General features: G+C 38.7%; 24 protein-coding genes, 3 long non-coding RNA genes and 1 pseudogene across 34 annotated transcripts; 14 read left to right on the forward strand and 14 right to left on the reverse strand.

Moving 5' to 3' along the window:
- The first annotated feature begins 39,341 nt into the window (after positions 1-39,341).
- Positions 39,342-44,101, forward strand: LOC149500890 (uncharacterized). Its single transcript, XM_089735401.1, has one exon. It carries the CDS (start codon positions 39,457-39,459, stop codon positions 40,342-40,344), a length of 888 nt encoding a protein of 295 aa, XP_089591527.1. The 5' UTR covers positions 39,342-39,456; the 3' UTR covers positions 40,345-44,101.
- Positions 44,102-57,864: 13,763 nt separating this feature from the next.
- Positions 57,865-59,533, reverse strand: LOC149500891 (uncharacterized; annotated as a pseudogene).
- A 16,612-nt stretch (positions 59,534-76,145) lies between these two features.
- Jra (Jun-related antigen) lies at positions 76,146-78,969 on the reverse strand. Its single transcript, XM_028183732.2, has one exon. The coding sequence runs from the start codon at positions 78,486-78,488 to the stop codon at positions 77,769-77,771; it is 720 nt and encodes a 239-aa protein (XP_028039533.1). The 5' UTR covers positions 78,489-78,969; the 3' UTR covers positions 76,146-77,768.
- Positions 78,970-84,620: 5,651 nt separating this feature from the next.
- Positions 84,621-97,431, reverse strand: LOC114250258 (peptidylprolyl isomerase domain and WD repeat-containing protein 1). 2 transcript variants are annotated; one of them, XM_028184099.2, is made up of 12 exons: positions 97,197-97,431; positions 96,681-96,841; positions 95,891-96,029; positions 94,039-94,126; positions 92,165-92,312; positions 90,775-90,954; positions 89,238-89,356; positions 88,554-88,746; positions 87,324-87,558; positions 86,099-86,287; positions 85,645-85,796; positions 84,621-84,792 (listed from the first exon to the last, which is right to left on the reverse strand). In XM_028184099.2, the coding sequence occupies exons 1-12, from the start codon at positions 97,321-97,323 to the stop codon at positions 84,649-84,651; spliced, it is 1,875 nt and encodes a 624-aa protein (XP_028039900.1). In that variant the 5' UTR covers positions 97,324-97,431; the 3' UTR covers positions 84,621-84,648. The 2 variants fall into 2 exon arrangements, with proteins under 2 accessions (XP_028039900.1, XP_089591529.1); XM_089735403.1 differs by having other exon boundaries at positions 95,913-96,029; positions 97,197-97,413.
- Positions 97,432-97,731: 300 nt separating this feature from the next.
- LOC149500892 (uncharacterized) lies at positions 97,732-100,271 on the reverse strand. Its single transcript, XR_016324692.1, has 4 exons — positions 100,155-100,271; positions 99,907-99,978; positions 99,330-99,450; positions 97,732-99,238 (listed from the first exon to the last, which is right to left on the reverse strand). It is a non-coding gene; the product is annotated as an uncharacterized LOC149500892 (long non-coding RNA).
- Positions 100,272-105,526: 5,255 nt separating this feature from the next.
- On the forward strand, positions 105,527-116,454 carry CNBP (CCHC-type zinc finger nucleic acid binding protein). Of its 3 annotated transcripts, none has more exons than XM_028183901.2 (3): positions 105,527-105,781; positions 113,180-113,360; positions 114,880-116,454. In XM_028183901.2, the coding sequence occupies exons 2-3, from the start codon at positions 113,182-113,184 to the stop codon at positions 115,130-115,132; spliced, it is 432 nt and encodes a 143-aa protein (XP_028039702.1). In that variant the 5' UTR covers positions 105,527-105,781; positions 113,180-113,181; the 3' UTR covers positions 115,133-116,454. The 3 variants fall into 3 exon arrangements, with proteins under 3 accessions (XP_028039702.1, XP_028039776.1, XP_028039631.1); XM_028183975.2 differs by having other exon boundaries at positions 105,711-106,039; XM_028183830.2 differs by lacking the exon at positions 105,527-105,781 and adding an exon at positions 108,588-108,798.
- A 3,430-nt stretch (positions 116,455-119,884) lies between these two features.
- Mcr (macroglobulin complement-related) lies at positions 119,885-154,191 on the forward strand. Its single transcript, XM_089735404.1, has 34 exons — positions 119,885-120,169; positions 120,259-120,369; positions 121,052-121,476; positions 122,053-122,233; positions 122,408-122,579; positions 123,366-123,478; positions 124,612-124,752; positions 125,589-125,811; positions 126,339-126,502; positions 127,174-127,326; positions 131,370-131,594; positions 131,958-132,135; positions 133,109-133,284; positions 133,758-133,868; positions 134,345-134,485; positions 134,560-134,709; positions 135,700-135,839; positions 136,830-136,993; positions 137,732-137,880; positions 138,610-138,687; positions 139,485-139,661; positions 140,579-140,761; positions 141,724-141,960; positions 142,330-142,514; positions 143,498-143,600; positions 144,083-144,256; positions 145,145-145,246; positions 146,399-146,585; positions 147,181-147,407; positions 148,042-148,203; positions 148,274-148,467; positions 148,655-148,829; positions 149,502-149,607; positions 150,188-154,191. The coding sequence occupies exons 3-34, from the start codon at positions 121,076-121,078 to the stop codon at positions 150,382-150,384; spliced, it is 5,469 nt and encodes a 1,822-aa protein (XP_089591530.1). The 5' UTR covers positions 119,885-120,169; positions 120,259-120,369; positions 121,052-121,075; the 3' UTR covers positions 150,385-154,191.
- Positions 154,192-155,381: 1,190 nt separating this feature from the next.
- Positions 155,382-156,209, reverse strand: EMC7 (ER membrane protein complex subunit 7). Its single transcript, XM_028184270.2, has one exon. The coding sequence runs from the start codon at positions 156,116-156,118 to the stop codon at positions 155,450-155,452; it is 669 nt and encodes a 222-aa protein (XP_028040071.1). The 5' UTR covers positions 156,119-156,209; the 3' UTR covers positions 155,382-155,449.
- A 5,705-nt stretch (positions 156,210-161,914) lies between these two features.
- On the forward strand, positions 161,915-182,035 carry LOC114250412 (beta-hexosaminidase subunit beta). Its single transcript, XM_028184272.2, has 10 exons — positions 161,915-162,316; positions 164,554-164,767; positions 168,078-168,187; positions 168,462-168,670; positions 169,192-169,304; positions 170,833-171,034; positions 173,768-173,894; positions 179,977-180,060; positions 180,280-180,479; positions 181,752-182,035. The coding sequence occupies exons 1-10, from the start codon at positions 162,080-162,082 to the stop codon at positions 181,933-181,935; spliced, it is 1,680 nt and encodes a 559-aa protein (XP_028040073.2). The 5' UTR covers positions 161,915-162,079; the 3' UTR covers positions 181,936-182,035.
- Positions 182,036-185,036: 3,001 nt separating this feature from the next.
- On the forward strand, positions 185,037-201,190 carry LOC114250411 (uncharacterized). Its single transcript, XM_028184271.2, has 10 exons — positions 185,037-185,257; positions 185,339-185,621; positions 186,754-186,982; positions 193,910-194,073; positions 195,510-195,586; positions 196,938-197,020; positions 197,917-198,034; positions 198,533-198,636; positions 199,022-199,177; positions 199,750-201,190. The coding sequence occupies exons 1-10, from the start codon at positions 185,195-185,197 to the stop codon at positions 200,249-200,251; spliced, it is 1,779 nt and encodes a 592-aa protein (XP_028040072.2). The 5' UTR covers positions 185,037-185,194; the 3' UTR covers positions 200,252-201,190.
- Positions 201,191-210,846: 9,656 nt separating this feature from the next.
- Positions 210,847-228,769, reverse strand: LOC114250413 (WD repeat-containing protein CG11141). The gene is made up of 9 exons (XM_028184273.2): positions 228,330-228,769; positions 226,153-226,316; positions 225,836-225,959; positions 224,561-224,730; positions 224,166-224,298; positions 221,712-221,911; positions 220,906-221,009; positions 211,957-212,461; positions 210,847-211,411 (listed from the first exon to the last, which is right to left on the reverse strand). Exons 1-9 carry the CDS (start codon positions 228,552-228,554, stop codon positions 211,024-211,026), a joined length of 2,013 nt encoding a protein of 670 aa, XP_028040074.2. The 5' UTR covers positions 228,555-228,769; the 3' UTR covers positions 210,847-211,023.
- Positions 228,770-229,741: 972 nt separating this feature from the next.
- LOC114250414 (signal peptide peptidase) lies at positions 229,742-237,151 on the forward strand. Its single transcript, XM_028184275.2, has 7 exons — positions 229,742-230,308; positions 231,969-232,150; positions 232,221-232,395; positions 232,860-233,043; positions 233,764-233,914; positions 234,326-234,484; positions 235,603-237,151. Exons 1-7 carry the CDS (start codon positions 230,117-230,119, stop codon positions 235,655-235,657), a joined length of 1,098 nt encoding a protein of 365 aa, XP_028040076.2. The 5' UTR covers positions 229,742-230,116; the 3' UTR covers positions 235,658-237,151.
- Positions 237,152-237,799: 648 nt separating this feature from the next.
- Positions 237,800-247,168, reverse strand: Rtca (RNA 3'-terminal phosphate cyclase). Of its 2 annotated transcripts, none has more exons than XM_028184276.2 (9): positions 246,929-247,168; positions 246,215-246,332; positions 245,727-245,853; positions 244,538-244,723; positions 241,934-242,072; positions 241,055-241,173; positions 240,024-240,171; positions 239,816-239,926; positions 237,800-239,208 (listed from the first exon to the last, which is right to left on the reverse strand). In XM_028184276.2, the coding sequence occupies exons 1-9, from the start codon at positions 246,968-246,970 to the stop codon at positions 239,122-239,124; spliced, it is 1,077 nt and encodes a 358-aa protein (XP_028040077.2). In that variant the 5' UTR covers positions 246,971-247,168; the 3' UTR covers positions 237,800-239,121. The 2 variants fall into 2 exon arrangements, with proteins under 2 accessions (XP_028040077.2, XP_089591532.1); XM_089735406.1 differs by having other exon boundaries at positions 246,680-246,952.
- A 2,996-nt stretch (positions 247,169-250,164) lies between these two features.
- LOC114250417 (piggyBac transposable element-derived protein 4) lies at positions 250,165-260,782 on the forward strand. 4 transcript variants are annotated; one of them, XM_089735411.1, is made up of 4 exons: positions 250,165-250,429; positions 256,792-256,926; positions 257,485-257,597; positions 258,463-260,782. In XM_089735411.1, exon 4 carries the CDS (start codon positions 259,563-259,565, stop codon positions 260,391-260,393), a length of 831 nt encoding a protein of 276 aa, XP_089591537.1. In that variant the 5' UTR covers positions 250,165-250,429; positions 256,792-256,926; positions 257,485-257,597; positions 258,463-259,562; the 3' UTR covers positions 260,394-260,782. The 4 variants fall into 4 exon arrangements, with proteins under 4 accessions (XP_089591537.1, XP_089591540.1, XP_089591536.1 ...); XM_089735414.1 differs by having other exon boundaries at positions 250,165-250,425; XM_089735410.1 differs by lacking the exon at positions 256,792-256,926.
- Positions 260,783-263,321: 2,539 nt separating this feature from the next.
- Positions 263,322-269,657, forward strand: LOC114250416 (uncharacterized). Its single transcript, XM_089735486.1, is given in 9 exon segments — positions 263,322-263,366; positions 264,318-264,348; positions 264,351-264,401; positions 264,932-265,083; positions 265,165-265,256; positions 265,258-265,420; positions 265,423-265,663; positions 265,666-265,728; positions 265,731-269,657. Coding segments are annotated over 9 exon segments (939 nt in total). The 3' UTR covers positions 265,832-269,657.
- A 7,875-nt stretch (positions 269,658-277,532) lies between these two features.
- Achi (achintya) lies at positions 277,533-294,163 on the reverse strand. The gene is made up of 7 exons (XM_028184268.2): positions 293,774-294,163; positions 284,090-284,364; positions 282,961-283,140; positions 282,271-282,473; positions 281,751-281,910; positions 280,562-280,701; positions 277,533-279,914 (listed from the first exon to the last, which is right to left on the reverse strand). Exons 1-6 carry the CDS (start codon positions 293,919-293,921, stop codon positions 280,585-280,587), a joined length of 1,083 nt encoding a protein of 360 aa, XP_028040069.1. The 5' UTR covers positions 293,922-294,163; the 3' UTR covers positions 277,533-279,914; positions 280,562-280,584.
- A 1,370-nt stretch (positions 294,164-295,533) lies between these two features.
- LOC114250422 (lipase 3) lies at positions 295,534-297,348 on the reverse strand. Its single transcript, XM_028184287.2, has one exon. It carries the CDS (start codon positions 297,328-297,330, stop codon positions 295,648-295,650), a length of 1,683 nt encoding a protein of 560 aa, XP_028040088.2. The 5' UTR covers positions 297,331-297,348; the 3' UTR covers positions 295,534-295,647.
- A 7,332-nt stretch (positions 297,349-304,680) lies between these two features.
- Positions 304,681-305,719, forward strand: LOC149500893 (uncharacterized). The gene is made up of 2 exons (XM_089735487.1): positions 304,681-305,023; positions 305,496-305,719. Exons 1-2 carry the CDS (start codon positions 304,681-304,683, stop codon positions 305,717-305,719), a joined length of 567 nt encoding a protein of 188 aa, XP_089591613.1.
- A 3,885-nt stretch (positions 305,720-309,604) lies between these two features.
- On the forward strand, positions 309,605-310,966 carry LOC114250423 (lipase 3). The gene has a single exon (XM_089735164.1). It carries the CDS (start codon positions 309,677-309,679, stop codon positions 310,631-310,633), a length of 957 nt encoding a protein of 318 aa, XP_089591290.1. The 5' UTR covers positions 309,605-309,676; the 3' UTR covers positions 310,634-310,966.
- A 134-nt stretch (positions 310,967-311,100) lies between these two features.
- Positions 311,101-314,066, reverse strand: LOC114250421 (dolichyl-diphosphooligosaccharide--protein glycosyltransferase subunit 4). The gene is made up of 3 exons (XM_089735165.1): positions 313,968-314,066; positions 312,780-312,890; positions 311,101-311,185 (listed from the first exon to the last, which is right to left on the reverse strand). Exon 2 carries the CDS (start codon positions 312,887-312,889, stop codon positions 312,785-312,787), a length of 105 nt encoding a protein of 34 aa, XP_089591291.1. The 5' UTR covers position 312,890; positions 313,968-314,066; the 3' UTR covers positions 311,101-311,185; positions 312,780-312,784.
- Positions 314,067-315,776: 1,710 nt separating this feature from the next.
- On the forward strand, positions 315,777-320,918 carry Grip71 (WD repeat-containing protein Grip71). Its single transcript, XM_028184282.2, has 2 exons — positions 315,777-316,107; positions 318,019-320,918. Exons 1-2 carry the CDS (start codon positions 315,973-315,975, stop codon positions 319,489-319,491), a joined length of 1,608 nt encoding a protein of 535 aa, XP_028040083.2. The 5' UTR covers positions 315,777-315,972; the 3' UTR covers positions 319,492-320,918.
- Positions 320,919-321,636: 718 nt separating this feature from the next.
- Nup44A (nuclear pore complex protein Nup44A) lies at positions 321,637-336,040 on the forward strand. Its single transcript, XM_089735409.1, has 9 exons — positions 321,637-322,224; positions 322,395-322,551; positions 323,370-323,523; positions 323,943-324,050; positions 325,598-325,714; positions 326,491-326,649; positions 327,533-327,693; positions 328,742-328,895; positions 335,635-336,040. Exons 1-8 carry the CDS (start codon positions 322,090-322,092, stop codon positions 328,882-328,884), a joined length of 1,134 nt encoding a protein of 377 aa, XP_089591535.1. The 5' UTR covers positions 321,637-322,089; the 3' UTR covers positions 328,885-328,895; positions 335,635-336,040.
- On the reverse strand, positions 330,426-344,887 carry LOC114250420 (serine/threonine-protein kinase NIM1). Its single transcript, XM_089735407.1, has 11 exons — positions 344,352-344,887; positions 342,986-343,114; positions 342,468-342,640; positions 341,876-341,934; positions 341,207-341,336; positions 337,477-337,631; positions 334,680-334,831; positions 333,324-333,859; positions 332,228-332,311; positions 331,012-331,072; positions 330,426-330,554 (listed from the first exon to the last, which is right to left on the reverse strand). Exons 1-11 carry the CDS (start codon positions 344,478-344,480, stop codon positions 330,477-330,479), a joined length of 1,686 nt encoding a protein of 561 aa, XP_089591533.1. The 5' UTR covers positions 344,481-344,887; the 3' UTR covers positions 330,426-330,476.
- A 2,403-nt stretch (positions 344,888-347,290) lies between these two features.
- LOC114250408 (uncharacterized) lies at positions 347,291-353,675 on the reverse strand. Its single transcript, XM_089735408.1, has 6 exons — positions 353,307-353,675; positions 352,123-352,477; positions 351,221-351,362; positions 350,522-350,610; positions 348,934-349,007; positions 347,291-348,784 (listed from the first exon to the last, which is right to left on the reverse strand). Exons 1-6 carry the CDS (start codon positions 353,367-353,369, stop codon positions 347,933-347,935), a joined length of 1,575 nt encoding a protein of 524 aa, XP_089591534.1. The 5' UTR covers positions 353,370-353,675; the 3' UTR covers positions 347,291-347,932.
- A 45-nt stretch (positions 353,676-353,720) lies between these two features.
- LOC149500894 (uncharacterized) lies at positions 353,721-354,486 on the forward strand. The gene is made up of 2 exons (XR_016324693.1): positions 353,721-354,007; positions 354,337-354,486. It is a non-coding gene; the product is annotated as an uncharacterized LOC149500894 (long non-coding RNA).
- On the reverse strand, positions 354,485-355,432 carry LOC149500895 (uncharacterized). The gene is made up of 2 exons (XR_016324694.1): positions 355,174-355,432; positions 354,485-354,992 (listed from the first exon to the last, which is right to left on the reverse strand). It is a non-coding gene; the product is annotated as an uncharacterized LOC149500895 (long non-coding RNA).
- A 45,496-nt stretch (positions 355,433-400,928) lies between these two features.
- Positions 400,929-402,082, reverse strand: LOC149500896 (putative transposon-derived protein F52C9.6). The gene is made up of 2 exons (XM_089735502.1): positions 401,596-402,082; positions 400,929-401,122 (listed from the first exon to the last, which is right to left on the reverse strand). The coding sequence occupies exons 1-2, from the start codon at positions 402,080-402,082 to the stop codon at positions 400,929-400,931; spliced, it is 681 nt and encodes a 226-aa protein (XP_089591628.1).
- A 43,530-nt stretch (positions 402,083-445,612) lies between these two features.
- Positions 445,613-446,561, forward strand: LOC149500897 (uncharacterized). The gene has a single exon (XM_089735503.1). It carries the CDS (start codon positions 445,803-445,805, stop codon positions 446,559-446,561), a length of 759 nt encoding a protein of 252 aa, XP_089591629.1. The 5' UTR covers positions 445,613-445,802.
- Positions 446,562-543,702: the final 97,141 nt, after the last annotated feature.

Genomic DNA, 543,702 nt, shown 5'->3' on the forward strand with positions numbered 1-543,702 from the left:
TGAATACATGAAAAATGAACACAAAATTTTCCACGTAACGCTTGTCAGTCTGTAGCCCTGTAATGTTAGCATAACACATGAGCGGTAATCCCTTTTATCCTCGCAAGACGTTTTCCGAGGAAAGATTACTTATTTGACAGTTTAATACGCATATCACCTCCCCGTTCTCGGAAGGCGTAATTGATGCTCGTCGTTAAGAAAATTATGAAATACGACTTGTTGACTTTGAAGTATTCGTTCCGTTAAAGATGTTGAAGCAACTGAGTTTTATTAGCGTGGTAATTAAATTCGTTTTTGAATAAAAATGTGTTTCATTTCCCTCCTTTACTAATTGGAGGAGAAGACCAGGCTGTGTTTTAGCTTAGCCCATACCATCGACCTGCTGAGTTTTTTTATTGCTTAGATGGGTTGACGATCTCACAGCTCACCTGTTGTTAAGTGGTTACTGGAGCCCATAGACATAGATCTACAACGTAAATGCGCCATCCACCTTGAGATATAAGTTCTAAGGTCTCAGTATAGCTACAACGGCTGCCCTACCTTTCAAACGGAAACGCATTACTGCTTCACGTCAGAAATAGACAGGGCGGTGGTACCTACCCGTGCGGACTCATAAGAGGTCCTACCACCAGTAATTACGCAGATTATAATTTTGCGGGTTTGATTTTTATTACACTACGTTATTCCTTCACCGTGGAAGTCAATCGTGAACATTTGTTGAGCATGTACTTCATTAGAAAAAATTGGTACCCGCCTGCGGAATTTGAACACCGGTGCATCGCTTGATACGAATGCACCGGACGTCTTATCCTTTAGGCCACGATGACTTCTGGGATCGAAGAATCTCTAGACGAATCTCTCTGGAGGCGTTCGGATTTAATTGCCTAAATGGGCGGCCGAGCTCATGGCCCACCTGGATTTTTTACCTAATCGTTGGTAGTCTAATGGAGTATTCCAACTACTCGTGGACTGGATCTGACGTTAAGTGGTTACTAAAGACTATAGATATCAACAATGTAAATGCCGCCATCCAGCTTGAGGCATGTGTTCTAATTTTCGATTTTATAGTCCAACGGTTGCCCAGACCTCAAAACCAAAGCGCATTACTGTTTTATGGCAGGCATAGGCAGAGTAGTGGTACGTTGGCTCACAAGACGCCCTACCATCAGTTCGAAGCAAGAGGTTCTTAGAAACCTCGCCCCTCCTGGCTGAGCCCTCGAGTTTGCTCATTGTTAAGCGGCAAGACTCTGAACTAACCGCGAACACCAAAAAAGCTGTTTCGTAAAATATTTCATTATCATCATCATCATCATTATCCTGCCCTTCTCCCAGTCACCTGGGGTCGGCGCAACATGTTTTTTCCTTCCATACTCTTCTACCATATACCATTTCTTCGCTCACTCTCCTCTTACCCATATCGTCTTCCACGCAATCCATCCATTTTTTCTTAGGTTTACCTCTTCCTCTATATCCTTCCACATTCATAGTTAACACTCTCTTACCAACCACATTTTCATTTCATCTCATCACATGTCCACACCCCCCCAAACGCGCACTTCTCAGCTTCTCTGTCACAGGTGCCACTTTAAGACTTCCTCTAACATATTCATTCCATATTCTATCCATTCTCGTTACTCCACACATCCACACACATCATAAAATATTTTATAATTTGTATATTGAACGCTTAGAATAAATATGGATTATATTAATTAACTAGTGACACGCCCTCGCTTCGCTTCGGAAACTGTAATTTATTATTGATTTCTCCACTATTTAATGGATGTTATTATACATATAAACCTTCCTCTTCAATCAGTCTATCTTTTAAAAAAAACCGCATCAAAATCCGTTGCGTAGTTTTAGAGATTTAAGCATACATAGGGATATAGGGACAGAGAAAGCGACTTTGTTTTATACTATGTGGTGATTTTGAGCTCCATTTGAATTCGAATTGTACAAATACGCCTAGCACTACGAGTATAACTAAGTAAAACGAATGAGCACTGTAATTGATTCTGTAATTTCAACACAGCATCCAAACTTGACATTGAGATGTAGGTGCGTTAATTTATCACAGCGCTGACCTTGTTTTCAATGGCGCACGAACTAATGGATATTCGCTGTACTTAAGCGAACGTTGGTTTAAAGATTAAATAATATATTAAAATACACGAAAGGAATTGGAGGTAGCTTTTGTGGTATGTATGTATGTGAAGTATGTATGGTCCTGCACATTGCCTATTTCTGCCGTGAAGCAGTAATGCGTTTCGGTTTGAAGGGTAGGGCAGCCGTTGTAACTATACTGAGACCTTAGAACTTATATCTCAAGGTGGGTGGCGCATTTACGTCGTAGATGTCTATGGGCTCCAGTAACCACTTAACATTAGGTGCGCTGTGAGCTCGTCCACCCATCTAAGCAATAATTTGAGGCTGCATATGTACATCTTTGTTAAAATCTCACGTAGAAAATACTGAACAGATTTTGATGAAACTTTACCAAGACTAATACATCAGAATAACACACAGACTATTTATACAAAATAAGTGGAATTCAATGCAAATTCATACTTAAGGCATTCTCTATCGGTCAACTAAGGGCGGTGTAGATAGTGCTGTACGATAGTAGGGGCATTTATTGAAAATGTCATTTACAAATAAAATATAAATGCAAATAAAAAACACAGACAGGAAATATTTATCGCCGTACGTATTATAATATTATATAGTAACATACACTTTACACGCATATATACGTATATATATTGAGTATATATTCATGCATATCCATATAAACGTGCATAAAATATCACACATTTATCAGCCATTAAATACACATAATATATTGCACAGAAATTTATCAACGTCAATATGTGGATATTTGCCTGATACCAGGGAAGTATCCCCGTGTCCCCAGCCTATTATGATGTGCTCGTATACCTAAGAGTCACAAGTTTTCTTGATTATCGTCTATCCTCTTCTAACGATTTTGTTAAGAAGAAGATGCAAAGGCAGTCTAGATCCGATCTAATCATCATCGAGATCACCATCGCTAACAGACTAAAATTACTTTAAAATCTAGTTACCACGATCCCTAAAAAAATAAAAAATATATATTATCTACCCACATACTTTTCCGAAAGCGCTCAAATTAGATTTCTAGTATTGTTAGCTTGTTGTAGAATTAATGCATTATCGTCGTAGGAAACGCGTACGAACGTGTAAATACTGGCTGTGTGCATGTGTGGAAGAACCTTGGTTGTGCAAACAGCTACTCCCACACGAATACTTCCTATTGTTTGTTATAATACGTACATTTTTGATGATAAAAAACTGTAGACAACCTTCAAAGAGAGCCTATTGTTTTAGAGTCCTAGAAATTGTTATACGATCGCTTTCCCGACGATCAAATCAATCAAAGTCAAATTTGTATGGAGTTGCAACGTTTGCCTACGTTTGCCGCTAGGGGCGCTGTTCCATTTGCAAACAAATTCGAGTTAACTTTTACGCTATCGAGAACGTTAAATAACTCACACTAAGCACACAGGTGCTATCTGTATGAGCACCGAAGTTTTGGAATATGAACTTATCGTCTGTGTAGTATTTTGTTCGATTTTCGCGAGATGTAAACATAATTAAAAGTACTGTAACGATTTAATATCGCGTTTCCATACATAAATAATTAAAACATAAAGGATTACGTTTAAAACAAAGCACGACAATATTTCTATTAGATAAATTCTTATCGCCCATTGAATCGTAAACAAAGTTATCGTTCCGTGATAAAAATAGACAGGTCTAGCTAAAAATGGTACGTTGTAAACACGTTTTTGTTAGAGGACAAAAAGTGAAAAAATACTACGCACGAAATATTTAATTTGGTCGCCTTAAACATAAACTTAAATTGCAGATTTTGAGGAATTGCAGTCCAGATATTTACATAAATACGTGATAGATTGATTTCTATATTTTATACTGTGGTAGACGAGCTCACAGCCGTGGTCACTTAATACTAGCCGTGGTATTAAGTGGTTACCAGAGCTCATAGGCATCACGACGTGAATGCCGTCACCCACTTCGAAACCTCGGGTGAAACTAGAGCTTTTTCTTGTCCCGAACTTTTGTGTACATTTGTGAAATTGCTTGCCTGAAATTGGGACTGCTGTTTTGAAGTCGCGATTGGTTGCTTATATACCGTCAACAAACAAACTATCGGAAAGGACAGAGATCAGCGGAAAGGACTGGAGGAGGCCTTGACCCGAGGAGGGGTTCATATCCAATAGCAAAACTTAACTCTTATTAACATTTAGACAATAAGCAAAACATTAATAATTAACTAAATATTAACAAACAAATACCACATTTGAAATACTTGGCGACTTATTTTTAAGGATATTGCCTAAAATATACGTAAAAATCGGCTTTCAGAAAATACGTGAAGTAGGTCATGATTTTATGTACCTTGAGTACCTGATACCTGATAATTGGCCGTCTAAGAAGGTAGCAGGTAGGCATGCGGTCTAAGTACATACTAACACTACGCAATCGGCCACATTTTGTTCGTCAAAAAATACGTGACGTCTGGGGGCCCTGGGATCTTGGACTATGAGGATAAGGAAATACAGGATTTTTTTATTTTTTATTGTTACTTTATTTTATACCATCAACGCACACCGCGGTATCGAGAAGAGCAAATCAGAATGCTTGTTTTGATTTCATGTTATTGATCAATTAAATTTCCGCAGTAAAACTTTTATGGACTAATAATTTAATTCCACATTTTACATTGAATTGCAACATTATGTGCAACAAACAATTGCCGGTTTGTGTTGCACGTGCACTAAGCTGTGCTGCAGGCATTGTGTTAAAATCAACAGTTTCATTAATAACAATATTTATACATCTGGTATGTAGTGTCTGGTGTGTGTGCTCAGTGCGAGCTTTTTAACGTTCTCGATAGCGTAAAAGTTAACTCAAATTTGTATGCAGTTGGAACAGCGCCCCTATCGGAATTAGTAGTTATTTCACTATACCAAATAGTAAAACTTATCACAGTTCTAACAAAAAATACTGTCGCCTTCTGACATATTGTATCTGTCTTCACATCAGTTTGATAACTAGCACAAAGTTCAAAGCAGATGAAAAAAATCTTTAAAAGCAACTGTCAAAGTAAGATTTCGTCAATGCCAATCGAATGATAGCAGCTGTGAGTTGTTTAGTCTAGTACTGCGTCCTTTCAATTCAAAATCCAATCTAAGCAAAAGAAAAATACACTATCCACAACGGTTATTAAAACTATAGACACCGGCTTTGTTGACTTAAATTAAGAAAACAAAACGACTAAAATAAAACACTTAAATGATAACTATTTAACCATTATATTTGACGTAGATAAGAATCGTTAAGTTTTATTACACCTTAAGCTGTCGTACTGATAATGCTTAATAACTTTGGATTACTTGCTCTTTACAACCGAAAATTTCTTGCCCTGAATAGTAAGTTAGTAAGTAGGGCTGGTGGTACATTGTAAGTTCTAATAAATAAATAATAATAATAAATAAATATTTACTAACAGTCACGCCACGTTAACTGGTCCCGTGATAAGTTCGTAAAGAACTTGTGTTACAGGTACCAGATAACGGAAATAAATATAAGAATTTTATTATACACATACACATATTTAATATATATCCATAACCCTGGAAAATACATTTATCATATATTTATCATACAAATATCTTCCCTTGGCGGGATTCGAACCCGCGACCCCCTTGTGTAGTGACCATGTCACTTACCACTACACCAGACGGCTGTTATACTTTTTGGAGGCTCAGCAAACTCTCTATCGCCCACCGAATTTTATACCTCCTGTTCTTCATCATCATGCATGACTCGCATGAGTTTTTATAAGTTTAGTTTCTATAGTTAAGTGGTTACTGGAGCCCATAGACATCTACAACGTGAATGCGCCACCCACCTTGAGATATAAGTTCTAAGGTCTCAGTATAGTTACAACGGCTGCCCCGCCCTGCAAACCGAAACGCATTACTGCTTCACGGCAGAAATAGGCGGGGTGGTGGTACCTACCAACGCGGACTCAAGAGGTCCTACCACCAGTAACCAAGAGGTCCTACCACTAGTAAAGCTCGTGGATATGTTGTCCTACTTAGCTCTGTCCACTTCAAAGTTCGACAATATGTCGCATAAAAAAACAAAATCAGTTAGACCATTTAAAATTAAATATTAGAAGTTTTCTTATTTTCTGAAAATTTATATCGAACTACAACATTTAAAAATGTATTATGCTTACATTTGCAAGCGTTTATAGATATATCCTATTCAAGATTATAAAGTAATGAAGTATAACAGCCACATAAGGAAGGTCACTTATTAGGAGTATCCAGGTGTCCACTGCACTCTTAGAACTTGGTCGACGATTTCTGAAATGATCTTTAGAATCAAAAAGGTGTATCTAAAATATTGTTAGCAGGAAAATAGCCTTTCCTGACAAGGAAATACAGAACTATATTTATGTATACGATTCGCATTCGATTATATGCCGAATAAAAATAATTATTTGCTAAATAAAAATATAGAGTAGTTATGGTAATGGAGTATCCATAAATAGAGTAATGGGGACGACGTCATAAGTTTCGATTAGAATTGTTAATTTATTCCTTAATTATTCCAGAAGGTTCGACAAGCTTGAACTCAAAATTTTACACAATAAAAATCATTAGTTAGAGAAAAAGATATTCTTACCTAATTGTGCCATCACAGATAATGTTATTCTAATGATTGCAGTGCGCTATATTTTTTTTTATCTAATCCAAGGTCTGTTCAAATGGATTTAATGCAGAGTAGCATAACGTACCGTTAAATCAATAATATAGGTTGTATGTGTATTATTTGAATATGGACATTTTCCAAAAAAAATAATAAGCAAACGACGTAATTAAAACTAAAGTGATTTGAGGGCATGATCATCTCACGTAGATTACGGAGATTATGTGAACTGACCATCGAGATCGTGCGATTTCACCACGTTGGACTTTTCTCAAGGTTTTTTTATTTATTTATTGCTTAGATGGATGGACGAGCTCACAGCTCCCCTGATGTTAAGTGGTTACTGGAGCCCATAGACATCTACAACGTAAACGCGCCACCCACCTTGAGATATAAGTTCTGAGGTCTCAGTATAGTTACAACGGCTACCCCACCCTTCGAACCGAAACGCATTACTGCTTCACGGCGGAAATAGGCGGAGCGGTGGTACCTACCCGTGCAGACTCCCAGGAGGTCCTACCACCAGTGATTCCCAAGAGGTCCTACCACCAGTGATTTTCTTAAGTCGTAGGCGTATTTTTTTTCCTACCTATGCTGATAGCCTTGAGAGCCTATTTCAGCTTCGCCCTAACATGTAGATAACCTCACGGGGCTCAAACCGGAGTGTTGCTAACACTGGCCCTAGCAAGAGCAGTGCTTCGCAGAATCTACCAGCGGATCGGAAACGCGACCCACTGAGAAGATCCGGCGAGAAACTCAGTGGGCTGTGTCTATGGGTTAATTCGCTTGTCGAACCCTTCGTCACAAGCGACGGGTTCGACGAGGACGCAGGCGTATGCGAATGAGCCACAAACCACAGCGCCAAACCAAAAACCATTGATGAAATTCACACTTTGTTTTATTTCAATTTAAAGATAGGAAGCGGTTTACTAAATACTTTTTTCTTTTACGGTTTAATCTCGCGACTACGTCATCTGGTGACCACGAAATATGTTAATCATTGTAAACGTCAAAAATAATATTATGAAGACAGACTAAGCCGTTAAAATTAGTTTTGTGTCTACGACCGGCGAAACCTGATACCATTGTAGAAACAGAACAGAATTAATTGATTTTCGGTATTATAATATAGGAGTACCCATTTAAAGAAATCAAATTAAGCTTAATCTGCATATAATCTGAATATTACGTCCACTCGCAGGCCTTAAATGACGAATGTTTTTTTTCATTTTTTACAACAAGTATTTTCTGCAATAGTAAGCAGGGGCCTTTAGAATAAGTTATTGTCTCGTCCATTACCGATAACGTACGCCCTTTTAGGGTTACACCGATAGCGGTTATCATGCTTTCACGTAAATGCTGGGTTAGGAGTGTTTCAATGACAAAAAAAGTGTTTTTTTTTTGTGAACATTCTGTACCCAATACTAAAACACTAGCAGGCATCGGAATGCGCACTCAAGTATATGCCGTAATATTAACGAGGCATATTTGGAGGCCAATTTTGAGCACCCTAGACCATAATACCTTATTTTATTTTATTTATTGGGTACCAACATGTTATACCTAGTCAGGTCATAAGTATTGTCACACAGTAAAAACTTTTCTTTTAGAACGCTGGCCACAAAAAAGTTTATTGAATTCGAATTTCGAATTGTTCATGAAAATAAAAATGTATACTTTTAGAACTTTACTCATTTTTAAATATGGAGTGGACGCTTAAAGAAGACCGTGTTGCAGTTATTGCGTTGCATCGTTGCGGTTACGCGCCAATTCAAATTTTTAACATACTGAAAAATTTGAATATAACCAAAAGATTCGTTTATCATACCATCAAACGATACAATGAAGACTCTAGTGTAGATGACAGGTCAAGAAGTGGTCGCCCTCGGTCTGTTAGGACTCCAGCAGTGATAAAAGCTGGAAGGCGCGAATTCAAAGAAATCCCAAACGTAAGCAGAAACTGTTGACCCTTCAGATGGGGTTAAGCAGAACCACGGTGAAAAGGGTGTTAAATGAAGACTTAGAGCTTCGGGCATATCGAAAAAAAACAGAACATCGTTTGAATGCTCGTCTAATGGACCTGAGACTGAAGAGATGCCGCGCTTTGTTGAAGCGGTACGCGGGAAAAAAATATCGGGAAATTATTTTTTCGGATGAAAAAATTTTTACCATAGAAGAGAGCTACAACAAACAAAATGATAAGGTGTACGCACACAGTAGTGAAGAAGCGAGCAACCGTATTCCGCGTGTCCAACGAGGTCATTTTCCATCCTCGCTCATGGTATGGTTGGGAGTTTCTTATTGGGGCTTAACAGAGGTACATTTTTGTGAGAAAGGTGTAAAAACGAATGCAGTTGTGTATCAAAATACAGTCCTGACGAACCTTGTGGGACCTGTTTCTCATACCATGTTCAATAACAGGCACTGGGTATTCCAACAAGATTCGGCGCCAGCTCATAGAGCGAAGAGCACACAAGACTGGCTGGCGGCGCGTGAAATCGACTTCATCCGGCACGAAGACTGGCCCTCCTCCAGTCCAGATTTGAATCCGTTAGATTACAAGATATGGCAACACTTGGAGGAAAAGGCGTGCTCAAAGCCTCATCCCAATTTGGAGTCACTCAAGACATCCTTGATTAAGGCAGCCGCCGATCGATATTGACATTGACCTCGTTCGTGCTTTGATAGACGACTGGCCGCGCAGATTGAAGGCCTGTATTCAAAATCACGGAGGTCATTTTGAATAAACTTTAGTGTCATAAGAATCTATGTTTTGTTAAGTTCATTTTGGTATATGAATGGTTACATAATGAATAAACTTGTTTCAATTATTTTACATTAAACATGTGACAGAATTTATGACCTGACTAGGTATACATTACTACATTTACTATACCAAACACATCATTACATATCTGAAATAACTTCAGGTGTAATTAAAAATATATATTGTATCTCAGTACCTACACACAGCACAATAGTAATGTAGTATTTTTTTCGGTTTTCGCATACGTAGACATAATTAAAACATATTTTTTAGTTTTTATAGAATAAAATAGGCGATAGTTAGCTAAATATTCAAATGTTGACGAATAGGTAACATCTCTGTCGTTTCTTAACCACAAAAACTGTAATATATTCGAAACATAAAAAAAAAATTTTTTTACGATTATATGGCCTGGTTTTCGGAAATAATACACTAAATAATAAGTGTATTTTCCATGATAATACATAGAATGACAATGAAAAAGCAGTTTAGTAGTAGTTTTTCTATTTTTCCAACAGCAAAGACGAATGTATTAAAACATAAAGCCTAATCTTTTATATATTCTGTTATATGAAAAATAGGAGCGAAAATAATATGGATATACATACCTGTGAAATGATGTGAAGCTAATTTATTGGAGACTGTGATCAACTGGGTTTGGAATATTAAATTAAAGGAGTCTCAATAGAATGGTGGTAATCACAGAATAGATAAAAAATAATAACCTTATTTATCTATTCCGTGGTGGTAATGTTCTAAGCCTTCAGTTGAATTTTTATAAGAACTCCAGAAGCCACGTCTACACCCTATTTAAATTTCCCACAGTAATAATAAAGCGGACGAAACAATGTAATTGTGGTTTTCTCTTACTAGATACGCTACCAAATAGACATCATTAGAGAGAAATAGTGTCATGGCTGCGTAAAGTTATAAATTTTAAAATAGTTTATTATAACGAATGTAGTGAAACATATACAGTTCCGTTGATAGCACAAAAGAAGAAAAAACAGACAGAATACTCTTAAATTCACAGTCTAAGTTGCAGAAAATTTGAGAATACGATAAAAAAAAGGGTGCGTGTACTTATGTACGCGCGTAAGAAGTTAGACTTTATTTTTATTAATAATATATATTTTTTTTTAATCAATTTGAAAAAAAATCGATTAATCATCATCCTCGAACACGCATATTGCAATTTAATGCAAGCTACTTTGGTAATGCACCAAATTAAAATAACAATATTTTTCCGTTATGTAACTAATAATTTGCAAATGTTCGAAATCCTCATGGTTTTCGTTGTTTAGTTGCGGAACTCTCAAAACGGATGCGGCCCGATGACTCTTCCAAGAAACTGAGTCACTGTTTCGCGTAGAGGAAATAGAATTGAGAACATTTAAATAACAAAAATAGAGAGAGGGACGTATAATCGTTTGAATATGTTTTTGCGTTTCGTATTTTGCTTAAATATTAAAATAGTAAAAGAAGCTATGTACTGTTTTTTAATTATTTAAACAATACACAATTTATCGAAAGGTAATCAACACGAATGTCCTACTTGCGATTTATTAGGAGCCGTTGGTCATTAAATGAAAAGAAAAAGACTATGTACTTAAAAGAAATTTTATTTTTCTGGATCCAATATAAAATATAAAGCTATGTGGAATTTTATTTATTTATAATGTTATCCAAGGCGCAAGGAAAACGTTTATAAAGCAAAAGGATATATAAAACATTGTTGCATTTAATCATTTGGTTTAATTATAAAAGCTGTGATGCAACAGAAAAAAGTGTAAAAAAATTATATTAATTAATGTATACGGCTAATTTTATTGTCATATGTAATGAAAGGCCTATTTGAAAAAAGGAGGGGAGAAACTGACCCTGTCACAAAGAATGAACTAGATCTTTATATAAGACTAGCCGTACTCGCCCGCTTTGCTGGGCATTTAAGATTAACATTATTATTCATTGTCATTATTATTAGGGAGTCCAACACTCATATAAATATTATCCTATCCATTAAGTACATGTATTTTCTACATGGATACCAAGTTTCAAGTCAATCGGATGCATGGTTCAGAAGCGTTAAAAAAAAAAAAATAGGTATAACGGAACTTCCGTAAAAACCACTGTAGATTTATTATTAGTATAGATAAATATATTGTTCGTTTGAGAAACGATGTTTAAGCGTTTCTGTATATAAATATTATTTGTTTTATATTGTTTGTGGGACAATGGCCATCGCCATCCATAGACATTGTCAATATTAATGAACAAAGCCGTGTTTGAACTATCTCACGATTTGTAATTACAAACTTTTTAGGCAGCGGCTTGGCTCTGCCCCTGGCATTGCTGAAGTCCATGGGTGACGGTAACCACTCACCATCAGGTGAGCCGTATGCTCGTCTGCGTACAAGGGCAATAAAAAAAACTGCACGAGCACACAAGGCGTGAGAGAGCGTCAGCCAATTTTGTTTGCGCTACATTGCGTGGTGGATTTAAAAGATCAGGAAACCTTTACTAGCCACTTATTACCACTTCTTATCGCAATTCCAAAAAGCGTACGACTAATAGCTTTCCCTTCTATCAGAGGCCGTATTGGTGGTTAAACTTGAAACGGTCTCCAGATAAATTTAACGAAACTCTTATGCCAGCAGTACCACCTACTTAGTTTCTCATAGGGCCCCGATTCCGATCCCATGATACATTCATTGCCAGCTTTTGCTAGGACAGATATTAATTAGCAAGTTCTCTCGGGCTAGGTCCCGAAAGCTCGTCCACCAGTCAAAGTGAAGCTAAAATAGCTTCTCCCGAGACTACTGGTTGATAGGTAAAAAAAAGTGTACATTGAAAAGACATGGGTGGATGAAGGGGATATGATACAATTTGTTAATTTTGAGAAAACAGGCAACAAACTTTTGTTACTGGTACTTTTTTCGTACGTAGCTGCTTTATCACATGCAATTTCTAAAAATAGCCTTTAAAGTCCATGGGCGACGATAACCACTCACCATCAGGTGGGCCGTATGCTCGTCTGCCTACAAGGACAATAAAAAAAAATACCTTAAAAATTGTGTTAACCCCTTCATCCACTCAAGTCTTCATTTGTCTTTGAAGTATGCTTATTGTTTATAATATAGGTATGTAGCTATATCGACAACTATAAAACACCCAATATCAATAACATTTGAGTAAACAGTAATGTATATACAAAATAAACTTAAATATTACACTCCCCTTTGCAATCTTAATGAAATATGTACCAAAGAAGCGTTCAAGCCAACAAGTGTTATCATTGCAAACATACCTTCGAATCCCGGCCGCGCTCGCTCTGGCGTTATCATTGCTTTACGATGCCGCGTCAATATTTGTAGTACAAAAACGGGGCTGGACAAATTAGCAGATTCAAAAGTATTAAGCAGTTTTGCGGTTTTTAGGCCGCGAACGCATTTTTGTTTTAATCTATGTTAACAGGGAGCAAGTCATGACGTATGTAAGCGTAGTGTTCGCTCACGTGGCCCGCACTAACTTGAAACCCCTTCAGGTTATTCAATCCCGATTTTGCAGGATAGCCGTCGGAGCACCGTGGTTCCAGTGGAACGTGGACCTTCATGATGACCTGGAACTTGATTCAGTCAGTAAGTGTCTACTACAGTCGGCATCATTGCGCCACTTTGAGAAGGCGGCATGACATGAGAACCCTCCTGTCGTGGCCGCTGGAAACTACATACCCGATCCTGTAGAGTGAATGGTAAACAGTCGACGTCGCCCAAAACACGTCATTACGGATCCTTCCGATCCATTAACGGTGCTTTTAGGTACCACAATTACCGGACACCGGCCTCGTCGAAACCGCCGCTTGCGACGAAGGGCTCGACGAGCGAATCAACCCACAGACACAGCGCACTGAGTTTCTCGCCGGATCATCTCAGTGGGTCGCGTTTCCGATCCGGTGGTAGATTCTGCGAAGAACTGCTCTTGCTAGAGTCAGTGTTAGCATCACTCCCATTTGAGCCCCGTGAGCTCACCTACTAGTTAATGTTACGCTGAAATAGCCTCTCAAGGCTATTAGCTTAGGTAGGAAAAAAACTGATAGGCCGAGGGTCGTTCAGACGTCGCTAGCGACGGATTCGACGGAACGGTGACCGGAGCCTAGCAGTTAACAACTACGTCAACTACTACGCCATCGAGTTGTACAAGTTGTATTTCTGTCATTTACGGCGCGTTGAATATATAAGACTCATTATAAGCACAATTAATTAGCGGATTTTTAAAAAAATTTATGAGTTCTCGATATTTCGGCACTGTTTGCACACGCCGTGGTTGAAAATAGTCGAACAATAAACTTGTTATTGTGTCGCTATGTTATTTCGTATTAAGTAAATATAAACTTGAATATGGTAAATTAAGTAAACAATCAAGTCCAAATGATGACCACTTGTACGGCGGAAGTTAAAATCTTAATTCCTAAACAAGGTTATGTTATAATACAATAAGAATGATGTAACATAAATGTACTTGGTATACAACCTTGAAGACCAAGGATTTTCTCTCATTCATCTAACAAAACTCTGTGAGAAGTAAAATTTATAAGGTCACACTTGTAAACTTAACTTGACCTAACTGGTATTTAAACGGTTTAAGTGGCTGGTTTGGCCTTCAGCCAATTGCAGTATCCAAAATATGTCCAAAACAGATCTGATCACGACAGTTCAGAACATAAACAATGGCGGGGTTTTATTACTTGTATTGGTCAGGTCACACACCAAACAGAAATAAACACAACAGTGGTATCTATCCGTAGGGGCTGAAAGTAAGTTATAGTGCCGAAATTTCAATTGTATCTCAGAATTTAAAGCCTTGCAATCCTCGCTGACTCCAGCTAATATCACAGTTTCCGCGTCTGTCGGAAATTTGAGTACTCCCACCTATTTTCTGTAGTGGAGCTCTGTTTTAGAGAATGGCACAGGACCGTACCCATCACCTTAACTCGTTCTAAAGAGAATTATCTCACGTACTGATTGGTCAGAAACCGGCCATTGCACCAATACGATTGCGATTCTAATATCGAAATGAACGAGGCTGGTTCAAAGGTTACGTCTCATACCAGATGAGAATGTGTTCTAACATCGTTTCTATTTATTATGAGAACAGCGTCGCAACGGAATAAAGTTTAGCCTTGTATTAAATCTGTACACTCATAATGTACGCTACTATTTTTATCCTCACATATGATTAAAGGCTCGTTCGAAAACAAACAAAGCCGCAGTTGTTTCATACGAATAAAGTTTTAAATATATTAATTATTATATATATTTAATAAAGTTTTACTGGTGGTAGGACCTCTTGTGAGTCTGCGCGGGTAGGTATCACCACCCCGCCTATTTCTGCCGTGAAGCAGTAATGCGTTTCGGTTTGAAAGGTGGGGCAGCCGTTGTAACTATACTTGAGTCCTTAGAACGTATATCTCAAGGTGGGCGGTGCATTTACGTTGTAGATGTCTATGGGCTCCAGTAACCACTTAACACCAGGTGGGCTGTGAGCTCGTCCATCCACATAAGCAATAAAAAAAATATATATTATTGCGAAGATTATTAAATCATTAATAAAACCGTCTGTCTTTGTCTTCTAAATCAGTTCGGTTGTACTCGGAACAAAGTTGTTATACAATAATTATGTTATGGTTTTATGAAACAAGACATCATCGATTTAATCGGGTTTGAAGGCGATCACGTGGCATTGAGAAGATCTAGCTAAGTGTGTAAGACTTCTAAGAAGTTATCATTAAATGCGTAGTCGATTTACGTTTCCCACGAGACGGCTTATTTATAAAATACATTTATTCAATGAACATTATTAATTGGATTCTACAAGAATAACTGTTGACTATATATGTTTCTAATTATATCTTTTACTAGCTGACCCGGCAGCCTTCGTAGTGCCTCAATCGATAAATAAGAGACCTAAGCTTTTGTATAAAATAAACTTAAAACAAACAAAAGGAATCCGTCCGACGGAGGGGGGGGGGGGGACATGAAAGGAAACACAAAATTGTTATTTTTATTGAATTCCGAGCGTTTTCATATTTATTCCATAAATAGTTCAAGACCAAAATTAGCCAAATCGGTCCAGCCGTTCTCAAGTTTTAGCGAGACTAACGAACAGCAATTCAATATATATAGGAGATAGAGTACAGCTGTACGATTACCAGGTGTGAGACATTGCGATGTCACGCAGCTTGAGACATGAAGTTGAGGCATTGGGCCACACTTAAAACCGGAACGTATGACTGCTTAGTTTCGAAAATTGGCCGGATAAGTTGCGACTTACCCGTGCGCGTTTAAAATGCTACTAGGAATACATAAAGTTCAAATATTATAATTATAATTACTAGTTAACAAGCGCTTTAAAGAAAAAAAAGAAAAATGTTTGGAATTCCTCATGATAGAAACATAATTATGTGCAAACTATTTTGTTAATAACACGCGATAACAACGTGAACACTTCGAAATTGTATTTCTTTATTTAAAAACACTTCGAAATTGTATTTCTTTATTTAAAAACACTTCGAAATTGTATTTATTTATTTAAAAACACTTCGAAATTGTATTTCTTTATTTAAAAACACTTCGAAATTGTATTTCTTTATTTAAAAACACTTCGAAATTGTATTTCTTTATTTAAAAACACTTCGAAATTGTATTTCTTTATTTAAAAACACTTCGAAATTGTATTTCTTTATTTAAAAACACTTCGAAATTGTATTTCTTTATTTAAGGAACGTGATAGTACTTTTTTTTAAATCATATAACTAATCATCTGTAGTTTTTATTTAATTTAAATAACGCGAATAAGATTTAAGCTTTACGGAGCTGTGTGCTTAGTGCGAGTTTTTAACGTTCTCGATAGCGTTAAAGTTAACTCAAATTTGTACGGAATTGGAACGTTTGCCTGCATTTACCGCTAGGGGCGCTGTTTCAACTGTTTACAAATTTGAGTTAACTTTTACGCTATCGAGAACCTTAAAAAACTCGCACTAAGCACACTGATTCGACCTCACGTTTCAATCTGGGTAGCGACATTCACTTTGTGATGGAATCCGGTAACTAAACAACAGCTAGTGTACCGTTGAATTGTTCACCCTTTTACTAATAAATTTAAAGTTAAAAACCGAAAAACGGATAATGCATTAAGCCCATGAGCTCCACATCCATGTGGGTTTGCTCGTGTCGCCCACGTTCAGGCATGATCTCCAACTCTCGATTGTAATGCAATAACAAGCATTCTACCTTTCAAAATAAAGCGCATGACAATTTGACCTTTGATCCGTGCGGACTCACAATACAGTGTCATACAAAGGACAGACGAAACAGTCTTTTCTTGGATTCACACGAGACGTACGCATAAATTTTTTTTTTATTGCCCCTGTAGGCAGACGAGCATACTGCCCACCTGATGGTGAGTGGTTACCGTCGCCCATGGACTTCAGCAATGCCAGGGGCAGAGCCAAGCCGTTGCCTACCGCTTAATACTCTCCACAAGCCTCGTTTGAAGAAGGACATGTCATAGCGCTCGGGAAACACCGTGGAGGGGAGCTCATTCCATAGCCGAATGGTACGTAGCAAAAAAGACCTCTGGAAACGCACTGTGGATGACCGCAGTGGCTCCAGGTAGTATGGATGAACTCTACTCCGGTGGCGGGCGGTGCGATGGTAAAAACGAGATGATCGTATCATCTCAAACAATTCCTCAGAGCACTCCCCATGGAACATACGGTACAAAATACAGAGGTACAAAATACAAAATAAAACTAATTTTACTGTTTAATCTATAGCGTTTTCTTTTAAATTATCTAGCAAGCGACTCCAGCGAGCCATCTACTCTTTTCTATGTTTATTGAGTTCTATGAGTATCTATGTTCTACTAGAGGTCCCGCAGTAGTCGAAATTCGACGATAATTAATTGGAATTGTATAGTTTGTACACTATTATGATTGTATTTTATACTACATTATAAAAAATATTAACAAAGACGAACAATATTTAATCTATTCTCAATTTGACAACAGGCGTCAAGAACAAAAGTTGGACAATAAATAGTATGCATGCGTGTGTGCGTCAAATATATGGTATGTAGTGTGTGTAATGTTTTCTTTATTGATTTAATGTATCTTTTATGCATTATTTAAAAAAAATATTAGCATTGTGCACTTCTTCTCTATATTCTCTATAAGTGTGGAAAATTTCATACTCCTCCGCCCGCGCAATTTTCGTAAAAAGGGATACAAAGTTTTTGCTTCACGTATTAATATATAGATGAAACGATAGCTTCCTGATCAAATCACCGTATATAATATAATTTAATGAACGAGTCGTGTGCCGTTGATAAGTTATAATTGTATCTCAATTCGCGATATATGAACGATCTATTGAAACGAATTGAGTTCATAGCTCCCCGGGGGCAAAACGTTGAATTAGGTCAAAAGATACAAATTTCAATTCATAAAGCCACAACCTTATGTTTGCCAGTCGATTGCCAATGATCACGCAAATTAGAATCTTATTTGTTGTTAATAAGAAAGAGAGCAGAATCATATTTATATCGGTTCATTCATCGCGTGACTCACGGTAGTTCGGTCGTGTCCGTGGAGTCCGTGACAGGGCTCTGTATTTTGTGTAATTTCCATTAGTCGCAAATTATATTGTTTACAGCAGAGCCCATGGGTCTAGGTTAGGAAGACCTTCCGAGAATAACAAACGCGATTAGAGCATTTAGTACAAAAATGCTTATGCGACCGTGACGGGGCAACGCAAAGCCGCCGTCGCACGTAACATGTCTTGTCGGATCCCCCGGATTCACTCTCGGTGCTTTTAGGTCTCTCAAGCACCGGTCACCGTCCTCGTCGAACTTGTTGATTACGACAAAGAGTTCGTCCAGTGAACTAACCCATAGACACAGCCCACTGAGTTTCTCGCCGGATCTTCTCAGTGGGTCGCGTTTCCGATCCGGTGGTAGACTCTGCGAATCGCTGCTCTTGCTAGGGCTAGTGTTAGCAAACTCTCTCAGGTTGAGCCCGTGAGCTCATCTACCCGTCCAGGCGTATCTGGAATAGTCCCTTAGGCTACCAGCGAACAGGTAGGGGGAAAAAACAGGTTTAGTAGCGACAAGTCGCTGACAAGCTGATCACAGAATGAGTGGTAAGCGGTTACTTTTGTTTCACAACTACACTTGAATAATTATAGGTGTTGGGGCCTTACAGCCCCCTAGAGGTGGGTGAATGAGAATCGAGAGCACTGAATACCCGGTAGCTTTTCTTGCTAACTGTCCTATACCCGTGGTGATAAAACACTGAAAAGGCTGAGGAAGGGACTGGAGCGCAAGCTCGCACAATATACACATACGGAAGCGCTATAAATACAACAAGATATTGAATTTATAGTTTTCAAAATGTGTCTATTTCTCTGTATAGCAAATCTTAGAGACCTGCTCATCTGTCAGATTTATTCAGAGAAACATAAACCTTGTAGAAATATCATTAACCGTTAACGATTACGAGCTTAAACAATATTTTCCAATTTATAAAGAGATTTGCAATATATACCGAAAAGATCATGATACCCTGTTATTTATACATAAAGAGGAACATAATTAAAACTACATTTTGTTATCATCATACTGTTTCCGACATTTGAAACATTTGACTGTTTTTGTGGTCACCGCCGACCGTTTTATTTTATTTACGACCGAACAAAAACTATAAACTCAACTATCGTGTTGCCACTCTCGCCAAAGAAGTGACCGGTCATAAACCGATTTAAGACATTAGAGCTATATTGGGCCGTATCAGATTATTTTCTATACAAATCTCATTCAGCGTTAACAAACTGAAAAAAAAAGTTAAAATTATCAACATTAAGTTCAATGTCAAACGACGCCATTAATACCGAAACAATGTCACCAATTCTGACCAATTCTAAAAATAAATATTAAATTTCATATGGCGAAGGCCTGCTAAATTCCATAATGTTATATACCTTGGTGTAGCTTAGAACATCTATTTTTAGACACTTTTCAAGATGGATCCGTATATCACCTAATGTTAACTTGTGTAAGTAATTAGAAGAAAGTGGGCCAAAACAATTACTCGAATTCGTCGAAAGAGTGGAAATTTCAGGGCTGTCAGATATAAATATGTTTTTTTGGGAATAGGCAGACGAGTTCATAGCCTTGGTCCAATTAATTTTAGTTAAACAGGAATAGATACTGGTGGTAGGACCTCTTATGAGTCCGCGCGGGCAGGTACCACCACCCCGCCTATTTCTGCCGTGAAGCAGTAATGCGTTTCGGTTTGAAGGGCGGGGCAGCCGTTGTAACTATACTGAGACCTTAGAACTTATATCTCAAGGTGGGTGGCGCATTTACGTTGTAGATGTCTATGGGATCCAGTAACCACTTAACACCAGGTGGGCTGTGAGCTCGTCCACCCATCTAAGCAATAAAAATAAAAATAAAATATAATAATTAGGTAACCTCCGTATGGAGCATGAATTTCACTTTACCAAGGATTTATTGGCAGAAATGTGGGGTGAGTAACCATGTAAATTGATTTGATTATTTAAAATTTCTTCGGGTTCAAACATATAATAATTGTGGCTTATTAAACGTTTATCTTCTGTGAAAATGAACAAATGTGGGAAATTGAAACAAAGTCGCTTGTAATAACCTCTCGGGTTCTTTCAAAAGATCCTCCGAAGTCTTACAAAATTTCCACCATTTTAGTAAGATATTGTTGCATTTCAACTCTTCTCGATCAACTTGAATTGAATCCTATTCATTCCAATCCAATTCATTTTTCATGCAGCAAGGTATGTACATAGAAATACAGAAGATTTTATAATCACCATGCTGAAAACAGTGCCGTGAACAAGAAAGTGATTACCGTAATGAATGAAACGCTTTTATACCATCATCTCGTTTTTACCATCGCACCGCCCGCCACCGGAGTAGAGTTCATCCATACTATTTGCGTTCATCCACAGTGCGCTTCCAGAGATCTTTTTTTGCCACGTACCATCCGGCTTTGGAATGAGCTCCCCTCCACGGTGTTTCCCGAGCGCTATGAGCGATATCATTCTTCAAACGAGGCTTGTGGAGAGTACTTAATGGTAGGCCGCGGCTTGGCTCTGCCCCTGTCATTGCTGAAGTCCATGGGCGACGGTAACCACTCACCATGAGGTGGGCGGTATCCACGCCTGCCTACACGGGCAATAAAAAAAAAGAATAAAAGAAGAAGACAGTCACCAAGTTAAATACTCAAAAATCCATTGAGTACAATTTTCTAAAGATTAAAAATAGGTATGTGCGATTATTTCAAACGTTAAATCAGGTCTTAAATAGAATAGAACACAGAATTTTAAATGATAGATTAAAAACTCCTTAACCACAAATCAAAATCAAATCAAATCAAATCAAAAAAGTTTTATTCAACATAAATGAAAGTACATACTTGTTGAACGTCAAAAGAATTACCGCCAATTCACAAGAATTAGCCTCCGTCCTGAGAAGAATTGGCAAGAAACTCAGCGGGCATGTTTTTTTTTTTTTTTTTTTAAATATTAGATTTTTATTTTTATTTTAAATATTATTATTTTTTTAAATATTCATATTACAATAAGTAATTATAACATAACAATTTTACAATATTGAAATTCCCGGAGCGAGCAACTCATTCCCACTTTGTGCAATCTTCTAGATAATCATTGACTTTATAGTAAGCTTTATTGCACAGATGTTCTTTAATAGTTTTCTTAAACCTATGTATATGTAGGTTCTGAACATCTTGTGGGATTTTGTTGTACAGGCGCACATACAATAAATCACAATAACACTTAACAGAAACACAAATAACACAACGGACCTACTACAACGCGAGACCTCATACAACGTGGGACTTCATACAATGTGGGACCTCATATAACGCGGTACCTCATACAACGTGGACCTCATACAACGTGGTACCTCATACAACGTGGACCTCATACAACGCGAATTCTCACACAAAGCGGACATCATACAACGCGGGACCTCATACAACGCGAGACCTCATACAACGCGGACCTCATACAACGCGGACCTCATACAACGCGAGACCGCATACAACGCGGGACCTCATCACAGGGCAGAATTAAACAAGTAAACAGATTCTTAATCTGTTAGCTCTGATAATCAGGAAAAGGCATCGTTTAGTCGCCAAATTGACTTTGTTCGAATTTGATTTAAGGGTAGTCAAAAATGCAAGCATACCCTTGAATGGGTGGCTGTGAGTGATTATTTCAAACTAGATGGTTTGGAATAGGTAAGCTTTTTAATAGTTTGGCACGTATTTTTGTTTGTAGTACGTAAAGAAATCTTTAAACCTCATTTTCACCAACTCCAAGAGTCCCGACTAACTTGAAAATTTGAACACGCATCAAGGATGACAACACAATAATTTTATAACTTTGCTACAATTTCATGACCAGTATCAATTGGAAGTTGATAAAAAGAAGAACTTATTTGTTAGTTGAGTTTATTATTTAAGCATGTTTTTTTTTTTTGTGTTAAACAAATACCTAAACTAACCAATGGTTTTCAAACTTTTATTCTATTGTAACTTGTATTTTGTATTGTAAATATGAGTGCCTATTTCAAATGACTATTTATTTAACCAACTTATAATACTTTTTAGTAAACTGACAGCCCTGAGCCCCGTCATCTGAGAACAAGGGAGATTGTGAAATGGAATGGGGTCACTTCCGAGCAGACCAGACGGCTTACACTACACAATATTTAAGCGAAAATCAATCTTGGTTTATTTAATATAGAGCCGATTTTAATACTATATTAACTGAGTTATTAAGTTAGCGATAAGATAATTCGTGTACAAGGAGCAATACTGGCCGCGATAATTGCACAAAAGGAGAATTTATGTACAAAAATACTTTTTATAGCATTGTTCTGTCGGAATTATGTATTTTTTTTTAAGTTGCACCAACAAAGTGATCATCAATACAAAACATTGACCAATTGACAAAAGTTCATGGCAGATGTCACCTCAATTATAGGTGCAATCGACAGTGCATTAACAACAAAAATAAAAAAATTATATAACTAAGATTTGATTACATTTGATTGATTGCTTAGATTTGATTGATAGACTGTTGAGAATTAATATAATTTTAGTTATTTATTGCTTAGGCGGTTGGACGAACTCCCAGCTCACCTGATGTTAACTGGTCACTGGAGCCCATAATAGATATCTATGACGTAAATGCCGGCACCTACCTTGAGATATGAGTTCTAAGATCTCAATTTTTATAGTACAACGGCTGCCCCACCCTTCAAACCGAAACGCGTTAGGTACTGCTTCACGGCAGAAAAATGCAGGGTGCTGATACCTACCCGTGCGGACTCACAAGACGTCCTACCACCAGTAATTACGCAAATTATAATTTGACGTGTATGATTTTTATTACACGATGATATTCCTTCACTGTGGAAGTCAATCGTGAACATTTGTTAAGTACGTATATTTTATTTAAAAAAAATTGGCACCTGCCAGCAGGATTCCAACACCGGTGCATCATAAGACACGAATGCACCGGACGTCTTATCCTTTAGGCCACGATGACTTCAAAATTAAATGTTCGATGATTAAAGATAGTTTTAACATTATCTTGCGTAATATTTCTCCTGTCCTTAACATGTATCTTTGGTCGTAAATTTTTACATATTAACTTACTCTTTAGCGTAGTAGAAAATGCTGCCCCAATCTACCACTGGCAATTTGATGACAACATACCCGGCATATTTATCCTGAGTATATTATTGAACCGACAAAGAGTCTAGAAGAATTCGAATCGTAATTTTCAAAAATAGATTTAATCGATACCATCCTTAAAACATAATATTACTAGCTGACCCGGCAGACTTCGTAGTGCCTCAATCGATAAATAAACGACCTAAACTTTTGTATAAAATAAACTTAAAACAAACAAAAGGAATCGGTCCGAGGGGGGACACATCAAAAGAAAAACAAAATTGTTATTTTTATTTAATTCTGAGCATTTTCATATTTATTTATCTACCTTTTAAACCTTCTCTGGACTTCCACAAATAATTCAAGGCCAAAATTAGCCAAATCGGTTCAGCCGTTCTCGAGTTTTAGCGAGACTAACGAACAGCAATTCATTTTTATATATAGAGATTATATTAAAAGCGTTACTTGTAATCGTCACTTCCCTGGAAGCGGTAATTGGTATCAGATAACGTAATTTCCACTAGTTAAATACGCGATTACTTCTCAGAAGCGAACGATCGCCCAATTTCATTTCTACGTACTCGATATCTTGGGGAAAATGGGAATGTTTTATAAATCTGAGAATTAATAAAAAATAAAAATAATACTGGGAACACAAAGAGTTCAACTTGTTTGAGTAAAAATTTGAGTTTTAATATAAGTTCATCTTTCAAAGTCACCTTCTGCGTTTACCAAAGGTGATCTCTGCTTGGTCTGAATGATACAGCGATTTTTTTTTTGTCTCGAATAATTTGTAAATCAGAATAAAGATGTATCTCAATTGAATCTATTTCTTATTCTTGTATCGTTACTAGTATTGTTTAAATGTTTAAGACGGGTGGAGGAGTTCAAGGTCATCTGGTGAGTGGTCAGTGGTCACCGGAGCCCATGGCCCACTGAGTTTCTCGCCGTATCTTTTCAGTGGGTCGCGTTTCCGATCCGGTGGTAGATTCTGCGAAGCACGGCTCTTGCTAGGGTTCGTGTTAGCAACGTCGTCAGGTTTGAGCCCCGTGAGCTCACCTACTAGTTAAGGTTACGCTGGAATAGCCTCTCAAGGCTACCAGCTTAGGTAGGAAAAAATAAAATAAATATAAATAGGAGCTCATGGATATCAATCATGTTAATGCCACCGACCATCTTGAGACGAGTTCTTTGTCTCAGCTTACAGTACTACAACAGCTGCCCCGTCCTTCAAACCAAAACGGCACGGCAGAAATAGGCATGACGGTGGTGTCTACCCTTGCGGGCTCCAATTATAATCATGATAGCGGGGTGTGTTTCTGATTATCGTGAAATAGTAGTAAACCATCAAACCGGTCTGTTAATGAAACTCTTGAACAATCCTGGTCCCAGGCCTGGTGGGTGGACAAGTTTATCGCAGCCTTTTCTCGTAGTACAAATACTAATTGGATGTATTGTGTACCTGTTTCTCACCGAATAAAAGTTCGTTTGTAAATTCATTTTTACTTGTTTCTTACTAAATAAAAGTTAGTTTGTTAATTAACAAATACCATGTAATTATCCACCTAATAATGAAACTAACGATCGTTAAATATATGTATCAAATTGAATAGCATTTGTTGCTCCAATGTTAGAATGAATTGATCTGACAATGTCTACGCGATTTCGGTCAATTTCTGTACTAGAATAAATTAGAGGTTCGTCAAGTTTTTGTCAAACAAAAGCTCATCTATTAGAGTCACGACGTGACTCAAATAGCATATATAGCCTTTGTAAATTCGCGGCCTGGTGACTCTTAGTATGTCCAGTGAGTTCGTACTTGACATTTTCCTTGAACTTCTTGCCCTATATTGTGTTTGAAAAAAAAATGTTGTCTATGATCAATTTACATCCTGTCAGGAGGCAGTCTCGTCTCGGTGATGACTCCATAACTATTTCATTATTGCATTATTCCTCGTCTCCTAATTAAGATACAAATGCAGCTTAATATTTGCTACACAAGTCGACGATTTTTTATGCTGAACTGTAAACGTTTTTGTGATATTCGTTTTGGAATAAATAAAGCGAAAACCTAAGAACTAAGCTCCGTTATGTCTTTAACTTAGGTAACTCCCCCGCGTTATCACTTTCATCATCATCATCATCATCATCAACAGCCCACAGTCGTCCACTGCTGGACATAGGCCTCTTCCAATCTACACCACTGAGCCCGGTCTGCCGCTCTCCTCATCCACTTCTTGCCGACCACCGTGCGGAGGTCATCGCACCATCTAGCCAGGTTATCACTTTAATATAATTTAATTATTATCAGGCCAATTATTACGCGAAACTTTTCGCAAACACTAAAATAGTTTCACACATTCCTCTACGAAGGTATAGAAACGATTTTAGATAACTGCTCACATTTTCTTAATTTATTATTACCAAAATAAGAAAATGTTGCAGGCAACACTAAAATAGCGGTTTCTACTGTTTTCTATATTGTTGAAGAAAGATATTATGTATATAATGAGTCTTCAAGAACATTTAACTAAATTAAGAAATACTGTAAAAGGCAAGAGAAAGCCGTCCTGGCATATACTAGTTTCCTTAAGCGACTCCTACGCGAAAAACACGTCACAGATTAAACGTAAATAGATATTTATTTAAGTTACACAGTGTAGTCAACCCAGGTAATCTGTAATGTTTGTAATTTCAAAAAATACCTCGACTTTTTTGGCGGGATCGCAAGGAGTGAAGTTGTGTGATTTGTTTAATTTTGTCTATTTAGTGTTTCTTCGGGTTTAAATGTGTAAAAATTTAGGTAGTTTATTAACTGTTTAATATAACTTAAACTAATAACATTAACACTTATAATAGTGTGAAAGTGCACAAATGTGGGAAAATGAAACAAAGCCGCTGGACGTAACTTCTCGGGATCCTCTAAAAAGTCCACTGAAAAAATCTTAGTAAATGACCACCATTTTACTGATATTATATTTCATCCCATATCTTCTCAATTCATTTCATTTAATTTCATCCCAGTTGATTAGTGTCTCAAATTAATCATCTCACTGCATAATATCATTTTTCATAAAAATATGAATAATATAATAAATATGAATTAAAATAAGACATGACTTAAAGGTATCAGTTACCAGGTCATAAAATCTATTAAAAAAAAAAACCTCTTACGTTATATTTCTACTTTAGATTTATAACAGTACCATCAAAAAAAAAAACACCATGTTGTAAGTTGAAAATTGACTAAGCTAATAGATTTATTTCTCTCATTTAATTACGAATTTACTTGTTTGACTATCAGATAGAATCTAAGAACCAGGACCGCTGAATAAATTAAATGCAAAGCATTTCAATCCGAGATCTTTTTCCGAGTAATTTATCGGAGGTTTATAAACCCGCTATAATTAAACTATCAAACAATTTATAATAGATTTCAACAGAGTAAGAATACAAGAATATATAAATTGTTTTTGTATATCCAATGAACTAAGACAGAGCACTTATTACTATCGGAAGTGCTTTACATTTTTAAGTTGTCGTGGCCTAAAGGATAAGACGTCCGGTGCATTCATATTGAGCGGTGCACCGGTGTTAGAATCCCGCAGGCGGGTACCAATTTTTTTAATGAAATACGTACTCAACAAATGTTCACTATTGACTTTCACGGTGAAGGAATAACATCGTCTAATAAAAATCAAACCCGCAAAATTATAATTTGCGTAATTACTGGTGGCAGGACCTCTTGTGAGTCCGCACGGGTAGGTACCATTACTCTGCCTATTTCTGCCGTGAAGCAGTAATACGTTTCGGCTTGAAAGGTGGGGCAGCCTTTGTAACTATACTGAGACCTTAGAACTTCATCTCAAGGTGGGTGGCGCATTTACGTTATAAATGTTTATGGGCTTTAGTAACCACTCAACACCAGGTGGGCTGTGAGCTCGTCCACTCATCTAAGCAATAAAAAATAAAAATTGTCTCGTCTGCAGACTTTAAGGTAAGGAATTTAAATTACTATAAGGGAGGTTGCTCATGCGATGGACCGACTAAGTCTAGTCGGCAGTTGGCGGCTGCTTGCATGAGTATACCAGGCTCACCACAAACTGGGAGGAGTGGCGATTGCTCGTGCGATTGCTCGAGTCGTATAACATCTACCCACAGCAGTTATACTGAATGACGACCACGACCGCTCTGACAAGAGTGATACGACCAAGGAAAATGTTGACTTTCAATACTACATACATTATTATAAATACTATATCCACAACTTGGAACATGGAACAGTTGTTAAACAATATAATCGAGATTTGGACCTCACGGGTGATGGCATTCACCATATTATTCCAATTAACCCTAGCAAGTGGACCGAGAGCTCGTCTGATCATCTACAGAAAATTAAAAATAACCTAAATTGACCACAAAACAATTAGTTACATTGAATATAAATAAGGAAACTTCGAAAATCTCCGAGTAAACGGGAAATCCCGAATCACATATTTTAATAGGCATGTAATTAAGGAAAGTTGGCTCTACATATCTCTAAATAATTAATATTTGGACGATCCGTTCGTCAATTTTAAAGTAGGCCCACAACACAGTCAGACTTTCATAATCATCATAATCAATACTTTATGATTGAGGGATTACTGGGGGCCCGGAGGCCTTTCTAGTTTCACCAGGACAGGTGGGCGAGCAAAGACTCAGCCAGGAGGGGTGGGATTTGCTAACAGCTACACGAGCGCCTCCAAAGGAGACCTACAAATTCATAGTAACAGACGGCCAAAAATAAGGCAAATTCAGATTCCAACATTCTAAAATCAAAGCAATACTTCTCTCAGCCCAACATGCTTGAAAAGCCAGTCACGGACCTACGCTGGGCCGGCTACAATGACGGCCGGCGTTTAGGAAAACCACCAGCTCTTATTGTTTGATGTACACCACATATTCATATATGGACTCGCATTTTTTACGAATTACATTTTGAGTGATGGTAGGGATGGTAAGATGGATGGTAGGTATGGTGGTAGGGATGGAAGGAATGGTAGAAGGGATGGTAGAATGAGAGGGTAGCTCCAGAACGGCTGAATCAATTTGAATGTGGTAACAGGACTTTATTAAGATAAGCTCCAAATTACACTTTAATATCAGCCTGATTGCGACTTAGTTCTAGTTTACAGCATGATTTATCTGTGCCGATAAAGCTCGCTATCAACGCAAACTATAAATCGCAGTAACTACATATAATTATTCCTCTCTTGTCGTGAGTCGAATGAATCGTCTAAAACCCATTCAAAGGTAATATTCGATTAGATTCTATCAGTTTTCTTTATTAGAGAAAAAATATGTATTAACAATTAACTAGAGGTCCCGCAGTAGTCGAAATTCGACTATAATTAATTGGAATTGTAAGTTTGTACACTATTATGATTGTATTGTATACTTCTATAATCACAAATTTCGCCAAGGCTACACTATAAAAAAATATTAATAAAGACAAACAATATTTAGTCTATTCTCAATTTGACCACAGACGTCAAGAACAAAAGTTTGACAATAAATAGTATGCATGCGTGTGTGCGTCAAATCCACGGTATGTAGTGTGTGTAATGTTTTCTTTATTGATTTAATGTATCTTTTATGCATTATTTAAAAAAATCTTAGCATTGTGTATTTCTTCTCTATATTCTCTATAAGTGTGGAGAATTTCATACTCCTCCGTCCGCGCAATTTGCGTAAAAAGGGATACAAAGTTTTTGCTTCGCTTATAGATTACATTTCAATTACGCAATCTTTTAAAATTTTCTCTCAATTCTGATTCACTTGTTATAACTCGATGCACATGGTCATTTCACGTGGGCTGTAACATATACCGGGGAACTATAGACACAGGCAGCCGGGGACTTATTAGCAAAGGTTATTCGATAATAGCGCTTAATTCAAATTTAAATGAGAATTGTACTTCTTATTCTCTTAAATGCTTAGAGCAAAACTATAGGAGCTGATCTGTTTTTATGTCCTCGTTTTCTCTGAGCAAGTTTACGGTACGATGTTGTAATGAAATAAAATGGAGCCATTGTGAACCACTATCAAGCAGTTGACTTTAGTAATTTTATAAAATATATATTACATAGTTGACTTTTATTATTTACTAGCTGACCCGGCAAACATTGTTTTGCCATATATAAGATTTCTAGGGAATTTCTAGTGTAGAAAAAAAAACGAACTTATTGCAAGTGTGTAAGGATGTGGTAAATGAGTGAAAGAGGTATGTAGTGCTGTGAACGATGAGGGAATATATAATAAAAATAACAAAACCTCATTCAACCACATAATACCTCATTATAACAAAAAAAAAAGTCCAAATAAAAAAAAGATGTTAGGGGTGGACAACCCTAATCACTTAGGGGTATGAAAAATAGATAGTAGCCGATTCTCAGGCTTACTGAATATGCATAAAAAATTTCATGAGAATCGATCAAGCGGTTTCGGAGGAGTATGGGAACGAACATTGTGACACGAGAATTTTATATATTAGATAAGGCGTATCCATAGGGCGCACGTGCGCGTGTGTGCAACTGAAATGCGGGTTTTTTTCACTGTCGCTGTCGTTGCCATCGTATTATTGATGGTATGAACGTCGGTTATGTGTTTTCTATGAGAGTAATCAATACTTAATTAGGTAGGTACCCCTAGTCTGCTTACTTGAGCCACAAAGCAGACGTGCATTTAGGATTAAAAGGTGGAACATGTGGTAGTCAGCAATGAAGTCGAACCATAGAGTTTTCTATTTCCAAATACTTGTGGAATAGCCCCGCAGCCGCGCAGGTTCTAAGAAGGCAGGCCATGTGCGCCAAATAAAATTAATTTGTTAAGTTCTGTTTGTTTATGAAACGCAAACTTCACATAAAATATGTTCGAAACGCGCGTATTTCTGTTGCCTTCAATTAAAAAATAAACCAGCAATCTATTAAAAGTATAGCTGTCCTGGCTTTGAAACTGTTAGAATGTCTCTACTCTTTTTCTACCTAAGCTAATGGTCTTGAGTTCTTGAGAGCGTATTTCAGCGTAACCCTAACTAGCAGGTTAGCTCACGGGGCTCAAACCTGACGTCGTTACTAACCCTAGCAAGAGCAGTGCTTCGCAGAATCTACCTCCGGATCGGAAACGCGAGCCACTGAGAAAATCCGGCGAGAAACTCAGTGGGCTAATGTCTAGCGGTAGCGATTGTAACAGCTTTCCAATAAGCAATATTGAAAGGTGAAGTTGTACTATGGAACTGACACTTACAACTCAAGATGGGTTTCGGCATTTACCTTGGTAAAGTCTACGGACTCCGGTAACCACACTGAACAAAATGGGCCGTTTTTATTTTATTTTTTTGCCCTTGTTGGCAGACGAGTATACGGCCCACCTGATGGTGAGTGGTTACCGTCGCCCATGGGCTTCAGTAATGCCAGGGGCAGAGCCAAGGCGCTGCCTACCTTCGTAACCGTATTAAGTATTTTCTTCGGTTTTCGTGAGTGGTCGACATTATTACTTCTTTGATAATGATGTCGTCTAATCAAATGTCGATGAATAACACCTCAGTCATCTGTGACCGCAAAACTGTACAGTATTCGAAGCGTCCGAGATAAAACAATAACATTAATAAACGCGAGATTAAACCGTAAAATGTGTTTTTAATTATTCATCATTTTATTTGTAATTAACATAGATTTGTTAAGTTGCAATAATGCTTTGTTTAAAGGGTGTCTTGTACATTGAAATTTAAACGTCTACCATAGACATAGCTCACTAAGTTTCTCGCCGGATCCTCTCAGTGGGTCTCAGTGGTGAGTCCGATCTAATGGTAGATTCAGCGGAGCACTGCTCTTGCCAGGGCTAGTGTTAGCAAATTCTCTCAGGTTGAGCCCGTAAGCTCACCTACCCGTCCGCTAGAAGCTGGAATAGTCCCATAAGCTGCCAGCGAATCATCATCATCATCATTCTTTCCTATTACCCTCTGCTGGGGTGTAGGGCTCGAATCAAATTTTTTCAATTAGGTACATCGGTCTTGGGCAGTCTGTTCTAGTTACTCCCACGTCATATATATCATATTCATACCAGCAAATAGGTAGGGAAAAAAATAGACTTCTCTATAGTTTAGGTTCCATTCTCCGACAGATTTATTTTACCTTTGGTCAATTTGCAAGAATAAAACTATTCTTTTACTGTGCGTAAATCAATTGCAAGTGAGCCAAACCTTTTTTTCGCCTACCTAATCGTTGGGTAGTCTAAAGGATATTTCGATCACGCGTGGATCGGTAGATGAGCCCACGGGCTTTAGCAAGTTCATGTGACACTAATCTACCCGAGCTTGTGTCATAAGAAGTAATATGGGGAAATGAAGTCAATATGGTGAAGCTATATTTAATATAGTTACTTTCAATAAAACTCTTTGCTGCAAACTTTTTTCAATGTTCCGCATAATTAGTACGAGTATACTGCGAAAATAATTCCACTGTGTTCGTCCTTTGAATGTCAATTGTTTTTTTCCTTATTGTGTACTTATTATGACGTAAACTTGTAATTTATAATTAATTATATTCTTCGTTTTTAGTCCTTTTTGGGATAAATATTTCTTTGATTTGTAATTAGCTTTGTAATTAGGAACCAGAACTAGGGATTTGCGGATTTTATGCGTATGCTGTTAATGCACACGACGTATTAGAAATGTCCTGTGAACTATGTACATTATACGTTTAAATAGAATATTATTATATACAAGATGAAAAGAACATTATGCACTATGTACTTGCTAAACTCAGCTTCGAATTACGTCGTTTTAAAATGTAATAAAAACTTTTTAACCGACTTCAAAAAATTCTCAATTCGACTGTGTTTTTTTTTATATATTTGTTACCTCATAACTTTTAACTGGGTGAATCGATTTTGATGGTTCATTTTTTTATTAGTAAGCTGACGCTTCCCGTGTGGACCCATTTCAATTTAGTCCAGTTCTGATAATGGTATCCATGAGAAAACCATATAAGTCTTAAATTTGCATTAAGTATGTGCGCGACATATAGATGAATAACTCAATAATTCAATATCTCGCCAACCGATTTCGCTGATTATTGTTTTTAGTGTATATTAATTTGTTTTGGAATATCTTCTTTTTTTTTTCTTTTTTTTCTTTTCGAAGTCGGTTTTTGTTAAAGCATATCTTTTACAATTATTTTTAATTCAATTGTTTTTTATTGATAGCGAATTATAAATTCACATTTCATTTTGTGACGGGTCCAGAAGCTTCGGTTATCGGGGAAATAATCTTGTCTGATATTTGGTACGTTTCACGTTCAAGACAATGACTGTTAAATCTAAGAAAACGCTAACAAGACTCTCCTGATAACACACTTATCTTATCGTTATCATTCGAACAACAAATATTTTATTGTTTATCATACAACATCGTGGACGGCTGATTATCGTTCGCGTTTAATGTCCCTGTTAGAGACCGGTGTGCTTAATGCGAGTTTTTTAACGTTCTCGATAGCGTAAACGTTAGCTCATTTTTTTTTTATTGCTTAGATGGGTGGACGAGCTCACAGACCACCTGGTGTTAAGTGGTTATTGGAGCCCATAGACATCCACAACGCAAACGCGCCACCTACCTCGAGATATAAGTTCTAAGATCTCAGTATAGTTACAGTATAGTCAGTATAGTTATATATATTTGTATAAACGGGGATCGTTTTTCCCCGGTCACCGTCCTCGTCGAACCCGTCGCTTGCGACGAACGGCTCGACGAGCGAATTAACCCACAGACAGAGCCCACTGAGTTTCTCGCCGGATCTTCTCAGTGGGTCGCGTCCGATCCGGTGGTAGATTCTGCGAAGCACTGCTCTTGCTAGGGTCAGTGTTAGCATCACTCCGGTTTGAGCCCCGTGAGCTCACTCACTAGTTAAGGTTACGCTGAAATAGCCTCTCAAGGCTATCAGCAAAGGTAGGAAAAAATTAAAAACAAAATTGCCTTCCTTTGCCGTTAGAGGCGCTGTTCCAACTGCATACAAATTTTGAGTTAACTTTTACGCTATCGAGAACGTTAAAAAACTCGCACTAAGCACACTGAACGTCTTCTGTGAGTATGCACTCGGATGTTTTTCCCCTACTTTACAATAGGAAGCGCTTTAGCGAATTCCGCTAGGCTGAGAAATTAACAATAAAATTATTATAAATCTTTAAATGTAGTAACATTATTTTTGTTAATACATTCTTAAGACTGCGAATTGCTTTGAAAAAGCTCGAAAAGCTTAGGTTACAAGCTAATAGGTAGAATAAAAAAAAAAGTAGCCATACCCTAAAAAGTACCCTTTTAAATATTACATTTTAATACATCGCTGACGTTCGCCATACACAACATATCGATGGGCTATTTGGTTTAACTCTTTGACTGCCGTGTAGGTCACCGATTCCCCTACGTGGCGCATTGAAGTAATTATAGCAATACCTGTTACTAAGAGCCTGAATTGCCTAACTTTGTCTTCTTCGTTTTTAATGTATGTTGTAGTTTTTTAGGTCTCTTAGAAATAGTTTCTTTCTGAATATCTTCGGATTCGTCTTTCCCAGAGTTTACTAGATAGTCTAAGTAACAGTAGCTAGCGCCTTATTAACAGAAATACGACAGTCAAAGGTTTAAATAACATTTCGACTAACACGCGTCATTTATCTTTGCAATTAAAGGTGCATTATTTGTTATTAGCGTCAAACAGAATCATGTTTTTAATTGAACTACAATTAAGTTTACTCCATTCAAATGGCCAAATATGTTTTTTTGTTATGATATTTTTTTCCAAATTTTTATATTTTAAATGGCTCTTCTGTTAAAAAAATGTCGCTTAAACCAAATAGCCTTTCACCTCTCGATATGTAACACTTGCTTTCCGATTTATTTCTTTATTGAATTCAACAATTCGTAATTGAAGATGTGATTGATGACAATCATCTGATCCCGCATGTCCCGCACGAAGGGCCCCGCCCGGACCGTACACGAATTACTACATTCATTGTCATTATTAAGAGACGTTAGACAGCAATCTTTGTTGTGGGGATGACACGTTCAGATATAAATCGGGAATGCAAGAATTCACAATTCGTCTTTTCGGATTAAAAGTGTACAATTTCCAAAAATATTCGAAATTGAGTTAATATGCGGAATCATTTGGTATCACCAGTATTTTTCTCATAATTACTCTCAAAAGAGCGTAGTTTAGTTTTAATTTTTGTTTTGTTTACCTATATTTTGACTACTATTAACAAAATGAATACATAATTTTATCTTACTTTAAAAGACAGATAATGTGATTGGTAAAGAATAAAAAAATATGTTGCAAAGATGATTAATATTAAAAATATCACATGTTAAGCCTTTAAAACACTCTCCTGTAAGATTAGTAAGTTTTGAGATTATAGTTTTAATGCGAGAAGACGAATTACGATGGGTAAATCGAATTTTAACCAACAATAAAATAATTTAAAACTACTTTTACGATTCGAAACTCGCGGTTTTTTATTTGTCATTATAATATTTCCGATGTTTCGAATCTACGGTTTTTGTAAGCACGGACGAATCGTCAAAGGGATGGGAAAAACCCGAGATTAAACCGTAAAACCGGTAAAACCGTAAATAATAGTTTTATTTATGTTTATACGATTTGTAGAAACCAATGAATTGAGTAAACTATATCACTTGCGATTTCTCGATTATACCTGATTGTTTACTTATTTGATTACTTACTCAAGATTATTATTTTATACTTATTGTACACAAAAAGAAAATACAATAAAAACAGATTTAAAGAATGTCTAAATACTATGTACAAAGGCGAGCTTAACTCATTCATGAGTTTTCTTCCAGCAAACCCTTTTCAGAGAGAAATACGATGTATAAGAGGGGAATAGTGCACAATATAAAAGGTATTAAAGAATGACTGTTAAACAAAGCTTTAAAAAAAAAAACTAATATAAAATGAAAAATACATATAAATAAACATACATAAAACAATAACTTAAATACAATTAAAGTGACAGGAAATGTTTCTTCATTTGCCTCTTAAAAACTTCTAGAGAGGTACTAGAACGAATAGGTCGAGGGAGATAATTCCATAATCGCAGTGCTTGTATTATGAAAGAGCTACTATAGCGACTAGAGCTGTGTATGGGAGGTTATTGTTTAGAGATTATTGTTTCTAGATCATTCGTTAAATAGGGATTCGAATTTTTTTTTATTGCTTAGATGAGTGGACGAGCTCACAGCCCACCTGGTGTTAATTGGTTACTGGAGCCCATAGAAATCTACAACGTAAATGCGCCACGCACCTTGAGATATAAGTTCTAAGGTCTCAGTATAGTTACAACGGCTGCCCCACCCTTAAGCCGAAACGCATTACTGCTTCACGGCTGAAATAGGCAGGGCAATTTTTTACTGGTGGTAAGACCTCTTGTGAGTCCGCACGGGTAGGTACCACCACCCTGCCTATTTCTGAAGTAATGCGTTTCGGTTTGAAGGGCGGGGCAGCCGTTGTAACTATACTGAGACCTTAGAAATTTCTCAAGTTAAGTGGCGGAATTTACGTTGTAGATGTCTATGGGCTCCAGTAACCACTTAACACCGGGTGGGCTATGAGCTCGTACACACAACTAAGCAATACATAAAAAAAATACCCCGCCCTTCATCCCCAAGGCCAAGACTCAACAGTTCAAACACAAAAGCAATTTTTAAAGAATTATTTTGACGTTGACGTTGACGTGACGTAACTTAGATTTTTGTCTTTATCTAAAAAAAAATCTCAGACTAGAGTAATCTATATATTAATACGTGAAGCAAAAACTTTGTATCCCTTTTTACGAAAATTGCGTGGACGGAGGAGTATAAAATTTTCCACACTTATAGAGAATATAGAGAAGAAGTGCACAATGCTAATATTTTTTTAAAATAATGCATAAAATATACATTAAATCAATAAAGAAAACATTACACACACTACATACCATGTATTTGACGCACACACGCATGCATATTATTTATTGTCAAACTTTTGTTCTTGACGTCTGTGGTCAAATTGAGAATAAATTAAATATTGTTAGTCTTTATTAATATTTTTATATAGTGTAGTATTGGCGTTGAAAATACAATCATAATAGTGTACAAACTTACAATTCCAATTAATTATAGTCGAATTTCGACTACTGCGGGACCTCTAGTTTAGTAAGGAATCAAAACAAAATATGTTCACATCGAGCGTCATAGATACGTTATTTTATGACGAGAGTCGGCAACACCGCTCGCTTTGCTTCCACGGGGTATCGAACTGCAGGTCAACACACTGTCGATCAAGACCGTACGTGGAAACAATCATAACTACACGCTTACTCGGAACACTAAAAAACACAATACTGCGTTTATCTATATATTAATACGTGAAGCAAAAACTTTGTATCCCTTTTTACGAAAATTGCGCGCACGGAGGAGTATGAAATTTTCCACACTTATAGAGAATATTGAGAAGAAGAGCACAATGCTAATATTTTTTTAAAATAATGCATAAAAGATAATCAATAAAGAAAACATTACACTCACTACATACCATGTATTTGACGCACACACGCATGCATACTATTTATTGTCCAACTTTTGTTCTTGACGTCTGTTGTCAAATTGAGAAGAGATTAAATATTGTTTGTCTTTGTTAATATTTTTTATAGTGTAGTCTTGGCGAAATTTGTGATTATAGAAGTATAAAATACAATCATAATAGTGTACAAACTTACAATTCCAATTAATTATAGTCGAATTCCGACTACTTCGGGACCTCTAGTTTTATTAATTTTACCATAAAAGGCTTGTAACAAAAACAAAAAAAATCCCAACATAAAAAGGTCAGATTATTAAAATGTCATATTATTTTTATAAGCCGTACACATATCAAGTGCTAATCATAACGCAATAATATTATTATTCTAGCCTAATATCCTGACCAGGGTCAATTCAGATTAATCCAATTTTGTATAAAAGTGTTCAATATAGTTTTTAACTAAACATATTATTAATGTCAAATGTCATAGTCCTCCGTGCGCCCAATACTCAAGGGGCACAAAGGTTTTGGACGTACATATTTATAATTTTTATTTTTTTATTTATTAATAAATAATAATAAATAATTATTTAAATTTGAAACAGTAATTTTTATTTAAAAAAATACTAATAAAAATTTTAAAAAATCACCTAACTCATCCATACCACACAGCCTGAGCATACGCTCGCTGTCTGCCCCGCTTGGGAGGTGCAGCGCCGTGTCCTGGTCGCAAAGATAGGACCGGACTTGTCGCTGCCTGGCGTCGTGGCGTCGATGCTTGGCGGTGACGAGTCCTGGAAGGCTATGCTCGACTTCTGCGAGTGCACCATCTCGCAGAAGGAGGCGGCGGGGCGAGTGAGGCAAAGCTCTCCTCACTACGCAGAAATCCGCCGCCGCCGAGCAGGGGGTCGGGACCGGGGTCTCGTCCGTAACCCGGCCCCCTAAGAGCTTCGGGCTCCACCCGTTTTGTGCGGGAAGGAGCCTAGGCGTGGGGCGGCGTGGTAAGCCGCGTTCCCCCGACCGCTCCGGGAGAAGGTGTAGCGCGGCGCCATCAATGCGGGCACTTGGCCCGTCGACCGAGGGAACCGGCGGTCGTGTCGCTGGCGGCCACCGGTCCGGCGTCTGGGGGACGGCGGGATGGATGTAATATGCTCTGCGTAAACCCTGTCCCGCCGTCTCAATAGCTCCGACTGGGTTCCCACCCGGTCCGGGGTAGAGCGCCGGCTGTGAGCGGCAGGAGTTTTTAGTGAGGTTCAACTCCCACATACCCTACCCGCACGGCGGGTGGGGATCCGGCGATTTTCTCCAGTGGAAAAAAAAAAAATACCACACAGCCTCATTTCTGCAATGAATTCACAAACGCCTTAAGCAGCAACAATTAAATGAACAATTTTGACTTTAAATAGCTATTTATTTTGTAGAAACTGTCATTGGGCAATTGACTCTGAATTCTAGTCCATTGAATCAACTTGTAGACAATGAATTGATTGCAGATTCATCAAAGAAAACATTTTTTATTTCTACTCTTAAATCCTGTTGAAGCATTGTGAAGCGTACCGGTAATCAACTCCTTACTAAATAAAGCACGTCATTACGGATCCTCCTGATCCATTAACGGTGCTTTTAGGCACCACAAGCACCGGTCACCGTCCTCGTCGAACCCGTCGCTTGCGACGAAGGGCTCGACGAGCGAACTAACCCATAGACACAGCCCACTGAGTTTCTCGCCGGATCTTCTCAGTGGGTCGCGTTTCCGATCCGGTGGTAGATTCTGCGAAGCACTGCTCTTGCTAGGGTCAGTGTTAGCAACTCTCCGGTTGAGCCCCGCGAGCTCACCTACTAACGTTAGGGTGAAGCTGAAATAGCCTCTCAAGGCTATCAGCATAGGTAGGAAAAAAAAAAAAAAAACTAAATAAATATTTGGTGTGTGCATTAAATTCAAAGCGGATTTTAATATTTGCTCATATCAAAGACTCGGTTGGACTATTAGTACCATAGATTAGACCACTTAATATTAGTACTTTGATGACAATAGGATTTTGAATAAAGGCGGCCATCCGTTCCGTGTTGCCAGCTGTAATCCCGTTATGAAATAATTTACAATTATTTTAAACAGCCCCGCAAAAAGTTTCGATACTTATCTACATTATAAATATATATTAATTATAATTCGTACATTTTCAACACCCTGCCACACTAGTTTTATGAATTTTGATAAAGTTAAAACTTTACATGTAAAAATCAATACGTGCAATTGTGACAATGGTTTATCAGAATCCTCGCATGAATCCAGAATCAGCAAGAAATGTCACCCAATTGTGAAAAATAAATCGAGAGACGAATGAGATACGAAATGAATAATTTACTGATGGATTCATTCGCCTCGTGGCCACCTAAGAATACGCACGCTTGTCTCGCTTCGTCTCTTAATCAGTTTCTCAAACTTTTATAAATATTTTAACTTTTTGTTATTATCACTATCATTTCTTAAAATGCATACCTGTGCGAATTGTGGTACTCAACACACCGACGGAACAATATGCAGCGTTTGCAAGAATCATTATGATTTTCCATGTTCTGGAGTGACGGAATCGGGCTATCGCAGATTAGGTGAACGGAAAAATACCTGGCGGTGCCTGAAGTGTAAAGGGCCCCAGGACGCAATACAGGAACAACTTAGTCAAATCCTATCTCGACTGGCTCCGTTAGCAACAGTGGTGGAGGACATCAAGAGCATCAAGGCTGAAATAGGCGATCTCAAGAATTCCCTCGAGCTGGCATATCAACTCACTGGTGATCTCTCGAACACGGTGAAGGACTTGGGCACTAGGATATGTACAGTTGAAAAGATCGGCAGTGAGGTTCCTGCTCTTCGTGACGAAATTACCAGGTTGAACAATGAGCTACAGGACCGGGACCAGTGGGCCCGTGCGAATAACGTGGAGATCCGTGGTATACCGGAAAAGAAGGGTGAAAATCTATATGATGTCGTCAGCTGTATCGGCCAACTTTATAATATTTCCATTACAAAAGAGGAGATTAATTACATTGCACGTATCCCAACTCGTGTGCTGAAGGCTGAAAAATCTATTATTGTTGCGTTCAACAATAGGTATCGCAAGGAGGAACTTATCGCTTTAGCTCGTAAAATTAAGAAGAACAGTCTCTCGGACTTGGGTATACGAGGAGAGGGAAAATTTTATCTGAACGACCATTTGACGCAGCGTAATAAAACATTATTAAACAAAGCAAAGTCGCTCGCGAAGGATAATAATTTCCAATATATTTGGGTAAAACATTGTAAAATAATGGCCCGCAAATCAGATACATCCCCGATATTTTTTATAAAAGAGGAAAGGGATTTGAAGAAGATAACCTGAATAATAATCAATATTTCTTTTTATTAAGTATTTTTTATCACACAAAATTTATTTTCTTTTCATTATTCTTTAAAGTTTGCTCTAATAAGAAGTCAACTGTTAAAAGTTTGAGAGCCGCATGCAACCTCGCGCATTATTATTACCTATATTTTTATTATTACGAAGTGTGCATCCAGTTCAGGTACGTAAGTTCAGCTATATTCATACGTTTATCGTTATGCATTACGTCGCATAGCCATGTCATAGTGCACATTATCGCTTGCGTTTTGCTACTTCGGTTCCGCTCATTATCGCTTGATAAGTGTGAACCGATCGTGCTCGAGCGATCGTGTGCGATGCCATGTAAGTTTTTTTTACTACCCTATTCTTACAATATTAAAATTAAATTTTATTTGTTAAATGTATTACTTTTAGGATTTGAGTATTTACTATTTCTACAATATCGTTTTGTTTTGCTGAATTACTTTGTTCGTGAAAATGATTGTCTTGGTACGTTTATTAAAATCAATTTATATTATTCTTTATTATTGTTTATAATATTACATTTAAAATTGCTTATTTCGATTTATTTCAGCTATTGTATCAAAATTCTTATCTAATGGCTAATGTAAAGCTTAGTATTTATTATCAAAACACTAGAGGGTTACGTACCAAAACAATTGATTTTAAAAGAAATGTCCTACTTAATAACTATGATGTTATCTTAATCACAGAAACTTGGTTAATGGATAGTATTGGTGACTGTGAGCTGTTCGGTGATAGGTACATTGTGTTTAGACGGGATAGAAATTATATAGCTACAAATGAATTGTATGGTGGAGGCGTACTGATAGCGATACGACGCGATCTTACGGCGTCGCGTCGCCCGGAATGGTCGTCTTCTGCCGAGGATATATGGGTTACGGTGACATTCAATACTAAAAGTCGTGGTGTTGTAAATATACACTTTTGTTCCCTCTATTTATGTGATGAAAACCTTGGCTACAACTTCAATTCTCAGCTAACCAACTTTACAGACAAACTCTCTCTAGCAATGGACTCATGCCCTAATGATACATTTATAGTTACCGGTGATTTTAATATGAGAGATATCAAATGGTCGTTTGACACTGACGAAGATCTTACACAGCCACAGGGCATTAGTGGGAATGCGCAAATTTACTTTTTTGATGTCTTGGCAGAATGTAATTTCTATCAATTTAATTACTTTTATAATATTAATAATAGGGTACTTGATTGGGTTTTATCGAACTCAAAGCTTGAAATCAGTGCTTGTGACGACCCTTTAGTGAAGGAGGATGTTCATCATAAATCGTTGAATATATTTCTGTCTTTAACTGATATAAAACAGTTAATAGTTCAACCTAGGTTAAAGTATTGCTTCCACTCTGGAAATTTTGAGTCTATTAACTCGTCACTTGCGGATATAGACTGGGACAGTTTTTTACTAAATTTTTCCATTGACGAGGCCCTCGATAATTTTTATAAGATCTTATATGACGTAATCGATAAGCACGTTCCTCGAAAGTATCATGCTCCTAGTTTGTTCCCACCCTGGTACACATCCCCGTTAAAAAAAGTTTTGAAGGAAAAATACAAGTTTTTGAAAAAATACCAGAAATACAGCAATACTGACGATTATGAAACCTTTTCTCTCCTCCGTAAGAGAGCTAAAATATTGGAAGATGATTGTTATAGAGCTTATATCACGTCGGTCGAAAGTTCTATCTTAAAGGATCCTAAGTTTTTCTGGAGATTTGTTAAAACTAACAAAGGTAGCGCAAATAACCTTCCTTCTACTCTCACATACGAAGGACAAACAACTGACTCTGGGGACGTTATCTGTAATCTTTTTTGTGAATACTTCCAATCAAATTTCCTTAATACTGCTACGGCTGATCACAGTACTGCTGACCAGCTCCTGGGTGTTAATACAAACATTGCACACTCTGACTGCATATCCAGTATTGAAATTAATCCGGCTGAGATTTTGAAACTGCTAAAGGCTTTAGATCTGTCAAAAGCAGCAGGTCCTGATAGGATTCCATCCCTATTCATAGTTAGGTGTTCTGAGAACTTGCTTGCTCCTTTGGTCATACTTTACCGTAGGTCAATTCATGAAGGAATCGTACCTGTGATCTGGAAATCTGCGTTCATAACACCTGTTCACAAAAAAGGCAATAAAGAAAATATAAAAAATTATAGGCCTATATCAAAATTGTGCTTATTTGCTAAACTGTTTGAACGAGTTGTGTATTCACAGTTGTACGCTTTTTTAAAACCTACCTTCATAGCGCAACAACATGGTTTCTTGAAGAATAGATCGACTACCACTAACTTAGTTACCTTCACGGAATATCTCACACGTAATATGGATTCTGGTGGTCAAGTTGATGCTGTCTTTACTGATTTCAGTAAGGCATTCGACCGCATCGATCACACGATTCTGCTACAAAAGCTCTTTAATGCTGGTATTCATGGTAGTCTCTTCAGGTGGTTTTCTTCTTATGTTGAAAATAGATCACAAAAGGTTGTGGTCAACGGACATGCTTCTTCCTGGGGAAGGATCCCTTCTGGTGTTCCTCAAGGGTCTCTGCTCGGCCCGTTGATGTTTAATATCTTTATAAATGATATAGGTACATGTTTTCGGACTTCGGACTTCCTCTTGTATGCGGATGACATGAAAGTTTATAGAAAAGTTAACTCCTCCAATGATTGTCAGATGATACAGGAGGATCTTTTAAGGCTCGAGGAATATTGTCATCTCAATAAATTAGACCTCAACGTTTCGAAGTGTTTTGCCATGACCTTCACACATAAGACTACACCTGTTAAGTTCACATATCAGCTTATAGGAACCAATCTGGCAAATGTAGATGAATTTTGCGATTTGGGGGTAACACATGATAGGAAACTGTCTTATGAGAAGCATATAGACAATATAGTGAAAAGAGCCTATATATCATTAGGTTTTATCAAGCGGCTTGGTGCGCAATTTGCTAGTGCTAAAATTTTTAAGGTGCTGTACTGTGCATATGTGCGCAGTATCCTAGAGTATTGTTCGCAGGTATGGAATCCGCGATATAAAATTTATATAAATAGATTGGAGACCATACAGAACAAATTCATGAGGTATCTTCAATTTAAAACTAAAGTGTATGATCCCGACTACGAGACGAGATGTAGAAGGCATCACATGCTTCCACTGGAGGAAAGACGTAGGATAGCTGATATTGTTCTGTATAGCAAAATAGCTCAGTCTGAGGTGGACTCGTCTTATCTTCTATCGTTGTTATGTTTAAGGGTGCCCCCGAGATCCATAATGCGCGAGAGCCGTCAATCATCTCGTCTCGGAGTACCTCGTGGTGGTACAAATTACAGACGTAATGCATTCTTTATAAGAGCTGCTAACAGTTTCAATGCTCTAGCTGACTTCCCTGAACTGGACATTTTCAACACTTCTACTATGAGTATTAGGAGAACATTAGTCAGTCGATGGTTGAATGCAAATATTTAATTAATTATTTTCTATTTACTACGTTTTTCTGTTTTTTTTATTTTCTCAAACTGTTTTATTTTTGTTTTTGTTTTACGTTTTACTTTAATTATTTAATTCTAGGCGATGCGACGCCCCAATCGTTTGTAGTTATTTAAATGCGGAGACATTTAAATGGTGTTTAGTTGTAAGGTTAGAGTTTATATAGTTTAAGTTCACTGTTTGTCTTCCTAATAAAATAAAATAAAATAAAATAAAGTAGGATCTCTTGTGAGTCCGCGCGGGTGGGTACCACCACCCTGCCTATTTCTGCCGTGAAGCAGTAATGCGTTTCGGTTTGAAGGGTGGGGCAGCCGTTGTAACTATACTTGAGACCTTAGAACTTATATCTCAAGGTGGGTGGCGCATTTACGTTGTGGATGTCTATGGGCTCCAGTAACCACTTAACACCAGGCGGGCTGTGAGCTCGTCCACTCATCCATAAGCAATAAAAAAAAAAGGTACACTAAACCGGTACAAAACGGTCGGACCTCAACATTCATACGCCGTATTGAATTTTCATAAAGTTGGCCACCTTATTGTGAATCCGAAAACGGATAGGAGTCATTCACTTCTAGGCGAGTGTGGGTGTGAGCTGAACGACTCGAGAAACCTGATTTACATTTCCTATTTCTATGCTATGAAATCTCTAAATCTAAATTATCAATTGAAAACAATTTTACCGGCATAAATCGGAATACGGAACCTCCGGTAACTGGTCCGACCCCCGAAAACAAAAGTATTCGAAACATCATGAGCCATCTGGTGTTAATTGGTTACCTTTTTTGTCCTCCCTTATAGTTGATAGCCTAAGGAGCTATTCCAACTACGCATTGCTTGATAAGTGAGCTCATGGGCTCAACCTGAGAGAATTTGCTAACACTAGTCGTAGTAAGAGCAGTGCTTCGTTGAATCTACCACCGGATCCGAATCGCGACCCACTGATAAGATCCAGCGAGAGACTCAGTGGGTTGTGTTTATGGGCTAGGTTGCATATCGAATTTTGTCGTATTCGAAGAGAACGGTGCTTCGAAGAGAATGTACCAGTGCTTGGACCAGTATCTAAAAGAACGGAGAGTGGATCGGGAGGATCCTATAAGATGTGTTTCAGGACGGCAGTTTCTTGCGTGTAGCTCTATCGTCTGAGTCGGGTATTTAATTAGAGGCAATTGGTTTACAATAAAAGATTCTGTGGGTTTTTTTTACTAAATTCTCGTAGGTGGGGCTCTTGTTATTACTTATAAAGATAGGCCATGATCTCGTGTCTGTCCACTCCAGAATAAGAAACCCCTTTACCGTTACCAGTAATTCAGAAAGGTTTCAATATCTCAAAATAAAACTTTTAAAGATTTTTAAAAATTCAGGTCAGAAAAATAAAACACATGTTTAGTATCAAACGACCGTAAACCTGTTCTAACGAGCTGTTAGGAATTTATTTATTGAGAAATACAGATTATTATATTAAATTATAATTTGAGAATTGAATACAAAAATGCGCATGCGTGCGCTTCAGGTGATGCGAATGAGAATTATAATACATTTTTTAAACTCATTATATACTAGTCATACGGCTTTAATGTTGTCTGCACAAACACGAACCATCCACAATCGACGACATTCACTTGTAGTGTCAGTGACCTTTACTGAACGCTTAACATTAGGAGGGCCATGCACTAATTTGCCCACCCACGTCAATAAAAAACTAAAAGTCTTACTAAAACTCACTAAATACAACAAAAATATATTCCTTTGTTAGAACGAGTGTATTTCTTTAACAAAGAAACTTTGAACAAAGACGGCGCCTATGTCAACGACTTCACCGAAAATATAGCTAAAGGAATTGTGACAATCATTCATTGTCATGGGGGATTAGTTAGGGGCCATGAAGATTTATACCTATATTTAAAAGGCAAACTGCTCCTTTCCATGACAAAGTTCTATGAAGAAAGCTTTGATTGGTTTACAAGCCGATGTTATATAATTTACTTCCAATTTTTTTTAGATTTTTATGCGGTTGGAAATCGTAATGTTAGTTATAAAAGGTTCCTTATAAAAGTGATAAAAGATAATTAAACCGTATACAAAAACTTACGATAGATATGAGAAATGAAGAACTGGAAAACGATTTGTCGTCTTCGATATGTCGATTTCATAATTAGGACGAAACTATATCAGCGTTCGAATTTTGAGGAAACAATGGCTACCTCTCAACAAGAACTATAAGAATTTCAACTCATTCGAGTAAAAGATAAAAGACGCGCGAAATCATAATTAAAAAAAATTGCCATAGATTATCTCAAATAATGTTTTATTTTTAAAAAAATCTAGAAATGTCCTTAGAATTCTGATTGGGTTTACTTTTTTTGCACAACAACAAGTATATCTACTGTAGTATTTGAACGTAATATTTAGAGCACAAAAGTACAATGAACTGTCTGTTTGGTAAGATAAATCGTACGTAGACAGCCAGTAGGTGGTAACAAGCTTTGTGGAATAATATTTTATTTGCCATTAGACAACGATATGCTTGTAATTAGAACTAATTGCATAATTAGTTAATTGTAAATAAGCACTATTAATGACAGTGATAATGAAAATAACCTAACGCTGTGCGCTCTGCCCGTGGCAGCCATTGTCCTTCTCTCAAAGTCAAACAGACGCAATTAACCCGCCATATCGGCAACGACCTAATTCATATTGCGTTAACATAGTTTTATATTTTTTGAGCACTTTTTGAGCAGTTTTGTTGCTACTACTTAACTTAACAACAATATAGCTGTGTTTCCCAGATTCATTCCATAAAAGCTCAAAGCTAGTCGTTCAATATCAAAAGAAGGTTATAACGTTTTTATTCACACATTACTTAATGGCCGAATCGAAGCGATGTTAAATGGAAATGTAGGTATGTCAGTAGGCTTAGTGCGAGTTTCAAAAATCGAATCGAATGACTCGCATCGAGTGGACGCTCTTCACGGTGAAACGTGCGGAGCTCTGAGTGCGAGTTACTCGATTTGCAGGACGTTTATTCATCTTGAGAAGCAATAATTTTTTCTTTTATATTGGTAGCACGCAAGGTTTTTTTTAAGGCGTTTAATTGAAATGCCAAGCTTTCTAACGATAGTTATAATTAGTCGGGTAATGGGTAATGTACCGGTGCTTAGTGCGAGTTTTTTTTAATTACTCAGTCGATGTTAATTTTATGTTTATTTTGTGTGAGTTTGTATCAGTGCCACCTAGTGGTAAGCTTATGAATCTCATTTTGTGGGAGAGAGAAGGTTTGTTTATGTTGCTGTCTCATGTATCGAATAGCTTTACCGAAGTGAGGCTCTCGATTATTGTATGTGCGAGTGCGAGTTGCAAATTAATGGATTTTGAGAGTATTTCTTCACTTTCAAGCAAGTTAAGTAGTCACTAAAAATTTTGCCGTGAAACCAATACAATATCAAGATTTTTTCTTTCGTTTTTAATAATAATGTTGTTTTTTAAGGTTTTATCTATTCTAATGGTTTATACACATATATTTTTTCGGTTAGAAAATTTTATAGACGTCTAGCTAGTTGTAAATACATATTAATTCTTTGCTTTTTCATTTAATTCTTATTAAATCATTGCTTTTTTTTTAAAGAGTTGTTTGATGAGAGAGAGAGAGCTAGATAGAGTTGCTTTTTTTTTTATTGCTTAGATGGATGGACGAGCTCACAGCCCACCTGATGTTAAGTGGTTACTGGAGCCCATAGACATCTACAACGTAAATGCGCCACCCACCTCGAGATATAAGTTCTAAGGTCTCAGTATAGTTACAACGGCTACCCCACCCTTCGAACCGAAACGCATTATTGCTTCACGGCGGAAATAGGCGGGGTGGTGGTACCTACCCGTGTGGACTCCCAAGAGTTCCTACCACCAGTGAAAGAGTATTCTTTATTGTACACAAAATGAATAAATATTGTGAAACATTTTTTCTTGGTCTTATCGCTAAGAGTGATCTCTTCCAGACAACCATTAGATGGGCAAGAATAATTTCGAAATGAATTGCACACTGTGTATCTATCTATTATAGAAATATATACACACACGCACATACACACGCGCACACACACACACACACACACACACGCGCGCAATATACATATTTACAGGTACATACGTACAGATTTATATTTATAAATTATATAGAAATTTGAACAATGTAATAATAATTTTGCTTCTTTACACATTTATAAATAAGGATGGATGCTCGTAATAATTTTAGTATATTTGGGCCACCTAATGAAGATCATCAACACTATTACCGTAAATACAATCATTTTATAAACGTTCAACGGGTAAAACATTAAACCTATGTAAAACATAATTTCTTTAATTAAAAAAAGCTGAAATAATTACCTATTCCAAGATTAATTATGTTAAGTATGTCTAAATATGTAATTACAATTAAATAAATTCTATAATAAACTTCTAATTCTAATACTTCTATTAAAGTTACTAAAAAAATATGTTTATGCTGGGCAGTTTTCGTGTATTTTAAAGGTTACGCCATTACGGCAAAGTTTGTTTACGAAATTGCACCCTTAGAATGGAAGTGGTATAACTAAAAAATTTAAGATTAGTTTTATATTTCAAAACACTTATGTATTATTATTAAGAACCTACATTTTAAGTAGGTAATACGTGCAGCAAAAATGTTGGACTCCTTTTTACGAAAATTGCGCGGACGGAGAAGTATGAAATTTCCCACACTTATAGAGAATATAGAGAAGTAGTGCAGATTGCTAATTTTTTTTTTTAATTGTGCATAAACAATAAAAAAATAAACTAAATGAATAAAAAAACCTTACACACATTACCATGTATTTGACACACACACACACACATGCATTTATACTTTTTTTTGTTTATTGATTTATCAATCTGTGGTCAAATTGAGAATAGATTAATATTTTTTGTCTTTAATATTATTTTTCTATAATGTAGCCTTGGCGACATAGAGCAATGATTATTATAGAAATGATGATAATAGAAAGGTGACAATAGAACTATAATAATGTTCAAACTTAAAATTTAAATAAATTATTCTCAAATTTCGACCACTGGACTACCGTTAGTAGATAATAATAAAATCATTTATTGCCTTTCACACAGATTTAGATTATTACAGGCAGCCTACAAGGAAACAACAAAAAAACAAAGCACTATTATATCATTTCTGGCAAGCAGCTCAACATTTGCACTTGTATATTATTGATAGGAATTTTATTAAGAATATTGAAAATTTATGAGGAATTTGACAAGTACGGATTAGTTATAGATATATGTAGTTACATATTGTAAATTAAATTAGTTTTATAAGTGCAATAAAAAATAATTTAAATGATAAAATGATAAAGCCATACCTTTTTCCAATGTGACGATTAGAGGGTATCCTATTATTCTTTTCTATATTATTCTATCAGCTTATAAAATTAAACAGTCTCTTTTAGTCTAGAAAAGGACTAAGTACTCTTTCTGTCTTTTTCAAATAAAATGGCATGCCTTAAAGTGTTTAAACCGAAAAACTAAAAAAATACAATTATTGTATTACAATATTGAAGTTTACCAGAAACTAAGAATTTTGGGTTGAGCCACTTTAATTCTAAAGGTACAAAATAGTATTGAACACGTGACATTACCCGAATAATTTTGAAAGTAGTTGGTTCCCATTAAAATGCTGTTAAAATACGTTGTATTTCATTTAGACGGTCTAATGCCAAAACATCACGTGCTACCAATATACGAGAAATAATATTATTGCTGCTCTCGGTGAATAAACGCCCTGCGAAGCGAGTAGCATATCTCAACTCACACTCACAATTCTTCATTTTTCACCGTATAGAACGTAAACTCGATTTGATTTTGATTTATTCATTTACAATTGAACAACTAGGAAAAAAAGATGAAAAGACATTTTGGAGGGACCGCGAGGAGCTAAATTGTGTGAATTGTTTTATTTTGTCTATTTAATGTTTCTTAGTTAATGCGTATTTAATATTTCTTCGTGTATAAGTGTAATTTTGAGACCGTCTTGGCCTAAAGGTTAAGGCGTCCGGTGTATTCGTATCTTGCAATGCACCGGTGTTCTAATCCCGCCGGCGGGTATCAATTTTTCTAATGAAATACGTACTTATCAAATGTTTACGATTGACTTTCACTGTAAAGGAATAGCATCATGTAATAAAAATCAAACCCGCAAAATTAATTTTTGTAATTACTGGTGGTAGGACGTCTTGTGAGTCCGCACGGGTAGGTATCACCACCCTGCCTATTTTTGCCGTGAAGCAGTAATGCGTTTCGGTTTGAAGGGTGGAACAACCGTTGTAACTATACTGAGACCTTAGAACTAATATCTCAAGGTGGGAGGCGGCATTTGCGTTGTAGATGTCTATGGGCTCCGGTAACCACTTAAGATTAGGTGGGCCGGGAGCTCGTCCACCCATCTGTGCAATAACAAAGTAACGTGGGTTTATTAACTGTTTAGTATCTGTGAAAGTGCGAAAATTTTAAAAAATTAAACAAAACCGCTGGACGTAGCTTCTCGAAGTCTTCGAAAAGGTCCACTGAAAAAAATCTCAGTATATAATCAGCATTTTGCAGAGATTATATTTTATCCCATATTATCTGATCTCATTTCATTTCATTCCATGCCAATTGATTAATGCTTCAAATTAATCAAATCCATTTCACTCCATATTATCATTTTTCATAAAAAAAGATTAGGCTCTATGGCATGATATTTTTGCCTCTCTAGTTGGAAAAATAAAACTACTAAAGAAATACTCGATCGAAACGTTAAAATCCACTAATTTGTAACACGCACTCGCACAAATGTCATTCGTAGTACTCATTTCGGTAAAATTACTCGGTTACGAGATCACAACGTTAATATGAACTCGCACTCACAAAATAACACCGAGTACGTTTGCCGCTAGGGGCGCTGTTCCAATTGCATACAAATTTGACCAAACTGGCTCGCTAGTGAGAACGTTACAAAACTCGCACTAAGCACACAGATTTGGCTTCTGGAGTAATCGCTTAGAGTACCTAGCTGTAACTATGAACGATACTAGGTCCAAATAACCTTGTAATGGATGGCACACTTTTAAATTTTTTTTTCGGTACATTTCATGAGGAGTTTTTATTACCAATCCATCCAAAACGGTTCATTGACTTCGAAATCTAAATTTGGAGTAACGATCGTTGTTTATAACAATCTCATACAAGATCTTCGTCAAAAAGGAGGGTGGTTGTTTTGACTTTGTAATTAATGACTTCCAATTCAAACGAAAAACATTCAATACAAGTTTGTTGCAAAAAAATCGTCTCCTATAATGAAATTCGAAAATTTTGAGAAATGTTCGAACTACCGTCACTTTCGTAGTTCAAAAATCACATGTCCCTAATAGAAGTTCAGGACTGGCATTTACTTCAATGCAATGGAGATTTTAACCTCATATCTTTTTTTTTTTTTTTTTAATGTAGTATTACTGTAGGCATTTTCAGTTTCACCAGGACAGGTGGACGAGCACAGGCTCAGCCTCGAGAGACCTCTTCTCTCCACCTAGACGACGGTATTTATGTTTGTCTATGCATGCATCGCCACTCTATTCTAAGCCATCAAAAAAGTTTAGTATCGGGACCTTCTATTTTAAAAAAAAAGGTTTCTTATTCTACAAGAACTATTTTTTGTTGTTGATGCGATATGTGCGCCGGTGCAAATAATCAGTATTATTTTGTAATGAAGGCAAACGGAACGCACGTAAAATGATTGTTTACCTGCTGACCATAATTAAAATGTTTGAGGAAACATTACGCTGTCAGTCAACAACAGGAATACGGTAATTTAACAAACATTTTAAAAGGATTATTGAATACATTTTTGTATTTATACCAAATTAAATTATTGTAGGTACTTATAAAAAAGACAAATCAGCTCATAGGCATCACGTGAGAGCTGCCTTTTTTCCCCTACCTATGCTGATAGCCTTGAGAGGCTATTTCAGCTTCTCCTTTACGTGTAGGTGGGATCACTTGGCTCAAACCGAAGTGTTGCTAACACTGGCCCTAGCAAGAGCGAAGAGCAGTGCTTCGCAGAATCTTCCGCCGGATCGGAGACGCGACCCACTGAGAAGATCTTCGAGAAACTCAGTGGGCTGTGTCTATGAGTTCGTGACAGTGGCAACAGTCTTTTGAGAATCGTATCGAGCAAGATGGAGGGACTGCTGATCAATAGCCTTTGCAGTAGGCACATGGAAGGAGAAAAAAAAAAAAAAAAAAATTGTGTAAAATGTATATAATGATAGTTACGTGTTAGATTTTTTTTTTTTTTTTAAGTTCCTAACATAGATTATAAGTAATTATTACTAACAAAATGTTATGGTTTTAAAAAAAAAAAAAACTGAAATAAAGTGTTAATAAATAAATAAATAAATAAATACTCGTCGATCCCTTCGTCGCAAGCGACGGGTTCGGCGAGGACGGTGCGAAAGCTGCCACCCACCTTACGACGTATTACCGAATTTCCACTTATCATTACCATTCCAAGCTATCCTATCTTTTAAACATTTTTGCTTCTTCGCGGCAGAAATAAGCAGGATAGTGGCTGCTACTCATGCCAGCTCCGAATAGTTTTTTTTTTCTTGTATAGTCTCAGTTATACAGTGATTTAAAACAGTTGATTTTTTATGTCTGCGATTTTTAGTAATTCCTTCTAAAAATTCCTTCACCGTGGATGTAATTTTTTAACATAATGAATTAATATTAGAAAAAATTATTTCATTAGAAAAATTAGTAGGTACCTACCTGTTACCTACGAGATTTAAACAAAAACAAAGTGACATCGATCGAAATGAGCACACTATAATATAGGCGTTTTATCCGTTAGGCAACGGCGACTTCCTTCATCGGTAAATATTAAAACGATATTATTCTTTAATATTAGAAGTAATCTTAATGAAAACTTGCTTAATCTGAATAGTATTCAGTTAATGTCTGTCTGTAGGATTTGAAGCGTGACCCAGTCGCATCTGTCAATACAAATTGATACAAATTCATCGACCGTGTTACCCGGTAAAAAAATTGTCCCCAACGATTTATTGTGAATTAATCAGAACAACCATTGGTATTGACGTCATGTTTTCCTCACATCACAGTCACGTAGCTTAAGGTACGTAGGTAAAGGATGATTAGCTTGGAATTACCAATGTTTCAGTTTTTAAAGCTTACCTATGTTATTGTAAAGTCTGCGGAGGGACTTCGGTTCCCTCTGTATTTTGTACCGTATGTTCCATGGGGAGTGCTCTGAGGAATTGTTCGAGATGATACCGGCATCTCGTTTTTACCATCGCACCTCCCGCCACCGGAGTAGAGTTCATCCATACTACCTGGAGCCACTGCGGTCATCTACAGTGCGTTTCCAGAGGTCTTTTTTGCCACGTACCATCCGGCTATGGAATGAGCTCCCCTCCACGGTGTTTCCCGAGCGCTATGACATGTCCTTCTTCAAACGAGGCTTGTGGAGAGTATTAAGCGGTAGGCAGCGGCTTGGCTCTGCCCCTGGCATTGCTGAAGTCCATGGGCGACGGTAACCACTCACCATCAGGTGGGCCGTATGCTCGTCTGCCTACAAGGGCAATAAAAAAAAAAAAAAAAAAGTTTTAACACAAGTTCATCTATACATTGAAATGCTTTTTAACTTGTTTTTTTTTATTGCTTAGATGGGTGGACGACCTCACAGCCCCCCTGGTGTTAAGTGGTTACTGGAGCCCATGGACATCCACAACATAAATGCGCCACCCACCTCGAGATATAAGTTCTAAGGTCTCAAGATTTAGTTACAACGGCTGCCCCACCCTTCAAACCGAAATGCATTACTGCTTCACGGCAGAAATAGGCAGGGTGGTGGTACCCATCCACGCGGACTCACAAGAGGTCCTACCACCAATAATTACGCAAATTATAATTTTGCGGGTTTGATTTTTAATACACGATGTTATTCCTTCACCATGGATGTCAATCGTGAACATTTGTTTAGTACGTATTTCATTAGAAAAATTGGTACCCGCCCGAGATTCGAACACCCGTGCATCGCTCAACACGAATGCACTGGACGTCTTATTCGTTAGGCCACGACGACTTCAAATTGTGTGTTTTGTCAATAAACAGGTTTATATTAAGAAAACAAAGATAATGATACTTTCGCATTTAGATATTGCCACCTCTCTTTCTGCGCTTCATCACTGAGATGAGATTCAGGGAAGCACTGCTCTTGCTAGGGCTAGTGTTCTCTCTCAGGTTGAACCCGTAAGCTCACCCACCGGTCCGCGCGTAGTCAGAATAGCCCATTAGGCTACCAACGATTAGGTAGGAGGGAAAAAACTTGTTCAGATCTGTCTGTTTGTCTGCATGTTTGATGCTAGACCATATTTCAAGGAGATAAAGGTATCTTTCCTTTCTTTTTGCATTTAAAAACATAAGCCCGACTAAAAAATCTATTCCACTAAGCATTCTTAGATTCTGTTACATTCTATTTGTATAGTAGTGGGTGACCGTTATAACGTAAATCAACGACCTACTCTCTAAACTAGCTAATTCCTTCTTTTTTTGTATTGAAGGTTTACTGGTGGCCCGGAGGCCTTTCCAGTTTCACCAGGACAAGTGGGCGAGCAAAGACTCAGCCAGGAGGTGTGGGATTTGCTAACAGCCGTCCGAGCGCCTCCGAAAGAGACCTTACAACTCAAGAGCAGCTGCTTCGCGAATGACTTAGAGCTCAAGTGTACTCAAAGTTACGCCTATTCGGTACGCATAGCGTCAATAAAGTGAGCTCATCTTTCAAGTATTATTATTTATTTGTTTCAAATTTAAAGCGAGCGGAGCCACGGACACACAGCAATTACAGGTTAGGGATACATTAATGTTGCGGTTGAATACGTAATTGTGACATAGGCAGACATTACTTTTGCTATAATAAATATTATTTGCTTCACCCGAATTTATTGAAAAATAACTTATCTTATTCTGCTCTAACTAAATCTATCTACCCTTAGAAACTATAATACGTATGTACAGTAGTCCAGGAGAAGTAGGCGAACAGACAAACACACAGACGGACCGAAGATTAGCCCTTAATAATCACTGTTTTATGTTCTTCATTAGTTATTTAATTTCTTTAACACAGACACAGAATTCTACTTTTTTATTAATTATACTTAGTGAAGAGTCTTAAACGTCTCTTGCTTTTACATTTGTAGTTTTTTTCTACGTATACTGATAGCCTTGAGAGGCTATTTCAGCAGCTTCACCCTAACGTGTAGGTGAGCTCACGGGGCTCAAACCGGTGTTGCTAACGCTGGCCCTAGCAAGAGCAGTACTTCGCAGAATCTACCACCGGATCGGAAAAGTGACCCACTGAGAAGATCCGGCGAGAAACTCAGTGGACTGTGTCTATGGGTTAATTTACTAGTCGAGCCCTTCGTCGCAAGCGACGAGTTCGACAAGGACGGTGACCGATGCTTGAGGTACCTAAAAGCACGGTTAATGGATCGGGAGGATCCGTAATGACGTACTTAGGGCAACATCGACTGTTCACCAACCCGTCCACAGGATCGATTATGTAATTTCCCGCGGCCACGACCAGAGGGTTTCCGTGTCGTGCCACCTTCTCAAAGTGACGCAATGATGCCGACTGTATATACTTACTGACTGAGTCAAGCTGCAGGTCATCATGGACATTGGTGGTACTATGCCAAAATACTTCTCTGTAGTTCCAACAACAACGACACAGTGTGAATAAGTTAGCGAAATCGCTCGAATCATGTGGAACACGAAAAAATAACCAGACAAATAAAATATATTTTACGTGTTTAATCTCACGTTTTTATTGTCATTATATTGTTTCCGAAGTTTCGAATACTTTATGTTGTGGCGCGAGAAATAAGAATAACTCGCGAATACCAAAACTCTGTAGGTGGTAGGACCTCCTGTGAGTCCACACGGGTCCACCACCCTGCCTATTTCTGCCGTGAAGCAGTAATGCGTTTCGGTTCGAAGGGTGGGGTAGCCGTTGTAACTATACTGAGACCTTAGAACTTATATCTCGAAGTGGGTGACGCATTTACGTTGTAGATGTCTATGGGCTCCAGTAACCACTTAACACCAGGTGGGCTGTGAGCTAGTCAACCCAACTAAGCAAAAAAAAAAAGTGTCGTTAGTGTCGCTATAAGTTTGTCTTGTATGGGTCATACACAAAACACGGTAGGCAGCGGCTTGACTCTGCCCCTGGCATTGCTGAAGTCCATGGGCGACGGTAACCACTCACCATCAGGTGGGCCGTATGCTCGTCTGCCTACAAGGGCAATAAAAAAAAAAAAAAAACAAGGTAAAATTTTTGGAAAAAAAAAACGTTCGTATTTTTACAAAATCAGTCTCATTTATTAGTTATTAATCATAGTATCTAAATTATAATATAAAACAAGATCATTTTTCAGGTTTTGCTTCAGCAATACAGGGTTTTTAATTTTTTTCTTGACCACAGAAGAGACAGACATACAGAAAAGAATCCAAATTGAAAAAATATACTTATGTCTAAACAGTAGTTTACTTATATTAAAATATAAATATATTAAAAAAAAATTTTTCATCGCTATAATCAAAAAGCGACTGACACTTAACTTTTTTTGGGGTTGGAATTGGGTCCTCCGTGTCGCTGGTATCAAAGAATATATGGGAACTGGAGTTTTTAAGGGTTACTGAGTCATCTGAGTCAGTATATACTATATTTTGCTTCCGTGGGGTTAGTGATTAACGGACTATTCTTTTTGTCAATTCAGGAGAGAGAGAGAGAGAGAGAGAGAGTATTCTTTATTGTAAACCAAAACACAAATAAACAGTGAAATACATTAAACACAAAAAAGTACAATTAATTTAAACACAAAGACGGTGTGTTTAAAAACGATTCGAGCGGAGATGGTGTTCTTGGTCAAGTGACGGGTGATGCTGATGCAGTAGCAATAGAAGATACTGGTCTGGGGGTACCCGTCCTTGATAAAGTAGATGATGGTGTCGTAGGCGAAGATTCTTTTGTATATCGTGTTATAGATTCAACGTGAATTTGCCCAATTTCAAAATGTGTACACCTAATGTGAGGTGCACACAATAAGCAACTTAGTCGTCTGCAGTGAATAATGTTAGGAGATTTTGAACTCCATGTAATCTGGTGAATTTTCAAGGTCCCTTTGAAGGGGCGTACTTTGTTAGCATCGGCAATTTTTTGTATATCAGATACATCATGCATTGCCGGTCTTTCTTACTCAAAAAAGTTCAAAATGAACACACCAAATTACTTGAACATAAACAATGCGATTTAAATCAATTTCCCACAGACTACATTTTATATTCCATCTACAAATAACACGGAACATGCTCAGCTCAAAACAGGAAAAAGACGAAACTCGTCAAAACCAGGAGGTCATATTAGATGCAAGGAGCACCAACCTTAACATAAGCGAATAAAGGCGAAAATCGATATCACCAAGAAAAAAGATTGATTTCGAGAAACATTAATAGATGTACAAACAAAAATCAATAAACACCGAATATATACGTAACGTTAATTATACTGTGTTCTGTGTAAATAATTTATTTGCGAGGTCGCGATGCCAGTCTAACTGAAAACACGAGCTTTATTTGTGATTAACCGGATTACACCGGATATTAGAACCGCCGAGTCAAGTCAAAAAAACTACTGTATTTTTTTTTAACTAGCGGTCGCCCGGTAGTCGAAACTAGACTATAAAATTATTAATTTAAATTATAAGTGTGAACATTATTATGGTTCTATTGTCAAAGACTTTACTTCTAAAGTATAATCACAGATTTCGCTAAGGCTATACACTATACACCATTAAAGAAAAACAATATTAATCTATTCTCAACTTACTATTATAAAATTAAATTTACTTTATATATAAAATCTGCGTTAGCTCACCGCCGGTTGGCAGAGTTCCCAGAAGGCTGGCAGCATTTCCACGCTGGATAGCAATGCTAATTCTTTGTGCAAAATACGTACCGGCCTTCTGGTCTCCCGAGGCCTCAAAAAGTTTTTTTTAAGGTCCTTAAAAAAGCTTTTAGCAGATGGGCCTAAAGTTTCCACCCCAAACGGAACAAAAATGACTAATTCTACCGCTGCCAGCGGTAGAATTAGTCCCAGGAAGATGTGTCGGTGCCATGGTATCTACACAAGTCGCATCCCAAACGAGCGACCGACCCATCTTCCAGGGAATTATCGACATACCGTCTGGTCTCTTACCATCGCTTCGCACCAAACCATTCGGTTCTAGAATGGCTGACACACCGGCGCTGACAAGGGCCCGACGGATGATGTCATTTATGCTGGCGTGGCGGGATATTCTGCCAGCGCTTTTCACGCATGAGAGCCCGTGGTAACCAAAGCGGTCGACAATGTTGCCACACTGGCAGTGATGCTGAACACAGCAAGGTGCCCCCAGGCGAAGACAGGTTGCTAAACGAAAGCTATTGTCGGACATTAGAGTGCCAGTGTGAAGTGATGGATGGGCCTGCAACCATAGCCCCGATTCCCATTCTGCAACTGCGAGGAGGCGAGCACGCTCTGTTGAATCTCTACATGAGTCAAGTAAATTTTTACGTATTAATTCACAGAGCGGCTCATCCCACAATCGCTGAGAGGTCGGGACCGTGGGCAGATCAGTATTAGGGCAGGTTAGTAACCACTCATTTCTTGCTTCAGTCATATAAGTGATTTTTGGATCCAATAAAGGCGAAGACAAAATTTTAGAAACGAGTTCGTAAGTACTGTGGACTGAACCAAGAAATGCTGGTAATGCTACACATGAAATTTTGCGGATGCCTAGGCCCCCAAGCTTTATCGGGAGAGAAGCTAGGGACCATGTTCGGTCGTCCATGTCTACGTTCAAAACCGTGACGAGTGTATCTCTCACTATGTTGTCCAAATCCTGTAAAAGAGTTTTCTGTGTCCAGATTGGACAACACCGGAGGTAGTAGGTAAATTTGGGAACGAAAAGGCAGTATCTAATGATGTTGTAAGCCATATGGGTGTTAATTTTGAGTAGACGGCCTGAACACGCACTAAAATTTTGGATTTTCTCTTTAACGAAGTCCTGCATGGACTCCTCCAAGACTGGGGCACCCAAGAGACGAAGTGATGACTTATCTACAATTTGAATGCCAGGAATAAGCTTCTTAATTTTCTCTAAAGTTGGTAACGAAATTTTATCATTTGAAACAAAAATTTCACATTTATTTAAATTAATTTGGAGACCAATTTCATGAAATTTTTCTTTTAAAAATAAAAAATCATCTAAAACAGTCTCCACATCACCTCCAAAGGTGCCATCATCGAGATACCACATGTTTAATTTTGATTTCAAATTGGTTATAATTGGGTGGATTGCTAAACTAAAAATGGCCGGCCCTAAAGGATCACCTTGCTGACAACCTACTTGAGAAAATATTAGGTTATTCTTGTATACTAATTTTGAATTTTGACTGTAGCACTGCCAAAGGTATGGGTAACAATCAGGAATTTTGTTTTTTATTTGTGTTAGCGGCTACCTTGCTACTATCTACTGAATTGAAGGCATTTTTGATGTCGACTTTGAGAAACACATCCCCTCCCTGCTCATGGAGAAAAGTCCTTAAGGCGTGGACAGCAGCCTCACAGCAGCCTCGCGAGCCAAAACCTAATTGGATAACACTGGTTGGAAGTATTGTTTTAATTTTTCCATGTTTTTCTTGCAACAGATTTTGGCTGCCAGATGGCGATATACAGTGCCCACGGCAATTGGTCTTACTCCCCCATCTTTCTTATTTAGAGCACATAAATTTGCACCATAGAGAATGTCAATGATTTTATCATTGACTTTACCCGAAAACATAAAATTAATTAAATCTTTTAAGCCTTTTAAAAGCGACTGGCCGACGGCGCCACAGCTGCCACTAGTTAGATCTTTAAGGTGCTGTGGAGTTAGGCTATCAAGCCCGCCAGCAGAACCACTCTGAAAAGATGCAAGAGCATTAGCAACATCCTCTATGGTCGCCTCTATGGCTCGTTCAGAGCTGGGAGGTTCAGGAAAAAATATGTTTGATGACGGATCTGGGTGTTTACTTTCGAGAGCTTGCAAAGTATCGGAGGTATCAGGTGCTATTACATCAGTTGAAAACAAAAGTTTTGCAGCACCCCTCATATCACCATCACCGAGTCTGGTTTCAACTTTTCTAAAAAATGTGGTCTCAGAGTGGGATTTTTTGGTAGACAAAATGAATGAATCGCTATTGAAATCATTGTTAGAGATATATGTGTTATTACTACAATTATCTTTGATTGTTTGTGTTATAGTCGTTTTAATATTTTTGTTAGGCCTAATGTGTAAAATTCTGAATGGAAAAAGAAGGACATGCTCCCAGGCCGAAACAGAATTCTGTATTATAACGTTGTTGATCAAATTTGATAACGATTGTGATGCTGCAATCCTTGCACCACGGGGAATTCTTTTAAGAACTGGAACGTTCTTTTTTAATTCTGAAATTTTTTCCCAAAAAGGTTTATCTGATTGTGACAGAGAAGTTATAGGGTGTGAAGGAGGAATTATGGTATGATTTGAGGAAGGGTTACAGGAATGAGATATTAAGTGATCATTTTTTGGGTGTTTTCGACTGATATGTATTTTGAGACCACGATTTCCTTTAAAAAGCCTCACTTGGGGACATTTTGGACATTGCAAAAAATTATCCTGAGATGCAGAAGCACCCGCAAACCCTGACGAAGAAGAGCTGCCGTCTAACTGAGGCACCTATCCATACAGACCTTTTTACAATAAACATACTACACATTTAAAATAGATAAAAAAGTAAACTTATATAAATAATATATATAGTATGCTATATTTATAGTATAGTAGCTATATCTAGAATGTATATAAATAGTTAGCTCAACAGACGTTAGTCCGCCCTCGTAAAAAAATAATATTAATAATAGAAATGTGGGGCTTTGGGGGATACAAAGTTTTTGCTTCACATATTAATATATAGATATGCAGCTTTGTTATATGCTAGTAAGTAACCTGGGGAGGTTTATACATTATAGTTTCACTGAACGTGTAGGCCTCCGGTCATCTTTCTCATCGAACCCGTCATTTGTGACGAAGGGCTCGATGAGTAAATTAGCCCACAGACACAGCCCACTGAGTTTCTCGCCGGATCTTCTCAGTGGGTCGCGTTTCCGATCCGGTGGTAGATTCTGCGAAGCACGGCTCTTGCTAGGGTTTGTGTTAGCAACAACGTCAGGTTTGGGTCCCGTGAGCTCACCTACTCGCCCGGTGACGCTGATACGGTCTCTCAAGACCATCAGCTTAGGTAGAAAAAAAGTGTAGGCAAGCTCACGGAGCGTCGTCCTGGCGAATCTGCTAACACTAGGCCGGATGACCGTGCGTGATTTGTATCGAATTATTTATTTATGTTGAAACGTCATATGAATTGTACTATGAAAATGTTGTAGACTTTTTTTGGATACGTAACATATATTGCAGTTTTAAAATAAAAAAGAAATATTAAAAAAATAAAAATTCCTAACCTAACCCAACATTAGAAATTAAGTTATTTTTTAATATTTCGTTCTTATTACAAGACTGCAACATAGGTTACATATCTAATTTAAAAAAAAAAACATAGTACAATTCACATGACGTTCAATATAATACATTACGTGCGTAATATCACGTCTCGTCCTTTGTCGTGTAACAAAACGCGCCACTTTTCCCTAACGTAGTTGGAAAATTTACAATGTATTGTGTTATGTTTAAATGTGTCATACGATTATTGCGTATTAATTATTGACGTTTTACTAGCACGACATGTTGGGAAAATATTGTGGTCAGTATATACAAACGGCTACAAGCAGCAATATAAACTAAAAGTTTGTATATCTATAGTTATATATTAATACGTGAAGCAAAAACTTTGTATCCCTTTTTACGAAAATTGCGCGGACGGAGGTGTATGAAATTTTCCACACTTATAGAGAATATAGAGAAGAAGTGCACAATGCTAATATTTTTTTAAAATAATACATAATAGATACATTAAATCAATAAAGAAAACATTACACACACTACATACCCTGTATTTGACGCACACACGCATGCATACTATTTATTGTCAAACTTTTGTTTTTGACGTCTGTTGTCAAATTGAGAATAGATTAAATATTGTTTGTCTTTGTTAATATTTTTTATAGTGTAGTTATGGCGAAATTTATGATTATAGAAGTATAAAATACAATCATAATAGTGTACAAATTTACAATTCCAATTGATTATAGTCGAATTTCGGCTACTGCGGGATCTCTAGTAGTACTTATTATGCCTACTGATTATATTCGCTTCGATTTTAGCGAGACGTATAAAAGTAGTTTAAATTATGTCAAAGTAAGTTAAATTACGTCAATTTAACTACTTTGACGATTGATCTCATGTTTTTTTTTTTACGACATATAACTTCGGATATAATTTATTTATTTGGGAAACCAAGAGTACAAAACAAACATATTACAAAATTAAAAAAAATAGCTAATACAATAACCAAACAAGTCTCCATCAATAAAAGCACATATAAAAGTAAAAAGTGAACAAAGCAATAAAAGAGAAATAAAAAAAATTAAGTTTACACTAAAAAAAAAGCCCAAAAGCAACACAATACGCACACATGTATATCAACTTACTCTTTAAAACTTATCTTTATATATACATATATTTCTTCTGTGCGTGTGTTTGTCACTGAACTCCTACTAAAGGGCTGGATCGACTTGAATGAATTTTTGCAGGACAACATCTGCCGGGTCCGTTAGTTTAATATAATAATATAATGGACTTATAATATAACGAAAATAAGAAATGGGAGAAATAAAGCCTTAAAACTGGTTTTATTAATAATCTAAAGGTGGTTATGGACTATGATTTGGTTAAAATGGCCATTTTTATCTAAATCTATTGGGACTGGGTAAACAATCAGCTGAAGCTTTGCCTTCGGATATTTGGTGCCATCCGCCTTCAATACTGGTGCCATCTACTGCTGGTAGGACCTCTAATGAGTTCGCGCAGGTAGGTACCACCACCCTGCCTATTTCTGCCGTGAAGCAGTAATCCGTTTCGGTTTGAAGGGTGGGGCAGCCGTTGTAACTACGTTATATCTCAAGGTGGGTGGCGCATTTATGTCGTAGATGTCTATGGACTCCAGTAACCACTTAACACCAGGTGGGCTGTGAGCTCGTCCACCCATCTAAACAATAAATTAAAAAAAAACATTTCCGAGCCGAGATCAGTTTTCTAATTTTCATATCTTTTTTTTTTATTCATTAAGTGCAGACAACTGAATAAAATCTACACACGCTAACATTTAACTTAAATAGAAAAAATAATAATACATAGAATTCACCTTTTTCGGTGTGAACACAACTTGCAAAAGGTCAGTTGTGTTAAAAGTCGAGGTGCCTTTTATTTATTACATAATAAATTAACAGTGTATAATCGGGAAATGAGAAAAAACTATTTTAATAGATGAGATGAAGAGACATCGGGCAAGTGCGGATCCAGCTTTGGCGCCAGGAGGGGGTCACATAGTCAAATTTAGATGCGTTCGTTCCCAAACGTTTGCCATTATACAAAGTTATTATATCATATAGAATTAATTAAATATTGAAGGTATGTAGTTACATAAAATCTGTATGGTGACAAAATATATAAATAAAGTCATTATATTCAATTAGTGGTCCATCTAAGTCCTGGAACCAGCTCAGGGGGTGGTCATGACCCCCATGACCCCCCCGCTGGATCCGCCATTGACATCGGGTCCAGTTAATCATTGTTAAAGATTTTACAAAGTGTGTGGTTCTCAGCTACGACTTTTGAGATTCTGCGATAACCTTTAACGGTAAAATTATTAACATATTTTGGTAAAAGTTTTACCAAAAGTTTGGTAAAAGTTTTACCAAAATATCCAATCGTTCCGTCGGGTCAGTCGATCATTAATGGAATAAGTTCTTTGTTATACTCAAATGTTATTATAAAAACTATGACGTCGTTTGTTCAGGTATTATTGTTTTTATTTTATTCCATTCATTAGATGCATGGCACAGATGTAATGTACATATTTTGCCAACTGAAGTAAGAGAGGTGACAATGTCTCAAGCGATGGACCGTTGAGATATCTGATTTGGAGGATACCGAACTTATTTAAGATGCCTTTCAACATACTTTTTTCAACGTGGTAGGACGTCTTGTGATTCCGTACGGGTAAGTACCACCTCCCTGCCTATTTCTGCCGTGAAACAGTAATTTTTTTGGGTTTGAAGGGTGGGGCAGACGTAGTACTGTTAAAACTATGTACCTTAGAACTTTTGTCGGTGGGTGGCAGGCAATGGTTTCGTCCACCCATCTAAGCAATAAAACATAGGTTTTCATCAGGCCAGTAATATATAAGTATCTGTATCAGTTAACCAACTGTGTGATATCTCCACTATCCTCAGCAGTGCAGCACTGATTGAGCTGGAGTGAAGCCCTCGTAATTCAGATAGTCTCTTCTTCTTCTTCTTTTCTGCTGGGGTGTAGGGATCGAATCAAGTTCTTGGGTAGTCCGTTCTAGCTTCTACCACGTTATGCCCAAGACATCCAGTTCCTGCTCTACTGAGCGACGCCAAGTTGTTCTGAGGCAGCCTCTCTTCCTTTTTGCCAGACACTTTTTTCAGATAGTGTACCGTGGTTGGACCTCTTGTGAATCCGCGCGGGTGGGTACCACCACCCTGCCTATTTCTGCCGTGAAGCAGTAATGCGTTTCGGTTTGAAGGGCGAGGCAGCTGTTGTAACTATACTTGAGACCTTAGAACTTATATCTCAAGGTGGGTGGCGCATTTACGTTGTGGATGTCTATGGGCTCCAGTAACCACTTAACACCAGGTGGGCTGTGAGCTCGTCCACCCATCAACACTTTTTTCAGATAGTGTGCCGTGGAAAAATAAATGTTCATACTTGGATCCAATCGTATACAAGTTAACAATGCCGAAGTTACAAGCTTGCAACTGTTCAATATTTATTTAGAATCAAATTACCATTGGCCATTGTATTGTAAACAGTACATATTGTGTGCCAATACTTTTTTGATTGATTACTTTTAGTGAAATTCCGTAGTTGATCATACATCGCAGATGGCTTTAAAACTTAAAAACTTTCGCAATTATACTTTTTTAACAGTATATTCAACGGGTTCTTACCACAATATAAAATTATTATTTATTGAGTCCCAATATTTTGGTCTTGTTGTAAGCGCCAGGATAACGGGTAAACTGAAGACTGCTGCAATAATCATTTCACGAGCAGATGAGTATGTCATTTTTATTATTATCTACGGTAATTTCAAATGTAACACGTATGTTCGACTGACGAGTTCAATAATAGACTTATTAACAGACATTAAACTTTAGTAAAATTTTCGAACAAAGTTGACTTATTAATTATTCATTGACCTTAATGATGGTTTCATTTGAAAAGTAAGCCCCGAATTTTCTTTTATTATTAAAGTGGTTAAAAGCACAACGCCTTTTTATTTCGCGACAGTTGGATATTTATGTACATATGTATTAGTTTTTTTTTTTTTTTTCTTTTTCCTACCTATGCTGATAGCCTTGAGAGGCTATTTCAGCTTCACCCTAACGTGTGTAGGTGAGCTCACGGGGCTCAAACCGGAGAGTTGCTAACACTGACCCTAGCAAGAGCAGTGCTTCGCAGAATCTACCACCGGATCGGAAACGCGACCCACTGAGAAGATCCGGCGAGAAACTCAGTGGGCTGATCATATTAGTAATTATCTGTATATCAATATATTTGTTTTATTTGTTTTTTTTTATAATCGAGAAAATTAGGAGGAGATAATACAACTACATATTTTGGTAAAACTTTTACCAAAATATCTATTATCTAATAAAATATACATTACATCTGTGCCATGCATCTAATGATTCTAATGGTATAAAATAAAAACAATAATACCTGAACAAACAGCTATCATTGTTATTCTAAATAAGTCGCGTTTAATACTACGTCATTGTTTTTATAATAACATTTGAGTATAACAAAGAACTTATTCCATGAATGATCGACTGACCCGACGGAACGATTTGAAGTGGGTCTTGGCCTCCGACAAGAAAGAACGTCATCGGTCATCATATATAGACTTCGTGATACTAACTCATTAGGTACTTACCTTTGTTACCCTTTTGTTATATACTCGTATTGTTTAAATTCAAATCAAATCAAATCAAAAAAAATTTTATTAACATAAATGAAAGTACATACTTGTTGAACGTCAAAAGAACTACTGATTTATATTATTGTTGTCGGCAGTTGGCGGCTGTTTGCATGAGTGTATCAGGCTCACCACAAACCGGGAGGAGTGGCGATTGCTTGTGAGGCGCATAACATCTACCCACAGTAATGATGCTAAATGAAAGCTAAATGACGACCACGACCGCTCTGACAAGAGTGATATGATAAAGGAAAAGAAAAAAAAGTTATATTATTGTAGATGGCAACACAGTGACAGCCCAGAGACAATTATTGTTTTTGGGTTTAATAGCTCTATTCAATTTGTATCCTGGTATGTAAATAAGGCGCGTGCTATACCTACATGAAATTGTGTATTAATCAATTACATATTTGATCTTGGTAATTAACTAAGATATAACAATTTTTATAATTTTATGTATTACCGGTGAATCACATGCAGAATGCAGCCACCGATCTTGATACTTAAAGTGTTGTTTAAATTGTAGATTAATTACACAAATTAAAATTTTGAGAGGATAGAGGATACCGGATCTATTTCATTTGATAGCTTTATCAGTAAATAAAATAATATAATTCGAAATTACGAGCGTTTCTCGCGATTCTTGACTTGTTTATCAATAATCTAGAAGTCCGGGGATTGGAAATTAAAGCCGGGTTCGATAGATCCGGCCGTCACATTCCAGGACGAACAGAAACTTGACAAATGCTGATCGAATGATTTTTAAAATTTCGTAATTATAATTACAATTATCTATCGGCTTATCAACCGAATTACGTAATTATATAATATGTGTGTGGTATATTAATAGTAACGCAACGGTTCTGATTTATCTGCCGAGTGAGGGCACGTGCGGACATTGGATTCTGTCCAACTCCCCGAAAAATATCGACTTGTGTTGCCACCTTAGAAAATAATTGAAATTCTGTGTCAATTTATTCCTGCTAGTGCTGTACATGAATTTTTTTATAATCTGTACCAGTGAAATACGTCTGTTGAGCAGTTCTTCTAATTCAAACGTAACTATTCCACAAAAGACTGCCGGCTATGATACGCTTTACCCAAAATCTATAAAAATCAGTAAAAAAATAAGATGATTATGATGAACTAAATATCTCAGTTGCTTTAGACTACCAAACTCAATGTGATGATATTTCAAGGCAGGTATAGGTATACAGGACGCCCATCTATGAAACAAATTATAAAATTGTATAATTGGTCACCCAATCATACGATTTTATAAATTTATTTAAACACAAATCAAAATTAAGTAGATATGTGAAGTGGTTTTTTTTTTTGCTAATCTAGCAACCCTAGCACTTATTAGTCCACAACTCAGGGCACACCTGTGTACTGTGTTAAATTCGGGACCGACACGAAGAGGTGAAGGTGGCCGTTTGAGCCAAAAGGGATTCTCCGAAACAGCCACGGACAAACCAAAATTAGGTTTTCTACGTATTTCATACGTAAATAATTTTTCGGGCTGTTTGTTTGAGGATGCCGTTCATAATCCAATTTTAATGCTTTTACAAACAATTATATTGCAAATTAGCTGACTCGGCCTACTTCGTAGAAAGACCTATGCTTTTGTATAAAATAAACTTAAAACAAACAAAAGGAATCCTTCCGACGGGGGACACATCAAAGGGAAAACAAAATCGTTATTTTTATTCAATTCCGAGCATTCTCATATTTATCTACCTTTTAAAGCTTCTCTGGACTTCCACAAATAATTCAAGACCAAAATTAGCCAAATCTGTCCAGCCGTTCTCGAGTTTTAGCGAGACTAACGAACAGCAATTCATTTTTATATATGTAGAATAAAGTTTGTAGGTGATGAAAAACAAAAGTAATAAAAGATAGCAATTCCTATTCAATTAGGCCTTCCGTTTATTTCCACTAGGCCATACAGCCTACGTCATTAAAACTCATAAAACCAGATAATTCATGGATTTATGAGTGCAAACCACAGCGCTGACTGTATTCAGGTCAGCGGAATAATTACGTAAAAATTAATACGATCAAGATGGTTGTACAAACATGAAGGGGTGCGAAGTGATACATGTCGCTATCTCTTTCGCACGGAAGTACTTTTTTTTATGATTGAAGGATTACTGGTGGCCCGGAGGCCTTTCCAGTTTCACCAGGACAGGTGGGCGAGCCAAGGATCAGCCAGGAGGGGTGGGATTTGCTAACAGCTACCCGAGCGCCTCCGAAGGAGACCTAACAACTCAAGAGCAGCTGCTTCGCGAATGAATCTACTACCGGATCGGAATCGCGACCCGCTGAGAAGATCCGGCGAGAAACTCAGCGAGCATATTCATGGGTTAGGTTGCACGTCGACCTCTTTGTCGAGTTCGACGAGTACGGTTACCGGGAAGATGGGTGTACAAAAATGAAGGGGTGCGAAGTGATACATCTCGCTATCTCTTACGTACGGAAGTACTATAATCGCGGTAACGTTACGAAATATCAACTTTTTTTTTATTGCTTAGGTGGGTGGGACCAGCTCACAGCTCACTTGGTGTTAACTGGTTACTGGAGCCCATAGACATCTGCAACGTAAATACGCCACCCACCTTGAGATATAAGTTCTAAGGTCTCAGTATAGTTACAACGACAGAAATAGGCAGGGTGGTGGTACCTACCCGTGCGGACTCACAAGAGGTCCTACCACCAGTAATTACGCAAATTATAATTTTGCGAGTTTGATTTTTATTACACGATGTTGTTCCTTCACCGTGGAAGTCAATCGTGAACATTTGTTGAGTACGTATTTCACTAGAAAAATTGGCGACGACTTTCTTACTTGTCAATTACCTTAATTATTACATTTAATAATAAAACAATACAAATCGAAACTTGCACATATTCAAGATACGAAGCGAGTCCGTTAATTAGTTACTGTAACTAATAGACGACGATCGTGGATTCCGGCACAAACCTTGAGACATGAGGTCAATTACAATTGTATTTTATTGTTTCTCAAATCAAAATAAACCGATAACCAACGTTAACTGATCCCTAAAGCATAATACAGTATACATAGTATTTACAATGAACCTTTTTCAGGTAGAATTCGAGAACTACGCAGTGAAAGAATAGTTTTTCTACGAACTATTATTATGTTTTGTTTAACTCTCTTTATTCAAAGTGAGTCATGACGTTAGGGCAAACGACCCCCCACACCGATTTCATTGGAATCAATCCAAAAAGAATTTGAAGCCTGCTTTTGTAATCTTGATTTAATATAGATTGTCGTTCTAGAAAATTCTCTTCTTCTTCGAGCCGTTGGATCTCTCTACTTCGAGCCGTTGGACTATAACCATATTGAAAAAGTTAGCGAATTCGCAGTTTAGGAAAGAAAAAAACTACTTTCACCTCTAAAATAGACACAAAACAGGCAACTCTTTTTTATTTATTTAAATTTGCCTCGAATGTAGTTCTTATAACAAATTATCATATTGTATTTCTTCTTTTTGAACGGAATTAAATTACATTTGTTTGGTATGAGTCCAACCATAACAATACACGAAAAACCTTTTAAACGCTTAAATAAATCCAAGAAATAAGAAAGTTCATTGAAGGGGTTCTGATTTGAAGTTAATTGAAAACGAACCAAGCAGTTGGACTACAATTCTCACAACACACATATAGCAGAAAAGCAAACACCGGCATCAAAATAAGTCCTATTGTTTTTTTTTTGGGGTCACAGGCTTAAAAATAGATGCCTACATAAAACCGCAAAGAAAAACTCATGTCCATTCGACACGTTGTTGAAAGATTCGCGTTCAACGAAAACATTCAATTATAAATACTTATGATGTTTACATTATTATAACAGTGGCATATTTAAAGAACACGTTTCGTTGTACTGTGACCGTGTTAGTAAACACACGGCTAGTGCAGACGAACTACTTATTGTACAAACGTGATTTAAGCAGAGTCCGTGTGAAGCACATTAAGTACCCGCGTAATAACTCGGCCGGTCTGAAAATGGGCATTTCAACTTCTACGTAAGTCTGGTAGTAAATTATGAAAAAAAAACAACGACCTATAAACGAAAAATAACAATAGCAGTTAAAAAATTACTTGGCGTACTTCTCTCCGAACAGGCCTACCGTCGAGTTCGGGCATTTCCTGGACGGGATCGGGGCGATTGCTCGCCGCCTCGCTCCTCGTCCAGTGATTCTCGCGGGGGACCTCAATGCGAAGTCTGTCGCATGGGGCTCCCCCCGCTTGGACGCTCGTGGTAGGCTACTGGAGAGGTGGGCGTACGCGGCCGGCCTCTGTTTGTTAAATAGAGGTTCGGTTGCGACGTGCGTGCGGTGGCAGGGCGAGTCTATTGTGGACGTTACGTTCGCAAGCCCGGCCATAGCACGCCGTATCCGCGACTGGAGAGTTTTGGAGGGGGCGGAGACGCTGTCAGATCACCGATATATTCGGTTTGATCTCTCCGCCCGTTCCGCAGTCGCGGACGTCCACGGGGACTACCCCCGTGGTGCGTCCCGGTCATTCCCCAAGTGGGCACTGAAGCGCCTGAATAAGGAGCTCCTGATGGAAGCCTCTACGGTGGCGGCGTGGGCGCCCATGCGTCCACACCCGGTCGAGGTCGAGGGAGAGGCAGGATGGTTCCGGGACACGATGCGTCGCATCTGTGATGCGTCGATGCCCCGGATCGGCCCTCGACTTCCTAATCGCCAGGCGTACTGGTGGTCGCCCGAAATTGCGCAACTCCGCGTGGAGTGCGTTCGGGCGAGGCGCGAGTGCGCCAGGCATCGCCGCCGCCGCCTGCCGCGGCGCAACGATCTGGTTGCATTTGCGGCGGCAGAGGCCCGGCTGCACGGCGCATTTCGCGTCGCGCAGAGGGCATTGCAGCTGGCCATCAGAAGAGCCAAGAACCAACACATGGAGGGTCTCTTGGAGACGCTGGATGAGGATCCGTGGGGGCGGCCCTATCATATAGTGCGCAATAAAATGCGCTCATGGGCCCCCCCGATCACGGAGCGTCTCCAGCCTCAGCAGCTGCGGGACATCGTCTCGGCGCTGTTCCCGCAGGAGCGGGAGGGATTTGTCGCTCCCGCTATGGACGCGCCGCCGGAATACGACGGCGAAGTCCCTGCTGAGGTGCCCCGTATAACGGGGGCGGAGCTCCGTGTGGCCGTGCGCAAAATGTGTGCGAAGGACACTGCACCCGGCCCGGACGGCGTCCATGGCCGGGTTTGAGCCTTGGCTCTTGGTGCCCTAGGGGACCGACTCTTGAGGCTTTACAACTCCTGCCTCGAGTCGGGACGGTTTCCTTCATCGTGGAGGACGGGCAGACTCGTGCTGTTGAGAAAGGAAGGGCGCCCGGCGGATACTGCCGCCGGGTACCGTCCCATCGTGTTGCTGGATGAGGTGGGCAAGCTGCTGGAACGCATTCTGGCGGCCCGCATCATCCAGCATCTGGTCGGGGTGGGACCCGATCTGTCGGCGGAGCAGTATGGCTTCCGAGAGGGCCGCTCAACGGTAGACGCGATCCTTCGCGTGCGGGCCCTCTCGGAGGAGGCCGTCTCCAGGGGTGGGGTGGCTTTGGCGGTGTTGCTCGACATCGCCAATGCGTTTAACACCCTGCCCTGGTCCGTGATAAGGGGGGCGCTGGAACGACATGGAGTGCCTCCCTACCTTCGCCGGCTGGTGGGTTCCTACTTGGAGGACAGATCGGTTACGTGCACCGGACACGGTGGGATCCTGCACCGGTTCCCGGTCGTGCGCGGTGTTCCACAGGGGTCGGTGCTCGGCCCCCTTTTGTGGAATATCGGGTATGACTGGGTGCTGAGAGGTGCCCTCCTCCCGGGCCTGAGCGTAATCTGTTACGCAGACGACACGTTGGTCGTGGCCCGGGGGGGTAGTTTTGCCGAGTCTGCCCGTCTTGCTACCGCTGGGGTGGCGCATGTCGTCGGCAAAATCAGGAGATTGGGCCTCGACGTGGCGCTCAGTAAATCCGAGGCCATGTGGTTCCACAGGCCCCGGAGAGTGCCACCTGTCGATGCCCATATCGTGGTTGGAGGCGTCCGTATCGGGGTCGGGGTGCAGTTGAAGTACCTCGGCCTCATTCTGGACAGTCGTTGGACCTTTCGTGCTCACTTTCAGAGCCTGGTCCCTCGTTTGTTGGGGGTGGCCGGCGCGTTAAGCCGGCTTCTGCCCAACGTCGGGGGGCCTGACCAGGTGACGCGCCGTCTGTATACGGGGTTGGTGCGATCAATGGCCCTATACGGGGCACCTGTGTGGGGCCAGTCCCTGACCGCGGGGGTGGCGAAGCTGCTGCAACGGCCGCAACGCACCATCGCGGTCAGAGTCATCCGTGGTTATCGCACCATCTCCTTTGAGGCGGCGTGTGTACTGGCTGGGACGCCGCCTTGGGTTCTGGAAGCGGAGGCGCTCGCCGCTGACTATCAGTGGCGGGCTGACATTCGTGCCCGGGACGTGGCGCGTCCCAGCCCCAGTGTGGTCATAATTTCAACTACAAACATATAAATAATTTCAGAACGATGCAATGCTCTGAACAATATTGAGCTTAGTAACAATGATTTTGATAAATTCGTTCAGCTAAAGAGTTTTTAGTGACTTTCACCCCCCGGGGCTTAAGGTCGCAATCTCAATTATATTGTCTAAACGCATATATATATACATTCCATCTTACCATGAACATTATGATTAGGTACGACATTAAAGTCGCGCGTCTGTACACGATTCATAACAGTCTAATATTATTTCTCAAAGAACAAAGACAAGTATAATAATCATGCATAATTATTCTCTAACACACTTGAATAAATCAAACCTACCTACTTCTTTTAAGTTTTTTGTCACATCCGTCCGGACGTTCGTGCATAATTGAGCGCTGCGGGTACATTTGCCAACGAAACCGATGACGTTCGTCGTGGACTCGATTTTGATTTGATTTTCCAGTAAAACGATAGCATATCGACGCCTGAAAGGCAAACGTGACTAAGCGACAATGCGTGAACTTTACAGTAGACTAATTTAAAGTTGAAATACCTGAAAAAAATTATATTTTAACGAATCTAGCTGTAGGATTGAATAGGAAATATATTTTTTTTGCGCATCGAATATGGTTATCGCCTATCATTTAAGTACAAAGCAGTTATTGTCGCTTAGTCACGTTTGCCTTTCAAGCGTCGATATATACTTGACGTTCCATAATTTAAAAGTAATACTACTTTTAAGAACATTGTTTTGAATCAAAACAATGTTCAGGTAGTAATATCGCTTGTATACAAAAAAGAAAATGTATTACAAGCTGATTCGATTTTTGCCGAGTGCCGTGTACCGTAGATACAAAATGCATTTAAAAATCAGCTTTCGTACAGTAGATTGGGGGAATCGGGACGCTTTCCAATCCCAACACATATTTTCAGTGGTTGTTCAATACCAATAACATTGAGATTAAAATGGTTCTGAAGGTTTAAATTTTCATATACGATGCATTATTATACATAGTTCATTGAAAAAAATACCCGAAAACTAAAAAAACTAGCTTGACCTGACCAACCTTGGCTTTTGGGGTGAATCGGGTCACGTATGGGGACAATCGTTTTCCGATAGGGCTGGCACTGTTTAGTTGTTAGGTAGGTATAGTAACCGGCAAACTTCGTGAGCAAATGACCTTGACTGCGCAGAACCGAATTTTAGATCACTTTGGTGGTGAGGGTGAGGCGCGACGGCAGGGGAAATCGTATCGAGCGCGTTATTGGTAGATCAGTCGAACCTTGCGCCCCGCACCGCGCCTTCGTTCCGCTTGCTCACAAAAGTACGCTTGCGTACAGTAAAAAGTCTATCGTTATTAATCGTTAAGTTATTTGTTATAATTGCTTGTTGACTTTGTTGCCATTGCTATATGTTGAGTGTTTGTTGATTTTTTATAAAAAATACACTATGGCGTAGTATTCAAAAGAAAGGGTAGAAAAATTGTGTACGACGTATATTGCTTCATTATAAAACAGGAGAAGAATGATATGGAAAAAGTAAAACAGACTTCGGAAGCAAGAAAAACATCAGTGAGTACTGCTAGGTGCATTATTAACGAAGCTAAAGACTCTGGCTTGCTCGCCGTGTTTCGGACTCCGAGTAAGAAAAGATCAGGGAAGAAGAAAGTTACCGGAATGGAGAGTTTAGTTCAATCTGTAATAAAAAGATGTAATCATAATAACAAGCAGCGAAACTCCGTATCGTAGAGAAAGGCTTCGAAAAATTTAAAGAAGATATAAATTTTAATGGCTCGGAATGAAGAATGATGGAAAAAAAAACAGAAAGTAATCGGAAGCTGGTAATTGAAAAAAGTAACATTCGATTACTACGAATCGAATATCTTCAAAAAATAATTAATTATAGACAAAAAAGAAGACCGAACCGACCGAGTTGTAAACTACACCGATGAGCCCTATGTCGACTCATCACGATGATAGCGACTCGGGTGATGAAAACAGTGATGACGATGATGGTCATGATTATGATAACGAAAAAAAAATTACAAATACCAGCTTCGCTTCAATTGAACCAAGACCTGGCAACAGCTCTAGTTTTGACTAAATAGAAGGAATATCTATTTTACCCCAAGATTAAATTATTACAATTATTAACCTATATTAAATACATAATATGTTGATTTTAATAATTTAATAGCATTATGACGCAGAGTAAATTTTAATATTGTTTTTGCACGTGAGTGTACCATGCGCGAACTTACTCCCACTACGTCGACAAATGCTCAAGAAGTTTGCCGGCCATTATACTTAACTTTAGGTAATTAACTTTTCAAAAAATTTAACCAGATACAAACTCTGATGACTAAATTAAACTATTTAATATTCTTAAACACTAAATAAGTCCTTTTCAATTCAACAAATTTAAATCTCACAAAAGCATTGTGACAACCCAGATTTGTCCCTATTCCCCCCAATCTACGGTACTCTTTATTTCCATGCCGTCAGAAATGTTCTGCGTATGCAGGCGAGATCACAGCCTATAGTATTATGGTATTTTGTGGTAATAAAAGACAACAGAACGTGGATATCGTCACCGCTTAAGAGACATGAGTGGTGTCGTTTGGATAAAGGCTTTTCCTACTTTAAAAAACTGGAATGTATAGGTAATTGATTCGTAGAAGAGATAAACAGAGCAGTGCTTTCGACATCCTCCTCTGCTATCAATCCAACTGTATTGTCATAAAGCCCTTTTTCAACTGTAATGTTTAAATCGTAGGAACTGTTCATTCAGTTTTATAAAACACGAGCGACCCACGGAAACTGCAATTTATTATTGATTTCTCCACTATCTAATGGATGTTATTATACATATAAACCTTCCTCTTCAATCACTCTATCTATTAAAAAACCGCATCAAAATCCGTCGCGTAGTTTTCAAGATTTAAGCACACGTAGGGACAGACTGGTTTAGGGTCAGAGAAAGCGACTTTGTTTTATACTATGTAGTGATTTTTGGAAGATGTTATTTTACTTGCCACATGAGGGAAATGTCACCTTAGACTCCAGGACATTGTTTATTTACAATGCCCCACACGTGATACAAATGTCATACTACTGTGTCCCGATTATGAATATAAGCATCATGTAGATCTTACGTAATATCGTATTTTATGCTGATGAATCAGCAAAACAGCTGTTATGCCGTAATATTGCCTCCTCGTTTACGATTGATTACATTGCGTGCTAACTTTGGTTTTTTCTTCACAATAACATTGTTTTTGTGCTTTTTATCTTTCGATATATATTTTTGTGGCATATGGAAAACTAGGGAAAGTGTGAGATTCTTAAAATGAAATAAATTTTAAATGGTATAATAATCCTCATAATTTATTTTTCTTTCATTGTTTTTTTTTATACAATACACGTATTGCGTTTTATAAACAATATTGTTACGTTAAATTCATAGAAATATAATATATTTTAGTATAACTGTTTCTTTATTTTTTATAAACTTACAAATTATTGTTAACATTCTGAAGAATTTGTTTGTATAAAAATAATACAAATAGGAAGAGGAGATGCAACTCTGAACAAATTCAGAGACGCACCTCATCCTGCACTATAAACTATAACAATCCAACGTTTTTAATTGCTTTTATAATTACTTAAATTACTTACACAAGACAATGGTACAGAACAATTTCTTGTAGCACACAATGGTAACAAAAACAATAAACATATTTAGGTATAGCTTTAGTTTACAAAGCGTAGGCACTCGAGATTGCTACTTCATCCTAATTCATTAAAACATTCTCATTCTTACCAATAAATACTTACATCACACATTCGCTCTGTCTAATCTCTGTCGCACACATACATCACACAATAAGAAAACTCTCACAAAATAAGTTTTTATACGGACGGCTTTAGATTACAAGTCACGTCCTCTACAATACAGCACCGGTTCAGTTCCGTGAAATCATCTTTCCTATCAGAAAAAAATACATTGCGCTCTCTCGTACGTACTACAAGCAAGGCACACATTCAATCAGTCTCGCACACAAGCGCGCAATTTGTCTTCAAACAATTCAAGCGTGACGATCGACAAAGTTCCATTTCGCGCCAGTGCCTAAGATACTGCACTACTGCAGCGGTAAAAAGCTAACCTTGTGCAACAAAACGTGATTCGGAACGTCCGATTGTTGAACACATGGCCGCCATTCCGCGAGGGCGGCACAGGCGGAATTTTAATTAGCAGAACATCCGCTCGTGACTTTGCTGGATGCGCCGGTGCCAGTTCTACGCCATGCTATCTCCTTTACTCGTATTAAATTTTGGTCCTGTCGATGCCTGTCACCGTGTTCTTTGTCTAATGTACAAATTACAGCCAAAATGAGATTTTATTATTAAAATTAAGAGTCTATTTATAAAAATAGCTACACAATAGACAATGGTAAAACAAATGCAACAAAGGAGAACAGCAACATCGTTGAAACGGGGAAATAAACGTAAAACTGGCAACGTCGCATCAACCTCGTTTAGTCTGTAAATGACGTCGCAAGATTATCCTTTCTAGTTTCTACACTATTCTAAGTAAAATGAGACAACTCAATACTGATACGATGAAAACTAATCTTGCAACTTACGACAGAAGCTAAGTCTTTCCAAGTTGTGACTTGCGCTAAGTACATCCTTCCTTTTAAATATTTGCAATATCACCGACATAACTATCCTCATACAACAATAATTACAATAATGTCCGCAATCGACGGTTCTCTGCATAACACCACTGGCAAACCTAATCTCTCAAACTTAACCAGAAATCCACAGCATTCTTTAACGTAGCGACTTTAACACCTTACACACTAGGGTTCATTAACTATATATTACACAGTAAAATTAAGATCACAAATCGCTTTGTATGCTGCGTCCTAGCGGGCGCGACTAGCATGGAATGTGGAGGAGCGGCGATGGCGACGCGATCAGAAGTGCGACTCGATGTGGCAGCCACCATTCGCATGCTCTAGGACCTGCTCCTTTAGCCTGTGCACGTGGTCCCTTAGTTTCACCACCATCTGTGCTAGTTCAGCATTTTCACCTTTAAGAATTTTCACTTTCTCTTCCAGCTTTGAAATACGTTCCAGCTTACGTCGTCTACATTTGGAAGCGGCTACCCGATTCCTCTGTCTCTTTCTCTCCAGTTTGATCTTTTCCTGAGTGTCCATGTCGATGGGTGATAGCGGCGGCGTGCTGGCCGCGCTCGGCACCGTCTGGGGCTCGTCCTTCACGATGGGAGTGGGGTATCGCTCTAGCGGCCTGTCCAAATCGGCATATACTCGACGTCCGAGCGGCGTCACTGCCTCGCCGTGGTGCAGCTTGTCTAGCGCTTCGACGAAAGGTCGCGCGTACATTTCTTGTTCCTCCGTAGGTGCTACTGCGGGAAATAAGACAGGCGCTCCCGGAGTAGGGGTAGCGGTTGTCACCATACCGTTCTGAATGATCAATTTTTCCAACTCAGGAGATCCGAGCTTCAACATTTGTAAATCTGGCGAGGAGAGAACGGGTGCAGCGATTCGTGAACGTTTCCCACCCCGCCCAACATCCAAGGTTAGGGGCCTTTTAAGGTTTTCCACAGGGCCGCTGAGAGGATATTGCTCGTCATAGAAGGTGGTCTCCATGCTGTGGCCGGAATTCCGAACCATGTGTTTGCACCGAACGCTTCGGTATCACTGAACTCACTACGCGAACTTTATAACTTTTTCCTACGATTAACACACGTCCTCCTTCCGTGGCGTTCCACTTGTTTCTAAACATTGTTAAGAAACAACCATTGCTTTTATGCTGTGACTCAGATAAGCTATTTTTAGAAATAGCGTGATGGCGGCTGTCGCTCATTGGTTTAATATGACGTGATATGAAACAACGCTGGTATGGGATTGGCTGTGAGGCTCGTAGCATAGTGCGAGGCCGCATCGGGCTGTTTACGACTTTGTGCGATTACCGAGAATCGACAAGTCTATTTCCATTACACCGATAAAGCGGTATCGCTTTGTATTTTTTAGAATTAATATCATTTATGAATGTATCTTTTGAACGCGCAATCTTTGCGAATTCCAGTTGTAGATCGATATTTTTATACCATAGACGACTCAAAATAGGACCGATCCCAGCGCTACAATTACTACTTGTGTAAAATGGTTTACGTTAGCGGCAGCGGCTTGGCTCTGTCCCTGGCATTGCTGAAGTCCACGGGCGACGGTAACCACTCACCATCAGGTGGGCCGTATGCCCGTCTGCCTACAAAGGTAATAAAAAATAAAAATAAAAACTTGTTTAATAAACCTCGTTCCGCAAAGTGTACTCGTTACTCAAAATGATACAATACGTGTTATGTGCTGCGATTTATTCCTATGAATCTATATTCAGTACTATCGTACAGTTAATTATTGTATTAAGTTACAACTCGGGAGTCGGAACCTTTTCATTGAGAGCAGAATTAGATGCTTTCATTAAATTAACGATTTAGGACTTATAATGATAATCATTAAATTAGCTAATTGTTTTGAACATTTATAGAACATAAAATTAAAATTATTCATTGACAATTATTTGTTCTTTTATTTACATTTACAGATTTCTTCTTAGCACTTTTTTTACTTTAGACTACTAACACATGTTACAGTGTTCTATGCAAACAAGCGTACGGTTCATCTGTGGTTGAATGGTTACTGGAGCCAATAAAATTCACTACTTCAATGCCACCCCCGAATACTAATATTTTGGTAAACTATCTAAACAAAAATTCGCGGATTTATCTTGATTATTGACACGCCAAATCAAAATGTAACAAAAAGCGATGCTTAACTCGTAGTGTATATGAGTGTGATGTCGAATTTACTGTAATTTAGTTTGTTACATATGAGTTGTGAATCTGTCTAAGACAGCACTACACTGCAGGTGTAAGGTAAATTAAAGGAAGATGGTTGGTTTTATTTCCAATTTAAATATTAATTTTCATTCTAAGCACTGAATTATATAAAGTTTTTAAAACGTTGTCAGTTAAAATTAAGAAATGTTAAACTGTAATTAAAAAGTCTAATTAACATAATGAAAAAATGAGTAAAAAAAAATTAAGTAAAAAAATGTACACAGACAATGGAAACGAGCATATTTGGGCGAGGCGCGAAGGCGGGGTAGTCGTTGCCTGATGCAAGAAAATAAATGCGAGGGAAGAGCACAGCTATACGAACAACAGCGCTAGAGCGAATGGAACAGAGCATAGTCTCATCTCGCTCGCACAAGATAAAAGGGAAGCAAGGAAAATAATAAATTATATTAAGCTTCTAAATTCTTCAACTTTATGAAGATTTTGTTTTCTTTTTAGGTTATTAAATTGACCTTCATTGTGCATCCCAAATGCTTTATTTAGTTGAATATAGGCAGATATTAATGGCAATTTCAGGTACCAAGAAGATTTTGTTTTTTATTTTTATTTTTAGCCATCAGCTGATACTCTCAATCATAAATTCGAAATTATTTATCCAAAGGAGAACTGATTAGGCACTCGACGACTAATCCACATAAGATAACACTAGATATAATTGGACTGTTTTAGTTTTATCTATTACCTACTCCAAAGAAAAAACGAAAAACAATAACCAAATTATAAAAGTCTTATCAGTAACGGCTTATCGAATTTTACACAAATTTTATTATATGTGTACCTGCCTAATATGATAATTTCTTATCGCAATCGAATGATAATAGTATTGTTTTAGCATCTGGTTAGAACAGAGAGAGTCCGAGGATAATCTAACATTAACACAGGAGTCAGAATTCTAAATGATTTTATTTAATTTTCCTAACATAGATGTGCAGATGGCCTCACAGTTTATCTGGAGTTAAGCTTAACCAAGCGTATCTTCTTAGTGCCCGTTACGTTTAGATGAGTAATTAAATACACATAAAATGTATACACATATATTATGTATGTACATATGGGCGCAAACGCCACTATTGGCATTAATTAGTTTATTCTATGTTATTGTTTATTTATTATTAGCAAGATGAAACTGTTATTCTACCATATTTAATAATTACCAGACACTGTTTTGATGTGAAAATGTTCAGATTATGTTTAATATTTATATTATTGTTTAAAAACAGAAATGACTATATAAATAATTAAATAATAATAAAGCATAAATATTAATAATATTTTATATTATAATTAACTGTAATAATTTAATTAAGTATTGTAATTGTTATGCAATGATGTTGTTGGCGCCATCTATTATAAGGCTGGATAATAACAATGTTAGTTTACAATAGTTAAAAGTAATTTTGTGTAAAATAAATCAATGTCAAAGTCATGTAAAAATCACTAAAATATGTATTGTGAATATTAAGCCATATTTTGTGAATTGTTTCGCAGTAATTACATTTGTTTGTATAAAAGAAGTTGTAGTTGCTATAACCTTCACAAAATGGCTAATTGTGTAAAGACTAAGACGTGGTTTTTTCTAATAAACAAGTAGTGTTAATGTTTTATAGAATTGTATTGTATTTTCATTGTAAAAGAACTTGTGTGAAAACCCTGGCTTAACGCCGATATACACCTTTTTATAGATGCACGCCTTCTTAACGTGTTCGTTACAATGGACGTGAGGTCGAAGTTTAATTGCATAGGAATCACTTATAGTCGGATTTTTAATTAGACGAAGCCAGCTGACAGTAGCTAATGTCACTTTGTGAAATAATGTTGCTATATTTAAAGTAATAGTGATGCGTTCAGTTCTCGTTCAATCACATGAATGAACAATGAGTGTGAAGAGTTAATCATTAATTTCAAACTATAAAAGAATATTATTTATATTTTACAATAAAATTGTATTAAAGTGCTCCAATATATGTTACTAGTAGTATGTAACTACAATCAGTTTTTTTATTTTCATTACCTACCCATAATTGTTATATTTTATACGTCTATAATCTATAATTTCAACTATTGTGTTATTTTTGTATAATTTCAACTGTATTGCAAATAGGACAGTCTTACAAACTTCCTCGCAATGTTTTTCTTAATGTTTAAAACACTCGGTATTCAGTACAGGTAGATACTATAGGAACATAATATTTCGTCGAAAACTCGTTGGTATGTACAAAGCACGCCTAAAATTCGAACCCCGTACCCGATATCGGCAATTCGGCACACCAACTATTCACTAGACAATCGAGGCAATTTCATTAATTCAGGAGTTTTTTCAATCGTTCACTTTGTCACAACACTATTTTTATTTCATCAAAAACTGACAACACAGTAAACGTCAGTTAACTTCGTCTAATAAAAAATCCGACTATAGTTTCCAACCGTTATCAATGACTCCGTGGTGGCTATTTATATTAATAATACCAAGTAAAATGGGTGCATTATGTTTGAGATTCGTGGCAGAAATAACATTATTGCGGTACCAACGTGCAGTGCGAGCGGTATAATTACGAATAATACATAATAAAAGTACTATAACAGGTCAACGTCAGAACGTAATAGATTATTATTATTTATTCAAAATCGTTTACGATTTTTCTAGAAACTACCTACTATTTCTAGTATCTTATGATAGGAAATTGAGACAATCGCATTACCATTCATTCTGTCTTATTAATCTTATTTATATTGTTAATCATTATAGCGTTCTAGCACGAACAGTCGTAATGTAATAAGACTTAATAGTTCTTTGAGAAGTAGTTTTTTTATCCACACATCTTATATTTTCACTAAAACTTTTTGGATAAGGTTTGCAACCTCATTGAAAGTTTGATGATGTTAAAGTTTGCATTTCAAATTTTCATGTAGTTGTTCCGGATTCCTTTATGTGTTTTTTAATCAACTTTAAAAGAAAGGGAACTTTATGTAAATTTTTTAAACGTCAGTCGCTCGTAATAATTTGTAATTTGTGTCTTTTTTAAACACAATCTTCGGAAACACTTCTTTGAAGACAGGCATTATACCGTACATTTTAAGCACTTACCTGCTGCTCCTACTTATTACCAAACTATCTTTTATATACTACTAGAAGTAAACATACAGTATATACATAAGATCTAGATGATAATAATTAATTTATGACTGAATTATGAATGTGCACAGGTTGCTCTTTTAAATTCGATTGTACTTAAAGTACTGCCACCGCCACCTAGTATTCAAAAGTCAACCTAGTTCCGCTACTTAACAATAGATGTCGTAATTATGAATTTTAGACGGGCTTGAATATTTAATTATTGGTAATATAAAGAGAGTTAAAAAACGGTTATTTCATTAATTACGACATTTGCTTGTCTTCCTTTTACATGCGTTTATCGTACTAATTGTCACAGATTGCCGCTGGAGTCAAATAGTTGCCGAGTGGAGACCGCGTACCGGAAGACGGATGTGGTTAGGCCGCCCATACGTTAAGGAATATATCGAAGCGAATCGAAGTTAAGCCACAGGTACCATAATTTATAATTAGGTTTTACTGGTGGTAGGACCTGTTGTGAGTCCGCGCGGGTAGGTACCACCGCCCTGCCTATTTCTGCCGTGAAGCAGTAATGCGTTTCGGTACGAAGGGTGGGGCAGCCGTTGTAACTATACTGAGACCTTACAAACTTATATCTCAAGGTGGGTGGCGCATTTACGTTGTAGATGTCTATGGGCTCCAGTAACCACTTAACACCAAGTGGGCTGTGAGCTCGTCCACCCATCTAAGCAATAAATATAAAAAAAATACAGTGAGTTTATTTATAATTAAAATTTTACTTTTCTATTTTTACTTATTGTTATAAAAACTCGACTATAGGTACTATGTAACATTAAGTACATTAATTAATTCACTACATTTAAAAATAAAAATAAAAACCACTAATAAATTCAAGAATTTGCAATAATCATAAAATATGTACACTATCTTTTATAAATTAGATCTACTGGAAAAATTGAAAAATAAATTAAAGAACTGAGCGACCCCAATGGCGACCCACTACGCCCCAGATTGATTTTATTATATGTTAGTTTAAATATAGAAATAATTTCATTTTTTTCTTTTGGGATGAGACAGCTTCTCGCAGTAGAAGTATTCGAGATGTTAATCTGTATCGAGCAATGCGACCGCACCGGGGTTCGAATCCCGCAGGAAAGTACCAAGTTTTTCTAAATTTTCACTCGTGAAAGGGCGACTTCTGAGTCTGAATGGGTAGGTACCACCACCCTGCCTATTTCTGCCGTGAAGCAGTAATGCGTCTCGATTTGAAGGCTAGGACGGCCGTTGTAACTAATACTGAGACCTTATCATATCTCAAGGTGGGTGTGGCGGCATTTACGTTGCAGATATCTATAGGCTCTGGTAACCATTGAACACCAGGTGGCCTGTGAGCTCGTCTACACATATATGCAATAAAAATAATAATAAAGAAATATGGGCGGCGGTAATAACCTAGTTGATGTCTATGGCTGCGACGACCATTTAACATCAGATGGGCCGTATCCGGTGGTACATTCTGCGAAGCACTGCTCTTGCTAGGGTCAGTGTTAGCAACACTCCCAGTTAGAGCCCCGTGATCCTACCTACACGTCAAGGAGAAGCTGTTATAGCCTCTCAAGGCTATTAGCATAGGTAAGGAAGAAAAAAAAGAGCCGTGAGCTCGTCCATTTGACTAGAGCACACAAAAGGTGATCCCCTCCTGGCTGAGCCCTTGCTCGCCCACCTGTCCTGGTGAAACTGGAAAGGCCATAGGGCCACCAGTAATCTTTCAATAATAAATAAAAAACAAAAGGTCATAAATAAAGTGACGTTTGATTTGTTTTTAAACAGTTTATTCTCCTCATCACTTGACGGAGAGCGACAGGATCCTGATGTCGTCGTAGGGCTTGTCGGTCTTGGGGTTGGTCTTGGCGGCGCCGATGTTCTGCACGACCTCCATGCCGCGCGTCACGCGACCGAACACCGTGTGCTTGTTGTCCAGCCACGGCTGCGAACCGACGCACGTCTCTACTTCAATTCGAACTGTTATTACTGGTGGTGGGACCTCTTGTGAGTCCGCACGGGTAGGTGCCACCACCCCGCCTATTTCTGCCGTGAAGCAGTAATGCGTTTCGGTTCGAAGGGCGGGACAGCCGTTGTAACTATACTGAGAACTTTGAACTTATATCTCAAGGTGTGCATGTATGTTGTAGATGTCTATGGGCTCCAGTAACCACTTAATACCAGATGGGCTGTGCGCTCGTCCACCCATCAAAGCAATAAAAAGTAAAAATAAAAATAAACTCTATGTTGTAACTACTAAAACAATCTTTACTGGACTATATTTGAGACCTTAGAGCTTACTAGCGACCCGCCCTCGCTTATGTATAGATTTTATAACCTGGTAACTGAGACCTTTAGGTCAAGTCTTATTTTAATCTATACATATAAATAAAATTGGAGTGTCTGTTTGTAATATTGAAATAACCCCTTTTTAGTATATGAATATATATACGGTACATACACCAAAATAACATTTTTTACAATTTATGTCTGTCTGTCTGTCTGTTTGTTCCGACTAATCTCTGGAACGGCTGGACCGATTTTGACGAGACTTTCACTGATAGGTAGCGGATGATATAAGGAATAACTTAGACTACTTTTATTAAACTATCTTCGCCCCGCGGTGTCACCCGCGGTATGACAATAACCGCAGGTAGCATCGCGGGACTTAACTATCAATAATAAAATTTAAGGTTTCCGAAGCGAAGCGAGGCCAGGTCGCTAGTTCGTAAATAAAAAGGAAAAAGTAACACTAGTAGTCTGAACAGGGGCGGTAATAAGGTACTGGGGCACGCACCGTGGGCGCCAGCGTGATGAAGAACTGGCTGCCGTTGGTGTCGGGCCCGGCGTTGGCCATGCTGAGCGTGTAGGGCCGGTCGTGCTTGAGGTGCGCGCGGAACTCGTCCGCGAACTCGCCGCCCCAGATGCTCTCCCCGCCCGTGCCCGTGCCTGCGGACCAACCCCTCGTCTATACGTAGGACCTCTTGTGAGTCCGCGCGGGTAGGTACCACCGCCCTGCCTGTTTCTGCCGTTAACTATACTTGAGACCTTAGAACTTATATCTCAAGGTGGATGGCGCATTTACGTTGTAGATGTCTATGGGCTCTAGTAATCACTTAACACCATGTGGGCTGTGAGCTCGTCCATCCATTTAAGCAATAAAAAAACTAAAAAAAAAACGTCTCAACGTGGGTGCCGACAGTGATAGTTTCACTCCGTCTGGACGTGGTTTTGAGGGCGGGCGCCTTCACCTGTGGGGTCCCCGGTCTGCACCATGAAGCCCTTGATGACCCGGTGGAAGATGTGTCCGTTGTAGTAGCCGTTCCTGGCGTGGACGCAGAAGTTCTCGGCCGTCTTCGGGACGTCCTTCCCGAAGATCCGCACGTGGATGTCGCCCAGCGTCGTGTGTATGACCGCCTGCTCGTAGATCCGCTGGACTCCTGCAATAGACACGTGCATAAGGCGCTTCTATCAGCTGGACCTGATTACTGGTGGTAGGACCTCTTGTGAGTAGTCCGCGCGGGTGGGTACCACCACCCTGCCTGTTTCTGCCGTTAACTATACTTCCACTTAACACCAGGTGGGCTGTGAGCCCTTCCACCCATCTAAGCAATAAAAAATAAAAATAAACCTAATGTATACGCGGCGAAATCTATTAACTAGATTTTCACCAACTTCAAGGTGTCGGATTAAGTTGAAAATTTGTACACGTAACGACGTACGAAGATGTCACAGTAATGTCATTACTGCGGCTTATAATTCTGTCCGTCACTAACTTTTTTTTATTGCCATTGTAGGCAGACGAGCATACGGCCCACCTGATGGTAAGTGGTCACCGTCGCTCATGGACGTCAGCAATGCCAGGGGCAGAGCCAAGCCGCTGCCTACCATAAAGTACTCTCCGCAAGCCTCGTTTGAAGAAGGACAAGTCATAGCGCTCGCAAAACACCGTGGAGGGGAGCTCATTCCAAAGCCGGATGGTACGTGGCAAAAAAGGTCTTTGGAAACGCGCTGTGGATAAACGTAGTGGCCCCAGCTGACTGATATATATCGACGCTTGAAAGGCAAACGTGACTAAGCGACAATAACTGCTTTATAAGATTATTTCAATCCTACAGCTAGATTCGTTAAAATAGAATTATTTTTCAGGTATTTCCAAGTATATTTTAAATTAATTTCAACTTTAAATTAGTCTACTGTAAAGTTCACGCATTGTCGCTTAGTCACGTTTGCCTTTCAAACGTCGATATATAAATTTTTTATAATAACCGACCTCTTTTGAGAATAAAGAATATCTTTAACCCGAAAATCTAGGACTATCTTTTGTGTATTTTCATTAAGTTCTCAGTCATTTATGTACAAATTATAAATAATTATGATATTCATGTATATAAGTAAATAGTTTCGGACGTGGTAGAAACCGATTTTGCTCGAGTCCACAGAAGTATCAACTGCTGTAAGACGTTCAGTTCTCACCTTGCCCCTCGGTGGCGGAGATGATGTCCTCCTTGGACGGTTTCTCGTTGAAGATGTCTCTGTCGTTGTCCGGGCCCTTGACGTCGTCGGGGCTGCGCTTGGAGAACAGATAGAACCTGTTCTTCTTGTAGGCCGTGCAGAACAGCGTGGGGTCCGTCTTCACGGTCAGCAGCGCGGGGTTCTCGGAGCCCTCCATCTCGAGGGTCGACGCCACCTTGGGCTGGTTGAGGCGGCCCTGCGGAGAAACGTTCACCGGTCATCGTTCGACGGTCGACGGTCATCGGTTTGACGAGTAAATTAACCCACAAACTCAGCCCACTGAGTTTTTCGCCGGATCTTCTCAGTGGGTCGCGTTTCCGATCCGGTGGTAGATTCTGCGAAGCACTGCTCTTGCTAGGGTTCGTGTTAGTAACGTCATTAGGTTTGAGCCCCGCGAGCTCACCTACTAATTAAGGTTACGCTGATATAGCCTCTCAAGGCTATCAGTTTAGATAGGAAAAAAAAAGAAACGTTCGCTTTCCTTCATTGTATTGTCTAACCGCCTGAGTGCTCCGATATCACACTGCAACATATTGACCAAGACATTTTCGTCTGACTTATACAAAATCATCAATCTTACCCCAATCTTGACCTATTTAAATGATAACACCTAATGATCTCTCAACACTAGTCCGCAGCATCATTTCACGAGTTAACCTAACTTAATCTATCTTAAGAAGGAGGGAGCCTGGAGATCAGTAATACAAGTCTTTGAATCTAGTACAGACTTCAGCTCTTTCAAAGGCTTACAAAAGTAAATTGTAAAGTTAATTTTTATTTGTATTTGTACTATACCTTTAAGAGAGAAATAAATAAAGTTATTATTATTATTATTATAGTTTTTTTTATTGCCCTTGTAGGCAGGCGAGCATACGACCCACCTGATGGTGAATGGTTACCGTCGCCCGTGGACTTAAGCAATGGCAGAACCAAGCCGCTGCCCACCGCTTAATACTCTCCACAAGCCTCGTTTGAAGAAGGACATGTCATAGCGCTCGGGAAACAGCGTGGAGGGGAGCTCATTCCATAGCCGGATGGTACGTGGCATGGTCTTGGTTTTGATTGAAGCACAATTACGAGGAACTTTATTTATTTATTTTTTATTGCTTAGATAGGTGTACGAGCTCACAGCCCACCTGATGCCAAGTGGTTACTGGGGCCCATAGACATCTACAACTACGGCGCTGTCACCTGGAAGAGTGCGAGGTGCAGCGGCCTGAGGTTCTCCGTCCTGGCGAAGGTGGCGGCGCAGCGGTTGGTGGCCAGGTTGACGAGCTTGGCGCCCAGCAGCGTGCCGTACAGCACGAAGTGTCCGCTGCAGTCGAACGCCACGTTGCCCAGCGACACGCACTCAGACTTCTCCAGGTCGCGCTCCGTCGCCATCCTGGGAACACGCGACTGGTTACCGGAGCCCATAGGCATCTAGTAGGCAGCGGCTTGGCTCTGCCCCTGGCATTGCTGAAGTCCATGGGCGACGGTAACCACTCACCATCAGGTGGGCCGTATGCTCGTCTGCCTACAGGGGCAATAAAAAAAAAGAAATCTACGAAGTAAAAGCACCACCCACCTTGAGATATAAGTTCTAAAATCTCAGTATAGTTACAACGGCTGTCCTACCCTTCAAGCCGAAACGCATTACTGGTTCACGACAGAACTAGGCAGGGCGGTGATACCTACCCGCGCGAACTCACAAGAGGTCCTACCGCCAGTAAATGTAAATGTATACACTATACGTTTGATCTTTATCGCGCCGTGGCTGCGACTTATTTTTTATTTATTTTGACATTTTCGAGTGAGGCTGCCATGATGTAATAATAATAAAAAACAAATCATATTGTAACTTAAGATCCACAAGCAAAATAGTAAGTGCGATACCTCCTCCCGAACTCCATGTTGGGCAGCTGCTGCGTCTGATGCTGCAACTCCTGGAACCGCTGCAGGCTCTCGTCGATCACCTTGTGCAGTTTGCCGGTCAGGAAGTGGAACACTCGCACCTGAGAAATATAATGTGGAACTCTTCAAGCGAGGGATCAATTAACTACCTGTCAGATGGCAAAAGTGCATAGATAACAACGGTGCATACTTTGATTAATTTTTTTTTCTCTTTTGTTTTAATGTCTCATAGCGATCTGTTTTAGTTAACAATGAGCTATTCCTTTGGCTGTTTATAATCTTAATAGTGATATTAACAGAATGAGATGTCCAGTGACATCATTATCTTTTATTGTAAGATTTAATTTCTATTCTGTAAGGTAGGTAGGTATACTGTGCCTCCTTAATCTAGTAAACTGCACTGCTCCTGTGCCTCCTAGGTCCGACGCCAATTTATTGACGTGTGTCGATAATCTGGCTTGGTATTTTTCGCTGTAAGCTACTATTTCCTCTTTCACTGTGGGAATATTTAGGTCCATTTGTATGATCTTGTTGCTTAATTTATGTAATGCGGTATTCTTAGCATTGTTTGATAAATTAAATATATTTAACAAAAAAAGGGTGCGTGTACTTACTTGTACGCGTGTACGCGCGTAAGAAGTTATACTTTATTTTTATTAAATTTATTTCATTATTTTTTTTATATTAAATAATTAATAATAAATATTTAACGTTAAAAAATGAATGCTAATAACACTTTTTTTTACGAGTGTACACCTGTTGTTCCCAATGTTCACCTGCGGCTATATTCAGACTCGCCAAGTTACGTCGGTCGTATTGTAATGAGCGATTTAGTGGGCAACTTCATTCTGTTAATTTTGTGTCACGGTGCGCGCGCATCGTAAAATTTCACTCTCATAAATTTTTCATAACGCGCCTAAAGAAGTATAACTTCAATAATCGCAAGTCAACTACTCCGCAGTGCAATGGAGCAGCCTCACCCTGGGGGAACCGCCTGCATAATCACGGTAACCGTACGCCAGATAAGTATAATTTAGTAAGAGAAATACGAGAACGTCTATCAGCTGTGTAAATCTCTTCACTGCGATTCAGGAATTGTTGAATTTACGTGCAGCGGCATCTTGATAACAAACAAAAAAAAAGCCACGACAGCGTGCACGAACGTCAAAAACACACTGAACTAGTCGGGGACGCGAGACCGCGTGGAGCGCTTCGTGATTTGTCGGCGCCGCTCGGAGCCGCTTCGGCAGGCCAATCGCGGCACACTTATTTTTTCGTTTCGTTTCATTTCGTTTCATCGAGTTTGAAATCACAAAAATTCTAAAGAAGTTTCACTTCAAAAATTGACTTCATATTCCTCCCGTACAGAACGCCAATTTCATTAAAATTAAGAACTCTTCAAGCGTTTAAGTGACAGAATTACAAAAATTATCATCTCCATATCCTCGTGTCGATTTTTATGAATCTGACATCTATCACCCAAATTACGGTCGTTTACCAGTTTACGAATTAAACTTACCTTCCTGTCGAGGCTTATCGAGGCCATCTTTCTGCCGTCCGGCGAGAAGTCCAGCGCCGTCGGACAAGTCTTGTTCTTCACGAAGTCGTACAGGTCCGTGTCGAGCTTCGACTGAAACCTCACCGTCTTGGGGAAATTGTATTCGTGCTTCGGACCCGTCCAGTACTCGACTATGCCGGCCTGCGGAGAAACAGCTCGTTTTCATCACTTTCTTTCAGTGCATGACTTATTAAAGTTTAACACTGATATTTTTTTTCCTACCTAAGCTTATAACCTTGAGAGGCTATATCAGCGTAACCTTAACTAGTAGGTGAGCTCACGGGGCTCAAACCTGATAACGTTGCTAACACGAACCCTAGCAAGAGCCGTGCTTCGCAGAATCTACCACCGGATCGGAAACGCGACCCACTGAGAAGAGCCGGCGAGAAACTCAGCGGGCTGTGTTTGAAGGTTAATTTACTTGTCGAGCCCTTCGTCAGAACGATGAGCGGTGCTTGTGGTACCTAAAAGCACCGTTAGTGGATCGGGAGGATCCGAAATGACGTGTAAACTGACCATACCTACACTTACTGGGACCTGTATCTACCATAGCGGGTAGACAACGGTAATTATATGACAAGTATTACTCAAAATAAACAAAACATAACAACAAAAAAGTATGATAACTGTAGAGTAATTGGTAAGAAAAAGTCATGAAGTCAAATGTGCAGAAGCAATAAGATGATATGTGAATTTTCAATGCAAAAGTTCAAAATGGGTCATTTGACCCATTATGGTATGTTTAGTGTTAAAGAACTTTATTCTCATTAAAAAACAAACAAACTCACATAAAATAATATGTAATGAAATAGTAATAATAGGTGAAACCTATGAAGTTGCTGTTACAAAACTGGCCATTTGAATTTCATTCGTGCATATAATATAATATGTACGTTTATTTCTACATGCTACCGCATAGTTCAATACAATTACTTATCCTAATCTTATCTTATACATCTAGTCATGATGACTTTAAAAATGTTGATAAGTTTGAGGTCTGAATTACCATGGACTCCCATGCAAACCATAACACATGATGACGGAGCCAAATGACAAGGACTGTAGCGGTTTTAGACGCCATAAATACAGTAAATTATTTGTAAATATTGAAGGTAATTGCGTAATTACTGGTGGTAGGTCTTCTTGTGAGTCCGCACGGATAGGTACCACCACTCTGCCGAGTTCTGCCGTGAAGCAGTAATGCGTTTCGGTTTGAAGGGTGGGGCAGCCGTTGTAACTATACTTGAGACCTTAGAACTTATATCTATGGGCTCCGGTAGCCACTTAACACCAGGTAGGCTGTGAGCTCGTCCACCCATCTAATCAATAAATAAAAAAGAACCTAAGGTACCTTATCGACGGAGACAGCAGTTTCGAAGACCGGGTTATACTTGATGACCGCCACCGCGGTCTGATGCAGAGTCTCGAAGGTGTGCAGCGGAGTGCCCGAAGCTTGCGTGCCGTCGTACACGTGAATCTTATTTGTGTTTCTGTCTGAGCTGGTGAGTAAGCGAGATGGGAGATGAAACAAAAACACAATTATATCATAGAAAGGAATTACGTGAATCACTATGTTGTTTTATTAAAATTCTAAGGTTTCAATCCAACATACTTTTCAACATGTTGCAATCCTACGCAACATGTTGAAAAACAACGTCACCTGTTATAAGGCTACGCTACATTTTGTAAAGGTTTATCACCTGTTGCAAGGCTACGCAATTTTGTAAAGCAATATCACCTGTTGCAAGGCTACGCAATATGTTGAAAAGCAACGTCATGTGTACCAAGTTACGCAACATGTTGAAAAGCAACGTCACGTGTAGCAGGGCTACGCAAGATTTTGAAAAGCAACGTCACGTGTAGCAAGGCTACGCAACATTCTGAAAAGCAACGTCACGTGTTGCAAAGCTACGCAACATGTTGAAAAACAACGTCACCTGTTATAAGGCTACGCTACATTTTGTAAAGGTTTATCACCTGTTGCAAGGCTACGCAATTTTGTAAAGCAATATCACCTGTTGCAAGGCTACGCAATATGTTGAAAAGCAACGTCATGTGTACCAAGTTACGCAACATGTTGAAAAGCAACGTCACGTGTACCAAGTTACGCAACATGTTGAAAAGCAACGTCACGTGTAGCAGGGCTACGCAACATTTTGAAAAGCAACGTCACGTGTAGCAAGGCTACGCAACATTCTGAAAAGCAACGTCACGTGTTGCAAAGCTACGCAACATGTTGAAAAACAACGTCACCTGTTATAAGGCTACGCTACATTTTGTAAAGGTTTATCACCTGTTGCAAGGCTACGCAATTTTGTAAAGCAATATCACCTGTTGCAAGGCTACGCAATATGTTGAAAAGCAACGTCATGTGTACCAAGTTACGCAACATGTTGAAAAGCAACGTCACGTGTACCAAGTTACGCAACATGTTGAAAAGCAACGTCACGTGTAGCAGGGCTACGCAACATTTTGAAAAGCAACGTCACGTGTAGCAAGGCTACGCAACATTCTGAAAAGCAACGTCACGTGTTGCAAAGCTACGCAACATGTTGAAAAACAACGTCACCTGTTATAAGGCTACGCTACATTTTGTAAAGGTTTATCACCTGTTGCAAGGCTACGCAATTTTGTAAAGCAATATCACCTGTTGCAAGGCTACGCAATATGTTGAAAAGCAACGTCATGTGTACCAAGTTACGCAACATGTTGAAAAGCAACGTCACGTGTACCAAGTTACGCAACATGTTGAAAAGCAACGTCACGTGTAGCAGGGCTACGCAACATTTTGAAAAGCAACGTCACTTGTTACAAGTCTATGCCACAAAGTGCATACCTACACAACATGTTGAAAAGCAACGTCACGTGTACAAAGTTCCGCAACAATTTGAAATGCAACACACGTGGCGTTGCTTCTCAACATGTTGCGTAACTTGGTACACGTGACGTTGCAAGGCTACACCATATTTTGTAAACCTACGCAATATGTTGAAAAACAACGTCACCTGTTGCAGGGCTAGGCCACGTGTGGAAAACTTGCACAACATGTTGAAAAGCAACGCCACTTGTTGTAAATCTACGCGACTTGTTAAAAAGCCAAGACATGTGCTGCAATGTGTGTTGTTTTATTTTATTTATTAATAATTAGTTTTCCAATAAAACCGAAACCTGCCTCATGCCACATTGCTAGTGTTATAATAATTGCCTATCATAATAAACACTCACACAGCTAAAGCCGAGATGGGGTCACCAGCGGAATGCACCCACTCCACTCGATATGGCTCAAAATCTATTGAGATCATGTTAATCATATCTGAAATGTAAAAGAACAACATTAGAAATTTGTCAAAAAATATACACCATAATACACACAAACACACATACAGAAAATATATAAAATATGCTGCCTATTTCTGCCGTGAAGCAGTAATGCTTTTCGGTGTGAAGGGCAGGGCAGCCGTTACATATAACTAAGACCATACAAGTCATGTCTCAAGGTGGGTGGCGACATTTACGTTGGCATTTATATTTACATTTATGTCTACGGGTACTGGTAACGACTTAACAGCAGGTGAGCCGTGAGCTCGCCTACCCATCTAAGCAATAAAAATAAAAAAATTGTATTAGGGGTTAAAGTATGAAATTGCGATTTTTACTGGAAAATTAAAACTCGTTTTTTTTTTCATTTCACATATTTATTTAATCAAAATATCTACCATTATTATCTATACATTGCTGCCATCTAATAGGAAGGTCATTTATGCCTTTGCGATAGAACTCTGGTGATCTAGATTCTGTAAATTGTGTGAAAGCATTTTGTACTGCGTCCTGGGAAGAAAACTTTTTATCAAGTAAAAAATTGTCTGAATCAAGAAAAAATTGCAGTCCGTTGGGTCACGAATGGTTTCTAATTGCATTTCCTGTAGAGTTAAAACGGTTTTTCGTGCTGTATGAGGTCTTGCGTTATCATGGAGCAATAATGTCAAAGATCGATGCATGAGTCGGGGCTGTTTCACTGCAAGTTTTGCTTTCATTGTTCGGAGTTCGGCACAGTAGACATCTGCCGTTATTGCTTGACCAGATCGGAGAAAGCTATAGTGAATAACACCATGCTGAGACCACCAAACATTTACCGTTACCTTTTTATTGGTAAGCTTTTCTTTAGGACACTGTTGCGGTGTTTCTCCTGGGGCCAGCCATTGCATTTTTCGCTTACGGTTATCGTAAAGAATCCATTCTATTATATAATATTCCTTCATTTCTGTATCGATTCAACAAGGCAATACAAGTTTCAACACGCGTTTCTTTCTGCAGATCAGTCAAATTATGAAGTACCCATTTTTCATTTTTTTATTTTTTATTGATTTGACGCAAATGAGTTAATATTGTTGGTAAGGCAACGTTAAACCATGCCGCTAATTCCTGGGTAGTTTGGCTCGGATTGGCTTCCACCATATCTTTCAATTCATTGTTATTCACAGGTGTGGGCAGTCTTCCATGTGGTTCGTTCTTCAAACTAAAATTTAAATGACGAAAGCGTTTAAGCCAAAATCGCACGGTGCGTTCATTAGCAGTCCCCTCTCCAAACGCAACATTGATATTGAGAGCTTTCTGGAGCGTTAGTTCCACGTCAGAGCTCGTATTCAAAAATCTCGAATTTTCGAAGTATCTATCTTTCTTGTCTAAGCTGAATAAAAAAAACAACTGAAAGTCTATAATCGAATGTTGCACATTTTTTAAAAGAAGAACCTCACAGGTTTCAAAAATGTTTCACTGAAAAATCTCAAACTATGAAGTTTCTATGTCAATTCGAAGTACTTATTACAATAAAACGGCAATTTCATACTTTAGTCCTTATTATTTAGAAATTATTTTAAATGTAAACTTTAAATTTCTCTTTACATTTACTCTGGATTCTAGTGTGATGAACACTACAATAGTTTTAATGAAAATACAAATGACTAATCCTTGAAAACAGGGACACAAATACTGTGGCAGTAATAGTTCAGAATTTACAGAATATTAACCGAACTGAATTTTTCGACAATCCGTGGCCACTGGACATCTCAATACTAACCAAAGTTAACAACATCAAACACCTTTATTGTCTTCTCTGGTGATGCAGTGCAGAGTAAAGTACCGGTGCTGTTTGCTGCTACATGGGAGATTGGTGCTAAGTGACATCTGAAGTGCTTTACAAATTCTATACCTTCTTCCTGGAAACATTTAAGGAAAAGATATTAATGAAACCATTGGATTTATTGTTTAATATCAAAAGTATACAGTACATAATAAAATATATCAGAAACTACAATTGTTGTAGGGCACATCTAACCAATTAAAATATATTAATTAATATTTTCAGGATGTAAAGTGTACCTATAAATAATGTGTATACATGCATATTGTGCACAACATAATTAAGTTCCCAGTGAAATTCAATCAATGCAAGTACACATTCAAATATATTAATTATGTAATATTTTCAGGATGTAAAGTGTACCTATAAATAATGTGTATACAACGTGGTGTGCACAACATAATTGAGTTCCCAGTGTAATTCAATCATTGCAAGTACACATATCCCAGACCAGATGCTAAATTTTATAAATAAATATCTGTAAATAAAAATAATGTATTTATAACAAATAGCTTCTAAGATTAAGGTACAGCACTGAGGTAGAAGTAGGGAAAGAGAATTGTTATAAAACATTGGTATAATTTATCCAGTGCTGGAATTATCCTCTTGACACAGAACAACCATTTTGCCCAACTTCTTTCTGGTCGTTCCCTCAATGCTGAGGATCATGACTGTATGTCAATCTTCTCCACTCGGTCTCCAACTAACTTAAAGGAAATATACTTACTTGTTTCTTCCAAAATTTCAAATGACCATCCTGACTTGCTGTTACCACAAAATCAGTTTTTGTGACAAGTACGTGTGTAACAATATCCCTGTGCATGAAACTTCTTTCATATGTTTCTGATGAAGGCAAATTCTCCAGGTATAGTGTTTCAAATTCTAATACTGAAAATATAAGGTCATGTTAGAGAATATTTAAATACTAGATGTATATTAAAAAGACTGGAGATACTACGAGTCTTTGCCAACAAAGGAAAGAAAGTTTAAAAACAAAAACTTCAAAATTTCTACACTAGTTCGGTCTATAGTTTCACTCATTAAATTTGGAACATGAGTAACCGCTTAATAGCAGGTGAACCGTGAACCACAACTAACGCTTTAAATGTAAGATTAAAATTAAAGTATCGTAAACCATAATTTTATCAAAATTGTTTTTTCTTTTAGGTTCTATAGAATTATTTTCGTCAATTAAAGATACTTAGCACTTAATTTTAAAGTTTGTTTAGTAAAAAAAGAACACCTTTTCGTTTTTTTGGTTTGGGTTTTACCGCCTCTGAAGGCATTGGTCCAATCCAGTTTTCTGGATCATCACCGTCACATTCTCCAGCAGCTTTTTCGTCATCGGCTGTTCTTTTCTCGGCGGACATGTTTTATATTTATTTAATTAATTTAAAAGAGTTGTGAGACGTTTTGTTACTATTTACATAAAAATTCATAAAATCAAGTCCATAGATTATACCATAGATTATACACTTAATATATTTGAGATAGATGCGCAACTCTCATTTTTATTTTTGCTTTAGTTAGAGCCCAGGACAGCAGGCGTCGCTGCTGTCGATTATTAGTCTCCCTACCCCCCACCAGGTGGCTTTTTTAGTAATTTTAATATTTTTTATAATTAACTCTCTTTATGAAAAAATCTTATCGTTTAGAATCGCTGAAATTCCCGGTAGTACTTATGAAATATTAAAGAACGTTTGATTGTGTTCAGCATTCTAATCGATAAGACCTTTTCATACAGAGAGAAAACAGTTTTTTTAAATAAAAAGCTGTAATTCTCTGTAAGCTATTTAATTTCCCTATATTACAAACAATTTACTGTTAAAAGATAGTATGAACGTACAATTGTATAAAATTTCGAATAACAATAACTCCTCTAGATTAATCCTACTAGAGTACTTAATAACATTAAATCGAAAGTTATCTAAAAGTTAATTAAGTCTAGATAATCAAATCATTCAATGTCACTTAAGTCATTTGTGCGAAATATAAACATGTCAGCTTTCCATTACAAACATAGTAGACAATTTGAATTAAATTTAATAAATTTGTTTCTTAACTATAGCAGTTCTTGCTTAAAGTTGATCGTGACAGATCATGACCTTGTATGAAAATATTACATCTATAAACACTACCTATGCTTCGTCATACAATAATTGTCATTTATACTAGCATTGTAGAGATAATACACACACTAAAGTGAATACTAAATTATTCTTAGCATTCTTATAAACATTTAGAAATTTAAGAAACGATTAACCCACAATCATGTTCATAACATGTGACATTTTGTTCTGCACAAACGTTTTATTACATGATTTGAAAAACAAAAAATGTTTAAAAAATGTAATGATGATTTAAAGTACTCTTAAATATTGATAGTTTGTACTTAATGACGCTTATAGTAATCTTAGACATGATTACATTAGTTATACTTTTATTCCCTATCTAAATTATTTCTATTCTGACGTTTCTGATGCTTTAGCTTTGGTAATACTAGATGAAACAAACAGCAGATTGAAAGAAAATCATCTTAAAGTTAATTACATTCATTACAAACCATTAGTTTACATTTTGTTAAAAAAGAAACTGGTGTTCGTTACATGCAAATGAATTATAAACATACACATGCAAACATAAAATGTAAATTTATCTTTTAATCCAAATTAAATGTACACTAATATTACATCTAAATAATAGAAAGGGTTTCGAAAATTTTTATTGCACTCAACAGCAGACGAGCACGCAACCCGGCCCGTGATAAGTGGTCACCAGTGCTTATAAACTTCAGCAGTGCCATAGGGGTTGCTGTCTATCACTTAAGTTTTAATAAATTATTAATATACTCAGTCACAAGCATATTGATTTCACATAATGAAAATGTAAGAAACATAATCATGTTTGGGCATTTTCATTTATATCTGCTCATACAGAAAACACAACTTAGCAAATATATTCCACAGTAAATCTAAATAATTGCAAATAATGCTTTTAAAGACCGTTGACTTTTGATCATTAATTAAAATCATCTTCTCGTAGAATTTACAAAAGGTTATTTACAAAAATTTATATCAGTATTTTCATATATTACTAACTTACTAATTACAACTATTCAAACGTAATACTATAACTATAAGAACTAAACAACCTATTTTAAAACAAAATTGGCATCAATTTAGTTCTTATGAACTATTTCAATTATTAATTTATCAATTATAAACATATTTAAAAAAAATTAAGATCCCTTGAGAGTTCACGTTCCTTGCTGAATCAGTTTCTCTTCTGAAACGGAGAAACAAAGTATCTTAAGTATGTAACAAATATTGAAAAAATACGACCATGAAAAATTTAGTGTTAATGTAATCTTACTTACAAATTAATATATTACATAACACGTTCTGGTTCAAATATAGTGCATCAATATTTTCATGTTTCAGACATTTTAGTGCTCCTTATAATTTTTCCATAAAATTTTGTCATTATCAAACCTTTGTCTACAAAAATAAAAACATTATTTTATATTGGGTAGAAGGATGAACGTGGTCACAGGCCACTTGGTGTAACTTAGTTATCAAACACCAGGAAACAAAACGTGAATGCCATCATCTAACTTTGGATGTGAGATCAATTGTGCTGTATTTTATTTAAACAGGAAAGCATGACTGATTGATCATTCCAAAAAACTAGTTCGGGCCCACTTGACAATAAGCATATAATACGCTGAGTTGCAAAACATAAATACTTCCACCCACTCGAGACAATTTTATTATCTGAGGTGTGTGTGTGATAGTACGAGACTTAATACCGACTGTTTTGATCAAAACTTAACATATATGATAGCTAGGCAGCAGAAATAGGAAGGACCATTAGTTGGTGCTAATTCATTTAATTATATTATGAATAATAATTATGTTAGCAAATAATATACCGGGAAAATAGTGTCAACTCACCGTTATCAAGGCATCCGAAATAGCATTTCATTTTCGATCTTCGAGGCATGCTGATTTTTAATAATAAACATTCTGTAAGAAATGAAAATAGTTACACAGGCTTACGAAACGCTAACGAAGAAAAAAGTATTGGAGCCAAGTTATGTCTAAAGAGAATTCAAAACAGAGTTTCTCAATGTCTAATCGTCTAATATTCTCATAAAGCTAAAAGTTGCTCTAAATTAATACTACAACGTAAAATAACTCACACCAAGACCAAAAAAAAACGATTTAAAAAATTAAATCGTTACGACATTTTGAAAACTTTTTTTTTTTTTTGAGATTGTTTTACGGCCCTGGAATTTTGAAAACTTCAAAGCAGTGTTTCCACTTACGTTTTTTTTAACACATTTTACCCTAGTTTCTTTTGAATTTACCCTAAAATTTCCTAGACAACTTTCATAAATCCTTTATATGAGTCGACTATTATCAAAGCCGGCAATCTGACTTTTGGACAATGATTGGTAAATCAGAAAAACGAATTATTGACTTTATATTCCATTGGCAGTCATAAAACTCTTCGGAACGACATCTTAGATAAATAACAGGTTAACTATTAACCTTTATTTAATGCAGGTTTTGAACCGTATTCTTTGAAGGAGACGATTATATTCAAATAAATCTGTATTGACATATCAATAAAATTTTTTTGTCCAAATGCACAGATTGCCACCTTTGATAATAGACGACTCATATAGAAAGCGTAAATAAAATACAGAAAATAAACCACAGCATATTATTTAATGTAGGTATATATAATATAAACGCCCCCAGAAGATCATAGATCTATAGGATTAGAATTTTCAAGGAAGTCGACGCATTGCTTTTATATTCTTTTGCTGCACAACCTAACACTGTTCGGTTCTAAAATTGAGCAATTGTTTGCTGGCAAAGTTGGGAACTTTCTATGAAGCAAGCCGTTCAGGGTTTCATTAGAAAGCCTGTTTCTTTTGTCAGTTTTTAAATTTGAGAACACTGAATAATCTTTCCACCTCAGTCTTTGAAGAAGGAACTGCTAGCAAAAGTGAAATGACAATTACAAGGTTTTCGTAAATGAAATTACCATGATAATCTTTCATGGTACATGAAGTACCTGTATATTACAATACAAGTAAGTTCTGGTGACATCAACGAAAATAGGTAAATAAAAATTTGGCGGATTATACTTATTGGGATTCTGGGGAATCCCTAAGAAAAAGCAGTGGCTTAATCTATGATTTACTTTACTAGAGGGTTACTGTTGAATCAAACCTTTATAGTTTTTATACACAACTCTGTTTTATTCTTTTACTTGTCAACTCGACTTAATGTCATTCTCTCTCCATAAAATAAAATGTTCATTGTTTTACTTTAATTATCGTTTATTTTAAAATTCACAACAGTTACTAGTATAGGCTTTGCTTTTTACCCCGAAATATCCTAAATCCTGGTATTTTTTAAATTGTCTTTATCATCCAAAATATCAGCTATTTTTCCCTAAAAAAGGGAGAATTCCCTAAAAGTGGAAGCACTGCTTCAAAGTACGCTACATTTTTTATTGAGTCAGAACTCATATCTGCCATCTAGTGAGTTTATTAGATCATTAATGCCTAAAAGTTACAAAAATGACGTCGCCACAGGAGTAAGATGACGCTAGTTGTATGTTATTTTCCTTTGTATGGGAGTTGCACCCCCCTGGATTATACACTATAGATACAATGTATTCGTCGTCACAGTATCTATTGAACGCACCGAGTAATGTTAAGAGTGATGTGTAATGTTTTCGAGTAATATCACCTGTCTGTAAAAGTGATGTCATATCACATTACATTGGCAAGTGATGTTTTGCGCAAGTCTATTATACACTTAACATAAAGTCAGTTCTAGGTCCTAGGTCTCAAATATATTAAGTGTATAATCTATGGTCCTAGGCATAGACCTTTTCCTACTTTAGTGGTCCTAGGTCCCATAGATTATACACTTAATATATGCTAGGTCCTAGAATGTTGATGTTTTTTTTTTGTAAGAAATTTTATGACCTGGTAACGAAGACCTTTAGGTATTATTTTAATTTTAATGAAAACTTTTTTTATATAAAATGATATTATGAAATGAAATGAAGTTGATTAATATGAAACAAAGCATGAAATGAAAGCGAAATAAAATAAGATGAGATGATATGGGATAAAATATACTCTCAGTAAAATGGCGGTTATTTACAGAAACTTTCTCAATTGACTTTTTGAAAGATCCCGAGAAGCTACGTTGATCGGCTTTATTTCATTTTCTCACATTTGGACACTTACATAGACACCAAACAGTTAATAACCACCTCAAATACGCATTTAATCCCTAGCCCCTGATCCACCGAGCGACGCCAAGTTGTTCTGGGACGGCCTTTCTTCCTTTTGCCAGACACTTTCCAGGTCAGTGCTCTCTTGGATAGGTGGGTATCGGGCCTTCTCAATAAGTGACCAATCCAATGCCACTTCCGCGTAAGGATCTCCTTCTCTATTGGTGTCTGCTTGGTGATCTTCTACAGCTCTTTGTTAAAGGCTTATTACATTTGGCTGAATTTAGTCGACTGAATTCAGAAGCAAATTTAGAAGCTTCTGATTACACTGTTCTAAATTCAGTTACTGAATCAATTGTCAGTTTAAACACGACGAAGTAAGACGTGTCGTGTGCGTAAAAGGATGGCCCCAGTATTGTCTAGACAACAACAAATTTTTTGTTTTATTTTGTTTTTTGTTTCAATTTCTTGCTGTGCGGAATGTTAGCAAATATGAACATTATGAGTGATTTAGTACCAGCAGACTTAAAAAAATATCTGTAAATGGATTCGATCTCGTTTGACCTAATATTAAACCTTGTGATACCGTTTATTCAAAAGCAGGACAATATCCTACGATAGTCTATTATATATCTATTATATAACTATTACATATCTAATCCTACGATAGTATAAGTCTAAAAGAAAGATTGGTTGTAACATTAAGATTTCTTGCAGCAGGAAATTCGTATCAAGATTTAAAATTTAGTTCTTCAATGTCCCAACCCCTGAAGACAAAAACTATCCCTGAAACATGTCGGGCTATTTATAAATGTCTGGCACATTAAATAAAGGCGACCGAAATTAATACTTTTTATTCGGAAGCAAAAAACAAACTAAAACGTCCTTACGCACGGAAAACTATGGGACGACTGAATGGAACCATTCAGTAACTAAATGCGATTACACCTTCCTAAATGCGTTTCTAATTAGGCTTCTAAATGATTCAGTCAGTCAGAAACCATCCTTGCTACTGAATTCAGTAGACTAACTTACTTAATGCACTAATTACACTTGACTGAATTCAGTCGTCTGAATTCAGCCAAGTGTAATAAGCCTATAAGTGATCGTCTCAGGACAAAAGATTTCAAAATCTGATGCATGCTATATACATGTTCATCATTAATATGCGTATTTTTTTATTGCTTAGATGGGTGGTCGAGCTCACAGCCTACCTAGTTTTAAGTGGTTACTGTAGCCCATAGACATCTACAACGTAAATGCTCTACTCACACAACTTAAATACACCACTCACACAACGTATGTATGTAAGTATATTGGTATATAAATCATATAGTGATTTCTATATGTAAACGGTATGTATCAATTTATTGTATGTATGTATTTTCTTAATGTATTAATTTTTGTACACCGCAACATAGCTGCTGTATCTTTATCTTTTCAGAATTGCTGTAAATAAAAATAAATTGGTTGTCTGAAATAAATCGCTTTTAGCGATAAGACCGCCTATTGTACAAATATATCTGCTTGTTGACTGTTTTTTAATGTTAATTGATTTTTGATGTGCAATATAGTACATTCTCTCTCTCTCTCTCTCTAAAATTGTGGCTATTTACTCAGAGCGTAGTAGTGCACTTTTTGCAAGAACTCGAAAAGCCACGTCCAGTATCTTTTCCTCACAATTTTGCGCTTTCGCAAAAGCTGAACAGCTACTAATCTACCACTACTACGCATTTTAATCTGAACTAAAACACTATATTATCAAAAAATAAGTCATAAAACTTCGCTCTTCGCGTTACGTTAAAAAAAACCCCTTTTAATGTTGTTCTATAGTTAAAATTATATATACAAATAACAGACACGATAATCACAATATTGTTGATTTGCATTATTGCAATTTACAATTTTAAACATTTTCTGCCGTACTTGGTTTTACAAATGTACCTTATTTTAAGAAGATCATAGTAATGAATTTGTTAAATAAAGTTTTGAAAAATTCAGATATCTGTAGTACAGTGGCGCCACTCTGCTAAGTGGATTTGAGTTGGCACTACCCACACTACTTACCTACTTCCTTGGAGGTGAATGAAGTTAGACCCTCAAAAAAATTTTATTTCCTATTTTATACTTATTTTCTATTAATTCGTTTGTTCATCATTTGTTCATGATTGTTCACTGTTAATAATTGTTTGTTCTGCATTTATTTATTTTAAAAAAATATTTAAAAATATATCTACAAGTTAGCCCCTCTAATGCAATTTTTAATATTTTTTCATCCTTAATGACTTAAATATTCATTTTCGATTGTTCTTATATAAAACACGTTTGTTCTCTTTCATAACGATAAGTAGGAGGATGGAAAAAATGTATTTGCTCTAACTTAACGCCAATGCACATTATTTCATTTATTTTGTCGTCGTCGTGGTCTAACGGATAAGACGTCCGGTGCATTCGCGTTGAGCGCGATGCACCAGTGTTTGAATCCCGCAGGCGGGTACCAATTTTTCTAATGAAATACGTACTCAACAAATGTTCACGATTGACTTCCACGGTGAAGGAATAACATCGTGTAATAAAAGTGAAACCCGCAAAATTATAATTTGCGTAATTACTGGTGGTAGGACCTGTTGTGAGTCCGCGCGGGTAGGTACCACCGCCCTGTCTGTTTCTGCCGTGAAGCAGTAATGCGTTTCGGTTTGAAGGGTGGGGCAGCCGTTGTAACTATACTGAGACCTTACAACTTATATCTCAAGGTGGGTGGCGCATTTACGTTGTAGATGTCTATGGGCTCCAGTAACCACTTAACACCAGGTAGGCTGTGAGCTCGTCCACACATCTAAGCAATAAAAAATAAAAAAAAATTTTTTAATTTTTTTTAATTAAACTGTATATCAATTAATTGCTCCTTCAGGATATTAAAACCGCGTAGAAAGTTGAGGCATTATAGTTGACGCATGCGCAGTACACATATTTTGCATACATTTATTCAACTAATACAAATAGTTAATTAAACAAAAAATGAGTAATTTCGAAAAAGAACAAACGTATTTTATATAAGAACAATCGAAAATGAATATTTACGAGTCATTAAGGACGAAAAAATATTAAAAATTGCAATCGGGGGGCTAACTTGTACATATATTTTTATTAATTTTTTTTAAAATAAATAAATGCAGAACAAACAATTATTAACAGTGAACAATCAAGAACAAATGATGAACAAACGAATTAATAGAAAATAAGTAGAAAACAGGAAAGAAAAATTTTTTTTAGGGGCTAACTTCAGTCACCTCTTCCTTGGACAGTTTTTATTCTTGTTCTCCACAGACCATGCGAAAGAAAACCGTTCTAACGTAATTATCTATGCTTTCAAGTTATCAAAACTTTTTGAATAATGTTGTCTATGCTCAATATGTCTTTTACGATTTTGTAGTGATGGTGGCTGGCTTCCTTGCTATAGAAGCTTCATAAATTACAACTTATTTGTAAATTCATAGAATAATTGATCGTTGAACGATCGTTACATTAGTGTCTTAAGTGCTCAAGAATTTTCAAAACCGATCGGTAAGTTTAAAGTGCAACTTTTATTGTGAAATCGCGCGCTACCGGTACCTTCACACGTGGTTTCGTTGCTATACCGCGTACGTACATTGCAGTCCTGTTTTCTTGTAATTAACAACGATTACTGCCACGACGCACTTTCTACTGATGTATCCGAGCGTATTCCTGATTGTTTTAAGTTAAAGCTTCTCGTATAGGTTGTTTAATGAACGTGGTCGTTTTGACAAGCGGTGGCTGTCTGACACACATTCCGAACTTAAGGTAAAATTATTTCGTATGTAAGAATAGATTTAATTTCTTCACTGCTTTTCAAACACGTCGATATAAATGCTAGAGGTGAATGCTTTTACTTATTTGTTAAAGTGCTTTTTTGGTCTGTTTGCACAGAAGTAGCGAGTGACCAGAGTGACGCATCGCTTTAGAGTTAGCGGTTTTAGTTCGTGATGAAACGTAATAAGTTTAAACTTTAAACCATTCTATACTTCCATGTGTCATTAGCTGGTTAACATATTATTTGAAAATAATAATAATTATGGGTTCATAACATATGTTGCCTACTATATAATTGCTTGTATCAATGACTTTGCAGGACTTTAACCTTAGGAAATGTCATGGTAAGAAATAGGTAGGTACTTTCTTGTCATTGCTTTCACTAAAACATATATAAACAGTTTTAATGAAAGCATAATCAACATTAGCACTAAATATGCAGAGTTCATAAAATATAAAAAATAATTTAAAAGTACATTGTTTTTTTATGGTTGTTATCATAATGATAGAAAATTATTAGGTACTCTTCAACATAAGAGAAAACAGATAATTATCTGCAAATATATAAAGTTATACAAATATTAATTCAATGAAACAAAGTGCAGCTATTGTTGTGCTTGTGCTGCATGTGTGGATACGTGTGTTTTGTGTGTGTGTGTGTACTTGCTGCAATTTATCTGTTTACACAATTGTATCACTTACAAAACTTTCTTCCATAATATTTTTTTAATATATAACGTAATGGTGAACTAACAAATTTCAATTTACATGAGATATTGTAACATAAATCTACATTTTATTTACACAAGAAGTACAGAATTACCAAAGTAGTTACAGTTATGTAAGATTAAAAGATTTTTTTTTATTGCCATTGTAGGCTGACAAACACCCACCTGACAGCCCACCTTATGTGAGTGGTTACCGTCGCCTGTGGGCTTCAGCAGTTGCAGGGGCAGGGCCAAGTCTGCCTGCTGATTATTCCAAATTTAAGTTTTTTGGGAACACATTAAGCATCTTGCAGCTTCCCACCTGTGTGTGAATCTTCTTTAAATAGCTTCATTTACTTTGCATCTCATTTGCTTTTGCAAGAGAACTGCATGAAGAGCTGGATTTTAAACTGTAACTTTGTTAGTCTCGCACTAAGCACACTGCTGTATTGTAGGGTCCACCTTGAATTTCTAAATAACATCGGGATCTGGCATCCTTTTCTTTTAAGTCTATTTATGTTTGAAAATGTTAGTCGGTCCCAATAAAATATAGAACATGTTTATTTTGCACTATTACAAACATAAATGAAGAGAGCCTTGCATTTATTGTGTGAATATCAATACAGTTTCACTTCTAATCACTTATAATATATTTTTCATGTAAATATGTGTTCGCTTACTAATAATATTTGTAATGAAATAATATGAGAACACCTAAACAATGACACCTGCAGATGTTTTTTTTATCATCTGTGAAGTACTGGCCACCAATAGGTGTATATTAGTATCCAACCTATTTCTGCCATATACCTCAGGTCCAGTTTGTAGAGTAGGTCAGCTGCTAATATGCAATTGACAAATCAACTTCTGGATGGTTGGAGTGATGTTACAGTTCTTATGCACTCCAGTAACCACTGAATGCACATATTGCAATTGGGCCTTAGTCTTAAGCTGGTAATTGCTGATTATTATCAGCAAGACTCAATATAAAGTGGGAATAGTAATCAAATTCAGATAATCTCTTAAATATACATGTGTGTTTTTCATAGCATGTAAAACAGCATGACAACACAATGAATAATTAACATTTATTTCACCTTGTAAAGTTTCATATTCATTTCATAAAGGGACAAAGAACAGTGAACATGACGAAATCAATTATTCAAAAGATGATATTTGTTAAACATGTTCATTAGTGATTTGTCTGTTGTTCAATTATGCATATATAACAGTGATATGGATACATTGACAAAAATAATACAATAGAATTAAGTGTATTGTTACCTTCAGAAATTTTTAGAGGAATAATAAATTATTCTGATTAATGAATATAACAGTACCAACAACCTCGGCCTTTGTCAAACATTATGAATGATGTTTTGTTTTGTTTTATATCAAAGTATTGAAGAAATAAAAAAGGATGAAATGAGATCATTTTAACTCCATAGACATTGCTAGGGACCCCTACCAAACCGGTGAAACTGGAATAGCCCTTGGAGGCCACCAGTGATTAAGTAAGGAAAAACATGCCAATATTACACATAGATGCCCCATACTGATCTCTTAAAACAGTGGATTAATGCAGCTTTTTCAAGTAATAGGGATGATCAGATAGTGATGTGACACAAAATAGGAGGTGTGGAATGAAACAGAATTAAAGCTTTCTGATCTGAATCCTTTTAAACACTAAAACTTTGTACAGTGATATAAAAATTTTAAAAATACCTATAGCATAAATCTCTTCATCGATGAGTGGCATCAAATGGAGTGTTTTCTATGTACTTAACGAGAATTAAAACAAAGGCTAGTCGATATTCACTAATAAAACAAATTACAGATAACGTACCTATATACAGTATATTGCTTACACATTTTGAACAATGGGTGTCAATTTGTTTGTATTTTTCATTAATGCCCCTCCACATGTGTTCCACATCTACACTTGTTTTGAGGTGTTCATTGTTACATAATTATTAAGTATTACACCGTCGTTGTAATAGTGTTATTTTGTTGTGATGACTGCGGAGGGAACTTTGACTAGTGGTAAATATTTTACTATTTACAAGAAAATAATCATACTTTATTAGGTATAAACATATTATTCATTACATGCAGTGAGACAAGTTAATCAACGGCAGTGAGTCCCGAGATCGAAAGAAATAATATTAAATGCATTTTTTCAAAAAATAGTAGGCAAAGGAAAGACATTCAGTGGAGAGTTTGACAGTTGTATTGGTGAACAGTAATTTTTGTCTGTTTGTCATTTGTAAAGTTTTTTAACCCTATAAGGTCCAGAGTTCACGCGTATTGGACAACAGTTTATTATTCACAAATCCACAACGTGTATAAATTCACTAAAATAGCTAGGACCTGGTACAACATTTTTATAAAAATTCTTAGGACCGCGAGGGGCCAAATATTGGTGCACATTAAAGCATACCCTAATTCATTCTATTCTAGTTGTTAATATCAATGAAAAAAAAAACGTGATAGGCAAAGACTTCAGTTAATACTGCCCAGTTGATTACGTATTATATAATAAGTCTGTGGAGGTTAGTTCCTATAAACGACCAACTTTTGCCGCGAAACGGTCATGCTTTCAAATTTGAAAGGGCGGGACGACCGTTATACAATTCAATTGAGTGTCTAGACAATTGAGAGACGTCATCTCTCACGGTGAGTTAGGGTAGCTACGTTGCGATGTTTTTGTGTACCGGTAATCACTTAACACCGGATGGCTTGTCACCTCGTTCACTCATATAAGCAAAAGAAATTTGTTTGGCCTTAATATTTATTTATTTATTTATTCTTTCGTTTCAAGAATCCCTGATATTTATAAAATAATCCTGGAAAAGCATTTTCGGTAATTTTAATGAAATTGGTTTTAAAGTATCGTTGGAATTAATTGAAATATACTATATAATAGTATGAAGAAGGAAGTTATAGCGCTTTGATAACTACGAGAATTAGTCACGAAAGACAAATGGCACTGGATGTTTTACCTGCCACCGAAAGAAGTTGATTGTCGTCACACTAGCCTACATTTGTTTTAGAAAGTAAGTTTGTAATGCACCGTGACCAACTAGATTTCGTGTAATTGTAATTACAGTAGTTTTGTACTTTCGCTATTTTTAATCTTTTGTGACCGTTTTTTTCTATATTTTATTATTTCTAATTTAAATGTTATTGATTTTTAAATAGTTCATGTAAGTACCTTCGTGTCCTATTTCCTTTAATATTATATAATAAGTGATATGAAAACAAAGTTTATCAGATTTCAGTGCAATCAACATTTTTATAAATTTTGATTGTTATCAGATATAGGACACGACATTTATTGAAATCAGTTATTTGTTTGAACATAATCAAGTATTTAATATTTTAATATGTAAGGATTTTATAAATACGCACCGACGCATCTTAAAAGTGGTATGGAAACTGCTATTAAATTACTGTCTTCGAAAACTCAAAGTACATACATAGATGTATAATATATGAAATGTCAAGTTGATCGTTGAGATGAGATTTCCCTAGTCATTTTTTTTTTAATATATCAATACATATTATTAGTTCCACCTTTAGTAAATCTTGTAATTACTATCAATAAATAATGAGCGAAACACCATAGAACATAGCGTAACGTAGGTACCATCCCACAGCTTTTATATGTGGGGTGATCTGGCAAATTAATAAAATTGAATAAAACTATGCTAAAAAACCTTTGAAATGCATACAAAGTCTCTAAAATCGATCGGAAAACGTCGCGCCAATAAATATAAATAAAGAACAAAGTTTCATTTCTACAGAAATAGGTTAACTCTCCAGACATTGGTCACACTTCCAATTTTGAAACAGTTCTTCAAATGATATGCTTGATTGAGTCAATTGTTTCGCATCGCGCTCCCCCTTTCAATTTTCTCCGTGGCGTCGATTCAGTGCGCGTGCACTAATCTATCGCAACACTCTTCTCGGCTTTTTCCAACAGAACGTGCTCTTGACGTTCCAAGACCTTTCTTATCGACAAAGGTCGACATAACTGGTGATAGTTTTGATACGAACCAGTTAAAAGTAGCACGTAATTACGATAAAGTATCGAATGAAGCAATCGGAATATCGGTAAAATGAAAGTCGTGATTATTTGCACGAAACGCTTGTAAGCCTTGTGGAAGTTTACGAGTAAACTGTCGCTTTATAATTTACACCTTGTTAAATTCTGTTTTTAGTCCTCTATTTCAATTAAGGAATCCAGTTTAAAAGTAAAATCTTAATAGTGTGTTAATAAAGTCCTTTTAATATTGTATAAACTATTATATGTATGTATGTATATATCTGTGTATATATGTATGTATGTATATGTGATTGTGATTGTGTATATATGTATATACATATATACTATTTTGTGTATATAATCGTAACTTAATATAAATTTCATTGCACCTACCACTATTTACTCTGCACTACCTTTGGTTGACTGATAGAGAATGCATTAAGTCCGCCAATGTAAATTTTACATGAAGTGTAATAAAAAAATAAATAATGCGAGAGTTATTTTGAAATTTTGTGACTAACCCGCGCACCGCATCGTAGCAATAAGAGCACGAGTTAGAGGCCTCAAAGAAATAGTAAAAAAGTTGTACGGCTAACAGTTACGTGCAAATGCTCGGAATGAGTTTTGTAATGAAATCTCTTTCGTTTCAATCTGTTGAATCGTGAGCTGGAAAGAGATAGCGAAGGTTAATGACCGTTGGTCACGTTTCTAAAAGTCAATGTAACAAGGTCGCTTAGTTGATTAAATGCAAAAGAATAATTCATTAGGACACGTTATATGGCTAGTTACGAATTCCGAATGCTAAATTTAGCTTACATAATGCAAAGCAGCCACCACCTGAGATACCAAAAGGTAGGCCTCGTTTTGAATTATTTTAAATCTGAACCCAGGACACTTTCGCTTTAAGTAATCAACCTGCGCATTTGCATGATCGGTCCAACTTTCCAACTTACAAAAAATATGCAACAAGTAAAATCTTATTATTAATTTAATTTACTTTAATTTACACTCTTTATCTAACTGTTGCCACGTTGCCTTATCTATATTAATAAAATTAAAAACTGGTCACTGGTAACGGAGTTTTATTTTCATTAAAGGCCAAACCAGTAAATTGGAAAAACCGTTAAACAATCACAACAATATAATTGTAATTTGGACAGTCTTAGGAAAAACCAATGTTACAGATAATTTGACATTCTCAGTCTCAGGGTCCTCAGAGTACTTGATCTTAACTTGAAAATGAATATTTCCGCCATCTTAGCGAGAAACCGGTGACTGTTAAAACACATTGCTTAGGATTAGAACTAGCTTTTAGCCTGACTTCACTCTCTTAATTTGGCCACCGTCAGTCACGTAAACATACGAAAATATTTTGCTTACCTACCATCATTGTTCAGACGTCATTGTCAAAAAAAAACAATTTAGTTACATCTACCGTCCCTGTTTATCATTATTTTTATTAGTAGACAATGTATCACAATTGATGATTGTGATTGATGATTTGATTGCGATAGCAAGCAAGGCCTTTGTAATTCAATTAAGTTCGATAATTTCTCATTTGTTTCTATAGTTTCCTTAAATGTCTAATCTTTGTGAAAATGCCGAATGTCAACCCGTTACATAAAAAATAAAAAATAAAAATTTGGTTGTTTTTCTTAAGGTAGATGTCACGTAATTGCAATTCGTGCCGGCCCGATGTGGTTTGCTATTTTATGTTCTTTCTTCATTGTGGAAGTCATTATTGAGCATTTGTTTAGGTAAATAAAATTTATAATTTACACACTCTTATAAAGGATAATAAAAGAAATGTCAAAGATAATACAATAATTTCATTACTTTGGCCATTAGGTGATCTTGATTAAAATATCCAATTAAAGAGCGTAACAAATATGACAAGATTACATTTTTAAATTAAAAAATTAAAGCAGTTAAATTGTGACCTGTAAGAATGAATAAAATTTCATGTTTGTTTCATGGAAATTTAAATTCGTAAAACAGTCACATATTAGACTAGCGCCCCGCCCTCGCTTCGCTTCGGAAACTGTAATTTATTATTGATTTCTCCACTATTTAATGGATGTTATTATACATATAAACCTTCCTCTTCAATCACTCTATCTATTAAAAAAACCGCATCAAAATCCGTTGCGTAGTTTTAAAGATTTAACCATACATAGGGATATAGGGACAGAGAAAACTACTTTGTTATAATAGTAGTGATAAGGTCTTCAAGCAATCATGGATCAGATTTAAACAAATACAAATTGAACAAATTTCGTTACGAAATTACAATTTTAACCAATTATTATGGAAAGCTGGTGCAAATGCACTAAAACTTTTAATTATAATTAAGTTTTTCTTTTACTTCTATTTCAGCAATGAGTTCAAGCGTTTGCTACAAGTGCAACCGGACCGGGCATTTCGCGCGCGAATGCACGCAGGGGGGCGTGGTGTCGCGGGATTCCGGTTTCAATCGGCAACGTGAGAAGTGCTTCAAGTGCAACCGCACAGGACACTTTGCGAGGGATTGCAAGGAAGAGGCTGACCGTTGCTACAGGTAATTAAGAATTATAATGCAAGGTCAAGTGTACCAGTCCTGATCTGTCTTTTGTCACATTGAAGAGTGGAACGGCCATGTAATAACCATTGAGACTAACCTCAAGCTGGCTGTCAGTATTATTTTTATGTTGTCTGTATGTAAACGGTAAGTAGCAACTTGGCTCTGCCCCTGGCATTGCTGACGTCCACGAGCGACGGTAACCACTCACCATCAGGTGGGCCGTATGCTCGTCTGTCCACACGGGCAATAAAAAATAATAATAATAATAACAGCTACTTAACACTAAGTGGGCTAAGCAAGCTTTCTATTCATATTGCAATATTTTTTTTTGTTTTTTGTGATGATGATTGTAATCGTTGTTCACGGTACTCCAGGGCTAATTACTTTCAAACTTTGTTTGAAAAATGCCATGTCATAGCATTCACTATACACATTAGTGGCAAGTTCATTCCAGAGCTCTGCAAATGAACGCAATAGTTCCAAGTATTCAAAATAAGCTCCACTCTAGTTGCATGGTATCAAAATAGTTTGGTAAAATTGATTAAAAAAAATAGTATAGATGGTGGGACTAACACCTTAAACAATTCTTCCCTTGTAACATTTGGAAAACAGAGAGACCCTAAAGTTCTTATATAGACCAAGAAGTTTTTTTGTCAGTTAGAAGTGACTCACACAATATACGCCTTTTATGTTCATGATCTTGGTGTTAGGCAGCTGCTTCACTGTGCCCCTAATATTGCTGATATCCATAAAATACTGTGATTACTTATTATTAGGTAGGTACCATACACCTTGTCTGCCTTTAAAGTAAAAAATTACAACAGATCTTGAATATTCCTTGTGATCATTAATATATTATCGATCTAACCGAAATTGAAGAGTTTCATGGTAACGTAAAATATGACCCACTTTCCTGTGTATTTCAATAGTTTTCAAGTAAAAAAAGATAAAAAATATGACGGATTATCGCGGTCAGTCGCCTTACACTAACGTCATTCGGGACACGTGCCTTGACCTTGCGTACATTGACATTAGCTTACAGACGGATCGTTTGACTTGTTAATCTACTGCTGCTGAATGTATGGATATGTCATAAAAACATTAATGATTTGTTGATCATTTGTCTTCAGTAATAGTTTAAGACTTCCATGTAATTAACATTTTAAATTTTATAATTGGCATATAATTTTTTTTTTGCATCAATGGTTGGACGAGCTTACAGACCTGGTGTTAAGTGGTTTCTGGAACCCATAGACATCTACAACATAAATGCGCCACCCACCTTGAGATATGGGTTCTAAGGTCTCAGTATAGTTACAATGGCTGCCCCACCCTTCAAACCGAAACTGCTTCACGGCAGAAATAGGCAGGTCGGTGGTACCTACCCGTGCGGACTCACAAGACGTCCTACCACCAGTATAAAAATACAGTTACAGACAATGAATTTCATGTTTCATTGTCACTACTAAAACATGCTTATGTTAAAAATATATATGAATCGGTGATGTGCTTTCAGATGTAACGGCACGGGGCACATAGCGCGCGAGTGCGCACAGAGCCCGGACGAGCCGTCGTGTTACAACTGCAACAAGACGGGCCACATCGCACGGAACTGTCCCGAGGGGGGGCGGGAGTCTGCGACGCAGACCTGCTATAACTGCAACAAGTCCGGCCACATCTCCCGCAACTGTCCCGACGGCACCAAGACGTGCTACGTGTGCGGCAAGCCCGGCCACATCTCGCGCGAGTGCGACGAGGCGCGGAACTAGCCGCAGCCACCTTGTCTCCCTTACAATCAACTATGTATATTATGATGCCACGCACGGACGATAAGCAAAGGACGCCACGCGCGACACACGATAACCGATTACAGTACAGATGCAGAGCGGCGTCCGCGCCACAGACTGAAGAGTGAGGTTCGACTGTTGACTTGTATATAGACGGGCGCGTTGAGGCGCGTTCGTGTTTGTTCTTGCACGACGTGAGCGAGTTATTGTGTTTTAAATCATTTAAATAATCGTGATTGAACTATTGATGGAGTAGCGTTACAGTTTTTAGCATTACAGAGTATATATTTAATATATTTTGTACAGATTTTTTTGTCAAAAGATAAATTGGATGCTGGCGTACCATGAGTTTGAATGAGGAGAGAAGACCTGGAGCGACCCCGTCCCTGAGGCTTCCCTTCGTCCCGAACTAGTGACGTTTGCGACGCGTCGACGACTCACTCATCTTCCTCTCATCTCTCAACTGATTTATTTTTATTAAACAGTTCCTTTGTTTACGATCCTGCTGACTTGTGGAGTATTCAGTGGTTAATTAGAGTTTCATTAAACTTAATATTTTTTATTTTGCTATCCCTGTCGATTTGCCTCTTGAAAATTGAGTCATTCGACTCTCCAATGGGACAATAGTAACAGAGTTATGGTTTGGTTATTAAAAGAAAATTTAAACTGAGAACCATGGAACATTTTGATAACTTGCAAACATAACTTAATTGTAATAATGTTTTGAATAGTAATTCAATATGAACTCGAAAGCCATCAATCATTTTCAAGAGAAAAAGAGTAACATCCTTTAACATCCCAGTCTCACCACCCTCCTTTTCCAGTATTAAAAGAAAATGCATTTATGTAGCAAAAAGGCAAGCTACATTTTGTTGTTTTAACTTTAACATTTGTAGAGATGTTTCTGGTACAAGTGAATAAGTTAAATTCCAAAAATTCACTTATTTGGAATATTCGTTCCTGTAGAGATACCGACTTATAGTTGCCTCCTTTTATCGTAGTTTTTCCATGGTCATATTTTCGGTTTGATATGCTTAAATTGCCTTTCTTGGTATTTAAGACTTGCAGCCTATGTTTCAGGAAGGGTGTTGTTAGTTATTCTACCCCTAACACATTCATGTAATCAGATTATTTGTAATTTACTTTTTCTTTCGAATGCTAAGTTTGCAGTTAAGTTTGCTATGGATAAAAGTTACGAAAAGTTGTAGCTCAAATTGAACATTATTCGAAAGGTACGCATACCGCATGAAGTGGGCCGTTAATTTTTATTTTGATTTCTTTTTTAAATAAATATTTTAATTACCTACGACTATTTTATTTGTAAACGGTGACATTTTTCGGGGAAAAAGGTATCCTATAAAGGCAAAGCAATAGGTACAAGCCCAATTCTTAGCTGACTAAAAAAAGTTTAATGTATAATGCGGACGGACTGACAATTTGGAGAAATGGCGACGAAGAACGATAACATCACGATCCAACAGTACTTGTGGCGTAAGAGCATTCTCTTCACGAGTATCATCCAAACAGCTGGGACATCGATTCGCACACAACATATTTTCCATTTACATCTTGTGTAGTGCGTTGTAGGTTCACTTAACGGACATTATAAACAAAAGTTTAAATTTATTGAATTTATTGAATACTAGGTACATGAACATTCAAAATGGCACTAACTGCAAACCTAGTCAGAACTGAACTATTTGGAGTGCAATGAAATAGATGGGGCACACTTTTTTTTTTTTTCCTACCTAAGCTGGTAGCCTAGAGGCTATTCCAGCGTAACCGTAACTAGTAGGCGAGCTCACGGGGCTCAAACCTGACGACGATGCTAACACGAACCCTAGCAAGAGCCGTGCTTCACAGAATCTACCACCGGATCGGAAACGCGACCCACTGACAAGATCCGGCGAGAAACTCAGTGGGCTGTGTCTGAGAGTTAATTTACTCGTCGAGCCCTTCGTCGCACGCGACGGGTTCGACGGGAACGGTGACCGGAGGGTCACACGCGGACCCGTACTGCACTACGTTTTATTTTATGTAAAAATTTTACTGAAATTATATTTAAATTATCCGAAAAATGATCTTTTTCCTTAAAATCTAGATGTATAAAAGTGGATGTGTGCGTGTTCCCTGCAGACTGTGAGAGCTGGACCGATTTCAATGGTAGTTACTTTCAGAACATCGTCAGATCGCTTTAGCGGCTAATCCTGGATCAGTCGAATCATATACTTTTCTCCAATAAAATAGAATGGGGAACATTTCAATCAAGTTTGGATATTCATTTACAAATAAAAAATATTTAGAATAGAACTTAGGTGACCTAAATTTAATAAATTATTTATGCCTCAAATCAATTTAATGTCAATTAGGACTTTTTGGCGGGAACGCGAGGAGTGAAGTTGTGTGATTTGTTTTATTTTGTCTATTTAGTGTTTCTTCGGGTTTAAATGTGTAATAATGGTGGTTTATTAACTGTTTAATATCTGTGAAAGTGCACAAATGTTGGAAAATGAAACAAAGCAGCTGGACGTAACTTCTCGGGATCCTCTAAAAAGTCAACTGAAAAAATCTTAGTAAATGACCACCATTTTACTGAGATATTTCATCCCTTTTAATTTCATCCCAGTTGATTAATGTCTCAAATTAATCATCTTCATAACGTTTCACTCCATAATATCATTTTTCATAAAAATATGAATATAAATTAAAATAAGACATGACCTAAAGGTCTCAGTTATCAGGTCATAAATTTTTTTTTTTTTTTTCCTACCCATGCTGATAATTAGCCTTGAGAGGCTACTTCAGCTTCGCCCTAACGTTTGTAGGTGAGCTCGCGGGGCTCAACCGGTGAGTTGCTAACACTGACCCTAGCAAGAGCAGTGCTTCGCAGAATCTACCACCGGATCGGAAACGCGACCCACTGAGAAGATCCGGCGAGAAACTCAGTGGGCTGTGTCTATGGGTTAGTTCGCTCGTCGAGCCCTTCGTCGCAAGCGACGGGTTCGACGAGGACGGTGACCGGAGAAAAATCACTTATAAAAAAAAAGTCAATGTATAGAACGTCTTCAGTAGCAGGTACCTACCTATGTACCATGGAGTTAATAAGTTGCTAATGCTCACAGATTAATTTAATATTTAGGTGGTGACAACTGACAATTGATAAAGCGATAAGGGCGGTGCATGGAGTTAATAAGTAGTTAAAATAGTAACTCTATGGGGTGGTGATACCTTTACTCTACCGTAGACATTATAATAAAGTCTATATAATATTATAATAAGTCTGCCCCTTCCAACACTACTTATCGATCACGACCACTCTCTCAAGAGTGACACGACTGAGAAGAAGAAGAAGAAGACATTATCTAAACGACAGTAAAGCTGGCGATATTGGCTTCTCCCAATTTACAACTCAGCTGAGGCTTCGGCTCTTCGTATCCATTTCCTGCCGACCATCTTTCGCAAGTCATCACTACATCTAGCCGGGGCGCATTCCACATTACGTAGGCCGGCGTGCGGCCTCTACTGAAGAACCAGTTTGTTCCACCTATTGTTGGCATTGTCTCTTCAGCGACAACCGAACTCTCTGAGCTATGTCAGTAATTTTAGTTCTCTGTTGAATAACCTCATTAGACTAGATCATTATCCCTCTCTATATATATAGATATTATAATTCGTAAATTATAAATTGCGTAATTACTGGTGGTAGGACCTCTTGTGAGTCCGCACGGGTGGTAGGTACCACCACCCTGCCTAGTTCTGCCGTGAAGCAGTAATGCGCTTCGGTTTGAAGGGTGGGGCAGCTGTTATAACTATACTTGAGGCCTTGGAACTTATATTTGAAGGTGGGTGGCGCATTTAAGTTATAGATGTCTATGGGCTCCAGTAACCACTTAACACCTTGTGGGCTGTGAGCTGGTCCACCCATTTAAGCAGTAAAAAAAATATATGTATAAAAATAATTTAAAAACTACAGTTCAACAGTATATATTGCTGTTTAACAGCGTTAAGCTGTTTTCTTTTTTTGCTTCGATAGGTGGACTAGTTCACGGCCTATCTGGTGTTAAGTGTTAGATGTCTTTTTTTTTATTGCCGTATAGGCAGACGAGCCTACCGCCCACCTGACGGTGAGTGGTTACCGTCGCTCATGGACGTCAGCAATGCCAGGGGCAGATCCAAGCCACTGCCTACCGTTTAATACTCTCCACAAGCCTCGTTTGAAGAAGGACATGTCATGTCATCTACAACGTATCATCTTGAGACATGACTTCTTGGGTCTCAGATTTATAGTAAAATGGATACCCTGCTCTTCAAACCTAGCTGCTTCACGGTAGAAATAGGCAGAGCCGTGGTACCTACCCATGCGGACTCACAAGACCAACCACCATTACGTATACTATAGCTTACTGCAACAACGCTGTGTAGACATCGTTACCATGGCTTTAACTATTTCTATAATCACATATACTTAGCTGTGTATGTTTAAGATTACTTCTCTTTGCTCTAGGCTCTTTGCTAGCTCTATTTTTTTCGATGAGAATGGAAAAGGCATGGACACACAGAATTTTAAAAAGCTGAATAGGTAATACTATTCTCACGTAACATACTCCAACCGCCAACCTGAACTAATCATTTTCAATACCCTCTGATTACAGCTATATGTAATGCATTTGTCAAAGATAATAAACATTCTTTTAATTGTGTATGTAATTTTTTGATTAGTGTAATATGCTCATATTAAAGAAGCATCAGTCCCTGTTAGCGATAGCCAAATACACTAAGAAACAATCATATTAAAATGTGAGACACGTTATTGGATCAAACTCTGAATTTACGTCGTTGAAAATTTTCCATTAACAAACTTTTCAAAATTTATGCACAGATTTTAAATTAATCTGCCGACAATTTTCTAGCGGAACTTACCGGTTTTTCTACTTGGTTTTGAGTTGACAGGCGGGCGTGGTACGGTCGCAATAGTGCTGTGCCGTGTTGCGCTACAAACGCATTTTTTCAATTAAGTTTGTAAGTGACTGAGTTACAGGCCGTTTGTAACGGTCTTGTTTATTTATGAGAAAATCGTAAAATTTTAATGAGTTTGAAACAAACCGTAGTTGGCGTCGACTCACAAAGGCTTTAAAAAGGCTCCTGATACAAATGTCAGTCGAAATTATACAATAACAAAAGGGGCTTGCCTAGATGGGCGTTAACCTCCGGTTAAGCAAGTAAGTTTTAAGTTATTATTAAATTAAAGATAGGGCTAATCAGGATTTATACTTTTTAATCAAGAATCCCTAAATCAGGCTGGTTTTAACTTTATTATTAGTCCATAATTTAAGAAACTACGCTAAAAAAATCTTGTATTTACCGGGCTCAGTAATTTGAAACTTGCATTAGATAACTTTTCGGCATTTTTTTTAAAATTACGTTTTCGTTTGTTTTTTATGTTGTTGTATAATGTAGTATATTGTTAATTTTATAATGAATACTTTACGTTATTAATAAAACTCTTTGTACTTCTTCATGGAACATGGTGAAAAACGTAATGCAGACTGCAACACATGTTCATAAAATAAACAAATATACTAAATTTGTTTTGCCTATGCACTAATAATATAATACGGGTCAAGATTTTGTTACATTGCTATTCAAGTTCTGTTAGGTGTTAAAGAATAAGAAAAACTTACATCCACCACGCTACTTGTGATGTTACTAAAGTTATAGTACTCGTTTTTATATTTTTCTTAAATTATTAAGAATAGAATGTGCAAAATAAGAAACTCAAAGCCCATCAATATCATTGTACAGGACATTGTATTTTAGTACTCTACAGGGATACTCTTGTTAGGATTTTAGAACAACACTATTGAATTGGTGTGTAAAGAATTATATAAATTATTTTTCCAGGTAAAGGAAGACGAAGACTGAATCATGAATCTCAAATTATTACTCATAATTACCATATTAAAAACATGTACAAGTCAAGACTATGCACAGCCAACCTATAATCCAGATATTACTCAAAACACAAATAATTACAATGATCCAAGATATGATAATCCATATGACCCAAACCGTAAATACCAAAATAAGAATCAATATGAATTGAACAGGAATCAATATGAATTAAACAGGAATCAATATGAATTAAATAGGAATCAATATGATAACACGGATCAGAGATTCCAGTATGATAATAGAAATGAACCATTCAACCAGAATTCCTACAGTCCAGATGTGACACCAAAGAGCTCATGGGATTCTAACAGGAATTATGGTAGTTCTTATAGAAATGCTGCTTTGGAGCAAGAGAGTGTAATAATTCATCAAGCGTGAGTATTATATTAAAACAGATACAAATTAATTTTGCAACTTTTTTGTTTGTTCATCAATGCAGTGAGAAGACACTTGCTGATAAAAGTACACAAGTTATATAGAAAATAATGCCATAACAAACACATATAAAAAGCAAGCCAGTTTTGTGTTTTTGTACAAAATTTATTGAAACTTTCTTTTATTGAGCAATGTTTTGGTTTGTGTATGAAATATGATGTGATGTGATTGATGATCCTTACAAAATTTGTTTTTTGATGTCCCTACGCTCTGGTAACAAATTAATAGCAGGTAGATTGTGAATAATCAATACTTATTTATGTAGTAATTATAAAAGATCAATAATAATTATAGGAGATAAAGCAATTTTTTCACTACATAATGTTTTGATGAAATTTAACAAGGAATAGAAATTTAACACAAATTTAAAATTTTTAAAGGTATTAATTTTTGAAATGTTGAATTCGACAAATGTTATTTTATAAAACTAATATTTATGTTATTTTATAAAAATATATTTAGCACACTATTCTTATTTCTATATGAATTTATATATTAAAATAACTTTTTTGCAGGACATACTTCATAGTAGCATCCCGTATGGTAAGACCTGGCCAGATATACAAGATATCCGCAAACATTCTGCAGACTCAGCTAGAAATGACAATCAGAGCTTCAATTGCATGCAATGGAGTTGAAGTAGCTGAAGTCACACAAAAAGTCAAAGAGGGTGTGCCCGAAATACTAAATATGAGGGTAAATGTTAATAAAATTACTATAATTATTGAATTATTTCTGTGCACAGTAAATAAATGGATAATTTAGACATGTTTATGTCTATGACATCATACCAGATTTATGGTTTAATTTTGCATTTCATATTTTCATGATCTCTACAGGAATACTCTCCAATGCATGAATAATTTCCAGGTACCGCCAACAACAGTTAATGGAGACTACAGGCTTCGTGTTGAGGGCTTGTACTTAGACACACCATATGGAGGCAGGGCGTTTATTAATGAAACACAACTGACATTCTCTAATAGGTTCATGACCATATTCATACAGATGGACAAGCCAGTATATATGCAGGGGCAAACAGGTGAGGCGAATTGTCATAATTACTATAATCAGGCATTTTATTTCATTACCCTACATAACAATCAGTTTTCAACAATGGGGATGACAATATGAGACAAAGAGGAGTGATGTTGAGATGACGACTGATAGAGGAGAATGGAATAGAAAAATTCGCTGTGCCGACTCTATCTAGTGGGGTAAGGTGGAGACTAAGAAGAAAAATCAGTTTTTAAATACATTTTTTTTTTTTTTTTATTGCTTAGCTGTGTGGACGAGCTCAATATACAACAACTACAAATGGCCTTACAGCTGAAATTGTAACTGTTGATTGAACATAGTACAACATGTACAACACATATATGTCAATCCCATGTACTAATTTTGTTTTTTTTTACATTAAGAACAGCCTAAAAAGCATTAATTATTCTTGACTGACTCCTAGAATCAAGATTAGTAGCTATATTCACACTCTTGTGTCTACATTCTGGTAGCTGCTTAACATTAGAAGGGCTATGACACTGTCTGCCAATTTAATTTTTTTTAAGTCTTCTAAACATACGTACCATAATCATGAAAGCCTTAAAAATGATTTTAATTATGACAACTAATAAAAACCTTACATCTTACAATACATTAATAAATATCGTATAATATGGTGATGATGAATATGTTATTCATAAATATAATATTTAAGAAATATTCATATTCATTCATAAATTAACAATATAATAAAGATTAGAATTTATATAAATTCCTGGGATTAGAACATTTGCTTTAAAGAGTCTCAATAAGTTCAAATTACTTTCAGTACGCTTCAGAGTGATTCCGATCAATACAGAGCTAAAAGCGTTTGGACATGCCATAGACGTGTACATTTTGGATCCGAATCGCCGCATCATGAAGAGGTGGCTTTCCAGACAGGTAAGAGAGAATAAGTTGTAAATAATATATTGACACTTGAAAGGCAAAAGTGACTAAGCAACAGTGCGTGAACTTTACAGTAGAGTAATTTAATGTTGAAATATCTGAAAACAAAATTTATTTTAACGAATCTAGCTGTACTATTGAAATTATTTTAATAGACCTAGAAATATAAATTTTTTGCGTTTGCGCATCGAATATGGTTATTGCCTATCATTTATGTACAAAGCAGTTATTGTCGCTTAGTCATGTTTGCCTTTCAAGCGTCGATATCATAATGTCAACTCCAACTTTCAAATTTAAAGTAAAATGACACCCAACCTCGAGAGCTCACGACACACCCTGCTATCAGTGAATGTCAGTTGGCGATCACACTATCACACTTCGAGAACATTACTGCCCATATCCTCGCGAATTTCCTAGACACCTTAGCCACATCTAGGGCTATTTTAGGCCAATACTAGATAGCCAAAATAAGACAGATAAGCAGTCAAGTATATGTTATCAAGTAGGACAATGCCACATGGATATTATAATATTAAACTATAAATTGAAAATCACTTTTAAAAATGGGTTAACTATATTATTGTATGTAAAGTGTTTCATTGAATATTAGTTATTTGAGCTGTCTATGTCTGTCTTCCCCTTCTCATGTTTAGGGAAGTTATTGGAAATTTTATAGTAATATGTGATTGTGTTCATCTTGTAACAAGAGATGGAACTCATGTCATTGGCTAATGTGGTATTGTTTAATATGAGTATAACGCTACCAGGTGTCATTCGTTTTTTTATCAGAAATGTGTAAGTACCATTGTTTCTTTTTTAAGTCATAGACTTTATTGTTTTTCTAAAGCTGATGATATTTAATAATAGCCTAAAACTAATTTTATAAATTTGATGTAGAAGAGAGATATAATTCTTTCTTTTTATATCACTTCATAACCACAGAAAAAATTCATCATGAGGTATGAGGCAAGCTGATGATAATGCTTTAAACAAAGTGCAGAATGATTACTTCATGATAGAAATAAGCAACACCCATACAGAAATTCACATTTTCTGCCACATTAGTATTTAAAATAGAAACACCATCCCTTCTAGCTTGGATCCTGATATAAAACTTTTTTTCTCAGAGCAACTTTGGAACAGTTAGCCTTCAGTATCAGTTGTCTGACCAGCCCTTGTTCGGAGAGTGGTACGTCAAGGTTGAAGCCCTGGGACAGGTAGAAGAGTCACAGTTTTTGGTTGAAGAGTACTACCAGACAAGATATGAGGTGGGTTCGAACTTACATCTAAACTTTAACAGTATTGTTTTTACCTCAAGCCGTACATACTGTCGTTTATGTAGGGCTGATCTGAATTGGTGAATCGAAGGATGGGCTAGTGAGAGTCATGAGACAGGAAATATGTTGTATATCCAATATGTGAATTGACTTATAATGTTTAATAAGAAATTATCTATTGTAGTTTGATAAAATACGTCGATAATTTGTTTTGTATGATTGTAATGAACCTTCGTTGATTTATGAAATGCGCACCTTGAAACATTAAGTGACGCTGTAGTGTGTACTCACCAAATATAATACGAAAATTATCGATTTCGTAATGTGAATATATCGAGTTCTCGATAGAAAACGGATCATTACATTAGACGGTAGTACTCGATAGCCATCCTTCGAGATTTACGTTTCCGCATGTCAAAACAATTTTCGTGCTTTCGATGATGAGTATAAATTTCGAGTTTCGCGAATGTGACTATTCGATTGCGAAACGTAAGTAAGTAAATTCATTCGTGCCGGTGAAGTTAATTCTTTTTGCGGCCGGTAGGGGCGCTGTTTAAATCCTACACATTTTTTCTCGATAGCGATACGATTACTTTTTCGATAGTCATTCCTGCTCAATAGTACAAAGTTCTTCGTCCGGTGACGCTGATATGGTCTCTCTAGACGATCAGCTTAGGTAGAAAAAAAAAGGTTCAATATTCCAATGTGATTTTCGATATTACCTATTTCAATATTACCTATTCCGATATTACCTATTCCGATATTACCAATATTACCTATTCCAATGTGATTTTCGATAGACCTAATTTCGATATGAACGTAACCAGGTGAACGTGACGATGCCGGCGTTCTTCTTCAACACGGAGCAGTACATCCACGGCCGCGTCGTGGCCAACTACACGTCGGGGGCGCCCGTGCGCGGCAACCTCACGCTCAAGGCGACCGTGCGCCCCATCCCGCAGTACCGGCCCCCGCACTACGGCCGCGGACAGTTCAACAACCGGGGGCACTACGGGGACGCGGGGGCCGCCGGCTCTCAGTACACAAGAGGTCGGTTCCTGTTGTCTATGCGCATTTTACTAACCTTCCCATGCCCGATCCTGCGGACAAAGTGGAAGGCAGTCGACATCGCCCCAAACACGTCATTTCGGATCCTGCCGATCCACTAACGGTGCTTTTAGGTACCTCAAGCACCAGTCACGAGTAAATTAATCTACAGACACAGCCCACTGAGTTTCTCGCCGGATCTTCTCAGTGGGTCGCGTTTCCGATCCGGTGGTAGATTCTGCGAAGCACTGCTCTTGCTAGGATTCGTGTTAGCAACGTCATCAGGTTTGAGCCCCGCGAGCTCACCTACTAGTTAAGGCGACGCTGATATAGCCTCTCAAGGCTATCAGCTTAGGTAGGAAAAAAAAGTATGTAACACATATTGAGGGGTGAAAGGTTATTTGGCTTAAGCGATATTTCGTTTAATACGCGACATTTATCTTTGTAATTAAAGGTCCGTTTTATTTGTTATTCTGATATTTCGATAAAGCGGTCAGAAATACTAACCGTGACGTCATTTTCGATTGCAGCATGGCCGAATAGTCTGTACAACGAGACGTACGGGTCGGAGCTGGGCCCGGGCCCGGCGGAGGGCGGCGCGGACCGGCGCTACGTCGCGGGGCAGCACAACCAGCTGGACCAGCCCGACTGGTGGTACGACCACACCAAGGTCGTCACCAGGATGTTCAACTTTGTAAGTCCACCATACTCTGCCTCTCTTCAAAAAACTCGCATTGGCATACGTTTATACCTTAGGAAGTTTTATACTTTGTGTTATTTGCATTATTTGTATTATTTCAAATAAGGAAGTAAACAAAATATAATTATATTTTTAATTAAAAACATAATTATAATGTTTGACGTTTCTAATTACCCATAGTAACCCTTAGCTCGTGAGGCCTTTCGAGCACATCATTGTCACGGGCCCGGAGTAACTCTTACTTCTTTCTTAAATTTTATTTATTAAAATTCTTATAATTATAAAACAAAGTACATATCAAAAAGGCTTTACATTACAGTAAACAAACTTTGTAATTGTAACAATGAACAATGCGAACTCATGAAAACTCAGTTTACTTCAGATTTTTGTAAATTAAAACCAAACTCACGGGTCTATATTTTGCATTCAACTATTATGAAATATTAAAAATTACTATTAAACGTCTGTGTGCTTAGTCCGAGTTTTTTAATGGATGCCATTGGAACAGCGCCCCTAGCGGCAAACGTGGGCAAACGTTCCAACTGCATACCATACAAATTCGAGTTAACTTTTACGCTATCGAGAACGTTAAAAATCTCGCACTAAGCACAGCGTTTAAGGACATACTGAACAACAATAATAATAATAAATATTTTTATACACAGGATGAAAAATATCCTTTCTGGATGCCGAAGCCCGACCCTACGGAGTACGCCGTGCAGCAGCAGCAGGGCGCCTACGCCTACAACCCGTACCCCGCGACCGGCTACTCCTACTACTCCGCGCAGTACAACGACCAACTACCCTATCTGAGATTTGTAAGTATCTCTCGGTTTTAGTCCCACTGCTGGGTAGCTATAGTCCAGTCGCGGAGAACGAAGAATTTCGTACGTTATTACCTGTCTTTGTCACTCCTGCGGAAATATAATGAGTCTCGCTCGCACAGATGCAATGACCACCGTCCTCAGGGATTTTAAACTTTTTTTTACCTGAGAATGTAAGGTTTGTTCTGGTTTGCGTGTTGGCCTTGAGGCAACATTTCAGCAGAAAAATGGCAAAATTCCATCAGTCACGTATAAAAAGAGAAATCGAAATGAGACTAGATGATAATGTAGACAAAACTGTTGATTCTTTTATAATAAACGTGACAGGCGAGACGTCGCCGAAAAGCAGTAACTCCGACACAGAGGAATCGGATTCTGATATTTTTATTTAATTTTTTTATATCTGCTAAGTTAGTAATTATAACTCGATTTTTAACTAGTCAGGTCATAAGTATTGTCACACAGTAAAAACTTTTCTTTTAGAATGCTGGCCACAAAAAAGTTTATTGAATTCGAATTTCGAATTGTTCATAAAAATTAAAATGTATACTTTTAGAATTTTACTCATTTTTAAATATGGAGTGGACGCTTGAAGAAGACCGTGTTGCAGTTATTGCGTTGCATCGTTGCGGTTACGCGCCAATTCAAATTTTTAACATACTGAAAAATTTGAATATAACCAAAAGATTCGTTTATCGTACCATCAAACGATACAATGAAGACTCTAGTGTAGATGACAGGTCAAGAAGTGGTCGCCCTCGGTCTGTTTGGACTCCAGCAGTGATAAAAGCTGTGAAGGCGCGAATTCAAAGAAATCCCAAACGTAAGCAGAAACTGTTGGTCCTTCAGATGGGGTTAAGCAGAACCACGGTGAAAAGGGTGTTAAATGAAGACTTAGGGCTTCGGGCATATCGAAGAAAAACAGGACATCGTTTGAATGTTCGTCTAATGGACCTGAGACTGAAGAGATGCCGCGCTTTGTTGAAGCGGTACGCGGGAAAAAAATATCGGGAAATTCTTTTTTCGGATGAAAAAATTTTTACCGTAGAAGAGAGCTACAACAAACAAAATGATAAGGTGTACGCACACAGTAGTGAAGAAGCGAGCAACCGTATTCCGCGTGTCCAACGAGGTCATTTTCCATCCTCGCTCATGGTATGGTTGGGAGTTTCTTATTGGGGCTTAACAGAGGTACATTTTTGTGAGAAAGGTGTAAAAACGAATGCAGTTGTGTATCAAAATACAGTCCTGACGAACCTTGTGGAACCTGTTTCTCATACCATGTTCAATAACAGGCACTGGGTATTCCAACAAGATTCGGCGCCAGCTCATAGAGCGAAGAGCACACAAGACTGGCTGGCGGCGCGTGAAATCGACTTCATCCGGCACGAAGACTGGCGTCCTCCAGTCCAGATTTGAATCCGTTAGATTACAAGATATGGCAACACTTGGAGGAAAAGGCGTGCTCAAAGCCTCATCCCAATTTGGAGTCACTCAAGACATCCTTGATTAACACAGTCGCCGATATTGACATGGACCTCGTTCGTGCTGCGATAGACGACTGACCGCGCAGATTGAAGGCCTGTATTCAAATCACGGAGGTCATTTTGAATAAACTTTAGTGTCATAAGAATCTATGTTTTGTTAAGTTCATTTTGGTATATGAATGGTTACATAATGAATAAACTTGTTTCAATTATTTTACATTAAACATGTGACAGAATTTATGACCTGACTAGGTATAATTGTCATACATAGGCGGTACTGAAAATTTCGGGAATTAACGAAGTGACACAACTTTACTATTTAAAAATGTATTTATTGCTTTTCGAAGTATTCTCCGCGAAATTTGACACATTTTTCCATACGATGGAACCAATCATTGAAGCAACCATTCCATTCGGAAGTTGGGGTCTCCAAAATGGCCGTTTTGTAGGCGTCCACAGCTTCTTCAGGTGATGAAAATCTCTGTCCACGCAATTTATTCTTTATTTTAGGGAAAGTATAGAAATCATTAGGGCTTAGGTCGGAGCTGTACGGCGGATGGTCTAATAATTCTATGTTTTCTTGCTCTAAAAACTCTTTTGTTCTGTGCGCGGTGTGAGAACTCGCATTGTCGTGATGGAGGATGATGCGGCGGTTGCAGTTCTCTTTACGGAGTTCAGAAACGACCTGTGGCAAACAAATGCTAGCATACCATTCTGCATTAACCGTTCTTTGTCCCTCAAGAGGAATAGTCGTAACATGGCCGGTTTTGGAGACAAACGTGGCCACCATTTTTTTTTGCAACACTCCGTGAACGAACAATTTTTGTTGGCTTTAACTCATTTTCGAACACCCAAACTCGTGACTGGTTTTTTGTTTCGGGTTCGTACGCGTATATCCAGGATTCGTCACCTGATACAATGTTGTATACAGCATTTGAGGATCCTGCGTGGAATCTTTCGAGAGTTCTGACGCACCAAGTAACGCGAGCCGCTTTTGGCTCTTCACAGAGCGAATGCGGTATCCATCGGGAAAACAACTTTTTTACACCTAATTGTTCATGCAAGATTATTTGTATTTGACTCATGCCAATGTCTAAAGTTGCCTGAATTTCGCGGTATGTCACATGTCGATCTTCCTCAATCAGCTTACGCACAGCATCAACGTTTTCTTGGGTGACTGCAGTTTTTGGACGACCTTGACGGGGATCATCACTGAGCTTGACACGTCCACGTTGAAACCCAGCAAACCAGCGATAAATTGTGGTTTTGGATGGGGCTTCATCACCAAATGCAGAAATCATCCGGTCAACACTCTGTTTTTGTGTTAAACCACTTCGAAAGTCATAATAAATCATCGCTCTTGAATTTTCTTGAGTCAATTCCATTTTCTCAACGACTAAACAAGTTTGACAAAACCTCGTGACAAGACCGAGAATCTTTTTTTAAATAAATAAATGGTATTCGATTTTTAAAACCAAGGAGCTTTCAATTAAAAAGATTTTAATATGACAGGAACAGTGGAAATATTCCATTCCCGATACTTTTAGTGCAGCCCTCGTAATATCAAAATAAATAATTAGTTTTTTAACAATAATTTATTTTATAAGTTAGTACATTTTTTTCTCCTTCAAACATTTTATGTAAACCGCATTTAATACAAAAATGTTTGTGACCACTGTCAGTAGGTAGAGAAGTCATTGTAGGAAATTCTTCCTGCTCTGAGACTGGACTAGAGCTATCTAGCTAAGTCTGGACTGGACTAGAGCTATCTAGCTAAGTGTCATTTCACATTTATTTTGTATTATTGAAATTTAAGAATATTAATATTAAACAAAAAATAAAAATAAATTATGTGTTGTTTTGTAAATACTTATTAATATAAAGAATATACAAATAGCATGCTAGTATAGGTATTAACGCATACGTTTTTCCAAAATCTGTATATCGATTTTAGCCAACATTGAAATGATTTTGAGCCCACTATGATATCAAAACGAAAAGTACTGATTAGCGATAGTATGTGGTACTATAAAAATCTTTAATGTCAGTACTTACATACTTATTGTATCGTAATTAATTTTAAGTTAAAATCTCTATATTAAAATAGTTTAATATTATTGCTTATTATTTTGATTACTATGATTTTGATACTATTGATTTTAAAAACATTCTGAATGCAGTCTTCGTCCAATTTATGGATTTTATTTAGGAGACCTCTCTTTAACCATCAATCATCTGTTATTCATATGATAATAAAGTGTATTCAACTAATATATTTCCTGTAGATTGAACAAGAGGCTGTCTTTTGCACAAATATATATGTGTAATTATATTGCAATAACAATATATTATTGTTTTTGTAATGATATATAATTTATTATTGTTAGTAAACATCACATTTTTTTATTATTAAGAAATAGTTTCACCACTGCCAAAACTAGTGTTCAAATTCTCTGTCAATAAACATGAGATGAAACTAGACATGATATTTATCAAATATGACTTCAACTAATGAAAAACTAATGTGTTATTTACCTTTCTTCCCAACAGTTCAATGGCACATACGATTTCAAATACCCAATGTCGGAGCTGGCGCAGCTGGTCCCCAGCCTGGACGGGGTGGAAGTCATAGTGACGGCCGCCGTCGGAGATCCCTTCCTGGACGATGTCATTGAAGGGTACAGTGTTGCCAGGATATTCAACTCTTCCTTGGCTGTCACTTTCTTAGGAGGGAGCCCTCAGGTCTTCAAGCCGGCCATGCCTTTTGATGTTTATGTGAGTTTTTTTTCCTATTAATTTATGTATTACATATTTATACATGTGTGTGATTCTAAAGAATGATTTCTTTAGAATTGGTTCAATAGTTACAAATTATCTTTTATTAGTGTTAATATTTTAAATTCCTACTATCTGTAAGTAATTCGAAGTTTCCAAACTTCGGTGTCACTTAGTTCAATTGTTAGCTTGTGTTCCTCGCTCTGTTGCTGATGATTGCTGACTCCCCCCCTACCGCGCCCATCGAACAGCCTACTCGCGCCATAACCTACTGAGGGACCTATGACTTTATTGTGTAGTCTAGAGATTTGTAGTCTATTACCACTATATACACGGCTCGTATTGTGCTGCGCGCGCGTGCAGATGGCGGTGTCGTACCACGACGGGTCGCGCGTGGAGGCGGCGCGGGCGGCGCGCCTGGCGCTGCGGGTCACGGCGCAGCTGGAGGGCCGCTCCGCCACGCTGGACGCGCTGCAGCCCGCGCCCGTGCCCGGACACGCGCACGTGTGGCACCTCAAGCTGGACCTCTACAACCTGCTGCGTGAGTTTTTAAGCTATTGCATAGCTTTTATCGTGGGCCTTGAGCGCGGCGGAATCATGAAATTCCGTAACGAAAAAAACCTTACCCCCCACTCCGCCTACCATGTGGCTCGCGTTCAACACATTCACACGTTGCGCTTGTGTAGTGTTTGTGAATAAGCGCGTGGCGTGACGTCACACTGCATGCGCATCATGAAAAGTCTTCCCATCTCTCTCTCGCGTGGTCTAGCTTATGAGTGTGAAGGGGACAGTTAAGGTTTTGTTATTATTAATGTTTAATAAAGCGTGGTCTTATTTTATTATTGTTTTAATATTAAATTATTATTGTCTAATTATAATTGCATAAGTTGATAAAAAATGCTATGCAATAAATAGCTTTACTGTGGCATTTCCCGAGTGCCACCCGTTTTTTTTTTTGTACTACTTCTCGAAGAGCTGAAGGTCACCAAGCGCCTGCTGACTGCGTGCCAGGAAAGGATCCGGAGTTTCTTTGGGCACATAATGCGATCCCCATTGCACACCCTAGAGAAACTCATCATTCTCGGAGAAATGGAGGGGAAGCGCGCTAGAGGAAGAGCGCCAGCTAGATGGGTGGACCAACTCAAGGAGGTGACTGGAGGCCAGACACAGGGAGCGGTACATATGGTACTGAACCGGACCCAGTGGAGAAAATTGACATACAGTCACGATCCTCAGCATTGAGGGAAAGACCAGAAAGAAAGATGTGTGGACGAGCTGACAGCCCACCATCTGGTGTTAAGTGGATACTGGAGCCCATAGACACCTACAACGTAAATGCGCCACCCACCTTGAGACATGAGTTCTAAGGTCTGCAGCCCTTCAAACCGAAACGCATTACTGCTTCACGGCAGAAATATTCGGGGTGGTGGTACCTACCCGTGCGGACTCACAAGAGGTCCTCCCGTCTGTAAAAAGTGAGTACCCGCCCTCTCACCGCGCTCGATCTCTTACAGACTTGCAGTCGGATCCGAATTACCGCGAAGTGTTGAACAGCATAACCGGGATCCGGCTGACCGCCCAGCTGCTCGACGTGGGCGGCTACCACGCCTCCGCCGACGTGCACTTCATCGCGCACTACAGCCCCAACAACCAGCAGATCAAGATATCTACCACTACCACCAGTGCGAAGGTTAGAATTAAATGTTTCAAACGCTTCAACTAAGATTTGATCTCGTGTTACGGGGATCGGAAACACACGCTGTGAGACCAAGTACAAAACAAATATCGGTGGTGGAACACACCCCACTGAGTTTCTCGCCGGATCTTCTCAGTGGGTCGCGTTTCCGATCCGGTGGTAGATTCTGCGAAGCACGGCTCTTGCTAGGGTTCGTGCTAGCAACGTCATCAGGTTTGAGTCCCATGAGCTCACCTACTAGTTAAGGCGACGCTGATATAGCCTCTCAAGGCTATCAGCTTAGGTAGGAAAAAGAAAAGAAAAAAGGTGGAACACAAGCCTCCTCGGATGGGTCCCTCAGTTCTGCAGCATTAGTGTGTTCCGCTCGGAATGGAAGAGTATCCCACATACTATTGAAATGTCCGGTGCTCCCCCCGAGGGGTCCGTGAGGCGCCGCACGACGCACTACACTGCACTTTTGTTATCAGGTCGGCGAATACATAATCTTCCACGTGCAAAGCAACTTCTACATAGAGTCGTTCAACTACGTGGTGATGTCCAAGGGCATTATATTGACCAGCGCACAAGAGATAATGCAGGTGAGACCTACTTATGTTAACATTCGTTTGTTTGTTAATGACGCTGACTACCATCTATATACAGTCGGTGGACCGCGCGGGCTCGAACACGAGCGTTTCAACAAGCCGTGTTTATTTGTAGAAATTCTATAATCTATATATTGTGCATCTACATATCCTAAGATACGGTTTGTACACAAATAATATATAAACAACGCAGAGCGCATCTAGTGGACCTGTCGATGACCATTAAATCTTAGCACATTGGACAATAATTGGGATTTTGAGATAAAAAAAATATCGATTTTTTAATTGTATTTTAAAACTTTATTATTATGGATATTTAATGCAAAAAACTTATTTTTTTTTCAAAAACAATTGTGCATGAACATGTATTTCAATCAAACTATTGATAATAAAAAAATAATTTTACATTGATTAAAAGACAGAGAACAATTAATCGATATTTTAACAGTTGAAATGAACTGCGCCCGCAGGAAGGCGTCCGCACGTTCGCGGTGACGCTGTCGGCGGAGATGGCGCCCGTGGCCAGCGTCGTGGTGTGGAGCGCCGACCGCCGCGGACACGTCGTGGCCGACTCGCTCACCTTCCCCGTCAACGGAGTCTCCAGGAACAACGTGGGTCCGCAGTCAACCCCCCCGCACAAGCCTCCGACCGCACGCGATGAAGTAACGTCACGTCTCCTCCACAGTTCACAGTGTACATCAACAACCGCAAGCACCGCACCGGGGAGAAAGTGGAAGTGGCTATATACGGCGAGCCCGGGGCCTACGTGGGACTGTCCGGGCTGGACCACGCCTTCTACACGATGCAGGCCGGGAACGAACTCACATACGCTAAGGTGCGTGCTCGCAGTGTGAACTCAATCGCAAGACTCGCGGCACTGAATATAGATTTATTTATTTTTGTTTATAGTTAGAAACACAATCATAATTTTCATCTGTGCTTGAACTAGGCAATAAAACCTGTATCTCAAACAGCAGTGCTCCACGTACAAAGAATACAACAAGCTTTACTTCGGAAACACATAATTACTAGACAGAAATAAAACTGAAATTCATGGATCGCTTGAAAGTGACAATATGTGAGCTTAAAATATTACAATTAACAAAAGTGTAACTGAATATAGATATTGTTACGCGCTGGGGTTCGGGATAAATAAAAAATTATACCGACGTACAAATTAACACTGTATTAGCACTTAAAACACTTCAGAAACACTTTAAAATTCTCAATTCACTTCTTCCGCTTCGCTTCATGTGATCCTTTCGCTGTTTCGCTTCTAGTAGTTCCGATTACTAATTTACTGCGTGTCAACTCTGCACCGCTTTTATAGTCGATACGACATCCCTAGAATCGTCGAGTACTTTCGACGTATGTTTCCGCTATCTGAGAATAGATGTCGTTGTACTTCTCGAGCGTTCTAGTTGCTACTAGATCCTTTGATATTCGTTCGACTATTCGGCGATAGATGGCGTTACTCTTACCGGCGTAACAATAAAATGTCAATAGGAGTCAACGCAGAACTGAGAGCGTGGAGACCCGGAGTGCGGGCTTCATTCCACATATAACCTTCTCGTATATGATTATCTCAATATCTACAAGTACATAGATCTCTAATTGTAGATGTCTCAACATCTACAATACGTAAGACATAATGTATTTAATCTACACCCTGATATATTAATTGGAAAGCAGTAGGTAGGTAGTACTAGTAAGTAGACGAGACAAGAGTCGCATCCTTGTATCTTTTTAACAATAGATTATTACCCGGATAGAACATTTAAAACGTAATAATACCATGTTAGTGCATAATAAAGTTTACGTGCAGGTGATATCGAAGATGTCGTATTTCGATGAATCCACGAACGGCACGTTCGCGTACACGTGGCGCTCGCACTTCGGGGACGCGGACGAGCTGGTCTACTTCCCCTCCTCCAGCTTCGGGATCGACGCCAACAGGACCTTCGAGTGAGTGCAGCACTTGAATCTCAAAAATACAAAAACCTTTATTTTCTTCAAAAGCGATTCAAAACAATACATTGATTGGAGTCTCCTTTTAAGCGTGCAAGCCTGTACTAGGTAGGAGACTCCGCTCTTATATAAAACCACTTTATATACTACAATACTACCAATTATACATAACAAGTGTGTGTGTGTGTGTGCGTGCGTGCGTGCGTGCGTGCGTGAGTTAGTATAGCCTCTAGTATAGAATCTTGCTTCTGTAAATCTGTGTACATTAGGGACGCGTGTCCTGGAACGTCATGTCCATACTTGTGGCTACGCGTACTCTTGGGGAACGCGAGTCACCGTCACTGGGTAATTTGGTCGCGCGTCAAAGATCAAAGAGGAAGCGCACGACCGAGTTAAAAGTTGTCGTGGCCTAAAGGATAAGACGTCCGCTGCATTCGTGTGTAGCGATGCAACGGTGTTCGAATCCCGCAGGCGGGTACCAATTTTTCTAATGAAATACGTACTCAACAAATGTTCACGATTGACTTCCACGGTAAAGGAATAACACCGTATAATAAAGGTCAAACCCGCAAAATTTTATTATGCGTAATTACTGGTGGTACGACCTCTTATGAGTTAAGTACCACCTCAAGGGTACCATCACTTAATATCAGGTGGGCTGTGAGCTCGTTCACCCATCTAAGCAATATAAAAAAAAAGGATACGCCATATTAGGACCGCAAAATAGATAAACACGCGTGTTCATCGAGTTTTAATAATGAAATGAATGAATGAATGTTTTCTTTTTTTAATTTAAAATGTTTTAAATAATGGGTGACGCTACAGCAGTGGTGGTGCACGCCACCGCTATGGTTCTCGGGGTCATGGCGAATGACGGGCCCGCGTTGAGGTTCGCGGCGATCCGTACAGGAGCCGCACGCGCGGACCGTGTAACCCAGGAGTGCGCTAGTGTCCGCGTGTCGGGTAGTGAGTGAGGGTCGCGCGCAGGTTTGCGGGGCTGGCAGTGCTGAGCGACGTGGCGGTGACGCGGCGGCGCGGCGCCTGCAACGCGTCGCTGGGGCTGGCCGAGTGCCTGGACGGCGCCTGCTACCCGCTCGCCAAGCACTGCGATGCCGCCTACGACTGCGCCGACAGGACCGACGAGGCTAACTGTGAGTCACCACCGCTACCCACTGACCCCACGGTACGCAGCTGCGCCCACTGGGTCCCTCGCCGGGCCTTCTCAGTGGGTCGCGTTTCTGATCTGGTGGTAGATTTTGCGAAGCACTGCCCTTGCTCAAGCCAGTGTTAGAAACACTCCCTGTTTGAGCCCCGAGAGCTCACCTACTAATTCGTTGAATCTAGAATAACCCCTCGACGTTACTAGAATAAGTAGGAAAAGAAACGCGGCTTGTCTCTGCTGGCGTCCATGAACGACGCTAACAGCGTTCTAGTCTGCCTACGAAGGCAATAAACAAATAATCTGGCACTTTTGAATTGTGAATAGGAAAATAATATAAAAAAAGAATTAATATAAATAATGTATTGTAATACCGAGAACCTTAAATATATTTTTTTTTTTGAAAAGATTGAACTAATTTAAAAAAAATGTCGTCAGTGTACGTATTATATAATAAATAATTGAAATAGCCTGTATTAAAAATTAACAAAAAATCAAGCTTTAATTAACTATTATTTATAAACGTAAAAGAAGATTATATTCATTGTCTTATCTAAACGTGCTATGTTAGTGAAGTGTGAAGTTGTTCATGTGAATTTGTCTTGAATATTCAATTGATCATTCATTCAATTGCGTCCTATTTTTAAATTTTATCTCGTTCATTATCATCTATTGTATGACGACTCTTCGCATAACGCATGCCGATGTTGAAGTACTGATTCTCGTGCAGGTGCGGAGGAGAGAAGCGAGCTGGAGCTGAGTCACTTCCGCAAATTCCGGTTCAACCGCGTGCAGCGCCAGTACGATAACGTGTGGGCCTGGAGGGACGTCAACATCGGCCCGCACGGACGCTACGTGTTCACCCTCGACGTGCCGCAGGTTTGCACCCCCCCCCCACACCACACCATAATTCGATGACCACGTAGGAACTGAAGGCAATAAGAGATGATGACGGAGGGCTGGCCCACTAAGTTTCTCACCGGATCTTCTCAGTGGGTCGCGTTTCCGATCCGGTGGTAGATTGTGCGAAGCACTGCTCTTGCTAGGGTTCGTGTTAGCAACGTCGTCAGGTTTAAGCCCCGCGAGCTCACCTACTAGTTAAGGTTACGCTGAAATAGCCTCTCAAAGCTCTCAGCTTAGTTATGAAAAAAAAAGAAATTAAAAAGATGGAGGGTTAAAATGTTGACCGGAGATCAAATACTTAACTTGTTAATATATTGGCTTAATTATGATTTGGACTATGTCTGTGAAAGGTATTTGGCATTCAGTGTCCCGCATGCTTGTGTCAGAAACTAATGAAATACAAACAAAATCCCTACCTCTGAGGCATTTGTTGTAGTGGGTATAGGGAATTTATAGTCTGTTCTTAAAGTACTTTATGTACCCAAAACTTAGTTGTAATATAACCTGAACGAAACGACAATCTGTTAAATCTAATCAATTCAATAACTCATAAACAACATATGATTTTTATTGTCAATTAAATACACAACAATATGCCCCTTGATACTCATAGTCCGGACAAATACTTTACCAATGTATTTTGATTTTAACTTGAACAAACATGATCATAAGCTACTTAAAAGTCTATCTTTCCTCGACTTAAAGGTGCCAGCGCACTGGACCGTGTCAGCCTTCAGCATGTCTCCTTCACTTGGACTAGGAATGCTGACGGAACCCATTACGGTAAGTTTTATTATAGAACACTAAAATTTATTGGTAAATATCTCTATTTGGAGGGAGGGGAAAGATTATTATTATAAGGATAGGATTATATTATGGATAATGTTATACTAAATTAGAGATGTTGTCTTAAACTTCATCTGATAACAAATATAGCTTAAAAACAAAACAAATTGCGTAGTAGCAAGTTTAACAAAACAAAAAAATTAAAATGTATTTTTTTTAAATTGCTTATCTTGGTCAGGATCTTAGGCCTTGATATATTTACAAATTTTCAATTTAATCGGACGCCTTGAAATTGTTTGAAATTAAGTTAAGAAATTCCATTACATAGAGAATACAGCCAATAGTTATATTGGCTCATACTAGGGTATAGTCTATGGTTAGTTAAGCTGGTAGTAGCTTGGAAGCTAGTAGTAGAGGCGGTAGATTCTGCGAAGCACGGCTCTTGCTAGGGTTCGTGTTAGCAACGTTATCATTAGGTTTGAGCCCCGTGAGCTCACCTACTAGTGAAGGCGACGCTGATATAGCCTCTCAAGGCTATCAGCATAGGCAGGATAAAAAAAAATCTAAATATTCGTGAATCTCACTATTGCTTCTCACATTTTTAATATAAAAAAGTTTTCATTAAAATTAAAATAAGACTTGATCTAAAAGTCTTAGTTACCAGGTCATAAAATCACTTAAAAAAAACTTTGGCAGCCAAATGACGTCACACACAGTGAAGCTACACTACACACTTCTAAGGCCCAATTTAATAGAACAGATGTCTTAATAAAAACCTGTTGTGTCTCGTCCAGTACGTGGGAGTGCAGCCGTTCTTCATAACAGTGGAAGGACCGGACTCGTGTCGGCAGGGCGAGCAGGTCGGCCTGCGCGTGGTCGTGTTCAACTACCAGCTGCAGAACATCGAGGCCGTCGTCGTGCTGGAGGCCTCGCCCGACTATAAGTTTGTTCACGTCGAGGAGAACGGCATTGTGAGTGGCTGGCTGCTTGTGTGCGCACTGTTACGAGGATTTATTAGAAAAGCTTTTTAAAAAAACTGACAATTGAAATTAATTGGGGCCAAGTGTCACCGGGGCGCGGTTAGAATTGAACTACGTGATCTATCGGCAACCTAACTAATTACTGGTGGTAGGATCTCTTGTGAGTCGGCACGGGTAGGTACCACCACCCTGCTTAGTTCTGCCGTGAAGCAGTAATGCGTTTCGGTTTGAAGGGTGGGGCAGCCGTTGTAACTATACTGAGACCTTAGAACTTATATCTCAAGGTGGGTGGCGCATTTACGTCGTAGATGTCTATGGGCTCCAGTAACCGCTTAACACCAGGTGGGCTGTGAGCTCGTCCACCAAACTAAGCCATAATCGAAAACGTGACCCGCTGAGAAGATCCGGCGAGAAACCGTTCGTGCTGTTATATATTCTTAATGTACCGAAAATGCAACGTAAAGTGCATAACGTAATGCCGCTTTGTTTTTTTTTTTAGGCTTAGTTTGGTGGAAGAGCTCACAGCCCACCTGGTGTTAAGTGGTTACTGGAGCCCATAGACATGTACAACGTAAATGCGCCACCCACCTTGAGATATAAGCTCTAAGGTCTCAGTATAGTTACAACGGCTGCCCCACCCTTCAAACCGAAACGCATTACTGCTTCACGGCAGAAATAGGCAGGGCGGTGGTGCCTACCCGGCGGGCTCACAATACGCCCTACCACCAGTAATTACGCAAATTATAATTTTGCGGGTTTGATTTTTATTGCACGATGTTATTCCTTCACCGTGGAAGTCAATCGTGAACATTTGTTGAGTACGTATTTCATTAGAAAAATTGATGCACGCCTGAGATTCGTGTTGTTGTTGTTAAGTGAAGTTAGTAACATTAGGGTCTGCGTCCCAGGTCCGCTCGTACAACCCGCGCACGTCGTTCGGCGAGCACCAGTTCTTCGTGTACGTGCTGGCGGGCGCGGCCAGCACCGTGCACGTGCCCGTGGTGGCGGCGCGCCTCGGCACCGTGCACGTGCGTCTGCACGCCGCCGCGCTGCTCGGCACGCACACCTACACCAAGACCATACACGTGCTGGTAAGTACTGTTCACATTCGCACATTATTATATTTCTGATCCGAAATATCCTGAAAACATCACACCTTTATAATTGAAGTAGCTTAACTAAAGTTTTTAAGGAAATCAATTCTATACTAAGAACGAATTATAGAAATATGCATTCTATCAGTCTATAAATTTAAATTATTAAAATAAAAAAAATTAAACTAAAATCATAGTGTAGAAAAGGACAATGTAAGTACCGTTTTCGCCACTTTTAAATCAAGTGCCTAGCTTAAACTTGCTTAAGGTGTGCGCTTTAAGGGGCTTAAAGTATTAAAATCGAAACTATTATAAAAAAATTGCAATTGTTCAATTACATTTTTGGCGTTGCGCAAAAAACTAGTATTTTAAGTATTAAGCCACTTCAATTCTACAGGTCCGACATATAATTTCACTGTAAGACATAAGTTATGTATGTTCATTTATGTTAAACCTCATCAGTCTTTAAAATCATCATCATTATCCTGCCCTTCTCCCAGTCACCTGGGGTCGGCGCATCATGCTTTCTCCTTCCATACTCTTCTATCACATACCATTTCTTCGCTGACTCCCTTCTTACCGTATCGTCTTTTAAATATTCGTGTTTTAATCCAAGAAGCCCGCTGAGTTTGTTGTTTTTTTCGCCGGTTCTTCTCAGGATTGTGGCTTTTTTTGGAACCGGTGGTAGAGTTAGCATTGTTATTTGTTGGAGAATTGTAAACATAATTTATATTATCTGTAATGTCAAAAAATGGTTCACATTTTGCTCACGTGTGAGTCCACCGTCTTTACTTTTCTTAGCGTGTTTCTTCTTTTTACTATTTGCATTAAACTGTTACATATTTTATTCCGGAGTATTATTTCAACATTATTTATATTTTGACATTCAACAAGTGTGTTATACTGACATCTAAGTTGAAATAAATGATTTTGAATTTGAATCCGTTGTTTGTCCTCAGGCGGACGGCGTGCCCCAGCACCGGCACCAGGCCGTGCTGCTGGACCTGTCCAACCGCGCGTACGTGTTCCAGTACATGCACGTGAACGTGACGGAGACGCCCGTCATCCCGTACGAGGTGGACCGCTACTACGTGTTCGGCTCCAACCAGGCGCGCGTCAGCGTCGTGGGTGACGTGGTGGGGCCGCTGTTCCCCACCATGCCCGTCAACGCCACCAGCCTCTTGGACCTGCCGATGGTGACCTATCACTTTTTTTTTTCCTACCTAAACTGATGGTCTTGAGAGAGCACTTCAACGTAACCTTAACTAGTAGGTGAGCTCACGGGGCTCAAACCTGACGACGTTGCTAACACTGACCCTAGCAAGAGCAGTGCTTCGCAGAATCTACCAACGGATCGGAAACGCAACCCACTGAGAAGATCCGGCGAAAAACTCAGTGGGCCGCGTGTTACGTTACGCTGACATAGCCTCTCAAAACTACCAGCTTAGGTAGGAACAAAATAAATAGAGCGCGCTTTTTACGCCAAACTCTTCACACTTGAGAACGTCCCAGACTGTTTGAGATGTGTCCGCAGCAGCCCTTAACGTATGTGCGACTGTCCCCAGGACTCTGCCGAACAGAACATGTTCAGTTTCGCCGCGAACATGTACTTCACCCTGTACATGCGGCTGATCAACCAGAGGAACAGGACCTTGGAGCGCGAGGCGTTCTACCACATGAACATCCTGTACCAGCGGCAGCTGTCCTTCATGAAGCCCGACGGATCCTTCAGCTTGTTCCGGAGCGACTGGTGAGCGGGACCCTCCTCCCCTCAGTCACGTGACAGTAAAACTTTGAGGACCTCTGATTTAACCTTTTGACTGCCATGTAGGTCACCGGTGCCCTACGTGGCGCACTGAAGTAACCATGTCGATTTACTTTTACTAAGGCGACGGACTATATAATAGACTCTGGGTGAGAAAGACGAAAATGAAAATGAATCTATTTCTAAGAGACCTGAAAGACTGTTAACAAACAAAAGAAGGTAGAGTTAGGCAATCCAGACGCTTAGTAACACAAATGACATGACATGACTTCAGTGCGTCGCGTAGGGCACTGGTGACCTACGCGACAGTCAAAGTGTTAAATCAGCAAAAAGTTGCGTGCGTGAGCTCATATTATTTTTGTTTTTTTTTTTGGTGCTTGAGTGGATGGACGAGCTCACAGCCCACCTGGTTAAGTGGTTACTAGAGCCGGTAGACATCTACAACGTAAATGCGCCACCCACCTAGAGATATAAGTTCTAAGGTCTCAGTCTTACAACGGCTGCCCCACCCTTCAAACTGAAACGCATTACTGCTTCACGGCAGAAATACGCATAGTGGTGGTACATACCCGTGCGGACTCACGAGAGTTCATACGACCAGTAAATGTAGTTATTAAATATAGTTTAGTCTGATATAATTGGAGTGGAGCAATTTTGTTTTATTGCTGTAGTCCAGCGGTCGGGGAACCGGGGTAAATAACCCCAAATGGGGTAAAAATGAAACTTTTGTGAGTAAAAAATATATATTGAAGTGAAACTTCTTTAGAATCGTTAAATTTTTAGTTATTGTTTTCTTTTCTAAATTATCATGGGGGCTATAATATGAAAGTTACTAAAAAGAAGCGATTTCGTTTTTTCTTTGTTCTTCGCCATGGGGTAATATCAACTTACACAAAAATATTTTGGGGTAATAATTAAAAAAGTTCCCCGACCGCTGCTATAGTCGTAACAACAACCGCTATCTGTAGGAACCAGTCGTCGTCCAGTGTGTGGCTCACCTCGTTCTGCGCCAAGATATTCCAAGACGCCTCCTTCAACGAGTGGGAGAACTTCATCTACATCGACCCGGACGTGAGTAGGGACCGTGCACCCTATCTATGCACTACACTTAATTACTAATTACATTACCAGTAGAGGGTGGAGGAAAAATCGACCAACCAATCGGAAATGGTCACAGAGTACAATTCTTGAATTTAGGGGTCGACCTCGACGGATCCCGGCAACCCCTCACCACCAGGTGAACCGATAGCTCGATCACCCAAATAATAATCGGTCACAGCTCCTTCTAGAATTTCTAACAATATATATGCTTGACTTAGCATCCGTTAGTATTACGCTAAAACACTGTTGAAATGAAAAAAAGAACGAATATCAACATTGAAAAGGACAATTTGTGAAAGACTAAATCACCTTATAAATATTCCTATATGCTACAAGTGACAAACAAAACATGTCAGCATTAGAGAACTTAGTATCATACAACCTACAAGATCTACAGACAAGAGAGAAGCATATTTCGTTCGAGATAAACTGTTACCTCTGTCTGGTTGCAGGTGATATCGATGGCGGTGTCGTGGGTCCTTGACCACCAGACGCCGGAGGGCGCCTTCTACGAGGTGACGTGGCTGCCCAACAGGAACGACAACTCCAGCCTCGTCGTGCCCAAGAACAGCAGTCTGTACAGGGAGTACCTCAGCCACGCGAACTACGACCCCACCATAGTCGAGGTGAGCCGCCCCCTCCGTAGTTCGTCTTCAGATTGTTGGACGCAAGAGTTCTCGTCCGACAGACCAGCCGATATGTGGTTTCCAGGACCAAGGAAACCAAAGTCACGATATGTCTATATGTTTATATGTGTGTATGTCTATCTAAATGCCTATACCGGTAATGGGTGTGTCGTGACCAGACAGGCGCCACAGCCCTCGCTCCTTGGCCACAAAGCAGTCATACAGAGAGACTGACTTCGTATCTCCTAGTCATGCGAAGGTAGTCCTGGACACCGCTCGTGATGCCTCTGGATGTTGTGCGTCAGTTTGTAGAATATTCAGGCAATAGAAGAAATTACCAATATATTGTTACGCGCTGGGGTTCGGGATAAATAAAAATTCTATCGAAGTATAAATTAAAACTGTATTCAACACTTAGGACACTCACAGAACACTTTACAACTCGTAGTTCACTTCTTCCGCTTCGTTTCAAGTGATCCGTTCGCTGTTTAGCTTCGAGTAGATCCGATTACTGACTGACTTCGTGTCATCTCTGCAACGATTTTATTAGTCAATACGACATTATCGAGAATTATCGAGAACATTCCTCGCAAGTCGAATATTTTCGATTTCCTTTTCGCCGTTTGACAACAGATGGCGTTGTACTTCTTGAGCGTTCTCGGTTTCATTAGATCTTTTGATATTTGTTTCTGCTATTCGACGATAGATGGCGTTGCTCTTACCGGCGTAACAAGATGTATTTTCAAAACTTTTGTTTTCACGGATACCCTATTGCTTATTTAGATGACGTAAATAGTTTTTATTAAATATAAAATATTGAACTTTATTGATATATGTATAGTGGTAATGTTTTATAATAAATAAAGGGTTCGTATGATATTGTTTCAGACTAAAGATTCGTTGATAATCCAGCGGAACATAACGCTGACGGCGCAGGTCGTCATCACGCTCGAGACCGTCAAGAACTTGAAGGACATCGGAGTCCGGGAGGTGCGTCGCGCGGCACGACCGGCCTTGTTCTACTTATCTAAAGAGTTTATTCACAAGAACTACTTATCTAAATAGTTTATTCACAAGAACTACTTATTTAAAGAGTTTATTCACAAGAACTACTTATCTAAAGAGTTTATTCACAAGAACTACTTATCTAAAGAGTTTATTCACAAGAACTACTTATCTAAAGAGTTTATTCACAAGAACTAATGGGCAATTACAGACAACCCGCCTTATGTAGTATTAATCGCAGGTATATTGCATTCAGATTATATGGAACACATCCTTTATCGTATCGTTACAAACAGTTCATAGTATGTTATAAAACAAAAACACCTCAAATTGATATCAGAGCCAAGAGCCATTTGATTACAAATAAAGTATTATTAACATAGCACTGCCCACAAAGGCAAAAAAAGTATGCTTTGAATAAAATTATTACGATGCTCTTCTAGCACAATAATTTAGATTATACTTGCAATCATGTGAGCTTCGTAACACAACAAAATTGTGTGCGTGCTACTTGGTGCACTTGAAAGAAGTGAAACTTCTTTTGCCGTTTGGGCTTTTAGCTTTTAGGGAATGCTGTGTATAAGAGAAACGACTAGGCTCGCTCTGTCCTATCCCTCTTTCCACGATCGAGTTGTTCGCGAGACGCTCTGTCTATTTTCTCACTCTTGCTCGTCCTAAATTGTATCTTTTCTCTCTAACTGTAACTTATCTGTCGCGAGTTAAATTTTACTCTCAACGCGCCTAAAGAAGTTTCACTTCAAAAAGAATGCGCAGGTGTCCGACGATAAATGTCACATATTTGGAGATGTAATGTTGTACTTTGGGAGGTGTTAAAGGAAAACGTCTTCTTGCGTGTATTCCATGTTTAATTATCATCTTAATCCCAGTTTACAATTGAATATGCAATTTCGAAAAGGGCACATGTCGCATATTTTGTCAATATTTTAAATTTTACATTGTTTTAGAAAATATCAGTTTTTTTCATTTCCTGAATATTTAACATTTTCAGAGATGTGCCCTTTTCGAAATTGCATATTTAATTATGAAGAAGCCTTATTAGGGGCACATACGAGATTACACTATTAATTATGTTATATAGTAAATGCTATGCTGTGCTATAATATTTACACACTTCAGGGCCTGGCGGCGCGCGTGGCGTCGAGCCAGCAGCGCGGCGCGGCGTGGCTGGAGCGGCACCTGCGCGCGCTGCAGGACGCGGGCGAGCCCTACGCGCTGGCGCTGGTCGCGCATGCGCTGTCCGTGGCGCGCGCGCCCGCCGCCGACCACGCCTACCGCCTACTCAAGCAGAGGGAGCGGTCCGAGGGTACTCCACACATAACACCGTCATAGCTTACTTACACCTAAAATATTTACAAATACAAGTCGTGAAAATCGAATTAAAATGGGTCTAAGCCACACAGGCTTAGAATATAGATATAACCTGAGAAACTCAGCAATATAGTGACTTTATACTATTGAGGCTATCACTCATGCCTTTAAATATTGACATTTAAAAAGCAATATAATAAAAAAACTATTTTATAAAAACTAAATGGAATTGTTAAGCACATTGTTTCTGCTGTGGAGGATCAGATTGCTCGGGACCGTATTATGCAGCTGTTTGCAGACAGTTGATTCTGGTCAATGGCATGGCCAGCGGTAATGGACATCATTATATAAAAGTCACATATATTATATCAGTTCCGTATATATATAGAATACTCATTTGAAAACTTTAAATATATAAACTAACAGTTCGAAATATGATGTAATAGATAAATAACCTAATCTAGAAAACCGGAGACTAAATTTATTAAAACTGCCAAATAAAACTCATGGTTCACTGTCTATGACGTCATTTGAGGCCAAAACAACATATCTAGAAACACATTTTTAACTTTTATGGAAATTTTCTCAAGGTGGCCTAGTATACTGGGGAAAAGAACCAGTACCCCAGCCTCCGTACAAGATGGAAAACCAGAAGCCTTTCCTCTTGCCCCGGCTGCCGTACAAGTACGACTCCAACAACATAGCCACCACGGCCTTCGCGCTGCTGGCCTGCATGGACCACCAGGACATCAACGAACCCATCGTCATGTGGCTGAACGCTCAGAGGCTGAAGGACGGAGGATGGGGCTCGACGCAGGTACGGTCGCTTCTAGAAGCTCTTGAGCACGTGAACTCACGTCTACGGTGCTGGATGCACAACGTATGATGCCTTTACGGTGAAATAGGAATTAGTGTACCGTCTTGTGTACTAAGGCTTAGGCTGATTAAGATTGAGTATAACGAAGTTTTGTATTAATCATACTTCTGAATTTTAAATTTAAAGCACTCGATTAAGAGAGATAGAAAGATAGATAGAGAGAGAGAAAGAGATATATAGAGAGATTGAGAGGGAGAGAGATAGATAGATAGATTAGATAGATAGAGAGTCTTAATTGTACACAAAAAAAACAATGCAAAACAATAAATACAAAAAAAGTACAATTGACGGTCGTGTCGAGGACCGATCTCTTCCAGACAACCATCAGGTGAAGAAGAATCATTTGGAAACGAATTACATTAAATTAAACTACATACATTACTTTAAGTAAATATTATTTCATATATTTTTACTATTTACTGATGCGGATTTATGATACTTACATCTCGCTAACACGCGCACCTCGCACCCGTCCATAGACTGGCTGAATGCTAGAGATGGCAGCAGCAAAATTATCAAAATATTAAATATATGTAACAGTTTATCGAATAATAACGGGTGGTGTTTGTTTCAGGACACGTACATAGCGTTGCGAGCCCTCATCGAGTACACGAACCGCAAGCGTCTCCGCGACGTCAGCTCGCTCACCGTGGAGGTGGACGCCGTCGCTCTGGGGGGCACCACGCGCACGCTGCACGTGGACAACGCCAACCTGGCCGTCATGCAGAGCGTGCAGGTAGGGGCTCGCGCGCCGCTCCCCGCCCCCAACCCCCCGCCCCCTCGCTAACGCGCCCGTCCCGCCGCAGATCCCGGAGGCGTGGGGCACGGTGAAGGTGACGGCGCGCGGCGCGGGGTTCGCCATCCTGCAGATGTCGGTGACGTACAACGTGGACATCCCGCGCTTCCTCACGCCGCCCCCGCTGCGCGCCTTCGAGCTGCTCTCGCACCAGCACTACTACGGACGGAACCAGTCGCACATCATGTTCCAGGCCTGCGCCAGGTCAGTCCGCCTCCGCCCTCTCCTCATTTCAATGACAAGTGTATCGCAATTGTGACGCGCAGTCGCACGACTCATAGTACACCCCATCATCGACGGCTATGCTAATTTATGTTACACACACGACTTGGTATTTTATGACGCACGGCAGCGAAGAGCTGGTTCGTCCTATAATATTGTTCCTTGACAGCTGGACCCTAGAGGAGGAGAGTCCTCGCTCGGGCATGGCGGTGCTGGAGGCGGGGGTCCCGACGGGGTACCGCATCCAGCAGCAGGCGCTGGACGCCTACGTGCTGTCCCGCTCCGTGCCCACGCTGCAGAGGGCCCGATACACGCCCGTCAAACTATTCTTCTATTTTGAATATGTGAGTGTGTCTTGACATGACATTTTTTAACAGGTTGATCGCGAACTCCACACATGCACAATTATTACTGAAAAAAATATTCCAGTTATGAATTTATATTAAAAAATTATAAATTTAATTAAAAAAATATAGACAGTTGATAAAACTGAATGGAAAAACGTATTCGAAGTTCTCCTTACATTTATGTCAGCCTGGTACTTTATAAATATACCAGTGATCGCCCAACGGTGCAAATTCGACCATAATCAATTTAAATTATAAGTTTGAACATTATTAAGGGTCTATTATCTAAAGACTATCATAGATTTTTATAATCACAGATTTCGCCAAAGCTACACAGACTATAGATAAATAATATTGAAGACAAACAAAATTAATCTATTCTCAAATTAACCACAGACTTTAACTTTAATAAACAAAAGAGTATATATGCGTGTGTATGTCAAATACACCATGTATTGGTGGTGGTATACACCAGTGCGTGTCATATTTTTTTTAAATTGATACAATGGATCTTTTATGCATAATTAAAAAAAAACAGCATTCTGCACTCCTACTCTATATAAACTATTAAGTGTGGAAAGTTTCATACTCCTCCGTTTGCGTAATTTTCGTAAAAAGGGGTACAAAGCTTTTGCTTCGTAACAGTGACGTAATGTTCCAATGTTACAGTTGTCCCGGGAGCCGACGTGCGTGAACTTCACGCTGGAGCGCTGGTACCCGGTCGCGAACATGTCTCGGTACTTGTCCCTCAAGGTCTACGACTACTACGCGCCAGGTAATAAGCTTTTATTTTTATTATGCAGGGCTATTTCTCGATTAAACGATGCTAATGTGATTCGTTCGTCACGATCTAGAACCGGATACAGTTTCGAGATGCATGCGTTGTCTTCTTTGTTTTTTACTGCTTAGATGTGCGGACGAGCTCACGGCCCACCTGGTGTAAAGTGGTTACTGGAGCCCATAGACATCTACGACGTAAATGCGCCACACACCTTAAGATATAAGTTCTAAAGTCTCAGTATAGTTACAACGGCTGCCCCACCCTTCAAACCGAAACGTATTACTGCTTCATGGCAGAAATAGGCGGGGCGGTGGTAACTACCCGTGCGGACTCACAAGAGGTCCTACCACCACCTACATTTAAATTTCTTTGTTGGTTACAATTGTAACTATACTTGAGACCTTAGAACTTATATCTCAAGGTGGGTGGCGCATTTACATTGTGGATGTCTATGGGCTCCAGTAACCGCTTAAGACCAGGTGGGCTGTGAGCTCGTCCACCCATCTAAGCAATAATATATATATATTGACAATTATGTAAAAAGTCATACACAACTACTCCTTAAATGTTTCAGAGCGGTACAACGAGACGATAGTGGACGCGCTACCGACCTATCTACTGAACATCTGCGAAGTGTGCGGCTCTTCCCAATGCCCGTACTGCGCGATCTACAACGCCGCCGCCCGACTCCGCCACGCGGCGTCGCTCGCGCTGGCCACTGTCATGACAATAGCCGCGCGCCATCTGTACGGGACGCTCGGAGCGCTATAGCGTAGTCAGCAGCCACTTCTACACTAGCTAACCTGTCGCGACTTTAGAGAATCAAACGGGTAATGATCGTGACAAAAAACGTTGTGTCAATTGAACGTGGATACGCGTGAGAAGTTAAACTTCTTGAATATTTTTTTATGGAAATTCAATAGACAATTGATGTTACAAAAAAATAAAGATCTTACAAGTCTAAAATATGTTACAGCATATGTTGTAGTCTACTTAGGCGCTACATTTTTTTTTATCTGGGACAACAGAATATTAATTGAAAATTAACAACAAATTTAACAATCAACTGAAAATTAACAATTGATATTAATTGAGAAATGTGAAAATTTGTGACTAAGATAACTTAAACTTAATAAATTTTGTTACTTATAAGTTTTCTATTCGGAAGTTTCATGCTTAGTGTATTTTTTACTCAAATCGAGTTCGTGTATTTTGTTTTAAATTTCGTGGAACGTTGTGTTCATCCGTGAGTTATCGTTAGGACTCGACCGACGAGCTTACAATCCACCTTACGATACGAAAAGCTTCAGCAATACTTGCTCTCTGAAGTTCGACAAGAATCACGTTCATTAAAAGTATTATTTACGTCATCGGAAACGTACAAATAGATGTATGTACTGTGTTTGTGAAGGGTACTTGAAAAAAGTCCCTAATGTGAGTCATACGTGGCTTAAGTTAGTAACGTGGAATGTGCTAACCAGTGCTCACAATTATCAAGCTCTTTAATTATTCCCAATGGAAATATGTACGCTATTAACGCAAGCCCAAAAATATATGTCCCATTTGTGTTTTCATCTAATAAACAAGTAAAGTTGTAAAAGTAAAATTATTTTAGAAAAGAGATTCAAAAATATAATCGTAAATATTAGTTTTTAATTACTAATCTATAAAAAAGAGGTGTGTTCTCAATTAGGGCGTATAATTTCATGGAAATATAGTAAGTCAAGTTTACTCCCGTTTAAATTTACTTACACAAATTTAAATGTATATCTTTAAATATATTGAAAACAAAAAATATGTAAGTTTTTACATAGACAAAAAAATCATATTCTAAACTATATTTCTTCAAGGCAACGACAATACGATCCAGTGAACTTTAAGAATGATTTTTTCTTTATCTCATTTGTACTTATATTTAGATATATATTTGTAAATAAATCCACATTATTTTATACTTTTATAGTTGATATCATGACAATCATATCTTTATACAAAAATTGATAACACACAAGTTTTTAAACAGAAAAACTCAAAACTTTTGTATTAAATTAATAAATAAAATATTTTATTGTAAAATATACATTAGATTTTAACATCACAAATTAAGACATTTACAAGTACTTTTTATTGCAGTTATAATAAAAATTGATGCAATTTATGTGATTATGATTAAGCTTGTGTGAAATACGGAAAAATTACAATAATTCAGAAAAGTATTTGTGTCTAAAACACCCTAATATATTGTTTGATCCTGTCAGGTCCTGAAGTAACATTGGCAAACTATAAACATTTTATATTAAAGGGAGTTAGTTGATTGCGCCTAAATAAAGTAATAATTAATTTCTAAAAAAAAGATAAATACTATTTTGAGTTAAATTAACAATAAAGACAAGGTATATATCTTTATATCCTATGAGTTCTTCCTAGGCTGCAATATTGCCAGGAATATTGACTCGTACACGTCCCAAACAATGTGTAGCATATAGGAAACTCAAGTGTTCTCACAATGTTACCAGTAATTCTTGAGCATTTATCAGCTTCTGTCCCAATTCTCTTCCATTCCAGTAGTTTTAAGTTTTAAGTGTAGTAGTCTCCTCTGTATGAAAACATGTGTTTGTAAGACTTTATACCCATACAGAAATCTGTTCTGAAAAAAACCTACTAAGAAAGTGGTTTCATCGCTGAGAATAAACCTTCGATTAACAATCCATATTCAGTAATATCTAAGAGATATGTGAAGCATTTTAGAGTAATACATATAAGAACACTTTTTAACTATAAATAATAATTATTTGTACCAACTCCTGCTAACGTGATATTCAATATAAAATGAATAATTAAAAAAAGAAATTTGTTAAAGTTGATTAATTTTTCAACGGTTAAGCGTCTATACGCACCCTATCGCACCACAAGTGGTTTGTACAAGTCTTGTATGAAGCGGAGATAGCAATTTAATTAAGACTGGACCGCATTATAAAAGAAGCATATTTGGTATATCGTAATCGCGTAAGTCATACGACTTGGAACATAGTCCATAATCCATAATCTTGGTCTAGAGTTTCTAATAACTGCTATCGTAAGGAGACCATCGCGAGTTCATTTAAATTCATCAGTCGTTGGATGTTTCAACATTATTTTTACCACCGGCTCCTAAATAATAGTCTTGAGAAACAAACAGCGGGTTAGTCAATTATTTCTGACACGAAGCAATCCTGCGTTCTAGTTTGAAAGGTGATGAGGAATTATAAATAATATGCAAATAATGAGTCGATGGAGATATTCGGGTTGTGATGTCAAATAATTCCGTTAACAGCAGATGGTAAACTCGTGCTACCGTCTGGAGCAATAAAATATATGAGTCGACTATTATCAAAGCCGGCAATGTGACTTTTGGACAATTATTGGTAAATCAGAAAAACGAATTATTGACTTTGTATTCCATTGGCAGTCACAAAACTCTTCTGAACGACATCTTAGATAAATAACAGGTTAAGTTAATACTTTATTTAATGCAGGTTTTGAACCGAATTCTTTGAAGGATACGATTGATATTCAAATCAATCTGTATTGCCATATCAATAACATTTTTTTGTCCAAATGCACAGATTGCCACCTTTGATAATAGACGACTCGTATTTCACTAAACATACTTTCGTCATCCTTCACTTTGCTTATGGACTGTTTTAAAAAATATAGATTTTCTTTAAAAAAACCTGGTTAACTACTTTTCTGTGTTTAATTTTGAACGTATCTTGAACGTGATTTATACTCACTCCTGAGGTCACAGCTATCAAAGATAATGCTGTAATCACAAGTTTTAACTGATACTATTAAAACTCATATTCTTGTGTACATTTGTTAGCACCTTACTTAATTTCAGTCAATTTAAAAAAATATTACTTTTCACATATCAAATTTTAGAAAATCCAATAAATGCATAGAATGCGGTCGTGCTTGCCTTAAAAGAGTAGAAATCGAATCATGTTATGAAAATGTAAATATATATTTTTTAGTGTAAACAATATGAGACATGCCCAGAAATACATAGTTACATATACTTATTTACTTGTGAACAAAAAAAAATAGAAATTCATTTCCAGATTCAAATTTTAGACAAACATGTGTTGTTTCACATAATACACATTCACAGTCCCTAGCAGATTCTTAAATAATGTTTTTAGCGATAAAAAATCAAATTCTCATCCAAAGAATCAAAGCAATATAAACAATGGATAATGTTTCTTATGTATTTTGTAACAAAACCACCAATTTGATGTGTACAAAAAGTAATTTACCGTCCAGAAATATAAATTATAGAAATGCTTTAGCTATATTGATCAAAAAATGTTATTTATAAAAACATAATTATTATAATGATTCTCATAAATTATGTAAAAGTTTTACTTAGTAGTTTCCGTCCAAAATGTGTATGTACCAATGACTGATTTTTTTTGTAATCTTTTGATAAATTCTTGTGTGGATTCTAATGAATTGCTTTGTAGCGTGTCGATAGAATTAGTGAATTATTATTGATTCTTTATAGATTTATTTCAAAATAAAAAAATCTTACAATTTAAATGATTTTGTTTTACTGGCCAGTTGGTTATGTAAGTAAAATTGGCATCAAATTCACTAAGTAGAAATACAACAATGGTCCATTCCACTAAAATATTAGTCATTTAAATAAATAGTTGGTACAATAACACAACTAACCTATCTCGACGTATACAAATAAAAACTTTTTTGTTTGTTAGATATGTGTCTGAGCTCGCAGCCCATGTCGTCTTATGTGCAGACATATATAATAAACTTAATATTTGAGACTTAAGTCGTACTTAAGTGATTAGCGAGGCTCATAGCGCTTTAAGTTTAAGTTGTAACTATACTGAGACCTTAGAACTTATATCTCAAGGTAGGTGGCGCATTTACGTTGTAGATGTCAATGGGCCAGTAACCACTTAACACCAGGTGAGCTGTGTGCTTGTGCACCCAGTAAGCAATATAAAAAAAAACGTTGCTAGACGTCCTATCACCAGTAAATGCGCAATTTTTTTTTTGCCGCGTTTGGTTTTTATTAGACAATCTTATTCCTTCACTGTGGAAGTTAATCGAAAACATTTGTTATGTATGTATGTCACTAGTAAAATTGGCACTCGCCTTCGAGAATGGAATACTGGCACAGTTGCATCGGTTATGAATAGTGGTTGATTGTTTACCTTGTCAACTCCCATAACCAGTATTTGGTCCACCCCTGGGATACAGAGACCACATGTTTAGGCACCCCTGCATTACTCTTTGTAGTTTTTCTGGTATTCTGTCTTACTGAAAACTCATATCCCCTTCTATTTGCCACTTTTATGTCTGTAAGCTTACAAACCCAAACATTTGCAAGATGGTTTTCTTCCTTCAAGTCCTGTCAGATATTATTGAACCGTTTTGGAGAATAATAAGTATGAACAAAAATTTAAAATCACAGACACTTCAGTTTCATTTATTTGCATGTTTGCCATCAATTAATGTTTGAAATAAAACTATGAAATAAGGCAAATACATACTTATATTTTGTTATATATCCCATGGAAGTTATTGTTAATATAGACGAGAGGTCACCAAAGAGCGGACCGCAGTCTGCATCCGCAGTGCTGACTCAGTTTGTCGAAAATAGATAACACATGTGAACAAAGATCTGATATTTTAGATATCTGGCCATGTTTAAAACATTAGTAGTAATTGTAGTGTAAGTGTTTGGAATTAAATAATAGACAAGATTCATTTTAAATAATTTTAATAACCTACATATTGATTTAGTGGTGAATATTAACTAATAAATATTGTTCTATTGTCTTTTCTTAATTTGTTTAGCTTTAGAACTCGTTGGTTTTGGCACTGAACCCCTATTGAAGATTTTAGTAAACATTTCAGACATTTCCGGTACATCAGATATTTTTGCCAGATTGCTTATCTGCTTCAAATCCTCTTTAGTCTCAGGATCATTCATCATTTTAGGTAGAATCATGATTAGGAATAATGGTAGCACCATCATTACCACCATTGGGTTGAACAAGAAGTCAGTGAGCCTCCATTGTTCCCGAACTTGAAAATATCTGAATTTGGTGACTGGTTTCATCCTCAGTGGGTAAGGTACTTGAATGACTTGTGAAGTTTGAACGTAATTGACTTTTCTAGCTCTGTATTTGCCTTTAGAATTGATTTCGACACGCACGGGTTCGTACATGTAGTCTGGGTGTACGATTTCGACGACGTATGAACCGGACGGTAAATTATGCACCACAAATGTCCCATCTTCTCGGACAAAACCGATGTATTCGCCTCCGTTAACGTGAACGCGGGTGTCCAATTGCCAATTGCTGTTGTTGGGATCTTCAGGAGGAAACACACGGCCTTCGATAACATGTCCGATTTCTTCTTCAGTCAGATCACTAGCGCAATAAACATTGCCGAGCACGAATGTCGAAATGTATATTAGGATGATTTTTGTATTCATGTTTATATGATACGTAAGTATTAATTATGTATTAAACTTTAGGGTTTTTTTACTCAGGTCATTCGATGAATGACAGACGACAGTAGTAGTTTAGTTACTTTAGTTTCATTACTCCAATGGAAGAAAGTCAAAGCTATACGATCATACAGCCAATTCTTTTATTCTCTTATTGAACAGTAAAAATAGCTTTGTCTGATAAGTTGAATGTGAGAAATAGCAGAATGAAACGAAATTGATTTATTTAAAATTGGGATGAAAGGACTATAAGTAAAATTGTGAACATTTTCAACTGAACTTCGATTGATATTTTGAAAAATATAAAAAAGCTAAAAAATATATTTTAGTCAACACTATAATAGGTTTGGATAAGCAAAGGTAACATAGCCCACACATTCCAGAACAGTTTCCATTAATAGACCGAATAATAAGAATTATATCTTTTGAAAGAAATCGAAAAATGAATCGTTGAGACGAAATGAAATAAAATGAAACTCCAACTAACGCCGTCGTCGTGGCTTAAGAGATAACACGTCCGGTGCATTCGTGTTGAGCGATGCACCGGTGGTCGAATCCCAGGCGGGTACCAATTTTTCTAATGAAATACGTACTCAACAAATGTTCCACGATGAAGGAATAACATCGTGTAATAAAAATCAAACTCGCTAAATTATATTTGCGTAATTATTGCATATGTTTGTCTTTAATTTAAATTTAATTCGGTTCACTTTAATTTCCACTATAATAATAATTATATAATATTTATTCAAGACTCTTAAAATGCAAACACTTACAAGAATTCTTAACACTAGTATAATAATATACATGGCTTTTTTATGAGGTATACAATAACAAAATTCCCTGACTTTTGTGTTCATAATTGTCTTCATAAGTATGTACCTACAACGTGTAGAAAGGGTACTGAAGATAGAGTAATTTCCTCGGCTGCAATATGACACAGATGGCATCGTATATGAGGGGTGTCATTTTGCCCTCGTCATCCTCAACGCACATGTAGAGTTTGATCTATCGTTGCCCAACATTGTGGCTACGATTCTCAACTTCTTTTAATCAAGAATCTCGCACGATGCGACGAAGCGTGACAGCTCTTCTCTTTCACTACAAAGGCCGCGCCGACCACCGGCAGCGCCCGTGTGCGAAACCCATAAAGCGTCTCCTATTTTTACGAATCTTCATGTTTAAATTTTTATTATTTTTATTATTTGTTAATTTTGACTTATTGTTCTGACGTAAATCTGGGGAGACTTGTACTATAAATGCATTATATGTTTTGTTATTTAGAGGGCAAACGTTGCGCCTATTGTAGGTACCTACTTATTTATCGATACATAAATAACATAAATAATTTCGGTGAGGGCGCCCCTATTGTCCTGGCGCGAGGCGTCGCGGCCCTGTTCACTACCACTCATAATTCAAGCACGCGTCGAATGATGATCCATCGATTCAACATCCCGAGATAAACTTTGGGTTTTCGAATTTATGTTAAGGCATATAAACGCTTTTAATCGTATTCATGTTTGTTTTCATAATTATATTTTGTTTAATAATTTTCATGATCAACAGAAGAGAATTTTTTTAGCGATTGCCTAAGTTAATTTTTAGTTTCAGTCGACGATTTTTATAAAATTATTAAATAATCTTTTCAGTAACAAACACGAGATATCTATATTTATAACAGTATTATTATTTTAGTGATAATTTGTTACTAAATAATATATCATTGAAAATTTCAGCGTAAAATCATGTGACACGGTTACATAGTAAAACACGAATCTCATTATCCGAGTGTCGTAATAAGCGTTACTGTTTTAAAAAGAAACACACATTGTTAACTACTCACATTGTTGTGTACCAAGAAGTACTTTTACTAACAATAGGCTGTCTACAGAGTAGGAACTAAATGACACACATGTCCATAAACATGTGGACTTATTTATCTTTTTTTAATTTGCATTATACGCAAAAACGATTTTTTTTTATACAGTTGCGTTTATATTATAACTATAACCAATCTATAACGAAATAAAATAATATAATAATGAAATTCTAATTAGTTTAAATTTCATTTCTTTATTACGTGGTAATAAAAGGCTTTCTTTAAAGCATTATAATAATCAGATTCTCCTGAAAGTAGGTGGTTACCGTTTTTTGGGAAATTAGTAGAGCCTTAGTTCAACAGTTGTATAACGCGGACGACTCTCTTATCTCGTTTGAGGAAGACGTTAAAGCAGTCAAGAAATGCTGAAGAGTCTTCATTTCGGAGTTTGATCGCACGATGCAACAATAATCTTTCATTTTAATTTTTTTTTTATTGTTTAGATGGTTGGACGAGCTCACAGTCCACCTGGTATTAAGCGGTTACTGGAGCCTGTGGCGGGTAGCCATCATACAACGCAAGATAATTGACAGATGCCTGAATCTCGCTCACGACATTTTCAAGATAAAGCGCATATATACAAGTTCCGAACAACAACATTGGGGCCACTTCGATAAAGCGGCACCACACGAGAACCCTCTCATCGTGGCCGCCGGTAACTACATTCCCGATCCTGCGGAAAGAATGGAAAGCAGTCGACGTCGCCCAAAACACGTCATCTCGGATCCTCCCGATCCACTGAACATGACAGACGGTGCTTCTAGGTACTTCAAGCACCGGTCACCGTTCTCGTCGAATCCGTCGCTTGCGACGAAGGGCTCGACGAGTAAATTAACTCTCAGACACAGCCCGCTGAGTTTCTCGCCGGATCTTCTCAGTGGGTCGCGTTTCCGATCCGGTGTTAGATTCTGCGAAGCACGGCTCTTGCTAGGGTTCGAGTTAGCAAGTCGAGTCGTCAGGTTTGAGTCCCGTGAGCTCACCTACTAGTTACGGTTACGCTGGAATAGCCTCTCAAGGCTACCAGCTTAGGTAGGAAAAAAAAAACAACATTGGGACCGTCGGTCTAGCGAGCAATATCACCCGCTCGGTGGAAGACCTTCCTTTCGTCGTTTAAGCCTCCCAAAGAGCCCATAGACATAACGTAAATGCGCCACCCACCTTGAGATATGAGTTCTAAGGTCTCAGTGTAGTTAGTTACAACGGCTGCCCCGCCCTTCAAACCGAAACGCATTACTGTTACACGGCTGAAATAGACAGGGCGGTGGTACCTACCCGTGCGGACTCACAAGAGGTCCTACCGAATAACGTACTGCAAATGAGCTCAGCGGTTTTAGGTGGTACGGATTAAATCTGCTCCGGTGTCGTCCAGTACGATCGTAAAAGGCGAGGTCGTCTCACACTAAACATTTCCTCAGAGCATGTTCACCGTCATGATAATCGCTTTATCGTTGCCGCCGCTGACTACTCCCCGAATCCTGATCACGCAGGAGCCAGTCACCGTCGACGCCCTAGACACGTCCTTACGGATCCATCAGATCCAATAACCTTTGCATTAGACGCCTTCAGCTCTAACACTAGGAGCAGGCTTAGGGACCCCGGTAACCGTACTCGTCGAACTCGACAAAGAGTTCGCCGTGCAACCTAACCCATGAACCAGCTCGCTGAGTTTCTCGCCGGATCTTCTCAGCGGGTCGCGACTCCGATCCGGTAGTAGATTCATTCGCGAAGCAGGCATTCGCGAGGCACTTGGGTAGCTGTTAGCAAATCCCACCCCTCCTGGCTGAGCCTTTGCTCGCCCACCTGTCCTGGTGAAACTGGAAAGGCCTCCGGGCCACCAGTAATTCTTCAATCATAAAAAAAAGCATGTTTACATTTTCATAGATCAATTTATTAATATGCGTGTATTTTTTTTTAATACGCTTATTAGCTTCAGACGTATGTATGTTAGTATGTTAATATGTAACAGAATCTTTGAACGTGATTTTAACGCCCTTCAAAACGTCGGATTAACTCCATAGACCTATTAACTCGAAATTTGGTATACTTATTAAGGACCGATGACAATTCAATATTCAAAAAAAAATGAAAAAAAATAATTGAAAAAATTGAAATTCAACAAAAAAAATAAAATAATAATAGTTAGAAAAATATTTATATAAGCATTCAATTTTTTTGTTGGATTTTCTATAAAAGCGTATTTTGTTAGTTTTTTAAACTTTTATTTATTTTTTCTGTAAGCCGATTCGTGGATTTCGAAAAAAACTAAGTTTCTGTATGTTGAATTGCAGGTGTACTTATTAACGGCTACTGTCTGACTTTAAGGGTCTATGTATTAAATACACTTAAGGTACTGTCACGAAATATCAAATATGACATTATTAAAATGTAGTGCGTAGTTCTTTGGTTTTGAGTTATGAAATGCAAATACACTGCATAGATAGTGCACTTAATATATAGAAGGTATGGTGTAAACAGCGGAAACTGGGTGAGCACGCTAGAGACTAAGTATAAGGGTATAAAACGTGCGAAGAAATGTTGAATCATTGACAGAACGCTACACGTCATTACGGATCCTCCCGATCCATTAACGGTGCTTTTAGGTACCACAAGCACTGGTCACCGTCCTTGTCGAACCCGTCGCTTGCAACGTAGGGCTCGACGAGCGAATTAACCCATAGACACAGCCCACTGAGTTTCTCGCCGGATCTTCTCAGTGGGTCGCGTTTCCGATCCGATTCTGCAAAGCACTGGTCTTGCTAGGGTCAGTGGTTAGCATCACTCCGGTTTGAGCCCCGTGAGCTCACCTACTAGTTAAGGTTACCCTGAAATAGCCTCCAAAGGCTATCGGCTTAGGTAAAAAAAAAGACAGAACGCCCGATTTACCTACCCCGCACAGCAGCAGCTCAACCAGTGTGAACTTATTACTATTTATTAATAGTACATTAGAATTGCAATGTTTGTATAATGTGAAATATATTTCTTTTTTAAATTCATTCATAAAACGGCATTGTTAGACACGACTTATTTTAACCGAAGTCAAACCAGGCCCGCTTTGATTACCGCTAAGTCAACCTGAAAAACTCCTGAAAATTTTATCGAAATCAGTCCAGCCGTTTCTGATCTTTTGGGAGCGTACGTACAAACATAAATAATAAATAAATTATAAAAATAAATAAATAAGTAGTTTTATAACTACGGAGTTAGTATTGATTGTTTTTAACAGCCACCTTTCTTTTTAATAATTCAGCCATATTTTTCAGTTTTTATTCTGATTTCATAAAGTTATTTTGTAAGCATTACAGAAATTTCTAGCAGCGGGTACATAGCAGATAAGGATGCTTCCGTCTTGAAAACATAGTCTGAGAACGATCAAAAGTTTATGCTTTCAATCCTGCAATGATATTCTGTTAGATTCATAGCCAACTTGATTATCCACGCTAATTCGAATTGGGTGTTATTTAAATGGTTAGCATAGTATTCGTATTTTTGTGAGCAGAAAAATATAATCTGTGAGCAGAAATAGCTAATTGATCAGCAGCTCGAATTCGACTTTTGCATTACAGATAGGTTATACTATCTGTTGATGATGATATAAAACTGTAAAATAGCTTAATGTCCTTTGTCGTATCACTCTTGTCAGAGCGGTAATCATTCAGTATCCTTGCTGTGGGCAGATGTTATGCGTCTCACGAGCAATCGCCACGTCTGCTGGTTTGCGATGAGCCTGGTACACTTATGCAACCAACCGCCAACTTGACTTGGTCGATCCATCGCATGGGCAACCTTCCACGCGGTCTGATGCTCTTCCTACTTCGCCCTGAACGACAAGGCGCTCTATGGAGTCATTTCCTCGCCGGGAGATATGATATACATATATAACTTAATACAGCGGCTAAAAATTCAAACGCACGCGAGTGTGTAAGCGGCGCACAGCTAGTTAATTTATCAATAAGGACGGCAATGCTCCTGTTAGATCTACACACGGCACACGAAGGCGACAGGCGAGCCCAATCATTTTGTTAGACTAGTAATTACAAATCCGATTCAGTATTGAAACTGTACTCCCCATGAACGTTCGCTTGTGTAAATGCAGATTTAAAATAAAAATGGTGATGGTCGGCGCGATGGCGGCGATGCTGCTCGTATCGGTTCTGAGTTTCTTTGCTGCACCGTCCGATTCGATTTATATTGTCGAGCCCGGACCGAAGTTCCCGCCGACACGAGGCGAGGTCTGGCCGAAGCCGCAACAGGAAACGAAAAGCGATTATTTTTATTTATTTCGCCCGGACGTCATTCAAATAGAGGTATGCCAGTGCAACGATTTATAAATATTTTTCCTTAAATTATAATTATAATATACTAGCTGATCCGGCAGACTTCGTAGTGCCTCAATCGATAAATAAAAACCTAAACACACTTAAAACAAACAAAAGGAATCCGTCCGACGGAGGACACATCAAAGATTTAATTCCGAGCATTATCATATTTATCTACCTTTTAAACCTTCTCTGGACTTCCACTAATAATTCAAGACCAAAATTAGCCAAATCGGTCCAGCAGTTCTCGAGTTTTAGCGAGACTAACGAACAGCAATTCATTTTTATATATAAAGATATATTATTTTTACACGTTTTATATTAGCTTCACTTGTATGTATGTTTGTAACTGACTGCTTTAGACGCGATTTTGATCCACTTTAAGCGGCCAGATTTCATTCAAACTTTGTAGATTTATCGAGGACCGATGACAATACCTACACTAATATGATAATTTTTAAGTAGTATCTATGTAGCAGGTTTTTAATAAAAACGATTTTACGCAAAATTATTAATAATATTAATTGTTATGACTTGTCATCCCTTTTGCCTTGTTTACTACTGGAATTGAGGGTAGTGTGAGCCCGTACGAGCGAATACTACCCTCCGGCCAGTGCGAAGTAGGATTGGGTTCCCGTCCGAAGGGTGGGGCGGCAGATGTACAATAGAAACTACAATCTCATGTCCTAAGGCCGCATTCAGTCTGAATGTTGTTTTACTGGTGGTAGGACCTCTTCTGAGTCCGCACGGGTAGGTACCTTTTTTTTTTTTTTTTTTTTTTTTTTTTTTTTTTTTTTTTTTTTTTTTTTTTTTTTTTTTTTCCTACCTAAGCTGAGAGCCTTGAGAGGCTATGTCAGCGTAACCCTAACTTTTGTAGGTGAGCTCACGGGGCTCAAACCTGATGACTTTGCTAACACGAACCCTAGCAAGAGTCGTGCTTCGCAGAATCTACCACCGGATCGGAAACGCGACCCACTGAGAAGATCCGGCGAGAAACTCAGTGGGCTGTGTCTGAGAGTTAATTTACTCGTCGAGCCCTTCGTCGCAAGCGACGGGTTCGACGAGAACGGTGACCGGTGCTTGAATTACCTAAAAGCACCGTTAGTGGATCGGGCGGATCCGAGATGACGTGTTTTGGGCGACGTCGACTGCTTTCCATTCTGTCCGCAGGATCGGGAATGTAGTTACCGGCGGCCACGATGAGAGGGTTCTCGTGTCGTGCCGCTTTATCGAAGTGGCGCATGGACGCCGACTGCAGATACTTACTGATGGACTCTAAGTCCAGGTCGTCATGGAGGTCGACGTTCCTGACGAACCACGGGGCTCCGACGGCTATCCTGCAAAAACGGGATTGAATAATTTGGAATGATTTCAAGTGTATGCGGGCCGCGTGAGCGAACACTACACTTGCATAGGTCATGACGGGGCGTATGCAAGTTTTGTAGAGTGTCACCTTATTTCTAAGGGACATTTTACTTCGCCTACATATCATCGGGTAGAGACGTCCTAGAATGAAGGCGGCACGATCGCGTACCGTCTTGATGTGGGGGCGGAATGTCATCCTACTGTCGAGGGTGACGCCTAAATATTTGACCTTCGGGGCCCACGGTATGGGCTGGTCGAACATCGTGATCGGGCGAACGGCGGGGGCGGGGGTATTGACGCGCCTAGTCGGGAGGGGGAGGTAGGTACCACCGCCCCGCCTATTTCTGCCGTGAAGCAGTAATGCGTTTCGGTTTGAAGGGTGGGGCAGCCGTTGTGACTATACTGAGACCTTAGAACTATATCTCAAGGTGTGTGGCGCATTTACGTTGTAGATGTCTATGGGCTCCAGTAACCACTTAACACCAGGTGGGCTGTGAGCTCGTCCACACACCTAAGCAATAAAAAAAAATAAAAAAAAAGTCTATGAACTCTGGTAGCCACTTTGTATATACTAGGTTAGTCGACACATCTACCAATAATCGGGCTTTAGAATTAACTCCATAGAATTTAATTAGGGCTGTGGCCTTCTGTGGCCTCTGCTGTGACCTTTGAACGAGGTTTGAAAAGATTCCTCAGTGATAGGCAGCGACTTGGCCATAGACTCGTATCTCATCTTCATTGCTTCATTATCTTCATTGCCTTGACCGCAATGAAGACTTCAAACATTTGGCTAGCTCAATAAGTAATATCAAAGTACTTTCCGGCTTAGAGTCGGGCTTAAAATAATTTATTACTTGCAGATTGTAAACAAAAAGTGCAATCTACTGAATGAAACGATAGAACGATACACGGAAATCTGGCAGCGCCAATATATGATCGTAAAACGCTACAACAACATTTCGACTCATGTAGAACCGCACGACATTGAGAAGTATTTAGGTGTACTGAAAAGGCTTACAATTAACATGTCTGCTCCTTGTGAATATTATCCACATTTTGACATGGACGAGAGCTGTGAGTTAAACATTACAACATAAATTATAAATAAATATAAATATTTACTAACAATCACGCCACGTTAACTGGTCCCGTGATAAATTCGTAAAGAACTTGTGTTACAGGTACCAGACAACGGATATAAATGTAAGATTTTTATTATACACATACATATATTTAATATACATCCATAACCCTGGAAAAGACATTTATATTTATCATACAAATATCTTTCCTTGGCGGGATTCGAACCCGCGACCCCCTTGTGTAGTGACCATGTCACTTACCACTACACCAGACGGCCGTTAAATTATGTATCTTATTCTGTAGCGGCGCAAAGCCACCGTCACCCGTAACATGTCTTGTCGGATCCCCCGGATTTACTCTGTGCTTTTAGGTTCCTCGACTAGCGAACTAACCCATAGGCACAGCCCATTGAGTTTCTCGCTGGATCTTCTCAGTGGGTCGCAATTCTGATTCGGTGGTAGATTCTGCGAAGCACTGCTCTTGCTAGGGCTAGTGTTAGCAAATTCTCTCAGGTCCAACCCGTGAGCTCACCTACCCGACCGGGTATAGCTGGATTAACCTCTTAGGCTACTAGTGAAAAGGTAGGAAAACATAAATGCTAAGGTTTTACAATTTTCATCGAATTTAACTGACAGACGACTTTAGCAGCCAATTCACTGCTTTGTTTTACTGGTGGTAGGACCTCTTGTGAGTCCGCGCGGGTAGGTACCACCGCCCTGCCTATTTCTGCCGTGAAGCAGTAATGCGTTTCGGTTTGAAGGGTAGGCCAGCCGTTGTAACTATAGGTACTGAGATCTTAGAACTTATATCTCAAGGTGGGTGGCGCATTTACGTTGTAGATGTCCATGGGCTCCAGTAACTACTTAACACCAGGTGGACTGTGAGCTCGTCTACCCATCTAAGCAATAAAAAAAAAAAAAAAAAATTGTAATATCATCATTGAACCTTGTTTCTAGAGGTCGTCGTCTAGATTCAAAGAGTATTCGCGTGTATTCACCATAAAGTGCTTTCTATACTTATGCATTCGCTATATACATTACTTAGCAATCACATCCACGATACAGGAAAATTTTCTCGTTAGAAATTTAAAGTACCCATTGTCTTCCTTTACAATCTGAATACAGGGTTATTCTGTCGGATTCAAATGGAAGAATAGCTGGTACTCGGAGTCGTCCCGCTTCAGAAATTGTACACGCCATTGGTATGAAAGTCTTTTCTGGTAGATTTTCCTAAGAAGAATCTTGGGCAGATGTCTTAATTCCCGGGAAGTAGCTCGTTTGCCTTAGCTAAAATGCTAAAATGCATTATAGCTAAAATATGGTGTGTCGACCTTCGGAGTTGAAATATTCATCATCTATTTATTTATTTATTTCCCTACGTATTCGTTGGTAGCCTAAGGGGTTATTCCAGCTACGCTCGGATGGGTAGGTGAACTCACGGGCTCAACCTGAGAGAATTTGTTAACACTGGTGTCTTACTGGTGGTAGGATCTCTTGTGAGTCCGCACTGGTAGGTACCACCACCCCGCCTATTTCTGCTGTGAAGCAGTAATGCGTTTCGTTTTGAAGGGTGGGGCAGCCTTTTTAACTATACTGAGACCTTAGAACTTATATCTCAAGGTGGGTGGCGCATTTACTTTGTAGATGTTTATGGGCTCCAGTAACCACATAGCACCAGGTGGCCTGTGAGCTCGTCCAACCATCTAAGCAATAAAAAAAACAAAAAAAAACGCTAGCTCTAGAAAGAGCAGGGCTTCGCAGAATCTACCACCGGATCGGAGGCGCGACCCACTGAGAAGATTCGGCGAGAAGCTCAGTGGACTCTATTTATCTATGTATGAGGGTGAACAGTGGCGTAGCTATACCACCTGAGGCCCGTGACAAATTCATTGGATGAAAACCGTCACATTGTATTTTAATTTTTATTAAATCACTGAATTAGTTTTTTTATTTTTTTATTGCCCTTGTGGGCAGACGAGCATACGGCCCACCTGATGGTGAGTGGTTACCGTCGCCCATGGACTTCAGCAATGCCAGAGGCTGAGCCAAGCCGCTGCCTACCGTTAAATTAGTTACCCTATTTAACAGTAGGTATTATTGATATCGTGTGCATTTACTTAAATTTAAGCGTCCTATCATAAAATTGTTTTTTTCTTCTTATAAATTTATTTCAATTTGTATGCAATCCCAGTGGACCCAATTGTCAGAGGACCGGGGCCCGTCGGACCTGCGTGATTTATGTGTGAAAACCTGATAGTTTGTGTATAAGATAATTTATAAGTACCATCTAACGTGTACAAACAAAACACATTGTGATCCACATTACATTTATCGGTATCACATATTCTGTCTCCATATCCGGTCTAATTTTATGGACTAATTATCTGCATGGGGCATGATATTTTATGAACATAGATAATAAATTGTCACACGACACATGCAATCTGGGATATTAAAAGAATCTGTACGGGACCTTAAAATACGCGACGGAGAAAATATTTACGGATTTATTACTTTTTTATTCCTGGAATGGGTGAACGAACTGACGGCCTGCCTAGTGGTTACCGAAGCCCATGGTCATCATGAAATCACAAAAAATTCTAACTCCCAGCTTGAGGTTAGAAGTCAAAATCTCTAAGCTTTCCGATCCTTCCGACTGAAACGTCGCGATAGGAATTGATAGTACGATAGTACCCGGTCGTGCGGGATCATAATGCGCTCTCCCAATAAATGCCGATGGGTGATCGGAGTACACCGGTATTTTACCTAAAAAAACGTTGCTGCCCATTCCCCGGCGAATTTAGTAGTTGTTTTTTTGACGAGACCGATGGCGATGAGATGAATTGGTGCTCTTCTAGGCTACCACACAACCTCTATGCACATGCATTTATTTCGCTATCGTTGTAATGGTAGCTTAGCCTTATAGCTTTATAGTTTTTTTTATTGCTTATGTGGGGGGACGAGCTCACGGCCCACCTGGTGTTAGACATCTACAACGTAAATGTCACCCACTACCCACCTTGAGATATAAGTTCTAACGTCTTAGTATAGTTACAACGGCTGCCCCACCCTTCAAACCGAAATGCATTACTGCTTCACGGCAGAAATAGGCGGGGTGGCGGTACCTACCCGTGCGGACTCACAAGAGGCCCTACCACCAGTAGTAGCTTGGACGAATGGTGTGACCGCGGCAATAAAGGCTAGGACTTTGCAGTGGTAAAAACTGAATATAAATAGATACTTAGATGATAGATAGTGATGATGATGATAGTTCCATTGAACATTGGTACATTGTGTTTTAGATAATCTGACAGTTGGTGCAAACTCACAGATGACAAGTTTATCTGTTTGGGGCATGATGCGAGCATTTGAGTCCTGGACGCATCTTTTGTATTTCACGGATGATTTAAAGGTATCTAAAGGGTTATCGGTTAAGTTTTTCTTTTACCAAAAAGGTACCTACTAACGAACATTCAAACGAAATACCTCGAAATGGTTAAGTTAACGAGCAAATTCATTACTTACGATCTAATAACTTCTAATCACATTTCTAATAGCCCTATTATTAAGTAATTTAGGAGTCTTAAAATATCTGTGGTAGTGAGATCATTTGTCGAATAATAAACACTGTTACCAAAACTTTAATTATTATTAATGTAACTAAAATTTCTAAATTAAACTTTCAGGAAATCAGGATCAACAAATCGGAGATCCATGATTTCCCGCAGTATAAGCATCGAGGACTCCTGCTGGACACCGGAAGGCATTACCTGTCGTTGAATACAATTCAGAAAACCTTGGACGCGATGAGCATCAACAAAATGAACGTGCTACATTGGCACATAGTTGACGATCAAAGCTTTCCTTATAAGAGTGAAATTTTACCAAGTTTGAGGTATTACCGGCTTTTTATTTTGATCACGCGTTCATTTCATTCCGCGATCAGTATTGCCTCTTAATCAGATATTTTTTTATAGCTTAGATGGTTGGACGAGCTCACGGCCCACCTGATGTTAAGTGGTAACCGGACCATTGAGATATGAGTTCTAAGGTCTCAGTTTTTATAGTAAGTACATTGTGATTTGTGGAGGTTGCGGCATAGAATGAGCACCATTCAGTATGTTTTATGGCCCTTGTAGACAGACGGCCTATCTGATGGTAGGTGGTTACCGTCGCCCGTGGACATCAGCAATACCAGAGGCAGAGCTAAGCCGCTATTAATCGTTAAATAGTCTCCACAAGCCTTTTCTTCACAGTATTATGCTCTGATTCCACCGGTCATAGATATAATTCCACGACCGTGATCACTAGATCTGTAAAATATTGGAAAGGTCGGAAATAACACAACCACTCGAAATTAAACCCGTAAAAGTAGCTTCGACTAATAATCGTATTTTCATTATTTTTTTTGCGCAGCGAAAAGGGCGCTTTCCATCCATCAATGGTGTACACGAAGAAGGATATTAAAATGATCATAAACTACGCGAGAGATCGTGCTATCCGTGTAATACCAGAAATTGATGTACCCGGTGAGTGTTTTCGATATTTTCTATTGACTATCTTGGACTGACTTTCTTCACAAGTAGATTCTAGTTTTACCTCCGTCTTGTCACGTGCTGCGTGTGTGAAAGACATTGCATGATTTTTCGATCTTAATTTATGAATACCGCCACACATGCCTTCCTAAGCTTCAAATACAGCCCACTGAGTTTCTCGCCGGATCTTCTCAATGGGTTGTGTTTTCGATCCGGTGGTAGATTCTGCGAAGCATTGCTCCTGCCAGGATTAGTATTAGCAACGTCACCAAGTTAGAGCCCCTATTCGCCCGGTTACTCTGGCATGGCCCTTGGAGATTACCAGCATAGTTAGAGGAAAAAACCATACCTTCGTAGGCACTACCTCTTTTTTCATACCACTCACTATTTACTCACTATTTTATAATATCTCAACGCTTACACCAGAATGTATTACACAAAAATCCCCTAGAGCCATTTTCGTTAAGCCAGAAATATTAATTAATAGATAGGCTGGATAGTAATATTAATTAATAGAGAGATAGCCTGGGTTCCTGATGAGGTCATGATCCTGGGAATGCTGAGTAGGATTATCAGGGGAAATGCGTACTCATCGTTTGACATCAGTTTCATTTTTCAGCCCAAAATACCTAATCGTTAAAGTTTGGAAATACCAAATACATTTTTATTTAATTCATCTTAAATAAATTGTCTATTTTAAATGAATTATACCAGTTGTCGGCAACCTTGTCAATCAAAAGAGCCAAATATAAATAACACACAATTGTATTATTAACACACAAGTGTGTACAATTGTATTATATTATTATTCAGAGAGCCAATTTTTTTTACATGTATATTTATAGCCTTGTGTTTCAAAAACGTTTACTCGTCTTTTACAAGGCAATATAATAAGTAATAAATATTCCCTGCCTGATCTAAGCGTTTCGCGGAAGAGCCGTAGCCGAGACGAGTCAAAGAACCGCGGGCTGCCGACCACTAAATTTGACAAATATAGAAACGATTTTACAAATATCCTCCCTCCCTTGGCCCTCCCTTGCACCTTGTAGAACATTGAAACTCTCCTCAAATACCCTGTTCATAAAACATATGCTTACGCAAAATCATTTTCTGTACAAGCAGTTATACTTTGGAATTCCCTCCCTCCAAGCACACGAGCGCGCAAAACCATAGCAGCGTTCAAGAAATCTGTTAAAGAACACTATTTATCCTTACCATATTAAATAAAAGTATATATATTTGTATTATGTATTATAATATAAAGTAAGTATATGTATATATATTGTTTTGTATCTTGTAATATGTATATATTATTATATGTAATGTTTACTGTATGCACTGGGTTTGTGTTCCTAATTCTTCTTTCCTTTTGCGGGCCTACTGGAAGAGATTTTAACATGAAATAAGTAGTGCCCTTGTACTCTGTATCTTTATTGTCGTGTTTCTTCTAAGAGCTGTGTGTACAAAATATATTCAAAAATATATTCAAAAAATATATTAAATAAATAAATATAATTTCTAGGTCACACTAGATCCTGGGGTGCTGCATATCCCATGCTGCTGACGAAATGCTACGAGAAAAATAAAGTCATAGCCTACGGTCCTTTGAATCCGATAAGGAGCACCACATACAAAATCCTCGGAGAATTAATCCAGGAGGTCCAGGATCTGTTTCCTGATCGATATTACCACGTTGGAGGCGATGAAGTGGATTTAAGCTGCTGGTAAGTTTAAGAACTTTACTAACGAAGAGGTGAGGTTCTAAAAATACTTAGATGGAGTGTGTGATAGAGGATATGTGCAGAGATGTCATATGATATTATAAGTCTAAATGGAAAAGATGAGACGTCACGCCGACCACACATAGTGTTGCTATAAGGGCAAAAAGAAGAAGGCTATCAACTAGTCCAAACCGATATTTCCATTTGCAAACAATAAATAAATAAATAAATATTTCCATTTGCAAACAATATATCTAGAAACCACCTGGAACGTTGATACAGTTTTTTATTTTTTTTATTGTTGGTTTTAAGTGGTCGCTGAAGCCCATAGACATCTACAACGTAAATGCGCCACCCACTTTGGGATATAAGTTCTAAGGTTTCGGTATAGTTACAACGGCTGTCCTACCCTTCAAACTGAAACGCATTACTGCTTCACGGCAGAAATACGCAGGGTGGTAGTACCTACCAATGCAGAATTAAAAAGGTCCTACCACCAGTTTGTGGGCGCGCTGGACTCACACGGTGTTGTTTAGATATTCCTCCAATCAGAACACGTCACTGTCTTGCGGTAGTAATAGGCCGGATGGTGATGTCTACCCGTGCAGGAGATTCGAACTACACGATGTTACTGCCTTATTGTTTGTCTCAGGTGAGCAGACGAGCTCACGTTCCTATTTGTTGTTCAGCACACATCGCAATGTCAAAGCTAACACTCACTTTTCAGAAATTAAATCGTAGTATCCATCGAGAGATCAGTGTGCTTAGTGCGAGTTTTTTAACGTTCTCGATAGCGTAAAAGTTAACCCAATTTTGTATGCAGTTGAAACAGCGCCCCTAACAGCAAAGGAAAGCAAACGATCCAATTCCATATAAATATGAGCTAACTTTTACGCTATCGAGGACGTTAAAAAACTCGCACTAAGCACACAGATAGCCGCTAATTTTAAACACAGGATGCTACCTAGCTGTGTATACCGTTATACCTATAGCAATTAAATACAATGTTAAAAAATTCTGGTTTCCGCTTGTTTACACTCATTTGAAGCTTATCCAACACGCGGGATCTTCTTCTTGAATATTAAATCCCAAGCCGCGCATATCCTTGTCATGATAGTGTTCTTACTTTTTGCGTGCAAAAAAATATGAAAATGTCAAGAATTTTTTTAATAGAAAATTAAACTGTAGCTGTCGTAATACTTAAACGTCGGCAGTTAATCTTCTTCTTCTATACATATAAAAATGAATTGCGGTTCGTTAGTCTCGCTAAAATTCGAGAACAGCTGGACCGATTTGGCTAATTTCGGTCTTAAATTATTTGTGGAACTCCATAGTAAGTTTAAAAGATAGATAAATATGAAAATGATCGGAATTAAATAAAAATAACAAACAAATTTTGTTTTTCCTTTGATGTGTCCCCGTCGGACGGATACCTTTTGTTTGTTATAAGTTTATTTTATACAAAAGTTTAGGTCTTTTATTTATCGATTGAGGCACTACGAAATCTGCCGGGTCAGCTAGCATAAAATAAAATTTGCTTAAAGAAGCACTAGTATACAATCGCTAAGGAATTTCATGATTCGCGAAAACGGAATCATTCATACGAGACATTGGGGCGTTGACCCCGCTCGTCGCCTAATATTTAATTGAGGCTACATTGCTTGCAATACAAAACGTGTTAAACAATTATTTTCTCAGCTAATTAATAAATTTATTTGCACAGCAGCAGACTTAAATTCATCAAACATCTGTATCAGTTCTTGAGTGACGTCTGGTACATGAAAATATATATATTAATACGTGAAGCAAAAACTTTGTATCCCTTTTTACGAAAATTGCGCGGACGGAGGAGTATGAAATTTCCCACACTTATAGGGAATATAGAGAAGAAGTGCACAATGCTAATATTTTTTTTAAATAATGCTAAAAAGATACATTAAATCAATAAAGAAAACATTACACAAACTACCATGAAGTACCATGTATTTGACGCACACACCGCATGCATACTATTTATTTATTGTCAAATTTTGTTCTTGACTTCTGTGTTCCACTGAAGTATACTTTAAAGGGCTATGCTGTGGTCAAATTGAGAATAGATTAAATATTGTTTGTCTTTATTAATATTTTTCTATAGTATAATCTTGGCAAAATTCATGATTATAGAAGTATAATAAATAGTCTTTAACAGTAGTATCATAATAGTGTACAAATCATATTTCAATTAATTATAGTCGAATTTCAACTATCAGGGCATCACTAGTAATTCTTAATTACGTGTCACTCATTATTTTTGTCACTCAACTCCTAGTATGATGTTATGGCTGTGTGTCGGCGTAGAATTACAGCACCGTCTCTGCCTGTGGGTGTCGTGGAAGGCGCCTTGGAGATGGGCCATATTGTTCTTTGAGCGTTATACTAGTGTACTACTGGGGATTCTTCTTCTTCTTCTCAGTCGTGTCACTCTTGACAGAGTGGTCGTGATCGTCATGTAGTGTTGGAAGGGGCAGACTTGATGCGTCTCACGATGTCGCGCCATCTCTCCCTGCTCGAGGCCATTCTACTGCACTCATTTAGGGGACCTCCCACTGCAGTTTTAATTTGGTCGGTCCACCGCATTACTACTGGGGATAGGGCCCAACAATCACTGATAGGTTTCTTTTGTTTTCGACAATAATTAAATTTAATGACGATATTGAACGATGAATGCGTAGTTAAACTTTTCCTATTTAATAGGCAATCGAACCCCGAACTGAAGGAGTATATGAAACAACACAATTTGACCGCTAACGGTGTCCACGCTATGTTCATGAAAGAGGTTATTGGCCGAGTGAAGAAAACTACAGTTCCAATAGTTTGGCAAGTCAGTTAAGTATTTTTTAAATGTACCTTCATTTTATTGCTGTGATGTGTAGACAAGCTCACTACCCTCCTACTTTCAAGTGGTTACCGGAGACCATAGACATCCACAAGGAAAATTCTGACACCCACCTTGAGATATGAGTTCTAAGTCTCAGTTTAACAGTACCACGGCTGTCCCAACGCTCAAACCGAAAGGGATTACTGCTTCGCGGCAGAAATGGGTAGGGTGGTGGTACCTGCCCATGCGAGTTCACATGACGCCCTGCCCACACTAGTTATGCAATAAATAGCTATAGATTCGTCGACTTATTCACAAGGAGTTGTCGAGTCTTTACAAGCTTTAGCTACCGATTGTGATTTACGTATTTTTGACGGTGTTCTCAGAACTGGCTCATATATTTAGCTTTGAGAATGTTCGATTTTGGGGTTTACATTTTGAAATCTCCCGCCAACTTGCCCGGTACTCGCGCAATCAAAACTGAGCGCGACACTAGCGCTACGTGTTGCCGCAGTTTGTGCAACATTTGAAAAAGGAGTCGTAAAATCTTTGTGCAGTTGGCGGTAAGTCCGTAATTCTTTAAATCTTTAAAATATAATAAAACTGAGCTATCGTACATTTATGATCATTCGACCGGATTTTACCTGTTACGAAATCAAATACCAGTGATTCAGTATAACAAAGACATAATTATTGTAAAAACAATTCCTACAAAAACTTTTATTCGTAAGTAGGTAGTTGTGTGTTTTTGTGAAAAACATAACTTCTGTGTTTTGTGTTTTACAATAAAGAAATTTATACAGTGATTCATAATATACATCGGCGTTCAGGTATTTAGTATTATTTTCGTTACAATATTAAACTTTATTTCAAATTTGTTGCGAACTTTATACTACTTAAACATATCTGACGCCTTGCCGCCATTACTTGCACGAAATTAAATTTCAATAAAATAACCATAAAATATTTTTATTGATAATTCTTATTGTTTGTTAAATCTTAGAATCTTTAATTTTGTCGTATTAAATAGATGTAACTGTAGTTTTTTCTTCGAATATTAATTAATTAATTATTAATATTGTTTTGTGTTACAATTTTACTTGGTAGAACTTTCTTTTAATATTTGTTGTTTGATTATTCGTATTTTATAATATTCTACTAATTCTTAAATTGTGTTTTAAACAAATTAATTTGTAAATTCATAAGTACCTACCTAAATAAAATTGTAAGATGGCGAAAGCAACATCTGGAAAAAAAGTAATAATTTCCGATGACGATGTCGATCAGTTGTTGCAACCACATCAGACAACCAAGGAGATGGCATTTATGCGTTTACAATCGTTGTACGAGATGTCACGAGTAGTTATAAGTAATACTGATATGCAGCCACAATTTCGCGCCCGTTTTAGAGATATTGTCGCTTTGAGAACTGCATATGAAAGTGCTATGAGTGAAATGATTTGTGTCCAAAAACGTTATAATGCGTCGTATGTACCGTCATACGACCAAATCAAAGCATTTGATGAGATGTATTACTCTGTTTGTAATATCGCGGATAGTCTAAATTTATCAGGTAGTGATAATACTAGATGTGATTTCGGTTCCGGTAAAACTGTAAAACCTCGATTACCGAAATTAGAAATTTTCCACTTTGACGGAAAGTTAGAAAATTGGCCCACATTTAGAGACACTTTTACTAGTTTAGTACATTCTAATACTGATATAGTTGATATTGAAAAATTTTATTACTTATTGTCGGCTGTGAGTGGCCCAGCACTCACTATCGTAAAATCAATGCCGATAACAGCAACAAATTATTCCATTATATGGAATTCTCTAGTTACACGTTTTGAAAACAAGAGGGCGCTAGCGACTTCATATTTAGATAAAGTCTTTAGTTTCAAACCATTACAATATGAGTCAGTAGACGGCCTAAATGCCTTTTTACAAGCGTGTCAAGATAGCGTCAAAGCATTAAAATCATTAGACATACCAGATTTATCAAGTTTTGTTTTGTTTTATGTATCTTTGCGTAATCTGGATTCAACTACTAGGCGCGCATTTGAAAACAAAAATGTACCGGGTGATCTTCCGACATTTGATGGTCTTATCGCTTTCGTGGAGAACCAGGTCCGTGTCCTGGAAATGTCGGAAAGTAAATCGGTCTCTAACCAAAGCACAGACAATGCAAAACCTATATACGCAAAGGGTTACCAGAATACCAGTCGTTTTGATAAAAAGCTTAATAATTCAAATACCAGGGTAGGTGCGCCTAGAGCATCTTTGGCTTCAGCCGCAACTGCGGTTACTAAAAGTCTTCAGAACGAACAAAACTCAAATGAAACTTTAAATAAAATAAAAAAATGTTATTATTGCGGGAAGCCTCATTCAATATATCGGTGCTTCGAATATAGTGATCTCACTCCTGAACAACGGCTCCAAAAAATAAAACAGTTGAAGCTATGTGAAAATTGTTTGCGTGATGATCATATATTAAAGAGTTGTCCATCTAGGGTACGTTGTACAGTTTGCAAAAATATGCACCATCACACACTTCACATCGATGCTGGCGTTGGTGCCAATTCAGGAAATAATGCCAGCTCGGTGGCTCTTACCGTTTCTACAACTTCGACAGTCTTGCTCGGAACCGCAATTATACACGTCGCAGATTGTTGGGGCATTTATCAACCCGTACGTGCTATAATTGATAGTGGTGCCATGACGGGCTACATAACTCAAGACTGTGCATTAAGGTTAGGACTAGGGCGGAGAAAGTGTGATTTCAATTCCATTGGTCTAGGTGCCAAGCCTATTGCAGATCTGGGGCTAACTACCTGTACTGTAAAACCGCGTCAGTGCAACAGCCCCATATTAACTACTGATGCAGTCATAGTTACGAAAATAGCCGGAAATCTACCAACTATGTCTATCTCAGATGATGTGATCCGTAAATTTCAAAATCTTTCACTTGCTGATCCAACTTTTGGTACATCGGGTCCCATCGACATGATATTGGCCGGTGATCTATTTCCTCAAATTTATGATGGAGAAAAGATCATGCCACAAGATAAGAACATGCCAGTGGCATTGCATTCCATTTTCGGCTACGTCATCGCAGGTCAAGTATCGATTTCGGGTCATAGAACTGTAGACACGGAAAATCATCATATCAAAAACGATAATACAAAATCATTTGTGGCTCTTTCTGTGAACTTGGAGCAAGAAACGCAGTCTGTCTCTGAGAAGGAAAGCATTCTTATCAACGAACCACTACATCTAGATAATATATTAGCAGGGACATTGTTTGATCGCGATTGTAACCGTGATAAGAGAAATAGGTATTTCGTAAACTACTCTTTACAACCTTTTATAAAACTTGGCGTTTCATCTGGAGCAGAAAAACGTAAATACATTGATATAGAAAAGAAGTTGGAACGCGATCCGAATTTAAAATTTATTCGTGAGTACCAAAATCTTGGTGGACACAAGAGCCACGTAGGTGCGGTACAAAACGTGGATTCGATATTTATCATCCCGCATCTTTGTATTTTGTGGCTTTCTAGTACAACAAACAAATTGGGAGACGTATTTAACGCATCATGCAAAACAATACATGAATGGTTTAACGGCCTCCATTGGCTTAATTACTTCCAGTCAGAGGGTCCAGTTAAACCTATAACTCTAAGCCTAGAACGAAAAACTTTAAGTACTGTACTTGTCTCAACAGAAGTCTTAGAAGCATATTCACTGTTGGACCTCACTAACAGATACTCTAGTTTTAGTAAGCTTGTGAGTATAATCGCGCGGTCTTACTTGTTCATCCACAACTATAGAGTCTTTCAATTAGAACGTAGATCGCTGTTTGTGGATGACAGCAGAAAGGCTCACGATATTATTATTAAAATCGTACAAAGTCATTTATTTGTGGACGACATTATGGCCTTACAAAAAGGTCAGAGATGTTCTCAGAGTTTGCGGAAACTAATTACTTTCATGAATTCAAACTGTTTTCTCAGGGTGGGGGCTAAATTGTCTAATTCTAGTCTTTCACCTGATAGGAAACATTCTTTACATTTACTCAAAAATTCAATTTTTACAAACATTTTAATAGATTATTGTCATAAATTTTATTTATATGTTGGTCCTCGCACTTTGCAAGGAATTACAACAAGTCAATGTCTCATGATTATTTCAGATAATGCCAATTTTGTGTCGGCTACGAAACATTCAGCAGATGTTACGCGTTTTTTCGAGTCTTACTTAGAAAGCTTATCAAGAGAACTTGTAGCGCGTAATATTCGTTGGAGCCATAACCCTCCTAGTGGTGATCGTTTCGGTGGTTTCTATGAGTCTGCAATAAAATTTGCTAAATTATATTTGAAACGGATTGTAGGAGACAAATCATTTCCATTCAAAGAGCTCCGAACGCCTTTTGCTTGGGTTAAAGCAGTTCTCAATTGTAGACCGCTATGTCCACTGTTTGATGATCCAGAGGAGTTCCAAGTGCTGACGCCGACACATGTTGTGATCGGGCGGGAATTGTTCGCTGTACCGGTATTCGATATCAGTGAGCATCGTTTTTTGCCTCGCGAGCGGTGGAAAATTTTACAACTCTTTTCACAACTTTTTTGGAAATGGTGGGGCCAAGATTACCTCCACACATTTCAGCAGCGACAAAAGTGGTTCAACAGCTGTCGAATTTTAGTTCTCATTAAATCACACGCACCACCACCACCTTTACAGTGGGATCTAGCCCGAGTCACTGTATTTAAGCCAGGCGTGGATGGTGTCGTGCGAGTGGTTAAAATTCGTATAAAAAATAACGAAACGACGCGTCCTGTCGTTAAGCTTTGTCCGCCCCTAATAGCGACGAACATAGAGTTAGCATTATAACATAAACATTAGCTCATAATAAGATTACATAAAGTTAGGCCTTTGTGTGATCTCTCTTTTAGTTATAAGTCAAGTTTATTGTTTAAATACTTAGATTTAAATACTTAAAATAATTTTAATATAAATACAGTCCACTGTGAAACTGAATCAACAAAACATTGTTATTGGTATCGTAATGGGAAATCCGGGCGGATTTCGGTGGGGGGAATGTTCGATTTTGGGGTTTACATTTTGAAATCTCCCGCCAACTTGCCCGGTACTCGCGCAATCAAAACTGAGCGCGACACTAGCGCTACGTGTTGCCGCAGTTTGTGCAACATTTGAAAAAGGAGTCGTAAAATCTTTGTGCAGTTGGCGGTAAGTCCGTAATTCTTTAAATCTTTAAAATATAATAAAACTGAGCTATCGTACAGAGAACATTAATGTGAGAAACTTTCACAATAAAATCGATTTTTATATTTTTTTATTGCATAGACGGGCGGACGTGCTCACAGCCCACCTGGTGTTAAGTGGTTACTGGAGCCCAGAGACATCTACAACGTAATTGCCGCCACCCACCTTGACATATGAGTTTTAAGGTCTCAGTATAGTTACAACGGCTGGCCCACCCTTCAAATCGAAACGCATTACTGCTTCCCGGCAGAAATAGGCTGGGTGGTGGTACCTACCCGTGCGGACTCACAAGAGGTCCTATCGCCAGTAATATATAATTTGTTTTTTTCATTTTGGAATTATAATTTATGACGATAAACTAAAAGTATTAAGGAACTTGCAGGGCTAATAGTATTATGGTGAATTTTTAGCCCAATGAGTTTCTCGCAGGATCTTCTCAGTAGGTAGAATCTTCCGACCCGGTAGATTCTACGAAGCACTGCTCTTGCTAGGGCTAGTGTTAGCAAATTCTCTCAGGTTGAGCCCGTGAGCTCACCTACACGTAAGGGTGTAGCTAGAATGGCCCATTATGCTACCAGAAAATAAGTAGGGAAAAATAAAGGTGAATTTTTATGGTTTGACTTGGTGTGATTATCATTGTACATATCATTTTGTCAACAATATTGAACTGTCTTAATATTGAGAATCAGTTCCTTCACAGCTGCTACGTAAACACACACACACACACGCGCGCACGCACACGCACACGCACACACACACATAAAGCAAACACGTTATCATTTTTCTTCTTTTTTTCTAGGAAGTGTACGATGAAAAAGTGCCAATTTCTAAGGACACTCTCATACAAGTTTGGAAGTACAAATGGATTGATGAAATGATAAAGGTAAAATGAGGATTTTGACATTTAAATTAAAATTTGAATAATTTTTTCATGTAATTTCATTACTAACAGACCAATCTATTTACTTGCGCAAGTCTAAGTGGTATTTATTAACCATATCATTGAATTTCTAATAGATTGCACTCATGGATATACTTTATGGCGTCAAGAAAGCATGAAACTATTGACCTTCATGTAAATTTTTATATTTTACAATTTTAGATTCTAAACTCGGGTCACAAAGTCGTTTTTTCATCGTCATGGTATTTGGACTATTTGAACTTCAATTGGAACTCGTTTTATGGTGACGACCCTCGGCTTATGGTCTACCAGAAGAAGAAGAACGCTCTTCTGGAGAACATCGTTGGCGGTGAAGCTTGTATGTGGGGCGAGATGGCTGACGATACGAACGTCATTAGCAGGTCAGGGAGATTATTACTGTTATCTTATCGAAGGCGTTTTTATTGTTTTGTGTTAAGTGGTAGACGGAAGACGTAGTGTGGGTAGGCCTCCCACACGATAGACTGACGATCTATTGAGGTTCGCGGGGATCCGCTGGATGCAAGCAGCGCAGGACCGATCTTTGTGGCCAGGCTTGGGGGAGGCCTATGTCCCGCAGTGGACGTCTGTGGGCTGATAAGAAGAAGAAGAAGAAGAAGTGGTAGCCGAAGTCATCCACCGTCAGACACGAGGTCGGTCTCAATTGTTTAGTATGATGACTACCCTATCCTTCAAAGAGGGCCGCATTACTGCTTCGCTGCAGAAATAGGCCGGGTGGTGGTATCTACCCGTGCCGGTTCAAACGACGTCTTGCCATCAGTAATTATAGAAGCTAGGCTACAGGATGTTCATGATAATAAAATCTATCAAATCAAGTCTTCAGTTAATTAGAAGATGCAGAAATGCGAAGCGAATTAGCTAACGTCTTTTTGTTTATCTCTGCTATGGAGCAGCCATGTGTCCGAGTTTAAGCCGCTATTCATCATCCCAATGCAACTAAGGTTTCGATCACTTAGGGCCTGTCCGCACAGCGATATTTCACCGCGAGGTTTTTATTCGCGCGTATTAAATTCCGCAATCGGAATTACACCCAGTACGCACTGCGAATAAAATTTCGTACTATTTTCGTCAGTTTAATTTAGTTCTCGGTTGAGACGCACGTGTAAAATGGACAACCCAACAAAAATTTTAATTTAACTAATGCTAAGGCGGCGTAACAGACGTATCAAAAGATGTCTGAGCATTGGATTCACCCACTTAGGGCATTGGAGGCACCCATGAAAGGATTTTTCTACATAAAATATCAAGAGTTGCGAAAATACAGCAAAAAGTTTTTGGCTATTACAGAATGACAAAAAAATCATTCGATAATTTACTACAACTAGTTGGTCCAGCGATTACCTATCAAGCGAAACGCGCGAATTTTATTCCACAGTGCGAACATAGCCATACTTACTTTATACGGTACAAAATATTCGCGCGGAAACAAATCGCACCGCTTCGCGTTAAATTTGCATCAAGTTACAGATTTTTTTCCCGGACCGAATTTTTACCGCCAGTGCGGATACTCCTTTAATATTAAATATGTTACAGAATTACGAGAAAAAAATCGTGCGGTGAAATATTGCTGTGCGGACAAGGCCTTATAAAAGATCGTTTCCCTATTCCAAATATTAAAAAAAAACTAATTACAGGACGTGGCCGCGAACTAGTGCTGTAGCTGAACGATTGTGGTCAGGACTCGATTACAAACACCCGCCAAAAGATCCTGTCACTACTCACGTACGACAACGTATCGAGGAACACACTTGCCGGATGCTACGACGTGGTATAGCCGCTGAACCTCCCAACGGACCGGGATTCTGTGTCAACATTTAAAGAAGAAACTATATTTTAAGTTTAATACGTAATTTTTTTATAGTATTTGTTATTTTGTATAAAGAGTTTAATTTATAATTCAATGAAGTCTAAGCTAATACTATATTTGTTTCAATATATCTATGGCTCATACACTGCTTGAAATTACTAGGCTTATGAAGGTATTTCGGTTTTATGTGTTTTGTAGCATACATTCTGTAGGGAGTGCTCTATGAAAATGTTCGAAATGATACCGTCACCTTCTTCATTTGATCAAATTTGATCACTTTTTAATCGTCTTCTTATAGCCATCGTATAAAGCTCTAATAATTTATTATGAATAAGATTGTGGTGAGTTAAATGGTATTACTTTTTAAACGGTAAGTTATACTGAGCTACACGAAATTAACTCGATCACCGCGCTAATCTGTAGTAGTGGGTGGTGATTCAGACTACGGATTTTTCCAGAATCGATTCCCGGTCTGAGTCCGGAAGCATACTATACGGTATGCTTCCGGACTCAGACCGATTATGTCGCCTATGTACACATATAGTTTACGCATAAGCTTGCACGGGAATACAACCAATATTCCTTGAACATGAAACAATAGAAATCGGTGTGCTTCGTGCGAGTTTTTTAACGTTCTCGATAGCGTAAAAGTTAGCTCATATTTGTATGGAATGGGATCGTTTGCGTACGTTTGCCGCTAGGGGCGCTGTTCCAACTGCATACAAAATTGGCTTAACTTTTACGCTATTTAGAACGTTAAGAAACTCGCACTTAGCACACTGGTCTATATACCACCTTCAAAGTTACGTCTTCAAGTAATTGTAAAGGTTCATCTCTGCACTCCCTTAAGGTACACTGTCAGAGAATACCTATGGCATCAAGCCCGTCTTTATACTGTCAAGTATATAAAGTTATAAATAAAAAAATAATAGCGATGAACCACATTAAATTCGCTCAATCTGAAGACGCAGCCCCAAGGAGACAAATCATACATTAGACACAAATCTCTCGGCTCCTGGTTCAAATTCGAAGTCGTCGTGATGTAAAGGATAAGACGCCGATGCTGCTGTGCTGGAGATCGAGTCCTGCAGACAGGTACCAATTTGTTTAATAAAATATGTTTTTAAAAAACGTTCACATACGACTTCCACGGAGAAATAGCATTGTGTAATAAAAATCAAACGCACAAAAAAAGACTATTAACGTAATTACCGGTGGCAGGGCGTCTTGTGAACACGCACGGGTAGGTAGGTACCACCATCCTGCCTTTTTTTGCCATGCAGCAGTAACACATTTCGGTTTAAAGGGCGGGACCGCCGTTGTACTGTAAACCACTGAGACTACGAACTCATGTCTCAAGTTGGGTGGTGACATTTACGTTGTTGATGTCTATGGGCTCCGATAAGCGATAACTTTTTTTTCCTATGCTTATAGCCTAGAGAGGCTAAATCAGCGTTACCTTAGCGTGCAGGAGAGTTCTCGGGGCTCAAACCAGGAGATGTTGCTAGCACTGGCCCTAGCAAGAGCAGTGCTTCGCAGAATCTACCACCGCATCGGAAACGCGATCCACTGGGAAGATCTAGCGAGAAACTCAGTGGGCTGTGTCTATAGGAACAATAATCAACAACACCCATCTAAGGAAAATAAAACAAGGCCAACCATGAGCCCATCAGTCAATTAAATACAGAATACGATTGACTTGTGATTTGAGAGGGTTTCCACCATAGACTTTGGATAGTCTTCCGCGGAGACGAAACCCTATTTATGCTATAAATGGGTATTATAAGAACGTGGGTATTACTCAGAGATCATAATCAGTACCTACTCCAGAGATACTGTTCACACCAATAGATGTGAATGTAAAATCTGAGGGACCTCATCCCACCTGATAACGGTGTAACGAAAAACTCAAGTTTTTTCATAAAGTTGTGAGCTAGACTTCCAGATCTACATAGTAACGGGAAAAAAGACTGGAAAAAGAACAGTTAGTAATTTGTGGATTACCTACCATAAAGCCCGACTCCTAAAAAGTTTTCTTTTATTTCTGGTTTGTTAGCTCGCCATTCCCAGGGACGTGCTCAATTTTTTCTTTATCTACTGTCGTTTTGGTTTGTGCTACCGATAGGCTATAGGGCTGTCTCTGGCCTAACTAGTTTTAGTGGTAAGCGTTACGCTGAATAAAGTATTCAGTCCCTTAGTGAATATGCGTATACAGAATGAAGTTTGTGTCGCTGTTAAGGGGCGTTGAAAGTTGTTTCATTTATAATATTAATTATGAATAATAATTTTAGGTGTCGCCAATGTTGCTATATAGTGTACAAGACCACCAGTACTTTTAGATTTTTTATAAGTTCTATTATTTTTTGTGCATTTCATTATTAGTTATTTAGCTCTTAGCTATGTTACTCCTAGTTAAGTAAATTCACTAGTCGTATTGTCTCTAACAGACTTTATTTTGCATTAGTAGGATTTTTCTTTAAATACTATTCAGTCTTTGAAAACGTTTTTTTTTTGTTTTAGTCGATGGTCCAAAACATTTTAAAAATAGCGATTGTTTTTTGATCCACCTTAGCAGTGGTTGTATTGCATTTTATTTTTACTCTTATTAGCTTTGAGTGAAATTCAAATTCTGGTTATTCTTTTTTATTCTTAATTATCCTTTTTTTATAGAAGTAACAACTGGTTTTTGCCGATTTTCTATGTTTTGGCATGGTAATCGCAGGATACTTGAAATTCTACTATCTAAGCTTCATGCTGGTGGTAGTTCAAATCGAAACGCAATGTAAAACAAGAATACGATGTCTGTGAAACTCTATGTAAAATCTATTTTAATTACTTTAGAAAATGCCCGAACACGTCAAAAATGCGCGAAAATCTGGATTATCTATATTCAGTTATCGAAACCTGATATTTTATAGGTACACGACATAAACGTGGAAACAAATTAATAAATCTTACTATTTCAATACTACAAATTGGTAATAAGTATTTTGTAATGTTTATGTAAGAAGAAGCATTTGTGTTAAGTTGACGTTAAATTAGAAGGGCGTCTTTCTTCGAATTGCCGTCCATAGACAAAAGAAACTGGTTTGGAAAAACCAGTTGTTTAAATGAATCGATTTTTGAACACCAACGACTAAGCTCTATTTACTGTTTGTCTATGAGTTTTCGTAAACATTCCGCCCGGACATGTGAATTTTGTTTGTTTTTATTTTTTATTTATTTCGAAAAATATATTCTTTTGTCTGCATTTAACATAAGTATTGCAAAATGTCCGGTTATTTGGACGTTAAGTATCCTTTTAGATCAAATCTGGGCTTGAATCCTTTTAAGGTATGTTAAATTACTACAAAATTAGTCATAAAATTGTATTGTTTTGAAAATTGTCTTTTTAAGCATGGATTTTTTCGTCAGTCTTGGAAGAGGCAGTGGTGTATCCTGAGGCCTAGTGCAACTAGTTCGGGGGGCTCGTTGGCGGTGTACTGTAACGAGGCTGGAGCGGCCGTGGGCTGTGTGGAATTACCATCTGGCTGCGTGGTCCGAAGGGCGAAGTCCCGCTCACGCCCTCACGCTTTCGCCGTGTTCTCTGCCAGGGAGCCTAATAAACCTATCGTTTTACTTGCCGCCTCCAATATTGAAGATGCTCAAACATGGATGGATAAGATTAAAAATTTATTAAACGATACGAGATTATTATGTGAGTCGAAACTACCTACATTTATTTAAAAAAAAAACCCTTCTAAATTTAAATTTCTTATTAAAAAAATCGTAAAGATTGTAATTTATCGATCAAAACTAATTAAAAACAACACACCTCATTGAAATTCATAGTTTTTTTTTTCAAAGAAATACTAAAGATTAGAAAGAACAAAGTAAAAAAAATTATAATTATCACTTTCAACTTAATAATAGTTTCCTTGACATCTATGTACAAATAAATTAAGGACACACATATTACCAGTTCATGACACATTAAATTAAGATTCAATTCTAATATACATATTATATTGTTCTCAAAGTGCAACATGCCATATATGTTATACAATAGTGCATGTATTTTGTTAGCTATAATTATAGATTGACTTCTGACGCATTTACAATTTAACATTAGGTATTTGACATTCTTAAAAGTAGCAAACAAAATCACTTTGATATATTTATTGTCACCAATATGAAGTCTGTCTCTCAATCAAATGTTTGAGGTTTGAGTTTGAGTATCACATTGTGTCTTTCAAGAAAGTCTCAAACTTAATTTTGGGTAAGACAGGCAAATGATCAAAAGACAGATTAAGACTAGTAATAATAATATTTGTTGTAAATATACTGTTTAATGGTTGTCTTCAAACTGGAATATATTATTGCCTCTTGACTGAAATGAGCAGTACAGGGTTACCAATCAGTGTGGCCTCCTTGTGCTCCTAACACTCCTACAGCTAATCTATACTAATATATAAATCTACAGTGGTTTTTAAGGATGTTCCGTTATAACAACTGAACCATGCAGCAGCGGTATCGGTAGGCAGCGGGTTGGCTCTGCCCCTGGTATTGCTGAAGTCCATGGGCGACGGTAACCACTCACCATCAGGTGGGCCGTATGCTCACCTACAAAGGCAATAAATAAAAAAATGCATTCGATTGACTTGAAACTTGGTATCCATGTAGAAAATACATGTACTTAATGGATAGGCTAATATTTATATGAGTGTTGGACTCCCTAATAATAATGACAATAAATAATAATGTTAATTTTAAATGCCCAGTGAAGCGGGCGAGTACGGCTAGTTTACTCATAAAGTAAGAAAATAGTGCAACTTTCATTCTGCTTTCAGCATCAAACACACCACTAAAAGATTCATACTCAGTAACGGTGGTCGCAACTGACTTATCACGGAAATGCGGTCTCCAAGATTCTGACAGCACAGTCACATTGTCGGCTCATGGCATTCTGGTAACGAGGACCAATAGTATTGGTACATTTGTTGAATGGAAACACATGCAAGAAGTCCTGTTGTGCAGTGAAAATGGACAGAAGAGCGAATGTCTGGTATCTGTGAATAGGTTAGTAGATTAAACACAGATTTTAGTTCATTTTCTTATATGATCCAAAACGAAGATATTAGGTAGAACTTTGGTTTGCTGTCTGGCAGTGGTTAGCTCAAAATACTACAAGAGTTTTATCCAGTCTGTGTTGTGGGGTAGGTAGCAATATTCTTAAATAACCAATACTTTAGCTGAACCCTGTCAGTTGGCATATCTACAGACCTTATGCATTAAATATGAGCATTGCATTTCTTCATAACCATAATACAGACACATATGTTAACCCTTTGCATTCCTAAGACTTTGTGTGTGTATGTGTGTGTGTTTGTTGTACCAGGTCCTAGCTATACACACATACCTATACATGTGGTAGACAGTGGACCTGCTAGTAAAAAAACAGATGTCCAATACATGTGAACTCTGGACCTCAAAGAGTTAATTCATGGTAGTTTATGTAAATAGTAATTACCAAATACAGGGTTGTTTAATTACATTATAAATAATCTGGGCCTAAGCTTTATCACTAACAAAAGGTAATTAAAATTTAATGGTCTCTAGAGACTTAACGTTTTTTATTGTATTTAAAATCTAAATTTTAATGTAAATAATTTACATTAAATAATATAGAATAGCAAAATATAGAACCAAAAGCATTAAGTAAAAGAACCACCAAAAGAAGTAACAGAAATTTTCCTACCTATGGCATGTTGCCATGCCAATAATGAATAATACTATTGGAGATATAATATACCCAAGGAGGTTTGACGTCAGGCGACAGGTCGTAACATTCATGACAAATCCCTATACAGCATGATAAGGACATGCTGAACTGACCCCACATTAAATATCGACCCATTAACGATGCTTTTAGGTACTTCAAGCACCGGTCAGCGTCCTCGCTGAACTCGTCGCTTGCGACAAAGGGCTCGACGAGTAAATTAACCCATAGATACAACCCACTGAGTTTCTTGTCGGATCTTCTCAGTGGGTCGCGTTTCCGATCCGGTGGTAGATTCTGCGAAGCACGGCTCTTGCTAGGGCCAGTGTCAGTAAATTCTCAGGTTGAACTCTTTAGCTCACTTACCGGTCCGTGTGTAGCTAGAATAGCCTTTTAATCTATCACCGATTAGGTCGGTAAAAAAAGACAAAAGAGTGGTAAATGGCGAGCGGAGTCATTGAACTTATTGACGTAAACCGTAGCATGTCCGTGTCTGTGTGAATTAAGGGTAAAGAGATCCCGGGATCTTTCTCAAAGCATCGAATTACAATAAAGAAGCGAGCGGGCCTGTCCGGAGAATTCAGCAATAGGGAATTATCATTACATAGTATAAAACAAAGTCGCTTTCTCTGTCCCTATATCCCTATGTATGCTTAAATCTTTAAATCTACGCAACATATTTTGATGCGGTTTTTTTTAATAGATAGAGTGATTGAAGAGGAAGGTTTATATGTATAATAACATCCATTAAATAGTGGAGAAATCAATAATAAATTACAGTTTCCGAAGCGAAGCAAAAGCGGGTCGCTAGTTCATTAATATTCTAGATGTTGCTGGGAGTCTCGTCAGGCCTAACTCAGCTTCCAGTTGATCTCTGAAGATATTGATGACAGCTCATAGACGCTAGGGTTAAGAACATTCGTGATTATAAATTAATCAAATATTTGGTGGCTATTTACCAGTTTAAATTGTGTACCCGAAGACGTGTGTTATCTTAGTCAATAGGGATGTGGCGCCGGTGTAGTGCGCTCCGCGGAAAATGCCATTGGGGTAGGCGATAAGCCGTAGAAGGCGAAATGCGATGCGACTTTGCCGGTTTTAAAGTAGTTAGTAGTCCGCTATTACCAATTTTTCAACGGGAATATGTAATTAACCAACCTAACAAGCCAATCAATTTGAAAATCGTCGTGGCATAAAGGATGAGACACCTAATGTATTTGCATCGAGCGATGTCCATCTTCAGATCCTGCAGACAGCTACAGATTATCCCAATGAACAATATTTTTTTATTGCTTAGATGAGTGGACGAGCTCACAGCCCACCTGGCGTTAAGTGGTTACTGGAGCCCATAGAATCTACGACGTAAATGCGCCACCCACTTTGAGATATCAGTTCTAAGGTCTCAAGTATAGTTACAACGGATGTGCCGCCCTTCAAACCGAACGCATTACTGCTTCACCGCAGAAATAGGCAGGGTGGTGGTACCTACCTGCGCGGACTCACAAGAGGTCCTACCACCAGTAAAACAGATTTAACACATATCACGAATGACTTCCGCGATGAAAAGCAGTAATTATTATCTTTGTCGTATCACTTTTGCCAGAGTGGTCGTCATTCAGTAGAATTGCTGTGGACAGATGTTATGATCCTCACGTGCAATCGCCACTCCTCCCGGTTTATGGTGAGTGTGGTACACTCATGTAAACCATTGCCAATGAGTAATAAAGATAAAATTCGCATTTTTTGATTTGCGCAATGACTCGTAGTTGTGGGAGCATTGTGAAGCGATTTTTTACTGGTGGTAGGACCTCTTGTGAGTCCGCGCGGGTAGGTACCACCGCCCTGCCTATTTCTGCCGTGAAGCAGTAATGCGTTTCGGTTTGAAGGGTGGGGCAGCCGTTGTAACTATACTGAGACCTTAGAACTTATATCTCAAGGTTGGTGGCGCATTTACGTTGTCGATGTCTACGGGCTCCAGTACACCTCCGTACTCCTTAACACCAGGTGGGCTGTGAGCTCGTCCACTCATCTAAGCAATAAAAAAAAAACCCGGGAACGTACTGAGTATTTCAATAATCACCATTAATCATCGGCAATGGCTGTCCTAATTTTACAAAAAAAATGTTGTTTAGAAACTAGCATGTTACAATTACAATTTTTTTTTGCCGTATAGTCGTGTCTCAATAGTCGACGAAAATTGCATTCGTTCGATGATGAATCCGACAGAACGTGACTCAAAACAAATAAAGATAATATAATATATCGGAAAATTTGTGAACACGTGTAACTAATGTACATATCATGTTAATCATGTTAACATTTTTTGGAAACATAATGTGTTTCTTTAATTGGCTCATGTTTGGGAAAAAATCCTCTGTACCCTGTGTCTAGTTAAATGCTGTTGAAACATTGTTGATTAAATAAATAAATAAATCACGTAAATTATGTTCCTATCGTTAATATACTAAATGTGTGAAAAGAAAACACGTACATGAAGAATTCTACAATTTAAGGTACACATAATGATAATGATATAATAATATCTAAGTTAAATTACCAATTAGTTTAATTTTGTGTTTATTATGATCGTACTTAAAGCCGCGGTTCGAAAACTACAGTTTTGGTTTTCTAATTTCTGTTTTTTTTTTTATTGCTTAGATGGGTGGACCAGCTCACAGCCCACCTGATGTTAAGTGGTTACTGGAGCCCATAGACATCTACGATGTAAATGCGCCACCCACCTTGAGATATCAGTTCTAAGGTCTCAGTATAGTTACAACGGCTGCCCCACTCTTTAAACCGAAACGCATTACTGCTTCACGGCAGAAATAGTTCAGTACTTCAGTTGTTATGTATCGTAATTTTAATATTATACTAACGGTTAAAGTGGTATTGACGTGTGATGCGTAGAGAGAAGATGCATGTGAATAGAAGATGTATGGAAATGCTAGTGCAAGGTAGAGGGGAAAGAGGTCCATCGAAGAAGACATGGATGGAGTGTGAATGACGATATGACAAAGAGAGGAGTGAGTGTTGAGATGACGGTTGATAGAAAAGAATGGAAGAGAAAAATTAGCTGTGCCGACCCCACCTAGTAGGATAAGGTGGAGAAAATAGAAGACTATCGCCTTTTTTATTGTTCGAGCCGGCAGACGAACGTACAGCCCATTTAATGGTAAGAGGTTACCGTCACTCATGGACGTCAGTAATGCCAGCGACAGAGGTAAATCGCTGCATATCGCCAAATTCTATAAAAAAAAAAAGTTGTTCTTGTTGTTATATTCTTGATGTTTATGTACGTTTTACCTCTTTATTATCCATTCGTTGCACACATCCTAGTTTGTATGTTTTGCAACAGTGTTGTTTTACTGCTAAATAAAAAGCCACTTACTGATGCGTGCTAGAAAATTACTTCACCCCTACTGTTCGTAAACACTATCCATAAATAATATATTGTACGCAAAAAAAAATTACTGTAATAAAAAAAACAAAAATACAATAATTAAAATATGAAAACGTTAGTATTTAGAAAGTACATAAAGAAATGCTATGTAATGTTTTTGAGTAAATTAACTCAAAAAATAATAAGAAATGAAAATAAAATAAAGAATACTCCTTAGGTGGTGGACGAGCTCACAGCCCACAGCCAACCTGGTGTTAAGTGGTTACCGGAGCCCATAGACATCTACAACGTAAAGCCGTCACCCACCTTGAGATATGAGTTCTAAACAACGGCTGCCACACCCTTCAAACCGAAACGCATTACTGCTTCACGGCAGAAATAGGCAGGGTGGTGGTTCCTACCCGTGCGGACTCACCAGAAACCCTAACTACGTGTATTGGATTTGATAATTATTTAATACAAACCTGTGGACTCCTCCGACTACGCAAGTGAACAGGAATATGATTTCATCTCATTTTTACCGACGCCCCGCCCGTCATAGGAGCAGAGAGAGAGGCTCGGCGAGCGAATTAACCCATAGACACAGCCCACTGAGTTTCACGGCCGGATCTTCTCAGTGGGTCGCGTTTCGGTCGCGACCCGGTGGTAGATTCTGCGAAGCACGACTCTTGCTAGGGTTAGTGTTAGCAACAACGTCAGGTTTGAGCCCAGTGAGCTCACCTACTCGCCCGGTGACGCTGATATGGTCTCAGAAGACCATCAACTTAAGTAGGGAAAAAAAGGAGCAGAGTTCATTCACACTAAAATCAAACCCGCAAAATTATAATTTGCGTAATTACTGGTGGTAGGACCTCTTGCGAGTCCGCACGAGCAGGTACCACCACCCTGGCTATTTCTGCCGTGAAGCAGTAATGCGTTTCGATTTGAAGGGTGAAGCAGCCGTTGTAACTATACTTGAGACCTTAGACTTATATCTCAGGGTGGGTGGCGCATTTGCGTGGTAGATGTCTATGGGCTCCAGTAACCAGTTAACACCAGGAGTGCTGTGAGCTCGTCCAACCATCTAAGCAATAAAAAATAAAATAAAAACGACCTATTAGTCTTTTTCCATAATGATAAGTAAGTATTTTGTATTATAATGCAATATAATAGCAATTTTATAATTGGCTGTCGGAATTCGAATTTACAGCGTGACTGACTAATAACGCAACTATCATTATATACGTAATCTGTTTTCAAAGTACATTAGTAATGTTTGCTGTGATATTGATAATTGCTTTGATCATTCGAACAAGAAATGAAAATTTAGCTGTTGTAGGTATGTGCAAGCAGGCTCAGACGCAATCACCTTTACTGTTTACATTAATGTAACGGTTTGACTGCGTGACGTCGGTCTGGAATAGTAAAATTTTCCGATCCGGTAGTAGATTCATCCGCAAAGCAGCTGCTCTCGAGTTGATAGGTCTCCTTCGGAGGCGCTCGGGTAACTGTTAGCAAGTCCCACCTCTCCTGACTAAGCCTTGCTCGTCCACCTACCCCGGTGAAAAGGAAAAGGCCTCACGGCCACCAGTAATCCTTCAATCATAAAAAACAAAATTGTAACACTATCTCTTCCCTATGGTTTCATAAAAGGAGATTAGTAGTCACCGAGGGATGTACAGAGAATCAGAGAACTCGCAAAGTCATTAATGTAGTATCAACTTTATTATGATATTAAATTATTTTGTTAAAGACAGCTCTATACGCGTTACAGTGCGCACGATGGAAATTTGTAGAAGAAACTTCTAGAGCTTTTCCAAAATCCTTTTGTAGTTGTTGTTTTTTTTTTTAAAACCTAACCCTAGCATTGTCATTCTGCCATCCGTCCGCACGTAACATGATATTTTTATCAAACTATGTATTGTACAATATATTTATTAAAAAAACGTAAATTTCTATGTAGTTTCCTTAAGTTAACGGAATCAACAATAAGATCTGCCTAAGTTTCATGGAAACATTCCAATGCAAATTGTGAAAATAGAGTCAATATACAAATACATACAGTAAATAAAATCACTTATTAGGGGAATTGGATGCAGCTATTGAAATAATGTATAATAGTAAATATGAAATTGATTAATGTGATAGTTTACAACCCTAATAATGTCACATAATAATAATGTAAACAAGTGTAGTAGATTTGCTTCGAAGGATCCTTTTTTAGTACCTATTCAAATACATACCATGTATTTGACGCACACACGCATGCATACTATTTATTGTCAAACTTTTGTTCTTGACGTCTGTGGTCAAATTGAGAATAGATTAAATATTGTTTGTCATGATTAATATTTTTTTTATAGTGTAGCCTTGGCGAAATTTGTGATTATAGAAGTATAAATTACAATCATAATAGTGTACAAACTTACAATTCCAATTAATTATAGTCGAATTTCGACTACTGCGGGACCTCTAGTTCTAATAAAAGGACGTGTCCACAGAACACTATCACTTGTTTAATAAACAATACTCGCTCATCTTATTTGGACGGCTATACAAACATAACCATATATATGAGCATTTCTCAAAATTTTTGACCGTATTTAAAAAATCATATATAATATGTATATTTAGGACATATTATGTTAAATGCAGCAAGGTAAATCTAGACATTCTGAATTTCCGATTGGTTTTTTTGTTTTAATAGAGTTTTTATACAAAAAACCTGTAAAATTAGTTAGGGACGAAATAAAAATTCTTATTTTGTTACTTGGAAATGTGTGAAAACCATAAAGAAACACGCAGACTGTATTATAAATATACAGCACAAAAATCCATATTTCAGTAAGTCTCCCCACGGCAGCGGCGACTTGAAGTTCGCGTCACCCCTAGCATGCGAGCTGGTGTCCGCGTTACGCGCAGCCCTACACCGCAAGGCGCGGCTCGGCGCCAAGCTCAGCAAGAGCGAGGGCGATCTGAGGTCGGCCAAGTGCAGCGACAGCGACCTGGGTAAGTACAATAGTATATTACGCACCGAGGGAGAAAAGTAGGACATTCACGGCGAGGGTGACAATCGCGAGTGGGGATGTTCTACTTTTCTACCTAGGTGCTTATACAATTTTTAAGCTATTGCATAGATTTTATCGCGGGCCTTGAGCGCGGCTTGAGAGCGGAATCATGAAATTTTATAACGAAAAAAACCTTACACCCCTCACTCCGCCTACCATGTAGATCGCGTTCAACACATTCACACGTTGCGCGTGTGTAGTGTTTGTGAATAAGCGCGTGGCGTGACGTCACACTGCATGCGCATCATGAAAAGTCTGCCCATCTCTCTCTCGCGCGGTCTAGCTTATGAGTATGAAGGGGACAGTTAAGATTTTGCTTTTATTAATGTTTAATATTATATTAAATTATCATTGTCTAATTATAATTGCATAAGTTGATAAAAAATGCTATGCAATAGCGGCAGTTCCCGAGTGCCACACCTTTTTTTCGACCGGGATTCAACTCTCCGAGAGAATAGGGTACTTTTGTCCCGCGTGCCAGGGACTAAAAGCGATTCTCTCCGAGAGAATAGGGTACTTTTGTCCCGCGTGCCAGGGACTAAAAGCGATTCTCTCCGAGAGAATAGGGTACATTTGTCCCGCGTGCCAGGGACTAAAAGCGATTCTCTCCGAGCGAATAGGGTACTTTTGTCCCGCGTGCCAGGGACTAAAAGCGATTCTCTCCGAGAGAATAGGGCACTTTTGTCCCGCATGCCAGGGACTAAAAGCGAACTTTTCAAAAAAAGAAAATAAAAAGAAAAAAATATTCCAGTGTGCTTAGTGCGAGCGTCTTAACGTTCTCGATAGCGTAAAAGTTAACTCAAATTCGTATGAAGCTGGAACGTTTGCCTAGGTTTGCCGATAAGGACCTTGCTCCGATTGCATACAAATTTGGTTATTCACAGCCATAAAAGAAAGGGTTCCATCCAGTCTCAAATCTTCGCGTTTTCCTGATCGGGTTGCCTTATACTTTCAGGCACAAATATTGACGATACCCGATTCTGTAGACCGAATGGTAAGCAGTCGACGTCGCTCAAAGCACGTCATTACAGATCCTCCCGATCCATTAACGGTGCTTTTAGGCACCACAAGCACCGTTCACCGTCCTCGTCGAACCCGTCGCTTGCGACAAAGGGCTCGACGAGCGAATTAACCCATAGACACAGCCCACTGAGTTTCTCGTCGGATCTTCTCAGTGGATCGCGTTTGCGATCCGGTGGTAGATTCTGCGAAGCACTACTATTGCTAGGGTCAGTGTTAGCAACACTCCGGTTTGAGCCCCGTGAGTTTCTCACCTACTAGTTAAGGTTACGCTGAAATAGCCTCTCAAGGCTATCAGCTTAGGTAGGGAAAACGACGTACATACATATATGTGTAAATATAAAATGCATATTTCAGGGGAGATCCGTCGCAGCAGCTGGTACAGCGGTCCCTCGGAGGTCTCCTTAGATGACATGGATCTGATCATGTCCAAGGTGAGTATTGTTCTGCGGCGCACCGAGGTGTAGCCCGAGGGCCTCACGGGAACAGGACGGTCATTGAAATGTATGAGGAGGATTGTGTCCAACTCTCGTCTTTGGAGTGGATTTTGTCAACATCTTGTGCATCTATATTGGATTGTTTTGAATATGAAGGTAGTTTTGTATACCTTATGAAATTAAAACATAAATTCATACGATTAGTTAAACAAATGAATAGAATTATGTGATAGCGGTAGAGGACGCATTGTAAGCTTGCACGGGTAGGTACCGTACCACCTCTTGCTGCCTCAAAGCAGTAATGCACTTCGGCTTGAAGGATGGGTCAGTCGTTGCACAGTACAGTTGAGGTTCCGATCTCACGTCTCGGGGCCACGACATTCGCGTTTTGACGTCGGTGGGCTCCGATAGTCACTCAGTACCCGGTGGGTCATGAGATAGTTACTAAAAAAATACATTTACATATATCTATACTAAATATATAAATATACAGTGGTTTTTAAGGATGTTCTGTTATAATTACTGAACCATGCATCCGATTGACTTGAAACTTGGTATCCATGTAGAAAATACATGTGCTTAATGGATAGGCTAATATTTATATGAGTGTTGGACTCCCTAATAATAATAATGACAATAAATAATAATAATGTTAATTTAAAACGCCCAGCGAAGCGGACGAGTACGGCTAGTCTTAACATAAATTCGTATTTCCGCATACTTGTATTAAATCTGTTTTATATTTTCGTCTTGGATGCAGTTCAGTAAAACTTTATTTAATGTGATTTTTAATCTGAACTAGGAAATCAGTATTTCTTTTTAATATCTGTACCAAAGTATTTTCTTTAGTTTTTGCGAGTCCCGAAATCCAAATCTGACCTCAAAGTATTGTTCGTTCGTTCTGTGTGTAGTTACATACTCAAATATCGACGAGTCAATGCCTCAGTCCTCCGCGACCACTGAAGCTTGAAAGTATTTAAAACATTTGAAATAATATATGATGATAATAATATGATATATGAATTTTACTGGTGGTAGGACCTCTTGTGAATCCGCACGGGTAGGTACCACCACCCTGCCTATTTCTGCCGTGAAGCAGTAATGCGTTTCGATTTGAACCCTTCAAGCCGTTGTAACTATACTTGAGCCTTAGAACTTATATCTCGATGTTGGTGGCGCATTTACGTTGTACATGTCTATAGGCTCCAGTAACCACTTAACACCAGGTGGGCTGTTAGGTCGTCCACCCATCTAAGCAATATATATATAACGACAATAAAAAAAATCGTATGATTAAGCTGCGAGCGTAGTTTCGATTGTACCTGTAGCGCGGTTGTGATGTGTCCAGGACTACAAGTGTATCCCGTCCGGTCAGCTGTCCCGCTGCAGCGCCGCCGGACACCTGGCGCAGCACGCGCCCCTGGACCACAGGTCGGGAGACTCTCTTATCTCTATTGGAGGGGGGTTGGGGGGGTCTTTAACTCTCTGCTGGGGGGGCTTGAGTTACTGCTTCGTTAAGTTTACTACGCCGGTTGAGGTAACTACGTTTGAAAGCATTGATTATGTTAGTCAATTGGGTCGCCAATCAAGCCACCACCCTGCGTATTTCTGCGGCAAAGCATACGTGTTGGTCAATGGTCACAGTGGTTCACAGCCAATGAATAGTATGATTGGGAGTTTATAGCTTCAGATTTGGCGACATTTAAGTGATTGTGCCCTTGGTCTCTGACAACTATTGTTAAGTGGGCCGTTCGCTCAGCTAGCCATGCATCAGGTTATCATTAAATCTGTTTATCAATAGACGTCCCGTAATCTCTATGGGGTGTATGGGAACCGCTAAGAATTGTAAATCGTACAATAATGCAGAAAACTAGTGTTAATGTAAATTATTTTAATAATTTGTATTCTGATGAAGGTGTCGTGATTAGTATTTGTAATCTGCACATAAAAAAGTAGAGTTAACAAAAAAAAAAAAATACATGTGAGCAATTCACACGTGGTAGAAGTGAAACCTTCAAAAATTAAAATACGATTATCCTAAATGTAGTGTAAAATTTTGTTATTAGTAAATAATTGTAAATCATCCTTTATAATATGAGGTAGCGCCCTCTGTGAATTGATATTTTAACTTCACGTATAATCCTAAATTAAAATTCACTACAAGAGCTTTCATACACACGTTAGTATTAAAAATTCTTATAGATGGCGCTGTATTAAAAAAACACAATGGACTTATTTTTTCGTTTCACCGAATTTGGAATCACGATTCTAAAGAAGTCAGGCGAGGTGCGTTCGGTGTGCTCATGCAGATGTATGTGGTTCCGCAGCGCGTGCGACCGGCGCTCCGTCGCGTCGGTGTCGTCCGGCGTGTACGAGGAGATACCGGAGCCGCCCGCGCTCTACTGCGCCATGGGCAGGGGACCGCGGGCCACACCGCTGCACGAGGTAAGTCCGCGCCGTCCCTACTAGTGGGGGGTGAGAGGACCCTCATGCCTAACGTGACCAATTTTTTTTCGTGTCAAAGCGTTACGCCTACGGAATTTCGTATATAAATAAATACATATATCGTCTTCTCGCATTAAAACTGTATAATCTCAAAACTTACTAATTTTACAGGAAAGTGTTTTAAAGGTTTAACCTGTGATATATTAATATTAATCATCTTTGCAAGATTTATTTTTTATTTTTAACCAGTTACATTACCTATATTTTGACTACTATTAACAAAATTAATACATAATTTTATCTTACTTTAAAAGACAGATAATGTAACTGGTAAAAAATAAAAAATTTATGCTGCAAAGATGATTACTATTAAATATATCACATGTTAAACCTTTAAAACACTCTCCTGTAAAATTAGTAAGTTTTGAGATTATACAGTTTTAATGCGAGAAGACGATATCTCATAAAAAAGTGTGTATCGTTTCTGTCCGTTTCCAGATGAAGAAGCTGAGCGTGGATGAGCCCACGTACGAGAGCATAGCCGAGTGCGGGTACGCGACCCTGCGCCGCGCCCGCGGACACCCGCCCCCCCTGCCCCCCAGGTACACACGGTCGGGAGTATACCACCCCAACCACCCCTCCCTCCTCACAATGTGCACCCGGTCTTGGTGCTGAGGGGGACCGACCCACACGATCTAGTACAGATGTCGCGGTCACGATCGTAGTAACGAGTTGTGGAACGAGGTTGTCTCTCAGTACTACTATCAAAACTAAACAATATGTATTGATTGATCGACTTGTGGCGACTGCAGTTTGTAAATGAATCGAATTAAAACTACAGCTGAACAACTGTCGAGTGAGATTAATCAATCATCAATCAATCAATAGAGACCTTAGAACTTATATCTCAAGGTGGGTGGCGGCATTTACGCTGTAGATATCTATGGGCTCCAGTAACCATTTAACACCAGCTCCGCATTGGTCCAGGTGCCTGAAGACTGGCGAGCCTTGGAGCGCGCGCCCCCAGCTGGTGTCGCGGCACTCCTCGCTGAGCGCGCTGCCGGGCGCCCCGCCGCACACCCTCACGCACACCCTCACCCTGCCGCGCCGGGACAAGCACAAGCAACCCTTCAGCGTCTTCAGGTACGCACCCCGCCCGGAAATGATCATGGTCATTGTCATTGACACTTTTTCAGTGGACTTTTTGGAAGATCCCGAGAAGTTACGTCCAGCGGCTTTGTCTCATTTTCCAACATTTGTGCACTTTCACAGATAATAAACAGTTAATAAACCACCGTTATTATACATTTAAACCTGAAGAAACACTAAATAGATAAAATAAAACAAATCACACAACTTCACTCCTCGCGTTCCCGCCAAAAAGTCCGTTGGGAACCCGGACGCCTTTGTTTTGTAATCATAGGTAATGACATATTTTGACATTTTCGCCACAGAGTATAAAAAATCCGCAATGTCGGAAAGGCAAAGGAATGTTTTCATATTCTTCGGCGTCACCACAACATTTTTAGTTTTTAATTATTTACTTCCAAATTAAGTAATATAATATTATAAGAATTACATATTTTAACTCAGAATTGAAAAATAAAGAAACGGTATTTTTATTTCATGCATGTTAATTTTTTGAAATGTCATCAACTATAACCACGTGACGTCATGTTTATGACATCAAACTATACATTTTTTTTATTCTTCAGAAAACGACTAAAAAGCGACTCGCGCGTCGTGGGCTCGCCCAAATCCGAAACCCCCAAAGACAACAAGGACATTCAGCCCAAAAAGAAACGATTCGACTTCGCCCCCACCCGGGACATACTCAAGAGCTTCAAGGTGAGCCGCAAGGTCAAGAGCCAGAAGGCGGCGCCCGGCCTCGGCCACGTCGAGACCAAAAGCTGCGAGTTCTTGGACGAGACCGAGCACGTGGCCACCAGCCGCTGCTCCAAGTCGGTCGAGTGTCTGGAGGGCAACGACGAATACCTGGACGACTTCGAAGCGGACCTCTCGATACAGTTCAATGAGAAAGCAATAGAGGCGCTGTCGCTGCCGCAGGAGATCGTGGACTTGCTGCTCAGCATCAAGGAGTGCGAGGTGAGACTCAGGGACGATGAGAGTGAGTACGTCCCCATGACCCCCGCAGCGCCGCCCCCCGCCATGGAACATCACTACATAGTGATGTCGCCGAAGTCCAACCTCGCTTGAGGCCAGCCGCCGCGAATCCACGACCGTTGTATCGATAAAGGGCGTTCTAGCCATTAAGACCACAACACTCTCGTAATTCGACGTTCATTGTTGTATTTAACTAACAAAATACTCTCGTTCGAATCTTTATCGATTAAGTTTCCTTGTATTATTAATTTAAGGCGTCTAGATATCGATAGTTTTTTGCGGAACGCTCTCTTCGGACTCGATAAGTTTTTTATCGATAGTATTATTGTTTCAAACTGAAATATCAGTATTTAAATTGGCTTATAGATCTCAAAACATAATAATAAGACTCGTTATGTATTATATAAGTAAAATAGCATAACGCAAACATTGATCCAAAATATCGATTGGATTTTATATCATCGTAATGTGTGATGACTTTGAAAATGTGAAAATGAAACGTATCGTCTTCGTCATAAAGATGTTTTTCGTTTAATACTCGGTGAATGATACAATTAATTTACTACGGCCTAACATATCTTAAAAAATTTATCTAATAATTTTTATTGAACAATTATTTTTGATAATTAGCGAACATGTGTAAACTTAGTTACATTATATTAGAATAATATTTACCAAAAAGGAAAAATTACAACCGACGTATTAACAATATTTTTTACAGTAAATTTTTTTTTAAGTATGTTATCCGAGGTTTTTAGTGTTTGACCATTGTTTTACTGGTGGTAGGACCTCTTATGAGTCCGCGCGGGTAGGTACCACCATCCTGCCTGTTTCTGCCGTGAAGCAATAATGCGTTTCGGTTTGAAGGATGGGGCAGCCGTTGTACTGTTACAAGTGAGACCTTAGTACTCATGTCTCAAGGTGGGTGGCGGCATTTACATTGTAGATGTCTGGGCTCCGGTAACCACTCAACACCAAGTGGGCCGTCAGCTCGTCCGCACATCTAAGGAATAAAATAAAAAATAAATAAATTGTCTGTCTCTTCAACATAATGTAATATTGAATGAATATGAAGGATAAATATATCACGAATAGCTGATCACTGCCAAAAATAGGTTTAAGAGCTCATAGTCCGGGAGCTAGTTGACGCCGAGCCGAATGTAAAGGGCGATTGTCTTCTACCCTCACAGTTCGTTTTGTTTTGGAATATGTTTGTAGCGCGTGTCTAGTCAAGTAGCGGGGGGCGCCGCCGGCTCTCGGCCTACAGCGGGGGAACAATGTCGTAAGACTGAAAGAAAAGACTAATGGCGTGTAAAGTGATGTTGTTATTTAGAAATAACTTTGTACGGAACCCTGAAAGTTTTGTGTGAGCTTGTCTGCGCGCGTGTCTGAAAGCTTTTTATTACGAAACGTGAATTTAATGAGGCGGCCCGTAACAATTGTAGCGTAATATAGTGAAGAAACAATTAATTTGGAAATTAATTATAAAAAGTATAACTTCATTTTGCACTAGCTGCATTATAAAATATTAGTTCGTTGATATGAAATGGAATTGTTGTGGAAGTATTTTCTAAATGTCTCTCTCGATGGATGGATGGTTCGACTCGCGATTGAACCGTCTCTGAATAAATATTTAATTGAACGTTAACCAAAATAATGATTGCATTTTAATTTTTCTATTTTATAATCAGAAACGCGTCGACGAAATAATAATCGTTATATAAACATAGACTGTATTGTATCAACAGTATAATATTTACGCGGCCCAAAAATGTTGTAAAATACATTTAATGAGTTTATGACGATTAGCAAATGTCATTAATTAAGTTGTGAATATCATCGTTCGATTTCGTTTTGTTGCCATATGTTGATATCGCGGTGTTGCAAGCTTTGAAATAAATAAGTTGTTTAATTTTTTTTTTAACGATATTAAATTGGCATCTCTACCAAAATAACGTATTCGTGTGACTTATTAAAATGTTTGTACTTGTTACAGTTACAATTATTATAAATATTAGAATATAATATCTAAGATGTTCGTGTAGATATCGAGCTATTATAGATTCGTCGCGACTAAGACTGACCCATTTTCGCTGTTTTCCTGTGTTCACGGTTAGGGGTCTGTATGCTTAGTGCGAGTTTCTTAACGTTCTCGATAGCGTAAAAGTTAACCCGATGCAACTGGTGGTAGGACCTCTTGTGTGTCCGCGCGGGTAGGTACCACCACCCTGCCTATTTCTGCCGTGAAGCAGTAATGCGTTTCGGTTTGAAGGGTGGGGCAGCCGTTGTAACTATACTGAGATCTTAGAACTTATATCTCAAGATGGGTGGCGCATTTACGTTGTAGATGTCTATGGGCTCCAGTAACCACTTAACACCAGGTGGGCTGTGAGCTCGTCCAACCATCTAAGCAAAAAAAAAAAAAAAATTGTATGCAGTTGGAACAGCGCCCCTAGCGGCAAACGTACGCAAACGATCCCATTACATACACAAATATGAGTTAACTTTTACGCTATCGAGAACGTTAAAAAACTCGCACTAATCACAGTTGATAATTTATAAGCTTTATGAACTGCACACTGCAACGCTCGCTCAAGCGGTTTACTTGTTCGTAAATGTAGGCCAATAAAAAATGAGGTCGTTCTCAACTGTGGGACGTGACCTTGAGTTTGAGGCAGCAATACGGCGACCGAATGAATCTCTTTTAGTATCTTTAAATTAGGGCATTATCTTTATATATATTTACTATATTTTTAATTGTTAAGTATCGCGCTCATATTGCCGCATTTGTGACGTAACGCGGGCGGGGATAAGGAGGGTTGGTGGGCGTGCTGACCAATCAGGAATTAGCTTATAAAATACATATTATATTAATGTCGCGCTCATAGCTTCGCGGCAGCGGGAACCAATGACAAGGGTTAAATTTTGCGGCATGTTGTGACGTAACGCGGGCGGGGATGAGGGGGGTTGGGGGTTCGCGCAGACCAATCAGCAATTAGCTTATAAAACACATATGTTAATATAGCTTTAAATTTTATTTGTGGTTTATGAAACGTCGTTCGACCTTTTTGGGGATAATTAGAATAATTTATTACTAATAAATAAATTATATACGACGTTTATATTATGTATTACGATTTTTTGGTAAAGGTAACAAACACTAAAAGACTAGGCAATTCACGTGTGTCTCAAAAAGACTAAAGATAAAAGCATTCTCCTGTGTTACGGGTGTAACAGAGGAGTTGCCTTTCACAAACACATTGTAGAATCATCTGGCTTATTGACTACATCATCAACACGGAAAGCTGTTGTTGGAATTTCTCAAAAGAATAGACAATTGATACCACTGACTGAATTCAGTTAGTATCTCTGACGTCACAATTCATTATATTGTGATTTGGTGATTGTAAGTATGACACATATCCTTTACATAGGAGTAATGTCTAATAATAAAATCTATGTGATTCGCTGGTACTTTAAGATACGTTACTTAAGGTTCTTGGTGGGGACTGAAGTGCTCTCTTCGTACAAGGGAGTGTTAGGGTAAGTTTGAACATTGACGTCATAGCATGCTAGTGCGCTCTCTCTCTCTCTTTCCTCTCTCTCTAGCATGAAAGAAAAATACCTCCAATTTCCTCAGCTGTGCAAATATTTCTATATAATTAATGAAAAGGTCCTTTAATAGTTACCGGAAACCGAACAATGTTACAAATAAATTGTTTTCTATAAAAAAAACTTTTCAATGCCTTTGTATTTCAAGGTATGTTGCGAAGTGGATTTAACATTTGCAAATAAGGTAACCGGCCTAAGGTAAAATGGAAAGATAGATAAAAACCGTTATGGGAAATTGGTGCTTGTTTGGTTTTTTTTTTCGTCACAGGTTCCATGATTTGTTCATTGTGGTTCGCATAAGGCTGATTTAGGTAAATTCGTTGTAATTATAAAATTGATGTTAAAAGATTACCGTTACCGACTAAGTACATGTTTTGTGCAACTGGTGTAAGAGAGCATAAATTAACTTCGGCTTTCCAATGTGACCCTTGACGATTTAAACTAAATAAAATAAATGCATAACCTATAGTAAAGATTTGACAGTCGTATGACAGTGACGGTGCTGTTAGCCGAGTTATTAGCCAAATATGGGTGATCGCCTCATATTTAAAGCTTGTAGTGATATAAACGTGGCGGCTATTTGTGGTCGCTTCGATAAATCGATCTTATGATAATTGATTTAGAGCTCTAAGCTGTTAGATGTGTTTGTTTGCTTGGGGGTGACGTCAGTGTGCTTAGTGCGAGTTTTTTAACGCTCTCGATAGCGTAAAAGTTAACACAAGTGTTGTATGGAGTTGGAAAAGCGTTTGCCGCCAGAATTTAAAAAAAAAACTCGCAATAAGCACTGAGTTCGTGTAGCACTGAAGATAACGTCGCTTTGTTGACATAATCAATTTTGAATCTCATTAATCAATAAAAAAGTATGACGCTACCTTCAGACTGAGCTCAAAGCGAAATTATATATTAACGATTAAAAGGGCTAATGCGCAGTAGTTTCGCTTTAAAATTTCTCACATTTTTTTGTTTTGTACTTAAAAAAAAATCTTATCAAATTATATGTAACGTTCCTAATTTTCTTTTCTTCATCACAATATGTTACCATATAATATTAGAAAGTAGCTTTGTTTAGTTTAAATTTAATAAAGTGTTAGTAGTTAGCGTAATTATGTAATGTAAAAGCGAGTGTGTTCCGCGTCGGTCGGGCGCGATCTGGACACTTCGGCGCCGCTCTGGAGTGTCCGGGAGTGTTCGGGAGGGTCCGGGATTGTCCGGTCGTCTCCGGTCGACCTCCTTGTTGCGTTACGTACTTACGACGAGGAGAGAATATTTTAAGTTTATAATTTTCGGCAGCTCATTGGAATTGGAAAAGACTTTTATTTATTGTAGTCAACGATAGTGACATTGTGTTTATGCAAATAAAGTTTCGTATGAATATATTGGTTTTTGTTTTTCTTAAAATATGGAGTTGGTTGGTTTGTTGTTAATGAACAGTTGAGTCTGCGGTGCTTGCAAGCTTGTCGTGTGACGATATAATTGTAGTCCATAGACAACAAAATGAATGTTGCCACTGTTTTACCTACGTTTGCCGCTTGGAGCGCTGTTCCAACTGCATACACATTCGAGTTAACTTTTACGCTATCGTGAACGTTAAAAAACTCTCACTAAGCACACTGAAACGTAAGGTTGAGGTCGCTATTGTATTGTTTAGTAGCGTACCTCCGGGAGTAGACGCCGCTTTGAGGCAGGATGTCTCACGTCACAAACCACTGCACTCCGTCTCCAGTAGGTCTTCGGCGATTTTTTTTTTATTGCTTAGATGGTTGGACGAGCTCACAGCCCACCTGGTGTTAAGTGGTTACTGGAGCCCATAGACATCCACAACGCAAATGCGCCACCCATCTTGAGATATAAGTTCTAAGGTCTCAGTATAGTTACAACGGCTGCCCCGCCCTTCAAGCCGAAATGCATTACTGCTTAACGGCAGAAATAGGAGGGGTGGTGGTACCTACCCGTGCGGACGCACATGAGGTCCTACCACCAGATTAAGTCAAGGATCGCATTATAATACAAGTTTGATAACATGACACCTTAGATCTGGAGAGTATTAAGCGGTAGGCAGCGGCTTGGCTCTGACCCTGGCATTGCTGATGTCCATGAGCGACGGTAACCATTCACCATCAGGTAGACCGTGCACTAGTCTGCCTGCACGGGCAATAAAAATTATATTGTTAATGGCGAAAATACTGAGAAGTTCAAAACAGTTAACCTGTGTGAGCATTTTTTAAATGCATTATGTTTTACATTTAGTTTGAAATGAACCATAAAAGAAATAACTTACTTTGTTACTATGAGTATTGAGTTGGTTGATATAGCCGTTATAAGGGTACTGGTATGGAAAGTTGTATTAAGCTTGCATATATTTATACAAGATTCAAACAAAACGATTCGGACCATAGATGCATTGCATAAAGTAATCGGTTACATAAAAAAATCGGACCATCGGTTTACCGAGTAACTTCAGTCGCTCGGTGGGAGATCTTCTCTTTGTCGTTACCTCCACAAGGACCACTGCAATGAGGCTGTTTTTTCCCGGTAGTCTTAGGGTCTAGTCCAGTTAGACTGTATGGTGTGCGTAACACAAGAACGACAGCAATATTGTAGTATGTGGCACGTCTGGGTACAAAGGTCAAAGTTAGAGGGGTCCTTTCACACGTTGTACGCTTTACGACTCATCGGTGGGCCCAGCGTACTGTTTTCCCAGACCCAGTCGGGCCAAGCCAAAATCAGGCTATCAGTAATCTTTATTAACTTGAGATTTACATTCTAAAATTTATAAAATGCGATAATTTGCACGGAAGATAATTAGTAACTTTTGCAGTCTAGTTTGAATATTTTAAAAGGCTCATAGGTTAACCTCATGGCTCGAGTTGTGTAAGATAAGGCTCATCGGTGAGCACCGTGGCCTGAATGAAAATGCTCAGTTTTTCATATGGCGTTGAACGTGTTAATAAAACAAGAGATTAGCGTCAAATGCTTTATTCTTAATGCTTTTATTTATTCGCTTCGCTTCGAAACCCTAAACAAATTATCACAAAAATTCTATCAGTGCTTTTCATTGTACATAATTATTTTGATCGCTTTAATCATAATAATATTCAAAACATTTGTCTCTTAATTAAATAAAATATATCATAATAAAAGATGAATACAATTTGGTAAATTTTTTTTTGATAAGATTTCCACTTCCTTACTGTTATATGAGACATGTTGCATTAAGATTTAGTCTGAGATAAATTGAATACTAAAAAAGCCGCATTAAAACTAAAAATAATATTATCTTTATTTTACTGACTGATCATTGATATTGGGCCAAATTTATAAAATTCTTGTAATATCACCCGATGATCACACCTTGATATGACTACAAATTTTCAAGTTCATTGGCCGTCTTAAAAATTAAATTGAAGGATTCCCTTATATAGATAAATAAATATGGGAGGAATAGGAGATCGTGCCTCAAGACATCATGATGATTTTGTTTAAATCAATATCAACATCTAATGCTCTCGTGTACTTAGTGACAATACGAGTTACCTGTACAATTATTCAAGATACGATAAAGATTACAGCGAATAAAATTTGACTTCACATTTCTATTCGATATTGTCATGACAAAATGAAAAATTTAGAAATTGGCTTCTCAAAAAAATTTATAGTAGCAAATAAAAATAACTTAAAAAAATATTTTGTGTTTAAAAAAAATGTAAAAATATTTTTCTACGTCTTATGTTTTAAGCAATAAAACCTAGATACATCGATTCAGTTGGCTGCTGTCTCATATAACTCATTACTTTTAAATAAATAAAAAGATAAAAAAATAATACAATAATAAAATTTAAAAAAAACAATGTAATTACAGTATGTTCGAACTTTAATAATGTTGTTCATGATAATTTGATCACAATAATAGCTTATAACTAGCGGTTCATAAAAGTGGTCGCTTCAAATATCAGTGATCTTAGTGCGAGTTTTTTAACGTTCTCGATGGCGTAAAAGTTAACGCAAATTTGTATGCAGTTCCAACAGCGCCCCTAGCGGCAAACGTAGTCAAACGTTCCAACTCCATACAAATTTGAGTTAACTTTTACGCTATCGCGGACGTCAAAACTCGCACTAAGCACATAGGGCTGTCCAAACTACATACAAAAGCTGGAGGGCCTCAGATATTTTTTTTTCAACAACTAAATACTTTCCGGACTTCCCCAATAATAGTAAGAGATAGCTTCACTTTTAAATGATGTCCTGGGAAAGGAATGTTACAATAATAAAGATAAATTGTGCCAAATATTGATTATATTAACAAAGAATTCTATTATCCTAACTATTTTCTGACTTAAACATTCATCGCAACTTGAAAAGAAGCTGTTTTCTGGACAGCCCTGCCTTAGACGATTGCGTGCTAACCGTTTCAACCGCGTGGACTGAACAAGTTAAAAAAATCCAATGAAAGCGAATACAAGCATTCAAGTTGTAAGCTCGTGTTAAAAAATTTAATCTATATAATAAATGCATCAATACTTATACAATAATACTAAGTTCTTATTCATATGTATACAATTTTGACCGGGATATGACGGTGATAACTTTCTACTGTAATGCGTGCACATTGTTCAAAAATGCATTATTTGAAATTTACTTACGCGTGAACATTTCACGAGCACTTCGTCAACTTGGAATAGTTAAGTTGTACCCAAAAACAGCGTAAGATTAATGAATATCGGCGATTAAAATCTGCATTTGCGGTCGCGGGGGACGAGAAGCGGGTAAGTGCGCTAACTACCTTCGAGTTCCAATGCGGGCTACACGAAACTCGAACTAAACAAGCCACGCTTATTGTGTCTAGTTTATTAAAATATTATTTTCGACGACTTCTTTATAGTCTGTATTTAAACACTCGTTCGAATTGACATTAGGCGATTATGATAAACCTAGTAGGTACATACGTACTGAACCAAAGTACGTACTTTGTCACGCCACGCGAACAATTTTGTACGTATTGTCTCAGTTTTACTGGATATTAATAAAAAAATATGAATTTTCCGTGGCTTATAAACGTTTACAATTGAAATTTAAATGATTTTGCATGGTATTATGATTAATTACATATATAACGGCGTTAACGATATTTCTATTATACAGCACGTGCAATACGAGTGACTCATAGATAAACCAGGTGCCCCGGCCATTATAAAAAGGCGGTATGTGCCTCGCAATGGACCCGATCCATTAACGGTGCTTTCAGGTACCACAAGCACCGGCAACCGTCCGAATTAACCCATAGACACACACACAGTTTCTCGCCGGATCTTCTCAGTGGGTCGCGTTTCCGATACGGTGGTAGATTCTGCGAAGCACTGCTATTGGTAGGGTCAGTGTTAGCAACACTCCGGTTTGTCCCGTGAGCTCACCTACTAGTTAAGGTTACGCTGAAATAGACTCATAAGGCTATCAGCTCAGGTAGGAAAAAAAAACGCAATGGACATTCGTTTGACTGGATTTGCCCGGTGCACTTACTATATTCTTGTTACGTTGTGTGATTAAGTGATTGTTGTACGTACTGGTTAAGGTTCGATAAGTGTCAAAGTGAATTATCATATTGTTGATTAAATCAGGAATCAAAAAGTGCCTTCGTTTTATTTGGTGTTCAACAAGATAATGTCCACCCCTGATCCTACATATATATCAATTATAAACAAATAATTCGCAAAAAAAACCCTGCCTGTTTGTTTAATTTATTCCTCCTCGAAAACCAGTTTCGTGTCGATTAGTATCCAGCCTGACGATGTCTGTTTTGATTTGTTTTAGAACATTACTTTGTCAGTTAGCTTGAACCAAATTTTATAAAATTCAAATTCATCAATATCATTCATTCAAATTCAAAGAATATAACGAAAAAAAACACTTGTCAATTAAATGCCTTCTAGTAATATATTTATTGCACTTTTTTTTTTAGTTTTATTAATTTTATAAGAATAATAAAAAATCTAACCTTGGAATAGAAATTGAATTTTAATTTAAAAAATTGAATTTGAAGTTATAGTCCTATATTATGGATTCAATAACACTATCCGAGACGAGAGTATAACATAAGTTTCAATTGACATAGTCATTAACTCCAATTATTAATGTAGTTGAATTGAAAATTTCTATTGGCAGTTTTACTAGCAACAAAATACAATAAAAGCGAATCAACGCGATGTTTGCATCCTCTCGCACGACACTATGCTATGGAAATTTAAGTTTATGTCTTAACTGATTTCATTTAATAAAATGATGCTAAGTATACAAGGTCTGTCGTAATTAGTGGATAATCCGTTGACCGGGGGTAGCCCGGATGTCTAACTCTAAGAAAATCTACTTTGTATGTCAGGGTTGCCAACACTGCGAAAGTTGTCAATATTTTTTTGTTTTTTCTAAAATCTTCCATAGAAGACGCCATAGCGACTAGTAATTTGGCCACAATTTTTACTAATAAGTTTTTTTTATTTTAATATTTTTTTATTTTCCTCGCAAATAATTGTACTATTTCATAAAATTACTGTTTTAGGCATCATACATTCTAAAGTTATGAATATTAGAGTTATAAGTTATTTTTATTTTTTACTTTTAGCCATGTTATAAGCATTGATTGTGGAAAAATAAGGCATTGAACTGTGGGTGCTTACTGTTTTATAAAAATGCTCAGTATGTGTAGATTCTAAATAGGTATAACAATCAGTACTAGACAAGCAATATTACTTTGTAGGAGCGAAAGAGCTTATCACAATGAAATATCTTAGCGTGTAAAAATTATGGCCTAATTACTAGTCACGGTAGAAGATTTTAGAAAAAAACACAAAAGTTATTGACACCTTCGTATTGTTGGCAGCCCGGTCATATAAAGTAGATTTTCTTAGAATTAGACATCCGGGCTACCCCCGGTTAACGGATTATCCATTAATTACGACAGACCCTGTACAATGTGTGTACAGCGTAAATGAATACTAGCAAGGGCAGTGTGTGCGGACTGCTGTAGTGAGTTTCCCACTCAGAGCATTCCTACTGAGTTTTTCGCCGGATCTTCTCAGTGGGTCGCATTTCCGATCCGGTGGTAGATTCTGCGAAGCACGGCTCTTGCTAGGGTCAGTGTTAGCATCACTCCGGTTTGAGCCCCGTGAGCTCACCTACTAGTTAAGGTTACGCTGAAATAGCCTCTCAGGGCTATCAGCTTAGGTAGGAAAAAAAAGTGTCATTCAAAGGCTCCGTAAGTGTTATCATATGATCTCCCACTCGCTGTCGAGGTGGTCGTCGGGCGAGCGTAGTCCATCGCCGAAGCTGTTACTGCTGTTCAAATCTAACTTCAACTCGATATTCTCTAAATTCCACGTGTTTGGCAATTCGACGATTTTAGGCACCAGATCCGTATTATTTGAGATTATTACCGATTTCTGCGGTTCCGGTTTCCTGTTCGCCGGTCGCTCTCGATCCGTGTCCGGTTTTATTTCGACACGTGTGAAGGGCGGCGGTGGCGGGGAGTCGGCGCGCTGCGGCAGAGGTTTCGCCTTTATGCTCAGCGATTCCAAGTTGAGCATTTTCGCTAAGATCTTCTCTTTCTCCTCGATCTGTTTCGCGAGCGCTTCGTCGTTCTCTTCTTGGTAATGCCTGTAGAGGAAAAACAAACGTAATAACTGACACGATATGAATAAAATAGCCCCTTAGGCTACCCTAAGGGGCTATTTTAGCTAGGCCAGGACAGGTAACTGAGCTCACGGGCTCAACTTAAGAGAATTTGCTTTAACAAAAGCAGTGCTTCGCTGAATCTACCGCCGAATCAGAAACGCGACTCACTGAGAAGATCAGGTGAGAAACTCAGTGGACTTTGTCTATGGGTTAATGAACACGCTTCACACAGTGGCCCACGGCACAATTAAAACTACTTTTACTAATACCAAAATTAAGCAAACCCTTAATTACAAAGACAAATGTTGCGTATTAAGTGAGATATCGCTCAAACCATCTATCCTTTCACACCTCGATTATTATTTTTTATTGCCCTTGTAGGCAGACGAGCATACGGCCCGCCTGATGGTGAGTGGTTACCGTCGCCCATGGACTTTAGCAATGCCAGCAATGGGCAGAGCCAAACCGCTGCCTACCAAACTTAATACTTGAAATGGTTTTGTTTTCTGTATATATTTTCGACCTACCCGTAAATGCTAACGTTCATGATGCACGGATTGGTGTAGCTGACGTCATCGGGCGGCTTCCTCGGCGGGGTCGACAACCTCGGCGTGCTGCCCCCCGACCCCGCCTCCCTCCGCCTGCTCCTCCTGCTATGTATCAGCTGCTCGTCGCACTTCTTAACGATAATGCTACTAAACAAATCCAATTTCTTCTGCAGCTCATCCGTTTTCGTGCCCCTCGATTCGTATCCATCGTTCACGTCTCGATACTCGCCGACAATCGATTCTAAGACGTTCTCGGATATGTCGTTCGGTAAGATTCTGATCGGAGGCAGTTCGAAGCACTCTTCGGCGCTCGCTATCGGGCTGTTGTCCAGCACTTCGTTCTTCGTGAAAATCGATATTGGCTGTTCGAGAACGCTCGTGATGTAGGGGACCGTTTGGTCGATGTGCGTTAGGTCCCGGACCGTGTTCACGGCCTGCTGTATTGACGTTGTCAGAGACTTTGTCATGCCGTTCGTTGATTCGTCTGTGGCAAAACAATAAGTCTGGTGAATGAGGAGTTAGATTCGAATAGATTATGATTATGTAGACTAAGGAGATCGATTATCGATTTTTCTAGAGTTCAGACCCAAAAACTACCAGTATTAGCTCTACTGTTACTGACTCTTTTTTAAGTTTCAAGTGACACGAGTTTGTGCAGGACATCTTCTATGATTTTTCGGTGAAGTAACCTTTTTATTGCTTAGATGGGTGGACGAGCTCACTGGTGTTAAGTGGTTACCGGAGCCCATAAACATCTACAACGTAAGTGCCGCCATATACCTTGAGATATAAGTTCTAAAGTCTCAGTGCTCTCGCTGCCCCACCCTTAAAACCGAAAGGCATTACTGCTTCACGGCAGAAATAGACAGGGTGGTGGTACCTACCCGTGCGGACTCACAAGAGGTCCTACCACCAGTAAAGATAAATATTTTACTAAGCCGGAACTTATGAAAAATTAGAATATGATGACGTCATTAAGGTATATATTTGTATGTATGTCCTTATGCCATGAACTCTTCTGCTCAATTAAACAAAAACAAAAAGAAGTTTGTCGCCTTTCCTCTTCTTAAAGAAAAGAGAGGTTAGTCATTTTCATATTCGAAGAATATTTTATTTAAAATAAAATGAATTAATTCGACATTTTGTCATTAGCTGTCTCTCCGAAATAACTTTAGAAGGATAAGTTATTAAACATTAAAAAGTAATTCTAATTAAAATGTTTGACCACAGACACTAAAGCGATTAGAGGAAAATTTTAATCTTTAATCTTAAATTGAGTTCCAAGTTAAGTATTAGATTCCCTTGCTACTGAATTAATATTGGCTGCTGGTTTTGTTCCCTACCTAATCGTTGGTTATGTAAGGGGCTGTTCCAACCACGTGCGGACGGACGGGTAGGAGAACTCACGGAATGAACCTGAGCGAATTGCTAACACTAACATATCATTATACTGATAAAAATGGTGTTGTGAAAAATGACGCAAAAGAGCCAAAGATCTACCTAAATTTAGCGACAATTTTCCGCCTCGATAGGAAATTGATTTTGAAATATCACATTACATTCGTTAACCCTTTTAGTGCTAAGCTAATTATCTCATATTTCGAAGAAATTATTAAAGTATTTTTGAAAAAAAAAAGATCCTTGTAAAAAACATTGATTAAATTCACAAAAATACAAAAATCAATTCACAGCAAAATAATTTTAAATGGTTATTTATAAATGTTATTAACTTATAAAAAACGTTATTCATGTGGGCGCTAAGACACGTCCGGACAGTCGATGCTTATATTCAAACTGCGCAGTTATCGGTACTCAGACGCTCCGCGCTTTATACGCATTTATAGAGCGTCGATCTATCGACGGTTCGCGCTCAAAGGTTTAATTTAAAAGCATTTCATTATTCTTGTTGGTTAGCGCGTAGCACTACACTAAACAGTACGGGTCGTGCTTACAAACAGAGAAACCTATAGCCATTCCTCAGATACACGAATATACAGGAATACAAAATGCCTCGTTAAGGTAATATAAAAAGCGTAAAATAAAAATGCAAAATAATAATTTAAAACATTTGTATATTCATATATAAGTACAATGGCCGTGCTTAAATACATTAAACTAGTGCTTTAAGGCTACACAATAACACGACTGACTCGATCGCTTGTAGTGGAACAAAAGAGAAATGTAAATATCGACTAACAGCGTTGTGAAGGTGCCAACGGTATCTAAGCGCGTCTACACTAGCCCTTACAATCTAATGTTAAACGTATATATCCTTGCTTTATAACTTTTTTTTATGAATAAATAAAAGTCAAGCATTTTGCTACCATGAAGCCAGTTTGTGCGTGTTTTGTTATAAATTAATTCGGAAATTCACGTCTCGATAATACGCAGTGTTAAACTTTAACTTCAGCGTTGCATGGTCTTTTTTTTAACAGCGCTTTCCATATTTTAATATTTTTTTTGTTAATTACACTCCATTGGTTCTGGAGATATATTTATTGAGAATAGTCCTACTATTTGATTGAGCCAGCGATATCATCACGGACAAAGTAAAAACTTAATTCATAGAAATTTAATTTTAATTTAATTATGCACAAACAAAACCCATAAAGATGAATTTTATTATAACAGCGATATGACATTTTAACCGTCAAACTAAAAAGTAATAATTAAAAAGACTCTTACGGTTTAATGTCGCGTTAAACATTGTCACCATATTATTTCCGACGTTTCCAATAATTTAGACTTTTCACTGCTGGATCGAAAAGTAATTTTAATTAAGTATACGATTCGTCACAACCATAGATAATACTAAAGTCAGAGTTAAGAAAATTATTTTGTATAGTCTGTGTCATTATCGATGTTACGCAAAACAATATGGCTACCAGTTGAATCAACTGTGCACTAAGGTAACATTAGATTTATAAAAACAATTTAAGTTCAATAATTCCTAAAATCTATAAGCTAATAATTACGAACCTTGCAAAGTTAAAACTATTGTTTTTTGGTATTATATAAGTACATGTGTAGTACATATGTAAGTATATAAGTACATATAAGTACAAGTGACGAAGAGCACAATTAAATGAACCAAATTACTAAATAAAATAAACGGCACCATTACGTGCTTAAAAAAATAATATAAAATTATTATTAGGTATTATTATTGTCCAATTGTATTTAATAATACAATTTTACTCTAAAAAGGCACTATTATCTAATACTAGAATTATTGTTACCTAATTCATTCATAATGTATAATATAATCTTATTACATTTACTAAGTAATTTACCATTTTGGAAGCAGTCCGAGTAAATCTTCACGGTCACATTTTAAATACAGCGGAGAAGGTGAATCTTAATGTTAGCAGGATAAGGTAGAATTTTCATCTTCTCAATAAATTGAATTTTTCGAATTCTTGCATGTTACTTCTAACGAATTATATAATAATATATTTTGTATCTATTAATTTTCGTGACTTTGTTTTCCTTGTTTGTGTGGAATTTTTAATTTCGGTTTTGAGAGGTTATTTTATGAATATCTGTTTCATTAATATTTCAATATTAATTTGTTTGATAAATAAAAATTTGGTAAATTGCCTACTTAATCTACCTTGATATTTCTGCATATTTTAAACGATAGGTTTGGTTCGAAAAAATCGTTTATCGAACTACGATTCGAAGCGAATAATGAACTTTCCGCGTCTTAAGCCATATTTAAAAATATACTCATGTGGACGAAATATAACAAGAGGGATCTGAACTCATGCGTAGGCCGTTTTCAAATCGTACATTAGGCGCAATACATTCATAAATTCGCATTACTTAACAACGGCGAATATTTTACTGCTATTATACCAGATTTAAAATTACTTAAAATAAAAAACGTAAAAATAAATTACAAATATAAAAAATAATTAAGTATGATAATATTTTTGGAATAAATTGCTCACCTTTAGTCTTTGTAATACCGTCAGCAATCAAGTTACATTATAATTTAAATTAGCATATAAAATTAAACTATTCACAATAAGCAAGCAAGCAACGATCATTACATTATTTTCAACATTAAATCAATATGTACATACTAGACGCTATATAATATATTGTTGTATTAAATATATAAATTAAAATTATTACACACTACATACAAATTGGTTCTTATTTTGGTATCGACAAAAAAAACAACAATAAAATATAATCTTCAATATTAAAATATAAATTACACGATTACACAGAAATGATTCAACATTATTGATTTATTTATCGTTGATTTATTTATTTTTCTTAAAAAAATATATATTCACTTTCTCTTTCAACCCAGATTGAAAAACTGATTTTTACTAAATGCATATTTACGGTAAATATAATACGGTAAAAATAAAAACGAATAAAACCTGATATTTTTTATCTATTGGATAATAAAAATCTACAATTTAGTGTAAATGTATATAACAATAAAATTCAAATCATGAAACATAAAATGAATTATGTAAAAGGAACCCCAAACAAAACGGAGAGCAGAAGGTCGTCTCTATGACAAGTTGCAATGGATATAGCACTGAAGATATAACCCAAGGAAGTTTGACGCCAGGCGACGGGTCGTGAAACTCATAACAAATCACTATGCAGCATGACAACTCTTTTTTTCTTTTTTTCCTACCTATGCTGATAACCTTGAGAGGCTATTTCAGCTTCTCCTTGACGTGTAGGTGAGCTCACGGGGTTCAAACCGGGAGTGTTGCTAGCACTGGCCCTAGCAAGAGCAGTGCTTCGCAGAATCTACGACCGGATCGGAAACGCGACGCACTGAGAAGATCCGACGAGATACTCAGTGAGCTAAGCATGATAGCAGCGACCGCACATGAAGTGAGAAAAAGCAAGAAAAAGAAAATTTAAACGGTACTCATTACAAACACGCAAATTGTTTGTTTTTTGTGACGAAACAGCTTGACTGCTTTTTGCGGAATGGCAGATAGCTGATGCTATTAGAGTGACTTATCTACTTTTATTTATGAAAAAGTATTAGGTTTCCGAGCAAAATATTAAAATCTAATAAGTCATGAACAAAATTCAATTCTAACAGATAATTTTTGATATCAGACAAGGCCACTGGCCACTGTAATTTCCTTACTGATGTAAAAATTATTAATAATTACAAAAATAATGATTCAATGCTCGTTTTTATTTTAATTAGGATCTTTTAGGACTACTTTTGTTATCGTCGTCCGGTTGCCTGTTGATAGCTCCCGGTTTTCAGTAAAGGATCGTACACATTAGGGCGGACCGCATCGCATCGCATCGCACCGCATAACATCACTCTAATACATTTTATATAAACTAGATTATCGTATATGTACTAAGGGCGATAAACCGCGATGCGCTGCGGCTTGTTGCCACTTTAGTGTGTGCGAGCCTAGACATGACGTGGTAAGAATTTACAAAACAAAGTTAATGAATTGTGTAAAGCAAAACTATAATAATTGATGTAAAACAAAAACAAATTCATCAGTAAATGGCACTAGGTATGTTATTTTACAATTAAAACTTTATTGTGCGTTACGAATAGTTTTAAAGTTCCGCGACTATTCTGTTATTTTTTGTTTTAAAAGAATTCTCAGTATTTTGGCGCTTTTGTTAGCGCCACGATAACAAATGGACTGAAGACTTCTGGGAGTATGGTAGGAGCAGACAAACCAGTCTACCCACTTACTATGCGGGAAGGATGTTTTTTTTCTTAAGGGATTTCATGACCTGGTAACTAAGACCTTTAGGTCAAATGTTATTTTAATTTGAATGAAAACTTTTGTATATGAAAAATGATATTATGAAATGAAGTTGATGAATGAAAACAAAATGAAATGAAATGGGATGAAATAATATAATCTCAGTAAAATGGTGGTCGTTTACTGAGACTTTTTCAGTGGACTTTTTGGAGGCTACCGAGAAGTTACGTTCAGCGGCTTTGTTTCATTTTCCTACATTTGTGCACTTTGACAGATACTAAGCAGTTAATAAACCACCGTTATTACACATTTAAACCTGAAGAAACAAATTAATAAACCACCTTTATTACACCTTTAAACCTGAAGAAACACTAAATAGACAAAATAAAACAAATCTCACAACTTCATCCTCGTGTTCGCGACAAAAAGTCCGGAAGGATGTTAGAAGTAGACAAAGAAGCAGACAAACCGGTGTACCCACATACTAATTTGTTCTTATTTGTGTTGATACCAGTGGAACTCAACAATCCTCCCCTACAACATACACTTTTACAGTATAGACAGTTTTTTTTAACAATTTGGATTCCGCTCATATTCTATCTTGAAGCCGGGGTGATGCTTAAAGTTTTTATATTCGGCTATTTCAATTGTTCATATGACTAGTTTCGCTATATGCAGCAGAGTTCAGTGGTTAAAAGTGCGGTTTGTGAAACTCAATCCAGTAATTAGGTTCGCACTCTAGTCTGCGTTCGGTCAGAGCTGATTAAAGCGTTTATAATGACACTGATATGTTCAATGTGCTCACTGAGTTTCTCGCCGGATCTTCTCAGTGGGTCGCGTTTCCGATCCGGTGGTAGATTCTGCCAAGCACTGCTCTTGCTAGGGCCAGTGTTAGCAACACTCCGGTTTGAGCCCCGTGAGCTCACCTACACACGTTAGGGCGAAGCTGAAATAGCCTCTCAAGGCTATCAGCATAGTTAGGAAAAAAAAAGATATTTTCGTTTATCCAAGAAGAGATGATAAGTTTTTTTGTTAGGATAAGTCTCGCTGGATATTGTCGGATCGAGTCATTATCGCGTTCCAGTGGTAACATCGAAAAGCGGCGTAGAAAGTAGAGGGTACATAAAATTGTCTGCTCGTAGCGTCCTTCCCGCAGTCTTCACTGTACCCGGTAATAATAACCGGTTAAATAATTCTGTCGCAATGGCAATCATTCAAAAATCGTTTCATAACTAACAAGGCCTTATTTGAGTTTATTTAGATAAGAACAACAATACATGTATAATAATTAGCCGCTTATTTCTCAAACCTTTCTATTTATTGTCTAATATGGCCATCATAAAATTAATAAAACACACACACAAATACAATTCGTATAAAATGTAAAAGAAACGGAATGATAAATTTCGAACTAAAATCTCGAATTAATACTGTCGAATTAAAACCATCAAAACATTATAATTTTCATAGTTCACGTTGGCATAAACCTGTCCAGTTTTAAACTCAATCGTTTATATCTGAGCCATAATGTTTTCAATTAACACATTTAATGCCAACTACACGGCGCCGTAAAGGATCGTGGGCTGGAAAGGTCTCTGGGCCACTCGTGATCTCTCAAACATAAAAAAGAGAATCGTGGGCGGAACACACGGCGCCGTGGCTAGCAATCATGTTTAATGTACCCATCGGTACCATTTCCACCGTTGCGATAACTTTACGTGACGCAAATGGTCATATGCGTAAAGTAGCGATCTTATAATCAACTGTTGGATTAGGGTTCGGACTATTAATTTGAACAATTTGATCATGCTACACGCCACGGCGCCGTGTGTTCGACCCCCCAAAACTTCACCACGCTGTTTACTCGACATATATGTCCACGATGCCGTGTAGTTGCCATTAAATTTGTTAAAAAAAGGGGGCTTAATGTTTAGATTCACAACCATAACGAAGTATTTCGTTTTTAAGAATTATTTCAAATATTGTATAAATGATTGGGGCAGAAATAGACAGAATGTTACCTACCCGTGCGAGCTCATAGTATGTATACCGCATGTATACCAGGACATTCGAGTCCACTGTCACATCACAACCTAACTGTCGCCAATCGTGCACAAGTCAAAGTTTTTCTAAGCGAATTAATGTTTTAATGCACCATGTTATTCTTTCAACCTTCGTTGGACAGTTGTTAGTTATATTGAAATAGTAGGTAATACAGCAATCAACCAATCCATCTTACACTTTAAGCGGATGCTTCTAATTCGCCAGCTTCATAAAATATTAAGTCATACTTAATTTACACTTAGTTTTACCAGTACGCTTAATCACATTAGTATTGAGAAACTATCCAGTCGATCACTTATAGGTAGTTTCCAGCGAGGCTCCAACTGATTCCCGGACTAAGGCACTCTTCTTGTGAACACATTCGATCACAACCATTAATCATATTAATGAGACATGCAGGCACTTGTTTATGTTGAAAACTATTTTAATTTTCTAAGTGAAAAACTTCAAATCTAACATTTGACATCTGTCACATTTGACATACGTCACATGAATGTGATTTTGTTTTATTATTCATCAACTATTCGAACGTTAAGTATTTTTGAAATCGCCATGCGAGCGATTTGCGTGTTAAACACCTTTTTATATTTATTAATTTGTCTCGGTCATGTTGGTCCTAAATATTATGATAAATGAGTCGTCTATTATCAAAGGTGGCAATCTGTGCATTTGGACAAAATTTTTTTGTTGATATGTCAATACAGATTGATTTGAATATAATCGTCTCCTTCAAAGAATACGGTTCAAAACCTGCATTAAATAAAGTATTAACTTAACCTGTTATTTATCTAAGATGTCGTTCAGAAGAGTTTTGTGACTGCCAATGGAATACAAAGTCAATAATTCGTTTTTCTGATTTACCAATAATTGTCCAAAAGTCACATTGCCGGCCTTGATAATAGTCGACTCAAATCTTCTAAATCAGTTTTATAACTATTAAGTACATAATGTAATTATGGAATTCCTAATATGTTTAGAGTTAGTAGTACTCGAGTCACCACGTATTGTCATACGAATCATATTTCATCAATATAATTTACGATATAAGTCAAATAATGTGTAGTTTTGAACTAGACAATGAGAATTGGAGGATCAAATCGCGAATCCCTTTATGTGACGTTTTGGTTATTGAACAGACCTGTGGCCAGAGCGGCGGGTTCCGGAGCGTGGGCCAGTCTGACCAGCGACCTTGGACCCTCGAGAACGAAGATCTCGTCTTTATTCACGGAAACTGACAGAATCCTGTAACAGAAGAGGTCAACATTTAAATAAGGGTTCTAGAAGAGAAGTAAACACGAGTTGGGCGGTGACACCCGCTGCCAACTGCCTTTTTGAGACAAAATATTCGCGATATACCTACATCTACGGACTGCGATGATCACTTATGACCGTTTATGCTCCTTAGCTAACTGATTCTGTGCTTCACCGGAACATAATTTAGACGCAAGTTGAATGACTCATATCCTCCTAAACGTCACGTCCTCCTACACGATAACACGTTGATTTGGATTTTTAGGGTGTTCTTTCGACACACACAAAACCGTTTAATATTAATTTTCATTTTCATTGTGTGCATAAAGCCATTCGTCAGATTTGTTTTGTGCGTATTGTGTTGGCTATAATTGAAGACGAAAGTTGAAATACCTAGTGAAACAAAATTATTACCCTGATTTTATTGTATACTGGCAACCCTATCTATATATTAAAAAAATGAATTGCTGTTCGTTAGTCTCGCTAAAGCTCGAGAACGGCTGGACCGATTTGGCTAATTTTGGTCCTGAATTATTTGTCCAGAGAAGTCCAGAGAAGGTTTAAAAGGTAGATATATATGAAAATGCTCGGAATAAAAATAACAATTTTTATTTATCGATTGAGGCACTACGAAGTCTGCCGGGTCAGCTAGTATTTATTAAAAAAATAAATAAATAAATAATAGTTACATACTTTCTCATATCGTCGACAACAGCGACAGCGGTCAACGACCTCGGGTCCAGGATGTACAGGATGTGCTCGTTGTGCGAAACGAGGAAGTGCTCGCGGAATACAAACAGCGGTCCCAGGTTGTAGTCCTGGTCGCTGTGCGAGTGCTTCTTCTGCGAGGGATTCAGTAGTTCGGCTATCGTTAGCGGATTCGATATGGCTTCCTGGAAAACGAAACTAAATATTACCAAAAAAAAAATTAAAAAAGAATTGTGTGGTTTTATGAAACTACGGTAAAAGTGAATTTTTTTTTCACATTATAGACATTAGACGATGACCGGTTTTTTTTTGATAACGCCATCTTGTTGTGTCTTTAAAGCGGTTAGTTGCCCTCAATTATGAAAAATAGTATTATTATTCGCCAATAGATGTCGGGAAGAGCTAATTATTGAAAACACGAATAAAACAACATTTTCTGAAAATAAATCGTAGCTAGATCGATTTATCGATCCCCGAAATCCCCTGTATACTAAATTTTATGAAAATCGTTGGAGCCGTTTCCGAGATTCAGATTATATATATATATACAAGAATTGCTCGTTTAAAGGTATAAGATTTAACTCTGACAAACAGCATTTACATTAAACACTGACAAAAACAAACAAAATAGCGTGGAGCACTGGCACATAATGAGTAATAGTCTATACACTACACGCTACATTCAGCTGCTGCGAACTATAGGCGCCGCCATATTGGCCTTGGCTGCTCTGACGAGCGCCTTTCACTTTATCCCTACTCCGCGGCCGACCGTCACGCGACATGCAACACACAAACGAAAAAGTTTGAGACGATGTATAAAAAAGGTGCTGAATGGAGATCTGTTATGCTTCTAACTTCCAACACGGAACAGTCATTTGTACCGATTTCAAGGCTAGTACTACCGTTTAATACCGGCGATAACCTGGAAAAACTTATGATCACAGGAAAAGTTGAAGGCAACAGATCTAGAGGCCGCAGCCATACTCGTTGGTCCGATCAGATCCGCACCGCTTTGGACAGTACAGTGTACAGCGCGCTGCATGACGCCGTGGACAGGGGAAAGTGGAAAAAGATCCTAAGATTGAAGCTGGGTGATGGTGGTCACGACCCTCAGACATGAGGAGCACGACTCGAGGAGGAGGACTACCGTTTTACAATACTATTGAAATCTCATATGCCGAGGTATATTCAGTATGCTTGGTGCAGTTTTTTAACGTTCTCGATAGCGTAAAAGTTAACTCAAATGTGTATGCAGTTGGAACGTTTGCCGCTAAGGGCGCTGTTTTTTTTTCTACCTAAGCTGATAGCCTTGAGGTGCTATATCAGCGTAATCCTAATAAGTAGGTGAGCTACCTGACGAGCTCAAACCTGACGAGATTGCTAACGCTAGCCCTGGCAAAAGCAGTGCTCCGCAGAATCTACCACCGGATCGGAAACGCGACCTACTGAGAAGATCTGTTACGGGGTGGATCCAGGAGCTTTTTAAAAAAAAGGAAATTGTGACTGACACTGAGTTTATTTGATAAAACAAATAGTACACACGATGTGTGTTTCCGCTGCTCAAGCCAAATCTGTTCTGCCGCGCTTTAGCAATAAATGGTCTTTATATAGAGACAATGTATTCAAGAATGCTATAGTCTGCATTATTATTTATATTGCGTTATTATTGAGGAGAGCATATGTCGCTTTTTCGCACTAAAAGTGTCAATTTCCAAAAATATTCGAAATTGAGTTAATATGCGTAAACATTTGGTATCACCAGTACTTTTCTCATAAATACTGTCAAAAGAGCGTAGTTTAGTTTTAGTTTTTTTTTTTAGTTTCCCATGTTTTGACTACTATTAACAAAATTAATACATAATTTTATCTCACTTTAAAAGACAGATAATGTAACTGGAAAAAAAATAAAAAAAATATATTGCAAATATGATTATTAATATTAAAGATATTACATGTCAAATCCATAAAACACTCTCCTGTAAAATTGGTATGTTTTGGGGTTATACAGTTTTAATGCGAGAAGACGATGTAACAGCGAGACACATAGTGGGCTGCACCACTAGAAGCCGCTTCAGAAACCAATAATTGGACCATAATGTCCATTATTTGGAATTATTTTGTATATAAATCTTATAAATTGGAAGAAGGGAATAAATCCAACACATTTACATGTATATATATAAATGAGTTATATATATTTCAGCCAGATCTATTAGTAAATAATTAAGAATTTATATTTTCTTCAATATCAGTGTTGTTACGTGAGCCTATAAGTTGAAAGTAAAAAGTTATAAAGTTTTTTTTAATTATCTCCATTATTGTTTTTATTATTTATTCCCTTTTTCCAATTTGTGGTTCAATTAACACCGGATGACGCGTCGTTGCTCTAACAGTCAAGACCGGAACTGTCGCGACTGTCAGACGACGTAGCTCTCGTACCTTGAACAGCAGCGTGTGGAGGACGTTCCCGTTTCTGTCCGCTCTCCAGAGGCGCAGGCCGGGCCTCGCGCAGTAGGCGGCGGCGGCGCCCGTGCGGTACGAGTACTGGAACACGGCCCCCAGCGCGCACAGGCTGCCCAACCCGGACCAAACAATTGTTACAGATAATAACGGGAGGTGAAAGGGTATTCGGTTTAAGTGCCATTCTGCAACTTTACAGGAAAGCCATTTTTTTTATTGCATAAACGGATGGACGAGCGCACAGCCCACCTGGTGTTAAGTTCTCAGTATAGTTACGACGGCAACATTACTGCTTCACGGCTGAAATAGGCGGGGTGGTGGCACCTACCCGTGCGGACTCACAAGAGGTCCTACCACCAGTAAAAGCACCTCACCTTTTCCTCTCCTTCTTCCCGAGCTGCGTGACGTGCCACGTCCTACCGTCGGCGCTCCTCTCGCATACTATCCCGCGGTACACGCTCGACACCAGCAACGTGTTTTGGTAATAGCTCATCTGGACTATCTCGTGACCTTCGTTAACTATCTCCATCGACTTGCAGAGGTGCTGCAACGAATAGGGAACTTTGATTACGAGCGGAAAAATCGAAATTTATTTTTCTAAGCTGATGGTCTAGAGCAGCGGTCGGGGAACCGGGGTAAATTACTCCAAATGGGGTAAAATGTAATTTTGGGGGGTAAAAATGAAGCTTTTGTGAGTAAAAAGTATATATTGAAGTGAAGCTTCTTTAGGATCATTGTGATTTCAAACACGATGAAACGAAATGAAACGAAACGCAAAAATAAGTCCATAGAGACACAAACACATAAATGTATAGGATTCAGCCGGCGAGAGAATGAGATAGAACACATTATTTGCATTATAGTTCACGTGATTGACCCAGGTATTTTATTGTAGGCATCGTGTGTATTACATTGATAAATTGAATAAATAATGTTTAAATTAGATTTTTAGTTATTGTTTTCTTTTCAAAATTATCATGGGGCCTATAATTTGAAAGATGCTAAAAAGAAGCGATTTCGTTTTTTTTGTTCTTCGCTATGGGGTAATATCAAGTTACACAAAAATATTTTGGGGTAATAATTTAAAAAGTTCCCCGACCGCTGGTCTAGAGATATAGCGTAACCGGGGTAGAAGGTGAGCTCACGGGGCTCAAGCCTGAAGATGTTGCTAACACGAACCCTAACAAGAGCAGTGCTTCGCAGAATCTACCACCGGATCGGAAACGCGACCCACTGAGAAGATCCGGCGAGAAACTCAGTGGGCGCGAAGAGTCGATGCCTGGATGATGCTTCAGTAAATAGCTTTTGAATTATTAAGTCAATCTGAGCCCGCTAGGTTAGGTAACACCGTCCTAGTTCCAACACCCTAGTTCCGTACAACTCCGTCATACAGTTGACCCATTTGAGCGAGAGCCGTCGATAGATCGACTCTCTATTAATGCTTATGTATAAAATGCAGAGCGTCCGAACACCGACTATTGTGCAATTTGATTATAGGTATTAGGCATCGACCTGTACGGACGTGTCTTAGCTCGCGCACGTATAACCTATTTAATAACTTTATTTGACTTCTATAATCTTTACTGTAAATACGATGTGTTAATAATAGTTACGATTATTATTTATTTTAAATCGATAACGGTACTCACCATATAAAAATCGATTTCCGTCATTATAATAACACCGTTTTTGTCGCCCGAGAACAATCGCATCCCGTTCTTCGACCATTCTATCGAAGTTATTTCGCTTTTATGTAGATCGCCTATAGTATACCTGTGGGTAATTTACAATATTTCATAAGACACCTGTCTTGGACGGCAAGTAAAGGAATAAGGGCAAGGAATTTTCCAACTGACACTCAATTTTGTACCTGCACTGATATTTTTGGTCTTTACGAAAGTAATATTCATGCAAAGTTAAACTGGTAGATGTATAACAGCTTTGAAATAAATAAAAATCATCAAACCTTTCCACTTTGGGTTCAACTTTAGGTTTGAATGTGTCAGGAACGTTTTCTGGGTGCTCCTTGGGTATCTGGAAGACGGTAACTTGACCGTGTGCATTACCAGCACCGACCATATAATCAACAGTGTTCACTATTTTCACATAAGTTATTGGAGAGTTTGATATCTGAAACAAAATGATTGGGCACACGTTTAAGGCTGGCTAATCATACTGTGTTACACTCTATCAACCTAATCTTAATTACATAATCTATTTTTATCCCTATCCCCCTTTGATTAAATTATTTCTGTGCACTCATTCCTAGTTTACCTATCCATTCAGTCAGTTAAGTTCCAATAATACCTGACTGTTCTGGTACAAAGCTATAATGAGCTTCAATTTGTAACAATGTCCATTATATGATTGAAACTTTGACTCTATTTCTCTAGGTGGGTGATACTCACATAGTGACGTCTATGTGCTCCTATAACCTTAATATCAGATGGGTCATGTGCTTATGCTAAACATCTACAGCAATAAGAACCTTTATTCACAACTTGATGTAATTATCAAGGTTTTATCAAGTCAATGAACCTTTCAACACAGTATTGAGCAATTTAAAGAGGGGGCCTTATCTTAAAATCTATTTACAATAAATTATGAAATAAATACAAATACAAGGAAGTATTTAATACTTCTCTTTATTTGATGTAAACAACATAATCATTCTGTTTACAGTTATAACGATTTAACATTCTTATCTATACCATGAATATTATAATGTGACACTCATGGAATGTATTTATTTCTTTCAATTTTATTCATTACAATCTGTAGCCAATGTGTGTGTATGTCTTGTTAATATAAAAATTCAGTACTTTTTGGATAAGACAATTTTGATGTGCAAAATGTTGTAGTAAATATCTATGTATAATTGGTAAAAAAAAGTTTAGTAAAAAAAGTTAGTTGAAACTCATGTTTATTATTGACATTATATTACTTCTGATCTATTGATGTATTGCTCATTTCTGTCATGGATTATTCATGGTTCTGATTTAAAGGTTGTCACATCCATTTTACTATACAATTAAGACTATGACCTTGTGCCTCATGGTGGGTGAAAATATACTGTAATATCTATGGGTTTCATTAACCTTTTTAATACTAAATAGGCCATAAACTATTCACCAATCTATATATATAAAAAGGAATTGCTGTTCGTTAGTCTCACTAAAACTCCAGAACGGCTGGACCGATTTGGCTAATTTTGGTCTTGAATTATTCGTGGAAGTCTAGAGAAGGTTTAAAAGGTGAAAAAAAGGTGAATATGCTCGGAATTATATAAAAACAAACAATTTTGTTTTTCCTTTGATGTGTCCCCCGTCGGACGGATTCCTTTTGTTTGTTTTAAGTTTAAGTCTTTTATTTCTCGATTGAGGCACTACGAAGTCTGCCGGGTCAGCTAGTCTATACAATAAAAGAAACAACTAAATTATTAAGTACCACAAACTTAGCTAAATTAGTTACACACACTACTAGTTCAACCACATTTTTCATTATAATATTTGTAAAGATAGTGGACTTCCTTTATAATTAACTTTTTCTGCTCTTGCACTGTTTAAAAAGCAGTTTTTAATGTAGAATATCAATAAAACAGTGGTAACAGAGATAAAGGATTATGATGTCATAAAAATAATTACTAAGTAGAATTGTGAACGAAATTACTATAAAATAGACTTCAAATGTCATTTCTTTGTTTTCACAAAGCAACATCTTGAAATCTTATTTTAAATTATATCAATAAGTACAATTAGAAGTTCATACCTTATATATTTATAATATGTTGGTATACATTAATATATACTGTGCTGTGTGTATCTTGCACTAAATTTGTAGTATAACATGAATTTGTTGCATTATATGTACATAATTTTACTAAAATTCCTGTAACTTAATATAACTATATGTCTACAAACCTACAACCTTGACATACTTAAACTTTCTCTGAGAAACAGAAGGGGAAACAGTTTAATTATGTGGCAAAGCACTTGTACAAACATTGAAAATAATAGTAAAGAAAATTCTGGAACCAGCTTTTTAAAATTATTTACAGAATAAAGCTAACGACTTGAACATTAAATTTTAAATTGAATATGCATGATAAAATTATGGATTTAGGGGAAATCCCTGTGAACTTACCTCGCAGCGTAGTCTTTGAATATTCCCCTTCTTCCTGTCGTACCAGTAAACCAGACCGACGTTAGTCCCCAAAGCAATATATTCACTAACAGAATCAACACAAGTTAAGCACAGCTCACTAGAAAATATACCAGTTTGTATCCTAGGAGGTATTAAGTTTAAAATATGCGAACACGGTGCCCATTCCCGGACAAAACCGTCCTCAGCGCCGCCAGGAACTTCCATGGTTTTTTCAAATTGTTATGAACTATTGATTTTTTACTGTTTCAAGATTATATCATAACATCTTGACTAGTTTAACACGAACATAATTACATGGGAGGAATGAAAAATGAAAGTGTCAACTGTGCCTGTATATTTGTTAAAGTACATACATAGTATATTAATATTTAATATATATACCTACCTACCTACATATTTTGATTCTGATGTTGACATTTGATGTCCATCGCTTTTTTTTTTAAATATAAAATTGTCAACCTGGTTACCAAATCTTTAAGCCAAGTCATATATTTTCTTCTTATAATAATATCATGTTTTAATATAAATAATATAATAAAATAATTTGATCTAAATTGATAGAAAATGAAATGAGAAGTTGATTAATTTAAGACTACTTAATTTGGATAAAATTCAATTCGTTAAATTTACTGGATAAAATTCAATTCGGTAAATAAAAGTAATTTCGTTAAAAAATTAGTGTCGCGAAATCCACAGTATCGCAGTAACCATGGCGCCAACAGCATCAAAGCTATAATTTGCTATATTCAGTGTAGCTAAAGAAATGCTTATATACCTATAAACTTAAAAAAAGACGTTGGTAGATTCGAGGATGGTCAACAAGAAGGCATTTAGGAGAAATGAAGTTAGTGTCTGAATTAGCAGATGAAGATCCTGAGAGTTATAAAAACTATTTTCGAATGAGTGAAGATAATTTTGCTTTTTTACTGTAGGTGTTTCGGGTCCCAGAGACGTCCTTGTCGCTGATATTCATTAATAAGATCTAATTTTTTTTCTGTACTCCATCGTTGGTTTGCCATTTTCAACGCTTGAAGCGCGTCCGAACTAACAATACACACGTCCGCACAGCGCAGGCCCTTTCGCGACATTAGTTTCACGTCGCGTCTACACTATGAAATTAGTTGCATGACACTAATTTCACCAAAAAATCGCGCAGGGCACGAAACTAATTTGCATGCATGAATTTTTTTTATTTTATTGCCTTTGTAGGCAGACGGGCATACGGCCCACCTGATGGTGAGTGGTTACCGTCGCCCATGGACTTCAGCAATGCCAGGGGCAGAGCTAAGCCGCTGCCTACTTTAATGCATGCATCACGAAAGTATTAAATTACACGTGAAACTGTTGGTAAAACTAATGTCACGAAATTAATTTCATGCCACTAATTTCGTAATGTAAATTCGCCTTTACAGAGCATAATGCGACTCAGTGACGCACAATGCCGAAACTAATCAGGATTAGTTTTCCAATTACAGAGCATAATGCAACTCAGTGACGCACAATGCCGAATTATGCTGAAGCTTAGTTGAGCATTATGCCGCATAATGCGCTCTTGTGCTGTAATTGGAAAACTACCTTGAATTGTTTTAGTTTGATCGTAATTTGGAGTCGTTTTAATCGATTTCATTTAGTCTTTGCACAACACTGGTATGAAAATGCCATTTGCCAACTTAGTAAAATTGTACACTTGTCATATTCTTGTCAAAAACTATCCGTAGGGGAAAGTTGTCTTATAAATTGTATTTCTGCATTATTTTCTATAAGAAATGGCAGATATGGCCTCAGAAATACCTATAAACATCGAAGATAGTGTTAAGGAAACTATACAAAATGTAACTGAGAAGCCTCCTTCAAGTATTGAAGGGATTGCGATTGCATATTTAAGTTTAGTGATAATGGCTATTTTACCTATATTTTTCGGTTCATTTCGATCGGTGAAATATCTAAACGAGCAAAAGGTGAGTCCTGGCGGGTATTTAGCAAGTTATATGATAAAATTGTCTTGTTTTAAAAAGGTAAACAACAATGTAAAATAGGAAAGACCGCGACACGTTTTATCGTCGTGGCAGTTTGTTTTCGATATAGAAAACCTTCAATTATATTTCAATGCATCGAATCGTTTCGCGTCTTTTTGTCTCGACAAATCAATTTTCAATTCTAATTTCATATAACCCATTCATCTATGATCATTGCAATTTTGAGAAAACCTGATTGAGTATAATTGTCATTATAATTTGCTTCCGTAATATGTTTATTCCTTGTAAATTAACAAGACGACACAGTAAAAAAAAAACTATTATGAATTACATATTGAATAACATAATTGTGAATTAATATGCATGTATGCACTGTACTATTGAATCAAAACTCTTCAGGAGAAACTTGAGTTTAGTTTTTGGTGCCTCTAAGTTAATCCTTAGTAGATCTTTTGTGAAAACTATCCAAGTCTAGTCATGTTTGCTGTCACTTTTTGGTTCAAGGATTCAGATTTATGCCTGACCTGACATGTCCTAAAACATCTACAATGTGCCATTATTTTGAAGATGGCTCTAATGTAGATATTGGGTACTTTATGCAGCATGTGGATGTGTGGAACCTGAACATATTTGTACAGTACATTTTGTTTATTCCAAGATTTTAAAACAGCCAGCAAGCTATCTGCTCCTGAAACTCATTAAAGACTAAAAATCCTCTTATGTATATCTTGCTCTTAATGGACATTGGTTTTATTTTCTTGTTTTTCACTTCACTGAAAAATCACTTTCCTATTAGAAAAAAAAACCATGATATTTGCCTTTAATATAAAGTTATCGAAAATGTTTGAGAATGCTTACAGTAGTACTTGATAAATAACATTAATTCTTTTTTTTCTTTTTTTTTTCTTATAATGGCAATACGGGCGTCTGGGAACAGTGAGAGGAGGTGGCGAACACTTACCGGCTGTTGAATTTTCAGTTCGCTAATAACTTGGTCCCATATGAAGGAGTTGTTCAAGTGACAATTGAGGAAAATGTGATCTATACTGCCGTCATCCAAACCACAACATTAATTCTTTTAACTTTTAACTTGGAACTCAAACCAAAAGTTTTTATGTAACACACAAACTTCCATTTTTGAATAAAAAAATAAAAACAAGCACCTACTGAAATCCTTGCAGATAAAGTCAGATTTTGTGTAACAGTAGTACAACTTTTTAATGATTTTTTATTTATTTTTGTAGTCTGTATAGTAATTTTTGTCAATTTTAAATCAACTGTCAGTAAGATCTATGCATTTGAGGAAAACTAGGGCATTAGGTAACTGACTTAGTACACTTACAAAGTATGAAATCAATGAAACACCATGTATTTATGAATAGTTATGAGAATTATTTAATGTCTTCAGGAACAATCTATGGCTCAAGGCTTATGTTATAGATAATATTCATACAGGATTGTGCTTTACCAAGATATGGAATAAAAAAATCAAAATGTTCTATGAATAATGAAATGTAAACAAAATGAAAGTTAACACACTGGTTGGACTACCTACACAGGAAGACTACCTCTACTTCTAGGCACTATCTGCTTGCTTGTCCATACAGATAGAAAATATATCATGTTTTGTTTCTGTTTGCAGAAAGCAGGAGAGCGTCATGAAACAATGTCCAACAAAGATGCTCTGATGTTCCCGTTGGTTGCATCATGTGCTCTTTTCGGACTATATATTTTCTTCCAATTCTTCTCAAAGGAGTATATCAATCTGCTACTAACTGGCTACTTCTTCTTCCTTGGAGTTCTGGCATTGAGTCATCTGCTTAGGTATATATGTCAGATACTATCTTGTAGCTTTTCTATAGCATTAGCTAATGTTACATATTTTTGTCAACAGTCCGATCATCTCGTTCCTGGTACCAGCTTCGATACCAAACATTCCGTTCCATATTCATTTCACCCGTGGTGAGAGAGACAACAAACAGGATATCATCAATTACAAGTTCACATCCTATGATGTGATCTGTTTGCTCATCTCGCTCTGTCTTGGAGCTTGGTACTTGCTTAAAAAGGTATTATTATTATTATTTATGTGTTTCTCAGTTATGAAATATAAATTTTTATTGTATATTGTATATCTACCAGACTTTTTGATTTGGTTTGGTTATATTAAAAATGAAAAAAACGTGCAAAGTTTCCTCACTTTTTATACATAAATGATTAATGATAACATGAAGTAATCAGTGTAAATACAAAAAGGTGTGTAATGTATAGAAAATGATCAAATCATGCATTTATCGTGATTGCAAAACATAAACTTGATTCAACACGTATTCATTATTATACAATGTGACACCAGAATTGTTTCTCACAATTCTCACAACAGATGTCCGAAGCACCTTTATTACGCGTGACGTCATTTGGGGCCAAACTAACGACGAGCACACAATAGAATTATGATTAATAATAAATCACCTGTAAAAATGTTAACGACTAATATAGTTAAGGATTTAACTCTAAAATTTGTCTTTGACAGCACTGGATCGCCAATAATCTGTTTGGAATAGCGTTCGCCATTAACGGTGTGGAGCTTCTGCATCTGAACAACGTGGTGACCGGCTGCATCCTGCTCTGCGGACTCTTCCTGTACGACATCTTCTGGGTGTTCGGTACCAACGTCATGGTGACCGTCGCCAAGAGCTTCGAGGCTCCTATCAAACGTGAGTTTTTTTTTATAGCTTAGATGCGTGGACGAGCCCACCTGGTGTTAAGTGGTTACTGGAGCCCATAGCCATCTACGACGTAAATGCGCCACCCACTTTGAAATATAATTTCTCAGAGAGATCATATTTTTTCATATCGCATACTTCTCAGTATAGTTACAACGGCTGCCCCATCCTTCAAACCGAAACGGTGGTACCTACCCGCGCGGACTCACAAGAGATCCTACCACCAGTAAAAGTTTACGGATCCTGACATGATTGTGTACCGAATATTGCATCACATACAATAAAATATCGGTTAACTCATGTCCAAGCTACCTGATTATTTACGTGACGCCAAGGACAGGCGCAAGAGCATCATCAACTGGAAAATTAATTAATGTCTTATCAGGGAATCAAAATACAACCAAGTAATGAAGAAGACCACGTGAGGAGAATTACATATAGAATTAAACTTGTATAGGATATAAGGAAAATTGTCAACCTTTTTTTTCATTGCTTAGATAGGTGTTCGAGCTCACGGCCCACCTGGTGTTAAGTGGTTACCGGAGCCCATAGATATCTAGAACGTAAATGCCGCCACCCACCTTGAGACATGAGTTCTAAGATCTCACTTTTAAGAGTACTAATGCAGATGCAGCAGCAATACTGAAATATCTATGTAACTTGTGGGTGTATGTAATGAAGCATAGTAAAATAATAATGATTCCCTTGCAGTGGTGTTCCCTCAAGATTTGCTGGTAAACGGTTTGAACGCGAGCAACTTTGCCATGCTGGGGCTGGGTGATATCGTGGTGCCCGGCATCTTCATAGCTCTCCTGTTGCGCTTCGATAAGAGCCTCAAACGGAACTCTGAGTTTTACTTCAGGTGTGTACTGGGACCAGAAAATCTATCTATATAAAAATGAATTGCTGTTCGTTAGTCTCGCTAAAACTCGAGAACGGCTCGACCGATTTGACTAATTTTGGTCTTGAATTACTTGTGGAAGTCCAGAGAAGGTTTAAAAGGTAGATAGATACATATGAAAATGCTCAGAATTAAATAAAAATAACAATTTTGTTTTTCCTTTGATGTGTCCCCGCCGGACGGATTCCTTTTGTTTGTTTTATACAAAAGTTTAGGTCTTTTATTTATCGATTAAGGCCTTTCGAAGTTTGCCGGGTCGCTAGTTTACAATAAATTTATTTTTCTAATGTGTGTACGTTCCGCTGCTAGATTTTCTTTTCAGCCCCGCGTGTGTTTAAAACGTGCCTAACAATACGTGCACGTGTGTCACAGGGCTACGTTCAGCGCGTACATCCTGGGCCTGTTGGCGACCATCCTGGTGATGCACGTGTTCAAGCACGCGCAGCCCGCGCTGCTGTACCTCGTACCCGCCTGCCTCGCCACCCCGCTCGCCCTGGCGCTCCTCCGCGGGGACCTGCCCGCGCTCTTCAAGTACGTACTCCGCAACACAACCCCACTTGTTCACTGGTTCTCGAATACCAACTCGCTCATTCTGGAATCATATCGACGCTTGATAGACTTATGGGAGAGTATTAAACGGTAGGCAGCAGCTTGGCTCTGCCAAGACATTTTTGGGAGACATTGGGAGACAAAATTATTAATAGTATAGATCAGAGGTCGGAGAAGTTTTTTAATTATTACCCCAAAATATTTTTGTGCAAGTTGCTACCCCGTGGGGAAGAACAAAAAAAAACGCAATCGCTTTTTAGCATCTTTCATATTATATAGCTCCCATGATAATTTTGAAAAGAAAACAATAACTAAAAATTTAACGGTTCTAAAGAAGTTTCACTTCAATATGTACTTTTTACTCCCAAAACTTCATTTTACCCCTTTTGGGGTAATTTACCCCGGTTCCCCGACCGCTGGTATAAATTATAATCGCTAATTATGCCACTTCGACAAAGCGGCACGACACGAGGACCCTCTCATCGTGACCGCCGGTAACTACATTCCCGATCCTGCGGAAAGAATGGAAAGCAGTCGACGTCTTTTTTTTTTATTGCCCTTGTAGGCAGACGAGCATACGGCCCACCTGATGGTGAGTGGTTACCGTCGCCCATGGACTTAAGCAATGCCAGGGACAGAGCCAAGCCGCTGCCTACCACAAACACAAACACGTCAATTGCTTTTAGGCACCATAAGCACCGGTCACCGTTCTCGTCGAACCTGTCGCTTGCGACGAAGGGCTCGACGAGCGAATTAACCCATAAACACAACCCACTGAGTTTCTCGCCGGATCTTCTCAGTGGGTCGCGTTTCCGATCCGGTGGTAGATTTTGCGAAGCACGGCTCTTGCTAGGGTTCGTGTTAGCAACGTCGTCAGGTTTGAGCCCCGCGAGCTCACCTACTAGTTAAGGTTACGCTGAAATAGCCTCTCCAGGCTCTCAGCTTAGGTAGGAATAAAAAAAAGAAGCTTATAAATGAACGATCAGAATCAGTAAATATCTCTCTTGATAAAAATTAACTGGTTTCTCGTAAAAAGAAATAGGTTTATGACGTCACAATTCATTAAACTGGCCACATTAGTATCGGATGTTTCTCGGCAGGTACGAGGACCAGCCGGCGGAGCCCGAAGCCGAAAAATCTAAGAAGTCCGAATAAACTTCGCCCGTTAGCGAGAAGCACAACAAAAGCGCACGATGCAGACACAACTTTATCCATATTTTTGTATAGTCGCTCCGACCTTGTCGCACGCTAACATTCAGCGATACGTACGAGAGGGACGGGTCATTTCAAATTATGTTATGTACGTATTGTACGAAATCTAACTTAACCTCGTGGGGATGCATTTTACTCAAAGCGGCGTCTGACATTCGCCGAATCGGCTGTTTCAATAATATGACAACTAGGTGACATATTGACAGCTGTCACTTTATAATGTCCCGCTGACCGAAATTTAATTGCGTATAACTTGACTAATTTATAACAACACTATTACTTTATGTAATTTTTTTTTTCAATTTCTTATGTTTTTCTAATACACGAAAGAGTTTAGGAATATTATTGAAAAAGCCGATTTCCTTTTCGAAAATTGTATATGTAAATATTGGTGTTGTGAATTTTTCTATATGAAATAATAAATAGCGTTTTTGACAATTAGTTTTATTGTTTATATTTCTCTTGAATTCTTGACAGCAACTAACATTATTTTCATAATAAATGTCTTGTAGTTTTTTTTAACTCGCGCTCAATGAAGTGTTGTCATTTTAATACAAATCTAAAATCAAATATTTACACGACCATACCAAAACGTTGAAACGAATTACTTATCGCGGAGCTGCAAATAAAACTCAATGTCAAAAGCGCCATAGAATAGTCACGGTAAGATAATTACCTACTTATTTTAGAAGGGTATTTTCTTCCTAAAATTCTTCCTTTGGAACGTATGAAATTTTTTTTTTTAAATAAAATATATTAGTTTAGTATAAAATTTTATTATAAAATCGAAGATTCTAGATATTTTTTAAATTTTATTTTCACTGGCAATTGCAATATTAGTTGTTTTAGAATGCATAGTTGAAACCGATCTAACTAGGTTAGTGATACTAAAAGCCGTAGGTACTCCATGATCCATACTCGATTTCCAATCATAGTGATTAATATATTTGACATACAGGGTCTGAATGTACTAGTCCAAGCTCCCCCAGTTTCAAAGTGAGCTGCAGAATTTACTTGGAACTAACCAGTAAATGCCAAGTAGACTATCAATCCGGGCTTAACACAAAAAAAGCTACCTAATTTTGAAGTAAAAACTTCTTTACCATCGTTGTGATTTGAAATTCGATGAAACAAGACAATATTAAACTAGAAGTATATCCTTCTATAGTGTCGTTTCATATTCGCATAGAATTTTATTCCTACCCTCTTAGACAAATACAATATTTTGTAATTTAAAGTTTATTAATTAATTTTTTTATTCTATGTGGTTTTGTCTTTCCATGCTGATGTTAATTTTTTTTAATTAACATCTTTTTATTTATAAATGTTACCGCACACAAGTACACACATTTTGGTGTTCAAATATATAAATTATTTTCGTTTCAATCAAAATTATAATCTTAAGTACAATGGTTTTTTTAAATATATTATTGAACAGATGTGATCTTTTTTTTTTTTCGAATACCCAAATTTTTCTCCAAGGAGAAGCAAGCAGCCACCGCTAATCTAAGCTCAGTACCGGATTGTAATATACACTAGTTCTTGTAATTTGTAATCGCAATTTTCATTCATTTAGAATTGGAATAAAATTGAATTTGGAAGTTAATTTTTTTTCACTAATAACGAAAAGTTTTTATTTTAGTTTGTCCATGCACACACCTTCAGTTCGGGACTAAACTCTCCGTTGCTTTTCCTGAGAACGGACACGACTCTGTTGTTATGTTTCTCTTATATTCCAACGCAATGGTTGTGACCAAAAAAAATTTAATATTTATTTATTTATTTTCCCTATTTTAATAAGTGAAGTAAGTTTTTTTTAAACAAGACTCCATCCCAGAGACCCGTAACAAATGGGGTTGGAAAAGTCCTCAGTGATTAGTAGCGGTCTGGCTGTGCCCTGACATTACCATGGGCGACGGTGATTAACCATCAATAATTGCATCATATCTGCATACAGAAGCAATAAAAACAAAATGAGAATCAAGTTCAACCGGTCTTAGGTTAGTAACATTGTCGGTGGGATAAAGTCAACACTTTTGCCGATTTTATTTATCTGTAAATAAAGGTAAAAGAGAAACTAAATTATTTTCTCAACGATATTTTATTTCAAACATTAGTAACGTTACAAGTTACTCAAAGAATTGTTATCATGTTACAATTCGTTTCCGATATAATATCATTATAATGTTGCAAAGCACACAATTAAACTCGTTAGCACACTTTTAGCAGATCCAGCTGATCTATTGACGTAGTGAAATCTATCAATGTGATTTTCCCCAACTTCAATACATTTGATAAACTTGAAAATTTTACACACACCACGAGAACCGATGACAATATAATAATGTATGTGTTCACGCAAATTCACGTGTAATTATTACTCTGTAAAAACGAAATTGTTTATCTGTATTAGGTCAGTACAAGCCGTAATAATCTATGTTAATGTTCAGTTTTGTCATTCACTACTCTGTACGCTCTCTGTTCAAGCGCCTCTCACGCGAACGGACGCGTCTTCAGTACACTTCAATATAATTAAATGTTCTAATTCAGACTAAATACAACTGTTCATAAGAAGTCAGTGCTTTTATTACTCAGACTATCAGTACGCTGCATGCGATCCAGCCGAGCCCGTCTGGTGGCCCATGAAATTCAGTAACTACGCTCACTCGACCGCCATATTCAACAGTATACTAGTTAGGCTTAATAAAATGACCAGAATAACCAGGAAAGGTAAAAAAAACGTTTACCTAGTTTTGCCGCTAGGGGCGCTGTTTCAACTCCATACAAATTTGAGTTAACTTTTACGCTATCGAGAACGTTAAAAAACTCGCACTAAGCACACAGCACTTTAAATGAAAGAAGAGTTAACAAAATTAAAAGAAAAAATATATGAGCTCTCGGGAAAAACGGGTTTGGTCGATTTATTTGTATAGCATCATATTAATACTCTTTGTATGTAAAGCGTTACGGCCAGTCACTGTCATGTTTCTATTGTTTTAAATAGTTTTGATTGATGATAGATATATAACGATAGATGATAGATATTAAATTGAAACATCGCACTAAAGATTCTGACTACGACTAGAATATTTTAAGTATAATAAATTTTCTGAAATAACGGCGCACGATTTTACGAGTAATAATAAAAAACCGAGGACAAGTCGCTCGCTCATCGGGCCCTGGACGCACTCGTGTACATATGTTTAAATTCACAAATAATCCCGACAGATGGCGCTGCAGTCGGTATTTAGATTTATTTATCTATACTGCAACTAAACTTGAATGATTTTTTGTGTATGCATTCATTCATTCATTCATTCAATTTGGTGTATGCAGGACAACGTCTATCGGGTCCGCTGGTCTCATATAAAGATCTCGTACTGTATAAGGCTCCCTCCACACTGCGGCTAGACGGGCAGGTTCCTATTGTGGTATCCTGCGCCGTCGCACTCGATCACGTTCTGATCCCCGTCCGGCTGTATGCTAAACTTCGCCTGGATATACAAAAATAAACAGTTCATTGGCTGTCAGGCTGTAGGGTGGGGTAGCCGTTGTAACTATGCTTGAGACCTTAGAACTTATATCTCAAGGTGGGTGGCGCATTTACGTTGTACATGTCTATGGGCCCTAGTAACCACTTAACACTGGGCTGTGAGCTCGTCCAACCATTTAAGCAATAAAAAAATAAATAAAAAATGTTCGTCTGTCATCGCTGACGTTCATAAGCCACGATGACTAATAGGCGTGCTGAGGTACTTACAGATGAGCCGTGCGCTCGTGTTCTTTTTAAATTTTTTAATTGTTTAGATAAGTGGACGACAGCCCACCCGGTGTTAAGTGGTTACTGGAGCCCATAGACATCTACAACATAAATGCGCCACCCACCTTGAGATATAAGTTCTAAGGTCTCGTATGGTTCCAACGGCTGCCCCACCCTTCAAACCGAAACGCATTACTGCTTCACGGCAGAAATAGACGGGGTGGTGGTACCCACCCGCGCGGGCTCACAAGAGGTTATATGGTGATAGAACCTCTTGTGAGCCTTATTTACTGGTGAGTAAATAATTTTAATTACGAAAATAATTTTCAAACATTGTTCACCTTAGCGATGAGTTCAGCGAAGTGTATTGCGGTTCTCGTGTGCAGCGTGATCTCCCCGACTCGAACCCTGGACCGACCGTCCGCCAGCGCCATGTATACAATCAATTGATCCTGTTACACGTTATAACGTTATATAACCTGTTACGTCGTAACAAAATTCTAAAATATAAATTAATACAAAATATAATTGGAGGAAGTCATCGCCCACCTGAGTATAACTATCGACGCAGGCACCAGATCTGATAGCGTTCCTGAGCATCTCTCCCGCCGTCCTCCCGACCTCGACAGCATCCACCCCTCTCTTGCCGAGAGCATCTCCCCCCAGAATGTAGCCGGAGGACAACTTGCTCGTCAATCTGCATACACGCAACAATAAATGACTACACATATAGTGAGAAAAGATTTTCCTTCGTAATTTTTCGGAAAAGTTCGTATTTATCGTGATCTCTCAAATAGCTTCAGTACCCATCTTAGAGCCGTAGGAGTAAGTCGCATAAGCAGACCAATATATTTATAGAGCGGATAATACGCAATTCAAATATATAAATGACGCCAATGATATAAAATTTAGGCAGGTATTGAGTTATATTACTGTAAATATTTCCCAATATGCTTTATTATGTTGTATTTTTAATTATGTTTTAAAGTAGAGATAATGTTTTGTTTACTAATTACAATAAAACGGAGTATTTTCAAAGTTACAGAAGGTGGTTGTAACATAATTATGATTTTTAAACTACGTCACAAATATAACAATTATTACTTAAAAATATCGGGAACTCATTTCGTATAATACACTGGTAAATATCCATCTACAAATTAAATGCGCCTCCACCTTGAGATATAAGTTCTAAGATCTCTTAATAGTGATATTAATGGATATGAAAATGTCACTCATTTAATACGATCATTCATTGACAGTTCGGGTGTCATCGTATTCCGATAAAGATTCGAGTTTTCCCGAAGGAAAATAATTTCTCACTACTACATCTTGTTGGAATATGAGAACGCACCCATATTTATTATGTTGCCAGTACTGATTTTGTACCAATTATATTGGCTATACTTTTTTCTTGCCTTGTCACTTCGTCTGTTCATGTATGTAAAGTGTTTTTTCTATAATATACGCGAGGCATTTTTTATTCAAGTTCAAGTTATTTATTTATCAACCCAGTTATTCCCAACACATCTGTAACCTGTAATTTTAAGTACACAATCCGTGAATGTTATTTTACTTACACGATACCGCTACCGTTTTCGGGAGCGAAGTGCGTTTCCTCTTTGTAACACTCTATGTGAATGTTCTTGCAGATCCCGCGGAGTTTCTCCTTAGCACCATCCGCCATCGAGTAAGCCATCTGCGAAACAAACATTCCTTTTATTGGTCCAGATGGATTTTTTTTCCCTACCTAAGCTGATAGCCTTGAGAAACTATATCAGCGGAACCTTAACTAGTAGGTGAGCTCACGGGGCTCAAACCTGACGACGTTGCTAAAACTAGCCCTAGCAAGAGTAATTCTTCACAGAATCTACCACCGAATCGAAAACGCGACCCACTGAGAAGATTCGGCGAGAAACTCAGTGGGCTGTGTCTGAGGGACACGGAGAACCATCACATGTCCCGTCTGGTGGTAAATGGCTGAGATAATCTACAGATAGATATAGATAGTTTAGTCGTTGTGGCCTAAAAGATAAGACGTCCGGTGCATTCGTGTTGAGCGATGTACCGGTGTTCGAATCCCGCAAGCGGGTACCAATTTTTCTAATGAAATATGTACTTAATAAATGTTCACGATTGACTTCCACGGTGAAAGAGTAACATCGTGTAATAAAAATCAAACCCGCAAAATTATAATTTGCGTATTTACTGGTGGTAGCTCTTGTGAGTCCGTACGGGCAGGTACCACCACCCTGCCTATTTCTGCTGTTCGGGTTCGAAGGGTGGGGCAGCCGTTGTAAATATACTGAGACCTTAGAACCTGTATCACAAGGTGGATGGCGGCATTTACGTTATAGATGTCTATGGGCCCCGGTAACCACTTATCACCAGATGGGCTGTGAGCTCGTCCACCCATCTATGCAATAAAAAAACGCTCTGGCCACCAATAACAACCTTACTTTAATGGGCAGACAGCCAGCTACATAGCTCCAGCCGTATACAGCGGCGACTTCGCCCCCGCGCGTCACGTCGGCGGCCTGCACGCGCCGCAGGGGCGACACCTCCACCGTCACGTGACCACCACCCTTCGGGAAGTACCTTCACGAGGAAGTTCATATACAGATATTAATAATTTTTTTTATTGCCGTATTGGCAGACGAGCATATGGCCCACCTGATGGTGAGTGGTTACCGTCGCTCATGGACGTCAGCAATGCCAGGGGCAGAGCCAAGCTGCTGCCTACCTACTAGTGGTCCTGCAGTAGAAATTCGACTTTAATCAATTGAAATTTAATATTTAAACATTGTTATGGTTCTATTGTCAAATACTATTATAATTATATAATATAATCACAGATTTCGCCAAAACTACACTATACATAAATAATAATAAAGACAAACTATATTCATCTATTCTCATGTTGACCACAGACTTAAAACACTAACAAAAGTTTGACAATTGACAATAAACAAAGAGTATCTAATATATAAAATTCTCGTGTCACAATGTTCGTTCCCATACTCCTCCGAAACCGCTTGACCGATTCTCATGAAATTTTTTATGCATATTCAGTAAGCCTGAGAATCGGCTACTATCTATTTTTCATACCCCTAAGTGATTAGGGTTGTCCACCCCTAAAATTTTTTTTTATTTGGACTTTTTTTTTGTTATAATGAGGTATTATGTAGTTGAATGAGGTTTTGTTTTTTTTTATTATATATTCCCTCAACGTTCACAGCGCTACATGCCTCTTTCACTCATTTACCACATCCTTACACACTTACAATAAGTTAGTTTTTTTTTCTACACTAGAAATTCCCTAGGAATCTTATATATGGCAAACAGTGTTTGCCGAGTCAGCTAGTATTTATATATGTGTTGTGTCAAATATATGGTAGTGTGCGTAATGTTTCTTTATTGATTTAAAGTATCTTTCATGCATTATTTAAAAAAATATTAGCATTGGTGCACTTCCTCTCTATATTCTCTATAAGTGTGGAAAATTTCATACTCCTCCGTCCGCGCAATTTTCGTAAAAAGGAATACAAAGTTTTTGCTTCACGTATTAATATATAGATTTATTTATATATTTACTAGGCACACAATACACATTAAAATCTAAAAAAGAAAAGATACACAATAAACTGGTGGTTTTACTGGTGGTAGGACGTGCTGTGAGTCCGCACGGGTGGGTACCACCACCCCGCCTATTTCTGCCGTGAAGCAGTAATGCGTTTCGGTTTGAAGGGTGGGGGCAGTCGTTGTAACTATACTGAGACCTTAGCACGTATATCTCAAGGTGGGTGGCGCATTTACCACGAGACAATCAATTTACAAGTTTTCTCAAATAGATCCATTACAAGATTAATAATTGTCACAGCACACCGTAGCCTTGTTTCCTTGGTAGCTTACATAAAAAATAAAAGTTTGCCTGATATGTTTGAAACCTTTTTCTTCCTATTTGCTGAAAATGTGCTGATGTTCACAGTTTAAAGAAGATTTTGAGATAATATAGTCAATTTCAATCAAAGTGATAGTGCGAAGTGGGGTCAAAAAATGAGGGTATTTCACTCATTCACATGAGTCAAAAGCGTTACGGGGATAATATAGTAAGAATACCGCGTGCGAGGTTTCCGGAAACAAACCAGCTAGTATCATTGATTCCTAATATTGTATTTAAAAAAGCTATTGTGCATTACAACGCACGCAATGTAACCTCAACTTAGGTATGAGGTCAACGTCCTTGTGGGACACATTCGGCTTGGGTTCGTTCGATATTTATTTGTGAATACATTTTTTCATTTACATAATATAATATAATAAAATATTATCCTTTAACATGTCGGGTCCGATTACTTATGCTTCCACCACCAACACCATCCTTAACAATGAAATAACTTGCAGTCACATCATTAAGGTCTCAATCTGTTCTTTTCGTACAAACCAAAAACTGACATTAAGTTTGAGTGGAGGTCATATTAGTTAAACTAATATGCCACATATTTTAATTAGGTATATTAGATATTTTTATAATTAGTTATTTATTTTAGTTTTAGTAGTATAGTTTATTATTTTAAGATTAGATTAGTTTATAGATTAAAATTAATGGCAGCGGCAGAATAGCAGCGATAGTTTCAGCTATCACAAAGCTGAGCAGCGGCCTTTTTACCTCCACTGTCAGTATAATTAATATATTGTAATATTGTTTAGATAGAATTAGAAATTTATGTCATATTAATTGAAAAGTTATTTGTATTGTGGAGTTAATAAATGTAATTATTATTATTATTATTTTCATATGTTTCCTCTTTCTCAGTTCAGTCTGTCGACAGAGCCGGTGGAACTGTATATACGGGCTTTTGGCCAAGTAATATACATTAGTTATGAGTTAATAATTATGCTAGTTTTTATTGCGTATAGTAAGTTCGGTTTTCTTCAAACTGCAGGAACTTTCTTACTATTCTGCATGTATTTACTATAGCTGCCTTTTGTAGTGAAACAAATATGTTATCTTTTAAATCTAGAAGCTTTAATAATAATAATATTATTATTATAATACTTACCCTCTTCTATGTATCGTTAGATTAAAATCCACACCAAAATGTTTGACTGCAGGTTTAAAGACCTCGGTCATGTAGTCGATCTGCGGGGCCATCTCTGCATTGGTGCCACCCTTCAGTTCCAGAGTGACGGGGCCGTCCGCCATTACTGCACAGGGTAGCGCCACTTGGAGTAAAAGGCTGATTGAACTGTGAACGTTATATACATTTGTTGGAGTATGCAGATAGATAGCGGAATTAGTATTTTTTGTAATAAGCTTATTCTGATAAACCACCTGATTCAAATTGATTGTAATTACTACAAAATTGGCATTTTAAGAAAATGGAAACACAGTAATAGACCGCAGTGTCAAATCAGTAATTTATTTTAAACACTTTTTTGTGTTTAATGTTTCGCATTGTTTATTATTTTTTGGTGTACAATTAAGAATACTCTCTCTCTCGCTCACCCATAATACAATTTATTAATCATAATAGACAAAGAATTGCTTGTGAACATTCCACATAAGAATCTTTATATGGACTATGTATATGTTTGTATACACCGGGTGACAAGCATCATCACCCCTCAGAAGTAAAAAAAAAGTCATATACGATTGCTTCAATAATGAGAGACAAAGAGCAGTATTTATTGTATGGTTGTTTATTTACTAGACTACAATTAATGTGCTTACATATACTTTAAAAAGGAACTGAAGTGGGTTAACATTGTTGAGAGAACAATTCGCAGCATAGAATGTAAAAAAGACTGTGCTGTCTGTCGAGCGATTTCGGTTGGCCACTGTCAAATGCTATCGCGCTACTGCGACTCTCTTTTGCCTAATCTTCAAATGGATTCAACTAGACCTTATTCGTTTTTTATATAGTACAATGTATATAATGATATTCGGTACTTCAGAATCAAATAACAATAAATTGCGTTTTCTGATAAATGTATAAAAAAAACATTTAAAGCTCTTAATTATAATAAAATTAATATTTTAAACTTTCTTTTTACTGCATGATGCCTAAATATAATTCCTAAATGTCTATTGACTAAGCCCGGTGATGGTTTTTCTTAGGTTGCTAACCCATATTGTCATTAAAATTGCAAAGTTCAGAGAATTCAATGACAAAATAACCTTTTAGTTACTATATGGCGGCAATGAGTTACACTAAAAATTGTAAATTGCATTTTTTTTAATCTGCTCACCCTGCTGTGCGTGTGTCAGCAACATAATGTCCTCCACGAATCTTTCCAGGTTTGAACTCCAATTGCGTTGACCGAATATGAGCACCATTGAGTTTGGCTTGACACATTTCTGCTACTAGCTCTACACCTACAAACATAAACAACATAAAACTAAAACATTTATTCTTTTAACTTTATGCCAAAGAATACTGAGCGAAATTAAGGTGAACCTAAGGAATTCTCATATATATCCACATACTCTTATATAAAATATAGCAGTTTAGTTTTAGTGAATGCTTATGGGTGCTCATTAATCTTTTCAAACAATAATGGGCTAATTCAACTGTAGGACTAGTTTAAAAAAGGCGATTCCATATACCAAAGTTTAAATTCTATAATGCCATGCAGTTATAAGACTTCCTTTTAAACTAAGAAGCAAAATTGCTTAATTAAAAATTAAAAGGTATAAACTTCTTTTCAACTGCAACAACTGTGATCATTATTAATACCTTTTAAATGTTGGGGTGCCAATCCTGGCTTGCTCCTGTTAGCTCGTATATTTAAAATACGTACAGGTATTCCCAGAATTGCACTTAATGATATTGAATTCCTGAGTACTTGACCACCCTGTGAAAGAAAACAACTTACAAATTTCCTTTATATAATATAAAATAATAAATATGCTTCTTTACAAAACATTTTATAGATTCTTTCAAGCTATAAATTAATTTATATTGTTGGATTTTTGGTCTGTCCTGTCCTTAAAACCAGATGGGCTGTGAGCTCATCCACACATATAAGCAATTTTTTTTTACTGATATTCCACATATTAACTCCAAGAATATTAGTACATATCCTTCTGAATAAGCCACCAAGACTCACTTCTCTCATCAAAATACGAATATAGGGCTCACTTCTATTTTGAACCTAGTATTTCACAAGCATTAATTTAGTAATTACTATTTTTTTGTTACCGTAATAATCTTATTACTGTTGACATAGTAGCAATAATACAGCTTTTATTCAATAAATAAAGAACAGTAAATAATTGTTGTGAAGTAATAGTATTAAGTTCCCTTTTCGTGTGGGTGTGTATTACCCACTGGATGCTTTACTTGATCAGTTTGTTTAGAAAATTAAACTCATTAGAAGAACAGCAATTGAAGGCTGATTGCATTGTATTAATGTATTTTGAATTGACTTTAAAAAAGTACTAATTTTACCCCTTCCAAAATGCTTCCATCTATTTCCAAGAATTCATTCATTATTTCGAAGTTCTCGATATAATCTCAGATATTTATTAAATAAGTACATATATGTAACTTCTTGATTTTATATCTTCAGAATTTGGTTACATAAATATACTTATAAATATTAAGAATCAATTTAATCAATTAATAAAATTTGTAATTTCATAACGTATTAATCTCTAATATATTAAGTGTATAATCTATGGTATTTATGATGTATTCATTCATAGGTTGTAATCTATGGATTTCATTTTGAGTAATTTTGACATTAAAGCAAAGGATACGACTACGGTAGGTACGACGCCAAGGTTTTCATGAAATGGAACAAAGTAACAAGTGTATAATCTATGAAAGTGACATTAAGGGTCAATTCCCACTGAAAGAGCAGCGGCCGGCAGCGTCTTTTTGAGGCAAAATATTACAAACTATTTTGAATCTGATCTACGTGATTAAAAAGTTCATAGTCATTTGAAGGCAAAGAAGGGTAGCGTGGCGTCGCGAGGCTGCACGAGCTTTCTACCGACTAGTCAAAAAAGGCGCCGCGCGGCTGATCGCGGCGCAGCTAGCTGACGTGCAGCCGACCGCGGTGCAGCTGACAGACTCGGCTGTGCGCGAGCGACCATTTCATACCCGCCCGCCCTGCCGCTTGCACATTTCGCGTCATTTTACTAGAGGGTATCTTGTCTACAGTCAGTGCTATGATACATAAATCCAAATCCACCATATTTATTGCCACACAACTCCTTGAATGAAGTAGATCGCACTCTAGTTTTCAAAGCTACCACGCGGAGGCTCATTGCGGCGCCTCGGGATGCCGCGCTGCCTCTCGCGGCGCCGCACTGCCCGCGTGGCGCCACACTGCCCTTGCGGCGCCGCGCTCAGTCACTTGCTCTTACGGCCGCTGCGCGCCGCTGCTCTTTCAGTGGGAATTGACCCTTAAACATTACGAATTTTTGACTTTTTACGCGAAGTTGTGTGATTTGTTTTATTTTGTCTATTTAGGCTTTCCTCAGGTTTAAATGTGTAATAACGGTTGTTTATTAACTGTTTAGTATCTGTGAAAGTGCACAAATGTGGGAAAATGAACAAAGCCGCTGAACGTAACTTCTCGAGATCCTCCAAAAAGCCCACTGAAAAACTCTCAGTAAACGACCGCCATTTTACTGAGATTATATTTCATCCCATATCATCTCATTTCATTTGATGTCATGTCATTAATCAACTTCATTTCATTTAACTTCATATTATCATTTGCAGAGTTAATTACTACATTAATCAAATTACTTTCTCAACATAATTTATCTATACTGTCCCACGCTGCTAATTTGATTCATACTTACACTGATATTAATAACGGTCAACACAGACAGCTTCCTTCGTTTTTAATTATTCATTGTAATTAAAACGGCGAATTATAAATATTCTTATTACTTGACACTGGCTAAAGCACAAACCGTGCCGGACACAAAAAAAAACCCGACAATGTTCGTTTCAATAAATAAAACTACAAGCAAAATGTATAATATGCAAAATTGTTTAAATTTGAGTTATGAACGTGAAAAATTATTATCAATGTTGTGCTGTGCCTTCTTGTGGGAATACTACTATCAAAACACCCAAAAAGCTGTTCATTCATGTCCCAGCTAAAACAGATCTGCGAAATAAGTGGTTGGAATGTGCTCGAATGAATGTAAAAATGTATCGGCGAAATCAAGTATATTTTTTTGCGAAGACCATTGTAATTCGTATAATCAAATTCTTTGAATTGACCTATTCTTTTTGAGGTTATGCTTTCATTGGATTAAAACTGATATGAAGCTATGCTATGTTTCATATTTTCAATTCCCCAACGCTTAATATTTATTTAGCCATTGTTATATTATTTAAGTTCACACGTACTGTTTGAAGAGCAGGAAGCTGCCATTTCCTGAGACTATTCTCATTTTTCAATGAGTTTTATGTGCAACCAATAGCCCAATTATGTGGTTAGCTACTACAAAAATGCAGCAAGGAAGTAACAATTATGAATTTAAAGTGAAGGTAGCAATTCAAACCCTACTACCTATTGCCTTTTTTATGCATTTTTTTTTATTGCTAATGTAGCAGATGAGCATACGGCCCACCTGATGGTAAGTGGTCACCGTCGCTCATGGACGTCAGCAATGCCAGGGGCAAAGCCAAGCCGCTGCCTACCTTAAGTACTCTTCGCAAGCCCATTTGAGCATTTCTGGTTGAATGTTGCCAGTGCCAGTGTACAATTAAGAACAATTAATAATTTTGTCTATAGCTGTCTATAGGCTTTTATAATATGTTTTTATTTCTTTGTTATTGATTATGGTTCCCATAGAACAGATAATCTTAATTTATGGCCAGGTGTTCAGTCACTGATCGGTCTCGGAATATTGATTTATACTTAAATAATGGTATAAAAACAATATAAAAGTAGATTTTCAGCTAAACTAATTATTTCCTAAAGCTGAAAAATTTTACCAATTAAAATGGTGTCATTAAAGAAATGCTCTAAATAATAAGTTAGGCTATTCCCTCAGAACAGTTATTATACTAATATACAATAAGTACATTCACTTAATTGCAATTATTGTGTAGGCAGTGAATTGGTAGTACCTTTTGTGTCGATGAGCGATAGCAACGACTTAACCAAAATCGTCTAGCCCATATAGCACCTATGTGCAATCAGTCTAGTGCCCTCTAGTAAATGCGTGATCAAAAAGGAATAGGTAACAGGTTCATTGATAAAGGCTGGCATCCCCCTAAAACTGTTACACCGATGTCCAATACACACCTTGCGCCATAAGGAAAGACACCTCTGCACTTAAAATTAGGTGGGCCTTGCATAAAATGCTTGTAATGGCAAAAGTGTTGTAGTGTGCAGCTCGCCTAACCTTATATTTGTAACTGCACACACTAAATAATAACAGTATCATACGAATTGTCGACTTGAACAGTTCTCTTTAATTTCACCTACAACACTCCAATACCGTACTCAAACCAACTCAAGGAAACTGTTAGACAATGCTTTCAACAGCTATTTTAATCATAAATTGCATGCTACTACAAAGTTACATCATCTAGACTGGACATTAAAAGTTTTTCATGAAATTATAGACATAAAATCAGTTTTTTTCTTTGCAAAATGCTCTTCATGATCATCAGAAACTGGAGATGGCAGTTAACATTCCTTAATAACAATTTCCCTTTTATTACAGATGGAGAAAGACATTGAAAACTATTATCGATATAAAACAGGATTCAGCCGGAGACTAATATTAGTGCCAGGTGTATTACCATCAAGATTTCACTGCCAAGAAGGCAGTAGACAACCAAGTAGCAACAATGCAGTTCGAGCAGACTTTAGAAAAAGGCAAAAAATCCATAGTAACCAGGCAAATTGTAAAAGTAGTAAAAAAGATGATGTCAAGGAGATTGTGAAAATTACTGAATCAAATTCGGTGGGTAGGTACAGCTGTGTAACTAAATATTTCTAATTCACTCATAACTTTACTTATATTATAGCATCCAAAGCATATGTCTCCATACTCGTTAAATAGTTCGACGCGACATTTAGCCCATCAGCCTGCTGAGCTTGTCACCACATCTTCTTAGTGGTTCGCCGAAATCATAATTTCATATTTTTAAATGATAACATGAAGTGAAACGAAATGAAACGAGATGAGATGATATAGGATAAATATAATCTCAGTAAAATACTGAGACTTTTTCCCGCGAATCCACGTCCAGCGGCGTTCTTTTATTTTCCCACATATGTGCACTTTCACAGATACTAAATAGTTAAATAAACCACCGTTATTACACATTTAAACCTGAAGAAACACTAAATAGACAAAATAAATCACACAACTTCACTCCTCGCGTTCCCGCCAAAATGTCTCAAAATGTTCAAAAAAACAAGCTAAAGTTACTTACAAGATAGTTTGAAAAAATGTAAAATGAATGTGAAATATTACAAATGCTGTGCGGTGCCTTTGTGTAGAAGCTCAACCTGACCAACCACACCTGAAAAGCTGTTTATTAACGTGCCAAAGAGGTATATGGTTGGACATCTGTCAGATCACACGCATTTCGATTATTTTTAGTGTTTTTCCCGATTTTTCTGTGTTTTTAAGAATTGTGTTGCCCTATTTTTGTTGGTGGTGGATTAGTTTAAGTTTCATTTAACTGGTAAGTGTATTTTTTATGTCAATGTCGTCCTCGGTGGGCGAAAACGTCCCGCCGGACAGAGGGAGGTCTTCTTTAGATTCAGAGATGGACGATCTTTCTCTAATGCTTAATTCTCCTGTAAAAGCTTCACAAAAACGCCCTGCGGAAGACGTATTAAGCGTCCCAGAAAAAAGATCAGCTCCACATTTACCGGCAGCTGCCTCTATTCAACATACCTACACCCGGCCAGGTTTTGATAACAATTCAGTTCTTAATTACTCTGAAACTGACTCTGGCCCTTTTGTTGTCCATGTATCTCGTTCAGATGGTGACTTTGCCCCAGTTTTGAACCACACCCGTACCCTTAAAATTGCTCAAATTATCTACAATGGTAAGATCTCAGGGATAGATGAAATTAAAAACATGGGTAGAAATAGGGCTGCTATTACTTTTATATAACGAAGCGAATTCATTTTTAACAAACCCATTACTTTCATCTAACAAATTGTCAGCAATTATTCCACGCTTTCAAGTTACCAGGATGGGTGTCGTGATACAAATTCCTGTAGAGTGGTCTCTTGAGGACCTAGTCTCATGGATTGAGTGTCGGTCTGCTTCAACCACCGTCATTAAAGCCAGAAGAATGAATAAGAAAAAGAAAATAGATGGAAAAACAGTATGGGAAACGGGTACAGTTGTCCTCTCTTTTCTTGGGCAAGTTCTTCCTAAACATGTATATTGTTGCAGCGTTTCCCTCCCTGTAAACATATATACTCTTCCCACTATTCAGTGTTTAAAGTGTTGTCGTTTTGGGCACATTCGTGATCAATGTCGATCGCAAGCCCGCTGCTCTCGATGCGCAGGCCCCCATGAAGGTAATTCTTGTAGTGTTCCAGAAAATAACATAACCTGCTTGTTCTGCTCTGGTTGTTTTTTTTTTTTTTTTTTTTTTTTATTGCTTAGATGGGTGGACGAGCTCACAGCCCACCTGATGTTAAGTGGTTACTGGAGCCCATAGACATCCACAACGTAAATGCCACCCACCTTGAGATACAAGTTCTAAGGTCTCAAGTATAGTAACGACGGCTGCCCCACCCTTCAAACCGAAACGCATTACTGCTTCACGGCAGAAATAGGCAGGGTGGTGGTACCCACCCGCGCGGACTCACTCACAAGAGGTCCTACCACCAGTAATTACGCAAATTATAATTTTGCGGGTTTCATTTTTATTACACGATGTTATTCCTTCACCGTGGAAGTCAATCGTGAACATTTGTTGAGTACGTATTTCATTTGAAAAATTGGTACCCGCCTGCGGGATTCGAACACCGGTGCATCGCTCAACACGAATGCACCGGACGTCTTATCCGTTAGGCCACGACGACTACACGTTAGGCCACGACGACTACATCCGTCTCCCGCCTCTGACCCGAAATGCCCCGAACATGCCCGTCAAAGATCAATTAAGATGGTTATGTCTGAAGAAAATATTAGTTATATTGAGGCAGCTCGCAGATTTCCTTCAGTCCGCACCTCCTATGCCGATGTTGCCAATTCTTCTCTTCCCAAAAACCTATCTTCCTGAGCCGATCAGCTCCATCTTCGAATACCCTCCCGTCTTCCTCCCCTCATCTTCTCGTCATACTCCGTCAACTTCATCATACAAAAAAACTGTTTTTATTGAAAAATCGTCTAAACCAATACTTTCCAAGTCTCATGATCGTCATGCTCACAACGATATTATTAGCCCTCCTAACTCTTGTTTACCCAATGGTTGTGCTCTTAGCACTCCGACCCCCTGTGCTCCTGCTACAAATGATAATCTCGCGGAATTAATGTCAATGCTGCTTCTAAATATTTTATCAAAATTCAATGATGTACTACAGAACAACGTCTTGATTCAGATTCACGCTTTAATCTCATACAATGGAACTGTCGTAGTATCAGAAACAAAAAACAAGAAATAATTTATTTATCTAATCAATATAACCCTGTCCTCTTTGCTGTTGCGGAGTCATGGTTGAGACCGGATACTCTGCTTAGGGTGCGCGGGTTCTCGTGTCTCCGCGATGACAGAGACGACGGCTGGGCAGGAACTGCTATCTTGGTCAGAAGAAATATATCTTTTTCTCGCATTACCCTTCCTCCTCATTCCTCAGCAATTAACATTGTGGCAGTTCACTGATTTAACATCACAGTGGTCTCAGTGTACATCCCTCACCCTAATAGTAACCTTATTCAAGAATTTTCGACACTCTTAACCTCTCTTCCATGTCCTCTCTTAGTCTTAGGAGATTTTAATATACGCCATACAATGTGGGGTTCTGAGTTATGTGACTCAAATTCCTCATTATTTCATGATAAACTTGATGAATTAAATTTGTGTCTACTTAATGATGGAACTGCCACCCGTAGAGTATCCCCATCCCAAAGTCCAAGTGTCCCAGACCTGTCCTTGTCCTCTCCCTCTTTAGTTAACTCGATTTCTTGGTCTGTTCTGTCTAACTCCCATGGCAGTGATCATCTTCCAATATTACTAACTCTAGCCGATTCTTCCATCCCATCTTCAATTCCATATGAACCCCTTTTGAAATTCAGACTTAACAAGGCCGACTGGCAAAAGTATTCATCTTTAGTTCAAAATAATCTTGAATCTCTTCCTGATGCAAATGATGAAAATCCTCTATTTTTGTACCTAGAATTTTGTTCCATTTTATCCTCCACTGCCGAACTAACCATTCCCTTAAAGAATTCAGCTTCAAATAAAATTCCCTCACCAGCATGGTGGGATGCTGAATGCTCCCAAATAGTCCAAAAACGCAAGGAGGCTGAGTCTGAATTTTCTAAAATTCTCTCTTTAGAGAATTTCCTAGAATTTCAGAAAATTTCGGCCATCACTAAAAGATTTTTGCGACAAAAGAAATCTCTTGCTTGGGGTAATTTTTGCGAGTCTCTCTCCCCAAGAACTCCTGCCTGCTTGATTTGGAAAAAAATAAAAGCATTTCGTAAATCCCAATCTGATAACAATATTAATTCTAATTCCTTGTCTTGGCTTCCTGAATTTATCTCCAAACTCTGCCTACCCTTTGTGCCTTTTAAACCTTGTCCCTTAATTCCCTCCTCCGCCTCTAATGACCCATGAATTCCAGCTTCTCATTTGCAGAACTATGCTGTGTTCTTGACAACCTCCGAGATTCAGCCCCAGGTATAGATGGCTTCCCGTACTCTTTTATAAAAAAAATATCTGACTCTTCTAAAAAAATCTTTCTAAATCTTTTAAATCATATATTTCTCTCCAGTTCTATTCCAGCCTCATGAAAAAACTCAATTGATAATCCCAATTCTAAAACCAGGCAAGGATCCAGCTCAATCTTGTTCGTATAGACCTATTGCTCTCTCGAGTGTGCTAGCTAAAATTATGGAACATTTGATAAAAAATCGTCTAGAATGGATAGTTGAAAACAGGTCTATTCTCCCTAATAGTCAATTTGGCTTTAGACGAGGTTACGGAACATTGGACAGCCTGAGCCTCCTCACTTCAGATATTCGTGTTGCATTCTCTCAAAATCGTCATGTTATAGCAGTTTTTCCAGATATTTCCTCTGCATACGACAATGTCGACCTTCATTTACTTAGACAAAAACTTATTAACCTGAACATGCCTCCTAGAATTGTGAATTTTATCTTCAATTTGTTTTATGACAGATCTATTATAGTTCGCATCTTAAGTGAAAATTCTTCTCATCGGACCTGGTCGGGACGCGATACACCGTCGACCGGTCGCTCTATTCACTCCACGGCAGCGCGCTAAAGTGCTGGTAGCGCGCCGCGCGGCCTCACCCCCTCAGGTCGCCCCTTGACCTTCACCGGGGGAGGCCGCTACCTACAGGGGCCGGGACGTACGGGCGTATTCCCGCCTCCGGCCCCCGGCTCGACGGCGACGGATCGGTGCGGAAAGGGAAGAGCTCTCCCTCTTTCGCTCCGCCGCCTCCTTCTGCGAGATGGTGGACTCGCAGAAGTCGAGCATCGCCTTCCCCCTATAAATGCCTTACAAGTTGAATGTTTTGAACCTCCTTTAGCCTTGCGTAGACAGTTTCTAGCTGATAGATTTTTCTACAAAGTAATTTCTCTCTCAAACCCCCTTTTAGCTCTACTTTCCCAACTAGCTCAACTGACCGAAACCTCTAGATACTGGCATCATAAATCTGTACCTCCTCTTGTCAACTCGTATAAGAAACTGCAAAATTTAGCTTCTCCAATTTCTCAATATGATAAATTCCCCCTCTTTCTTTTCTCTTTTGACTATCTTTTATTTCGTCCCACTACCTTCTTGAATATTGGGATCCATAAAGACTCCCCAGGAGCAAATTTACAATTTCAGAACATAGTACAACTACAATGGCCTAATCATTATCACCTATTCACTGATGCATCTAAACTATCCCAAAATGGTCCTGTAGGTGCTGCGGTATGGATCCCCAAGTTTAAAATCTCCTTAAAATACAAACTCCCTCAGACTTCCTCTGTGTACTCTGGTGAAGCTGTTGCTCTTTTAGAAGCAGCTCTTTTTATTAAAACCTGCGGTCTAAGTAAATCGATAATTTTTTCGGACTCCTTTAGCTGTCTTCAAGACATAACTAAATTTCCATCGCATTCAAAAGTCAATTTTGAAATTATATTAAAAATTAAAGAAACTCTGTTTCAATGTCACTGCTCCGGACTTGATGTCACTCTCGTCTGGATCCCAAGTCATAGCGGAATTTGTGGGAATGAGCTTGCTGACTCCTGTGCCAAGGAGGCTGTTGTTATGGGCTGTAACAAGTATAACAAAATATTTCCTCGAGATTTACATTCTCTGGCAAAATCTGATATGCTTCAATCTTGGAATGAAAGCTGGCAGATTTCTCGTCAGTCAGTAGGTAAGCATTATGGTAACTTGCAACCGACCCTGCCTTCTAAGCCTTGGTTTTCCTCCCACTGCCATCTTCCTAAAAAAATTGTCTCAGCTATAATCCGTCTTAGACTTGGCCATGTTTGCTCCCCTGTTTTTCTTGCCAAAATTAGAGTCCGTGACCATTCTCTTTGTGAGTGTGGATTAGATGAGGGTACCCTGGATCACATTTTCTTCGACTGCCCCAATATCGTATCCCCTCTTTATGATATCCTTCGCAATGACATTCCCCGGCCTATTAATATTAATTGTTTATTAACTTTAGTCTATTCTAAACATGTAAATATTCTGTTTAAATTTTTATCTGCTAATAATATTTATCTCTTAAAGTAGTTAGTCTAACATATATTTGTTTGTGCTGTTCTTAAAACCACAGATTCACGTATGGAAAAACCGACCAAATTTATTTGTATTTAGATTTAGTAATTTTTTCCCTCTCTAGGCACCTGTCATTTTTGTAAATACTTTGACATTGGCAAAATCAATGCCAAAGGCGTTGGAGCCAAATTATCTAAAAGAAGATGAACGTACCAAAAATAATGAAACTAGAAATAAATGGTTAACGCTCGCAAGGAGAGATCGATCAGCATTGAAACTATAAGCACCTGTTATTTTTGTGAAGATCACTTCGAAGTAAATAGGTACTAACAGTACAATTCAAGGATCACTTTTGATTGAAGTGGCTGTATTGTTTCTGCCGTTTTAGACATGTCCACACAGCCCATCTGATGGGTGGTGGAGAGCTGTCACTATCACTAATGGACATCAGCGACGACAAAGCCATAACAAGCCCACTGCATATCACGAGCAGCATTAACATTCTCCCTCGTAGAAATTTGATGTTAGTAAAGTGCCTATTTCAATAAAAATGTTTTTGATTTTTGTAACTTACAAGTGCTGATTTAAATATTAAGTTTATTTCCGGACGTCATAATAAATTTTATTGTTAAGTCTAATAATTTATCAAAGCAAAAACCGATAAATTTATTATTCACATAATATAATTTATAAAACCTCATCAAAATTGGTTTTAACTGCCATAGCACATCAAAGACAGTTAAAGCCCTTTTAAATCGCAACTTTGTGCAAAAATGAGTTAATATGCACGGAACGTCTTATCCTTTAGTCCACGACGATTTTTTGTCCTTATGTTGCATTGTATAATATGTACGTTGTGATGAACATGAGCCTCAGTTCTATTCCAGAAACTTCAGAGTACAGTTTTTATTCGCATTAATTTTATATCATTAAAGTTTATTGGATCATTAGTAGCGTCTCAACCCATATTTTTGACCAGATCAATTTTAATTGCATTAAATTTATCTAAGGGTAGTGCTTAGAATGTATCATATTGAAGCCATGCTAGACCAAAACCTTGCTTAATGTACTTTTTTTTCAGAAAGAAAATTATCACCGGTTTCCACACAGGAAGTATGGAGTGATTCACCGTATAGTGTAGGTGATCTTCTAGCACCACGGTCTGGTCAATGTATCGTCACCTCGGGGCACAAGGTAAATCACACACGCAAATGCGAGCTATCAGCTCTACATGCTAGTCCACTCAGTGTTTTGAAGGGTGGGGTAGCCGTTGTAACTATACTGAGACCTTAGAATTATATCTCAAGGTGGGTGGCGCATTTACGCTGTAGATGTCTATGGGCTCCAGTAACCACTTAACACCGTGGGCTGTGAGCGTCTACCTATCTAAGCAATAAAAATAATAATCGCATATTCTTGGCAATGGTATGAAGAATTGTTTCAAGATGATCACTTTATATCCATTTAACTGCTGCACCACTCTCCACCGAAGCAGAGTTCATCTGTTCTCTTGGGATTGCTGCAATGGTCGATAGAGCGTATGTAAGTAGTTGTTTATACCCTATACCGTCTGCCTATAGAATGAACGATTGAATTTGGAACTTGTGGTCCCCAAGCGCGAATGAGGCTTGAAAAGTCATCAGAGGTAAGTAGGGGAGGAGCTGTGATCTTGGAATTGCCAATGTCAATGACTGCGGATAATGGGAAATCCTACTGGTGTTCATTTTCATGTCAAATTTTTATTTTGCACCAGAAGGCTATGTATGCTATTTTATAATATACACTAGCGAATTCCTTGAAAGATAAGTTTAAGGAAATTAAAATTCTAATTTTAGTATCCCAACACATTTTGGAATCTAACACAAAATTAGTATAGTAACTAAAATTTTTCCTAAAATAAATTGTCCCATATATTACCAATGAATCATTTCAACAAATTTTGATGCTTGTACATACATAATATAAAGAAACCAGTATTAAATTATGTATATACAATCAAACAATGGATAAAAACTGAAAAACTTAAAAATAAAGATTAAATTATTATTTTTCTATACAGACTGACAGACGACGGAAACGAAGCAGAAAACAATTGATCGCATCTTCTTCGGCAAGCTCGATAATAAAAAAACAAAACCATACTGTTATCCAAACAATATCCCATCCTAAGTGTGACTTAGAAGAGTGCAATAACCTTTCGCATTCAGAAAAGATGACGATGATAGCGACGATGAGACTGCAGGCTTTGCAACATTGAAGTTGGAAGCAGTTAAACTTCGACATTTCTTGACCAATGAAGAAGAAACGGAAGACGACCTGCCGGTGTTCTGTAACAGAGTTCAAAAAGAACTTGATGGTACACGTAAGTTGGGAGACAAGCAATAAAGAAGCTAAAGACAGAAGAACTAGAATTCGAAGTTCCTCCTGATACAGAAATTGAATTTGCTGCTTTGAGTAACACCGAGGAGATGTGTTCAGATATTGACAATATCACACAAAAACGCAAAGAAACTCCAGCGTCAGAGGATTCAAATATAAGCACGTTCATTTCGTGTGGTGTGATGGAAGAGTACCTTAAGAACCTAAGTATTAAGGTGAAGATAGAAAATAATGACGAAACTCAATCTTTAGACAGTAAGACGGGGCTTGACGAGGAGTATTCGCTTCGGAGAGAGTTAAAATTGAATATGAAGATACATCTATACCGATATCCAATCTCTGCTCCTGGTCTGAAGATTTTTCGTCATTTCAAAGTGTTCAAGAAACGTACACACGGACCCCGGGTACGAACACATCTGAAGAACCCGTCGACAGTTTTCTTAATATATGGGATCAAACGATTTTGGAGCAGATAGTGCAAGAAACTAACCGATATGCGTCGCAAGCTTTCACTGACGTTTCTAATGGGATCGACCCCAAACCAAAGCCCTTGGAGTGGGAGGAAACCACAGTCGACGAGCTATATCGGTTCTTTGCAGTTCTCATCTACATGTCGATGTGCGTGAGGGCGTCCCTCCGAGAGTACTGGATGTCGGGAGTACTAAGCATGCCGACCTTCCGAAACATCATGTCTGAGACCAGATTCCTTGTCTTATTAAAGTTTCTTTATTCTCTAAAGACAATAACGAAACTTCACTCGTTGGTTTTCACGAAAAAGAAATGTCCAAAATAAATCCTATAGTCGAGCATTGTAACGATAAATTTTCAAGTTTGTATGTCCCTTTAAAACATCTTAGTGTAGGCGAATCGTTTCTTCATATGAGCGACAGAGGTGCTTTGCCGCGCTGCGAACAAACTAATGAAAATCAACGCATCAAGTGCTTAGAACTATGCGGCAGAACTGGCTATTTGCTCAAGTGCGTCATGTTTACAGAGAAAGACTCCACAGTGTTCGAAAGGTCCAAAGACAGATCGCAAGATAAATTCTCTGGGAATGTTCTCAAGCTGCTGGACGGATACTTCGACGTGGGTCACGTTGTGGTCGTGGACAAATGGCACAGCCAGCTGCAACTGGCGCGCTACCTCAAGTCGCGACGTACTGACGTCATCGGCTCGATGTGTCGGCAAAATGCTCAACTACCTCGAGAGATCAAATCTATCAACGAAACTAACCTACAGAGCGAAGGCTGCGTCGCTGCACTGCGGGGACGTCGCGTTAATCACTTGGAAAGACGTAACATTGTTATCGACTTATCACAAAGACTTAAACGTCTTAAAGCATCTAACAACATACCGACACCGTCAATTGTTTTGGACTATAACAAATACATGAGAGGAGTGGACATCAAAGATCAGAAGCTATCCGCGTATGTTTTCGAGGGACGGCGAGGCGTTAAATGGTACATACAAATATTCAAACGATTACTAAACACGAGCCTTTATAACTCTTATCTCGTATACAGAAAAACAACTGATTGTTGTTTAACTCAACGGAATTTCGCTACAGAATTGCTGAAGATTTGCTCCGTCGTTTCCCGCGGAGCTCTGTGACGCGACCTCCCAGCCTCCCAACAACGGCTCTAGATTTAGAGGGGAACCATTTTCCTGTGCTGATTAAGACCGGTTCTGGATCGAGCAAGAGACGACGCTGCGTCTGCTGCCAAGTCGCTGGAAGAAAGAAGTTTGTGGCGCAGATGTGCAGTGGATGTGACGCGCCGCTCTGCGTGGGGAAGTGTTGGGCTGATCATCACTCGTCCTCAAATTCGAAGGAACTGAAGTGAACGAAACTTGGAGCTTAATCGGTTCGAATTATGATAAGCTCTCAGTGGATGGCGCCGAGTGGAGAGAGCAGTGATCTGAATAAATTTACAAGTCCCGGGCGCATTGAGCATTGCTAATGTTTTTAATAATTTGTAAATAAATAAAATTTACATCTTGCCTGCATTTGTTTGTGTGGCCAATCATGAAGTGGTCTTGAAATTAGACCTATGACACTTCATAATAAATTTTTTTTTTTTTTTTATTGCTTAGATGGGTGGACGAGCTCACAGCCCACCTGGTGTTAAGTGGTTACTGGAGCCCATAGACATCCACAACGTAAATGCGCCACCCACCTTGAGATATAAGTTCTAAGGTCTCAAGTATAGTTACAACGGCTGCCCCACCCTTTAAACCGAAACGCATTACTGCTTCACGGCAGAATAGGCAAGGTGGTGGTACCTACCCGCGCGAACTCACAAAGGTCTTACCACCAGCAATTACACAAATTTAATTTTGTGGGTTTCTTGTGCTTTGCTGTGGGCACATGCTTCGAGCCTCAAGATGACACTACAAAACTTGCATACGTTCTGTCATGACGTATGTACACACATTAATTCTGTCTAGGTCATCCAATCCCGTTTCTGCAGGATAGCTGCCGGAGCACTGTGGTATGTATAGTACCGAATTGTAAGTATCTTAAGAAGCACCAGAATGCTACCTCGACAAAGCGGAGCGACACGAAAACCCTCTTATCGTGGCCGCCGCTAATTACTTATCCGACCGCGACTAGGTGAATCCAAGCCGCCGCGCCATCACCCGAACATGTCTTGTGGGATCCCCAGATTCGATCTCGGTGCTTTTAGGCTTCTTAAGCCCCGGTCACCGTCGAACTTTTTGAATTTCGACGTTCGACGAGCGAACTAACTCATAGACACAGCCCACTGAGTTTGTCGCCGGATCTTCTCAGTGGGTCGCAATTCCGATCCGGTAGTAGATTCTGCGAAGCACTGTTCTTGCTAGGGCAAGTTTTTTTTTTCTATTGCTTAGATGGGTGGACGAGCTCACAGCCCACCTGGTGTTAAGTAGTTACTGGAGCCCATAGACATCTACAACGTAAATGCGTCACCCACCTTGAGATATAAGTTCTAAGGTCTCAGTATAGTTACAACGGCTGCCCACCCTTCAAACCGAAACACATTACTGCTTTACGGCAGGAACAGCAGGGCGGTGGTACCCACCCGCGCGGACTCACAAGAGGTCCTACCACCAGTAATTACGCAAATTATAATTTTGCGGGTTTCATTTTATTACACGATGTTATTCCTTCACCGTGGAAGTCAATCGTGAACATTTGTTGAGTACGTATTTCATTAGAAAAATTGGTATCCGCCTGAGATTCGAACATCGGTGCATCGCTCAACACGAATGCAGTGGACGTCTTATCCGTTAGGCCACGACGACTGTGTGTTAGTAAATTCCTTCAGGTTGACCCCGTGAGCTCACTACCCGTCCGGGCGTAGCTGGAATAGCCTCTTATGCTAGCAGCGAATAGGTAGAAAAAAAGTTTAATGGAATTGAGTCAAACTCTGCTCAATTAGAACTTTTTTTTTTAATTCCCTTGTAGGCAGACGAGCATACGGCCCACCTGATGGTGAGTGGTTACCGTCGCCCATGGACTTCAGCAATGCCAGGGGCAGAGCCAGCCGCTGCCTACAAGTCTTTGATATTAAGTGTATATATTGTTTAGGATTAAAAGGTTATGTACATATAGTCCGCCACAGCGCTTTATGCCACTTACCCACTATCAGTACAGACCTGCAACAGCTCAATCTGCAGCTCATCCCTTTGCCTCGATTGGAAGGGAGATTAAACCCGGGCAAAGGGTATCCCGAAGCCCGTTCCGCGCTCCCATAAGGGGACGCGACGCCCGACTGATTGATGCCATTTGACACATCATGACCATTTAAAAAAAACCATGCGAGAGATTGCCATGGATGAATGATTGGCGAAGGCAGTCGACAAAACTAAAATCTTAGTTACTAAAACTGACTTCAATAATAGAAAAGAATTATCATTGACAAAATATAGATTAGGCGAAAAAATAACAGAGACTTTCATGTGGATCGGAGATTGATCAATTTGTATTTTTGCCAGTTAAAACTTTTTTCAAGGTATTTATAATTTATTTTATATTTTTTATATGATTATCCATCTTTTTGTTTAATATTTTAGTTACATCTAGAACTTATAATCGAGTCAAACACGTTTTCATATTGTATAGTACTGAATGAACTCATGGTACACCTGGTTGTAAAGTGCTTACTGGAGTTCATAGACATCACAATTCAAATACCACTTACTAGGTATAGAAAAGTAAATATCAGCGCCTTTCCATCATTGATCATGATAACTGACAGATGTCAGGTCAGGATTCCGTTTCCCAACGGCATACTACAGTCATAATATTTTATTTTCATAGATTTCGAACCATATGACATAGATAATACACAAAAACATTAAGAAAATATTAGTTACGGAAAGTAGGTGATTGAATCGAAAATGTTTTTCTTTTATAGTATTTGCAAACTAATAATATTTACGTTGATATCTAAAGACTTCGAAAACAGTCTTCGACGAAAGACTGTTTTGTTGAATTTTCGTGAAGACTAAAAAATTGATTGATTTTTATTGCGTTGGCACCGCTTCCACACTTCCAAGATGAACGGAAACCAGGCTTCCCAGTCAAAATTGCAATTAAAAATGGTAAATTCTATCTAATATTACGTACTTTAATAACCGCAAATAAGTGAACATATTTACCTAGAAAGCTGCTGAAAAGTTTCTGAAGCGTAATTTCTGAGGAAAATTCGAAATGTCTGCTCTAATTACTATTTTATCACAAAATGATAATCGGAAAGATCAAGAATGTGACTAGATTGATTGCATGCAACACAGTATTGGACGAAAATGCATTTGTTTTGATCATCTGAAAAAGTATACATTGTAAGAAATAGAATAGAATATCATATTGTGAATTGTGTTGATTTAAGCTTTTGAAAAAAAATTACTTTAGGTACGCGTTAAAATTTTATAGCAGTTGAACATTGTAAATAAAGTGTTGTATAAGTAATTAATTAACTTGAAAATAATTGAAAAGTAATTAACTTGTAGCTGTGTGAAATTAAATTCCTATTGTTTTACTATTAGATTTTTATTGCCATAAGGGGGCAATGAATGTACAAGCTAAAGCATACCTACTGTTAATCAATTGCTTAAACATAAAGATACCCTTTCTGAATGGCAGTTAGGTCATAATTCTAATTGTATCAAAACAAATGCTATCCAATCCTTGAACCTGAATGCATTCATGATGCTCATGATGTGTATGTAGACAGTCAACATGGGCATTTTAGTAATTATACAAGAGTATAAATAATTAGTATTTTCTTCTGGTTTAGTTTTGATAAATCTTGTGATGATCGACAATTGAAGGAATATGAGATTCACAAATTGATTACCTGTTATTTAGATATGAAAAGTTCTAGAATATTTTTTATTTCATTAGAAGTTACGCTAGTAATTTAATTTTCTTTCATAATTTCCATTTTAAGTTAATAATCAAAATTTGAATGTGCAAGAATCCTATACCTATTTACAGCTGACTGCTCACCAAATTTGCCAATCCTGACATATGCTTGAAGATGACCATGACAGCATCAGCGTAGACAACGCTCATAATATGGTCATCACAGTGGGGTTTCAACAATTGGAGCTGGAGTGTCACCAAACAAGAATTGGGTTTGTTTGAATTTTAACAAACCTTTTGAATGAATTATTTAAAACTACCTTCTATACAAAAGAATAGATTCTTTTAGTTACGGTACTGTAAACAAGCATAAAGGCTATGTGGCACGGTGTACTCATAAAGACAGAGGTGGAGCTAAAATTATGCAGCTAGATATAATTTTTTCTTAGTATTTATTTAACTCATTCATTTTCATGAACGCGTTTTGCTATTTCAATTGGTTTTCATGTTCCTACAGTACTTTGGCTGTGGGTTCTAATGTATTTGACTTAATATTTCAATAAAACCTAAAGTGCTATTTGAGAAAAACTATTAAACTAGTAAACACATTATTCTATTATAACTTTTATTGGATAACAAGTAAACTGTACTTAGATGGTGAGTTAGATAATTTTGAATAGAGATGATGGAATCGTCTAGAATAATTTCTCAACTCATAATTTGAATAATAAAGATGTTTAAAAATAAGGCGACAAAACTGATAAAACATTGAAATATTGTCCAAGGACAAACTGTATTGCAGATTTCATCGACTTCAACAACGGGAAGTATTGCGCCGGCGTCGTCGCGTTTGTATCGATCAAAGTAAAGAGTTTCGATATATACAGGGAAAATATTGGCTACGCTACTTCATTCGCCGCCACTAAAGGATTTGCTATTTACAAGTCACGGAAGGTATTTATTTATTCATTATTTAAAATTTTCAAATTTTCATACAAAGGAGCCATTTTATAAATTGTCTAATGTATTTTCCAGTGTGCGGTAACAAATGCTCTTCGAGAGACACTTCTCAGCTTCGGAGGCAGTGTTGCTGCTGATTTGATTGACCTATTAGAAAACAAATCTGAGTCTGTCCTTATCGGAACAGAATCCACTCTGAAATAACTTGAACATTGCCAACCGGGCTGAGCTGAAGCCGTCTCCCGTGAAACCGAGGAAAGAAGGTGCTCCAGTGGCTCGTGCGCAGCCCATGCTGGCGGCACTACCGCCCCGCGCTCCGCCACCCGCACCGCAGCCCGTCCCCGCGCCCCTGTGAGGCCTAACTCCAACGTAAGTTTCGTACTACAACCGCTACAAATGTACGCTCCAAGGCTAGCACCTCCACCAGTGGGTGCTCCGGTATTCCCCAACTACTACGAGTGCTCTGGTCCGTGGCACTTCGCCTACGAGTCTTACGACCGCTCCCCTCCCAATGTGAACCTTAACTTCGGCATGCCAGCCAAGAACCTTGTGGTCGGCGGTCGGCCCCCGAGCCTAATCCCCCGCAGGGTTGCTGGATCAAACCGACCATTTTTTACGACGGCTTCTGGACGGAACAGAAGTGAAGAAATGGGTCGCGGAGCAGGTCGAGAAGAGGTTTCCGGACGACGCGGGCCACAAGTCTACGTCTCCGGGTGACGTCCAACCGGAGTCGAAATCGTAGTTTTAGTTGTGCCACAAAATCATTCTCTAGACCTCTTCTTGACGTGTATCAATTAAATGATTGTTGTTCGTTGACTACATCAGAATATTTTACAGTTATAAAGATTTAATATGAATTCAGTAATGTTTACTATGTGTAAATAATTTAGCATCAGTAACAATAATATTAAGCGGAGTAAGCCGGTTATGTCCGGAAATCGTACAGTTAGTACACAGACTATTTTTATTGAGTGCATCGCCGTTTTTGCGGGTTTGATTTATAATACGATATGATTCTTTTGTAGTTATCCGTGAACATTGTAGTACCTATTTCATCAGATATTTTTTATCTGCCTATCATCTAAGTTTGACTGTATGGTCTATATTCCCTTTGCCAGCCAGAGAAGTCCGATCACGATAACAAAAAAATGCATAGCTCAGAACGACAAAATACATTAATACAAATATTAGGCTGCCCCAGAACAACTTGGCATCGCTCGGTGGAGCAGGAGCTAGGGGTCTTGGGCATGACGTGGGAGGAGCTAGAACACTGCCCAAGACCGATGTAAATGTAAAAATTGATTCGAGCCCTACACCCCAGCAGAGGGTAATAGGAAGGAATGATGATGATGACAAATATTAAAAAAAATGTTAAACCTTTGATGTAGGTATTATTTGAACTAGCAGGCTATCAGTACTTGAATCTCGAACAGAAATTAAAAATATTGTTTTTCGAATTAATAGAATAGGTTGCGTTAGGCTTTTCTAGCGATGAGAAAGTGTTTTTAACTGACCTGTTGTTCGTTGCGTGTGTGTGTATGCTCGTGTGTTTGTGATTTATTGAAATGGCACGATGAAGAGGTATTAAAAACATTACTTTACTCAATCGTACCATTGTTTTGGTGATGTAAATAAAGAATAACAAAATAATAGGTATTTTAGTAAATAATGTTATTAGATTTGATTATAAAAATGTCCACATTCCCATTTTGCAATTACATTGGTTTTTTTTTAAATACTACTGTCTCCAGTAACTGCTAAATAAATAGGACGGGGCTTCCGCCTTGAGCTGTTGTGCTCATTTTTATTTCTTTTTTTTTTAATTACGTAGATGGGTGGACGAGCTCACAGCCCATCTGCTGTTAAGTGGTTACCGGAGCCCATAGACATCTACAACGTAAATGCCCCCACCCACCTTGAGATATGAGTTCTAAGATCTCAGTATAGTTTCAACGGTTCAAACCGGAATTCATTACTGCTTCACGGCAGAAATAGGCAGGGTGGTGGTACTTACCCGTGCGGACTCACAAGAGGTCCTACCAATATTGGCATTGAAAGAAAGTTAATGGATCCATTGCGTGTGTCGGGAGTTCTGCTGTCCATATACACCAGTAGAACCTCAATAAACTCAGCCGCCATTTTGACTTGCCAAATTTTTTTTACTGTCATTAATCACTCTTCATCTTGCCTTAAGTAGGTATTAGGTATTAGGCAAACCAAATAATGTTTTACATCTATTGTTTATATTTTTTTATAAACTCATTATATTTTTACTGTTTTATAAATCTATTTTAAAAGAGAAACCGTACATACCGTATTGTCCATAGATAATAAATACACTTGGTATTTTGGGAAAAAATAAAAATTATGTGTGCTTGACCCGCAATCTTCTATCTCTCTCTCGCGCGACTGAACAGCACGTATACGTCATATCAATTCACGTAGCGCATGAAAGAGACAGATTTACAAAGTCTCCATCTCTTTCTGAAATTAGTCGGGAATGAAATTTATTTTCGATTTTGTATTCGTGTGTCATCGGTAAGCCCCCAATAATTCTATTTACAATTTGTTAGAATAAAAAAATAAAAAAAATAACATGTATTTAACGCGTGTTGCTGTTACATTTAATTTGTTAAAAATACGAAAACTATATCATTTAACAAAAATTGGTATTTTAAAACGTTACTTCAACACTTCCTCTTCCTCGACTCGAGCGAGGTTATATAGAGTGCACGTCGAGGAACCTCCAAGTCAATATTTTTACTTGATGAATGTGGCCAAAAATTAGAAAATTCAAAATCATTTATTTCAACTTAGATGTCAGTAGAACACACTTGTTGAATGTCAAAATATAAATAACAATGTTAACTCTACCACCGGTTCCAAAAAAAGCCATAGTCCTGAGAAGAACCGGCGAAACAAACTCAGCGGGCTTTTTTTTTTGTTTTTTCTCAAATAATAATAAGGAAAAATGAAATATGAAAAATACAATTAACAATGACGTGGATCTTCCTCGATTCCCGTAAGGTATATCCTGACCTACTTTGAGTTTGATGACTGCTTTGAAAGCAGGTATTCACAATTAAATAAAATACCGTTGAGTTTGGTAGTGTCGAGGAAATTTCGAGGTAGATCCTTGGAATTTGTTCACTTTTTTTTAATTGAGTTCATGTGAAACTTTCTTGTGATGTACGTTTTAATGTAATGTCTTATGAATATTATAGTAGTTGTGTGTTCGTTTGGATGGATAAAAATTATTACTTTTAAAAATTTTATGTGTTGAAACCATTTAAATTGTTAACAAGACGCGAGAAACGTAATTTTAAAATTATTCACATTGTGTAGAAGAAATAATAAAAGAAAACCGAATGGCGAGCTATTTACAAAATAAAAAAATCAGAAACTAATTATTTATACTTACACCCGTATCTTTAGTCGTTCACACGAGCGTAACTCGACTCGACTCAACCTCCAACGCGCGTTTTGGTATGCTTAGTCGTAAAAATAAACTCCACTCAAACGTCCTTGGAAAAATTTCCTAACCGGAGTGAAGTGACCGAACTGTCAAGTTAAGGTACGTCGCGACGTACCTTGAACGTTCCTCAAGGCTGGTTTTCTATCGATGTCCAAATAGTATGTGGACCGCAAATGGAAATATATGATATTGTTGTGCAATGGCCTGGATCTGTGCATGATTCCCGCATATTTTGATAATTTAAGTTTGATAATATTTATTAATAAAGTAAATAGTTCGAGGTTAGACATTTGAAACTCTTTATTTTATTTACCTACATAAGAGACATATTTTGCTTACTACCTGATAAATAAAGTCAATGCGATTATAAGTTTTATTTATATAATAATAAACTGGTGGTTGTGGAAAAGCACTTCAACAACACGATGCAACCAAAATCACACAAAAGCGGCGAATAAAAATACAAAGCCGGATCCGAAATGTAAAATAATAATAGGTTAGAAAATAAATAATACACTTTCAGGTTTACCGCACGCACACATATTTACGAATAACTCAGCAACCAAAACATCAAACAAGTTCATCTAGTGTCAAACAGACAGCGGCAGCTTGACTTTGACATTAAACAATGACCACAGACTACAGAACTCTATGGGTTTGATGCTAGCTTGATCAAATTTTCATCATTATTACCTCACTCGAGGACAGTTGAGGAATATTGTAATGGTCGACTAAAAATACCAAACTCGAGTAAGTTTGGAGGGAATTCTCGAGCATCATCGGATGAGTTAAGAGTGGAGGACTATTTTACGAAACGTCTAAAGATACGGGCATTAGTCTTAGGAAAGTAATTTTTTTGCCTTCTTTAAGTTGAAGAAAATTTGATAGGTATTTTTTTATTTCTGTGCTCAAAATAAACTGAGACAAATGGTATCTTTTTTAATTCCATAGTTTTTCATTGAACAGATAGAATTTTTAAGACTTTTTGTATGGAATTGCTGTGTTTTTGTAGTTAAATTAATATAGATTAGTTAGTAGGGAAATCTGGGATTTACATTGCTCTGTTTTATTACAAATAAATTATTTGAAAATTTGTAATGTTTGATTGTTATGTTTTTGTTTGGCCTATTTTGATTTTTAAGATGGTTTTCAAAATAATGTAGACAGTCCTAACATATCCGAATTGCTAACGGTCATTATTGGTATAATTGTTATGTTGGTATACCATAAATGTTAGTTTACCGGTATGGACCACTAGGAAACTGGAATATAATTTTCAATTATCAAGCCGAGCAATCACATCCAAAGTTCTATTGAGGGGCCGCACATAAGCGTACAGATTTTGGACTGTCAAAAAGTGGACCTCTTTAAATTTACTTAAACCAACATTACGCGGTAAAATATGAGTGAATTAAAAAACGTTGCGCGTGCAACTTGGTGCACGTGAATGAAGTGAAACTTCTTTTTCGATGTGTACTATTGTGGTTTTTTTCATTTTTCATCCTTAAATCAGATTGCTCTTGTAATAGGGAATGTTGTGTATAAGAGATGCGACACCTCCAACATTTATACTATTTAAATTTTAAATTATAGATAGAAAAAGAAATATATATATCTATATATTAATACGTGAAGCAAAAACTTTGTATCCCTTTTTACGAAAATTGCGCGGACGGAGGAGTATGAAATTTCCCACACTTATAGAGAATATAGAGAAGAAGTGCACAATGCTAATATTTTTTTAAAATAATGCATAAAAGATACATTAAATCAATAAAGAAAACATTACACACGCTACATACCATGTATTTGATGCACACACGCATGCATACTATTTATTGTCAAACTTTTGTTCTTGACGTCTGTTGTCAAATTGAGAATAGATTAAATTTGTTTGTCTTAGTTAATATTTTTTATAGTGTAGTCGTGGCGAAATTTGTGATTATAGAAGTATAAAATACAATCATAATAGTGTACAAACTTACAATTCCAATTATTTATAGTTCGAATTTCGACTACTGCGGGACCTCTAGTATTTTTAAATACTTCATTAAAATATTGGACGCTAACCGTTGCTAACGCTCGCACTGGCCAGGTATACTACGTGCATGCGTTCGAGTGCCACGCATTCACTCTCGCTCTGTCTCTTTTTATTCCCCCTCCTCAGGAGCGTTGAACGTTTAACGAAACCATATTGGAAGTTGCATTAGAAGTTTCACTTCTATACATTATTAGTTACGAACGAGTTTCGAAACCTTTGCCTTGAGAGAAATACTATACCTGCCTATTTCTGCCGTGAAGCAGTAATGCGTTACGGTTTGAAGGGTAGGGCAGCCGTTGTAACTAACTAGTCAGGTCATAAGTATTGTCACACAGTAAAAACTTTTCTTTTAGAATGCTGGCCACAAAAAAGTTTATTGAATTCGAATTTCGAATTGTTCATGAAAATAAAAATGTATACTTTTAGAATTTTACTCATTTTTAAATATGGAGTGGACGCTTAAAGAAGACCGTGTTGCAGTTATTGCCTTGCATCGTTGCGGTTACGCGCCAATTAAAATTTTTAACATACTGAAAAATTTGAATATAACCAAAAGATTCGTTTGTCGTACCATCAAACGATACAATGAAGACTCTAGTGTAGATGACAGGTCAAGAAGTGGTCGCCATCGGTCTGTTAGGACTCCAGCAGTGATAAAAGCTGTGAAGGCGCGAATTCAAAGAAATCCCAAACGTAAGCAGAAACTGTTGGCCCTTCAGATGGGGTTAAGCAGAACCACGGTGAAAAGGGTGTTAAATGAAGACTTAGGGCTTCGGGCATATCGAAGAAAAACAGGATATCGTTTGAATGCTCGTCTAATGGACCTGAGACTGAAGAGATGCCGCGCTTTGTTGAAGCCGTACGCGGGAAAAAAATATCGGAAAATTCTTTTTTCGGATGAAAAAGTTTTTACCGTAGAAGAGAGCTACAACAAACAAAATGATAAGGTGTACGCACACAGTAGTGAAGAAGCGAGCAACCGTATTCCGCGTGTCCAACGAGGTCATTTTCCATCCTCGCTCATGGTATGGTTGGGAGTTTCTTATTGGGGCTTAACAGAGGTACATTTTTGTGAGAAAGGTGTAAAAACGAATGCAGTTGTGTATCAAAATACAGTCCTGACGAACCTTGTGGAACCTGTTTCTCATACCATGTTCAATACCAGGCACTGGGTATTCCAACAAGATTCGGCGCCAGCTCATAGAGCGAAGAGCACACAAGACTGGCTGGCGGCGCATGAAATCGACTTCATCCGGCATGAAGACTGGCCCTCCTCCAGTCCAGATTTGAATCCGTTAGATTACAAGATATGGCAACACTTGGAGGAAAAGGCGTGCTCAAAGCCTCATCCCAATTTGGAGTCACTCAAGACATTCTTGATTAAGGCAGCCGCCGATATTGACATGGACCTCGTTCGTGCTGCGATAGACGACTGGCCGCGCAGATTGAAGGCCTGTATTCAAAATCGCGGAGGTCATTTTGAATAAACTTTAGTGTCATAAGAATCTATGTTTTGTTAAGTTCATTTTGGTATATGAATGGTTACATAATGAATAAACTTGTTTCAATTATTTTACATTAAACATGTGACAGAATTTATGACCTGACTAGGTATACTTGAGACCTTCGAACTTATACCTCAACGTGAATGGGAATTTACGTTGTAGATGTCTATGGGCTCCAGTAACCACTTAACACCATGTGTGCTGTGAGCTCGTCCATCCATCTAAGCAATAAAAATAAAAAAGTACAAACTTAACGCGAAAAGTTGTAAATAATTCGCCCAGAAGTAATGTACTGAATTGTACTGCATGTAGTAATTAAGCGGCGAGAAAACCAGTGTTATCTTCGTTGTAATATCGCAGCAGGAAGTGAAGCCGAGCGAGATGGCCAGCGAGACGGAGGCCGCGAGGGCCGAGAGGAAACGACGCCAGAAATTAGCGCAGGAGGAGTTCAGATTGAAACAGATGATGAAGAGCAATGATCAGGGTTAGAATGTTCAACTTAATTCTCTCCCTCACTCCAAAAAACAGTTAATGAATTTATCAAAATACTAGCTGTATCCGTCCGCTTCGCTGGGCATTTAAAATTAACATTATTATTTCTCACCCCCACAAAGGTTCTCATCATTAACGCCCCGCAACTGGTGTAGGGAGTTCAACGCTCATATAAATATTAGCCTGTCCATTAAGTACATGTATTTTCTACATGGATACCAAGTTTCAAGTCAATCGGATGCACGGTTCAGTAGTTATAATGGAACATCCGTAAAAACCACTGTAGATTTATATTTATCAAAATGTTATAAAAAACCATATTCTATAGGTACTAGCGACCCGCTCTCGCTTCGCTTCGGAAATATTAAAATTTGTTATTGATAGCCGAGTCCCGCGATGTTACCCGCGGTTATTTTCGTGCCGCGGGTGACGTCGCGGGGTGAAGCTAGTCTAAAAAAAGTACCCTAAATTACTCCTTATATCATCAGCTACCTATCAGTGAAAGTCTCGTCAAAATCGGTCCAACCGTTCCAGAGATTAGCCGGAACAAACTTACAGACAGGCAAACAAAAAATGTAAAAAAATATATTTTGGTGTATGTACTGTATATCTACATATTCATATGCATGTAGTAAAAAGCGGTTATTTCAATATTACAAACAGACACTCCAATTTTATTTATATGTATAGATATACAAATTATATATAATTATGTATATATATATATTTCTGTACAAATTAATTCATTGAATAACCGACACACCTAATCTATTAACTCAGATAAAAATATCAGCCCCTAAGTACCTACCAAGAACGAAGAAATATAAACCGTTTATAAGAAAGCCCGCTCGTTCGAATTTAGGTGCTTACTCTCCCTTAAACAGAATCCTTTGGGACTACAATAATGTCCACGGTAGCGCGGTCTCCGTCAATGTTCCTTCGGAGTTGTCCGATTGCGCTGAACTTAATTTAAGTGAAATAGATGTTTTTTCTGATTGTCTCACTTATTACAGGAAAAATCTGTCGCGGATCATCTCCCAATTAAATTAATCTTAAGCAATGAATGAAATGTATTCAAATCTTAGCTGTACATTTTTTTTATTTTTGTTGTTAATGCACTGTCGATTGCACCTATAATTTAGGTGACATCTGCCATGAACTTTTGTCAATTTGTCAATGTTTTGCATTGATGATCACTTTGTTGGTGCAACTTAATAAATAAATAAATAAATAAAACTAAATGTAAATAAAAACGTCAGAAAAAAAGAAAATATACTTCCACATAATAAAATAAGAACAACATTAATGCAGTCGAAGTTAATTAAATATGAATAATTAAAAAAAAAATATAATAAATAATATAATTTATTAACAGTAGGCAGCGACTTGACTGTGCCCCTGGCATTGGTGATGTCTATAAGCGACGGTAACCACTTAGCATCAAGTGGGCCGTATGCTCGTCTGCTTACAAAGGCAATAGAAATTTCATTATTACGGATAACTCCGAAAATACTAATCAGATCTTAAAATGAAATGGGATCACATGAGAGGCAATCGGCATTTAAATAAATAAATAAAAAACATAAAAAATAGTTCATCTAGAAACAAGTTCTGAGATAAAAAAAAACATAAACAGACGCATTGATAACTTCCTCCTATTTTGAAGTCGATCAAAGGTTACCTGATTATCTTATTTAGTTTGGAGCTCCTATAGTGAGTGAACCCATTCGCTTATAAATGGCAGGGTTTTTAGGGATTGCAATAGGTGTCATCCGACTTCAAAGACGGCAAAGATATTCTCAATATTCTCCTGTATCTACCTATAGTCATATCTCAAAATATTCTCTAACTGACTCGGTAGTGCAGTAGCTAAGGCCGAGGATCGTGGGTTCGATTCCCACATCGAACAAACATTCGTGTGATGAACAGATTTTTTTGCTCTTTTTCCGGTTGTTTAAAATATATAAATGTATATATTTAAACGTATATAAGTATTTATGTCAGTCTCTGGTACCCATAACACAGGGAATCCTAAATTGGGGCGGGAGGATGACCGTGCGTGATTTTTTTATTTTTTATTTATTGCTTAGATGGGTGGACGAGCTCACAGCCCACCTAGTGTTAAGTGGTTACTGCAGCCCATAGACATTTACAACGTAAATGCGCCACCCACCTTGAGATGTAAGTTCTAAGGTCTCAAGTACAGTTACAACGGCTGCCCGCCCCACCCTTCAAGCCGAAACGCATTACAGCTTCACGGTAGAAATAGGCGGGGTGGTGGTACCTATCCGTGCGGACTCACAAGAGGTCCTACCACCAGTAAAAATTCCTGATGATGAGATGATACCTTTTATGTTGTAAGCATCCGCTAAGAAAGAATTCCTGAAAATTTCACCACCGAACAGGAGTACAAGGTGGAATGAAAGGCAATGGAAAGCGTCATTTTCATAGAACGAATCACGTAATTTCATAGACCTGCTTGTTGAAAAACTAATTTTCACGTATATGTGTACGTGCAAATGTGTATTATGTACATGGATGTGTTTCAAAATGATGTTAAATTTGGATTTGGCTGGTGGTAAGACGTCTTGTGAGTCCGCACAGGTAGATACCACCACCCCGCCTATTTCTGCCGTGAAGCAGTAATGCGTTTCGGTTTGAAGGGCGGGATAGCCGTTGTACTGTTAAAAGTGAGACCTTACAACTCATATCTTAAGGTGGGTGGCGGCATTTAACTACATAACGTCAGGTGGGCCGTGAGCTCGTCCACCCACCCAAGTAATTAAAAAAAAATTGGTTTGTAAGTTTATATGCGAAGATCGACAGTTTTGAAGGAAGCTGGAAAATCGATGGGAAAGCTTTTTATGTTGTTATTCAATTTCATTCAAATTCATATATATTTTTTTGTTTTTTATTATTCTTCTTTCCTTTCAAAGCTGATCAGAGGCAAGATGTAAGCAAAGCCAGCAGCAGTTTTGACAGGCTGCTCCTTAACCTCCCAAGTCAAGATATTTTGATCGAAGATACGGCACCCAACGGTGGCGACGGCAAGAGGAAGTCTCCGGGTCCCGACAGCGGCGCCAAGCGACGTAACAGCTTCAACAAATTGAATATTGTACAAAATAAATGAGTTTGATTAAATCGTTTATTATTTAAACCAGGGATTCCCAAACTTATTTGGTCTACTGCCCAATTTGAGAATAAATTATTTTTTAGTGCCCCCCTTTTTTTAACCTACTTAAAAACCACTATAGCTCATTCGGTGTCTAAGAGAGTAAATTACAAATCGCCTCCCAAGCTTCTACACAACGCCCCTAATTTTTTTTCTGGGTGTCTTACCGCCCCTGTTTAGGCCTGCAGCGCCCCACAAGGGGGCGTTATCGCCCACTTTGGGAAAGGGTGATTTAGACAATGCTAATAAATAGTCACTTACAGTTAGGTGGCCCATGAAATAGCCCTCATGGCTTTAAATTAGGTTTTACCTACGAAATTGCTGTTTAGTGTATGGAAACTCAGTCATTATAAATAATATTTTATTTCAGTTCAAATGTGGCAAATGGTATTTTGCCATTGTAATTTCTGGCATCACAGTGATAATTTTTCTGCTCTGCCTCTCGGCTATTGGATTTTTGTTTGTCCGCGCAGAACTAGTGGCTAGGATGGATGACGCAAGACACGACTCTAGCATTTGTAGCTTAGAGACCGTCTATCTGACTCTATATTGTGCCATGTGAGATCGCATGTTGTCGTGTGGGAGCACTGGAAACGAGCGGCTAACGGGAGATTCGTGTGCTTCTGATCATTGTATCCTGTGTGCTTAGTGCGAGTTTTTTAACGTTCTCGATAGCGTAAAAGTTAGCTCATATTTGTATGGAATGGGATCGCTTGCGTACTGTTATAATATTACCTAGTATATTAATTAATTTACCTAAGACCGAAAAGTGCCTCTATCAGCACTTTCCGGCCTAACATATACTAGAGCCCCGTTGGCTCGAAGTCAGTCACCCTGCGTCGTTACTATGAGCCACACTCTCTCCAAGTAGAATTTTTGTATCTTCGAATAAAATCTTTTTTAAAAGGACTTTTTCAAAGTCCCGTATAACAGTACGTTTGCCGCTAGGGGCGCTGTTCCAACTGCATACAAAATTGGGTTAACTTTTACGCTATCGAGAACGTTAAAAAACTCGCACTAAGCACACAGTTCCTTTCCTCACCGTACACATCTGACACTGCTGGTACTATTTGGTTTGTGCGGCCTTGCTATCGTGACGGAGCACGTACCTATTCCATAATTATCAACTCGTATTTTTATGATGTCCATATTCATACAAACGTAGTGAATACAAAATAATAATCAAAAAACAAATGAATTTGAAAATAGATGTTCACATTTTTAAAAGAAAATTCATAATTTGAATTTAGAGTTTATTGCCAGCCATAGAGAAATAACAAAATCAAAAAATACTATTACCAACGTGGTTTTTTTTTTGTAAAATGGGAGGACGACCTCCAGGACAACCGGGGTAAGTGGTCACAAGAGCCCATAGACATCAACATGCGAGTTCCGTTACCCACTTTGAGACACGAGTTCTAGTCTCAGGTTTTTCACTATAACAGTCGCCACATCTTTCAAATTAAAAGGCATTACTGCTTCATGACAGAAATAGGCAGGGTGGTGGCCCCAACCCGTGATCACAAGACGGTCTACCATGAGTGATAAGTTGGAGTTGTAGCATCTAGTAATTGAGAAGGTCGAGATTTTTCACACCCTGTATTCAGTTTCAACAGAGGGTTGTTCCAATGAAGTTTTATTTTCCAAAACGTCCAAGTAACTTATACATAAATTAACATGTATGTGTATTTATATAATGTATTATTTTATTCACATCAACCCAGTATATAGCACTGATTACAATTAAAAAGTAAACAATTGTTTTTGTCAATTTTATTTTATTCGCTAAAAAGAACTTACACAATTATTTACAGAAGTTGAGAACGAAATATAACCTCTACTTTATTGTACTCAGGTAAAATTAAAGAAATGTTGACTTATTGCATACATATTGTCAATTGTAAGTTAAAAAATACCACTTAACAAAACATTAACTATGCCATTATTTTTATTTGTATTAATAGTGTTGCCATTTTATGAATTATAAGAGAACTAAGCGCTTAAATATTAAAATCGACATGTTATAGACAAATAAACCTTCATTCTTATAAAATATGCTTTTTATTTCTTTAAAACTAAAAACTATCTTCTATTAATTAAACTAAATAGAAAAAATACCATTGAATATAGTATAATTCTCCTGTTCACAGTTTACATCTACTGAGAAACCAAATTACAAAGTCAACGCACAAAGAAATTACTCGGAAAATATTGCGCTTAAATATACTCATCGTATTGCATATATTCGAATTAAAATAAATTTTGTTGATAATACTTTGAAATTTAAATTACGACTTGAATTTTTAATAATAGCTTCATGAACTTATTAAAATATATCTAGGATGATTTTAATATAAATCAAGTTGTATATCAAATGATAATTAACCGTTACTTAGTACTGGTTAAATGTTTCCAGTTACAAAATACATATCCTATACCTTTTTTTTTTATTTGAACACATTAAATACCAGATAATAATAAATAATATCTAATAAAATATAAAACTGCCAATAGCAGTCATTTGAACAGAAAAGAAGAAAAATAAAGTATTTTTAAGAAACAAATCACACAATAATTAGTGTTACCAACTTTACTTTGGAATCAATTATTAATAAGACAGTGTGTTAAAATTTGTATAAAATTCCGATCAAAGTCAGTCAACGAGCAAGCTGTGTTTGGCGACAATCCATTGCTTAATTATAATAATTTAATTAGTTAGGATTAAGTAGAAAACTTATCAACTTGTATAAAGACACTTCAGTATGTTTTATGTGTGTTGTTTCATTATTATCTGTAGACTAGCACACCTATAATATTGCTTATAAACATTGCCATATCTTGGACATAGCTATAATAGAAGGCAAGGCATCCTCTCCTATTGAAGAAGTACATAATATCTGTCCTAATTCATCAAATTAGGTTTATTGCATTTTATAAAGGAACAGAGTCAATAGTTAAAAATTTCAGCCCAATATTTAGAGAATCAAATGAACGCGACTTACGTGTGACCTCATTTGGGGCCAAAACGTACATTAAGTAATACGTAGTACACTATAGTCCGGACGTTGATAAAATGTGTTCTAACGGATCGCGAATGGATGATGTGGCTTTGAGGAGGTGTTCCACTTGCAATGAAAATTAAAGATTAATTCGTTTTGCTTAATAGGAGTGTTTATTATTGTGTTACCTTGAGATAAATGTTGTGTTTTTGCCCTAAAGGATGTTAGCTGAACGTGATCCAAATGTCTCATATATTTTTTATTTCTGTCCTTTGATTTTGTATGATCTATCGCATTAATTCCGCTGCCGAACACAATTATTTACCTCATAATTTCACATTCTGGATCAATTGGTGGGTACTTCGATAAACAAAACGAATTTCAGCGATTTCATTACAAATCTTTGATACATATTACACGAACGTAGCGATCGATTAATTTCTTTATGATCACTGTACAACTACTTCACAAGACTGGTTTTGTTATGAGTATCCGATTTGTCGATTCTAGGATTTACAAGCTATAGATAATTTTTTTTGCTAAACATAATTAACATTCCGTTGCATTTTCGTCTTTTAGAATCGAATCAAGTGTATGAAAGAGGCGACAGTGCACTAATAACTAAGTATTGAACACGAATTTCATTTTGATGTTTTAAAAATATTTATATCATGTATATGTTAGAGATATATGTACTATAAATTTATAGAATAACTCGCGACGGCATTGCTGCAATAACAATTCTCTTGACGCGACCAACGTAACACTAACGTGGTGAACGTGTTAGTTAATATGCTAATATTTTTTTGTTTAATGTTTATATATTTATGTTAATTTTACAGTATATTTCACAAAGTTCTATAGTCTTGAAGCTACCACCTACGAGGTATCGGAGCTCCGTTTACATATTCAGACGCGTCGCCGTGTAACGTAACGATAAGCACACGATAATTAAAAATCGGTTCCGATATACAATAATACAACCTACGTTCGTTATTACAGGAACATTTTACAACATACGATTAATATAATTTATAACATGACATCATAATAATAATATTGTGGTGCGTCTCTCTACGTACAAATGTGGAAGATTACTGTTTTTTTTTCTTTCTTCATTGTTCTTACAACATTCTCTCATCTGTAAGTTAAAAAAAAATGTGTATCGGCCGTCTGGTGTAGTGGTAAGTGACATGGTCACTACACTAGGGGGTTGCGGGTTCGAATCCCGCAAAAGGAAGATATTTGTATGATAAATATAAATGTATTTTCCAGGGTTATGGATGTATATTAAATATATGTATGTGTATAATAAAAATCTTACATTTATTTCCGTTATCTGGTACCTGTAACACAAGTTCTTTACGAATTTATCACGGGACCAGTTAACGTGGCGTGATTGTTGGTAAATATTTATATTTATTTATTTGATTTCGAATTTGATATTTGATAATGTTGGTTTTTTTTTGCATAGATGGGTGGACGAGCTCACAGTCCACCTGGTGTTAAGTAGTTACCGGAGCCAATAGGCATCTACAACGTAAATGCACCACCCACCTTGAGATATAAGTTCTAAGGTCTCAGTATGGTTACAACGGCTGCCCCACCCTTCAAACCGAAACGCATTACTGCTTCACGGCAGAAATAGGCAGGGCGGTGGTACCTACCCGCGCCGACTCACAAGAGGTCTTACCACCAGTAATTACGCAAATTATAATTTTGGGGTTTGATTTTTATTACACGATGTTATTCCTTCACCGTGGATATAGGTAAGGATAAGGTACGTACAGACGAGAGTGGTGGTACCGCTACTAGACGGGCAGCTCGTCGGCTTCCTTCTCGCGCTGGCGCACGGCCACGGCGGTCTCCACCAGCAGGTACAGGCACTTGAACTTGTCGCGCTCGCCCTCGCCCGCCGCCGGGACCACCTGCAACACGACCCACGTCACAGCCACGCCCCCAGGCAACGAACCCTCGTGCGGCTCGCGGCTCCGGACATCAATAGTCGTGGTTTTTTTTAAAGGAATTTTATGACCTGGTAACTTCTTAGTTAGTAAGAGTGATAAGACATGACCTAAAGGAAGACCTTTAGGTCATGTCTTATTTTAATTTTAATGAAAAAATTTTTTTTATATAAAATATGATTTTACTAAATGAAGTTGATTAATATGAAACATTGCATGAAATGAAAGGAAATGAGACGAGATGATATGGGATGAAATATAATCTCAGTAAAATGTTAGTCATTTACTGAGACTTATTCAGTGGACTTTTTGGAGGATACCGAGAAGTTACATTCAGTGGCTTTGTTTGATTTTCCCACATTTTTGCACTTTCATAGATACTAAACAGTTAATAAACCACCGTTATTAGACATTTAACCCTGAAGAAACACTAAATAGATAAAATAAAACAAATCACACAATTTCACTCCTCGCGTTCCCGCCAAAAAGTCTTTCAATTGTCATGAAATACTGTTACACCGGTAAAAGTAAAGCCACCTATCGTCGAATAGGAGAAACGAACATCAAAGGACTAGTAAAACCGAAAACGCTCGATAAGCACAGCGCCATCTATTATCAAATATCGGAAACACAAATCGAAACTACTCGACCTGTCAGGAATGTTTTCGATAATACTAGGGGTTTCGTATCGACTATAAAAGCGTTACAGGGAAAGGCAGTTAGTGATCGGATCTACTCGAAGCGAAACAGCGAATGAATCACCTGAAGCGAAGCGGAAGAAGTGAATTGAGAATTTTAAAGGCAAGTGTTTTAAGTTAAATAGAGTGTGAATTTGTATTTCGGTAGAATTTTTATTTATCCTGAACTCCAGCGCGTAATAATATTTTACATAAATTCTCAGTTTAATTTACAAACTAAAATTTCTCAATTTGTCTGTGACCAAAACAAAAAATAGAACCGTTTCAAGTTGAACAATAGAGCACAAGAGTCGTGGCTGTGATCGGTATACATGCCTGCAGCCGTTTCCTGAGCGGGTGCGGCAGTTGCGGCAAATGTGCGAGTTGTGGGTGCCAGCCCCCCGGCGTGCCGCCTTCTCCCTCCCCTTCACCCCCCTCTCCGTCGCCCTCCACGGCCCCCTCCGCCGTGCGCACCGTCACCACCGCCGACGCCGTACTTTAAATACAAAAACAAATTGAAGTATAATATAAGTGCATAATAGTAACATCAGGAGGAGGGCGCCCTCTGAGTTCAAACCTGTAACTCTTAGAATAGAGTAAGCATTAATAATTTCCATACACATTACTTGTTGAATATTAAATATTTTTAGTTTTAATTTTCGTGCCAAGAATAGGTAACGAAAACAGTTCCCTTGTATATACTGGTATTTGATTACCAAAATTACTGGACCACAAAATTAATTAATGTTATCTTATAGTTCAAAGAAATATAATTATACTGTTGTTTTACCAGGGTTTAAATAAAGGAACAGCATCAGTACACAGTAACTGTCAGTTTTTAAAAATATCAACATACCCTCTGACAGCGGGATGTATCTCCTTATCTTCTGGTCCGTATCTGATGACCGACTGCCACACAGAAGGATCGTATTTCACTTCTTCCTCGCTGACCGCACTGGAGGAGTAGCCTTCTTCACCGTCTGCAATGTCATCTCCTTCACTACGATACACCAGTAGACCATCAGTGTACTCTTGCTCTGCGCTGCGGTCTGGATCATTCTGTTAATGGTGTAAATAGATTTAATGCGAGAATTGAAACAATCGTTGTTTTTAACTTAAAATAAATTATTTAGTTATTCATAACTTCAATGAATTTTAACACTATTTCAGATGAATAATTGAAAACCATAAAAATCAATACATTTTGAATAGAATAGAGATCAGAAGTGATTTATTCATCAAGTGTTTCGAGAAATACTCATATTTTATCAACTTGGCAGCTGGTGGAAACTTGACTGGTTACATATGCTTTTATTTCTGGTAAGGGCCAAACCTCATACAGGGTTTTCGCATCTAGGGGGTATGCGGAACCTGTGTGAGTTGACAGTCTGTAGGTGTTAGGAGTTGATCATGGACCTAAAGGTGTTTTTAGTGCCTTACCCACTAAACGACTGTATATTTCAGATGCTTGCAGGTACTTTTTTGTTGAATAACATGAGAGGTCTGTCCTGTTGTGGACAAACTCCACCACCTTTCTATGTCTTACCTCAACATCAGCGCCGTCCCAAGAAGCGACAACGACTCCAGAATTGGACGCGCTGGAGGAAGCACCCGAGGGTTGTTTCCGTCCGCGGCGTGAGATCGTGTAGTGTAACGGATCATGACCCTCGCGACGTATCATCTCCGGCAAGATGCGACGTCTCGCGTTTATGAACCAGTTACATACCTGGCACGGATTAGGAACAATAAAAACCATTCATTCATTAATTTCCCTTGACTAAAAGCTATCCCAGTCGTTCGAACTCGTCGCGACCTAACCGATAACACGTCCGATGCATTCGTGTTGAGCGATGCACCGGTGTGTAGTAGAAAATAGGTTTGAGAGCCACTGCCTTTTTTATTGTGTTTGTAAACACCTTGTCGTTCTTTCTTTAGGCACTATTGATAATCAACGTTTTTTATAAAACTGTCTTCGAAGTCACCTTTGAGATAACGTAGCAAATAAGTTTTAAGATCTATAAGATAAAGAGAAATGAAACTATTCGTTTTCTCTCTCACACACACCCGCAGTTTAATTGTTGAAATGTCGTGCGCTACTGTCCATGTTTTTTTTTATAACTACCTCCATTTCGGATTTTTAAGGTTTTGTAAGCTAGTCACATTTAAACGAAATTACATATACTCTCTTAGAATCGTGTCAAGATATTTTTTTTTATTGCTCAGTTGGGTGGACGAGCTCACAGTCCACCTGGTGTTAAGTGGTTACTGGAGCCCATAGATATCTACAGCGTAAATGCGCCACCTTGAGATATAAGTTCTAAGGTCTCAGTATAGTTACAACGGCTACCCCACTCTTCAAACCGAAACGCATTACTGCTTCACGGCAGAAATGGGCAGGGCGGTGGTACCTACCCGCGCGGACTCACAAGAGGTCCTACCACCAGTAATTATGCCAATTATAATTTTGCGGGTTTGATTTTTATTACACGATGTTATTCCTTCACCGTGGAAGTCAATCGTGAACGTTTATTAAGTACGTATTTCATTAGAAAAATTGGTATACGCCTGCGGGATTCGAACACCGTTGCACCACTCAACACGAATGCACCGGACGTCTTATCCTTTAGGCCACGACGACTCTAAATTAATTTGAGGTGCTTATTCGTTCTGCTCACCTGCAAGACACTCAAATTGGCCTCCTGGCTGAGCGCTATTTTCTCGGCGTCGCTCGGGTACGCGTTGTACCTGTGGTCGTACAGCCATCGCTTCAATATCTTCACCGAATGCTTGGCGAGGTTCCCTCGACGTTTCCGTATTGTCACTATCTGACCCTGGGGCTGCATGCCGGAGACTCCGTGGAGGATGGTCTGCCGGCGCGACCGGTCCGCCTCGCCGTCTGTGCCGCTCTCATTTTCGTCCGTCGATGAAGTCGAAGGGAAACGGTTTCTTACTGTGGAAATAAACAAAGGTATTATAAGTTTTGGTTTAATTGGTAATAATATGCCGGTAAGAGTAACGCCATCTATCGCTGAATAGCAGAAACGAATATTAAAAAGAACTAGTAACATCGAGAACGCTCGTGAAGTACAACGCCATCTATCGTCAGCGGAAAAACACATCGAAGCTACTCGACTTGCCCAGAATGTTCTCGATAAATCTAAGGGATGTCGTGTCGACTGTAAAAGCACTGCTGAGATGACACAAAGGCAGTTAGTAATCGGAACTACTCGAAGCGAAGCAGCGAACGGACCACCTGAAGCGTATTCGGTATTTAATATCAACAATTCAATGTATTTAATTGAACTTCAATCAAATTTATCCTATTCAAAGAGCTAAAGATGGTTTTTTTTGTTACGATTTTTTTTTCCAAGTTTTTAACATTAAATGGTTTTCCTGTAAATTTGCAAAAATGTCGTTTAAAGCAAGAGCAGCCTTGCGCCTCTCAATATATTGTATCCACTTGATAGATAAAATATATCCTCTGAGTGCACGACATGTACAAAGTGTTCACCTGGTCAACCCGACTCGCATACCGACATACGACTATTTACACAGAAATCTATATATTCATCAGCGAAGCAATTTTTTTTTACGAGTATTACGCGTATGGAGTAGTGTAAAATTCCCCACAAATATAGAGAACTAGAGGTCCCGCGGTAGTCGAAATTCGACTATAATTAATTGGAATTGTAAGTTTGTACACTATTATGATTGTATTTTCAACGCCAAGACTACAATATAGAAAAATATTAATAAAGACAAACAATATTTAATCGATTCTCAATTTGACCACAGACGTCAAGAACAAAAGTTTTACAATAAATAAATAGTAAGCATGCGTGTGTGTCAAATACATGTGAGTGTGTGTAATGTTTTCTTTATTGATTTAATGTATCATTTATGCATTATTTAAAATAAAATTAGAAATGTGCACTTCTTCTTTATATTCTCTATAAGTGTGGAAAAATTCATACTCCTCCCGTCCGCCCAGTTTTCGTAAAAAGGGATACAAAGTTTTTGCTTCACGTATTAATATATAGATATAGAGAAGTAGTGCAGAATGCAATTCTTTTGTAATTTTGCATACAAATATATTAAATTGATTGATTGAAAATTCTTTATTGCACAAAAACATTGATCATTGAACATTGAAACATTGGAAACATCAACCGAACATGCTTCACGAAAACTCGGGGGAAGGCTATTCCAAAGACGACAGGCTGAGACAGTAAAGGAATTTGAGTATAACGCATTAAATCAATAAAAAAACATTACACACACTACTGTGTATTTGAAACACACACACGCATATATACTTTTGTTTAATGTTAAAGTCTGTGTTCGAATTGAGAATAGAATAACATTGTTTGTCTTAATATTATTTGTCTATAATGTAACCTTGGTGAAATCTGTTATTATATAAGTATGTTCTTTGATAATACAACCTTAATAACCTTCAAAGTTATAATTTAAATTAATTATGGTCGAATTTCGACCACTCCACGACCGCTAGTAATAATAATATCCCTATAACGGTAATGTATCAATCGACTCATGGTCATCAATCATGAGTGAGCATTAAATTAGCGTTTCTTTATGACGCGGAACTGTGAGTGGGGGGAGTTTTATCGATCGCGGGGTCAACGTACTAGCGAGGGTGACGCAAGAATTAAATCAAGGCCGTCGTTGTTTACAATACTTTCCCCGACTGACCCGAATCGTAATGTATGTTTACAAGAAAATAATGTAGCAGGGATATGCTGTTTTATTTTTTATTTATATAATTTAGAAAAATGTTAAGCCCTATTTAAGGAGTAAAGTATTAACATTAATATTATTGTTAGTATTGCTTTTTCTAAATAATTCAGTATTAATGATGCACATAATGTTTCGAATTTTTCAAAGCGGCTTTAAAATCACTTCATATTTATTATAATACAATGTACTCTTCTGATATCGGATTTTCTTATGGTTTTCCTAAATCAACGAAGCGGTTCAAGGAGAAAGGTTTAGGTGGTTAATTCATTATGGTTTTGTGTAAATTCGCTGAAATTTGACAATGTTTTTCGGAAAAGTTTCAGAGTATTCCGAAACAATTACACTTACAAGTTCTATAATCTTTCATAAAACTATATATCTATCATCTTCTAATAATTATCGTATCTTTAATATTAATAGAAATTCTCGTTAAATTCTTCTTATGTATTTTATTTAGATTAAAACAGCCTATATACTGTACAATTCGGACAACTATTGGTCTAATTTTTACAAGGTTTTTTGCTACGCGTACTAGAAAAGGACAGTTTTTTTATTGCCCTTATAGGCAGACGAGCGTACGGCCCATCTGATGTGAGTGGTTACCGCCGCCCATGGACTTCAGCAATGCCAAGGGGCCGAGTCAAGCCCCTGCCTACCATTAATTAATCATATATACGATCGTTAATAATTATTAAAAAAAACATTTAATACAGGAAACAACCCTATTATTGAGTAGATTAAGTTAGAGAACGCAAAGCTCACATGCAGGAGCATGCTGCCAAAGCGGACAATTGATCGACTGAAATATAAAGATATGATTATTGATGCGTGAGCGCGTTCTGATTTAAAGAGAGGGGGAGGGGCGTCTTTTGTACCAATGTAATTGATACTACGAGGGCGGCACTGAAAATTTCGGGAATTAACGAAGTGACACAACATTACTATTTAAAAATGTATTTATTGCTTTTCGAAGTATTCTCCCCGAAATTTGACACATTTTTCCATACGATGGAACCAATCATAGAAGCAACCATTCTATTCGGAAATTGGGGTCTCCAAAATGGCCGTTTTGTAGGCGTCCACAGCTTCTTCAGGTGATGAAAATCTCTGTCCACGCAATTTATTCTTTATTTTAGGGAAAGTATAGAAATCATTAGGGCTTAGGTCGGGGCTGTACGGCGGATGGTCTAATAATTCTATGTTTTCTTGCTCTAAAAACTCTTTTGTTCTGTGCGCGGTGTGAGAACTCGCATTGTCGTGATGGAGGATGATGCGGCGGTTGCAGTTCTCTTTACGGAGTTCAGAAACGACTTGTGGCAAACAAATGCTAGCATACCATTCTGCATTAACCGTTCTTTGTCCCTCAAGAGGAATAGTCGTAACATGGCCGGTTTTGGAGACAAACGTGGCCACCATTTTTTTTGCGACACTCCGTGAACGAACAATTTTTGTTGGCTTTAACACATTTTCGAACTTCCAAACTTGTGACTGGTTTTTGGTTTCGGGTTCGTACGCGTATATCCAGGATTCGTCACCTGATACAATGTTGTATACAGCATTTGAGGATCCTGCGTGGAATCTTTCGAGAGTTCTGACGCACCAAGTAACGCGAGCCGCTTTTTGCTCTTCACAGAGCGAATGCGGTATCCATCGGGAAAACAACTTTTTTACACCTAATTGTTCATGCAAGATTATTTGTCATTGACTCATGCCAATGTCTAAAGTTGCCTGAATTTCGCGGTATGTCACATGTCGATCTTCCTCAATCAGCTTACGCATAGCATCAACGTTTTCTTGGGTGACTGCAGTTTTTGGACGACCTTGACAAGGATCATCACTGAGCTTGACACGTCCACGTTGAAACCCAGCAAACCAGCGATAAATTGTGGTTTTGGTTGGGGCTTCATCACCAAATGCAGAAATCATCCGGTCAACACACTGTTTTTGTGTTAAACCACTTCGAAAGTCATAATAAATCATCGCTTTTGAATTTTCTCGAGTCAATTCCATTTTCTCAACGACTAAACAAGTTTGACAAAACCTCGTGACAAGATCGAGAATCTTTTTTTAAATAAATAAATGGTATTCGATTTTTAAAACCAAGGAGTTTTCAATTAAAAAGATTTTAATATGACAGGAACAGTAGAAATATTCCATTCCCGATACTTTTAGTGCAGCCTAGTAACCTCAAAGTTCAAGGTGGTAAGCGGAATTCCTGTCATTTCTATATCTATGAACTTTAGTAATCCCTTCAAGGATACATTCTGATTAAGTAGAAAAAATCGTGTTTAGTGCTAGGCGTGACTTGCTTCCATCTCATTCTAGCATAAATTGTTTCATGTTTTTTTGCAGAATACGAACAAAATACGAAATTAAATCGTTTATATTTTCTGTACTTAGTGCGAGCTTATTAACGTTCTCGATAGAGTAAAAGTTAACTCAAATGTGTATGCATTTGGATAAAAAAATATATTGCTTATATGGGTGGACGAGCTTCACGGCCCACCTGGTGTTGAGTGGTTACCGGAGCCCATAGACATCTACAACGTAAATGCCGCAACCTGCCTTAAGACATGAGTTCTAAGGTCTCACTTACAACAGTACACCGGCTGCCCCGCCCTTCAAGCCGAAGCGCATTACTGCGTTTGCCTACATTTGCCGCTAGGAGCGCTGTTTCAACTGTATACAAATGTGAGTTAACTTTTACGCTATCGAGAACGTTAAGAAATTCGCACCAAGCACCACAGAGCATTGAACTTCGACAACGTAATGTAAATTAAGTCGTACACATTAGTCGGACCTTGCCCGCGGTTTTGCATGACAACAAATAGCATTGTCGACTTTTGCTTGCGAATGGAATGTTTAATAAGTTGAAGAATTAAAATAATGTAAAACATTAAGAAATCAATAAATCGAGGTTGAGTGAAGTCAAAGATTTAAAACATCTTAAATTATAATTTGTATGTAATTAAATTTAAATTCGAGCTAGGATATATCGCCGAAAGAATACTTATAAGACATAAAACCTCTAAAAAGCCGCTTACTTCGGGCGTTAGCTAAATCCGGCAAATCATGTGTTTAACGTCTAGCAAGAGATCGGTAGTTGTGATCACATATAGCCTATTTTGTTGCTCTTAAGTAAACATTCGATAGAGTATTCCTTAAAAGAATGCTCCGCGTATTTATTTAATTTAAGAATCATCCATAAAACACCGCTTAATCTAGGCCACTGTTAGTTTTTTTTTATTGCTTTAATGGGTGGACGAGTTCACAGCCCACCTGGTGTTAAGTGGTTATTGGAGCCCATAGACATCTACAACGTAAATGCGCCACCCACCTTGAGATATAAGTTCCAAGGTCTCAGTACAGTGCAGCCCCACCTTTCAAACCAAAACGCATTACTGCTTCACGGCATAAATAGGCAGGGTGGTGGTACCTACCCGCGCATACTCACAAGAGGTTCTACTACCAGTAAACCAGTATAACTAATATTGACGGCTACGATAACTATGTAAAAATGTATCCGAATGGCATATAATTTCGTGTTAGCACAGAAAACACTATACCCAAACAGTGACGTCAATGTTCACTTTAATTCTCTCTGAATCCCACACTTCGAACTGGCTTGATAGTTTAGGAGTGAAAATGGGAAAGAAATGGTATGTATGGTTATTAAAAATTAAAAAGGGATATAATATATTTTGAACGTGTTTTTTTATTACCTATACTATTTCAACAAAACTTAGAAGGCAGAGTCATGAGGGGTCGAACCTTGCAAGTAATCAGATTAAATGTGAATGCCAATACAGTTAAAACGGTATTTTCGCGTTGAATTATGATGGGAGCGTTTATACATTTATTTTACTTAAAAGTCAATATAGATTTACATCCAATGTTCTACTGCAGTCTCTCCATTTAATTCTAGTCTTTCATTTAATTATATCAGTTTAGTTGTGTTCCTACAGAACAAAGCAACTCAGAGCTATTGTTTTAAATTACAAAAGCTGGCTGTCTATTATCTCGACGTTTCAATTACGTAACTAAGATATAAGAACGCGACTCCACCTGCTAGCATCATCCGACACGATGCAAGTTAAGTATACAAAGGTTTTTGTAGCTTCAGTGACATGATTTTTACTTAGTTACCGGTATGTACTACGAAGTTTGAGTACCACCACCCAACTTGAGACGCCAGCTCTCAACTATATTACATATTTATATAACTTTAATTACTTGTTTTTTATGTTTGAAAGATTACTGGTGGCCCGGAGGCCTTTCCAGTTTTATCAGGGTAGGTGGGCGAGCAAGGACTCAGCCAGGAGTGGGATTTGGTAACAGCTCCCCAAGCGCCTACAAAGGAGACCTAACAACTCAAGAGCAGCTGCTTCGCGAATGGATCTACTGCTGGATCGGAATCGCGACCCGCTGAGAACATCCGGCGAGAAACTCTTGCCGAGAGAACTCTTTGCCGAGTTCGACGAGTATGGTTACCGGATACTAAGAGTTCGACGAGTATGGTTACCGAATAATATAACTGCTGATATTCGTAATTCTTCGTGGCAGTAATTGACAGGATGAGACATTTACTTGTGCACGGTCAATATAATACGCCCAACAATCAGTTAGTTCCCACACAAATATTATGAATTTATGAGTTTTACTCCATCATCATTGTGGACATGCACTGAAGTGTCAGTGTTAATGTATAACAATACATGTATGCCATGTATGTAAGTCTATTTGATAACCATAATATACGTATCGTCGTAGTTAAAGGATTAAACGCCCGGTGCATTCGTATCAAGTGATGCAACGTTGTTCGAATCCCGCAGGCGGGTACCAATTTTTCTAAAATAAAAAAAGTACTGAATGAGGCGTTCGCTCCTGGCCTTTTCACTTTTCATTTTTCATTATTATTATTATTTATTTGAATTGTATTTTTTTGACTTGTTTTTTCGTATACTGTAAATATGTTTTCTTGTTTAAAAAAAAAGAAAATAGTTGAGAAAATACAAAAAAAAAAAAAAGCCCGCTGAGTTTGTTTCGCCGGTTCTTCTCAGAACTGTGGCTTTTTTTGGAACCGGTGGTAGAGTTAACATTTTCTTTTACATTTTGACATTCAACAAGTGTGTTTTTGATGACATCCAAGTTGAAATAAATGATTTTGAATTTGAATTTGACTTAACAAATGTTCACGATTGACTTCCGCGGTGAAGGAATAACATCGTGTAATAAAAATCAAACCCGCAAAATTTTGATTTGCGTAATTACTGGTGGTAGCACGTCTTGCGAATCCGCACGCGTATGTACCACCACCCTTCGTATTACTGCCGTGAAAAAGTAATGCGTTTCAGTTTCAAGGGTGGGCCAGTCGTTGTACTGTAAAAATGAGACCTTAGAACTCACATCTCAAGGTGAGTGGCGGCATTTACTTTGTAGATGTCTATGGGTTCTGGTAACTACTTAACACCAGGTGGTTCGTGAGCTTCTGCACCCATCTAAGCAATAAAAAAAACTGGCGTAAATATCCCCCCCCCCCCCTCAGCCTTGGCTCGCCCACCTGTCCTGGTGAAGCTAGAAAAGTGTTCAGACCACCGGTAATCCTTCAATCAAAAAAAAGTAGAGAAAATAGAGAATATTTAGCTGCAGTATCTCCAATGAAGTGTTTGATATTATCACAGGTGACAAACCCTAAGTTTTTTGGTAATGATCATGGTACTAAGATTCAATCTTCCAAAAATAGTGAAGAAACAACATTACGTGTGGAAGAAGATAATTGGTGCAATCTTTGGGACTGCCTATTTCATCATGATTATGCGGGACAATAAAAAAGGTCACTACAAAGTGTATTCAAAGTTAATACCATATATTTGATAAAAAACTGTTTGGGATACATTTCTAAAACAGCATCTTCACAATAGGATCATCTTTCATTAGGATAATGCTTGTCAGCAAAATAAACTATACAAACTACCAAATGATCAGAATCTTCTGGAGTAACATTGTTAACTTTGAAGGAATATAATTTCAGAATTCCAGAAAATCCAAAGGGGCACTTTAAGTTTGTCAAAAAGAATCCTAACGAGTGGGTCCACTACTTTTCTTAATAGTTTCATCATACGCATTAATACTCAAATGGTGCTTGGAAATATTTTGAAAAACTATAAATGTATTAAGATGTTTCTTTTCTTTATATTCTATAATCCTTCTGTTTCACCCTCATACTCAGTCTGGATATAGGTCATCTAATATCAAGCATGTAAAATAAATAACTCGCACATAATAATGATTAAATAGCTTGAATTTGCACTTTGTGTTCTAAAACTATTTGGATATATCACATTCAACATTATTCAATTTATTATTTTATGGGTTTGATTTACACATTTGTCAAATCCATATTCTCTTATAATATTTTGTATCTGTTCCAGAGTAGATGGAATTATTCAGGTAAGTGTAAGGTAGTCCATTTGCCTTATATTATAATATTTCATATAAGGTCTGTTATGTATTGTATTTTTAATTAATTACCTTAACTTTTTAAATATCTGTAATAGATCTTATGCTTTTCGTGTTGAATGAGAAATATAAAGCATAAATAACATTTATTTTTAAACTAAATGATCCTATCTTAGAATAATAAAATTTCATTTATGATTATTTTACTCATAAAGAGTCCAATACCCCAGTTATGTTTTGTGAAGAGGGTGTATGCCCAACCTCTCCAACCTGCACTGATCCGTTCTTCCCTTTTCAGTCTTAGTTATGTTTTGGATTTTATTTTTCATTTTTTGAGCTCAGATCAGAATCCTACCATATGTCTTCTGTATGTTACTTTATACATTTTGATAACTAAACCCAACCGCAAGTATCTGTTTAGATTGAAAAATATCAAGGCGTGCAAATAGTTTTTGTTATGAAAGTTTATTAATAATAATAACATGAAAAACAATCAAAGTGTCGCCGCCTAGCGAACCGCGTGATCCAAATGGTTTGACAGCAGCCATCTTGTATGGCTTGACCGCTGTCAATTTCCTGTCATTTAGACATTTTAATAAAGTCAATATGAATTCAACAAAAACAAACACAGCAACAAAGTTTTTTGTTGTTATCAATGAAATATTTTAGTGTTTTTATAAGTTATTTAAGAGACAAAATACTCTCTTGATTAATGCAATGTAGGCCGACATTACGTAGCTAATGAACGAGCTAAAAATAACCCGAACACGTGCCAATTCTGTTCTGTTTTACAGCACCAGTTATATTATATAAGAGCATAAGCTTATTTATGGAAACAACAAAGATATTTAACCTACTTTTTCGAATAGATTCGTTAAAAAAGTCTTCTAAAGCTAGGTTTGATAAGCAATGTGGCGACTTGGCGCCATTTTTATTTCTTGAGAACGTACGCTTTGATGACGTAACAGACCTAAATTCTTTTGTATTTGACTTGTATACATTAGTAATGGGGTCGCATCTTATTTTTATCGTAATTTCGAGCCGAAAACAGCATTGTTTTCATGTTAATGTCACCTTGACACATCATGTCAATTTGACAAGAATGGCGGAAACGTGGCGTCGTTTGATTTGGACCGGCGTACCTCCAGGAGATGAGGACTGTTGTCTGTTAGCGACGCGAGCGTCCCTGATGATTTCTCGGGTCAATTCCCTCACGTCACGTCGGTGTTGGAATGCCATTTCGGTCCGGTCGCGCTGTTCTTGTGAGAGACCGGCCGTGGGAGGTAACATAGTTGATCACTCAATCCATGCAAACACTTTGTTTTGGTTCTCGACCACTGAGCACAACTGTTAGATTTTTTCAGTACATAAAATTACATTTGACAGCACTGTATCTCAACAAAAACAAAAATAATCGACATGAACTACGTTCTGTGAACGGAATCGAGCTCAACTGTCGAACGGGAGACGGCGGGAATTAAATGCGCCGTCGCGCAACTATCCCTATCTAGCACACTGGAAATTATATTTCCATTTCGCTCACATGTTAGCGCTTTGATGACAGATGCGTGCATAAAATGTCAAAACAAAGCGTGGGGTTTTAAATGTCAAACAATCTGATTGGTTTAATTTTGTAGCGCTCGTACTGCCATCTTTTGATTGTTTTTAAATATTCAACTTCGTTCGTTTACAATTGTTGCATATAGAGGTAGTTAGTTAATGACAACACTGTTTTGGCACTAGTTTGAATGTGGTTTGAATAAAAACTTATACAGAATCTAAAAGAACATAAAGAACACCATTATTTTAGACTTTAATGCATCTTCACACATAATTTTCTCAAGAAAATAACTAAGAATAAAATTACGAAGTGCAATAATTTCAACCGGTAAAACCAGTGTTTTTCATTATTTTAAAAGGTTAAATTGTGGTACTCGTCTAGTTTAAATAAGTACCTACCTGATTTGTTGGTTGGTTTGGAAGGGGTAAACCTGAAATGGTTAAAGTTAAAAAGTCAATTTAGAGTCCATAAACATCACAACAAGAATGTTGTTGCCCGTCTTGTGGTATTTAGTGGAAGTGATATTTTAAATAAAAATAAATGATATTTAAAATTATTCCGGGACAACTCGCACACGGTCAATTCCCGGACCAGCGAGTCAACGGCACTAAATATTGCGTCACAGGGTAAATTTCAGTTGTCTTAGAAAAAAAATTGCCGTACTTGTTCCCCCCTACATATTCGCTGGTAGCCTAGGGGGCTATTCCATTTACGCGTGGACGGGTAGGTGAGCTCACGGGCTCTATCTGAAAGAATTTGCTGACACTAGCCCTAACAAGAGCAATGCTTCGCAGAATCTACCATCGGAACGGAATCGCGACCCACTGAGAAGATCCGGCGAGAAACTCAGTGGACTACGGCTTGCCGCCTGTCAGAAGCATGTTTTTTTTTAATGCTTAGATGGGTGGACGAGCTCACAGCCCACCTGGTGTTAAGTGGTTAACTAGAGCTCATAGACATCTATCATAGCGGGCTGAAGGTTAGGTTGTGGCGGTTAAGTGTCACCGGTTATCGGGGTCTCTAAGACTGCTCCTAGCGTTAGAGCTGAAGGTGTCTGATGCAATGATTATTGGATCTGATAGAAGATGTGTCTAGGGTGTCGACGGTGACTGGCTTCTGCGTGTTCAAGATTCGGCGAGTAGTCAGTGACGGTAATGATAAGGCGATTATAATGAAGTTTCTAGTTTATTCAATAATAGTGCAGTATGTATGCATCTTTAAACTGAAATTGCAAAAGGCGTTGTCACGACCACAATCCTTAAAGTACATAAATTGTGAGATTAACTAATTTTTTGACTAATCAAATACTTGGGTTCAATAAATGAGAGTTAAAAACACATGTTCAACGGACGGATTTATTAAATGCAACACAAATATTAAAAAAACGAATTAAATTTAAATTTATTGAATGTATTTTATCTTATTTAGCACCAAACGTTATTTACACGTAATTATTTATGAGTTATTATTCTGCATGTTTTCCATCAGTTTCTGGTATACGGTATCGGGGGCTTTCTTCGAGAATTGGAAGTCCAGGTCTGTGAAGTGTTGTTGCTCTGGAACTTCGAAAGACTGCTTCACATTAGGTAGGTTTTCTTGGAGTTTCTCCACGTCCTTGGGATGAGCCAACCAGGCATCGTGGCTGTGGTAAAGATTGACAGGCGCGCTGACTTTGCTCAAGTCGTAACTAGGTGGTTCCGAAGTGCCGTACACTTTCATGTTGGTTTCGGCTCCGTAGTTGTATTTTCTAAAATCGTGCGACGCCACATTCTGACCGTATTGTTTCATGACCCGGGCGGATGTGCCGGCTGGCAGGTGGGCCATCACAACGGGAACTATATCCGCATCCTGGTTGTAAACGTTGATACCCGATATGACGTAGTTCAAGTTGTTACAGACGTGCCTGCAACCGAGTTTTTCCCTGCACGCGGCGCCGCCGAAGGTTTCGATCAAGTGTTTGCCAGGTTCGAAGGCTCCGTGACCGACTTGGTCGTGTATATATTGGTAGAACTTGCTCGTGGGCGCGATCATACGGAAGAGGGGCGAGCGTACATAATTCATGTAAACAATAGGAGACAACGCGTGCATCGAAACGATCTTTTCGTTGTACGAAGGCTGTTCGGACATCAGAGCGAAGAAGGTGGTCGCGCCTTGAGAATGGCCTATGTAATGAAGTCTCTCTTGGCCGCTAATATCCAAAACGTGGTCAATTATAGCGGGTAAGTCGTGAAGAGCGATCTCGTCATTGCTAAACTTCCAGAAGTCATTGAGTGCTGGGTGCTTGCTGACGTGAGAGCGGGAATATTTATTTCCACGAACATTACCCAGCCATACGTCGTAGCCGGCGTCAGAGAGCATGTAAGCGAGTGACTTACTGGGACCCATCAGTAACCAGTCGTCAGCGCTTCCGAGTAAGCCGTGCATTAGAAGCGCGACCGGCTTCTTCTTATCGTCCCTGGTTTGGTGCGTGGGTGGAATGCGCAAGACAGTCAAATGGTAGCCGTCGTCGGTGGCGACCGTGTGTTCTTCTACGGGGTATTGATGTTTCTTGAGCAGCTCGGTAGCGTTTAGGTGGAAGTCCTCATTGTTTTCCCTTTGAGTTTCACTGATAGCGTCGTGGAAGGTATTTTTCTTTGCATCGTCAGTGAAATGATCCCACGTCTTTAGGGAGTCACCGAAAATATCCTCAATATCTTGCTCTGTCTGAACCGGCGAGTTAGGGCCGGAGGCCATTTCTATATTCTTCCAAACGACGGAATCGCCGTGATTGATATCAACTTCTTTCTTGAGTTTCATAATGACAGAATACATCGGCGAGTGGTGTTTCACGTTCATCTTATCGTGCACGTGCTTAGTTTCATCCTCTTGTGAACTGGAGCTCTGTGAACTCGACGATTGGGAGGCTGAATGTGACGCCGCCGCACGAGACGCCGAATCCGAATCCGAGTCAGAGTGCTGGTGGCTCCTCTTGTTCAAGGTTTGCTTCTGTAGTTTTTGTTTCTGCTGATGGATCTGCTGTTCGACATAGTCCAGAGGGTGTTGAATGATGTCATCATGACTGTGTTGTTTCGTCATGAAGATGCTGCAGGATATGCTCTGCACCAGCGTCAGACACAGCAATGCGTATATAGTCTTCATGTTGCCAACAGTTGATTGTGAGGTAAAGGGAAGAAGCGTGCGCTTTTATAGAAATGTAATCGCTAACTCAGCACTGTTCATACGGTACCTACTCTGGTCGGAAACAGATTCGTATGTCAGCATTATGTGTTTTCTAAGCGAAAATCGTTTACACTGCGTTGACTATTTTAGTGTGGAGTAAATATCTTCACGACCTCGTAAATAAATCAGACTAGGCAGGGATATTATTTCGTGGCAATAAAATTCTTGCGTTCGTTCATTTCTTTGTTTTTAGGAGTATATAAAACTAACGTCCATTTTTAAATGGAAAAAGCAATACTTTCCCCTCTGTTTGTTAACCAATTGACGAACTTTGGGGCTGCCAAAAAAACAATTTTGGTTAAAGTCATTTTTATTCGAAATAATAATAACAAAATAGGAAAAAAATGTACTATGAAAAATGGGTCTAAACAATGATTACTGTCAATGTGTCAATGATTACTGACGGTCGAATTTCGATTAGTGACCAAAGCTGGTTATAATAAAAGTCCTATTTCCCAAGACTTTTAAAAATATCAGGGTGTAGCAGCATCATGCGAAAGAGGGAGTTTTTTAGAGTTTTTTAATATTCTGTATGAGTAGAAGACCTCATGAGCTCATGATTGCCCTTTTTAATTATTTACGGCAGGCACCACACACATCACGATGGCAATGATACCATTTACTTAATGGGTCAATTATTTTTTACTATCTTCAACATTTATAACTTAAAAGATATCCACGACTCCAAACTAGGGTTTTCATTTGTGTTATGGGTACCACAAACGATAAAAGAACAGGTACATAGCGCAACAATTGCTGTGGAAGAATACCTAAGCGATTAGCGGTGTATCGCATTCCGATTCGGTAGACTGGTCCTGTTCAAAAATATAGAACGTTAATAACAAAAACAAAGGCCTTTTATTCATCATTTCCCTTTATTCATCATAGATTATGATAGTACCTTTATTATTTATTAGATATTCTTAAACGCTATTGGTGGCAGCAACAGAAGCACAGGGAAACGTAATCGTTAAGCATAAGCGCAGAGTTCCAAATCAATCAATGGTTGGCCTATTTGTAACGTCGGAAATAGTAAAATGAAAATAATACATTACATTTTAAAGCGTAAAAGTATTTAAATTATGTATATGACTTTGCGAACATTGCATAATTTATTTTGCTATGTTTATAATTATAAATTATTAATGTGTAATGAAAATATATGAACGAACATGATTTTTTAGTTAAAAATGTAGTGATTATTTATATAACAATATTATTTAATCACAAAAACAGTTTCATATCACATAATCAAAGAAGTTTTTGAAAAATTTCAATTATTAAAAGTTTTGTATGCAATGGCTACTCCGTATCGAAAAAAATAGCGTGATGAAACTTAACTCAAAAACCGTTTAGCTTGGTAATTGTTATTGATAACAAAATATGCCTATAGTTTATTAATAAGAATATATTTCACTAACATGGCTATGCTATATGCTATACACCGACTATGTATTTCTACGCTCAAATGTAGATTCGATAGTTCCGCGAAAAACCAAGTATCTTTAGTGTATTTTTATTTTATTTTTTAATAAAAACACATGTCATACACATAAGCTATATATGTGACACGTATGTCCGGCCCATTGCCACATCAACTTGCTAATCTTTAGGGCTATGTCGGTTACTTTGGTTCTTTGACGAATTTCATCATTTCTGACTCGATCCATCAAAGAAACTCCGAGCATACACCTTTCCATAGCACGCTGAGTGACTTTGAACTTACGGACCAAACCTACGGTCAATGTCCACGTTTCAGCGCCATATGTCATGACCGGCAGCACACAATACACAACTAATACACACAGTAAAATCAACTAATAATTAAACAATAATTGTGTTTTTAATCTACGCCTCGATGAAACCTTTTTCTAGGTGTATTATGTGCCCGCGTAAGGATCTCTCTCTCTCTACTAATGTCTGCTTGGGGGCGATGGATTAATCGCACATTAATAAAGCCCACCTACCTATCCAAGAGAGCACTCACCTGAAAAGTGTCTGGCAAAAGAAGAGAGGCCGTCCCTGAACAGCTTGGCGTCGCTGAGCTGAGCAGGAACTGGGCGTATTGGGCACGACGAGGGAGGAACTAGAACAAACTGCCCAAGACCGATGCAAATGGAAGATTTTGATTCGAGCTCTACACCCCAGCAGACGGTAATAGGAAAGAAAGAATAAGAATAAGTACAGGTGTGTACTACTGCCCTACGTATTTCTACTGCCAAGCAATAAGTTCCCTTTCAAGGGTGAGACAATCGTATACAACACAATTGAGACTTAATGCTTAATTAAGGTTAAATACTTAAGGTTTCTAGGTCTGTCGGCTTTGTTCGCCCAAAAAAAAAAGGTTTTGTGTACTTATGTACGCGCGTAAGAAGTTATACTTTATTTTTATTAAACTTATTTCTTTTATTTAAAATTTAATCAATTTGAAAAAAAATCGATTAAACAATATCCTCAAACACGCATATTGAACATCCCTTTTCTTGACATCGTATAAATTCGGTAATTTTCAGTACGGTTCGGAAAGTTCACCTGCAGCTATATTGAGACTCGCCAAGTTACGTCGGTCGTATTGTAATGAGCGATTTAAGCCTTCGTCAAACAGAACGCGTACTTAGCGCCGCGTACTTAACGTCGCGCTCTTTTCATGTCACACCAATTGACTAGATGAGCCTAACGCTCCTTGACGCAACGCATTCGCCAAATCATAGTGCCTTTCGATAGCAGTGTGAAAATTTAAAAGTATTAAGAATTCGAGTGATTCAGATGTGGCATTGTATATGCATGGGTATTTTCTAACTATTTATATCATTTTTTCGGGCATCATCTAGTATTTTAATACACATTCACTCGGACACTAAAATAAGATTTGTAAAAAATTACAACGCCTGACGTCAAAGCGTCCTAACGCCGCGACATAGCGCTGCGTACTTGTAGCGCTGGGGTTCTGTTTGACGGTATGTTACTTTAATAGTACAACACATCTCGGCGTCATAGCGCGGCGTCAGTTTAGCGCTCTTACGCGCGCTAATTACGCGTTCTGTTTGACGAAGGCTTTAGTGGGCAACTTCATTCTGTTAATTTTGTGTCACGGTGCGCGCGCATCGTAAAATTTCACTCTCTTATTTTTTTTTTTTTTTTTCCTACCTAAGCTGAGAGCCTTGAGAGGATATTTCAGCGTAACCCTAACGTTTGTAGGTGAGCTCACGGGGCTCTAACCTGATGACGTTGCTAACGCGAACCCTAGCAAGAGCCGTGCTTCGCAGAATCTACCACCGGATCGGAAACGCGACCCACTGAGAAGATCCGGCGAGAAACTCAGTGGGCTGTGTCTGAGAGTTAATTTACTCGTCGAGCCCTTCGTCGCAAGCGACGGGTTCGACGAGAACGGTGACCGGTGCTTGAAGTACCTAGAAGCACCGTTAGTGGATCGGGAGGATCCGAGATGACGTGTTTTGGGCGACGTCGACTGCTTTCCATTCTGTCCGCAGGATCGGGAATGTAGTTACCGGCGGCCACGATGAGAGGGTTCTCGTGTCGTGCCGCTTTATCGAAGTGGCGCATCGACGCCGACTGTAGATACTTACTGATGAACTCTAAGTCCAGGTCGTCATGGAGGTCGACGTTCCTGACGAACCACGGGGCTCCGACGGCTATCCTGCCAAAACGGGATTGAATAATTTGGAATGATTTTAAGTGAGTGCGGGCCACGTGAGCGAACACTACACTTGCATAGGTCACGACGGGGCGTATGCAAGTTTTGTAGAGTGTCACCTTATTTCTAAGGGACATTTTAATTCGCCTACATATCATCGGGTAGAGACGTCCTAGAATGAAGGCGGCACGGTCGCTTACCGTCTTGATGTGGGGGCGGAATGTCATCCTACTGTCGAGGGTGACGCCTAAATATTTGACCTTCGGGGCCCACGGTATGGGCTGGTCGAACATCGTGATTGGGCGAATGGCGGAGGCGGAGGTGTTGACGCGCCTAGTCGGGAGAGGGATGCTCAGCGTGGTGTTCGGAGGGCGACCCCTTTTGAAGAGCACCGCTGTGCTTTTCGTGGGGTTGATGTCGATGCGCCACTTCCGGAACCACTGTCCCATGGTGGTAGCTGCGGTCTGAAGTCGTCGATGAAGCAACGCCTTCTTCCTACACGAGTAGTAGATGGCGGTGTCATCGGCGAAGAGCGCCAGATGGGTCTCCGGAGACCGGGGTATATCATTGATATACAAACTAAATAGTAACGGGGAGAGGGCGGAGCCTTGCGAGACTCCGGCTGTGACGTGACGGGGCCGGGAACGCGTTCCCTCGACTCGATATCGGAACGAACGGTTCGACAAGTAGTCTCGTATGATGAGCACGAGTCTGTCTGGCACTCCCATGTTATACAGTTTGTATATCAAACCGTTGTGCCAGACTTTGTCGAACGCCTTCGCTATATCGAAGAAGAGGGCTCCTGTCGGAAGAGGGCTCCTGTCGGAATGGGTTTCCGCCTATTCAGCCCTAGTAAGATGTGCTCCGTGAGGCGGTGCACTTGATGGACGCACGAGTGTCTGGTGCGGAATCCAAACTGCTCGTCTATGAGAATTTTATTCGCGGATACGAAGTCCCAGAGGCGTTTACGAAGGAGCCGTTCGTATAGTTTGCCTATCGCCGGGAGGAGACTGATGGGGCGGTAACTCGCGGTTTCATTTTTCGGTTTGCCCGGCTTGTGTATGCCGATAACGTCAGCTTCTTTCCACGCCGCGGGAAAGATGCCGTTCGTCATAGCAGCATTTAAAATGGTGGCCAACATCGTTATCAGTTGGGCTGGTAACAATTTAAGCGTGCGGTTACGGATGCCGTCGGAGCCGGGAGCTTTCCGTGGTTGTAGGCTATCGATCGCCTCCTTAACCTCGGAAGTGGTAATGGGGGGTAACGCGTCCGAGGGCGACAGGGAAGCTCTGCGCTCAACCTCCCTGTCGACTAACTCGGTGTGTTCGGGGTCCGCGTGTTGGTGGTGCACTGCTCTTGCAGTGCATCGGCCAGCAACTCTGCCTTGTCATCGTCATCGTAAGCCGGTGGTTGGCCTGAGGGGCGTACGAGAGGCGGCATAGTGGCGATAGTTTCGGACTTGAGGGTTCTAGCTAGTCGCCAGTATGCTTGGTGAGTGGGCGCGAGTTCTTTTAAACAACTATCCCAATTTTCGTTTCGGGCGTCGCTCAAGTGGGATTTGACCTCCCGCTGTAAGCGACGCATCCGAGTCCGGTTTGAATCCGTGGGATATCGACCGTAGGCCCGGATTGCCGCGTTTCTGATTCTTACTAGGTCCCTAAGATCGGGGGAAAGTCTAATGCGGTGGAAGCAGTCCTCCACATCGACTTGCTTTAAAGATCTTATGATCGCCGTCGAGACGTGATCAGTGAAGATGTTTATGGATTCGACTGTGTCCTCGGGGGATGGAGTTGAATCCGGGCCGCAGGGGAGGATTGGTGGAGCGGTGTCAGCTAGGCACGTGCCCAGCTTCTTCCAATCCACCATGGTCCTCGTATCTGGTTCGCGGTTAAGTGGGCGACCGAGCTGCATGACGACAGGTCGGTGGTCTGAGTCGAGTTCTGACATTGCCTCAATGGAGCGCAAGCGCAGAGCTACGTTCCTCAGCAGTGCCAGATCTATTGTGCTCGAACGACGCGCGGCGTTGTACGGATAGCACGTGGGGGTCGGGGGGCTGAATATCTCGAATGTGAGGTCGTCTATGAACGCGTCGAGACGCCTACTGTTCACATTCGTGCGATGGCAGTTCCACCTAGTGTGGTGGCAATTTAAATCGCCTGCCAGAATGACCGCGTCCCCCATACCGAGCAGTGTCTCGAGGTCACTGCTCAGGAGGGGTTTGTCAGGGGGGAGATAGACGGATGCGATGACGATCGGCTGGTGTCCCGTCAGCGCGATGCGGCACACTGACGCCTCGATATGTAAGAGCGAGGGAGTATCGAGAGGGACGCAGTGCAGGGCCCTCCTATAGTAAATGACAGTCCCGCCCTTGGGGACGGAGAGTCTGTCATTCCTAACCATGACGTAATTCGCGACTTTGGGGTCGCGACGCGAGGGCTTTAGGAAGGTCTCCTGCACCAGAAGGATGTCGATGAGATTGTCGCGTAGAAACTCATAAACTTGGTCGCGCTGACGCGCGAGTCCGTTACCATTGTAAAATGCTAACTTCAAAGAAGGGGGTTTTAGTCTCCCGTTGTACGCCATCGATTACCGGTGTTAAATCAGCGTGCGCTGGACGGACTCGATGACGTCCATGTGGTCGAACGTCGCGTATATGCGGTCTTCGGCCGTGACCGCCCTGCGCATGGCGTCGGCGAACGAACGCATGCGGTCGATGTTAATCGCGGCGATGTAGTCGCGTATGATTGTGAAGTCGTTTGTGGGGGCGCGCGCGGGGCCGGGGCGTGGCGCGAGTAGTGGTTGCGGCGCGTACCGAGGTTGGGGTGCCGGTGTCGTTCCTGCCTTCGTGAACGGCAACGGTTTTGCCCACGCGGAGACGGTGGGCACCGGAGCCGGTACGAAAGCCGGTTTCGGCGCGCGGGGCGCCGACGTCTTTGGGCCGACAGTTTTGGGGGGCGCGTTAGCCGGGCACTTCCGCGGGGCCTTGGGGCATCCGCGGTAGTTGGCCGTGTGACCCTGCTTACGGCAGAGTACACAGCTCGGCGGCTCCGTCGCTGTCTCCTTTACGCGCGAGCAGTCGGTGGTCGCGTGATCGTCTAGACATTTTACGCAACGCGGTCACGCGTTGCAGTTACGTGCTGAGTGCCCGTACAGCTGACAACGGTGGCACTGCCCGGGAGCACCACGTTTGTAGGGGGCCTCTACGGTGACCCCCGATAAGCCGCACACGGTGCGGAGACATGAGGCAATTTTCTTGCCCTCCGGTGTGGGTTCCAGTGCTACGAGCACCATATCGTACGCGAATTTGTCTCTACCGCTGTGCATCCGGTGCACACTTATGACTGGGTAGGTCTGACCTACCAGATCGTTCTTAATTTGCTCGACGTCGAGCTCTTTCGGGACTCCGCGTATTACTACGCGGAGTTCACGGTCCTCCTGGAGCGCATAGGTGTGATAACCTATGCGTTCCTTGCGGAGGTACGCGGTAACTGACCTGTGATCGTCAGGTGTGGCAACCTTGATCTGAATGCGAGGAATATCCCGCATGGACAACATTGATCTTTTGGGCCTCAAGGGCCAAGGACACGCGATGCCACGACGATTTTTCGCGCAGGATGACCGGCGGCGGCGCGGGAACTTTTCGGACGGGCGTGGGCCCGGGCCCGGGGCGCGGCGACGGGGTTGCGCGGCGAGGGGAGTCAAGGGAGACCACGACTTTAGGACACGACGCGTTCGCGGCCTTGGGCTGCTTCGGCGCCGTGGACGGTTCCACGGCGCGGGCGCGTTTCTTACCGCGTGCGACGACGGTTTGGAACCCGTCGGAGGTTCCTGGTTCCGGACTTGCGGCCGACTCGAACTCCATCTCCGACTCCGACTCGGAGCCGGAGCCGGCGGCCTCGGAAGACGCGATAGATACCGCGGGCGCGGGGGTGGGGGGCGATAACGGCGAGTCGCGGAGTGTCGGCGCTGGGGTGACATTGGAGAGTCGCGAAGTGCCGGCGCGTCAAGGCTGGCCTTGTAGGCCTCGAATCGCGAAATTATGTCCGGACAGAAGTCGCGGACGAATTTGAAGAATAGCGCGGCGTTAGCGTCACTCATGGTGATTGTGTGCCCGGGGGGGGGGGCGTCCCCGGGGCCTAAAGCAAACTCGCCGAAAGGCGAGTCCCCTGAGTGGGAGTTATACCTCCTGCGCTGTGCCAGCTAGCAAGGGGGGGAGTGCCTTTGCCGTGAAAACGGCAGTCAGCTGGGATTGGGGTGGAAGTTTGGGAAGGTGGGGCCCCACTGGGCTGTGAGATGCCACAACAAGCGGTGATCGCAGTGGGGTTTTAGCCTCTAAAGAGACTGTTTTTCACGACGAATAAATAAATAAATTTAATAGATGAGATGAGTGAATGATAATGAGTTGGCGTTACGAGTGCACAACAACAAGCTCGAACTGTTTTTGAGACTCAAGGTCGCGACGCCAGCGACAGTGCGTCGAGAATGCACAACAATGTCGCGATCAATGCGACAACGACAATGTCGGGCAACTCACAACTCACGTTCGTGACGGCAGCGACAATTTTTCACAAAAACGCGTCCGGACCAAATGGTGTTGCAATCGGAACTGGATCACTCTCATTAATTTTTCATAACGCGCCTAAAGAAGTATAACTTCAAAAATTGAAAATGGCTCAAAAGAAGCAATAGTAAACTGGAAACTGGATAAATTTCCGAACGGAATACTTTATCAGTGTCCAAACGTATGGACCAAACCTGGATTGTTTTCGAAAACTCAAGTAGGGAACGGCTAGCGGCTTCTGGCGAAAAAGCGAAACACTAGCATTATGAGAAAATATTTTCCCCTATCTATTCGCTGGTAGCTTAAGAGGCTATTCCGGCTACTGAGCTCACGGGCTTAACCTGAGAGAATTTGCTAACACTAGCCCAAGCAAGAGCATTGCTTCGCAGAATCTACCACTGGATCAGAATCGTGACCCGCTGAGAAGATCCGGCGAGAAACTCAGTAGACAGCCAGAAATTCAGTGGGCTTATAAGACAAGCGACGTTAAAAGAGTATTTTTAATTTTTATTGCTTAGATGGGTGGACGAGCTCACAGCCCAATTGGTTTTAAGTGGTTGCTGGAGCCCATAGACATCCACAACGTAAATGCACCACCCACCTTGAGATATAAGTCCTAAGGTCTCAAGTATACCTAGTTACAACAATAGTTACTGAAGGGTGGGCCCTTCAAACCGAAACACATTACTGCTTCACGGCAGAAATAGGCAGGGTGGCGGGACCCACCCGCGCGGACTCAGAAGAGGTCCTCCCACCAGTAATTATGCAAATTATAATTTTGCGGGTTTCATTTTTATTACACGATGTGGAAATCAATCGTGAACATTTGTTGAGTACGTATTTCATTAGGAAAATTGGTACCCGCTTGAGATTCGAACACCGGTGCATCGCTCAACACGAATGCACCAGACGTCTTATCCGTTATGCCACGACAAGTATAAACTGGAGCTGACTCCAACTAACGGAGAGCCACCGAAAGACAATAATGTTTTATAGCAACACGTCTCACAGCTTTCAGTGTGAAAGCGTCACAATGTTCGAAAAACGTGTTTATTTAGTTTTAAAAGAGTATAAAATAGGACAAATTGAATCGCGAAAGTAGATACTAAAAGTGAATTCAGCATTTTTTATTTGCGCAGTGCGTTACTGCGTGATTAAATACATACAAGTTTTGTAAATTATTTTGTAGCGGATAGGGTTAGGCATCTTTTTTTTTTTACGATATGTGAATAGTTTCACATAGGGTCGGCTTCTTGTCGTTTACTAGTGTTTAAGGTATATAACGATAATGTAATGAGACAGTCCTTGAGAGACCTTGCAGTCGAAGTCTCAATTGTATTGTATAACTAGCTGACCCGGCATACTTTGTAGTGCCTCAATCGATAAATAAAAGTCCTAAACTTTTGTATAAAATAATCTTAAAACAAACAAAAGGAATCCGTCTGACGGGGGACACATCAAAGGGAAAACAAAATTGTTATTTTTATTTAATTCTGAAAATTTTCATATTTATCTACCTTTTAAACCTTCTCTGGACTTCCACGAGTAATTCAAGACCAAAATTAGCCAAATCGGTCCAGCCGTTCTCAAGTTTTAGCGGGACTAACGAACAGCAATTCATTTTTATATATTATATATAGATAGATGGTTGTCGTCTCATCTCTCAAACCGGCATGGATTACACGCTAAAGAAATAAACAATATGTTGGTAGCTACTTTAAACACAATATATTGCGTTAATATGCTTTAAATATTCTTTATAAATATTTAATTATGTGTATTTTAATTTCATCTGTTTTTTCTTTTACATTCGCTGAGACATTTCAAAAAGACAAGTAACAGCTTAGTTATTATTTGCGGGCTAATTTAATAAATAACTAAGAACCAACCCTGGCACCCAGTGGTTTCTTGAAATACTACAAAAAATAATAATAAATATAGACGGCCTATAACCCACCCTTAAGAGATAATTTTAATTTCTATTCTATACCGCCGTGAAGCAGCGTTTCGGGTTGAAGGGTGGGGTAACCCTTGCAACTATACTGAGACCTTAGAACTTATATCTCGAGATGGGTGGCGCATTTACGTTGTAGATGTCTATGGGCTCTAGTAACCACTTAACACCAGGTGGACTGTGAGCTCGTCCTCCCATCTGTAGCGTGCAGCACTCGGTCGCACTCGGGCGTAATCGGATGCGATCGGAGTTCCCGAACGCGCAGGTGTCCCGTGACGTATGCTACGAGATTCGCGCGCATCGATTTAACTTGATTGTAAAACGTATTAAAATTTTAGTTGTAATTTGTGCCTTGTAGTGCCTAGCGACTTGTTTACTCTTTTTACTTTATAATAGAACATTGCACACATATTATATTATTATATTGTTGAATTGGTGTGTTTGACTTTTATGTGTTCGGAGCATAATATCCCGAGAATACAATTAACAAACCACACATCTAAGCAATAAATAAAAAAACTATGAAGTCCTATGAACGTCGACTTCGGCATTCCCATTAAGCCTTTAGCACTGAAAACCAATAAAAAATATTTACTTCAAACTGTTCTAACATAATAAATGACAAATCAGTTCATTCGCGTGCAATTTGAGATTCTCTTATAGGTATCTCACGTTTCCTAGAAAGTGAACTTTGTACAGTTATTTGTGGAAATGCACAATAATAAAACGCCAACATGATGTTTTTATGTTTCGTAACTTTATTATTCGAAACGTGTCGCGCAATTACAATTAAGTGTTGTAAAAAATCTAGAATGATTTTGATCTGCGTAAAACTCGCTTCTTGGCCAAACAAGCGGCATGTTCACTACGATTTGAGTATTCAGATTCTTTTAAATTAGTTTACAGTATAATTTATAATCGGAGCTTTAAAAGGGTTTAAGCTATACGAAATGACGCGCAAATTTCGTACTTTTTTTAGCGATGAAGCTGATCAACAATATTATCTACGGTGAAAGCGGTCTATTAAGCACCAGGACGTCACTGTACACAGCCAGCTTTACAATTAATTATTAATCTTTGCGAAGATCACTTTAGATGTCTATAGAATTCAATAAGTACTTCCATATATAGATGAAAGAACAAAAAGACTGATTTTGTCATCATCGTGACCTAAAGAAGAAGCGGTGTTCTTTTCATAGTGCTCTTTTAAGCGGACGAGCATACGACCCATACGATGACCGCGTCGCTCGTAGATTTCAGCTATGCTACAGACACAGCTAAATCGCTTCCTACTTCCTACTAGATTTTTATGGACTTAAGCTTTTAATCCTGTTTTCCTCTATTATTAACGAATAAACCATTAGAGATGGATTACCAAGAGGCATACAGATAAAGCAGCTGTGTGAGTAACACATTCAACAAGGTGCCTGCGGTACCAGAATATTCTCTCGGCTCGCTTTCGGCTCAATTACCCTACCTAGACACAGAAACTTCAAACTATTTAATTTCAATTGTTTCAATTTTTGCAATTCATTCGCGGAAATGAACATTTCCAAAAAAAAACATACCTAATGGATTCAAGGCCACCTACTGACGGAGATGTGGACAATCCACAGTTCGCTAATAACACCATCAGCACGCACTCGTCATGAGAAACTTTACTTTGATTGTGGTCGTTATTATCTCCACAAATCAAGTGGGCGGACAATTAATCCGCTATACACTGTCAACTACCTCCAATACCGTGAGTGCTCTTATAGATATGTTTTATCAACTACCGATTTTTTCTGGGCCATTTCGTGTGGCCGAAGAAATTATAAGCAGCGGCAGGGGTGCGATTACGTCATTATCGGGCACGGTAATCCACGCCCTTGGTGGTCATTTGCCGATTCTTATCAACAAAACTGTACTAAAACATTTTGACGACATCGTTGCAAATTACCACGCCGGTTTAGGGAATGAAGACATTACGCTTTCGATTGAGCAAATTATTGAGAAATACAATCAAAAAGTGGAAAAACACTTTGTAACGACTGAGGATGAATATTGTTTAACCTTATTTCGAATACCTAATAAAGGACCAGCGGTGTTTTTGATGCATGGTTTGCTTGGAAGTTCGGATGATTTTGTTGTTGCAGGCCCCGAAGGCGGACTGGCCTTCCTCCTTGCCAGAGAAGGCTATGATGTGTGGATGGGGAATGCTCGTGGCAACAAACACTCAAAACAACATTTAATCTTAGATCCATCGGACGCCATATTCTGGGACTTCTCATGGCATGAAATAGGTTACTATGATTTACCAGCGATGATCGACTACGTCCTCGCATCTAAAAATACCTCATCGTTAAAATATATTGGGTATTCTCAAGGTACCACCACATTTTTTGTTATGACATCTGAGAGGCCGGAATATAACGAGAAAATTTCTGCAATGATAGCGTTATCTCCTGTAGCTTTTATGACGAAAGTAAGATCACCAATCGTCAGACTATTCACGCCGGGAACTCCATTAATTTATTACATAACCAAAATTTTCGGGATACACGAGTTTCTACCGGACAATAACCTCATTCGGAGTCTAAAGTTGCTTCTGTGTGGTACTCTGCCGTTGGCGGAAATCTTGTGCAGTAATGTGATCTTCCTATTTACCGGTTTTGGTTATGAGCAATTGAACGTGACGAATCTTCCTGTACTATACGGGCACATGCCAGCCGGAGCGTCGGTTAAGCAGATCGTGCACTTCGGCCAAGGAACAATGTCTGGTGACTTCAAAATGTTTGATTACGGATATTTTAACTTAAAGCTGTACGGTAACAAAGAACCCCCACACTATCACCTGTACAAAGTTGTGACACCTGTGTATCTCTTCTACAGCGACGAAGACTGGCTCGCTCACCCTGACGATGTCGAGAAGCTGTATTCCAGTTTAGGCAACGCAAAAGAAATGTATAAAGTTCCATTTGAACCTTTTACTCACGTAGATTTCCTTTGGGGAAAAGACGTAAAGACGTTGATTTACGAGAAGCTGAAAACTATCTTATTATCACATTAAATTACTATTGATTAAACGTCACTTTGACGAAAGGAAATAATTCATTTTAAACATTTTATTTGGTTTATGTACATACATATTTTTACGTGACATATTTTCAAGCATTGTGGCTAACCGAACTGGTTTCAGGTAGTATGGACGGTCCAGCCCACTGAGTTTCTCGCCGGATCTCAGTGGGTTGCGTTTCCGATCCGGTGGTAGATTCTGCGAAGCACTACTCTTGCTAGGGTCAGTGTTAACAACACTCCGGTTTGAGCCCCGTGAGCTCACCTACACACGTTAGGGTGAAGCTGAAATAACCTCTCAAGGCTACCAGCATAGGAAGGGAAAAAAAGAAAAAAATGGACGGAATTAGCTCTAATTCGACGGTACTATGCAAAACAATGTTTCCTCTTGGCCCTAAAGAATATTTTTGAAACGATAAAAAAGTATTTGTACAATGTACATCATAATTGAAACAAAAATAATTCGAGTAAAACTTTTATTTACATCTTAATATAAAGCACATTTTTTATTAGAGACACCAATGCTTTTACAATGGCCGCGATTGACCTGTAACAAAAGAATACGTATAAATAAGTCTATTAATAACCCTAGACATAATTATAATATGAAAAATAAATACAGACTTGAATGAAACAAGCTGTAAAAATAATTTTAATTATGTATTCGACTCGCGAAATCGGGCGATGCCATATTTACAGATAGTAATACCAATTACCTAGACCTCCAGTAGTATTATTGAACTTTTTTTTAATTTCTTAAAATTATTTGAATTGAATTAATTTACTTAAATTAATATTAACTATATCGATACTATAGATATTGGGTGGCACTAAATTACTGTTATAAAACATTATACAGTTCAAAGAATTGTCTTTGAACTGTATAATGTTTTATAACAGTAATTTAGTGCCACCCAATATCTGCCCAATATATGACACACATTTTGAGACTGAATGTTTGTTCCGGAACATGTTATATTAGTGACTGAGTAGAAACTTTGTACAGTCATTATGTATGGAACTTAGTACCATAAAGGGCGGATGCACGCCTAATTATTTTGAAGTCTTCGTGGCCTAAAGTATAAGACGTCCGGTGAATTCGTATCTTGCGATGCAACGGTGTTCAAATCCCACAGGCGAGTACCAATTTTTCTAATGAAATACCTACGTACTTGACAAATGTTCACGATTGACTTCTACGGTAAAGGAATAACATCGTGTAATAAAAATCAAACTCAAAAAATTATAATTTGCGTAATTACTGGTTGTACGATATCTCGTGAGTCCGATCCGGTACGTACCACCGCCCTGCCTATTTCTGTCGTGAAGCAGTAATGCGTGTCGGTTTGAAGGGTGGGGCAGCCGTTTTACTATACAAACTGAAACATCATATCTCATACTCATATCTCAAGGTAGGTGGCAACATTTACGCTGTAGATGTCTATGGGCTCCTGTAATCACTTAACATCAGGTTGCCCGTGAGCTCATCCATCAATCAAAGCAATAAATAAAAAATAGAGTAAACTGATTTTGAAGTTGTACTGTAAAATATACATAAAGAAATTAACTTAGGTCTCTTCCCAATTTTCTGTTCAATATTAGTCTCAATAAAGACCATCATACCAACACAATTCTAAAGTTTACAAAAATAGTTTAAGAGAATAGTGTAAGAGGTTGCCACTCTGTAAAATTTGTTTACAAATATTAACGGTTGAAAGGCAAACGTGATTAAGTGACAATAACTGCTTTGTACATAAATGATAGGCAATAACCATATTCGATGCGCAAAAAAAATATATTGCTAGGTCTATTAAAATCATTTCAATCCTACAGCTAGATTTCTTAAAATAGATTTTTTTTCAGGTATTTCAACTTTAAATTAGTCTACTGTAAAGTTCACGCATTGTCGCTTAGTCACGTTTGCCTTTCAAGGGTCGATATGATTTTATGGCTGATTTTTTCACAGATGCAAATTGTATTATATACATTTTAATGATCATTTATTTAATTGTAAAGTATTTTATTAACAGCAGTGAAGAATGTGTTACTCCAGCTTTCGATTTTATAATTTTTCAGAACTCAATAAATTGTCAGAATCATGTTTAAGGCTAATTAAAACTAATTTCTTTAAATATCTTTACCTATATCATTTGGAACTATTGGCATTTATGTAGTGATACAGGATAACTAATAAGAATATGGAGACTCCCAAAATGTTGGAGAAAACCGCTAGCTGGATGTCGGTGATCATTCTGAAACCAGAGAAAAAGTTTTATTAAAGATTTCAAAATTATTCTCGTTCTCTTTTTCTGTCGTTTTCGCATGGAACAAATAATTTACAAACACAAAACCTTCTCTCAAAAATCCCAATGAAAGGTTTCAATGACGAACATCCAATATGTTTGTTAATAAGTAGAGAGTTTCAGTAATATGGTTATAAATTGCCATATGCAGATGACAATTCTTCTGGCTGATGACTCCGTGGTGACAGAGAACAACCCTCTGAGCCATTACTACATAACTGCTGTGTCTTAGATGGTAAAAGTTATCTAGTTTACTGAGAAGGTCAAGAAAATTTGTCCAAGGTAAGTAGTTGATGCCTGATTCGGGTTTGGACAAACATTTCTAATACCTGAAAAATAAATTCCAATAGATCTGTGTTGGTTCCAAAACAGTGGGTTTCTGGTCGCCCCAGACCTTGCGAGCAATAGCAAAACACTTATTTGAGATATGATATTGAATAAAATTAAGAGTAGGTTATTTGAGTCGACTATTATCAAAGCCGGCAATCTGACTTTTGGACAATTATTGGTAAATCAGAAAAACGAATTATTGACTTTGTATTCCATTGGCAGTCACAAAACTCTTCGGAACGACATCTTAGATAAATAACAGGTTAACTATTAACCTTTATTTAATGCAGGTTTTGAACCGTATTCTTTGAAGGAGACGATTATATTCAAATCAATCTGTATTGACATATCAATAACATTTTTTTGTCCAAATGCACAGATTGCCACCTGCCACCTTTGATAATAGACGACTCATTTACAGCTTTAGGCTGTTGTACAGCGTTGTAGTTATTGATGTCAACAGAACATTCAAAACAAACATTCTCCATTTTTTTTATTTACAAAATAGAGGAATTTAAAGATCTTAAATCTTTTAAAAGTATCTTTAAACGTATGCGAATATTAAAGTGTAAACGTTGAACTTTAAGTTTATTATTTGACGTTAAATTTACCGGTTCATTGTTTTCTTTTACAAATCTTATCTAGTTAATGCTTGAGGCAATATTAGTTGTAAGATTATTTAATTTAGGTACTTACTTTAGATTGGATGTTTTAAACTGAATTAAATTAATAAAATTATTAGTTTTGTGTTGAGATTTTTCTGGATCCGGAGTTGACACCGGTAGGGAGGAACATCTGGTTGGGATGAAATATGAGATCGATTAAAGGAAGAATCGATAAATAATTTATGCTTAATTGCTTGTACACATATTTTCGTCTTATTTGCTAATAACTGTGTAGCAGTCTAGAAGATTTCAGGCCCTTTCTATTATCTTAACAGATATAACGGTGTACATATATGTTTTTGTTAATAGCCCGCTGAGTTTCTTGCTGGATATTCTCAGTGGTTCGCGTGTCTGATTCGGTGGTAGATTCTGCGAAACACTGCTCTTGCTAGGGCCAGTGTTAATAACACCTCTTGGTTTGAGCCCCGAGAGCTCACATACACGCTAGGGTAGCGCTATTATAGCCTCTCAAGGCTTCAGGCGTAGGTAGGAGAAAAACAAATTATTAATGTGTGTAAATCATCTGCTCTGATGGTTGTTACATTAAATACATTGGTTAATATTGCACCATTTGCATTTTGATTAATTGATTTTTGTGTAACATGAGTTACTGATTCGTTTCTATGTAAAGTTTTTCAGATAAAACAAAGCCCCAGTAACTCGAAAAGCGATCAATTTTCTTTGCTTCGAATGTATTGTGAATCGATTTTAATCGATACTTTTCGGAATGAATTACTATCTCTAACTTAAAACAAGCAACACGTCAGTCATATTTTTTTTTCCTCTATTAAACTGGTATAAGAAACTTAGGTAATAAAGTCAAAGAATGTTTTATCAAAAGTCCATACACGTGACTTTATGAGAAAATAAAATGGAACAGAGAGATGTAAAATAAAATGAAAATTGATTAAAGAATAGGATTGAATAAAAAATAATTAAATTAAGATGTGATAACATCGAGTAAGATAAATAGCATTAAGAATCTTTAAATTTAATGGCAGGAATGTAATGTATAATAGTTAATGGATTTTTTGAAGACACTTGAGAAGCTATGTCCAGCAGTGAAAAAAAATGTGAGGCGTCACGGGACGCCTGGCAGATGTGAAACACCGACATTATTTTGTAAAAGTAATATGCAGAAAAGAACAGATTGTGATAGGAACTAAATATGTCATAATGATAAAATAAAATATTACGAAAAAACAATTTGTTTTCAAGTAAAACACAGGTTATGTGTACTGTAGTAAACAACACTGCACATAGATTATACACTTTGATACTGTATACACTATGGAGTATACACTATAGATACCCGAGCTCAGTGTAGCGAGAGAGATGGCTTAACGCCGGCTCGAGTGGGAGAGAATTGAATTGTACAGTCGATTGCGCATGGCGACGCGTCGCACACAGTACACACTACTGCATATATACTGTATATATATATATACCATCATATAGCTTGGCGACGCGTCGACACGGCATTCGTCGCCACGCTAGAAATCGGTTTTACGTGCGGCTATAGATGTTTCACATAAAAAATTCACCTTCACAGATTGTGCACTTAACCTAACACCTAAAAACACAAATATTATTTTTTGTGTTTTTAGGGAAGTGCACAAGAGTATATAATATATTATTATACTCTTTCATTAAATGTTGAGGAAACAAATGAAACAGTTCAGTTTCACTTTAATAAGGTGCTACTTTATGTCACCATTTCAGTTCACACTCTATTAGAATCAAACGGATTAGCGACTGAAGTATGAAACCTAGGTCTATGGGATTACCTGATTGCCAAGTGTCAGTCTCAAATATATTAAGTGTATAATCTATGAGTGTCAGTGTCTTAAAGCTGTCAAAGTGCTAATGTCAAAATTCCGCGTATAGCAAGACACAATTTTCGATTTGTTTTGTTTTTCATAAACGTTTTATTCAAAATAATTGTATTTGAGACTCACAAGTTTATAAGTGATTAGTTCACTGGTCCCGCATATGTCAATTTACGTAGTTCTAAATGTTGATGAATAACTAATAAAATGTATTTCACCTCAGCAAGTTCTCGTTTGTTACTGTATGATTGTTTAACGTGGGAACTGAAAAAGTCCTACGGATGTTACGAGGGTCTGCTACGTGATATTTCATGGAGCGACGACAGCAAATACATATTGCAGGTAAAATATAATTCAAAGCATTAACAATTATTTAGGATTAGCTGACCCGGCAGACTTCGTAGTGCCTTAATCGATAAATGAAAGACCTAAACTTTCGTATAAAAGAAACTTAAAACAAACAAAAGGAATCCGACGGACGGGAGACAGATCGAAAGAAAAACAAAATTGTTATTTTTAATTCCGAGCATTTTCATATTTATTTCCTTTACCAATTAATTCAAGACCGAAATTAGCCAAATCGTTCTAGCCGTTCTCGATTCTTAACGAGACTAACGAACAGCAATTCATTTTTATATAATATTATTTTGAAATTCAATCACATTATTTTGAAAAACATACAAAATGTCAGCAAAGCCATCTGATGATCATCTGATTGGTCTGTCGTAGCGATCAAGTTACCAAAGGGCAACCACAGTTAAGCATATCAGTTTTACACATCCATAAGAACTAATATTAAGCTTTTACTTATGAAATTGCTGTTTTTGTAAACAGAAAGTTAGCTTTTTTTTTAAATATTGATATATCAATCTATCAATCAAAATAAGCACTCGTGAGATTGATACTTCTCTGCCAGTGAAATTTTGTCAATGCCCTTCTGGATGAAGTCAAGCATTTTGGAGCCTCTGGAGCCTTTGGGACAAAATCTACAAAGACATTTTATACTGCCTCTTTTTCTTTTCCTCTTAGTAATTTGCACTCTTAGGAGAGTGGATGTGGTCATCAGTTCAGGTGGTTGTGTTCGTCACCATTCCTCTTGAACTTTCTTGTCCACTTGTGATGGGCCTTTTTTTATCTGTCCACTGTAACGGTAATTTGCTGTTTGGTGTTGTACCCTCAATCTAGCGCTGCACCACAAGGCGTTCTGCTGAGTCGTCACCCCCATGTGTAGCATTTATGTGAGAATGTGACCCTGAATAATGGAAGAGAGATGCTGCTTAATGCTGAGTTCCTGTACAAAAATGGGGAAGATGAGCGATCTTACAACTCTAACTTTAGTGACTTTCGTGACGTTTCGATTCCCCCATATTTTTTTTATCCTGTCCATGGCTGACCTCAAAATAGCCATACTCCGCTTTAATTCTTCAATGCATCCTCTACTGTATAAAATTAATGCGCCCAAGTTTGTAAATATATCATTGTATGCCATCACAGTTCACAATTCTTGTGACCTCCGGCAAGTTATTATTAGCACCGTCGCCAATCATGATTGTTGTCTTGCTGCGTTTAATTTTAAGTCCAAAATCAAGACTGACATGTTCCACTTTGTTGAGCAGCTCTTCCACCTGGCTCGACGTGACTAAAGTGATGTCTGCATATCGGAAACTTCTGACTTCCGACATTTATACCATCCGACCAGTTTTCGTGGTTAAGTCTCATTATAAGCTCTGTACATATATTCAAGGAGCACTGATTTATGCAACGTGATGAAAATTGTATGAGCCAAGTTCCAAGTTCCAAATTGCCATATTTTATTACGTAGGTTATGGAAAATTTCAACACAATATTCTCCAGATGGCTTGATGGTTTCAATCGGTCTCCTTTCCACTGGTTTTCCCTTTCTTAAGGTATTTTATTATACAAACCTCATCCTCAAGAATATTCGGCTCTATCTGCATACTGAGGATCGAAATAGTGCGAGTTAGGGTCTTGAAACAGAAATTGATAGAACTCTTTCAACGTTTCGGAAATATTGTCAAGGTCTGTCACTGCTTCACCTTGCGAATTCTCAATAGCCCACGTTTTCCCACTTTGCCTCCCCTAAATATTGAGGAACTCCCATGATGGTAATAGCCACTTTTTCGATTGTTTCTAATTGTGTTAAACTGCACACAGAAATAATTAGTGTACTAAAAATATATATTATAATTTTTAATGCTTGCATATTCATAAAGGATTTTATTAACGTTCCAGGTGAATTCAAAAGGCTTAGTTGAAATATTATCTGCAGCGGATCACGACGTCCGGAGTTTACAGCATTTATCATTAAAAGACAGTTGGTGTGCGAGTTTCCACCGAGATGGCCATCGTAACATAGCCGTAGGCACCAAGAACGGTAATGTAATGATATGGGACACGAAGAACCGAAGTGTCATAAAAACGTTTCCAACACCTTCACACCAGTCCGCTGTAAACTTCGTCAGCTACAATGCCAAGAATACTAGTTTAGCAGCGACCATGCAAAATGGCGACACGGTCATTTACGGTCTTGTATCAAACATTCCGGTTTTAACGGTCAAGCTGCCTTGTTCGAAAAGTATTTCGGCGATGAAATTTCATCAAGATGCTCGCTCGCTGTTGGGGCTAGCAACCGATGAAGGCCACATCGTGCTCCGAGACGTAACCACGAATAAAGATAAAGTGTTCTTTGAAAATGTACACGGGGCTCCGGTCAGTGACATTGCGTACTCGCTGATCAATCGAGACGTTATGTTTTCCTGTGGCTACGATAAAATCATGCACGTTTATGATATTCGATTACAGAACATAGTTTCGACTATTAAGGCTGCTTACACATTGACTTCTTTGGCCGTGAACACAGAAAACCAAGTCGGTTTCGGTACGAAAAATGGCGTAGTCCTCATATACGATTTGAGAGATTTAACTATTCCATTCAAAATACTTAGAGGTCACGAAGATGAAGTTAGAAAGGTTACTTTTCAACCTTTGCGAAAGATGGCCTTCTCAGCTGAAATCAGCCTGCGAGAAGATACTGAATGTCTTTCGCCAACTAAAGTACACTCTCCGGTTCGTACAAGAACTTCGGATATGTTTTTCATAAGCGACACACCCCCAAAAAATAATCTCGAAATATCTAATCAAGGTGATGCCAAAGCAGATTCATTTCTTGTCATGATGGGACTGGATAAATCGAACAATGATTTTGATGATGAAGGCAGTAAGTCTTTGGACCATGAAAGGAAAAGCGATAGGCACGAAGCAAGGTATCGCCAGTTGGACGCTGAAAAGAACATTAGTAAGATATCTACTCCTTTAACTAGCAGAACGATGGATAACTTAGTGTTTCCATCCCCTTTACCTTCCAACGGACTTGCCGAAGAAGCTCGAATATCAAATACAAATCTACCAATCAAACATTCTAGTTCTACTCCTTGCGTTGACGTAATGGAGAATAAATCCTTAGATGAATTAAAAGATTTTATTAAACTTACACTGACCGACGTCGCAGATGACAATAGAAATTATTTCCTGCACATCATGATGGCTCTGACAAAACAAAAATTATATTTGGAGAAACAACTGTCCAACATGAATGAGCAGATTCAGAATCTAACCTACAACCAAGACGTTTTAGTTGAGACAAACAGAAAGCTGGCTTTAGAAATTGATCAATTGAAAAAGAGAACTAGCTTTAATAAATCTTAGAAAGTTCCAGGTGTACTTATAAAGTTTTGGAGCTCTAATTTATTTTAAGCAAAAGTACATCAAACTTCATAATACAATATAGGAAGTTTGAAGAACTTTCGCTAAAATTACACATTATTATTTAAAATTATTTATATTACACAATTGTTATTTAACAGGTTCATACTATGGTTTTCACATTTCACGAGTTGTCGATATTTCGGCGTGTTGCAAGCGTCACGGTCAGGCATAGACTGAAGATTGCGGGTAGGATGTTAGGAGCAAAACAAAAAGTAAAGTAGACATTACTTATGGAAATACAAAAAAAAAAAAACATTTTTTTGCCAAATTAATAGTAGAATTAACATTGAAGTTATTTGTGCTGACTGCGAATTCATTTATAAACGCTTGTAGCATCATTTCAGTAATTTTTATGTCTCCTTCTATGCCATTGACCTGGGTAAGGGACCTGATGGTATTAAGCGTTGATCGGTGTCCATTCCACTATGGGAAAGTCGTCTAACGGCTGTGCAGCCTTTTAGGCGACCGGTAATAGGATGGCAATACCAATGTGTCCCCACAATACGCCCAATCAGTAATGGTATAGGCGCGTCACTCAATACGAATAAGTTTTGTCCCTAAAAGAACTGATTTTCAGAACCATTCGAATTCATTTTAAGTTTGTTAGGTCCTATTAACAGACGTTACACTGTAGCGTCTCTAAGCGATGCCTGCCACTTATTATCAGCTGAGCTGCAATCTCAATTGCCATATTTTATAAAAATTTAATGAAATGTTGTTGACTTTTCATAATCCTAGGTAGAATATTTTTAAAACTGTAAAATAATAATTGAAAGACATTTAGTTAATTTTAATATAATTATACACATATAAATAATAGTTGTGCCAAATTTAATACCGTTCGTAAAATTACGGACTTAAAAATTTCCAATATTTAAATAATTTTTTGTCTCTTTCGTTGTGTTTGTAATGTAAATTAAATAAAGTAAATTTGTAATAAATATTCCGGCATCAATACCTAATAGTATAGGATCCTTAGGAACGGATTCTTTGTAATTTAAAAATAATATACATAACATATTTTCAACTCCTCTTTTTATTTAACAAATGTTAAATATTATCATTGAACACTTAAAGTGTGTTGTAAATTAAAAAAAAATACGTAATTGTCTATTTGACAAATTGGTCAAGTTATTGGAGATCTGTTTAATGAAAATTATCACACTCATAATTAGTTAATCATATACAAATTTTGCATCTATCTAAATTGTTCTGTTTTCGTGTTTATTTTGACAATAATGTTAATAATTGATGTATTTTTGTGTATGAATTTGTTATATTTATAAATAATATTAGCTTCCTTGTTAATCTATGTAATTAAATTAGCTAGTACACTACTAATTTTATTAAATGCCTATAATTTTTAATTGTTTTTTTTTCAAACCATATCATGAGCCTTTTCTATTGGCAATTCAGTTTCAAGTAGTCACATCTATAGATCTTAGTGTAGGAATGGTAGGTAATAAATACGACATCGATGTTGGGAGAAAAACATGGTAAGGCGGGTACTAACGTCTAACGAAAGACCACTGTTATTTACAGCATTGGTCTTCTGTCGTGTGGGGTACGAACTGCTTGAATTGCTTCCCTTTTATAAATTATACATTATAAATTATTATTATCTATGCTGTTTTCATCCATGGATTGAGGCTCTTTCACAAGTTTTCCCAAGTTACCACAAGTTTCTCCCATTTAATCTACATGGGTGCCACTCCGGGAAGGACCGCTTAATTGCTGGGGATGAGATTAAATCCTAAAGGATATCCTGTAAAACAATTGTGGTGACCTAAAGAAGAAGATGGACAGACAGACACAAATGAACGAGTTTTTGGCGGAAACGCCAGGAGCGAAGTTGTGTGTATTGTTTTTTTTTTATAATTTAGTGTTTCTTCATGCTTAAAGGCTTCGTCAAACAGAAAGCGTAATTAGCGCGCGTCAGAGCGCTACGCTATGACGACGAGATGTGTTGTACTACTATGGTAACATACCGTCAATATAACATAGCGTCAGCGCTATAGCACTCATAGCGCTGGCGCTCTGTTTGACGGTATAATACCGTAGTAGTACAATACATCTCGGTGTCATAGCGCGGCGTTAGTTTAGCGCTCTGAAGCGCGCTAAGTACGCGTTCTGTTTGATGAAGGCTTAAACGTGTAGTAATGGTGCTTTAATTACTGTTTTGCATCCGTAAAAGCGCATATGTGGGAAAATGAAACAGTCGCTTGACATGGCTTTTCGGACTCTTCCAAAAAGTCCACTAAAGTCTCTGTAAATAACTGTCATTTTACTGTGACTTTATTTCATCCCATCTCACCTCATTTTATTTAATTTCATCCATATCATTTTTTACTTTACATTATTTTTCATTTAACAGAGTACAAAAAAAATTAGTTTGTATGATGTGATACTTTCGCCTTTCATATTGAAAAATGGAACTATTACTGTCATTACATTAATGTCTAATGTCATTTTCTGTGAATTTGAGGTTATAAATTGGGATTAATGTAACGGAAAAAACACTGTTAGTTCATAATAACAATGAGTGAAAACATAGCTACGAACCTTTTCGAGGCCCAAACGATACATGCCGATCACAAAGACCTTATTCACGATGTCGCGTACGACTTTTACGGAGAGAGAATGGCCACTTGTTCCAGTGATCAATACGTAAAGGTACATTCTTTATATTATTTTTAATTAGAGTACGTACCTTTGTTTTACGTACGTATAGTTGTAAAACGCAATTTTTTTATACTTCTGGTAATTTACGAAATCTTTGTTGCTTCGTAGTAATAAGCAATCGTGAAAGTTAATAATTTAGAATATGTAATTTTTTATCTTAGATATGGGACACAGACGGGCATGGAGGCTGGCGGATGACAGCGAGCTGGAAGGCCCATCACGGCTCCGTTTGGAAAGTTACATGGGCCCACCCAGAGTTTGGACAGGTCATTGCGACTTGCTCCTTTGATAGAACAGCTGCTATTTGGGAGGAAGTGGGTATGTGGAACCATTTGTTCATACCATTTAGCATTAAATTTATTACTTTTTCTAGATGAGTTGTTTTATAATTTATTTTATGTATAACTAGCTTACCCGGCAGACTTCGTAGTGCCTCAGTTGATAAATATAAGACCTAAACTTTTGTATAAAATAAACTTAAAACAAACAAAAGGGATCCGTCTGACGGGGGACACATCAAAGGAAAATCAAAATTATTATATTTATTTAATTCTGAGTATTTTTAGATTTATTCACCTTTTAAACCTTCTCTGGACTTCCACAAATAATTCAAGACCAAAATTAGCCAAATTGGTCCAGCCGTTCTCGAGTTTTAGCGAGACTAATGAACAGCAATTCATTTTTATGTATATAGATTATAGTATATTCTTACAAGTTTTCGCCACAGATTACCCATTTTTTGCAGAGTGTAAGGTGTAGGGTGCCTGCTTTTCATAGGTTTGCATCATGGTACATTCAATGTACTTCTGAAAACTTTCATTAGTCTTTTGTATTGGGTAGGACAGACTGAGATCTTAGATCTCATATCACTTAACATGAGGTGGGCCGTGAGCTCATCCACCCACCTAAGCAATAAAAAAAAGACAATCTAGGAAACCTGGCTTGGAAGTTGCAAAATAATATAAATTTTAACAGACACAAAGTGTGAAAGACTGTGATCAAAGAATGGCCTATTTAATCATCTTTAACACCATTACTAGTCATGCAGAGATATACACAAGCCAAGTGCAGAATAGTAGGAGTATGTACTTCAAAATGATTGGTTCAAATAAATATGTATTCAATATTGTATTCAGGTGACACCACAGCAACAGGCTCTGAAAAGAGTTTACGTACATGGCTGAAGCGGTCAAACCTCGTTGATTCAAGAACTTCAGTAACAGATGTTAAATTTGGACCCAAACATTTAGGTCTACTTCTAGTAACATGCTCAGCTGATGGCATTATAAGGTATTATGTTGAACCATAACACTACACATCAGTAAAACCTCCTGGTACTACTTATTTCAAGCATAAACTGATAGCTACTACCACCCTGCCTATTTCTGCAATGAAGCAGTCTTGTTTTCTAATTTGTAGGCTGTTTTACTAGATGGTTAAGAATTTGGGCCTAAATGTGAGTGATGATTTATGCAACAATATTGGCAGCTACTAATGTAGTCTAAGCTGCATTACCTGTTTTTCTACATTTTCAACAATTAAATTCAGCTAATTACCATTTTCATTTGAATTAATTCTGTGTCATTCTAGATAAATAGTTAACCTCAGAATCCACATAAGGCTATGTTGTTACTGGTATAGCAATACTGCTCTTCATCTTCTCATTTTAATCTGGTTGAAGCGAAAACAACATTTTGTTTGATTTACAGAATATATGAGGCTCCGGATGTGATGAATTTGGCTCAATGGACCCTCCAGCATGAAATACCGACGAAAGTTTCAATCAGTTGTTTATCGTGGAACCCTTCATTGTCTAGGTAGGTATAGTAACCGGCAAACTTCTTGAGCAAATGACCTTGACTGCGCAGAACCGAATTTTAGATCACTTTGGTGGTGAGGGTGAGGCGCGACGGCAGGGGAAATCGTATCGAGCGCGTTATTGGTAGATCAGTCGAACCTTGCGCCCCGCACCGCGCCCTCTTTCCGCTTGCTCCCAAAAGTACGCTTGCGTACAGTAAAAAGTCTATCGTTATTAATTGTTAAGTTATTTGTTATAATTACTTGTTGACTTTGTTGCCATTGCTTTATGTTGAGTGTTTGTTGATTTTTTATAAAAAATACACTATGCCGCGACAAACTGGTGTAGTATTCAAAAGAAAGGGTAGAAAAATTGTGTACGACGTATATTGCTTCATTATAAAACAGGGGAAGAATGATATGGATAAAGTAAAACAGACTTCGGAAGCAAGAAAAACATCAGTGAGTACTGTTTGGTGCATTATTAACGAAGCTAAAGGCTCTGGCTTGCTCGCAGTGTTTCGGACTCCGGGTAAGAAAAGATCAGGGAAGAAGAAAGTTACCGGAATGGATTGTTTCGTTCAATCTGTAATAAAAAGATGTAATCATAATAACTACATAACAAGCAGCGAAACTCCGTACCGTAGAAAGGCTTCGAAAAATTTAAAGAAGATATACATTTTAATGGCTCGGAATGAAGTTTACGACGAATTATGAAAGAGCTAGGCTTCAGATGAAAAAAAAAACAGAAAATAATCGGAAGCTGGTAATTGAAAAAAGTAACATTCGATTACTACGAATCGAATATCTTAAAAAAATAATTAATTAGACAAAAAAGAAGATCGAACGACCGAGTTGTAAACTACACCGATGAGCCCTATGTCGACTCATCACGATGATGGCGACTCGGGTGATGAAAACAGTGATGATGATGATGGTCAAGATTATGATAACGAAAAAAAAATTACAAATAGCAGCTTCGCTTCAACTGAACCAAGACCTGGCAACAGCTCTAGTTTTGACTTAATAGAAGGAATATCTATTTTACCCCAAGATTAAATTATTACAATTATTAACCTATATTTTTTGTTGATGTTCTAATAAATATATAAATAAATACATATGTTGATTTTAATAATTTAATTGCATTATGACGCAGCGTAAATAATGTTTTTGCACGTGAGTGTACCATGCGCGAACTTACCCCCACTACGTCAACAAATGCTCAAGAAGTTTGACGGCTATTATATGTATTTGTATTGTCATTGCAGGTAGTAAATAGCCCATCTGATCGTAACTGGATATAGTTATTTATGTAGAATAAGTAGTCAACAACAACAACAGTCAACAACAACAACAATAATAACGTGTAGTCAACAGAGAGCTCTTTTAACTCCCCAGATACTCATAAAACAACAGGGAATTTAGTTTAGAGGTTGAGAGTGAGAGTATGAGAGATTTTTTGGGAGCAAAACTGTTTTTACTGTGTAAAATAAAACTGTTCTGTTGGCTTGTTTTAATGACTACTTTGTAATATAATTCTTCAATATTGCATATTTTTTTCTAGGGTAGGAAACCCACCAATGTTGGCAGTAGGCAGTGATGAACCTAACACAACAAATGCCTTAGCATCAGTGCCATCTGATAAGAGCACAGCTTGCAATGGAAAAGTTTTTATTTATGAGTAAGTATTGATTTATGATATGTTTTTGAATGTAATTTATGAAGTGTAACACATGGGTTACATGTATTAAATATACACTAATTTTTTTTTTTTTAACTTGATAAATTATACTTTTCATAAATTATACTTTTTATATGTAAATATCTGAAAGTGGCACCTGTGACAGAGAAGCTGAGGAGTGCACGTTTGGGATGGTATGGACATGTGATGAGACGAAATGAAAATGAGGTTGTTAAGAGAGTGTTAACTAGGAATGTGGAAGGATTTAGAGGAAGAGGTAGACCTAAGAAGAAATGGATGGATTGTGTGAAAGACGATATGGGTAGAAGGGGAGTGAGCGAAGAAATGGTATATGATAGAAGAGTATGGAAGAAGAAAACATGTTGCGCCGACCCCAGGTGACTGGGAGAAGGGCAGGATAATGATATATATGTAAATATCTAAAATACTTATTACTTGAAATAATGATAATTCTAGACAGTGACTTGGATGTGCTCCTGCTATTGACAATGTCTACTGTTAGCAGTGATTTAAAACTACCAGTATTTGTATTTAATGTAGATTTGCAAATTTTTATAGTTGTCTATAGCCCGGGGAAGATTTTTGTCATAGTTTGGAGAGTATAAAAGGAAGATCTTCAACTGAGTGGGTGATATTGCTTGGTAGACAGACAGACCGAACGTATTGTGTAAAAAAAAAAAAAACGATGTGTATTGTGTGCCTAATAAAAAATTAATAAAAAAACAAAATTACTAAGTAAATAAATTTGTGTTCAGATACAGTGAAACATCTCGTCGTTGGACCAGAACGGACTGTCTGTCATCCGTCCAGGAGCCGGTCAACGACCTCGCCTTCGCTCCCAACCTCGGCCGCTCGTTCCATCTCCTCGCCGTAGCCGCCAAGGACCTGAGAATCATTAAAATTGAACCACTTTCGTGAGTACCTCATTATCTTGTCATTGACATGACTACAGATGATGCAAAGTGTAAAATTTCCGTTAAAATTCACAGAAGAGCCGGTAAGCAAATGATGCTTAGGAACCATCTGAAAATGATTCATTTCTGTGGCACTATAAACAGAACACCAGCCAGATAGTCAGATCTGGTTCAGAAAGTGGTTGGTGGTAGTGAGAGAGAGAGAGAGAGAGAATACCCTTTATTGCACACCAAAACACAAGTTACATTCAAAAACAGTCAAAAAGCAGATAGATTTGTAACAATAGGCTAAAAGCGATCTCTGCCAGACAACCGTTTAATTTAGAGAAATTCTGGAAATTATAAAAAATATAGCAGGTATGTTACTCTATACCTGGTAGTCTATACCATGCGGTCCATGAAACAGGTATGTTCGTCTATACCATGTGGTCCATGCCACTCATGACCAAACACTATGGAGGAAAATTACATGTGGTCACGATCTTTAGCGGTGTGGGAACGATGAAGACGATGAAGAAGAGAGAATAAATATTGCATGACTTTTGAGCACTTTTTTTTTATTGCATAGATAGGTGGACGAGCTCACAGCCCACTTGGGGTTAAGTGGTTACCGGAGCCTATAGACATCTACAACGTAAATGCTGCCACCCACTTTGAGAAATATAAGTTCTAAGGTCTCAACTCTCAAGTATAGTTACAGCGGCTGCCCCACCCTTCAAACCGAAACGCATTACTGCTTCACGGCAGAAATAGGCGGAGTGGTGGCACCTACCCGTGCGGACTCACAAGACGTCCTACCACCAGTAAAACCTTTGTTTTGTGTATTCTATTTAGTTTGCACTCGTTGGAATACAACATTTAAATTATTATTGTGACGTTACAGTGAATCGTCCATCTCCGCGAACGGCTTGGGCGTGCGGTTCAAGAGTGAAGTAATGGCGGCCTTCGACGAGCACTACTCGTGCGTGTGGAGGGTGTCGTGGAACCCCACCGGGACGCTTCTGGCCTCGTCGGGGGACGACAGCTGCGTCAGACTATGGAATAGTAAGGAATGACAATAACCATGTCAATCGTTTAGTTGAATTAAATTTTACTTGTTTGATATCTATTCCAGATGTATAGTTTCCTAAGACATATTCTTCGATCATCGAATGTAGAGTTGTAAACGAAGGGTATGATCTCAACAAGTAGTTTTTAAGGATGTGACAACCATTGAGAGTTAGACCTCCTTGGGTCAACAAGTGAAATGTTCACTGAACTTTTTTGTCTACGGTATGACTCACTGACATATGGCATTGTTGGAGATGATTCCGTTGTATGCACTTTGCCATAGTCAGAGTACATCCCTGTTGAGTTGTCGGAATTCAGTTTTGATTCTTTTGATGTATTTTCAAATGAGGTGTGTGAAAGCAGTTCTGTGCCGAAGGTTGCGGCTTAGCTGTGCCGTTATTTAACCCACAGACACACCTCACTGAGTTTCTCGCCGGATCTTCTCAGTGGGTCGCGTTTCCGATCCGGTGGTAGATGCTGCGAAGCACTGCTCTTGCTAGGGTTCGTGTTAGCAACGTCGTCAGGTTTGAGCCCCGTGAGCTCACCTACTAGTTAAGGTTACGCTGAAATAGCCTCTCAAGGCTCTCAGCTTAGGTAGGAATAAAAAGATTCGTGGTGTCGTGGGACACCGGATAGGAACGAAGTTCCTTATTATAAAAATATTAATTTTAAGTTCTATTCGAGGTATAAAGAAAATAAAACTGGAGGTTTCGCAACAACCCACGGTCATTCGGTAACGTGCGAACTTATTGTGGTACACTTCATTCACGGTTGTTTGCATAAGAGTTAGTGTATTGCGCAAACGAATGCTCTCAGATTGTGGTCAATTAATGACAAAAAAAATTGTTATTTTTTGTATGTTATTACAAAGTTAAGTCGTACACTGTGTGCATTACTAATAAAAATCTTACGTTACGGACGTTTTTTCCCGGTTAGGGTACCCTTCCGCATCGTCCCATAATGAAGTTTGTTCCAAAAAAAAAAGCCGTTATTATTACTGATGTGGTGGGACTGGCAAAGTAACGGTTATTGGTTTTTACAGTGCAATACTTGAACCAGTGGAAGTGCGTGGCCGTGTTCAAGAATGAGACGGTGGGCGGAGACAGCGCGCCCGCCGCCCGCGCGCACACCGCCTACACGCGCCTGGCCGCCATGGCCAACCCCGCGCACATGCCCGTGCACTGACGCGACAACAGGTGAGTGTCATTTTTTTTTTCTCCTACCTACGCCGAAAGTTCGGTTTTCCTCCCGCTGTACAGGGAAGAAAGTGTAACTTTTCCTCCCTGGGTACTGACAAGTGCGCATGCGCGTTAGTGTTTACGTCTGCTCTCACGCACCTAAAATTCTCCGCCATTATTGTGCTCGGGTAATTTGTAATATTGTGTTTAGTGTAAAAGTGAAATAAACAAAAGGCAATAAAATTTAATACTGAAGTATTAAACAAAGATGAGTTCATCAGACAGTTATTATTCAATTAGTAGTAATTTATTTAAAAATTAAAAAACAATTAAATTTCTTTTTTTATGAGTATGGGGGGCTCCGCCCCCCCCTACCCCGTGCCAGGGCTTCGCCCCTGAACCCCGGCTCGGTACTCCACGAACTTTCGGCCTGGTAGAAGAAAAAATAGTATGAGCACCGCGGGAAAAAAGTAGGACATCTCATCCCGCGTGTTTGCAATTTTACACGCGGGATGAAATGTCCTACTTTTCTCCCTTGGTGCACAATGTACTATATTTTTATTGCTTAGATGGGTGGACAAGCTCACAACCCACAACAATTAGTAAACCATTATCGACCCTAAATAGTAAACATCCATCTTTATATTTCACATCATCATCATCATCATCAGCGCAGAGCTCCACTGCTGAACACCATGGCCTCCCCACAGGTTCGCACGAATACATCATCATCATCATCATTCTCCTGCCCTTCTCCCAGTCTCCTGGTGTCGAAACATGTTTTCTCCTTCCATACTCCTCTATCATTTCATCGTCATCATCATCATCAACATCAACAGCCCACAGTCGTCCACTGCAGGACATAGGCCTCTCCCAATCCACACCACTGAGCCCGGCCTGCGGCTCTCCTCATCCACATCATGCCGGCCACCCTGCGGAGGTCATCGCACCACCTAGGCTATCATTTACCTTTTTTTTATTACTTAGATGGGTGGACGAGCTTACAGCCCACCTGGTGTTAAGTGATTACTGGAGCCCATAGACATCTACAACGTAAATACGCCACCCACCTTGAGATATAAGTTCTAAGGTCTCAGTATAGTTACAACGGCTGCCCCACCCTGCAAACCGAAACGCATTACTGCTTCACGGCAGAAATAGGTAAGGCGGTGGTACCTACCCGTGCGACTCACAAGAGGTCCTACCACCAGTAATTACGCAAATTATCATTTTGCGGGTTTGATTTTTATTACACTATGGTTATTCCTTCACCGTGGAAGTCAATGGTGAACATTTGTTAAGTACGTATTTTATTAGAAAAATTGGTACCCGCCTGCGGGATTCGAACACCGGTGCATCGCTACACACGAATGCACCGGACGTCTTATTCTTTAGGCCACGACGACCAATTCGAGATATTCGCCTAATTTGGCCTAAAATGACTGGACTACACGTGTCTCGCCCGCCGTCGCATTCGACGAAGTCAGGGCAATGGCTGCGCCAATTCGTCCAATGAAAATCGTAGAAAATATGATAAACGCATTTTCTTCATAATAAAATTTTATTTTCACAATTACTACATTCACTGAAAACACGTTTCTACTTTAGCGGCGCTGTCCTTCTCAGTCTTTGTAATGGAGTCGATTCTCGGTCACGTCTCGTTGAATACCATCCAACCTTGAACATTTTGAATCAATTACACGTCTTCTTCATAACCAACAGTGTTAATGGCTATTGTTTAATAAATGTGGACCTCTACAACGAGCCCATTGTCACGCGGCCTGATAGGGCTTCTCCCAATGGGGAGCCAGCCCAAATTGATTAAATCATTTTGATTATAAATTTTCACCAAAAGTGCCAATGTTATAATTCACAAATAATAGGTGAATGAATTTCTTAAATTATCAATTAAAAAGAAAATGATTAATTAATAGAATTAATTAATTGTATTGAGCAATCTTGATAAGATTAAAAAAAAAAATACTTTCAATATTTTGCCGCCCTAAAAAATTTGCCACCCTGGGCACTTGCCCCGACTGCCCCTACTGTAAATCTACCACTGTCTGTAGGTCACAGCGTCACCAGTACCGACAGCATAAACACATAAATAAAATATAGAAATGTATTTCGTTACCGGCAATGCTCTTTCGCTCTTGCTATGGCTGTTCGATGAAGAGTGAGGACTCGTGATGTTCCTGTGAAAAAAAAAAACACATTTCGGTTTGTGACAAAAATAAGTTTTTTTTTATTGTTTTTAAAACATCAACGTTTTCGTATTAATTAATGCACGTATTTCTTGTGAAACGGACTTGTATCGGCGAACAAGTCCGCGTATTGTCTAAATGTAAACAAGAGTTTTATTCCTTGCACTCGAGCGGTGAGGTATCGCTTACCGCATGATTTAATTATAAACGACAAAAAGAACGATAAGAACATCAATCAAAAACGTATTGTTACACCAGAAAGAGTTCACGCCATCTGTCGTCGAATAGCAGAAACGATTATCAAAATAACTAGTAATATCGAGAACGCTAGAGAAGTGTAACGCCATCTATTATCAAATATCGGAAACACATATCGAAACGACTGGTCTTGCCGGAAATGTTCTCGATAATTGCAGAGATGTCGTCTCGACTATAAAAGCGTTGCAGAGATGGCACGAAGGCAGTTAGTAATCTGGAAGCGAATACTCGAAGCGAAACAGCGAACGGATTACCTGAAGCGAAGCGCTTTCGCTTAAAATTCACATCACTTCACAAAACTTACTCACTTAAAGAAGTGAGAATTTTAAAGTTTTCGTTGAGTGTTCCAAGTGTTTAATAGAGTTTTAATTTGTATTTCGGTGCAAGTTTTATTTATACCGAACTCGAGCGCGTAACAATACAAACAGGACGTCAATCATCAAAATTAAATAAAGTAATTTCTATAGTTTACACAGTGCATCGAATTTCCGCACCAAAGCGGATACTCAACTCTCGCGTGCAAAGGGTCAATAGTTACGTCCACGGATTCCTGATACGGATATCAGGAACTAGGAATTGTGGTTTGTGACGAATCACGAAAATTCGTAATGAGCTCAAGTTAAAGATATATCTATATAAAAATAGAAATATAAGTAGTATAAGTATAATTGTAAATAGACATGCTTTAATAAAAATTGACTTCAAATCACTAAAAACAATAATCATCGAAATCGGTTGGCGTGATATTGAGTTATTCATCTATTTGTCGCGCACGTACTTATTGCAAATTTAAGACTTATATGGTTTTCTCATGGATTTCCAATTTTCGCGATTCGTCAAAAAACGTATTTTATAGTTTTTTTTTTAAAGTAAACGATAAATGCTCACCCCAAAGAAGCTCTTTTAATGGAAGTCGCATTACTTTGGTACAAGATCCGGGGTGCAGCGCTCAACAGTTCACTCGTTCTCCAACTAACAACAGAGACGTGCCGACAAGATGAGTTATTTGTGCATCATAATGTGTCACAGGACAAAATCACCAATTAACTAATTGGAGCCTTGTCAATTTACAAAAAAAAAATGAAATTAATTTTTTGGGAAACTCATTAATGTATTACGATAATTTCAAAATAATATATGCTAATGATTAGAATTAATGTCTTAATTGCGTACGAAATATATTCGTTAAGAAAGAAAAAAAAAGAAAAGAAAAAACAATTACATATTAGGCTATAATTCGTTGCTCATGACATTTATTACTGGTGGTAGGACCTCTTGTGAGTCCGCGCGGGTAGGTACCACCACCCTGCCGATTTCCGCCGTGAACCAGTAATGCGTTTCGGTTTGAAGGGTGGGGCAGCCGTTGTAACTGTACTGAGACCTTAGAACTTATATCTCAAGGTGGGTGGCGCATTTACGTCGTAGATGCCTATGGGCTCCAGTTACCACTTAACACCAGGAGGGATGCGAGCTCGTCCGCCCAAATAAAAAAAAATTGAAAACAATTAGTAAACCATTATCAACCCTAAATAGTAAATAGCCATCTTTATTTTTCACATCATCATCATCAGCGCAGACTTCCACTGCTGAACATCACGGCCCCCCCACAGGTTCGCACGTCCTTATCGTGTACCCGCTCAGATACATCATCATCATTATCCTGCCCTTCTCCCAGTTACCTGGGGTCGGCGCAACATGTTTTCTCCTTCCATACTCCTCTATCATATATCATTTCTTAGCTCACTTCCATCTTACCCATATTGTCTTTCACGCAATCCATCCATTTCTTCTTACATCCTTCCTTTACATCCTTCCACATTACCTTACCTTACCTTACATTCTCTTACCAACTTCATTTTCATTTCGTCTCATCACATGTCCATACCATCCCAAATGCGCGCTCAGATACATTAATCGAATAAGAATGAACTATGTTGTACATATGTCTGTTTGTTTGATCAGCTCGTGGATCAGTGCTACTCACCTCGGCAGCGCGTCGCCTGCCTTCCTGTAAAACTGCGTCGAAGCATTCCCTACCCTATTAGGGCAGCTGTTAAGTCTAGGTTTCAATTCATCAATGATTTTCCTCGTCGTTATAACCCTGTTGTTTTTTATTGTCTCCATATTGGAATGTTCGTCGATACTGGGCAGTCTTGAAGACAAACAGTCACCGTTATCGTACATTCTAGACGGTGGGGGTTTGACTCTGTTCTGAAGTTTTACGTCGCTCTTTTCAACAGCCGATTTGAGGCTCGCTTGGAGGGCAGTTTTAGGAATTTCAATTTTACTGCCTAGACTTTCGGTCCTCTCTTGCTTGGCGCGATATTCTGGTGGCGACAAGGGTCTAGCTTCGATGCTATTCGGCGACCATAATAAGTCTGTCCCTGGCAAAGCCCTCATGTTGAACAAGTGCGCCTTAATGTTGTACATGCCGGCTGTCGAGCCGAAGGGGTCAGCTTTTATTTGCGCAACCACGTCCATTATCGTTTGACCACACAGCTCTGATATTTGCCTGTAAATCTAAGCGGTTTCGAGTTACAAATTTTATGAAATATATTCTTTTTAGACGCAACTAATGTGTAAGGTGCTTAACGCGTTTCGAGCTAAAGGCAACACCTGCCTGCTTCCGGATGTGGATTGTTGAGCGAAAGGGGTTTTAGTCGGTTCGACTAAGGCAGGGATCGGCAACCTGTGGCTCGCGAGCCACATGCGGCTCTTTGGATATAAAATTGCAGCTCTTTAGTTTCCAAACGCAAATATTATTTTATTAAAAAAACATTAAAAAAATGTTCTGAATCGACTAACGAGGATTGGGAACCATTTCTATCTCTCAGCCTATTGTTGTAAGGAAATGTTAAATTGTTTTCATTTTTTACTTAAATGATAAGTGATTATCTAATAATACCAAATATAATATCTAATTTGTTGTAAAAAATCCTACTTATATAAGAATAAATAGATATTTATCTTATGAATGTTTTTTTTTATCAAAAAAAATTATTTATGCAAGTACGTAATTGTTGGCAAGAAAAAAAATTGTGGCTCTTTGAAAAACTGAAATTTAGTCAATTGTAATTTTTGGCTCTTGCGACTCAGAAGGTTGCCGACCTCTGGACTAAGGCATACCTGTCATCGATCGGTATAAAAGCCCGATCAAGCTACCTCAATTGTTATAAAACCGGACAGACTGGTATTATGTATGACCCTTAATCCCTAAGTCGCAGCACTACATACAATATAAAAGCTTTCGTTCCGATCAGACTTAAAGGGTAGCAAATAGGTTTTCGCCGACATTGTTGAATACAACCTTGACCCTGGTCAAGTCATCTAGTGATCTCACCTCTCTGTTAGTCTTGGGGTCTATAGTGGCAAACGGATGAGTCTTCATTTTCATTCCTGGTCGTTTCAGCCATCGGTGGCACGCTGCGTCGTCGATCCTCATGCGGAGGTCCACATTCGGTTCCAGCAAGTGTTGTATGAAAGTTTTGCAATCTGTGACGTGAGATTTAGAATGTCGTTTGACGAAAATTATGTAAGACGCCCGGTGTACTCATATCGACTGATGTAATTAGTGGAAGAGCATGGATCCATTAAGCAGGTCATAGTTTTATGCATGATATCGACTGATGTAATAATGGAAGGGCATGGATCATTAGACAGGTGATAGTTTTATGCAAAATACGTAAGGCACTACGTGTTGTGGACCACATTGGAACAATAGTGTTTTCTATCTGGGGATAGGTTCTGAGAGGCATTACTCTTATAAGGGCTAACAAGCTCCCAAAGGATGAGCTCCGAAAGTTCACCTACTAGTGAGCGCGTATGTAATGAGCCCTTTAGCTACCAACGATTAGGGAGGAAAAAACAATGCGTAAGTACCGTGTTACTTCAGAAATCGGTTGATATTTAGAACTCCTGCCTCTAAGGGACCTACCAGTCCCGATTAAATCAGAAATTTGTCTTTGCCCTTTACGCGTTAATTTATAGAAAGTCTTAACGAATTAAAACCCGTTGGCAGTAGACAGCGGTTTGCCTTTGCCATTGGCATTGCTGATGTCCATGAGCGACGGTGATCACTTAATTCGACTTTTATTTTTTTTGATTGGCGAACAAAATCAGGACTTCTTTCAAGGTTTCTCGAGAGATTTTTTCCTTGAGTTATATGAAGATCCGATTTTTCGATTTATTCATAATAATGCATGTTTATTAGATAGTGGTGTTGACTATCAGGTGGGCGATAAGCTGAGCCGGCAATAAAAAAAATACTAAATTCACGTAATGTGTTTTGTTCACAGATCAATCACAGCAAGCAGATAAACAAGAAACAGAACGATAAATTAACGCCATTGTTTTTTTGTTTAACTCTAATCCAAAATGTTTAAACCGATAACTCAAATTGGATTATCAAGTTTTATATCCGAGAACTAATTGAAAAGCAGTTTCTGCACGTCGTATATTAGAAAGAGACCCGATTATAGTCGCTCTCTTTCGAACATTTTTGCAGTGACGTCATCAGTCGCACGACAGAGACAGCGACAGCTGGTGGTGTCCATCGATTCCAATAACATGAACTTTATTGCCGCAAACTGCGTCGTAATCATTTAACGTATAAAAATAATATTAAAATGTTTTCTAATTACAATTTAAGTCTTTAGTGAATAAGATATTTTTAAAAATGAATAAACTTTTTTTTTGAATTTCCTTTCGTTTTTTTTTATAACGACTATGACGTTCCTTGAAATATAGGAATATATGATGGTTCTCGTGATAACACATACGCCGCCATCCTTCAAATCAGATATGAAAAAATAAGTATTTTTAATTTACTCATTCACCAGCGCCCCGCCCGCGAATCGAGTAGAATTCAACCATACTATAACTACTATTTATAGTTTAAATATACTACTATATATACTGCATTGCATTACTATACTACTTTTTTGCCACTTATCATCTGGCTTTGGAATAAACTCCCCCACGGTGTTTCCCTTTTTTTTCCCCTACCTATGCTGATAGCCTTCAGCTGATATTTCAGCTTCACCCTAACGTGTGTAGGTGAGCTCACGGGACAAACCGGAGTGTTGCTAACACTGACCCTAGCAAGAGCAGTGCTTCGCAGAATCTTGTGACTTGTAACTATACTTGAGACCTTAGAACTTATATCTCAAGGTGGGTGGCGCATTTACGTTATGGATGTCTATGGGCTCCAGTAACCACTTAACATCAGGTGGGCTGTGAGCTCGTCCACCCATCTAAGCAATAAAAAAAAAATCTACTGCCGGATCGGAAACGCGACCCACTGAGAAGATCCGGCGAGAAACTAAGTGGGCTGTGTCTATGGCTTAATTCGCTAACCGGTGAGGACGGTGACCGGTGCTTGTGGTGCCTAAAAGCACCGTTAATGGGGTGTTGTTTCCCGTTCTATGAAATGTCCTTCAAATGAGGCTTGTGGAGTGTACTCAATGGTAGGCAGCAACTTGGCCGTGCACCTGGCATTGCTGAAGTCCATGAGCGACGGTGATAACTATTTTATTTATTGCATAGATGGGTGGACGAGCTCACAGCCCACCTGGTATTAAGTGGTTATCGGAGCCCATAGAAATCTGCAACGTAAATGCCGCCACCCACCTTGAGATATGAGTTCTAAGGTCTCAGTATAGTTACAACGGTTGCCCCACCTTTCAAACCAAAACGCATTACTGTTTCACGGCAGAAATGAGCAGGGTAATTGTACCTACCCGTGCGGACTCACAAGATGTGATATCACCAGTAATTACGCAAATTATGATTTTGCGGGTTTGATTTTTATTAGACGATGCTATTCCTTCACCGTGGAAGTCAATCGTAAACATTTGTTAAGTACGCATTTCATGAGAAAAATTGGTACCCGCCTGCGGGATTCGAACTCCGTTGCATCGCTAGATACAAATGCATCGGACGTCTTACTCTTGAGGCCACGACGACTTCAAACTAACTACACTAACACGACACTAACCATCAAGTGGGCCGTATGCTCGACTGCCTATAAAGACCATAAAAAACTAGTTGCGGCAACGTTAATCGGTGTTAGAGAAGAATTTTATATCGTAGCTTGAATCTGGATGTGAATGTACAGTAGCTACAGCTGATTGACCTACCGTTAGAGACGCAGGCCAGGGCCGCCCGCTGTTTCCTGGTAAAGCCGCGGGCGATGGCGGCGCGGAGCTGCGGGCGCGACCCTCCGCCCAACCCCCCGCCCGACCCCGCGCTGAACGGCAGGCCGCCCGTCACCATACCATACACGATCACACCGCTGGAAAGTGCACGTCGCCATTACTGATTAATTAACTGGGTGGTGCAGTAATTGGCGCCCCAGACCGGACCTGGCCGAGAGTGGGTCGATAAACATTTTTATGATGAATTTGTTCATTGTCAGAGTGTTTAATGTATACCTAAGTATATACATTAAGGACACAAAAGAAAAACCATTTAAAAAAAAAAAAAAACTGTAGCGGATAGCCATCATACAACGCAAGATAATTGACAGATGCCTGAATCTCGCTTACGACATTTTCAAGATAAAGCGCATATATACAAGTTCCGAACAACAACATTCGGACCGTCGGTTTACCGAGCAATATCATCCGCTCGGTGGAAGATCTTTCCTTTCGTCGTATATTCCTACAACTGGTGACCCCGACGTGATCAATCGCAGCCTTCTGATTCATCATCAGCGCATCAAGAACTTCAGCTACCACAATCCCCGCATTCTCGCAGATAAAAGCAAGCCATCGACAGTCGTCCCACAGCAAGCTCTAGCATCGCAGCCTCAACAGGACCATCGCAGCCGACTCACCGCGCTTCCTGGCCCTACGGCACGCACCTACACTGCCTCATCGCGCAGCATTCAAGCTCAGTCTCGACTCACCGCAGACTTCGAGCAGCACTGGCGACAATCACGCAGCATTCAAGCTCAGTTTCGACTCACCGCAAACTTCGAGCAGCACTGGCACTTGCAAGCTAATCTCAGCACGGACAACGATAACTAAAATGACACGACCTCCGGTCTCGGAGGGGAGTGATGTGGCGGGTAGCCATCATACAACGCAAGATAATTGACAGATGCCTGAATCTCGCTTACGACATTTTCAAGATAAAGCGCATATATACAAGTTCCGAACAACAACATTCGGACCGTCGGTTTACCGAGCAATATCATCCGCTCGGTGGAAGATCTTCCCTTTGTCGTATATATTCCTCCAAAAAACCATTTAAACATTACAAAATTTGTGATTCTTAAACTCTAATCAATGGACTCTAATTCAATATAGACACTAAAATAAATCACTAAACAACCAGAATAGAGAAAGTAACAGTTTGGTATTCTCTTGACTCAAAGCACATATTTACCAAGACTTAAAAACAACGAGTAGCAGAAATCGTGTCCACGAGTACCTTCCCTCACGAACGCCGCCAAACGAATGAATGTTTCGTTTTTTTTTTCCTTCCTAAGTTGATGGTGTAGAGACCATGTCGTGTCACTGAGCCAGTAGATGAGCTCACGGGGCTCAAACCTGACGATGTTGCTAACACGAACCCTAGCAAGAGCCGTGCTTCGCAGAATCTGCCTGCACCCGGATCGGACCCACGCGACCCACTGAGAAGATCCGGCGAGAAACTCAGTGGGCTGTGTCTGTGGGTTAATTTACTCACCGAGCCCTTCCTCGCAAGCGACGGGTTCGACGAGAACGATGACTGGAAAACGTTTCGTTTTTTTTTTTTTTTTTTTTTCCTACCTAAGCTGAGAGCCTTGAGAGGCTATATCAGCGTAACCCTAACTTTTGTAGGTGAGCTCACGGGGCTCAAACCTGATGACGTTGCTAACACGAACCCTAGCAAGAGCCGTGCTTCGCAGAATCTACCACCGGATCGGAAACGCGACCCACTGAGAAGATCCGGCGAGAAACTCAGTGGGCTGTGTCTGAGAGTTAATTTACTCGTCGAGCCCTTCGTCGCAAGCGACGGGTTCGACGAGAACGGTGACCGGTGCTTGAAGTACCTAGAAGCACCGTTAGTGGATCGGGAGGATCCGAGATGACGTGTTTTGAGCGACGTCGACTGCTTTCCATTCTGTCCGCAGGATCGGGAATGTAGTTTCCGGCGGCCACGATGAGAGGGTTCTCGTGTCGTGCCGCTTTATCGAAGTGGCGCATCGACGCCGACTGCATATACTTACTGGTGGACTCTAAGTCCAGGTCGTCATGGAGGTCGACGTTCCTGACGAACCACGGGGCTCCGACGGCTATCCTGCAAAAACGGGATTGAATAATTTGGAATGACTTTAAGTGAGTGCGGGCCGCGTGAGCGAACACTACACTTGCATAGGTCATGACGGGGCGTATGCAAGTTTTGTAGAGTGTCACCTTATTTCTAAGGGACATTTTACTTCGCCTACATATCATCGGGTAGAGACGTCCTAGAATGAAGGCGGCACGGTCGCGTACCGTCTTGATGTGAGGGCGGAATGTCATCCTACTGTCGAGGGTGACGCCTAAATATTTGACCTTCGGGGCCCACGGTATGGGCTGGTCGAACATCGTGATTGGGCGAATGGCGGGAGTGGAGGTGTTGACGCGCCTAGTCGGGAGGGGGATGCTCAGCGTGGTGTTCGGAGGGCGACCCCTTTTGAAGAGCACCGCTGTGCTTTTCGTGGGGTTGATGTCGATGCGCCACTTCCGGAACCACTGTCCCATGGTGGTAGCTGCGGTCTGAAGTCGTCGATGAAGCAACGCCTTCTTCCTATACGAGTAGTAGATGGCGGTGTCATCGGCGAAGAGCGCCAGATGGGTCTCCGGAGACCGGGGTATATCATTGATATACAAACTAAATAGTAACGGGGAGAGGGCGGAGCCTTGCGGGACTCCAGCTGTGACGTGACGGAAAACGTTTCGGGCAAAGGCGTTGCTTTTTATAGACATTGTACCCCTCTACATTATTTTTACAATCGTGTTTTTTAAATATACATTTTTAAAAGTACTAGTGGTCTCGCAGCAGTCGAAATTCGACTATAATTAGTTGAAATTATAAACTTGAATATTATTAAGGTTCTATTGTCAAATACTATTATATTTCTATGATCATAGATTTCGCCAAGACTACACTATATACAAATAATATTAAAGGCAAACAATATTAATATGTGTGTCGTATACATAGTAGCGTGCGTAATGTTTTTTTTTTATTGATTTAGTGTATTTTTTATGCATAATTAAAAAAATAATAGTTTCTGCACTCCTCTATATTCTCTATAAGTGTGGGAAATTTTATACTCCTCCGTACGCGCAATTTTCTTTAATAGGGATACAAAGTTTTTGCTTTACGTACTAAGATATAGATACTAGCTGACCCGGCAAACTTTGTGTTGCCTTAAATAAGATTTCTAGGGAAATTTTAGTGTAGAAAAAAAAACCTCATTCAACCACATAGTACTTCATTAGGTATAACCAAAAAAAAAAAAAATTTTCCAAAAAATAAAAATAAAAAGTAAATGTTTGGGGTGGATAACCCTTATCACTTAGGGGTATGAAAAATAGATAGTAGCCGGTTCTCAGACCTACTGAACATACTATTGATACACAAATAAAACCAAAAAAACATGGCTGAAAAATGTATAGTATATAGAGAATTTTATATATTAGATATGTATCTAAATCAGTCTCTGGTTCTCACAGTACAAGGAATCCAACTTTAGGGTCTGACGTTCTTATGCGACTTCTCCCTCGTTTACACAAATATTCTACGAATCCTATTACTAGTGGGGGGACGTGCTCTGTTTAAGTCGTTTTAAGTGGCTATTCGAAGGGAGGTTTTACGATCATTTCAACTCACATGCTCCAGAGGTCGACTTCCGGCCCGTATTTCCTTCCGTCGATGAAGAGTTCCGGCGCGGCGTACTCCAGGGAGCCGCAGGGCGTCCTCAGCCCGCCGCTCGAACTCCAAAGATTCGATAACCCGAAATCTTGAAACACGTAACGTATCTAATACGCACTTAACAAACGTTCACGATTGACTTCCACGGTGAAGGAATAACATCGTGTAATAAAAATGAAACCCGCAAAATTATAATTTGCGTAATTACTGGTGGTAGGACCTCTTGTGAGTCCGCACGGGTGGGTACCATCGCCCTGCCTATTTCTGTCGTGAAGCAGTAATGCGTTTCGATTTGAAGGGTGGGGCAGCCGTTGTAACTATACTGAGACCTTAGAACTCATATCTCAAGGTGGGTGACGGTATTTACATTGTAGATGTCTATGGGCTCCAGTAACCACTTAACACCAGGTAGGCTGTGAGCTCGTCCACCCATCTAAGCAATAAAATCTTCAAAACGCAATGGGAATTAAGTGGTTAAGGTGCAAGTTCTACGTACTGACAGTTAAAGGAAAGAGCAACAGTTTCTTATGGGATTATTGCTTGTAGTTGTCTGCTTAAAACTAAGCGCGCATTTTCAGTCGCACGTACCTATGTCTATTACAGGGGAATGAATAATTATAAACTTACCGACTATTTTTATAAACTGCTTTGTACTGTCCAACATGATGTTTTCCATTTTAAGATCCCTGTGTTTAGAGACGTTACATTTATTAATATGTACGATATTGTATGCGTGTTTATCGAAATACGTTTGGAGGGGTTTGAAGAATTTTCATCATTAGGTAGTTACAGCTATTTTTTTCCCTACCTATGCTTGATAGCCTTGAGAGGCCATTTCAGCTTCTCCTTGCGTGTAGGTGAGCTCACGGGGCTCAAACCGGAGTGCTGCTAACACGAACCTTAGCAAAGAGCCGTGCTGCGCAGAATCTACCACCGGATCGGAAACGCGACCCACTGAGAAGATCCGGCGAGAAATTCAGTGGGCTGTGTCTATGGGTTAATTCGCTGGTCGAGCCCTTCGTCGCAAGCGACGGGTTCACGAGGACGGTGACCGGTGCTTGTGGTGCCTAAAAGCACCGTTAATGGATCAGGAGGATCCGTAATGACGCGCTTTGGGCGACGTAAACGGTTTACCATTCGGACTACAGGATCGGGTATGAGTAATAGTTAAGTATCTAACAATGTATTGGAATAAAAAGGAAGAATCTAACGCACTTACCGATGCACCACGGCACGCGCATGCATGTGCCGAACGGCGGAGACGAGCTGTGCGGCGAGAGCACGTGCCCTGTGCTCGGGGAGGCCCCGCGCGCCCCCGCGAGCCCCTAGCACGTGCGAGCACAGGTCGCCGCCGCCCGCCGCCTCCATCACCACGTAAAGGCGCGGCCCGTGCTGATCACCACACACAAATACACCAACGCAGTAGTATCGGGTCGTAGGACCTCTTGTGAGTTCGCACGGGTAGGTACCACCATCCCGCCTATTTCAGCCGTGAAACAGTAATCCGTTTCGGTTTGAAGGGTAGGATAGCCGTTATAACTATATGGCGGCATTGAAACAACTCAAGGGCCGGTTCTTTGCGAATCTACTACGAGAGTAAAAAATATTCTTAGGGAGTATTAAAGCCTATTCCATGTTTTTAGACGGACGGGCAAGCTGATGTGGTGTTATCACCAGCTGTTAATGTCGTCAGCCACCTCGCGACGTGAAAAGGGTCGCACCGAAATAGGTTTTTACCATCATCGTTTCGTACAAAGCAGCGATGCAAGGATGCCGCAGTCTCGCCATCACTCTTGGTTCGCGATGCAGGTTCCTGCGTGCGTATTCCTCTTTTATACATGTTAGATCTATCACTTTAACTGCCACCTGAAAGGCAAGGATTGACGACACCTTAGTAGTACTGTATTGGTGTAATGTACGAATTTTTTTCTACCTATTCGTGTAGCCTCGAGGGGTTATTCTAGATTCGCCGAACTAGTAGGTGAGCTCACGGGGCTCAAACATGACGACGTTGCTAACACGAACCCTAGCAAGAGCCGTGCTTCGCAGAATCTACCACCGGATCGGAAACGCGACCCGCTGAGAAGATCCGGCGAGAAACTCAGAGGGCTATGTCTGTGGGATGAAATTAACATCGGTTCATGCGCTGTTATATTGCCTTAAGAGGCATACGAACGTGTGACGCGGTCATGGTTAATAGTTTGTGTTTAGACTTGTTATAGGCTTTGCTTGAAGACGCGTTCAGTTCTATTCCACTTTCGTAGAAATTGAAAAGAATCCTAGTTGTACAATACTTGAGTTCGGTGGTAAAATCAGCTGGCACACAGCCCAATTTGTTTACCTTGTTTATTTAATTAGCCCAGATTCCTGGTGGGAGGATCTCTTGTAAGTCCGCACAGGTAGAAGTAGTAATGCGTTTCGGTTTGAAGAGCGGGGCAGCTGTTGAAACTATACTGAGACCTTAGAACTCATATCAAGGTGGGTGGCGGCATTTGACGTTATAGATGTCTATGGGCTCCGGTAGCCATTTAACACCAGGTGGACTGTGAGCTCGTCCAAACATCTATGCAATAAAAAAATAAAATAAAAATAAGTTGTGAATGATAACATGGTAGAAATGAAATATTATAAATTTTTCATAGCTCGGGCACTCGGTGAGACAAAATACCGCAATTGTCGTGCTAGTTCACATGTCAATGCATGGTCAAAAAGAAATGTATTGCCCCTGTAGGCAGACAAGCACACCGTCCACCTGATGATGAGTGGTTACCATCGCTCGTGAGCATCAATAATGCTAGGGGCAGAATCAGGCCACTGCCTATGTGAGCAAGTCTTAATTTATATACACTCGTGTACGCCAGTTCAATGTTTACGATAAAATATAATTAGATTCTTTAATGAATACCAAAATATTCTATGATTCTTATTTCGCAGATACTTATTTTTTAATTAAAATGAAAACCTAATTAATGCACCGAAACACACACAGGTGCATAAACCTCTAAAACCATTAATATACCTTTTCTGTATTGTGTCGGTAAATGGGAATCGGATGTCTTTTCTAATAGATTAGTAGCACGGTGATCCTTAGATATTTCCTTACCTTAGCGCCTATAATTCTGTGTGTGGCCTCTTCGACGCGTGCGAAGTGTCCCTTCCCCAAAACTCTGCCGGTCATCAGATAGTTCCCAACACTGTACACTTGACTCTTACTCTTTGTCATGGCTCTCATACTGTTCACACTTTAATTTCGATGCATAATATTTGTTTACGATAAAAATTAAGAAAAATTATTTTAATATCACACGGCTCTTATTTACTTGTAAACTTCATACAAATGTCTAATCGGCTCTTCATTTGTTTAGTTGTTCGAAATCGGAACGACCGTCGACTTGACATTTAATTGGAAGCACTATTTATATCGAATCGATCCGAGACTTACTGGTTTTCGTAAGAGCTTTGTCTATTTTATAATGAGCCGGTATTACCGCGCCGGGACCACGGCTATTTCTTCCGCAAAATTATTCGTGTTCCGCTCGCGAGGGCAGCTTTTACCATTTCGAACCAAAGTCTACAGACGAGTGTCGATATGCACGACGTCTAAAGCTTTCGTTGGCTGGTTAGCATCAGATCAGTTGAAGGCTCCTTCATCCGAAGGACTAAAACTAAAACTTCCGTGTTGCGATATGTTTGCCTTGCCTTTTATTTAAGACTAGCGACCCGCCCTCGCTTCGCTTTGGAAACTGTAATTTATTATTGATTTCTCCACTATTTAATGGATGTTATTATACATATAAACCTTCCTCTTCAATCACTCTATCTATTAAAGAAAACCGCATCAAAATCCGTTGTATAGTTTTAAAGATTTAAGCATAGGGGAAAGTGGGGGATATACGAACACCTAAGGGAAAACTTAAATAAAACAATGGAATTTAATCACAGATTTTTTTAATTTTTTTAATTATAAAGTTTACTTATCTGTCTAACTTATTCACTAATCATCATTTATATATTTTTAATAAATTGCAACAATATGAAAGAAAAACAAAACCCTTAGTGTTCGGCTTTGCCCGACATCAGTCGGGTAAATACGAACACCAAGTGGGGTGATTACGAACTAACATTATTAACGACATAGATCACACCACATTTAAAACCTAACGATGTTGACTGTCCGTCAGTACAACTCTCGTGAGCCCATCTTTTGCACACATAGCACACAATCTAGTCTTCAACGGGAGGATCAATATATTTATCTCTACAAAAAATAATAAAAAAGTAGTCTTTATTTTCTTTTTCGCCTTTTTCTTTTTTTTCGTATTTTGACTAGAGTCACTAAAGTCTTTTTTTATATTGTTCAAATTCTTTAATAATCTTTCATACTTCTTGCTTGAAGGTGTTCTCTCATTACATTTCAGTCTTTTTATTTGGGTTCTTTTTTTGCCATCTTTCCGTTTTCTTCTTGATTTCTTACGTTTCCTGATTGTCTGTAAATAAAGGTTTTCATCCAGACCATGGCTGTATTAACACTTCTTTCATTAGATAGTCAAAATTAGTGGTTTTTGAAACATTATATGTTTACGCAGGGAGAGTTTTTTGGTTTTAACATCGTCTATAGCCTTTTTGAGATCTTCTAAACTATACTTCAGTTCGGTCTTTCTTTTGTAAGTACAAGGTATTTGTAATAATATTTAAAAAAAATTTGAACGGGGTACCAACAAACGGAAGTGGGGTAACGGCGAATGTTCGAGATTGCCCGACATGGAGTGTTCGTCTTTACCCCGCGGAATCGAAAATAATTAAAGGTCAAAAAACAATTTTGGTTAAATTTATTTTGCCTACTACATCATTATCATTTAGCTGAGTAATATGTGATTATTCCACTATGTAAAAGCTGAATTATTATTGTAGATAGAAATAAAGTTACATCAACTTGAATTTACCAAAAAATTACATCTAAAACATACAAAATATTGAAAAATGCATACCTTTTTAAGTACGTGCGTCCGCGTCTCCCGTGTTATTGACTGGTATCAGTGGTGGCGTGATCTCCGAAATGGCGGCAAATAAAATTAGGATATATCTTTCTAACATATTAGAACCATTGAATTCGGCATTACCCAGCGTTCGCGTTTCCCCCACTTTCCCCTACATAGGGATATAGGGACAGAGAAAGCGACTTTGTTTTATAAAATTTATATATATTTGATTTATAAGTTGTGATATATCGTTGTTGTGTGGTGTGAGTTTCAGCAACTCTCCAACTATTCAGTGGGTATTACATTATAGTGTAGCGCTAGCTTAATTCTTAACTAGTGGTAATAAGCATTGTGAGCTAGTACCACCATCCTATTTTTGAAGAGAAATAGCCACGGGTTCCCGCTAAAGTAAAAGAAATTTATCCAAGGTAGCGGAGACTTTAATCTCAGGTATTCAGGAGGAGAAACAGCATTCAGTTGCGAAATGGCAGCTTCGGTAACCACGAAATCCTGACATCGGCTGGGTCGTGAGCCAGTCTGCCATCTGCTCTTATCAAAAAATGCAGATAGACGCAATTGTGGAGTGCACTGAACAGAATTTCACAAATTCATATCTCATACTTCAGAGAATATTAAGTTTTTTTATTTTTTTTATTGCTTAGATGTGTGGATGAGCTCACAGCTCACCTGGTGTTAAGTGGTTACTGGAGGCCATAGACATCTACGACGTAAATACACCACCCGCCTTGAGATATGAGATCTAAGCTCTCAGTATAGTTACAACAGCTGCCTCGCCCTTCAAACCGAAACGCATTACTGCTTCACGGCAGAAATAGGCAGGCTGGTGGTACCTACCCGCGCGGACTCACAAAAGGTTCTATCACCAGTAAGTGACCGTATTGAATTTGAGAAATTTGTTTTTGTGTAGCAGTGTCCCTCAAGATGCTTTAGCCCCAAACATGGCGCTAAAATCTGGTTCTTCATTCTAACATTTTTCACATATTACCACGCACATCCTCTCCTCGCAAACTAGTAAAGTGATTTCCGAAATGAAAAACCGAAATAGCTTTCAAAATATCTTTTTATTAACAAATTATAAAATCGATATATTTAAGGATAAACCCCAGTACAACAAAATAACGATATACAATATTTTTAAGCAAAAATGTTTGTTTATAAAATAGTGTTTTTAAATGCTCTTTCTACCTACCTAAAAGTATTATTTTCTCAACTTCAGCTTAAAAATCTAATTGTTGTTAAGAACTGGTATAAAAAGTATTTTTTAATAAGCAACTAGTGCTCTCATGGCCCTCTCTGTGTTAAGTGTTTACCAGAGCCCAAGGACATTAACAATGTAAATGCCGCCACACGAGACAACCTTGAGACACGAGTTTCAAGTATCAGTTCTATAGTACAATGGCAGTAACGTCTATAGTATATAATGAAATCGAGTCTCCAGCGTGCGTAGTGCGAGTTTTTAAGGTTCTCGATAGCGTAAAAGTTAAGTCAACATTATATAGAGTTGGAACGTTTGCCGCTAGGGGCGCTGTTTTAACTGCATACAAATATGAGTTAACTTTTACGTTATCGAGAACGTTAAAAAACTCGCACCACGCACACTGATGTAGGGGTGGGGTCATATTTTACTCATTCACTCTGAATCACCGGTCCTAACGAAGTGAGCGTTTATTACAAAAACCCGAGCTCAATTAGCGAATATCGTACCGTAACTGGACCAAATCAGTTTGTATCTGTACAGAGCTGTCCAGTAACCGACAATCGGTATAGTGGGACGCGAGATCGGCACGCCGTTCGCCTTAAACGCTTCCAACAAGCCATCCTCAATCTTATCGACAACGGTACCGAGGCCAAACAAAGCTGACCGGATGCATTCATACGAAAAGTCCTCCACCATAGGACGCAGTTCGGTAGTTCTCTTCAAGACCTTAATTAACACGTTACCGTGTGTAATTAAAGAACCAGATTGTTCGTCGACTAATCTCTGAGCGAACTCATTCTCGCGGTACGTCTCGGTGTTCGACTCAATGCCCCCTATGTATCCTTGCAGCGAAGTCAGTAAGGCATGTTTACGTTCACCGAAACTTAATTTAGTCCAATCCTTGACTAATTCTTTAATTTCGTCGCCATTTTCCGCGTTTTGGACACGAATAGGGAATATTATATTGAAAAGTGCAACGGGAGACGCGAAATTGGCAAGATCGTTCGACCAAACGACGTTCGAGCAACATTTCAGCGCAACCTCGTCCGCTTCGGCCACGTCGCTGGCCCATAAGCTGAGGTAATAAGGTTTACAATTGTCCAGCAACTGCAACAGCTCTTTTGTTGTCCTGTAGGCTTCTATCGTGACCCCGGTGACGTCACCGCGCCCCGTGTAATCGAAGATAAACTTTTTCCCCTTGATTTCGTACATAAGGTCACTTAATTCGATATCCGGCTTTTTCTCAGAGCATCCCAAGTCGTGTTTCCACTTCATGGCTCTTTTGAAATGGTCGTACACGTTTTCCTGCACTAAAATAGATCGCAGTCTCCAGGGTGCCTGAAATAAGGATTGCTCACCAATCAGGATATAAGTCCATGAAATTTGCTGCAATGAAAGGAGGTTGTGACACGCGTGAGCATTACGGTGACCACTCTCCATCAGATGGGACGCACGTCTGTAAGCTAAGGTAATAATTATATACTCACATTTGGTGACGAAGCGATGAACATGTCAACGGCAGAGTCCAGATCGCACCGGGCTGTGACAACAGCAGTGGTTCCTGTATTTTATTTATTTATTTTTATTTTATATATTTTGTACACACAGCTGTTAGAAGAAACACGACAATAAGGATACAGAGTACAAGGGTACTACTTATTTCATGTTGAAATCTTTTCCAGCCTACTGGATTCTTCCTAATTCCTTCTTTCCTTTGACGGGCCTACCCGCAAAAGGAAAGAAGAATTAGGAACACAAACCCAGTGCACACAGTAAAAATTACATATAATAATATATACATATTACAAGATACAAAACAATATATATATATATATATATATATATACATACAAACACACACCCACATACATATACATACTTTTATTTAATATGGTAAGGATAAATAGTGTTCTTTAACAGATTTCTTGAACGCTGCTATGGTTTTGCGCGCTCGTGTGCTTGGAGGGAGGGAATTCCAAAGTATAACTGCTTGTACAGAAAACGATTTTGCGTAAGCATGTGTTTTATGAACAGGGCAATTGAGGAGAGTCTTAATGTGTGTTCTACAAGGTAAAGTGATCATGTAAATATTGCGGGTAGTTAGGATTATTAAGATTATGTCCAGCATTTATATGATGTAGGTGAACATTTACATAATCTATGTTTATATGATATATGCATGTTTGGTAGGACCTCTTGTGAGTCCGCACGGTTAAGTACCACAACCCTGCCTATTTCTGCCGTAAAGCAGTAATGCGTTTCTGTTTGAAGGTCGGGGCAGCCTTCAATGTAGCTTAGTCCTGCTAATTTCTTTTTATTTATGATTTTAATTATCCCACCATTAAAATACCCTTAAATTTTATAATAAGTATGTAAAAATGAAATGTTTTTTTCTATAGATATTTCATTCGTGTCCTTGAGAGCACTAGTAGCTGGGCCGAAAATGGCCCATGTCCTTTAGCGCAAATCTTTAATACTCCTTTTAACATGCGAATTTATTTTGAATGAGGATTCGTTTTTGGGAAATTACTTTCTTGAAAAATAGTGTTCGAATCTTACACTAGAATGAATTACAGTATGAAGTAAATAAGTCGAATTCGGCCACCAGTTTTCTTTTTTATTGCTTTGATGGGGTTTTTTTTTATTTTTTTGAAGGGTGGACGAGCTTGCAGCTCACCTGGTATTTAGTGGTTACCGGAGCCCATAGACATATACAACGTAAATGCCGCCACTCACCTTGAGATATGAGTTCTAAGGTCTCAGTTGTAATAGTACAACGGCTGCCCTACCCTTCAGACCGAAACGCATTACTGCTTCACGGCAGAAATAGGCAGGGTGGTGGTAGCCACCCGCACGGGCTCACAAGAGGTCCTACCACCAGTAATTACGCAAATTGTAATTTTGTGGGTTTGATTTTATTATACGATGTTATTCCTTCACCGTGTGGAAGTCAGTCGTGAACATTTTTAAAGCACGTATTATACTACTGATATACTGTATATATGTATAATACTGATATAGAAGATTAAAGCTTTGCATTTTTTTGCTGCAAGTTCGAATATCTGCATCAATTACCCGATTGAAAACCATTCACTCCATTTAAGTCTTGTAATTTGCCTTCGTTTATTTTGTCGAGAATGATTAGCGACGAATAGTCTTTGAAGCTGAAACATGAAAGAAATTTATAAGACAATAATTGTTTAATCATGAAATAGAAAAGAAAATTCAAAATAAAAAATGATAACACTATGTCTGGTAGCCATCATACAACATAAGATATTTGTCAAAGGTCTGAATCTTGCTTATATTATTTTCAAAATAAGCTTGCATATAAACAAGTTCCAAACTACAACATTCAGACGGTCGGTTTTTTTATTGCTTAGATAGGTGGACGAGCTCACAGCCCACCTGGTGTTAAGTGGTTACTGGAGCCCATAGACATCTACAACGTAAATGCGCCACCCACCTTGAGATATAAGTTCTAAGGTCTCACTATAGTTACAACAGCTGCCCCATCCTTCAAACCGAAACGCATTACTGCTTCACGGTAGAAACAGGCAGGGTGGTGGTACCTACCCACGCGGACTCTCGAGAAGTCCTACCACCAGTAAATACCAAACAATATCACCCGCTTGGTGGAAGATCTGCCTTTCGTCGTAATCTCCACAAACACAATATCAGGATAGACATGTTACATGATTTGCACCTAACCCTTATCTTACCACCAGTACATTATGTGTTTTGTTGTCTAATAATTAAGTTTGTACGGCTCACCCAGCCTCGTGTGCCATTTCCATGAAGAGAGTACAAATTGGAGCCATTTCTGGTGTTGTGTATATGCAGAAACGGCCCAAGAAATAAATAATCCTTTGCAAGAAACCCAAATATAATAGTGGAGTGTTGCCATCTATGCACACTGTAAAAACAAAAAACATACTAATTTAACATAACAATTATAAGAAGACAATGTTCTTAAATCAAGAAGAATATCTTTTGGTTAGTTTGGTCACCCTTTAGTTGAAAGTCCCACTATTATTAGTACAGAATACAGTACAGTTACAAAAATATATTTTGTAACCCTGCTGACCCTTGCCATTGAAGTTTACTTTGTACTGCATAAAGAGTGTTCCACTCTTTAAACTCAAATGTATGACTGCTTCATGGCTCAACTAGGCAGGATTGTTGTATGAGCTTACTACTATCACTTATACAGACAACCAATCATAACAAGGTAGATATATCTCGAGAAAGTAGATGTTTCTTTTTGGTTATCTTCAAAAGCAAACAAACATCATTCTACCTGGTGGTATGTGAATACTATTGCTTATGGAAGTCAGTAATGCCTGGGAAATAGCTGAACTACAGAGGATACTATTTAAGGCTTGTTTAAAGTACTATCAATGTACAGATAGCTCTTTTTTCAACACATACATTAAATAAGGATAGAACTGAAGTATAAGCTTTGAATATAAGTTCATACCAAACTCCAAAAAGGATGAGCATAAAAAACAAAATAAAATTCTATCTCTTGTTATTTGAAAATTATCTTTGCAAGTAATGATATTACTCTAATACAGTACCAATGTGATGACAATGATCTTATTTAAATTTGTTAGTGTCCGTGGGCTGTAGGAAACAAGGCACAAGATGATTACTAAGTAAAAAAAAATACAAACCAAATGGTTTCATCTTCCCTGAATGGTGTTCTATGTTTTGCAACTCAAACTGTTGTTTTATCAGGTTTAAATATGTTCTAACATCATTCTCAGACTGTTTCCTTGTGTAGAATTCCATTTCACAAATTAAATTAGTTTTTTCATCTAATAATTTCGCTAATTTCTTCAAGGCTTTTTTCCTTTCATCCATTGTTTCCAAATGTTTGTATTGTGTAATACTTTCATTATTAAGTGTCATAAATTTATGGTAGTGTATTTTTTTACCATAGCATACAACATGATGATCTTCATTGTCGGAGGACCAGGTTTTCCAAACATTAATTGAACGAAACTCGGAATGTTGTTTTAAGTATGACTGAAAACAATAATATTTTTTAATAAGTGTTATTTTTTTTCTTGTTTTTTTTTATTGCCCTTGTAGGCAGACGAGTACACGGCCCACCTGATGGTGAGTGTTTACCATCGCCCATGGACTTCAGCAATGCCAGGGGCACAGCCAAACCGCTGCCTACCGCTTAATACTCTCCACAAGCCTCATTTGAAGAAGGACATGTGATAGCGCTCAGGAAACACCGTGGAGGAGCTCATTCCATAGTCGGATGGTACGTGGCAAAATTATAAAATACTAAACAACAAAATAAAAAACTAATATTCTCAAGTGAATATTATTGTAAAGCAAATTAAGTACGTGTGAGGAATGAATTGAAAGTAATGAAGGCATTTGAACAAAAAATTTAGGGTATGCCCTAATTCATTAAGCTATTTACTACTTGGCTTGAAATTCAAAGTGTTTTAGATAAGAGCCAGCTATTGTTCATGGCTTATGAAACACATTGTTGACAATATTAAATTATTTTATAACAAAACTGACAGTTGAGTTAAGAAAATCTAACCTCCATTAAAATGATTTATTGTTAGTTAGAAACTTTTTAGTGATGGGTATAGATAGTTATTAAGTAGCATTAGAAGGATACACACTAAGTCACCAGCCAAAAATATTGTCCTTAAGTAGACAGAAAAATATTAGGCATACCATGGTCGCGGGTTTTTCTGATATAAATGTGGCTTCAAAAAACCTTTTTTGTAATTAACGTAATTTTACAGAAAAGTACAGTTTTTAACAATAAAAATAAGCTTTTAAAGTACAGAATGCTAATAATAATGTAAAGATGAACGATACCTACTTCGACCATGCCGGACGATGTGATTGTTCTAGATTCTAATTTTAAAATTTCCAAATCACACATCGTTTTTTTTTAATAAAATATTAATTTAAAGAGTCAAATCCGCTCGAGACCTTTGGTGTTCGAGACTTCTCTATTGGAGTTATGACACGCACAAGATATAGTTTGTGATGTAAATATGTAGGTACTTCACTATTTTAGTCATTTTGCATTAACTGACATTTTTATCAGTTAGTAACAGTAGTGAGTAATAAATAATAATTTGAATGTTTATTGATGTGAGCGATTGCAAGTTCTGTCAAAGATATCAGTAAAGGGCCTTGAACTTTCGATAAGCGGTCAGTGTTGCTAGATCCGATTTTTGTATTTTCTCCGATTTTTCACAAACAAATGCTATATTATTAGAATGACAATAATCAATGGGGTTGGCAACTGTCAAAGTGGCGCTGGTGTGCATTGTTCCCATAACATTCAATATTTGTATTGGAATTTTTGATTAAAAATTATTTTAAGCACAATGACGCGTTGTTTTGTACCAATATGCTCAGAAATTGGAGTACATCAATTCCCGAAGGACAAGAAAATTAGAAGACTGTGGTTAAAGGCCATTTGACGCGAAAAAAGTACTCCCACAAAAAGTTCGAGGTTATGTCGTAAACACTTTGTGGAATCTGACTATGAAAACATTAGTAAATACACAGGTATGCTTCTTTCTATCAAATATTTATAATGCATGACTAGGTGTAGCACACATCTTTGTTCTCTTATTAAAAAAATCCAATAATAATTAGTTAGGCATACTATTAGTTGCTAACAAATTTTGCAAGTAGATTTATGCTGTAAGGAACCTTTTAACAAACACAAAATCAGACTGGAGGAAACACATTCCTCATGAGCTATTGTTCATTATCAGCTGTTACTATTGAAAGTTCTATCTAAATCGCTGCATCCATTGCAATAACAAATATTTTGAAACTATGGTCAGGTTTCCTTGTGATAGTATATTTAAATGTTATTCTTTGTGTTGTAGGTGTCAAACATTAACATAAATATCTGAAGAAAGGTGCTGTACCATCTATATTTTCATGGAATATGAAACCAGTTTCTGAAGAAACAAAAAGTAGAGAAGTTACTTATGTAATATTAGAGAAGGAATTGTCAATAAAAATAATTAAAAATATTCCTGATTTTTTATTTCGACAAGTGTGTATAGTTATAATACAGATGTTTTTCATACAATGCTTCTTTGAAAATATTTTCATAAAAGATATCTAATTTATTTAACATATTATTTATAAAATTATTGTCTTTTTCAACATAAATCACTGATGTCCTTGTAGGTGTAAATGACCAAGTTGCACTATGTTTTGCCTGAGCAGTATAACTGTCCTTGGATTTGATAATAATATGGGTAGGTTTTTTTTTGAGACAATATCCCGTTACATTGTTCTAAGTAAGGCACCATTGTTATATTTATTTCATGTTTTCTGCTAGCGTATGGACATTTCACTTCAATTATAGCTTCTTCGCCCAACACGCCATCAGGAGATGCAGTAAGATATGGGCGCTCTTGGCTATTGAAAATGCCACATGGTTCCACTAGCAAATCATATATATTAGCATATTTTGCTAGAGCATTTTTTTCATTTTGTTTCAAAATTAAAATTTTGGTCATGTAGCTCTAATCTGAAAAAAGCAAAATAATACATTAGTTGGTAGGTAATGTGTGTAATATGAGCAATTCTTTTTGCACATGCTACAAGGAATAAAGTTCCTAAGGTACACAATTTAATATTATTATTATAATAGCTACCGGAAACAGTTTGAGAGAAGTTTTCTAAGTTAAAATAAAACATCAACATTGTACCTTTCGACAAAATCCACTTTTTTTCTTCGTAAAGATGCAACACGTTTTCTCAACTCCTCCTTTAATTCTTTAACTATCCAGTTGGAATACATGTTGTAAAACTGTTTAGCACTACTTAGAAAGTAATAAGAACCGTATCAAAGTCACAAAATGCCGAAATATCACGAACGCAAAACACACAAAATGGCGGCTCTCTGTGACAAGGGAACAAGCTACGCTGGCGACATCTGAGAAAAGCTTTAACCGGCCAACCCCATTAGGACTAGACAAAGTAAAAAAATCTTTACAAGTGTATATCGTGCTCAAAATTGCATTACACAGGCTCATTGATTGTAAAGAGTTACAGACACAAGTATTAATTTAATTCAAAGCACTACCATAATGAATATAACTACTGTCTACTCAAGAAAAAAGTCTATACAAAAATATATTTACCTATTAAGAAGTTTGTACACACTGTAAAGTATACCTATGCTATCAAAGCTATGGTAACAGGTACTCAATGTTAATGTGATACTTGTGAAAAATACTTTGAAAAGCTTCCTTAACTATGGTATTTTGCTTATTATTGTAATAAATTGATCAAGAATATATTTTCATAATATTATTATTTTTTTCGGACCGGGGACCGAACCTCCTACGAGGCCCTCCTACGAGGTATGTGGGACTTGACGATCTGTAGGTGTTGGGAGCAGACCGCGGGCCTAAGAAATTTTAGGGTCCCGCCGCACTAAACGACTCCCCTGCACTCTTACACCCGATGTCCGATGTCCGGGGTTAGAACCCGGTCAGAGTAGGGGGTTCCCGCGGTCAACACATTCAGTATAAGTCAAGTTTGATACAAGAGCGGCCCAAGAAGGTGTGCGGTAGCTGTTTTATTAAATAATTCGATCAGTCTGTGTGTTTACTGCGAGTTTTTTAACGCTCTCGATAGCGTAAACGTTAACTCATACTCAATAAAATACCTTTTATTGCTACTAGAGATATGTAAAAGGCAGGTTTGGACGTAGCAGCCCCCGGGAACCACTGTAAAGATTCAAATCCGTTCTAAAAATGTTCGCCGATCGTAAGAAACGCCAAGTCAGGCCAAGAATTATTAGGTACCTACTGAAAGTTAACTTTTATGTCCAAACTGTGTATGTACATCGAAATTTTATTGTGTATTATTGTAAAATTGCGGTACAATTATTGTTCGTATTGAAACATATATATTTTTTTAATTACACTAAGTGTAACAAACAGTATTTGGTGTAACATCCATATTTTGTCGAATAACTTCGTAAGTAGTCGTCCGTCGTACTGAGTGTGAAAGCTGAGATAGATATGTGAAATATCGCGGGAAGGACGTTTGACCGCGGTGCATTTCATCCGCCCCTCTAAATATTTTGAGCGAAATGTTAATATGGCACGTTCTCGGTCTGCGCGTTGGATTTATGATAAAGAGCAACTGGGTGATGGAAGGCCGTGATCTTTTTATGATTGAGGGATTACTGGTGGCCCGGAAGCCTTTCCAGTTTCATAAGGACAGGTGGGCGAGCAAGGGCTCAGCAAGGAGGGGTGGGATTTGCCAGCAGTTACCCGAGCTTTTTTTTCCTACCTATACTGATAGCCTTGAGAGGCTATTTCAGCTTCACCCTAACGTGTAGGTGAGTTCATGGGGCTAAAACCGGAGTGTTGCTAACACTGGCCCTAGCAAGACCAGTGCTTCGCCGAATCTACCACCGGATCGGAAACGCGACTCACTGAGAAGATTAGGCGAAAAACTCAGTGGGCTGTGTCTATGGGTTAATTCGCTCGTCCCCTTCGCAAGCGACGGGTTCGACGAGGACGGTGACCGGTGCTTGTGGTACCTAAAAGCATCGTTAATGGATCGGGAGGACCCGTAATGACGTGTTTCGGGCGGCCGTCGACTGTCTACCATTCGGTCTACAGGATCGGGTATATAGTTTCCAGCGGCTACGACAAGAGGGTTCTCATGTCTTGCTCCCTTCTCAAAGTGGTACCCGAGCGCTTCCACTAGAGATTTAACAACTCAAGAGTAGCTGATTCGCGAATGAATCTACTACCGGATCGGAATCACGACCCACTGAGAAGATCCGAAACTCAAGGGGCCTAAAAATAGGCCGCGATCTTTGGCCTTGCCATGTGACCTTTAGGCGCTGCTAAGAGTCTCAGTAAAAAAGTCTCAGAGAAACTCAGTACCCGTCTTATGTTTCGAACCAAAACTTATTAAGAAGCCACAGACGATGCGAATATATGAAACATAATTGATAAAATGTTTTAAAAGGTTTTCGTTTATGTATATAGTTGAAACAATTACCGATTTTTTGCAAATGCACCACACTACATGAATTCTCGGCTGCACACAGACACGCGATTTAAAAAATGAAAGGAGAAAAGAACATCTTTTAATAATAGCAAACCCAAAATTTCAGTGATATTCATACAAAGAAAGAAAGAAAGAAGAAAGAAAGAAAGAAATAATTTATTCGCCAAGCATAGTGAAAATGAGTTATTTCATAAATTAAAAGCAGCGTGTACGCTTTGTCATTATTTGACATGCGAATTTTAGTGCAGTGCATAGTTATAATATTATTAGAAATCAGAAGTGAAAGAGGTTTTTTTAAAAATAAGAAAATGAGACTCTAAGGATGATTTATCAGAACGAAAAACAATTACGACAACTAGGAATTAATAAATCACGACACCACAATAATTAGCACTAGATTACACGTCCGTTGCATCCGAGCGCCCGCAGCCAAGTGACCGACGATCTAAACCGGCCGGCTAGCCTGGCGCGATGACGTGACTCTCGCCCCACCACCTGACGTCACTGAGTAGAGGGGCCGGGTAGTGACAAATTCTCTAACAATATTATATAATTTACCATTAATTCATCCATAATTCAACTAATAATTAAAAATCCATTTATTTTAAATGTCATCCCTAAGAAAATCATTTATGTGATAATAATTTTCACTAATAACATTACCTTTTAGGTTTTTTTTTTAATTAAAATCATCTAAGTCTCATGTAGTTTTGGATTTTGGAAAACATAGTTTATCGTCGCGTCGATTTCTGTTTGCCACATTAGACATCTTAGCAATACTTCTACTACTACAATCAAAGCAATCCTTTTTTTTAGTTATAGCTATGAATGGCCTAGTAGGAAATACTTGTTTCAAATTTTAATTACTAGCAACCTACCAAATGTATGTGGCATTAATATATACCTAGTCTTGCCATAAATACTGAGACAAAGGAAAAAAAAATTCTATTGCAAATAACATTTATTACTTTTACAGTGTGTTAGTTTAATACATAAATATAAAACAATTTAAAGTATAAAAAGCTTTTTTGAAGTGGTCTCCATTGGCTGCAATACAGTCCTTTAAACGTTGAGGCCAGTTATCAATAGAAGCACGCACTCTTTCCATGGGAAAATTTTTCACTGCCAATCGTACGGATTGTTTTAGGGACTCCAAATTATCATGGCGTGTAGAGCAAGCCGTACACTCAAAAAATTGACCATAAATCATAATCCAACGGATTAAGATCGGGACTAGACGACGGCCAGTCTTCAGCTCTGATGAAGTCTGAAACGTTCGTTTCCAAGCAAGACTGCGTAGACCGAGCTTTGTGACCTGGCGCCGAGTCTTGCTAGAAGGACCATTCTTGATTATTGAACATGGTGTTGTTAAGGGGCTTCACTACCTTCTCAAGAACGATATCTTGATACACTTGTGCTGATGTTTTGATACCTTTTTCATAAAAGTATGGCTCAGTGACTCCTTCATAGCTAATACCCCACCAAACCATCACTGAAGTCGGATAGTGCCCACGTTGCACTCTGTCGACTAGTTGGGAAGCTTCCTTAGGGCTTTGAGCATAAATACGGTCATTTTGTTTGTTAAAATGTTGCTCAATTGTAAAAGTTTTCTCATCCGAAAACAAAATTTTTCTATGACCTCCCTTTGCGTACCGCTTCAGTAGTTGTTTCGATTTTACCACCCTATTCTCTTTTCAATTATCAGCTAAGAAATTACCAGTACATCTCTTATAGGCTGCAAGTCCTAAGTCATCTTTTAAAATACGCGACATGGTTCTAGGTGCTATCTTCATCTCCCGAGATAAAATATTTTGCTTTCGGGCAGGATTTCTTCGAATTCTTTCTCTTACTGCTTTGATCACCTTTTTCGTACGAATACTACGTGGACGGCCAGATCTTTTTCTGTCACAAACATAGGAGGTCTCATTGCACCTATTAATAGCTCGGTACACAAACATTTTACGAGGGCTGCACTAAAAGTATCGGGAATGGAATATTTCCACTGTTCCTGTCATATTAAAATCTTTTTAATTGAAAACTCCTTGGTTTTAAAAATCGAATACAATTTTTTTTTTTAAAAAAAGATTCTCGGTCTTGTCACGAGGTTTTGTCAAACTTGTTTAGTCGTTGAGAAAATGGAATTGACTCGAGAAAATTCAAGAGCGATGATTTATTATGACTTTCGAAGTGGTTTAACAAAAAAACAGTGTGTTGACCGGATGATTTCTGCATTTGGTGATGAAGCCCCATCCAAAACCACAATTTATCGCTGGTTTACTGAGTTTCAACGTGGACGTGTCAAGCTCAGTGATGATCTCCGTCAAGGTCGTCCAAAAACTGCAGTCACCTAAGAAAACGTTGATGCTGTGCGTAAGCTGATTGAGGAAGATCGACATGTGACATACCGCGAAATTCAGGCAACTTTAGTCATAAAGTTGTTTTCCCGATGGATACCGCATTCGCTCTGTGAAGAGCAAAAAGCGGCTCGCGTTACTTGGTGCGTCATAACTCTCGAAAGATTCCACGCAGGATCCTCAAATGCTGTATATAGCATTGTATCAGGTGACGAATCCTGGAATGGTTGCTTCAATGCTTGGTTCCATCGTATGGAAAAATGTGTCAAATTTCGCGGAGAATACTTCGAAAAGCAATAAATACATTTTTAAATAGTAATGTTGTGTCACTTCGTTAATTCCCGAAATTTTCAGTGCCGCCTATGTACTAATACCAAGCGTATGGAGAGTTTTAAAAATTGCATTTGGCTCCATACCTACATTGTGTAATGCAATCACAGCGATTCGGTTCTCTTTATAACCCCACTCCATTTTAATATCGCAAAATATTGTACAATGTATTGGCGCCATAATGAGAAAACTCAATAAGCAATCATATAAAAATGACAGATTCCAAATTCAAATGTAATATTTTGTTTATTTTTAATTGTTACAGTATTTATGGCCAGACTAAGTAGATACCTACTTAAACTGTTGGCTCTATCATCAGTTACGTGCGTATGTAAGGTTATGTGCTCGTTTATCTATCACATAAAGTTTTTATTGCTGTTCCAAGTATCTGGAGTGGTCGGGTAAGTACCTAACCGTATGTACTAATTGATAGTGGGACATGCCCGGACTATATGTATGCATGTTTAATTCTCATCCCAAAGCAGCGTGGAGGTTGCGACAAATCGTTCTCCTGCGCCAAGCCGGCCGGTCGTACGGACACGGACATAGCTATAAATCTGTCTCGTTTCGGACGCGACAATCCGACGTTATTCCCACGGAGCATTCATTTACATGTTTATATCTCTGTCCAACTATAAATAAACGTTTAATTGCGTCAATAGATTAAGCGCTACCCGTTCACGTAATATACGTGTTTGCGTGTGTTTAAGTTGCATGAGAAAGTCGTGATGATAACTTGGTCCATTGCCTATATGGGTTTGCGGATAGATACACGACGTTCCTGTCTGACATTGTTGTTGACACGGCCTGCTAATCGATTGCTTTTAGTTGCGGGACAACTATTGCAGCTACAGCTATTGTTTTTTAGAATAACTGCACAATCTTTCTCAAACTCGGCTAAAGGTAACTGCACTTTTACGTGTGTGTACTAATATAGGATATTTGGCACAGCAATTGTTATGTTTAAAATATTGCATTGATCGATATTAGATACCTATTATAATGTGATTAAAAAAAAAAAAAAACATTAATCTATATATATAAAATAAATTACCATTCGTTAGTCTCGCTAAAACTCGAGAACGGCTGGACCAATTTGGCTAATTTTGGTCTTGAATTATTTGTGGAGGTTCAGAGAAGGTTTAAAAGGTAGATAAATATGAAAATGCTCGGAATTAAATACAAATAACACTTTTGTTTTCCCTTTGATGTGTCCCCCGTCGGACGGATTCCTTTTGTTTGTTTTTAAGTTTATTTTATACAAAAGTTTAGGTCTTTTACTTATCGATTAAGGCACTACGAAGTCTGCCGAGTCAGCTAGTATTTCATAAAAACCAAAACTGATTGCATGATTGTTTTGATTATTTTTAATATCTTTGGCAACTCATTTTAAAATGTTGTTATTAGTGTCCAGTTGGCTGTAGTTGGTCTGAGAGCCAACGCTAATTAAAAATTCTCCAAGAAATAATTGTGACCTTCAACCACACGATGACATTGTCAGTACATTTACGTTTTACAATTGAGTTTAGCATCATTACAAAACTTCATTAGCCCCCGGGTCTCGGCAATTTTCTCGGTCATTAAACAAGAGCATGTTATTAGAGTCCCACTGTACTTGGTCTGGGAGCCAAGTTTATTGTGCTCGTAAAATATTTTATGTACCGCCCTTTGACACCAAGTACCGTAGTTTAACCCGAGAGCAACGTAAGGTCTCATGAAGTGTAAGCCAACTTTCGAATTAATCTTTTTATGTGCGAAAAGATAGATTAGCGTTACGTAGCGCCGTTCGTAATATAAGACGCCCGGTACATTTTGTATCGAGTTATTTGACCGTGTTCGGATCAAGGGACATTTGCCATGATTATGATTCTGCAGACATATCCTGAAAAACGGATCCCTTATTAAGGTATTACGTTAATTTCAGGGTAGTCAAATAATATTCGCTCCTCCCGCCATCGGAGCAGAGTTCATGCATATTACCTGGAACCGCTGCGTTCATCGACAGTGCGTTTCCAGAGGTCTTTTTTGTCAGGTACCATCCGGCTATGGAATGAGCTCCCCTCCACGGTGTTTCCCGAGCGCTATGACATGTCCTTCTTTAAAAGAGGCTTGTGGAGAGTATTATATGGTAGGCAGCGGCTTGGCTATGCCCCTGGCATTGCTGAAGACTATGGGCGACGGTAACTACTCACCATCAGGTGGGCCGTATGCTCGTCTGCTTGAAGGGCAATAAAAAAATTCATTTGTCCAAAATGTAATCTAAGCATAAATGTTTTGGGATGTCCGCATGTTTGCATGCAAGCAAAACCGTATACTGTGAGGTATTATCATCCTTCTCATTGCTGCCAATGTGATCATGCCTTACGGTTGGTACAATGAGTAGGACAGCCGATGAAAGATCTTGTATAGTTAACCCATTAGAGTAAAAAAACACATTTTTTTTTTTTATTTTTTTTTTTTTTTTTATTGCTTAGGCGTGTGGACGAGCTCACAGCCCACCTGGTGTTAAGTGGTTACTGGAGCCCATAGACATCTACAAATTAATATCACGTTTTCTTCATTATCTTCAGCCCTTTTTTATGTCATAATGTTTGATTGTCCCTCATTCACATCCACATCTATCCGCCTTCCTGATTATCATCGGTCCACCCTGCAATAGGTTTTTTTAATGACTGAAATATTACTGGTGGCCTTGAGGCCTTTCCAGTTTCACCAGGACAGGCGGGCAAGCAAAGGCTCAGCCAGGAGGGGTGGGATTAGCTAACAGCCGCCCGAGCGCCTCTGAAGGAGATCTACCAACTTGAGAGTAGCTGCTTTACTGACGAATCTACTACCGGATCGGAATCGCGACCCACTGAGAAGATACGGCTAGAAACTCAGCGGGCTGATGCAGGAATCCCTTGCCGAGTTCGACAACTACGGTTACCGGGGTCCCTAAGCCGGCTCCTAGTGTTAGAGCTGAGGGCGTCTAATGCAAGAGTTATTGAAGCTATTGGATCTGATGGATCCGTAAGGACATGTCTTCCGGCATGTTTACTACCTAATCTTGGCCACCGTTCCGTCACTGTCCTACATCAACTATTATCGTTTCGCCTTGTTAAGTGTCCAGCCTAACTTCATTTCAGATCTGCTACTCTCTTACCAACATCTTTCACTTTTTTTTGGCATATATTGGATAATAGTGAATAACAATAATTAGTATCTATGTTATAATAGAAAGTACGAACATTTTAGGGTACGTAAGTAAACCCCAATAAACTGGTAACAGTTTGATCTTAAAGTCTATCTAACTAACTTGCTGACGATGGCTAATGTTAATACGTTTATTTACAAAGTAATGAAATGAATTTGAATTTGAAATTTTGAAACTGTTGTTGTTGTTCTGAGGATTTTAACTTCTTCAAATCGTATAATTTCACATTGATAATTATTTCAAAAATTAGATTGAAGTGAGAAAAGATGATAACAATTAACGAAAATCAATTTACATATTATGTTTTTCAACGATCGTACTCAGAATTTTAAGTTTATATTGAAAAAGAAATTCTAAAGAATTTCGTTTTTTAACCCGAAGAAAGATGTTCTGATTAAAGGCCAAAGCAGCATGTAATTTGCACGAAGACGGCCATGTTTTATGTGGCAGACGGGATATAATGTTCGTGGTACATTACGAGCTATACTTTTTCAACTGTCACTCATTTTTTAAGCCTACCTACCACCCTGCCTGTTTCTGAAGCAGTAATGCGTTTCGGTTTGAAGGGTGAAGCAGCCGTTGTAACTGTACTGAGATCGGAAAACTCATATCTCAAGGTGAGTGACGGCATTTACGTTGTAGATGTCTGTGGGCTCCGGTAACCACTTAGCACCAGGTGGGCCGTGAAGCTCGTCCACACATCTCAACCATGAATAAAAAAACGTTGTAATTTGCTTTTGGTTTAGCTATTAGCTTAATCGAGTTTAAAGCAATGAAAACTTGTGGTTCGACCTTGCATTCATTTTGAATATTCTAGCTTTGGGCGGTTTTGTGTTTTAAAGATTTATTTCTCGATGTAAATCAGGTACCTTCGCCTTATACCAGGTCGCTTCGTTTGTGACGCTGAGTCGGTATGCGAAAGACACGCGGACTAGATTGTAACTTTTCATGAACTAGAGGTCCCGCAGTAGTCGAAATTCGACTATAATTAATTGGAATTGTAAGTTTGTACACCATTATGATTGTATTTTATACTTCTATAATCACAAATTTCGCCAAAACTACACTATAAAAAATATTAACAAAGACAAACAATATTCTATTCTCAATTTGACAACAGACGTCAAGAAAAAAAGGTTGACAATAAATAGTATGCCATAGATTATACACTTAATATAGTTGAGATAGTATGCATTCGTGTTGCGTCAAATACATGGTATGTAGTGTGTGTAATGTTTTCTTTATTGATTTAATGTATATTTTATGCATTATTTTAAAAAAAATATTAGCATTGTGCCCTTCTTCTCTATATTCTTTATAAGTGTGGAAAATTTCATACTCCTCCGTCCGCGCAATTTTCGTAAAAAGGGATACAAAGTTTTTGCTTCACGTATTAATATATACGACCGATAGTTTGGTATATAGATACCAAACTATCGGTCGTTTAAAATTCACGGATTCGTGGTCAATCCACTCCTGAACTGTGTGCGAGCTTTGTAACGTTCTCGATAGCGAGCAAGTTTGCTTGGAATTTGTATGCAATTGGAACAGCGCTCCTAGCGGCAAACGTACCCGGTGTTATTTTGTGGGTGCGAGTTTATATTAACGTTGTGGTCTCGTAATCGAGTAATTTTACCGAAGTGAGTACCACGAATAACATTTGTGTGAGTGTGAGTTACAAATTTGAGAAAAAGTCTGTGGTCGCAAAAGTTTGAGATGTTATAATCGTGTTTCGTGAAAGAACTCTTTGAGAATCGTCGATGCTAAAATAATCGATTACAATAACTTTTTTGTGATCCGCAACTCTACCGTTATAGCTATAAATTTTTACGCTTGTTCACTAAAATTTAGTATTGTTGCTGTTTACGTTACGTTATACGGGATTATATAGGGGATTAATAAAATAGCACGACCTCTCGATAATTCACGAATGCGATTTATAAAGTTGATTATTTAAATTATCGAATAAAAATGTTTATGTTCTCTTGACCATTCACTACGCACTGCGTCGTATCGCGTCGCTACGCATAGCATAGCATTGGGAGTGTAAGAGCGTCGACATTTCGTGAGGAATTGAGCAATTCACACGGTCGACACTAAATTTTCAACTCTGAATAGACCGACGGACGGCGGTTTTGCTAATCCAATTCGGATATTTACGGCTGTTCGAATGTATTAAGGAAATGCTTATTGCTTTATTTTAATAGTCGAAATTGAAAATACTAGTGGTCCCGCACTAGTCGAAATTCGACTATAATAATTTTGAAATTGTAAGTTTATATACTATTTATGATTCTATTTTCAAATACTTTTATACTTCTATAATCACAAATTTCGCCAAGACTACACTATAGAAAAATATTAATAAAGACAAACAATATTTTTAATCTATTTTCAATTTGACCACAGACGTCAAGAACAAAAGTTTGACAATAAATAAATAGTATGCATGCGGGTGTGCGTCAAATACATGGTAGTGTGTGTGATGTTTTTTTTATTGATTTAATGTATCTTTTCGGCATAATTTAAAAAAAAAAAAATTCCGCACTCCTTCTCTATATTCTCTATAAGTGTGGGAAATTTCACACTCCTCCGTCCGCGCAATTTTCGTAAAAAGGGATACAAAGTTTTTTCTTCACGTATTAATATATAGATACTTTCAGATTTAAAATCATTCATGAAAGTCATAAGAGAGCGAGAAAAAACATTATTGTAAACCTATTAAATTTTATTTCCAGGTTCGGTACCAGCCTTTCCATTGCTACAGAGATTGACAGATTGATAGTTAATGTTCACATCTGGACTCCGCTCCAAATGTATGCTGACCATGATGATCATCAGCCGCTTTGGTCTTGCTGCTTAGGAAAATATTAAGCACTAGCTGAACCGGCAGACTTCGTAGCGCCTCAATCGTTCAATAAAAGTCCTAAACATTCGTATAAAATAAACTTAAAACAAACAAAAGTAATCCGTCCGACACATCAAAGGAAAAACAAAATTGTTATTTGTATTTAATTCCGAGAATTTCCATATTTATCTACATTTTAAACCTTCTCTGGACTTCCACAAATAATTCAAGACCAAAATTAACCAAATCGGTCCGGTCGTTCTCGAGTTTTAGCGAAACTAACGAACAGCAATTCATTTTATATATATTAAGCATTAAGCATTAAAATTATGTTGGTGTTTGTTCTGTTAATATGATTTCTTGAAATTATTGTTAGCGCGATTCAGCTTTTCCTCGAAATTCTATTCGACGGTAGAATCCATTCGTTTTTCTAAAATGTCTTATATAATACACAAAAAAAACTAATAAACTACTCTATGTCGTTTTAGAAACTAAATAATAAAAATATTATGTATTAAAAAAATATAATTTGAAATTGATAGATACCATACCATCTTACTTGACTTACGACTTGGGTCCCGGTGATTATAATGAAAATACAATTTCGTGGTGAATTTCGCAATTATTATTATTTTTTCAATCCATTCAGCTATTACATACACAGAACCCAATCATATTTTAACATCGCGTGTATTATATTGTCGACATCAAAATACCATATTTATTTCATGTCACTATTTGCTGTGAAAATCAAAACACGGATAGCTCTGAGGATAGCCGGCGAAATAAGATTATCGGGCGTCTTATATATTATTTTATGTTTAAGCATTAGCACACTGTGCAAAATCCATGCTAGCACATTCGTTTAAAACAAAAATCTTATGAATTAAATATTCAACAACGAAATGAATATAGGCAAACTATATAAAATACATACATACTGTTACGCCGGTAAGAGTAACGCCATCTATCGCGGAATAGTCTAACGAATATCGAAGGACCCAGAATGCTCGAGAATTACAACGCCATCTATTGTCAGATAGCGGAAACTGCTACTAGAGAGGTGTGGAATATTCTCGATAACTCTAGCGATGAGGTATCGACTATAAAAGCGTCGTAGGGATGGCACGCAGTCAGTCAGTAGAGCGAAACAGCGAACGGATCACCTGAAGCGAAGCGAAAGAAGCGGATCGAGAATTTGAAAGTGTTTAAGTGTTTTAAGTGTTGAATACGGTGTTTAGTTGTACTCCGGTAGAAATTTTATCTATCCCGAACCACAGCGCGTAATAATACAAAATACATAGAAAATTTGTTACCTTTGAACTGACATAAACGTAACTGATTGGAAGGATTGATTAAAAAACTTTTCTTTTGTTATTACTACTCAGGTTTATTGTACAAGTTTATTTTTTATATTTATCAATAAAAGTTATTGGGAACAGGAAATTAGAAATACGACCGGCACGATTGGTATTTTGATGTCGACAATATAGTACACTCGATGTTAAAATATGATTGGGTTCTGTGTATGTAATAGCTGAATGTATTGAAAAGATAATGATAATTGCGAAATTCACGACGAAATTGTATTTTCATTATAATCACCGGGACACAAGCTAATAAGTCAAATGAGATAATGGATGTATCCCGACGCTCTGACGTATCCTTATTTTTTATTTATTTATTGCTTAGATGGGTGGACGACCTCACAGTCCACCTGGTGTTAAGTGGTTACTGGAGTCCATAGACATCTACAACGTAAATGCGCCACCCACCTTGAGATAAAGTTCTAAGGTCTCAGTTTAGTTACAACGGCTGTCCCACCCTTCAAATCGAAACGCATTACTGCTTCATGGTAGAAATAGGTGCGGTGGTATCTACCGGTACGGACTCAAGATGTCCTACCACCATTAATTACGCAAATTATAATTATGCGGGTTTCATTTTTATTACACGATTTTATTCCTTCACCGCGGAAGTCTATCGTGAAAATTTGTTAAGTACGCATTTCATTAGAAAAATTGATACCCGCCTGCGAGATTCGAACGCCGGTGCATCGCTAGATACGAATGCACCGGACATCTTATCCTTTAGGCCACGACGACTTTTAATTGCTTGTCTGTTATGTGAGCTAACGCTTGCTTGATCCAGCACAACTGATACAGCTCAAAGACGATACAGCTTCAACGGTGCAGCTCGACTAAGGTATAGTCATCCGATTCGGTTAAGTTGATTGCTGTGGTATAATCTATAAAAATTTAAGGGAAATTCACAGATCTGGCCACGGAGAAATTTTCTGCTCGATGGCACGGAGATGGCTGCTCCCGAAGTCAACAGTTTCTTAGTCTTAGTTAGTAGTTACGCTTGTGTAGTGTTTATGAATAAGCGGGCGATAAAAAGTCTGCCCTTCCCTCTCTCGCGCGGTCTAGCTTATGAGGGTGAAGGGGACAGTTAATGTTTGTTTATAAATATAGCGTCTTATTTTATTATTGTTTTAATATTAAATTATTATTGTCTAATTATAATTTCATAAGTTGATAAAAAATGCTATGCAATAGCTTTACCGCGGCAATCCCCGAATGCGATACATGTTTTTTTTGTATCTACCTAATACTTATATATTCGCGAATGGCTTCAGCGATCAAACAACATTCCAACAAGAAAAAATGTATGACGACAAAATAAATGAATATAATTTTCCTTCATAAGCGTACTTATAACAACGATGCTCGCAATAAAGTCGACAGCAGATCAAGAAACTCGTATGCGACATTAGCTTTCGTGCGGTCGGTTTGGGTGGGGTTGCCACAGTTAATTTAATATGCAAATGGTTTAGTAGCTTAGTTCATCTAACATTGAAATTATAAAAGATGCTGGGCGATTAATGGTAGGCAGCGGCTTGGCTCTGCCCCTGGCATTGCCGAAGTCCATGGGCGACAGTAACCACTCACCATCACGTGGGCCGTATGCTCGTCTGCCTACACTGGCAATAAAAAAATATGCCAGAATTGACGCATAATTTATAAAATTGTACTTTTTATTTCATAAATTAATCTATATCTATTTATCTATATATATAAAAATGAATTGCTGTTCGTTAGTCTCGCTAAAACTCAAGAACGGCTGGCCGATTTGACTAATTTTGGTCTTGAATTATTTGTGGAAGTCCAGAGGAGGTTTAAAAGGTAAATAAATATGAAAATGCTCGGAATAAAATAAAAATAACAATTTTGTTTTTCCTTTGATGTGTCCTCCTCCGTCGGACGGATTCCTTTTGTTTGTTTTAAGTTTATTTTATGTAATTTATAATGCAAGAAATTAATCTTTAGTTCTTTATAAAATCGATATATATCTAAAATAAAATTTATATTTATAAAGCTTACGTCTTTTATTTATCGATTGAGTCACTACGAAGTATGCCGGGTCAGCTAATATTAAATGAATCTTATTTAACATGAAAGTCGTTCGTGGATAGGTATTGGATGCGTTTGCATTGAGGTCGTCTTGACTTAAAGAAGACATCCATTGTGCAATGTGACTGTACAGTGTTCAAATTCTGGCAGACAGATATCCATTTTTCCAATAAAACATGTGCTTTCACGAATTACTTCCACGATGAAGGTATAACATTGTGTAATAAAAATAAAACCCGAAAAACTTATAAATTGGGTAGTGGGGCGTCTTAAGAGCTCACCCGGGTAGACCTGCATCACTTAGAACCATAGAATTGTTTATGGCTGTTTCTCTCTTATACAGTTTTTGAACAGCAAATGGATGTTTTCATTAAGTTAACTACCATTCCTATCATATTCCGGTTTCTATTTATTTCAATGAAAATGCGCGTGGGAACTTAAGAGACTCAAAAAGCATCAAAGTAACTTAAGTAAGTAACTTTTTTTATGATTGAAAGATTACTGGTGGCTCGGACGCCTTTCCAGTTTCACCAGGACAGGTGGGCGAGCAAAGGCTCAGCCAGGAGGGGTGGTATTTGCTAACAACTGTCCGACCGCCTCCGAAGGAGACCTAACAAACTCAAGAGCAATTTCTTCTCAAACGAGTCTCGGTGTGATGTTACTGTTGTACTGTTGATGTTACTATAATCTATTTATACTGTGTGACTACAAAGTTTTTCCTTTCCATTTCTATTAGCTCAGTCGAGTGATCAAACGGGCCGAGCGAGCGATGTAGCGATCAAAGACTTGGACCGTTTCTAGGCGATTTGCTTTTAATTTAGCCATATTGTAAATTTATTTGTGCTGTTCGATTAACGTTAGACGTTATACGCGTTGCGGTTTGGGAGTTAAGTATTACTTCTTGTAACAGACGGACTTGTACCTATTATATAAGTCAGCGTTGAGTTTTTTTTTTTTTGGAACGAATTTCCTTATGGGACGAAGTGGAGGGGTACCCTAGCGCTATGACATGTCCTTCTTCAAACGAGGCTTGTGGAGAGTATTAAGCGGTAGGCAGCGGCTTGGCTCTGCCCCTGGCATTGCTGAAGTCCATGAGCGACGGTAACCACTCACCATCAGGTGGGCCGTATGCTCGTCTGCCTACAAGGGCAATAAAAAAAAAAAAAAAAAAAAAAAACCGGGAAAAGACGTCCGTAACGTAAGATTTTTATTATTTATGTATAGTCTTAGTATTGATGGCTATACAGTATCTAATGTATAGTCTACGTGATGACGGTTATTATTATTATTCATATAAATAGCTGTTTCTTTGTATATTATTATAATATATTTTTTATAAATCATTGTGAATAAAATAAAGTTGATAAATTTGCGAAGTACTTTTTTTATCAATAAAAGAATCATAATTAAAAATGTATACCCGAATAATTATTTTCTTTATACCTCGAATAGAACTTAAAATTAATATTTTTATAATAAGTAACTTCGTTCCTATCCGGTGTCTCACGACACCACACATCTTTTTTATTGCCCTTGTAGGCAGACGAGCATAGCTTACGACCAGCGAAGCCCACCTGATGGTGAGTGGTTATCGTCGCCCATGGACTTCAGTAATACCACGGGCAGAGCCAAGCCGCTGCCTACCGTTATAGGAGTGTTCAATGTACCTTAAATAACGTGGTCCGCCTTAAGATAGCTTCAAACATACCGGAACAAAGGCTATTGTAGATACGAATACTAGTTTCTTGTTACACGGTATTCACACATCAAATATTCGTTAGAGTTTCAGACTAGAGTCCAAAACGCCTACTTCGCAATATCGACTTCCAGCACTTTACCTGCCTTTGTGACTCCGCTCGTGTGGTGTAATTTATAAGCATTTCGAGAGGTGAAATGCTATTTGGCTTAAGCGAAATTTCGATAATACTCGACATCTATCTTTGTAATTAAGGGTCCGTTTTATTTGGTATTAACAATTAACAAGCCATTCAAATAGTTGAAAAAGATATTGATTATAATATTATACTAATATTATTAATAATACTAGCTGACCCGGCAGACTTCGTAGTGCCTCCATCGATAAATAAAAGACCTAAACTTTTGTATAAAATAAACTTAAAACAAACAAAAGGAATCCGTCCGACGGGGGACACATCAAAGGAAAAACAAAATTGTTATTTTAATTCAATTCCGAGCGTTTTCATCAGGCTAGCGGAGAGTATTCAACAATGTACATCGGCTTAGCGATGTTTCTGGTTTTCCTAACGTTTATGACCAACATAAATAAGTAACAACAATCCTGTAATAGAACTATGACAACTGAGGTCTGTGTATATGGTAAGTTGAGGATTTGACGTCTCGAGCGGTAGTTTACCATTACCAATCTATGACAACTTTTATCATATAATAACAAATATTAATCACTTTTAACGCTGTCGCTTATGTTCGAGTACACCCGCTAAAGACGTTGAGCGAGCGGCGGATATGAGAGAGGAGCGGATATTGCACAGACACTCACCTCAGGTACATTCGGCTCGGTGTAAACTACCCGCATTTGCCTACAAATTGTCGCAACTCCTTCACGTGACTTATTCTTTGCTGCCCGAACTGACTTTAAGGAAAAGGGGAACTATTCTGATGGAAATTTACGTAATACGTGTATTTTTATTTAGGGTTTAGCCGTTATCAAAACTTGTCTACTAAGTAATAAAGTTCTCAAAAAACACTGTAAATTAGAAATATACTACAATCCTGATTTAATTGGACTACATTATTTTTGATTAAATGTTTTATTTAGACGGAAAACAATCCATATCGGCCTTTACTTCGACGTAGTGAGATAATTAGAAATAAAAATCGATTTCATGGCACACAATCAATACAATCCGTAAGCATTAATGCCTTTTAGAGGAGAATTGGACTAATATGTGTGCTATCATGAAGTACTCTAAAATAGGGTATTGAAATAACAAGAAGAGTCATTTTGCTTTACCGTCTGTGAACGGTCGAAGGTCACTTGAACGGTCGTTTGTTCTATTGTTGTCTTATATGAGAACGGTGAATTCGTTCTTTTTCGTCTTTTTGTCCGTCTTTGTCGAAGTCAAAAAATGTACTGCCGTGCCGCTGGTCACGTACGCCCACGTTCCATTTCTTTTCGAATTATTTTCAAATCTCTGTCTTAGTCTGTGTCTATGTCTAGTCATTGTAGGTCTTATGTCCTGTCAAAGAGGTTGCACGCCACGACAGTCTGTAACCTGAACTCATAGATAAACTCACAAACGTAGATTTAACACGTTGGCTGTGGGATCATTTTTGAAGGAGTCTCAGCCAGTGCGTATGAGGTCGTTTCGAGGCAAGATAGAAGTTCTTTACAGTGAGTATGAGACCTGATAGACCTCACAAAAGTCCGTTTTTTAATATACCCAAACCTAACCTTTTTTTTTTTTCGGGTAGAGGGCCGAACCTCCTACGAGGTCCCCGCGCAAAAGGGGCGCGCGGGGTATGTGAGACTCAACGATCTGCATAGTGCTGTGAGCAGACCGCGGGCCCAAGGATTTTAGGACCCACCCACTAAACGACTCCCCTGCACTCTTACACCCGACGTCCGATCCCCTCCGAGGTCAGAACCCGGATGAGGTAGGGGGGCTACCGCGGTCAACACTACAACCAGACGGCGCGGCTCACCCCAAGGACGCCCAGCCGACTGAGCCTTCGAGGCGAATCGAAGGCTCTGAAACGTCGGCCGTCTCGGTACGGCAGCCCGTCGGGCCGCCCGGACGGTGCCGCTGGTGTCCCGGAATACCCCGCTGGACCAGAACCAGCCTGCCGGGTCGGGACGCGATACACCGTCGACCGGTCGCTCTATTTACTCCACGGCAGCGCGCTAGAGTGCTGATAGCGCGCCGCGCGGCCTCACCCCCTCAGGTCGCCCCTTGACCTTCACCGGGGGGAGGCCGCTACCTACAGGGGCCGGGACGTACGGGCGTATTCCCGCCTCCGGCCCCCGGCTCGACGGCGACGGATTGGTGCGGAAAGGGAAGAGCTCTCCCTCTCTCGCTCCGCCGCCTCCTTCTGCGAGATGGTGGACTCGCAGAAGTCGAGCATCGCCTTCCAGGACGCGTCGCTGCCGAGCATCGTAGCCACGACGCGCGGCAGCGATAGGTCCTCTCCTATGACCGCGACGAGGGCGGCGCGTTGCTCGTCGAAACCAGAGCAACGCGCCAATGTATGTTCCGCTGTGTCTTCCTCGTCGCGGTCCGCGCAGTGGTGGCACTGCGCCGTCGGTTCCCTTCCGGCTATCTTGAAGAGGTACCGGCCAAAACACCCATGGCCGGTCAACATCTGCGTCAGCCGGAAGGTGAGGCATCCGCGGTCGCGGCCCACCCAGTCCACGAGAACCGGGCGGACCGCCTCGACGGTACGGATGCCGGCCGACGGGTCCGCCAAGCGGCGAGACCACGCCTCCAGCACGGACCGCCGAGATTGGAGCCTCCGCGCTCGAACTACACCTTCGCCGGGGCGCCCTTCCCCTCTAGAGCGGAGGTCGCTACGCCACCTGTAATCAGCAGCGAGTGCCTCCGCCTCCAGGTCCCAGGGTGGCGCCCCGGCGAGCAAGCACGCCGCCTCGAAGGAGACGGTGCGGTATCCTCGGATGGCCCTGACCGCGATCGCGCGCTGCGGACGTCGCAGCGCGGCGACGTTCTTGCGGGTCAGGGCCTGGCACCATACCGGAGCACCGTATAGTGCCATCGACCGCACCACCCCCATGTATAGGCGGCGCGCCGCCTCATCGGGACCCCCGACGTTTGGAAGGAGCCGGCTCAAAGAGCCGGCCGTCGCCATCAGCCGAGGGCCCAAACATAGTCACGTCCTGCGTAAAGCGAAAGAGAGAGGTATTGACTCCCGCACCATGATATATGCAACCTCACGAATGTTTCGCGACAGAATTCGGTAAAGGTCAGCGCATTTTCCAGTAAGTTCGGTAAGCTTATCGGTAGGACCTCTTGTCATTACTGGTCGTAGGATCTCTTGTGAATCTGCACAGGCGGGAACCCTGCTTATTTCTGCCGTGAATCAGTATCGCGTTTCGGTTTGAAGGGTGGGGCAGCCGTTGTAACTATACTGAGACCTTAGAACTCATATCTCAAGGTGGGTGGCGGTATTTACGTTGTAGATGTCTATGGACTCCGGTAATCACGAGGTGGGCTGTGAGCTCGTCCACCCATTAATGCAATAAAAATAAAAGTCCTAAGATGTGCAAAACGAGTTTCTATCGTTCGTGACTTAATTTGATTTAGTACTATAATTATGTATGCGTTTTTATAAAATTATAATAATTCGTATGCCCTTTTAATGGTAGGTGTTTATTTGCTGCTCTGTAAATATTTTGTTTGATGACCGAATGGATTGTCCTCAAAAACATGCAAACGTAAAACGCGACAGAATATCTGAACATTCGAAATTGTTATTAAATTTTCACGAATTTTTCCCATCCCTATTCTATATCAATAAACATAAATATTAATAACGCAACCCAGCAAACGAATAGCCAAAAAAACAAATCAGTTCAATGATAACATATAAACAAAAAAAAAAAAAAGAAATTTTAATAAAAGTTAATGCGGAACTTTAACGCGGAAAACGCGCTCATAATTTCCGCGTTTTTGACAACACCAGTATTCCTTATTTTTCGATTATAATTTATAGCCTGAAAGAGGCCCTCCATAATAAGGGTTAAAGATATGTATATAGAGGGAACAGTAGGGCAAGTTTCGATTACAGAATCCAGCGGCACCCGGCCTGCTTGTCGATCGAAAGCTAATTTCAGATGATTTAAAACGAATAAAATGATACAGTTATCAATATTTTTATGGGACGATGCGGAGGGGTACCCTAACCGGGAAAAAGCGTCCGTAACTTAAGATTTTTCTATTTAATTTGTTATCAACAGATGTCGCTGCACGTAAATTCAACAATTGCTGAATCGCGGTGACGAGACACAGTTGATAGACGTTCTCGTATCTCTCTTGCTTGCTAAATCGTACTTACCTGACGTAGGGACACCGTGATCATGCAGGCGGTTTCCCCAGGGTTAGGCTGCTGCTCCATTGCCCTGCGGAGTGGTTGACCCATGCTATTATTTTTACTTTTATCAATAAAAAATCACATTAAAAATAAATACCCGAATAATCCTTCTTTATACCTCGAATAGAACTTTAAATTAACATTTTTATATTAAGGAACTTCGTTCCTATCCGGTGTCCCACGATACTACACATCTTTTCTATTTTTATTATATTATTATATTATAACATTATATTATACTAGCGGACCCGACAGAGGTTGTCCTGCACACAAAAAATGAATGAATGAATGCATACATAAAAGTTCGTTCAAGTCGAACCAGCCGTTTAGTAGTAGTATAGATAAATAACAAATAACCTAGATACCGACTGCAGCGCTATCTACCGGGCTGATTTGTGAATCGAAGCGATCCAGGGCGTCACCCAAACGCATACAAAAAATATCATTCCCGCCGTTAAGGAGCCGTTCAGTGACATACACACGTACAGTAGAATTATATATATAAAGATTATCGATAATTCTTTGTGGTCATGTGGTCTTCCGTAAATATTTTTTTTATTTATCACTGAAAGACTGAACTTACTTCTTTACATAATTTTATTATATTTCAATATCGTTTCTGTCCTTTGATGTAGTGTACAGTATAGTTACATCAAGATCCTAGACGGATGCTATTTTATATTTGCCTAGAAAGTAATCGACCATAAGGCCGTCCTGATGGTGATTGGTCACCTTCCATATTAGTGGCATAGACAAGCTGTGGCATTTAGCCGAAGACTCTCTTTTCATTAGAAGAAGAACATGTTATAATGCTTAAGAAGCATCAGGATTTCGATTAGAGAAAAGGATTTCTTTCATAACTACATTCACGTTTAAAATTTGAAAAAAAAAGTTAATCATAACTATTACATTAATAAAGCCATTACAAAGCAGTTTTTTAGATTATTTAGCAATCCAATGTCAAAGTAAATGTTTACTGTCACTCAAACATATTAGCTTAGATAATACACATAACATTTAATTTTAACAGTAACATTTAGTATAGTCGGATTTTTTATTAGACGAAGTCAACTGACGTTTACTGTGTTGTCAGTTTTTGATGAAATAAAAATAGTGTTGTGACAAAGTGAACGATTGAAAAAACTCCTGAATTAATGAAATTGCCTCGATTGTCTAGTGAATAGTTGGTGTGCCGAATTGCCGATATCGGGTACGGGATTCGAATTTTAGGCGTGTTTTGTACATACCAACGAGTTTTCGACGAAATATTATGTTCCTATAGTATCTACCTGAACTGAATACCGAGTGTTTTAAACATTAAGAAAAACATTGCGGGGAAGCTTGTTAGACTGTCCTATTTCCAATACATCATATAGTTGAAACTATAGATGTATAAAATATAACAATTATAGGTAGGTTATGAAAATAAAAAAAAACTGATTGTAGTTACATACTACTAGTAACGTATATTGGAGCACTTTAATACAATTTTAATGTAAAATATAAATAATATTCTTTTATAGTTTGAATTTAATGATTAACTCTTCACACTCATTGTTCATTCATGTGATTGAACGAGAACCGAACCCATCACTATTACTTTAAATATAGCAACATTATTTCACAAAGTGACATTAGCTACTGTCAGCTGGCTTCGTCTAATTAAAAATCCGACTATAGTTCCATTTTTGCAACTGTAAAGGCGAAGGTATCATACCATACAGCCTTATCTCTTACCTTAATTACTATTTAACATATAAGCAATGTCAAAGGCATAGACACGCTGCCCACAACAGACATTCATTACCTAGATCATCCAACAAAAAAGAGCATATCACGAATCTTTTGTCATACTGAAATTCTATTACTCGTGACATTACAGTAACGAATAAATGCCATAAATTTTGTCATAAAATTGTTTGGATGCTATCCGTAATCACATCACGTGGCAAATAAGGAGGTGCCGTAAAACAACCGTAAAATTGCCATCAATTTTTAAATTAATCTAATCAGGAAAACAAGCGAGGTACTGGAAGGCAAAGGAAGCAATGAGCAGCGAAGGAGAAATAACAATTCCCTTATAAGAGTATGTCGGCGCAAATATGACTATTTACCTACTGATCATCAACTAATTACTCTGTGATAAGAAATTGATGTTAAACAGTTCCTTTTATTGTAATTTCAATACTTTAAAACGTGTTTGAAAAACGTGTAAACCCGCTCACGTGTTTGAAAAACGTGTAAACACGCTCACGTGTTTAAAACGTGTCATCACGCTCACGGGTACGAAGCCCCATAAATACGGCCGTGCTGTCTAGCACTGATTGATTCGTGTCCGAGCCGTTGTACTGTACGGATATCTCTGTAACGTTGTTATGCTTCTCGTGCAATATACGAAGTTCTTGTGAAGTTCTCGTGAAGTTTTGTTTCGGAAACCCAAACATGAGTTATCGTCAACAAAGCAATAACCGTGACGTCAGCAATGCTGACGTCACACTTTTTAAAAACGTTCCATCTGTATCTCCCCCGACATCAGAAGTGGGAGCAACAACCTGGAGACGGAATCAACAATCAACTGATCAATGAAAACAAAAGATAAGTTTTTATTTTTGATTACTAAAATTTCACCACAAAATTCATCTGAAGACCATGATATCCTTACACAACGAACAACACCTTACACATTCTTATCACACCTTCAATAAATCTACGAGAACCTCCGAGAAATCTACGAGAACCTCCGAGAAATCTACGAAAACCTCCGAGAACCCTACAATAAAATCGCATTAATAGTCTCAAACTTACATAGTTACAAGTAATGCAAGTATAACAGATGCGCTACTCAGAGAAACTTTTTATTCCTGCAGATCAATGGGAATCAAAGAAAACCTACGAGAATCAACGAGGCTAGTGCAGAGCGTGCACCGCCCAAGTGGGATCACATGCCGCCTCCGCTGAGCAACAACCTGTAGACCAGATAACCGTATCGGTGGAAGAAGACTACCCACCAGCATCAGCCGATGAACCTCTACCATCTACTTCACAAACCAGGATGGTCGAACAACAAAATCAACAATCTGCATAAGGATAAGTTTTTATTTTTGATTAATAAAATTACGCCACCACATGAGTACCACAGTGTACGCCACCACATGAGTACCACAGTGTACGCCACCACATGAGTACCACAGTGTACGCCACCACATGAGTACCACAGTGTACGCCCACTACATAAGTACCACAGTGTACGCCCACTACATAAGTACCACGGTGTACGCCTACTACATAAGTACCACGGTGTACGTCCACTACATAAGTACCACAGTGTACGTCCACTACATAAGTACCACAGTGTACGTCCACTACATAAGTACCACAGTGTACGTCCACTACATAAGTACCACAGTGTACGTCCACTACATAAGTACCACAGTGTACGTCCACTACATAAGTACCACAGTGTACGTCCACTACATAAGTACCACAGTGTACGTCCACTACATAAGTACCACAGTGTACGTCCACTACATAAGTACCACAGTGTACGTCCACTACAATGTACGTCACAATATAAAACTACACAAAATAAGTTACTTTCAAAGTAACATAAAAAGGTACACAGATACCAATCTCAGAAACAGACATTCCATTGTTTCAGATGGACTCCAAGAACTCTCTGGTGATACACCATACATGGGCGGCTGGTGCAGAGCGCGCACCGCCTGTCAGTATGGCCGTGTCGGCGCAAATATGACTATTTACCTACTGATCATCAACTAATTACTCTGTGATAAGAAATTGATGTTAAACAGTTCCTTTTATTGTAATTTCAATACTTTAAAACGTGTTTGAAAAACGTGTAAACCCGCTCACGTGTTTGAAAAACGTGTAAACACGCTCACGTGTTTAAAACGTGTCATCACGCTCACGGGTACGAAGCCCCATAAATACGGCCGTGCTGTCTAGCACTGATTGATTCGTGTCCGAGCCGTTGTACTGTACGGATATCTCTGTAACGTTGTTATGCTTCTCGTGCAATATACGAAGTTCTTGTGAAGTTCTCGTGAAGTTTTGTTTCGGAAACCCAAACATGAGTTATCGTCAACAAAGCAATAACCGTGACGTCAGCAATGCTGACGTCACACTTTTTAAAAACGTTCCATCTGTATCTCCCCCGACAAGTATAATATAACTTATATATAAAGTTATAAGATCCTTCTGGAACAAACTGTCAATACTGTGCTTTCCACTCTCTCTTCTCTACCAGTACACTGTAGGAATTGTGTCGTAAGCAGAATAGTTTTTTTTTTATTGCTTAGATGAGTGGATGAGCTCACAGCCCACCTGGTGTTAAGTGGTTACTGGAGCCCATAGACATCTGCAACGTAAATGCACCACCCACCTTGAGATCTAAGTTCTAAGGTCTCAGTATAGTTACAACGGCTGCCCCACCCTTTAATACGAAACGCATTGCTGCTTCACGGCAGAAATAGGCGGGGTGGTGCTACCTACCCGTCCTGACTCACAAGAGGTCCTACCACCAGTAAAGTTAAGTGAAATATGGAGATTCAATCACTACGAACGTTTGACAGGGAGTAACAGTAGTAGCTTGAGAGGCTAGAGAAGGATATGGGTTCATTTGACTAATAAGTAGGTAGTGGTTGAGTTATGCTTTTGACCTCAATTGGGTCTATTAGCAAAGACCACATACTGTAGATAGTCGTATTCTAATGTCTTCAGAAGCAATAATAAAACCTTAAGAAACCTTTTAAGAACATCTTTGAGAGCAACGAGGAAATTCACACCGCAATCCGAAGCTAAAATGAACGAAAACACGTTTATTTTTCTTGGAAAAATTGACTTCCTTCCATTTATGAGGTAGGATGGCCGGAAAAGGGCCCAAAACTACTCCGGGCTTTTAGCAGGAAAGGTTTCGCTCCCCGTTATTATAACCGTGTTCACTTACACGGCCGTTTTTAAGGAGAACTCCGTCTAAATTATGAGCAATAAGGCCCTGGAAAGATTGGCTCGGAAACCTTTCATGTTTTACTCAGACTCTCTGGTTAGAACATTAGGTTTGTTATGATTGAGCCGCTCCGGATGACCGATGGAGTCTCAAGAACTGTTTGATCGGGATTTGAAATGAGTCTTTAAGTCGGTTAAATTTAAGACGCATTAAGTTTTTGAACATAACATGCCTACATCGTATCTCGATCTTTACAGCGCTTGATGATAGTAATGATTTTGTGCGTTTTGTGAGCCAGCACGGGGATGTATACATTTTTAGACGATGCAATTAAAAATAATATATATAAAATAAATATATATTTACTAACAACCACGCCACGTTAACTGGTCCCGTGCTAAGTTCGTAAAGAGCTTGTGTTACAGGTGCCAGATAATGGAAATAAATGTAAGATTTTTATTATACACTTAAATATGTATAATATACATCCATAACCCTGGATAAGACATTTTTTATATTTATCATACAAATATCTTCCCGTGGCGCGATTCGAACCCGCGACCCCCTTGTGTAGTGACCATGTCACTTATCACTACACCAGACGGCCGTTTGAGATTTTGATCTCATGTTTGCGGCAATCACGCTGTGAGGGCTCCGGTAACCATTTAACATCGGGTGGTACTTCAGCTGTGCACTTGTCTGCCAAATCATCCACGACATGGCTCGGCTATCGCTTCCAGCTTGCGTGCTTGTTAGCTCGACCTGAATCCATGAAACAGATTAATTCGCGAAGCAGCTGCTCTTGAGTTGTTAGGTCTTCTATGGAGGCGCTCGGACAGATGCTAGCAAATCCTATCCCTCCTGCTGAACCTTTGCTCGCTCACCTGTCCTGGTAAAACTGGAAAGGCCTTTGGGCCACCAGTAATCCTTCCTTCATTAAAAAAACATGCGACGGAATTTTTCGCATTTCAAGATATCCGAATAAATTCAAAATTTGCACACTTACCAGGGATCAATGATATTACAATAATTTTATTACTTTGACAATAAAAAAAATTTATTTCAGCTTGTTATTAATAATACTGACTTTTTCAGATCTTATGTTAAGTTTTATTATGTGTATCTATACTAATATTATAAATACTAATATTATAAAGAGGAAATATTTGTTTGTTTGTTTGTTTCGAATAGGCTCCGAAACTACTGGACCGATTTGAAAAATTCTTTTTCCATTAGAAGCCGACATTGTCTCTGATGAACATAGGCAACATTTTTTTTTTTTTTTTTTTTATTTCATGTGTGTTTTAATGTTTCCGAAGCGAAGCGAGGGCGGGTCGCTAGTTTATTATAATTTTGTCGAATGATTACTTTGATCATTGGTCCATCAGTTACAAACAATACTATTAAGTGTAGTTTGGTATCTTCCAATAAGCAAATGATACCGCATTTTAAAGTAAGCTTAATGCTAAATATTGCTCATTTTTCTGATAAGAAAGTGCCTTAAGTAGAAAATCAGTTGAGGACTAATCCAACAAATGAGGAAAATTGGTTGGGCTAGGGTTTAGTGGCCAGTCAGAAAATTTTCATGGAGATTCTTTGGTAGTGGAAGACAAATTCTTAATGGTGACTTACGCTATATATTTTTCATATTTCCTGATACGATAATCCCTTAATTATAAAATCAGTTAAGAACTAATGATGATTGGGTTATGGTTTCTACTCATTAGTGGCCAGTCAGAAGATTCTCATGGAGATTATTTGGTAGTGGAATACAAATTCTTAATGGTGGCTTAGCCTATAATTATATTGTTCATTTTTCTAATACGAAAATGCCTTACCTATAAAATCAGTTAAGGACTAATGATGATTGGGTTATGGTTTCTACTCATTAGTGGCCAGTCAGAAAATTCTCATGGAGGTTCTTGGGTAGTGGAACAGAAGTTCCACTGCTGGATGTAGGCCTCTCCCATAGTCCGCCACAATTAACGATCCTCCGCCTTCCGCGTCCAATCTTCCCCAGCATATCGCCGCAAGTTATCGGTCCACCGGGCAGGGGGGCGCCCAACGCTGCGCTTGCCTGTACGCGGTCTCCATAAATTCTGAATGGGAATCTAAAAATCACGAAACTAAATCAAAAAATAGTTTCGCGTTCCAAATTATCAGAATCTTACCGGACACGTGGGTAACGGAGTTAACACCGAAAAGAAGTTGAACGAGTTTCAGCGGGTAGCCAAGAATACGACTCTTGGGAAATTAGCAGCAAAAGCGCCGAAGTTCTGCCGCGTGGAAACGCAATTTCCAAGTTTATAAACTCGCCGAGAACAATGAGGGCATTAAATAATTTTTTTTCGGGTAGATTTAAAACACTTGTCGCTATGGTTTCCTTGGGTTCTTTTTGAAAATACCGATATTTTTGGAAACATGCTGTAAAGGGGCACAGAATGTAATTAATTGTTCGTAATTTGCCGTAAAATATTAGACGCTGTATTTATATGCTTAGTTGTCGTGGCCTTTTGAAGTTGTCGTTGCCTAAAGGATAAAACGTCCGTTGCATTCGTATTGAGCGATGCACCGGTGCTCGAATCCCGCAGGCGGGTACTAATTTTTCTAATGAAATACGTACTCAACAAATGTTCACGATTAACTTCCACGGTGAAGAAATAGCATTGTGTAATAAAAATCAAACCCGCAAAATTATAAATTGCATTATTACGGGTGGTAAGACGTCTTGTGAGTCCGCACGGGTAGGTACCACCGTCATGCCTATTTCTGCCGTGAAGCAGTAATGTTGCCGTTGTAACTATACTTGAGATCTTAGAACTTATGTCTCAAGATGGGTGGTGCATTTACGTTGTAAATGTCTATGGGCTCCAGTAACCACTTAACAACCAGGTGGGCTGTGAGCTCGTACAGCTATCTAAGCAATAAAAAAAAGACAGACGGCTGCACCAAAGTTTAGTCGAATTATAAATACTGTTGTCCTGGAAAGCGTGGGCGTGTAAGCTCTCTGCGTATTATTGAACCCAGCAAACTACCCGAAATATGACGGATAAGATGGATACGTCATTACACATGAACACTTTCTTCACGAATTTGCTGATCCGACATATTTCAAAGACTTTGATGACGTGAAGTCTTCACGACCAAGCCGAAAGCCCGTGTTCCATCGATGGGAAAAAGTTAAATTCGCTCTACCTATATACGAAAATGGGCAAAACAGCGCCAATTGCGTCTGTAAATAAGTGAAAACGTAGAAAATATGAATTCATTTTGCCTACGTACTTTTGGGGTTTCCGTGAGAGAGACGAGTCTTCAAAGGGAACGTTGTGCCACATAAATCAGTACTAAATAGATGTCTCAGTATTATAATAGTTGGTGGAAGTTGGATAAAGGCGTCTTCAGATGAAAGAGGCCGTTGACAGCGGCGCCGCCGTGACATCTGAAGGGGCCCTTTTGTGCTGCCCGTACGGAGTTTGGGACGTATTTGAGGTTTTTTGAAGGAGTTATTGTAAACTTTTCGTAATTTATCAATCAACAGATTGATGTCTTTTTAATACGCTTTTATTAAATTCAGACGTATATATGTTAGTATGTAACGGAATCTTTGAACATGATTTTGACCCCCTTCAAAACGTCGGATTAACTCGAAATTTGGTATACTTATTAAGGACCGATGGCAATTAAATATAAAAAATAATAATTAAAAAGTGAAAAATAATAGTTTAAAAAAACTAACAAAATACGCTTTTATAGAAAATCCAACTAAAAATAGATTTTTTTTTAAAATAATATTTGAATTAAAAATAGTGTAAGAAAAAATGATTTTATTGTAAAAAAAGCGTGGGGTGCATGGTATTTTTTTTTTTTTTCACAACGTAAATGCGCCACCCACCTTGTGATACAAGTTCTAAGGTCTCAAGTAAGTTACAACGGCTGCCCCACCCTTCAAACCGAAACGCATTACTGCTTCACGGCAGAAATAGGCAGGGTGGTGGTACCCACCCGCGCGGGCTCACAAGAGATCCTACCACCAGTAATTACGCAAATTATAATTTTTGCGGCTTTTGATTTTTATTACACGATGTTATTCCTTCACCGTGGAAATCAATCGTGAACATTTGTTGAGTACGTATTTCATTAGAAAAATTGGTACCCGCCTGAGATTCGAACATCGGTGCATCGCTCAACACGACTGCACCGGACGTCTTATCCCTTAGGCCACGACGACTTCAAAATCGTCAGTACGTATCAGTAGTTATAAATATTTTATGAACAGATATGTGTAGAAGGGTTATTTTGATAATATACTGAAAAGCACTCCACGCTTTTATACAATAAAATAATTTTTTTACACAATTTTTAATTCGAATTTAATAAAATTTATTTTCAATTTTTTTGTTGGATTTTCTATAAAAGCGTATTTTGTTAGTTTTTTTAAACTATTGTTTATTATTTTATCAACAAGAGAACGAGCACACGGCTCTATTGGTGTTTTTTTTATTATTTTTTATTTCTTAGATGAGTGGACGAGCTCACAGCCCACCTGGTGTTAAGTGGTTACTGGAGCCCATAGACATCTACAACGTAAATGCGCCACCCACCTTGAGATATAAGTTCTAAGGTCTCAGTATAGTTACAACGGCTGCCCCACCCTTCAAATCGAAACGCATTACTGCTTCACGGCTGAAATAGGCAGGGAGGTGGTACCTACCCGTGCGGACTCACCAGATATCCTACCACCAGTATTTACGCAAATTATAATTTTGCGGGTTTGATTTTAATTACACGATGTTATTCCTTCACCGTGGAAGTCAATCGTGAACATTTGTTGAGTACGTATTTCATTAGAAAAATTGGTACCCGCCTGCGGGATTCGAACACCGGTGCATATCGTTCAACACGAATGCACCGGAAGTCTTATCCTTTAGGTCACGACGACTTCAAAACTATATTTACTAGGGCCTATAAGCAAGATGAATGCTCATTTTGAGACGCGAGATCTAAGTCTCAATCTTATACTCAAAGCACTTTAGATGGTTACCAGAACTAAAAGACATCAAATCCTAAATGCCGCTATCCACCATGGGTCTTGAAGTATTGTCTCATGTGTAATTCTATCATTTCCACAACACATAATAAATTTGTAGATCCATACTGCTGATCGAGAATTCAATCTGTTATCAATAATAATAACTGGATTACAATCTCTTTTAAACGCATGTATCGTGAGCAAGTCTGTTCACCTAGGTCCTAGACCAATAAAACCATAGTTTTTTTTTTGGTACAATTTTTCCTTATTAGGAAAGGCAAGGGGATCTAAAACCATCGTTTACAGTTTTCAGCTTGTTTGTCCCTGGATTTAATATATTTAGGGTCCCATCGTTTCGTTCCCGGATACGTCCCTGGACAAATCGGTACCGAATTCACAAGCCAATGCACGAATACACGACGACATCCGAGAACGATTGATGAAACGTTTTCCTCGTTGATTTATTTATTATTAGATTTATTGTTCGCTCCAAATCGACGAGTTATTTCTTGATGCTTCCTTAAGGAAATACGTTATGTGTTCATAATTATAGTTCTCCGACTATCCTTATAATGTTTATCTATGTTTCGGCACGCTCCGTAATTTATGATTTCGGCTACACAAGCTTGGAGATCCATACGCGTTTAATTCTGCGGTAATCGATAATTCATCAGCCTTCTTTTTGTGATTGAAGGACTACTCGTGGCCATTTCAGTTTCACCAGGACAGGTGGGCGAGCAAAGGCTCAGCCAGGTAGTTCATCAGCCTATCTATCATTTATAAATTTTTTTCCTACCTAATCTGGTAGCCTTGAGAGGCTATTCCAGCGTAACCTTAACTAGTAGGTGAGCTCACGGGGCTCAAACCTGACGACGTTGCTAACACGAACCCAAGCAAGAGCCGTGCTTCGCAGAATCTACCACCGGATCGGAAACGCGACCCACTGAGAAGATCCGGCGAGAAACTCAGTGGGCTGTCTGAGGGTTAGTTTACTCGTCGAGCCCTACGTCGCAAGCGACGGGTTCGACGAGAACGGTGACCGGTGCTTGAGGTACCGAAAAGCACCGTTAGTGGATCGGGAGGTTCCGAGATGACGTGTTTTGGGCGACGTCGACTGCTTTCCATTCTTTCCGCAGGATCGGGAATGTAGTTACCGGCGGCCACGATGAGAGGGTTTTCGTGTCGTGCCGTTTTATCGAAGTGGCCTATCTATGTTTTAGGACCAATTGAAAAGGTAACTTCCTAAATACAGCTGGAGAAGTGTAAGTGATAGTGAAATATATTCCAATATAGTTCATTTCAGACGCACTGGATCCATAACATGATGAATTATTATTTATAGTATTATTATACGAACCGCATTGTAGAGTACAAAAGAGGAAGCTCTGAATGTTTTAATACCAGGTACATGTTAAGTAGTAATACCAGGTAAAAGATCGATGCCCTTGAAATATGGGTGTGGTGGAGAATGCTACGAATACCGTGGACTGCCATGAGAACTAACGAGTCCATTCTAAGGCAGCTAGACATCCGAAAAAGTCTCTCTTCCATCTGCCGGGAACGTGTTATGAGCTTCTTCGGACACATCATGTGGTCTCCCAGACATGAATTAGAGAAGCTCATAGTTGCAGGTAGCATAGAGGGCAAGCGCACCGTGGGCAGAACACCAGCTAGATGGTCAGATCTAGTAAGAGAAGCACTTGGTGGTAGTCTGTACCATACGGTCCATGCCACCCATGTTCAAACACAGTGGAAGAACGTCACACGTGGTCGCGATCCTCAGCAATGAGGGAACGATATAGAAGAAGAAACATGTTACGTGTAATAGGGGTTTACATTTACAAGTATCCGTATTGAAATGAATCACGAAAATATTTCGTAAACTCGATAGACATTTTTACGTATCAACTTGTCGTTTTTATATGGGAACGAGTAAACATCTGTGGTTCGAAAGCAAACATCTGTAAAAGACATGTCGGAGGCAGACTATGTGCACGCTGCCTTCAATATTCGGAGGTTTATTTGGAAATTCTCATCTATACTCATATATTAAACTATTTCTCATCTAAATTCCGTTAGATTCTTATATATATCAATGTTTCATGCCTTTAAAAGTGATTAAGAATTAGTGACTTGTTGTTAGACATGATAAATAATAATTTTGTAAGCATCAGCTTTTTTTTTTGTGACTGATTGCTTGTGGCCCCTATTCCTTTCCAGTTTCACCAAGACAGGATAAACATCAGCTAAGCCGAGGGCACAGCCTAGCTGCTGCTTACTAAAGTTCTTATTACTAAAGATATTCTAATTGGTATATTTGATATATTCTATTCTACTGGTGGTAGGACCTCTTGTGAGTCCGCACGGGTAGGTACCAACCACCCCGCCTATTTCTGCCGTGAAGCAGTAATGCGTTTCGGTTGGAAGGGTGGGGCGGCCGTTGTAACTATACTTAAGACCTTGGAACTTATATCTCAAGGTGGGTGGCGCATTTGCGTTGTGGATGTCTCCAGTAACCACTTAATACCAGGTGGGCTGTGAGCTCGTCCACCCATCTAAGCAATAAAAAAAACTATTAGACATGATAAATAATAATTTTGTAAAAAGTAGCTTTTTTTTGAATGAGCGATTACTGGTGGCCCAGAGTCCTTTCCAGTTTCACCGGGACAGGATTAACAGCTATGACGAGGGCACAGCCTAGCCGCTGTTTACTAAAGTTAATAACTAATTGAATTGTTGTTGAGTCTATCATTGATTGACAAAAAAAGCATTTCTAATTATGTCGACTTGTCGTTATTGTCAGAAAATTGAATGTAGGTACTACGATCTCTTTCATATTCTGAAAGACATTTTCAATTTCCTCTGCGCGATACTGTCGTATTTCGTCAATTTTTTTTATATTGTTTCTAAATAAATATGGCGAATTTTTCGTTGACACAGACGGATGGATGGCGCATTGTCGGCTCCTCCTCCTCCTCGCGTCGTTTTCCTCATTACTGAGGGTCGTGACTCCCCCGCTGCATCAGTTTTTAACGTACGATTTCCCTCCATCTCCTGCGATCCTTAGCTTCATGAAGGGCATTGTGGAAATTGATGTTCAGAGAAGATCGTATTTGGGCCAACCATCTTGTGGGACTGCGTCCTCTGGGACGTTTGCCATCTACTTTGCCTGTTACCGTCAGCTGTTCTAGATTGTGACCCTTTTTACGAGCAATATGTCCGAAGAATTCCAGCACCGTACGAAGGCATATAGTGGCATGGCATATAGTATAGGCATTCTCGGCTCATGCAGTCTTAATTGTCTAGAATCTGCTTCTGGTCGCATCTAAAGCTACTGAAGCCACGTATATCTCTGGGAAATATCGGGCATTTTATTATCAATGTTTGATCAATGACTAGTGGTATATATATATATATATATATTTTTATTGCTTAGATGGGTGGACGAGCTCACAGCCCACCTGGTGTTAAGTGGTTACTGGAGCCCATAGACATCCACAACGTAAATGCGCCACCCACCTTGAGATACAAGTTCTAAAGTCTCAAGTATAGTTACAACGGCTGCCCCACCCTTCAAACCGAAACGCATTACTGCTTCACGGCAGAAATAGGCAGGGTGGTGGTACCCACCCGCGCGGATTCGCAAGAGGTCCTAACACCAGTAAAAAATTATTCGTGGCTTCCACACGCTAATACCACTATCTTGTTTGTACCACGTACCAGTAATACCGATTTGAGAAATACACAATTGCAATTTTTACATCAAGTTTCCAATAGCATTCAACTTTAAGTGGGCAGTGAGCTTTTCACCTACACAGTACCCGTGTGCTTAGAACAGCGCCCCTAGCGGCAAACATAGGCAAACGTTCCAACTCTACACAAATTTGAGTTAACTTTTACGCTATCGAGAACGTAAAAAAACTCGCACTAATCGCACTGATGTGATAAATAAGACGCATGAGCGTTAAGCTTACTTTAAACACAGTGTGTAACATCTCGAAAGTTCAAGGGGTGAACGAACTCAGCTGAAGCACGTGTAGCTGCAACTACGCAGTTTCAAACCCTAGTAGGTTATTACGCACTTCGGTGATAGGGTAAATGCCACATTATTTGACAACAAAAAAAGTTTCACTAAGTGTACTTTTTTACGTCGTCATTTTGCTCATGACTATACATTACCCTACTGGATATGAGCACTGCAACTTTTAAATTTAATTAAATAGGCGGCCTATCGATTATCCTGTTACAATGTAACTGAGACTAAGTCAAATAAATATCTGAGCGATTAATAGCAAGTTTGGACATCAAACTTAGAAGATAAACAAAAAAAATATCGACTTAACCCAAAGGAGTCAAAGTTGCTCAGATTAGACCGTATTATAATAAGTTGATATTATCTGTGAAATGAACTGAATACGCGAGAGCGGTGAATAAGTCTTCATTCATATTCATTGAACGACTCGCTAAAATTGATGTTATTAAGTTTCGTACTAGGTTCGAGAGTCGGCATAACTTTTATGTCTCAGTCGAGTTAGATACGTGAACAATAATTTAATTACATGACGTTATTAGCTCGTGAAATATGGCATTGATATTTCTCAGAGATTATGTACTACAAAGAAGTGTGTATGTATTAAGCGCAGTGGCATAGATTAGGGGGATTCGGGACCCTTTCCAAATCCAACACAAATATTCAAAGGTTTTTCTTAGAGTAATACCAATAAAATTGAGATTAAAATGGTGTCGGAGGCTTAAATTTTTATATACGATGTGTTATTATACATAGTTCATTATAAAATACACACAAAAACTGAAAAAAACTAGCTTGATCCGATTCACCTTGACTTTGGGTTGAATCAGTTTACGTATGGGGACAATAGAGTTTTGCGATAGGGCTGGCACTATTTAGTTGTTAGGTAGGTACCTAACTTTAGGTAATTAACTTTTTAATATTTTTAATGAGTTACAAAACTTTGATGACTAAATTAAACTACTTATCTCTAGTCCCTATTCCTCCCAATCTACTATAGAGATTTTCTTTCAAAACGGGCTTAAGCGGTTAGCTATATCTAGGATACTTTTATTGATGGTTGAAAATGTAACAAGACAGCCAGAATATCTAACACAGGTAGCAGTATCTCCGATTACTACTCCAATAATGGTCTCCTCGAATCATAACGAGTACTATTCCAACTGTTACTAGCTGTTACGCATCTGTTACTACCGAGCAACAGTATCAATACCTTGTCTGTTTCTGTCGCTAAACTATCGCGAGTTCTCGTCTAAACCACCGTAATTTTAATACTCAGTCATTACTCAATTTACTCATTCCCACTGTTGAAGCTCCTATATAGTCAGAATCGACAGGATAGCCACACGAAAATACTCTAAGCGATGAGCTTCAAAAAGCATTCAGGAAAGCTGTTTGGTCTTTGACCCTCCAATTAACTAATAAGAAGAGTTAATAGGAGGCATGGGAGCTTAGGTTCCGACTTGACGACCAAACTATAAAGAGCTGCTGTCGGGAAAAGCAAATTAATGTCATAAGTGATGAAGTGAGTGATCTAAACGATTAAGTATGATATTGGTATCGTTGGAAGTGCCGAGTGATTCAACTCGTCAAACTCATTGAAATATTTCGTAACTATCTCAAAGAATAACAACGCTGTCTTTGTTAAAACAACATATTTCATATTTCACTGATGATCCGTTAAAATGTAAATTTTTCGCGCAGGTTAAGTGTTTAATAATAATTGGTCTGGATGGCGGTGTTTTTGCCAGCAAGTTGGTCCAAATGTTACGTCATGTACGATTGTCGTGAAACGGGTGTGTCGCCCTAAATAGGGTCGTGTATTTGGGTGACCTATATTCATCCCCACAGGGAGCGAACGCTGCAAGGGACTGCAATCAAAAGTACATTTCTGCTTTGATTAAATACCCCGTTGTTTGTCCTTGTATGTTAATGGCTGTAAGAATTATTATTTTAGGCTTCGATGGACGAAGACGAAATGTTCATCATAAAATTGTTAGATATTACATTCGGAAAATTTATACACAATTTCTTTAATTATTCTAGATTTTAAAATTTTCATGACTATGAAGTACTTTTAAGTAGTTCATGAATCCTTCATCACAGGGTTGGTACTAAAGAGCTTTAAATAAACGTACTAACAAAGTAAACGGTTTTAAGGTGAGATATTCAAGTTAATGTATAATTCAAACGAATTTAAGCTGTACTGTATTCTCATAGGGTACAATTTAGTTTAAAATTGCACTCTTCTCATCTTTTCATTAGGAATTAACCTTCTGCTTTGTATTATTCAATCAACATTAATTGTTTATTGTTCGAAATAGTTACTTATGGTAGTGATTCTTAATATGTACCTTATTATTAAAGAAGTAAATTCATAAATCTGGTTTCGTTACATGTTTTAAAGTTGCTCGGAGCTTTAGAATAGATCCAGGCTAATTAAACGGAATTCTAATTTCAGTCGCTTCGACTTTGATACTTGATATTATTTGTTCAACGTGAATGTCGATCGTGAACGTCGTTATGTTGGTCACTTCATACTAAGTGAGCCGGGATACCTTTGCTTAACCAAGGAAAATAAGAAAGTCAGCGAGTGAAATAGCTCAGCCAAAAAAAGTTACATAATGTTAGTTTACAGCCAAACTGTCAACGGCATCGATATCGCCCTAGCATGAGCCGAACTCGGTATATTTATTACTAAAGCTGGCAACACCAGCAAAATTTACCCAAAAAAATTCCTTGGTGCATAATTTACTCACAAATACACTGCCCTTTTAATCGGTACATTAATTTAAGCTTCTCTAATGTGACCGGTAATGGTTTTATCATACTTTAAAAGAGACAAGTTTGTATCGTAGGAATTAGCCTAAGTTAAAGTCTAGACTAAGTTTGTACAGGTCGACGGCTCGATGTTATAAAGGCAATTTAAGATAACAAATTATATTTGGCTCGCTAGCACCGGAGACTACAGTGTGAATGGCACCGTTCATTTTGAAATAAAAAAGGGCCAATGATATCGGGTTCATGACCACATAAGGTTCGAAAAGAGCAGACTTCGTAGTAGGAATTGACAAGGTGATTAGGTTGGGAATTTCACCACTTTAGATGTGGTGGAAGTGGGCCGGCTACATATGCCGTCGCACTGACAATCGGTGGGGCACAAAAGCACTGGAGTGGAGACCTCGTACTGGACGTCGTAACGTGGGCAGACAGCCAACGAGGTGGACCGATGACCTGGGCAAAGTAGTTGGTAGAGACTGGATGAGAAAGGCAAGAGACCGAAGAGAATGGTGTGCATGCGAGGAGACCTACACTCAGCATTGGGCGGACACGGGTTGAAGAAGAGATGTGGTGGAAGAGGACCAGGTCTCTTATTCATTTCTGCATCACTCTTTTACGCTTATAAGATCCTACTATGATAGTAATTTGTTGGACATCAGGACAAATGGGAAACTCGTCTCTAGGAGCAAAATCCTTAATTGATTGTTTCTTCCTAAATTCTTCCTGATTTGGGTCTTATTTTTCAAGGTAAACCGTGTTTTCGTGCAATTCACAGATGTTCAGTCTGTACAGACTGAGGGCTCCTGCAACTACCTACAATCAGGTAAACTTGGAGCTGGGATAACAAACCGACCAGTTGGTCAACCCTAACCGTCTATCTTCTATGAAAAGTAGTTAGAACTATAAAACTTTTGTGTGTTAATCTCGACTTCGTTGTCGATGACCACTGAAGTTGTAAAGTACATATTGAAAACAAAGGAAATAATAAAATAAAAATAAATTAAATCTTTGAAGTACTTTTAATTATTTCTACTAATCTCGGAAGTCGAAGTAAATTCTATGAGAGTATTAATTATCATAATAATAGACTAAATAAGCTTTTGAAATATAAACATACACACAAAGCTTTAAACAATTACTATCGTTGTAGCATCGCATACAAAAAAGCTCGTTGCCGTTCGCGGCACACAGAACTTTTCCTATTCCTTTTTGAGCTTCACAAAAAGCTTCCTGGCTCGCATCGAGTAATTATCAACATTTAAAATTCACAGAACGGTTTATGAGCTTGTGTATTCTGTACTTAGTACTTTTGTACGGATGTAAAAAAAAGTTAGTAAAAAAAACTACCATTTTATTCTTTAATGTAGTAAAAGAATCGGCTTTTGTTGCAACACTCAGACAGTAGACTGTTTACTAATTAATGTTCCCTGCATGTTACGGGTTAGGGTTACCAAGTTTAAATGTGGATAAAATTTTCAGAGTTTCTAATTATTTTTTTTGTGTTAAATTGTGTTAATTTGTGTAAATAAACAAAAAAATTTGTGTTAATATAAACTAGTACAAGACATTAATCGTAGGAAGTTATAAAGGTAGGTAATAATGTTTTAAGCAAGTTTTTTAAGATTACGTTTTGTTAATACGAATGCTCAATTACATTGTTAGGATGGCTTACTTATACATTCCAATAGGAAATGAAAGTTTGCTTCGGATAGGATTGGGCTGGGCGGTACTACTCTATTCTCAGATGAATACAACACGAAATTTAAGTTTATTTATATTTTCTCAGTGATATATTAAAAACAAATGTCGGAAATTTTGAAAACCTACAGTGAATAAAAACTGTCTTGGTAAATAGTAGAAAATTTACAGTCTGGTTACCCCAAACTACACACGGTGGCATCAACGCGATTTTTTCTTTTTGAATCCGCAATTACTTGATGAATTTTGGATTCGAATTAAAATCAGCACGTCGCCGCGTCGCCTCCCGCCATTAGTCACTGAATGACATCTGATTGGCTACGAACCGTCTGGGGTCGTGATGTTAAATATTGACATCTGTCACACCAACATCCCTTCAAATTTCAACGCGGCCACTTTTTCACGGGACTTCGTTTCTAAGTGGTTTAAAATTGAACCTTTATAATTTCGTTCAGTCTCTCTGTTTATTTGTATACAAGCGGCCCGCTACGGCTCCACTCGGGCCTTTAACAAATATTTCAACGATATTTGACGTTGTTTTATTTTTTTTAATTAAATAACACTTATTACGGCATAATTATAATAGTTAGACATATGCTGTCGCGACACTTTTTGTAAATAATTTGTTCTACAAAGTCGTAGTACATTATTTTAATTTATCACAATAGTTTTCGCAGGGCACGCGATGTAAAGAATATTTTAGGTAATTTATTTACACCTTGGGTTACATTATTTGAGTTTTAGTAAGAATCCCAAATTTTTTTCAAAAAAGATTATAGCCTATGTCACTCGGGAATAGTGTAGCTTCCAAACAGTGAAAGAATTTTTCAAATCGGTTCAGTAGTTTCGGAGCCTATTCAATACAAACAAACAAACCTTTCCTGTTTATAATATTAGTATAGAAGTATAGATAAGAATAAGAATAAGAATTTTACCACGAGAACGTTAGCATTAGAAATGTGGTCCGTCAGCTCGAGGTCGTACAGTGAGCTATGGAAAGAACCGCTCTCGGAGTTTCTCTGAGGGATAAAATGAGGTTATTCGACAGAGACATAGTCATGGACATGTTTTAGTGAATCGGCAAGCTGAAGTGGTAGTGGGCAAGCATAATTGCCGTAAAAGCGACGATCGTTAGAGCAGATGATGGTTTTACTGGTGGTAGGACCTCTTGTTTACTGGTGGTAGGACCTCTTGTGAGTCCGCACGGGTAGGTACCACCACCCTGCCCATTTCTGCCGTGAAGCAGTAATGCGTTTCGGTTTGAAGGGTGGGGCAGCCGTTGTAACTATAATTGAGACCTTAGAACTTATATCTCAAGGTGGGTGGCGCATTTACGTTGTAGATGTCTATGGGCTCCAGTAACCACTTAACACCAGGTGGGCTGTGAGCTCGTCCACTCATCTAAGCAATAAAAAAAAAAAAAAAAAAGATGGATTGTAGAATGGAGACCGCAAATCGGAAGATCTAATGTGTGACGTCCCACGGCTAGGTGGTGCCAAGAAGGATGGCCAGGAAGAAATAGGTGATCAGAACTGAAAACCGGACTCCATCATGAGAATTGAGAGAGCCTTTCGTCCAACTTTGGGCGACTATAGAATGATAATGATATAGGTGGAGAAGCCCGATGGGGAATTTGATAAAGTCCGCCTATGTGTATCCTTATCCACATAGGCACACATCACCTATCTGATGGTGAGTGCTTATAACCGCTCGTGGACGTCAGCAATACCAAGATACAGCTAAGACGCCGGTCATCGTTCTCGTCGAACCCGTCGTTTGCGACGAAGGGCTCGACGAGTAAATTAACCCACAGACACAGCCCACTGAGTTTCTCGCCGGATCTTCTCAGTGGGTCGCGTTTCCGATCCGGTGGTAGATTCTGGGAAGCACGACTCTTGCTAGGGTTCGTGTTAGCAACGTCGTCAAGTTTGAGCCCCGTGAGCTCACCTACTATTTAAGGTTACGCTGAAATAGCCTCTTAAGGCTCTCAGCTTAGGTAGAAAAAAAAGCTAAGACGATTCCCACCATAAATTTTTGCGATACGTACATTGTTTATTTATATTTTGTCTATTGGTACAATAAGACCCAATGATTTTAGCACTGTCTTCTGTTCAATCTTATAAACAGAAAGAAAAATATATTGATGGTATAGAACCGAACTAAAAATAAGAATAAAGCAAAAAAAGAAAATTATAGTTCGGACAAACCAATAATTAGTTATAAATTATCATTCTAATCCCCGAGGATTTGAATAGGTCAGAAGCTAAATAGTCGTGAGTGGTGTGAGTTCATCGACCTATCCTCTGACCTAGATAAGATGTTCGCGTTATCTAGTAAACTCTCATGTGAATTGAACATATAAAATGTGAACATAAAATCAGGGATGTCTAGCCTCCAAAATACCTAGGTATTGTGCGATACCTAATCGAACTGTGCAAATAACGTTTATCTGACAAAATACCTGCCAACTGTACCCCTATATCCATTTACATAATTTCCCCACGGACTGTGAAAATACCAAATTACGTCTACATTACACGACCAACTTAACACGAACGTGATAAAGTCGAAGTTCGCTTGAAAATATTTCAAAAGTATCATTGTTCTGTATAAGAGAACGCCAATTCGGATATTAGATGTTACTAGTGATGCGATAAGGCGGATATTGATGATTTTCGAGTTTCGGATACGTCTGTATATTATAATATTGAATTGTATGATTATTTTCGACACAATACGATTTCGTGTGAATTCTTTATTTACTGTCTAGTAAATCTTATACCTTTAAACGAGCAATTCTTGTATATTAATATATATATAATCTGAATCTCGGAAACGGCTCCAACGATTTTCATAAAATTTGTATACAGGGGATTTCGGGGGCGATAAATCGATCTAGCTACGATTTATTTTAAGAAAATGTTTTCTTCGTGTTTTCAATAATCAACTCTTCCCGACATCTATTGGCGAATAATAATACTATTTTTCTTGAGGGCAACTAACCGCTTTAAAGACACAACAAGATGGCGTTATCAAAAAAAATCATCATCTAGTAAAATAGCGGTAGGCAGCGGCTAGCGGTAGGCAGCGGCTTGGCTCTGCCCCTGGCATTGCTGAAGTCCATGGGCGACGGTAACCACTCACCTTCAGATGGGCCGTATGCTCGTCTGCCTACAAAGGCAATAAAAAAAATAATAATGAAAGAGCGTACGTAAAGGCGAATAACTTGAATGTACTTGTGATAATGGCAAACTAGTGTGTCTCTGTTTTTATTTCCACTGCAGTTGTAGTTAAAAGAATCTTCAGTCCTCTTCGTGACGAGTGATTTCGTAGATCATGGATGTCACCAAGAGTATTAGTTGAATCAAACTGCTGTTTACCAATTAAAGACCCGTTTCAAAACTGGTTTGATGCATGATATATTATCACCACCAATTGGAAACGTTAGATTTTCGTGATAAAAGAATCATTGGTAATTCAGACAGATTTTTTTCGATATAGAATTTTTGAGGCAGCCCTTACATTAGGGAGGAATTACTCCACACAACGCCTATGCCAATGCTTTATCACTACATAGTATAAAACAAAGTCGCTTTCTCTGTCCCTATATCCCTATGTATGCTTAAATATTTAAAACTACGCAACGGATTTTGATGCGTTTTTTTTTTATTATACAGAGTGATTGAAGAGGAAGGTTTATATGTATAAAAATTATGTGGCGTCGTGGGACACCAGGTAGGAACGAAGTTCCTTCGGCTAATGTAGAATCGACACAAATTGCAAAAAAAATCGTGCTCAATTTTATGTAGGATTTCTTGATTTTTCTCTTAAATTTTGCTGATTAGTTTTTATTTAAGTAAGTAAAAAAGTAAAAAAAAAGTATTTAGGAAATTCAGTATTTTAGGAAATAATAAATTACTTAAAATAAAAAAACATCGTAATTCAAATTATCAACTAAAATAACAAAATATGTCTCTTTATTTTTGTTTGACAACATAAAATTACATCGAAATAGAAAAATAGAAATAATAATAGAAAGAGAATGGATGAGAGAACGAAAAGAAAGAGGGAGAAAGAGAAAGGTATTATACACTACTCGCTTGTGTATGCGACTGTCGCGCCTGCGCACGTCTCATTTAACGGTTTTATTCCACGCACTTTTTGGAGTTTACTCCTTTAGAATCGATTTACATATATAGGCCCGGGGTATGAAAATTATGGGGACCAAAATCGTACTAGCATGTCACACGAAATGCGTTATGCGCCTGATTGGCTCCTGATTGCGTGATGCGTGCGCGCGCCAATCAAAATCGTACTAGCATGTCACACGAAATGCGTTATGCGCCTGATTGGCTCCTGATTGCGTGATGCGTGCGCGCGCCAATCAGGAGCCAACGCGCGGCCGCGTTATCGCAGGTGACGCCGGGCTGCTGCGCCGGCAGTCCGCCACAAAGCCTCGTACTGATCGCGCGTTTCTCTCATTATTGTATTTTCATATATTTGTTAGTCGTTTGTTTTGTGTCTCGTTAATTTGTTAATAATCTGTAGTGTATCGTGTTGTCGTAATATAGAACTATTTCTCGTATTGTTTCGTTTAATTTTTTATATCCAGTAAACTCCAGTCGTGCGTCGGAGCGGACACACACACTTTTTTTCCACTGATTTTTTGGAGTTTACTCCTTTAGAATCGATTTACATATATAGGCCCGGGGTATGAAAATTATGGGGACCAAAATCGTACTAGCATGTCACACGAAATGCGTTATGCGCCTGATTGGCTCCTGATTGCGTGATGCGTGCGCGCGCCAATCAAAATCGTACTAGCATGTCACACGAAATGCGTTATGCGCCTGATTGGCTCCTGATTGCGTGATGCGTGCGCGCGCCAATCAAAATCGTACTAGCATGTCACACGAAATGCGTTATGCGCCTGATTGGCTCCTGATTGCGTGATGCGTGCGCGCGCCAATCAGGAGCCAACGCGCGGCCGCGTTATCGCAGGTGACGCCGGGCTGCTGCGCCGGCAGTCCGCCACAAAGCCTCGTACTGATCGCGCGTTTCTCTCATTATTGTATTTTCATATATTTGTTAGTCGTTTGTTTTGTGTCTCGTTAATTTGTTAATAATCTGTAGTGTATCGTGTTGTCGTAATATAGAACTATTTCTCGTATTGTTTCGTTTAATTTTTTATATCCAGTAAACTCCAGTCGTGCGTCGGAGCGGACACACACACTTTTTTGGAGTTTACTCCTTTAGAATCGATTTACATATATAGGCCCGGGGTATGAAAATTATGGGGACCAAAATCGTACTAGCATGTCACACGAAATGCGTTATGCGCCTGATTGGCTCCTGATTGCGTGATGCGTGCGCGCGCCAATCAAAATCGTACTAGCATGTCACACGAAATGCGTTATGCGCCTGATTGGCTCCTGATTGCGTGATGCGTGCGCGCGCCAATCAAAATCGTACTAGCATGTCACACGAAATGCGTTATGCGCCTGATTGGCTCCTGATTGCGTGATGCGTGCGCGCGCCAATCAGGAGCCAACGCGCGGCCGCGTTATCGCAGGTGACGCCGGGCTGCTGCGCCGGCAGTCCGCCACAAAGCCTCGTACTGATCGCGCGTTTCTCTCATTATTTTATTTGGATATTGACGACCATGGAATAGCACGAATATTTATTTTATAATCGTTCTTGAGGAGTAAACTCCAGTCGTGCGTCGGAGCGGACACACACACTTTTTTTCTTACGGTTTTACTATCACATTTTTTTCAGTTCGGTCGCGCAGCAAAATCCCTATCCCCTCCAAGCCTGCCGTAAGGAACTTCGTTCCAATAACATCCATTAAATAGTGGAGAAATCAATAATAAATGACAGTTCCGAAGCGAAGTGAGGGCGGGTGGCCAGTTAAACATAAATTATTGCTGTGTTGTATAGGAATATACGGGGCTTTAGAAGAAACTAAAGTGATATACACCGGGTACACTGTAACTCTAAAACTGACAGGAAACATTGAGATCTCTCTTAAAAAGGCGAAGCTGTTTTAAGTAGCCAATATTAGGTGAATCCTCAATGCAATGCGGGTGGGTGTAGTCGTCTCCTGAGTTCCCCTGCGGCCGTTCACCTCGCGCGTCAGTTGATTTTCAATTGAGTAACAATGCTTGCATGGTAAGAAACATTAGTGGGATAAAAAAAAAATGTGTTTTCGTTTGATTTTTTTTATTGCTTCGATGGATGGACGAGCTCACGGCCCACCTGGTGGTAAGTGGTTACCGGAGCCCATAAACATCTACAAAGTAAATGCCGCCACCATTACTGCTTCACGGCAGAAATCGGCTGGGTGGTGGTATATACCCGTGCGGACTCATAAGACGTCCTACTACCAGTAATTCCGCAAATTATAATTTTGCGATGCATCGCTACATACGAATGTACCGGACGTCTTATCCTTTAGGCCACGACGGCTTCCTTATTTTTATACTTACAGAAAATTTAACACACAATAGTAACAGAAAAAAAATAAAGCTAAAATGTAAATACTGCTCACTACATCTATTATCCACAATCTATTCCAAAAGACAGCTAGACCATCAGAGTAATAAATTTATGGGTATTTGTAGAATTTTAACCTGATCAAAGAAGTTCATTAAAGTGTATTCATACTCCTCCTCCCCCTCCTTCAGTTCGTTGCTCATTGCTAAGCATCGTCCGCTTGTGACTTTTTTGTAATTTGTAGCCACTCATGTCGGCCAGTGGCACAGTGGCTCAATCTCATGCCCATATGCTCGGACACTTGGTCACTCCATCTTTTTCGGTTCCGACCCCTGGATCGTATTCCATCCACTTTGCCCGTCACTATGAGTCTCTCCAGGTTGTCAGAGGGTTTTTTGGCTATATGACCAAGATTGTATTCATACAAGATTGTATTCATACAAGATTGTATTCATTCAAGATGTATTTATACAAATTTTATTATATTGTTACGCCGGTAAGAGTAACGCCATCTATCGCCGGATAGTCGAACGAATATCGACGATCTAGTAGCACTTAGAACACTCGAGAAGTACAACGCCATCTATTGTCAGATCCTCCTTCTCCTTCAGTCGATCGCTCATTGCTGAGCATCGTGATGCGCCCGCCTGTGACCTTTTTTGTAATTTTTAGCCACTTATGTCGGTCAGTGGCACAGTGAAGTGCGTGGCTCAGCCTCATGTCCAGATACTCAGACACTTGGTCACTCCACCTTTTTCGGCTACGACCTCTGGATCGTCTTCCATCCACTTTACCCGTCACTATGAGTCTCTCCAGGTTGTCAGAGGGTTTTCTTGCTATATGATCAAAGTATTGGAGCACTCTATATAGACATTTGGTGGATAGCCTCTGGTCAACTTTTAGCTCGTTGAGGATGGAAGCGTTCGTCCGGAAAGCCGTCCAAGGGATGCGCAACATGCGCCGCCAGCACCACATCTCAAACGCGTCTATGCGTCGCCTGTCAGACTCTTTCAAGATCCAGGTCTCAGCCCCATACAAAAAGATTAAGAAAACGAGCGTCTCAACAATTTGCACTTTCGTCTTCTTGAGTATGTTTCGATCTCTCCATATTTTGTTTAGCTGGCTCATAGCGGATTTGGCCATTCCGATGCGTCGCCTTATTTCGGTTTCCGATCCACCTTTATTGGAAATAATCGAGCCGAGGTACACGAAAGTCTTGACGATGTCGTATTGGCCAAGAATATTATTCTCGTTAAGGGTGCCGTATTTATCCACGATCATGATCTTTGTTTTGGACTGGTTGATCTTTAGTCCCATTTCCTCGCTAACTATAACCAGACGTCGCAGCAGCTCCTCCATTTCCTCTTCTGATGACGCCACTAATGTGGTATCATCAGCGTATCGTAAGTTCGAGATCTTTACGCCCTTCTTTACTTTATTGTCAGATAGCGGAAACACAATACTAGAGATGTGTGGAATATTCTCGATAATTCTAGGCATGAGGTATCGACTATAAAAGTGTTGCAGGGATGGCACGCAGTCAGTCAGTTATCGGAACTACTCGAAGCGAAACAGCGAACGGATCACCTGAAGCGAAGCGGAACAAGCGAATTGAGAACTTTAAAGTGTTTGTGAAGCCTTTTAAGTGTTGTAAGTGTTGAATACAGTTTTTGGTTGTACTTTGGTGAAATTTTATTTATCACGAGCCCCAGCGCGTAACAATATCTATTTCCCACACACATAACCAATTGAGTTACTCACTGGATCTTCTTAGTGGGATGCACTACCGATCCAGTAGTAGATTCAGCGAAGCACTGCTCTTATTCCGTGCCCTTGAGCTCGTCTGAGCATTGATACTTAAGTAGTTAAAAAAACGATTTAAAAACATAAACGCATGAGCACATTTATATAGCTAAAGTACTTGAATAAAAACCGACACTAAGTAAGCATCAAATGACAATATCACATAACAGTAATTAAGAGATTCGCTCTCTCTCTCTCTCTCTTCGACTGGTCCGTCACTGCTGAGGATCGTGACTCCGTCCGATTCCGTCATCCAGCTGTCTCCATCGATCCCGTTTTGTAGCTTGGTGGAGTACGTCACTGACAGGTACCCCCAGTTCCTTCGCTACTTGGTCCGACCATCGTTTGGGACCTCTACCCCTAGGGTAGGATTAAGAGGTTAGTTAAGTACAAAATACCTTGTTTTGGCTCATTGAATTATGATCTTTAGTGCTATTGTATCACTACTAGCCTTATAGTCATCGTTTTATGCATACGGGGTGTTTTTTTTTTTTTTTTATTGCTTAGATGGGTGGACGAGCTCACAGCCCACCTGGTGTTAAGTGGTTACTGGAGCCCATAGACATCCACAACGTTAATGCGCCACCCACCTTGAGATACAAGTTCTAAGGTCTCAAGTATAGTTACAACGGCTGCCCCACCCTTCAAACCGAAACGCATTACTGCTTCACGGCAGAAATAGGCAGGGTGGTGGTGCCCACCCGCGCGGACTCACTAGAGGTCCTACCACCAGTAATTACGCAAATTATAATTTTTGCGGGTTTCATTTTTATTACACGATGTTATTCCTTCACCGTGGCAGTCAAACGTGAACATTTGTTGTGTACGTATTTCATTAGAAAAATTGGTACCCACCTGCAGGATTCGAACACCGGTGCATTGCTTCAACACGAATGCACCGGACGTCTTATCCGTTAGGTCACGACGGTGTATGGGAATCTAAATATTTTCTAAATATCGTTCCAGCTATTTGATTTACCACCGAAATGTGCACCGCGTCTGCCTTCCGTGAAAGGAATGAACATTGACAAATCTACAGACCGGTATGGACGCAATAAGTTAGCTCCGTCTTGCCAGTTTTTGTTGACTTGGCGAACTACAGGAATCTAGATGTAGCGTTTAGTACATTAAAAATGAGGCTTGTTTCATAAGTTTTTTAATGTATTTTCTCCATAAAGTTACCAATTTAAGAATTTTGTAATTAAACGAGAAAAAAAACCACAACTCAATGAGTCTGTTTCGCCAGTTGAAACCAAAGCTTTAGCTCTTTTTGGAAATAAATAAAGTTGTTGGTTGCTCTATGCTAGTACAATGAAAAGGCCATACAGCCCTATTCTGTCACTAATAAATACTCACAGGACACTTCTTGTTGACCTAGGATCATTAAATTTGACAAGAAGCACGGCATATAGTCCAAGTTAAAGGTAAAGTGTCTCGAATATATTAAGTGTATAATCTATGGTAAAGTGCGTAATAGTACATTTGACATCTTTGACAGATAAGTGATATATTTTTGTAATCTACAAAACTTACGTTTGTAGGTCTGTATCGGATATAATTATTTACGACCGCAGCGCTAACTTTGTCTTGCTAAACGCAAAATGAGAATGCCTAAATCAACTTAATTGCAATGATTTCTTTTTCAATTTAAAAAAAACAATAATTAAGTTTAATTAATAAACTGTAATTTCCCTGGAGTTCAGTAAATGTCATTTTATTCCATCTATTTATTCATTAATATATTTTATAATTTATTTTAAAATTATTTTTGCTTCTGAATAGACAAGGGAAATAGTTCATACAGCCAAAACTTAGATTAATAATTAAATAAATTATTGAGGTTATTTTCGATGTTATGCATTTATTTGTGACACAAACGATACAAGGAATGCACACGCGAGGAAGCTTTTCTTGAGCTGTTATCGCTCTATCAATTTGCTCGAGTAGTATTTAGCTAATTCTTTTTTCCTTGGCCTAGCCCTCGAGTTTACACCGTCTCTTGTTTCAGCAGCATATTATGTTAACCGTAATCTTTGCGTCACAAAAAGAGATGACCATCATTCGTTCTGAACACAGCATAGTTTTGTGTACGAATAACTTTAGCGCATAACTTAAGCTGGACGCGAATTTTTCTCATGTTTTTTTAACTTTGATGTTATTTATGGCCAGACTGAGTAGTTAGTCTATAAATCATGCAGTTATATACGATGGAATTCTAATTCGACCTCATTTTTTTGGGGGTTGGTTCATACAAATTTGTTTGTTACGTCTGTTTTACAAACCGTAGTCTGCGTTTTAAGTGTACCGTCGAGACGTTGTGTTTTTGCTGTCGCTACCTCGGTCCCGACTGGAAGATTGATTCGCGAATATCCGTTTTTGTAAAATAAAATAGCATTCAGTACTCTTGTCTAGTGCTCTTTTTCAGAGATAAATAATTGCGGAGTAGACTATAATTTATTGTACATCATTGCGAATAATGCATAACGTTGTGCTATTTCGTTCGTCATATTCAGAATTTTGCTTATTTATGTGTACAGAACTAAAATTATGGAATTGTTCATATTTGTATATGTCGGCTCACGTCAGGGATGGCTGAGCGGTAGTTTCGCCATCACTCGTATTTGGTTGAACACAGTTTATAAAAAGTCAATAAAACCTTTTGAATAATAATTATTGAAACTCAACACACACAACTTTCACAATGACAGGATAAACCGACAGTTTCGTTGCACATACCGACAGACCGACTGACTGACTGACTGACTGACTGTCAGAGACTTACTGACTGAGACGGACCGACCGTCCGATATGGCCTGCATGACTGTCTGACACGGAATGCCACGACTCTGTCCACGTACCGCCATTTTATACTGTGGCGTTACGTAGTCTACCCTTCATTTTGTGATATTTATCAAAACAACATCTCATCATTTAAAATAATAATCAAAACCACCGTCTTAATATTACTAAAAGTCGTTATCCACGACAACTAAAAGTCGTTATCCACGACATATATTTATGAATGTATGTATATACATATGACGGATTCAGCGGTTCCTGGTGTTTTGATAATGATGACGTCAGCGTCTCTGACGCTATTCTCTTCATCATTATCATTGCCTTCCATAGTGACAGTAATTAAGACTCACTTTTCAAATAAATTCCATTTATTAAATTTCAAGTGTACAGCGATAACAACAGAGAGCTCCGCCTCGGTCGGCTGCTCGAGTCTGAATGTTTTGTGCGTTTTTTTTTATCTAAGCTGATGGTCTTGAGAGACCATATCAGTGTAATCGGGCGAGTAGGTGAGCTCAAGGGGCTCAAGCCTGATGTTGTTGCTAACACGAATCCTAGCAAGAGCCGTGCTTCGCAGAATCTACCACCGGATCGGAAACACGACCCACTGAGAAGATCCGGGGTAATTTACTCGCCGAGCCCTTCGTCGCAAGCGACTGGTTCGATGGAAACGATGACCGCTGCTTGACGAACCTAAAATCACCGTTAGTGGATCGGGAGGATCCAAAATGACGTGTTTTGGGTGACGTCGACTGCTTACCATTCGATCCGCAGGATCGGGAATAGTTTTGTGCGACAGTAGTCACTCGTCGACTATGACTATTGTGTCTATTGACACAATAGTAATTATATCTATAGTATAGTAACTATAGTATAGTAATTTTGAAGTCGTCGTGGCCTAAAGGATAACACGTCCGGTGCATTCGTATATAGCGATGCAACGGAGTTCGAATCCCGCAGGCGGGTACCAATTATTTTGTTAATGATATACGTACTTAACAATTGTTCACGATTGACTTCCACGGTGAAGGAATAACATCGTGTAGTAAAAATCAAACCCGCAAAATTATAATTTGCGTAATGACTGGTGGTAGGACCTCTTGTGAGTCCGCACGGGTAGTTACCACCGCCCCGCCTATTTCTGCCGTGAAGCAGTAATGCGTTTCGGTTTGAAGGGTGGGGCAGCCGTTGTAACTATACTGAGACCTTAGAACTTATATCTCAAGGTGTGTGGCGCATTCACGTTGTAGATGTCTATGGGCTCCAGTAACCACTTAATACCAAGTGGGCTGTGAGCACGTCCACACAACTAGGCAATAAAAAAAAATAAAAAAGTATAAGTCATAGTGGAATAGTGGGGGTAGCTTAGTAATTAATACTCTTAAATGCCTTCTTAAGCAGTTGTTTACATGCGTAATATTAAGGAAACAGTTAATATTAACTAATCTTATATATTCTCGTCCACCTGATGGTTGTCGGGAAGAGATCGCTATTATAATACCGCCAACTGTACTTTTCTTGTATTTAATGTTTCTCAATTCATGACGATGGTGAAGAAGAAACCACGCATGACAGAATTATGATAGTTTTATTTAATTACTTTTAAAATACATTATAATAACAAATGTTGACGCGTGTCACGCTGGCTGGTCGACGAACACGAATCTCAGGCCGCGGGCGCATCCTCCTCCCGTTGCCTTCCCCGTCCCCTCTCTCGCCCTGAACGTCGTGAACACTCATCGTTTATTCATTTTGTGTACAATAAAGAATAGTCTCTCTCTCTCTCTCTTTGTCTTTCTCTTTCTCTTATTTTAAAATAAAAAATTGCATCAGTTGTTTTTAATAAAAAAATCACAATGGCACGTTCTACTGCTTGTCAGCAGATTTACATATTTCTCCGAGCACTGAGAGCATGAATCAGTTCACAAATGAGGTTTTATAAATCATTGCTGTTCGCAAATGAGCTCACGGCCTCTCTGATATTAAGCATCGGAGTCTCATTTTACACAAAATGATTAAATGTCCAATTCCATACTAAGGCAACGATTATTTAAATACTTTTGTCCGTTGAAGTCAGTTGTGCTAGTTTATAGCAGTTTCAGATTCGGAAGTGGTCCCTTGAAACCTAAAATTTATCATATCAACCTTCCAAGCTATCCACTACGATGAGTTAAGGTAAATTATTTATATCATTGGACCAAAACCGTTATGGACTCTGAAACTGTAACATCGTTATTTAAGCGAACATCTCTCGGGAACGTGTAACATGGTTTTAACATATTAATCTAAGACATTAGTGAAAATGTCGGATATTCATTAAGTGTTGAACCTCTGTGCACGATTTCGCTCGTTCATATAAATAATTGTAATACGTAACTATTGATTTCAATGAAATACAAACTAAGAGTCCCATGATTCCCCCCTTTTTGAAGTGAAACTTCTTTAGGCGCATGAGGGTAAAATTTTTACAGATGTAACGTCACGCAGGTATGCAACGGAAGTATCGAAAAAGAGAGAGAGAGCGATCGAGACCGATTGAGAGAGAGCGAACGTAGCATGAAGCAACTAGCCATGGAGTGAGAGTAGGGAGCAAGCAAGTGAGAAAGATCGAGAGAGAAAAAGTGAGACAGAGCGAACGTTGTATCACGCACAGTGCCATGGAGTGAGAGGTGGGAGAGAGCTATAGTGAGAAAGATTGAACGAGAGAGAATAAGGGATATCGAGAAATAATACACGCTATATTGGTTTGTGTATTCGTTTACTAGCTAATTATTTTTAATACAGCGCCATCTATGAGATTTTGTAATACTAACGTGTGTATGAAACCTCTTGTAGTGAATTTCAATTTAGGATATACGTGAAGTTAAAATACCAATTCTGAGAGGGCGCTACCTCATACTATAAAAGGTGATTTACAATTATTTACTAATGACAAAATTTTACTAATAATATACTTAGACATTTAGGATAATTGTATTTTAATTTTTGAAGGTTTCACTTCTAACACGTGTGAATTGCACACATGTTATTTTTTTTATTAAAACGATGTTCGTAGAGTTCCCTATGCGACTGTGCCTCATATTAATGTCACCAGGCAACAGTGACTGTGTTGTTTAGTATTACAATTCATTATAATATTTTGCCTAGGTCCTTAATGCGTTACTATTAATTTTAATCAGGCTTACATTTTATATATTGATATTTAATATTAATTTTTATTTCTGCTGACTTTTACTGGTGGTAGGACTTCTTGTGGGTCTGCACGGGTAGATACCACTACCCCGCCTATTTCTGCCGTGAAGCAGTAATGCGTTTCGGTTTGAAGAGCGGGGCAGCCGTTGTATCTCAAGGTAGGTAGCGGCATTTACGTTGTGGATGTCTATGGGCTCCAGAAACCACCTAACAACAGGTGGGCTGTGAGCTCGTCCACCCACCTAAGCAGTAAAAATAAATATTTCCTAAGAATCGGTCTACAGTCTAATCCATCTTAATTCTGTTCTGTCAGCTGTCAAAAGCAGTTGTCAAATAACGTTCAGTTACTACAGTGATCATACCTAGCTTAGGATAGAGCAATATGTTCTAAGCTTTAATTATAAATAAGCATACACGAACATACGGCCCAGGATCTCTCAAGAGATTCCTGCATCACCTATCCAGTACCTAATGCATGCATTTTATCTTTCGAGCCAGATATAAAGGGGTTATCGTGCGGGATATTTATACCAAATGTTTTGGAAAACCATATCCTTATTTGATGTTTATTTATTTGGGAAATCAACAGAACAAAATGAACTTATAATATTTAAAAATTGTTTCCACCATCAAAATCACATATTATTATAATGTGTGAATAAAGGAAAAAAAAAGGAAAGCTTAGAACGTAAAGTTTACACAAAAAAACTAAAAACAAAATAAAAGCAACAAAATACGCACTTATTATTATGTACATCAACTTACACTATAAATATATCTTATGCAATCTTATGTATAAATATATGTGTTTGATATATCCTATTATGTGACGTAAGCAGGAGTGCTACATTTTAAGGAATATGTAGAATTAATGTTTCTTTAGCGTCACTCAACGTGGAACGAGGATAGCTTTCATAAGTTCATAAAAAAGGAAAGGAAAGTTTTTAATCTGTGTCGTTACTGGAAGAAAAAATGCATTAGTAAACTGCACAATTCTGCAAAATTTGTACATACTTTTTTAGATCTTTCTTATTCTTAATCTATAACCTAAATTTTTTACATAAAGACCCACCCCAAAATAGTTTAATTAATATCTAGACAAAATTGTAACTACCGTACTAAATGTAATTCTTTTAAAAAAGTAGGAAAATTTTGGATGAAAATAACAAAAAAAAAGAAGTCACGCTTCGGTTCGCACGGCCTTCATTAATTACATACAGAAGCACGACTACGAGAGATACACAAAAACACAACGTTCTTACTATCTTATTTATATAATTATAGTAATATGGAATACAAATCGCTTATTGCGATTAAAACCTTTTCGGATTTATTGTCAGCGATGTACATATTTTAAGTAATTAGATTTTTGAATCTGAGCCCATTTGTACATTTAATCACGATACATTTCAATAGGGAAAATGACGGTTAATGACTTGTGTCACTTCCTTGTCAAAAAAGTTTGACGTAAAAGGGTTTTTTTTTTACCATAGATAGCTTACAGTTGAATTTTTGGCGGGAACACGAGGAGTGAATTTATGCATAGGGTTTAAACGTACAATGATGGTAGCTTATTATGGTATGAAAGTGCTTATTTAAATTTATGCAACAAATTATTCAGTATTTCATAAAGTTTTGGTTAAATTTCATCCCGGCAACAATAGCATTGCAAGCACCGATCTCTTAAATGAAAAGTATAATTCAAAGTTCATTTGATATTAAGTAGTGGCCGGAGCCCATAGATACCACAACCCGAATATCATTACCCATCTTTAGACATGAGGTCAACGTTTTAATTGTCTTGTAATAGCTAGGTTCCTATCGTCTAACTGGCATGACAGTTTTGGGACCCAAAAATAGGCTGGCTACCAACACGAGTGGGCTCACAGATATTTAGCGTCATTAGTAATTACGCAAGTTCAAAAATACATGTCTGATTACATTCCACAAAACCATTCCCATATTTAATTATTTTTTGTATAATTGAAGGATTACTGATTATTGGTGGCCCGCAAGCCTTTTCAGTTTCACCAGGACAGGTGGGCGACTAAGGCTCAGCCAGGCTTAGTCAACAGCTGCCCGAGCGCCTTCGAAGGAGACCTAACAACTCGAGAGCAGCTGCCTTGCGAATGAATCTACTACTGGATCGGAATCGCGACCCGCTGAGAAGATCTGACGAGAAACTCAGCAGGCTGATCTTCGAGTACGGTAGCCGGGGTCCCCAAGCCTACTCTTAGTGTTTGAGCTGACGGCGTCTAATGCAAGTTGTATCTGATGGATCCGTAAGAACGTGTCTAGTAGGGTATCTATCATTCCAATATGCGGTCAACACGATGTAATATAGTCATTAGTCAGGTAATAGCGCTTACACTTAATAGTCTACGAATAACAACATTGAAAGCTCCATTATACTTTATTAAGAGCTTAAAAATGGAGCTTTCATTTTTGAATCGTTGGGAATCTCTCTGTGTTCCATGTAAAGCACCGGAAACCGTATTGCATGTTAAAAAGCACGTGAATTACGTGCCGTACTACGTTTTTAATAACGGTTTTTATCCAACACACGTTTGGACCACACACGGGCAGGGAGTTTGACCAAGTACTTTTTTAGTTTAATTCTTCTTTATCTCTTTTATTTATTATCACAACAACAACAACACTGATCAGATCTTTGGTTAGTGAAAAGCTACGTCAGTCTGAAAAGTTCCGTTATAATGAATTTTTATGGCATAATTGGGCTCACGGACCACCGGCTGTTAAAACCTAACCGGAGCGTATAGAAAATATAGATATAAATTATTCTATTCTATCAGCGCACAGACGTCCACTGCTCGACATAGACTTCCCCCAAGCCTCGCCACAACGATCGATCCTACGTTGCCTGAACCTCAATAGGTCGTCGGAGGTCTACCCACGCTATGTCTTTCGGTATGGAACGTTTTTTATTTATTTTTTATTGCCCTTGTAGGCAGACGAGCATACGGCCCACCTGATGGTGAATGATTACCGTCGCCCATGGACTTCAGCAATGCCAGCGCAGAACGAAGCGGTCTAAATCTCTATTCTATAGTTATAACGACTGTCCCACACTTCAAACCGAAATGTATTGCGAAATGTATTCATGGCAAAAATTGGCAGGGTGGTGATGCCTTTCCGTGTAGGCTCATAAGACGCCCTACCACTTGTCGTTTCACATAACGGGGACACACACTGACAGCTTCAAATTAAGAAGAGTGCACGCTAATGACGCTAGCCGTTCAAACGCACCGTGTGTCTCGATTACTTCGTGTAGCGCAGTTAGGGAAATTAATATTTTTATGATTTCCAGTGGTGTATTTATTTGTTTGAGCTCTGTTTGGGTTACAATGCTTGTTCGCTCCGGAGAATACTGGGATACTATTTAGAGCTCCGTGTTAAATCTAAACCTTTTGTCTCATTAAATTAATGTTCTCGGATATTAACACCTGTGGTAGGTATGTGGTGTTGGTAGTCCCCGAAGCTGGTGGTAGAGTGTGGCTATCCTAAAGTGTCGATTTTATGCCTATTTCTGTCGTGAAGCAGCAGTGCGTTCCGATTTAATGGTGGGGCAGCCGTTGTGCTAGGAAACTGAGACTTATCTCAAGGATGTCTATGGGCTCTGGTTCAACTTAACAGTAGGTGGGCCGGGAGGTCGTTTATCTTTCTAAGTAAAAAAATCTTCGCTCGCAAAAAAAAACGGCAAACATATTCACAAACATTGATTGACTTCTTCTACATATTATAAATATTTTTAATAATAATAATAAATATTTACTAACAATCACGCCACGTTAACTGGTCCCGTGATAAGTTCGTAAAGAACTTGTGTTACAGGTACCAGATAACGGAAATAAATGTTAGATTTTTATTATACACATACATATATTTAATATACATCCATAACCCTGGAAAAGACATTTATATTTATCATACAAATATCTTCCCTTGGCGGGATTCGAACCCGCGACCCCCTTGTGTAGTGACCATGTCACTTACCACTACACCAGACGGCCGTTCAATATTAATTACACCTTGTTTGATAGTAATACAATTATACGTGCGTTTCTGAAATTAATTCGAAATACAAATCCACCATCGTTACATCCATTTGCCGTCAGACATATGAAATGATAAATAAAAAATATTTAAAAATGAATCGAATTGAAAATGAATACGAAATTGCGCGTCGAAAAACGCGTTCGAACTCTTCTATATTGTTTTGTAAATTGTTATTTTTAAATATTCTCTTCATGAATGTTGTTCTCTATCGAAATATTCGAACGCATTTTTGAGCTATAGCTCTTCAAAAGTATCGCAGTAGATGCCGTGAAGCCTAATAAATTGACCTGGATCAGAATTAGGTAGCTCTTATAAAAGTATCGCAGTAGTTGCCGTGAAGCCTAATAAATTGATCTAGATCAGAAATAGGTATTGAATCAGGCTGCTGTTCACTATAGCGCGCTGCATTTCTACGGAACTGCTGTGAAAAAGTGTCCATATGGCGGTGAATCGCGTTTCGATCCGGTAGACTGATTCTGGTGAAGCGGGATATTGCGCGACACCAGCGGTGCCGTCTGGGGCGACCAGAGGTGCTTCCGTACGACTCCGTCGGACAGGTGTCCTTAGGAAGAGCTACGCGTCTAATCTGTTCTTCGTCTGATTCATCTGAATGTTAACCACGGAATCCCCCTATCTTGCTCAGGTTCAATCTCGGGCGGAGATCGGGCGTCGGGCGAGAGTGCAGAGAAGTCCTTTAGTGGGGGTCCTTAATACATATTTTTGAGCCCGATCTTTAACATTTTCGGCCACTGAATCCCACATATGCTGCGCGTTCCCTTGGCGTGGGAACATCGAAGGAGTTTCGGGACCCGGCCCGAAGAAAAAGAAAATAATATTCCCCCGCGTGAATTTGAACCTTTTACAAGTTTGGTTTTTGTTATACGCTAGAAAAGCTACGCTTCGCTAAAAAAATAATTTTATCGTAGAAGTTATTCGTGAACACATAGTAAATGTGTCTTTACTTAGTTTAGTTACCTGCGTGCGCGATTTTAACACCGACCTAGTTGTATCGTTCGGAACAAGTACATTGAGCGTCCTAACCCAATGTCGTCATATCCTTTTTGTCCAATACGACTTCGAAGCAGTTAAATCGTAGACCGATCGCTTTGCATCTCTTTTTTTTGCACCCAAAAATCTTAGCAAGGTGTGAATTACTGGTGGTAGGATCTCTTGTGAGTATTTCTACGGTGAAGCAGTAATGCGTTCAGTTTGAAGGATGGGGCAGCCGTTGTAACTATACTGAGACCTTAGAACTTATATTCAAAGTAGGTGGCGGCATTTAAGTTGTAGGGCTCTGGTACTCACTTAATACCAGGCCGTAAGTTCGTCTATCCAAGCCTAAGCAATAAACAAAAATAGGCAACACCAAAAAGCGGTAGCCGATTTCCAAATTCGGCGATATATCGACTTTTAGTCGGTACGATAAAAAAGGGGTATAACAATATAAACAAGATTATTCTAAAGTCTTACGCCTCATAATTCCAGGCAGTTTGTTAACAGTTCTCGGCGGGTGGTCGCGCGACAGTCGCCCCACTATTTATGGGTCAATTACCGGCCTTTAATTAAAACGGTGTCTCCAACGGGGCTCGGCGCTGCTAAGATTGTCGGCTTATATTCCGCCTTGAGATTTCGGATAAGCCGTGTTCTGTACCTGCTCGGGTAAGTATCACCTTCCAGGCCGAATCACGCATTGAGGTTTGTGGGCTGCAGCAACTGTATACAATGCAAGTGAGACTTCGAGTTCTTGTGGTGGTCAAGCACTGGGATACAGGCGGACCAAAGGCTCATTTATCTATCATCATCAACCTATAGCAGTCCACTGTTGGAAATAGGTCTCTCCAACTGCTTACCACTAAACACGATCCTGCCAGCTACCAGCTATCTTGCACAGATCGTCACTCCACCTAGCCTTTTATCTATACCTATACTTAACGTCATTAATGTAGAATTACTAGTGGTAGGACCTCTTGTGAGTCCGTACGGGTAGGTATCACCACCCTGCCTATTTCTGCCGTACATCAGTAATGCGTTTCGGCTTGAAGGGTGGGGCAGCCGTTGTAACTATACTTGAGACCTTAGAACTTATATCTCAAGGTGGGTGGCGTATTTACGTCGTAGATGTCTATGGGCTCCAGTAGGCACTTAACACCAGGTGGGCTGTGAGCTCGTCAACCCACCTAAGCAACAAAAAAAAAAAAAAAAAATTATAATGGCCCGCGGTCTGCTCCTAACATCAGCAGATCGTCAAGTCCTACATACCGCGCTTAATGGAGCGCGTGGGGACCTCTTAGGAGGTTCGGCACCCAGCCCAAGAAAAAAAAGGATTGGTAATAATGGAACATATGAAAAGAGCGTGAAACGGAGCGTTAAGATCTAAGTGAGAAAAAACGGTAAGAAAGGGAAAAGAGAATGACAGACGGAATGACAGAGGAAAGGAAGACGGCGAAGACGGTTACAATGAGCAAGGCGTAAATAAAAGTGTTAATTAATTTTCAATTATTATATTTTAAAAGATTTTAGGAAAGAAGAATAAAAGTGCAAAAATAGAAAAATTATATTTTTTGTGCCACAATCCCATTTCTACATTAATATGAAAGTTTATATATTTTTCATTTCTTTTATTGCCCTTGTAGGCAGACGAGCATACGGCCCACCTGATGGTGAGTGGTTACCGTCGCCCATGGACTTCAGCAATGCCAGGGGCAGAGCCAAGCCGCTGCCTACCGTTAAGTACTGTCCACATTCCTCGTTTGAAGAAGGACAATTTATTATTATATAATCTATATTTGGGTGTTGGTAATTCAATAACGCAACAATAACAAGTGTTTTTTTTGTAGCGGTCGTAGGCAAAGGACCATACGGCCCAACTGACTGTGACCGGTTATCGTAGCTCATGGACCTCAGCAATGCCTGGGACACGGTCAAGCTAAGCAAAGCTAAGCTGTCCGTTGCCGAGTTTTTTTATTTTGAATGAATTTTTGCACTAATTTGGAGATATAGAATATGAACACGATTCTTTTTAATAAAATGATCCAGGTAACGCCGATTATGTCTGCTAAAATGAACACGACACTATGGTTTATAATTAGCGTGACAATAGCCACTCTTTATCTCTACAAACGCGTGAATCCGTGAGGCAAGCTTAGTATGATAACAGAAAACAAACTTGGCTCGCGATAGGTTGCGCGGGCTTCCCCCCCACTAATACTATATACTAAAGTAGGGGAATAATACTCCGACCCGCTTAGCTTACTAGTTTTAGTAATAAGCCGTATACCTTAGTCAATGGTTAACGCGGTCGTTATCCAACGCGGTCGCTGTTGGAATATAAGAACCATAGATTATACACTTAATATATTTGAGATAAGAACGCACCCATATTTATGTTGCCAGTACTGTTTTTGTACGAATTATATTGGCTATACTGTCTACTTGTCACTTCGTCTCTTCATGTTTGTTCTATATTATACGCGAGGCATTTTTCAAGTTCAAGTTATTTATTATCAACCCAGTTATTCCCAACATGGTAGCAGAGCGTGGTTGGTGGTTGTAATGGTTGAAATTAGTAACTAACAGTCGAAAAACTCCGTGAACTGATAAAAAGAAAAACCGGCCGGCGTGTTCGAAGAGGTTAGGTACCCGAAGTTAGCGTCATTATTGAAAACTCTGTTAATACATGAAAAAGATGTCCAATACTAGCCACAATCCCTTTCACATAGACAGGCTCGTAGGACGAGACAATTATGCGAGTTGGAAATTCGCCGTGGAGGCTTATTTTAAACTAGAAGATCTATGGGACTGTGTCGATGGAACCAACGAGGATAAAAAGAAAGAAGTAAAGGCAAAGTCTAAGCTGATACTCCTACTAGATCCTGTCAACTACGTGCATGTACAAAGTGCAAATACATGTAAAGAAGTCTGGGACAGTTTACAACAATCTTTTGATGACAGCGGGTTGTACAGAAGAGTAGCCTTGTTAAGAGACCTCATCACAACTACATTGGACAGCTCACGAACCGTAGACGACTATGTGAACAAGATCATGTCAACTGCTCACAAACTCAGGAATATAAAGTTTGAGATTGATGATGAGTGGCTCGGTACACTCATGCTAGCTGGCTTACCTGAAACATATAAGCCAATGATAATGGGTCTGGAGAGTTCAGGGATAAAGATTAGCGCAGATTCCATTAAAACGAAGCTCCTGCAGGAAGTTCAATGCTCAGAAAGCACAGCGTTCTTCACTAGGAAAGTAGCCAGTCAAAGGAATACTGCTAAGGTCCAAAACAATAGAGGGCCCCGATGTTATAATTGTAATAAACATGGACATTTTGCAAAGAATTGTCGTGTCACAAAGAAGAAAAATGAAGAGAAAGCAGACACCAGTAAAAGTTTTGTTGCAGCATTTTCAGCTTCACCAATGACTATGAATACGGACCAATGGTATGTGGACTCCGGTGCCTCAATGCACATGACTAACAGATGTGACTGGATGTATGATATAGTAAGTCCACCGATACCCACCATAACAGTTGCCAGTAAGACACCGCTACCTGTGGAGAATATGGGAAAGGTTAATTTGTATATAAATAGTAAGGATCAAATTAAAATTCAGGTAAAAGATGTTCTATACATTCCAAAACTTGCTGCCAATCTCCTATCAGTAAGTGCAATGGTGAAAAATGGCTGTAAAGTAAATTTTAGAGATAAATCATGTGATATTTATGACAAAAACAATAAATTCCTGTGTTCAGCTATTCTAATCAACAACTTGTACCAATTAAATACTCACAGAGAAGTTTTTTCAAACTTAACATGTTCAAATAACTTTTATGATGTTGTCTTATGGCATAGGCGCATGGGACACCTGAACTTCACAGATGTAAACAAGTTACCAGAGTGTGTAGAGGGAGTCAGCCCATTTCAAGAACAAAGTAAAGGTATAATCAGATGTACTACCTGCCTCCAAGGTAAACAAAGCAGACTGCCATTCAATAATATTGGTTCGAGAGCATCACAACCACTGCAGCTCATCCACACTGATTTATGTGGACCGATGGAGCAAACATCTCTGGGAGGCATGAAGTATTTTATTACCTTTATTGATGACTTCACTAGAAAAGTATATGTTTATTTTTTGAAAGATAAATTGAGCATTCTGGAAGTATTTAAAGCTTTTAAAAGTAGAGTAGAGAATGAACTTAGTACTAAGATAAAAATTGTTCGGTCAGACAATGGAAGAGAGTATTGTAACAAGGAATTTGATGAGTTTTTAAGTAGGCATGGGATTGAACACCAAACTAGTACTCCATACTCACCCCAACAGAATGGCCTTGCAGAGAGAATGAATAGAACATTGGTAGAAAGGGCCAAATGTATGTTACTTGATGCTCATTTGTCAAAATTATATTGGGGAGAGGCCCTAGCAACAGCGGCTTACATAATGAATAGATCACCTACAAAGTCAATTGATGGTAAAACACCTATAGAAATGTGGTCCGGTAAGAAACCTGATTTATCTAATATAAAGATTTTTGGCTCTGAAGTTATGGCTCAAATACCTAAAGAAAAACGCCAAAAATGGGATGCTAAATCTAGAAAATATATCTTTGTTGGTTATTGTGAGTCTACCAAAGGATACAGATTGCTAGATCCAGGCACTAATAAAATCATCAGGAGTAGAGATGTTGTATTTTTAGAAAATGTACAAAAATTTGATAATTCTGTGTACTTACCTTGTTTAACTGACAGCAGTATGGAATACAGTCCTGGAATGCAGTCACCTGAAGAACCCTGTAAGGAAGAAATTCAACACAACTTGGACCAGAGCTCCAGTGATGACTATCAGTCCGGAGATGATGATGATCCATCCTATATACCAGAGAGATCAGTGGATATTCCGACTCCAGCACGTAATATAAATTTACGTCCACGCAGAGCAGCATGGTATGTAAAGGAGGATGACCCGGATGTGAGTTATTTTTGTCCTATATTTGACTTAAATGACCCTCAGACTCTTTATGAAGCTCTTTCATCTCCGCATGCTGAGCAATGGAAGAAGGCCATGCAGGAGGAGTATGACTCTTTGACAAAGAATAAAACTTGGTCACTAGTAGATTTACCAACAGACAAAAGAGCTTTACCATGTAAATGGGTATTTAAAAGTAAAACAAATGAGAAAGGGAATATTGTTCGATTTAAAGCAAGATTAGTAATCAAAGGATGTGCTCAAAGAAAAGGAAATGACTATGATGAGGTATATGCTCCCGTGGTCAGATATTCCTCAGTTCGATTCTTGCTTGCTTTAGCTGCTAAGTATGACCTGGAAATGATTCAGATGGATGCAATAAGTGCATTTCTTCAGGGTGACATTGACACAGATATTTACATGTCACAGCCAGAATGTTACAAAGAAAATGCCCAGGTATGTCACCTCCATAAATCAATCTATGGACTTAAGCAAGCTAGCCGGCAATGGAACCTAAAATTGAACAATACTTTAATTAAAATAGGATTAGAAAGGTCTAAGATTGACCCATGTATTTATTATTCAGTAAGTAAGTTTAAAATGATATATATTGCAGTATGGGTCGATGATTTTCTTATTTTTACAAATGATAAAGATACAGTTATAGAAATCAAAGAAAAATTAATGTTAGAGTTCTGTATGAAAGACCTAGGTGAGATTCAGCAATGTATTGGTATAAACGTTAAAAGAAACCGTGAGGCAGGTGTGATTATGATTGATCAGGAGAAATATATCAATTTAATTTTAGAACGCTTTGGCATGTCTGAGTGCAAACCAGTGCGTACTCCCATAGAGGTAAATATAAAATTTGATAAGAAACCTGAAAATGAAAACAGCAATTTCCCATACAGGCAAGCAGTTGGTTGTCTTATATATCTGGCACAGGTAACACGACCTGACATCACATTTGCAGTGAATAAATTGAGTCAGTTCTGTAACAATCCAGGGGCTCAACACTGGCTTGGAGTTAAAAGGATCATGAGATACCTTCAGGGCACCAAGGATCTCAAGTTATGTTATGTCAAAGAAGACTCTAAAGCAATAACTGGGTATTGCGATGCAGATTGGGCAAGTGACCCATTAGACAGGAGATCATGCACAGGCTACAGTTTTATCTATCAAAATGCATGCATATCCTGGAGTTCCTGTAAGCAACAGACTGTAGCCCTATCTACAGCAGAGGCCGAGTATATGGCGATGGCGTCGGCGACCCAGGAGGCCTTGTGGCTTCGTCAACTACAAGAAGAACTGGGCCAAGGCCTGGACAGTGCGTTAGTTATTTATAGTGATAATCAAAGTGCAATAAGACTAGCGTCAACAGATTGTTATAAACCTAAGACTAAGCACATAGATATTAGATTACACTTTCTTAGAGAAAACATATTAAAGGGTAAAGTTAAATTTCTATTTATTAATGGTTCTAATATGATAGCTGATAATTTAACAAAGGGTGTAACGCTAGAAAAACACTTGTATTGTATAAGTAAAATGGGTTTGCGTTCAGGAGGGAGTGTTGGAATATAAGAACGCACCCATATTTATGTTGCCAGTACTGTTTTTTGTACGAATTATATTGGCTATACTGTCTACTTGTCACTTCGTCTCTTCATGTTTGTTCTATATTATACGCGAGGCATTTTTCAAGTTCAAGTTATTTATTATCAACCCAGTTATTCCCAACAGTCGCTAACATGAATAAACATTTAACTATACTTATTGTTTTACTGACCAACCTATGAAGTTTTCTGAGGATAATATACGCTACGCATAAAAAGAGGTGTGGTGTCGTGGGACACTGGATAGGAACGAAGTTCCTTATTATAAAAATATTAATTTTAAGTTCTATTCGAGGTATAAAGAAAATAATTATTCGGGTATACATTTTTTATTATGATTTTTTTATTGATAAAAATAAAATAAAACTACTTTACAAAGTTATCAACTTTATTTTATTCACAATGATTTATAAAAAATATATAATAATAATATACAAAGAAACAGCTATTTATATGAATAATAATAATAACCGTCATCACGTAGACTATACATTAGATACTGTATAGCCATCATACTAAGACTATACATAAATAATAAAAATCTTACGTTACGGACGTTTTTTTTCCCAGTTAGGGTACCGTCCCATAAGGAACTTCGTTCCAAAACCTCATCACAAACCTCACGTAAATAATATCTTTCTTTACCTGAAGAGAAACCCGGTAGTTACATAAAACATACCAATTAATTAATAAATCAACAATTTGCAGAGTCCAAACACAAATAATATCCGCTTATGAGAGCGTACAGCCAAATGAAGCGTTAAATCAATCCTCGTTCATGTTTCCGGGAAAAATATGCAAATAATCATTACAAAATGCACGTGAGCGAACGTAAATTATATGTCCATCGCGTCTGTTTATTTAGTTTTTATTATAATAGCACACGGATATAATGCGAGTTACGTAAATGTTAACATATCAAAATTGTTTACGTAAACAAGCAATGTATGAAGGTATAAAGTGTATTAACAAAGTTTGAGAAACGTTGGCTCTTGAAAAGTTTTGCATGCATATGAAGCATCATCTGTAAAGTACTTGAGTAAGAAACAAATATTGTAATCGTGTCAGAGACGCAGTGGGGTTGAATGAAATAAAAGTGGCAAGCGGCTCTATTAAACTTGCTTACACCCGATAATTTTTTTTCCAAATGTGTGGACCGAAAAAATATATTTAAAAATATTTTCTTTGTGGTGTTCATTAGGTTTTTTTTCCTTGTCTTTTTTAGCCTTGAGAGGCTATGTCAGCGTGACGCTAACGTGTAAGTGAGCTCTCGGGGCTCAAACTAGGAGGCTTTGCTAACACTGGCCCCAGCAAGAGCAGTGCTTCTCAGAATCTATCACCGCATCGGAAACGCGACCCACTGAGAAGATCCGGCAAGGAACTCAGTGGGCTGTGTCCATGGGCTTCATTAGGGTTGTGTGACTCGCGTTGCTGAAAGGCAGTTTTTGATCAAAAGCGTTGAAACTAGAGACTTCAAGTTTCAAATATCTTTTTTTATGGGTTCGATACTGCAATTTATCCCCTATAATATAATCAAATTTGATTTTTTTTTGACGATTTTTAGTTTTTCCACTTCGTATTATTAAGTGAATCCTAATTTACTGAGCAACTGTGTTGTGTGTCGTTATTATTTGTGAATTTTTTAATATGAAGAACATAATTTTCTCGCCCGGATTGCCACACTGAGGCTATAATGAGAGCTCACGAACGTGATAATATTGTTGCAATTATTCAAATCTGTATATATTAGCTGTTTTAGCAGCCTTATCCGAGACTATAGAGATAACAACATGAATGCCCCTATCTACCTTAAGACGTAAAATCGAAGTTTCAATTTAATTCTATAACGAATGTCTCATACACCAAACGCATGTGTTATCGAGTAACACTTCCGGCCTCACACAATATGTGAGCTATTATTTACGAACTAGTTCAGGTACATCCTAATGATTAGGCAATATACCTATATAGAACTTATTAGTTTTGTAGTCTTAGTATTAGTATAGTAGTTTTATAGTCTAACGGTAGGCAGCGGCTTGGCTCTGCCCCTGGCTTTGCTGATGGGCGACGGTAACCACTCACCATCAGGTGGGCCGTATGCTCGTCTGCCTACAAGGGCAATAAAAAAAAAGTCTAGTAATATTTGATTCATATTTCTGTATACTTCTAATATTTTATTGGCGCCTTCCGCTTGACAGCTTCCGGCGCAATAAACCTTCAATGTTATTTAAGTTAATTCGATATTCTTCTTCTTCTTCTTAGTCGCATACTTCATTGCTGAAGGTCGTGTCGTGAAGGAGAGTCCAGTGAGCGCAGTTACCTGATCTGACCAACGGTTTGGTGGCCGGCCGGCGGGTCCCTTCTACCTTGCCCACCACAGTCAATTTTTCAAGGTTGTCTGGTGGTTAATTCGATATTATTAAATAATAATTGTACATTACTAATCAACAGAATAATTAAGATAAACAATGTTTATTATTACCTATTAAGTTTGTATTAAAATAGTCCAAGATGATTATATAAATACCGGTGGTTAGCATATTTCTATTCATTCGTATTCTACCCGTCCTAACGTGTCATTAAAGAGAATATATTATTTCTTGTGGATGTAAAGTGTCTCAATTGTCGTCGCCACCCTGATATATCCTTCTACACATGATTGCTTCACGAGAGAAATATCCCAGGTATATTCCCAGGTATACACACGTAATACACATTACTGATTATCTGTGAAGGTCTACAAATAATTCGGTATAGAAATTAATTAAATAAACGTTATAATTTAACCGTTAATTAATTTTAATCGAATGGAAATATGTTTTATGCATTTTATGTCCCGTTTGCGATACCACGAAACTATAGAAACGGTTCTTGAAGGTAAACACACAGTTACCGCGCTGTGGAATTGCCTCGCTTGTATATTTGCCTCTACATATTATATAAATATGAAGTTACGTCTGCGTGTAGACATATTAATGTTTTATTTTTATTTTTTTTATTGCTTAGATGGGTGGACGAGCTGATGTTAAGTGGTTACCGGAGCCCATAGACATCTACGACGTAAATGCGCCACCGACCTTGAGATATAAGTTCTAAGATCTCAGGTATAGTTACAACGGCTGTCCCACCCTTCTAACCGAAACGCATTACTGCTTCACGGCAGAAATAGGCGGGATGGTGGCACCTACCCGTGCGGCCTCACAAAACGTCCTATCACCAGTAATTACGCAAATTATAATTTTGCGAGTTTGTGTTATTCCTACACCATGGAAGTCAAACGTGAACGTAATTCATTGAAAAAATGCGTACCTGCCGGCGGGATTCGAACACCGGTTCATCGCTCGACACGAATGCACCGGGCGTCTTATCTTTTAGGCTACGACGATTTCAAAACAGTTGTTAAGTTAATAGTTGCTAAGACGAATTCCTGGTTTTAGTATCCCGTCTGCAGAGTCCTGAAATCGCTATTAAATACAGTTATTGAATGTAAACACACCGCTGTGGAATTGCATCGCTTCTCTGTGTCTATTTGCTTTATAAGATACAAGTCCGTCCCGCGTACGCACCTATATTAAATTTGAGAAAGAAAATCGAATGCATTTTAAATACTTTAATCTATATATATAAAATAAAGTCGTGTTAGTTACACTATTTATAACTCAGGAACGGCTGAACTGATTTGGCTGAAAATTGGTGAGGAGGTAGCTTAAAACCAGGAAAAGGACATAACTTTCGTCACGTTCCCGTGGGGCGCGACATGAAACGTGGTATAACAAAACGCAACTGATATGGAATAACAAAACGCAACTGACAGCTAAACGTAATAAGTATATTCTATGGTTAATTATAGTAGAATTTTGAAGTTGACCGGTTGATGTGTTTGAAACATAGACCTATATAGTAGGGACACGACATATTGTTCTATACGTACAATTGCTTATATAAATAGCACCCATTTTGAAGGCACATACATAAACATATATCTATCTCGTTCTTACTCACCACTTTAACTCGCAGGAAAACAATATAACAGTATTTCAGTGCGTACATAAAATGAAACATGAATATACGTAAATGTCTCCGTCTCCGTCTAATGAGGCCGAAAATCCGCCATGTTTAGCGCGCCAAATGTCATTGTCACGTCAGTTCGGCCGTCTGTTTTGGGTTGTACATTATTTATTGACTTTGATATCGATTTAATATGATTGCTTATATAAAATTTCTTATTTTAACATGCTTAAAAAATACCAAAAATAATAATTAAAACATATTTTATAGGATCTCAAGAAAGTCGTCGGAACTATTTAAATAAAATAGTTTTATAACACTATTGTCAACTCGTTAAATATTTAATCATTAAGTGATTTTAGAGAGGAAGTCACAAGGAATGTTTGTAATTTTATTAACGAATAAATGTTCTGTAGGTGTTTTTTTTATCAGGCGGTCCCTTGATAAGTTTAAAATTTGAACCACTCTCAAGTGAGAGTGATTCAAATGGTGCGCCGTACCTTCCTTGAGGTGCGCTGCGGTAGTGTGTTACGGACTTTAGAGTCAGCAAAACAATTAAAATAGATTGTAATAGTCTAAGAAAAACACGTACTCAAAATACGATAACATTCAGCATGCTAGAAATGGGCAGATGGCACTGTACTACGCCATATCTTTATGTTTTGCGGCAAACGATAACTTTATAAAATCAGTGTAGCAAATTTTAAAAATCGTCATATCGTTTACTTGGCAAATTTGAAGCACGAACTCGTCTTAGATTTCACATAATATCTAAATCACATCATCTTTGCACATAACAATATACTTACTTCCTATTAAAGTATAAATTCTACAAATACATTCACTCAACAATATTTAAAATAAAATGAGCCAAGAACGTTTATCGATAAAACCTACTAACATTAAAATTTTCTGGGCAGCACTAAAACCGCCATGTTTTGTGGCCAGATGACGTCACAGTGGCACGAATTTTTTGTTGACGTTTCATTTCCATAGGTTTCCTACTTCAGTGGTTTGAAACAAATCGTGTGGCAGAACAAAGTTCGCCGGGTCCACTAGTTTAATATAAATTCATGAACATTTTGTTGGTGCAACTTAATAATTAAATAAATAAATAAATAAATACTACTTCTTCTAGTATCCGTTGCTACATTCGGCGAACGTAAATAAAATATACAGTTTGGAAGACGAACTACTCACGTTCTAGTTGCGGTTGTATGAACTTGTATGAAAAACTGGCAGTCAGTCCCTTTTTTTATTGCTTATATGGGTGGACGAGCTCACAGCCCACCTGGTTTTAAGTGGTTACTGGAGCCCATAGACATCTATTATACAATGTAAATACGCCACCCACCTTGAGATATCGGTTCTAAGGTCTCAATATAGTTACAATGGCTGCCCCACCCTTCAAACCGAAACCCATGACTGCTTCACGACAGAAACAGGCAGGGCGGTGGTATGTTTGTATTCAATAAAAACCAAGTCTGATTGATATATATTATTATTCAAGTTATTTATGTTCCTACAGTCAAAGGCGAAGTCTAAGGTTAAAATGAAAATAGTTTTATTTATTTTTACAATGAAACTGCATTGAGCGTTTGTTCAATACAGATGAAGACAAATATTAGCTCAAGCTGTGAAGTTCGGTGCGGCTTAACTGTTGATCGCCTGAAGCTCTTCCGAACTGCGGCGAGCAAACTTTGAGCTTTTAAACTTCAACTTACTCATATTAATTTCAGAAATTAAATTGGATCAGGTAAATTGTTTTTTCTATTATTAACTAGCTGACTTAAAACGAACAAAAGGAATCCGTCCGACGGGGGACACATCAAAGGGAAAACAAAATTGTTATTTTTATTTAATTCCGAGCATTTTCATATTTATCTACCTTTTAAACCTTCTCTGGACTTCCACAAATAATTTAAGACCAAAATTTAGTCAAATCGGTCCAGCCGTTCTCGAGTTTTAGCGAGACTAACCAACAGCAATTCATTTTTATGTATATAGATAGATAACTCCGATTGGTAGACGAGTTTCATGGGCAACTGGATTTAAAGCGGATATTATTGATATCTCTTCGCCGCTCGGTCTATTAGGAGTAGTTACAAAAGCTTAGGCTAAGTATTGTCTACAAGGATTTTCCAGTCTTCAATATCTACATAACGTGAAACGAAACGCAAAATGACGTTTGACGTTTACGAAACATTTTACATTATCTGTGCATTCCATTACTCACCTACCACTTTGGCGCCTTTTTTAACTTTCTACAATTTCAGAAACAAATGTTACATAATTGTCGGATTAAATATAGATTAAAACATTAGATCCACAAAACGACTTATTTTTTACCTCGAGCGTAGACATGCATGGTATTGTTTATGGAAGAGCAATGATATCAAAAGCGTGAGACTTCCTTAGCCAGTTAAGAAGATCGTTATATTCGTATGTCGATGCGCATATGTCGGGACTCAATTCTTACCGCCATCAGAAAGTCTAGACACCTCATGTTTGTGTGTCGAAGTGGTTGATATTCCGTGCCTACGACCTTTATCTATGTATCAGCCCAGAGACGTCCACTTCTGGGCTTCCCCAAGCCTCGCCACAAGGATCGGTCCTGCGCTTCTTGTATCCATCAGATCCCCGCAAACTTCAATAGGTCGTCCACTTTCTAGAAGGCCTAGACACGGTACGTCTTCCGATACGCGGTCACCACTTAAGAACTTTTGGGCACCAACGACCATGTGCTCACTTAGTATTATGTACATCTACATTATCTATACTCTATACTAATATTATAAAGAGGAAAGATTTGTTTGTTTGTATTGAATAGGCTCCGAAACTACTGAACCGATTTGAAAAAATCTTTCATTGTTTGGAAGCTACACTATACCCGAGTGACATAGGCTATAAACTTTTTGAAAAAAATTTGGGATCCTTACTAAAACTCTAATAATATAACCCAAGGTGTAAAAAAAATACCTAAAATATTCTTTACATCGCGTGCCCTGTGAAAACTATTGATGATAGAATAAAATAATGTACTACGACTTTTTAGAACACATTATTATTTATAAAAAGTGTCGGGACAGCATATGTCTAACTATTATAGTTATGCCGCAATAAGTGTTATTTTATTTAAAAGAATAAAACAATGTAGTTAAAATTTTTGTTAAAGACCCGAGCGGAGTCGGAGCGGGTCGCTAGTTAGGTATAATTTGGAAAGATCAATGCATCCTGATAACAATACAACCTACTTACGAACGGTTCCGAGAATACGAGAACAGTACGCATCTTAGAATATTCGTCTAAATAGCTATGTTCGATCATCGATTTCAGATAATGCCGCCACTAAATAATATTGAAATCACCGTTCTGACTATATCCCGACCGTTTGACATCTCCCGTTAGTTATCGCCGTATTATTCTTGAAGGGAGAACATTATATTTTGACTGGGAATACCAAAGTTTTGGATGTGGCATAAACATTGAAAGTTTGGCGATGAAAAACTAAATACATTTAATTTTGTTTTCTTCTAGTCGTAGACAATTTACTGAGACCACGATTCAGATTTTTATTTATTTGTTACCCTTGTAGGCAGACGAGCATACGGCCCACCTGATGACGAGTGGATACCGTTGCCCATGGACTTCAGCAATGCCAGGGGCAGAGCCAAGCCGTTGCCTACCAAACCGCTACCGCTTATTTGGGTCGCAAAGGAATTATGCTTCCGGGTTGGGTTTTATGAAATACAACAGTCCTATTGTTGTAAGGTGGGTTTAGGTACACACTATACCATCGTATATGTTGTTTTGTGGCACGGACGTGTGGACAAACTCACGGATCGTCTGGTTTTAACTGGGTTCCAGAGTAGATAGACATATAGAATTTCAATTTATAGTATATTTTTATACTCCGCTTCGTGAATTAGCAATGCATTTTGAATCGAAGTACATGGCTGAATCACGGAAAAAATTAACAGGTGGAACTTATCCGCGCGTCCTTAGAACAAGCCATCCAACTACCATCAGAAATCATGAAAATTATTTATGTTAAACTATTTGTGAAATGTGTCTCTGTCTAAATATAACCAATTCCCAGTAGCCAACAAGCTATGAATAATACAAAGCTAACAAGCTATGAATTTTGACGGTAATAAATACTTCTATAAGGGAAACTCTTTTGTATAACTCAGACATAATCGATCGATATGGCCGCGTAGCACTTACTACGAGTCTACGTCGTAGACGCCCTACGAACTCATCTTGACACTATTCACAGCTTAGTTACTATCCTAAAATATAGCGGTCACTATTTTGGTCAATATTCGATGAACTTAATAATGTTTCTATATTGAAATAACAAAACAGCCGTAACGTGTGAGTACCAACTTTGTGTGAACTTGATGTGAGCGCGGAGCTCCGACGATAGTTCAGTATGAGGTATCGCATTCCGGTCGTGCCGATCTCAACACGGATGCCTCTGATCACAAGATGGGACCCCGGAGGCGGCGCTCCCCGAAGGCTTAGAGGTCATGTCTCAAGGTGGGTGCCGGTGTTTGTGTTGTTGATGTCTGTGGGCTCTAGTAGCACCTGGGTGCCGAAAGATTGTTGACCAGTCTGAGTAACAAAAGAGGCAAAGAACATGAGCTTATGGTTTCTGATTAGTTCATTACCGTCGCTCATGTCAGTAAAAAATAACAATGTCTGATTCCAATTAAAGCGGCAAACGTGTCGTTATGTTTTATGTTCGCTTTAGTAACTATTGTTACGCAGGTAAGAGTTGCGCCATCTATCTTCGAATAGTCGAACGAATATCGAAGGACCGAGAACGCTCGAGAAGTACAACGCCATCTATTGTCAGACTGCAGGAACTACTACTAGAGAGGTGTGGAATATTCTCGATAATTCTAGAAATGAGGCTATAAAAGCGTTGTAGAGATGGCACGCATTTAGTCAGTAATCGGAACTACTCGAAGCGAAACAGCGAACGGATCACCTGAAGCGAAGCGGAAGAAGCGAATTGAGTTGAATTGAATTGAGTTGCGATTTTAAAGTGTTTGTTGAGTGTTTTAAGCGTTCTAAGTGTTGAATACAGTGTTAGCTTGGAATTCGGTAGAATTTTATTTATCCTGAAACACAGCGCGTAACACTATTTAACAGCCTTTGGGCTGGCACCTCTGCTAATCGACAAATATTTTTGACGATAAGCCACATCCGAATTTTTCGGATCAATGTGATCCTTCTGAAAATGTATCAAATATGTAGATGTGTGCGGGCAACGGCGCCGAATAAAAATGGGGATGGTGTGAACACGGCCTAAATCATTCCACTGATTTATCGCGGTCAGTGTGCCCTCGGCCTTTCTGTAAGTAAGCTTTTATGTACGTTTATTACAGAGAGAAATGTATGGACTAGAGAAAATGTATGTAAACAAACGAAATGTCTATTTTATTTTGTGTTACATTAATTCAATATAAATTTAAGAATACGCTTTAATCTAATGAACGAAATGATATAGAGTGAATTAATGGAATTATTTTCTGGAGCGTTCATGAGTGGAATTCATTAGACATTATCTAAGCAGGAAGCATATTCAAGACATGAACGAACACAGCGAGGCCTTGAATAGCACATGTCTTGCTTTGATCTTTACTCAAAATCGGAACCCTAGGTTCAGTATTCAGAGATTTTCAATGGCATTAGACAAGCATAAGGTCCAGCTGATAATGAGCGGTTGCCGATAGAGTCAAAAATCCTAAGGACAAGGCCAAGTCGCGGCTTGTTTTACTTTATAGGCTGACGCGCAGACTACTTGGCGACCAATTTAGTATTCAATAACTACCGGAGTCAGTACGAATCACAATTTATCGATGGATGAAAGCGAACTTGTCGTAACTAGAAAAGCTCTAGGAATTTTTATTAAAATTTCAAAAATTCATAATTCATATTCAGAAAGTTGAAAATTGTTATGTATTTATCACTACATAGTATAAAACAAAGTCGCTTTCTCTGTCCCTATGTATGCTTAAATCTTTAAAACTACGCAACGGATTTTGATGCGTTTTTTTTTTAATTGAGAGAGTGATTGAAGAGAAAGTTTTATATGTATAATAACATCCATTAAATAGTGGAGAAATCAATAATAAATTACAGTTTCCGAAGCGAAGTGAGGGCGGGTTGCTAGTATTACATATAATAAGATAGGTTTTAGATTATATATTGTTGTATACTGATTAGGTATATACAAATGTGGCGGTAGCCATCTTACAACACAAGATATTTGAAAAATGTCTGAATCTCGCTTACAACATTTTCAAGATAAGCTTGCATATAAATATAAGTTCAGAACAACAATATTCGGACCGTCGGTCTACCGAGCAATATCACCCGGTAGAAGATATTCTCTTTGTCGTATATCTGGTGTAAAGTTGGGTTTTTCAAGTGATGACAAATCCGCTTTCTTCCGTCGATATCGTCACTTTGCGACCGCCAACAACAGCAAAACTTTCGCAGACATTAAACAAAAAAGAAACATGTGTGCAATTCACACGTGTTAGAAGTGAAACTTTCAAAAATTAAAATAGAATTATCCTAAATGTCTAAGTACATGTAAAATTTTGTCATTAGTAAATTGTAATTGTAAATCATCTTTTATAGTATGAGGTAGCGCCCTCTGTGAATCGATATTTTAACGTCACGTATAATCCTAAATTGAAATTCACTACAAGAGGTTTCATACGCACGTTAGTATTAAAAAATCTCATAGATGGCGCTGTATTAAAATGTTACGCCACTTCCGTTGCATACCCGCGTGACGTTACATCTGTAAAAATTTTACCCTCATGCAACTAAAGAAGTGTCACATCAAAAAAAAAAAAAACTGATCGCCCTCATAAAATAAACAGTAACCACGACATAATCGTATGACGTACGACCAAGCATTCCAGTTAACTAGCAGACTGCACAGTGATCCATCATTGTTGGGTGCAAAGCGAAACACACTGTAGATACAACTTCGTCTAGTCGATTAATCACCCTGTACATACCTACCTATGCATTTAAGGTCGGTACATTCACAATGCGAATTTAAGCATCGAATAGATATGTAAGCTCATGTTGTATAATATAAACCAGAGAGTTAGCAGAGTCATCTAATTGATAATATTTATTTATATGTATATATTTATGTATATGTATTTATTTAAGTACGGGTATTTGTATCTTTAGATATTATGTATGTTATATATACACATATGCTTAAGTAATATGACTATCACACTACACCTACCAAGGTTCATCTCTGTACCCCCCTAAGGTAAACTGTCAGAGAATGCCTATGGCATTAAGTCCGCCTTATACTGTCTAGTATATAAAGCTATAAATAAATGAACAGTAACTGATTTGGGCTATGGGACCACATGTAATGTATGGCTGAAATTTCACTATGACGTCTTAAAACAAAGATATTCGTGAATAGTATTATAGCTATGATTTATAAAATTTATTATATAATTATACAGATTGTGATAGCTTTTGTCGTTTATGTAATCAGACTCACGGCAAAAGCTTTTCATTTATACTCGGAACTCAGGCAGCGACTTGGCTGTGCCCCTGGTATTGCTGACATCCGTGAGCAACGGTAACCACTTACCATCACGTGGGCCGTATGCTCGTCTGCGTACAGAAGCTTAAATAAATATAAAACATGAAAAGGTTGCGACTGTCACTTTGAAATATAATTTAGATTTGTTGATTGCTTTAAAACAACAGTTACTCTATATCCCATAGAGATCCTTTCCACGACGCCCTTCATGCGGCCAATGATCGGAGGCGCTGGCGGGACATCACAAGGAGTAAAATCATGTCGAATTATAATGGTCACGACCCTCAGCAGTGAGGAAACGACGCGAGGAGGAGACTCTATATCCCAATTTTGTGTTGAGGGACAAACACGCAGGACATTGGGTACGGGCTCACTTCCGTTAAAATCTGTAATCCACTGTTTTGTTCCTTCATCGCTGAATTAGTCTCAAGCATTACTTGGAGTCTGAATAAGGTCAGTTTCCATTTAAATTATCGCAGCAGCCGGGTAAACAGAGGTACGTGAAATGGTCATAGGAGCCCATAGAAATCACAACCTGTACGCGCCTATCTTGTGACATGTGGTCAAATCCTCCTTGCAAAATATATAAAGGGTTTCGGACAATAAATATACGATACTCGCGCGATATCACAATTCTTACCACCAGTAATACCAGTACCATATTAAACACCCAGACAAAGAGCAAGGAAACCTGTTCATCACACGAATATTTTCGCTATGTGGTAATTGAACCCACGACCCTCTCGATCCAGCTCGAGTCAGAGACGCTAAGTACTCCGCATCACTGAGTCAGTCAAAACCAAAATTTTCCAAGTTTGGCGACTGTGGAGTAAATCAGTAATCGCATTATGAACAGCCCGCCCTAATGCTTACGTGAACACGAAATTCGATTAAGGCCGTGTACTCACTGTGTGTTTTTGCTAACTTTCAACTGAAACGTTGTTTTGGTACATTACTCGCATTGCTAAGATAAAGTTTCTCATCGACCGAAAAAGATTGATGGCTCCATAGTTTCGACTCACGATTATTTTTAATTCATACTCTGCTAACCACGAGGAGTCCTATGACTCTGCTAACACGAGTGAATTTGGAAGTTCGGGAAGTTGTAGCCTAAAAGATAAGGGTGCTTGCACCTAGCGATACGCCTGTGCCGGTATTCCAATCAGGCAGGCAGCTACGTTTCTTTCAAATAAAGTAGGTACCTGCTTAATACGATATGTCCCGAACGGCGTCAAGACAAAATAATGTAATAACCATAAAGAAATGACGTAGAGAAGTCTATGTGCTCTAGTAATCACTTAGAATCAGGATGTTCGCGAATCCGTCTACCCATTCTAAGTGATTCTACGTCTTGCCTCCAAAAATCACAACCGCATTCCATTGGGCCTTTTTTTTATTGTTTAGATGGGTGGACGAGCTCACAGCCCACCTGGTATTAAGTGGTTATTGGAGCCCATAGACATCTACAACGTAAATGCGCCACCCACCTTGAGAAGTAAGTTCTAAGATCTCAAGTATAGTTACAACGGCTGCCCCACCCTTCAAACCGAAACGCATTACTGCTTTACGGCAGAAATAGGCGGGGTGGTGGTACCTACCCGCGTGGACTCACAAGTGGTCCTACCACCAGTAAATGTGCAGAGGCTTTTGTACCAAATGCAGATGTACCAAAACCAAGAGGCTTTTGTTCAAAACCTCTTGTGATCTGTTAAAAAAATCTTCTAGAAACAATATTCTAGAATACTTTCAAGCCTATTTATTGTGTGTGTGTGTTATTTTTGTCTCCCTAAAAAAACCTAATATCTTTTATTATTATATTATTTATTTAATTTTCATATAAACAAATTGAAAAAGAAAAACTTTACATTCCGTTTGAGACAAAAGCATTTGGGGAAGCAATTAAAGTGAAGCCGGCGCGTATGTTGTTGAGAATCAAACAGCGCTCCTGGGAGCCCGAGGGTAGCCCCGCCTCATCCACTTCATACCGTTTCAACTGTTGCACCCGAAGCGAAGCGCCTCAAAGGACTCCTTAGAAATCAAGGCTTAAAACGAAATCTCCTTTTAGTATAAGTCTAGATTCTATTTTACTTCATGCCACGTTGTTTATAGTTAGGCGACTATTGAGTTACAAGGTCCGCTTAAATTTTCTTTTTAATAACCACATCACAACATTTATTTACTGGTGGTAGTATCTCTTGTGAGTCCGCGCGGTCAGGTACCAACACCCTGCCTATTTCTGCCGTGAAGCAGTAATGCGTTTCGATTTGAAGGGCGGGGCAGCCGTTGTAAATATACTTGATACCTTAGAACTTATATCTCAAGGTGGGTGGTGCATTAACGTTGTGGATGTCTATGGGCTCCAGTGACCACTTAAAACCAGGTGGGCTGTGAGCTCGTCTACCCATATAAGCAATAAAAAAATAAAAAATCTTTTCATTTAAAAAAACATACACACACCTTTAGACATCCCTAATCACCAACAAAACTAAGACAAACAAGATACGTCGTATTCACTCCGATGGAAGAAGACCATTGGAACTGTAACGACATTATCTTTCGTAATTCTGCTCTGAAACCAACGGCACAATATTATTTTGCTTCAATTTAAAAATGTCAAAAATAAAAACCCGAAACGAGGCTCGTATAAAGACGGCTCATTACTGGAAATAGGGGAGCGTTCGTGTCAAAAGGGTAAGTCAATGCGGTTTGTTTGTGTGGCGGCCCTCGCCAAGATGCGCCGTGTTCGTTCCGCCGCGCCGGGATCTCGGTATTTTTAACGAGCATACGTTACCGTTGAGGGTAATTGCCGCGTTCTAGCAATTCGAATAATTACTATCAATTCGTTTTGAAGGGTTTCTTTCGTCTAGATGCTTCTGCGGACCCCAAGTTAGGAAGTTTTGAAGTCGTCCGGTGCATTCGGGTTGAGCGATGCACCGGTGTTCGAATCCTACAGGCAGGTACCAATTTTTCTGACGAAACACGTATTTGAACTACTTGGAAAATATTCACGATTGCCTTTCACGGTGAAGGAATAACATGGTGTAATAAAAATCAAACCCGCAAAATTATACTTTGCGTAATTACTGGTGTTAGGACCTTGTGTGTGAGTCCACGCGGCTAGGTACCAACACCCTGCCTATTTCTGCCGTGAAGCAGTAATGCGTTTCGGTTTGAAGGGCGGGGCGGCCGTTGTAACTATACTAAGACCTTATACTAAGACTTAGAACTTATATCTCAAGGTGGGTGGCGCATTTACGTTGTAGATGTCTATGGGCTCCGGTAACCACTTAACACCAGGTGGGCTGTGAATTCGTCTTCCCATCTAAGTAATAAAAAAAAATCTCGTCCTGTCATCTCGTAGATAAGGAAAGAAAACGTACACAAAGAGCTTGTGTAACAATGACCGGAAATAAAACCCGCATTCGCAGAGTATTGGACAGGGTCACAAAGCAACGAAATAGATCGCTGAAGTCGCAGGGTCATGCAGGCTTACAGGAATACACGCCGGGCTTATCGTAGCGCTTAACTATACCGGTGATAAAATCCTAATTTGACTAAGACAATAATATACAATCATCATTATCCTGCCCTTCTCCCAATCACCTGGGGTCCGCGCAACATGTTTTCTCCTTCCATACTCTTATATCATATACCATTTCTTCGCTCACTCCCCTCTTACACATATCGTCTTTCACGCAATTCATCCATTTTTTCTTAGGTCTACCTCTTCCTATATATCCTTCCACGTTCATAGTTAACATTCTCTTACCAACCTCATTTTCATTTCGTCTCATCACATGTCCATACCATCCCAAACGCGCATATCTCAGCTTCTCTGTCACAGGTGCCACTTTCAGACTTCCTTTTTTTTTTTTTTTTTTTTTTTATTGCTTAGATGTGTGGACGAGCTCACAGCCCACCTGGTGTTAAGTGGTTACTGGAGCCCATAGACATCTACAACGTAAATGCGCCACACACCTTGAGATATAGTTCTAAGGTCTCAGTAGTCACAACGGCTGCCCCACCCTTCAAACCGAAACGCATTACTGCTTCACGGCAGAAATAGGCGGGGCGGTGGTACCTACCCGTGCGGACTCACAAGAGGTCCTACCACCAGTAATTACGCAAATTATAATTTTGCGGGTTTGATTTTTATTGCACGATGTTATTCCTTCACCGTGGAAGTCAATCGTGAACATTTGTTGAGTACGTATTTCATTAGAAAAATTGGTACCCGCCAGCGAGATTCGAACACCGGTGCATCGCTCGATACGAATGCACCGGACGTCTTATCCTTTAGGCCACGACGACTTCCTCTAACATATTCATTCCGTATTCTATCCATTCTCGTTACTCCACAAAACCATCGCAACATTCGCATCTCTGCTGCATGCAATCGCTTTTCAATAGTAATATAGACAATGTAACTAATTGATATTTCTTCAAGAGTTACTTTCATGCTCCACAAAAAATTTAAATTTGGGGGTTATATCCACCACCAGTCAGTCGTGAAATAGCCGTGCGGTCTGACTTGAATTATACGTTCTTTAACTATATAACTGGGCCATATAACTCATGTCTCAAGGAGGGTCTCAAATGACGTCGGGTTCATATTGCGATGTCTATAGATTCCGACACTCAACATCAAATTACCTCATTGTCTATGGTAGAAGACTTGATACAAATGATTCGCTCACAAGGTAGCGGTTGCGAGTTTCAATCCATATCTATATACATAAAAATGAATTGCTGTTCGTTAGTCTCGCTAAAACTCGAGAGCGGCTGGACCGATTTGGCTAATTTTGGTCTTGAATTATTTGTGGAAGTCCAGAGAAGGTTTAAAAGGTAGATAAATATGAAAATGCTCGGAATTAAATAAAAATGGCAATTTTGTTTTCCCTTTGATGTGTCCCCTGTCAGACGGATTCCTTTTGTTTGTTTTAGATTATTTATACAAAAGTTTAGGTCTTTTATTTATTGTTTGAGACACTACGAAGTCTGCCGGGTCAGCTAGTAGTTGATATAAACTCAAACAAAGTTACCAATGAATACATCTGGAAATTTCCTTTCATGATGTTCTCCGAAATTTATAAGACGTAGCGAAAACATTTCGGCGTTTCAAAAGAAATGGCGTCACACTTCCGCAGCTCACCGAACACAGCAATCAGTTAATGAAATCTTTCACATACAGCTTTTAGTGAAAGTTTACTGAGAATGACGTGTTATTTTCAGGGTTTTCTGAAGTTTTTGACTTTTTAAGCTATTGCATAGATTTTATCGCGGGCCTTGAGCGCGGCTTGAGAGCGGAATCGTGAAATTCCGTAACGAAAAAAACCTTCCGCCCCTCACTACGCATCTTTTTTTATTGTTGCAGAAAGTTAAATTATTTCACAGTTTAACTGGTCAAGTGGTTATGCCATTACGTCATTAGTCCCTTGCGAATTCAATTCGGACCTTCAAGTCCAATAATCTAGTTCACTAATCAAGAAAGCCCAAGGTGGTGTTCTTTCTCCTCTTCTGTTTTCTGTGTTTATAAACTCGGTCACTAGGCTTATATCTTCTAAATTCCACCTCTACGCAGACGATCTCCAGCTATATCGCCACTTCTCGGAGCCTGACGTTGAATCGGCTATTGCTGCGATGAACAGTGATCTGAAGTCTATCAGTGAATGGGCAAAAGCCTACGGTCTGCACATTAATCCGGGAAAATCACAGGCTATCATTATAGGTGGTAAACAATTGCGCAGTAGACTCAGCGATCCTATACTCCCCCTAATTTATTTGGATGGGACTCAAATAACTCTAACCGATTCAGTTAAAAACCTGGGTGTTATTGTAGATCGACATCTTTCGTGGAGTTCTCACGTTGCTGAGATTAGTAGGAAGGTGCACTTCGCCTTGCACTCGTTGAGATGTCTGCAGGGCTTCTTAGCTTAGCATACAAAAAATCTCTCGTCCAAGCTCTCATTCTACCCATAATTGGTTACGCCGATGCCTGCTACTTGGATGCCACTGAGGAGCTCTCAAACAAGCTTGAGAGGATGCAAAATCTATGTATCCGTTTTATATACAATCTCAGAAAATTCGATCATGTTTCTCATTTTCGCAAAGAACTTAAATGGCTCCCTATACGCCTTCGTAGGAATACTCGAATATTATGTCTCCTATTCAATATCCTACATAAGTCCACTTCTCCCTTATATTTACGTGAGCGATTCTCTTTCATTCGTTCTCCTGATGCTCCCTGCAGGTCCAACCAACGTTCTGTTTTGTTATTCCCTTCCCACAAAACCAATTTCTATTCTCACTCTTTTACTGTGCACGCGGTCAGACTGTGGAATTCGTTGCCGGCTGACATCCGAGCTTGCAAGTCTGTTTCTGTTTTTAAATACAAGGTCAAACAATTTTATCTCTCATCAACCGAATGATCATGGTTCTATACTCTTCGTATATACGAGTGTTACTGTGTTACTTATAATATTTGCTATGTGTATGTGCATTACTATAATTCTCATGTTGTATTTGTTATTTTAGTTATGTGTTATTTGTTCTACACACACTCATCACTTTTTATTATTATTCTCATTATCCTCTCGCAGGTCTGCTGGAAGAGATTTCTTATAGAAATAAGCAGTGCCTTTGTACATAATTTTCCTATTACTCTGTACTATGTTTTGTTTTCTGTGTGTACATAAATAAATAAATAAAAATAAATAAAGCATCAAGGCTGCACTTCGAATTGTAATCATTTTGTATTTCCAACAATCCCTAAATACAAATTTTCTTTTAAATTATATAGACACGTGAAAAAGAAACGAAAGTTTTTACTATTTAGTATTAGATTCTTAAGTATCTTAAGTATCAGATTCTTACTGGTGGTAGGACCTGTTGTGAGGAATTTCAGTCGTGTAGCAGTAATGCGTTTCGGTTAGAAGGGTGGGGCAACTGTTGTAACTATACTGAGACCTTAGAACTCATATCTCACAAGGTGGGTGGCGCATTTGCGTTGTAGATGTCTATGGGCTCCGGTAACTACTTAAGACCAGGTAGACTGTGAGCTCGTCCAGCTATCTATGCAATCTATGTATATAAAAATGAATTGCTCTTCGTTAGTCTCGCTAAAACTCGAGAACGGCTGGACCCATTTGGCTAATTATGGTCTTAAATTATTTGTGGAAGTCCAGATATGGTTTAAAATATGAAAATGCTCGGAATTAAATAAAAATAACAATTTTGTTTTTCCTTTGATGTGTCCCCCGTCGGACGGATTCCTTTTGTTTGTTTTAAGTTTATTTTATACAAAAGCTTAGGTCTTGTGTTTATCGATTGAGGCACTACGAAGACTGCCGGGTCAGCTAGAAAATAAATAAAAATTAGATGGGATTATGTTATTCACTTGTACTCCTCATAACTACAAGCAGAAACTTGTTTAGCAGCGAGCATTGGGATTAACAGATCACGCTTTGTAACATTAAATTTGGTTTTGGATTTATTGTTTGTGTATGACCTTTCTTTATGAAGTGGGAATGCTACTCGCAATGTGATGAGCCCCTTATTCGTGACCGATACTAAGTCCATTCTTAAACCAGACGCGAAAGCCAGGTACTAATGAAGGCGCATTCTTACGGGTCTATCTGATCGATTCTTAGCTCTTTTAGTGCGGCTGTTAGTTTTAATTGTAGCAGCAACTAATAGGTTATTATTTTCATCGACAACCCACCAAAGAGTTCGACTTGACTCTTATTACACAATGTCAGCGCGCCAAGATTTTGGCCGGATCATCTCGGCGGCTCGTGAGTCCGACCCGATGGTACGTGAAATCGTGAAGGACTATCAGGACTCCTTCGGAGGTACTTGGGCAGAAAAATACCCCAGGCCAAGCCTTGGAGTTCATCGTCCGTGTCAATGACTTGGGAAAGGACCTCGGAGATCCCTAAACTAAATAGTTTTGATCTATTTAACGGACTAAATTAAAAATCGTTCAATAATCTAAAACGTGATGCAGCCAGCGGCGGGGGCATCGCATTGACATATTAAACGTAAGTTAATCCGGACTTCACCCTCGTTGGCGTCGAAAAGATTTCCCATGAGGACGGCACGCTCTCGAACCCTTTCGTGGTCTACGTCATGAGCGATGAAACAGTAATTGAAACTACTTTTGTGTATTCGATTTGGTATTTTTTACTGTTATTAGAGATTAATATCAATACCCTCACCATGCGGGGCCGAATCTATCGTGTTGCTGAGAGAGGAATTTGGACCCACCCTCCAGTCTTTACAATCCTGCTTTTGTAGGTTAGCCGTCGAAGCTCCGTGGTTCGTGTGGAACGTCGACCTACATGATGACCTGGGCCTTGAATCGATCCGCAAATACATGACGACTGCGTCGGAACGTTACTTCGATAAGGCTATGCGTCATTATAATCGCCTAAATGTTGCCGCCGCTGACCTGTCTCCGAATCCTGATCACGCAGGAGCCAGTCACCGTCAACGCCCTTGACAGGTCCTTACGGATCCATTACATTCCCGATCCTGCGGACAGAATGGAAAGCAGTCGACGTCGCCCAAAACACGTCATCTCGGATCCTCCCGATCCACTAACGGTGATTCTAGGTACTTCAAGCACCGGTCACCGTTCTCGTCGAACCCGTCGCTTGCGACGAAGGGCTCGACGAGTAAATTAGCTCCCAGACACAGCCGACTGAGTTTCTCGCCGGATCTTCTCAGTGGGTCGCGTTTCCGATCCGGTGGTAGATTCTGCGAAGCACGGCTCTTGCTAGGGTTCGTGTTAGCAACGTCATCAGGTTTGAGCCCCGTGAGCTCACCTACAAACGTTAGGGTTACGCTGAAATAGCCTCTCAAGGCTCTCAGCTTAGGTAGGGGAAAAAAAAAAAACGGTTCCATCAGATCCGATAACTCTTGCATTAGACGACATTTATATTTATCGTAGTCATATTGTAGTATTTGATTCAAAAGTTATTCTAGTTAAGTCTATTAAGGGGCACAAAAATAAAGAAAATACAATTTTTTAAATATATGACTATACTATAGTTTGTCGGTATATGCATGATTTTAGCTTAACAAAAGTTTAACTGTAAGCACTGGTAAAATGAATTCACAGTCCACCTGGTGTTAAGAGACTGCCGGAGATAGACATGCCGGTCATAGACATAGTAAATCCTGATTTATATACGGGATTTTTTAAATTATACAAGTTTTATGTCATTTTCATTACAATTTTTTTTTTCCTACCTGAGCTGATAGTCTTGAGAGGCTATTTCAGCGGAACCTTAACTAGTAAGTGAGCTCACGGGGCTCAAACTTGACGACGTCGACTGCTTTTCATTCTTTCCGCAGGATCGGAAATGTATCGTGCCGCTTTATCGAAGTGGACAATAATCACTAAAAAGTACTCACGTACTAAGTTTACGTTCGTTCTTCTCCTGTTTATTCACCAAATATTAACGTCATTTTTTGTAAAGAGTATAGCTTTCTCTTTCTCTTTCGAAGACTAAATTCAGCGTGAATTTATTCCAGTAATACTACTTCGAAGACATCCAGGCCTAAAGGATAAGACGTCCGGTGCATTCGTATCTAGCAATGCACCGGTGTTCGAATCTCGAGGTGATTACCAATTTTTCTAATGAAATATGTACTTAACAAATGTTCATGATTGATTTCCACGTTGAGGAAATAACACTGTGTTGTAAAAATGAAACCCGCAAAATTATAATTTGCGTAATCACTGGTGGTAGGACGTTTTGTGAGTTCGCACGGGTAAGTACTACCACCCTGCTTATTTCTGCTGTGAAGCACTAATGCGTTTCAGTTTGAAGGTTGGGGCAGCCGTTGTAGCTATACTGAGACCTTAGAACTCATATCTCAAGGTAAGTGGTAGCATTTACCTTGTAGATGTCTCTGGATTCCTATAGCCAGTTAGCACCAGATGGGTCGAAAGTTTGTCCACCTACTTAAGCAATAAAAAAAAAACAAAATGTGTGCAATTTACACGTGGTAGAAGTGAAACCTTCCAAAATTAAAACGTCTTAAGTATATGTAAAATTTTGTCATTAGTAAATAATTGTAAGGTAGCGCCCTCTGTGAATTGATATTTTAATTTCACGTATAATCCTAAATAAAAATTCACTACAAGAGCTTTCATACACACGTTAGTATTAAAAAGTCTCACAGATGGCGCTGTATTAAATAGTATGTATATTTCTGTCTCATTCTTTGCTGGCTTCATCCTACACATTTTTGTATTTGTGTCTCTTACCTGTCGTTTTTTCCGTTGCATCCGGTTTGAAATCACAACGATTCTAAAGAAGTTTTCACTTCAAAAACATAATTAAAATAATGTTTTTATTAAAACGCATCTGAAAAACACGCTGCCGTTTGCATCTCGGGCCACACTCCTATAGGCCGGAGTAATATTTTAAGCGCGTCTGAATCATAGGTTCGACTTTTTTCCCGATACACGCTATTTTAGTCAGCCGGCTCGCGTGACACATGCTCAGGACATAGATACGATGCTATCACGTGTAGTAATGGGATGTTTAACGATTATTATCGAAGTTTTGTTGGTATAGTCTTTATATATATATTTCTTCTGTGCGTGTGTTTGTCACTGAGCTCCTCCTAAACGACTAGACCGATTTGAATGATTTTCGTGTATGCGTTTGTGTGGCACCCTGGATGGCTTAGATTCACAAATCAGCCCGGCAGATGGGCTGCTGTCGGTATCTAGGTTATTTATCTTTCCTAGAAATAATTTATATGGCAAAACCAGCTTTGCTGGACCAGCTAGTATTCTATACATTTTCAGATTTTGAAAATACGTTAGTTGATTTCCGGATTATATAGTGTTTTCGGTAATTATTCGGCATATCTCCGACCCGGTATCCACGAGTTAATAATACCGCTACAAGTATTAGTAATTCACTTAATGGTTATACTACCCAACTGATGGTGAGTGGTCATCGTTAGTCATGCACATCGGCACTGCCAGGGGCAAACCCAAGCCACCTACCGACTACTAAGGATTCTCTAAATCCTGTTTTAAGAGGGACATGTGATAGCGCTCGGAAAATACCACGGAGAGGAATTCATTCCAGAGAGGGATGGTACGTGGAAAAAATAATCTGGAATCGCACTATCTATGAATGTTACCGTGTATGTGTAATACCGTTATTTAAATCTGGTAGTACTTTTGACCCCTCTAACTTTAGGCCCATTTCAGTACTACCTACATTGAGTAAAATTTTTGAAAGAATTATTCTGGAACAACTTTTGAACCACTTCAATTCCAATAACCTGCTTCATAACAAACAATATGGATTCACTAGAGGTCGGTCAACTATTGATGCAGGTGTAGATCTCATTAAAAATATTTTTCAGGCTTGGGAAGAGTCGCATAATGCCCTTGGGGTTTTCTGCGACTTATCTAAAGCTTTTGATTGTGTTGAGCATAATACATTGTTGAGGAAATTACACCATTATGGTATTAGGGGCGTTTCATTAGAACTTATTAAATCTTATTTATCCGGAAGAATCCAAAAGGTAGACGTTAAAGGAACGAGATCTTCCGGTGTCTTACTTAATATGGGTGTTCCTCAGGGTTCCATATTGGGTCCCTTCCTATTTCTTGTATATATCAATGATTTACCTAAGTTTATTGAAACCCGTCACGAGGTCGTATTATTCGCTGATGATACATCATTATTGTTTAAAATTAAACGACATTTGGAAGATTATGACGATGTGAATGATGCTATCTCGCGCGTGGTACATTGGTTTAGTGTTAATAATCTGTTATTAAATAACAAAAAAACAAAATGTATAAAATTTACCACAACTAATGTTAGACAAGTTGACACTAATATTACTGTAAGTGGAGAGACACTGGAGCTTGTGGATTCGACAGTTTTTCTTGGTATAACAGTTGATTCTAAGCTGCAGTGGGGCCCTCACATATGCAAGTTAGCGAGTAGGCTTAGTTCTGTAGCGTTTGCGGTAAATAAAATACGAATGTATATTAATGAAGATACGGCACGCCTGGTTTATTTTAGTTATTTTCATAGTGTTATATCCTATGGCATTTTGCTATGGGGCAATGCCGCCGATGTCGAAACGATTTTCATCCTGCAGAAGAGGGCTATTCGTGCTATTTATAATATGCACCCGAGGGAATCCTTGAGGGACAAGTTTACGGAAATCAAAATTCTAACTTTAGCGTCCCAATACATTTTTGAAAATTTATTGTACGTGCGTAAAAACATTGAAGAATTCCCCAGAGTCTGCGATTTGCACAATGTGAACACTAGGAACAAACATAGGCTTGCGTTGCCGGCGGCTCGAATTAAGAAAATAAGCAACTCTTTTAGGGGGCTGGGTGTACAGCTTTTCAACAAGATCTCACTAAACGTTCAACTACTACCTGTTCATAGATTTAAGAAAACTGTTAAGGAACGTTTGTGCAACAAGGCATAATAAAAAGTTAAGGATTATTTACTAGATGGCACTACGTGGGAATGAGGCGCTCGCTCCTGGCCTTTTCATTTTTCATTATTATTATTATTTTTTTAGACTTGTTTTTTCTTTTATTGTGAATATTTCTATTTATTTAAAAAAAAAGAAAATATTTGAGAAAAAACAAAAAAAAAAAAAGCCCGCTGAGTTTGTTTCGCCGGTTCTTCTCAGGACTGTGGCTTTTTTTGGAACCGGTGGTAGAGTTAACATTGTTATTTGTATTTTGACATTCAACAAGTGTGTCATACTGACATCTAAGTTGAAATAAATGATTTTGAATTTGAATTTGAATTTGTAGTGGTTTTCGATAGTGTGGATGAACTCTGCTCCGATGGCGGGAGGCGTGATAATGATAAAGGAGATGAAGGATCGTCTCGAACAATTCCCCAGAATATTAACAAGTCGCATTGTGTTACTAGACCAGAGATGGACAAAAAATATATGGAAGGGCCCACTAGGAAAAATAAAGAAAGGAAGACCATATATTAGATGGGAAGAAGATATAAAGACACTAGCTACTATAAATTGGGTTAAAATTTCCCAAATAAGAGAAGATTGGCTATCCTTGGAGGAAGCTTTTACCCGAGGATGGGTTCTTGCAAGTCGAAGTAGTACCTAATAGAATTCAACAAACATAATTGTTAGTTAACTAATTACATAGATTAAGTTGATATAATTTTGTTTTTATAAGTCACTTGCCCGAAATAAAAGGGCTTTTTTAGTTTATTTATTTATTATGTGAGCAAACTTATCGATCTATACTGGGGATATTGCAGTCGAAGTACCAGAGCTCACTTCCTTCTTATCTTTTTATCCTAGTACATAACATATGATGGTTATATCTTCTGTCTTCTTTTCAGTCGGTCTCTTGATTGCTGAAGGTCCTGTCTAATTTGAAATGTTGATCACTCGATGCACTATGCTTCCCCACGTCTTCCTGTTCTTGGCGGTCTTTATAGCCTCAGTTGTTGGAAGGTCGGTGAGCGTCCTTACTAGATCAGACCAGCAGGTAGGTGAGCGTCCGCGTGATCTTCTCCCGTCAACCCGACTAACTGTCCAACCTAACGACTAACCATCAGCTTCTCTAAGTTATCGTGGCCTCTATGAGCGATGTGACCGAAGTACATGAGAACACGATGATGGTTTTTTATTTTTTATTTTTATTGCCCTTGTACTTCCAAACAGCAGCCAAGGTCTAACTGGAGATTAAGTACCGTTTCTGCATTACTAGCAGGATGGTGTCATAGTAATAGTTGAATTAAGTATTTCAGGTTGTAAAAGACAGCGATGAATGCTTTTTTCGTGAGGGTAGTCTAAGTGACAATACTAAAAAATTTGTGTTCTAAGATTTATTTTAATTTAAATATAATACAGCTTATATTGTTATGATTTATTGATACCAGGTTGATCACTGACCTCTAATACTCTCATTTCAACAATTATTTCTCCTCTGAACTCACTCAAACTAAAAACTTAATTATCATCACCATGGATATTTACTCCAAACTATTTGCACAACTGGAAGACTTGTCTACAACACTGAATTTAAGAATGGCACAACACGAAGAAGATTTGAAGAATGCAGCTACCACAGATCTCCCACATAAAACCATAGCGAGTTTATCCCGTGAGTTTGCTGAATTTAAATCGTTTGTGTGTAATGCACTAACTGCTTTGAAAACTCAAACCGAGTTGCTTACTTTGGGCTTGGACAGACACGAAATGATGTCTCGTCGAAAAGTACTGTTGCTTCATGGGGTCAACAATAATAAAGACCCTTCAGCTACTGTTTTGGATATTTTAAAAGGTCCCATGAAATTGAGTCATATTATTTCAACTGACATAGTAACTTGTCATCATCTTGGAGCTAATAAAAGCAAGCCTCGTCCAGTTTTAATAAGGTTCAAATGCCATAGCCATCGAAGTGAAGTTTGGAAGAATAAGGTGTTGCTGAAGGGTTCTGGTTTAACGTTGTCTGAATTCTTGACGAAGTCCCGCCATGATGCGTTTCTGGGTGCTCGCAAACACTTTGGCCTTAAGCAGTGCTGGACATCAGAAGGCAAGATAGTAATCCAGCTGTCTGATAAAACACGTCGGAAGATAGAGACTGTCGCTGAGCTCCGTCTGTTGATAAATCAGTACCCTGTGGCACCAGCGCCTGGTGATGAGTCTGCAGAAGCCGTGAAAACCACAAAGTTGCAGGTCAAGAATACGTCGGACAAGAGGATCCGTAAACCGCCTAAATAATAATGTTTCACTTTATTTATTTTATGGAAAGTATAGCATAATATTTATTTTTAATTATTTTACTTCGTTATAATTCTTTGATGTATTCCATACTCATTTTTATGTCTATCTTTCTGTTTTACTTGTTTGGCGTTTGTTAATTTTGATATATAAATTAATTTAGTTTGTGTTTGTTGGTTAGACTTAGTTATGTATAATCATGTATTTCAACATACATTGCTAAGACTTTGACAAGTTTGACACAATGACATGTTTTGGTATGCTACCTACCTCCTTTACAATAGAACTTTGGCTCTGTGGCTTTTGGCCATCAATTTTAGTTGTAGGTATACCAAATCACTGATGATTTAAAATAATTGTTTTTAATTTGTTGTTCTTGGAGGTTAGTTTGATAATATTATATTTTGTATTTTTAGAAGTTATTAAGGATTTTAGGTGTAATTTTAATTTTTTTTGTTTTCGTTTGTCTTTGTTTATTATTTTATTGGTATTATTGTTTTTTATTACTTATTTAAAGCATTTCATGTACAGTGACACTGATGATAATTTTTTGTCATGTTCTTCTTCTGTTTCTTCTGATAGAAGCTTTGCTAGTGCGTTTGATAATGATGATTCCACTCATCTACGCGATCAACTTGCTTATTCCCTTTCGTCTTCTTCTAAATGTTTCAACGTTGTTCACATCAATGCTCAAAGTGTTCACGCACATTTTCCTGATCTGTTATCTTCCTTTGACTCAGACCATGTTCACGCTGTGCTTATCTCTGAGACTTTTCTTAAGCCTTCACTCCCATCCTCGCAATATGCACTCCCCGGATACAAACTTTTGCGAAATGACAGGACGGGTCGCGGATGTGGTGGTGTTGCAATCTACCTCCGTGCTGATCTGAAGCATGCAGTCATTGATCAGTCACCAAGCGAATATACTCAATCTGCTGAGCACCTCTTTATAGAGGTAGCTATCCAGCACACCAAGATACTTCTCGGTGTTTTTTATAGTCCTTCAAGTCACATTGATTATTTCTCATCTTTTGAAAGTATGTTAGAAAATGTATGTTCTATATATGACCATGTCTTGATCCTTGGAGACTTCAACACTTGCCTGATCAGGGATGACGCACGGTCTCAGCGATTCCTCTCTCTACTCTCTTCTGTAAACATGCACCCTCTTCCCTTGGGGGCGACTCATCGTGCTCCTCACTCTACTCCTTCTCTTTTAGATCTCATTATTGTCTCTGACCCTTCCAAAGTTTCAACGCATGGACAGTTATCAGCTTCGTTCTCTTATCACGACCTTATTTACCTTTCTTACAAAGTTCGTTGTCCTCGACGCAAATCTAAATTTCTCCTTCTCCGCAGTTTCAAAGATATTGCTCTCGAGCGTTTGAGGATTGATGCTGGTAATCTGGACTGGTCGTCTGTTTACAATTGCAATGACATCGACAGTAAAGTTGCTGCCTTTAACAACCTACTATTAGATCTCTACAACAACCATGCACCTCTCAAGAGAATCAGGGTTAGGCACTTGCCTGCACCATGGCTCTCTGATGAAATTAAGTTGTTTATGAGTAGGCGCAATAAAGCAAAAATGAGGTATAGGAAGAACTCGTCTGAGGAAAACTGGGCAGTCTACAAAAACTTCGCAACCGTTGCAGTCGCCTGTGTAGGGATGCAAAGAGACGCCACATTCACAATTCCGTAACGAATCTCGATACTACACAAGTATGGCGATTTCTCAAGTCTCTTGGTATCGGTAAGGCTGTTGAGGAGAATACCGTGATGGCGAATATTGACGCACTCAATGCGCATTTTGCCAAGCCTCCAGTCACGCTCGATGCCACCATCAAATCTTCTACTCTTAACCATCTCTCAAATCTTTCTAAGCCATTAAATACTTCTTTTTCCTTTACACCAATTGCTAAGCGGGATATTAAAAAATCCTTTCAATCCATTTCCACCAAGGCAGTAGGATGTGATAATCTGCAGCTTCAAATGTTCACACTTATCATGGAGGAAATTGCTCCTGTCCTTTGCCACATAATAAATTTTTCTCTTGAGTCCAGTTCCTTTCCGTCACTTTGGAAAAAGGCTCATGTCCTACCCTTGCCTAAAATTGCAAAACCTGCTTCTTTGTCCCATTACCGTCCCATCTCTATTCTTCCGATCTTTTCCAAAGTCCTCGAGAGCATTGTTCAGAAACAACTGTCTTTTTACCTCTCTTCGAATAACCTACTGAGTCCGTATCAATCTGGATTCCGTCCAGGTCACAGCACTGTCACCGCGTTGGTGAAAATCACCGATGATATTCGCTTGGCCATGGAGCGGAAATCAATTACTATTTTGGTTTTACTGGACTTTAGCAATGCTTTTAATTCAGTTGATTTTGACATTCTTCTCGGTATCCTATCCTCTCTTAATGTCTCGTCTTCGGTAATTCAGTGGTTTAATTCTTACCTCCGTGGACGCTCGCAGTCGGTTCGCTATGAAGAGTCTTTCTCTGAGTGGTGTGACCTCACTGCGGGTGTTCCACAGGGTGGCGTACTTTCTCCTCTCCTCTTCTCTGTGTTTATAAACACAATTTCTCAATCTTTATCTTCACACTTCCATCTCTATGCAGACGACTTGCAGCTATATCGTCATACGAGGGTTGCTGACGTTGGGGCTGCCATTTCGGCAATCAACGTGGATCTCTCTGCGATTTACAACTGGGCCAAGTCCTTTGGTCTTTTGGTGAATCCTTCGAAATCGCAAGCTCTCATTGTTGGTGGTAGGCATATGTGCGGCCTTCTCGATTACAGCTCGTTAGCGCCCATCCTCTACGACAACGTTCCGATAGCGTATTCGAAATGTGTCAAAAATCTAGGTTTATACATCGACAGTCACCTCTCGTGGATTAATCACGTTTCCGAAGTAAGCAGAAAAACAGTTTACTCCTTTCAGTCTCTGAAACGCCTTCAAAAATTCTTGCCTCTTCGCACTAAAATTTATCTTGCCCAAACGCTTTTAATTCCTCTTCTCGATTATGCTGATATCTGTTTTCTAGATGCTTCTGAATTGCTTTTAGATAAACTCGAACGTCTGCAGAATTTGTGCATCCGCTTCATTTTTGGTCTCCGGAAGTATGACCATGTCTCTGATTTCCGGGCTGAGCTGGGGTGGCTGCCGATTAGGCGACGTCGAGATTGCCACATCCTCTCTTTTCTCTATTCTATTCTTCACAATCCTGATGCCCCTATCTATCTCCGTGAACGCTTTGAATATCTGATTCCTGACGGCAAAGTTAGTCGACAAGCTACTTCTCTTCTTTTAAAAACTCCCATACACAGCTCTAGTCGCTATAGTGGCTCTTTCACAATACAAGCAGTGCGATTATGGAATTCTCTCCCTCAACCTATTCGTGCTAGTTCCTCTCTAGAAGTTTTTAAGAGTCAAATGAAGAAACATTTCCTGTCACTTTAATCGTATTTAAGTTATTGTTTTATGTATTTTTATTTATATATATTTTTCATTTAATATTAGATAAATTTTTTTTTTTAATGCTTAGTTTAAAAATCATGCTTTAATAGCTCTTATATTGTACACTATTCCCCTCTTATATATCGTATTTCTCTCTGATAATGGTTTGCTGGAAGAAAACTCATGAATGAGTTAAGCTCGCCTTTGTACATAGTATTTAGACATTCTTTAAATCTGTTTTTATTGTATTTTCTTTTTGTGTACAATAAGTATAAATAAATAAAAAAAATGAATGCCAAATTCGATGCACAAAAATACTTTTTTTTTCTGCTTAAGCTGATAGCCTTGAGAGGCTATTTCAGCGTAACCTTAACCAGTAGGTGAGCTCACGGGGCTCAAACCTGACGACGTTGCTAACACGAACCCAGCAAGAGCCGTGCTTCGCAGAATCTACCACCGGATCGGAAACGCGACCCACTGAGAAGATGCGGCGAGAAACTCAGTGGTAAAAATACCTACCACTGGTTGTCGTGTTAAAATTAGGTTAAAAAATTCAAATCGAGTTCTGTTCGATTTCATTCACGTTATAATGTTCATTGTGATACATTAATGAAGTTCAGTCAACGACTGAGCGAGCATTAGTTAATCCCGAGGGTTATTCGTTGTCGCGTGTAATGAGATTCTCATGTTTCAATTAAATATGATTATCCTGTGACCGTTTAATTAATACGAGTTTCGTTCGACGATTGTTCTGTTGACAGTTTCGATCGATTTATGGTTTCGTATTTTGGCGTGGCTGTGGCTGTGCGACTCGCGGATTATTATTCTCGAAAATTAAAGTCATTTTCGGTATTACTCTACCCGATCCTTAGTGTATGAAGGATTATCAGGTTGGCGGCGACAATTTTTTTTTTTTTTTTGCTTATATGGGTGGACGAGCTCACAGCCCACCTTGTGTTAAGTGGTTACTGGAGCCCATGGACATATATAACGTAAATGCGCCACCCACCTCGAGATATAAGTTCTAAGATCTCAGTATAGTTACAACGGCTGCCCCACCCTTCAAACCGAAACGCATTACTGCTTCACGGCAGAAGTAGGCAGGGCGGTATTGAGACACTTTTCATCTACACGAAATAATATATTCTCTTTAATAACACTTTAGGACAGGTAGAATACGAATGAATAGAAATATGCTAACCGCCGGTATTTATATTATTAGAGGCGACTCCCTCTTAAGTCAAAGTCGATGGGCGGAGCCATTGACGACGAGCACTCACGTGGACTCGTGACGTCATCTGGAGGGGCAACTCGTCATCTGGAGGGGCAACCGACCGACCAGCGGGGACATCACGCCACCTCGGATCACTTTTGCTGGAAGCGCGCGCAGCGTTCACTTGTCTTAGATTTAATATTCTGTGTCGATCGTTCCTGCCCACTTTTGTATTTTTTTTTATTTATTTAAATTATTAAGCCGTTGCTAAAATCAGAAGTGGGATAGGGCTTGTGCCCTATCCGCTTTTGGGTTATCCTGGCGTACAGTTTATTTTTAAAATTTGCATTAAATTAACAACGTAATGACCGATATACGTGTAACTGGAAGCAGGGTAGGAGGACGCTTGCATTCGCCGAATTTTCGAGACCAATATTGGAGAATAATATTGGCGCGTTTAATTGCTTAAAACTCAAATGTGAACGTTGCGCGTGAGTCGAGCCCGCTAGGGTCGCAGATAGAAGACGCACGACCCTCGACCGCGGACGGTGGTGGCGCCGGACCCGTGGTGGCGTTGGGAATCACATCACCGCCGCCGTCAGAGTCCCGCGCGTACGACGCTACATACAGGATCATCGGAGCATTAAGTACACTGTCCAAAGTAAGGTCGAACCATTTTTATATTTCTAATTTTGACCCCAGCGTTAATGATATCGATTCTTGGTGCGAAGTAGATTTTTTTTTTGTCGGATACCCTCTTATGAAATGTAATAAATCACCAAGTAACTAGCTCAACGACTTTATCACAACCGACCTTAGGGTCTATTTTTATTGACGCGATAGAACATGCTCGAGACTGAATGCTCAGTTTCGATGGGTGGAAATAACATTCGAAGGGTTCAAAATGTTACTAGTCGGCAACACACTCCATCAATACGTCAATTAGACAACAGTCCGACTGTCCAGGTCGGTGATCATGCAAACGGGACGCCGTGTTGCTCCATCGCCGTGTCGATTGTACCCGCGTTTGAGAATAGATGTAAAATAGTTCCACCACGCGTTGTGACAATAAAAAGGCAACTACCACATCAGCACGGAAGTTAACCGAATCCATTAGATTCGTAAATTCAGATCTAGCTCATGGTTACTTTATTTCTAAGTTTTACCCTGCCGTGCAATACATAGACACATTGTGTAAGGAAGTAGAATGGACTAGATCCTTAACTGGGAAGGCACTGAGTATTTGTCACGAGTTTTGGGCTGTCTTAAGAGTGATGAGCGTACTTGGTTACACGTGTGATTGTCTAGTGACCGGACGTGGGGTAACTTCGTAAAAGACTTTAAGCCGTTGTGTCCGCGAAAGTTAGAGTATGCCAATATTTTTTATAATGCTATGCAATTAGCATCAGCTTGCTTTGCCTCATACGTCGAGTGCGCCAGGAGATCGTTGCTCTGTATTAAGATGGTCAGAGGTCTGACTGACAAACTCGGAACTTTAATAATGATGCGGGGCATAATGGGCCCTCTGGTTGACTCGCGAACGCTAGTCTACAGATTCACGAGTTGATTTAATTTTTGGTGGAGGTCAGGTTAGGCCGAGTCCTCGTAGGGCTCAGGCACTAGTTGAGTCACCAGTGATGCGTAATGTCAAACATTCTTGGGGTTGACTGCATGCTTCGCAGAGATTTACGTGGTAACATAGTTCACGTAGATATTGTAACGTGGTAACATAGTTCACGCAGAGATTTACGTGGTAACATAGTTCACGCAGAGATTTACGTGGTAACATAGTTCACGTCGATGTTGTAACGTGGTAACATAGTTCACGCAGAGATTTACGTGGTAACATAGTTCACGCAGAGATTTACGTGGTAACATAGTTCACGTCGATCTTGTAACGTGGTAACATAGTTCACGCAGAGATTTACGTGGTAACATAGTTCACGCAGAGATTTACGTGGTAACATAGTTCACGTAGATGTTGTAACGTGGTAACATAGTTCACGCAGAGATTTACGTGGTAACATAGTTCACGTAGATCTTGTACCGTGGTAACATAGTTCACGTATATGTTATGACGTGGTAACAAAGTTCACGTAAAGGTGTGACGTGGTAACGCAGTTCACGTTACGAGTGTATTAGCTTGACATGTTAACTTGGCCATGTCAACCAGACTTTACTCTCACAGTATATTATACACCCGATATGGTAACAGTGCCGTGTCGTCAGTACATCTAACGTAACTCAACAAGAGCCTACTATACATGAACGCACTGAAATGTGATGTAAAATGCTCACAAAAACTACTAACTTTAACTAATGGTTCATGGTACCAAAATCATGATTGTAATGCAAACAATCTATTTCTATGACGATATCATAGAACACCCCGATAGCAACGCTGTGCACACAGTGAGTCCTGCATCGTCAGAGATTGAAGACGGTCATGACATCGAGGTGAACGTGGACGTCCACCAGTCAGGAGAGGCCGTATTAGAGGCGACTCCCTCTTAAGTCAAAGTCGATGGGCGGAGCCATTGACGACGAGCACTCACGTGGACTCGTGACGTCATCTGGAGGGGCAACTCGTCATCTGGAGGGGCAACCGACCGACCATCGGGGACATCACGCCACCTCGGATCACTTTTGCTGGAAGCGCGCGCAGCGTTCACTTGTCTTAGATTTAATATTCTGTGTCGATCGTTCCTGCCCACTTTTGTATTTTTTTTTATTTATTTAAATTATTAAGCCGTTGCTAAAAATATAATCATCTTGGACTATTTTAATACAAACTTAATAGGTAATATCAAAAATTGTTGGTCTTAAAATAATTATTTTGTTGATTATTTACGTACAATTATTATTTAATACGCGTAATACTCGTAAAAAAAATTTGCTTTGCGGATGAATATATAGATTTCTGTGTAAATAGTCGTATGTCGGTATGCGAGTCGGGTTGTAGTATGTAGTCTTGGCGAAATTTGTGATTATAGAAGTGTAATAGAAGTGTAAGTCGTTGAAAATAGAATCATAATAGTGTACAAACTTATAATTTCAATTAATTATAGTAGAATCTCGACTACCGGGCGACCACTAGTTATTATGAAATCCTCAACATCTATTGTGTAGTGGGTAGTTATCACAGAACATAATTAGTATATTTGACAAACACCTGAATCTCGCTAACGACATCTTCAAGATAAGTTTACTTAAAAAGAAGTTCCGACCAACAACATCCGCACCGTCGGTCTACCGAGCAATTTCACCCGCTCGGTGGGAGACGACAAAAGTACGATCTTTGTGATTTACCCCATATATTGAAATAGGATCTTAGTCTTATTTTGTCACTGGTGGTAGGACCTCTTGTGAGTCCGCACGGGTAGGTACCACCACCCTGCCTATTTCTGCCGTGAAGCAGTAATGCGTTTCGGTTTGAAGGGTAGGGGCAGCCGTTGTAACTATACTTGAGACCTTCGAACTTATATCTCAAGGTGGATAGCGCATTTACGTTGTAGATGTCTATGGGCTCTAGTAACCACATAATACCATGTGGGCTGTGAGCTCGTCCATCCATTTAAGCAATAAAAAAAATACAATTCCACTCTAGTATTCTTCTAATTCATATTTTTATTGATTTTACAGACACAGGAATTCTTCAGGCCTCAGAGAATTTTACGTAGACCCAAATTATTAATTCCCAGTATGTATGCAAGTATATGTTATCGGAATCTAACTGTTTTGATGACCTCTGGTATTTTAACCATACCAGATGTCAGAGGAGAAAACCACCGAGATCGTTCAATTTTCAATGCTGTATTCGGTGGAATTAATGATGATTTATGGATAGTACTATATTTTTGTCCGTCTTTTTTTATTACTTAATAGCAGGGGACAAATCACGCACAGTCAACCGACCCTAAATTAGGATTTCTTGTGTTATGGGTACCAGATACTGACATACAAACTTATATATTGCTACGCCGGTAATAGTAACGCCATCTGTCACCAAATAGCCGCAACAGATATCTCAGGAACTAATAACGTCGAGAACGCTCGAGAAGTACAGCATCATCTATTGTCAGATAGCGGAAACACAAATCGAAGCTACTCGACTTGCTCAGAATACTCTCGATAAATCTAGGGATGTCGTATCGACTATAAAAGCGTTCCAGAGATGACACGAAGTCAGTCAGTAATCGAAACTACTCGAAGCAAAACAGCGCACGGATGGATCACCTGAAGCGAAGCGGAAGAAGTGAATTGAGAATTTTTAAAGAGTTCTAAGTGTTTAATAGAGTTTTAATTTGTACTTCGGTGGAAGTTTTATTTATCCCGAACCCCACCGCGTGACAATATCTTTAAATATATTCATATATAGATAATGAACACACAGACAAAGAGCAAACACGCGAATATTTTCCCCACGTGGGAATCGAACCCATCGGATTCTCGGCACAACAATCTGGAGCGCTAGCAACTGCACCACCGATTCAGCTTTTACCATAGAGCTTATAAAACTCCAGTACCGTATTAAGAATAAGACCGTTATAAAAATTACACGTAAAACACTTCCCCCATAACGGAGAGCCAAAACATACCAAAGTCGAACGTGAAAAATAAGCAAAACTGCAAATCGTCGACTGAATAGTTCTCGACAGAAAGTAGGAAGTCGTCGAGACTCGAACGATAAACTCGCTTCGAGTGTCGCCAATTAGTGAACACTTGGTAGCCACCGCGCGTTGCCTTCGCGCTGTTATTTTATACTCTTTCTAATTGGCCACCGGTGGTCGACCATTGAAATCACTAGAGCTTGTCATTCTGTTATTGGATCTTTTTTTGATTCCCGATCAGAGCCAATTTCCTAAGTTTTCGGGGTCTTAGTGTCATTATTGTTGTTTCGTATGTTTGTAATCGGTATGCATATTGTAAACTAAATTACAAAGTCGAAGCTGTTGAAAAATAAGGTAAAAACTGGCTTTGTACCTATAAGCCTCTCTGATATTGATCAGACTTTTTGCTCTTAAAATCGATATTTTGATTTTATACCATTAGGTGATAGGACCTCTTGTGAGTCCGCAAGGGTACGTACCACCACCCTGCCTATTTCTGCCATGAAGCAGTAATGCGTTTCGGTTTGAAGGGTGGGGCAGCCGTTGTAACTATACTGATACCTTAGAACTCATATCTCAAGGTGGGTGGCGGCATTTACGTTGTAGATGTTTATGGGCTCCGGTAACCACTTAACACCAGGTGGGCTGTGAGCTCGACCACCACCATCTATGCAATAAAAAATATATTTGAATCTGTGATATTTTACACACCTAAATAGTTCCGTAAATTAGATTATTTTTTCTATTTTTACTGCATATGTTGCCTGTTGTTGTTTGGTTATCAGAAACCATCAACATCATAATGCCAATGTGGCGCCACCTATGTTGAGACACAGGAACTCTAAATTTTATAGCTGTCTTAGAACGCATTACTGCTTCGCAGTAGAACAAGACTAGATGCCGGTACCTACCCGGGCGGGTTTACAACAGGTCTTAACCACCAGTGATTACGCAAATTGTAATTATGGCAGGTTTGATTTTTATTATACGATGTCATTGCTTCATCGTATAATATTAAAAATTATAGTTTCTGAATTCGAACCTCCAATAATGTAACTCAATATTCCTAATTTTAATATTCTACAATTAGTTACGTAACTTTCCTAAGCAGGTCGATGTTAGAACGTCTCAATTAACCGAAAAACAAATCTCGAGTAATAAAATTGATTCATTAAACAATTTTAATTTGCAGTAATTCATCGTTGCGTTTCAATGATGCGGTGCGAGTTACAAGCAAAAGCGTTATTGGATTCAGAATCGTGAAAAGTGTTTGTGTCTTCATGATCGTTAATGTCAATGACATTGAAATCTCAATTGTATTGGCTGTACCACCTTTTAAGCCGGAACATATCGCTGCTTCGCGGGAGAAATGTGCCGTGTATTGGGTTTTTTTTTCCCACAGGAGAAAATGTGTATGTGTGAGTTGAACCTCACTAAAAACTCCTGCCGCTCACAGCCGGCGCCCTACCCCGGACCGGGTGGGAACCCAGTCGGAGCTATTGAGACGGCGGGACAGGGTTTACGCAGAGCATATTACATCCATCTTAGAAACTTTTTATTTATTGCTTATATGTGTGGACAAATTCATAGTCCACCTGGTGTTAAGTAGTTACCGGAGCGTATAGACATCTACAAAGTGAATGCCGCCACCCACCTTGAGTTATGATTTCTAAGGCATTACTGCTTCACGGCAGAAATAGGCAGGGTGGTGGTACCTAGCTGTGCGGACTCACAATACGACCTACCACCAGCAACCTTACCATACCCTAGGGTCTACCCTCACCAATAACTAAGCTAATGCATATAAAAGTTTTGCCGGATTGATTTTTATTATACGACTAGCCGTACTCGCCCGCTTCGCTGGGCATTTAAAATTAACATTATTATTTATTGTCATTATTATTAGGGAGTCCAACACTCATATAAATATTAGCCTATCCATTAAGTACATGTATTTTCTCCATGGATACCAAGTTTCAAGTCAATCGGATGCATGGTTCAGTAGTTATAACGGAACATCCGTAAAAAACACTGTAGATTTATATATTAGTATACCTATAGCCGTTGTTCCTTCGACTCGGAAGACATTTGTGAATATTTGTCCCGTACGCATTTGCTTAGATGTTTATTTATCTGGTTTTCCAGGTGCTAGAGATTAGCTGAGAAACGTACCACGGAGTTTTGTCTTTATGTCAATAACGGATTGTTGTGAGTTTTTACGCTATTGTAGTGTAACCTGGATTTGGGCCCTTGTTTCCTTCGTTTTATTCACTTAATATTCAAATTTACTTTTCATTCGCGGGGGATGTACATGTAGTTTACTATATGGGTGCAATGTTTTCAAAATCGAGCGGGTATTAAGTAACTAACTAATACTAACTAACTGACCTCCCAATCGAATATTAGAATGTTTGTTATTCGGTACTGTTTTTATCCTGTAAATGTGTGTTCCTCTATTTTATGAGCTAGAGCTTATAACATAGGTTGCTATAGCTCGCTATCGTTCATAAATTAGACCGACGTATACCATTGCTGGGTTACATCATTCGAATATTAATTTTTGCCCTGGGAAGCGTTCCATGATGAATTTTATTATCAGGACGTACCCGGTTGAATCCAAATTGGGCCATTAGTTCCAAATTGATAACACGCCGAGGAGAGGGGGACGATCGTTTTAGGGGCCCGTTATATATTTTTTATTATTCAAAAACTCATTATTCGATAGCGATTTATGTGGCCAACGAAATAGGCCTCAAAGACAATCGCCACTCCACTGCACTTGAGACAGAAACATTGCCACTATCCGTCAAAGGTCTTAGATTATGTTACATCCATTCTTTGTCGGGTCTGTGCAAGTTAGGTTCGGCTTTTATGCGCCTTTACTTCGCGGCCTTTTGTTACTCTCATTTCTCTTTTATCAGAGTAATAATGCGCGGAGAGAGAATGTGTTGTTTTTCCTTCATAAACTAGTGGCGGATTGGTGCGAATGACTCATTTCATAATTAGTAGTTTCCAAGAAATAATACGTCCAGTTTTGTCAGTCTAGACTCAGTGAGAGACCTCCAATAAACCATTTGAGCTCCATTGGATAGTTCAGATTGTTCACACTTGGTAAGTTTTAGGACCATCTATAAAAGCATATGTGTGCTATATAAATAGTATAATTTACAATGAGACTATATTTTCTATGATGTTATAATAGCAAATTATCACGAATTAATCAATTTTAGTGCGAGCTACAAGCGAATCTGATGAATCTGATGAATCTACCTCAAACTTGACAGTTTGAGGTAGTTAAAATACTTTCGGCTAATATAATAACGTTACGTTTTAGTTGTAAACGGAAAATTTAATGTTCACATTACAGAATAGGTTCCGTGGATTTCTTGGTTTCCGACATGAGTGTATTAGTGTCTTTTAAGACAAGTTTATATTGGACTCTGATATCAGCTGATCGCCACTCCATTACTGCCTTCGAGATGTGGTGCTGGAGGAAGACGCTACGAATCCCGTGAACAGCATATCGGACTAACGCATCCATATTAAAAAACCTCAATATCCAAACTGTGCTCTCTACAAACTGCCTCGAGAGGATATATTTTGAGTTCTTCGGTCACATGGCCAGAAAGAGCGGTGACAATCTTGAAAAATTTATGGTAATTGGTAAGATTGTAGGCAAAAGACCTCGTGGCCGCAGTCAAATGCGCTGGTCCGACTAAATCCGCACCACTCTTGGTACCAGAGTCTACGACGCTGCCGAGTACAGAACGAAAACGAAAACGAATGCGAAACATCATCCAGAGATGGATAATGGGAGGAGATGGTCACCACCCTCAGAATGAGGAATCGGATCCGAGCTCCCGACATATTTGATGATGGGAATCTATGGTAAGCTTTTTGGTTTAATCTCACGTTTTTCTGTCATTCGTAACTTAAGTGTTCGAGGCATCGGTAATATAATGACAACAAATAATCCAAGATTAAGCTGTAGCACTTCTTCATTGTCTCCACCGTATCCCATTAAGTGCGGTAAGTACTGTGAATTTTTCTATTCCATTCTCTTCTATCAGCCGTCATATTCTCAACACTCACTCGTTTCTCTCATATTGTCATTCACACACTCCATCCATATCTTCTTTGGCCGACCTCTTCCCTCTCTACCTTGCACTACCATTTCCATGCATCTCCTAGTCACATGCATCTTCTCTCTACGCATCCATGTCCACACCACGCTAACCATCGCTAATTGAATTGTGGTACTAGTTTTAATATTATCTACGGCTAACGAAAACTGGAGATAGTACCCTTACTGATTTGAATTTGGAACATTGAGCATTAGTGAAAATATTTTGTGAACTATATAGTAGTGGGGTGGATTGTAAGTCGGCGTTCGACCATCCTGCCTACTTATAGCACGAAGCTGGCATGCTTTCTGATGAAAGGGTAAGGCAGCCGTTATAAAATGTAGACCTAGACCTCATGTCTCAAAGTGAGTGTTGGGATCCACGTTGCTTATGAGCTACAGTCACCACATGACATCCCAATCCTATCCTAAATTTATCATTTACAATTTCATCATTATAGTCGGTTACTCTTGGCAGAGCAGTCGTGGTCACGTGGAATCCTTTTTATTAAAGCCTTGACGGCTGTTCTCTATAGTTCGCGAACTGAGGTTTGGTTCAAGCACTCGTTAAGTAAGGTAAAGATGGTAAGGATATTCATCTGATCAGTTCAGCGCATGGGATTTCGGCCACGAGTTCTTTTTTTTATTTTTATTGCTTACTTGGGTGGACGAGCTCACAGCCCACCTGGTGTTAAGTGGTTACTGGAACCCATAGACATCTACAACGTAAATGCGCCACCCACCTTGAGATATAAGTTCTAAGGTCTCAAGTATAGTTACATTTAGTTTACCATTGACCCTACCCTGAACAACAAGTTTCTCGATAGATTCTCCTGGCCGTCTATATATCCGTCATAAATACACTTAGGTATATCTAATCTAATTATATGTATCATAAGAAGAACATAAAAGAAAACCAAAAAAATATATATAACCTTTTCATCCAAAGTAATACGCATTAATTTCCCATACGTACATAATAGTGTTCGTATATCATTGTGAGAGACAATTAACACAAGATACCTATTCTACTAAGATTATCTCGGCTACATCGTGGTCACCAATTACGCGTAATAATGGCACATAATTTAGGTAAATGACCGCTCCGGATAATTGATGTACTCTGTTTATGTACGAAGAGGTTTGTTTGTGCGTGAATAAGGCCGCTGTGATAGTGAGACACTGATTCTCGTTATCTCAGACGATCCAACGATACTACTGCTCTGAGTTGTTATAACAATTTGGGACGATCATATGTCTAATATTAAAAGAAATGAGCAGGAAGGTTGTCAGATGTGAAACACTGATATTATTTTGTACGCTTATAGTTTTTTAAGCTATTGCATAGCTTTTATCGCGGGCTTTGAGCGCGGTGACCGAATCAAGAAATTCCGTAACGAAAATAAAAACCTAACACACCCCACTCCACCTTCCATGTAGCTCGTGTTCAACATATTCATACGTTGCGCTTGTGTAGTGCTTGTGAATAAGCTCGCGGCGTGACGTCGCACTGCATGCGCATCATGAAAGTCTGCCCATTTCTCTCTCGCGCTGTCTAGCTTATGAGTGAGTTAATGATTTGCTTTTTTTAATGTTTATAAATATAGCGTGGTCTTATTTTATTATTGTTTTAATTTAAAATTATTATTGTCTAAGTATAATTGCATAAGTTGATAAAAAATACTATGCAATAGCTTTAGCGCGGTAGTCCCTGAGTGCCACACGTGGTTTTTTTTTATTGCTTACATGGGCGGACGAGCTCACGACCCACTTGATGTTAAGTGGTTACCGGAGCCTATAGACATTTTACAACGTAAATGCCGCTACCTACCTTGAAATATGAGTTCTAAGGTCTCAGTATAGCTACAAGAGCTGCTGCAACCTTTAAACCCAAACGCATTACTGCTTCACGGCGGAAATAGACAGCGTTTGGTACCTACCCGTGCGGACTCACAAGAGGTCCTACCACCAGTAAATGTGTAGATGCATAAAATGATAGTTTACAACAGGAAATTAATGTGGCATAATGAAAAATAAAATATTAATATTAAGAAACAGTCGCTTGCGCATGGCGACGCTGTTTTTGGCGAGCAAAGGCTCAGCCAGGAGGGGTGGAATTTGCTAACAGCTGGCCGAGCGTCTCCGAAGGAGACCTAACAATTCAAGGGCAGCTGCTTCGTGAATGAATCTACTACCGGATCGGAATCGGGAGCCGCTGAGAAGATTTGGCGTGAAACTCAGCGTGCTGATGCATAGGTTTGGTTGCATGTCGAACTCTTTGCCGAGTTCGACGAATACGGTTACCGGGTTAGAGCTGAAGGCGTCTAATGCAAGGGTTATTGAATCTGATGGATCCGTTAGGACGCGTCATGGCGACTCGTCACCGCACCGTACACACTACTACATATAGACTATACATAATATGTACTGTAAAGAGTATGTATGAGTCGTTGTGTGTTACAAAGCGTCATTTGTGCTACGTACCGATCTGGCTTTGGAATGAAATCCTCTTTGTCGATAAGTTTTTGATAAGAAGCCTTTTACGTAGGTTTCCTTATTGCCATTGTAGGTTGAAGAGCATACCACCGAATGGTAAGTTGCCAGCGTCGCTCATTGACATTAACAACACTGAGGGCATGTAAAACTGGTGTTTCGGCCTACCGCTGTCTGCTGGTAGGCTGTACCCTGGAATTCAACATATTTCTGGACAGTTTTAGCCACCGAAGCTCGGTTGAGTCGTGAACGATTCTGCTAAGCTTTCCTAATACCAAGGAAAGACGTTGAGTACATAGACTTAGTGTTAAACTCTTCCCTAATGAGGTTTAGATCAGTTCAGATTCTAGTTTGCAATAGGTATTAGACCCTGTTGTCAGAGCAGTGATGATGTTGACTACTTTGTAAGATCTACTTTCCTAAAAACGAATTAACAAAAGGACCTCTTATTTCAGCTGTTCACTCAATCGTGACCGCCTGTCGTCAACTGGGATCGTCGTAGAAAAAGACCTGATTGAGTTTACTGGTGGCAGGACCACTTGTGAGTCCGCACGGGTAGGTACCACCACCCTGCCTATTTCTGCCGTGAAGCCGTAATGCGTTTCGGTTTGAAGGGTGGGGCAGCCGTTGTAACTATACTTGAGACCTTAGAACTTATATCACAAGGTGGGTGGCGCATTTACGCATTTACGTTGTAAATGTCTATGGGCTCCAGTAACAACTTAACACCAGGTGGCCTGTGAGCTCGTCCACCCATCTAAGCAATAAAAAAAAACTAAAAATAAGAACAGTCGGTAATAATTGAAGTACAGTGAGGTTCTCAACACGGAATCGAACTTTATACTAACTAACGAGCCAACTTCGTCAAGACACTGCGGGAATTCGCAAAGAAAAGTTTTAGAACGAAACTATCAAAGGCAGGTGTAGTGTGACGCGGTACAGGAATTGTGTACAAAAATTATAGTCCTAACCTTTGATATGTGCACCGTTTAATATATAAAGTACTGGTATAAAATCAGGCTTATGCCGTAAATTCTGCTGCCGATTTCCAATCGTTAAATGGCGCAAAATTTTAATGTTTTGAATAAATGCAAATTCAGATTAAACTTCAAAAGTATTATATGCGTAGCTGTTAATGAAAATGCGTATCTGTCAGCATCATAATTAACGGCTTTTCTGCGTGCAAAACTATTCATATTTTTTTAATTTTTTTTTTATTGCTTAGATGGGTGAACGAGCTCAAAGCCCACCTGGTGTTAAGTAGTTACTGGAGTCCACAGTCATCTACAACGTAAATGCGCCATAAGTTCTAAGGTCTCAGTATAGTTACAACGGCTGCCCCACCCTTCAAACCGAAACGCATTACTGCTTCACGACAGAAATAGGCAGGGTGGTGGTACCTGCCCGTGCGGATTCACAAGAGGTCCTACCACCAGTGATTACGCAAATTATAATTTTGCGGGTTTGATTTTTATTACACGATGCTATTCCTTGTCGGTGAAAATGAATCGTGAACATTTGTTAAGTATGTATTTCATTAGAAAAAATTGTACCCGCCTGCGGGATTCGAACACCGTTGCATTGCTAGATACGAATGCACTGGACATTTTATCCTTTAGACCACGACAACTACAAAAGTCTACTATTTCAGAACACGTCTGCTTTATCAGAGTACCAGTACAGTTAGAATAACCGCTATGGTCACCCGTACTTTTCTATAGATTTCGTCTTTATTGAATCCACCAAATTCGTGCACCGTACCACAATCGAATGTACTGATAGTAGAGGCAAACTCTAGCGATTTGTTTAGTTTTTCCGAGATGCAGGCTCAGTGAATTATTTCGAAACTAATATAAGTCTTTCGGAAACACCGCGTCTATCTAAATTCTTGGTCGAATATTTCATTACTTGGTTACATTAATCAGACAAGCCGGTGGCGGGGCATTTCTGATTAATGTTACCAAGGCGTTTGGAGCCTCTGGGTCTGCGGAGGGACTTCGGTTCCCTCTGTATTTTGTACCGCATGTTCCATGGGGAGTGCTCTGAGGAATTGTTCGAGATGATACCAACGACTCGTTTTTACCATCGCACCGCCCGCCACCGGAGTAGAGTTCATCCATACTACCTGGAGCCACTGCGGTCATCCACAGTGCGTTTCCAGAGATCTTTTTTGCCACGTACCATCCGGCTATGGAATGAGCTCCCCTCCACGGTGTTTCCCGAGCGCTATGACATGTGGTGACAAACGAGGCTTGTGGAGAGTATTAAGCGGTAGGCAGCGGCTTGGCTCTGCCCCTGGCATTGCTGAAGTCCATGGGCGACGGTAACCACTCACCATCAGGTGGGCTGTATGGTCGTCTACCTACAAAGGCAATAAAAAAAAAGTTCAAGAATTCTGTCTAATATAGCGCGACGCATTGGTGCGTTTAAGAGTCAGTTGCTAAACAAGACTTAGATGTCATGACCTTAGGTAAGTGACGATAATTTCGGTTTGACTTTCGTTGGGTTTTTTTTATTGCTTATATGGGTGAACGAGCTCACAGCCCACCTGGTGCTAAGTTGTTGGTTAAGGTGGTGGTTAAGACAAGGCGCTTTCATATAAGATTGCCAGGAAAATTGTACTTAGAGATGCGTGAGACTAAAGCAGTCAGTTAAAGCAAGTTTTCCATAATAAATGCAGAAAAACTCCTCATTTCATGTTATCATTGAAACAGAGCTTTCATAAGGAAGAGAGATTTTTATTCTTTTCCCTGTATTCGTATTGTGTATTTGGTATATCATTAATACGTCATTGATACTTTGTACCTGGTTTTAAAATTAATTTTAGTTTCTGTGAACCACTGATTTTGTATTAGTGGTAAGGCATACTGTAATTTTGTCCGGGCGGGACAGCCATTCTGCTATTCCAGTCACGAAGCGATCATGCCCTAACAGAACGATTGATGAGGTGGTGGTGGTGCGGCGATCCAAGTGGGTTAACGTCTATGTCATCACCTTCGAGTGCTGATGTCTATGGGCGACAGTAACCAACGAAATGAAATAAATGAACGCTTCATTCCCACAAAGTAATATATAAATAGTTTTTTTTTCTGCATAGACGGTTGCACGAGCTCACAGCTCTCTTGGTGTTAAGTGGTTACTGGAGCCCATAGACATATACAACAAAAATGCCGCCACCCATCTTGAGATATGAGTTCCAAGGTCTCAGTATAGTTACAACGGCTGCCCACCCTTCAAACCGAAACGTATTACTGCTTCACGGCAGAAATAGGTAGGGTGGTGATACCTACCCGTGCCGACTCACAAGAGGTCCTACCACCAGTAATAAATAGTAAATGATCATTTGCCTCTTTATATTGTTTCACAAACGTCCTTTGGACTAATTTCTTGAACTAGAGGTCCCGCAGTAGTCGAAATTCGACTATAATTAATTGGAATTGTAAGTTTGTACACTATTATGATTGTATTTTATACTTCTATAATCACCAATTTCACCAAGGTTACACTATAAAAAAATATTAATAAAGACAAATAATATTTAATCTATTCTCCATTTGACCACAGACGTCAAGAACAAATTGACAATAAATAGTATGCATGCGTGTGTGCGTCAAATACGTATGTAGTGTGTGTAATGTTTTCTTTATTGATTTAATGTATCTTTTATGGATTATTTAAAAAAAATATTAGCATTGTGCACTTCTTCTCTATATTCTGTATAAGTGTGGAAAATTTCATACTCCTCCGTCCACGCAATTTTCGTAAAAAGGGATGCAAAGTTTTTGCTTCACGTATTAGTATATAGATGTATGAATATCTAGTAATAATTGAACATTTTCTGGGATCTTGTTGACATGGCAATCAAACGTGTCACTCATTTCCTTAATTAGAGCCGACGGCAATACAATCATGCGAATCTTACGATCTTACGAAAACTAATCCAAAATTACAAAATTGTTAAATCAGCAGTTGTATGAATATCTAGTAATTGAACGTATTATGGGATCTTGTTGACATAGTAATCAAGTGAGTCACTCATGTCCTTAATTCGAGCCGACGGCAATACAATCACGCGAATCTTGCGATCTTACGAAAACTAATCCAAAATTACAAAATTGTTAAATCAGCAACATCGAGACGATTCGATAATTCATAACAGATTGTGATCTTAATCAACTTCATACAGACAACATGGACCGACCACTTAATTATACAGATTAGATCTGTATTGACATTATGGCTTGTCGGTAAGCAGGTATAGTATTGTGAATAATCGATCGTCTTGTAGACGCTGAGGTAGTTAGTCCGAAACTATGCGATCTTGGTAAGGGACGCTTGATTCTGGTTTAGAGATCGGTGATGGTTTTTATTTTTTATTGCTTAGATGGATGGACGAGCTCACAGCCCACCCTGTGTTAAATGGTTACTGGAGCCCATAGACATCTACAACGTAAATGCGCCACCCACCTTGAGATATAAGTTTTAAGGTCTCAAGTATACTTACAACGGCTGCCTCGCCCTTCAAACCGAAACGCATTACTGCTTCACGGCAGAAATAGGTGGGGTGGTGGTACCTACCCGCGCGGACTCACAAGAGGTCATAGCACCAGTAATGGGTTATGATTGGGACATTAGCAATATCAGATGTTATAGAAACGTCATGTGATACAAATTTTATTATACATTGTTATACCTGTCTGAGACGGTCATTAGTTTGGTAGCTAAACGAAACGCAGCACGATTCTCGAAAGATGACACCACGATTGCGGCATCGTCGGAACTCGACTATCTTCGTGCTACGACAGAGCCTAGCCGATGGAGGCGCGTAGACGCCATCACACTTACCAACCGGCCTTCTTGAAGCGCTGTGCCTCCGTCCTAAGAACTGTCATTCGTTTTCGTTTGCTAACATCAAGAGAAGGGAAAAGGGACCTTAACTTTAACTTTAATCGTTGATCATTTCTTGTTCTATAACTGACTTGTTGTTGCTTGACATTATATTAACATTTCTTCTTTTCTTCTTTTCGGTGTGACATGACATATTTAGACATTTTTATTAATATTTCAACAAATAGTACTGTTTTTTTATTATTATTATTATTATTATTGTATTCCATTTTCGAGCCGATGAATTGCCAATGCTATGTACGCCATTGTTGTCACATGCATCAGGCCATAAATTAAATAGTTTAAATTTATTTTCAATGTTAGATGTTTGTGATGTGGCAGTACTTATGTAAATAAATAAATAAAATAAGAGAAGAAACAGCGCCCCTAACAGCAAACGTAGGAAAACGATCCCATTCCATACAAATTTGAGTTAACTTTTACGCTATCGAAAACGTTAAGAAACTCGCACTAAGCACCCAGAACAGGTGGGTCGTGACCTAGACTTCTTATTCTGCGCAATAAAAAACGAAAATATCCCAACGCGAAATATCTAGTTAATGTTTTCATTAAAAACATAAAGTATTTTATTTACACAGAAAATGTTCTAATTAAGTTAAATTCTTAGAATAATCCACTGAATGTGTTGAGTGGAGTTCGCATTCAGCTCAGTATGTTGAGTGGCCGCACACTCGCTACGATTCAAGCTAAGCTCATTTCGTCTGCTTTGCTTTTATAAAACTGGGTAAATTTCTACACAAAATACATTCATTCACAATGAGAACTAGATGGATGTGGTAATTTCACTATCAACGCACTTTCCAATTCAATTCAAAGGATTTATTTGCCAGAGACCCGGTACATACGAGGGCTGCACTAAAAGTATCGGGAATGGAATATTTCCACTGTTCCTGTCATATTAAAATCTTTTTAACTGAAAACTCCTTGGTTTTAAAAATCGAATACCATTTATTTATTTAAAAAACGATTCTCGGTCTTGTCACGAGGTTTTGTCAAATTTGCTTAGTCGTTGAGAAAATGGAATTGACTCGAGAAAATTCAAGAGCGATGATTTATTATGACTTTCGAAGTGGTTTAACACAAAAACAGTGTGTTGACCGGAAGATTTCTGCATTTGGTGATGAAGCCCCATCCAAAACCACAATTTATCGCTGGTTTGCTGAGTTTCAACGTGGACGTGTCAAGCTCAGTGATGATCCCCGTCAAGGTCGTCCAAAAACTGCAGTCACCCAAGAAAACGTTGATGCTGTGCGTAAGCTGACTGAGGAAGATCGACATGTGACATACCGCGAAATTCAGGCAACTTTAGACATTGGCATGAGTCAAATACAAATAATCTTGCATGAACATGCGTATTTTGAAATACGTACTTAACAAATGTTCACGATTGACTTCCACGGTGAAGGAATAACATCGTGTAATAAAAACCAAACCCGCAAAATTATAATTTGCGTAATCACTGGTGGTAGGACCTCTTGGGAGTCCGCACGGGTAGGTACCACCACCCCGCCTATTTCCACCGTGAAGCAGTAATGCGTTTCGGTTTGAAGGGTAGGGTAGCCGTTGTAACTATACTGAGACCTTAGAACTTATATCTCTAGGTAGGTGGCGCATTTACGTTGTAGATGTCTATGGGCTCCAGTAACCACTTTACACCAGGTGGGCTGTAAGCTCGTCCATCCATCTAAGCAATAAAAAAAAAAGAACAATTAGGTGTAAAAAAGTTGTTTTCCCGATGGATACCGCATTCGCTCTGTGAAGAGCAAAAAGCGGCTCGCGTTACTTGGTGCGTCAGAACTCTCGAAAGATTCCACGCAGGATCCTCAAATACTGTATACAACATTGTATCAGGTGACGAATCCTGGATATACACGTACGAACCCGAAACAAAAAACCAGTCACGAGTTTGGGTGTTCGAAAATGAGTTAAAGCCAACAAAAATTGTTCGTTCACGGAGTGTTGCAAAAAAAATGGTGGCCACGTTTGTCTCCAAAACCGGCCATGTTACGACTATTCCTCTTGAGAGACAAAGAACGGTTAATGCAGAATGGTATGGTAGCATTTGTTTGCCACAGGTCGTTTCTGAACTCCGTAAAGAGAACTGCAACCGCCGCATCATCCTCCATCACGACAATGTGAGTTCTCACACCGCGCACAGAACAAAAGAGTTTTTAGAGCAAGAAAACATAGAATTATTAGACCATCCGCCGTACAGCCCCGACCTAAGCCCTAATGATTTCTATACTTTCCCTAAAATAAAGAATAAATTGCGTGAACAGAGATTTTCACCACCTGAAGAAGCTGTGGACGCCTACAAAACGGCCATTTTGGAGACCCCAACTTCCGAATGTAATGGTTGCTTCAATGATTGGTTCCATCGTATGGAAAAATGTGTCAAATTTCGCGGAGAATACTTCGAAAAGCAATAAATACATTTTTAAATAGTAATGTTGTGTCACTTCGTTAATTCCCGAAATTTTCAGTGCCGCCTAGGTAAATAAAGGTATTATAATTTTTTGTCATTCTAGCATGTCCTTACTTGAATAAAAAGTATGCAAATATAAAATAAATTTAAAATTAATTGAAGATTACTTACTAACCTGTCAATTTATAATAAAACATATATAAATTATACTCGTAGTTATAAAGAATTTATTTACATTCATAATCCATTAAAATCATAAAATCATAGATCTAATCCATTACACATCCAGAGATTGCGGACTAAGTCTCTTTATATGCACAATGGAATGGAAGAAAAGGAATATATACCAACTCCAATCCCAATGTAAAATAGACCTTCGGAAACGATACCTTGCGCTCTACACTTAGTAGGGCACATGGCAAACATCGTTCACTTCAATATAAAATATGTTATATATCATATAATATACCTATGCATACTCAAGACAACTCCCTCAATGAATATGGGAGTCAATGGTAGTCACGACCACGGAGGATGATCACTTCTTCAACACGTGTCCACCCAATACTGAGTGTAGGTCTCTTCGTTTGTACCTATTCCATTTTGACGCTGCGCTTACTAGAGAGGGCAATGATTGCAAATGATCTCTACATTAGCTAGAGACACACTTGAATATTTTTTTATTGAAAACCGTACTAGGCAATGCCATATCCATATCACGTACTATATCATTGTATTGCCCCCACATGTTTCCCTCGGACCCCACAAGCCGAATGAAATTTCAGTAATTTGGTAAAACGAACGCAAGGTACCGGACCTCGAGCGGATTCACTAGATCCCGGCTTTGTTTCTGAATATCTGTACTGATCGTCGGCGCTTCCATTCAAAGATTTTGTTTAACTTTAACTTAGGATTTCCTACTGAAATTATGTTTTTTTTTTATTGCCTTTGTAGGCAGACGGGCATACGGCCCACCTGATGGTGAGTTGTTACCGTCGCCCATGGACTTCAGCAATGCCAGGGGCAGTGTCAAGCCGCTGCCTACCGCATGTTAAAAAAAAAAATATATATATATATATATATTACTTTTACGTGTGGCGAGAAGCAATCTTAAAATGCTTTTTATTTGAATTTGTATTTGTATTTGATAAGATTAGCGTTATTGAAACCTCAATTCTCAGCGTTTTAGTAGCTATGATTCAATATATATTATGTTATGGGACTATACATACACAAAACAACGTATTTGAGTTGTTACTGCTGACTTTGAGGTATCAGAGGTCGTCCTTTACTTCAATACGGGACGTATATCGTAGATACTACGAGATATTCTCTGAGAAGTGTATCTTCTCCACCGCAGAAGACACACTTCTCATCTTACTAAAATATAGTTTGGGTTTTATATAAACTGTATAACCGAACAGACTTTTATTATTAAAATGTTTTCACTTTTAAGGCATGCTTAGTATGAGTTTATAGATTTGTAGGTATTGTGGATTTGTATACTAAACACTAAAGGTAGGGTAAATTAACTTGCGTATCTACATCGCTAAGAATCAATTCAGAGTGTTAAATTTACGAAATTAAGGCACTTAAGACATCTCCTTAATCAAAATCTCCCTGCCCAGAATCGCTAAATTCGTCAAGTCGTTTGACTTTTTAGTTCCACTCCTATTGGGGTTTCTTTTAAGAGGTAAAACTGCAGTCAAATCACTCCCGCCAGTTTTCCAAGAATAATTTTATCGGCAGATCGTTCTTTCAGTGATTTGATGAGTTTTGTATTTCCTCATTACGTGACCGAAGTACGTCAGACCCCTTTGATGTGTACACGAGTAGAACTCCTTTGAACATTGTCGGTTAAATCCGAATGTAGTCGCAGGATCTATTATGCCTCATGCCACATACGGAATAACCAAAAACTTTTCTAATATAAGATGTCTTTGAAGTGAGAATTGATCAGGTAATCCGTTCAACGAGTGTCTCGAGGGAAATAGAGCGACGGAATAAATACAGGGCGTTCTAAAGACTTCTCAAATATTTTATAGGGTTTTGATGCATTTTTGAATTATCCGTTGTTCCTTGCTGGATGTCTTGTTGTTCTCTTCAATGAAACGATTTGGCTCGTGTTTACAGGTTTATTAAAAGATAAAAACTGAAGAACAAATAATAATGAAGTGCAATGTGAGTGTAGTAGATAATTTAATCGTTAAAGATGTATATGCGTTCGCGATCGCTCGATGAAGTGAAGCTCGGTGGTGGGCGAGAATAAAAACTTGTTTCGAGGGGGATTTAGAGACCCTTAACATCCGTTATCATAGACAAATGGGCACACCAGTACCAAGAATCAACTGCTTTTGATACAACCGGATATACAAAACGCAATACCTAACGCTAGAAATAGGCAGGATGTTGGTGCTTCAGCAAATAGGGAACATGCTTCACAATTAGTACAAGAAATGGTTATGTTTTTACAAGGGTAATTTACGTGAAATGTTTATCGAAAATAGGACGTTATTAAAATTATACTATACCAAACTTTTGGAACAGATTCAATGATATTAAGATCAGTATTTAAGCTGTTTTTTCGGACACCCTTACTCAGTATAAAGGTAAAAGGAAACGTGCCAATATGTATAATAGAGCCCTTAAAGAAAGCACCCTGTATACAGGCCCTTAGCTCCATTGAACTTTAACGTGTTAGGTCTGTGATCGATGTAGGCAACATCTATGTTAAGTGGATCACGAGCCGGCCTAACTCTTCGTGTATGTTTGCGAGAGAAATCAATTTAAGCTTCCATGTGTACTTCTGTACTTAATGGATATATAAATTGAAAACGTGATTCGAAACATGCGTACGTTCAGAGGGAAATATAGTTGAAAAAATAAATGGAGTATCTACTTATATGTAGGTTAAGTTGGTAAATGTAACCGAAATCAAAATCGAATTAAACACAGTCTCTGTCTTATCTGAGTCAACGCAGCATCAATCACGTTTAAGTGGCAGTCGCTTGGCTGGAGAAGACCTGGTCGGCCTGTACGTACTTGGCGAAGTACCACAGAGATCGAGGTGAGGACTGCCAACGTGACCTGGAGTGATGTCAAGGAGCAAGCGCAAGACAGCGTCAAGTGGAGACAACTTGTGAGGGCCCTATGTACCAGCAGGGTACCCTAGGACCACAACAACAACAACTGTCTGACTTCCACTACTTCCTTAGATAATATTTTGAGCACTGCCGTTAAGGCATGCTATAATGTACCGACTGGGATAGTCTGCTTATTTCTATGAAGAGATGAAAGTCCAGGTAGAGATTTTTTCTTTTTTCCTACCCATTCGCTGGTAGCATAGGATATTCCAGTTACGCTATTGGTAAGTGAGCTCACGAGCTCAAACTTTTTTTTCTTTCTTACCTATGCTGATAGCCTTGAGAGGCTACTTCAGCTTCACCCTAACGTGTAGGTGAGCTCACGGGACGAAACCGGAAGTGTTGCTAACACTGGCCTAGCAAGAGCTAAATGCTTCGCAAAATCTACCACCGGATCGGAAACGCAACCCACTAAGAAGATGCGGCGAGAAACTCAGTGGGCTGTCTATGGGCTCATTTTCTTGTCGAGCCCTTCGTCGCAAGTGACGGGTTCTTCGAGGACGGTGACCGGTGCTTGAGGTACCTAAAAGCATCGTTAATGGACAGGATAAGAAAAGGTGAAATAAATTGTTTGTCCGGTTTACTGTTTAAGCCTCGTTTAAGTTTTTAAACTAAGTCTGTTTGTTAAAGGTGTTAGGAGGACTGCTCTATTTGTTTATCTCGTATGCTTTATTACTGGTGGTAGGACCTCTTGTGAGTCCGCGCGGGTAGGCACCACCGCCCTGCTTATTTCTGCCGTGAAACAGTAATGCGTTTCGGTTTGAAGGGTGGGGCAGCCGTTGTAACTATACTTGAGACCTTCGAACTTATATCTCAAGGTGGGTGGCGCATTTGCGTTGTAGATGTCTATGGGCTCCAGTAACCACTTAACACCAGGTGGGCTGTGAGCTCGTCCACCCATTTGAGCAATAAAAAAATGCTTCCGTTATCTTAACCCAAGTAAAATCCAAGCTTCGTGCTCACGAAAATTACGGTTGACAAGAAATGTATGTATGAAATTTTTTAGATAATTGTTTTTAATTGTATGCGCCGAATCGATCGGTTAACTCATAAATTGATTATTGAGTTATCCGGCTCTCGGCCTATATTTACAGTTTAAAGATTTAGGATCATCGGGAAGTTAGTATTAAATCGATTTCACGCTCTTGAGCGAACAGAAAGAGTACGGTTTGTCCACACAACCCTCTGTTGTGATAATGATAGCAACTCCAATATTGATTAATTGTTTATTGATATGCTTGCACTGATTGGTGACTGTTTATATGATAAAAGTGACATTATTCGAGTAAGCGACGCCTTCCTAATGATGGTACACGAACTAAACTCGAAAATGAATAACTTTGATATAAAATGCATCGGTATGCAATATGACGTGCGCGCTGGCCCGTATCGAAAGGTAAACCAATAGATATAAGAACACCAGTTATGACTATAACATAATAATAAAAATGTGTGGTGTCGTGGGACACCGGATAGGAACGAAGTTCCTTATTATAAAAATATTAATTTTAAGTTCTATTCGAGGTATAAAGAAAATAAAACTGGGGGTTTCGCAACAACCCACGATCATTTGGTAACGTGTGAACTTATTGTGGTACACTTCATTCACGGTTGTTTGCATAAGAGTTAGTGTATTGCGCAAACGAACGCTCTGAGATCGTGTTCAATGAATGATAAAAAAATATGTAATTTTTTGTACGTTATTACAAAGTTAAGTCTTACACTGTGTGCATTACTCATTTGGACGTTATTACAAAGTTAAGTCGTACACTGGTTGCATTACTAATAAAAATCTTACGTTACAGACGCTTTATCCCGGTTACGGTACCCCTCCGCATTATCCCATAAGGAGCTTTCGTTCCAATAAATTATTGTTATTTTTTTCCCAAAAAGATTTCTTTAAGTCCTAAGACGTCACGACCCTGATATCGCGATGTTACAAAAGCTTAGCATTGTTCGACATAGAACCTTGAGTCAGAAAGTACAAGGTCGATTCGACTCGAATCGTTTATGGCACCTACGATTAGTTCACAGATTAACACTGACGTAGACAGGACATTGATATTTTTATTAGTTTAATTTATTACCCGATTATCTTAATGTTTTTCGGTGGATGAATTCGGTCTATTTCTTTGACAAACTCTGTAGCTTGAATTGCTTAATGGAATTTCGTATTCTGTCATCGTAATATTCGATATACATACTATTATAATGACTAAGAAGAAAAAGGCTACGTAAAAAAAAAATTGTTGGCTACAAATACAAAATTCCAAATATATGACTGGCAGGGCCTCTTGTGAGCCTGCACAGGTAGGTACCACCACCCAGCCATTTGTTTTCGTGAAGCAGAAAAGAGCGTCTGAGGTAATTAAATTTAACAATTAAACACATTAAAATACAGTCAAACATCGATAGATAGAATTCTGCTTTTTTGTAGTCGGTTAAAAGGTGTAGCTTAATAAAATTGTATTTACGACATGCTTTGGCCGCTTTCCAGAGCACATATTTTTATGTTTCTCTAGATTTTTTTATTGCTAGGTCGGTGGACGAGCTCACAGCCCACCTGGTGTCATGTGGTTACCGGAGCCCATAGACATCTACAACGTAAATGCCGCCACCCACCTTGAGATATGAGTTCTAAGGTCTCAGGATAGTTTCAACGGCTTCCCCACCCTTCAAACCGAAACGCATTACTGCTTCACGGCAGAAATGGGCAGGGTGGTGGTACCTACCCGTGCGGACTCACAAGAAGTCCTACCACCACTTTATGTCAGCTCTCATTATTTATTCTATGCTGAGAAAACAGTATGCAGTAAGATTACAAAGCGCAGTTATGTTGGACCTCGTACGTTTTGGTCAAGGTTTCCAGCAAGGACGCTCTGGCTTCACTCCGATATTAGTTTAGGAAGGACGCAAGGAACTGCGCGTTTCGTTTTTGAATTATGCCATTTGCAGAATTCCTTAGTTTTATTTATTAAGTTGCGCCAACAAAGTGATCATCAATACAAAACATTGAACAATTGACAAAAGTTCATGGCAGATGTCACCTCAATTATAGGTGCAATCGACAGTGCATTAACAACAAAAATAAAAATAAAAATATACAGCTAAGATTTGATTACATTTCATTCATTGCTTAAGATTAATTTATATTTAATTGGGAGATGATCTGCGACAGATTTTTCCTGTAAGTTGTGAGACAATTAGAAAAAAACATATATTTCAATTAAAATTAGTTCAGCGCAATCTAAATACAATAAAAATAAATACAATAACAACAATAAATAATAATAACAGCAATAAAAACAAAAAAAAATGTTACTATTGTTTGCTCAATCGGATTTCAACTGTAAGCACTGACACTTCAAGGTTCACTTTCATTTACTTATTACTTTAATGTTTTATCCTTTCCTAGCGTTAGAGCTGAAGGCGTCTAATGCAAGAGTTATTGGATCTAATGGATCCATAAGGACGTGCTTAGGGCGTCGACGGTGATTAGCTTCTGCGTGATCAGGATTCGGGGAGTAGTCAGCGGCGGTAACGATAAGGCGATTATTATGACGCATTGCCTTATCGAAGTAGCGTTCCGACGCTGACTTCTTGTGTTTTCGGATCGATTCGAGGTCCAGGTCGTCGTGTAACTCAATTTTTCTCACGAACCACGGAGCTCCGACGGCTATACTAAGAAAGTGCGATTGTAGGGATTGGAGGGTGTGTATGTGTGTGGGCCGCCACCACACTCGGGTAAGTCATGGCGGGCCTTATATAAGTTCGATGACTATTTAGCATTGCGTGAATCATCGACCTATTAAACAAATTTAGCAGCTGAACCAGCCAAGATACTTCGCATAAGATTTCAATTTTATATGATATTGTTACGCACTGGGGCTTGGGATAGATAAAATTCCACCAAAGTACAACTGAAAAACTGTATTCAATACTTGAACACTTAAAACACTTAACAAGTACTATAAAACTCTTAATTCGCTTCTTCCGCTTCGCTTCAGGTGACCCGTTTACTGTTTCGCTTCGAGTAGTTCCGATTACTGACTGACTGCGTATCATCTCTGCAATGCTTTTATGGTCGATAAAACATCCCTAGAATTATCGAGAATATTCCACACATCTCTAGTCTCTTTTTCTTTTGACGTTCAACAAGTATGTACTTTCATTTTTTTTTTATTGCTTAGATGTGTGGACGAGCTCATAGCCCACCTGGTGTTAAGTGGTTGGACCTTGAGATCAAGGTGGGTGGCGCATTTACGTTGTAGATGTCTATGGGCCCCTGTAACCACTTAACACCAGGTGCGCTATGAGCTCGTCCCCCCATCTAAGCAATAAAAAAAAAAAAAGATATAAGTTCTAAGGTCTCAAGTATAGTTACAATGGCTGCCCCACCCTTTAAACCGAAACGCATTACTGCTTCACGGCAGAAATAGGCAGGGCGGTGGTACCTACCCGCGCGGACTCACAACCGGTCCTGCCACCTGTAATTACGCAAATTATAATTTTGCGGGTTTCATTTTTATTACACGATGTTATTACTTCACCGTAGAAGTCAATCGTGAACATTTGTTTAGTACGTATTTCATTAGAAAAATTGGTACCCGCCTGAAATTCGAACACCGTTGCATCGCTCAAAACGAATACATCGGACGTCTTATCCGTTAGGCCACGACGACTTCAAAAGAATTTATGTTGAATATTTTTTTTTTACTTGATTTGATTTGATATTGTTTCCGCTATCTGACAATAGATGGCGTTGTACTTCTCGAGCGTTCTAGGTGCTACTAGATCCTTTGATATTCTGTCGACTATTCGGCGATAGATGGCGTTACTCTTACCGGCGTAACAATATGTAATATAAAATTTCCAAGGACAATTTATAAATGTATTTCTTATATAAGCGTACTTATAAATATATCCTTGATCCACCGAGTGCTTTAGGCGGGTGCACGACCCCTGTGTTCACAAAACAAATGTCTTTTTTTAATAGACGCCCGCTTCTCGTATGCTCTCCGATTTTACTTAAAGTACAAATTAAAAACACAGAACCGGTGCTATCATTGGGTCGTTCGATATATTGACGCAGTTGGTTTTCGAAGGTCGAAATGGATTAAATACATACATTAATGTAAGACGTAGTGTTCCTTGATTATTTCAAACGTAACAAGAATATATTATTATGTTTTAGATCGATCGAGCGCATATTTTGACTCTTATAATATAACTAAATATAAAAGAAAATGTTTCAAAAAAGTAAGAAATTTCCATTCACATGTGTAACACCGTATTGCTAATTTGCGTATTTGTTGTAAGTCAATCTGGCGCTTGCTCTCTCCATCGGGCCATCTTTTGTTCCGATTTTATTTAAATAGGCATGCATGCGCTAGGAGCGACTCATTCAGAAGCTGCGCCAACTAGTTAAAGGAAAAGTCAAGAAAGTACACATCATTATTTAACTGTATAAGAATGTTTCACATTCAAGTTAATTATTTGTGCCCGATTTGATTTATCGGGTTCCAATAGTCCCGTAAATCGTGACTTTTATAAATTGGAATACGCTCCGTGTTACGTAACGTCCCGGAATAGTCTCCTGATCTGAGTACTTTCTGACTGACGCGAGGGAACTGGTGTAACATCAATAAATCCAGGATCCTAACTTCTGAATCACCGTATTTTATCAAAAAGATACGTATAATTTTATAATTTAATATTTCATCGCAGAACATACATGTTAATTACCCTCCATTAATTTTATATTTCTATTGTTGTAACAATCTAGTTTAAGTAGCTTTAGTTTTCTTTTTATATTTTAATTTTCCTTTTATTGTGTACGCGTGTGTTTAATCTAATATCTTTTTAACTTTTGTTTGACTGCATTTCATTCTTTTATTTTATAAGGCGCCCTGAGCAAATTTTTGTTAAGATCTCATTCTCTCCACTGCGGCTGCCGGTGGGTGTAACAATTACCGTTACACATGTAAATGTGTTGTAATTAGAACTACAAGTAATAGTATGTAATATTGATCATTTATTTCAGACCCGAATGGATCCGATATGTAGATTGAAAAAAAAAAAACATATTTTCCGTTTTACAATTACAAACAAAATCTATGGTCTAGACCAGCCTTTCCCTAAAGGGGGAGCTGCAGGCCTAAATGGGGGCGGTAACAGACCTAGAAAAGAATGGGAGCGTTGTGTAGAAGCTTCGGAGGTGATTTGTAATTTCATCTAGGAGGACTCTTACACACCGACTGAGCTCTCGCTATAGTGGTTCTTAAGTATGTGAAGAGAAATGGGGGCGCTAAAAAATAATTTATTCTCAAAGTGGCCAGTAGACAAAATAAGTTTGGGAACCCCTGGTCTACACGAAATAAATTGTCATGGTGTGCATCGACGAACATGTAAACAGACGGTAATCAAGCTAAGTTGGTTCAAACTGAAACCTCTGAAATAAGCGATGGCTTATGGAAATCATGATGCTGATTACTATGTTCTAACATCGTACCATCTGCAATCGGAGCAGAGCTCACTACATCATCAATTTCAAAATGTCGTAAGCGAGAGGAGACGGCTTAGCTATGACCCTGATGTTGCTGATGTCGTGTGCTGTTTTATATTTGTCAATAAAAAATGTCTTATTAAAACGTCGCGTTCTCCGGTCGTCGTTCTCGTTGAACCCCTCGCTTGCGAGGAAGAGCTCGGCGAGTAAATTAACTCACAGACACAGTCCACTGAGTTTCTCGCCGGATCTTCTCAGTGAGTAGCCTTTTCGATGCGGTGGTAGATTCTGCGAAGCACGGCTCTTGCTAGGGTCCGTGATAGCAACGTCGTCAGGCTTGAACCCGGTGAGCTCATCTACTTGTTAAGGTTACGCTGAAATGGTCTCTCAAGATCATCAGCTAAGGTAGGATAAAAAAAATGTCGTGCTTCGATATCGAGTAATCCAGAATATCATATGTTCGAGAAAGCCGGGTAACTTACACCCTCAGTTAATGAACGTAGGTTTCTTTTTCGATATTTTCCCCTCAAATAATAAAAGGGTGGATTTTCGGCAGACATCAAGTGTGAGGATCTTGCCAACGTTCTAGGGGTTTTTCAATCTTTCAAATTACTGGCTGGTTGGTAGGCTGGAGTATTTATTTCGAATTTGTTTTCGAGCTTTATCCTTGAAATACGAGCTTTTTGTATTAAAGCTGTAATGATTTTGTCGCGTTTGCAGAAATAGACCATCAGAATGTATTTTTACTGTATTTGTAATTATTTATAGAGCTTAAAAATGTTATATAGATGATTACTATTACTACTATTATTGATGATTAAAATAATATAAATATAACTAATAAATACACAAATAGTTCAACAACGCCTAAGATGTGTAACTTCTCAGTTGCGTGAACACATAACTTTGAATAACACATGAACTTTATGAATTAATTACTAGGAGGCCGTGGGTTCGGGTATTTTCCACTAAACCCAGTATGGACTGACGATAAATAAATAAATAAATAATAAATATTTACTAACAATCACGCCACGTTACACCTATTCTATTAACAAGCAGGTGAGTTAAAATGTTTGGTTTTTTATTTTATTACACGATGTTATTCCATCGCCGTGGGGGTCGTTTGTGAGAACATAGTACCCGGTAAACGTCGTCAGGTTTGAGCCCCGTGAGCTCACCTACTAGTTCTGTATCTAATCTGGTATAACCCCTCGAGTTACTAGAATAAGCAGGAAAAAAAAAAGTACCTGGTGTATACCAGTCAACAACTCGCATTGTTTCTTGCTTTTATCAGTGAACGACTTCATGGCCCACCCGGTGTTAAGTGGTAACCCGAGCTCATAGTCATCTGCTACGTAAACACCAGCACTCACCTTTAGACATGAGTTCTAAGTCTTAGTTTTACAGTACAACGGCCGCCCTACCCTTTAAACCGAAACGCATTACTGCTTCACGGCAGAAATAGGCAAGGCGGTGGTACCTACCCGTGCGGACTCACACGTAGCCTAACTACCGTTAAAACTTGTACACTACATACGTATCGAAAATTTTGAATTTTAATTTTTCATGTTATCGTAAGCTCTTTTGATCTATTGGAGTGGCTGAGCGGTGTCTTATCGGCTAAGGCACTCGGCAATTAAGCAGATTGCATTTGTATGGGTTCCGCATAAATCAGGGATTCGCTGCGTTCCGAGACCCGGTGAGAATTTCCCCTAAGCACGCGGCCATGGAAACAGCGATTAGCGTTATCATAATTCAGTATTATTTCTGTAACGAACCAGTCATACATTCCAATTTCAACGCAAAAGCTGCCACCGTGTTCGCGATACTTGTCTCTGTCTATCACAACATAAAAAAAGCAGTAAGTAGAAAACTCGTTAAATGAATCCAACTCAAATGTCATCGTGACATAATTTGCTAAAACGTGTTAAGTCTCTCGCCGGATCCAAAAATCCGGAGACCTGAAATAAATGGGCGTTGTAAAACAAATGGCTTAGATGCAGTACTCCTATCGATATCGCCAAGGCTTCCACCGAGTCTAGTACGATGCAACTTTTTTTTTTTTTTTTATTGCACTTGTAGGCAGACGAGCATACGGCCCACCTGATGGTGAGTGGTTACCGTCGCCCATGGACTTCAGCAATGCCAGGGGCAGAGCCAAGCCGCTGCCTACAACCAAGCCGCTGCCTACAGCCAAGCCGCTGCCTACAGCCAAGCCGCTGCCTACAGCCAAGCCGCTGCCTACAGCCAAGCCGCTGCCTACTACTTTGTCGAAGTTACCATCTAATGGAATTTTTGATGGACGCTGCAAGTGAACCTTTAGTTTTTTTAATGAATCAAAGACATTGTTGATGGTTGCTGCTCCGATGTCATGAGAATATCTGATGGCGATCTGAATGGCGAATATCTGGGTTACCGTCTCCCGTGCACTTCAGCAATGTCAGGGGCAGAGCCAAGCCGCTGCCAACCTCGGCCACTGTCTCTTCTACATTTCTCATTTTGCACACCAATAACATGCTATCCATCAATGCTTTTGCTATGAGGATGTTAGGATGCGCGGTATACTGGCGATCAGACTTTTTTTGAAGCGTGATTGAGAAAAAGACGATTGTAAGGTTTATATTTGGGAGTGATTCGCTATTTTCATGGCCCAGCGTCATACTTAGCAATATGTCTTCGCGTCTGCTTCAATGTAATTAACGAATTCATTGTAGACGTTTTTGGTCGTGGCGCGGGAATATATCACCGAAGCGAGTTCGGATTAGATTTGTAACTCATCAGGCTAAGTAAAAGTTATCGCGGTCAGTCAGCGGGTTGGTGACAGTTTGTGTCATAATCCTCCTGAGGTAAGATTGATTGTGACAATCCCGATTGTGTCGCCTATCGAAGAGGAACAAGGTTTTTTTTTATTGCCCTTGTAGACAGACGAGCATATGGCCCAACTGATGGGAAGCCGACAGTACAATATAAACATAATATAATATTTTAAAAAAGTAGAGAGTGAAAACGAACAAATGTTCTCATAATATTTATAGCAATCACAATATTCATGAGCGCGGCGTATTTTGAAATCGCACGGGTTCGCAGATGCACGCAGACGATTTACGGCCCAGAGGACAGTAAGTGGTCACTATCGTGCTCACCACAATGCTAGCCGCTGCTCACTGCTGAGGACTGTCCACAAACCTTGTTTGAAGAAAGAGATCACCACACTGAATATTTTTGCCGCGAAACTATACTATATAAGCTGTTTTTTTTATTGCCTAGATGTGTGGACGAGCTCATAGCCCACCTGGTGTTAAGTGGTAACACCTTGAGATATAAGTTCTAAGGTCTCAGTATAGTTACAACGGCTGCCCCACCCTTCAAACCGAAACGCATTACTGCTTCACGGCAGAAATAGGCGGGGCGGTGGTACCTACCCGTGCGGACTCACAAGAGGTCCTACCACCAGTAATTACGCAAATTATAATTTTGCGGGTTTGATTTTTATTACACGATGTTATACCTTCACCGTGGAAGTCAATCGTGAAATTTGTTAAGTACGTATTCCATTAGAAAAGTTGGTACTTGCCAGCGGGATTCGAACACCGGATACGAATGCACCGGACGTCTTATCCTTTAGACCATGACGACTTCAAATATGCTATGCCGACCCCACAAGTAGTGGGATAAGGAAAAGAAGAATAGTTTCCATTGATTATCTTGTAAATTTTATAAACTGAGTACACAGCGGTGCCCAGTCTAGAACCTGCCAAGTTCCCAACTACTTGAATCATTGAAAGAATTGAGTAAGAAGGTGTTTGGCAACACGATTCTGATTCATAAATTTAAATTTTGCATGATTTAACAAGTGTTAGCTCCCGGGTCACTCTGCATTTTTATTTCTTAGTGCATTATCTTTGAGTACAGTCGAGTGCAAAAGATGAGCGGATTAAAGTATTATTTTGTAACAGATTTTTTTTTGGCTTGTGTTTTTATTTTGTGTGTGTTATGGAATTGTTTGGCTGTTTTAAATTTGTAAATGCGAATTTGAATTCTAAAATCAGAAAAAAAAAAAATTGCGGTTACTGTGAATAAAAGAGTTAATTGTGTCGCTCTCTCTGGTCCCCAAACTATCAGTCGATTTGTAGATCTATCAGTGCATAAAATCACGGAGCTGTTTTTATTTTAGGCTGAAAGGATTACTGGCTTTCTGGAGGCCTTTTCTAGAATATCTGGACGAGCGCGAACTCTGGGGAAAGGGGGTGAGGTTTTCTAAGAGCAGTCCGAATATCTCACTGCTCGAGGGCAGCTGTATCGCGAATGTGGCTATTACCAGTCGCGGCGAGCCGAGAAGATCCGGAGAAAAGAAATCGTCTGTGTTCTAAAATTCATTTAATTATAAACCCAATTGCCAGGTATTTAATGGGCCATCACTTAAGAACGTCCAACTTTATAGTTTTTGTTGTATATTACGTTAATTTCTACGGGGGCTTAGTCCAAAACAGATTTGGGTTTCTGAAACATGACTCATCTATCATTACTCGAGTTGTTGACTTGGTGATCCCGCATTCTAGCATGTACCTTAGAACCTGTGTTATTAGAATTATGAATTTATCTTTATTTAAACGTTCTACTTTTATTATTATGATTTATTAGAATTATTTATTGTTTGTGGTTATTAGAATGAAAAATTAATTTTTATTTAAACGTTCTACTTTTGAAACGTTTCAAAGATGACCATTCCGAAATTGAATTTATTGAACGTAATATAATAAATTTAAATCTTTTCTTGTTGATAGTACACGCTCAACTCACAGTCGCATTACAGGACCCAAACGCATAATGCGGCCATAACTAAGTCCCGTTCGGCGCTCTTTCTGAATAACGTGGTATATAATACATATTTAAGTGAAAATATTTCCACTGTAAATTTTACATTTAGAACGAAAATCACAGGGTTTTTTGTGTCATTTTAAAGTCGAGAGAATCACTTAAAAATTAAAAATGGTTGACGGTTTCTGCTGAAATAAAATTACTTCAGAAAGAGATTAATAATATCAGTCATAATACAAACACTTAGATAGAAGTGAATATTTGAAAATTCAATCATCCGTGACACAGAAATTCCTTTCACATAGAAACTATTGTATACGCTGATTTCAAAATCCATTTGAGATTTTTTTTTATGTTTGAAAGTTTACTGGTGGCCCGGAGGCCTTTCCAGTTTCACCAGGACAGATGGGCGAGCAAAGGATCATCTATAAATGGTGGGGCTTGCTAACAGCTGCCCGAGCGTCTCCGAAGAAGACCTAACAACTCGAGATCAGTTGGTTCGCGAATGAATCTACTACCTGATCGGAATCGCAACCCGCTGAGAAGATCCGGCGAGAAACTCAGCGGGCTGATGCATGGGTTAGATTGTACGTCGAACTCTTTGCCGAGTTCGACGAGTACGGTTGTGGCGGTAGTCATCACAGAACACAAGATTTTTGACAGATGCCTGAATCTCGCTTACGACATTTTCAAGATAAGCTCGCATATATACAAGTTCCGAACAAAAACATTCGGACCGTCGGTCTACCGAGCAAATATCGCCCGCTCGGTGGAAGATCTTCCCTTATTCGTAAACTCAAACGGTTACCGATTTGAGAATGTATTGTTGAACGAAATACGTACGAACAGCTAGTCTAGGTAACCTAGTGTCTAATTAAAGCCACAATTACGGCACTAGAGGGTACACTTAGCTGAAATTACATGTATAAAGAGATTATTTGTATGAATAATCTAACAGGAATTACTGAGTCACGTACGTACGTCGAGTTAATTTGAACTCTGGGGGTAAAGGAAATGGGGTATACCTATAGAGCTGTTAAGTAGGATTGGGACGTATTAAAAAAGCGAGAATTAATTATTATTCAATTTATTGAGCAAGCATACTTACGATCTGCCCGGTGTTAAGTCGTTACTAACTAAGCTAACTTGAGACGTGATGTTGTTGTTGATTTCCTGAGTTCAAGCAGTAACCCCGAAAAACAGACTAGAAACAATGTAGACAGATTTTAGGTGAGGAGGGTAGATAGTAGATAAGATCCCGTAATTATGTTTATACTGTTCTTTCTTGCTACGCTCCTGCCTTTACCGAATTCCCATACGCGACAACAACGCTTAACATCAGTTGGGTTGTATAGTAATCTATATACAAAGCAATACAAATGCAAATTGTTTGAAATGATACCATTATCTCGTTTTTACCATCGCACCGCCCGCCACCGGAGAAGAGTTCATCCATACTACCTGGAGCCACTGCGTTCATCCACAATGTGTTTCCAGAGATCGTTTTTGCCATGTACCATCCGGTTTTGGAATGAGCTCCCTTCCATGGTGCTCCCGAGCGCTATATCCTTCTTTAAACGAGACTTCTGGAGAGTGCTTAACGGTAGGTAGCGGCTTGGCTCTGCGCCTGGCATTGCTGGAGTCCACGGGCGACGGTAACCACTCATCATGTTGGCCGTATGCTCGTCTGCCTACAGGGGCAATAAAAAAGTACTAATTATTAGTCTTTTAGTTTCATCTACTATAACCTTTCAAATCGAGAAGTTATATGTACAAAGGTACATATCTATCCAGTTTCAGAATATATTATTTCCATACTATAGAATCATTTTAAATAAGGTATTAACAGCTCTCTATAGATAACTGACAAAACAGAACTATGATAGAAAGCAGTTCATGTAATCTAATCAGAGCAGCGTTCCATATTACTACATATTTAATAACTTATAACGTTATATTCCTTTGAAGACGCCGGGTCATGGTCTGAGTGGAAAACCCTCATTTCAGTCCGATGTAGCGCTGCTACTAAAATCATTTTTTTCAGAAAAGAAATATTTTAGTTTCTTAAACAGCTTCAAACAAACTGTAATTAAAGGAAGCCGCTCTCATTATTAGTACAAATATTTAGTTACTAGGCTGCACTAAAAGTATCGGGAATGGAATATTTCCACTGTTCCTGTCATATTAAAATCTTTTTAATTGAAAACTCCTTGGTTTTAAAAATCGAATACCATTTATTTATTCAAAAAAATATTCTCTGTCTTGTCACGAGGTTTTGTCAAACTTGTTTAGTCGTTGAGAAAATGGAATTGACTCGAGAAAATTCAAGAGCGATGATTTATTATGACTTTCGAAGTGGTTTAACACAAAAACAGTGTGTTGACCGGATGATTTCTGCATTTGGTGATGAAGCCCCATCCAAAACCATAATTTATTGCTGGTTTGCTGAGTTTCAACGTGGACGTGTCAAGCTCAATGATGATCCCCGGCAAGGTCGTCCAAAAACTGCAGTCACCCAAGAAAACGTTGATGCTGTGCGTAAGCTGATTGAGGAAGATCGACATGTGACATACCGCAAAATTCAGGCAACTTTAGACATTGGCATGAGTCAAATACAAATAATCTTGCATGAACTATTAGGTGTAAAAAAGTTGTTTTCCCGATGGATACCGCATTCGCTCTGTGAAGAGCAAAAAGCGGCTCGCGTTACTTGGTGCGTCAGAACTCTCGAAAGATTCCACGCAGGATCCTCAAATGCTGTATACAACATTGTATCAGGTGACGAATCCTGGATATACGCGTACGAACCCGAAACAAAAAACCAGTCACGAGTTTGGGTGTTCGAAAATGAGTTAAAGCCAACAAAAATTGTTCGTTCACGGAGTGTTGCAAAAAAAATGGTGGCCACGTTTGTCTCCAAAACCGGCCATGTTACGACTATTCCTCTTGAGGGACAAAGAACGGTTAATGCAGAATGGTATGCTAGCATTTGTTTGCCACACAGGTCGTTTCTGAACTCCGTAAAGAGAACTACAATCGCCGCGTTATCCTCCATCACGACAATGCGAGTTCTCACACCGCGCACTGAACAAAAGAGTTTTTAGAGCAAGAAAACATAGAATTATTAGACCATCCACCGTACAGCCCCGAGCTAAGCCCTAATGATTTCTATACTTTCCCTAAAATAAAGAATAAATTGCGTGAACAGAGATTTTCACCACCTGAAGAAGCTGTGGACGCCTACAAAACGGCCATTTTGGAGACCCCAACTTCCGAATGTAATGGTTGCTTCAATGATTGGTTCCATCGTATGGAAAAATGTGTCAAATTTCGCGGAGAATACTTCGAAAAGCAATAAATACATTTTTAAATAGTAATGTTGTGTCACTTCGTTAATTCCCGAAAATTTCAGTGCCGCCCTCGTATTATGTTATATGCAATTATTCGTTAATTTACTTAGAACAGCTTGTGGTAGGACTGTGGTAGGACCTCAGTGATTACTGGTGGTAGCACCTCAGTGATTACTGGTGGTAGGACCTCGGTGAGTCCGCGCGGGTAGGTACCACCGCCCTGCCTATTTTTGCTGTGAAGCAGTAATGCGTTTCGGTTTGAAGGGTGGGGCAGCCGTTGTAACTATACTGAGATCTTTAGAACTTATATCTCAAGGTGGGTGGCGCATTTACGTTGTAGATGTCCATGGGCTCCAGTAATCACTTAACACCAGGTGGGCTGTGAGCTCGCCCACCCATCTAAGCAATAAAAAAAAAAACTTGCCTAGTGAGTGAGGCGCGTCATCTATATATTAATACGTAAAGCAAAAACTTTGTATCCCTTTTTACAAAAATTGTGCGGATAGAGAATATAGAGAAGAAGTGCACAATGCTAATATTTTTTTAAAATAATGCATATTAAATCAATACTAACTCAAACATTAAATCAAAACTACATACCATGTATTTGACGCACACACGCATGCATACTATTTATTGTGATTTATTGTCAAACTTTTGTTCTTGACGTCTGTGGTCAAATTGAGAATAGATTAAATATTGTTTGTCTTTATTAATATTTTTTTATAGTGTAGCCTTGGCAAAATTTGTGATTATAGAAGTATAAAATACAATCATAATAGTGTACAAACTTACAATTCCAATTAATTATAGTCGAATTTCGACTACTGCGGGACCTCTAGTATAATTAATTATATTATATTCATGAGATTTTGATTGAGTTCGATTTTCAGAGACACAGTTAATAGCAAATTGTCTAAGCAATTTAGAACTTTTTATGTCTGTATTTTTTTTTTATTGCTATGATGGGCAGACGAGCTCACGGCCCACCTGATCTTAAGTGGTTACCGGACCCCATAGACATTTATAACGCCACCGCCAAATACCGCCACCCACCTTGAGACATGAGTTCTAAGGTCTCACTTTTAACAGTACAACGGCTGCCCCGCCCTACAAACCAAAACGCATTACTGCTTCACGGCAGAAATAGGCGGGGTGGTGGCACTTACCCGTGCGGACTCACAAGACGTCCTACCTAAATAAAGTAAGTAAATAGAAAGACTAGACCAGGTTTATCTGTCTTCAGATATAAAAACACGTCGCTAGATTGTAAGAAGACTGCTGATTGCTATAGCTCTAGCCATACATGTTTTGATCAACACTTTATACAATTCGTTTTAAAAAATCTAGACACGTTGGTACCTTAGCAAAGTGTTCCGAAAACAGACACGCTTCGAAGTATCACGGCAGATGTGATTAAATTGGAAAACATTCACTCAATTTCCTGGACTGGAGGGATACCCGACTCGCGTCGGTATTGTGTAGCGTCAGCAGAATAAAAATACATGTTCTTGATTTGTCAGGTAACTGAATAGACTGAAGTGGAGGTTTTATTATATTCTTCAGTTTTAGCGAGTTATTATTATTATATTAGTCAGCGTATCAGTCAGCACTAGACGATGACCGAGCTTTGCGCGGTATTTTTTTTTTTTATAAATTGTGTTTTTTAGAAATTATATTTAAATACGAATTACATATTGATAAAATGATGAAATATTCCAAGATCGTTTAGGCATTTTTAAGTGAACACGTGAGTTAACAAAACGCAAATAATATAAATAAACAATTCATTTTCTTGGTCTAACCTTAAACCAAACACTCATTGGCTTCGGGTGGCTTAACAACACCATCTGCTGAAACAGCTTTAGTGTTATTGTATCTTTAAAGCAGTTAGTTGCTTTCAGTTATGAAAAATAGTATTATTATTCGCCAATAGATGTCGGGAAGAGTCATAAAGTTGATTAGGTATCGATAAAGTTGATTATTGAAAACACGAATAAAACAACATTTTCTGAAAATAAATCGTAGCTAGATCGATTTATCACCCCCGAAATCCCCTGTATACAAAATTTTATAAAAATCTTTGGAGCCGTTTCCGAGGTTCAGATGATATATATATATACAAGAATTGCTCGTTTAAAGGTATACGATAAGATAAGATAATATTTTCGGATGTCGGCGAATAATATTTTAGGCGTCGGCGAAGCTACTCTTAAGCTGTTAGGCCTCCGCTGGGTGCGCTCGGATGTGTTACTCCCGACTGAGCTTTCAAGTTCATGTACCTTTTCTAGTTTAGCGGACAAGCGCACGGACTAATCACAATCGTTCCATTGGAAAAAAAAAACAATTCAGACCGTCGATCAACCGAAAAATAATACCCACTCGGTGGAAGAGTTTCTCCTTCGTAGTGATTCTCCTCAATCATAGAAAACAAATTTCTAGCTACAACTATCTGGTTGTAGGGTGTATATGGATGACATCATTCTGCGTATATCGGAGCTTAACTATAGATAAGTACAATATAAACGCAAAGTTAATCATACAGATACGATGCTTAATGTAATAGCTAAAGTAAGCTTCGATAGAGTTAATCTGATGATTTCATTAATTGTAAGAAATAATAATTTCATTTCTTGTTTTGGTGACGCTACTTCGGTGGCACGTCGCAGCCCTCGCCGAGTGCAGTCTGACAAATCCACGGCGGTGAGTGGCCGATGCTAAGACTTATTTGCTGAAGCTACAGCTAAGGATTTCCAACTTTTTCAAATTATTCTGCCGACGGTATCCTCTCAAAACTTTTCATTAATTTAATATTTATCTTGTCACATAGACTTTATGTAGTCAGCGGAAATTTCATCTGAATTAAGTTTGGTAGACGATATTGGATAATGTTTAAAGTTTAATTAAAAATCTAATTGTAGAATATATTTGTCATTCAAATTAAATTACGTTAATTGGCAGACAGTTTATTATTATAATTAATTCTAACAGAACACATTATTTTTCGGTAACATTTTACTCCTTAGAAAAACTTATGAGCAAAAATTTCCCGTGACACCAGAAATTAATTTCAGTCAGGCGTCAGGTGTTTTATTGGAATTATATTGTAGGTAGATAGATTTCGAAATTTTCGGAATAACTAGTATTTAAAAATAATGGGTTTTATAACACTGCGGTGCTATCATTTCGAGCTTACCAATAAAGACTTTTCATATTAGGTATCTTTAATGAAACATGCGTATCTATATGGTGTGTCAATCAGTCTTTTAAAATGTCTTTTAAATTTTAATTTTTTCATCCTTCATTTTGGCTATTAATCTGTAATTTTCTTTTTCTTTTCTTTCTCGACTTCCTTCAAATAGGTTGAAGTCTTTCTACCTAGATGCGGTAGTGGCCTTTTTATTCGCCACATTATCAAAATCTGTTATAACGTCATTTATATCTATACTAATATATAAATCTACAGTGGTTTTTACGGATGTTCCGTTATAACTACTGAAATATGCATTCGATTGACTTGATATTGGTATTCATGTAGAAAATACATGTACTTAATGGATAGGCTAATATTTATATGAGTGTTGGACTCCCTACACCAGTTGCGGGGGCGTTAATGATGAGAATCTTTGTGGGGGTGAGAAATAATAATGTTAGTTTTAAATGGCCAGCGAATCGGACGGATGCAGCTAGTATTTAATAAGAATTAAGCAAACGGATACTTGTTTAATTAGTTATTAAGTACACAATTACTTAATGAATATTGTATAGGTAGTCGAGCAACGTGCCGGTGGAAAATTACACTGAAAAAAAGCTATGCACAAAGGTTTGCGTGACTGTTAACTGTTCTAAGCCACAGTGTAGTTTAAAAAAATAACAATACTTAGAGAGGGAGAGAGAGAGAAAGAGAGAATACACTTTATTGCACACCAAAACACAATTACTGGTGGTAGGATCTCTTGTGAGTCCGCACGGGTAGGTACCACCACCCCGCCTATTTCTGCCGTGCAGTAAGTGCCAGTAATTATGCAAATTATAAATTTTATAATTTGACTTTTATTACACGATGTTATTCCTTCACCGTGGAAATCAATCGTGAACAATTGTTAAGTACGTATTTCATTAGAAAAATTGGTGACCACCTGCGAGATTCGAACACCGTTGCATCGCTATATACAAATGCACCGGATGTCTTATCCTTTAGGCCACGACGACTTGATTAGGCCACGACAACTTAAGGCGATATTTCGGCTTCTTGCAGACAGGCAGATGAATTTACGGGGCTGAACTTGAGAGAAATTGCTACCACAAGCCCTAGCAAGAGTAGTGCTTCGCTGAATCTACCACCGGATCGGAATTGCGACTTACTGAGAAGATCCGGCGAGAAACTCATTGCATTGTGTCTATGGGAGTGGCTGTGGGAGATCGGTAGTGGCATTGACGTTGTGGTGTCTATGAGCTCCAATGACCACTTAGCATAACACGGACTGTGAGCTCGTGAACCAATCAATGCCAAAAAACAATCCAACACTATAGTTATAAACATTGTTTTAATTCGTATCGTTCTAATGCAACTTAATTTTTTTTACTGCCCTTGTAGGCAGACGAGCATACGGCCCACCTGATGGTGAGTGGTTACCGTCGCCCATGGACTTCAGCAATGCCAGGGGCAGAGCCAAGCCGCTGCCTACCGCAAAATGACTGAAATGTCAATTCCTAGTTTCATGTTAGACGGTTAGGCAGTATTCATTTTGTAGTTGTTTACAGTCTATGCCATGACCATCTGCTTCATTTACAATTTTAGAAACGCGCTCGGAGTTTACCGACTTGAAGTCGCATGAACTGTGTACGTGTTAATAATGAATGCCGGGGTGGCACAGCAAACTTATAAATTGTTAGAAAAATGCATTTTATTTGTGCTTTCGTTTTTTTTTTGTTTTTTTTTTTTGTTAATTGATTGCGGTCTATACCGCTTTTGTTGCTTATAAGCCAACTTCAAAAGAGTAGGAATATTCGGGAATATCATTATAAATTCTTCAGTACTAAACCAGGATTGATTTACTAATTTTCTCTCTAAATTCTAGAAGCTTCTGTGAAGAGAAGTGATAATTAAAAACTTAAAAGAAAACACACGGCAACTTCCTACGGAGCTTAGTTAAAAGCTCTGACAGTACATTTTTATTTCCATGGATTAGTTCTTACAAATCCGACACTAGGATTTTCTTGTTAAATAATTTATATCCGTTTAAAGCGGACTTTTATTTATTTGCTTAAAAGCTCCGATAACGAGGGCGCTACTTTGAGCATCTGCTAGGCTTTCAAGATTATTAAGTGAAATGTGCTCATTCCTGCTCACAGTTGATATTATGGTGGGGCGATAATAACGTGTTTTTATTTGCTGTTATAAATAAATAAATAAATAAATAAATAAATATTTACTAACAATCACGCCACGTTAACTGGTCCCGTGGTAAGTTCGTAAAGAACTTGTGTTACAGGTACCAGATAACAGAAATAAATGTAATATTTTTATTATACACATACATATATTTAATATACATCCATAACCCTGGAAAAGACATTTTTATATTTATCATACAAATATCTTCCCTTGGCGGGATTCGAACCCGCGACCCCCTTGTGTAGTGACCATGTCACTTACCACTACACCAGACGGCCGTATAGTAATGGTGGTAGGACCTCTTGTGAGTCCGCACGGGTAGGTGCCACCACCTTGCCTATTTCAGCCGTGAAGCAGTAATGCGTTTCGGTTTGAAGGGTGGGGGCAGCCGTTGTAACTATACTTGAGACCTTAGAACTTATATCTCGAGGTGGGTGGCGCATTTACTTTGTAGATGTCTATGGGCTCCAGTAACCACTTAACACCAGGTAGGCTGTGAGCTCGTCCACCCATCTAAGCAATAAATAAAAAAAAGCTGACGTAAATAAACACAATTATAATTTGCAGGGCTTATTTCAAAATAAGCCGATGAGTAGGTTACATAAGATACGAAATTCATTCGGGTGTTTGTCTGTGCGCCTGTACAACAAAATCCCACAATATGTTCAAAACCTACATATACATAGGTTTAAGAAAACTATTAAAGAACATCTGTGCAATAAAGCTTACTATAAAGTCAATGATTATCTAGAAGATTGCACAAAGTGGGAATGAGTTGCTCGCTCCAGGCATTTCAATATCGTAGTAATTGTTACGTTATAATACTCATTGTAAAAAATTCATATTTTAAAAAAAATCTCATATTAAAAAATAAATAAATAATAATTACATATTTAAAAAAAAAAAAAAGACATGCCCGCTTAGTTTCTTGCCAATTCTTCTCAGGACGGAGGCTAGTTCTTGTGAATTGGCGGTAGTTCTTTTGACGTTCAACAAGTATGTACTTTCATTTATGTTGAATAAAAATTTTTTGATTTGATTTGATTTGAAAAGTGTTTTATTCCAACTTCATAATATCTCGTCCGGAGAAATCCTCAGGTCTCGGACGGTGGCCGTTTGATTGATCGCAGCTCCGGTGAAGTTTTTCGTAAAATTTCAACAATAAATTCGTCGAAGAAGCGACGCGTCAAACAAAACGAAATCATTTACAAAAGAGAGGTCTCTCTCACAAAAGCCAAGACTGTCCGTCCTGTCGGGAAGCGAAACGAATTCGTGCGATGAAAATACAACATTCGCTTCTTTGATCTTTATTTCATTCAACTTGATGTATCGCTGTAACTAAATATATATACATACACACGCGCGTTACGTTTCCCAATCAAGAATCTGTCGAAATTCGTGCAAAACATTTGTTTTCCGTGCAAAATTAATTGTCCGATTCCGAACACGCCGGATGGATTCGAAATTGGCGATGGCGACTGCGTCAGCCACGAAACATCCAGAAATATTTTCGTTCGCGACTTTCTTCTCTTCTTCTTCCTAGCGTTTTCCCGGTCTAGTTCCAAGATCCGCCTTCTAACTTCAACTCCACCGATTTATCCGGTCTTCGGCATCCTTCTGGTTGAGGATATTCTTCTTCATATTCGCCTTTACTTCCACTATGAAACAATAGGTATTTGTGAACAAATGCAACCTTTTTTTTATTTTATTACTTAGGTGTGTGGACGAGCTCACACCCCACCTGGTGTTAAGTGGTTACTGGAGCCCATAGACATCTACAACGTAAATGCGCCACACACCTTGAGATATAGTTCTAAGGTCTCAGTATGCCGGTAGGCAGCGGCTTGGCTCTGCCCCTGGCATTCCTGAAGTCCATGGGCGACGGTAATCACTCATCATCAGGTGGGCCGTATGCTCTTCTGCCTACAAGGGCAATAAAAAAAAAAGTATGGTCACAACGGCTGCCCCCCCCCCTTCAAACCGAAACGCAATACTGCTTCACGGCAGAGATAGGCGGGGCGGTGGTACCTACCCGTGCGAACTCACAAGAGGTCCTACCACCAGTTTTGCATAATTGTTGATAGAGGAGAATGGAATGGAAAAATTCGCTGAGCCGACCCTACCTAGAGGGATAAGGTGGATCTAATACGGACCGGCGCTTTGTACCCGCCTGCTTATAGCACAAAGCAGTCGTGTCTTGTATTTATCATGGTAGGTAAGTAGGTGTTTTTATTGCCTAGTTACGTGAATGAGTTGGCAGCCAACCTGGTGTTAAGAAGCCTAATCATACGTCTTTATTTGTTATAGACAAATTGATTAAATTTTATCAATCTGTGATTTCTGAAAATTTACAAAATCCTTCATTCAAAATAAAATATAGGATAGGTAATATGTTACAGGAGCAATGAGAAACTAATCGAAGCGAAGCCATCTAGTGGTCGACGCCCGTAAACATTTTTGTTGAGTGCTTGAGTTGCTTATCTATAAATAATTTATGTGTATTATCCATGTCTATGGAATCCAGTAACAACTTAACACCAGGTGAGCCGTGAGCTCGTCCACCAATCTAAGCTATAAATAATTAAAAAATAACATTACTTATTGCCAAAAAAACACCTCTCAATCGTCACGCAATAGCATAGAATAGCATTGAATTATAAAAAATCGATCGAAAACATCATTCGCTTGTAATGTGACTGATATTTTTTTCACTTCAAGATTTTTTTTATACCATAGCTTCAATTTTAGTTTCAAAACTAAACAATATCTATTAATATAATAATATAGTTAAAAATATTGTCGGTTGATTAACATACGGGAAGACGATAATTAATAATAAATTTTTTATGTTCATTCTGACCACTTAAAAAAATTATTCATCATCGTCTTAGGCCTTACAGCCCAGGGTGGGCCTTAGCCTGGTCCAGTATGTCTCTCCAGACTGCTCTGTTCAGAGCTTTCTCCTTCCAGTTCCTGACACCGATAACTTTGAGGTTATGCTCTACGCCATAACAAATAACAAAAAAAAGAATTGGTTGTATTAAATCTAGCGTATAGTTAAGAAAAAAGAAAATGAGAAAATGATAATTAAGCGAGTGCAGTAGGGAAGTGGAAATTATTAGGCGAGCCCGCATTCACGGAGTTCTGCCTTCAAATTTAAAACCATGTACATACATTTAAATAGTTTTTGTACATATTCTGGATATTTCCGGTATGAAAACAGAACAAGAAACCGGCTCAGCTGCTTTGGAGCTTTGTCCGAAAAAATACAGTTGAAAATAAATAACGAATTTTTTGACTAAATCAATTAGACTAAATCAAAACAACATTTCGATGTTTTTTTTGTTTTTTTATTGCTTAGATGGGTGGAACGAGCTCACGGCCCACCTGGTGTTAAGTGGTTACCGGATCCCATAGACATCTACAATGTAAATGCTGCCACCCACCTTGAGATAAGAGTTCTAAGGTATCAGTATTCAGTATAGTTACAACGGCTGCCCTACCCTTCAAACCGAAACGCATTACTGCTTCACGGCAGAAATAGGCGGGCCGGTGGTACCTACCCGTGCGGACTCACAAGAGGTCTTACCACTAGTAATTACGCAGATTATAATTTTGCAATTTTGATTTTTTTTTTTTTTTTTATTGCCTTTGTGGGCAGACGGGCATAGGGCCCACCTGATGGTGAGTGGTTACCGTCGCCCATGGACTTCAGCAATGCCATTATATTTATTTATATTACACGATGTTATTCCTTCACCGTGGAAGTCAATCGTGAACATTTGTTAAGTACGTATTTCATTAGAAAAATTGGTACCCGCTGGCGGGATTCGGACACCGGTGAATGGCTAGATACGAATGCACCGGACGTCTTATCCTTTAGGCTACGACGACTTCAAAGCGTATGTATTTCCAGAGCGCTATGACAAACCCTTCTTCAAACGTGGCTTGAGGAGAGTGCTCTGCAGTAGACAGCGGCCTAGCAGTAACGCTGACATTGATGATGTCCATGGGCGACAATGTCTTCCTACTATCACGTGAGCCGTATGCTGGTCTGTCTACAACTACAACAAAAAAAATTTCATACATAATATTAAGTCAATTTTTTTTTTACATAGAATGAAAATCCAAATTCCAATATGTAAATTAATAACGTCTTTAGATATCTAGATTAGATTTTCTAGCCAAATAGAAGTTCGATTTGAAAAATACAGACGGAAAATCAATTTTTATTTATTAACTAGATGACCCGGCAGACTTCGTAGTGCCTAAATCGATAAAAAAAACCTAAAGTTTTGCATAAAAGAAACTTAAAACAAACAAAAGCAATACGTCCGACTGGGGACACATCAAAGGAAAAACAAAATTGTTATTTTTATTGAATTCCGAGCATTTTCATATGTATCTATCTACCTTTTAAACCTTCTCTGGACTTCCAGAAATAATTCAAGACCAAAATTAGCCAAATCGGTCCAGCCGTTCTCGAGTTTTAGCGAGACTAACGAACAGCAATTCATTTTTATATAAATATAGATAGTCAATATTTTTTTAAATAGAATGAAAATCCAAATTCCATTATGTAAATTAATAATTAGATAGCTAGATTAGATTTTCTAGCCAAATAGAAGCTCGATTTGAAGAAATACGTCGATTTGAAAAATACAGACGGAAAATCAAATTTTATTTATTAATAAATCATGTTAAACAAAACGAGTTCAACTCGCTCCTAAATGGCAACGCTTATTTTTGTTGTTTCCGGAAAAAAATCGTAATTGTTTTACGTTAACTAGACCGTATCGATGAGTAACTTAATTACGAACGAGAAGCTCTGAAAACTCATTTTCTTTGTGAGTAAAATGCGCGTGATTATGCATCGGTGAGTCATTCGGATGCACCTGATCTAATGCGACATCAATCATTCTTTGTTTCGAAAGTAAGGTTTGCAGGAACGTAATGCTATTGTTACGCGCTGGGGTTCGGGGTAAATAAAAAATCTACCGAATTAAAAGTTAACACTGTATTAGCACTTAAAAACTCACAAACCGTGATCCGTTCGCTGTTTCGCTTCGAGTAGTTCCGATTACTAACTAAATGCGTGCCATATCTACAACGCTTTTATAGCCACATCCCTAGAATTATCGAGAATATTCCACACATTTCGAGTATTATATTTCCGTTATCTGACAATAGATGGCGGTGTATTTCTCGAGCGTTCTAGGTGCTACTAGATCCTACGATATTCGTTAGGCGTTAAGTTATGTTAGCAGGAAAGTTAAAATATTGTTATATAGCGTAAATAAGTATTGCGATGGTCTTGATGGTCACTAATGACGGAGGGAGCCTGGAGATTGGTAGCAGTCAGGGCAACTAACTACTTCACCACTGAGTCAGTTTTACGCCACCCATGAAAGCAATTCGAATATATTTGGTCACAGTTTTGAGTTTATCACGTGACTTGTACAAACAAACATATTTATCCATGAGATTTGGGGACTTTTAGGTGCATTTGATTTTTTCTAAATTTATATATATAAAAATGAATTGCTGTTCGTTAGTCTCGATAAAACTCGAGAACGGCTGGACCGATTTGGCTAATTTTGGTCTTGATTTATTTGTGGAAGTCCAGAGAATGTTTAAAAGGTAGGTAAATATGAAAATGCTCGAAATTAAATAAAAATAAAAATTGTGTTTTGCCTTTGATGTGTCCCCCGACGGACGGATTCCTTTTGTTTGTTATATGTTTATTTAATACAAAAGTTTAGGTCTTTTATTTATTGATTGAATCACTACGAAGTCTGCCGGGTCAGCTAGTCGGTATTAAATTCTGAACTTAATGATAGTGTGGTATTCTGTTTGCTTTCGGGTTTTTTTTTTAAATTAATTCAAGTCATCACCGTCAACCGCACCCAATCTAATAATAATTTAAATTAATAATATGTTAATCTAAGGTCGAACGAACAAAAAAATAACACCGAAGCGATCATTAGTAAAATTAAACGCAAACATTTGCAGTGTGTAATCAATATTTTGCGCTAACGATTTGTTTTGCTGACCGTAGCGTTGCACTAATTACGGCACCTTAACGGGTTTTGGTGCAAACATAGGCTGAGAGCGATTTAAAAAAAAGCTTATCTAAAATATATTTAAAAATAGCTTATTCGATTTTGGTTATTATATTTTGTATGTTCAGATAAAAATAAGTAAAGATATACGCAAATTTTTTTTTTTTGTTGAACACTGATTTACGATGCTCTTATACAATTTTTAATGCGACTGTGTATTGATGATTTATGTGCGACTGTCTTACCTCATAAGATATATTGCAATCTTATTACATGCTATAATATAAGCTATGATAAGATAACTTAACTTCAGTCTAAGATAACTTCACAGATAAGATAACTTCAGTTGGCAGAATATGTTTTCGGAACTTTGCGATATTTTCACTATACTATTTTCACTTACCAATTATACGGGTGGTAGGACCTCCTGTGAGTCCGAACGGGTAGGTACCACCACCCTGCCTATTTCTGCCGTGAAGCACTAATGTGTTTCGGTTTGAAGGATAGGGTAGTTGTTATAACTACACTGAGACCTTAGAACTCATATCTCAAGGTCGGCTACGGAATTTACGTTGTAGATGTCTATGGGCTCCGGTAACTACTTAACACCAGATGGGCTGTGAGCTCGTCCACAACTCTAAGCAATAAAAATATCTTAAGTTGAACCCTTGAGCTCACCTATCGGTCCACGTGGAGTTGGAGTAACCTTTTAGGCTACCAACGATTAGGTAGGAAAAAAAAACGTTAATGACATAATGTGATCATCAAGAGTGAGAAACAACTTTTTGATGTGAGTTAAGGTACTGTTACACTTGCTCATTTCAAGCATGAAAGCATGCTTCTATTGAGCAGTTGCTACTTCGTAGCATGTGTGTCGGAATGTTGCTCAAAAGTAGCATGCTTATTTCGAGTTTGCTTAAAAATGAACAGGCGTGCGACATTTGAGCATGCTACTTGCGGCGCGGGTGGTAGGGGGCGTGCTTTAAGCGCGTCTAAACAACTTTGCTTATTGAATATGCTAGTATCGATCAGTCGTTTGCAACAGGTATAATACAAATACATACATACAATATATAAATAAATAGCATACTTAAAACTAGCATGCCTATTGCTAGCAAATGTAAACTGTTCATAAGCATGCTCGTATTGAGCATACACAATAGCACGCTTTTTAGCATGCTATTTTAGAGCATGTGTAACAGTACCTATACAGTAAAGACTTAAATACTTATAGTCCTGTAGCTTGTTCTCTCGGCTACGGAAAACAATCTAGGATAATTATGGTAAGACATTTAGTTTTATTCGCTTAAGCCTCGGGCCAACGACCAAATGGCCATGACTCAAAACGTTCGGTTATCAAAAAGCCCTTAACAAACAAGGCGAAATTAAATACAGTGCGTTGCACCCGCCAATGACAAATGTTTGCACAGATGTTTGGCAAACTTTGTGTGTTTCGGTACAACTTGCATCGTAATATTCTAGTTTACTTCGGACTAATATTTCAGGAGAGCCTCATGTTTAACGCTAAGCAAAGGTCGTTGCGCTTTGCGGCCGAAATAGGCGGGATGGAGGTACCGACCCGACGACAGTATTTATGGAAGCTCATAAATGATCATAATGGATGTCGTTTGTAAAAATATGTTAGGTTAATATTTCCTTACAAAAAAAATGTATTGTTTTAAGAACCGAATAAATTTTGTATTTTTTACTTATTATTAATCCTTTTAATGCTGAGCTTAATTTTTTTTCCTACCTATGCTGATAGCCTTGAGAGACTATTTCAGCTTTTTGACGTGTAGGTGAGCTCACGGGGATCAAACCGGGAGTGTTGCTAACACTGGCCCTAGCAAGAGCACTTGATCCACTGAGAAGATCCGACGAGAAACTCGGTGGACTGTGTCTATGGGTAAAGCATTTTCATATATTTAGCTCTAATTCCTAAAAGATTTTTGAAAAAGAGTACCTTATAAAAACTTTTGCTTAAAAAAAAGCAAAAAACCGCCCTGTGACAACATTGGCGGTTACTCGGAACGCTATAGAAGCAGTGGGCACGATCTTGAACAATAATGTCTGTCGCGGTACACAACCACGTAGTTGATCATCGTAATTTGAGATGCGGTCATTTCACAGCAATTGAATTACACAAAAGGGCATTTAGTATAAATATCCTTTATCCCTAGACCCTGCTATGTCTTTCTACACGCTTGTGTATTATATATTTCTAATTGAATACTGCCTTAGGACAAGATAAAGAATGAGTATATCAGACGAAGTATGAAAGTAGCTACGGTAATCAACAAATTAAAGAGCGGACGGTTAGCGTGGTGTGGACATATCACACGTCGAGAGAAGATGCATGTGACTAGGAGATGTATGGAAATGGTGGTCCAAGGTAGCGGGGGAAGAGGTCGATCGAGAAGACATAGAAGGAGTGTGTGATTGATGATATGAGAGAGAGAGAGGAGTGAGTTTTTTTTTTATTGCCTTTGTAGGCAGACGAGCATACGGCCCACCTGATGGTGAGTGGTTACCGTCGCCTATGGACTTCAGCAATGCCAAGGGCAGAGCCAAGCCGCTGCCTACCGCTAAAAAGTGTTGAGATGACGGCTGATAGAAGAGATTGGAAGAGAAAAATCAGCTGTGCCGACCCCACCTAGTGGGATAAGGTGGAGAAAAAGAAGAAGAAAAGTATTGCTTTAGGAAAAGTTGTTGCATTCTTCATTAGTCATCTGTCAGTGTCATCTTTCATTCTTATTTGTCGTAACTTGCTCTCACGGCATTCCAGCTTCCATCTCTTGATCTCCAAATAGGTTAAAAATTCTACTTAGATGTCGTGGAGGTATTTATAACGGCCACAAATATTCCCAAAAACTACTAACTAAAGTCTTTTAATTAACTCTACTAAAGTCAAGGGCTTATTCATCTCTCTATACTGGTAGATGAACTTACAAAGTCACAACTTTAATGTCTTTAGCCATTTTGAGACATGAGGTTAAAGTCTTAATTTTTTTGTATTTAATTTAACTATTATTTAATTATTACGACAGTTGAGGTAGACACAAGCATCACAATTCCCTTTTCCCCCAATTCTCCTATTCGTTTCACTTCGAATAGAAATTTTTTATAGCGCCTGCGCTCTAGAATATTCTCGATAAAACTGGAGCGTCTGAGAATGTTCTAGACTCATCTTACGTATATTGAGAACATTTTCAGGGCCACTGAACACTCTCGATGTAACTGGAAAGTCCGAGAATATTCTAAACTCGTCCCGCTATCCGTTTTTGTTGTCTGACGATAGGTGGCGTTACTCGTACAAGTATAATCGTATGAATGCTGTCTATTTATCTTTTTTGCCCGATTCTAAGTATTTATCGAAGCTCGTAGTTAAGGCAAAATTAATGACCTTTTGTCACAATGTATCTAATTTAGCGGGTTAATTTGGCGATTATCAGACACATATTATTTGTTTTTTTTATTTTTTATTATAATATCCTCAGGTGCAGCAACCGAAAACTTACTATACTGCAGAGTTAAATGGAAACAGTCAGGGCTAAAATACTCGTAATTTAATAACAATGTCCGTCCAGAAAGGCGCGGTTATATTAACCAGTCTAGACATATAAATAACGCGGTGGTCACCTTAAATGCAAATTTTTAGCTATTAGTGGGGTATTGAACTTTTTTTTGAGAAGTTTTCTTGGTTATGTGGCATCATAGAGGTTTAGCTGTTATATTGGGAGTAGTGACTAATGGTTCAGGGTGTTATCGGAAGTGAGATAATTATATTAAATGAATATAATTACTGGTTAATACTAGTGTTTATTTGTGACTGCAACTGTGTCCATACAAAGTAATATTATCGACATGTATTAGATTGGCAAGGCTATTATTGTTACCAGGTGTTCGCTAATGGACACAAAATACTCAGTTTCTCAATGTGTCTCGTTTTTTTTTTACACTATGTTATTCCTTCACCGTGGAAGTCAATCGTGAACATTTGTTAAGTACGTATTTCATAAGAAAAATTGGTACCCGCTTGCGGGATTCGAACACCGATGCATCGCTAGATACGAATGCACCGGACGTCTTATCCTTTAGGCCACGACGCAACTTCAATACGTACAATGGTAAAAAAAACTAATCGTGAAAGATTTTTCTGGTACCTACTCTTCTTTTTTAGGAATATCTCCAACTATCCATCGCTGTTTGTAACAAAAACAGATTTAAAAAAACTAATCGCGTTCTACCTGTCCATTGTTGATGGTACTATGATGGAGGTCTTCCTTGGAGTTTTTTAATTGCCCTAGTAGACAGACGAGCGTACGGCCCACCTGATGGTGAGTGGTTACCGTCGCCCATGGATTTCAACAATGCCAGGTGCAGAGCCAAGCCGCTGCCTACCGTTAAGTACTCACCACAGGCCTCGCTTGAAAAAGGACATATCCTAGCGCTCGGGGAACACCGTGGAGGGGAGCTCCTTCTAAAGCCGGATGGTACGTTCCAAAAAAGGATCTCTGGAAACGCATTGTGGATGAACGCAGTGGCTCCAGGTAGTATGGATGAACTCTACTCCGGTGGCGGGCGGTGCGATGGTAAATACGAAATGACAGTATCAGCTCAAACAATTCCTCAGAGCATTCAGAGAATAAAAACTGTATCGTTTTTTATCATAAGCTGTTAGACGGTTTAGGAAACTAAAGAGGACGACCGTGCTAAAAATTCATTTTTGATTTAGTGTAATGATGACAACAGAAGCCACGTACCATCATAAATGAATCAAAACAAAAAAAAACAAAAAACAGAAAACGTCTGTCAATAACACATTCGAGAAATGTCAGTTTTAGTGCGTGACTCAAGTCGCGGCGTGAGTAACAACATTAATTTATCTTTGGCTATTTTAAAAGCGACGTGCTCCGCGCGCATGTCCTTATGGCTTGCGCGTTATTAATCTGTGGTCGAATACGGGCGTTTGCGGTTGAAATGGATTCACAAAAAAAAAAAAACACTTCAATGTAATTACAAAAGGAGTAATGTTTAAAATAATAGTTCAATTATTCAATTTTTAAAACGTACTTATGGTTAAAGGATTATCATGGTGGCGGCGACAATTGCTAATTTTTATATATTTTTTTTATTTCTCAGATGGGTGGACGAGCGCACTGCCCACCTAGTGAAGTGGTTACTGGAGCCCATAGACATCTACAACGTAAATGCGCCACCCACCTTGACATATAAATTCTAAGGTCTCAAGTATAGTTACAACAGCTGCCCCACCCTTCAAACCGAAACGCATTACTGCTTCATGGCAGAAATAGGCAGGGTGGTGGTACCTACCCGTGCAAACTCACAAGAGGTCCTACCACCAGTAAAAGCCACCTCTAGCGTCTGTCTAGTATAGCCTCTTAGGCTACCAGCGAATAGGTTGAACGTCATGACGGACACCATGTATCCACGGCATATCATCCAAGGGTTCATGTTAACCTTTGGACAGTAACATTCAAAATGTTTTAAATGTGTTAGAAAGAATAAAACATAATAGTAGAATATCTGTTAAGAGTCCAAACTCCGGACTATTCACACCCGGAATTCGGCGACTCAACAGTTGACGCATATCTTGTTGAACCCGGAATTCGGCGAATCAATTACAGATTGCCACATGAACACGCAACGTTATTGAAAAACGTGGTAGAATATGTAATTACACAGATAAACGAGCTCACAGTCTATCTATACTTATACTTATATATAAATCTACAGTGGTTTTTACGGATGTTCCGTTATAACTACTGAACCATGCATCCGATTGACTTGAAACTTGGTATCCATGTAGAAAATACATGTACTTAATGGATACGCTATTATTTATATGAGTGTTGGACTCCCTACACCAGTTGCGGGAGCGTTAATGATGAGAATATTTGTGGGGGGTGAGAAATAATGATGTTAATTTTAAATGCCCAGCGAAGCGGACGGGTACAGATGGTTTGATGATAAATCTTTACAGCAGCTTCCAACAACTGCTGCTTGAGGCTGCCCTCGACCTCAACGCGAGACGTGAAAAGCAGTTTTTTGTATATTTATTGCTCTGACATCTGAACAAGATCATAATATCAATAATGTCATATGGTGTTAAGTGGTCAGCGGAGTTGATAGACATTAACAGCATTATTGCCCATCTTATGTTATGAATTCTAAGTCTCAGTTCTGTAGCAAAAAGACTTGGCAAACAGGTTTACTGGTGGTAGGACCTCTTGTGAGTCCACACGGGTAGGTACCACCAGTCTGCCTATTTCTGCCGTGAAGCAGTAATGCATTTCGGTTTGAAGGGTGGGGCAGCCGTTGTAACTATACTGAGATCTTAGAACTTATATCTCAAGGTGGGTGGTGCATTTACTTTGTAGATGTCTATGAGCTCCAGTAACCACTGAACACCAGGTGGGCTGTGAGCTCGTTCACCCATCTAAGCAATAAATAAAACATATTTGTCAAACAGGTGGTGGTATCTACCAGTAGAATTTGTAGTGTACAATCTTTAGACGAAGTGTCAAACTGAAGTGACAGCACAAAATACGTCTTACCTACTACTACTTACTAAACACGTCTTCATAATACTACGCGTTTTATTAATAAGACTAGCGACCCGCCCTCGCTTCGCTTCGGAAACATTAAAACACACATGAAACAAAAAAAAAAATATTAAAAAAAATTTAAAAAAAGTAGCCTATGTTCATCAGGGACAATGTCGGCTTCTAATGGAAAAATAATTTTTCAAATCGGTCCAGTAGTTTCGGAGCCTATTCGAAACAAACAAACAAACAAATCTTTCCTCTTTATAATATTAGTATAGATATAGATTATAGTTAAGCAAGGTTATAGCGGTTATAAAATTATAAACAGTAACACGATATTCAATTAGGTCATTCGAGAAAAAAAGATTTAAAAATTATTGTGACTGATTGTCAAAATGAGTCATATGGTAGTCCAGAGATAATGTAAAAGGCGCTAACTAGAATAGACGGTTTTTGATATGGAAACATGAAATTAATAAATCGATTCTAGTTTCAATTTTATAATAATTTTTTTGTTGATTTAATTGTCATATTGGCTTTGTGGGTTTTGTCTAGAATAGCACTACCATATCTCTTGCTGTGGGTGGCCACTGCTATGATCGTTTGATCTGGGAAAAAAAAACCCCAAAAGCTTGTTGATATGTGATGAGCACATGAAGGCATTACACTGTGAGCCTACAAGTACTGCCCATCTACCTTACTGCTTGCCTACTGCTTTCGAAAGTCAGTAATCGGTGTTTTCTTCCTATTTTTTGGGATCGCCGCGGCGGATAACATTTCCAGATTCACTAGGACCAACAAGCGAGCACTGAGTCAGCCATTACAGGACCTTCATTTCCGATACAAGGAAAAGTACAACCGCTATTTCAATCAAAACAACACTTAGTCCTTATGACGTAACTAGAACCAATGGAACTAAATTTTTATTGACTTTATAGGCAGATGAGCATACGGCCCACTTGATGGTAAGTGGTTACCGTCGCTCATGGACGTCAGCAATGCCAGGGGCAGAGCCAAGCCGCTGCTTACCATAAAGTACTCTCCGCAAGCCTCGTTTGAAGAAGGACATGTCATAGTGCTCGGAAAACACCGTGGAGGGGAGTTCATTCCAAAGCCGGATGGTACGTGACAAAAAAGATCTTTGGAAACGCACTGTCGATGAACGCAGCGGTTCCAGATAATATGGATGAACTCTGCTCCGATGGCGGGAGGTGCGATGATAAATAAATGAATTACGAGAATTCTTAGCTAACTGTAGTCGTATCTAGATCCAACACACTTTTAATTCAACGTAACATTTATAACTCTCGCAGCAGTTCAAGGATTTTCACAACGACTATATTGTATTTTAAGTTTTCACTATAGATTTAATATTAACCGTTACTAGCGGTTTTAACTATGATTTTTATATCTTTTATGTTGATGCGACTAATATTATACACAATTTATTATGAATTCTATCATAATTAGTATCTATTATTATTAATGTATTATCAACAATTTTTTTTTAATTTTTGTAATGTCACTTTTTTTAAATGCAAGAAATAAAAGGCTTTATATTTTTTATTTTATTTATTTATTATATTGTATTTTGAGTTTTCACTATAGATTTAATATTAACCGTTACTAGCGGTTTTAACTATGATTAATAATAATAAATTGTGGTAGCCCTGTGGTCGAACTTTGAGCGGAATTATCATTTAAATTCACAGAATGTGAGCGTAAATAAAGAGTATTTTATTTTATTTAGCGTTGTTACAATATTATCATTATAAATGGTATTACTATCCCGGTTGTATTATGATATTCATGAGTAGTGAAAATTACTTTTACGGCTTAAATCACATTCCAAACATATTATAATATGTTATTAAAATGTTATTGCGGAACAGAGCTGTTCATAATATGTCAACTCATCAGTAACGAGATGGACGCAATTTCAAATATTCAAGGGAGAAGATTGAACACACATACATGACTCAACAGATGACATATGTCATTGGATTTTATTTTAAAATTCTGAAACATATATAATTATCATTACTTTGATTTACATAGAATTAGTTCGTTTTACTATGTCAATAATTATGTCAATAGTTTCTTTTTTTATTGCTTAAATGGGTGGACGAGCTCACAGCCCACCTGATGTTAAGTGGTAACTGGAACCCATATACATACAACGTAAATGCGCTACTCACCTTGAGATATAAGTTCTAAGTTCTCAGTATAGTTACAACGGCTGCCCCGCCCTTCAAACCGAAACTCATTAACTGTTTCACGGCAGAAATAGGCGGGGTGGTGGTACCTACCCGTGCGGACTCACAAGAGGTCCTACCACCAGTATAAGGTCTTAGTCAGCAGTATTAACAAATCAGAATAAAGAAAAAGGGAGAAAATTTAAATATATTATTTCACCATATTCTTAAGCTAGTCCGTAGACGTTCTTCGCGTCTTTACGATGCAATTTAAAAATCCAGACCGCGATATATTTCAAAAAGTCTAGTTTAAATTATACACCTATCTCCATCTTCGTTCAGAACGGCTAAAATTCTTTTGAACGTCTCCTATATATCAACTTTACTTCCACCTCGTAATCTGTACTAACCGAGACGTCAATTTATAACTTACGATACGATTTTTCGTTAATATCGTGGTCACATTAATATTTTCCTTTTTGCTTAAGGACGAAATAGCCTACGTGAGGTTTTTTTTTAATTTTTTTTATTGCCTTTGTAGGCAGACGAGCATACGGCCTACCTGGTGGTAAGTGGTTACCGTCACTCATGGACATCATTAATTCCAGGGGCAGAGTCAAGCCGTTACCTAAAGCTTTGTCATAGTTGAAGAAGGACGCTTTCATTATATTTTCGATAAATTAATTGTTCTTATTTTACGTACCCGGTTACGGTCAGGCTGTAAGCATTCATTTATTATTTATCTACAGCTACAAAACGGAACAAATAATCTGTCCATTTCAATTGTTGCCTGATTATATATCTATTTCCAGTTGCTAGGTTCGCTGACGGCTCTGATACAGTGATACTGGTTCGCTAACAACTGACGTACATTCCGGGAACTATTGCAATGACTGAAATCTTAGAAAGTATGCGTCTCTTTTCCAAGCGCCTGTGTACGCATTCTAAGCAATTCGACCTCGCCCAAATCCCGTCATTTCGGATCCTCCCGATCCATTAACGGTGCTTTTAGGTACCTCAAGCACCAGTCATAGTTCTCGACGAGTAAAATAGCTCACAGATACACCCCACTGAGTTTCTCGCCGGATCTTCTCAGTGGGTCGCGTTTCCGATCCGGTGGTAGATTCTGCGAAGCACGGCTCTTGCTAGGGTTCGTGTTAGCAACGTCGTCAGGTTTGAGCCCCGTGAGCTCACCTACTGGTTAAGGTTACGCTGAAATAGCCTCTCAAGGCTATCGGCTTGGGTAGGAAAAAAAAAGCGATAACCGACTAAAGATAGTGGTGGCCTATAAAAAGACCCGGTTCTGAGGCTGAAGTGTACTAGTTCCCACAACAGTACCCGTCTAGTTCACTTTGTTGTGATAATGTCTACATACTTTTATCTCCCAACACACAATACGGGTATGATACAAATTATTCCAAAAAGCCAAACTGTTAGGCAATTGTTTTTTCAACAAATAAAATCCAAAATAAAAATTAAATAATTACAGTAGCTAAGTTTTATTATAAATAGTGCAATAACTGGTTTGTATTCATTTTGATCATTGTTTGTGTTTGTGTTCTAAATTTATTATTAGAAAAATATTATACATAATTCAATATTCAATAGTATTTTTCTAATAAGTAGGTATCTAAAACAGATTGTTTTATTGTAAAGTAAGTGCATATATTAAGTACATATTATGTAAAATATATCCGATAAAACATTCAATCCGATACGACGTAAAAATCGTATTTGGAAAATGTCTTTGCACACGAAACCAGCTAGCTTCTACCCGGCCATCAATCTATGCTACCCACAATGAATGGACAGACTCAGCACTTCGCAACTTAAATTCAACATCAACATTTACAGTTTGAACCTTATAGCGTTTACCAGAAAGACGAGAAGTAACGCAAACTTAATTCGGTCGAGGCGGTTCGTGGCTAGAAATTGATTGTAGGACTCTTTATAGTGGATAATGAAAGAATTGAAAGAGAATGTCTGTAGTGGAGTACGATAGATGCATTCCCGATTGTATAAGATAAGGTTGGTATCGGATAGAATGCAACTCTAGTTAATGGATGCCACTTATTTTCATGCATACTATATAGATTATTTTTCTCAAAGAGTAGCAGATTTTACTTTAGTGCTAACGAAAACCATATTACGAGTCGGGTAGGTAATAATAAAAAACCCACTTTTTCGTTATCTATACTAATATTATAAAGAGGAAATATTTGTTTGTTTGTTTGTATTGAATAGGCTCCGAAACTACTGAACCGATTTGAAAAAAATCTTTCACTGTTTGGAAGCTGCACTATTCCCGAGTGACATAGGGTATAATCTTTTTTGAAAAAAATTAGGGATCCTTACTAAAACTCCAAGAATGTAACCTAAGGTGTAAAAAAATACCTAAAATATTCTTTACATCGTGTGCCCTGCGAAAACTATTGATGATAGAATAAAATAAATTAATATAAAATAAATAAATAAAAAAAAAATAAAAAATTATAATTTGAAGTCGTTGTGGCCTAATCCTGTTCGAATCCCGCAGGCGGGTACCAATTTTTCTAATAAAATACGTACTCAACAAATGTTCACGATTGACTTCCACGGTGAAGGAATAACATCGTGTAATAAAAATCAAACCCGCAAAATTATAATTTGCGTAATAACTGGTGGTAGGACCTCTTGGGAGTCCGCACGGGTAGGTACCACCACCCCGCCTATTTCCGCCGTGAAGCAGTAATGCGTTTCGGTTCGAAGGGTGGGGTAGCCGTTGTAACTATACTCAGATCTTAGAACTTATATCTCGAGGTGGGTGGCGCATTTACGTTGTAGATGTCTATGGGCTCCAGTAACCACTTAACACCAGGTGGGCTGTGAGCTCGTACTAGCCCATCTAAGCAATAAAAAAAAAAAACCTCGTTGAAATTTTTGTTAAAGACCCGAGCGTAGCCGGAGACGGGCGCTAGCAGTAATAATAAAATTGAAAATTAGTAACGTAAGATCATGTTCACGGTGTGCTATCTATGAACCCCAAAAGTCGCTTCATACTAAATGGTCAGTAAATTAACCTACTTCTTAACGCGAGGAATACTCACGCACAAAACAAGCGAACCAAACACTTTTCTATTCAAAAACAGTATCTTTATACGAAAATCCTTATTGCCCGATTTAAAAGATAAACATTCATCGAACTCATGCTCCGGTTTACTTGATGAAACGCTTCGCACAAATCAGAAGGTTTGGAACTTGTCAGCGAATCAACGCAGCGCCGAATTTCAATATGAAAGTATAAATGAAAAACAGTAAATCAAATAAGGATTAACGGAATAATTTTGGTTCATAATATATTTACTGATTTCCTAGCTGTTTCTTACATTATTAGTTTAAATAAAGAATATTTCAGATTTTTTTAATGGTCGCCTAAGATTCTGAAAAAGGTGGGTTGCAAATTTTTTTTTGTAAATAAGAAAAAATACGAAAAGTTTTATTAGAAATTGTAATCAAATTATACTTAATAAGATTCTTTTTATTTTTTTTATTGCATAGATGCCTGGACGATCTCACAGCTAACCAGATGTTAAGTGGTTATCGGAGCCCATTGACATCTACAACGTAAATGCCGCCACCCACTTTGAGATACGCATTACTGTTTCACGCCCGAAATAGGCAGGGTGGTGGTACCTATCTCTGCGGACTCACAAGAAGTCCTACCACCAGATTTTGATAAAATAATAATTATTACTATCCACACCGATTTCCAAAGAGATCAAAACCGGAAAGAGACTCAGATCAACCAAACACAGGATCATCGCTAGTTTTAATTTTGTTTTGCTTATCCGTTCGTGTGTATACTTTGGTATCTAAGACTATGAAGGACTGTATCTACATCTCGGTATCAACAAAAAGCCCTTATTAATAAATAATAGTTTAAAAAAACTAACAAAATACGCTATTATAGAAAATCCAACTAAAAAATAAAAAATAAATTTTAATAAATTCGAGTTAAAAAGTGTAAGAAAAAAAATATTTTATTGTAAAAAAGTGTAGGGTGCTTTTTCTATAAAGCGAAGATTCCGTAACATATTATCATACATACGTCTGAAGCTAATAAAAGCGTATTAAAAAAGCATAAAGTTTTGTAATTTACTTACGGTATAAAATTTGGACTATTTGTTACCGTTTTGTGATTCTGGTCACGCTCCCTCACCTAGCCCGATATGACAGGCAGAGAGAATCTAAAAATTGAATTGATTTTATCAAGAAAACGAGGGGGCTAAGCCGGCGATTTTTTAGCTGATTCCGTTTTTTTTTATGGAAAGGGTGTTTTTCATTTGCGTTAGTTGAATAATAATCTTTTATTATAGATAATTATATATTTTTTTTGTAGATAGACAATGTCGTTCACAGATAATGTTTTTTTCAAAATTGCCGCGCAAAATGTTTAATACTCAACGTTATTGTTACGGAATCAATTTTTTTGGTTCGTTCGATCATTGGAAAGGCAAAGGAAATGTAGCCCATTTAGTTAAACGGTTAAAATAAAGTGGAAAGCATTTCTTTTGTAAGAAAACTGAAATTGGACGGTATAAAATAAAATTGATAGTGGACTAAAAGGAAATTGAATTAAAGAAGGGGATTGAGACAATATCCAGTAGGTATTTGATAAGTTAATAGAACATTCAGACGACTATTAACTAAATTATAATCAATATACGTGTTATTAGGGTAGCGGTTTTGTTAGTTTGCAATTAACTAGTACAATTTTTTTTATTTTTTTTTATTGCTTAGATGTGTGGACGAGTTCACAGTCCACCTGGTGTTAAGTGGTTACTGGAGATATAAGTTCTAAAGGTCTCAGTATAGTTACAACGGCTGCCCCACCCTTCAAACCGAAACGCATTCCTGCTTCACTGCAGATATAGGGGGGTGGTGGTACCTACCCGCGCGGACTCACAAGAGGTCCTACCACCGGTAAGTGGTCTCCTAAAAATGAATATTATATAGCTCGTCTGCTATTTACTACAAGTTTTTAGTTTAGTATTCAAAGCTATTCGAAGTTGATTCATGGACTTGAACCATAGACCAATGCAGATTCCAGAGAGGCGAGCTCTTCGGCGGGGTGCGCACGTGACCCGAATAGTCCCTGCAAAGTTCAGAATGTTCCGACATTTAGAGTTTGACTTTCGAACTCATTTGTTTAAGTTGAGTGGTTGTTGGGTTAAGTCGTTTGTTCGCTTCTAATAGAGTTTATATTCAATTAACATTAGTTTTGTTATGGTAATGAAAAGGTGAAGGAATAGCATCGTGTAATAAAAATCAAACAAAGTAAAATTTGCGTAATTACTGGTGGTAGGACGTTCTTGTGAGTCCGCACGGGTAGGTACAACCACCCTGTCTATTTCTGCCGTGAAGCAGTAATGCGTTTAGATTTGGGCAGCCGCTGTAACTATACTTGAGACCTTAGAGCTTATATCTCAAGGTGGGTGGGGCATTTACGTTGTAGATGTCTATGGGCTCTAGTAACCACTTAGCACCAGGTGGGCTGTGAGCTCAGTCACCTACCTAAGCAATAAAAAAAAATCAGTTAGTTCATACGGTCCACAGATGCTACATGCGGACTGCTGGCACCTTGGAACAGATCCAAGGTAACCTCCTTAACCCTTCAAGCTTGACTGCATGATCTGAATGAGGATCCATAAAATTGGGCGGCTTTGATGTTGGCACGATATATTCCTTCGTCGTGGAAGACGCTTGTGACACACTTGGCTCGTATTTCCTTAGCGTCTGTCGCCTGTCAGGCTTTGAGCCCAGGTGTAGTTGGTTAGACACTGCTATCGCGTCTTATACTTTGGGCCATGTCGGATCCTGGATATACGTACATCTATGCCTTATTGCAAGGTAGTATGCCGACTACACAGCCATGGTGGCACAACGTCGTAGCGAAACTGAGAACCAGGAACAATACAAAAGCTGACAGGGACAACGTGGGGAGCCTAAGCCAACTCTCTGAGGACATCCGTCCTGGCCATTGTATATACGACGACAGAATACTACTTAAAACCAACACCTCTGCACTGGCCTTCGGCTCTGAGCAGCATTGCCCCACCCCACCTTCGCCGCACCCACCCCTTATACGCAGAGATAGAAAAGGCGCTTAGACGACTCGAGCTGCCTATCAACAGGGACCTAGCCAACTTCAAATCGACGAGATTGAAGTCACGAAACCCACCGGCATTACAGGCACACCAACCACACTCCAATTGGAACACAAACGAGGCCTGGGTTAAAGAATGGTCAGCCAGATGTATCCCACCTGAACTGTTCGAGCTGAATCCACACTCCCGCTCACCTGGTTTCAAAGAAAAACGAAAATCTGGTGCATGCTTAACCACCTGAGAACGGGAGTTGGTCACTGTTACCAACTGCGGAAGAGATGGGGCTGGACGGAAAATGAAAGCTGTGAATGCGGATGTTCAGAGCAAACTGTATGCCACATTGTCATGGAATGCCCACTAACGAGATTCGCAGGCCAAGTGGAAGATCTCAAAAATGTAACAGAAGAAACTATCGATTATTTCACAAACTGTAAATTTAAATTATAACCACGCAGTGTAAACGAATGCCATACGATAAATAAATAAATAAATAAAGCTCTTGCTTCCTTTCGACGTGAAAGAAGGACAAACAAACAAACATACTTTAAAATTGATAATCTAATATTATAAATATAGAACAAGTAGATTACAAAAACATTGAAATTTTCATTACATTATTAATATAGAACGAATTTATATAATTAAGTCTTTAAATTATTTATGTAATATTGAAAAAACTTCTTGAAAAAGACGGTAAGAATGCTCAACTTAGTTAATAATAAATATTATTTTAAATTAGTACTAGTTTCATTGCAACTAGGACTTCAAAAGCTGTTACTTGACGCTCTCTGCCTTGCCATTAAAAGCACTTCTATTGACATCGGTTTATGAAGATAACAAATTGCAAACGAAACGACTCATACTCATACATACAATAAACAAATAAATTAATTATTTCGATGAAAAATAAAGTTCTTTTTTAATAACCCGACAATTATCAGTGTTTTGTTTTGATTATGGCGAAAGAGGCTCCGTTGTCACAGTGTATGTGAGATGCAGTCACTTCGATGAGTTCCATTAGACTAGAAGATTGCACAAAGTGGGAATGAGTTGCTCGCTCCGGGCATTTCAATATTGTAATAATTGTTATGTTATAATTACTTATTGTATGAAATGAATATTTAAAAAAATCTAATATTAAAAAAATAATCTAATATTAAAAAAAAAAAAAAAGACGTGCCCGCTGAGTTTCTTGCCAATTCTTCTCAGGACGGAGGCTAATTCTTGTGAATTGGCGGTAGTTCTTTTGACGTTCAACAAGTATGTACTTTCATTTATGTCGAATAAAACTTTTTTGATTTGATTTGATTTGATTTGATCTATACTAATATTATAAAGAGGAAAGATTTGTTTGTTTGTTTGTTTCGAATAGGCTCCGAAACTACTGGACCGATTTGAAAAATTCTTTTTCCATTAGAAGCCGATATTGTCCCTGATGAACATAGGCTACTTTTTTAATTTTTTTTTTTTTTTGGTTTCATGTGTCTTTTAATGTTTCCGAAGCGAAGCGAGGGCGGGTCGCTAGTTATATTATAAACACAGAATATACAATGTACAAATTATAACTGTTTTTACACTATAATCTAGCGGTGTTGGCGTTCATTATTTTCGTTTTTATTATAGTTTCAGTAGCCCGTGACAACTAAAAGTAATTTACACTTTTAGTTCGAAGTGTCAAAAAAATAAACGCAAAATTAATCCGTATATATCCAGTCATATCCAGCTTAAAATAAGTCCACCACTCGTGAATACCGAAGAAAACTCTGCAGAAAACCCTTAACTAAGATAAACAATAAATGAGAATTAACAAAACATAAACAAATATTTACAAAATTGGATGAAAGTGCTCACAATCGTGAGAAATATGGAGTACGACGCAAGGAGGAGTGAGAAACAAATAAAAACCGTATATTTGTCCCGTATTTAGCTTTCTTTTGAGATCAACGGAAAAAAATACAAATATACATAAAAATTTGCAACTATTCTTTATTATTTTTCTTACTATTCATTTACCTATGTCATTCAAATAAATATTTAATATAAATTCATCAATTAATGCCCATTATTATTACTAGAGGATGACCGAGCATTGCTCGGTTTTTTTTTATAACGCCATCTTGTTGTGTATTTAAAGCAGTTAGTTGCCCTCAATTAAGAAAAATAGTATTATTATCCGCCAATAGATGTCGGGAAGAGTTGATTATTGAAAACACGAATAAAACAATATTTTCTGAAAATAAATCCCCTGTATGCTAAATTTTATGAAAATCGTTGGAGCCGTTTCCGAGATTCAGATTATATATATATATATATATATATATATATATATATATATATATATGTCGCATCCGGGTCAATAGTTCGGAATATCAACGATACACAAACGTCAAAGTGACAGAATGGCCGTGTCGTGGTTGACGACTTTTAGTAATATTAAGACGGTGGTTTTGATTATTATTTTAAATGATGAAATGTTGTTTTGATAAATATCACAAAATGAAGGGTAGACTCCGTAACGCCACAGTTATAAAATGGCGGTACGTGGACAGAGTCGTAGCATTCGTGTCAGACAGTGATTCCGTCCGTCTCAGCAGTGAGTCTCTGATGGTCAGTCAGTCAGTCAGTCGGTCTGTCGGTATGTGCAACGAAACTGTCGGTTTATCCTGTCATTGTGAAAGTTGTGTGTGTTGAGTTTCACTAACTATTATTGAAAAGTTTTATTGACTAAACTGAGTTCAATCGAATACGAGTGATGACGAAACTACCGCTTAGCCATCCCTGACGCGCCCCGACATCAGAAGTGAGATCAGGACTCTACTCTCACTGGCGTGACGTGTTTGAACATGTTCGAAGTACAGCAAAAAAAACATGATGCAGATCAGAATACTAGTAGTGGTACGCCACAAGAGCGTGAATGCAGCATACGTAAGTCGTGTAATAACGTCTCTATTACCTCGATGGAAGATCTGAGCCACGAAGAAATCGTCACATCTTACGTTCTGGCTCATGTTGCCCAGTTGACTCTCGATTTATCAGATGGCATTTACTAGCGGAAATACGACACGTAACAAGCTATTGCAAGAAATTAAGGCAAGTGCAAGTCTCAAGTGAAACTTCGATCGCAATAATGGATCTGTCATGACGAGTGGGTAGTTCCGACACGAATCGTTTTTAAGCCAATGACTACTGATAGAGTTACATGGCACTAGTGCAGTAAACCAGGACATGAGACTGTGAATTGTCGCTGAAACTTTAGAATCTACTAGATTCAATACCAATAACACTACACGTTCGATGACTTCGGGCTCCAGCAAGCAAGCAAACAAGAAAGCAAGCAAGTTTCCGTGGGGAAGAAAAATTGACACATCTGAAGTCGTCGTGACCTGTAAGATAAGACGTCCGGTGCGTTCGTGTCTGGCGACGCGGCGGTGTTCGGGCCCCGCTGGCGGATGCAAGTTTTTCTGGTGAAGTGCGTGCTTGTGCGTGCTTGACAAGTGTTTGCGGTTGGCTTCCGCAGTGTGGGAGTAACATCGTGTAGGAGAAGTGGAACCCGTAAAATTGTAGTTTGCGTGGTGGCTGGTAAGATTTGTTGCGGTAAGAAGTTTGCATGGTGATAAAATGTCTTGTGAGTCTGCACAGGTAACCGGAGGTGAGTCTTCCGCGGTCGCGGCCTACCCAGTCTGCGAGAACCGGGCAGATCGCCTCAACGGTACGGAGGCCGGCCGACGGGTCCGCCAAACGACGACACCACGCCTCTAGCACGGACTGCCGAGATTGGAGCCCCCGCGCTCCGGCTACACTTGCGCTAGGGCGCGCCGCCTCGTAGGAGACTGTGAGGTATCCTTGAATAACTCTGACTGCGATCGCGCGCTGCCGGCGTCGCAGCGCGGCGACGTTCTCGTGGGTAAGGACGTGGCACCAGACGGGTGCTCCGTATAGTGCCATCGACCGCACGGGTACCATCACCCTGCCTATTTCTGCCGTGAAGCAGTGGTGTATTTCGGTTTGAAGGGTGGGGCAGCGGTTGTAACTATACTGAGACCTTAGAACTTCTATCTCAAGGTGTGTGGTGCGTTTACGCTGTGGACGTCTATGGGTTCCAGTAACCACTTAACACAAGGTGGGCTGTGAGCTCGTCCACACATTAAAACGAAGAGCGTAATCAAACGAAATTAGATACAAAGTTTAAAGGGCCGTTTAAAGTAGTTGAAGTATTGGATGGTGACCGTTACACATTGAAAGCTTTAAATTCAAAACGTACTTACAAATACCCACATGATAGGCTAAGAAAAATGCCAGCATGACACATACCAGTCGAGGTTGATGTAAATGATGATAATGAAGAGCAAGCTTAAATTGTGGTGAAAACTCGAGTAAGGATAGTCTATCGGTCGTATTGTGTTCGACCGTACCAGTAGCTATTACGTAGTCGTAGCCCGGTAGAAATCGGTTGTCTCTTGAGGCTCTGGCGGAGGTCGGGGTCTGTAAAGACCATCGTGTGTAGTCAGCGGGTGATGCACACGGGCGATCCACGCTGTGGATGCGCATCATGAGGGCAATTGCGATTGCTGGTCGGCTGGAGAGCCGTGGCGTTAGATATTTTTACTCGGAAGTTCTCTTTGATCTGAGTTCCTGTAAGCTATGCCTGATTTGTACAGAGTAAATTTGAAGTTTGATGAACGACTGTGGTACGTACTCTGGCTGCTAAATAATGAACTTTGTATACCCTATTGTTTGATTTGGTTAAAATGGTATTAAACAGTTTAAAGCTTTGATGACTTTAAATTTCCGATAAGTCGTAAAGTGTAGTCAGGAGGTATCGAGCGGAACAAGTGTTCTCGTGGATGTTTTTGATGTAGGTTAACCATCACACGAGGACGTGTACAATCAGGAAGGCCGTGTCGCAATCGACACGTGATTGCTGCAGCCAATACGAGATATGGGACGCAAACGCCGTCTGTTGGCGCTCGATGGGTCAACTATTCACCGGCCGAGCGGAGCGACGTGCCGGTAGCTGTTGATTAGAGTCACAGGGATGACTGTTGATTAGAGTCACAGGGATGACTATCATTGAACACTTGTAGTCACAGGGATGACTATCATTGAACACTTGTAGTCACTGGGATGACTATCATTGAACACTTGTAGTCACAGGGATGACTAGCATTGAGCACTTGTAGTCACAGGGATGACTATCATTGAACACTTGTAGTCACAGGGATGACTATCATTGAACACTTGTAGTCACAGGGATGACTATCATTGAACACTTGTAGTCACAGGGATGACTATCATTGAACACTTGTAGTCACAGGGATGACTATCATTGAACACTTGTAGTCACAGGGATGACTATCATTGAACACTTGTAGTCACAGGGATGACTATCATTGAAACTTGTAGTCACAGGGATGACTATCATTGAACACTTGTAGTCACAGGATGACTATCATTGAACACTTGTAGTCACAGGGATGACTATCATTGAACACTTGTAGTCACAGGGATGACTATCATTGAACACTTGTAGTCACAGGGATGACTAGCATTGAACACTTGTAGTCACAGGGATGACTATCATTGAACACTTGTAGTCACAAGGATGACTTAGTTACTGTGTACATGAATTGTACGGGGAGAACTTGCAGCAGTAGTAAATCACTTATTTTCGTTTGTGTAATCTTTCAATGTCGTTATAGAATTTGTGATGACACAAGACTTTTATGTTAGTAGAGTGGTCAGATATAGCCGAGCGTGAATGATACTGTGCGGTATTGGCTTTTGTTTCAGATTAACACACGAGGACGTGTGTAACACAGGATGGCCGTGTCGCATCCGGGTCAATAGTTCGGAATATCAACGATACACAAACGTCAAAGTGACAGAATGGCCGTGTCGTGGTTGACGACTTTTAGTAATATTAAGACGGTGGTTTTGATTATTATTTTAAATGATGAAATGTTGTTTTGATAAATATCACAAAATGAAGGGTAGACTCCGTAACGCCACAGTTATAAAATGGCGGTACGTGGACAGAGTCGTAGCATTCGTGTCAGACAGTGATTCCGTCCGTCTCAGCAGTGAGTCTCTGATGGTCAGTCAGTCAGTCAGTCGGTCTGTCGGTATGTGCAACGAAACTGTCGGTTTATCCTGTCATTGTGAAAGTTGTGTGTGTTGAGTTTCACTAACTATTATTGAAAAGTTTTATTGACTAAACTGAGTTCAATCGAATACGAGTGATGACGAAACTACCGCTTAGCCATCCCTGACGTGTGCCGACATATATATATATATACATATACAAGAATTGCTCGTTTAAAGGTATAAGATATCGCAATTTTTCTCAATGCGATGGTCTATCAAGAACTACACAGAAAGAACATTTTGTTTGACAATTACCGTGGCGTCTATAGGATTATATCACCTAACATTATGGATATTTTTTTAATGAATATTCGATTGAAGTGAAAGTGAATTAACTGTTAATACTATACACTGTGTTGGAAACGTACACAGGGCCCAGAAACAGAATAACGGATCTGCCTCAACACGACACGTGTGTTGCAATTGTGGTGATGATTAGTTGTTAGATGTACATTGCTTCGAATTCTTGCATTGTTTTGTCGGAATCTCTCAACGAATTTTATAACAGTCGGGCCGAATAATATAAATCAAGTTACGAAAAACTATCCAATGATACTATTTAGGAATATCACGACTCAATTCGGACTTTGATTTACTATGGATCAAATCTCATACCCGCTCGTTTCAAAGGCATACTTAGTCCACTGATGAAGTGAATATTGCTAATTTTTTTTTTATTGCTTAGATGGGTGGACGACCTCACAGCTCACCTGGTGTTAAGTGGTTACTGGAGCACATAGACATTTACAATGTAAATGCGCCACCCACCTTGAGATATAAGTTCTAAGGTCTCAGTAAAGTTATAACGGCTGCCCCACCCTTCAAACCGAAACGCATTACTGCTTCACGGCAGAAATAGGCGGGGTGGTGGTACCTACCCGTGCGGACTCACAAGAGGACCTACCATCAGTGAAAAATATAAAGAATCGTTGTGATTTAGAGCTTAATACAACGAAAATGACACAATGACACTGAATACAGACAAACACATACGCCTTTTATTAGCTATATAATTATCAATCGATTTAGTGTGCGATAGAATGAGAATACTTCTGAAGGTTTCACTTCTACCACGTATGTACTGTATAAATTGTTTAGAAATTATTACTGCTTCAGTTATAATACGTAAATAGGTACTAATTTTATGCTTGTTTGGTTTTATACAAGATGAATAAAGAAAAAAGAAAGAAAATCATTTATTTGCCAAGTATAGTGAAAATGAGTTATTACATATTAAGTTAAAAGCAGCGTGTATGCTTTGTCATTATTTGACATGCGAATTTTAGTGCAGTGCAAGATATTATAATATTATATAATTTACCATTCATCCATTATTACCATTCATTAATAATTGCATGTGCTTTTATAGGAACAATGACATGTGCTTAATGTATGCTGATGACGCTTTGAGGGTAGCACTCTATTGGTTATCTTGAATATCTTGAATATTAAAGCTAGACATCATAGAAATAGACATAAATGTAGACATCATAAACATAGAAATCATAAAAGCTACCCTTACGTATTTTAGTCCAAAACCTAACGAGCAATGTAAATAAAACAAGAGATTTAAATCCTTTTAAAATCATAACAACATAAGCGAGACGCGCGCGCAGACGATCTAATGATAGGTGGCGCCACTTACCGTCGGCTAACGGAACCCCTTGATTGGTTAATTTATGTCTACGCCTCCATTACACGCTTCTGAGATGTGGCTACTGTGTTTCTTATGGTCAAATTAATGTGTCATTGGATTAGATTATCTCGATGAATTTGTCATTTCTAATAGACTGATCGTGAGTTAGTCGTAAGTATGAGATAGGTTAAAGGCCGCATCAGGCGAAGCTTAAATTATATGATTGATATTTGGATGGACGTAGATCTCATAATGGCTCCCAGCCTCGTAATTATAAGGGTTATTTTTAAATTACTTACCTATTCGTTGGTAGCTTAAGAGGTAATGCCAGTTTTCGCGGATGGGTTATAAAGCGTCACTGGAGCACGTGTATATCGCAACTTGTTTTGAGAAAAAATAGAACGATACTGTTTTGCGGCAGTAGTGAGTAAATGGATATTTAGTTAATTATACATATACATATTTTATTGCTTAGATGGGTGGACGACCTCACAGCTCACCTGGTGTTAAGTGGTTACTAGAGCTCATAGTTATCTGCAACGTAAATGCGCCACCCAACTTGAGATACAAGTTAAAAAAATATATAAATAAAGAGATAAGTTCTAAGGTCTCAGTATACAACGGCTCCCCACCCTTCAAACCGTAACGCATTACTGCTTCACAGCAGAAATAGGCAGGGCGGTGGTACCTACCCGTGCGGACTCACAAGAGGTCCTACCACCAGTAATTACGCAAATTATCATTTTGCGGGTTTGATTTTTATTACACTATGGTTATTCCTTCACCGTGGCAGTCAATGGTGAACATTTGTTAAGTACGTATTCCATTAGAAAAATTGGTACCCGCCTGCGGGATTCGAACACCGGTGCATCGCTACACACGAATGCACCGGACGTCTTATCTTTTGGGCCACGACGACTTCAACGACTTCAATATCGACCCAAATATACGCTTTAATCAAACCCAGCTATAAGATTTGCTCCATTAGCATATAACTGAATAAGATAACTACACTAAGAAATAAAGTAGTCAGCCATATATTATTGCTTTGGACGACCGTGAATACAGCGGATAATACGCGAAACACATACGCTAAAGAGATTTAAATACAAACAATGTCAGATGATAAAACTGTCATCGCGTTAATAAATTCTCATTAAAGACACGGTATGGTGTTGCACTGAAAATGTTTCGCGAATATTTTATTACCTTTATATTCATTTAATAAGTTGCACGTACCAAAATTAACACTAAGATGTGTTATTTTATGAGACGAGCTAACGGCGTACTTGATGTTAAGTGGTCGCCAGAGCCCATCGATATTATGCCGTGAGTGTCCAGTCATAGTATTGTATTGAATTATTATTTAAGAACACTTTGTTGTGGTGGATAACATTAAATCGATTCACTTGTGTGTAAGATGTTCTAAATAAAAAAGATTATGTGAATGTGTGGTTTTTACTTAATCTAATCAGTCATAAAGTATCATATCTACTATATATATATTAATAGACAAACATAAAGAAGTTCTTTATATTTTTCTGTTCTGTAAATTGTTTTGCTTTTCTCTCTTCGGATCATATTGTTCAGTTTTAGACGACAAAATATATTGACACAGTATTTTTTTTAAATGTCATTTGTCATAATAAATCTAGGACGAATATGTGAATGCGTGAAGTGAATCGATATCTGGAGGTGTTGGTATGAACGGTTTAAAGGCGAGCACTGGAACATTCGATTTTGAGGGTATCTTGAAGTTAACGTTGCTAAAATAAAATTACCGTCGATACACCTATACTTCATAAAAGATAGCTTGATCTCTGTGACATATTAAGTCAAAATGACGTTCCCGGGGTTGCCAGGATATAAAAAAAATCGATAGTAATTATTTATTATCTAGATTCTGCCACGTTAGAGGTCCTATTGGTCTGACTGATTTGAATATATTCTTATTTTACTTCGGTTTTGTTTTTCGTATAAATAATATTTATAACAACTCGAAATTGGTACATTTGAAACTCGGTGAGCGCATGAACGACTTGAAGACTTACAACTTTAGCAAAAACCTCGAAATTACCAGCAGAAACCACAATAGGAAGCGGGCTTCAGTTCCGACCGGTTTCTTGTTACGGGGAAACGCTTGCGTGTGACTAAGCCCTGGATTGTAGCCTACTTCTCTGGTTTGTTCAGTGGCGTATTAAAGGTCCAGAGCGCCCTAGGCAATCACTTTATCGGCGCCCCTGTACCGGCCATAACTGACCATCATAATACTATAAATTTTAACTAGTTGTTTTTGCAATATTTTTTTTTGGCTTAGATTGGTGGACGAACTCACAGCCCACCTGGTGTTAAGTGGTTACTGGAGCCCATAGACATCTACAACGTAAATGCGCCACCCACCTTGAGATATAAGTTCTAAGATCTCAGTATAGTTACAACGGCTGCCCCACCCTTCAAACCGAAACGCATTACTGCTTTACGGCAGAAATAGGCGGGGTGGTGGTACCTACCTGTGCGTACTCACAAGAGGTCCTATCACCAGTAAAATTACGATGACGTTGTATCATCAAATTCTAGACTTCAGTAGACCAGGACATTTAGTTGAGGCATATAGTTCTTAATCGTCGATATGTTATTTTCTTTATTAATTTAAAATTCTGAGCTCGCGCGCCCCTTGTAACTACACGCCCCTAGGCACGGGTCTAGTTGGCCTTACGGGTAATCCGCTTCTGGGTTTGTTTCTTCTATTAGTTCGACGAGATACTGCCTGCCTGATGTCAAACTGCTCATGATGATCATAATGATTTCGTAGAAGAATAAAAACCTTAACTTGTATACTGAGACCTTAGAACCTATATCTCAAGGTGGCTCAATGGCTCATACCACCACGTGGGACCGCGTATTAAAATCGGTTCAACGAGAAAAAAGTTCTAAGTAAGACACATAAAAACCAGAATTGCTCTCAATTCTCAAGGAAGGGTCCTTCGAAGTCAGTTAAAAATGAGTGTAATGTAATCTATCTCTGTTTTTGTGATATTTATTTGTATCATACTCATTAGTTTTAATATAAAACTGAGATTTAGAACTCATGCATCCGTTAGTCGTCAGCTTGTCCACTCAGCTAAGAATAAAAAATATAAGCGATAAAAACTTTGAGGAGCTCTTTGCTTTTGTGATGATGGGGTGGTCGAAAACCACATTTGGCGGTGGCCATCACAGAACACAATATATTTGACAGATACCGGAATTTTGCTAAAGACATTTTCAAGATAAGCTTGCATATGTACAAGTTCGGAACAACAACATTTGGACCGTCGGTCTTACCGAGCAATACACCCGCTTGGTGGAAGATCTTCCCTTCGTCGTAATCTCTACAAACACAATATCAGGATTAGAGTTTGTGCCCTAAAAATACTGCACTTGTCAATAAATAGGAAGGGTTATAAAGCTTGCATGTCCGCCACGAAAACATAATTAAATACAAATGTGAATAAATGAAGTTAATAGCTGGCAACCCCATGAAGCCCCCACTTCAAATGGCTGTCCTCTTAATAATATTGGAATTAGAACGACTCCCAAACGTATAATAATTCTTACCATTAATTCATAATGTCGGGGAACTTTCGACAAATTACATTTTTTACTAGCTCTTTAATAACGACGTGACTTGAAATCTAAGGTTATATATTTATGGTCCTTACTGGACGTAAACTTAACTACCGCAATGAATAATATTGTGATACATTCGTTAGTACTATACATACTGTTCACCAAACCATGCATCAGCCCGCTTAGTTTCTCGCTGGATCTTCTCAGCGGGTCGCGATTCCGATCCGCTAGTAGGTTCATTTGCAAAGCAGTTATTCTTGAGTTGTTAGGTTTTTTGGAGGCGCTCGGGCAGCTGTTAGCTAATCCCACCCTCCTGGCTGAGCCTTTGCTCGTCCACCTATCCTGGGGTTCGTTGCCTTTCTCACCGGATCTTCTCAATGGGTCGCGATTTAGATCCGGTGTTAGATTCTGCGAAGCACTGCTCCTGCTAAGACTAGTATTAATATATTCTCTCAGATTGATCCCGCGAGCTCATCTACCGGTCCATAGCCGGAATAGCTCTTTAGGGACACCTTAACGTAAAAGAAAATAACATCTACTCGGTGAACAGTAAGCATAAATTGTTTTTAAGCAAGGAGTTCATGTGTGAATGCGCAATGTATCGTGAAGTTTATCGTCAAACGCATCACATGTGTCGTAGAGTCCCGGTTCATTATTTGTGTTACATTGCGCGCATTGTATAACAATTTTTATAATCTATTTTGTATCCTTTGTAGATAGCCTACGGTCGATCTGAGAGTAAGAATCATCATCGCTCATGAAGGCAAACTGCTTTCTACTGCTGATATGACGATCATAATATTCCTTTAGAGGAATAATTTAATACCATGTGCGTCGACATGCTAATAACGACATTCTATACAAAGTTGTTTGAATGTTAAACTTGTTTTCAATTCGAATTCCAAGTTCAACTATTCCATTTAAAATCAAAGGACCCGTGCCTTAGTGTACGGAGAAACAGTAAAGCAACTGTTTAATGGTAAATCTAAAGGTGATATACCGTATTATGAATTTGCAGTTGCACATGTAGTCTGTCCCTATAGAGCAATAAAATATTTCCCATATCAAAGAGGTCCACTATTGACAAAAGTTCTAGTAAGATCCAATCGTATGTTTGATTGTTGAAAATACATAGCTAGAGGTTGATGTACGATGTGCGCCAGCACTACACTGATCTATCATGTTTGTGCGTGTTTGTGAATTGCTGGAAACTAAACTGGCCGTTAATCCTCTTTGAATATCCAAGTTGGAGAAAAATTAAGTTCTTAATATTAATTTCTTAGTTTACATACAGTCCTTTTCCATGATTTGAAAATTTATATTACGTAACGCTTCGTATGCAAAACACGTTAAATATATTATTGTTTATACATAATTAAACATTATTGTACAATTAATAAATCATATCACAATTCCAAATAGGTTGGTGTTTTAATTATATCAAAGTACCTATTGATTTATAAATTTTATTTTTGGAATTACTCAATGCTAAATTTCTACACAAAATAACTACACTATGGGTTTTTTCACATTCTGAATTAGTATGTAGCTTTTTGACTCTCCAAGTCGTTGTTTGGTTCTCATATTATTTGTCTAAGTGTAATAATGAACAGTTTATTTCAGTCGTTTGCCACTCAGTTGACACTAAATGGTCTGGAACTAGACCGGGAAACTCTAGGAAGAATAAGAAAAGAAGAAAAAGAAGTTCTAACATTCAGTTGAATGTGTATGTCGGACAAGTCACAATTATTAACCCATCTTCAGACTTCATAGGGCCAATAAGATGATCGAGCTAAGACAAATATTGAGTACACCAATCACGTTTGTTGTCTTAGAACAATTTAGAAATCTTTTCTTGACGTTAGCAAACGAAAACGAATGACAGTTCTTAGGACGGAGGCACCGCTCCTCAAGAAGGCCGGTTGGTAAGTGTGATGGCGTCCACGCGCCTCCATCGGCTAGGCTCTGTCGTAGCACGAAGTTAGCCGAGTTCCGACGATACCGCAATCGTGCTGCCATCTCTCGTGAATCGTGCTGCGTTTCGTTTAGCTGCCAAACTAATGCCCGTCTCCGACCTATGTATAATTGTATTTGTGTATTGCTTCAAATTTTTGCAAAGATTTTGTTAGAGATCATAATGAATATGTCAAATTCACGTCTATTTCAAAATTCAAAGGGCTTGAGTGCTAGGGGGCTGTAAAATTAGCTGTCTACTGAATCGTTGTCTTTACTCCGGGAGCTAGGGGTGGAATAGAAATATAATAATTTTCTTGAACATTCTTTGAAATTTGTATTTCACTAATGGTGCGTTACGTTTGTTTTCTCTCGAATCGCGGATGCCAAAGATTTTGTTTCTGTTTAATACTTTAATGGTGGTAGGACCTCTTGTGAGTCCGCACGGGTAGGTACCACCACCCTGCCTATTTATTGCCGTGAAGCAGTAATGCGTTTCGGTTTGAAGGGTGGGGCAGCCGTTGTATGCAGCGTACTTGAGACCTTAGAACTTATATCTCAAGGTGGGTGGCGCATTTACGTTATATATGTCAATGGGCTCCAGTAACCATTTAACACCAGGTGGGCTGTGAGCTCGTCCACACATATAAGCAATAAAATAAAAAAAATACAAATTACGAAGCGCCCTCAGCGGTTTCCAGGTATACTGACGTCACTATCCTCATTTATCGACACGGTTGTAATACTTTCATATTCAGGCTATTATTTTAGTTACACAAATACCATTCTACAATAAGCTCACGTTTACATGAAGGCATTGAGTGAGAATTTAATATGCTCCAAAATACACACATTCATATACGATAAAGCCTTAGGTCCCTAACACACAGCGTATTTAAAACGCTGTAGTTGCCGATTTTTGCGTTTATATAGCTTCAAACACGCGTAAAACACGATAAAAGAGCGCTTCACACGCGCGTTTGTCACACCGCGTACGAGGGGGCGGTGAAGGGGTAGAGGAGGGGCGCGCGCTCACGCCGTCGCGCTGCCCCGACTATCCGCGGCGCTTTTGGAATAATAGTTTACTGTCTGGGACGCGTGTATTTTGTTTTAAATTGGAACCTTTTGACACCGACCGCTTTATAGTCAAAACAATATTGTAAATAATCGTTCACTTCGGTTTTAGAATCAAAAGAAGTTCTTGGAATGACGAATACGGCATTCGATAACGTTTAGAAAACTTTTCCCCTCTTCTATGATTTACCAACTTCTAAATGTGGTGTTGTAATGACCACATAATATTCTTTCACTCGCAAATGGGCCTATCCAATAGATTCGCTTATTTTTAGGTTTTTTTTTCTTTTTATAGGCAGTGCTAAAGCCAGCGTAAGCAGTTTCGTCTCAACCGACGCTATTGTACAACTGAACTGATCTGATCAAAACGTAAAAGCTACGAGCGACTACAATGCGTCCATAACTACATTGCCGTTCCTGCGGACCAAATGGTAAACAGTCGACGTCGCCCAAAACACGTCATCTCGGATCCTCCCGATCCACTAACGGTACTTTTAAGTACCTTAAGCGGCGGTCATCGTTGTCGTCGAACCCGTCGCTTGCGACGAAGGGCTCGGCGAGTAAATTAGCCCATAGACACGGCTCACTGAGTTTCTCGCCGGATCTTCTCAGTGGGTCGCGTTTCCGATCCGGTGGTAGATTCTGCGATGCACGGTTCTTGGTAGGGTTCGTGTTAGCAACATCGTCAGGTTTGAGCCCCGTGAGCTCACCTACTAGTTAAGGTTACGCTGAAATGGTCTCTTAAGACCATCAGCTTAGTAAGAAAAAGAAAAGCGCGCCTGTACCGTTGTACGATCACCGCCTGTGCTTAGGTTTACAAAGTTCGTGCGAATCTCGTTTGAAGCGCGTTGACTGCGCGTTTAAAATACGCCGTGTGCTATGGGCCTTATGTTATGGATTGTACTGAGTGTCAGTACACGATGTAGTTCACACGAATTCCCGCTAATACGTCCTGCGTTACCTCTCCACCTATAAAGGGTAATGTGGAAACATTTTTTATCCCGTCACGGCGCGTTACCGACTCTCCTTCAAATTCATATTAAACAAGTTGTTATATTGAGTTTATTACACGGTCGGCGGGTACCTCGCGTGGTGTCAAATCTAACCCTTCGGGGATTATAATACGGATCAATTCTCTGCCCTTTTCGGGGTTAAATGATGGTCACGTTAAAAAAGGTTATTTTGATTCCAAATTTATTCACAATTCGGATTAGATTCTCGTGAATGTTTATGTAAATTGTGTAAAATGAGTTCGTTCGAATGTGAGAATTTTATATTCACTGTAAGTAGCTCAATGTGCTAACTGCCTGTTTGATTTTAAGTTGTTAATAGAGATCGTAGAAAACTTGAATATCGAATATGATTTTTTTTATTGCTTAGATGACTGGACGAGCTCACAGCCCACCTGGTGTTAAGTGGTTACTGGAGCCCATATACATCTACGACGTAAATGCGCCACCCACCTTGAGATATCAGTTCTAAGGTCTGAGTATAGTTACAACGGCTGCCCCGCCCTTCAAACCGAAACGCATTACTGCTTCACGGCAGGAATAGGCAGGGTGTTGGTACCTACCCGCGCGGACTCACAAGAGGTCCTACCACCAGTAATTACGCAAGTTATAATTTTGCGGGTTTGATTTTTATTACACGATGTTATTCCTTCACCGTGGAAGTCAATCGTGAACATTTATTGAGTACGCATTTTATTAGAAAATTGGTGCACGCCTGAGATTCGAACACCGGTACATCGCTCAACACGAATGCACCGGACGTCTTATCCTTTAGGCCACGACGAATTCTAAATATATATAATTATGTTTGATTTTGTTATATGTTTGATTTTGTAATTCGACACGCAGCATACTGTTCTCTCATATCGTTCGTTATTGTGGCGACCACTATACCGACATCAATACCAAGGAAATCCGTTTAAATGTTTCGTCATTTCGGTAAGTTGCTATCCTTCGAGAGCGCCAGTGGTTCCCACTAGTCTTGAACTTGTCGATGGAGCGGTCTTATTCTGAGAAACGAGAATGTAATATTGTGTCATAAATAATTAAGAAATTGTGTACGTTATTAGGAACTAACAATATTAACCCATATAGGCAATCTATTGAGTTTCTCACCGGATTTTCTCAGTGGATCGCGATTCTGATCTAGTGGTAGATTCTCCGAAGCACTGCTTTTGCTATGGCTAGTGTTAGTAAATTCTCTCAGGTTGAGCCCGTGAGCTCACTTACCAGTCCGCGCGAATCTGGAATAGGTCCTTAGGCTACCGCAGAATAGGAAGGAATAATAAGCTGCCAATAGGATTTCAAATGAATCCTTTTATAACGACAGTAAATTTGTTCGTTCCTGTCATCTCATTTTATCATTACACGACTCGCCACCAGAGTAGACTATATTAATTTCAATCAAATCGTCACTTACCTTTACAATTATTACATATTTTAAATAGTTAAAATGTTCTTGTAACTTTAGATAATAGTATCACAAGAAAAAGTCATAACACGATTTTTGTGTAAAAAAAAAGAATCTAATTTTCATCATTATTCCTGTCGTATCACTTGAATGCAATGGAAATATGTCGTTTTTTGATACAACTGACGCCCAAATTATTTCAGGATAAGTTGTCAGTGGTAGATCATATGCTGAGGAATGCTAGACTATTTAATTTTTAATTGCCATATCTATTAATCGATAAATAAAATCGATTGTCCTTCACAAAAAAATAATCGATTAATCAATAAAATCCTTAATACCGATCACTCGGAACAGCACCACTCAAACTAGCGCAGTGTAAATTTGCCGAAAGTCATCGGTCTATTCAGTAAAGCCCTACTATAATGTCGCCACAGTACAAATGATACAGTAATACAACTCAACATTATAATGAAGTATGTGTTATCTAAAGCGTATATTTAACATCATCAGCCTATAGCAGTCCACTGCTGGACATAGGCCTCTCCAATTGTTCGCCACTGAGCACGATCCTCGGCTTCTCTCATCCAGTTCCTTCCAGCTACCCTGCACAGATCATCACTCCACCGAGCCTGAGGGCGTCCTGCACTGCGTCTTCCAGTATTATATTATTGGAACGAAGTTTTGGAACGAAGTTCCTTATCGCGCGTTGTGAAAGGGGGCTAGACGGAAAAAATTCTTACGAAAAGTTGTCACGACACTTTTAGATCCGTCATTCTGACCAATCAACGTGTAGGCGCTTATCGCGTGACATTGCTCGTATCCGATTGGTCCGCGTAATGAGTACAGTTTCTCGAGATAGCGTTTCAACAATAGTAATTTAGTTCATAGTATTGTTTTTTTTTCTTCATAATGCCGTAATTTACTATTACAACTTAAAAAAAAAATTACAATTCCTTCACTAATTAATCGAAAGAAACTTTGTTCCATCCGGGTGTCCCTTGACACCTCTGAAGTTTTTTTATTTTCCGTATATTTAACATACGGCTCAAATCTGTTCAAAGAACCCACGCTGTAAGTAAAACTTCCATATCGTCATAAGTTTGTCATCGATACAGAATCTAGTGAGGGTTAAAGCTCTGTTGTAAATATACACGTATGAATATCGCACGGAAAGTTTGTTATTTTTTTCTAGTCAGTACATATATTCTAATAAGGATGATCGATTTGGAGTAGAAACAGGTATACTAGAATGTTCTTCCTCAGGATACGATCTATCCTCTTTGCTTTTAGTAATTAAAGCCAAATCAAGTGATCTATCTTGGTAGTTCATCTTATTTTTTTAATGCTTAGTTGGGTGGTCGAGCTCACAGCCCACCTGGTGTTAAGTGGTTACTGGAGCCCATAGACATCCAGAACGTAAATGCGCCATCCATCCTGAGATATAAGTTCTAAGGTCTCAAGTATAGTTACAACGGCTGCCCCGCCCTTCAAACCGAAACGCATTACTGCTTCACGGCAGAAATAGGCGGGGTGGCGGTACCTACCCGTGCGGACTCACAAGAGGTCCTACCACCAGTAAAGTCATCTACCTTGGGAGTTCATCTAAATTGTTTGTACTCACAAGATCTTTGTATTATCACACTGTGCTTCTCAAACTGTGGCAAAACTCAATTCAATTTGAGTGGCTCACAGCTAATTTCCCCAAATACAGTTTTGGAGGGGGCGCGAGGGGGTGAGAAGCGGGGACGTCTTATTGCCAATAATTTATAAGGCATCCCTCTGTAACACGCAGTATTCATTAATAGCTTAATTAGTTCATACTCTCTGATCGGATATTGTTACGGGTGGTTAAGTTATTTTGTTTGTTACGACTAAATTAACGTGTATTACCGTTGAAATTTTGATCCCATTAATATAAAGATTATCTTTATGAATATATGGATAGTAAACATGATTTTGTGTCATAATATTATTTAAAGTTATAAGTACATTTGTCAGTTTATGAATAAGTAGTTGACATTATTTTCCAAATGGTTGATATCCGCTGAAGATTATCGTCCCGCGTATCATCTAAATTATTTTAGACTCTAGGAACAGTCTAGGAACTCTAGTCGTCGTGGCCTAAAGGATAAGACGTCCGGTGCATTCGTATCTAGCTATACAACGGTGTTCGAACCCCGCAGGCGGGTACCAATTCTTCTAATAAAATACGTACTTAACAAATGTTCACGATTGACTTCCACGGTGAAGGAATAACATCGTGTAATGAAAATCAAAACGGCAAAATTAAAATTTGAGTAATTACTGGTGGTAGGACCTCTTGTGAGTCCGCGCGGGTGGGTACCACCACTCTGCCTATTTCTGCCGTGAAGCAGTAATGCGTTTCAGTTTGAAGGGTGGGGCAGCCGTTGTAACTATATTGAGACCTTACAACTCATATCTCAAGGTGGGTGGCGGCATTTAGGTTGTAGATGTCCATGGGCTCCGGTTACCACTTAACACTAGTGGGCCGTGAGTTAATTCACCCATCTATGCAATAAAAAAGTATACAGGCCTACAAGAAAACTATCTTGACTAATATAAGTTCCGAAGACTGTGAGAGCCTTATCAACACTAAGACAGCGCTATCTAGGTAGTTCAGACGTGTCACACACAGCTGAAACAAACTACTCTCTTCTTATATTAGATCTGTTTTAAAATTTAATTAATATGAGATCTATCTATACGTAAAAAGTCTTTAACAATAATCGTCGGTCTGACGAGCATCGTCACGCACTCCACGGAAGATCTTCCATCAAGCACCTTGTAAGAGAATCATTTTCTTATAAGGTACTTAATAAAATTAATGGTTAATTAGCACTCTGCTGTAATGAATGGTTCGGTCCGACCCTGTTCATTATATTTTTATTATGATATATCTTATATTGGTGATTTTTTTATGATTAGTATGTAGTTTATTTGGCTGATAAATGAATTAAAACTAAGTATATAAAAACGTAGAATGGTTCAGTTTATTATCATCGGTTCGTCTGAGATGCTTTGAACTTTACGGGAACGCAAAGCTCATTTTAGATGAGTTAAATAATTGACATTTTTAATTTAAAAGTTTTAATAATGTCAAGCGTTGAGGTCTTGTGGTCGTCGACATTCTGAAGCTGAAAGGGATTAGTGAATTAGATGGCTTGTCCTTTTGAGTTGTTTGAAATCACCGTTCATGTGGTGTTAAGCACTTACCGGGGTCCATTTACTGCTATGTTAATGGGGCGCCATACCTTGAGACAAAAGGTCTAAGCTCAAATTTTAATTGTTATAAACGGATTACTGCTTCGCGGCAGAAATATGGAGATTTTTTTGGAACGAAGTTCCTTATGGGACGACGCGGAGGGGTACTCTAATCGGGAAAAAACGTCCGTAACGTAAGATTTTTATTAGTAATGCACACAGTGTACGACTTAACTTTGTAATAACGTACAAATTAGTAATGCACACAGTGTACGACTTAACTTTGTAATGACGTACAAAAAATGAAGTGTACCACAATAAGTTCGCACGTGACCGACTGACGGCGGGTTGTTGCGAAACCTCCAGTTTTATTTTCCTTATACCTCGAATAGAACTTAAAATTAATATTTTTATAATAAGGTACTTCGTTCCTATCCCGTGTCCCACGACACCACACATCTTTTTTTCTATTCTATCAGCCCACAGGCGTCCACTGCTAGACATATGCTTCTCCAAGCCTCGTCACAAAAATAAATCCTGGGCTGCCTGCATCCAGAGGATCTAATGGATGGGCGTAGGGCCCAGAAATTTTTTGAGTGGCGACCGCATACCGGAAGACGTAGGGTGGGTAGGCCTCCCATAAAATGGACCGACGATCTATTGAGGTTCGCGGGGATCCGCTGGATAGAGAGAATGTTGTTACCTAATCATACGGGCTCACTCACAGGACATGATTACGAGCGTATGATTCTCATTACACCATGTTACTCGTTCATTGTGGAAGTCTTTCGTGAACATTCTTTTTTCTATTTTATTTTTATTGCTTAGGTGGTTGGACGAGCTCAAAGCCCACCTGGTGTTAAGTGGTTACTGGAGCCCATAGACATCTACGACGTAAATGCGCCACCCACCTTGAGATATAAGTTCTAAGGTCTCAAGTATAGTTACAACGGCTGACCCACCCTTTAAGCCGAAACGCATTACTGCTTCACGGCACAAATAGGCAGGGTGGTGGTATCTACCCGCGTGGACGTTACCTTTATTTCATTAGAAAAGTTGCCTACGCGATTTGAACTCCCTCACATCGCTCGATAAAGGTGAACCGGGCGTTTTATTCTGTAGACCATTTGACGGCGTCTAGTTTAATCAACAATAATTTTTAACTATTCATTGATTTGAGAAATTTAATTTTGGAAAACTGTTTTCGTACGAAATTTTTTAATCTCATATGTTTTCCCAATAGCGCTAAAAGTCTTGAATACAGTGTTTAGCGGTAGGTAATAACTTAATTGTATCTTCCAACGACGATTCATAGCAAGATGGTGCGTAATCTTCGTCGGCATGCAAAAAACATTTAGAATTTTAATTTGTATCTGATCTAATAGATTAATCTCTATGCGACCATTAGGGGTCATGTCCAATAGTTTAATATAAAACCCACGTTATAGGTCGAAATTTCATACAAACGAGTTTTGCTAAAACAAAATCTATTTAACTAAGATAATTATGTTATACATGTTAATGTATGTATATATTATTATATGAATGTGTATATGTGATTGTGTATATATGTATATATATGCTTTTTGTGTATGTACATACTTGTAACTTAATATAAATTTCATTGCACCTACCACTCTTTTTCACTCTTTAGTCCTACATATACCTTGGGGCGTTAAAACTGCAGTGGGAGGTCCCCTAAATGAGTGCAGTAGAATGGCCTCGAGCAGGGAGAGATGGCGCGACATCGTGAGACGCATCAAGTCTGTCCCTTCCAACACTACATGACGATCACGACCACTCTGTCAAGAGTGACACGACTGAGAAGAAGAAGAAGACCACTCTTTACTCTGCACTATCTTTGGTTGACTGGTAGAGAATGCCTTAGGCATTAAGTCCGCCAATGTAAATTTTACATGAAGTATAATATATAAACAAATAAAAAATAATTATGTATATATGAGGCACAACTAAAATTCAAATTGAATTGTTCTTCACCCCGAATGTGATAAAACATAAGGCGTTGTTATATTTATCATTTGTACAGTTAGCAACGATTATCAAGACAGTTAGGGTAGATTTATATTGACAATAAAAATAAACAGGGAGTGTTTTCGACCGCGACCCATTAGCGAGAGGGATCTGTTTTACGCTGCGGTCTGCGGGACAAGAGGTGACTGCAACATTGTTTTTCGAAGTGAAACTTCTTTAGGCACTTTAAGAATAAACTTTTTACTGGTGGTAGGACCTCTTGTGAGTCCGCGCGGGTAGGTAACACCACCCTGCCTATTTCTGCCGTGAAGCAGTAATGCGTAATACTTAGAACTTATATCTTAGAACTTATATCTCAAGGTGAGTGAAGCATTTACGTTGTAGATGTCCATGGGCTCCGGTAACCACTTAACACCAGGAAGATGTCTTTTGTCTCATATAGTATAGAATTTTGAAAAGATTTCCTTCAGTCGATTTCCCTCATCGCTTCGCACATTGCTTTTCAAATCAGCCCAGTAGGTGGAAACGTACCGCCTACGCTTTCGACGTTGATGTCCGTGGGCGACAGTAACTACCTACTTACCATCTTTAACAGTCATAAAACGAAGAGAATTACAGACCTGTGATCTGCTAAAGTTTAATCCTATACTTGACGCGGTATTGAAAATTTTTTCAGGTTGACATAGACATCACAACGCTAACGTCACTGCCCATGTTCATATACAATATCAACCACATGAGCCTCAATGACAGATGTAACGTGCAAATGAAGACTTCAAAAAGCAGTCAAGGATTGCGGTTTCTTACTCGACCGCGACGGGGCAACGCAAGCGTCGCCCGAAACATGTCTTGGATCCCTAGATTTACTCTCGATACTTAGTTCTTTTGTCGTCTATTTTATGTACATATGAGAACGGTCAATTCGTTCCTTGTCGTCTGGTTCGTGTCCGTCTTTTAGGAAGTAAAAAAAAGTACTGCCTGCCGCTAGTCACGTCCGCCCCGTTCCATTTTTCTCTTTATTTTTTAATTCTTGTCAAGTGTCTGTCTTAGTCTGTGTCTAGTCGTTGTAGGTCTTATGTCCTGTCAAAGAGGTTGCACGCCACGACAGTGCTTTTAGATCTCTCAAGCTCCGGTCACCGTCCTCGTAGAACTCGTCCATTACGACGAAGAGTTCGACGAGCGAACTAAGCCATAGACACACTCCACTGAGTTTCTCGCCGGATCTTCTCAGTGGGTCGCATTTCCGATCCGGTGGTAGATTCGGCGAAGCACTTGCTAGGGCTAGTGTTAGCAAATTCTCTCAGGTTGAGTCCATGAGCTTGCCTACTCGTCTGGGCGTTGCTGGAATAGCCCCTTAGGCTAGCAGCGAATCTCTTCTATATCGTTCCCTCACTGTTGAGGATCGCGACCACATGTGACGTTCTTCCACTGTGTTCGATCAAGAGTGGCATGGACCGCATGGTACTACCACCAAGTGCTTCTCTTACTAGATCTGACCATGTGGCTGGTGTTCTGCCCACGGCGCGCTTGCCCTCTATACGACCCGCAATTATGAGCTTCTCTAATTCATATCTAGGAGATCGCATGATGTGTCCGAAGCAGCGAATAGATAGAGCAAAAAAAAAAGTTGCCGTTTGAAGGGCGAGAGAGCGATTAAACAATATAACGGAGATCGACCCATGCCTCAAGACGTGATGTTTATGCGCTCCTACTGGGTGTTCATTTGAGTAATCGCATAATACCAGATAAACCACAAGCTCTTCTTAGCAAACGCTGGTGGAAACATGCACACAAAGCTATCAGGCAAGATCCTCCGGTCAGATGTCATCGATCATTTAATCCATTCCGCTTGTGTTTCTTTCTTAGACAGCGCAATATGGCTGGATCGGTGGGACACGGTTTTAGCACAGATGCCGGCCTACTCCAAGACCCTAAGCGTTTTGATTGTCGGTACTTATACCTAAAAGGATGTAATGAAAATTTCTGGTAAACATTCGGATCTTTATTGCTGTAGTTAAAGAAACGAGCTTCCAGTCCTTGGATTGAGTTCATAAACGGGTCGGTTTAGGATATATGGAATGTGGAGTACAAGATATACGCAATAGTCACCTTAATATGTCATGTGTAATTTATAACACTTCAGAAGTTTTTTTTATTTTATTCTTTTACCTTTTTAGATTATTGTACTGGTGGTAAGATTTCTTGTGAGTCCACACAGGTAGGTACCACCACCCTGCCTATTTCTGCCGTGAAGCAGTAATGCGTTTCGGTTCGAAGGGTGGGGCAGCTGTTGTAACTATACTTGAGACCTCAGAGCTTATATCTCAAGGTGGGTGGTGGCATTTACGTTGTAGATGTCTATGGGCTCTGGTACCCACTTAATGTCGGGTGGGCTGTGAGTCGTCCATCCATCTATGCAAAAGAAAATACTAGAACAGACGAGCATCACTTGATGGTGAGTGATTACTGTCGTTTATGGATGTAAGCAATTCGGTACATACTTATACTTAGAGCCCTCTTCCATTGACTAAATTATGTTTTGGCAATTTATGTTATCCACTTAATTTGCTTGAGCTACTTCGAAGGCAAATATCACTATTGGCACTTAAACTTAGCGGGGTGCACATAAAAACTTGACAAAAACCCCGGCGCCCAGAACAATGGCGTCCCGTGTAACACTAAGCCGAATCATGGTACGTAAAACTGCTGGCACACAATACGTGGCGATAAATGAAAATGGGAAGGAATCTACCGACGGCAGCGACAAAAGGCCAGTCGTAAAACAACCGGATTAGAGGGTGCACCCGGCGGCCGATTGTCGAAGGCTATTGTAATCGCGGTCGTTATCGTGATGACGATTACAATTTCGACTCTTCAAAAATAAACGGGCTGTTTGATGTCAATAGGTCAACGGATCTCATAGTATCACTAAGTGAATTCCGCGTCTCACTTTGACACATGCGGTAGAAGGCTTTATTGTATAGTAATTACTGTTTTATCTTACAAACAGCATATTATGGTACTACCACTCTGTCTATATCGGCAATATATCACAGGCGAGTTTTGTCTTAAAAGTAGAACAGCAATTCTCTTAGTGCAATTGCTTCGAATTGTTAGGTCTACGGGCTCCAACAAGAACAGAACTGGCCCACATCTCTCACAATATAAAGTAACGATTGCTAATGCCTTTCGTAATTGCACCGGTACCGAGCGCGATGCTAATGCGGCCATTAAACACGCGATGTGTGTTTGTCAATGTTTTTGTTGTGGTATTGTCGTGGTCATAAGAGGTTTTCGTAAATAATGTTTTTCGGCATATATGTATGTGTTTTAGTCTCGAATTATTTTAGGTCGGCATGACAAAAGCGAGTTTCGAGGGGAATTACAGTAGAATGAGGATTTGTGTTTATAAATTGACAGAACAAGCAGATTTGTAAACGTCAAATATGGTTTTAAGCTTTTGGTTTTTATTCGGAATCTAAGGTCTATATTTCCACCATCCTGCCTTTTTCTGCCGTGAAGCTACTGCTTACTTACTATGCATTTCGGTTTGAAGGGCGGGGCAGCCGTTGTATTGTGTAAAAACTGAGACCTAAGAACTCATATATTAAGGTGGAAGCATTTCCGTTGTAGATGTCTATGGGTTCCGGTAACTACTTAACACCCGGTGGGTCGAGAGTTTGTCAACCAAGCAATATTTTTTTTTATCAAATATAAGAGCAATTTAAGTTGTGCATCTTCAATGAATATTCAAGGCTATCAAAAATCTATATCTTATGACATCCTTTCTATACAGCATACAGTAATACACATACGGCATACAGCATACAGGAATACCGTCAGACTTTCAGTTTGTAGACTTTATCTAAAAGGGCACTGCTTAATATTATTTTTATGAAATTAGAAAGTAGCCGATCTCACGCTTCATGCTATTGAAAGCTCATAGACATTAGCAATAGCTAAGGCACATGGTTAAACCTCAAGCTATACTTGAATTGTTCAACATAGCACCTAAATATATTTACACTATATCTATATATCTCTATATATAAAAATGAATTGCTGTTCGTTAGTCTCGCTAAAATTCGAGATTGGCTGGACCGATTTGGCTAATTTTGGTCTTGAATTATTTGTGGAAGTCCAGAGAAGGTTTAAAAGGTAGATATAAAGGTAGATAAATATGAAAATGTTCTGAATTCAATAAAAATAACAATTTTGTTTTCCCTTTGATTTTTCAAAAGTCTTTTGTTTATCGATTGAGGCACTACGAAGTCTGCCGGGTCAGCTAGTCTTAAATAAAAATCTTAATTTAATGTATTTTAATAAATTTAATAGTAAACTTCGTGGCCCCGTTAAACCATAATTTCGTAAAACGTTCTCGCAGCGCCCCCATCCGCGGCGGCCGTTGTCGGAACTATAAAACCGGTTGGTCCGTAATAAAACCGGTCCCTTCGCACGCGTGCATACATCACTAATGATGTACTGCGTTCATTGACAGTTTTAATATGTTCGATGTAGTGTTAAACGCTACACGGCCAGCAATGGAACACGGGCGTGTACGGATACCCAGTATATCAAGGGATATGAAAAGTTTTTTATAGGTTTGCACGCTCGTTACGTTTGTATGGGGTGGCCTTCATTTCAGATTAATTCTGTATTTTTCTAGGCATATTTTGGTACATGATATTTAATAAATTTACGCAACATACTTATACAATTTTTTTAATATTTTTTGATTGCTTTGGTGGATGGACGAGCTCACAGCCAATCCGGTGTTAAGTTCAAATATGCCTTATGTTTAACCCAGAGATATGTTGATATTGATTCGGGATATGTAGCCTTAATTCAACCAAACTGCCAGACTTCCGAAAATTTTCTTTCTGTATGAAAAATCCTGTAATTAACACAATAATGCCTAGGACCTTAAACCAACAAGCCGGTCAAAATAATAACATTAAAAATGTATATACAAAAACAAAAACAATGATCGCGAGATTGTACAGTCAAACTAGTATTGCCTAAATCAATAAAGCACCAGATGTATGGTCGCCCTACACGAGGTGCAAAATATTCGAGATGGCAACATCTAAGTTTTTATAGGATAATTACGAGGTCTATTGTTTTCTATGACCGCTCGGGGTTACAGGTTTTACGGTTTATGCCATGAAAAAGTTTTAGGCATTGCATTTATGGGAATATCCGGGTGAGACCGGGCATTTCGGTGGTTTACTTTTATCAGAAAACGACGGTGTTTGTTTTGTTGGCTCTGAAATAGAGCAATAACCTCTCCGTAGATAGTGATCGTAAATTTTTCCATATTTATGTGTTATGAATACTAGTGTCGTTGAGCGTATTGTGAGCAGTCATGTGTAGGTATCACCGGCTTCTATCTTTCGGAATCTACTATTCTATCGGAATCTACCACCGGATCAGACCTTAGACCCTATATCTCAAGGTGGGTGGCGCATTTACGTTGTATATGTCTATGTGCTGCAGTAACTATTTAACACCAAGTGGGCTGTGAACTCGTCCAACAATCTGAACAAAAAAAAAATATTTAAAAATACTGTAACAAATTTGTAGAGACACTTGGGACGTACTCTGGAACCAAAGCTGTAGGACAAATCATTGGACCATTGGATTTTAAAATCATTTCAGTTGTCGCTAATCTTCTGCGAGTGCACATTTTAGGTTTTATAAGTCTGTAGTTCGGTGTCCATATAGTATAAGATTTTTTGCCTCCGTAGCTTTGCTCGCCTGAGCTTTATTAAATATCGCATGAGCGAAGACCTTAACTCAGGCGGGATGGGAAGTAATCTATATTTTTCAAAGGGTTAAAACTGTTTCGATACAGAATTTCATCAAAATCGGTTCAAAGGTTTCGTCATGAAAACTTTTTTGGCTACATCAAGTTTGTATGTATGAAATGAAGCCTACATTTCAAAACTACATAGAAAATAACAGTTCGGAAGACGTGATCGAATTGAATAACATAAAATAACTGTAAAAGTTAGTCAACTTATGTGGTATTTCCTGAGTATCATGTAAACTAGTAATTTTTAGAATCTACCTCCTATTATTATTAATACTTTTCTCCAATTTACAGACTCATCGGATGCTACCATTACAGCATGTAGCTTTGGTGATTTGAGTAATATTTCTAGTAGACTAGTTTTACATATTGCGTTTCACATGGGTAAGTTGTTATGCCTTTGTCGTGAAAAATGTATTGTGAAGGATTGGAAAGCTATTAAAATACAATTGGGGCTTCAATCCTATGACGACCCTTCAAGGTGGGCAGAGTTCTGGTAATCATTGAATGACCTAGTCGAAAAAAAGAAACGAAAAATGGTCTTATTACAATAGCGGTTCAACCTCCCGATGTTCCTAAATTCGTTCCACTACCAGTCTGACCACTTGTTTAGCTTGTAATAACACGAATTTGCAGGTTTTGTTTAGTATAATAACACTGGTTTGTTAACTGTAATAGCTATGCGTTTATTACTAATTTAGACGTTCGTGTTATTTTATGGAACACCAAATAGTTGTGGAGGAGAGATTGTGAGAGATAATCGGGTAGTCAATGCAGCACATGTTAACAGACCTAGTAAAATATATATTAGTCATTTTCTAATTCGGTGATGTATGTATATTTAGATCAGAGGTCTTAGATAAGATGAATATAATATAAACATACATGATAAATCATCATGATGATCAAAATAATAAATTCCCACAACTTTACATAATTTTTATCAACATAAACCTATGATGTGTACGAAATTGCCATACTAAAAGCAAGTAGCTTTTTCACTCTAAAAGTCTAGATTGAACGTAAAACAAGTGAGGTGGCAGATTTTCAACCGAATTTGAATATCTGACGCGGCGGGATGTTGACTGCTCCAGACTTTGTACTTTATCCGGGTACCTATACTAAATGCCGAGACATCGTTGAGGAGCTGCGAAAATTTGGACAGGGTCGTTTGCAGAAATATGAACCCACTGAGTTTCTCACCGGATCTGTTCAGTGGGTTCCGATCCGGTAGGAGATTCAGCGAAGCGTTGCTCTTTCTAGAGCCAGTGTTAGAATTCTCTCAGGTTGAGTTCGTAAGCTCACCGGTTTGCGCGTAGTTGGAATAGCTCTTTAGGTTACCAACGACCACCTAGCTGCGTCCTGTGTCGAACACAGGGTCACCCCGCAAATTACCGCGGATGCCCCCGAGCCCCGAAAATAAATCGCCGCGTCGCCCGCCAAAACCGCCTCCGAGCTTCCGGCCCAGACATCAAAGCCTCAGCACCCTCTGCGCCGCAGGCTAAGCCAGCGTTCGTTCCGGCAGCGGTGCCCAGTGTCTCGGCCTTGGCGAAACCGCTGCCGTACACGAACACGGCTACAACTCCCTCCTCCGCGATTCGTCCCGCCCCCGCGACTCGTCCCTCTCCCGCGACTTGCCCTCCGACCGCGTCCGAAAATCTCGCTTTAGCGATCGACTTCTTTCAGTCGATCAACTTTGAGCGCGTTAACGCTTTGGGCGACGCCATTCGCGCTGCCTCCACTGCACAACACTTTATCGCCGTTGTGCAGGAATACGCCGACGTATACGCGTCATTAAATACGTACGTCCTCCCCACACTCCGCCGGTAATCAATGGCGTATACAAGTAGAATAAAGC

The sequence above is a fragment of the Bombyx mandarina genome, chromosome 19, assembly GCF_030267445.1.
Source record: "Bombyx mandarina strain Sakado chromosome 19, ASM3026744v2".
Lineage (NCBI taxonomy): Eukaryota > Metazoa > Arthropoda > Insecta > Lepidoptera > Bombycidae > Bombyx > Bombyx mandarina.

Bases quoted from the DNA above. Each gene is read 5' to 3' on its own strand.
- LOC149500890 (XM_089735401.1), top strand. From the start codon at position 39,457: ATGCATACCTGTGCGAATTGTGGTACTCAACACACCGACGGAACAATA.
- Jra (XM_028183732.2), bottom strand. From the start codon at position 78,488: ATGGTTCGGAATTCCGGCCACAGCATGGAGACCACCTTCTATGACGAG.
- LOC114250258 (XM_028184099.2), bottom strand. From the start codon at position 97,323: ATGTCCGCCGAGAAAAGAACAGCCGATGACGAAAAAGCTGCTGGAGAA. The intron at 96,842-97,196 runs GTGTTCTTTTTT...TTATATTTTCAG, and splicing joins CAAACCAAAAAAACGAAAAG to TATTAGAATTTGAAACACTA. The intron at 92,313-94,038 runs GTGAGTGTTTAT...CTTACTCACCAG, and splicing joins CCCATCTCGGCTTTAGCTGT to CTCAGACAGAAACACAAATA.
- CNBP (XM_028183830.2), top strand. From the start codon at position 108,771: ATGACTGCGGAGGGAACTTTGACTAGTG. The intron at 108,799-113,179 runs GTAAATATTTTA...CTTCTATTTCAG, and splicing joins GGAGGGAACTTTGACTAGTG to CAATGAGTTCAAGCGTTTGC. The intron at 113,361-114,879 runs GTAATTAAGAAT...ATGTGCTTTCAG, and splicing joins GAGGCTGACCGTTGCTACAG to ATGTAACGGCACGGGGCACA.
- Mcr (XM_089735404.1), top strand. From the start codon at position 121,076: ATGAATCTCAAATTATTACTCATAATTACCATATTAAAAACATGTACA. The intron at 133,285-133,757 runs GTTAGAATTAAA...TTTTGTTATCAG, and splicing joins CCACTACCACCAGTGCGAAG to GTCGGCGAATACATAATCTT. The intron at 134,486-134,559 runs GTGGGTCCGCAG...TCTCCTCCACAG, and splicing joins ACGGAGTCTCCAGGAACAAC to TTCACAGTGTACATCAACAA.
- EMC7 (XM_028184270.2), bottom strand. From the start codon at position 156,118: ATGAATACAAAAATCATCCTAATATACATTTCGACATTCGTGCTCGGC.
- LOC114250412 (XM_028184272.2), top strand. From the start codon at position 162,080: ATGAACGTTCGCTTGTGTAAATGCAGATTTAAAATAAAAATGGTGATG. The intron at 164,768-168,077 runs GTGAGTTAAACA...ATTGTGTTTTAG, and splicing joins TTTTGACATGGACGAGAGCT to ATAATCTGACAGTTGGTGCA. The intron at 168,671-169,191 runs GTATTACCGGCT...TTTTTTGCGCAG, and splicing joins GAAATTTTACCAAGTTTGAG to CGAAAAGGGCGCTTTCCATC.
- LOC114250411 (XM_028184271.2), top strand. From the start codon at position 185,195: ATGTCCGGTTATTTGGACGTTAAGTATCCTTTTAGATCAAATCTGGGC. The intron at 197,021-197,916 runs GTCGGGAGACTC...GTGGTTCCGCAG, and splicing joins CACGCGCCCCTGGACCACAG to CGCGTGCGACCGGCGCTCCG. The intron at 198,637-199,021 runs GTACACACGGTC...GCATTGGTCCAG, and splicing joins CCGCCCCCCCTGCCCCCCAG to GTGCCTGAAGACTGGCGAGC.
- LOC114250413 (XM_028184273.2), bottom strand. From the start codon at position 228,554: ATGGAAGTTCCTGGCGGCGCTGAGGACGGTTTTGTCCGGGAATGGGCA. The intron at 212,462-220,905 runs GTCTGTTCAATA...GTTTTGCCACAG, and splicing joins ACCCGCCGCTCTGGCCACAG to ACGAATCAACGAACGGCATG. The intron at 211,412-211,956 runs GTAGGTCGAAAA...TTTCCTCTACAG, and splicing joins ATGAACGTTAGCATTTACGG to GCATTACCAAGAAGAGAACG.
- LOC114250414 (XM_028184275.2), top strand. From the start codon at position 230,117: ATGGCAGATATGGCCTCAGAAATACCTATAAACATCGAAGATAGTGTT. The intron at 233,044-233,763 runs GTGAGTTTTTTT...ATTCCCTTGCAG, and splicing joins CTTCGAGGCTCCTATCAAAC to TGGTGTTCCCTCAAGATTTG. The intron at 234,485-235,602 runs GTACGTACTCCG...GTTTCTCGGCAG, and splicing joins GACCTGCCCGCGCTCTTCAA to GTACGAGGACCAGCCGGCGG.
- Rtca (XM_028184276.2), bottom strand. From the start codon at position 246,970: ATGAATGAATTCTTGGAAATAGATGGAAGCATTTTGGAAGGG. The intron at 241,174-241,933 runs GTAAGGTTGTTA...TTTGTTTCGCAG, and splicing joins CTGGCTGTCTGCCCATTAAA to ATGGCTTACTCGATGGCGGA. The intron at 240,172-241,054 runs GTAAGTAAAATA...GCGTGTATGCAG, and splicing joins GAAAACGGTAGCGGTATCGT to ATTGACGAGCAAGTTGTCCT.
- LOC114250417 (XM_089735411.1), top strand. From the start codon at position 259,563: ATGTCCAAAATAAATCCTATAGTCGAGCATTGTAACGATAAATTTTCA.
- Achi (XM_028184268.2), bottom strand. From the start codon at position 293,921: ATGTTACCTCCCACGGCCGGTCTCTCACAAGAACAGCGCGACCGGACC. The intron at 283,141-284,089 runs GTGAGCAGAACG...AATCCGTGCCAG, and splicing joins CCAATTTGAGTGTCTTGCAG to GTATGTAACTGGTTCATAAA. The intron at 281,911-282,270 runs GTATGTTGATAT...TTGTATTTAAAG, and splicing joins ATACATCCCGCTGTCAGAGG to TACGGCGTCGGCGGTGGTGA.
- LOC114250422 (XM_028184287.2), bottom strand. From the start codon at position 297,330: ATGAAGACTATATACGCATTGCTGTGTCTGACGCTGGTGCAGAGCATA.
- LOC149500893 (XM_089735487.1), top strand. From the start codon at position 304,681: ATGACCGGCGGCGGCGCGGGAACTTTTCGGACGGGCGTGGGCCCGGGC. The intron at 305,024-305,495 runs GTGTCGGCGCTG...CACAACAACAAG, and splicing joins CGATAACGGCGAGTCGCGGA to CTCGAACTGTTTTTGAGACT.
- LOC114250423 (XM_089735164.1), top strand. From the start codon at position 309,677: ATGCATGGTTTGCTTGGAAGTTCGGATGATTTTGTTGTTGCAGGCCCC.
- LOC114250421 (XM_089735165.1), bottom strand. From the start codon at position 312,889: ATGATCACCGACATCCAGCTAGCGGTTTTCTCCAACATTTTGGGAGTC.
- Grip71 (XM_028184282.2), top strand. From the start codon at position 315,973: ATGTATTTCACCTCAGCAAGTTCTCGTTTGTTACTGTATGATTGTTTA. The intron at 316,108-318,018 runs GTAAAATATAAT...TTAACGTTCCAG, and splicing joins ACAGCAAATACATATTGCAG to GTGAATTCAAAAGGCTTAGT.
- Nup44A (XM_089735409.1), top strand. From the start codon at position 322,090: ATGAGTGAAAACATAGCTACGAACCTTTTCGAGGCCCAAACGATACAT. The intron at 325,715-326,490 runs GTAAGTATTGAT...ATTTGTGTTCAG, and splicing joins GGAAAAGTTTTTATTTATGA to ATACAGTGAAACATCTCGTC. The intron at 326,650-327,532 runs GTGAGTACCTCA...GTGACGTTACAG, and splicing joins ATTAAAATTGAACCACTTTC to TGAATCGTCCATCTCCGCGA.
- LOC114250420 (XM_089735407.1), bottom strand. From the start codon at position 344,480: ATGAGAGCCATGACAAAGAGTAAGAGTCAAGTGTACAGTGTTGGGAAC. The intron at 333,860-334,679 runs GTGAGATCACTA...GAAACCGCTTAG, and splicing joins ACCCCAAGACTAACAGAGAG to ATTTACAGGCAAATATCAGA. The intron at 332,312-333,323 runs GTGAGTAGCACT...CTCTGTTGTTAG, and splicing joins GCAGGCGACGCGCTGCCGAG to TTGGAGAACGAGTGAACTGT.
- LOC114250408 (XM_089735408.1), bottom strand. From the start codon at position 353,369: ATGTGTGATTTGGAAATTTTAAAATTAGAATCTAGAACAATCACATCG. The intron at 351,363-352,122 runs GTTTGTATTTTT...TTGTTTTTACAG, and splicing joins AGGGAAGATGAAACCATTTG to TGTGCATAGATGGCAACACT. The intron at 348,785-348,933 runs GTGAGTATATAA...TCCTTATTTCAG, and splicing joins TCATCGCTTCGTCACCAAAT to GCACCCTGGAGACTGCGATC.
- LOC149500896 (XM_089735502.1), bottom strand. From the start codon at position 402,082: ATGGAGGAGCTGCTGCGACGTCTGGTTATAGTTAGCGAGGAAATGGGA. The intron at 401,123-401,595 runs GTCTATATAGAG...TTGGTCATATAG, and splicing joins CCAGAGGCTATCCACCAAAT to CCAAAAAACCCTCTGACAAC.
- LOC149500897 (XM_089735503.1), top strand. From the start codon at position 445,803: ATGGATATTTACTCCAAACTATTTGCACAACTGGAAGACTTGTCTACA.